General features: G+C 41.6%; 3 protein-coding genes across 3 annotated transcripts; 1 reads left to right on the top strand and 2 right to left on the bottom strand.

The window, feature by feature from the left end:
* Positions 1 to 102128: 102128 nt before the first annotated feature.
* On the bottom strand, positions 102129 to 103568 carry LOC124804794 (serine--tRNA synthetase-like protein Slimp). The gene has a single exon (XM_047265123.1). The coding sequence runs from the start codon at positions 103566 to 103568 to the stop codon at positions 102234 to 102236; it is 1335 nt and encodes a 444-aa protein (XP_047121079.1). The 3' UTR covers positions 102129 to 102233.
* A 40-nt stretch (positions 103569 to 103608) lies between these two features.
* LOC124804795 (zinc finger protein 593 homolog) lies at positions 103609 to 115040 on the bottom strand. Its single transcript, XM_047265124.1, has 3 exons — positions 114640 to 115040; positions 114452 to 114552; positions 103609 to 103825 (listed from the first exon to the last, which is right to left on the bottom strand). Exons 1-3 carry the CDS (start codon positions 114727 to 114729, stop codon positions 103609 to 103611), a joined length of 408 nt encoding a protein of 135 aa, XP_047121080.1. The 5' UTR covers positions 114730 to 115040.
* On the top strand, positions 114864 to 450993 carry LOC124709080 (AT-rich interactive domain-containing protein 2). Its single transcript, XM_047240727.1, has 26 exons — positions 114864 to 115534; positions 115650 to 115743; positions 196268 to 196365; positions 280200 to 280351; positions 335119 to 335337; positions 335847 to 336265; positions 336359 to 336691; positions 342054 to 342218; positions 342697 to 342973; positions 343709 to 343887; positions 343930 to 344306; positions 345375 to 345798; positions 348102 to 348413; positions 365091 to 365336; positions 366574 to 366817; positions 370818 to 371122; positions 375312 to 375523; positions 377504 to 377819; positions 387272 to 387469; positions 390647 to 390913; positions 392267 to 392871; positions 402796 to 402955; positions 412332 to 412496; positions 431246 to 431314; positions 436138 to 436229; positions 449529 to 450993. Exons 1-26 carry the CDS (start codon positions 115443 to 115445, stop codon positions 449641 to 449643), a joined length of 6135 nt encoding a protein of 2044 aa, XP_047096683.1. The 5' UTR covers positions 114864 to 115442; the 3' UTR covers positions 449644 to 450993.
* The last annotated feature ends 85242 nt before the right edge of the window (positions 450994 to 536235 follow it).

Here is a 536235-nt window from a genome sequence, read left to right as displayed (position 1 = left end):
ACAACAAGCTTACTTGGATGCCCCATATCCGCCTTCTGAAGGTTGGCTGTTTTCATAAACTCAATGTCCTTTGCTTCCTTGGTCACAGCTCATTTGACACTTCCCTGCTTTTGTCGGGCATTAACAATGTAGGAAAAGATACTGTGCTACTTACTGTAAAGAAGACCTGTCAAACTGCGTACAGGCACAACTAAAATACACTCACATATAGCTTTCAGCTACAGCCTTCGCCAGTAAACACACACACACACACACACACACACACACACACACACACACACACACACACAGGTAAGCACACCTCATCAACACACAAATGTCAACTCCAGCATCTTGGGCTGGAATGCAACATCACATGGTGGGATGCAAGCAGCAGTCTGGAGGGAGTGGGGAAGGGATAGTAGTAGTGTGTGGGTGAGGAGAGACAAATGCTGTCTGGTGGACTGTGCAGGAACTAGGCTGCCAACAGGTGCAGCATCAGGAGCTTGTGGACCAGGGAGGTGGGGAAAGATGGGCAGATGTGTTGACAGAGGGCTGCAAACAAACAGGGTGGGAGACGAGAATGGGGAGCAGATGATAGGACAAAGGGGTTGGAAACTGTTGGGTGGAGAGTGTGGGGACAGTATGTTGCCATAGGTTGAGACCAGGATAATTGCAGAAGTGGAGAATGTGTTGTTCCCTCCAACACTATCTTTTCTGAACTTCACAGATGGGAGTTATCCTTACAACGCATTCTCCACTCCCTTAATTGTAAAGATAATTCCCATCTGTGCAGTTCAGAGAAGCTGGTGGTGGAGGGAAGGATCTAGGTGTCTCAGATAGTGATGCAACCATTGAAATCAAGTCTGTTATGTTCAACTGCCTGTTGTGACACAGGGTGGTCTACTTTGCTCTTGGCCACAGTTTGGCAGTGGCCGTTCATCCTGGTGGACAGCTGATTGGTAGTTGTACCAATGTAAAAAGCTGTGCAGTGATTGCAGCAGAGCTGGTAAATGCCGTGGCTGCTTTCATAGGTGGCCCAGCCCCTGGTGGGGTAGGACAAACCTGTGACAGGACTGGAATAGGAAGTGCTGGGTGGGTGGACTGGGCAGGCTTTTTACTTGAGTCTTCCACAGGGATATGATCCTTCTGGCAAGGGGTTGGGATTTGTAGTGGCATGGGGATGGACTAGGATATTGTGGTGGTTGGGTTGGGTGGGAACTATCTCGGGTAGGATGTCCCTCATTTCAGGGCTCGATGATAGGTAATCAAAAAAGCCATAGCAAAGTCCGGGGTGGTACTGGGTAATGAAGGGGAAACTCCTTTCTGGCTGGTTTTTGGAGGTGGTTGGAGGATTGGGGTTTGTGATGTTCCATTGCCCACCCAGCCTCCACAGCATCCTACTCCATTGCAAATGCCACTTCCAATCCCAGCCCCTTGCCACAAGGATCATATACCTGTGGAGGACCCAGGTGGAAAATTTGCCCAATCCACTCACCCAGCACTTCTTATTCTAGTCCTGTCACAGGTTTATCCTATCCCATCAGGGACCAAACCACCTGTAAAAGCAGCCATGTCATTTACCTGTGCTGCTGCAGTCATTGCACAGCTTTTTATATTGGTATGACTAGCAAGCTGTCCACCAGGATGCACGGCTATTGCCAAACTGGCCAAGAGCGAAGTAGACTGCCCTGTGGCGCAACTTGCAGCTCAACATAACACACTTGATTTCAATGGCTGCTCCACTACCCGAGCCATCTGGATCCTTCCCTCCAACACTATCTTTTCTGAACTTCACAGATGGGAGTTATCCTTACAATGCATTCTCCACTCCCTTAATTATCGTGGCTTCAACCTACCGTAACATACTGTCCCCACACCCTCCACCCAACAGTTTCAAAATCCTCCGTCCTATCATCTCCTCCCTAGTCTTGTCTCCCATCCTGTTTATTTGCAGTCTCTGCCAACACATCCGCTCATCTTTTCCCCCCACCTCTCCTTTTCTGTTCCTTTTTTCCCCACCTCCGTGCCCCACAACCTCCTGACACTGTGCCTGTTAGCAGTCTAGTCCCTGCATAGTCCAGCAAACAGCGTTTGTCTCTCCCCCCATCTGTATGCTACTATCCCTTCCCCTTCTCCACCCCCCCTCCAGACTGCTGCTTGCATCCTATGCGATTTTGCGTTCCGGCCCAAGATGCTGTAGGTAGTGGTCAGGTGTGCATGAGGTGTGCTTGCTTGTGTGTGTGTGTGTGTGTGTGTGTGTGTGTGCGTTTGCTGACAAAGGCTGTGGCCAAAAGCTGTATGTGAGTGTCTTTTAATTGTGCCTGTGTGCAATTTTGTGTGTTTTCTTTATGGCAAGTAGCAATCTATCTTTTCCTACATTGTTGATATTCCTACCTGGAGTATCCATTGTTTAACTTTTGTCGGTTATTAGTTCTGTCTTATCTGAATTGTTGTTGTCAAGTTTGTTTATCAGCTGCCCCTTCTATGCTACTCCTTTTGGACCCAGTTCACCATCATGTTATCTGTTCAGCCATCAATGCCTTTCACACTAGCCCTGTCGATAGTCTTCTGGTTGATGCTGCAACCCCTCCTCTTTTGGTTCAGCGGTCTCAGCTCCTGATTTCCTATGCCATCACTATTCACTCTTCCCCTGCCCACTCGTCCTATTCTATTCTTCTCATGGCTATGGGACATTACCCGCTCACTGTCTGACCTCAGGTGGGTTTAATGGTTGGGTTCCCCCTTGCTTCTCTCCGCCGCAATTGCCATCTTCCCCTCTGTGTCCTCTTCCTCATGTTCCCTCCCTACCACTTGCATTGGTAGGTCCTCAGCCCCAGATTTAGATAGATCTTTTCCAGGGTCCAAAAGCCTCCATTGCCCGAATGGTGTTCCATTTTTTGTTTCCCCCACAGTTATGGTAGTTTGAGGATACCATTGTTTTTACACTGATGGCTCTAAATCTGCTGATCACATGGGATTTGCGTTCATGTGTTCATTGACATGGAACACCCGGCCATCTGTCGGCCCTGTACTTTATTGAACGATCCTCCCTCACCCAAGGTCTGTTATGTATGGGCTAAATGAGTGGCCTTCAGACCGTCGCGCCACCTCTTGATCTCTGCCATTCACACCTTCTCGCCGATCTTGGCAATTCTGCTTGTTCAGTTGATTTCCTTTGGGTTCCCGGCCATGTGGGTATCCCAGGTAAAGAACTCGCTTATTGTCTGGATGGAGGGATGGGCACCTACACCCATTCTCCATTACCCCTCCAAGTGCAGATTTGCAGCTTTATATCAAATCTCTTTTTGCTCTACTGTGGGTTGACTCTTGGAGGGCTAACCTCCTGTCTAATAATCCTCATGCAGACCAAAAGACTCCCACCTTGTGGCATTCTTCCCTCACTTCTCCAGGCAGGAACCTTCATCCTCTGCCGTCATACTGGATTGACCCAATACTCCGCAGTGAGCCTCCCACTCCCCTTTTGTAGTTGCAATCCCCCTCCCCCTCACAGTGATCCATATTTTGATAAACTCCCCCATATTTTGGTCCTCCCCCACTAATTATACTCTCCCAGCTTTCTTGTCCTGGGTGTTAGTGGACAACCATAGCATGGTTATGTCTTTCCTTGATTTTCTTCGTGAAAGTTATTTGTCCTCCCAGGTTTAAATTCTCAAATTTCCTTCTGGAATTGGAGTCCCTTGGTTAACATTGGTATTGGTTATGGAGGCATTGGTCTTGCCTCCACACCAGCCAGAGTCCCCCCTCCCTTATCCACACATTTTCTCTGGTCTTGTGTGCCATTTTGTTTCTCCCTTTTCTTGTGTTTTCTTCCCCTGGTTTTGTCCCCATTGTGTTGTGATCATGGTGTGGGGGATCGGAAAGGGTCGGTGGCGGTACTGGTGCCCCAACGCATATAACGTTTTTTTGTGCTCTCGCCTTTACCCTGCCCCCTTTGAACAGATGGAGATCATTGTGGAAGGAAGGGCTGCAGCCGGAGATGAGTAACTTAATGGTAAGGCCATTTTGGGGGGATTCCACGAGCCAAGTGACAATGCAAGAACAATATGTGGGGCTCGGTTCGGTCTAGGGAGAGGAAACTTTTCTGTATTGACACACAGAGAGGGAGCAAGGAATCATGGTGGGGGGATAAAAACAGGTAAAAATATGTTAATAACGTAGAAATACATCCGAATAAATACACCAAAACATGGGAGAAATCGCGAAAAGGATGAAATTGATGATGTATGGGAAACAAGATGAAATATGAGATGTTGGCCTATAGTGAAAGGCGAAAACCAACTGAAATTGTCATGAAAAGACCATCTGATCAACAACAAAAAATAGATAAAAGATTTTAATGTGGTTTGCAGGTCTGCCGGTGGATAGGTATGAAGGAAGGGGTGGGATATGTGACTAGATTATGTGAAATTAGAATATGTGAACTGTCATTGTCCTTTACCCACCCTTCCATGTTCCCATTCTAGCACAACACAGCCCTCTATTCTACCAACACACCCAGTCATTTTACTCCTCTCCTTTTCACTGCCCCCAACACTTCCCCCCTCCCCCCCCCCCCCCCCCCCCCCCCCACCCTCCTGCCTTCCATGCAACCTCCCAACTGCTACTAGCTGCCCTATCATCCCACCACTTCATCCCTGTTACACTCCTATAAGCAGCTGTTTACTGTTCCCTTTCCCTCCCTGCCCCAGCCTTCTCCTTACCCCACAATCCAGTCTGCTTCTCCCATCATGTGCTACTGTTCGCAATCTTGCCTTGGCAGCCAGAGATCGTGGTTTGTGTGTGTGTGTGTGTGTGTGTGTGTGTGTGTGTGTGTGTGTGTGTCTAATTCTGATGAAAGCTTTGTTTGACAGTCTTTCTGTAGTGTCTATCTGGGACACAGCATCTCTGCTATATGGTGAGTAGCAACTATCCTTTTCATAATATTATATACATATCACTCATGTGCCACCAAAACACAGTATTTCAACATAACTTTTAAATAATCTGTAGATCCACTATAGAAAATAAACTTTTATTCCCATCTTCAGTTTATAATAAACACCTTTCCATCCGTAGCTGCACCTGCGTACGCATATTTACATATATCAAACAATGGAAACTCCATGTTGTAATTTCAACAACATAAGGAAAAGGATAGAGTGCTGCTCACCCTGCAGACAACACACTGAGTTGCACACCGTACAGACAACACACTGAGTTGCAGATAGGCTCTATGAAGAGACCGTTACATTTAGCGTCCAGCGAAAGCCTTCTTCAGGAAGGAAAACAAAATACACACACACTCATTCACACAAGCAAGTACACTTCATGCACATGTGACCACCATCTCCAGCAGCTCAGACAGGAATGCAACTGTCGCGTTGAATGAAAGCACTGTGGAGGGGGTGAGGAAGAGGTAGAGAAGAGTGCTGTCTGGCAGAGCTGGCAGTGACTAAATGGAATCATGACAAGACTGCCACAGGGCTCAGTACTGGGAAGCTAGGAAGGGGAAACAGGGAGCAAAAAGGAGAGGAGCATGGAGGGGAAATATGGGTGGATGCGTTGGCAGTGTGCAGTGCACAGTGAAGGTGGGGACGTGAATAGGGAGGAGGTGATAGGACATAGGAGGGCAGAAATTGATGGGTGGAGGGTGTGGTGACAATGGGCTACTGTAGGTTGCGGCTGGGATAATTTTGGGAGTGGAGAATGTGTTGTGAGGATGACTCCTGTCTCCACTGAACAGAAAAGCTGGTTGTGGAGGGGAGGATCCATATGGCCCAGGGTGTGAAGGAGCCATAGAAATCAAGCACGTCATGTTGTGCCACAGGGTGGTCTACTTTGCACTTGGCTATGTTGAGGCAACAGCCACTCATCCTATTTGACAGCTGGTATATGATGTGGCTGCTTTCACAGGTGGCCTGGCCTCTGAAGGGGTAGAATAAGACTGTGCCAGGACTGGAACCAAATGTGCTGGGTGGGTGGACTGGGCATCTCTTGCATCTCAGTCTTCCACAGGGTTATGATCCCTGTGGCAAGAGTTGGCGATTGGGAGTGGTACAGGGATGGACTAGGATGTGGAGGTTAGGTGGGCGATGGAACACCACCCTAGGAGGGATGGGAAGTATCTCGGGTAGGATGTCGCTCATTTCAGGGCATGAAGATAGGTAATCAAAGCCTTGGTGAAGGATGTGGTTCAGTTGTTGCAGTCCAAGGTGGTACTGGGTGATGAACAGGATACTCCTTTGTTTCTGATTCTTCTGGTTGGTGGAAGAATTGGGGGTGTGAGGTGGAAATGGCACAGGGAGATCTGTTTGCAGACTAGGTCTGTGGGATAGTGCCTGTCTGTGAAGGCCTTGGACATTGTGGATGTTGGTTGGATGATGGAACACCACTGTAGGAGGGGTTGGATGGATCTTGATTGGATATCCCTCATTTCAAGGCATGATGGTATGTAATCAAAGCCCTGAAAAAAAAGGAGGTGAGTTCAGTTGTTCCAATGTGGAGCAGTAATGGGTGATGGAGGTGGCACTCCATTCTAGCTGGTTCTTTAGGGTGGTGGGAGGATTGGTGTTGTGTGGGATAATGGCATGAGAGATTTGTTTGTGGACCAGGACAGTGCTTGTTGGGATTTTTTGGTGTGAAAGGAAAGACAGCTGTCAAAATACAGGTACTGTTGGTGTTTGGTGGATTTAATATGAACAGAGATGTGGATGGTGACATCAGAGAGGAACTGGTCAAAGTGCAGGAAGATGGCACACTGGATTGACAAGAACCAGGCAGAGTGGGTGGGAGAAGAAGGTATTGAGGTTGTGAAGGAATGAGGATAGGGTGTTTTGGCCCTGAGTCCATATCATGAAGATATAATCAATGAACGTAGACCAGAGTAGGGGTTTGGCATTTTTGGGAGGCTAGGAAGATCTCTTCTAGGTGACTCAGTTAAAGGTTATCATAGGAGGGTGCCATGCAGGTGCCCATGGCTGTGCTGTGGATTTGCTTGTATATCTTCCCTGTATGTCATACGAGTGAAGAGGAGAATGGATTCAGTGGAGAGGTTCGGAGAAGGGCCTAAGGCTTTAAGCTGGGATTGGAGGTTATGTTGGACTTATGGGATAGGATCACTCTGACAGAATTTATAGATGGATTAGTCAAATAATGGGCAGAGGCCTCTGCCAGGTAGTTACCGAGATTCAAAATGACAATAATGGGCTCCTTTTCTGCAAATAGGATGATTAGGTCTGGATTTGTTTTGTGGTTGTGTATGGCTGACCTATCTTCTGCTGAAAGCTTGATGTTCAAAGGAAGGGACCTGGGGAAGGATGGTGAGGGAATCACTGTTGTATGATGGTATGAACTGGGAGAGGCAGAGTTCAGTGTTAAAATTAGGTTAGCTTTGGTTGGAAGGATTGGTGGCAAAGAAGTTCTCCGTTCCAGGGATCAGGAGGAGGAGGAGAGTAGGCCTTTGACAAATCCAACATAGTTTATTTGGGTGTATGGCTAAAGGTGAGGCCTTTGGGGCTGCGGATTTTAGTAGAAATGGCAATTGGGGATGTGGCAACTAGAAAAGGTCACCTAGGCAGTATCCGGGTGCTATGAGGTGTTGACGAGGTGGAACACTGTGTGGCTAGGACACGAGTTGGGGGCTTGTGCCCCAAGATGGCAGTAGAATGTTAGCAGTTTCAGTAACTTATGGAGGTGGTGTCTGGAATGCTCCTCCTGCCCTCATGTCTTCAACAACATTTTCCTTCCCATTTGTTTCAGCTGTTCCTCCTCAACCTTGTGTGCCACCTTCCTGAATGTTGACCTCCTCCTCTCTGATGGTTCCATCCACTCTTCTGTCTACGTTAAACCCACCAACTGCCAACAGTACCTGCATTTTGACAGCTGTCATCCCCTCCACACCAAAAAATCCGTCCCATACAGCCTGGCCACTCTGGAATGCTGTCTTTGCAGTTACAAGTACTCTGTTGTCCCTGTATGCTGAGGGTCTCACCAAGGTCTTCAGACAGGTACTATCCCCCAGTCCTAGTTTGCAAACAGCTCTCCCATGATATTTCCCCATTCAACTCCAACCTCTAACCGTCCCCAAGAACCAGCTAGAATCCACACAGAATACTGTGACCAGCAGATGCACAGATGGCAGGGCACGCGTGGGGAGACTGGTAGCAGTGGGAATTGTGGGCAGGTACCTAAGGGGAAATGCTGAGCACTGGAGGGGAATTGCTGTTCTAAACTGAAGCCTTTTTTTGTAAAAATTAATGGGGCCACTCTACACCCATATTTGCATGGTGGCCATTGAAAAAGACCTCTGCTTTGGTTAGTATCCAAAAAGAATTCCACTGAAAATGCAGAAATTTATTTTTGCGTGGTTGGTTAACCATTTGTAACTTTCAGAGAAACACCATGAGTGGTGAATTTTGAGCAAAACCTACACATTTATCAGGTTGCCATGTTAATATTTGCTTCTTTTGCCAAAACACAGCATACTTCACACAGTCTCACATCATTAATTGTGACAGGATTGTGAAACAGAGATTTATTAACTGAGGAACTGAGCAGATGTAAGATCAGCAGCTTATAAAAATCACATCTACAGTACGAAATAAACATGTAACGTCTTCACTTATGTTGTTCCAAACCTATAGCATTTCTTGTTTCACGAGCTATTATTGGTCCTTAGAAATTATGTTCTTTCATCAAAAGAGTGTGTAGTTAGTGAAATAACATAGTAGATAATGAAGTTCCACGTAATAACTACGTGGCAAAACTCTCTCCTCTTTGTGTACTATCATTTGCCGAAATCTCATTTTCATATCTCAAACTGCTTATGAAACATAAGGGATATTGTGGATATTTCACTCTGGCTTTATCGCTGGTGTGATGTGATCGCAAATGAGTGTGCTACGTCAGATCAATTTTCTTGAGATTGGTGACAGATAGACCTCCATCCAAGTCTAAAGAAAAATTCAATATATTAGCTAAATTTCATGCACAGTAACATATTCTGCAGTATGCACCAAACGCAAAATCATAGCGACCTCTATTTTTCATTCCTAACATTTTCAAGCTTCATACAGTGTCTTACTTCCACTTAAATATCACAATAAGAATGACCATTAATGAAATGATGGGCACATGATCATGAACCTGACATATAAAGAAAAAATGAAATATTTTTACCGAATAGTTTCTGTAAAATCGTTTGAGAAAGATTGCAGGGCACGCGCCTCAATAGTGTCATCAACGACTGGTTGAAAGATGGGAAACACTATCAGCTTCCCCTTCTGAAAAAACAAATGAAATTGGACAAAACTGGTCATTGCGCATTGGCCACTGTATCTTATGCAGACTCTACAGAGAGAGCCTCCTTCATCACCCAGTACCACCTATGACTGGAACAACTGCATCACACCCTTTGTCAGGGTTTTGATTGCCTATCATCATGTCCTGAAATAAGGGACATCATACCCAAGATCCTTCCCACCTCTCCTTAAGTCGTGTTCTATCACCCACCTAATCTCCACAACATCCTAGTCCATCCCTGTGCCGCTCCCAATCCCAACCCCATGCCACAAGTATCATATCCCTGTGGAAGACTCGGGTGCAAGACCTGGCCAATCCAGCCACCCAGTAGTTCCTATTAAAGTCCTGTCAGTGGCTTATCTTACCCCATCAGAGGCTGGGCCACCATTGAAAGCAGCCATCTCATGTACTAACTCTGCTGCACCCATTTTGGTTTTACTGCCAACCAGTTATCCACCAAGATGACTGGTAAACTCCAAACTGTGGCCAGGTGCAAAGTAGACCACACGGTGCCTCAACATGCTGCTGAACTTAATATGCTCGATTTCAATGGCTGCTTCACAACCTGAGCCATCAGGATCATCCCCTCTTACCACCACAAGCTTTTCTGAACTGCATAGATGGGAGTCATCCTTACAACATATTCTCTGCTCCAACAATTATCCTAGCCTCAACCTACCTTAAGCTACTATCCTCACACCCTCCACCCACAAGTTTCTGCCCTCCTGTGTCCTATCAACTACATCTATATCTTCACAGAAACTCTGCAAGCCACCGTACAGTGCATGGTGGAGGGTATCCTGTTTACTACTAGTCATTTCCTTTCTTGTTCTACTCACAAATAGAGTGAAGAAAAAATTACTGTCTATGTGCCTCCCTGTTCGTCCTCTCCCCCTTCCCCCCCACCCTCCCACCCTCACCCCCACCTTCCTGCCCTATAGCCTCCTTAAGCTGTGCCTGGTGGCAGCTGTGTGACCTTTTCCGCCACCTGTCGCAGCCATGTGGCATTGTCTTTGGCATGAAACATGCTGACAAAATTTTTTGGTTGCTACAGTGCTTATTCTTGTGATCTGATTAGCACACTGAACAACACATGTAAGAGACAGATTGTGCTTCATCCTTTTAAATTATTTCAAGTTAGCTAAGTTCAGAAAAGAATAACCAGCTGTTTTCAAACATTTTTGCATGTCACCCCATCTCAAACCCACCCCGAATCCTAAAGGTGGAAAAGTTATTATACACCCACAGTACTCTTATACAAAAACAAACTATATATATATATATATATACACACAACAAATTTAGTTGAAATTCCTTGAAGTGTTCATGAGTTATGCTCTTCTCTTCCCTCCTCCCCCCCCCCCCCCCCCCGACCCACAGGGGTATTTTAACATCACAATAATTTTTTTTCCAGGCAGCTAGTCATGTGTGTGCCAAGTTTCATTACAGAGCTATACTGACGTGTCATTGTCTTTGCACCCGACATGACCAACCACCCAGGAGGCCCTCACCTCTTTTATGGGTAAGTGTGTGGCACTTATGAGGCATCAAGCTATTGCAACCTCCCTATATCCACTCCTCATTCTACCCTCCTCCCCATCTTTCTCCCTGTTTCTCTTTACAATGACGCAGCTATTCCCACAGTTGTGCGATTTCTTTATCGTCTTGTCTCACTTTTCCACTCTCCCTTCTTCTTCTTCTTCTTCTTCTTCTTCTTTTTACTGTTTTGGTCTTACATTGGGTTTGACCACCCTTTCAAAATTGTTTCCATAATGTGAGCCATTTGGGGAAGAACATCTTCCTAGCATCTTTGGCCAGGGTTCCTCTCCCCTCCCCTCCCCTCTTCCTTCCCCACCATAGCCTCCACAGCCCCACCTCCCCACTATATCATGAACACAGTAGCCAATATGTTTGGTGGGGCTGTTGTGTACCCACCTGGGTGAACCCCCTGACAACATAGGAATCACACTTCTGGTACCTGATCTGTCGCCAATTTCTATTGTACGCACAAACAAAGTTGACACGTGGTGTGGTAGCTGATGGGAGCAACTGCAAAGGCATTTCCAATTTACAGCCAGCGTGCTGAGTGTCAACTTTGTTTACATGATTAATGTATGCCTTGGGGTGGTTGCTCGTCCTTTTGGGGCATCGGTACTCCCAGTAATGACCGCCATGCCAGTTGGCACTTGCTGCGGCTGGGTGGTGCCCACAGGCTGAGTCCCTGATTGGACTGGGTGGTATCAGTGTACAGGCTCTGCAAATGAAATTGGAGTCCACACTTCTGGCCACTCTTCCATGACCATTTCTTCAGATAAGAATGGTTTTCTCTCTGCTCCTACTTTTGCTTCCTTGCCCATCCTCTCCCTGGCCACAGGGCCAGCCCCATTGGTTTGAGTGTAACCCTTTCCCTCTTACTTAGTTTGTTTCAGGATGGATGGGGAGACTTTTTCCACTACCAAGGTGCTCTTTTTTTTGTAGAACATATTGAAGATAAGTTTGGTAAAGTTGATTCCCTTAGTAAGATGCGATCTGATTCCTCTTCTGCCAATCAATCAGCTTCCCTTTGTGCTTGCGAGCACTTAGGAGATATTTTTCCTCGTGGGCCTCCTCCTTCAATCTGATGAGGAACTCAGGATTCATCTGATAAAGTGCAGCACTCAGCCATCCGGTGAATTCAGAGAAGTCCTAAGGAGAATTGTATTGATACCAGCACTTTTATCAAAGCTTTTGAGGAGGATACCCCTCTGGAAAAAGTCAAAAGTTATGGTTTACCATTTCGATGTAAAGCCGTGTATCCCACATCCCATGCCCTGTTTCCAGTGTCTCCAGTTTGGTCACATTTTCACAATGTGAGGTGACTCCTATTTGCGGCAACTGCGTCTGCTCCCCCTGCGGGTCTGGGGGTTAGAATAGGCCCGAGGTATTCCTGCCTGTCGTAAGAGGCGACTAAGGAGTCTCGCACGTTTCGGCCTTTGTGATGGTCCCCTGTAGGGTTTGACCTCCATTTTTGACAATTTTCCTGAAGAGCAAGCCAATTGGGGAAGGGCACCTTACATGGTGCATCGTGTCCATCATGCGCTGAGATCTATCACATCCTTCATTGACGTGGATCTGCACTTCTGCTCATTCTGCAACTGTTGGGTGAGGTCACCCTCCTGGGTGCGTATTTTCCCATCAACTGTGCAGTATCGTTTTCTACACTGACAATAACGGACTTGTTTGTTCGATTGGTTGCACCTGATATCCAGCACGGTATCCAATCTGTTGTGGTGGGGTCACCATGTGCTCTGTTAGTTGTAGCCCCCTGACCACACAGGGATCGCTCTGCTGATGCCTGCGCCGTTAACTCTCCACGTATGCCAAGGGGTAGATGCCCATCCCCCTAGGGCATCGGTACTTCTGGTAATGGCCATCCTGCCAGGTGGCTTTTGCTGCGGCTGGGTGGCACCCGTGGGGAGGGCCCCTGGCCGGAGTGGGTGGCACCAGAGTGGATGACACGCAATGAAGCATAGTACATCATCTCTTGCTGGTGGTCAAACACCAGCAGTCTCTAAGTGTTCATGGGCTCAACTCAGTGCACAGAGTACGACCCCAAATCATTCCCCTCCCTGGCCACTGTACATCCAGTGCCACATGTCGAGATTGCGGACGCACTTCACATCCCAATTCTCCATGTGCTCTGCCTCCCATCTGTGTCAACTGTGGAGAGCACCATTCGCCTTGCTCACCAGATTGCAGGATTCTCCAGAAAGAAAGGAAAATCATGAAGTACAAGACCCTGGATCGACTGACCTACACTGAGGCTAAGAGGAAATTTGAATGCTTACATCCTATACACGTGACATCGTCTTACGCCGCCACTACAACAGTTCTAGCCCCATCATCTTCGCCAACCCCAGTCACCTCTCATAGCCAGAAGACTACACCTGCCCCCTTGATGGTGGGGGCAATTCAATCCCTGTTGCTCTCGCACAAAGCTACTTCAGGAGCAACACCCCCCCCCCCCCCCCCCAAAACCATCGGGGACGTCCGTCACTACTTCCAAGCCGAATAAATGTACAACTTTTTGGCTACTCTCGCTAGGAAGGGGTCCCTTGGGTCACTCCCTTCCCAGTGCGAAAGATGACACCCGACAGTGGCTGAAGAGCCCAAAAGCAGCTGGTCACAGGGCTTCCGGCTCATCGTCAGTCCCGGAGACTGTATCAGTGAAGTCCTCCCAGCCAGGGAAACCCAAGGAACGGCGAGAGAAATCCAAAAAGAAGGTCCCTGAAACCAAGGGAATTGCGGTGGCACTCACTCCACCACTACCTCAGTTCTGCGTCTGCGGATGAGATCGAGATTCTGGCATCCGCTCACGGCCTAGATCTCGCCGGACCTGCAGACAAATTGGATATAGACCGCTCAGACAAAAAGTCGGTGGCAGCAGGTGACCCTGAGGCGTAAACAGCCTCATTGAATGTTCCATGCCTTACCAGTCTCATGACGTCATCCTCCAGTGGAACTGTGGCATTTTTTATTTTTTTTTTACTGCCTGGCTGAGCTACGGCAACTGTTAAGCTTTACACCTGCTTTCTGGATTGCCCTCCAGGAAACCTGGTTCCTGGCAATGCGGACCCCTGCCCTCTGCGGCTATAAGGGATACTACAGGAAACGTAGTGACTGTAATCGAGTGTCAGGTGGAGGTTTTGTTTATGTCCTAACTTCAGTCTGTAGTGAACGTGTGCTCCTTCAAACCCTATTGAACCTGTGGCTGTCGCAATAAGGCCGACACAGGAAATAACTGTCTGCACTGTATATTTTCCTTCAGATGGTGTAGTATCCCTGAATGTAGGGATCCCTGTGGCTCGAGGTAGTTACTCAGCTATTGATTTATCAATCTGTAGCGCAGGACTTCTCCCATCTATCCACCGGAGAGCACATGACAACCTGTGTGGTAGTGACCACTTCCCCATCTTCCTGTCACTGCCCCGGCGTCAAGCCCATGGACACCTGCCCAGATGGGCAGTAAACAAGGCAGACTGGGAAACTTTCACCTCTGCAGTCACCGTTGACTCTCCCCCACAAGGTAACACTGATGTGATGGTTGAACAGGTGACTGCAACAATCATTTCTGTGGCAGAAAACATGATCTCTCACTCTTTAGGGTGCCCCCCAGCGGAAGACAGTCCCTTGGTGGTCGTCAGAAGTCGTTGAAGCAATTAAGGAGTGCCGGCCAGCTCTACAGTGGCACCCTTCCCTGGAGCACCTCATAGCCTTTAAACTGCTCCGTGCTCGCGTTTGGGAACTTATCAAACAATGGAAGCAAGAGTGTTGGGAGAGATACGTCTCGACCATTGGGTGCCATACGTCACCTTCCCAAGTCTGTACCAGACTTCCCGGTGTTAACATAAATGATGTGTTATCTACCGACGCAAACGTGATTGCTGAGCATTTTGCTTGAACCTCTGCGTTGGAGAATTGCCCCCTAGCCTTTTGCACACTTGATGTGGATAGCTATCAGCCTCACCAACATTCTTTGTAACCTGCTGGAACGTATGGTGTGTTGGCGGTTGGGTTGGGTCCTGGAGTCACATGGCCTCCTCACTCCATGTCATGGTGGCTTCTGCCAGGGTCACTCTACCACTGACAATCTTTAGTCCCTACCATCTGCCATCTGAACAGCCTTTTCCAGACGCCAACACCTGTTTGCCGTCTTTTTTGATTTGCGAAAAGCGTATGACACGACCTGGCGACATCGTATCCTTGCCAAATTATATGAGTGGTGTCTCTGAGGCCCACTCCTGATTTTTATCCAGAATTCCCTGTCACATTGTACTTTCTGTGTCCAAGTAGGTGCCTCCTATAGACCCCCCCCCCTCCCCCCCTCCCCCCCTCTCCCCATATCCAGGCGAATGTGGTCCCACAGGTCTCTGTATTGAATGTGTCTCTATTTTTAGTGGCCATTAATGGTCTAGCAGAAGCTGTAGGGCCATCCATCTCACCTTCTCTGTATGCAGAAGACTTCTGCATTTCATACTGCTCCACCAGTACTGGTGTTGCTGAGTGGCACCTACAGGGAGCCATCCTCAAGGCACAGTCATGGGCTCTAGCCCACGGTTTCCAGTTTTCGGCCTCAAGGTCATGTGTTATTTACTTCTGTCGGTGTTGTACCATTCGTCCGGAAACAGAACTTTACCTTAATGACGATCCACTCACTGCAATGGAGACGTATCGATTCTTAGGACTGGTTTTTGACGCCTGATTGACTTGGCTTCCTCAGCTTAAGCGGAAGTGCTGGCAGCACCTCAATACAATACCCTCCGCTGCCTGAGCAACACCAACTGGGGTGCAGATCACTCTATGTTGCTGCAGCTTTACAGAGCTCTTGTTCAATCCCGCCTTGAGTATGGGAGTCTGGTTTGTGGTTCGGCAGCGCCCTCAGTGTTGTGTTTATTCAACCCAGTGCATCACTGTGGCGTTTGCCTAACAACAGGAACTTTTAGGACGAGTCTGGTGAACAGTGTCCATGTGGAATCCGGAGTGCCTCCATTGCAGGTTAGGCATGCACAACTACTGGCTAGTTACATAGCACATGATTGTAATTCTCCTGTGCATCCGAATCACCATATCCTTTTCCTATCCATGGCGGTTCATCTCCCGCATCCGTGACCCAGGTCAGGGCTTCCAATTGCAGTTTGTGTCTGATCCCTTCTTTCTGAACTGGAGTCCTTGCCTTTACTACCTGTACTTGAGCTCCAGTCACATACACCTCCATGGTGTACACCTGGGCCGCAGCTTCGCCTGGACCTTTCAAATGGCCCTAAGGACCCAGTTAACCCCGTGGCTCTCCGCTGCCACTTCATCTTGATTCTTGACAAGTACCGAGGTCACGAAGTGGTTTACGCCAATGGCTTGTTGACTGATGCTCACGTCGGCTTCGCGTATGTCCATGGAGGACATATTGAACAGCATTCCTTGCCTGATGGCTGCAGTGTTTCCACTGCCGAGCTGGTGGCTATATCTCATGCTCTTGAGCACATCCGTTCATACCCTGGGGAGGCGTTTCTTCTGTGTACTGACTCCTTGAGCAGCCTACAAGCTCTCGACCAGTGCTACCCTCGTCATCCTGTGATAGTGACCATCCAGGAGTCCATCTATGCCCTGGAATGGTCCGGTCCGGTCGTTCAGTGGTGTTTGTCTGAACCCCAGATCACTTTGGAATGCCAGGCAATGAACTTACTGACAGGCTGGCCAAACAGCCGACGCGGAAACCGCTTCTAGAGATCGGCTTCTCTGCAACTGACCCGCGTGCAGTACTAAGTCGCAGGGTTTTGCAGCTTTGGGAGACAAAATGGCATAACCTCTGAATGAACAACAAACTGCGTGCCATTAAGGAGACTACGAATGTGTGGCAGTCCTCCATGCAAGCCTCGCGCAGGGACTGTGGTTATCTGCCGGCTCCACACTGGCCATGCTTGGGTGACACACAGCTACCTCCTGTGCCGTGATGACCCACCTCAGTGTCGGTGCGGCGCCTGGCTGACAGTGGCCCATATCCTGGTGAGCTGGCCTCTTTTGGCTGCCCTGCGATGGAATCTTCACTTACTGGACTCGTTGTCATTAAATTTAGCTGGCAACACCTCATCGGCTAATTTAGTTTTACGTTTTATACGTGACGGTGGGTTTTATCATTCTATATAAGTTTTCGCGCATTTCCTATGTCGCTTTGTGTTCTCCACTCTAATGCTTTTAGGGTGGATGTTTTAATGTGTCGCAGAGTGGCTGGCTTTTCCTTTTTATTCTCGTGGTTGGCCTGCCTCAGTCATCTGCTCTCTTGTTTTTACCCCTTCTACCTGTTTCTTGCTTCTCGCTTCTCGCTATGATTTTCTTTTCCTGTTTTTGCCCATAGTAGTGTTGGTTGTCGTTCTTCTGTTTATTCCTTTCTCTTGTTATTGTGCTGTACGTCTCCTTTCTTTTCTTCTTTCTGTTGTGTAAATATTTTACTGGGAACAAGGAACCAATGACCTCGCAGTTTGGACCCTTCCCCCCCCCCCCCCCCCCCTCTTTTAAACCAACCAACCAACTGTGGCTGCCCTCTCCTTGTGGGGAATCCTTGCAGCCCACCATGCAAGTGCATGAACTGTTCTGGCCCACATTATCCTCACTCATCAGATTTCCCAGCCTATAAAAAGGAAAGGAAACCCTCTGAACCCTCTGTGGGGCCGTATTGTGACCACTGACTGGGACAGGGTTGTTGAAGATCTGCTGGCAAGGCTTGATCTCTGCATCCTCAATGCTGGACCTCCCACACTCTTTGGGTGGGACACTACACTTTCTCAGTTATTGATCTTTCCATCCATAGCCCAGGATTCCTGCCCTCTGTTCAATGGGGAGTTTACAATGATTTATGCAACAGCCATCGTTTTCCTGATCGATCTTTTCTTGAGCATCATTTGCCTAGGTTCTCTTACAGGTGGGCCGTTACTAACGTGGCTTGACATGCCTTTTCCTTGGCTGCCATCTCGACTGCTCCACCACATGACAGCACTGATGAGTCCTTACAGAGTTTGACTGACACCATCCTTTCAGCAGCTGCTTCAGCAATTCCCTCTTCCTCTGGTTCACCCCGACAGAAGACTGTCCCTTGGTGGACACCCAAAATTGCTGCAGATATTTAAGACCACTGTCATGCCCTCCAACGCTACAAACAGCATCCATCTCTCGATCACCTCCTGGCCTTTAAACAGCATCATGCCTGGGCCCATTATCTAATTACATGTCAGAAACGGATTTTTTGGGAACAATATGTTGCCGCCATAGGGCTGAGTACTCCCTCTTCACAAGTATGGGCAAACATCAGGTGCATTGCTGGCCACTGTTCTCCTACAGGTGTCCTGAATGGTGTTATAGTATTGCTTACTCTATCGCTGAGCATATTGCTCGGGATATCACCCAGGCCTCAGCATTGATCCACTACCCCATGCGATCCATCATCTAAAAATCGTCTTGAATGATTCTCTTTGTCTTTTGTTTCCCACCACCTGGAACCTAATAATGCTCCGTTTAGTGAGTGGGAACTCACCAGTGGACGTGCTGTCTACCATAACACAACTCCTGGCCTGGATCGGTTGCACAACCAAATGCTTCAACACTTACGATGGCTAGTCAATATCATATACTTGACCTTTTAACTGTCTTTGGAGCAAGGGAGAATTCCCCTCCCAGTGGCAAGAAAATGTCATTACTCCTGTTCTGAAATCAAGTAAACTGCCTCTTCAGATGATTAGCTATCATCCAGTCAGTTTAACCAATGTCCTCTGCAAGTTATGTGAACATACGGTGAGTTGAAAGCTGTATTGGATCCTTGCATCCCAGGACCTTTTCGATTCAACTAAGGGTAGTGTTCGGTGATGCCATTCTACTGCAGATAATTTAGTCCACCTGGCGTCTGCAATCCAAACAGCTTTTGCCCAGCATCAACACCTTGTAGTCTTTTTTGATTTGCATAAAGCTTATGATACCGCATGGCGCCCCGCATTCTTGTCACCTTATGCAAGTGCAGCCCCCCCTGGCCTGCTTCCAGTTTTTATCCAGACCTTTCTTTCACATCATTCTTTTCAGGTATAGGTTGGCACCTCCCGTAGCACATCCTGTCAGCAGGATAATAGGGTTCTGCAGGATTCTGTTTGAGTGTCCCTCTCTTTTTTAGTGCCTATCAATGGCATGATTGTGGCTATGGGACATACAGTGTCCCCCCTCTTTGTATGTTGATGACTTTTGCATTTACTTTTGTTCATCCATGATGGGTGTTGCTGATCGCAGACTGCAGGGAGCAATACACGAGTGCAGACTTGGGCTCTCACTTATGGTTCCCAGTTTTCAGCTGCTAAGATCTTCATTGTGGATTTCTGTCATCATCATACAGTGCATCACCATGTCCCCCCATGTGGTGGATTCGCATTGTGTTTTGAGACTGGTCTTCGATGCACTGTTGATATAGATTTCCCATCTTTGTCAACTTTGGCCGCATCAACTATGCTTGAAGCCTCAGCAGTACCAACTGGCATGTGGACCACACTACTCTGCTCCAGCTCTACAAAGCATTGGTCCAGTCCCATTTACATTACGGGAGTCTCGCATATGGCTTGGCATTACCTACAATGTTACGGATGCTGGATGCAATACACCACTGTGGTGTATGACTGGCAACTGGCACCTTTCAGACAAGCCCCATTATCAGCCTCCTAGCAGAGCCCAGGGTTCCACCAATGCGTGTTCTGTGCCAACAACAGTTGATCACTTATGCATTTGCATCCACTGCTCTGTGGAGCATCTGAACTACCATCTCATCTTTCCAGATACAGAGGTCCACCTCCCATAATGACGGCCCATATCTGGAGCTATGACTGCCATCCATGTCTGGTCCCTTTTTCAGAACTCCATCTTTCCCCTCTACCACCTATCGACTGGGCCTGCTCACATACACCTCTGTGGTTCATGCCGTGTTCACAGATCTGTCTTGACCTATCACAAGGTCCAAAAGACTCAGCTCCACCAGAGGCTCTCTGCCAGCAATTCTTCTCCATTCTTAGTGCATTTTGGGGTTCAGAAGTAGTCTATAATGGTGGCTTTATGGTTGCCAGGCACACTGGCTATGCTTACATTCATGTGGTATGTCATGACCTCCACTCCTTGCTAGATGGTTGCAGTATTTCTCTGCAGAGTTGGCAGCCATATCTCATGCTCTTGAGCATATCCGTTTTGCCTTGGTGAGTTCTTCCTCATCTGTAGTGACTTCTTGAGCAGTTTACAAGCTCTTAACCTGTGTTACCCTCATCATCCCATGGTCCTGACTGTCCAGGATTCCCTTTCTGCTCTCAGACAATGTGGCCACTCAGTGCTCTTTGTCTGGACTCTGGGGCATGTTAGGACCCTGGGGAATGAATTCACTCACAGGCTGGCCAAGTTGGCTACCAGCAAGCCGCCTCTTGAAATCAGTGTTCCACCACTGGACTTTCAACTGATATTATGCCGTTAAGTTTTAAGGATTTGGAATATGAAATGGCACACTCTGTCTTCGCCAGACAAACTACATGCGATAAAGGAGACCGTGTATTTGTGAAGGTCCTCCATGTGGACCTCCACATTGGCCATACTTGGCTGACTAACGGTCATCTCCTCCATCATGAGGATCTGGCCAACTTTCATTGTGGTGACTGTTTGATGGTGGTCCACATTTTGCTGGACTGACCTAACCTAGCTGCTCTGCGGAGGACTTTTATTCTTCCTGGCTCACTGCCTCTCGTGTTAGCAGATGATGCCTCAGTGGCTGATGTGGTTTTACATTTTTTCATGAATGGTGTTTTTTATCGATCTCTATAAGGGAGCTCTCCCCATGAACCATAGACCTTGCCGTTGGTGGGGAGGCTTGCGTGCCTCAGCGATACAGATAGCCATACCGTAGGTGCAACCACAACGGAGGGGTATCTGTTGAGAGGCCAGACAAACGTATGGTTCCTCAAGAGGGGAAGCAGCCTTTTCAGTAGTTGCAGGGGCAACAGTCTGGAAGATTGACTGATCTGGCCTTGTAACACTAACCAAAACGGCCTTGCTGTGCTGGTACTGCGAATGGCTGAAAGCAAGGGGAAACTACGGCCGTAATTTTTCCCAAGGGCATGCAGCTTTACTGTATGGATAAATGATGATGGCGTCCTCTTGGGTAAAATATTCCGGACGTAAAACAGTCCCCCATTCGGATCTCTGGGCGGGGACTACTCAAGGAGGTCGTTATCAGGAGAAAGAAAACTGGCTTTCTACAGATCGGAGCGTGGAATGTCAGATCCCTTAACCGGGCAGGTAAATTAGAAAATTTAAAAAGGGAAATGGATAGGTTAAAGTTAGATATAGTGGGAATTAGTGAAGTTCGGTGGCAGGAGGAACAAGACTTTTGGTCAGGTTAATACAGGGTTATAAATACAAAATCAAATAGGGGTAATGCAGGAGTAGGTTTAATAATGAATAGAAAAATGGGAGTTCGGGTAAGTGAATGCATTATTGTGGTCAAGATAGACGCGAAGCCCATGCCTACGACTGTAGTAAAAGTCTATATGCCAACTAGCTCTGCAGATGATGAAGAAATTGTAGAAATGTATGATGAGATAAAAGAAATTGTTCAGATAGTGAAGGGAGGCGAAAATTTAATAGTCATGGGTGACTGGAATTCGTCAGTAGGAAAAGGAAGAGAAGGAAATGTAGTAGGTGAATATGGATTGGGGCTAAGAAATGAAAGAGGAAGCGAATGAAAGAGGAGGCGAAAATTTAATAGTCATGGGTGACTGGAATTCGTCAGTAGGAAAAGGAAGAGAAGGAAATGTAGTAGGTGAATATGGATTGGGGCTAAGAAATGAAAGAGGAAGCCGCCTGGTAGAATTTTGCACAGAGCACAACTTAATCGTAGCTAACACTTGGTTCAAGAATCATAAAAGAAGGTTGTATACATGGAAGAAGCCTGGAGATACTGACAGGTTTCAGATTGATTATATAATCGTAAGACTGAGATCTAGGAACCAGGTTTTAAATTGTAAGACATTTCCAAGGGCAGATGTGGACTCTGACCACAATCTATTGGTTATGAACTGTAGACTAAAACTGAAGAAACTGCAAAAAGGTGGGAATTTAAGAAGATGGGACCTGGATAAACTGAAAGAACCAGAGCTTTTACAGAGTTTCAGGGAGAGCATAAAGGAACAATTGACAAGAATGGGGGAAAGAAATACAGTAGAAGAAGGCTTTGAGGGATGAAGTAGTGAAGGCAGCAGAGGATCAAGTTGGTAAAAAGACGAGGGCTAGTAGAAATCCTTGGGTGACAGAAGAAATATTGAATTTAATTGATGAAAGGAGAATATATAAAAATGCCGTAAATGAAGCAGGCAAAAAGGAATACAAACGTCTCAAAAATGATATCTACAGGAAGTGCAAAATGGCTAAACAGGCATGGCTAGAGGACAAATGTAAGGACGTAGAGGCTTATCTCACTAGGGGTAAGATAGATACTGCCTACAGGAAAATTAAAGAGACCTTTGGAGAAAAGTGAACCACTTTAATATCAAGAGCTCGGATGGAAACAAAGTTCTAAGCAAAGAAGGGAAAGCAGAAAGGTGGAAGGAGTATATAGAGGGACTATACAAGGGCGATGTACTTGAGGGCAATGTTATAGAAAGGGAAGAGGATGTAGATGAAGATGAAATGGGAGATATGATACTGCGTGAAGAGTTTGACAGAGCACTGAAAGACCTGAGTCGAAACAAGGCCCCGGGAGTAGACAACATTCCATTAGAACTACTGATGGCCTTGGGAGAGTCAGTCATGACAAAACTCTACCATCTGGTGAGCAAGATGTATGAGACAGGCGAAATACCCACAGTCTTCAAGAAGAATATAATAATTCCAATCCCAAAGAAAGCAGGTGTTGACAGATGTGAAAATTACCGAACTATCAGTTTAATAAGTCACAGCTGCAAAATACTAACGCGAATTCTTTACGGACAAATGGAAAAACTGGTAGAAGCCGACCTCGGGGAAGATCAGTTTGCATTCCGTAGAAATATGGGAACACGTGAGGCAATACTGACTCTACGACTTATCTTAGAAGCTAGATTAAGAAAAGGCAAACCTACGTTTCTAGCATTTGTAGACTTGGAGAAAGATTTTGACAATGATGACTGGAATGCTCTCTTTCAAATTCTGAAGGTGGCAGGGGTAAAATACAGGGAACGAGAGGCTATTTATAATTTGTACAGAAACCAGATGGCAGTTAGTCGAGGGGCATGAAAGGGTGGCAGTGGTTGGGAAGGGAGTGAGACTGGGTTGCACCCTCTCCGCGATGTTATTCAATCTGTATATTGAGCAAGCAGTAAAGGAAACAAAAGAAAAATTCGTAGTAGGTATTAAAATCCATGGAGAAGAAATTAAAACTTTAAGGTTCGCCGATGACATTGTAATTCTGTCAGAGACAGCAAAGGACTTGGAAGAGGAGTTGAACGGAATGGACAGTGTCTTGAAGGGAGGATATAAGATGAAAAAGCAAAACGAGGATAATGGACTGTAGTCGAATTAAGCCAGGTGATGCTGAGGGAATTAGATTAGGAAATGAGACACTTAAAGTAGTAAAAGAGTTTTGCTATTTGGGGAGCAAAATAACTGATGATGGTCGAAGTAGAGAGGATGTAAAATGTAGACTGGCAATGGCAAGGAAAGTGTTTCTGAAGAAGAGCAATTTGTTAACATCGAGTATAGATTTAAGTGTCAGGAAGTCCTTTCTGAAAGTATTTGTATGGAGTGTAGCCATGTATGGAAGTGAAATGTGGACGATAAATAGTTTGTACAAGAAGAATGCTGAATATTAGATGGGTAGATCACATAACTAATGAGGAGGTATTGAATAGGATTGGGGAGAAGAGGAGTTTGTGACACAACTTGACTAGAAGAAGGGATTGGTTGGTAGGACATGTTCTGAGGCATCAAGGGATCACAATTTTAGCATTGGAGGGCAGCGTGGAGGGTAAAAATCGTAGAGGGAGACCAAGAGATGAATACACTAAGCAGATTCAGAAGGATGTAGGCTGCAGTATGTACTGGGAGATGAAGAAGCTTGCACAGTATAGAGTAGCATGGAGAGCTGCATGAAACCAGTCTCAGGACTGCAGACAACAACAACAGCAACAACAACTAGTACTACTACTACTGTAAGGGAGGGCGCCTCAGCAGTGTTGGCCCATCGAGGGCTTGATTGGCTGGTGCCCTGATACCTCCTCTGCCCTGACCAGGCAATTGCTATCTGGGCTTGGTGATCTGCTTGAGCCCTACTTGTTCTTTTCAGCATCTTCCCTCCCTTTCATGTTGTGTTTTACTTGGTATTCTTCCAGTGTGCTTCTCTCACCATGTTGATGCCACTAGTCTTTTCTGTGTAATGTTGGGTGGAATCCCTCTGGTAAGTGGCACTTTCTGTCTTTGAGGGCCTCTGGCAGATCTTGGGGTTTTCTTTCCTTGGGTGTTACACACTAGACCCTTCTTTGGTAGGCTGTTTTGGTGACTTGTTTGTTCCAGGTAGGAGGGACCGATGATGATGTAGTTTGGTCCCTTTAATTTTGCACCAACCAATCAACTGACTTGTCTAACAGAACACACACCACTGAATTATACACATGGCTGTGAGAAAATCAATAATTTGTGAGTAGGGAGTTAATGGATGAGGGACGCTGCATTTCAGTAAGTAATAAGTTGAGAACTTGGGTCAGACAAAAAGCATGTCCAGATGGCCAAGATGGTTAAGGCAATCATCCTAGAGAAGCAAAGCATCTGGGTTCGAGTCCTGGTCAGTCATAAATTACCAGCTTTTGCCATTGAATTACCACAATGCCCTTTGCAACTGGAAGTCACAAATTCGTACGCTTCCTTTCCCGTTTCTTTCTCCATCTTTTATTTTGTACAAATGTATGCACCAGCTGCGTCGTCACAGGTGGTGCCAAATTTGTAGGACATCTCCAACAGAACAGACACCATGCAAATATATACATCTCATCTAAGGAACTTGTATGAGTTTGCCAGTTCCAGCTGTGATCTACAGGTACTATATTAATAGGATACTACATTTTTTGATTTTGTGAAGTGCACGATTTCTGAACATTTAAAGCAAGTTGCCAGTCTTTGCACCACTTTGAAATCTTATCAAGGTATGGCTGAATATTTGTGCTCCTTCATTCAGACTGTAATTCATTGTAGATAACTGCATAATCTGCAACAGGTGTGAGGTTACTATTAATATCGTCTGCAAGGTCAATAATATACAATGTGAACAGCAAGAAGCTAAACACGCTTTCTTGGGCACACCCAAAGCTGTTTCCACCTCTATGACTCTCCATCCAAGATAACATGCTGTACCCTCCCTTACAAGAAATCCCCAACCCAGTCACAAATTTTGTCCAATACCCCATACTATCACACTTTTGATAATAAGCATAAGTGTGGTACTGAGTCAAATGTTTTTCAGAAAGTGAGAAATACTGCACCTTCCTGACTGCCATGATCCATGGCTCTCGGGATGTTTGAGAGAAGTGTAGATTACATGTGACCAGTGTTTCTCAAATCTATGCTGATTCTGCCCAAGACACCTCATTACGTTTGAGCTCAGGCATTTATGCTTATCGGAAATAACTTCTGAATTTAATTTAGCTGTATTCTGTGCCTTGTCAGGATTAATCTTTACTCTTCAGCAGAGTGTGCACTATTCTGAAACCTCCTGACAGATTCAGATTATGTTGCCAGACTGGGACAATAATATCCTTAATTTAGGGAGTGCAAGTCCAGCTAGATAGGCCAGAGAGCTGCGGAGGTGAAAAAGTGGGAGGAGTACCTAGTGGAATTGAAGTTGAAACTGGGACAAGAGCTGTGACAACAAGGTTTCAGTCAAGGTTCCTGGTCTAGCTCACGTAATTTAAACTGCCAAAAATTTGATCTTGTTAATATTAAGTGAATATGAAGAATAAGTATTAATTTAATAGACAGAATCATAGTTCAATATTTTCCTTCCGGATGTCAAACATATAGCACTACCGACAGACACACAAAAGGACCACATTGCCTAGGTTTTGGAGCTGATAGTTTATTTGTTGGGGAGGAGAGAGGGATATGTTGGAGAAGGTTAAAAGTGAAGGGCAGACTACTCGGACGCAGAGTGGGAGAGACCTACATGTAGATCAGACAAGCTTTTATAATATTAGTGACCTACAGAACAATGCATTACGAAGAAAGATATAATCTTAGTCATAAGTATATTTTGTAAGAAAAAATATCAATTCATATATTTTGAGCAATGAAAAACAAACTGAATGTAAGGATTCACCTGAGGTTCATGAAATTGAAGTAATAAAACTTACTTACTCTTGGGAGCAATGTGTCTTTAATATATGCACAGTTACTAAGAGCATAAATGCATCCTGCATTCCTGATACATATATTCTATAGCACACTAGCATTTTCAAAATTAAAAAGGAATGGTAGTGGTTAGGTGTGTGGAGACGGACAGTAAACACTATTTTCAAAGAATGCTGATATGGGAATGAGCTTTACCTTTATGTTGATAAACTATTGCATCTTCTTCTGCCACCTATTGTAGAGTATTTAGATTAAGGAGAATGGGCTAGGAGATCTCTTACTGTGTGGTTGCATAAAAGTCTACTGCTTTCCAGAAGCTCCGTGTAGATGTAACCATTTTTCTTTAATAGCTCGTTATTTCCAATAGGAATAATTCTGCTCGCAGTTGATGGTTATTATGTGTTATATTCGTCCAGCAACTACGAAAATTTCATTAACTATAGTATAATGAATTAGGAGGTTTTTACAAAGTCATTCAATTTTATACAATATACAGGTTGATTTATTCCACCGTGTACAAACTCTAGGGATTGATCGATGATAGGATACTGAACAAAAAAGATCTAATGGACTTATGTCCAGAAATACGTGGTTTCCAGCTAGAGGCTGTTTATTCAATCATACTTTGTTACAGAGAATGTAGTCTAATACGCACTGTACGATGCATCCACTGTTATGGAATACCTGGTTTTCTACTAGAGAGCAGTACTGTTCCTCATATGTCATGCCTTAGTGCCCTCTCCTGTCATAGTGATTGTAATATTGTGTCTGATTCTGTTCTCTTGCTGACTCATCTTGTAGTGGATGTGATACAGCATTGTGCACAGTGATTCAGTATTTGAAACAAGAGCTTGCCAACATGTTGTTTACTTAGGAATGGCAAATGGCAATGGACAGTGGACAGCAAGGTTGTATCAGGAGACCTATACCCACTGACAACAGCCACAGCATTCAATGTTTGCAACAGTGTTTCGCCATTTGTCTGAGACAGCATTGTTTCAGGAAGCTGGAAATCTTGAAGGACATACCCAAAATGTTCTGACACTAGAATTCGAGGAAAATGTGATTAACACTGCGGAAGGCAAGTGCTGTATCAGTACCAGGCAGTTTGTCTGCCACTGCAGTGTAAGCCAGACTACCATATGGAACATTCTCCATGACAATTGTTGCTGGCCTTATCACTTACAGCATGTGCAGGGCTTACTAGTGACAGACTTTCCACCTCGAGAGCAGTTTTGTCACTAGTTTCTTCACCAGGCAACCATGATTCTGGGATCTGTGTCATCCATCCTATTCACAGATGAGGCCACCTTCACGTGGAGTAGTATCTTCAACTTTCATAACAGTAATCTTTGTGAGAGTATACACAACTGCCATGATATGGAGACAATGTATCATCATCATCAGTGCAGCTCGAATGTGTGGGCCGGGATAATTGGCAACCTTCCTTGTCAACTAACAGGCCAAAACAATTGGTGTTTTTCGCGGGTGACGTTGCCTCCCCTTCTGGAAGAAGTGCCATTGATGATTCAAAGGGTTATGTGGCTGCTACATGGTGATGCTCAGCCCACTTCACCGGTAATGTCCGGACACATCTCAATAGTGTCTTCCCTGGTCAATGGATTGGACGAGGGGGTCCATTTGCATGGCCTGCTCGTTCACCGGATCTCAACCTGTGTGATTTTTGGTTATGGGGGCCGTCTCAAAAGTATCGTGTATGCAGAGCCCATTCTAGTTGTGGAGACACTGGAGCAGCATATTCATGTTTCCTTTGACATTGTTCGGATGCAGCCTGACCAATGTGAATGTGAGAGACAGAACATGCTATGGCGAATACACACATGTTGAGACACAGGGAAACCATTTTCAACACATACTGTAACTGTGGCTGCATTTTACAGTGCTTATTAGACCACAGTCTCTGTAACAGTGTGTGATTGAATAAATGGTCTCTAGCATGGAGACCATTCATTTCCAGACACAAGTTCATTAGACATTTTTTATCCGTATCCTCTCATTGTTTAATCCCTAGAGTTTGTAAAAAAAAAAATCACCCTGCATAGTATATAGCCCACAGGAAACCACAGTAGTACAAGTTTATACGCCAACTAACTCTGCAGATGATGATGATGATGATGATGAGACAAAAGAAATTATTTGGAAGGTTAAGGGAGACAAAAATTTAATAGTCATAAAGGATCTGAATTCAATAGTAGGAAAAGGCAGAGAAGGAAAAATAATAGGTGAATATGGACTGGGAGAAAGGAATGAGAGGAAGCCACCTGATAGAATTTTGCACAGAGCATACTTCAGTCATAGCTAACAACTGGTTTAAGAATTGTGAAAGAAGTCTGTATACGTGGAAGAGATCTGGAGACACCGGAAGGTTTCAGATTGATTATATAATGGTAAAAGAGAGATTTAGGAACCAAATTTTAAACTGTAAGACATTTTCAAGGGCAATTGTGGACTCTGACCACAACTTATTGGTTATGAACCATAGATTAAAACTGAAGAAACTGCAAAAAGGTAGGAATTTAAGAAGATGGGACCCAGATAAACTGAAAGAACAAAAGGTTATAGAGAGATTCAGTGGGAGCGTTAGGGAATGATTGACAAGAATGGGGGAAAGGAACACAGTAGAAGAAGAATGGGTAACTGTGAGAAATGGAATAGTGAAGGCAGCGGAGGATCAAGAAGGTAAAAAGGTGAGAGCTAGTAGAAATCCTTGCGTAACACAAGAGGTATTGAATATAATTGATTATAGGAGAAAATATAAAAGCACAGTAAATGAAGTCATACAAAGAAAAAATAAAAGTGAAAAGTGCAAATTCCTATTAGATTTTGTATGGCATATTCTTTTGAAATTAACCCATTTCTGAGCTAATATGTAAAATCTGTAGTAAAGAAAGCAAAAGGAAGATTCAGATGTATTGCAAAAGTTTTGGTGAAGTTTTGTAAAGAAAACTAGGTACAAGACACTCGAATGACAATAGAGTACTGCTCCAGCATCAGAAGAGTGTATCAAGTATGCATTACAGCACGTATCAAATTCAGAGATATGCTCCTAGGATTTCTACAGATTAGTGTAGCCCATATAAAACTATAACAGAGATCCTCAGGCAACCTGCATGGGGATATTTGTAATAAATGTGATAGTGTTCTCATTCAACCATTTTGGATCAATTTCAAGAATACATGGTCTAGAAATAGTGAGCAATAATGCTGCTGCTATTACTGTAAGTCTCTCAACTAGTGATCATGATACTTGTTAAGGTGCATACACAGGCTGAGAGACAGTCATTTTGCTGTGCTCTATATGTGACTAGAATAAAGGAAAGTCATTAACGTTTGTAAGAAATAATCTTTGTCAGATCCAAATGTAATGTCATCAACATCAAGATAATGAAGATCTCTTTGAAAACTGAAACTCAAGTAATCACTGAGTAAATCTGCTCTGTATTAAAGAACCATAATGTGAAACAATTTACAGCATATTCTGTGCTTGCAAAGACATGAATTCACAATGCTGGAAAGAAATACTTGTATCTCTGGTACCGCGCGCCGTGGAGTTTGAATCCCTGCCAGACGCCATGGACGTCGAAGACCCCTAGAGGTCTCTGCACCATCGTGCCGCAAGCTGTGGCTGCGCACGCCTCCTGGCCTGCATTTAGTGTGAGGGCATCACAGTGGAACACGTGGTTGCAGCGGCCAATAGCGGTGTCCCCGGTAGTGTACTTAAGTGCCTACCTCTCGCTCAGTCTGCCAGACTAACCTTGCGTACGTCTCAGGACATATCGCCTCACCTTAGACAGCGTATTTACTTTAGTGTTTTGTTTATGAGTGGACATGGTTGTCTAGTTAGGTTTTCTTGACTCTGTTGTTTCATTTTTGTTGTTGTCATAAGGTCCTTCATTGCTCGAGTCCGTCCTCTCCCGTTGTGTTGTTGTTCGCGGGCCGCTTCGCGGGTCCTGCCGCATTTTCCGTCAATTCAACCCCGCGACTGTTCCGGTCGCCGTTACAACATTTTGGCGACGAGGTAAACGGTGGTCGTTGTTGGTATGGAGGCAAAGTTGGTCTGTCTGCTGGAGCAACAGCAGCAGCTCATGCAGCAGCAGCAGCAGCAGCAGCTCCAGTTAGACATATTACAAAAGTCTTTGCAGTTGCTAACGGACAAAGTCGATGCCCAGGACGCATTACCACAATAGCTTCAGAGTTCTAGGGTGTCCGATGCTTTCCCACATCCGCCGTCGTTTCCACCCTTTAATGACGCTAACAAGGACTGGGAAACCTACTTACATTGGCTGAAACAACATTTCATGGCTTTTCAAGTCACGGACGACTCCTTGCAGTGGTCGTTGTTTGGGCCTCCCTGGACACGTTCTTTCTTCTCTGCAAGTTGGCACTGTTGTCCAATCCTGTGGCTCTCTCTTTCCAGGAGAGCTGCCTTTTGCTGACAGACTATTATTCCCAACGCTACCATGTGCTCGCCTCTTGGCTGGAATTCCACCAGTACCATAAGCAGCCTGGTCAATCGTATCGTTCCTGGGTCACGGATTTGTGGGTCTCAGCCATCGATGCGATTTTACGTGCACCAATCAGCAGTGTACGGCTTCGTATGCAGACTCCATGATCCGGGATGTGGTCGTTCAGCTGGCTCCCGATCCTGAGGTCCGTACTGCGGCGTTGAAACTCGACAACCCCTCCTTGGAAGAGATTCTCTGCATTGCCCACTCCTTTGAAATTGCTCATGTGGCTAATGGGCGTCTTGTGGTGCAACTGCAGGTGGCGGCGATTGCGGCATCACGGCGGGTTCCGCCCTTGCGACGTCAACGTGGCCCAGCCGACAGAGGCCAGCGCCGTCGGGACTCCTCGTTGTTGGACGTCTCTATGGCATCAGCGCCTTCGGTCGCCCCTCGTGGCATGGCCCACTTCCATCTTGCCCACAGTGCTTTACTGCACATTCGTGGGCTGATTGTCCCCACTGCTGGAAAACTTGCACGCTGTGTAACAAGGAGGGCCACATCCAATCGGTTTGTTGTAGTCACTCGACTTGCTCCAGCCCTGCCCCTCCTGGGGCTTAAGATACAGTCCATGCTCTGCAATCAGTCATCCCACAGGACAACCCATCAGCGCGGAAGCTTTTCCTCACGCTCCGCATTTTCGCTGAGGATGTCAGTTTTCAGGTCGACACTGCGGCCACCGTCTCCCTGATTAATATGGCAACATATACCCAGCTGGGCTCTCCTGCATTGTCGTCTCCCTCTCGCCATTTGGTTGCCTACGGAGATGGTTCCATTCCCCTACGTGGGCAGTTCGTCGTCCAGGTGACATACAAGCGTGTTCCCCGGCTCCGTACCCTCTTTGTCATCAACCATCCATCAGCTTCGAATATTTTTGGCCTGGATGTGTTTCAAATGTTTGGCTTTTCAATTTCCGACGAAGTTAAGGTCATTTCCAAGGCTGTTCCCTTTCAGGACTTGGACGATCTGTGCTCCGCTTTCGCGTCGTTGTTTGCACCGGATCTTGGATGTGCTACCGGCTTTCAGGTTCACATCACCCTACGGCTGGTTGCACAGCCTCGCTTTTTCCGGGCCTGGCCACTTCCGGTGGCCTTACAGCCAGCGGTCAAGCAGGAACTTGATCGGCTCCAGGCTGCTGGCGTGCTGGGGCATGTAACTTACAGTGCATGTGCGACACCACTGGTGGTCATACGGAAACCCAATGGGTCCCTTCGGCTGTGTGGGGACTTCGGCACTACAGTCAATGCTCAGTCCCTCGTTGAGACTTACCCCATTCCCTGACAGGAAGACCTTCTTAGCAAGCTTGCCACGGGAGAGTATTTTTCCAAGATCAACCTGGCTGAGGCACACCACCAGTTGCCCTTGGATGCCGAATCTCAGAACATCATGGTTATCAACACGCCTTTCGGATTGTATAAGTACAAGTGCCTTCCCTTTGGGGTCACTTCGGCGCCGGCCATTTTCCAGCAATTCCTCGAGCAGCTTACACAGCCTATCCCTGCCTGTGTGAGTTATCTGGATGACATCCTGGTCACCGAGCATTCCTGCCAGGAACATTGGCAGAACCTCAACGCCTTATTTCACACTCTGCTGTCTGCTGGTTTACGCTGTCGGCTGGACAGGTGTTGTTTTTTCCGACCGGAAGTGGAATACTTAGGCCACTGGCTTAGCAAAGATGGCATTCGCCCTTCGGGTCGTAATGTCATGGCTATCTTCCTCGTCCCAAGGACTTATCTGAACTCCAGGTGTTTTTGGGCAAGATTACTTATTACTTAAAGTTCTTGCCCCAGGCTGCCTCCGTTGCTCAACACCTCAATCACTTGTGTCACAAAGGGGTACCTTTTGATTGGACTCCTGCCTGTGACCAGGCTTTTCTCTGTTTAAAGGTGATGCTGAAGTCTGCCCCTTGCCTTACTCCCTTTTCTCCAGACCGCCCCTTGGTTGTGGCGGCTGATGCGTCGGCATACGGCATTGGGGCTGTCCTTGCGCACCAGGATGCCGATGGCTCCGAACAGCCCATCGCTTATGCCTCTAAGGCGTTAACCCCAGCGCAACGGAACTACTCCCAGATTTCTGAGTAATCTATTTGCTTCAAACCAAGATTGTAATTGACAAGTAGTTTCATTAACTGCATCTTGCAATATGTCACCTCTTATTGTTTTTATATTTGTGATTTGTACAGAAATGAGCTGGCATTTGGTATGTGTTGTGGGAGATCATTTATGAGCAATATGAAAAGAACAGTGCCACGAACAGATTCTTGAGGGATGCCATTTGTTGTATGTAGTGTATCTGACCTGCAGTACCTGGATGTCTTTGATTTTGTTATTTCTACATATTGCTTTCTTTCACTAAGGTAGCTACAGAACCAATAGTGGGCTACACCACTAATCTCGTACTTCTGGAATTTCATAAGAAGCAGCTTGTGGTCGACCAAGTCAAATGCCTTGGACTGATCAAGAAATATACCAACAGTGGGTTGTTTATGGTCAATGAAACTTGAGCACTTTTCTAGAAATGCATACAGAGCATGTGTGATGGACCTATTTTTCCAAAATCCATATTCGGAAGATGTGATTATGTTTAAAAATATACAGTATACAAATATTTTTGAGAAAGCAGATGGTATAGCAACTGGCCTATAGTTTGCTATGTCCATATAATTTTAGCAAGTTTTAGCTGGTTTGGAAATGTTCTCTCTAAAAATGAGGTATTTATGATTTTTGACGCGGCTCCACTGATGTAATTGGAACACTTATGATGTAAGAAGCAGGGTATCATATCATTCCATGCAGAATAAATCTTTTTAATCCATTTTTTAATAGTAGCTTCAATTTCATACGGTGCTGTAGGAGATAGGAAAAGGGAGTTCAGAGGAGTATTGTTTTTGAGAAGAGAGCGTACAGTGTTTGGAGAGTTCATCAGGAGGTTTGTGGGAAGAGAGAGTACAGTATTTGAAGAGTTGATTAAGAGATTTGTGGAAATTTCTGGAAAAATAGCTGTTCAATTTATTGGCAATTTTATGTGTATTTTCAGTCTTTTGTCCTATATTTAGTGTGATTAACTTTCTACCGGTCTGTTTATTTACTATACCCTAGACCGTATTACATCTGTTGGAAGAGCACGTAATTGTTTTGTCATTATGAGCTTTTTTAGCCTATTTGATAACTGTCCTATATGTGGTTTTGTAATTTTTATAGTATACCTTGAACTCTGGATTTGCCACTGTCCAGTTTACTAAGTCTTTGCAACGGCCTCATCTTTTCTGGTGGAAGTTTTAATACCTTTTGTTAGTGGTAGTCTTTGTTTTCTCTGGAAAATGGCAATTAAAATAATATTCAAATATCTGCAGAAAATTGTCATACTTTTCATTTGTAGTTGAAGAAGTAAATACACTTTGCCACTCTTCTTTCTTTAAACTAAGTACAAAGTTATTGTCACTATAACTTCTACACTTAATAACTGTTTTTCCCATTGGGAGTACATTGAGTGGTGGAATAAAATGTATTGTTAGTGCACTGTGATTTGAAGAACCAACATCTATAATTATTACAGTGCAATCAGTGTAGTAGCAACCTGATCAAGACAGCTGTTTAATCTCATTGGACATATAACTTTCATATTTAAATTGAATGACACCATTAAATTTACTAATTGCGACTTTTGAGCAGATTATTCAAGGGTATTTTTGAGTTATTGTGACACGCTTTTTCTAGCAATAGTGTAAATATTTAGGTTGGCAAGTACTACCCCAGCTATTTCATTGTCTTTGTCTGAGGAAAACACTTATCAGGGATGGAAAGGTTCACAGCTAATGCTATTTCTTATGTAGATACAAGTTCCACCACCTTTGTAATTTTTCTTAGAATAGCGGCGAACTAATCTGAAGTTTTGAATATACTGATAAGGTAATTATGATTTTTTTTAGCCAGTGTTCACTAATAAACAGTAAGTGCATGTCCGACAAAACATTAGTATCACTCCTAAGAATTTCAAGTTCCCTTACTTTATTTTTCAGTCCTTGTACGTTGTGACAGAGTATTTCAAGGTTGTCACATTCTTCTATGTGAGGAAGGTTTTTTGAATGATCAAATCAAGGTCTGTTTTAAGGTTGTGGGTGTCTGTGACAAAAGGTTTGTGTTCTGGGAAAAGAATTTATTATTTAGATGAGAAACTAAACAAGCAAAAGACACATTGATGATTATGCTGTAGCCAAGAATTGTTCTCCACTAATGGAAAATTGGTTAAACACACAAATGTGTTGCTGTCTGCAGAAAATCCCTGTTATATCTCTTCACAATTTCATTTATGAAGCTAAAGTATCCGCTACAAAAGTGAAATTTGAAAAAAAAAAAAAAAAAAAAAAAAAAAAAAAAAAAAAAAAAAAAAAAAAAACTTCCTCTATGTAATTTGGCCACACATTTTATCAAAAATTTCTTGAAAGGTGGGTAAAAAAAGGTGGGCTTTGCATCCAAACCATTTTGATGGTATACGCAAGCTTTTTCTAACTGTTCATAAAGGTAACCCAATTTTAACAGAGCAAGTCTACACAATTTTCACTCTAACTGGATACTCTCAGGCAACAAAAGCACTACTTTCAAAGATTTTTGTAACTTCATTCAGAAAGTTGTGTGAAGTTAATGACTTCTTTGTGTGAAAAACTCTCTAACTATTATTGGTAACTGAGAATATTGCTGGTATTTATTTACCACCAGCTGGGTAACATTAGCACATTTCCCATCTTCTTCGAAATTATTTCATCTGATTTGTTAAAATGTGTGTGAATTCCTAAGGTACCAAACTGCTGAGGTCATCCATCCCTAGGCTTATACACTACTTAAACTGGCTTAAACAAACACACACACACACACACACACACACACACACACACACACACACCATGCCTGAGTGAGGACTCAAAGCTCCAGCAGGAGGGGCCGCGCAATTCGTGACATGGCGCTTCTAACCGTGCGGCCACTCCGCACGGGTCTGATTTGTTGGTAGTGTGTAAGTAAATTATTGTAGAATATTTTTTTTAATACCTGTATCTATCATGTGATCAGATCAGTGTTGTGTTACTGCATTTTGGATATTGTTAATACCCACAATTTTTTCCCATAAATGAGGAAATGTTATTCCTACTAAAGGTAACTTTCTACCCCATGTTCAGATCTCTTCGCTATAATCTAAAAATTGGACTTAACCCTTGTTACACTAACTGAAAAAACACTTACATTTACTACAGTACTATAAAGTCCAATTATAAATTTATGCCTGAAAAATAAACTAAATAATTAAAATCAAAGAATCAGAGTGAATAAGAAGAACTCCATCAAATTTATTTTTTTATTACAGCAGCTGTTACAAAAGGACAGCACATTGACATTGTAAAATATAACTGATTACACAAAACTGTGAAGTTCTGTGATACAAAATTGGTTTCATTTGTATATCTTCCTTGGTGGATTAATCCAGTATTTCATATCCTTCCAATTAAACATTAGTCTGCACTTTCAGGCCACCTGCAACACTTCAGTCTGTCCTCCTTGAACTTTACAGGACTAAATAAATAAATAAATAAAACAATCATAATGTTGATCATTCCTCTGGGGGTATTAAAAAAGTATCTGCATCTATATCTATACTCCGCAAACCATCTTCCTCCTTTTCCTGTTCCATTCATGTCTGGTTCACAGGAAGAAAAATTGCTGGTAAGCCTTCGTGTGAGTTGAAATCCCTCTAATTTTACCTTCATGGTCATTTTGAGAGATATACATAACAGGAAACAATATATTAGTTGACTCTTCTAGGAACTTACACCCTCTAAACTTAAACAGTAAACTAGTGATGCAGAATGCCTCTCTTGCAGAATCTGCCACTGGAGTTGGCTGAGTATCTCTGTGGCAATTTCGTGCCTAGCAAATGAACCTATAACGAACCATTATGTTCTTTTTTGGATCATCTCTATTTCCTCTATAAATCCTATGTAGTATAGAACAATGAGCAATAAAGTGTTGGTTAAACAAGGGTGTTGTAAGTGACTTCTGTTGTGGGTGGACTACATTTCTGGAGGATTCTTTCAATATACCTCAGTTGGTACCTGCCTTACCTGCAATATGTACACATACTCCTGGATATTTTATGGCTGTGACAATTTCCAATGAATGTCTTGCAGTTGTGTAATCATTGCAATAACAGGTCTATCCATCTATTTATGCACAATACTTTACATTTATTAATGATGAGAGTCAACTGCCAATCATGCACCAATCCTCTGCAGGTCTTCTTGCATTTCACTACAGTTTCCTAGCATTATGATCTCTCTTTGTAGTGGAGCATCATCCTCATCATATAACTTCAGGTTATCCACTATGTCATTAATATATATTGTGAGAAATAATGGTCCAATAACACTCCCTCAGGGCATGCCCAAAGATATTTTTATGTCTGAAGATTTTTCTCAGTTGCAAATCACAGGCTTTGTTCTGTTTGTGAGAAATTCTTCAATCCAGTTGCACAGCTTGTCTGATATTCTGTACGCTACTATTTTGTTCATTAGGTGGCAGTGCAGAGCTGTACCGAATGCCTCCCAGGAGTAAAGAAGTGTGACATAAACCTGGGCACTTGTACCTACTGCCTTATTGGTCTCACAGACAAGTGGAGCGAGCTGGGTTCCACACAACTGTTGTTTTCGGGTCCCATGTTGACTCCCACAGAGGAGATTTTCTGTCTCCATAAATTTCATAATATGCAAGCATAATTCATATTCAAAAATTCAACAACTGACCGACATCAAGAGAGATAGCCCTATAATTTTCTGCATCTCCTTTACAGTCTTCCCTGAAAATGGGCGTGACCTCTGCATTTTCCAATCATTAGGAACACTTCATTCTTCTAGTGACCTATGATATATTGCTGCTAGAGTAGCAGAAAGTTCTTTCGCATACTCTGTGTGGAATAATGTTGGTATGCCATTGGGTCCAGTGGCCTTTCCTTCGTTGAATGATTTCAGTTGCTTTTCTATCCCACGGTCTTCTCTTCTTCTGCGGCGCTACAGTCCATAAGAACCTTGGCCTTATGATTTTTGTTACGGGAGCATCAGCGTATATAGTGTACAATTCTACATTGTACCTATTCCTCCATTGTACTCTCTCATATACAAGGCCAATTATTCTCCTTAAAACTTTCCTCTCAAATCCGTTGAACAACCTTGCGCTGGTTTCTGTCAAGGGCCATGTTTCCGAAACATAAGTGAGAACTGATCTAACAGGGACTATCCCACAATCACTTATTTGTGCAACAATTTTAGGAGGAACTACAGTGTGGTCTTCCTAAGTGAAACAGTTTTGGAAAAATATGTTTAATTTATTTATTTATTTACATGTCAAGTTCCTTAGGACCAAACTGAGGAGCAAATCTCGAAGGTCATGGAACGTGTCAGTACACGAAATTACAACATAAAAGTAATAACAGATAAAAATAAAATATTTATGAACACAAAAAAAGTCAAGCTGTAAGTTTCAGTAAATGCAGTCAACAATATAACATAAGAATCAGCTTAATTTTTCAAGGAACTCCTCAACAGAATAGAAGGGTGACCCATGAGGAAACTCTTCAGTTTCGATTTGAAAGCGCATAAGAGTTTTGAATTCTTGTGGTAGCTTATTAAAATGGATGCAGCAGTATACTGCACACCTTTCTGCACAGGAGTTAAGGAAGTCCGATCCAAATGCAGGTTGGATTTCTGCTGAGTATTCACTGAATGAAAGCTGCTTATATTTGTGAATAAGCTGATATTGTTAACAAGAAATGACAGTAAAGAGTATATGAGAGGCCAATGTCAAAATACCTAGACTAGTAAACAGAGGTCGACAAGAGGTTCACGAACTTGCACCACTTATTGCCCGAACGACCCATTTCTGAGCCAAAAATATCCTTTTAGAATGGGAAGAGTTACCCCAAAATATAATAACATAAGCGAATGAAAATAAGCAAAGTAGACTAATTTTCGTGTCACACAATCACTTATTTCAGATACCATTCATGTAGTAAAAATGGCAGCATTAAGTCTTTGAACAAGTTCCTGAATTTGGGCTTTCCACAACAGTTTATTATCTATCTGAAAACCTAGAAATTTCAACTGTTCAGTTTCACTAATGATATGTTCATTCTGTGAAATTAAAACTTCGGGTTTTGTTGAATTATGTGTTAGAAACTGCAAAAACTGAGACTTACTGTGATTTTGTGTTAGTTTATTTTCTACAAGCCAGGAACTTGTCATGAACTGCACTGTTTGAAACCAAGCCAATGTTGCACACAACAACCTTTACTACCAAGCAAGTGTCATCAGCAAACAGAAAAGTTTTAGAGTTACCCGTAATGATAGAGGGAACATAATTTATATAAATAAGGAACAGAAGTGACCCCAACACTGATCCCTGGGGCACCCCCTCATTTGAACATACCCCACACAGACCCCACATCACAGCCATTCTGAACACTGTGGATAATGACTTTTTGTCATCAGTTGTTAAAGTAAGAGGTGAACCAATTGAGAGCTACTCCCCATATTCCGTAATGGTCCAACTTCCGAGTAATATTTTGTGATCACCACAATCAAACCCCTTAGATAAATCAAAAAATATGCCTAGCGTTTGAAACCTTTTGTTTAACCCATCCAGTACCTCACAGAGAAAAGAGAATTTTCAGTTGCTAAATGCCTTCTGAAGCCAAACTGTACATTTGACAGCAAATTACGTGATATAAAATGATCAATTATCCTTACATACACAGCCTTTTCAATAATTTTAGCAAACACTGATGGCATAGAAATAGGTCTAAAATTGTCTGCATTATTCCTTTATCCCTTTTACTACTGAGTACTTTAATCGTACGGGAAAATGACCATTCCTAAGGGAAAAATTACAAATATGGCTAAGTAGAGGGCTAACATGTGCAGCACAGTACTTTAATATTCTGCTAGGCACTCCATCACAGCCATGAGATTCCTTAGTCTTCAATAATTTAATTAATGACTCAATCTTCCCCTTGTCAGTATCACAGAGGAGTGTTTCAGACATCAGTCTCGGAAAGGCATTTGCCAGGAGAGTTATATGATTCGTTGTAAAAGCTAAATTTTTATATAACTCACCAGCAATGCTCAGAAAATGATTGTTAAATGCTGTACATATACCTGATTTATCAGTAACAGAAATATTTTTGCTATGAACTGACTTTATATTGTCAACCTTGTGCTGCTGACCAGACACTTTCTTCCCAACTGACTATATGGTTTTAATTTTATCCTGTGAATTAGCTATTCTGTTTACACGGCACAAACTCTTTCCTTCCTAATAACATTTTTAAGCACCTTACAATACTGTTTGTAATGGGAAACTGTAGCTCGATTGTGACTACTTCTAACATTTTGATGTAATTCCTGCTTTGTTCTACATGATATCCTTATCTCACTAGTCAGCAACCCAGGCTGCCTTTTTCTGCTAGTACCTAGTTTAGAACATTTGTTATTTTGGCCAACTCTGTGTCATTCCATGTTTCAGTGCTATTATGGTCACAGTGTCTGGACTGATGGCTTCAATCTGTTTACTTATTTAAGATAAGACCATAACATCTTGGGGGTTTCCTGTCAAGTTGGTAGATAGAATTTTACTGTTGAATTCACTGGACACTTCACACATGGCTTTCCTTTGCTCACTTTGGCTTCATTCAGCTTTTGTTTGTCTATGAGGCTTTTTCTATGTTAAATTTGCAATGGATCTCTTTTTGATTTAGTAGCATCTTTTTAATTTTGCTATCAAACCATGGCGTGTCTTTCCCTACCCTCACAACTATGCTTCACACATAGCTGTCAAAAGCATATTTTATAATACTGCTGAACTTTGTCTATTGATGCTCAACACCATCAGTGTTGGAAATGAAATTTTCATGTTGACTGTTTAGGTAATCTGACTTCTGTTTCTTATTGCTCCTGTTAAATAGACATATCTTCATTTATATTCTTATTTACAGCCATATTCAGTGACACTGTAATGGTCATATGATCACTGATCCCTGTTCCGTGCTAACTGAGTCCAAAAGTTTGGGCACATTGGTAACCAGAAAATCTAATATGTGGTCATCATGAGTTGGTTCTCTCATTAGCTGCTCAAGTTAATTTTCATATAAGCCATTTAGAACAATTTCACATTATTCCCTAACCTTATTCTCTGCCTTAATCACTTGAGTCTCCCAATCTGTAGCTGGTAAATTGAAATCTCCACATAATGTTATAACATGACCAGAAAATTTGCATGGAATGTCCTCCTAGTTTTTCCTCAAATGTTACACCACAATGCTCCTGAGACAGGTGGTCAATGAAAACATCTGGTGCCTACAAGGTGTGACAATAAAGTAATGAGACTGATTTTCTTTGCAAGATGTGGCAACCCTGCAGGCTTGCGTAAGTACAATATCTTTGACGTTGGTCTATAAGCTGCTTCTAGTCCAAGTAGCTCATCGATGCAACTACTCAGTCGTGAGTTGTGCTGTAATAAGTTAACACATGTTTGTGTCTCTCGTCACGGAAATAGAACCGTATAATATTGCGCAATGGTATGCCATTTCTTTTTGCATTAAATTGGATGAAAACACGACAACAAATTACAGCAAGCTTCAGAAGGCTTTTGGAGAGGAGGTTATGTCAAGAGCTCAAGTTTTTCATTGGCATAAATTGTTTAGTGAAGGCAGAATGAATATTGAAGGTGAAGACCGCAGTGGACGACCATCAACCTCGTGGATGAATGTCAACTTGGCCAGGGTGCATGAACTCGTACGATCCGATCGAAGATTATCCATGAAAATGATTGCAGAAGAACTGAACATCAATCGAGAAAAAGTTCATCTAATAACAACTGAAGATCTTGGTATGGGAAAGATTTGTGCAAAAATGGTCTCCAAAAATCTCACACCACAACAGCGAGAAACACAGAAAATGTGGCAGCCAATCTGTTAGAGCAAACGGAAGTCAATCCAGAGACAAAACGCCAAAGTTCGCAATGGTGCTCAAAGGGATTACCCAGACCAAAAAAAGCTCGCATGCCAAAGTCAAAAGTGAAATGCATGCTTGTGTGCTTCTTTGATTTCAAGAGAATTATTCATAAAGAGTGAGTGCCTCCTGGACAAACAGTTAACCAATATTACTACAAAGAAGTTTTCGAAAGATTTCGTAAAAAAGTTCTTCGTGTCTGTGCCAACATTGCTGATAATTGGATTCTGCATCACGATAATGCGCCATCCCACACCGCTCTGTCAGTACAGCAATTTTTAACCTCAAAACAAATTTCAGTACTACCACAGCCACTTTATTCACCAAATATTGCTCTGCGCGACTTTTCTATTTCCAAGAGTCAAAACGGCAGTCAAGGGACACCATTTTCAAACAACACAAGGTGTCCAAAAAGCTGTGACGAGGGTCTTGGAGGGTATTGCAGATGATGAGTTCCAGAAATGTTACCATCAATGGCAGAAGCACTGGAAAAAGTGTGTGCAGTCAGAAGGAAACTACTTTGAAGGAGACAACACTAAACTTGATTAAAACAACAAGCAACATTTTTTTTCACATTAGTCTCATTACTTTGTTGCACCTCGTATGTTTGATCCACATTTAATGCTTCACCCAAACTATTTCACATTCGGAATGTGTACTAATCTCACTAAATATTATTGTACTTTTTACAGCTGTAAACATGTCTTCACCATTTGCAATTCAAGGGGTTGGACAAAAATGTGGAAACATGATGAAAAATGCATGGTTCAACGTAAATGCAGATTATAGCCAAGCCTGTGGGTTACGCTGTTGTATTTAACAATGAACAGCATGTGTACAATGCTCTCAGTACGTTGCAAGTGTCAGTCATGGTCAGAAGAGAGTCCTGTGCAGTTTTGAGTGCATTATGTCAGTGCTAAGTGAATTCAAACAAGCGGAAATTGAAGATGTGTGGAAAAACGAGCTAACCATCAAAGTAAAAACTGTGTTGCCATCTGTTGCTGGGTACAGGAACTATCAAAGCTGACATTGGTCTCACCCCTAAATATCCTAATGTGTTATTCAGGACAGAGACCAGTGTCATTTTTGATAGTTCCTGTACCCAGCAATAGAAAGCAACATTTGTCTCTAAGCTTTTACATTTGAGGGTTAGCCAGTTTTTTCGCACATATCTTTAATTGTTGGTGCTTATATGGTGGGTGCTTCCACAACCAAGGGAGCCGATGAGTTTGGTGTTTCAAGAAGCAACAGATCGAAGATTTACACCACATACAGGGAAAGTAAAGAAATGTCATGTTGAATGATCATGACAGATGGTCACTGAAGAGGATTGTGACAGAAAAGAAGAGGATTACAGCTGATAAAGTCACTGCAGAACTGTATGTTGCAAACAGCATCGAATGAACACAAAGGGAGCTCCATAAATAGGGAACTGCAGGGCAAGCTGGAATTCCGAAACCACTCATCAATCATGAAAATGCCCCTAATAGGAAAAAGTGATATCAAAGCCATAAAACCTGGATTATGGTGCAATGGAAGAAAGTCACGTAGTCAGATAAGTCTTGTTGCATCCTTTTTCCAACTTCTGGCTGAGTTTACACCCCAAGAGTGAAACTTGATGGAGGTTCGGTGATGATTTGGGCAGCTGTATCATGGTTTATTCTCAGAGTCCATGGTTACTCTGCAAGGTCGCATTAGAGCCAAGGATTACATGACCAGTTTGGCATCCTATGGCACAGTGTTTGTTCTCTAATAGTGATACCGTGTTCCAAGATGACAGGTCTCCTGTTCATACAGCTCACATCATCCAGGACTGATTTTCTGAATTTGAGGATGAACTGTCATGTCTCGTGTGGCCAGTATAGTCACCATATCACAATATTATTGGACCTTTGTAGTCTACTTTGGAGATAAGTTCTTTGTTGTCCTCAACAATGAGTGTTCATCAGAGTCAAGGATTTCATCAGGAGTGCCCCGGGGAAGTGTGATAGGACCTATCTACATACACGATTTGGTGGTCAGGGGCGGGCGGCAATCTGCAGTTGTCTGCTGATGATGCTGTGGTGTACAGTAAGGTGTTGAAGTTGAGTGACTGTAAGAAGATTCAAGGTGACTTAGACAAAATATATAGTTGGTGTGATGAATGGCAGCTAGTTCTAAATGTCGAAAAATGTAAGTTAATGGGGATGAGTAGGAAGAAAAATCCTGTAATGTTCAGATACAGTATTACTAGTGTCCTGCTTGACACAGTCAAGTCATTTAAATATCCGAGCATAAATTTGCAAAGCAATATGGAATGGAATGAGCATGTGAGATCTGTGGTAGAGAAGGCAAATGGTCAACTTCAGTTTATTGGGAGAATTTTAGAAAACAGTGGTTCACCTGTAAAGAAGGCCACATATAGGATGCTGGTGCAACCTTTCTTGAGTACTGCTAAAGTGTTTGGGGTCGACACCAAACTGAACTAAAGGAAGACATTGATGCAATTCTGAGGCAGGCTGCTAGATTTGTTACTGGTAGGTTCAAACAATACACAAGTGTTATGCAGATGCTTTGGGAATTCAAATGAGAATCCCTGGAGGAAAGGTGACATTCTTTTAGAGGAACAGTATTGAGAAAATTTAGAGAACCGAGATCTGAAGCTGATTACAGACTGACTCTGCTGCCTCTAACATACATTGCGCATAAGGACCACATAGATAAGTCATGAGAAATTAGGACTCGTATGGAGGCATATAGACAACTGTTTTTGCCTTGATCTGTTTGCAAGTGGAACACAAAAGGAAATGACTAGTAGTGGTATGGGTTAACCTCTGCCACATGCCGTATGGACTGTGGAGTATTAATGTAGATGTAGATGTAGACGGATGCATGACCACTGTCCACTCGTAGCATTGTGCAGCATCATTCTCAGCATCGATCACGGTCCTCTGATTTGGAGCTGGGGGAATTTTGCAGGAAGAACAGTATTGGACTCCCTGGAAAACAATACAGGGCCTCATTTATTCATTCCAAAATGACTGGAAGCTATTTAGAATGCAATGGTTTCCTGTGCCATACTAGACATAGTAATGTGTTATGTTCTTAGTGTTTCCATCTTTTTGTCCCTCTACATTCCAGTGGGAATTTACATTGTCATAGTTCTGGGACCTTTTCATAGGTTCTCCTGTAATTAACTAACACTATACTAACATTTTTTCTCCAATACGCCATGACAAATGCTACTTACTCTAATTAATGGGTATAGCATTCTTCCCCATCCGAATGTATCTAGTCAGGTCTGCTGAGGGATTTCTGTAGCCTAAAAAACCTGCATGTGCACACCTCACATTCTCCATTAGCCTAATAGCCACTTCCGGCGTGTAGTGCACACTTGAGCTATTAAGGAGTGTCCTACAACTATCCACTGAAAAGCAGTCAAGAAATATGCATAGAAGTATATCACAGAATCATCAGAGCCTCTGGTTTAAACCTTTCCCCAGCTCCAAACCAGAGGACCGTGATCGATGCTCAGAATGATACTGCACAATGCTAGCTCCATTTCCACCCTGAGAGCAAGGCTAGCTGTCTTCACCAAAGCAGTTAGCCGCCTGTAGGAACTGAGGATGGCATCTGAACCCAAGCAACAGGTGTCATGTGTTCAGACATCATGAGCCACAATCTGCAACAGTACACTTGGTTTCTGCCAGCAGAGCCTCCTCCACATCTCAGACATGACCCCCTGTCTAGCAGAGTGGACAACGACATTCTTTCCTGACATGTCCACAATTTCCCTAATCACCTGCCTAACACTGGAGCTTCCAGTGACAAGCAATCACTTGTTTGGGCCTTTCAGGAAGATCATCCATTGTCCCAACAGGTGAGTTTTACCATGTTGGTTCAGATGTACTTTCAGCAGTGGGAAATACCTCAGACCTGTTTTTAGAACATATGTGGACAGCTGTGCAGCCAGTACCAACTTTTGCCTTCCACCCAAAAATTCATAATCCACCACTGTTTGCCATTCACCACCAGGTAAGTGTTGGCCAGCCAGGATGTGCAAAGCTGAAGGTACTGTGACATCAGGGACCACAGGTGATGCTAGAGGCTCCAGAGGTACCAAATCATTCTACTCTGGTGCTCCAATGCCACTGCAGCATAAGCCTGTCAACCATGGCCAACGCAGTTTCCATCAGTGTATAGACGTGGTCAAATCCCCCTGCATCCATACTCACCAGGCATAGTCCCTATTCATCTTTAATCAATTTTTGTGTATACCACAAGTATTACAATACTAATCCAAGGGGTAGTTAGGAGCAATCTACGTTCTGCTGCTATGATACTTGTGCCTAATGAGACCAGAATTTCACCTGGCATATATGGTGTTCACATAACTTACAGAAATGGAACTGGCTGATGTTCATCAACTGTCAATATTTCAACACATGCACACCCTGTCAGTGCTGAAGGAACAAGGTGTGTTGAGAGGAAGTCTAACAGTCTCCTGAATAAAATTTCCTTATTGCAGGACACTTTCAAGAGTCTTAATCCTGTCACCTCGAGGTTATATGGCCTTCCAAAGGTCTGCAAGAAGGAAGGGATTCCTCTTCAGACGGTTGTGGATAGCATTGGTGCTACAGTATATTGTGTAGTGAAACATCTTATTACTTTGTTAAACCCACGGTTAGGCTAGTTTAAGTATTATATTGAGAACTTGGTGGATTTCTTACATTGATTAGAGGCAATGTGTTTGAATGACTCTGAAACCACACTGCCAGCTCTCTGAGACTGTGTGTGTGTGTGTGTGTGTGTGTGTGTGTGTGTGTGTGTGTGTGTGGTGTCTACTGCCAACAAAGGCCTTTATGGCCCAATTGTGTGAATCTTTTTGCTGTGCCTATCGCGACTCAGCATCTCTGCTATATGGTGAGTAGCAACTTTCCTTCTCTGTTTGTTACATTCCATCCTGGATTTTCCATTGTTTGAGATGGACACCAAAGAATTTTGAAGTTTCTATCCTCATTGCGTGTCAGACTTATCACTGATGTAGTATCCCTAGATGTGCAGAACTGAATACGTTGTGTCTTTTTCAAATTGATGGTGAGGCCATTAGCAGAAAACCAATCAATGATACTTTTAAGAACTTTGTTTACTGTTTCTTCTGCTTGTGTATGTATGCTTGCATTGATTACAATACTGGTGTCACCGGAATAAAGAACTAATTCTGCTTGTTGTACATTAGATGTACGTTCACATATATGAGAAACAATGGTGCACCTAAGATTGAACACTGGGGAACCACATATGTGATTTCTCCCCAGTGAGAATTATGTCCCCAGACTATATTGGTTGAATTACTAAGTACAGCTTTCTCCATTCTTTTCATTAGATAGGACATTATCCATTGGTTGGCTATACATCAGTCTCATGAAACTTCAATTTATCTGGGAGAATACTGTGATTCACACAGTCAAATGCCTTAGGTCACAGAAAAAACAAACTGGTGCTATTTTATTATTTAAAGCTTGTAAAATCCGGTGAGCGAAAATGTAAATGGCCATTTCCAATAGAGAAACCCTTCTGAAGCCCAAACTGTGATTTGCTGAGGATATTGTTGTTGCTAAGGTGATATACTACTCAAGAATTAATGACCTTCTCAAAATAATTGGAAAATGATGTCAACAGTGGAACAGGTCGGTAGTTAATGACATCTTTCATATCACGTTTCTTACAGAGAGGTTTAACAATGGCATATTTCAGTCTCTCTGGAAAAGTGCCTTGAGTTAGCGATGCATTACATATTAGAGATAAGACTGGCCTTATTATATGGGAACAAATCTTTATTACTCTATTGGAAATATCTTAGAAACAGATGAGCTTTTATATTTGAGAAATCTTGGCTTGTGTAATGTGGGTGTCCATAGTATTCCTTGCAGTTGTGGCATGTCACATATTGGTCAGACAACCAGGAATGTAGAGGACCAGTATACTGAGCATAAGTGTCACACACTCTTATGTCAGCTGAGCTAGTCTGCTGCTGCAGAACATTGCCCTGGCTCTTGTCATCCTATGGAATATAAAAACACAGAGATTCTGGCCGGCATTTCTAGCTATTGGAATAATGTTATTAAGGAAGCAGTTGAAATTAAACTAACAGGTAACCTTTTAAACACAGACAGAGGTTTTGCTTGGATTCTGCATGGAATCCTGCTTTCTCTCCTGTCGAAAAACAGATGGACAGAGTTCATACTACCTCAAACGTTGGTTATTAATTCTCAATATCGATAACTTCTGAAGCCCTCTTTGGTTGTGTGGTGGTGCTAATGTTTACAGAGATGGGGTGTTTGTTAGAGAGAGAGAGAGAGAGAGAGAGAGAGAGAGAGAGAGAGAGAGAGAGAGAGAGGGGGGGGGGGGGGGGGGGGAGTGAGAGAGAGTGTGTTTGCTTGTTTGTTTGTTTTACCTCTCTGGAATTTACAAACAGAACTAATGTCTTAAATTCCCTTGCACAGTGCTTAATTGCGGTGCTTTCAGCTTGGAAATAACATGGTGTGCACCTGTTGAAATATCGGCAGTTGTTGACTACATCACCTGTCTGCATTCCCGTAAGTTGTTTATACATATGCCTTTTTTAACTGGACTCCCAATTAAGCTCACACAATGCAATGCACCATGAGCCCACTCACTACCTGCCTAAGCTGTTTCAAGTACACTGCAGAAATTTTACTCGGAAGCTCCAATATATCCTCCATGCAGTCCAAGCCTCTCCCCATGCAGTTCCCATATTTTTGGAGCCCTGAAGAAACACATCTGTGGCCGTCGATTTACTGTGGACAAAGAGGTGCATGCCTGGGTACTATCAGGATCATACAGGCAACCACAAACATTTTCCATGAAGGCAATGACCATCTTGTCTCACAGTTACGGCAATTATTTTTTAAATAAAGAACAGTTTACTCGCTTATTTTCCCATCTGCCTTATTTTCATTTGATTGCCCCTTATAATTGTGGTGGTTGGGTTTAAACAGCTGACCCGCATCATGCCAGGCAGCAACAATAACCATAATGCCACAATTAATGCACCATAGCTCATGGCATTGCTCCCTCTCCTGGAGGAGCAGCAACTCACAGTTTCAGAAGTTATCACTGGAGGCAATTACAGGAATGTCAATGGTACTCTCTATATGGCACTGCTGGCAAATCCTCCCATTCTGGTTGTGTTGTCACTCCTCTTCTCTATCATGAATCCTGTTGAAGCTTCTGAATTTTTGAGTGGTTGTTCAGTTTCCTTGAACTTACCGTTGTTTATCTGCATCTGAGCACTGTTCTAGGGCTTCGTACTAAGGACATGGTCTTCTTGATGAGGGTCGTAATACTCAGCTCCATACTTGATGTCTGACATGCAAAGAAAGATATGATAACGGCCCAATGTTGCGCTTTAGTTTTCCACACTACTATAAAAATCCATACCGAGTCACCCGAGCTGTATCTCACTGGTCAGTGCTCAGCATTAAAGCTCTCATTAGCATCCAGGGTCCATACGTGAGACACCTGCTTTGCTTCTTCAGTCCTGGTGATGACATGTTTCACCTAGTCACCCTGAGTATCGTCCAGTTGAAAGGGCAACTCATTTTGGCATCATGACCGGGCAGCAGAAAGAACAATGTGATGCCTGTTGTGTCTTGCCTCACTGTTTGCATGTGAATGTTAAAACAGGCAGTATTATATCCCAGTCTCTCTGACTGACCTTACTGTATGTTGAGAGCATATCTGCCAGTGTCTCATTAAAGGGCTCCGCATGACCATGGCAGGCAGTTGTCATGTTATAGGTAATGTCGCAACATGAAATTACCTCTGATTCTAGTCTCAGCTGGAAAACTTTTCCGTGATCAGAGAACACCACACTTGGAGCTCCACTCTTCAAAATTATGTCTCCTACAAGGAACTTTGCAATTTCTAGAGTTTTGGCAGTCAGCACTGACTTTGGGCACCTCTCCAAGAGGTTGATTCCAACTCAGTGGAATGTCCCTGCTGCATGCGAGATTGGTATCATATAACCTGGAGGTAATTGTGGCATGTACTTCCGTTGCTGGCATTCCTTACATTGACTCACATAGTGTCTAATGGATTCATAGAGACCTGATCAACCCCATCTGATTCTGTCTGGGGTCTTCACAGATCCTGGATGACCAGATGTTGGAGTATCGTGTGAATACTTCAAGATAGTAGGCTATAGATGAGCTGGGATGAAAAACAGTGATGCACAATTAATGCAAACGAACAATTTGCAGCTATGAGGCATGTTCATATGTAGTAGGAACATTTATTAATGAGAACAGTTCTAAGCATAAGTTAAAGGAGGTGGTACAGGGTGAGGTATATACACGATGTCTCAGGATGAATGGTCAGTATTCTGGGTTATGGCAGGAACAGTCCTTTGAAGCAAAAGAATCTAGTAAACATGGCCTCTACAATGCATTAATTAAGAGCACCTGTTCAGTAGAGCCGGCAGCGGTGGCCGTGCGGTTCTGGCGCTACAGTCCGGAACCGCGGGACTGCTACGGTCACAGGTTCGAATCCTGCCTCGGGCATAGGTGTGTGTGATGTCCTTAGGTTAGTTAGGTTTAAGTAGTTCTAAGTTCTAGGGGACTTATGACCTAAGATGTTGAGTCCCATAGTGCTCAGAGCCATTTGAACCTGTTCAGTAGAAGAGGTATGTTTCAAAATAGTGAAGACAAACTAGTGCTCATGGCTCGTAAGGTATGCACTTTAGAGCTTAGGTTGTTGGACCTTTTTTCTTGTTTTAGCCCATACTGCCACCACTCAAAATATAGAATGCAAGGAGCTCGCAGTAGAAGAGATTTATTCCACAGTATCGAAGATGAAGTAGTGCTCATAGCTCTTAAGGAATACATTTTAGAGAACCTGTTTATTGGACTTTTTTATGTCAAATGATAGTTCCTATTATATTTCTAAATATTGATCATTCCTCCTGGGACACGCTGAATAGAGGGCGAGTTAGGAGGAAAGGTACATGGTTTGAGGCATGGTAGTATTGGTGATACTGAACAAAAAATTTCAAATGAATATATGCCCTTTTCTTAACCATATCTGATATACAGCTGTTTGGAAATCACAGATGTCAGTCACATGTTCTTTACTAGCACTCACATGTGAATAGAACCAAAGTGACATTAGGCTATGTAGTGTTGTCTTTACTGACCATTTCAATACACACTTCACTTGCACAAAGTGGGGCTATGAGTCCTGCAAGTGTACATGTTGTTTTCTTTACATCTCAGTACTACAATGGTTGCACCAGTCTACTACAGTGCTATATTTCTACAGTCAGAATAGTACTGCAGTTCATGGTGGACTTTTTGAATCCCTTTTATGAAGAAATGTACACAATTAAATAAAACATTAGATCACAATGCTTCATTTAATATCGCATGCATTTGTTCTCTTCCCTGCTGTATTCATTAGTTTCCTCGTAAACTTTTAAGAACAGGACATATAAATCATGTTTTTTCTTTCTTCTTTTTTTTTTTCAGGCTCACTAATAATATGACCCGTCCCCCTTCCCAAAGCAAATATCTTCCCTCCTGATTCACCCTGCAAAGAGAGAGAGAGAGAGAGAGAGAGAGAGAGAGAGAGAGAGATAGAGATATGCTAATGTGAAATTAAACATATTCCATAGCAAATTTGTGTCAACATTTGAAAGTAACTTTCCTTAAAAAATTATAAAGATACTCCATTGAAAAAACAAGCAAGCTATGATATGTAAAGGGACTAAAATCAAACAGAAAAATCCAGGACAGAATGTAACAATACTATGAAAAGGAAAATTGCTACTCACAACATAGCAGAGATGCTGAGTCGCAGATATATAAAACAAATATAGCTTTTGGCCAGTAAGGCCTTCATCAAAATTGAAAGATACCTCAGTTGCCTGAGACTGCAGTCGTGTGTGTGTGTGTGTGTGTGTGTGTGTGTGTGTGTGTGTGTGTGTGTGTGTGAGAGAGAGAGAGAGAGAGAGAGAGAGAGAGAGAGAGTATATATCTAATTTTCACAAAGGCCTTACTGGCCGGAAGCTATATTTGTGACAGCCTTTTTGTTGTGCCTATCTGTGACTCAGCATGTATGCTATATGGTGAGTAGCAATTTTCCTTTTCATAATATTGTTAAAGGAATTAAAATTTCATGTAAGAGAAAAAAGTAAAATTTATATAGAGGCCAGAATAAGCCACATTCTGACATTAATTGCATGCTTTAAGGGAAATAATGAAATGTCCAGAAGGATGCACATTCTGGCAGGAATTATTAATGTAGTGTAACGGGAGACATGGCAGTCAGTCAGTGTAGAAGATACCACTACAACAAAAGTGAATGGCAATGTTGTGACTCACCTTCAAAAGTTGTTTGTATTTTTAACAATTGCTTTCTAAATGTAGCAGAAAAAATAAGATTAAATGGTTCGGTTGAAACAAGAGCACATATTAATAATGTTGTTCCGCAAAAATTTACGGAACTATAAGTACCAACATCCTTCACTGAAATTAATAGAATTGTTACAATTCTAAAAAACAAAAGCTCATGTGGTGGTAATGGGATTTCAAACAAAATTCTGAAAAGGTTGTCCCAACTTAACAAATAGTGCCCTAAGTGATATGTGTAATGCTTCAGTGGCACAGAGAATTTTTTCCACACAGATTAAGATACCCAATTATTAACCTCTTTATAAGAAAGGACAACAAAGACTTAAATAATTATCATCCTGTTTCCTTAATTGCTAAAATATCTGAGAAAGTAATGTGCTCAACAGCAGTCTCATATTTAAGTAGAACCAATTTACTAACCATATCACAGTTTGGATCCCAGAAGGGTAAATCATGTTACTCTCTTGGAAAAAGTTAAAAGTTTTATGGAACTGATGGCTTTACACAACTGGTTCGAATCGTTCGTACAAACAGAATCCAAAAAGTTGTGCTGAATGATTCAAACATTGTCAGGAGAGGAGTATATTTTAGTGACTGGGAAGAAATCACAAAGCAAGCCCCCCAGGCTTCAATTTTGAGGCCATTCCTATTCCTTGTACATTTGAATGAGCTTCCACGAAACACTTAGCAAGCAGAATTAGTACTTTTTGTGGATACCGGTGTTATAATACATCCAATTAGAGAGAAAGTACAAAATTTATTTTTTCTATCAATTATGACATGGTTCGCTACAAATGAACTCTTCCTGAACTTTCAGCAAACATCCTTAACTGTAAATGAGGGGAAAAGTCAATCAAATTTTACAATTTTTTTTACTGATTTTTGAGGATGTGTTACAAAGTCAAATGATCAGACATTTAATACTTTATTACAGAATTCTTTATCAGATGCCTTTAAGAACAACAGAATTGCTATTTTTCAAAGTGTGTCATTTATTTCCTTTAAATTTGATCGAAGTTACCCACCTAAGTAGGGTAAATTTTATCACTGATTAAATTTAAAAGGAAATAAACTTTAGAATATTACAAGAGCAAGCTGATTGGTAAAAATAAAAATTTACACTTTATTAATTACTTAGTTAAAATCACATACAAAAAGAATACTTGAATGTTTATTTTTAATACGGAGTAAGGTATAACTTACTATTTGTAGTTCACTTGAAAGAATGTTAAATCTTGTTAAATAGAGAGAATATTTTATAATTGTGACGGCTTCTATTGACAGTAAACAGAAACTTTTATAAGTTAGTAACATGAAATTTACCCTTTGTAGTTTCTGTAGCGAACAGCTAGCTTCTAAAGAGCAGGGTAAAACTTTGCTAAGAAAAATATTTTTTATTATTTGTGTCCAGAAGTGGGGTCGACTAACGATGAAATACAGTATATCTGAGACTATGGAAATCTAACTAATAAATAATTTTGTGAAAACCATCCTGTTTTTATTCCACAATAGTTCAGATTATTATTTAGAAAAATTGTTTCGTACATCTACAATTTTCATCGCAGACATCTACGAAGAAAACACACTGGAATTTGCCAACTTACGGCGAAAATTAGAGATCGTTTACAAAGTTTAGTCCTGTTTAGAAATTGGAATGCTCATTAGCAGAGGAAACAATCTTGGAAAATAATAATATTGCAGTAATTGCGATGCATGATACGTCATAAGACACAAGGAATAATTACAATATTAAGAAATAGAACTCACTAGCTGACAAGATAGAATCTGATAGTTCGAGAGGCTAACCGAAAGGCGCTAGAACAATAGAGCGCGCAAAATCGGTCACGCATCGTGATTTATAGTAGTAACAGCCATGTTAAGGTCGCGCCTATCACAGTCAGCTTGGCATTAACACTCATCAGCGTTACATGATCGCTGCAGTTAACGCAAACTATATCTTTCCTTAGACACAAACAATTTATTATTTCTACCGGTTCACGGGAGGCGTTATTTCGCATCCCCCCCCCCTCCCCCCAGTACTGGTATTTTAAATTATATTTGTAATTGAACTTTTAAAATAACATGTCCTAGTATAGACGATTACAAATCCTTTTCGGGTTTACATGTCTTCAGTCACTTATTCGTACGCGCCTTCATTGGTTGCTCATTCCTACTATGTGTGTCCTCATATTAACTTGCAGGTTTTGTTATCAAGATGGGCTCACTCATTTGGCACAGGTGGTACCGGGAAAAACAAAACCGGATATGAGAGAGAGAGAGAGAAAAAAAGTCCCCGTGAGCCGGGGAACGCACATCTCACAAAGATAGTTTACCTTTTTTATTATAGATTGCATCTTGGTTAAAAATTATATAAACCACTAATTTACTTAGTTATTTCAAAGAAAATCAACAGGTTCTCTAGTACGGTAATTATAATAGTTACATAATATTTTGGAAGCATAGGTGTCATATACAACGTTATGCTTTCTCAACAAATTTAAACGTTTTCCTAGCGCTATATGATACAACATTCTTAGTTTTGTTAAAGCTGAAAATGCGAGTGAGTTAAATAATTCAAGTATTTTGTATCTTATAGTTGAGTCATGTACACTTCACATTAGGATAATCGAATTGTTATTGCAAAAAAGAAAATCTTTATAGTAAATATTTTATTACCATAAAACTGTATAAGATGTTAAATACATTTTTGTACTCGCTAATGTCTAGGTTAAATTTGAAGATAACTTAAGAAATTTACCTAAGTATTTCAATTTAGTACTGTTAAACAGTAATATATGTGACAGTTCATTACGGCTCAAGAAAGAAAATTTAAATATTTCAGGTATTCTATACAATGCGAAAACATTATTAGAACCGGTGTTACTGTTACACAAGATACTTGCCTTTTTTTTTGTCGACTAAATGCGTTCGTGAATTTTACTGCGTGTGTACTGCATAATATGCGTTAGGTGTTAGTTTACTTTATAGACAGCTTTTTGGTTAGATGTTTGATTTTTAGAATGACTATATATAATGCAAAGCATACTCGATGTCTTCATGGCGTTGGTTGATTGTAGGATGTTGATTGCAGTGCTGATACAAAGGTTATGAAGCGTAGAATCGTCGTCGAGGGGCCTACATATAAAGGTACTAAAGATAGATTTGCCCCCGGATGCTGGATAGGTGGTGTTAATTCGGCTGCAATCCACCCTCGGCTTCCGGCTGCAACCTTCCTTCCCTCGGAATGGACTGGAACTCTTGCACTTCCCTGCATCGCGGCCCATTAAGGAGGGATGTCAGCTCGGTGGCGATGTCCCATGAAATAGGTCAGGCACATATTATAAAAATTGTATTTTCAGATGTTTAGTGTCCTGTAAGGTAAGTCAGGTGGTTAAACAAATCCAGAGTCCTGAACTTTTCCATCCTCGCAATGCATTTTAACTGATGAAATTGTCAATACTGTCTTTCAGAAAATTACTAAGTGGTTCCTTGTAAACGGACTCTCACTGAATTTTGATAAGACACAGTACATACAGTTCCGTACAGTGAATGGTATGACGCCATTAATAAATATAGACCTTAATCAGAAGCATATAGCTACGGTAGAATATTCCAAATTTTTAGGTATGTCCATTGATGAGAGATTAAATTGGAAGAAACACATTCATGATCTGCTGAAACGTTTGAGTTCAGCTACTTATGCAATAAGGGTCATTGCAAATTTTGGTGATAAACATCTTAGTAAATTAGCTTACTACGCCTATTTTCACTCATTGCTTTCATACGGCATCATATTTTGGGGTAATTCGTCACTGAGGAATAAAGTATTTATTGCACAAAAGCGTGTAGTCGGAATAATAGCTGGAGTCCACCCAAGATCATCCTGCAGACATTTATTTAAGGATCTAGGGATATTCACAGTAGCTTCTCAGTATATATACTCTCTTATGAAATTTGTTATTAACAACCAAACCCAATTCAAAAGTAATAGCAGTGTGCATAACTACAATACTAGGAGAAAGGACGATCTTCACTATTCAAGATTAAATCTAACTTTGGCACAGAAAGGGGTGAATTATACTGGCACTAAAGTCTTTGGTCACTTACCAAATAGTATCAAAAGTCTGACAGATAACCAACAAGTATTTAAGAAGAAATTAAAAGAATTTCTGAATGACAACTCCTTCTACTCCATTGAGGAATTTTTAGATATAAATTAAGAAAAAAAGAAAAAAACAAAAATATTTAAATAAAAAAATAAAAATAAAGAAACAAAAAACACAAAAAAATAAAGTTGTTATATTAACTTAAGTATGTTGTTAAATTAACCTAATTATGTCATGTATTGGAAAATTCGATTCGTTCCACATCATTACGAAATACCGTATTCATGATCCATGGAACTAGTATTAATCTAATCTAAGTTACGCGGGGCGCGACAGACTGCCGTTACGCACAGCGCTGCACTACAAGTGGTTCGGCGAATATTGGTTTGCCCCGCACACCGCTGCGGTAATTTGTCAACAATGGTTCTCCCGACGCAGACCGCGGCTGATATGTTAACGTTCATCCCGAAGCAAAAACGTCGACTCGATGTTCCGATGCATTTGGAACACAGTCTTTCACAAGTAGATCGAAATTGCAGTTCCGGTACGGATTATGTCCAATGATCATACTCGTCACACCAACGTCCATGGTTCAGAGATCAGTATCTGGTTTTCACACAGTCCTTGCTCACTGAAACAAGCACTTCATACAGTCTGCACGTAGCAATGTATAGAGAAATGTCACCACACAACACCAAGCGTGATTACACTGTTCAGAAGACCTAAACTTTTATAACACAATACACAGGTAGTTGTGATAAACTTTGCCTTAATGTAAAGTTCTCATGGAATCCGAACGTTTTTCCACAGGAAAATACACCAACATGCTTTATGGTGGAAGTCTCTATTGACGCATTCATCGTGAATTGTCCCATATAAGTTCCACTGAAAGTTTAGTTAACACAGTCCACGTTAAAGTCCCTTGCTGTGCATAAAATTTACCCACACTATGGAGGTCTCATCGTTAAGTTTTACAGTAACAAATGCTGATTATTAGTCCATCATTACTGTCCAGAACTAACATGAATTTCACACAAGAGGTTTACAAAATTATAAATATTTACGGGATAAAGCATAACTTTCCTCACACAAATGAGGTTTCCCTTGCTCAGCCAAGAGAGAAAAAAACTCGCGGCTTTATACCTACTGGCGGAAAGCAAAAATAAAGAAAGGAAAAGCCAACTGGCTATCACATACACATGTGAAACATGTATATTCTGATAAGTAAAAAAAAGGAAGTCATTTCCTTTGATTCTCCATAGAGACTTTCCTACGCTAAGACAAATATAAAACATACTTAGAACTATACATCACGATGAAGTGAGAATATACTTTTAAATGATTATAGAAATTGGAAACGTTCATCATGTTCCACATCCACTAGGACCTCCTCAGCACGGATCTGTGGAACGAAAAGCTAATCTAATCTAAAGAACCATCAAAACTCTTTAAATACTAGTAATTGGTTTTAAAAGAAAAGCAAAAGATCTACGTATTTCTTAACTTCTAAGTTTATCTTTATGAAAAACAAACAAGTTGCGCCTACGCAAATCTCGTCAAGAAATTGAATAAAATGACTCGGCTTGTTAAATGATTAATCACAACTCTATGTAGTACATATTTCACTCTATTCAAAAAATACAAACTTAAAATCTAAGTACTGAAAAATACAATGCATTAGTAACATAGAGGTCGTTAGCTGTGCACACTATACACACATCATACAACTGAATCACATTTCAATAATAAAGTTCACTTCACGAAGTGTAGGAGATGTTTGTTTTTCTATGTACACTTTATCATTCATAGTACTTTCTCAGGTCCATGTGGTTATATTACCCTTTAACTTAATTTGTAAATGGCACTGTTAACAAATAGTTACCTTAGTGAAGCATCTCACTCACAGCACTGGCCATTAAAATTGCTACACCATAAGAAATGCAGATGATAAACGGGTATTCATTGGACAAATATAATATACTATAACTGATATGTGATTACATTTTCACGCAATTTGGGGTGCATAGATCCTGAGAAATCAGTAGCCAGAACAACCACCTCTGGCCGTAATAACGGCCTTGATTCGCCTGGGCATTGAGTCGAACAGAGCTTGGATGGCGTGTGCAGGTACAGCTGCCCATGCAGCTTCAACACGATACCATAGATGATCAAGAGTAGTGACTGGTGTATTGTGACGAGCCAGTTGCTCGGCCACCGTTGACCAGACGTTTTCAATCGGTGAGAGATCTGGAGAATGTGCTGGCCAGGGCAGCAGTCGAACATTTTCTGTATCCAGAAAGACCCGTGCAGGACCAGCAACATGCGGTCGTGCATTATCCTGCTGAAATGTAGGGTTTCGCAGGGATCGAATGAAGGGTAGAGCCACGGGTCGTAACACATCTGAAATGTAACGTCCACTGTTCAAAGTGCCGTCAATGCGAACAGGAGGTGACCGAGGCGTGTAACCAGTGGCACCCCATACCATCACTACGGGTGATACGCCAGTATGGCGATGACGAATACACGCTTCCAATTTGCGTTCACCGCGATGTCGCCAAACACGGATGATACCATCATGATGCTGTAAGCAGAACCCGGATTCATCCGAAAAAATGACGTTTTGCCAATCGTGCACCCAGGTTCGTCGTTGAGTACACCATCGCAGGCGCTCCTGTCTGTGATGCAGCGTCAAGTGTAACCGCAGCCATGGTCTCTGAGCTGATAGTCCATGTTGCTGCAAACGTCGTCGAACTGTTCGTGCAGTTGGTTGTTGTCTTGCAAACTTCTCCATCTCTTGACTCAGGGATCGAGACGTGGCTGCCCGATCTGTAACAGCCATGCGGATAAGATGCTTGTCATCTCGACTGCTAGTGATACGAGGCCGTTGGGATCCACCTCGGCGTTCCGTATTACCCTCCTGAACCCACCGATTCCATATTCTGCTAACAGTCATTGGATCTCGACCAACGCGAGCAGCAATGTCGCAATACGATAAACCTCAATCGCGATAGGCTACAATCCGACCTCTATCAAAGTCGGAAACGTGATGGTACGCATTTCTCCTCCTTACACGAGGCATCACAACAACGTTTCACCAGGCAACGCTGGTCAACTGCTGCTTGTATATGAGAAATCGGTTGGAAATTTTCCTCATGTCAGCACGTTGTAGGTGTCGTCACCGGCGCCAACCTTGTGTGAATGCTCTGAAAAGCTAATCATTTGCATATCACAGCATCTTCTTCCTGTCGGTTAAATTTCGCGTCTTCAGCACGTCATTTTCGTGGTGTAGCAATTTTAATGGCCAGTAGTGTATTATATAGGGTCCAATAAAAAGTCTTTGCCACTTTTTATTCAGTATTTTAAGACGTGACGACTTACGGTGGTTTTTTACTAATACCTTCTCACCAATTTGACTCTAACATTTGACGAATTTCCGACTTTACAGCCTCCTTTTTAGTCCATGGTATGGCGTACTATGTTCTGCGAAATGTCTGGTGTGGGGCAACTTCCATGTCATACTCAAATTTTTTTTATTACGCCGGATTTCTCCACAAAAACATTAGCGTACTCCCGAATGAGATTCGGCAACTCTTCCATCTGTATGTTTTCCATATAGGACGATTCTGATACTTTCGCTTTGATAGTGGCAAGATTACTTCTTATGGTTGCTTCCGAATCTTTCGAGTGCGGGAATTCTGTCTTCTCAAATTGTTCCGCAATATGTAGTATGCGCGGACCTACTAATTTTACTACAAAGTTACGACAGTCTCGGTCGTGCACGCTCGGAGTTTTAATGAGCTGCAGTGCAATTCTTTTACCATCATTTGCAACTATACATTTTCCCGTCCGTAGGTCGATCATTGCGTCCCTGCTGGGCAGAAAATCCTGTGGCATTGTATGTGCTCGTCTTCTGCTATCAAACCGGCCTGCACCTGTTGCTTCACACACTGTGTAGAAACGCCTAATGCCCCCGAAACGCGGCAGTTTTGCACAGGCAGAACGGGAAGTCTTCTTATGCGATTTACTTCGTCGTATAATGCGTAATTCATGACACTGGTTGTTGCTCCTGCGTATATTATAGCTTCCACACTCCTACCATTTATTGAAACTTTCGTTGGAGCTGCACAGCATAATCTTCCGTATGTTTGCATGCGTTCGGCTCTTGTAAAAGTTCTTCTCTCATATCCACACCGTCGTTGAACCTCAATGTGTTCAGGTCAGATTTAAAGTTGCCTCCACTTTGGAATACGACCGCACTAGGAAAACTGTTTAGATCGGTCGGTTCTCGTTTAACTGTTGTGGATTGGTATCCTGCTCTACGACTTCGCATACGCGATTCGTTGTAGGGCAGCTGTTGTGACGGTTATTGCAACTATTCGGGTTCAGAATAAAAAGCATGGGTTGCATCATGTTTTCCGTTGGATTCCCAAACCATAAAATTGGCTACTGGTTAGGCCAACCATTTCCATGATTAGGATTTCGCTGACTACGTTTGTTCCTGTCACCTGCCCCTTGCTGGAGCGGTACATTACTGCTATTATTCCAGGAATTTCCCGATTGTTTTTTCCATGGTGTTTTCCTATCGCGGTTGGAATCGTTGTAACCATTTCCGTTACCATTCTTCCGTTTTCTATTGGAACCATTTGCCGGATTACCGTTGTTGTGATTCCAATTACTATTTCCGTAATTGGTGTTTGGTTCATTTGCTGAGTGGTTATTTCGATTATAGGCAGCCGCGTTCACTTTTGAGTACTGGTTTCTTGCACTCTGGTGTTGTTTGTTACCGTCAGTGACGTTAGTGTTATCACTGTTGTGATAGTTACTGCACTGTTGAAATAAGCCTGCACGACTTAGCGTCTTCTTAGATGAGATCGAGTGAGTCGATCACGGACAGAAACTGTTCCAAGTTCTCATCCGGTACATTAATCAACTTTTCTCTTAGGTGGATAGGAAGTTTTGCCTTTAGTATGCGGAGCACTTCTTTGTGAGAGATTGACTCCGACCAATACCTCGTCTTTGCAATATATCTTTCGAAGTATTTCCGCAAGCTTCCCTTACGCGGGTTGTACAAATCGGGGGAAAACACTTCTTTGCGCAATCGCTCCTAAATACCCGCGGACCAGTATATAGAAAGAAACGCTCTTTCAAAATCTGCTAGTGTGTCACAAACTTCTGATGTTTCGCTCGCCCACACAGCTGCATCACCTGTGTTGTGCGACATAACGAACTGTATCTTCTGATGCTCCGTCCAACATCGTGGTGAGATGTTCTCGAACGTTCGTATGAAGACAATGGGGTGAACTGACTACTTGTCTCCGGAAAAAGTTTGGAAATGACGATGTTTCAACAAACTTTGTTCTATTTCAGTGGTGCTAGCACACGGTTCATTTTCGTATTTAGCTTTGACGTGCGTTATATCGGGTGGCTGAAATATTTTTTCACTCCCGTAAGTGGGTTTAGTGTCAATGATAGGATTATCACAATGTGATGGAAAATTATTTTCCGATGTGGTATCACTTGACATAACCCTTTCCAGGTTCCTTATGCGGGTGTTTATCTCTCGCTTCCACATAGGATTTTCTTCGTCGGTCCCTGCGCGTACGCGCTGCACAGCATTGTTGACTGCTACATTTATTTTAGAATCCATTTCAGATTCCTTGTCCACTATCCAATTGGATATGCCTTTATTTAATTGTTTTCTGTGACTTTCTACTTGTTCGTCCAGGATTTTCTGGTCGCTGAGCTTAAAGTTGACGACTGCAGAGGTTAAAGTTTCCACATTCGTCCTTACTTCGTCGTGAGAGGTTTTCAACTCACTCACATCAAGTTTCGTGACTTGATTTAAAATTGGAGCGTAAGCTGCCTTCATTGTAATTAGCTCGGATTTAATTCTGCCTAGTTCGACTCTAATTTCGCGATCGCATTTTTCCTGCTTGCGATCGCGCATTTCAAGTTTTTGTAAGAAAGCGGTAAGCGGGTCTAGCGAATGCCTGCATCCGTTACGGCTCAGATTGCGTCTTTTTCATCTCTCGTTCGCTCTGCTCGGCGCCTATATTGTTGTTGTTGTTGTTGTTGTTGTTGTTGTGGTCTTCAGTCCTGAGACTGGTTTGATGCAGCTCTCCATGCTACTCTATCCTGTGCAAGCCTCTTCATCTCCCAGTACCTACTGCAACCTACATCCTTCTGAATCTGCTTAGTGTATTCATCTCTTGGTCTCCCTCTACGATTTTTACCCTCCACGCTGCCCTCCAATACTAAATTGGTGATCCCTTGATGCCTCAGAACATGTCCTACCAACCGATCCCTTCTTCTGGTCAAGTTGTGCCACAAACTTCTCTTCTCCCCAATCCTATTCAATACTTCCTCATTAGTTATGTGATCTACCCATCTAATCTTCAGCATTCTTCTGTAGCACCACATTTCGGAAGCTTCTATTCTCTTCTTGTCCAAACTATTTATCGTCCATGTTTCACTTCCATACATGGCTACACCCCATACGAATACTTTCAGAAATGACTTCCTGACACTTAAATCAATACTGGATGTTAACAAATTTCTCTTCTTCAGAAACGCTTTCCTTGCCATTGCCAGCCTACATTTTATATCCTCTCTACTTCGACCATCATCAGTTATTTTGCTCCCCAAATAGCAAAACTCCTTTACTACTTTAAGTGCCTCATTTCCTAATCTAATTCCCTCAGCATCACCCGACTTAATTAGACTACATTCCATTATCATTGTTTTGCTTTTGTTGATGTTCATCTTATATCCTCCTTTCAAGACACTGTCCATTCCATTCAACTGCTCTTCCAAGTCCTTTGCTGTCTCTGACAGAATTACAATGTCATCGGCGAACCTCAAAGTTTTTACTTCTTCTCCATGAATTTTAATACCTACTCCGAATTTTTCTTTTGTTTCCTTTACTGCTTGCTCGATATACAGATTGAACAACATCGGGGAAAGGCTACAACCCTGTCTTACTCCCTTCCCAACCACTGCTTCCCTTTCATGTCCCTCGACTCTTATAACTGCCATCTGGTTTCTGTACAAATTGTAAATAGCCTTTCGCTCCCTGTATTTTACCCCTGCCACCTTTAGAATTTGAAAGAGAGTATTCCAGTCAACATTGTCAAAAGCTTTCTCTAAGTCTACAAATGCTAGAAACGTAGGTTTGCCTTTCCTTAATCTTTCTTCTAAGATAAGTCGTAAGGTCAGTATTGCCTCACGTGTTCCAGTGTTTCTACGGAATCCAAACTGATCTTCCCCGAGGTTGGCTTCTACTAGTTTTTCCATTCGTCTGTAAAGAATTCGTGTTAGTATTTTGCAGCTGTGACTTATTAAGCTGATAGTTCGGTAATTTTCACATCTGTCAACACCTGCTTTCTTTGGGATTGGAATTATTATATTCTTCTTGAAGTCTGAGGGTATTTCGCCTGTTTCATACAACTTGCTCACCAGATGGTAGAGTTTTGTCAGGACTGGCTCTCCCAAGGCCGTCAGTAGTTCCAATGGAATATTGTCTACTCCGGGGGCCTTGTTTCGACTCAGGTCTTTCAGTGCTCTGTCAAACTCTTCACGCAGTATCGTATCTCCCATTTCATCTTCATCTACATCCTCTTCCATTTCCATAATATTGTCCTCAAGTACATCGCCCTTGTATAGACCCTCTATATACTCCTTCCACCTTTCTGCTTTCCCTTCTTTGCTTAGAACTGGGTTTCCATCTGAGCTCTTGATATTCATACAAGTCGTTCTCTTATCTCCAAAGGTCTCTTTAATTTTCCTGTAGGCGGTATCTATCTTACCCCTAGTGAGATAGGCCTCTACATCCTTACATTTGTCCTCTAGCCATCCCTGCTTAGCCATTTTGCACTTCCTGTCGATCTCATTTTTGAGACGTTTGTATTCCTTTTTGCCTGTTTCACTTACTGCATTTTTATATTTTCTCCTTTCATCAATTAAATTCAATATTTCTTCTGTTACCCAAGGATTTCTACTAGCCCTCGTCTTTTTACCTACTTGATCCTCTGCTGCCTTCACTACTTCATCCCTCAAAGCTACCCATTCTTCTTCTACTGTATTTATTTCCCCCATTCCTGTCAATTGCTCCCTTATGCTCTCCCTGAATCTCTGTACAACCTCTGGTTCTTTTAGTTTATCCAGGTCCCATCTCCTTAAATTCCCACCTTTTTGCAGTTTCTTCAGTTTTAATCTACAGGTCATAACCAATAGATTGTGGTCAGAGTCCACATCTGCCCCTGGAAATGTCTTACAATTTATAACCTGGTTCCTAAATCTCTGTCTTACCATTATATAATCTATCTGATACCTTTTAGTATCTCCAGGGTTCTTCCATGTATACAACCTTCTTTCATGATTCTTAAACCAAGTGTTAGTTATGATTATGTTGTGCTCTGTGCAAAATTCGACCAGGCGGCTTCCTCTTTCATTTCTGTCCCCCAATCCATATTCACCTACTATGTTTCCTTCTCTCCCTTTTCCTACACTCGAATTCCAGTCACCCATGACTATTAAATTTTCGTCTCCCTTCACAATCTGAATAATTTCTTTTATTTCATCATACATTTCTTCAATTTCTTCGTCATCTGCAGAGCTAGTTGGCATATAAACTTGTAGTACTGTAGTAGGCGTGGGCTTCGTATCTATCTTGGCCACAATAATGCGTTCACTATGCTGTTTGTAGTAGCTTACCCGCATTCCTATTTTCCTATTCATTATTAAACCTACTCCTGCATTACCCCTATTTGATTTTGTGTTTATAACCCTGTAGTCACCTGACCAGAAGTCTTGTTCCTCCTGCCATCGAACTTCACTAATTCCCACTATATCTAACTTCAACCTATCCATTTCCCTTTTTAAATTTTCTAACCTACCTGCCCGATTAAGGGATCTGACATTCCACGCTCCGATCCGTAGAATGCCAGTTTTCTTTCTCCTGATAACGACATCCTCTTGAGTAGTCCCCGCCCGGAGATCCGAATGGGGGACTATTTTCCCTCCGGAATATTTTACCCAAGAGGACGCCATCATCATGTAATCATACAGTAAAGCTGCATGCCCTCGGGAAAAATTACGGCTGTAGTTTCCCCTTGCTTTCAGCCGTTCGCAGTACCAGCACAGCAAGGCCGTTTTGGTTATTGTTACAAGGCCAGATCAGTCAATCATCCAGACTGTTGCCCTTGCAACTACCGAAAAGGCTGCTGCCCCTCTTCAGGAACCACACGTTTGTCTGGCCTCTCAACAGATACCCCTCCGTTGTGGTTGCACCTACGGTACGGCTATCTGTATCGCTGGGGCACGCAAGCCTCCCCACCAACGGCAAGGTCCATGGTTCATGGGGGGGGGGCGCCTATATTAGCGTCGGCATTTGGCTGTGCGTTTTCTAAATTTGCTGCCATGTTCGAATCAATTAGTGGGTTTTCTAATGGGTCAAAGATGAGATCTATTAAAGAATCATTGTTCTTTTCTGCTTCGCTATCAATATTAACAGACGAAGCCATTACTTTGGTGGTAAAATGGTTCAAATGGCTCTGAGCACTATGGGACTTAACATCTGAGGTCACCTGTCCCCTAGAACCTAGAACTACTTAAACCTTACTAACCTAAGGACATCACACACATCCATGCTCGAGGCAGGATTCGAACCAGCGGCCGTGCGGTTACAGACTGAAGCGCCTAGAACCGCTCGGCCACACGAGCCGGTTTTACTGGAAAAATTATCTGTCTTTCCTACTCTTACCATAACTAAAAATTATTCAATGTCAGAAAAATCTTCACACGAAAATTTGCTCTTAAAATTAACACAAAATAAACACAGCAATAACAACTCACAAGAATGAATAAATTAATTTTCCTCGATGCGACGCTCATTTATCAGTGCTCGGCCAAGTCGGCCATTTCCCGTTCCCTTTTCACACAAATAAACTATCTTGCGTCGCTTTTGAAAATTTTGATTTTCCTTAGTACTCCCTTCCAAAATTCACTGATTAATAAATAGTACTTCTAACTACGATTTGACTTCTACTCAGCCACAGAGGAAATTTTTTCTGAAGAAAAAACTACGACCTTGACAGAGCAAAAATAAAAAATTCATTTGTGTTTCGAATACATGGAGTTGTTGATCACAGCAGCTCGTAATGGAGTACACCAGATTGTAGTACGAAAAAGGATAAAATTTTCTTATTAGATATAGAGAAATTTGGTTTTCACAAAATTGCAAGATATACTATAAATCATGACCACACAGTTGTGCGCGATTAATATATAACTTACTATTTATATTTTACTTGAAAGAACGTTAAATCTTCTTAAATAGGGAGAATATGTTATAATTGAGACTACTTCTGTTGACAGTAAATAGTAACTTTTATAAGTTAAGTTGTTTTGTTGTTTTCAGTCCTGAGACTGGTTTGATGCAGCTCTCCATGCTACCTATCCTGTGCAAGCTTCTTCATCTGCCAGTACTCACTGCAACCTACATCTTTCTGAATCTGCTTAGTGTATTCATCTCTTGGTCTCCCTCTACGATTTTTACCCTCCACACTGCCCTCCAATGCTAAATTTGTGATCCCTTGATGCCTCAGAACATGTCCTACCAACCAGTCCCTTCTTCTTGTCAAGTTGTGCGACAAACTCCTCTTCTCCCCAATTCTATTCAATACCTCCTCATTAGTTATGTGATCTACCCATCTAATCTTCAGCATTCTTCTGTAGCACCACATTTCGAAAGCTTCTATTCTCTTCTTGTCCAAACTATTTATCGTTAATGTTTCACTTCCATACATGGCTACACTCCATACAAATACTTTCAGAAATTACTTCCTTACACTTAAATCTATACTTGATGTTAACAAATTTCTCTTCTTCAGAAACGCTTTCCTTGCCATTGGCAGTCTACATTTTATATCCTCTCTACTTCGACCATCATCAGTTATTTTGCTCCCCAAATAGCAAAACTCCTTTACTACTTTAAGTGTCTTATTTCCTAATCGAATTCCCTCAGCATCACCCGACTTAATTCGACTACATTCCATTATCCTCGTTTTGCTTTTGTTGATGTTCATCTTATATCCTCCTTTCCAGACACTGTCCATTCCGATAAGTTAGTAACATGAAATTTACCTTTTGTAGTTTCTGTAGCAGAAGTTCTGGAAGAAGTCATTCCTTTTTTTTAAATTTATTTTTGTGCTGGTATACCGACTAGCTTTAGCTTTTAAAGAGCAGGGTAAAACCTTGCCAAGAAAAAAATTTTTTATATTAGTGTCCAGTAGTGGGGTCAACTAATGACGAAATATAGTATATCTCAGACTCTGGAAATCTAATAAATAATTTTGTGAAAACCAACCATCCCGTTTTTATTTCACAATAATTCAGATTATTATTTAGAAAAATGTTTTCGTATATTTACAAGTTTCATGGCAGACATCTTCTGCAAAGAAAACATAATGGAATTTGCAAACTTACGGCGAAAATTAGTTATCTTTTAAAAATTTTAGTCCTGTTTGGAAATGAGAATGTTCATCAGCAGAGGAAATCATCGTGGAAAATAATAATATCGCAGTAATTGCTATGTATGATATGTCATAAGACACAAGGAATAATTACAGTATTAAGAAACAGAAGTCACTAGAACTAAAATGTCTGACAAGATAGAATCTGATAGTTCGAGAGGCTAAAATGCCGCACCGATCACAGTAACCTTGGCATTAACACTCAGACAATCAGCGTTGCACAATCGCTGCAGTTAACGCAAAATATATCTTTCTTTTGACATAAATAATTTATGGTATTATTTCTACAGTGTCACAGGAGGCGTTATTTCACAGGAGGACACTGTTAAAACTGTTATTCATATGATTGAAGTGCAGTTACCTTGTGCTGTCATTAATACAAGGAACAGAAAATATGTTATTTGCTGATACTTCACACAGTATACTAACAGACAATGGCTGTTTATGGAAACTGAATGAACACAAAGAAAGGCTTTCTTTTTCAACATCTTTTAAATTAAGTTTAGAAATGAGTTCAAATCTTTCTCGTCTTATGTCCCTGGCTGCCACTCTTGTCACAATATCACTTGAGGGTTGACAACTGTTTCATCAAGTGATGTGGGATGGACAAAATATGTTCCCTTGGGAGTGACCTCCTTCCTCAGAGAACTTGTAGTGATTTCATCTTCTGTCATTGCAATTATTTTGCCAACGAAAGATTTATTTCAGTTTCTGCCATTTGTTTTTAATGTGACCAAAACCTAGTTCCCAACCCCATATACATTTTTGTTCTGCGGCTCTTGATTTCCTTCTATTTCACTGGAATCTAAACTTTTGCATCCTTCACCTGTTGCTTCTGAAAACTCATGATCTTCATCAGGTTCCAAGCACAGAGAGCTACAAATTCTTCCATCTCTGTTTTTGACATCAAAAGCTACAACACCTTTTCCAGGAACAACTTTTAATCCACACACCCCCCCCCCCCCCACCCTCGTGGATGTGTTTCCTTTCGGGTCCTCCGTAAATGCTCAGTAAAGATTCCTAACCCAGAAGAGTCTGCAGAGCTGCCCTTTCCTTCGCTGTCAAGAATTTTATGTAACACCTTGTCTGGACTGAAAGGAACTATACCAGATACAGGAAATCCAGATTTCACATTTTCTTGAGTTCTGGTACCAACTTCATTGAAGGCTGAACTTGATCTTTGGCAGTGGTCCTCTGTTCTTCATATTCCAAGTGTTCAAAACTTTCTGTCATGCAGCCTTCAAAAGGCATGTCAAAGGGCAGGCAAATATGTGTTGATTTTGGCAGAAGTAGCACAAAACTTACGTTATTTTCTTCAAAGGAATGGATTATATCAGTGGATATGTGGCCTGATATTTTATCACCAATAATGACCTTACACACATCCTTTCTCTTTGCATAAGGTAGGAGACTCTTGTTGAACCAGTCATTGAATATTATCGAATCAATCCAGCCACTTGAATTTTTATTGAATGCTGAACCTTGGATCCCTCCTTCACACCAAAAAGGGTACAAGTGTTTGACTTTATAAACCATATATGGAGAGAGAGGAGTGCCATCTGCAGCTGCAGCCATCATTATACTCGTGCTGGGCTTTTAGATGTCGTCTTTTCTGTCCTGATGAAAGCCTGACTGCTGTGCTGCAGTTTGATTTCATCTTATAGAAGAGAATTGAAAATAACATATTTCATTCAAATGAACATTAAGTATAAAATGCACTGTTGTTATGGAATTTCTTCATTCATAAAGTTGCATCAACTATTTTACCTGAGAGTCACTGGGTGTACAATACAGTATAGATGAAAACTTGAACAGGAAGAAGAGCTTCTCAAACAATTATGTTCAGCTATTTTTGCTTTTCATATAAGTGCTAGTGCTGGAAACAAACTAATCAACCTCCTGACATATTATGCACATTTCTACTAAATAATGTCTAACGAAATAAATTACCATGTAGTGTAGTTACCTTTTACAGGAGTTACACACTTTAACTGAACTATTGCCGTGCATATATTCGCTAATGAAATTCGTCAAAAATAATACTTCACAATTTGAGAATAATAGTAATATCCATACACATGACACTAGAAGAAAAATTGACCTTTATTACCCTTTATTAAAGCTATCAATGGCTCAGAAAGGAGCTCAACAAACAACAACCAAAATTATTGCTCATTTGTTCAAAAACATAAAATGTCCAACATGTAGCAAACCAAGTTTTAAATAACATCTTAAATCATTTCTCCGGGACAATTCCTGTTCCACTGGCGAATTTTTATTTAAAAACTGGTAGGCAGTAAAAAAAAAAACAAGAAAGTGTAGCTGTGTGAGTTAGGTGTTAGGACCTAAAATGGCATTATGTTCATTAACGTTAACACTAATCCTGTAAACTGACTAGTTCCACATAATTTGATAAAAGAATTGTTCATACAATGTATGTAACATGTAAATAACTAATTAGCAACCATTTCTGCCTACTGGATCATAGTTCCTCTTATTCAATGTTCCATTTATTAAATGGAGGAATTCCCCTTTGGTCGGTTCCTCTTCCTTCAAGTTTTCTGAAATGCTGGCTCTTCCCTTTGTTCAGCAGCAGTGTCATTTAATCCAGCGATAACTGAAATTTTATCCACACTGCTTTGTTTGCATCCACCTTTGTACACCAATATTATGTCATATTTCTGAAGCTTCAGTGCGCATCTTGCAAGTCAAGCCAATGGATCCTTCAGACTAATCAGCCAGCATAGAGAATGATCATCTGTCACAACAGTGAATGGTTTGCCAAAGAAGTATGGCCAAAACTTGATGAAGGCCCAAAAAAATCCAAGACACACTTTCTCGGTTGCAGAGTAGTTCAACTGACGTGAATTGAATATCAATGTAGACAAGTGTAATGTGCTGCGAATACATAGAAAGAAAGACCCTTTATCATTTAGGTACTACAATATAGCAGGTCAGCAACTGGAAGCAGTTAATTCCATAAATTATCTGGGAGTAGGCATTAGGAGTGATTTAAAATGGAATGACCACATAAAATTAATTGTTGGTAAAGCAGATGCCTGACTGAGATTCATTGGAAGAATCCTAAGGAAATGCAGTCCGAAAACAAAGGAAGTATGTTACAGTGCACTTGGTCACCCATTGCTTGAATACTGCTCACCGATATGGGATCCGTACCAGATAGGGTTGATAGAAGAGAGAGAGAAGTTCCAACAGAGAGCAGCGCGCTTCATTACAGGATTATTTAGTAATCACAAAAGTGTTACGGAGATGACAGATAAACTCCAGTGGAAGACCCTGCAAGAGAGACGCTCAGTAGCTCGGTATGGGCTTTTGTTGAAGTTCCGAGAACATACCTTCACCGAGGAGTCAAGCAGTATATTGCTCCCTCCTATGTATATCTTGCGAAGAGAGATTAGAGCCCACACAGAGGCATGCCGACAATATTTCTTTCCACGAACAATATTAGACTGGAATAGTAGGGAGAACCAATAGAGGTACTCAAGGTACCCTCTGCCACACACCATCAGGTGGCTTGCAGAGTATGGATGTAGATGTAGATTACTCTGGAAGCATAAGCTATCACCTTTTCAGCACCTTCCCAAATCTGTGTTAGAAGTGCACCTATCACATGACCACTAATTTTGGTGTGAATCTCTGTCTCAGCATTCTCGTCATACAAGGCTAGGACTGGAGAGACTGTTAGTGCCTGCTTCAGGAAAAGGAAAGATCTTTCTTGTGCATTATTCCAGGAAAATTCAGCATCTCCCTGCAGTAGATCTTGCAATGGATGTGCCTTGGTGCAGAAGTCCTTTATGACTTGCTGATTCACATTCAAAAGAATTTATTACATCACAAATTTGCTGAGTAGTCAGAAAAATCTATGAATGCTGTTATTTTCTATGGACTGTGACAGTCTCTATCACCATTCATTAGATGCCCAATATTTTTATTACTTGGGCAGTGAAGAGGCACTTTTTGGGATTCAGGTGAAGGCCTGCAATCTGAGCATGCATGAACATGGTTGTCAGGTGGCTTAGATGTTCTTCAAATGTATTCGCAAAAATGACAATGTCAACCAGACAGCATAGTCACATCGTGCATTTAAGCTTTTGTTGTAGGTTGTCCATCATAGTTTGAAAGCGGCTGGAATATTGCAGTCTAAACAGCTTAACTTTACTCTTATACAGGCCATCAGGAGATACAAAGGTATTCTTTCTCCTGGTCTGCCTTGTCAATCTCGATTTGATAGTTGCCTGTCTGCATGTCCATAGTTGAGAAACACACTGTTCGTTTAAAGTAGTCTAGGGTGTCAATGCATGGCAGTGGATAGACATCTTTCCTCATGATTTTGTTCAGTTGGTAGTTGATGCAGAAATGTCGTGTACAATATCTCTTTTGACAAGGACCATAGGACTGTCTGAAGGTTTAGTGAAGTTATCTTGCAGTATATTCTCCACTTCCTCCAAGATTATCCCTTGTTTAGCTGGTAAGACACTGTATGAATGACAGCTAATTAGGGGGAGGAGGAGATGAGCCTCTGTGTTGCTACAGTGTTGTGGGATAGGCCCCTTGGTCTGTCTTTTGATTTGAAAGCATCCAAAAAATGACACAGAGCAGCTAGTACACCCCAACATTGTTCCTCCACCAGGGCATATCCTATTGTCACTTTGATAATGGCTCCCCCCAACCTGCATTGGCAGTAGTGGTAGCAGAGAATGGTTCTTCATCACTGGCATTAAGCTGCCCTATGTGGACTGGTTTAGCTGTCCCTAAACACATACCTGTAGGGTGAATTGTGGCTCTGTATGACAGATGTGAAAATTACCGAACTATCAGCTTAATAAGTCACAGCTGCAAAATACTAACACGAATTCTTTACAGACGAATGGAAAAACTAGTAGAAGCCAACCTCGGGGAAGATCAGTTTGGATTCCGTAGAAACACTGGAACACGTGAGGCAAAACTGACCTTACCACTTATCTTAGAAGAAAGATTAAGGAAAGGCAAACCTACATTTCTAGCATTTGTAGACTTAGAGAAAGCTTTTGACAATGTTGACTGGAATACTCTCTTTCAAATTCTGAAGGTGGCAGGGGTAAAATACAGGGAGCGAAAGGCTATTTACAATTTGTACAGAAACCAGATGGCAGTTATAAGAGTCGAGGGACATGAAAGGGAAGCAGTGGTTGGGAAGGGAGTAAGACAGGGTTGTAGCCTCTCCCCGATGTTGTTCAATCTGTATATTGAGCAAGCAGTAAAGGAAACAAAAGAAAAATTCGGGGTAGGTATTAAAATTCATGGAGAAGAAATAAAAACTTTGAGGTTCGCCGACGACATTGTAATTCTGTCAGAGACAGCAAAGGACTTGGAAGAGCAGTTGAATGGAATGGACAGTGTCTTGAAAAGAGGATATAAGATGAACATCAACAAAAGCAAAACAAGGATAATGGAATGTAGTCTAATTAAGTCGGGTGATGCTGAGGGAATTAGATTAGGAAATGAGGCACTTAAAGTAGTAAAGGAGTTTTGCTATTTGGGGAGCAAAATAACTGATGATGGTCGAAGTAGAGAGGATATAAAATGTAGGCTGGCAATGGCAAGGAAAGCGTTTCTGAAGAAGAGAAATTTGTTAACATCCAGTATTGATTTAAGTGTCAGGAAGTCATTTCTGAAAGTATTCGTATGGAGTGTAGCCATGTATGGAAGTGAAACATGGACGATAAATAGTTTGGACAAGAAGAGAATAGAAGCTTTCGAAATGTGGTGCTACAGAAGAATGCTGAAGATTGGATGGGTAGATCACATAACTAATGAGGAAGTATTGAATAGGATTGGGGAGAAGAGAAGTTTGTGGCACAACTTGACCAGAAGAAGGGATCGGTTGGTAGGACATGTTCTGAGGCATCAAGGGATCACCAATTTAGTATTGGAGGGCAGCGTGGAGGGTAAAAATCGTAGAGGGAGACCAAGAGATGAATACACTAAGCAGATTCAGAAGGATGTAGGTTGCAGTAGGTACTGGGAGATGAAAAAGCTTGCACAGGATAGATTGGCATGGAGAGCTGCATCAAACCAGTCTCAGGACTGAAGACCACAACAACAACATGACAATTAGTGACCCAAAGTTATTCTTGACCACCTGCAATATTCTTGACCACCTGCAATCATCAATGGCATGTAGATTCCTTTTGTGAGTCTGAGTAGCTTTTTGCAATGAATAAAAGCTTCACAGTTTAACTGAAGATCTTGACTGATACCTGTAACTCATCCCATTAATGATGGTGGCCTAATGTCACCTTCAATAGCAAACAACCACCAAAGGAAATTTTGTTATATGTGCTTTTTGGAACAGCTTTGTCAGTCTAGAGGACTGATCTTCCAAGTTCTGTGACTGTTTGTGCTATCTGCAGAAAACCTCATCTGAGAATAGCATCATGGCTACATTGTGTTGAAAATGATGAATCCGAAACACTGTGTTCTGTCATTGATAGTTACTCTTGCAGTACACGTTCCCGTTGGCTGCACATATTTTCCATTTGCGACCTTCAGCACAATTGTTATCATATGAGGGTGGTTTGGAAAGTTCTCGTAATCACCATGAGAGGTCAGCACTAGCGCAATGAATTGTTCACGTGATAGTCATTGGACTGTTGCCTGTAAACACATGCCACATCATTGCTCTTGGAAGAGAGCTGTGGTGGTGACGTGGCTCTGATGTTGATCCCGCGTAGTGATTTGTGAAATGGAAAAAATTGAGGTGCGAGCAGTGATTAGGTACTTCATAAAGAAAGGTATGAAAGCAAAGGACATTCATGCCGAATCCAGAATACACTGGGAGACTCAGCTCCCTCATATTCAGCTGTTACCAAGTGGACAAATGATTTTAAATTTGGTCAGGAGAGCTTCAATGATGATCGACACATTGTCAGCCAAGATGTGTCACTACTCCAGAAATCATTGCAAAAGTGCACAAAATGGTCATGGAGGATTGCGGACTGAAAGTGCATGAAATTGCTCATGCTTACCAGGTATCATCTGAAAGGGTATATCACATTTTAAATGAAGAATTAGAAATGAAAAAATTATCTGCAAGACGGGTGCCGCGAGTCTTGATGCTGGATCAAAAACACATGAGAATGGACATATTGGAACAATGTTTGGCCTGTTTTGGGAGAAACGAACAAGATTTTTTGCACCGGTTTGTGATCACAGATGAAACTTGGGTGTACTACTATGCGCCAGACGTAACAACAGTCAAAGCAGTGGAAACATGCTGATTCTCTGCCATCAAAGAAAGCAAAGACAATTCCTTCAGCAGGAAAGGTCATGGCATCAGTGTTCTGGGATGTGAAGGGGATTTTGTTCATAGATTGTCTCCAAACTGGGTAAACAATGACTAGAGAATACTAAGCTAACCCCATGGACAGGTTGCAGCAAAGATACACGAAAAAAGTCCAGGTTTAGCAAGGAAGAAAGTCATCTTCCATCACGACAATGCGCGCCTGCACACGTGCTGTCACCATGGCAAAATTACGTGAATTAAGATATGAATTGTTGCCACACCTGCCTTATTCACCTGATATGGCTCCGTCAGGCTTCCATCTCTTCCCAAAACTGAAAATTTGTCTTGGTGGATGAAGATTCACTTCAAACAAAGAACTGATAGCTGGAGTAGACAACTATTTAGCAGGCCTGTAGGAAACTCATTTTCGAGATGGGATCAAGGCACTGGAATATCGTTGGACCAAGTGCATTAATCTACAAGGAGACTACATTGAAAAAGTCTCGGTGATGTAAGTACTTTTTTTCCATTTCTGTTTCGAGAACTTTTCAACCAACCTCGTATTAATCTTTTTTCGCTGGTGATGATAAGCATTTGACATAACGGAAACAGAAGCCCGAGTCAACTAGCACCCAGAAAGCATTGACATTGATGAGATTTACTGACATCCTTGTAACTGTCATTCACAGAGGATTTTCATCTGTGGCTGCCTCACCTCCGTAGATGGTCACTTCACTTGGTTTTCTGCTAGGTGAGCAGCTGTTATCTCTGTATAAGGACAGGTAATGGCTGCTTCCAGGCTACAACAATGGACTTTGTCTCTCAGGTCGACTAGATTCATCTACAGTTGAGTGCCATGAATAGGACTGTTGTGATGGTTGACATCATTAAGTGTAATAGTTATTGTACACTTATCTTCTTTCTCTGCAAATGCATACTGTGTGTCCAGTGCATTCACAGTGGAAGTAGGCCTGTGTATTGCCCATTGTCCCACGAATGTCTGTTCTTCTATGGGGCATTATACTTGCCAGAGGGGTTAGTTGTATTGTATTTGTCTGATGCTGGGTTGTCATTTGATGAATGTGGCATAAATTCAAGCCGGCTCAGTCCATTCTTCATCGTGCATCCGACTGGTGACAGAATGGTGCTAAAGATCAGTACGCCTCTTCTTCAATGTTTTCCTCTATTACTTCCATTTGTACGGTGTTGACATTTATAGTTACTGTCTCTTGTGTACTTAGTCCAACATTTATGGCTGCCATAAACTACTGTATCTCTTCCCTTACTACTTTGCATATGAGAAAGGTGAGGTCATGGTGGTCAACCACAACTGTCTTAGCAACCACATTTGGAAGTCGTTCATACTTCTTTCGTCCAGTTCTTTTCTGTTGCATTTTTTTTCTATGTGCTGGCAAAACTTCATGAATTCTTTGGTTGTTGTGACACTCCTTACCAGAAGAGCTTGGTGCACATTGTTGAGTAAAAGTGAAGTGATTTCTGGTGTTCCCTTAGATAGTGTTATAGGCCCTACGCCGTTCCTTAGCTATATAAACAATTTTGGAAACAATCAGAGCAGCCATCAAATCTTGTTCACACATGATGATGTTATTTATTGTCTAGTAAAGTCATGAGGAGATCAAAACAAATTGCAGAACGATTTAGGAAAGATATCTACACGATGCAAAAATTGGCAATTGACCCTCAATAATGAAAAGTGTGAGGTCATCCACATGAATGCTAAAAGGAATCCATTAAACTTTGGTTACATGATAAATCAGTCAAATATAAAGGCTGTAAATTCAACTTAATACCTGTTGCTGTTGTTGTATTCAGTCCTGAGACTGGTTTGATGCAGCTCTCCATGTTACTCTATCCTGTGCAAGCTTCTTCATCTCCCAGTACTTACTGCAACCTACATCCTTCTGAATTTTCTTAGTGTACTCATCTCTTGGTCTCCCTCTACACTGCCCTCCAATGCTAAATTTGTGATCCCTTGATGCCTCAGAACATGTCCTACCAACCGGTCCCTTCTTCTTGTCAAGTTGTGCCACAAACTCCTCTTCCCAATTCTATTCAATACCTCCTCATTAGTTATATGATCTACCCATCTAATCTTCAGCATTCTTCTGTAGCACCACATTTCGAAAGCTTCTATTCTCTTCTTGTCCAAACTATTTGTCGTCCATGTTTCACTTCCATACATGGCTACACTCCATACAAATACTTTCAGAAACGACTTCCTGACATTTAAATCTATACTCGATGTTAACAAATTTCTCTTCTTCAGAAACGCTTTCCTTGCCATTGCCAGTCTACATTTTATATCCTCTCTACTTCGACCATCATCAGTTATTTTGCTCCCCAAATAACAAAACTCCTTTACTGCTTTAAGTGTCTCATTTCCTAATCTAATTCCCTCAGCATCACCTGACTTAATTTGACTACATTCCATTATCCTCGTTTTGCTTTTGTTGACATTCATCTTATATCCTCCTTTCAAGACACTGTCCATTCCGTTCAACTGCTCTTCCAAGTCCTTTGCTGTCTCTGACAGAATTACAATGTCATTGGCGAACCTCAACGTTTTTATTTCTTCTCCATGGACTTTACTACCTACTCCAAATTTTTCTTTTGTTTCCTTTACTGCTTGCTCAATATACAGATTGAATAACATCGGGGACAGGCTACAACCCTGTCTCACTCCCTTCCCAACTGCTGCTTCCCTTTCATGCCCCTCGACACTTATAACTGCCATCTGGTTTCTGTACAAATTGTAAATAGCCTTTCGCTCCCTGTATTTTACCCCTGCCACCTTTAGAATTTGAAAGAGAGTATTCCAGTCAACATTGTCAAAAGCTTTCTCTAAGTCTACAAATGCTAGAAATGTAGGTCTGCCTTTCCTTGATCTATTTTCTAAGATAAGTCGTAGGGTCAGTATTGCCTCACGTGTTCCAACATTTCTGCGGAATCCAAACTGATCTTCGCCGAGGTCGGCTTCTACCAGTTTTTCCATTCGTCTGTAAAGAATTCGCGTTAGTATTTGGCAGCTGTGACTTATTGAACTGATAGTTCGGTAATTTTCACATCTGTCAACACCTGCTTTCTTTGGGATTGGAATTATTATATTCTTCTTGAAGTCTGAGGCTATTTTGCCTGTCTCATACATCTTGCTCACCAAATGGCAGAGTTTTGTCAGGACTGGCTCTCCCAAGGCCATCAGTAGTTCCAATGGAATGTTGTCTACTCCCGGGGCCTTGTTTTGACTCAGGTCTTTCAGTGCTCTGTCAAACTTTTCATGCAGTATCGTATCTCCCATTTCATCTTCATCTACATCCTCTTCCATTTCCATAATATTGTCCTCAAGTACATCACCCTTGTATAGACCCTCTATATACTCCTTCCACCTTTCTGTCTTCCCTTCTTTGCTTAGAACTGGGTTGCCATCTGAGCTCTTGATATTCATACAAGTGGTTCTCTTCTCTCCTAAGGTCTCTTTAATTTTCCTGTACGCAGTATCTATCTTACCCCTAGTGAGATAAGCCTCTACATCCTTACATTTGTCCTCCAGCCATCCCTGCTTAGCCATTTTGCACTTTCTGTCGATCTCATTTTTTAGACGTTTGTATTCCCTTTTGCCTGCTTCATTTACTGCGTTTTTATATTTTCTCCTTTCATCAATTAAATTCAATATTTCTTCTGTTACCCAAGGATTTCTACTAGCCCTCGTCTTTTTAACTACTTGATCCTCTGCTGCCTTCACTACTTCATCCCTCAGAGCTACCCATTCTTCTTCTACTGTATTTCTTTCCCCCATTCCTGTCAATTGTTCCCGTATGCTCTCCCTGAAACTCTGTACAACCTCTGGTTTAGTCAGTTTATCCAGGTCCCATCTCCTTAAATTCCCACCTTTTTGCAGTTTCTTCAGTTTTAATCTACAGTTCATAACCAATAGATTGTGGTCAGAGTCCACATCTGCCCCTGGAAATGTCTTACAATTTAAAACCTGGTTCCTAAATCTTTGTCTTACCATTATATAATCTATCTGATACCTTCTAGTATCTCCAGGATTCTTCCATGTATACAACCTTCTTTTATGATTCTTGAACCAAGTGTTAGCTATGATTAAGTTATGCTCTGTGCAAAATTCTACCAGATGGCTTCCTCTTTCATTTCTCTCCCTCAATCCATATTCACCCACTATGTTTCCTTCTCTCCCTTTTCCTACTCTCGAATTCCAGTCACCCATGACTATTAAATTTTCGTCTCCCTTCACTACCTGAATAATTTCTTTTATCTCGTCATACATTTCATCAATTTCTTTATCATCTGCAGAGCTAGTTGGCATATAAACTTGTACTACTGTAGTAGGCATGGGCTTCGTATCTATCTTGGCCACAATAATGCGTTCACTATGCTGTTTGTAGTAGCTTACTCGCACTCCTATTTTTTTATTCATTATTAAACCTACTCCTGCATTACCCCTATTTGATTTTGTATTTATAACCCTGTATTCACCTGACCAAAAGTCTTGTTCCTCCTGCCACTGAACTTCACTAATTCCCACTATATCTAACTTCAACTTATCCATTTCCCTTTTTAAATTTTCTAACCTACCCGCCCGATTAAAGGACCTGACATTCCACGCTCCGATCCGTAGAACGCCAGTTTTCTTTCTCCTGATAACGACGTCCTCTTGAGTAGTCCCCGCCCGGAGATCCGAATGGGGGACTATTTTACCTCCACAATATTTTACCCAAGAGGACGCCATCATCATTTAACCATACAGTAAAGCTGCATGCCCTCGGGAAAAATTACGGCTGTAGTTTTCCCTTGCTTTCAGCCGTTCGCAGTACCAGCACAGCAAGGCTGTTTTGGTTAGTGTTGCAAGGCCAGATCAGTCAATCATCCAGACTGTTGCCCCTGCAACTACTGAAAAGGCTGCTGCCCCTCTTCAGGAACCACACGTTTGTCTGGCCTCTCAACAGATACCCCTCCGTTGTGGTTGCACCTACGGTGCGGCCATCTGTATCGCTGAGGTATGCAAGCCTCCCCACCAACGGCAAGGTCCATGGTTCATGGGGGTATTACAATTCCGAATAACTTAAATTGGAAAGAACACACAGAAAATGGTGTGGCAAAGGTGAACCAAAGACTGATTTATTGGCAAAACGCTTAGAAGATACAACAGGTCTACTTGAGAGACTGCCTACATTACACTTGTCCATCCTCTTTTGGTACTGCTGCACAGTGTGGGATTCTTATCAGATAGGATTAACAGAGTACATCAAGAAAGTTCAAAGAAAGGCAGGATGTTTCGTATTATAGAGAAATAAAGGAGAGAGTATCACAGACATGATACAGGATTTGGGGTGGACAACATTAAAACAAAGTCGTTTCTCATTGTGGTGGGATCTTCTTACAAAATTTCAATCACCAACTTTCTCCTCTGAATGCAAAAATATTTTGTTGAACCCAACCTACACAGGGAGAAATGGTCATCACAATAAAATAAGGGAAATCAGAGCTCGCACAAAAGATACAGATGTTCATTTTTTCCATGTGCTCAGAATTGTGAAGGTGGTTCAATGAATCCTCTTCCAGGCACTTAAGTGCAATTTGCAGAGTATCCACGTAGATGTTTTTTGCATCTCCATTGATCAAATGTGAGATTTTGTCACCTTCTGTCATATTCAGATTTACAATTTGGCAGAGGGCCAAAACTTTCCATATGTATGACTGAGGCATTTCTCCATGACGTTGGGCCCTGTTCTTCAGTCGTTCTTTTGCTAAAAGGTCTTGTTGCTGATTATCACCAAACATTTTCGTCAGTTTGGCCTGGAATTTATCCCAGCTATTGAGCTTACCATTGTTGGACTGTGCTGCCCAAGTAAACGTACACATTTGCCAAACACACGTCATACCACCTGTTGCATTTGGTGATGTGGTCAAAACCTTCCAGCCGTTTTGTTGTGTTCTGTTCAGCAACTCCGGAAAACACTGATGGATGTCTGATGTGCAGCCGACTTATTGCTAGCTTGGAATGCACTGGTCTACTGAATATATATGATCTATAGGAATGACATTCATGCCCACACAGATGATGGATTTTATATTGTCTAATACGAGTCATGGTGAGATAGATGTTTTGAAGTGCCTGGGATCTCCACAGTATAATGTCCCATCATAACTACACCCAAATCCAAATCCAAAAGCAGGGTTATCAGTGAAATGGACCACTTTAGCACTGAAAGCTTGTTTATTATGAACACCAATGTACAGCCAGAACAGAGCTGAACCCCTGGATGGAAAGTGCTGCTATTTATACAAACATCATATATTCCAGACTGCTGCTGTTTATACAAACATTGAATAATCCAGAATATACAGAAATGGTATATTTCAAAAATACTAAAATGTTGGTGGTTGAATTTGAACTGGTGACCCCACAACATGTAAGCCAACAGCACAAATTACTATGCCACACTGCATGCAACTCAGCTCACAACACTATTTTCCATAGATTTGAAGTCCTGTACACAATTTTCGTCACTGTAGTACTTGCAGATACATAAACTACTGAAAGAACACTCTTACCATATAGCTGGTAGTACTACCTATATAGTTTAACAAAAGAAATATGGTTATTTGTAGATATGCTTACAATCTACATGGCATAGTGTTTCCCCCCTGGGCCAGAGTTACATGCAAAGGGCCCAGCTGACATCAACTGTTTACTTTTTGAGGCACAACAGAAAATAACTAGTTCAATGGCATAAATAATTACAAAATTACTCTGGTATCACAAGAATGGAACTGCTTTAGTCTCCTTTATGTATTCCTGTTTGACCCACTTTTGATAATTTTCTTTGTTTATGAAACATTCCACAATTACTTAATAGGTACTTTAAAAGCCCATCTTGTTCAAGAGAAATATCATAAAACAAGAAAGGGTAAATTTTGGTACACTAAAGAAATGGAGAATCTAAAAAATAAACTACTGCTGTTGAAGCGCCTTGGCAAAATAAATAATTCTAATGAAATTAAGGATCTCGAAAAAAAACCACTAAGAAACTGTATAAGAAAGAGTTACAACTGGAGAAACAAAGATACAACACAAATCTCTCAAAAAATAGTAAAAACCAATGCAAAACAGCCTGGTCAATAATTAATACTGTCAAAGGTGAAGTCAGAAACTTTGTCAAAACAGTCCCAATACCAGGAGACACATTCAACAAATATTTTGTAAGCTGTGCTGGCAATATCAAAAAGTTGATCAGTAAACTCAATGTAACATATATAGATTATCTAAGAGTGCAAACCTAAATCATAATAGGGCAAGATCATCATTGAAACACTTTAAAGAGGTACACCAACATGAAGTTCTTAAAATAGTCAAAGAAATGAAAAATTCATACAGTACAGATAATGTCAAACTATTGAAAGAAATCATACATTACATTGCAGCACCATTAACATATTCTATAAACCTCTGTCTCATAGAAGGGGTTTTTCCTGATCCTCTCAAACTATCCAAGGTGACTCCAGTCTTTAAGAGGGGTATCAAATCTGATCCTGCAAAGTACAGACCAATTTCACTAATTCCAGTACTAGGAAAAGTCTTTGAAGGCATAATATACCAGCAAATGTATGAGTACATAGAACTAAATGATATGTTAAGTGCATCACAGTTTGGTTACAGAAAAGGAAGGTCAGCCATACATGCCATAGAGCTCTTAGTCTGAGATATTTTAGCAGCATTCGAGGACCATGCTCACACACAGGTAACCTTATGTGAACTGAGCAAAGCCTTTGACTGTGTTGACCACTCGCTTTTGCTCTCTAAACTTGAGTACTATGGAATATGTGATAAAATTTTAAAACTCGTCAAATCATACGGGAAACAGGTGGTGAGTTCAGGAAGTTGTCTGTCAAACACACTCGAGGTTCAATACAGAGTGCCGCAGGGATCTAAACTGGGCCCATTTCTCTTCCTTGTACACATAAATGACTTACCAGGAAATATAGATGTAAAGATGTATATGTATGCAGATGATACAACTTTATAATCTGTAAACCATGTATTTGATAACCTTGTAAGTGGTATGAAATTGGCAAAATAAAATGCAACATCATGGTTTAATGCAAATGGTCTACTGTTAAATGAGGAAAAGAGCCAGAATATGTGGTTCAGTCTATCAAAGACTACAGAAATAGAAAAACAAAAGGCAAAGTTTTTAGGTATCATAGTTGACAACAGTCTAACATGGAACTCTCATGTTGATCACATAGTGGTTAGGTTGTCAAGAGTTATATATTTGTTGAAGAGACTGATGTGTTGTGTGACATTTGAGTACGTAAGGACAACATACTTTGCCTTTTTTCAATCTGTTTTAAGGTATGGGTTAATACCCTGGAGAAACAGCAGAAAAAAAATGAAATTATGGTGATCCAGAAGATAACAATCAGAGTAATGGCTAAGGTAGATAATAGAACACATTGTAAACCATTGTTCATTAAATATAGAATTTTAACAGTTATTAATTTATATATTCGTGGCAGTGTTAACTATATACTTGCTGAACTACATAATTTAAGTGTAACAAATCAAAGGCATGACTACTATACAAGAACCTGTACTTCTCTGCTGTTGCCACAAAATAGATTAGCTGAAACTAACAATAGTCATAAATATATGGCAATTAAAATATGTAACAAATTGTCTAAGAATGTGTCAATCAAGCCTGACAAATTATTTAAAGAAAATGTACACAACTTCTTGTTAACTAATCCATTCTATTCATTAGAAGAATTTTTAGAAACGCCCAATATCAACTTAAATATGTAAAAATTTATTTTGTAAAATAGGTTAAGTGAACTGACGAAGTCTATTGCATGTAATAATGCTGAATGACCAATAAAGAATCTAAATCTGTGTATGGGACTACAGGGTTTCACTGATGAACTTTTCTTTGGTTATCAGCTGAGAAACAGCTTACTTTTGCAATAATATTTCTACAAGTTTACCACTTATCATGTTGAGTGCTGGATTCCTGTAAGATCTGATCTTTTACACATTCTGGATTCCTTTGGTCCTCTGTCAAAGAAGCAAGGTGTGCCCAATCACATCTCTACAGAATAATGTTTATTAGTCAGTGATTGAGGGTGTGGGCATCAAGTCCTTTTTTGCTGTTAGTCTATTCTGTTTACTACCTGAGCACTCGGCCAGAAACGTTCTTGAGAGAACTGTGCTAACACAGCATCCCCTCTGGAAATTAGTTCTAATCCCCTATGGAAATTAGTTCTAAAAACATATAGATGGTCACCATGGGATCCAAAACAATCAAAGTTATATATGCAGCACTTGGAAAAAGCAACTCAGTTTCCAGAGTGCTTGCAGCACGTATATGGGCAAGACTACTTCACTTTAGTTGCATTGTGGAGAACCCTTCATGGGGTTCCCATAACACCTCAACAACACATGATGCAACATTAAGTTATCAACAAAGTCAAGAAAGAAAAATCTGGATGGTACACTGGAGCATTCCAGTTGCACGAAGCAAACACATACATACCTGTAACTAATCATTAAAAGTTGGGACCAAACTCTGCGATGCAATACTGTCCTAATCACCCTTGTGTACAGAAAGCAAGCCACCTGTGGCCAGAAGAGACTGGCTACTGAGCCACAGCACAGCACAGCACAGCACAGCACAGGTGAGAACCCCTCCACAAGAACAGCTGCTTTGAGGTGCAAGTAAAACGTTTGTGTCAGCCAAAAAGCAAGAAGAAAATGAAAGAAGACATCAGGTTTTAGTGCAAATTCAGTAAGCATATTCCTGGCTGAGAGCAGTACAGCCAGTGGATGGAATGGACAAGTAAAATGATGACTTGGTGCTCACACCCTCCACCACTGGCCAGGAGACACACCACCAAAGGCACACATTTGATCTGACCCAATCTGCCACCTCAGAGCAGTGCAGGCAGTGGATGGAATTGACAGAAAGCACTAGGGCTCAATGCCTGGACTTCCATTACTAGCCAAGATGCTTTTTCAGAGGCAAATGATTTGTCTACAAGAAACTGCCATTTCCCAAGCAGATCATAAGAAGTGAACTTGATGAAAAGTTGCTAAATTTACAACTTTGTAACACTGCTGATAATGAGCAAAGATTGCATCAGCATTTCATGTGGTTTCCTCTTTTATATCCCAAATTTCTGTACCAAATCCACTATTATGGTGGTTGTGATTCCTCAGTTTAATACACTTAGGTGACAAAAGTCAGCGGGGACCTCCTAATATTGTGTCAGACATACTTTTGTCCAGCGCAGTGCTGCAGCTCAACATGGCATGGGCTCAAGAAGTCTCTGGAAGTCCCCTGCAGAAACACTGAGCCATGCTGCCTCTATAGCCGTCCCTAACTGAAAAAGTGTTGCCGATCCAGGATTTTGTGCACGAACTGACCTCTCAGTTACACCCCATAAATGTTTCATGGGATTCATGTCAGGTGATCTGGGTGGGCAAATCATTTGCTCGAAAGTTCCAGAATGTTCTTCAAATCAATTATGAACCATTGTGGCCCAGTGACATGGAATATGTAACGGAACTGAAATGATGGTGGGCTGACAGTAATTTGGAGCTCGCGCGTCGGAAACGGGCGCGCTGGTGTGAGACTGCCAGGGAGTGCACCCTGATGCCATCTATTGGCGAAACTGGGAATTAGCGCTGCCTGTCAGACAATGCACTAAGCTCTCAGAGTCAAATGTATTCTTTTTCTTGGTAATTATAAGTAATTACTGTATGATTTAATGTTATAAAGCGCTAGTAGTAAATTATTATGACTGGTATGAACTCCAGGGTAATAAATATAAATATTCTTAAATACTAAATGATTTCGGTGAAAAGGTGGTAGGGGAACGCCCCCACTCTTGGTGATACGAGCGTAGCTAGAGGTAGCTGGAGACACAGGGACTGAACAATGTAATGGCCTGGGGAGTGTTGACGTGACCGGACGTGCGTAACTGTGCTCACGCAAAAGTGATTGTGCAACAGCGAAGAGGCGAATATCGTTGCCGTTTGTGGAGTAGAACGCGACGAATGGTTGTCGAAGCCGTCTCTACGCCACTGGGGCTGATTGTAAGAGTTCCTGCGCCCAGATTTTATGGCAGACGTGCAGTAGCTTATACGAGTGCTACAGCTCGTAGTTCCAGCCGCCATTAAGGGAATGAGGCGTGAAGAGCTGCGTTAGCCACATGCATCTCACCACCAGCACCGACACGTCTACCCAAGGCAAGACTGCTGGCAATTGTTAAGTCGAACTTTGTATACATGTAAAAGGAGAATACCAGTTTTCTTTTATGCAAGTGCAGAGGACAGAATATAGTAATGAGTAAAATTACGACGCATGTTGTTCATTGTAAAGTGTAGTAACCTCAAACATAGTGTAGTGAAATCAGACTGAGGCCACCATCGCCTCTTTCATTTACAATTCTTTTGGGTGTAGAATACTTTAGCGTATAAGAATGTTGAAAAGAGCAATGGTCACACCAGAATGAGTCGCCTATTTATAGTTACTTAAATTTTTCTGAGTAACCTTTCAAGTAAAGTCACTTAACTAATTCTATAGCAATTGTCCAAAGAGTAATATCCCAAAATCATTAAATAAGTTGAAGGGTAGAAGTTTGTTAACCTAAGTTGCATAAGTTGTCTTGGTGGTAATTACCAAGCCAACTCACAGAAATTGAGAGAGTATTTGCTTTGTAGAATCACCTAGAATGATCAGAAATAGTAATATTCAGAATTAAGTTTAAATTCAACTCAAGCCGTTTCACTTTGAAACGAGCCAAAAAACTGATTTATTCTTTTGCTCCTTCAGAGCTGGCGACCGTAGTTATAAGTATTTTCAGGAGGATTCGACGGTAAGTCTGCTGCTCTCGTCGTGCTGATAGGATTACCCACTGCTGCTAGCAGTGGTGATTGGATACATAAGCTCACTACCAAGTTAAGTGGGTCAGATAGGCAGTGTTACCGTGTGAACTGTAGGGCACTGTAGGCCGTGGATCGAACCCGTTCAATCATCACAGCTCTTTGGGAAATAGTCCGGTTAGGAGTGTACTAATCATTAGGTAAATACTGGCGAGTAACGGTCAAAATTGTATACGCAAGTGAATTTAGCAAGGTCCATGTAGCACCTAGTTAATGTGGTGCAATGGCGAGGGTAGGAGTGGAGTAAAAGTGAGCTGAACTTGTGGCAGCTGTGCTGTCTTCAAAGATTAATAACGTGAATTCACTACTACCTCTTACCATTAGGGCTGAGCTATTTACGGTTAAAATACGTAGCAGTAAGCGCAAAGGCGTGATAGCTACAAGTCCGTATTGGCTTTATACATACGGAAGTAGGAAGCGGGTCATTCCGTCAGTGGAGGAGTTAAAACAACCGAGTCAGTTGAGAACATACCCCATTTACTGATGGAAAGATTCGGCGGTTCGGTCGCAAACATTGTCATCCATAAAAATTCTATCATTGTTTGGGAACATGAAGTCCATGAATGGCTGAAAATAGTCTCCAGGTAGCTGAATATAAATATTTCCAGTCAATGATTCATCTAAACACAGAGCACACCGTTATGGAGCCCCAAATAGCCTCCATAGTGCCTTGTGCACAACTTCGATCCATTGCTTTGTGGGGGTCTGTGCCACACTTGAACCTTACGATTAGTTCTTACCAAATGAAATCGGGACTCATCTTAGGCCATAGTTTTCCTGTCATCTAGGGTCCAATTGATACAGTCACAAGCCCAGGAGAGGCGCTGTGTGCCACGTTGTGCTGTTAGCAAAGGTACTCCAGTCGGTTGGCTGCTGCCATAGCCATTAACGACAAATTTCGCTGCACTGTCCTAACTGATAAGTTCGATGTATGTCCCACATTGATGTCTGCAGTTATTTCACACAGTGTTGCTAGTCTATTAGCACTGATAACACTACACAATCACCTCTGCTCCTGGTTGTTTGGTTAAAGCAGTCAGCCACTGCATTTTCCGTGGTGAGAGGTAATGCCTGAAATTTGGTATTTTTGACATACTCTTGACACTGTGGATCTCACAACATTGAATTCGCTAACATTTTCCAAAATGGAATGTCCTAACCATCAAGTTTAAACTACCATTCTGCATTCAGTGCACGTTAATTCCAGTCGTGCAGCCACAACCATGTCAGAAACATTTTCACATTAATCACCTGAACATAACTGACTGCTCCCCCAGTGCACTGGCCTTTTATACCCCGTGTATGCAATGCTACCGTCATCTATATGTTTGAATATCACTATCCCATGACTGTCGTCACCTTGGTGTATGATTGTTTGGTAAGTGTCTTTTACTGCCTGATTTTTAGTAATGAACTATGTGTAAAATTTCTGGCACAACATTGTAATCCTAGATGTGTAACTCAAATGGCTGACTCATGATTGTGTGGAAGATGTGTTCAAGAAACACATTTAAATTCTTCGTCCACTATATTTGTCTTGTAAATGTCACATGTGTTGCACACTTGCATCTAAATCTTCCACTGGAACTCTTTTCTTTATATGCCTCACTTGGGTGTGATCAGTTAATAAGTATACTACATTATAATAATTTCATTTGTAGTATTTGGCCTCCATTAACTTTTTTGGTTGAGTAAATTATAGTTTCCATTGTTACAGATAATTAGTCATCAGAAATGGTGAGAAGAAATGAAAAAACGCTTGGGTCAAGACCACATCAAGGAAGACATGGAAAAATCAAACAATGGAAACTCCAGGTTTGAATATCAACAATGCAAGGAAAACACACACACACTCATTCACAGAAGCAAGAACATGTCACACACACGACTGCCATCTCCAGCAGCTCAGACCGAAATGACAGCAAGGAAAATCTATCCTTTTTCTTTTATTGCGGATATGGAAATGGCCATACATGCTATTAAGGAAGGAATGTCAAAGAAGGTGGCTAAAGCAAAATTCAAAGTTCCTCAGCCAAAGCTTGTAAGGAGGTTGCTTGGAAAGTATCTTGGGCCTGTTGGACATACAAATGTTTTCAGCAAAATGAAGAACGGACAGATATGAAGAAGGATGTCAAAAAATACCTTGATAAACAGGGAATAGTAGTACCTGTCTCCAAAGACAATATCATCTGGTCCGGATTTCCTTGATTCATTCACAGCTCGAAACAACCTGTCCATTAGAATCCAATAAACAGCAGTCCAGACATTTGTCAATTGCAATGAAAATTTTGAACTTCTTCAATAATACTGGACTTGCTCTTCACGGAGTGAAAAGTACAAATTTCTACAGTTGTGATAAGATCAACTTTAGAGATGACTCTGGGTCCAGAAAGACTCTTGTTTCCAGAAACACGAAAAAGGCAGAAAGAGCACAAGAGCACCCTGAAGTTTCAATTAGCTTGGTGGTATGCAGGAACACAAATGGAGATCTACTTCCTCCTAAGGTTGCGTACAAACTACAGCATTTGTACGACAATTGGACCAAAGTTGGACCAGCTGGTATAAAATATGCCAGCAGTCCAAGCAGTTGGTGAATCTCTTCGAAGTGTGGTTCTCCAAAATTTTGTTGCCTCACGTTGAAGCCACTTGTGACCCTAGAGACACAGTGATATTATTACGAGACAATCTTGCTACTCACTTTTCTCCTGAAGTGACTGAAGAATGCAGACATAGCAAAGTTTATGTCACTCCATTCCCACCAAATGCAAGCCATCAGTGCTGCAGTATTTGCCCCAATGAAAAGGAAATGGAGGGAAATTTTGTACCAATACATAAAGAATAGGTACCCTCAACGTATTCCAAAAGAACAGGGACCTGTCTTGTGAAACAGATTATGAGCTACATATAAGAAGAGGAAAAAACTGGACCCGCAAAATTACAGACCAATAACCTTAACATTGGTTTGTTGCAGAATTCTAGAACATATTCGGAGTTCGAATATAACAAATTTCTTAGAGACTGAAAAGCTTATGTCCACGAATCAGCACAGTTTTAGAAAGCATCGCTTTTATGAAACTTAGCTTGCCTTTTCCTCACGTGATCTACTGATAACTATACGTGGAGGATGACGTACATATTCCGTATTCCTAGATATCCAAAAAGTATTTAACACAAAGCCCCACTGAAGACTATTAACAAAGGTACGAGCATACAGAACAAGTTCCCAGATATGTGACTGGCTCGAAGACTTCTTAAGTAGCTGATCCCAGGATATATTCCTTGATTGTGAGTGTTCACTGGAGACAAGGGTATTGTCAGGAGTGTCCCATGGAAGTGTGACAGGACCGCTATTATTTTCTATATACAGAAATTATCTGACTGACAGGATTAGCAGCAATCAGCGATTGTCTGCTGATGATGCTGTGGTATATAGGAAGGTGTCAAAGTTGAGTGACTGTAACAGGTTACAAATTGACTTAGACAAAATTTCCAGTTGGTGCGATGAATGGCAGCTAGCTTGAATGGAGAAAAATGAAAGTTAATGCAGTTGAATAGGAAAAATAAACCTGTAATGTTCAGATACAGCATTAGTAGTGTCCTGGTTGACGCGCTCACATCGTTTAAATATCCAAGTGTAATGTTACATACTAATATGAAATTGAACAAGCATGTGAGGATTGCGGTGGGGAAGGTGAATGGTCAGCTTCCATTTATTGGGAGGATTTTAAGAAAAGTGTGGTTCATCTGTAAAGGACATTGCTTACAGGACACTAGTGTGATCTAATCTTGAGTACTGCTCGAGTGTTTGGGACCCGCACTAGGTCAAATTAAAGGAAGATACGGAAGCAATTCGGAAGCAGGCTGTTAGATTTTGTTACTCGTAGGTTTGAACAACATGCAAGTTATATGGAGCTGAAACACTACTGAGAAAATTTTTAGAACTAGCATTTGAAGCTAACTGTAGGACAATCCTACTGCCACCAATATACATTTTATATAAGAACCACAAAGATAAGATACAAGAAATTAGGGCTGGCACGGACGCACAGAGTCACTCTACCTACAAATGGCACAGGAATGGAAATGACCAGCTGTGATTCAGGGTACCCTCTGCCTCACACTGTATGGTTGCTTTCAGAGAATGTATGAAAGTGTAGATGCAAATTACTGAAACTGTGAGCAAACATTTAGTAGTAAGTTTGATAGCTACCACTTTGCATCCACCAAACCATATTGAGATGTTGAAGAGAATTCTTGATGGATTACATGGTGATGGTCAGGAAATAGCTAGAAGTTTGGTACACTCATTCAAGGAACATCAACGAAGTTGTGAGAAGAAGACACAAAAGCAAGGAAACATGGTAGCACCAGAAACAAATGCATCTTCCACATGTAAGTCTGCCAAAAAGAACTCTGATCCTTGTATAATCAAAGCTCTGCATATGCAGGCCGTGTTTGTGTAAGTCACAAAATAACTGTAGACAGACTTACATGCAGTATTTGTTGTATAAACTGTAAAGACTACAGAGGCAAATTTGATTCGATCGAATGTGAAAAATGCCGCAAATTTGTGGCCCATGCAGCGGTCGAAGTATTGATACATCTTAAAACTGCCTCCATTGTGAGCATTCAGATGATGAAATTGCGGAGGATAGTGACAAAAGATTACATACCGATAAATCACACACAGAGATTCAATGCACCTTGGAATTATGTTTAATGTTTCCTAGGTATTAGTTTTTCTAAATGGTTTCCCCATATTATTAATGTGTTGTTCCTCAGTTCATGCGACATTTGTGTATGACAACTTTCTTTTGATTTATTTCCAGTGTATTTAATAATTCTTTGTTATTTTTGTTTGTTCATTAACCAATTTCTGAGAATACTTAAAGTGAGCCCAGGTGCCTTTTTACTTAATTATGTGGTAACATGAGAAGCTCTCAAGTTTATAACTCATTTTCATAAAAAATAAAGCAAGTAGTGTTCACTTAGTCCCAAATACTGGGTTACTTGGAAATCCAAAACAATTTTTACTACTTTTTGTTTCACTATTTTCCAATTTTAATTTGAACTAAGCTAGATTACCAGTTAGGTCGGTACACAGCACTTTTTTTTTTTAAATCCTCATAATAAGAATCGAACGAGCCACATAAAAAACACACTTTACGAGTGTCCAAATAGTCCTATTTTACAGAATTTCCTGTGAACAACTTTTTAGATGAATTGTTGGCAACTGATGGACAAATAACCTCAATGCCATACATCGTAATTGAGGGCATGTTTCAGGAAAAATACTGCTCCCCCCCACCCTCACCCCCCCCAACTGTACAAAACACCAAACAAATTCCCTCATTTAAAGGGAAAATGTTCAGCTACATGGAAGATACTGCAAGGACTGCATTACCACCGTGCTGTGGGCCATAATACTCTTTATGACAAACCATGTTCCAAGTGACAACACTTCCGACTATTTGAGGCATTGGCATGTGATGATAAGTAAGCACAGTGTTCCACATTGGTTGTTTGGGTTGTCCTGTGCTTTATTTAGAGCAGTCTTTGGCATAGTTATTAGCACCTGCTATATCACAAAAGTGGTTAAAATATTTAAAATTTAAAAAATGGTGGCACAAAATGTTAGTTGAAATCAATCTCTCACTTTTTTTTCCCCATTCATAGACACAATCCCTCTCAAGCACAAAAAATTGAAGTTGTAAAATAGCAGTGATATTAAAATGAATTATTAAAGTACAAATTTGAGAAACATAACAAAATACTAAAACAGGATATCAGTAAATTGTGACCAACAGATCTCTTGCACGATAAATGGCATAGCCAGGCATCATTAGTCCACACTAAAACCTTCTCACAATATCAGCATGAAGTTTATTATCCACCAGTTGATGAAAAAAGTGATTTATTTAACAAAACATGTTTCGGGACTACATTATCAAGTCATACAATGGCTTCACAACAGATAGTATTCTTCACAATAGTTTTTGTAGAAAGTCAATAAAATAGAATTTTACAACATTTACCTCAAATGTCATTTAAAATAGAGTAGATATCTGAAACTGGCTGCACTGTGGCATGCCATTGTATGTGGCTGTAAACCGTAAGCACTACAGATTGACGAGTCCTAACATCAAAGAAGGAAGCCATGTGTTATAGTGTTGGATCCCATGCAGAGACTTATCACAATCATTTCAACACACTTGTGTGTCTGGGAGAAGGAGCATTAGAGGATTAAAGTTGGTTTTATTTATTAAACACAGCTTGTTAACCACCATATCCACCCACTCCTTTATCTCATAGACCAGTGGTTCTCAACCTGGGAGTAATTATCTCCTGGTAATTTATTGATCGGGTAAAAACAAAAAGTTTTTGGCCATGCAAAAAAATTATTTTTCAAAGATCATTACTCTTATCAGTATTTCATAAAAACATACTACTGATTACATAAATTCCCAATATTAAAAAAATACTAGCATTAATAACACACACACACAAAAATACTAGCATTAATAACACACACACACACACACACACACACACACACACACACACACACACACACACACACACACACACCGTATCTAAAGAAAATGCCTTCTCCAAGTTGTAGGTAGTTCCCACCATAGATCAGAAGTTACTTCATTATTCAATTGGCAACACTAAATGAACTAATTGACAGCACACCACAAGAGTAACTATGTAATGGTTACAATACTGCTGTAGGGCCCACACTGTATTATTATTATTCCATACCTTTTTGAAAACTTTCTTGCGTTGTAAAAGAATAACATTTATTTATTGATGACTAAGTTCATACTATCTGTCCATTACACAATCAGCCATAAATATAAGTCTTGGGCTGCACTATTCATTCAAGTAGAAAATCAGCTACGAAATCAGTAACTGTGATAATAGATAATGTGGCCGCCCCGTGTGCTCATCGCCAACTGTCAGTGCATAAACTGCCTCCAAGTGACCTAGAAAGTCACTAGTGGCCATACTGGTGCCAGTAACCAGACAAAGCATTGTCAGCATAGTCTTCCAATTTCTGGTAGTTCAGAAGTATGGAGTCGAGCAGTCAAATGACATACAAACAGTAGCCCTAAGCATAGTGCACACATTTTAATTAGTTAGTTTTAAATGGGGATGCAACGCTATCATTTATCCTATGTCATTTTTCAAAGAAAATTATTTTCCATTTTAAAGTTTAGTTTGGCTGTAAAGCTGATGATTGTGGTGGGAATTTGAGGGGGGGGGGGGAGGGGAGGGGGGAGGGGCTGCCAGCTAATGTCCAATTGCAGTCAGGGGTAGTGGGTTCGGAAAGGTTGGGAACCACCATCATAGATGCACAACACCTCAACAACAACAACATTGCAGCACACAGAGATAGCACATTAACAAGCCTCCTTGGTAATGACACACAGCATAATGATGTCTCCTTCCTGTGATTTTGCAACTGGAGAAGGGCATCTTTCATAATAATGACTATTTTATTTTTTGGATATAAATGCTGATCATTTGCAGAACATTAAGGAATCTGAACAGATGAGGAAGTCAGACCCTAATTAGAATTCACTCCTCAGAATAGTGCAAGTCCAGCAACAAATATTCTGAATTCATTGGTAAGCTTGATTCTGAGGACATGATCAAGAGACCGAGCGAGGTGGCGCAGTGGTTAGACACTGGACTCGCATTCGGGAGGACGACGGTTCAATCCCGCGTCCGGCCATCCTGATTTAGGTTTTCCGTGACTTCCCTAAATCGCTCCAAGCAAATGCCGGGATGGTTCCTTTCAAAGGGCACGGCCGACTTCCTTCCCCGTCCTTCCCTGATCCGACGAGACCGATGACCTCGCTGTCTGGTCTCCTTCCCCAAACAAACCAACCAACCATGATCAAGAGAAAAGTTTGAAAAGAACAAGGTGACACATTGCTTTGACTCATCAGTATATAATTCTTAAAAATCTATGATAATTCTAAATACTATAAAATTTAATGTTAAGAAAGCAATATAGTCTAATCTATCAAATGTGAAATTACCCTGGGTCTCAACAATAGTCACTGCTTAGTTTTGCTCCAGCACTACATTAGTACATTAATATTGGCTACACACAGAATCCACAGTCAATTATCAGTCCATTCACCCACAGAACATTTACAAAATGATATCAGATATGTCATCTTAATCAAATATTTGAATATAATAGAAGGAAACATTCCACGTGGGAAAAATATATCTAAAAACACAGATGATGTGACTTACCGAACGAAAGTGCTGGCAGGTCGATAGACACACAAACATACACATGAAATTCACGCTTTCGCAACAAACTGTTGCCTCATCAGGAAAGAGGGAAGGAGAGGGAAAGACGAAAGGATGTGGGTTATAAGGGAGAGGGTAAGGAGTCATTCCAATCCCGGGAGCGGAAAGACTTACCTTATATTTGCTTTCTCTGCGAGGATCTGGTGTTTTATCTGTAATTACAATGTTTTTCCCTATCTGGAAAGTTAAGTTACGATATCAAGCTGACGTTATGCCAAGTTAGTCATAGACAGAGTTTTTGTGAGCTCTTGAAAGTTATAGACTGTTTTAATGCTCATTTGGATTTGAAACTGATTCCTATTAGAGAAACTATAAAAAGTCTTATTACAACCCCGTGTTAATAGAATAAATAACTACAAGAACGTGTTTACAAAGCTGTGTGGTTATTTTACACACAAAAACCCTGGCATTATTTAAGTACTCCCACAGATAAGTATCTTTTAAAATTTTATTTCACTGTTCATTTCCATTCAGTGTTACTGCCTCTCACTGATGTTCCAGTTAAATTTCTTGCTGTTTTTGAAGTCAATTTATGTTAATAATTATGATTACTTGCAATTATCAGATGGTGGTGGTGTTACTCCATTCTAGAGTTCCCATTCTTTGATGTCAGGAAAGCCATTGATGTACCAAAAAAAAAACAGAAGTCCTAATATGCTGCCCTGAGGGACTCCTATGTTTATATGAGTATACTTTGCCTCTGATAAATGTTTCGTTAAGAATTTTGCTTCCTAGAAAAATATCGCAGTTCCTCTTATTTCTTAAGGTAGTGTGTGTGTGTGTGTGTGTGTGTGTGTGTGTGTGTGTGTGTGTGTGTGTGTGTGTGTGCGTGTGTTTTTTTTTTGTGGTCAAGAGTATGAAAGACTTTTGACAGATCTAAAGAGATACCTGTGACACACACTTTCTTGTCTAGTGCAATTTTTGTAAACTCTACAAGATTGATTCTGTACTTCTACTCTGGAAGCCACACTGTACTTCCCTGAGAATGTTATATTTATTCAAGTAATTCATTAGCTTGTCTTTCAAAATAGATTTTTTTATTTTTGAGAATGGTGATGGTAAAAAACAATTCTTTCCCAGTTTTTGCATCGACCATATGCAGTTCAATTTTTCCATCGTCACAGAACCTACCACTGACAATCATCTTCAATCCTTGCTATGGTCTGTGAACACGGGAAATTTTCTTTGTTTCACCTAAACAGACTCTGCATTTTGATTGTTGGGCTTTGAATGACAACCTACTGGAGAATTGTCTGTAAGCAAAATGCGCATTCCTTTTCTTCTTTCCTTCAGGGTCAGAATCGCAAAAAGCGTCAGATATTACTCTTTCACAGAATGTCTGAATACCCCTTCCCTCCCCCTCGCAGCATGGATTTTATTGGTTGGACACGTGCATGTTCTCCCCAGTATTGTCTACAAATGAGGACATTTACAGTTATCATACTGGTGTTTTCCGTCTTTTCTGGTAGTCATCTGAGAAATTCAGACATTTGGCAACTGCTCAAGTCCTGGTGCCAATTTCATCCTTTACCAAATGTCTGTGTTTGTTTTTACCATTTTGTGAGAGTTTTGTTGCTTGTCCAACTCTGCTGCTGTTGCTACCATTACCATTGCCTCTCTTAACCCAAAATGAAACTGTTTTTGGGTCAATGCCCAATGATTGAGGAATTTTGGTGTTGACATTCCATTGCCACAGAGGCCTTGAACCTGGGGATTAACATGATCAGATATTGGTCCCATTTCCTAATGACAGCCATAAGAAAGATGAAAAACACAAAGAGCAGAATACATGTTGTTGTGGTGGTCTTCAGTCCACGGACTGGTTTGATGCAGCTCTCCATGCTATTCTATCCTGTGCAAGCATCTTCATCTCCCAGTACCTACTGCAGCCTACATCCTTCTGAATCTGCTTAGTGTATTCACCTCTTGGTCTCCCTCTACAATTTTTACCCTCCACACTGCCCTCCAATACTAAATTGCTGATCCCTTGATGCCTCAGAACATATCCTACCAACTGATCCCTTCTTCTGGTCAAGTTGTGACACAAATTTCTCTTCTCCCCGATTCTATTCAATACCTCCTCATTAGTTACATAATCTACCAGTCAAATCTTCAGCATTCTTCTGTAGCACCACATTCCGAAAGCTTCTATTCTCTTCTTGTCTAAACTATTTATCATCCATGTTTCAGTTCCATACATGGCCACACTCCATACCGATACCTTCGGAAAAAACTTCCTAACACTTAAATCTCTACTCGACATTAACAAATTTCTTTTCTTCACAAATGCTCTCCTTGCCATTGCCAGTCTACAGTTTATATCCTCCTTACTTTGGCCATCAGTTATTTTTCTCCCCAAATAGCTAACTCATTTAGCACTTAAAGTGTCTGATTTACTAATCTAATTCCCTCAGCATCACCTGATTTAATTTGGACATCACCTGATTTAATTTGAATACATTCCATTATCCTCATTTTGCTTTTGTTGATGTTCATCTTATATCCTCCTTTCAAGACACTGTCCATTCCGTTCAGCTGCTCTTCCAGGTCCTTTGCTGTCTCTGACAGAATTACAATGTTATCAGCAAACCTCAGAGTTTTTACTTCTCCATGGATTTTAATTCCTACTCAGAATTTTTATTTTGTTTTTTTTTACTGCTTGCTCAATATACAGATTGAATAACATCGGGGATAGGCTACAACCCTGTCTTTTAAGTAAGTCTTAGGCTCAGTGTTACCTCACGTGTTCCAACATTTCTATGGAATCCATACTGATCTTCCCCGAGGTCAGCCTGTAAAGAATTCATGTTAGTATTTTGCAGCTGTGACTTATTGAACTGATACTTTGGTAATTATCACATCTGTCAACACCTGCGTTCTTTGGGATTAGAATTATTATATTCTTCCTGAAGTCTGAAGGTATTTTGCACCTCTCATACATCTTGCTCACCAGTTGGTAGAGTTTTGTTAGGATGGGCTCTCCCAAGGCTATCAGTAGTTCTAATGGAATGTTGTCTACTTCAGAGCCTATAGAATACAAATGAATTTAATTGATAGATAAACCCTTCAAATTGAAGGAAAGTAAAATTTTACAAAACTGTCTTTTTTTTATCATCCTTGTTAAAATTTAGAGACTATAATTATTTTTCTTTTCTTTCGTTAGGTGAAAACATAAGAATATGTAAAAAAAAATGATTGAATGGCATATTTTCACTAATGAACCAAGTAACAGTGCATTAAATTTTTGAAGATGACATGTTTAAAAGATGTGCACTACCACAACAACACTTGCTAGCAGTGAGAATCTGTTCACTATGATTCATCACGTAATACAAACTAACATGAAGTTCATACAGCTAGCACCACCTGTTGATGTAAAGTGGTAATGTTTCCACGAAGCATCAAACCTCCACGGCTCTGTTAATAAAAAAGGGAGAAATGTTCCATACACCCTGTACATTCTTTAAGTACAGTGCTTCATCTATATCTGCTGAGTACTTATTTTTTTAATTTTTGTACAGTTTTCCTGTCTGCATATTCTGTGGTGGGTATCATCATCATTGAACTTGTTACCAATTTTTTTTATTAGAACCTCTGATTTTAGGAACTTTTTGTAATTTATCTACCTAACCTGAAAAATATTAATTCACATCATTTTCTATTTTCCATGGATCACTTCTCGACCAACCTCTGTTTTCTTATTTTACGAACCTTCCGGACTGCTGTGCTTTACTTTCAGCATTAACATACTGACTGTCAAAAGGCCACCAGTGGACACAGCAGAACCTTATGCCTGATGTCACGTGGCCAGCGGCACCCACAGCAGAGCCTCATGCCTGACACCATGGTCTGGCATTGAAAAACCCATCACTATGTGCGGCAGCCAGTGTGTTTAAGTATTGCTTTGTCATTTGCTTACTACTTCTTTTTTCTATAAGCAACTCCATCCTGTAAACCTTTTTATAGCTTTGGTAACAGTTTAGGAATTCTGACTCACTATGAGATTTTTTTAAGGAACTGAAACATTTCAAGGTCTTTGAGGACTTTCTTATCCTCCTCATTCTTTTCCGTATACACTCCATCAGTTTAGATTAACAATACGGTAGAAAATTCTTGAATTTTGGGGTTTTGAAAAGGTCTTTTGTAGACGTGCAGTCTGGTGGACTTCTAGGCAGCTTTTACTTTCCTTAATGGGCAGGAATTATCAAGAATGTCCAAGATATTTTACATCTACAATACAGTTTCCTTGTCTATATCCGTAACATGATTGATTACTAATGCTGAGGTTTTTGTTGCCATTGTTGCACTGTTGACCATCTGAAACATATCAAAGCTGTGCAGAATGGGAATGTTATTTGTTTTATGCACGGTATTTGTATTTACATTTATGTCTCCACTTAAGATTATCTTGTACTTGGGCACTAAAACTTTGTCTGCGACCTCAGTTTACTAAAAAGTTTCTGTCTATTTGCATTAGGTAAATAGACTCACAAAGAGCTGTTGATATTTCAAAGCATTTCTCATTGCAAAGTGTCGTAAGGTACATGCGAGTTTAAACTGTGTTCTCTTCTTGATATGATACACAAGATTTTCCCCCCTTTATGGGTGTCCTACAATAATAGTTTGCTTTGTCATATCAGGGTTTCTGTTTATCTGCAAAGCTGTGTGCTGATTCAAATTGCTGTGTAGTTTAAAGATTTGAGTTCAACTTTAAACTGCTGTATTTTATTTTATACTGATTGAATGTTTTGATGAATTATTAGATATATACCAATTCCAATGTCACTTGCCCTTGTGGCTTCTTTCTGAAAGCCACAGAACAGCATTATATGGAGGGAAAAAAACTTTGTGCTTGGGTCCCAGGACTGACCAAGCTATGAAGGAGTTGTCTTTGTGTTCAGTTTGTGCATCGTGATATTCTATAATCCAGTTTAGTAAGTACCAGCTCATGAGAAACTGTTTCTGGATATATTGCCTGCATCTGATACAAACATGTCACCCTGCCTTTGCCATCTAATTTCATTAATATTGCATTGACAAGATCACTCCTCCACTTGTTTCACTTCATGTGCCAGTCTTACAGTTTCTAACTTTTTTTTTTTTCTTTTGAAAGTAATAGGACATGTTACATTGAAATAGCTGAAGGATTTGAAGTTATTCCATTTCTCTCCAAATTTTTCAGCACCAAACACATCATTCCAAGTCTCAGACTGCAGTGGGGGACTTTTGGTTATTAACCAGTTCTCTAAAGATATTTCACTTATACAGGGTGTATCATAATTAATGGTGTAAACGCATACAGTTGAAAGCACACAAAACTAGAAGCAAAAAAGTCTCAGTAAACATAGGGTCGAAAATGCATACCTCAAGAGCTATGAGCAATCATTCCATCTTCGATACTGTTAAACAATCTCTTCTACTTCACGTTCTTTGCTTTCCATATTTTGGGAACTGGTACTATAGACAAAAAAAAAAAAAGGTCCCGTAAACGTGCTCTAAAATCCATTCCTTAAGAGCTACGAGCACTTGTTCATCCTTCCTACTTTGAAACGCAACTCTTCTAATGATCACGTGCTCATAACTTTTAAGGTATGCGTTTAAGAGCACATGTTTGCTGGACTTTTTTTTTTTATTTTGGTCCATACTACCACTTCCTAAAATATGGAAAGCAAAGAACTTGCAGTAGAAGAGATTTGTTTCACAGTATCAAAGATGAAAAACTGCGTGTAGCTCTTTAAGGTGTGCATTTTCGACCCTACATTTACTGAGACTTTTTTTGCTTCTAGTATCGTGTACTTTCAACTGTATTCAAAAACAAAGATGATGAGACTTACCAAACAAAAGCGCTGGCAGGTCGATAGACACACAAACAAACACAAACATACACACAAAATTCAAGCTTTCGCAACAAACGGTTGCTTCGTCAGGAAAGAGGGAAGGAGAGGGAAAGACGAAAGGATGTGGGTTTTAAGGGAGAGGGTAAGGAGTCATTCCAATCCCGGGAGCGGAAAGACTTACCTTAGGGGGAAAAAAGGACAGGTATACACTCGCACACAGGAGACAGTGCTTGTGTCTGTGTATGTGCGGATGGATGTGTGTGTGTGTGTGTGTGTGTGTGTGTGTGTGTGTGAGCGAGTGTATACCTGTCCTTTTTTCCCCCTAAGGTAAGTCTTTCCGCTCCGGGGATTGGAATGACTCCTTACCCTCTCCCTTAAAACCCACATCCTCTCGTCTTTCCCTCTCCTTCCCTCTTTCCTGACGAAGCAACCGTTTGTTGCGAAAGCTTGAATTTTGTGTGTATGTTTGTGTTTGTTTGTGTGTCTATTGACCTGCCAGCGCTTTTGTTTGGTAAGTCTCATCATCTTTGTTTTTAGATATATTTTTCCCACGTGGAATGTTTCCCTCTATTATATTCAACTGTATTCATTTACACCATTAATTATGATACACCCTGTATGTATCTTCCCTCATCTCATGCATACTGAGTGAATCATACACAATTAGTGTTTCAATTGTTTGGAAAAGGTGATGAGAGGAGTTACAATGTATTGCATCAACTCTATTATGTAAATTGGTGTAGATTTGATCTATACAGTTAGCAACATCTTTAAGTTGTTTCTGACAAATTACAGTTGCACAGAATATAATTCCTCAGAGGGAAGGTATAGTTTTCAGTAATGCTATGATGAATAAAACGTATTAATTGAACAAGTAATATAAAAAAGGACTTTATCATTTTATTCTGAAAAGATTTTCATTTACACGTAATAACAGTAACAGCTACATACATTACTAGCCAAAAACACATTTCCGCAGTCTAAATTAAATATTCAAGTCTGAAAAATGTCCATTTTCTAATACACAGCCTAGAAACTTTGGCACAGATAGCACAGTTCCTGACAATACCTGCACAAATTTTTTATCCTTCTCTGGTGTTTCATAATACATAAGCAAACGTTTGCTTATGTAATTATTACACAATGAAAGATATCCAACTTCAATGAAAGACTTATTGTGTACAGAAAACATCTGAATGCTTGCTCTTAAACTTTCCCATTGCTTGAGTGAGTTGGCAGGGAAAAGCACAATTCTGAAGGGTACTCCCAGACTCCTGTATATGCCTGTAACAGCTTTTAATGTCCGATGGAATTCTGCTTTCAGTTCTTTCAGTGTGTCTGAAGTTAACACAAACAATTCCACACATGATGCCTGGCAAGTATGAAATAATCCTGGCAAACTTTTACTTTGTATGGGACTATATTGTCGACCTATTGTAAAATACCTAATTGGAAGAGAACCTGTGACAATGGTCTTTGCATGACAAGCACAGTATGCAGGCAAAGAAGCACCTCCGACTAAGTGAAGCCTATTATTGATATCTGATACACCCGTGTCACTGTGTTCTATAGTGAACACTGATACTGAATTAATGTGCTTCATTCCACATCCTTCAACTACTATGCTCCTTACAAAGTCAGAATTACATGTCTCCGCAAATTCTGCTACGTGAAGTGAATCAGCAAAGTGCTGGAGCAATTTTAATTCATAAACTGCTGCAGCTCCAGTTAAATAGTAACAAACTGGACTAAAATACCTCACCAAATCTTGTTTGTTTCCTATCACAGTGTGGCATTCTGAGGGGTCCTGAGGTACATTACCAAATTCATACAAAACTTTTTCTTCAGTTTCGGGTGTATCAGGGTCTAAATCATTTGGCAATGACAAAAACTGCCCAATCGCTTTTTCCTGCATTTCCCAAAATTTCTTAGTTACTTTTTTAATATCATCTCTTAATGACCTACCTTGCACTTTGAGCTTCTCTATTTCCTGGAAATTGTTGTTTTTCTTTAAGGCTTTTGTTATACTGGCTATTTCTATGCGTTTCTGTTCCATACACTCTTTTGTCTGCTCAATAGATCTTAATTTTTCCCACAACTGATGGACATTATCAACATCAAGATCAAGTTTGCGTAACATAACATTTCTCTTCAGCTTTTCTAAACCCTGAAACCTTTCCTCACAATCAAGATGTGGAATCAGAACTGATGCAGTTTTATGTGCTTTATTACCTGTAACAAATAAAGTTGAGCTGCAGTATGTTCGTAATAACATACTGAATCCACATACAGATTTCATTAAGTGGGAGGCAAATATCATTTTCGATTATTTTTCTAAAGTGTTTACAGAAATGACTATTTTAATCAGTCATTCTGTCACCAGATTCAACATAGGTATCATCTCCTGTACTCTGTGTTTCAATCTTCCTTCTCTTGGGAGGTTGGTACTGGCCTTTGCCAGCAGCTCTCTCCGATTCTTCTACGGTGTATGGCTCCAGTTCAAGAGCTTTCAGCCTACGCTTGTGAACTTTCGTCCGGAAATGATCAGTCAGTGCAGATTCATCAACGAAATACCTCCTGTAAAAAAAATTGAAGGCAACAACGATAAAATTAAAAAGAAAGGAGAGAAGAGGTTACAAGTGTTTTATACACGTAACATGGAATTTTTTAAGGATGATACAATCAGAGCATTACACGCATTGAAAAAGACTGTAAATTAAAACAAGAATTGGCAAATTTCCCTGCAGATGGTTAATTACTAATTTTAAAGAAAATGAATTCGTTTTAAGAACAGAATTGCAAAATCACCGAAAGCTGCTGTAATGTGTATTTTTTTTAATGGGTAACTAGTATCAGTCATGTGCCCATCTTTAAGTCGCTTACATAAGAAAAATGTATAAGAAAAGCATATTCCAAAATAGTTAACCTGAACTATTGTATATAGCAGATACTCATGGGTATCATTATATCACGTTAAAGGAAGGTTCCACAGCATCAAGTACACAATTATTATTACTTACAGCATCTATGATTTAGGTGAAAATACAAAATGTTTAAAGACATTAAAAACACAGTATACATGTTATAGTTACCTGCCACTATACATGCATCAATTATAATTATATGCATTTTCCATTAGTCACTAAATGCACAAATGCACAAACTGACAGTGCACTGCAATGTTCAGCATACTGTCTCACCAAAATTTTAGCAAATAAAACTTATGAAATACTGGAAACATGCATATGTGATGTGACTTTTGTGTACATCTAAAATCTGTCTTCATATGTATACTATTGTTTTTAATATATTTATGCTTATTGTATTTTTAGCCGTACCATTTAGATAACTATAACCATTATGTATTTTATGCCACGGAACCTCCTTTTACCATGCTATAGTGACACCCGTAAGTATCTGCTACACACAATAGTTCACCAGAATTAGTTCCACAAAGCTATTTTTTATACATCTTTGTTATTGTGCACACAATTTAGAGATAGTCACTAAATGAAAACTGAATTTCTGTAAATACACACACATTACAGCAGCTTTTGGTTGTTTTGTGATGTCATGCTGTAAATACATCCACGTGATGAATTCACCTTTTCTCCCTTCTTTTACAGGAGAATGTGTGCGGAGTACAGAATGGAATTTCTACCATCCATATAATACGCCTCCAAGGATAGAAGCATTGTAAAATAACTAAGATCGATCTTTTTATTGCAATGTAACCAATGAGAGGAATTATAGGCACAAGTAAATAATTCTTAAATGTTTCATGTAGGCCTAACCAAATCTGACTATGCTTTAAAAAGTGATAAAATACAACGAACGTTTGCATGTCAATTTTTGGCAAATATGGTTTAGGGCTACAGTACACATCAATCAATTTTGGCAAACTTATTTCCGTACTGAAATTCACTGACTCCACCAATGCTCCAGCAAATTATTACATTCCAAACTAATCTAGTACTCAGGCTATGCTACAAGTCAGTGTCAGCACATTTAGTTTTTTTTCCAGTCACCAAATAAATACAAAAATCAGTAACCAACCTTAAAAATCATAACAGCCAGCACAGTAAAAGTTATTCTGGCACTCTCCATATTAAAAACCAGTGTAAACAATCTATTTTCTGCCAAAATAAAACAGATCCAGTAATTTTCTTTGTTTGCATATACTATCTCGTGCTATGACAAACGTCAACAAATAGTCAACATCTATACACAATGCAAGAGCTGCTGAAACTTGAATGCTTTTTAGCACAGAAGTCCCAACAGTACAAAATTTTAGTACAACACAGGAAGATCTGCAAAGGGTTGACACTTGATGCAGAGATTGACAGTTGATCCTCAACATAAACAAATATAACATATGACACATAAATGGACTAAAATATCCGTTATTGTACGATTAGAAAATTGCTGTGCAATCACTAAAAACAGTCACACCCACTAAATATATGATGATGCATGCACAGCTATTTAAAGTGGAACAAATACAAAAAAACTAATTCCAAGCAAGGCAGATATCCATTGGGAGAACCCACAGAAAGTGCAGTCCATCCACGAAGGAGGTAGCTTTCAAAACCCTCATTGCACCGATACTTTAATATTGCCCATCAGTCCGGGATCCATACCAGAAAGGCTTGATAGAGGAAATAAGAAGATCCTAAGAAGAGCAGTGCATTTTCTTACAGCCTTATTTAATAAGCATCAAAACATCGAGGGGATGCTCTGCCAACCCCAGTGGCAAACGTGCAAGGTAGATTCTGCATCACTGTGTGTTTTACCGTTAAAGTTCAAGAACTGACGTTCTAATACGAGTCAACCAACTGCTTTTGCCTACATCTCTCACAGAAACACCATGAAGGCAAAAGCAGAGAGATTCAAGCTCGCATGGAGATTTACCACCACAGTTCTTCTCTTGCTATTGCCAGTCCATATTTTATATCCCCTCTACTTTCACCACTGTCAGTTATTTTGCTGTCCAAATAGTGGAACTTGTCTATTACTTTAATGCCTCATTCCCGAAACTAACTCCCTCAGTATCTACTGACTTAATTTGACTGCACTCCATAATAGAAAAGGTGGAAGAGACAGTGGTCATAAAATACCCTCTGCAACACATTGTAAGGTGGATTACAGAGTAATAATGCACACGCAGACATAAGACATAGCCAGCTGATGAATAACAACTAGCCTGTAGAAAGAAAAATAATAAATGACAACAGCTGTCATAAAGGTTATATGCTTATTTTAGTCCTTAGGTGGCCAACTAAAGAAATTAGAATAGACGACAATGGTGGCAATAATAATGGTGGTACTAATAATAATAATAATAATTCCCGTGGAGGCCCGGGAAAAGAATAGGCCTCCGGTATGTTCTGCTAGTCGTAAAAGGCGACGAAAAGAACAAACCACTAATAGGGCTAACCCCCCTTTTAGTGTGATTAGTTGGTTCAGGACAGAACTAAAGAAGCCTCGGACAGGCGCCTTCCTGGTCGGGGACGACGCTTGAACCCTATGCCCGCCCACAATGGTAATGACACTGCTAGCCAACTGGAAAATGATTCAAATCCAAATAGAGGTGTTTTGCAGGATATGCTTCCTGCAACCACCCTAGAAGGAAAACAAAGACAGAGGATAAGATGGTCAGATGAAGTTAATCAACACCTCATGTTCTGTTATTACCAAGCAACAAACCTAGGAACCAACACAACTGGATACAGATCACAAGTATACACAATATTTATTACCAGATACCCAGAATTAAAATTTTTAACAGAACAATGACTAGCTGATCAGATCTGTGTAATAATCAAAAATAACAGGATACCCCAGTCAGAATTAGAAAACATCAAACAACAAGTACAACAAATACTGGAACAAAATAATGTGCAATCAGAAGAAGAAGAAAATACAGTAATGGACTCAAACATCCTAGAGCAAACAAACAAAGAACAACACACATCAATTAAACAGTCAGAGGAAAACAAAATCTTAAGACAGCCACCAGAACAAGCACAAATAGAACACGAAGTGACACACATGTTAGATATAGAAGAAAAATTTCAGCTTGCATATATAGAATACAAAGACACAAATACAGACATTAGACCATTCTTGCATAGACCGCCAAATAACCCACAAGTCGAAACAATAAAAACTATCAACACAATCATACACAACACAATAAATGAAAACACAACTATGGAAGAGTTACAACTACAGGTTTATATAGGAGCACTCACTACACTAAATATACACACTAGGCAGAGATCAGAACCAACCAACACACAGAAGAAACCCACAAAACCAGCATGGCAACACAGGCTATAGATCAGAATAGAAAAACTGAGAAAAGACATCGGACAGCTAACACAATTTATAAGAAATGAAATGTCAGAAAGAAAAAACGAAAAAGATTAGGTAAAATCTCACAACAAGAACTGATAGAGCAATTAGATGAAAAGAAGCAGAAATTACAAGCATTGGCCAAACGACTTAGAAGATACAGAAAAAGTGAAAATAGAAGGAAACAAAACCAAACATTCAACACAAACCAAAAGAAATTTTACCAGACAATAGATAACACACACATTAAAGTAGACAATCCACCAAACATAACAGACAAGGAACACTTCTGGAGCAACATATGGTCAAACCCAGTACAACTTAACAGGCATGCACGGTGGATACAAGCAGAAACAGATACAAGATGATAACACAAATGCCTGAAGTGATAATTTTGCAACATGAAGTCACCCAAGCAATTAATTCTACTCACAATTGGAAAGCCCCAGGAAAAGATAAAATAGCAAATTTCTGGCTAAAGAAATTCACCTCAACACATGCACATCTAACTAAATTATTTAACAGTTACATTGCAGACCCATACACATTCCCTGATACACTTACACATGGAATAACTTATCTGAAACCTAAAGATCAAGCAGACACAGCAAACCCAGCTAAATATCACCCCATAACATGCCTACCAACAATATACAAAATATTAACTTCAGTCATTACACAGAAATTAATAACACATACAACACAGAACAAAATTATAAATGAAGAACAAAAGGGCTGTTGCAAAGGAGCATGAGGATGTAAAGAGCAACTGATAATAGATGCAGAGGTGACATATCAAGCTAAAACTAAACAAAGGTCGCTGCACTATGCATACATTGATTACCAAAAAGCTTTTGATAGTGTACCCCACTCATGGTTACTACAAATATTGGAAATATACAAAGTAGATCCTAAATTGATACAGTTCCTAAACATAGTAATGAAAAATTGGAAAACCACACTTAATATCCAAACAAATTCAAATAATATCACATCACAGCCAATACAGATCAAGCAAGGAATATACCAAGGAGACTCATTAAGTCCTTTCTGGTTCTGCCTTGCTCTGAACCTACTATCCAACATGCTAAGTAATACAAATTATGGATACAATATTACTGGAACATACCCACACAAAATCACACATCTGCTATACATGGATGATCTAAAACTACTGGCAGCAACAAATCAACAACTCAACCAATTACTAAAGATAACAGAAGTATTCAGCAATGATATAAATATGGCTTTTGGAACAGACAAATGTAAGAAAAATAGCATAGTCAAGGAAAATACACTAAACAAGAATATTACATATTGGATAACCACAGCGACTGCATAGAAGCGATGGAAAAAACACATGCCTATAAATAACTAGGATACAGACAAAAAATAGGAATAGATAATACAAATATTAAAGAAGAACTAAAAGAAAAATATAGACAAAGACTAACAAAAATACTGAAAACAGAATTGACAGCAAGAAACAAGACAAAAGCTATAAATACTTATGCTATACCAATATTGACCTACTCATTTGGAGTAGTGAAATGGAGTAACACAGACCTAGAAGCACTCAATACACTTACACGATCACAATGCCACAAATATAGAATACATCACATACATTCAACAACAGAAAGATTCACATTAAGCAGAAAGGAAAGAGGAAGGGGATTTATTGACATAAAAAACCTACATTATGGGCAGGTAGACAATTTAAGAAAATTCTTTCTAGAACGAGCAGAAACTAGCAAAATACACAAAGCAACCACTCATATAAAGACATCGGCTACACCACTGCAATTTCATAACCACTTCTACAACCCTTTAGATCACATAACATCAACAGATACGAAGAAAGTAAATTGGAGAAAGAAAACACTACATGGCAAGCACCTGTATCATCTAACACGGCCACACATCAATCAAGACGCATCCAACACATGGCTAAGAAAAGGCAATATATACAATGAGACTGAAGGATTCGTGATTGCAATACAGGATCAAACAATAAACACCAGATATTACAGCAAGCATATTATTAAACATCCCAATACCACAACAGATAAATGCAGACTTTGCAAACAACAAATAGAAACAGTAGATCACATCACAAGCGGATGTACAATACTAGCAAATACAGAATACCCCACAAGACATGACAATGTAGCAAAAACAATACATCAACAGCTTGCCTTACAACATAAACTTATAAAACAACATGTTCCCACATACAGGTATGCACCACAAAATGTACTGGAGAACGATGAATACAAATTATACTGGAACAGAACCATTATAACAGATAAAACACCACCACATAACAAACCTGACATCATACTCACAAATAAAAAGAAGAAATTAACACAACTAATCGAAATATCCATACCCAATACAACTAGTATACAGAAGAAAACAGGAGAAGAAATTGAAAAATACATCCAACTGGCTGAGGAAGTCAAAGACATGTGGCATCAGGATAAAGCTGACATACCAATTATACTATCAACTACAGGAGTCATACCACACAATATCCACCAGTACATCAATGCAATACAGCTACATCCAAACTTATATATACAACTACAGAAATCTGTAATTATTGACACTTGTTCAATTACCCGAAAGTTCCTAAATGCAATGTAACATATACCATACAGTTGAAAGGAAGTCATGCTTGATCAAGGTCCGCGTCACCTTCCATTTTTAACCAGACATAACGTCTGAGACAAGAAAGAAGTAATAATAATGATAATAAAGGTAATGTGATTGTATGTTACATAACATTCACTACCACGTAACTAACTGTGGAATAAAATAATACATACAAAGGATTCCAACTTTTCTGCCTTAAAAGAAAGTTGTTGACAATTACAATTTACCAAGACCACAGAATAACCATGTTCTGACATCGCAGCAAAATCATTGAGATATCTCACCGAACCTAGATATATGGTCAGCAAGTTTGAAAATCCAAGTTCAAATGAACAAGAAATTTGAGGACATCAGACAACTACAATGCAATGCCACAAGATATGAGCCTGTAATAGCTATAAATGGAGTGGTCTTGAAGTGCAAAACCAGTCATGGTGGTTTTTATTTTAACAGAATTAAAAGCAAATTTTTGGGCTGCTGCTATATTAGCTGAATGTCTCAAATCAATCAACTCCTATGAATACCTGATCATTACAATTTGTAGGGCTGTGAAATGGAATGATTACGCTGGCTCAACTTTTGATTCATTGGTAGGATACTGGAAAAATGTAGTCAGTCTACTAGGGAGGTTGCTTACTAATCACTTGTGCATCCCACCTTACAATATTGCTCAATTGTTTGGGACCTAAACCAAATAGGACTATCTTGCAATGTTCACACAGTTAACAGGATGAATCAATACCGGAGCCCTGCTTCATCCTGTAATGTAACAATGATGTGGCACATAATGTAATGCTGATGTGGCAAACAGAAAAACACTAGAACACTGACAATATTTCTTTTGCACCTGTATTAGTTTCTGGGAAGTATGTTGTGGTGACAGACTAATACCGGAGCCCTGCTTCATCCTGTAATGTAACAATGATGTGGCACATAATGTAATGCTGATGTGGAAACAGAAAAACACTAGAACACTGACAATATTTCTTTTGCACCTGTATTAGTTTCTGGGAAGTATGTTGTGGTGACAGACTAATCTGCAGCATAGCCTGAAGTCGTGGTTAGGATGAAAGGCGGCGGTTTGGTTGAGCCATTGAATATATACAAAAGAATGCAGCAAGAGGGCCACAGATTTATTTGGTTCATTGGGAAGCATCATGGAAACGTTGAAAAAAGTGAATTTGCAGATGCTTGAAGATAGATGGCAATTATCCCATGGCTGCCTACTTACCAAGTGAGTGTAAAATCTAGAGCTATTTTCATCATCCTATACAATGAGGTGACAAAAAGCATGGGATACCTAATATTGTGTTGGACCTCCTTTTCTCTGGGATAGTGCCCAAGTCAATATAGCATGGACTCAACATGTCACTGGAAGATCCTTGCGGAAATATTGAGTCACGCTGCTTCTATAACAATAGATAATTGCAAAAGTGTTGCCCGTGAAGGATTTTCTGCACGAACTGACCTCTCCATTACGTCCCGTGTCAGGCAATCTAGCTGACCAAATTATTTGCTCGAATTGTCCAGAATTTTCTTCAAAACCAATTGGGAATAACTGTGGCCCAGTGACAGTGCGCATTGTCATCGGTAACAATTCCATTGTTGTTTGGTAACATGAACTCCATGAATGGCTGCAAATGATCTTCAAAAAGCTGAATGTAACCATATCCAGTTAATGATCCGTTCAGTTGGACGAGATGACCCAGTCCATTCCACACAAAAACAGCCCACACCTGCCTGCACAGTGTCTTGTTGACAACTCGGTTCCATGGCTTCGTGTTTCTGCACCACACTCGAACCCTGCCATCAGCTCTTACCAACTGAAATAATGACTTATCTGATCAGGCCATAGTTTTCCAGTTGTCTAGGGTCCAACACATATGGTTGCAAGCCCAGGAGAGGCACTGCAGGTGATGATGTGCTGTTAGCAAAGGCACTCACGTCAGTCGCCAGCTGCCACAGTCCTTGAACACCAAACTGTCCTAATGGATATGTTCACGTACATCCGACATTGATTTTTGCAGTTATTTCATACACTGCTGCTTGTCTGTCAGCAGTGAGAACTCTACGCAGACGCCACTGCTCTCAGTTGCCTGAAATTTGGTGTCTCTGCACACTCCTAAGACTATGGATCTCTGAATATTTAAATCCTTAATGATCTTCGAAACGGAATGACCCAAGAGTCTAGCTCTAACTACCACTCTACGTTCAAAGCCTGTTAATTCCGGTCATATGGCCATAATTACATCAGTCACTTTTTCACATGAATCACCTGAGTACAAATAACAGCTCCACCAATGCACTGCTCTTTCATACCTTGTGTACACAATACTACCTCCATCTCTATATGTGCATATTGCTATCCCGTGATTTTTGTCACCCAGTGTATATTGTTCCTGCAGGAAATGCGTAGGCAATATCACACTCATTTTAGCATTCACAGTGGCATTTAAACGGACTTTCTTTATAGTGAAATTTAAGGAGTCACTCTTTCTACACTCCAACCATGATTGGAATGGGAGGAAACCACAAAATCTGATACCACAATGGCACAGACGAGGGAGAGCAGGGAAAGAGACGAGCAATCTCTACGTATACATTCACAACCACTACCTGTCCTCTAGTACTTCTGGAATCATCAAGAACATTTTTTTTTTAGAATACTACTGTAACTCCAATACTCAGTGTTATCACAGTGTTATCATTGTGTCAGTAATATATTCATTACTTTAATTAATATGTGTATACATAGAGCTTTTCCTTAAGCTCTATGAGGAGGACATGAACACTGCTTCATCACTCATTCTAGCACTAATACAACACATTGAAAAGAGTCATCATATACAACAGTGGTTATTATAATGCTATGGCACATAGCGATATTTTTCTGTAAAGACACAGAACACTACAGACATTTACCGATTTTCAATTAGAGAATTAAATATTCAAACAAAAATTTTCTTACAGTATGAAGGTTATATAAGTACTTAGTATTTATTTTTAATGTCTATATTTGAACAGTTGAAAACACCTGCTGACTGAAGTGGCATAATCATTACGTCACTGAACATAGTTCAAGAGGACACCAATCCACTATTTATTTCTCAGTGGTGGGACAAAAAAGTGTGCTTCAGACGTAAACTTGTCACTAACTCCTCCAGATACAACAGCAATCTAAGGTTGTTTACACAGCACTCTTCATTACAGGTATCAAATAATTACTTCCTAATTAAGTTGTAAGAGTGCACTTTTAGCTTGCGTAAGAAGTTCAATTAATAACATCATGTAAAAATCTGCTCAAATAAGTTATCAAGCAGTATGTGTACCATTAGTTCAGGGAGGCGGGTGTGGGGAAATGGTTTAGGAATCAGCAGCAGGTGCCCTGGATGTGTGCAGTAATGTAGAGCAAAACTATGTTAGTTATGTGGAGCACATAGTGTGTATCTCAGATATTGTTCTACAATAGGAGCCGACAGAGTAAGACTGTGCAGTTGTTCAGACAAAGACCTCATATTTAGTAGGTTTCAGTTACTTTGTTCAGACACCTTGATCTGGTTCTCCTAAATCTATCTGGAAACTACTGGAATGGATTCTTCATCAGTGCTGTGCCTAACCACCTGTCCTATACACATAAAGCACTGCCCTAACCTCATAAAAGCATTCCTGTATATTGTGATTTATTAGTGTGTGTTTTATGCTATTAATTTTCAGTCTCCTAAGATGACAAATCTTATACCATTGCAAAATTAACGCTGGATAAATAAATATGTATTCAATCATTAATATGAAATCAGCTACACGACTTCTGAGTAACCTGCTACTCTATTTCTGCCTTTTCATTTTTCACAATAATAGTGGAGATGATGACTAATGGAAATTTATTTCTGGGCATTCTTAAGACAATATTTACATCGAAATTAAATTTCCTCCAAAGTTACTATACGATCTTCATGTCATTCAACTTTGGTTACTACATACAAAAAGATAGCCTAAATTTATCATATTACACATTAATTTTCGCAACCTTGTAGACTTAAAAAGCATAGCAACTTTGTTGTTTAATTTTAAACATTTCAGTCATCTGAGTTCAACTGTGTACACATTAAAAACTGCAATACAAAAACCACTAATCTTCTAAACAATAAGCATTTCTAGCGGCATGCAACTACTGAGAATGTTACTCACGCGCAATGCAAACAATAAAACTGTGCATTTCCAGGTTTATCCAAATCTATTTCTTGATTTAGTAGCAGTTTTGCATTCTTTTCTTTCATATCCTCATCAATCTGCAATTACAACCACGTGTCATGGTTTAATTTTTAATAGTCATTTTTCCATCAATAACCTTAAAAGACAAACTGACGCTTACTAACCTCATCAAGGTCTTTCGTTCGGCGCTTCGTTCTCCATTTCTTCTTCAAATGTGTATCGCCTTTATGATATTTTTTCCTTTTATAAGTCATTGTTTGGCTTCGAATTACTTCAGCGTGTCTGACGATATCACAAAAATTCACAAAATCAGTAACTCTTCACAGAGGCTATAATTGCTACTGACATCTGTGTTCAGTGTACGAACTATAATTTCATCGCGCTCTGTACGCCGAGACGGGAATCGACGTTATGGACGCGTTGCTTGATGTCGCAGCGTTACTAACGGTGGGGTTTAATTAGACCTAGACAAGTTTTATAACACAGATTCATTGCAAACTACATTTTAAAGTAGAAATAACTTGTATCTGAGTATCTATCCGCCGTCTTTGGGCGTAATGGCCGACGCCATTTTGGCTTGCAGTGACATTACACATAGGAAGAAACGTGCCGTTACGTGTATGTAACATTTTTGGTGCATATTTGTGATTATTTTGGTGCAAGGTACTAAACTGTGCGCCATGGAAAAGTTACGGACAACGTGTGAGTGGTTGTGCCGTGTACTGGACTCGTGCTGTGTGCTTAATATCGGACAGAAGTAAGTTGCAACATTGGGAGTTGGAAATCCAGTCAACCCTACGTCTGCGGGAGTCGAACAATACCCTTCGTCGGTTGAGCCCCAACTGCTATCTTACCGTGGTGTATCTGCTCTTCGCTGCGACTACGTCACGCGTATCGGGACTCTAAATGGATTCACGTAGCGTAGTAACACGTGTGGTGCAATAAACAAGAGTGTTTCAGTGTTAATATGGCCAAAATTCTTAACAAGGACCCAGTCACATACCAACGGGAACGTGACAGTTTCATTCGAGAACTTAGGCAATTCCACGAAAGCCGTGGGTAAGTGTACTTTTATTTAAAATTTATTAAACATCTTTGTATGTTTGTTTGGGTTTCGCATGTATCTATGTTAAGTTATTCATCGTAATACATTATAATGTCTTGTTGTTTTCAGGACTCCATTTCGTAAAATACCGAAGATTAACGGCCATGAAATAGACTTATATCTTCTTTATGTACTGGTTACAGCTCACGGAGGATGGATAAAGGTGAGTATACTAAGCAGAACGTGGCATTGTGTTTGTATTTACTTTGCGGTGCATATCTGAAACGGACTTCGGTTGTTTCGATACATTATTATTGATCATCAGTTTGTTTTGGCTTGTGTGGTATAGTGTTTATATAGCAGTAATGTGCTTAAAATGTGTGATATTTTTAAATTATTACGTGTTTGATGTTACTGTCGTATAGTCGGTACTGCTTTCTGAATACTGTTCCTTTTATTTTCTCGTTTCGTTGATTGTAATTTTTTTTTTTTCAAATTTTAACTTCAAAGTCATACTTGTTTGGGAATTTTAGTTAATTGTGTATTTGTGGCCCATGGACTTGCAGCGTGTGTCGAATACATCGTTTGTAATACTAAAAAGATTTAAGGTTTTTCCCTCTCTGTTTCAAGAATTGTAGCGAATGCAATCTTTGAGTTATGTATATTTTGACTGAACGTGGTACAGATGCATTTTTTCTATGCTGAAGTGGAATTAGAAATATTTGATTTCTCAGCTAGAATGGCCATAAGTACGGGAAATTTTTATTAAGATAACCACAGTTATTGTAAGATTATTTCAGATAAATCTTTTGACAAACTCACGGTGTACTTCTACCCAGACCGTAAACATGGCGTATCGTGTATATTAGAGTAATTTCACCTCATATTCCAGTTGGCAGGAAAGTAAAGTTAGTTTACTTCCTGTAGAAACGTTCTAAGCTGTCATTGTTACCGAAAGATCGTAAACTTATGTAGCTGCTGTTGTACGACCCAGCTATTAAAACCGATCCAGGATTAAAGTTCGGAAAACATTTTGCCTTTGCAAAAGGCATTGATTATGGAATTGATATTATTTGCAGCTGGGATCATTACATAATAGAGGATTAGATCTCACAGCAAAAGTGAACTGGAGGGATGCGAAGCAGGTAGTGGATGTTGCTGTGTCCATCCCTAGGCTGGCGTCTGTTGAATACAGGGCTGTGTGTGACAGCGCTGCGGGGTTGTTTTTGGTGGTCGCGTGTTCGCCACCACGTGCTCCCTCCCCCTCCGACTGACTGTTGAAGGTGGAGTGACGCAAGGTCATGGTTCACCTCCCACCACCAACACTCCGCCCCTCCCGCGCCCCCCACCCTTCGGGTGACTGCGGAAGCAAGCGCGTATGTGATGTGGTCCGTTTGCGTGCGGGATTCCTGGTTAACGTTCAGGAGTGGGAAGACTAGTTAGCATACACAGAAGACTAAAGTTCCTTAAGAAATGACAGTCCGAAGACAAGTTTTGGCTAGGGACTGAAGCGGTGTTGAGCACTTCATTCCGAGCACAAAAGAGACGATTTTCCTTGAAGATTTCCCTTCACTGTGATGACCGTGGACATAAATAGGAAACAGCTCGGATCTGGGTGCACTGATAGAAGGATGGGCGTCTTCTGTCGAACACATCAACCTGTTGAGGGAAAGTTGCTTATAAAGAAATTTAGGCAAAATTAGCTTTCGTACTCCGCCCAACCCTTCTGTTCTACTTAGACCCTGATGATGCGTCTCTTGCCTTACATAGAGTCGACATTTTTAATAAGTTTATTTCAGCCCAGTGTCACCCGACAGCCACTACTCATCATGATTGTATTAACTATGGAACTGAGGCTGGTTTTTTTCTTCGTGTTGTTCTTGTGAAACACGTTTTCGCAAAAGCAGTAATCGTAACGAAGAAAGATCAGAGCTTAAAATCTCGATCAAGATTATAACATGTGAACCACTAACTGATCAGCACATTGCTGAGGTAATTGCCCTGCATTCACTCCATGTGATACAGGGAAGCCAAACCGGTGCTCATCAGTAAGAAATTGGGATCGCACATGCATTTGTAATGCCTCACTCCCTGAACACTCTCTCTCTCTCTCTCTCTCTCTCTCTCTCTCTCTCCCTCTCCCCGGAGAACAGCTGCGACATAATACCATTAATTTGACAGTGATCTGAAAGCCATGTTGCACAGGCAATGATCTTATCTGAAACGATGTTTTTGTTTGTGATAAAGGATCTGACATTTCAGTTTCATAAGATCTCAGCTTACATTAAGCCAGCTTGAAGGCATGAAGATATCTTTTCGCAACAGAAAATATGCTTTCAGTGCAGAACAGACTTTGGTATATGCGGCAGAGCCAGTTAAGTTCTCGTCTATTTGTATGTTATTTTGATAACATGTTGAATGCAATCCGGAGTACGTTTACATGACTTGTCGAGAGCTGCGTAACTCATATGATTTTATGTACAGCGAGACGTGTCTCTTAAACAAAGCATCATTTTGGAATGTACAGTTTGCCAGTTAACAAAACGTCTACGTCGTTTGATGCATCTCCAAGCGCGCTCGCTGTCGTAGCACACCTGTCCCAACAGGTTTGGCGCCTTTTCTATAAAGTGCTGCGCGCGCGCGGGCGAGCATGCAGCCCCGTTGCCTCCGTGTCGGCAGAAGTGTGCACCTGGTGATTTTGGCAATTCAATGTTCGCTCCTTACTCTGTGCGATCTTTGGCCACGGAACGAACCCTACATTCTAGGTTGCTCCACAATGTGGAGGTTTTTTCTGGTCTTCATGTATTTAAACACCTTTGTCAAAAGATGAAAGCGCCAAGTCGTAAACAGTTTTATTTCTATACCTCGTATCATTTGTGAAATTGTCTGCTTTTCGCATACTAAAGTTGATTGGCTACGTCGCCATGATGGCTTGCTTTTAGAGCCATCGAAGATTCCGTAAACTGAAAAAGCTCACTTCTGCAATTGGAACAGCTTTAAACTATGACGGTTCAGGTGAACATTTTGTGTCGTGGCATCGCGTAATAGGATCACATTACTGATCCAACAGTAACCAGATTCTATAAGGTATTGGTGGTGTCATGTAATTTAAGAAATCCAACATTCACGACTTACACCATTCAGAGGCTACGGATACATGGTATAAGGAATGTAATCCTGATAATAAACAGTTCTACTTAATTGTAAGCACTATAGTGAGATCTTGAATTTTTTCGTAAATGGTTCACTTTTTAAAGTAACTGATTTGTATGACGATGTAAATAGTTCAGAATATCAGAGCTCATGTCAGCACAATTGCGGAGAAGCGCCTAGGAGGTGCCAGATTAACATTTATTATCCTTAAGAGCTGACAGTTTCATAACACTCCGTTTCTGTGGGTAAAATACAGGGTGACAATAATTGAACTGTATGATATAAAATCGTCATAACTTCTGAACGGTTTCTGTAGGACGCTCAAACTGCACGGTTGGCCCTGGGGCATGATGGGAATTAGTTTGCACTGTATGGCTTGGTTTAGCGACGAAACCCACTTTCGTTTGGATGGGCTCGCCAAGTAAGCAAAATTGCATTTGGGAGACTGAGAATCCGCATTTCGCGATCGAGAAGTCTCTTCAACCTCAACAGGTGGCTGTGTGGTGTGCAATGTCCAGCCACGGAATAATCGGCGCGATATTCCTTGATGGCACGGTGATTACCGACCGATACGTCAAGATTTTGGAAAATGATTTCATCCCCATTATCCAAAGTGATCACAATATATGATTCATGCAAGACGGAGCTCGACCACATGTTTGATGTCCTGGAGGAGCACTTTGGAGATAGCATTCTGATTCTGGGGTACCCAGAAGCCACTGGCACGGGGCTCGATTGGCCGCTGTATTCTCCATATGTGAACACACGCGACTCTGTTTTGTGGGTGTATATTAAGGAGGAGATGTACAGCAATAACCTCAAAACCATTCAGGCCATCGACAGATGCGATGTTCCGGCACTTCAGCGGGTCATGCAGAATTTCACTATTCGTCAGCACCACATCGTCGCCAATGATGGCAGGCATGTGGAACATGTCATAACCTAAATCCAAATACCTGTAGTGACGTTTACATGTTGAATGTAGTTTGTAACTAATTTACGGTTTTTTTCGTATAGTTCAATAATTGTCACCCTGTAGACAATGTTGACTGGAATACTCTCTTTCAAATTCTGAAGGTGGCAGGGGTAAAATACAGGGAGCGAAAGGCTATTTACAATTTGTACAGAAACCAGATGGCAGTTACGAAGAGTCGAAGGACACGAAAGGGAAGCAGTGGTTGGGAAGGGAGTGAGACAGGGTTGTAGCCTCTCCCCGATGTTATTCAATCTGTATATTGAGCAAGCAGTGAAGAAAACAAAAGAAAAATTCGGAGTAGGAATTAAATTCCATGGAGAAGAAATAAAAACTTTGAGGTTCGCCGATGACATTGTAATTCTGTCAGAGACAGCAAAGGACTTGGAAGAGCAGTTGAACGGAATGGATAGTGTCTTCAAGGGAGGATATAAGATGAACATCAACAAAAGCAAAACGAGGATAATTTAATGTAGTCGAATTAAGTCGGGTGATGCTGAGGGAATTAGATTAGGAAATGAGACGCTTAAAGTAGTAAAGGAGTTTTGCTATTTGGGGAGCAAAATAACTGATGATGGTCGAAGCAGAGAGGATATAAAATGTAGACTGGCAATGGCAAGGAAAGCGTTTCTGAAGAAGGGAAATTTGTTAACATCGAGTATAGATTTAAGTGTCAGGATGTGGTTTCTGAAAGTATTTCTATGGAGTGTAGCCATGTATGGAAGTGAAACATGGACGATAAATAGTTTAGGCAAGAAGAGAATAGAAGCTTTTGAAATGTGGTGCTACAGAAGAATGCTGAAGATCAGATGGGTAGATCACATAACTGTTGTTGTTGTTGTTGTTGTTGTTGTCTTGAGTCCTGAGGCTGGTTTGATGCAGCTCTCCATGCTACTCTATCCTGTGCAAGCTTCTTCATCTCCCAGTACTTACTGCAACCTACATCCTTCTGAATCTGCTTAGTGTATTCATCTCTTGGTCTCCCTCTACGATTTTTTCCCTCCACGCTGCCCTCCAATGCTAAATTTGTGATCCCTTGATGCCTCAGAACATGTCTTACCAACCGGTCCCTTCTCCTTTCAAGTTGTGCCACAAACTCCTCTTCGCCCCAATTCTATTCGATACCTCCTCATTAGTTGTGATCTACCCATCTAATTTTCAGCATTCGTCTGTAGCACCACATTTCGAAAGCTTCTATTCTCTTCTTGTCCAAACTATTTATCGTCCATGTTTCACTTCCATACATGGCTACACTCCATACAAATACTTTCAGAAACGACTTCCTGACAATTAAAACCATACTGGATGTTAACAAATTTCTCTTCTTCAGAAACGCTTTCCTTGCCATTGCCAGTCTACATTTTATATCCTCTCTACTTCGACCATCAGTTATTTTGCTCCCCAAATAGCAAAACTCATTTAATACTTTAAGCGTCTCATTTCCTAATCTAATTCCTTCACCATCACCCGACTTAATTCGACTACATTCCATTATCCTCGTTTTGCTTTTGTTGATGTTCATCTTATATCCTCCTTTCAAGACACTGTCCATTCCGTTCAACTGCTCTTCCAAGTCCTTTGCTGTCTCTGACAGAATTACAATGTCATCGGCGAACCTCAACGTTTTTATTTCTTCTCCATGGACTTTAATACCTACTCCGAATTTTTCTTTTGTTTCCGTTACTGCTTGCTCAGTATACAGATTGAATAACATAGGGATCACATAACTAATGAGGAGGTATTGAATAGGATTGGGGAGAAGAGAAGTTTGTTTGTGGCACAACTTGACTAGAAGAAGGGATCGGTTGGTAGGACACGTTCTGAGTCATCAAGGGATCACCAGTTTAGTATTGGAGGGCAGCGTGGAGGGTAAAAATCGTTGAGGGAGACCAAGAGATGAATACACCAAGCAGATTCAGAAGGATGTAGGTTGCAGTAGGTACTGGGAGATCAAGAAGCTTGCACAGGATAGAGTAGCATGGAGAGCTGCATCAAATCAGTCTCGGGACTGAAGACCACAACAACAACAACAACAACAAGAAGCAATCTGTTAGAAGGTTTCACTCCATAAACACCTAAAATCATTTAATTTACGCTCAATATTGCCATTGTCCATTGTTGAAGTTGCAAGCAACTGGAAACGATGAAGTCTTACCATTGCGTAATGGAACAACTCCTCAGTGCAATTCCGGCCCTGGCAGTGCCGCCTACATTGCTTCGGCTCTGTTCTTTAATGTTGTGTGTTCTGGACGCGTCTGTTTACAAAAAGAATATCAACGGCTTTGCGTTGCTAAAGCCTCTTGTCGCTGTCATCAACTTCTTCGAATTAAAAGGAAAATACGTCACCAACCAGAAGGTTGGTTTACTGGGCGTGGTCCTATTTGACTTGGTGTGCCCAGGGCTTTCTCAGACTTTTCAACTAATTTACCCATTTAGGGCGCCAACAGTTTACCGTGAACTTACAATCACGGTGCGGCTTGATATGAATTACTAAACACGCAAACATTAAAATTATTTTCCTTGAGTATCACTGGTTTATCCATGTTAACTAGTATAGATTTTGAAAATCCCATCCATAAGACAAGGTTACTTAATCATCACACATGATACCATAAGATGTGAATCTGTGTGATCGATCAATCCTCTGCTCCAGACACACCTCGAAGTCACTATTAGTATGTGAGCCAGTTGCACAAATGAAGAGGAAATTAAAACTATAAAGGCGGGGGGGGGGGGGGGGGGTAGTATTCTATTGTGGATAAGATAACATCAATCAGAATCAGAAAAATAATCGAAATGGTTCCGCATGAGTGCCTAATCTCATTCGGTTTATGGCTTCTACTAATTATGTTGCAGAAATCAATGGGAAGCTTGATGGCCGTCAGTTTAATAAGTCATGATTGCTAAATACTGACACTAATTATTTGCAGAAGAATCGAAAACTGGTAGAAGCCAACCTCGGAAAAAGGCAGTTTGGGTTCTGGAGAAATGTGGAAACACGCGAGGTAATACTGACACTACGACTAAACTGGCGCAAGAGCTCGGCGAGGGATTTAAGTTAACTAACATTAATAGCAAAGTGGTAGGCTGGTGAAAGCGTTTGCTGATAATCTTCAGATCTCATCTTAGATGATGCGCGAACTCTAAATAATGAGATTCGTTCATTAGGTTAGCGTAAATGTGGCTTGTAAAGTTTATTGAACAGAACGTATCAGCACTTAAACGTAAATGAATGAAAAAGCATTAAAATCTACCGCGAAGGAAATTCAGTCTCACGATCATCAATTTTTCTGCTATGATAGAAAGCCATTTGCCTGTCTCTTCCAGGCGGTCAATCGCTTCCTTCTTAATTCTGCTTTATGTGCTGCCGTCTGCGATTTGAAACCTTTTCCGTTTCGCCTCTCCTTCCTCGTACCTTACCAAGTAAGGGACGTTAATAGACTGGTCTTTTTGATTTTGTTAATACTTTACAGGATTTGAAGATTGTAGTCGGACAAAGCCACTGATATGAATTTGTTAGTGGCACAATTTCATTCAATTTTAATTAAATCTCGCATATGTTAACAAATATAAATTTAATAATTTTAATAAAAGTAACATCCTTTTAGTTATTGGTCGTATGAAAATAAATTAAAATTTCACACAGACGTTCTGGATGACTTTTTGTTAAAAAATTTCATTCATCGGTAATACTGTTCAGTCTCTAGAAACAAAGAAATACTTTATTTCCCTTTGACATTTTGCATTTTTCTACCAAATTTTAATTTATTGTGATTACTCCCATTTTATTCCAATTCTAATTAAATTGAAAAGATGTTACTGACATTACAATTATGATTCAATATTTGTTAAGTAATGTTTTCTTTTTTGAAAAATATGGTATTTTAATGTTGCTGTTGTGCTCTTCAGTCAGAAGACATGTTTGATGCAGCTCCCCACACTATCTTGTCAAGCAGCTTCATTTCCAAATAACTGCTACTACCCTTTACCATTTCTCGCCCCCACATTTTCCTCCAGTATTGAATTTGTGATGTGTGTCCCATCAACCAATACCTTCTTTTAACCAGCTTAAGCCACAAATTTCTTTTCTCTCTAGTTATGTTCAGTACTTCCTCAATAGTTGTATGATCTTCCCAGCATTCCTTTCTAGTACCATATTTTGAAAGCTTCTATTATCTGCTTGCCTGTAGTGCTTATCATCCACTTTAACTTCTGTACAAGACTACACTCAAGACAAATACCTAGAGAATGGATTTCCTAACAGTTAAATTTATATTCGACTTTAACTAATTTCTTTTCTTTAGAATGCCGATCTTGACTCTGCTAGTCTACATTCTATATCTTCTGTACTCTGTTGGTTATTTTGCTGCCCAAATAGCGGAACTCGTCTACAACTTTTAGTGTCTCATTCCTTGATCAGATTCCCTCAGGATTGTCTGATTTAATCCAACTCCATTTACATCTCCGTCGGTACTCTACAAAAAACTGTGGGTGCATGGCAGAAGGTACATCCCACTGTATCATTTATTAGGGTTTCTTCATGTTCCATTTACACATGGAGTGGTGGAAAAAAAATGATTGTTTGGAATACCTCTGTGTATGCAGTAATCTTTACAATCCCCATGTGAGTGATACATAGGGGGTTCCATTCCATTACACTTGTTTGTTTTGCTGTTATTGTTCTCAGCTATATCCTACTTTCACAACGCTATTCATTCTGTTGAACTGTTCTTCCAAGTCCTTTGCTGTCTCTGACAGAAGTACAGTGTCATCGGCAAAACTGAAAATTTTTATTTCTTCTTCCTGAACTAAGTTTACAAATGCTATAAATGTAAATTTGCCTTCCTTTAACCTATCTTCCAAGATAATTGCCTAACACATTCCTGCCTGTCTGCGGAACCTGAGCTGATATTTTCGGAGGTCAGCTTTCGTGGGCTCTCCTGTTCTGTTGTAAATAGTTCGTGTCAGTATTTTGCAATCGTGATTTATTAAACTGATGGTTCAGTAATATTCACACATGTCAGCACTTGCTTTCTTTGGGATTGGAAATATTACATTCTTCTTGAAGTTTGTGCATATTTCACCTGAAGTTTGTGCATATTTCATTGTCTCGTACATCTTGCGCGACAGGTGGAATAATTTTATCATGTCAGCTCTCCCTAGGGTAACAGTAGTTCTGAGGAAATATTGCCTGTTTCAGGTATATGTCTTTCAGTGCTCTGTCAAATTCTTCTCTGTGTCGTATCTCCCGTCTCCTCTTCATCTGCATTCTCTTACCATTGTATGATATTGTCTTCAAGTTTATTTTCCCACAGCCCCTCTATGTATTCCTTCATCTTTCCCTTCTCTGCTTAGTACCTGAACTCTTAATGCACATCCATTTGCTTTACTTTTTTCAAAGGTCTCTTTGAGTTTCCTACAGGCAGTATCTATCTTTCCCATGTTTATACAAGTAAGAAGCAGTATATCCCACTAGTGAGATTTGAACCAGCGACTTCAGTTTACAATCATATTCTGCTATGCTTTCACTTAGTGACGAATATGTTAAGATTTAAAATTTTGTAAATGAGTCTCTGCAATTTTTAACTAGCTGATCGTTGGTAGCTGAGGACATACAGCACGAAAAATATTGAGAGTTTTAGAAACCCTCCCCTGGATACTTCTCAAAGGTATAATAAATGTGGCAAAACGTGCTGAACTAGTCTACTGTGAGATTAATTAAACTGATAGATTATACACGGATAGCAAGTTGAGTAACGTTCTCAGTAACTCTGATAACAATCATTTTTCCTTGTGGTTTTCAAGCAGTACGGCTTCCAGAATATAGCACTATAGTTCTCGTTTAGTGCTTGAGACGTGGTTCAACGTTCTGAAGTAATTCTGTGCAAATGCTTTATGTAGTGTTAGAACAACTCCCTTCACTCATTGCTGACATGTTGTCATTTAACCCCAGTTCTGAGATGTATTTAGTACATCACAAGACAACGTAAAACTTGGAAATGTATCAATCACAGAAGCCTGCGTGGCCGGACCATTAGAGCCCAGTACGCCCGGCTTCATTCCTTATCTGTTAGGAAAACAAACGCCCTGTTACATCTATGAAGGAATGGTGAGTGATATTTGTTGCTAGGGTTGAAAAGCGACCAGTTAAGTGGTAGCAATAGGTATTATTGGTGCAGATCGACGTGCACAGGTGCAAAGGCGCTCTGAAATAGTGGGACCAAAGTGTTCCTACTTCTGATCTTCGATAAGTCCGTCCAAACTACCCAGTACAAACTCTCGTCGCAAAGAGCCATTTCGCTCCCATAGGTAAGCGTTCATTGGGGCGTGCCACAGGACTTTTTCCTGGACACCACAGTTCTTTACTAGGCATGGTACAATGCATGGGGCCATCTATTGCCTTCCTCCGACTTCAGAAGTGACGTACGCAGCCAACTATAGGAGGAGTTGCAGTTGAAGGTGAATTCCGAGACACGATGCAACTCGATATTTTTCAGATGAATAAATATTGCCAGAGGTGAAAGAAGTGGTATAAGGAGCCTCAAACTAACCAGGGTCGAAACCCAGATCTTTGGCTTCGTAGTCTGGCACGTAGCCACCGAGCGCGTGTTGCTTGTTGAAGATGGGAAAAGGAGGAGGAAATACTTCTTAATACACAATATCTACAACAGAAGATGTGACCCTGTAGAATTCCGTACTCGTAATTTTAGATGTGACGGACGAAGATGTGAACAATTTTCAATATTATAAAATGGCTCGGGAGAAATTTAGCTCTCCGCGATATAATTTTGAGTGGTATGTTGGACCCAAGATATGACTGACTGTCACTCAGTCACCCGTACTAGCCGAATGTGGCCGCGTTTTCCGCTAGTCAACTCGTGCGGCACGGCCAAGTACATACACTCAAATTGTAAACAATGCAGGGAATGTGACTATGCTGTTATCGTGTATTTTTGTGTATGTTTGGTTGGTTGTGCTGTGGTGGCACTATTTATTTGACTTTGGGGGACAGGAATGTTATTTTTTTCGGACTGTGTCCGCCAATCCGCCTCCTTGGTTGGTGGTCTGTTCTTCCTCTTCAGGAGTTGTGTGGTTCTCGTTGTCTTCTTGTTGCTTGTTAGGTGATTGCCGTTGGGTTGTCGTACTTTGGTTGTGGATGTGAGTCCTAGTTTCTTAGTTCTTTATAATGCTAATCCTACCTATCCTTATACACTGTGAATTTGCACACATTTAATTTATAATACTACCTAACCTTATGAGCTATGGGTTTTGCTAGTTATGCATTTATATTGAGAGATGGTTGTTATTTTAATCTAACTACTCACTATATGCTAATTCTAATCTACAAGGGGTGGCTGGTGGTTTTAACTATTTGCAGCATTTATGTCTGCTCTATTCTACTAGTCGTCAGTTTGGTCTGCTGGTTCGTCAATTATGCTACGTGGCACGCGTTGCTTGTGCCAATGTTTGGGTTTGCTGGTGCCTACGTTAGTCAGATGCCTACAGTTGTCTCTTATTATATCTAGTTTGTTGTGAACCCGTGTTGCTAATTTCTTGACTGTTTCGTCCAACATGTCCATCTCCATGATCTCGTGGAGGTGTCTGGTACGTGCCCATGGTGGGGCCCCTAGGATCCAGCGCAGCACTTTGTTTTGAACGATTTGTAGTTGGTGTCTGGTTGTTCTGCTTGCAGTGCCCCAAGAGGTGCAGCCATACGTCATCGTCGGGAGGATTGCAGTTTTGTATAATGTTCGTTTGGTTTCTTGCTTTAGGTTTTTGCTTTTGAAAATGGGATAGAGGGCCTTTGCTAGGTTTTGGGCCTTTTGTTTCTTTTCCTTAATGTGTCGGTGGTAGAGCAATTTTTTGTCCAATATGACGCCTAAATACTTTACTTCGTTCCTCCACGGGAGTTCTTGCGCATTTAGTCGCAGGTTTTCTTCAAGGATTGGTCTTTTCCTTGTAAAGTAAACTGCGGCTGATTTCCCTGCGTTCAGTTGCATTTTATTTTGTCGACACCATGCTTCCACTAGGGATACTTGCCGCTGCAGCCTTTTGATATTGGTGAGGTGACGCTTGCCGCTTGTGAAAAAGGCTGTATCGTCAGCGAACTGGGCGATATTTACTCCTGGCTCTAGTGGGATGTCGTTTGCGTAGATGTTAAACAGGGTCGGCGAGAGAACTGATCCTTGGGGTATTCCTGCAGTCAGCGGTCGTGTGGATGAGTGTTTTCCGTCAATTTCGACTACGAAGTGTCTGTCGGTCAGGAAGCTGTCTATAATTTTGATGTAGGTGGCCGGGATGGTTGTTTGTCTGAGGAGTTTCCATATGAGGTTCTGATGCCATACTTTGTCGAATGCTTTTTCCCAATCAAGGAAGATGGCGGCTGTTGAGTTTTCGTAGTTCATGTTTTGGGCAACATGTTCGGTTAACCGGAGTACTTGGAGTTCAGCAGAAACTTTCCTTTGGAAGCCAAATTGTTCTGCCCGGATGGTGTTGTCTTCAGTGAGGGCTTTTTGGATGCGGTTTAGGATAACCCTTTCTAGAATTTTCCCCATGGTGTGAAGGAGGCTTATGGGTCTGTTGTTGGCTGGTAGGCTGGGGTTTTTTCCTGCTTTTGGAATTGTTATCAGTTTTGCTTTCTTCCATGTTGTGGGGAAGTAATTCAGTTGTAGACATCTGTTTATTATTCTGGTCAGGAGGACAAGGGGTTTTCTAGGGAGGTTTTTGAGATGCATGTGGGTTATTCTGTCGAGACCTGGGGCTGTTTTTCCGCTTCGTTTTCGTATTTCTTTCCGTATTTCGCTGGGTGTGGCTAGTTCTGGTGGTATGGCTGGTATTGTGTTTCTGAGTGCTTCGGTTTCACGGCGCATTATGCTGTCTTTTTCGTGGTCTTCCCGCGTGCGAACGTCATACTGGGGTAGGGAGTTTTGGTCTTCGAAAGTGTCAGCTAATAGTTCGGCTCTTGCCAGGGCATCGAATACGGTGCCTTGTTGGTCTGATAGTGCCCTCTTCCCCGTTGGCTGGCTTTTTAGGTTTGTGACTAATTTCCATTCGTCCTGTGATTGGAGCCTGAATGTTTCCATGAGGTCGTTCCAACTTTCGGCGCGCCATTCTGTGAGACGTTTCTGCAGTTCTCTTGTTAGTTTATTCATTTCTGTGCGGTCCCTAGGGTCGCGTGTTCGTTGCCATCGCTTTCGTGCCATGTTTTTCAGGTGTCGGAGGTCTTGCAGTAGTGGGGGAAGGTTTTCTTGCTGTTTTTCTACTGTTGTTGTTGTGGTGGCGTTTTTGGCGGCTATTTGGATGTCTTTTGTTAGCTTCTGTATTGCTTTATCTACTTTGTTGACTGTGGTGAGGTCGGTGGTTGGTCGAGAGGAGGCTGTTAATGTCGTTCTATATTGGTCCCAATTTATGTTAATGGTTTTCGTTTGTGGTTGAGATGGTGGTCTTATCTTACGGATGTTAACGAGTACTGGGTGATGGTCGGATGTCAGGTTGTTGCAGACTGTCATTTTCACATTGCCTATTGGGCCCTTGGTTAATATAATGTCAAGGACATCTGGTCTGTGTTGGGGTAGGAGTGGTGTTCGTGTGGGGTCGTCTGGCCCTTGGACGATAAACTGGAGCGTTTCGTGCTGCGCTCCTTTAAGTGCCATGAGCTGAATATGAACTACTTCGAGAGTACTGCCAATTGTCAGAAAAATTCACACTTGAAACGTAACACGGGTAATGGCGGCGTAAAACTAATATCGTGGAACAAAGACGTTAAGTTTGATGGCGTATGCTCTACGAAAGGGAATTAACAAATGCATAAAAGAAACGACATTGAGTGGAACCAAAGGTACCCAAATCATACCCACAATTCTACAGCAACACTAAAGAAACGGACCTGCTCGCATTACTCGAGAATTATTTCTCCGGTGTCCTGGAAAAGAAAATAACCTGAGTATGGCTAAGTGCACCATTGCCTGCAAAATCAACTGGCTTCACATGAGTAAAGAAAGAGAGAACGATATATTGTATCTTCACTCCAAATGTGACAATTCAGTTGCGTAAAGAATACACATTTTAGTGTTGCAGGTGAAGTTTGGGTGAAGAATTTTACGTAACGTATACCCATAAGTGACGTCCGTTTTCCCTCGCACTGCAGATATGTTTTATGCATTGCGCAACTTTTACCCTTGATGTTATCGTTACTGACAAGTTTCATCAAAATCGATCCACATAGTAGCAATGGGTGACCAGTTTAATACAGAAATACAAGCACGCAACATCCTAAGAGAGAAACATATGGGTAACTTCTTATTTTGTAGCTTAATGAAATTATTTCCATCACACCAGAGAAATGCGTTCCATTCCTCGTGATTGAGTGTTCCTGTTGACCGTGTTTGGTCATAGTCGTTTCTCAAGCGGCGAGGGGTATAGTACAATAATCTTACCGCACCTTGTCCCTCCCACGCGTTATCAGTTTTTGTTATTCGCAGTGAAAGGGAATTAATTTCGCTGTTTGGTATCGGAAAGGAAAATTGTTTCAGTAGCAATCATGTCTTGTTCAGATTTTACGTGATTTTTACGTATTGCTTCGGTGAAAGCCGTCCCAATGAATTTGTGGCTGGTTTCTTCTCTCAGCCTTGCTTGGGCAGAAACGAGTTCTCCGTATGTAATGGTCTTTTCATTCATCATCTTGGACAGTTTCCAGCCACTGGCTGGGTCTGTCGGGAACACAAGCCTCTCCACCGTGTTCTGTCTTTCCACCATTCCCCCTCTTCCACCTTCGTCCAGTTCTCTCCTCTTCTCATCACACATTCCTTCACTCCCTTCACCCATCTATCTCTTGGTCTTCCTCTGGGCCTCTTCCCCTCCAGTTGCAGATCAAACATCCTCTTTGGAATTCTTCCCTCATCCATTCTCTTCATGTGTCCATACCACTGCAGTCTTGATTTTTCTATCCTGTCCTGTACTGGTTCCTCCTTTAGTCTTTCCCTCACATACAAATTTCGCAATCTGTCTCGTCTTGTTACACCCAACCTGCTCCTCTGGAACTTCATTTCACTAGCCTGTATTCTACTTTTGTCGCTTTTGTGCATTACCCATGTCTCACTTCCGTATGTCAATATGGGGACAAAGTAGGTTCGGTATATAATTCCCTTGGATTTCTGTGGCACCTCCTTGCTCCAAATAAGCCCTCTAATGCATTTGTAGAACTGCCCTGCTTTTCTGCACCTTTCATTTATTTCCATTGCGTTTCCCCCCTTACTTTCAATCACGCTTCCCAGGTACTTGAAGTTCTCTACCACTTGTAGTTTTTCCCCTCCACAAGTTATATCCACATTTGGCCTATTCTTCTTCCTTGTTGTGACGATTATTTCACTATGAGAAGGCCCTATGGGAACCCTGAAACGTGACGGCTAACGGGGCTCTGGTGAAGCTGCGATAGGCCTAGCAAGCCAGTAGTGGATAAATCAACTGCCTTCAAAAAGGGAACATGCCTCGGATCATGTAATGGTCTTTGTGGTTTTAATTTTTATCAACTTATTAATGCTGACATAACCTTGCTGTTGAACTTCTTGCATTACATATCGATGAATCAGCGCAGCAGCCACGTTTTATTTGTCTTCCTGAATGTCCCCCCCCCCCTTTCTTTTCAGGCTGTTTTCACATGTCTGGCAAACAATCGAAGTCATTGTTGTAGCTGACAATGTTAATCAGAACAGCGTAGGTACTGTAACGCTCTGATTGTTGTGTAAACAGAAAAGTGCCAAAAATATTACCTTCGTCGATTCTACTATCACATCTAGGTTTGGCCAGGAAAATTACCAAAAGCGTCGCAAGGGTAAAATTATATACCCTTTATTGTAGGAAATTTAAAGAAAACTACGTCTCACTGTTTCCACGGGCTTTCCATTGCAGCTGGCCTTGTGGCCGAGCGGTTGTAGGCGCTTCAGTCTGGAACCGCGCGGCCGCTACGGTCGCAGGTTCGAATCCTGCCTCGGGCATGGATATGTGTGCTGTCCTTAGGCTAGTTAGGTTTAAGTAGTTCCAAGCTCTAGGGGACCGATGACCTCAGATGTTAAGTTCCATAGTGCTCAGAGCCATTTGAACCATTTTTTTTTCCATTGCAATAAATCACAAAAACTCACATCGCATAGGATCACAAACAAAAGGGCGTAGATTTTCGCCCGCCGGGAACGCTGTGGAGTAAGTAGGCCTATAGAGAAGAACATTGCATTAACTCTTACACGATAATTTGAATGATCATGTGCCAGGTGTATTGAGTAAATACAATAGTTACATAAACAGAAGAATGCAATCTGAGAAAAATAACTGAAAAAAATTTAGAATGTCACGCGTATATCTATTGGAAACAGTCGGTCCTTGACGAATATGGACTATGTTCAGTGCTGATGGCTTACCAGTGGTTCCACGCTGACTTTTATTTTCCAGGACATTCCTGTCTGACATTAGCTCGGTTTTCGATGGCACCAAGATGCACTGGAAGTTGTCTCCAGGGGACGACATTGTTGCTGACAATGGAAGCTGCTGAGGAACTCGTCTTCTTTGAATCGTTGTCGTTACTTTTGTTATGCTCATTTTTCAGTCCAATAGTTTCGGGGCGAATGTTGACTCACATCGCATAGGATCACAAACAAAAGGGCGTAGATTTTCGCCCGCCGGGAACGCTGTGGAGTAAGGAGGCCTACAGAGAAGAACATTGCATTAACTCTTACACGATAATTTGAATGCCCCTTCTTTGTTTTTCCCAACAGATGCTTCCTTCTTAATTTGCGCCACCGTTGCGTTAAGTGTTTCTTCGTACTAATATGATGCACAGTCGATAGTGTAATCGGAAACGTTATCGTCTTCTTTGACGTTTTCTTCGTCAGAATGTCAGGATCGGATTCCGTTGAATCCATAGCTCAAGGTTTTCGGTAATTCGCCAGAACCTGAAAACAAAAGAAAAGAAAAGTTATGGAATAGGTACCACAACCCACTTAAAACCAAAACGTTCTTTTCAACAAACATCCAATAAAATATTAATAGCAAATTAGTCGATGATTACTATACGTTCGAATCGGCGAGTCCATTTTGTTCGAGAATACTACACGTTAGTCGTTTAAACGGATCAATATTTACATGCACAACTATACCTTCATTGGTTCGACGCTGTTAACTTCGGGACGAAATATGGTTCACTTGATCGAAGAGCGATGTAGGTCACTTCCGCCGGCGGTATCACAGAGCCAACTTGATCCTCCAGGCACTGCTGCGAGGGCGGCGCGCCCCTCCCGTTAAACAACAGTAGGGGGGGGGGGGGGGTATTGAAGGAGAATGTGTTCGTCGAATTGACTAACAGTAGTATTCTCCGGTTAATAAACTTCTGATTGGGAAACAACATAGCGTGTCTCGATGAACTTTATTTAGATCATTTGATTTCTTTACTCACCTCAGTTCTCATATAAAAGCGTAATCTGAAGAAAGTTTGTCTTTGTAATGATTTCCAGCTCTTGCCATGTCTTAAATGCTCAAAAAGCTTGGGCGCTGTTAGTGTTGTTCGAGAGAATCGTTGTTTTCCAGCGTAAATGTGTGTGCAAACTAAAACGAGCCTCTTCTAAGATTTCTAGGTTAAACTAGTATAATAGTACAAACAGTTGTGGCTGTCCGCTGTACTAATTTAGGGGAAGCGAAGAGAGTAAAACAGAAGACTGGTCTGTCCCTCCGCCAGCGCGAAGGTAACTCAGAATGTTTGGCCGCATGCATCGTCTGATGATACACTACACTATAATATTTTGTACCTTCGTTGTGTAAGTCCGCAGCGCGTTGTTTTGTGGTAGCGTTCTCGCTTCCCGCGCACGGGGTCCTGGGTTCGATTCCCGGCGGGGTCAGGGACTTTTCCTGCCGCGAGATGACTGGGCGTTGTTGTGACGTCTTCATCATATTCATTCATCCGCATTATGGTCGGAGGAAGGCAATGGCAAACCACCTCCCCTAGGACCTTGCTAGTTCGGCGGTGCGGGTCTCCCGCATCGTCCCCTACGCTCCTCGGAGTATGCGACCTCATCATCATCGTTGTTGTGTAAGGGCATAGCAAAAATTTCCATTTTTACAGGAAATCTAAACTCACTGCGACTAGACAATTTACCCGTTTTGTGTGACATTTCTGTCAAAAGAGAGGAAAAGAAAGACATAATAAATACGCCAGCACAAAGTGGACTTGTTCCTTTGCTGCCTGTGACTAAAAATTCATAGGCATCCTTCGTTAACTCAGCGTAAGAGTGCAGATGATTCATACATTGCAGTCTGTTACGTGCTGTTATGTAGTCTTCATTTTTCAAACCGATATTTCGTTATTTTGCTCGAAATATTGCATTGGTTAATGTACTGGACAGCTGAGTTCAAATACCCAACCGGTCATTCAGATTTAGGGTGTTTCTAAAGCGTGTTAGGCGAATTCCAGTATGATTTCTTTGAGGACACGCGATGCGACGTTAAACTCAAATTTTACATTTGCAATATGAAATTGTAAAAAACGTCACTTTCTATTTCATAACAACTGCTCCGCAACTGAGTAAATACACAAGTGTTCCTCGTGAAAATTAAACTTACAGCAGGGCACGCCGTATGAAACACAGAAGACAATTACAAACGTTACCGAACGTTTTACATCGCCACTTTATTTCAAAATTGATGTGGCACAGAAAACAAAAATTGGCCCTGATACATGCGCATATATTCATTTGCAATATGTCCAGAGCATAAAAAAATGAGTGTTTTAAGTGTCACCCTCTTTGCCATATCCATCAGCAGTATCACGTCTAGAGCAAGGAGTCCTGTACAGTGCTCCTTATTTGTCGAATTTTGCTGTTTTCTCTTCCTCCTCCAATGTTGCAACAACGACCTGCAGCGTACAGTGTGGAAGTTAGAGGAGTGGGATGCAAAGACGGGTTTTCACTTTTCTCCAGGTGTGTGTGTGTGTGTGTGTGTGTGTGTGTGTGTGTGTGTGTGTGTGTGTGTGTTCATTTTAATCGTTTTCGTCCATTTTTAATTTACCTGACGTGCGTGTGAGGTACACCATTCTACACTTTAGAGACTCTGTGAGTTTCCTGAGCCTTATATTTTACTCCAAATTGTCGTGGTTGCCACACCTGAGAGACCTGAAAGCCAGAACCCTGGGTGCATGAGTATCATAAAGTGCCTTAGCCACAGGTCTTTGGGGAGTGGACAGGACGCAGCTGTTCCAGTTTTATAGGTCTTTTTTGCATTCGCGCTTAGTCTACGGGTCCACAGTATATGGATTGGCGATGCCTTCTTATTTGAAGATCATTGACGCTGTCCACCACGAAGGGGATTAGGCTGACCATGGGTGCTCATAGGACCAGCCCCATACCGATTCTCCGTGCTGAAGCTGGAGTAGCGCCACTTACAGTTCGGTGGCAACTCCTCGTGGTGTGTGAGGCATGTAAGTAAGTTCCTCTCATCTCCGAATTCATTGCATACCATACTGTTGCTCCTACCCTCTGAAACGCATTCTCCCATTGTCCACGAGCAGCAAGGGCATTTGGGATCCGCATGCGGCAAGTGCTGGACTCACTTGGAGTGGAGCAAGTATAACCGCAAATCCAGGGCGTTAACCGTCTGCCAGCCTGGTTACCGCAAAGGCCCAGCGTCATTTTAGATTTAGTGCAATGCAGAAGAGATTGCACTACTCTTTCTGGTTTTAATGCTATATTTTCTGACATTTTATATGAGCACCGCAACTATATAGCTCACTTGACGGACTGGTGTAAAAAACGACCTCGGTTCGTTGCTTTGTCGTTTTCCCGGATCTTGTCCTCAAAGTCCGACTGCTTCAAGAATTTACTGTCTTCGACGCAGAATTATATGCGATCTTAACGGGCACAGGAGCAGATGAGAAGTTCTTCCAGTGCTAAATTTCTTGTCTGCTCCAATTCCCTTGACCTTCACTCTCTACATCATTTGTACACACCAGATAAAGTAGTCCAGGGCCCCCTCCTCCAACTACAACGATTGGGAAAAAGGTGTCGTTCTGGTGGGTACCAGAACACAAGGGTATTGCGTGGAACGGAAGCAGGGATCTAGCAACCGAGGAGGCGTGTAGTGATCATCGGTTATTTCAGTGTGCCATCCCCCTGCGTGCCGTGCGTGCTATCACCGCGCTGTTGTGGTACAAGTCATGCGTCGATAAGAAGATGAGTGGATGGAAGTGACAGACAACAAGCTCCGTCTAGTGAAGCCAACAACGCGGCCGTGGTGTACCACCTTCCAGCCACGTCGACGGGACGAGGTCCTTCCTACTCGTCTTCGTATAGGCTACAGCGCTATGACGCATGGCTTCTTGCCCGGTGAGAGGACCCTCCAGTGTGTGGCGATTGTGACGTACATATCACTGGGCGCTACATTTTATTGGACTGTGTTTTATTTTCAGACCAGCGGGCCGTGTCGAATGTGCCGCCGGATCTGCCCTCTATTTTAACTAACGTTCAGACGAATGTTGTTTGAGTTTTAAAGTTTTGTGAATTGTCCAACATTTTTCGCAAGATTTGAGGGAGATACTTTTAATGTGTTAACAGGGTGACTGGCATGCATAAGTGGTCAGCCAGTGACAGTTCCTTGTGCTTTTCTTTTAGCTCCTTTATCGTTTTACTAGAGTTTTAATTTCGTTTATAGCTATCTCCACATTCGTTGTTTTAATAAATGTAAGGGCGTTCGCCGTTCAGCGCCCGTTAAAATCCCCCCCCCCTCTCCTCCGCGCGCGCGCGCGCGCGCGCGCGCGCGCGCGCGCGCGCGCGCACACACACACACACACACACACACACACACACACACACACACACACACACAAAAGCGCGCACGCGACCATTTCGCATGACTTTTTGCCCACCTGTAACTGAGTTTATGGTGTGGTGTACGATGGAGATTCGCACTATACAATCGTCCCCAAATAATTTGATGCGATACGCAACGTCCTCTAGCCTGTTGGAACGCGAAATTGAGTTTTGAACCACTCAGCCCACGGTTCCTTCTACTCAGAAGTCGTAGATATCGATCGTCCTTTGCACCTGTCGGACGTGGACGGCCTGTGCGGTGTAGGTCCTTAATACTACCAATTCCGTGTCCGCACCACAAAAAACTTTGACCCCGGTGCATACGTCGAGCAGCTGCCCAGGTTGACAAGCCTTCTTCGCGTGATGGGATGATGCGGACCGATCATTGATTGCGTTTGCCCTTAGTGCCATATGTTCACCGTACTGTTCAACAGATGTTTCTAACGCGTCCCTACTGGTGCTTTACTTTCGACTGAAATGCTGTTTCGATGTGAGTGCGTCATTCTACCCGTAGGTAGTGCTCGTGACAAATGTGTGTGTGTTTACAAAACGTCAGGGTTTACCTCCCAGTCGGTACAGGAACAGGCACCATAGCAACCATCTACACGACGTATCAGGGTGACGCAACACTTTTGTTGATGTGTGCATTTAGTCAATCGCAGACCGTACATCGCTGCCGTTAGAAGACGTACGAACCCAACCCAAACTTAGACAACACCGGAGAATTACAGCATTCAAGTTGTTTCGGCTGCAAGCTAAACCTTTGCTAACATCTCTTTCTTTCATTGGCAAAGACAATTGGCATTAGGGTCCATGGAAGCAAATCCATACATCATCATGCCACAACCACATCACCAGACGCAAGCACAAACAATGGATTTATTTTTTTTTTTTTTCTTGTCAAGCAAGAAACAAATTATGGATATTTGTGAATCTCACATTGAAATATTTGTGAATATATCGCTGGATCTATAAGACAATCCTGGTCATGGGACTCGGAATTAAGATACCCATTAGTTATTCGACAAGCGATTGGTAGTGTTTCATCTTGCCAGTGAAAGAAAAGTACGAACTCTTCTAAGAACATTTGCACTGCAGAGCCCGCTTTGTACTCCAAAATAAGCAATCTGTAGAACATGAAAATATAATCTTTGCGATCGTAGCATATTTTAAAACGTCGTTCCACCAGTCAACTTTTGAACATAAAAGGTACCGTGTATTCAGGCAACATACATAACCTCTCTCGGAGGGGGTATATCACCGGAAGTTATATCTATTGTCTCAATTTACTGTCTGTCAATCTAAAACAATGACAGAATGGTACACATTGTTTCGTCATTTTAATATGTAGAGACTTTAATGCACATAATTATTCATGGGTCTATGAAATAAATTACGTGGAAATTGACACTGGCGAAAATCGGCCGTCGGTCTATTCATACGTTCACCACCACCTCACACATCGAGTGTGAAATTAAAACATATCAGTTGGGATCCGATCACTTCCCACTTGAAATACTAGTATGTATGCGTACAATTAATGTTACAAACCAAAACAGAAATGGAGCGTTAAGTAAAGCAAACGGGACTAGTTATGAAAGGCTCAGAGACTTGGAGTGTAACACATTCGACCTGTCAAACGGTTGCAGTAGTAAGCAGAATACAGTAAGTTTAGAAGTTTGATAAATGTAGCCGCGTCACCTTCCGTCGCTCAGAATGTGGCGCAAATAGACCCCAAAATGTGGATCCCTGCTGTGGTCATGAGCGTTTACGGCTATTAGCCCAACATAAAGTAGCATTTTCGCTGTGCAAGCACGGTAGCGCGAAGAAATATTTCTCAACTACAAAAGAATTCACATTGAAAAAACTGCTGTGAAAGGATTGCAAGACAACCCCTCTCTAACAAGTGCGACCGACGATGCGAAGGAGTAATAACAGTGAACATCCACCGCCAAAATCCGTTGACCGGTGGAAGACTTGCGGACGCAATTTTACCCTCCTCCTCAGAAATGCAATGCAACACTTTAAAAATGATAATCACGGAGTATACCAAATTTACGAAACCTCTTACAATCCAAGAACTAGCATTTTCCAGTTACACGGCACCCGAACTTGATCAAATAAATTTTCCTAAGATATTCATTTGACTGATGTAGTCAAAACATGTTGCAGCTTCTTTGGCCCAATTTGGGCACAGCCATCAGCGCCCGTACAAAGTCCCAATTTTTTCGCAGTCCAATCTAGCCACTGTCACGAATGATGAGGATGATGATGAAATGTGATGAGGGCAACACAAACATCCAGTCCCCAGGCAGAGAAATTCCCCAACCCAGCCGGGAATCGAACCCGGGACCCCGTGATCCAGAGATACCAACGCTAGCCACTAGACCACGAGCTGCGGATGACGATGAAGGCGACGATGATGATGATGCTTCCAGTTGAATTCCCCACCCCATGCGACTGTAACAGCGCGTAAAACATTTATCGCTTTCCCTGATTCCGTTTCAGTGGAATTAACTTGTCTGCCAGATGTCCAGATGAAGCTCCGATATCTTTGCCGACATCTAAACGATAATACCAAACGGTGGCAGTCATGTGCTGCGGCATCTACAATTTCCATGTGAAGTTATCAAATTCCGTTAGTATTTGAAAATATTAAAATGCGTTGCTAGTCTCTTTTCGTCAAGCTATAAGTATTTATGTAGATATTCGGTAAATTATTCCAATGTAATTGATGTAAGTGACAATAAAGTCCTGGTGCTGAGAACTGACTGTGAGCTGATGCCTTCCCACATCTCTACTGTGGCAAGTGCTGCCTCAAAATACGGTGCCCCCCTTCACTAAAAGTGTATCGAGTGTACAAGCAACCATTCTTATTCTTTTTCATTACGAAATACACAGTCATAAACTACTCGAATACATTTTTTGTTCACAATTTTTCTCCATGTATTGGTCAAAATAATAAAATATTGGACGCTGTCAGATCACATTTTTATTTTTGGAAAGTTTCAATAGTTACAATGGAAAAATTTTGGAAAGGACTTGGAAGTGTCGTACTTCTTATTGGATAAACGCAGATGTGCTAGATGAGAATGAACAAATTATCGCCGGCCGAAGTGGCCGTGCGGTTAAAGGCGCTGCAGTCTGGAACCGCAAGACCGCTACGGTCGCAGGTTCGAATCCTGCCTCGGGCATGGATGTTTGTGATGTCCTTAGGTTAGTTAGGTTTAACTAGTTCTAAGTTCTAGCGGACTAATGACCTCAGCAGTTGAGTCCCATAGTGCTCAGAGCCATTTGAACCATTTGAACAAATTATCGTATTTTGTTGGTACTGGAACGCGCGCTTAGGGCTAGCAGCACAACGCACACAGCCAGAAGGGTGGTGGCCCCCATGTCAGCAGTAGATAATTCAGGAGTCAGACACACCTTATCAGAAGCGACATCCTGCCTTAGTTGGTGGCCTGCAAGTCCCAAGCCACAAATCGAGAAATTCTATTAAAAATCTTCACAAGTACACAGATTTTAGCTCGGAGAACCGAAATTGTCGAATTAAACACCAGTAACGGTTCTTTAAGCCATATTTTAAGCTAAAAGGGAAGAAATGACGTATTGTGAATCGACGTTCGTTTCTGTGGAGCCCTATTGTTTCTTTCTTTTTTTCACACAGCATGATTTTGAAGCCATGCACGTGCTTAATTGTTCTTAACCAGAATTTGTGGAGGAGACTAATACGGTGTAATTATTCTTTTTAAAACGAATACTAAGTAGAAGATAGATGATAGCAACGAGAAATGTTGAATGAGAAATGCCGAGTCAAGCAAATCGATTGTGATTTTGATTTTACTCGGATCATTTCAGACGAATGTTTCTTCTCAGAAGTCGCCATAGATTCTGTCCTTTGCCTTTTACAAACTAACAAAGCTAGTTTTTCTGCTTCCACTTATGCCAACAAAGTCAGATTGAAAATACTATGTAAGTGTTGTGAATGATGTGGGTGTAAAAGACACATATACGTTAAACGACCATAATTTTTTAAAATAAAGCGCTTCTAATGGAGATGGCTGCACAGCCGTGTCTACGCTGACCGTTACTTTCAGAAGCTCGGTTTCCGAACCCAATTACGTTATCTTCACTGGAGAATTAAGCTTAGGAGTTTGGGGTTGATGGAAAGAACATCTGCGTTTAGGGATCTTGAGACGTGTTGTGTGACGTAAGGGACATTGCGGAAGCGGCCTTTGGAGGAAGTGATCGAGCAGACGTTCTCGTCAGAGGCGTCGCGAGTGTAACTTGGGCCCGGGTGGCAGGTCTGCTGCATCCCCACCACGGGCTCCTTGTTGTGGTCAGCTGACTGGCACAGCGCAAGATGCAAGGCGCATGCGCCACATTGTGGACCCTCCGTTGCATATTCGGGGCGGTTCAGGAAGTCGCTGAGCGGAGCGGCGCTGCCGCGACCGCTGGACACGGAATCTGGGAGTCTGTGGTTCACCAGGGAACGAGAATGCGCTGCCGTTAACACTAAAATCGTTTTCTGGAGGTGCGGGGTTCTAACTTCTAATTGGCCGGTGAAAGAAGCGCACTTTCTATGTGCGGAGGGGCATTGTGGAACAGCAAGCGACCAGACATTTCTTGTAAAGGACGACTCATTCATATACGTCAGTGGAGTAGACGTGCTAACTGTATAAACCATGATAAGTAAGAACTTAAAGAAATAGTGTTTATCCTTCTTTCACGGTTTTCAATACAGTCGAGCAGTACCACTTCAGTAAGCGCATTACCATACATATATTAAAATGCATCAGCCGGCCGCGGTGGTCTAGCGGTTCAGGCGCTCAGTCCGGAACCGCGCGACTGCTACGGTCGCAGGTTCGAATCCTGCCTCCGGCATGGATGTGTGTGATATCCTTAGGTTAGTTAGGTTTAAGTAGTTCTAAGTTCAAGGGGCTGATGACCACAGATGTTGAGTCCCATAGTGCTCAGAGCCATTTGAACCATTATTAAAATGCATCGGTAACGGCCATCTGGGATGTCAGCCAAGACACGTTTATTTAATCTAACAAAACTATGTCTTTACACTACCATCAACTCTATCTAAAAGTTGTATTCATAAGAAGAAGATTTAACACAAGAAGTCCGGGGAATGGTGACATGATTGATTAGAAGAAGACTGATCTACGAAAAGTCGGGGGGGGGGGGGGGGGGGTGGGCTTAATTAGGCGATATTTGTCGAAAGACAGGTATTCACATTCAGTTCCTGGACCTGCCTTTAATCTAACAGTTAACGAATAATGAGTGAAAGCTGCAGCACACCTCTGAGGACTGTAAAAGCTAAATTCTTATATCTGTAGAAGAAAATCTGCAGCGTATTTGCACCCAGGTATATTCGCTGAACAAAGACAGGCGGCACATCTATCTGTCGCTATCCAAGTTGATGACATGACTCTGCGAAAGTGTTTTTAAGCACTTTGAATTGCGGTAACGCATCAGTTGTGTAACAGATTAGTTTCCCTGCTTTCCATACGTAAATCTATCGAGTCAGAGGCCTCTTGGTTGGCCACCGGGGTATTTCATGTTGGATTAGTGCGTGAAGGAAGCATTGAAAATATACGCAAGTTAAAGTAAGTAAAGGAAAAGGGAAGATTGCGTGAAGCTAGCTGACTGAGGCTGAGGGAAGCAGTTGCGACGTCAGCGGTGAAGTAGTCGCAAAGTGACCTGAGCCAGAGACCAGCATGATGACGCTGTTGCCCGCACAGCAGAAGCCGAGGCGAGTTGGCGTCGTCGCTTATTGCGTCACCGTGACGTCACACACGTTGCAGTCGTGACGGTGGCGCCTCTTCAAGCGTGTACGTGACACGAAAATCCTTCCGCCAGCCTCGCAAGATTTTGCTTCCGCTGTGCACAAACAATTGCGCAGTTTCCAAGAAAATTGCCAACTCGATGGCGATAGAGACGTTCTCCAATAAATGCTTCCACAACCTCTGGGGCCATAAATTCTGCACTCCCAACAGGTGTTAGGAGCTGTGGGGTTGCCAGTGGTGAAGTGAGATTGGTATTGAACTTTATGCCAGAACTTAGGTCAAAGTCACAAATCTTCACTGCAGTGAGTTTGTCAGGATACACACAGAGGATATTTTCTGGCTTCAGATCACGATGAGCAATTCCCTTCCTATGCAAGAACTCTAAAGCACTTGCAAGTTCTCGTACAATCTCACTGGCTTCATTCTCTGTGAAGTGATTCTGTTCCTGAATTCTTGTCAGTAGAGGCCCACCATTCACTTTCTCAAATACAAGACGTTTGAATTATCTTTCTCGTGTAGTTTTACAAGAACGTGATTTGTATTGAATATGATCTTTTATATCTATACAAAAAAAGTTGATAAACCGTTCCTTGCGACATAAAACTCACTTCGGTTGCCCGTTGCGAGAGTGATTTAGAACAACCTTCATATGCATTATAAGAAGTACATATAAGAAGGATCATGGTTTTGCAGCAAACTTCGACACAGCTGCCTTCAGTAAGTCGTTCCGCGTCATTTGCTGTAAAACTGTGAGAAAATAAATTATTATTGCTTGAAATCGTCAAACTGCGTTCGGTCTATTTTATTCTTCGCTCGAGCTTTAAGTAACAAGACGACTTCAAGAGTTAGATTTTCACCGCGTTGCGATAAGATACGATGCCAGCAGGTGTGAACAGCGAACATAAAAGATTAGAAAAGCTGCTAACCTATACTGAACGAGACTTTGCTTGATAATACTGAGCTGTATTTGGCAAGGTCATTCACGTACCACTAGCTTTCTATTCTGTGTAGGCGCTGACCATCCAGACTCGTCCGATCCCGATATGTACTTTTTTGAAATTTCCTGTTCAGTTGATGGAGCAGCAAGGGGTGTACGTTGAAAACGAAAATGTATTAGAGGCCCTATGAAAAAAGCCTTTTCATTACAGTAGTCAAAGTAGGATACATGGAAACTGTAATTCGGGTTGGAGATATTATGTCCAGCAATTTCGCTACTGATGGTGAAAAGTCTCCGTTCATTTGAGGCAGTGTACTATTATATAGCCGTTTTGCATCAGCGTATGGAGCTATTTTGCCATTGCTTGAAACACTGGTTGGGTGGCGTTCCTTTATTTGCAATAGAAATGCGCCAAGAAGAAGTTACGTTATATGTAGCTTCAATTTTAAGGTTAAGCACTTGGGCTCCCAATAAGAACACTCTTTCCTTATGTGACAGTTTTCATAGCCACCATTGCTGAGCAATTTGGTCGCGAAAAGCGTCAGAATGTTGGTGTATGGTCAGGCTAGTCTCAGAGAGACAATTTAAGCAGCGAGCTTGCTATTTTTCACAGGTTATGTAGTCATCAGCTTCTCTTACACGGTAGTCGAACAGGAAACGGACTTTTAATTAAGATTTACCACCAAGTTAAGAATTGCCTAATCCTCTAAGTACCCTGTATACAAAAGTAAATGTAGGATGGTGACAATGTTCGATTTGCACGTTAGTGTATTCACTTAACGAATATTTCAGTACCTCGTTTCATGTCGCGTGTGATGGTGTGTTGAAATTTAATCGTGTAGGGGAAGAATTAAACCGATTTTAAGTTCTTTGCAGCCCGTTAGTATTACATCATCACCACGTTCGCTATTGTTTTGGCTTCTTCATTTTGCAAGCGTTTTGTAAATTGTAAAAAAATCTTCCTGGTGTTAAATTATGCATTTTGCAGTATGTGAAATAAGATAGACATTGTATTTTATGTAGATTTATAGTTAGCGTGAAAACTAATTACTCGCACTTAATGAGATTTGGTGCAACAGACTTGAGAGGGTGGTCTAATGTATCGAAGGAGTGTGACGCCAAGCAGTCAACGTTGGAGTAGAACTTTAAGCCATTATAGAGCAGGAGAGTTTCCCGTTGGACGCAATCCTATCTCGGGTGTCATTGGGAAGTAGTTCTCGTTGCAAGGTGCGGTCAACGGGCGCCGTAGCAGCGAGTCGCCGGCGCCGCGTGACATCACTGGGGCTGCGGGGCCGGTATTTGGGTCAACGAACCCGCCGGCTCAGCAGACGCTCGTAGTGCCGTGCGCTCAGTCTGTTGCCGGCCGCCGAGCTGCGAGCACACGTTTGCGTGGCTATGGCGACGGCGCCCCGGCGGCAGCGGCCGAGGCGGCGTGTTCTGGCTGCGCAGCGCTGAGCCGAGCCAGCCCGCCTGCCTGCCGGCCGGGCCAGGGCCCGGGCCCTCGCTCGGTATGCGGCGTTGCCACGTGGCGCGCCTGCGCTGCCGAGCCGCTTGCAGCCCCGTCAAACGCCAGCCGCCTCGCCTCGGCTGCTGTTGAAATCACGCTTCCGGATGAAGGCCGCCTAGCGGTTGCCGATAAATGGCCTGAACTTGTCCGCGCGGCTCATGTGCATCCGCGCCTATGCAAACTAATGGAGAGGAATAAGAGCTAAATATACGCGATTCCCAAGACAAAGGCGTTGTCCGGATGGGACGGATGGCTCTGAGCGTGCGATGATTGTCTCAGCTGCGGCGACGGCTGCACATGTAGAATAGATCTTTTGATACGTGATTAAGTTTTACCAATACTGCCTTAGATTGCCAAGACTTGTCAGATTACCGCCGAATCTCCTTTCATTTGAGAGTGCGCGGTGGTTCTGTGCTTGTCTATCAACAAGTAACATCCTATACAAGTCGACAAAACTGTAACGTTCACTCCGTTACTTTGTACTGAATGTTTCATAAATAACCGAATGAAAACACACAGAAAAAATAGATGTAGAACAATTACAAATGCATAATAAAATATTAAGAAACTGAATTTAAAAAATGGTTCAAATGGCTCTGAGCACTATGGGACTTAACTTCTGAGGTCATCAGTCCCCTAGAACTACTTAAACCTAACCAACCTAAGGACATCACACACATCCATGCCCGAGGCAGGATTCTAACCTGCGACCGTAGCGGTCGCGCGGTTCCCGACTGTAGCGCTTAGAACCGCTCGGCCACTCCTTCCGGCAAACTGAATAAGACAAAATATTTTTTACTATGTCTAACTTTAGACACGTCTCGTGAACTTGCTTCAATAAGATCGTCCACTATACGTAAACGCATTAACAATGATTTGGAGTGTGCTGTTCGCTGGGTACAACCTGGGTAACATCTGGTTAAGGAGGTGGAATTTTTTAAAAAAGTATACATGTTCTCATCTTAGTTGCTACTGAAGAAATCGTCGCTGTGCGATAATAGATTACATCCAGATTCCAGTTCGTTTGTTGGTTGCTGGTGTACGTGCAGTGGATTTCGAGCATCATAACACTGTAGGTTCTGAGGACTTGTACGCTTTCGGTGCTGCTGCCCGCTCTTATTGGATAAAGTATGGCCGTCGTCTATAGGGGAAGGAAGGTCTTCAATGTTGTTCCTGACCGGCAGGGGATTGCGCTGCCGTGTTCTTCAGCTGAGAAACAAGTGCAAGGGCACTTGCGATGGAAGTCCCGGTATTTGCTCACCATTTAGAGCCGTCCAGTTGATGCAGAAGGTTGATGTTACTATCCGGTTTTGCGTGGTAGTTTTGAAAGCAAAAACTGGAAGCAGCCACCCCGAAGTATGCGGGCGAATCATTAAGACCACAGCAATCCCTTACGAGATTGAATAAAAATATGTAAAGCAGTTACATTAGTTTCATAGACCACCTATATTGATAAGCCATAGAACTACCAACAGGAATGGGCAACAGGTGGAAAATACTTTGCTGTCAAAAGATGCTGGAAGATTGTTCGCATTGTTCTGGTTTTCTCTACACGCACTATCTGTAGTTCTGCACGAGAAGTATCTTGAACGGTACTATCGCTGCTTTGAGTTAAAATTCGTTTCGCACAGGCAGTATCAAACTATTTGCCACTGTGTCTGGGGATAGCCGTGCTCGTCTGAAGTGAAATTTAGAGCAATCCAAAAAGAAATAAAATGCTCTACTAAGGGAATTCGTCTACAGCATTTGTCACAACAATCACCGATTTTAACAGTCTTCGCGGCTGAGTGTTTATCGCTCCAACAGTTCGAATTGGCGTTCTGGCCACCTTGCTATGCTTTTCTTAACCACCACTTCTTAAAAGATCAACCAGTCATGCTTATCAGATGGTCCGCGTGTGCTAGTTCCAAAATCTATACCTGTATGTTGCGTTTAGTTGGACATGGGATGGTGCGTTGCGGTTGAATTGCTCGCCTTACGTTTCTGTTCTGTGATTTGTTTATGAAGTCGTTACAGGAGGGGAAAAAAAAAACTTAAACCGATGTCTTTCGAATAGGATCAGAGAAGAATGCGCTGGTCTACGTCCATGTGCTCTCCGCAACGGTTTAAGGCAATAGTTCCCAACCTCTCTGAGACCATTACCCCTAGTGTAATCAGATATTACCTAGAAACCCCCACCTCTTCCCTCCTCCCTTCACCATCATCATCATTAACTAAAATTTAGAATGAAAAATAGTTTTATTTGAACACTTTTATGTTCAAGGGCACACAGCAATCAGTCGCAAATCACATTAGTTTTTATTACTCTTGCATATCTACAATTCGGCTCTAAATAGCAATCTTCAGTGCATTTAAGTTACACTCCAACAAACTTTTGACAGTATATCACCATACGATCTTCGTACCATTCCTTTCCCTAGTGACACTTGATTCAGTAATACCCTGCACCCCCATGCAGAATCAACCAATTTAAAATGTATACACTACACTTATTGTTTGTAAATCACTTGGTTGCAGGACTCCTCTCATCTGGACCAACTGTATTTGGAAGACGTCAAGTTACACTCCAACAAACTTTTGACAGTATATCACCATACGATCTTCGTACCATTCCTCTCCCTAGTGACACTTGATTCAGTAATACCCTGCACCCCCATGCAGAATCAACCAATTTAAAATGTATACACTACACTTATTGTTTGTAAATCACTTGGTTGCAGGACTCCTCTCATCTGGACCAACTGTATTTGGAAGACGTCAAGCAAACAATGCTTTGTGTCTGACTACTGCCACTCAAATGATGATAATTTTGTTGTTGTGGTCTTCAGTCCAAAGACTGGTTTGATGCAGCTCTCCAAGCTACTCTATCCTGTGCAAGCTTCTTCATCTCCCAGAACCTACTGCAGCTTACATCCTTCTGAATCTGCTTACTGTATTCCTCTCTTGGTCTCCCTCTACGATTTTTACCCTCCACGCTTCCACCCAACATTAAGCTGGTGCCCCCTTGGCGCCTCAGAATGTGTCCCACCAACGGATCCTTCTTCTAGTTAGGTTGTACCACAAATTTCTCTTCTCCCTAATTCTATTCAATGCCTCCTCATGAGCTATGTGATCAAACCATCTAATCTTCGGCATTCTTGTGTAGTACCACATTTCAAAAGCTTGTTTCCTTCTTGTCTAAGCTTATCGCCCATGTTTCACTTCCGCACATGGCTACGCTCCATACAAATACTTTCACAAAGGACTCCCTGACACTTAAATCTATACTCGATGTTAACAAATTTCTCTTCTTCAGAAACGCTTTTCTTGCCGTTGGCAGTCGACATTTTATATCCTCTCTACTTGGACCATCATCAGTTATTTTGCTTCCCAAATAGCATTTACTACTCTAAACGTCGCATTTCCTAATCTAATTCCCTCGGCGTCACCTGATTTAATTCGACTACATTCCATTATCCTCGTTTAGCTTTTGTTGATGTTTATCTTGAATGTTCCTTTCAAGACTCTTCCAAGTGCTTTGCTGTCTCTGACAGAATTACAATGTAATCGGCAAACCTCAAAGTTTTATTCTTCTTCCTGGACTTAAATTCCTACTCCAAATTCTGCTTTTTTTTGCCTTACTGCCTGCTCAATATGCAGATTGAATAACATCGGGGATGGTGATAATAATTTAGCCCTACAGCGGTGTAAGTAGCCATTACATTCGTAATATTGTATTGTGATGTCAATTAGTTCGCTTATCTGTTCCGAAATCAAAAATGGAAGCAATTGCTGGTCCATTGTGTGAACTACCTAGAACTCAAAGAAAGCATTTTCGTAAATTTTTAAGCATGTTTGACGTGTATGTTTCAATTTTACTGTCATAGATGCTTGATACAAGTTACACGTGTATGTATGTGTATGTTTGGTGAATTATGTGGTGGTGGTGGATCCTATAGTCACACGTTAATGCTAGTATTTGAAAAAAATGTAACTATTGGTAATTAATGTAATCAGTATTAAGTCTTATGAAAAAATGACAGTAGTAATAATCCTTCAAAAGTAATTTACTTTCGTGACTGAAACACAATCCAACCCTTTTGTTTTCACCCCTCAGAAAATTTCATTTTACCCTTCAGGAGGTAATTACCACAAGGTTGGGAACCACTGGTTTAAGGGAACTTAACAATATTCTGATTAAATAAGCACTGCAAAATAGTTTTGCGAAATGAAAAGTCTCCTGCATGAAAAAAGTTTCCCCATGCAGAGGGTTAAGTTTAAGAAACAAAAAGCGTAAAAAATATCTGACAGTGTCACAAAACAGAATTTACATTATTATTATTATTATGCGTCGGCAGGGTTGGTTCAAATGGTTCTGAGCACTATGGGCCTTAACTTCTGAGGTCATCAGTCCCCTAGAACTTAGAACTACTTAAACCTAACTAACCTAAGGACATCACACACATACATGCCCGTGGCACGATTCGAACCTGCTCCAGTAGTGGTCACGCGGTTCCAGACTGAAGCGCCTAGAACCGCTCGGTCACTCTGGCCGGCTCGGCAGGGGTGCATGAGGGGTTTTTAATTGTCTAATCAGGGAATATGCTGTGTATCTGATCCGATTGGTCATCTGCATTTATTCTCTGCTAATAACTGTGAAGTGTGTGGTGGTTGGTACGTTCCATTGTACCAGGTATTAGGGTTTCTTCCTGTTTCACACACGTATGGAGCACGGGAAAAATGATCGATTGAATGCATCTGTGCGTGCTGTAATTGTGCTAATCTCGTCCTCACGATTCCTATGTGGATCCCAATGTGAACCATATGTATGGGGTTGTAGAGTATCCCTAGAGTAATCATTTAAAGCCGTTTCTTAATACTTCGTTACTAGACATTCTCGAATTAGTTTGCGTCTATCTTCAAGAGTCAGCCAGCTCAGTTTCTTCAGCATATGTATGACAATCTCCCAAGAGTCAAACAAACCTGTGAGCATTCGTGCTGCCCTTCTCTGTATACGTTCAATATGAACTATTAGTCCCATTTAGTATGGGTCCCATAACCTTAGCAGTATTCTAGAAAGGGCCGCACAATTGATTTGTATGCAATTTCCTTTGTAGACTGATTGCACTTCCCCAGTATTTTGCCAATAAACCAAATCTACCACTTACTTTATAAGCTTAGGTGATGATTCCATTTCATATCCATACAAAGTGTTATACTCAGGTATTTTTATGATTGACCGATTGCAACCATTGCTCTTCATAGGCTACTACGTTTTTTCGTTTTGCGAATTGCACAGTTTTACGTTCCTGAACATTTACAGCAAGTTGCCAATCTTTGCACCACTTTGAAATCTTGCCAAGATCTGACTGAATATTTATGCGGCTTCTTTCAGACAGTACTTCATTATAGATAACTGCATCATCTGCGAAAAGTCTGAAGAAAAGCACTCCGTCTTCAGGCCACAAGTGGCCCATCGGGACCATCCGACCGCCGTGTCATCCTCAGATGAGAATGCGGATAGGAGGGGCGTGTGGTCAGCACACCGCTCTCCCGGTCGTTATGACGGTTTTCTTTGACCGGAGCCGCTACTATTCGGTCGAGTAGCTCCTCAATTGACATCACAAGGCTCAGTGCTACCCGAAAAATGGCAACAGCGCTTGGCTGCCCAGATGGTCACCCATCCAAATGTCGGCCACGCCCGACAGCGCTTAACTTAGGTGATCTGACGGCAACGGGTGTATCCACTGCAGCAAGGCAGTTGCTGCAAAAAGTATGAGGTTACTATTAATATTGACCACAAGATCATTAATATACAGCATGAACAGCAAGGGCCCCAACACACTTTCCTGGGGCACACCCAAACGTACTTCTACATTTGATGATGACTCTCCGTCCAAAATGACATGCTTCGTTCTCCCTGCCAAAAAGTCTCCAATCCAGACACAAATTTCACTTTATACTCTACATGGTCGTACTTTCGACAACAAGCGTAGGTGTGGCACTGAATCAAATGCTTTTCGTAAATCGAGAAATGCTGCATCTACCAGGCTGCCTTGATCCGAAGCTTCCAGTATGTCATGTGAGACAAGTGAGTTGCGATTCAAATGATCGATGTTTTCTGAATCCATGCAGGTTTTCAAGGCGGAGATCATTCTGTTTGGCATACCTCATTATTATGAGTGCATATTATTGTGTTCAAGAGTCAAAGACATGCCAGCTGTTAATAGAGTTCTCTTTCAGGGGCATCTGTAATTTGGAAATTTGTGTTAAGTTCTATGGGACCAAACTGCCGATGTTATCGGTCCGTAGCCTTACACACTACTTAATTTAACTTAAACTAACTTACAGTAGCGATACCCCCCCCCCACGCACACACACACACACACACACACACACACACACACACACACAGGCGCGCGCCCAAGGGAGGACTCGAACCTCCGACGGGGGGAGCCGCGCGAACCGTGGCAAGGCGGCCGAGACCGCACGGCTACCCACCGCGGCCGGGCACCTGGAAGTGGGCCTTCAGGAGTAACAATAATTCGCTAAGTAGCCAGCCAACCACATATAGACCGACGTAAAATGTATGATTGGAAAGCCTGTCTCCAATAATCAGGTGGTTTTAGTTGCACAATAACAGAATATTGATGTGTGTGAGCGTGTGTGTGTGTGTGTGTGTGTGTGTGTTTGTGTTTGTGTGTGTGTGTGTGTGTGTGTGTGTGTGGTGTGTGTGTGTGCGCTCGCGCGCTCGTTCTTTCTTTCTTTCTTGAGGGCCCACAGCGGGATATATGTCTTGCAGAGACGTTATAAGTAGAGAAATCTAGTTCGCTGCTACGTTTAATGTATTTAGTGCTGTATTGCTTGGTTTGTGGTAGGCATATTTCGGCCACTTTCTAACAGCGTGCGAATAATAAGTTTTCACTAAGCTTTGTTTCTATTCTTCTGTATAACTGTTGACAATACTGGGTGATTATACACTAGTAGGTCCGTCTAGCTGTTTTTGGCATCCCCGAAACATCGATTGGTGCTGTCATTGTCTAATGATTTGGTTGTTATGCCATATCGTGGCAGCTGTTCTGCCATATATCGATAGTTAACGTTGTTGTAAACGAGATTATTTGTTGGCTGTGACCGTTTTGTTTTGTTTATTTGTTTTATACTCTTGACACCTTTATTTGACAGGACACGAGCGATGTTATATGGCTACAGTTTGCTGTGAAAGGAAGATAGTAAAAGGAAACGAATTACACCCATTGCATGGACGTACTTCACCAAGACCTATGTTGAAACATAGAACGAGCTTTTGATACTCAACATCTGCACTAAATACACCACCCAAGACATAGATTGAACCACATGATTACTGAACAGTTTACGAACGAGCCTTGGCAAATGTAAGGACAACCTAATGAAATGGGGATACTTACAAGGTCCAACACTGTGTGAATGTGGAGAACAGACAGCAAAGCATGTTTTTTGAGATTCTATCAACTAGGAGTTGTTCACGTCACAAGAAAATTCTGTAGCAGTTGCTCGTTTCTGGGCAAAACTGTTTGATTTCAGTTTTTGTGTGTATATGCGTAAGTTGCTTCTATTTCATTACCTGAAACCTTAACTTTACTGACCCTCTGTATATGTTCCAGACTGAACTAAGTAAATTGTAACAGCCTTAAATGGAGACTTGTGCTTTTTACTGATAGTTGTGCTTGGGTATGTCCATCTGCTCATTTCATAGGTGCAGCAATGTTTCCTATCAGTCGTCGGATGCCACGTGAAATAAACTGTACACATCCCACCAAATCAAAAGAAGTCGACGTTTACTGCTGTCTACGGCCAACCGCTCTGGAGAAGTTAACACCGTCATTCGACGGGAAGTAATTGTAGATAAGACAGAAGTTACAGCACTTGGAAATCATTCTCTTTTATTGTTACCAGCACGTTCACAATTGAAATCCAGGAACCGTTCCCCGTGTGACATTAGAGAAACTCTCAGCTTTATCACTACAAACGGGATTACAAAATTGTGGTTGTACTTCAATGTAGAATTTTGAATTACAGCTGACACTTGAAGAACTGTGATCACACAGAAGAATGGACAGTCTGGCATCTGTCGTGGTGTAACTAATTTCCAGAAATCTCAGTTTGTGGCTTCAGTGTTTCATGTCCCGAAGCCCAGTTTCGTGTAACATGGAAGACTCAACAAAAGCTACCATCAGTATGTTTGAGCATGTCAAATTCTGGTCTATAGTTGTGTAAGATTAGTAGTCTTTATATTTTGCCCTCGCTTAAGATGTTTATATTTGTATTCTGACATGATAGAGGTATTTAGTTCCCAGCAGAAATTAATTCAAGGAGTCTTAGACACATCACTACCACCAATTGCGTATGGTGCTTCTCTACTCGTTTTCGTGGTATGGAATATTTTCTGTTAGCGTAGCACGTCAAGTTCAAGTTGGAAAGAAATTAACGTTTAACGTCACTTGCAGCATTGTTACGTAGAGTTTTAACTGCACGTGCTCGAAGCATTGACGATTTCATTGCGGCGTTAATGTAACCCGTGAAAACGGACTTTTCGACATTGTCATTGCATGATTTGTTCCGACAGATGCGACAACCGTTACGTATGACGTTTTTGGCTCTCCATGATGGTGAGAGTATCCATATGTTTCTCAGTTAACTTCATGCGATTACTTCACCTTTCATTTTTATGCCTGAGCTCACAAAACTTATACGCAGTAAGTGGTAACAAGGAGGGGGCACCATTTTCTCCTGTTGTTTTGCAGTGCCTTGGTTTTTCCACTCCGTTGAAACTAGATGATGCAGAGCAAATCATTAGTTTTATATAAGTGGTTTAGATAATTTACGAAGTGCTTTTTGTGTGAAGAGAATCTCAGAAAGGAGGAATAGCGTAGTGAGACACCCCTGTGTTGCGCATCAAGTTTGTGCAAAGAAAATTAAGGAAGAAACCTTGAGCACAGTTTTGCCGTAAGGGTTGTAGTTAGGATGACTTACAGTAGCGAAACAATCCAGTTGAGTCCTGGGAATAAACGCTAGTTGCTACACGATGTATTCGTTCATCACACAAATAGTGTGGAATAAGGTGTTGCGCGGAATGATGATCTAATAAATTGGTACTTTGAACGCGCTGCGCAGGGGAGACAGAGCAGCAGTGTAAGCAAGCCAGGCTGGGCGGCTGGCTGTGCGGGCTGTGTGCTGTCCGCGGCGTTGCCACGTCGCCGCACCCAGCTTCGCGCCTCACCTGTTGGCCGCTGCATTTCCTCACGAATAAGACAGTGACGATCTCGCGCCGACTGTCGCAGAGTCTCGTATCGTTATGGTTCATTAACCAAAATTAATCCCTGCAGTTGATGTTTTAAGAAGAATTATCCACACTGAAGAACTGTGTGTTGACCTAATTCAATATGAACAGCTTCACTTGGAGAGCTTTATTTGTAAATTGGAAACATGGGAGGGATACTTTGATGAGGTCGCGGCATACAAGTCATTGTTAGGACGAGGACAGTTGTAGTTCTAATACATACAATCGAATCATGACAAAATATCTTTCAAGTGAAAAGTTTTACAACCAGTTCTGAATGTAGAAAAATCAAAATAAATAAATAAATGTAGTAACCTTTGGCCATAAAATTGAGCAAAATACAGTAACAGTGCGCAGGAATGTGAATGGAAGGTAAACGTTCACGAGACTCGGTTGTTGGTAAAGCAAGCGGCACGTTGATTTGATAGTGGGATATGGCGTACGGAAAAGACTGTCTACACAACATTTGTTTGCGCTTTGCTGTGATATTGCTAGAGTATGTGAGGTCCGTGCGAAGTTCGACGAATTGACGTAGACGAAGAAGGGAAGTAATTGATTACAACCTTGTATCCTTACCCAAGTGAGAGTAACATTTGATAAAATATGAACTAGAAAAGTATAATTTACATCCAGTGCAAACGTGATTATAAAGGACAAAGAACTGGTTTTTGTTAGTAATGTACAATCGGACGTCAGCCGCTACATGTGATGTGCTTGGAGACAGAAACCCCTATTCTTTCCAATCTCCCCTGAGAATTGTATTGGAGAAATGGTAGCCAAGCTTTCATAGCACAATAGCAATAATTTAAAACTTTGGTAACATTGTGTTGGCGTGGCTTGCAACATCTTATCAGCGCCACGACAGCAACCAAAGGGAGACCTAGTTGCCGTAGAATAGGCCTAGGAGCCCTGCGAGCCATTGTCACCTACCCTACTTACGTACATAACGCGTATAGCATACAGCTGGATAATCAAAATGGGTCTGTTCTGTGAAGGACGCATGCATTTTATTTGTTCAGATGACTTCTTTTCACAGGACTTAGAATCTTAAGCGCGGGAAGCTTTTTGTTTTCCCAAAGTTTAGCGTATCAATGTTTTTCTAATTCTGTAAAAGGGAAAGTTGCTTAGCATTTGATCATTAGGGACAGAGTTATAACTTAACTAAATAGTTAAAGGATAAGGAGCCGACCTGAGTGCGGATGAACCACTCTGGTATCTGCCTGAAGTGGTTTGGAAAAACAACGGAAAACCTTAAGCTGTATGATTGGACGGGACTCCGAACAACATTACACTTGAAACAGTGTGCCATATCGCTCAGGCAAAGGGTTCTAAAGTGACTCTGCCGATCACACATTTGGGCCGCAAGGAAACGTTGATTGTCTACCGTTTTGTGTCGCACTGGAAATTATCCCTCGCTACCTTCACATACCAACTCACCACTATGAGAGTTTTTATTCCTGGCGCCATGATTGTACACCCCGAAAGGACTAAACAGCGTTCATGTCATCTTGTTTTTGGTGCTACACAGAGTACAGAAAGAATCTTTGCTCTCTGTGTCATGTCGAAAATGTGCTGGTTTTGGAAAACGTTTAGTGCTTTGTCTTCTAGATGATGCTTACAGCCAAATTTAAACGTGTAAGATTTACAGTGGTTTTATCGTGCTGTTTCTGTAGTTAAATGGCAGTATCACGTCTAAAGACGACAAAATACACTTACATCTTATTTGCTACCTAGAGACAAAAATAAATTTTGGTATAAGCATTAGAATATCAGCACTGTTGTTCATAACGACTTTTTGTTTTGCAGTTATTTGCGGGGCCGGCCGGTCGCAGGTCCGAATCCTGCCTCGGGCATGGATGTGTGTGATGCCCTTTGGTTAGTTAGGCTTAAGTAGTTCTAAGTTCTAGGGGACTGATGACCTCAGATCTTAAGTCCCATAGTGCCCAGATCCATTTGGACCATTTTAGTTATTCTGCTGCTAACTACTGATTTGAAATTGAATGAATATATACGTGACCTCATGCAATTAATATCTGAACCACACTGCAGATTGACAGTTATTTTTCCTCCTCGATGCTCTCAGTAAAGAATAACTTGATTGAGTGTGCCGCTTAGAGTGTGAATGCTGTTATAAATTGCAGGGTTACTTACTAGGTAGCCCACAAATTGAAATGGCGACATGAACAAACAGTCACTGCAGTTTCAGGTGAAATCCAGTATATCTGTGAGCATATACATTCATTGCTCCACGAATCACCAACGAAAATCTTGTACTCTAAAGTCCTCTGGCATGCTAGTCAAGACTTCTCATCGCCTTTAGTTATCCCCCTTCCTCATTGATGCGGGCAGTAATTATTGGCCATGAAAGTGACTTTACTTTTAGGAATAAAGGTACAAATCGTGATGACCAGACTTTATCATACGATCTGTGTCCTGTACCCTCTGTCGAGATCTGTAAAAAAATCATCTAGGCACTTGTTTGCTTTCAGGAAGGGGGCATTCGACAACGTGAGCATCAGCCATTTTTATTGCCGGATAAAAGATATTTTTTCTTCTTTCTTACCAAAACGTGCATCTCTTGCAATTGGGAATCGCGATTTCTGGTTAAGAACTGCTGTAGGATGTGCTTGCGTATAATTTGAAGTACCGGTAATCTGCAATACTAACTCTTTCAGTTGCAGAATAGGAGTCACTTTTTCACTTAGATTCTTCGTTATGTAATTATTTCAAGGCCAACAACAACAAGAAATTGGCTTAGGCTTATACATGTTTACCCTAATTCGACACGTAACATTAAGACTGCTTAATGAAACAATGTTTATAGCATAGGAATTAACAACCTGCAATCAACGAAGATGATAATCACGAAGTGCTGCTTCATATTCATTAAATTAGGTAATGAATTTGGGTCTCAATTAACACTATAATTTAAAAATATAATGCTCAAACAGTGGAAAACCCAGTATTTAATGTAACAATATTATGAAAAGGATAGTTGCTACTCACCATACAGCGGAGATGCTGAGTCGCAGATAGACACAACAAAAAGACCGTCAGAAAGTGAGATGTCGGCCAACAAGGCCATTGTCGAAAATAAATGAAACTCATAAACTCGTGCGCACATGCGACCATAGCATCTGGCAGCTGAAGCCAGACTGATAGCTGATGGGGAAAAATGCTGGTAAGTAGAACCACGGAGTTACGTGATTACCGTAATTGGACAGTTTGGTGGGTCGGGATTGTTTCTCGATTAGTTTTTTAAGACATGCCGTCACTTCGGAAGTGAGGAGTATTGTTATCAGCGCGACTAGAGAACCACTTTTGAAATACATCGTCGTCAATCTGTATTCGAGACACAAAATTCCTGGGACTGATGTTCTTTCTTATGTATTTAGAACAGAAATAGACAAATTTTACATATTAGGATGGATTTTGTGCTAACAGCTTTTAGCAAACCGTTCTCTTATTTTAACATACGATCTTTTTTTCCATCCAGATAATTTAGAAATTACAGTTCTTCATCGCAACGAGACGGACTTTCGTGACAGAGATAGACAACGCACTAAACTATAGATAACATGAACCTCTTCGAATTACAGCAGAAGTATATTTATGGACTTCTTGACACACACACACACACACACACACACACACACACACACACGGCGTTAATCATAGCAAGGAAATTCTATATGGAATTTGAAGAGAGTTGGTGGTCGTTTGGATGTTTCTCTTTCTGGTACGTATCACGTAGTTATAGAGTTGGCATAGCACCTACCAATAGCCGGCCGTTGTGACCGAGGCCGGCACGGTAGCTCAGCGTGTTCGGTCAGAGAGCCGGTTAGCCTCTGTAATTAAAAACTGAGTGGAAGGATCAACAAACGAACTCTAACGGATGTCATGCGACGTCCGCAACGACCAAACACAACGATCAACAACGAACAAAATGAAAAAAAAGAAGCGGTTATAGGCGCTTCAGTCTGGAACTGCGCTACCGCTGCAGTCGCAGGTTCGAATCCTGCCTCGAGCATGGATGTGTATGATATCCTTATAAGTAGTTCTTAGTGTAGGGGACTGATGACCTCAGATGTTAAGTCCCATAGTGCTCAGAGCCATTTGAACCTACCAATAACAAACATTCATGTTCGATGCTCCTTCCGCTTTATTGCAGCACAAAGGGTCGAGGTCGATCACCTCAGTAGTAGCCTACGGCAACTCCTCGTTCCTTCTCTGTCTCTAGTGTGCGTGACATCACCTCAAGAATCGTGCCTTAGCCAAGACGAATAAACGGAGCATCTGTTGAGAACCTGCTTCACCGTTGGATTCATGACCGCCCCACCCACTTTTTCCCGACTCCTCGCGGTTGTCCGAGAACTCAAGTCTTCGATGATTCTCCACTTCTGTTAAAACTTGCAGGCTGTAGACATTAGATCCATCCTGACAGCGCATCAAAGCTTATGGCGCCTTATGAATAAAACAGAAGCGCAAGCTTGGAATGTCAAGGTAGAAGTCAGAGCATTTACTTGCAAACAAAAGGAAGAAGCGAATCTTTCGCTTCAGAGTGTATGAATAACCTACCTTTTCCTCCTATCTTTTACTTGTAACACAAAATCAAAAGCTTCTAGCTATCTGCTTCGTCTGCGTTGTCAGCAACCTTTGTTGAGTAAGCGCGGGCTTCTGATTTCGCTCTTTTGTTGGTTGTAAGATTTACTTTTGCTTATTTGCTCTAAGTGAGCAAAAATGGTTCAAATGGCTCTGAGCACTTGGGACTTAACATCTATGGTCATCAGTCCCCTAGAACTTAGAACTACTTAAACCTAACTAACCTAAGGACATCACAACACACCCAGTCATCACGAGGCAGAGAAAATCCCTGACCCCACCGGGAATCGAACCCGGGAACCCGGGCGTGGGGAGCGAGAACGCTACCGCACAACCACGAGCTGCGGACTCTAAGTGAGCACACGTGACTTGTCGATTAAAGGTGTCCTCATACGATTCAGATGAAAGCTAGGTATTTGCAGAAAGTACAATACTGTTTTTAACCAGGGCCTTAGAAACGTATCCTAAAGAGAAACCACAACTTCCGGAAGCAAAAAGAAGAAAACAGAAAGCAACCCATCTTCTACAACAGGTTCATACGACAGCCACCATCCTTGAAGAAAGCAAAATGTTTCCAGAGACGACTGAGACATAGCTGCTCAGTAGCTCGGAATTACACAGGCTGGTGCTACTGAACCAATTGACAAGCATGCAAACGACAAGCAGTTTTGTATGTTTGCAAAAAATAACATAATCCAGAAACCTGCAATTTTGTATTAGAGATGAAATTTATCTTTTTTCATGTCTTCTCCCAAGAATTTCTCTCTACAGCTCCTCTTCATTATCGCCATCGTCATGGAAATCCTGTGCATTATCCTCAAAATCTTCATCATGTTTTGTAACATTATGCAGTACAAAGTAGCACGCTTTAATTATTGGAACATTTGATGAGGAAACTATACACACAAACTGTAAAATAGGAAAACGTCTGCTTAGCTGACCAAAACAACGATCTTTCATGACCCTCTTTCTTTTAAAAGCCTGTTGAATGATTTATGGTTCTCCTGTGTTGGATTGCGATGGGGGATCATCCACCAGGGCTCTTAGGCCATAGTCTCCATCAATCAGAAGGACGGAGTTCTTTAATTCAGTTCGCACTTCGACACTTGAGTTTCTCCATATTCGATTGCCATGTCCCGACACGAGCTAGAGCTAGCCTCAACGCTAGTAAACTGTTTGTTTCTGTACATTACACGTAGCCTGTACATTTATACTAGCAAAACTTGCTGCTAGTTGAGCCATATCTGCATTTTGCAAGCATGAGTCCACTGTTGAGCAGCCTTCGCATTTTTAAGCCATTGCTTCCAGAATGAAATCAAAGCTTCTCTTTATTCATACAGTTCATGTAATGCCGAACCCAGAGCTCAAGACGAAGGAAAAACTTTTTTTCTCTGTTTTCTCCCCGAGAGCTAAAGCTTTTTCTTCACATTTTGTTCATAAATTTCGAAGCATAAGCTTCAAAATTTGAAGGAAAAGCGTCTCCTGTACTTTGTTCATACCGCCCATGTCGTGTTTTCCCTTATTTGTTTGCTGTGTTTCCCACTAATCCAAATATTCGATGTGATACGTCTCAGTTCATCTAGTTTTTGTGTGAATTTGTAGACATTCCTGTGCGTGTTGTAAGCCGTTCTCCATTCCACTGTAGTATTTTTGATAACCTGGTCTGTTTTTTTTCTTTCTTTCTTTTTAACCGCTTTGTATGTTCTGTGATACGCTTTGTATCATGTTTGGTTCATACTCATTTTGTCGTATTTGCTACGATTTCCTTAAATTGGTATTTTTGTGAGGTTCATGCAAACGCGCTGTACGATCAGAGAAGTTTCTACACTCCTCGTACACCGCTTAGGCAACCGTAGTCGGAGTTTCTGAAAAAGTTACTTAGTACACTATCGGCTTTGAACATGCAGTGGACGTGTATAGTGTTATATACACAGAACAGTATTCTGCGGCGTTGGGACACAAGGCTAACGGCTTGTAAGTTTTTGTACGTTGGTAGCGCACTGTGAACTTTTCTGGGATGTAGACGTACAGACAGCGCATGTTCAGGTTGGTGATAATTGCTCGTCGGCCCCGAGGCGAGCGGAATAGTATGCGTCACGCATTCGGCGAATGGCGTGCGCATTGAGTCGTGAGCGTGTGGAATCTGTTACGGGAGGGGTCGACTGCTGAGCTGTATTGATTCTGTGTGGGTTGGTGACAGCGTCTACCGCGGCCGCCGCCCCATCGATCTCCGCGATGATGGCTGATGGGCCGCCGCGGCCCCTGTTGTCTGCCTTCTTTGCCCTCTGCCTGTCTGAGAAACGAGACGAGCCGACGCTGGACGTGTGTTACTGCTTTCGGTTGAGCCGGGGAAGGGGGGGGGGGAGAGAGAGAGAGAGAGAGAGAGAGAGAGAGAGAGAGAGAGAGAGAGAGAGTGTGTGTCTTGTGCCCGCTCGTCTGCCAACTCGTGTGGGATTCACGTACTTCATACTGCATAAAGCGGTAGATCATAAACAATGCAACGTGTAGATGAAGACAAGTGTCTGTTGAATAGCTGTGGTTTTCAGTCTTATGACTCCTGGATCGACGACATTGAGACCCATCGCCACTAGTTTTTCAATAGTGATAGCGAGTGCTACTAATTCAGAACTTGCTTGCAGGTACGGCTCAGCGCTTTGTTCTTAACGGAGCAACATTAGCAGCTGTAAAAGTAAATTCAGGGGTACCCCAAGGAAGTGTAATATGACTGTTACTGTTAAGTGTATTCGTATACAAATACGTAAGGGCCCAAAGCAAAGAAACAAAGCATTGAGAAACATACATGTCCGAGAAAATCAGATTTGTAGGCAAACTACCAGTCTCCTCCATTTAACTTATTTTTTAACCAAGTACTAACTTCCTATATTCGCTATGAAATCGTGTACCGTTTTATACTACGAAATTTAAGTTAATACTTATTATTATTATTATTATTATTATTATTATTATCTGTTGTGTAGTTTTACATTAATGCGAAACGAGAATCAGAACATAAACAACAGATACTGAATGCACCACCCACACAATTACGACCTGTCACAACACATAATAGCCCACGTTATCATCTTTTTCATGAAGTAAATTCTCTGGCTTTAGGCTCAGCTAAACTGTCTGCTCATTTTAGGCATGAAATCCAGTACTTTCGTTAAGTCTATGTTTCAAGTTTGGTATAGTCGTTTTGTTAAGTCTTTGTGTTCAAGGTTGGTGTTGTCTGCCGCATAGGTATTTGGGGACTAGAGTTTGCAAGGCATTTACAAATTGTCGGGAGATAACAAATTGTCTCCTTCGATGTGAACGGAAGTAAATCGTGGCCTCCCACGACTCCAATGAAGAATATGCTACTTTAAATAGTAGGTCATGGCTTTTTGTTGGAAACTTCGTCTTTGTAAAATTTCTGAAATGTACGTTGCTGTCACGAACATCAGCATTTGGTTTGATAGTGAGGCCGTTAACACTCTTAAAGGTCCTGAAATCCTGAGCAATCCATTTTACAGACTGGAATGTTGTATCCGTGGAATATGATGCTATGATGGGGCATTTCTTCTAGAGCATCTATCTTTTATGAAGGAATAGGCGCCAGTGTAGCCAGTGGGTGTACTACGGAAATGAAAATTTGGGCGTTAGGCTCTTTCGGAAGTGATCATCGGAGAAATCGGCGATACAACTTTTTGCAAATGTTTATATGTAGAGTGTAGGGATACAGCACTCATAAACTGGGTTCACCGTAAGATCAACAAATGTCAGGAGCTTGCATACATGCTACACTCAAAAAATCGACGACATCGTGCTTTAGGCTCTTATGATTCTTAGCGTCTCAAATGATGTAGTGGATAACGTCGGGGCCGGCCGTTTTGGCCACGCGGTTCTAGGCGCTTCAGTCTGGAACCGCGTACCAAATCGTTCAAATGGCTCTGAGCACTATGCGACTTAACTGCTGAGGTCATCAGTCGCCTAGAACTTAGAACTAATTAAACCTAACTAACCTAAGGACATCACACACATCCATGCCTGAGCTGCAACCTCAGCGGTCGCTCGATTCCCGACTGTAGCGCCCAGAACCGCACGGCCACTCCGGCCGGCACCGCGTGACCGCTCTGGTCGCAGGTTCGAATCCTGCCTCGGGCATGGATGTGTTGATGTCCTTAGGTTAGTTAGGTTTAAGTAGTTCTAAGTTCTAGGGGACTGATGACAACAGATGTTATGTCACATAGTGCTCAGAACCATTTTGATAACGTCGGGAGCGCCGTGAGGCAGTTCACAGACGATATTTTTGTCCTGAGGAAGGTGGTAGCACTGCCAGAAGACTGCAGCACATTGTGGGAAGATCTGGTACAGGAATTGGCCGGTGATCATGAACATAGAGACTTATTGCGCATAGAAAGGTAAACTGTTACAACTCTGCGAGCGCATGTTCGGTAATAGTCGGTCACAAGTTGCTTTCGCCCACGTTCGTCTCACGAAGTGACATTTATGGGACAGAGCCTTTGAACGACGTTAAACGAACATATATAATTGCGTGTTTTCTCAGACGGCGTGTTCTCATTACAATACATGCGAAACCTTGTCCGGTTGTATACGTACTTAAATTGTGTTAGTGTGCAGTTGTGACTAAAAGGCATTAATTTTTCCGCCTGCTGTGTCAAATGTTTATGCTTCTTGTATTAGTTCATATGTAAGAGGAAGCGGGTTAGTGTCTTTCTTAGGCGCGTTAATTTAAGCTTATTATGCTTATACGAGCATTATGGAGTCGTGCAATTTAACTAGCAGCTGCTCTTGGGGCAGCCGAGATACCTCTTTCAGTGCCTGCCAACATAGTCGTTTCGTAACCCACTGTTGTAAATTGGCCAAACGAATCCACATGCTACAGTTCCCTTGGCTGAATGTTTATCTTCAACCAGGATAGTGAAGGTGCTCAATCTGCAACTGACAGTTCACAGTCGTCCAGTATTCTTTCACAGAAACAATACAAGCCATTATTTATTTACATGTATATCAAGGCATTATGTTAACGTTACAATAGATATACAGTTCAGAAACCATTGAAGAGTTTTAAATACCTGTAGCATTTAAAGACGCATAATAGTTAAAACTGCAATTGGTTAAACTCCATTTTCGTCGCATTTGTAGTGGCCAATTGTAGAACTTAAAAAGAAACGTATGTGATAATCTGTAGGACCATTGTCCAAGTTGCTTCACTGGAGTGAAAGCAACACTACTTACCGTATCACAGCACTGTCTTAATTCCGTTACGTGCTTGTGACTTAATAACTAAGATCATATACCAACTTAGGAGAGTCACAACGAGATACAAATCTAAACCTGTTGTACAGCTTTGTCTTGCATAACGGCCTACCACCGCAGTCGCCAGTCAAAATTTTTAGTGCCCCCTTCGGCTAATAGAAATAATCCTGTATAGATAATGACTTCTGTTTACGGGTCATCTCACAGCGTCGTAACCACAAATTGCTCCATAAAAATGGCCCCAAACTGTTTGGGAAACAGCGTTGATTGGCTGTTCAGTTGGTTCTTGTTAGAATATTGTATCCATTAAGAATGAAAAACACACTACACTGGGGTAATAATACGCTATTGTAGGATGTTACACCAGTGTCGTGTTTTTCTTATTCGTAATGTGTGAAAAACTTAAGTAGTCTCGAAATGACTTCAACGTCGAAAATTGCGAACTGAGAGAGGATGAGGTGTGTAGGATGAGTTTTCGCAAAAAGAGTTCTTTTTAGTGTGTACCAAACGTTCAGTATTACTACGAAATGCATGCGTCTAGAGTTCATAGCCTGGTTAGCGGTTGTGTAGTTGTTTATTGCTATTACTGCTGCAATGTGGAAAACGTTGGATTTCCTCATTCTGGTCACACAAGCGGCTTCGAGGCCAGACAGAAAGTGACTCTTCCCTCACACATGAAAAAAGGTACGTCAGACCATATCGGTATCATACAAAGGCCGCTGAGTCAGGAACCAGGCAAAATTTAAGAGGTGCATGTTACAAGCCTCTGCTTTAATGGGGCCAGTTACGTAGTTTAAGAAGGTAAGATCTCCCTTTGGTGAAATAAACATGCCCTGTTGATGCAGCTTTAGCAATGTGCGGTTTCAATGATGGCGCCGTCCTGGTTCTGTAAGTCTATTTTAGATTCACGAAACTAAAGAGCGAAAGCAAATTTTTGAACCACCCTCGTGACTTGCATAGTATGTTTTGGTATTTTTTTTAATCGGAAACGAAACGAAATCCTGTTGACCCCAGGAAATCTCTACGTACAGTCCATCTATGTAAACCTGCATTAAATCAGTAGAGCTGTCTGTGTCTACAAACATGAATGAAATAATGAAGGTTACATAACTTTTCAGTCTGCCAATATGCCTCAAAGGCTCATTTCACGCACTTTGTCACTTTACTGCAGGAAGTATTCCATCAGCATGTGAAGTAGCCACCCAATTTGGCGTACAAGACAGCGACGTCAGCGAACATCGGTGATAAACAAAACATCGAAAACTTGTCTTGTGGATGCTCTTGTTCAACACCACTGGTTGGTGACGGCACCGACAAACTATGATTCCCACGTAATGAACTTTCTATCTGTTTGGAGGTAACTGGGAGGGCTGTGCTGACCCAGTCGGTAATCAACCGTCTCCACGCGAATGATTTGGCCTCAGACGTTAGTTGATATCAGTGCCACCAGTACATAGCCCCCCAACAACGTGGTTCTAGAAGAAGGTGGGCTAGGGTCCACTTGGAATACAGCTAACGAGTATACGATTTGTCTTACCCTATAACCGTCGTCAAAGAGTGTGGAGGTGGTCAGATACCAATGCACGTACGACTCATGGAGTTCCATGTGTTCAGCTGGGAGGTTTGTTCTTGTTCTTGTTTTCGGCCGATACAATATAGATGTCTCAGAGACATTTCTTCATAGAACTAGAGCGTCAGTATTGGGGCAGAATCGTTCAGTCCAATGTCTAGCTATACAGTCAACGTTTTGGCGATGGGTTGTCTTTCAAGGCGATACTGCACGAGCACACCCTGTACGTATATCATAGACCAGGGGCAACAGTATTGTGTCAGAATCGTCCTAACATCCGGCTGTAGAGTCAACGTTTTAGCGGTAGGTTCGTCTTTCAAGACGAGAATACACGAGCACAGTGCACACGTCTTGAACACCTTTTTCCAGGAATCAACCAAGTGTAATGGTCTGCTTTATCATTTGACAGTGATCCAAGTGAACATATATGGAACCAGTTGTTAAACCTGCAATGTATCGTCGCATGGATCGTCTTTCTATTTTATTCTCTACAATTCGGTCTCATGGTAATGATATCTTTAATTCTTTTGGATTATCTTTCACATCTCACTTGGAAGATCTCTTGAAGGCAGACATCGAAAAGTGCGACTTGCTTAAGCAGCGACGTCTCGATCACGTTGTTATCAGCATTCCAAGGGGATCCAATCAAGTTTTAATGCACTAATAGAAGCAACAAACTGTTGAACGTTACGCAGGAGCAGATTTTGATTGTGCCCATGGATGTGCATGTCTAATAGACTTTGTATGGATTTTAAGTCATATTGTACAGGAGTTTCAGGAGGCTTACTCCTTCATTCCGTGCAAACTTTCGCAGATATGTAGGTGGTTCAAAATGTATTCTGAAGTTTTCATATGATCCCGAAGATGCTGCATTGTTTCAATTCAGACCCAAAGGATGGGGGAGGGGGGGGGGGCACCGGTTGCGTGATGTTGTCCTGGAAAGAGATGTCATTGGTTGATAATGTTGACGTGTGTGATTCCACCAGCTGGATTTGACGCTCTAAGTCTATCCCCTGACTGAAGAGTGGACGACCACGACCATTGAGCACCCTCCCAAAGAAACACTCCCACCCGTCGACGCAGCGGACAGTTCCGCGATCCTGGCGGTCGGTTCGTTATATTTCCGGTCTGAGTCCCAAATGCGGATCACGTGCCGCTTACGATATGTCACCTCGTCGAAACCGACGGTGGTCTTCGGGCGGCGGGCCGCTGCTGCCTCCGCAGCACGTGGTGCCCCCTCCGCTCCGCCCCCGGCAGGCCCCGCCCTCGCTCACCACGTGGTCCTCACTGACGCGGACGCAGACGCCAGCCGCCAGCCGATGCTGTGGCCAGACGCGGACGCAGACGCCGGCTGGTGCGGTGGCCTAGCCAGACGTGCCGCGGGCGGCCGCCGCGTCGCAGCGGGCCGGGGGCCAGAGCGCGGCCTCCGCCGGGCGGGCGGCGGCGCCGGGAGGCCCGCCGGAGGGACAGCTGTGCGTCACCTGCCGCCACAGGTCGCCGGACATAGGCTCACCAGACAAAATGTTATCCACCCTTCAGATGGTGTAGAATTCGTATCAGCGTCCACCGCCGACCTAAGTCGTGGCAGTGTATTGGGATTTGGGGCGGGGGGCAGTCAGTTGTACGAAATCGGCGCAGTAAGACGAGTCGACAAGGAGATGTGGCAGAATGATAGAAGGGAGCTATCGTGTTTGAACTTGACCGTGACCGTACCGTGTTCGTTGGTGTATCAACGCGGACCGTCCGTCGCGTATGTAAGGAATAGTATTACCACTCGAAACTATGTAATATGGCTAATAACAGTGGTCGTCAAAAATATCCCAACCGGAGAAGAGGGTCAGCCCTAGTCAGTGACAATCGGTTTAAAACCTTACAGGAATTGCTGCTGTCAGTGAGTGCACGACAATCTCAAAGTATTTCCGAATGAGCGTCGCAGGTGCACGTCTACAGTAGGCTAAGCAACACAAACTGGACAGTAGCCTGACTGCAGACGTGCCGCATGATTCGGGCCAGAGGTTGGTTTTGTGATGTTTGAGGTGTGGTTTTCGTACCGTCATTTGGGCCCAATTATTCAAGTTACCATGGTATGAAGCATGATGCTTATCTCATGATCGATGGTCAGGTATTTCCCCTTCTTTCACATCTTCATGATCATTGTACACTGCACACTCCTGTCTTTCAAGGTGATAACAGACACTGCTGCACGTATACGTTCCTGGTTCAGCCGGAATACAGGCACCCTCCCGCAGCTCGACAGGGTCGCTAGATCAGCCCATCGTAATCCCATAGAAAATGTCACAGACTATTTGGAACTGATTGTGAAACAGCAGTCAGCATCCCCGTAGTTTGGTAGATGTACGGGATCGTGTAATCAAAGATTGGCTTCAGTTGGATATGGCATATCTGAAGAAACAGGTGCACTAATTTTCCGCGCCGAGTAGAGGCCATTATCAAGGCTGTAATTGATGGGCTGGGCGCGGCAGCTACGCTCGCCCACCTCAACGAGGAGCATAACGCGATTTTGGAAACGTCTGTATGGCAGTGCCTACCCTCGGCTATAGGGCCCACGTTACGCGGTGTTGGCAGAATGTTACCTACGCATGAGCAAATTTTTGTTTGCGTATTTATTTATTTTGCTGTTCCATGTGCTTATGGACATGATCACGTAATCTCAAACATCGTGTTGCCTCTGAAGGTGGATGTTGTGTCGGGTCGTGCATTCTAGGACTGTCGTCCACCTTTTAGCTCGGCAAGAATATGTCACACTAAAATAACTCGCAAATAGTATTCACCGGTGGATCAGGGAGCGAGAAGGAATGTGGACACGCATTTTGGGAGACTGCAGATTGGTGTGAACAGATATTTAAACTCCTGTCTCACATGACAGTCATGATGGAGAAAGCTATTGCCACCCTAAATGAGCTACAGTGCACTATTATAAAGGAACAGAACGTGCAGCGGTTGTGTCTGATTCAGTTCTGGCTTTCACACTATTTACAGCACGTACAAAGAGAACGTAGCAATCATCGAATCGCGTACGACATAATGGAACCACTTCCCCTTTCCTATAACGAACAAAAGAAAGAGGGTATGGTTTAGACGAAGGCTTATTTTGGCATCGCAGTCAATGTAATGTGGCAGATACCGTGACGAAAGAGGTAGATAGTGGTGGAACAAGAGTTGACGGAGCAATGTCATCTACACACTATCACAGAATTTTGCGATCCGAAGACACACACGCATTGCTCAAAGAATGATCAGTAACTTCATAGATCCGAGGACGAAAATGTGCAGCAATATACTCACAGCCTCCGCCTTCTAATTGGAATGGTGATAAGGAGTTTTTACGACTATTTATTTAAGCGAATATCGCAAGAATTAGCGAATTAGCTCAAACAAAGGGCATTTCAAGAAGAACCTCAATTATATTCGTCAAGCATACGTCTTCCCTGTATAAATGCCGAGAAAAGGTTATCAACCACTTGTTTCTTGGGTGCCCAAATCATTTCATCTTGATGAGTGCTTTGCGAAGAGTTTTCGTGGAGCTGAACTGTATTCGAGTGTTACTTATGTTCAAGATGCAGTGAGACTTTTTCGTGTGTAAGACAGAAATTAAGCTGCCCCTTAAACAAGTATAATCCACAGGTCAGAGCTCTTGAGATAAGCGTAAAACAATGTCAATGACCCCCCGCCCCCCCCCCCTCTCTCTCTCTCTCTCTCTCTCTCTCTCTCTCTCTCTCTCTCTCTCTCTCTCTCTCCCTCTCCCCCCCCCCCTTCCCCCCCCCTTCCCCCCACCCTCCGTGTGTGTGTGTGTGTGTGTGTGTGTGTGTGTGTGTGTGTTATGCAACACCTGGCTTCCCCATCGCCTCTTCACCTTTCCCATCACACTGCGCCACAGGTCCTGGTTAGAGCCATCTTCACGCGTCTGTGTTCAAAGTTATCTGACTGAAGCAAACAACTCGTAAGTATTTTACAAGCACCTCTATGAGCTGAGGCTGAAAGCTGGCGATAGTTCTGTGGTCTTCGACTTAGAGTTAGCTAGTTCCAATTCTAGTGATCAAGAAATTTGCGCCACCAGTATTGGGTTGAGTAGGTGAGATGGCGTAGTAGTTGTAGTTACTAGCACCCGTTACTGTTGCTCCCGATAATAGTTTCTTTGTAGGGTAAAACCTGTGGGAGTACGTATGTTCTCATGTGTGTCGTCGTGTGAAGCTGTCATCAACATGAAGGCAGGTTTGAATACCACAGTGCGCCACTAGGCTGTATCCGTCGAATTTCAACTAACTGCCCTTCCAGTTGTAGGGGGACCTATAGTTTAAAATGGACTCCGAACTCATGCGGAATTTGGCATTTTTCAAGTTGAGAAATGACCGTCAGATGTGAAAGGGACCAAAAAAAAAAAAAAAAATGCTAGGTGTCTACACGATTACTTGGAACGACATCGATCGATTTTTGATAAGGTCACTGAAATCTCGTTATCTGCAAATAAGGTTGAAATTCTTGCAAGGCCCATTTCCTGTGAAAATCTACATAAAATAATATTACAGCTTGAATCACTTTACTAACTTCAATTTTCTGTTGGCGGGATCTTTTCTTTTGTGACATTTGAGAAACATGTTCGCGAATATATTCCAGGCCGCAGGCTGGACTGACATTCAAGTACCTCCAGCTTTCAATTCACAGGAGATCAAAGGCTGATAGTATGGCCCGTGGCAGGCGAATTGAGGCCAGATATAAGCCTGCCGTCGGCACTACGGAGCCAGCCTGCACTGTTTGAATATTGTCTGTCGTTCTCCCCCTCGCCTCTCGTCCCCTCCAGGAGTGAGTAGATCATTTTGCCAATACGATTCATCATGTTGCCGAAGCATCCATCCAACAATGGTCAGGTCAACTTAGTAGGCGGCGTTTTCCCTGAAGGAGCAAAGTTCCGCAGAGAGGTACGCGCGGCATTTTGGAGATCCAGAGGCCAGCTGCAAAAATCCTCACAGAAAATCTTACAGCAAATGCGATTTACTATCCTATCCTAACCGCGACAAAGCTCCAACAGGCGGAATTATAACGTTCGAAGAGCAAAAACCAAGACCAGAACATAAGCCTGGACGTCAACCGCGCACGTAAGCAAGAGATGAAACCAGAAGAGGTTTCCCTAATCACGCAAATGTATAAGTGACTGAATTTCCGCACGTCAAGCTGCTGAGCTAGTAAGCATAAAACTGACTTCAGTGGCGGCCGCCTAACTTTGCGCCTCGGAAAACAGAGGCTCTCTCCAGTACACACGGCGTCCGCGCTCCTCTGTCGGTTGCCGAAGTAGCCAGTTCGCTGGCTGCCATTATCTTTGGTTCCGCGTCCTCTGTTGCCATGGCATACCGGTAGGCGCGGATGCCAAAGGAGATAGGATGCCAAATTATTAAAACAGTGAGAAGCATCTATTACTGAATATCATAGACTGTTCCATCATGGCAACATTTGTATGGCAGATCATTAGGAGAGGACGCGAGGTGCCTACTACGTATTGCCGGATAAAAATCCTCTGATGAATACAAGACAGATGGACCAGTCGATGACTGAGCGGTCGCTCTGATGGGATGTTTTGACCACTACTTACAGGATCGATAACACTCACAGCTGCTTCCTTATTGGTGTGGGGGTATTTGCAAAAGAATGTCGTATAACTGAATTAATCTAACGCCACCTGGAAATCATGACTGCACGTTTTGTCAATACACGTATCTCTCAGTGTGGGTCAAAATCTATAAATCGGAAAAGAACTACTGTATGATTAACTATCTGTGAAATCGCCTCTCTTCCTTAATGAGGTACAGTATATTTTTTGTATACGATTCGCTTTTGTTATATTCACTGAAAGTTCTCGTGCTGGAAGCCGGCCGATGTGGCCGAGCGGTTCTAGGCGCTTCAGTCCGGAACGGTGCGACTGCTACGGTCGCAGGTTCGAATCATGCCTCGGGCATGGATGTGTGTGATGTCCTTAGGTTAGTTAGGTTTAAGTAGTTCTAAGGTCTAGGGGACTGATGACCTCAGATGTTAAGTCCCATAGTGCTCAGAGCCATTTTTTTGCTCGTGCTGGCTTTATTGATCAGCTTTTGCTCTTCCCGAAATGTAGTGTACCGTGCAGTGAGACGGCGGAAGATAATTTATTTCACTGAAAATTAGGTCGTTAAAAACTAAAGAATTTGCCTTGTTCCTGTGGCAGCCATGTCTCCCAATTACTGGGTCCCTCTCAAATGCTGCAGCTATCATTAGCAGTTAAGATTGACACAAGATGACTTATTGTCTTAAGACTTACACGGCATGCAGGGACTCTGTACAAGAAGAAGAGTGAAGACCCATGGTGTGAACAATTTCGTGTTGCTGTGGCGTGCGTATACAGGGGCTGGACAAAACTATGGGAATGTGACGAGAAATGCCCGGTTGAACGTAAATACAGATGCTCAAAAAATGGCTCTAAGCACTATGGGACTTAACATCTGAGGTCACCAGTCCCCTACACTTACAAGGGAACATCCCCATCGCACCCCCGTCAGATTTAGTTATAAGTTGGCACAGTGGATAGGCCTTGAAAAACTGAACACAAATCGATCGAGAAAACAGGAAGTAGTTGTGTGGAACTATGAAAAAATAAGCAAAATATACAAACTGGGTCGTCCATGTGTAATATAGGCAATATTAAGGGCAGTACGAGACGAGGAGCGCCGTGGTCCCGTGGTTAGTGTGAACAGCTGCACAACGAGAGGTCTTCAGATCAAATCTTCCCTCGACCGAAAATTTTAACTTTTTATTTTCAGTTTATGTGAAAAACTCTTATGTTTTCATCACTTTTTTTGGAGTGATTATTACATTCACAAGAAAACCCAAATCGGGCAAGGTAGAAGAATCTTTTCACCCATTCGCCAAGTGTACTAGTTAGGTGGGTCGACAACATATTCCTGTCATGTGACGCACATGCTGTCACCAGTGTCGTATACAAAATATCAGACGTGTTTTCCTGTGGAGGAATCGGTTGACCTATGACCTTGCGGTCAAATGTTTTCGGTTCCCATTGGAGAGGCACGTCCTTTCGTCAACTAATCACACGGTTTTGCGGTGCGGTCGCAAAACACAGACACTAAACTTATTACAGTGAACAGAGACGTCAATGAACGAACGGACAGATCATAACTTTGCGAAAATAAAGAAAGCAAAATTTTCAGTCGAGGGCAGATTTGAACCAAGGACCTCTCGTTCCGCAGCTGTTCACGCTAACCACGGAACCACGGCGCTCCTCGTCTCACATTGCCCTTAATATTGCCTATCTTACGCATGGATGACCCAGTTTGTATATTTTGCTTATTTTTTTCATAGTTCCACACAACTTCTTCCTGTTTTCTCGATTGATCTGTGTTCAGTTTTTCAAGGCCTATCCACTGTGCCAACTTATAACTAAATCTGAGGGGGGTGCGATGGGGATGTTCCCTTGTTAGAACTATTTAAACCTAATTAACCTAAGAATATCACTCACATCCATGCCCGAGACAGGATTCGAACCTGCTGCCGTAGCAGCCGCGCTGTTCCGGACTGAAGAGCCTAGAACCGCTCGGCCATAGCGGCCAGCTACAGATGCTCGATAGCTCTGCACGATGAGCTGTTGTACTCGGCCATGAACGGCACCCGTGCAGTGTCCTCAATATGTTGCAAGTGTCAGTCACGGTCATAACAGTGTTCGGTGTTGTTGAATACGTCATATCGGAGCTAAGTTAAGGTCAACGTGGCAAGTTGTTGGTTCTCTTACGGTGGGTGCTTCCGTACCCGAGGTAGCGGAAATATTTGGTGTTTCAAGGGGTACCGTATCGACGTTTTATATCGCATGCAGGGAAAGCGGAAAAACATCATCCGCCAAATCACAGCACGGACGAAAGTGTGTATTGTGAGTGATCGTGACGGGCGGTCGTTGAAGAGAATTGTGACGGAAAACAGGAAATAGACAGCTGCAAAAGTCACTGCAGACGTGAATGTCGCACTCACTGTCTCTGTCAGCACCAGAACAACAGGACGGGAGCTCCATAAGCAGGGAACTGCAGGGCGAGCTGGGATTCCAGAACCCCTCATCAGTTTTGCGAATATCCGTAACAGGAAAACGCATTGTTGAAGCCGTTAAACTTTGACTATGGAGCAACGGAAGAAAGTAATTTGGTTGGATGAGGCTTGTTTCACGCTGTTTCCAACCTCTGGCAGAGTTTACGACCCAAGACTGAAGGCATGGCGGTGGTTCAGTGATGATTTTGGCAGCAATACCGTGGTATTCGATGAGCGCCATGGTGCAGTGTTTGTTCCCAACACTACACAGCTCGCATCGTCCAGGACTGGTTTTGTGGACACGGGCTACCGCAGCTCTCGTGGTCTATCCGCCATCCACTTCTGTCATTGTTACCTGAAGTCGCCACTAATTTTCAGGAAGAATGGTAAAAGATTCCTTCGAAAGCCACACAGGGCGTGTATTGATCCATTCACGGGAAGCGTGCACGGGATAAGTCCCTGCAGTCGCGCTATTAATCTGTGTCGTCGGTGGCTCAGATGGATAGAGCGTCTGGGATACCGTTCGTAAATGACTTTTTCACCTTCTCAATGAAATAATCTTGGCTCTGGGGCGGATTTTGGGCTGCCTCCATCCTACATACAAATGGCGCTATCAAAATCTATGTACTTTTTCCGTTCTAAATATATTTCTATGTATTCATAGTGGATTGTGAATTGAAACTATCTTCCATTATGTCTACCAGGTAACATATGCAACCAGTGGCTTTCTGAATTTGATACCATTTATTGTACCGTTAACCACTTTTCAGGCCACTGCAAATTCATCATCGGATGAAGCTGTGAAAGGAAATGGTGCTGGCAAAAATAATAGAAATTTAGCTAACGGAAATGTTTACGGATCTAAAAGATCATTGAGTTTTGGGATACTTACGTTCCACTGCCTTGTGATATCCGTGACATTCATACCGGCAGTGTAAGGTGACAAGATGTCCATCAGATTATGAGCCTGTAATGGCTCGAAAACTAGTTAACAGTACAATAAATCTGACCAAATCGAAAAAGCGACTGGTTGCCTATTTTACCTTCATAAGCCACCAATATACGTACTTCGTTAGACAAACTCATTTTATGGGCATTTGACTCGCTGATGCCTTATACTTCCTACAGAAGTGCACTTTCAAATCATTCCGCACAATCCAGACGATGCTCCATCTGGCCGATGTGAAGGCCGTCGAAATTTACGACTTCACAGAAATGAAAAGACCTCTCTGGTTAACACGTTCCTAGTGACAAAGAAACACTGACCACAAGCAATCTTGCGTACAGAACGACAAGAACTGCATCACCTCTCACGAGACGAGACTGGCCATTTCTGTCATGCTGGCTGCACGAGGAGAATCTGCCTACGGGTGCATCCGTATTCGAGATTTGATCACTACCTCCTAAAGGCGCATGCCAACAGGTGTGTACTACAATTATTGTAGCTATAAATGATGACTAACTGAAAACCTCAGCAATCGTCTTTGCTAATCCAGTCACTTCCAAAAATGAAAGGGGCAGTGCTATTTTTAATGCACAGAACGCGAAAGCTGCCTGTGGTATTCTACATAGGTGGGGGGGGGGGGGGGGGATCTAAGTTCGCCAAATATCTTCCGATAGAACAGGGTCTGCAGTCGGTTAGTATCATATTGAAAGGCATGGTGAGACCGTGATAGAGTAATTGCTAAATCTTGGATTATAATTTGGGTCTCAGTATAAATAATTGCCCGCGTGCGCTTATCCACTGATTGTACTTACAATCGTGGAAGCGGTGGTTATCATGTAGAGGGGCCATCTGAACCGGGCGAGCGCTGCCGGCCGAAACCGGTTTGCGTTCCGCTCTCGCCCTTGAATCGTCCCACCATCTTCGCTGCCGCTTCGCGTGTTGTTGTTTGCCATTTGCGGGTCGCAGGCCTCTTCTTTTTGAGTGCTGCGGGCTCTCGGGCAGTGGCTTCGGGAAAGCCACTTTTTTCTCCGAATTTCTTTTTCTAGAGCCGTTTTTGACCATTTACACCCAGTAGCCCCAAGCAGTACGAATAAACGAAACTCGACTATCCCAGTACGATCGAATGTTTGTTGCAACAGCAGTTTCAAGGATAACTCGAGTGCATTCTTATTTCACCTTAAATTTTTCATACTCATGAAAGTAAGAATGTTTTTGAAGTTCCAATACTTCTGAGGTTCTATTCGAATTAAAATGGCTGGAAACGTTCCAAAGTTATTTTCGACTAAAGTGCGAAATGATGTTTCAAAAAATGGTTCAAATGGCTCTGACCACTATGGGACTTTACTGCTGTGGTCATCAGTCCCCTAGAACTTAGAACTACTTAAACCTAACTAACCTAAGGACATCACACACATCCATGCCCGAAGCAGGATTCGAACCTGCGACCGGAGCGGTCGCGCGCTTTCAGACTGTAGCGCCTTTAACCGCTCGGCCACTCCGGCCGGCGAAATGATGTTTCATTAGATTTTAACTGAGCAGCGCAAATGTATTCCAGATGGGTCTAAGCAAAGGAAATCTCTTGGCTGCTCAGTGGTTCTCCCCGAGCGTTCCCTCAAGATGTTTACCAAACGAAATTTCTATATTTCACACAAACTGCATGCTTTCTTAAGAGTACTGAAACAGATTGCCCGTGGTCGTGCTAATGAATTCGTCGTCTGTACGGGCTCCCAGAGTCCTATAAATCTACGACGCTTGTACCCAGCAAAAAAGTGTGCCCCTCCTGCACGTATAGAGTCTGGTGCAGACGCCAATGTACTAGTTCCCAGGGCATGTAGAGATTAGGTAAATAATTTACCGGATTTGCCGCCAAGGAAACGTGTACACTAAATAATGTGGCTCGACGTGCTGTCCACTACATGCTATATTCTCGCCGTTGAGATCCGGATCATACGTCGGTGAGGAGAAGAATGGCTAGAAGTGACGGACAAAATCAAGATCTCGGCCGTGGCGCACCATCTTAGAGTCACTGAGGCGAGATGAAGTCCTTCTTACTCAATTTCGGTAGTGCGCAGTCGAATGACGTGTAGCAGCTTGTCTGCGCGTGATGACCCTGATCTTTGTGGCGTACATGTTTCAGTAGGCCACATTTAACTGCATCTGTTTAATGTTCTGATAAGAGGGCAGTTTCCTTACCAGTTGACAATGAGACGAATACGGTAAAACTTTTAAGATTGTATGAAATATCTGACTTACTCCCTAATTTATTAGAGAGAAGGCTGTAATGTACTATAAGGGAGGCGGTCTCGTCCTCGATACGGTATTATTATTATTATTATTATTATTATATTTTTTAAGTTGTCAGCCAGTCACACAACCCCTAATTTTTATTTTAGCCTATTCACTATATCGTGTATGGACTTCACAGCACTTTTTTAACTTTGTCAAAGTATCCAGTTTTACTTTCTGCAAAGTTGGTTGCAACTGAGTTGGTGAATGTGTGAGAGAATTGGAAAGAGTGATTGTGATTCCAAATGAGTTTACATTTTATCCATTTTTAATTTCATTTGTATAACCACATTTGTCTGAAACAATTTTAGCAAGGGTGGTAATAATTACCTTGTTTTTGAGCGCCCCCCCCCCCACCCACCCACACACACACACACACACACACACACACACACACACACACACACACACACCTGAAAGTCGTCAGGCGCATTTTCTCTGGTGTTTCGGCAGATAGTTGCAATTTAGTTTCCGCATTGTTTAGCTAGAATAAGCCAAACAAATACAACTCAACAAGCCTTTCATGCTACATACAGTGCTGGCTGTCGGTTTATTTGCCGTTGCGAACAAAATTATTTTTAAAGCGATTGGTTGGTCCTAAATGAGTCTAGTACGATATTTGTTGTATCAGGGACAGTAAAAGAAGTCGTGTGACTAGGGCCTCCCGTCGGGTAGACCGGTCGCCGGGTGCAAGAATTTTCCACTTCGGCGACTTGCGCGTCGATGGGGATGAAGTGATGATGAATAGGACAACACAACACCCAGTCCCTGAGCGGAGAAAACCTCCGATGCAGCCGGGCATCGAACCCGGGCCCTTAGGATTGACATTCTGTCGCGCCGACCAGTTTGTTTTTTTTCCCCTGAATCTCATTTTGTTCGCAGTCGTTCGTTGCATCTGCTCTCGGCGGAAGTCGCAAGACACCCGTTGGAGTTCGTTGTTGCTCGGTGAACTCAGTTTTTTTATTACAGAGGGCAGCTAACTACCACTCAGCTATCCGGGGCGGACAGCAGGGAACAGTAAATAGCGAAGAATGACGCATATTCCGGCAGGGACCAAACAACGCTGCTGCACGGCAGTAGCAGCCAGAACGGGCCTGCGCGGTGCTATCGCTTCTGCAGTCCTGGTTATTCTTCGTTTTTTACTGTTCCTGTTGATACGTATCGATAAAACGTTCATCTCACTGCACACATTTCGCACTGCTCAGTCGGATGGGCACCTAAGGTTCAGCTTTGAAAATCATTTTGCTCGTAACGGCAAACAAACCGATGATATCCGCCAACAGGGGCGTCCCATGAAAGACGTGATGAACAGCACTCGTTGGGACTGACTACCTACGCCCTGCAAAAATTAAACTGCAAATGTCTGCCGAAACCCAGAGAAAACGCGCGTGACGAACCACAGGAGAGTGGTGCACAAGGTCGTAGAGTTTTTCTATAAGTTTAATAAACACAACAGGTACACGTAACAGAGACTTCAGTAATCAATAATACAGGGTGACAGTTATTGAACTACACGGGGGGGGGGGAATGTAAATTCGTTACAAACTACGGCGTTCACACACTGTATTCAGCATGTAAACGTCTCTTCAGATATTCGGATTTAGGTTATGACATGTTCTATATGCCTGCCGTCATTGGCGAATGATGTGGCGCAGACGAATAGCGAAATTCAGCATGACCCGCTGAAGTGTCGGAATATCGATGCTGTCGATGACTTTCCGAATGGCTGTTTTCAGTTCGGCAATGGTTTGGGAAGTTATTGCTGTACACCTTGTCTTTAATATAGCCCCACAAAAAGGAGTCACATTGTATTCAGATCCTGAGAAAGTACCGGTACCCTCTGGGTACCCCAGAGCTAGATGGCGGGCCCGAAAGTGCTCCTCTAGGACATCAGACACTCTCGTGCTTCGATGAGGTCGAGCTCCGTCTTGCATGAACCACATCTTGACCAAATCAGGGTCACTTTGGATAACGGGAATGAAATCATCTTCCGAAACCGTCGAAATGTACCGTTCGGTAGTCACCGTGCCATCAAGAAATATCGCACCTTGACTAGACATTGCACATCACACAGTCGCCCATTGAGGGTAAAGAGACTTCTCGATTGCGAAATGCGGGTTCTGAGTAGCCCAAATGCGCCAGTTTTGTTTATTGTAGAACATACCCAAGTGAAAGTGGGCTTCGTCGCTAAACCAAACCATTCTAATTCCCATCATGCTCCGCGATCAACCATGCAGTTTGAACGTCCTAACGCAAACGGTTCAGAAGGTATGACGATTTTATTTCGTATAGTTCAGTAATTGTCGCCCTGTATATTCCCCTTCACTATTTACACCAGTCTGCCAACGCTGGGGTCTCTTTTCGATTCCGCGACTGTAGAAATCGCGTGGTTTTGAGACGTACAACTCTTCGCGTCGTGTTCGTTGCACATTTTCATCCATAAAGGTAGTTCCTTGAAGGTTATGCAATAAAGAGCGGAAAAATGGAAATCCGAGGTCGCAAGGTCAGGTGAATAAGGCGACTGTGCAATATCTTCACTGCACAACTGTTGCATAGTGTTTTTTGTCAGTCTAGCGGAATGCGGGTGGACATTATCGTGGAATAACATCATTTCATGCAATCTACCTAGTTGTTGCTCTTGGATTGCGTCTGCAAGATGACTCAGTTGGAGCTGCGTGACCGCTACGGTCGCACGTTCGAATCCTGCCTCGGGCATGGAAGTGTGTGATGTCCTTAGGTTTAAGTAGTTCTAAGTCTAGGGGACTGATGACCTCAGATGCTAAGTCTCATAGTGCTCAGAGCTATTTGAACCCTGATTCAGTTGCTGACAATAAATATCAGCGATGATGATGTGTATATGTGGAGAAGCAATTCGAAGTACACAACAACATTGCTGTTTCACCAGATGCGTAAAATTATATATTGTGGATGCGCTCAGTTCTTTGTACGGGGAGTTGCTGGTTTGTGTGAACTCAACCACTATTTCCTTTTCCTTAGGTTACCATAAAGACACCGTTTCTCGTCACCAGGAGCGATACAGGGTTAGAATGGTGATAACGAGCAAGCAGAGATGCACATTTGGCCACCTGCTGCCTTTTGCAGTTGTGGCTTAGAGCATGTGGTAGTCATACATCCGATCTTTGAATCTTCCCTGTTGCACGTAAATGTCGCGCGATGGTGGAATGATTACAGTTCATCACATTTGCCCGGTTTCGGGCTGTTAAGTGCCCTTCTTCAGAGGGCTATACCTATCGCATTATTGGCGAGTGTCAACAATAAGACGCATCAACAAAATGCCCTACCGAGCGAGGTGGCGCGGTGGTTACCACACTGGACTCGCATTCGGGAGGCCGACGTTTCAAACCCACGTCCAGCCATCCTGATTTAGGTTTTTCGTGATTTCCCTAAATCACTTCAGGCGTATACGGGGATGGTTCCTTTGAAAGGGCACGGCCCACTTCATTCCCCATCCTTCCGTGATCCGATGGGACGAATGACCTCACTGTTTGGTCCCCTCCCCCAAATCAACCAAACAACAAATTGCCATGGTCATGTGATTCATAGTGCCTCCTGGCACGTCTGCACATGTTGTTTGGCTTGTTTATATAATTTTCGTACAGGCACTTTTAACCACATGACCACCGCATTTTGTTGTATACATCTGTCGAGATTCGCAAGTAATAAGATGGGTATAACCTTCTTAAGGGTGGCACTAAATGCCCGAAATTGGTTAAGAAATTAAATTTCCTTTATGCAACAGGTTACTGAATATTTAGGTATACCACCGAATGTATATAATTTCACATGCACTGTTTAAGTTCTCGTTTACGTGTAGGCCGTACTATAACTGGTTGATTACATCGGTTCTAAGTTCGGAAGAAGGAAACGACTTGCCAATTGCAGTAGTATCGTGACAAGTAAAGCAGCGACGTCTAAGTTGGTGGTAGCAGTATCTTTATTATTGAACACTCTTGAGGTGCATTTTTAGAATCTTTGGGCAAAGTGGGACACTGTTTCGGACGGACGATGTGGAATGTGAATTTCTTGCAAGAGAGTCTGCGTCTAATGTTCTCTGTAAACTGTATTGCTTTTATGATACACAACATTTGGAGAGAGTTTTCGCCGCTCCTTCCAGGGTCTACTGGTCCATAGTGTGTGTATACTGTCTTTGGTAGGTTTGTCAACTCGTGCTGTATAGCCCTTCGTAAAAATCATGTAAATGGACATAGGGCCGTAACTAGATAACTAACAATAGTTTGGCCTCCAAATGGGTTTATAGCGACGTTCTGTCGCTCTTCAGACGAATCCGCATGCTCGACGCTCTGGCCGAACGGACTGGTAGATTTCCGGTAATGGGTCTGTTTGTGCGGCGCTGGAAGGACATCGCCGGTGTTGTGATATAAGTGGATAATTGACGTCCGTGCGCCGTGGAACAAAGTGGGATTGAGTGATTGAAAGGTGGCGGCGCTGTGGTGTGGAGAGAGGCCGTGGCGGCAGAGGCAGAAGCCAGAGGCGGCAAGAGGCGCGAGGTGTGGCCAGGCGGCGGCCGGCGGCGACTATCGATTGCGCTGGCGCGGCGGCGGCGGCGGCGGCGGCGGCGCTCCCAGCGGCGGGCGGCCCGTGCGCATGCGCGCCGCCCCGGGGACTGTCGCTTTCCAAAGGGAAAACACCGGGCTGGCCAGGCCGTCTAGGAAGGCAGTCATATGGATAAACTAGCAGAAACCGACGTCGGGGAACATCAGTTTGGATTCCACAGAAATGTAGAAGCACGCGAGGCAGTACTTGACCCTACGACCTACCGGAGGAATAGGCAGAAAAAAGTAAAAAAAATGAAAAACCTAAATTTATTGCATTTCTAGACTTGGTTAGACCATTTGACAGTGTTGACTGGAATCTACTATTCCGAAGATAGCGCGAATGAAACAGAGGAACCGAATGATCATCTACGACTTGTTCTGAAGGAGACTGCAGTTATAAAGAATCGAAGGACATAAAGAAGCAGTAGCTCAGAAGCGAGTAAGACCATGTTATTCATTCTGTACATTGAGCAAGTGGTAAAGGATATCGAGGAGAAATTTGAAACGGGAATTACAATTCAGGGAAGAGAAACGAAAACTTTAATGACGGCAAACAAAACCTGAAATATCTATTGAGTGAGTAGTATCTCGAAAAAGAGATAAAATAAGCATTAATAAGAGCGAAACACAAGGTGTTGGTGTGTAATCGAATGGAGTCAGGTGTTGCAGAGGGCATTAGATTTGAGAATGAGACACTAAAAGTAGTAGTAGTAGTAGTAGAAGAGTTTTGCTAGTAGTGGGCAAAACGTAGAGGATAAACAACGGAGAGTAGCAGTAGCAAGAAAATGGTTCCTGAAGAAGAGAAATTCAACATTGAACATGTTAGGAAATCGTTCCTGGGCCGGCCGCGGTGGTCTAGCGGTTCTAGGCGCGCAGTCCGGAACCGCGCGACTGCTACGGTCGCAGGTTCGAATCCTGCCTCGGGCATGGATGTATGTGATGTCCTTAGGTTAGTTAGGTTTAAGTAGTTCTAAGTTCTAGGGGACTGATGGCCACAGATGTTAAGTCCCATGGTGCTCAGAGCCATTTGAACCAAATCGTTCCTGGATGTATTTGCTTGGTGACACGTGGACGATAAACAGTTTAGAAAAGAAATGAATAGAATAGAAGCTTTTGGAATCAGTTGCCACAGAAGAATGCTGAGAATCAAATTGGTACATCGGATAACCATTGAAGATAAACTCAGCTGAATATTACGATAAAATAAATTTATTGCACAAATTGACTAAAGGTGCGGACTTTATATTAAAACCACGCAGGCACGTCACGTATTTCACACAGAATAATCCAATGATAAAAATTCTCCAGTGTATACAAACTTATCATTGTATGGACAGAATGACGAAGAGAGTGTGGGAAACAACAGGGAGGACAAGGGGAAAGACAGGAACCAAATGGATTGTTGAACTTCGGAAGGGCTGGTTGGAATTGGGGATCAAGGTCGAAGAAAAGGAAAATTGGAGGAACAAATATACACCGACAAATATGCCGGAGATCAATGACAGAGAAGAATACAGGAAAAGATTAGAATGTCACCAGTGGAGCCGCCAGGAGAAACGGAAACTGAAGATCTCGGAAGAAGAGCGGGAGAGGAGAAGAGAAAGAATGAAGAGGTTCTGGGAGAAGAGGAGGAAAATGCAGTCCACGAAGGGGCTACCCGTGGTCCTACAGAAGCCGTAACGCAAGAAGAAGAAGAAGAAGAAGAAGAAACTATCATTATCGCCTGGATCACATCATTCTGGATAATGAATCACTTAAATACATTTAAGTGTGACAATATAACTAGAAATGTCCACTCCGAACATATCCTAAATAGAAAGTAAGTCGCTTGTGAAAGTGGCCACAGGCAGATAACAGTGCCGCGCGGGGTACCCGTGCGGTCTTTGGCGCCTTTCACGGTTCGCGCGGCTGGTCCCGTCCGAGGTTCGAGACCTGCCTCGGGCATGAGTGTGTGATGGCAGGTGCTGGAGTGGTATGCAGGGAATTGGTGTTGAAAACAGAAGAGAGCAGTTGAATCGAATTTTTTTTAACGGGCATCAGTCTGTGATATGATGATTTTGAGTTTGCTATTGCGTCAGATGTAAATGCACAAATTGACATTAAAGAGGGTAAAGCTCCTTCAGTTAGTGTCCATTGTATAGGATTCTGAAAAACAATGTTATCTTTTTAGACGAATCAGTGAATGACTCATATCCTGTTCAGAGCAAAGAGACAGGAGTCGTGACTCATGCCCCTTTGAAAATAAAACTTAGATAACAACACTGATGATGCTGCATATCGTTTAATACTTTGTACTCGCACCCCTAGATGACATTACCAGTGCTGATGACAGGCAAATGTTTCGTTGGTATCGCTGACTGTCGTTCATTGTTGTTTTTTTTATCCATGTTGTTAAGCGTGCATAGCATTATAGGTTGTCATAAGTTTTTACGGATTCTTTGTAATACTGTCAGTACTTCAGTGTTAAGAAGGTATGTTGTAATTCGAAAAAAAATAAACAACGGGAATGTTGTGACATGTTCCTTTATAAGCGAAAGAGCAGAAATTATGTACAGCTCTTCAACGCGAGAATACATAAGCTGAAAATTTAGACTTTTCTTTGTGTGTAGAATGCATGCAAAATGTCTTCCTAGTTGTGTTTTATCTAAGACAACTTACTCTCAGATTGCTTACGCTATATGAAGACATACAAGCACGGTATGTGTCTACCATGAGGATCGAAAGCAAAAAAATGGCTCTGAGCACTATGGGACTTAACTTCTCAGGTCATCAGTCCCCTAGAACTTAGAGCTATTTAAACCTAACTAACCTAAGGACATCACACACATCCATGCCCGAGGCAGGATTCGAACCTGCGACCGTAGCGGTCGCGCGGTTCCAGACTGTAGCGCCTCGAACCGCTCGGCCACTCCGGCCGGCCGGATCGAAAGCAACAAAAGTTTAAGTGAAATGGGCTTATTCATAAATGATTGTACGAAGAAGTACCACAAGAATGCACTGATCTTCGTCTATTATCAGACAACTGCCCAGCTCAGAATAAGAATCCCATTCTCAGCAAATTTCTGTTGTGCTTACCGGTTCTGGGAGATTCAACAAAATTCAACGTCGCTTTCCAGTGAGGATAGTTTTTTTTTTACCCTGTGGTAGAGCTTTCGACATTATAAAAAGGATACTAGGGAAACAGGGCAGATGGTTCACTATGCATGACGCCAAAAAAGTTATTCTTACAAAATTTTCTTGTTAGGGATGATGTTACTGCTCGAAGTCGTGGTGGAAGGCGTAGAACAGAAAGAAAAGAATTCATGGAGAAACTCAACATTTTGTCTTTGATGATACAGAAAGAGTTGTATGACGGCTTCAGCGGCGGTCAATGGACTGATTAGGCACAATTCTCTCGTGCACTTGCAACGAGATCCACTGGCTGCGCCAGAAGAGGTAGCCTTTTCTATCAGGACAGGTTCCAATTAAGACCAATACAATCAAGGACGTGGCAGAATTTCAAAACATTGTCTGTTTGGCGAACTTGTATCATTCTTTCTGCCAAGAAATTTTGAAGTGGGCTCTAAAGAACGACGGTCAAGACTACGAATGAATGGGCCATCAAACATTATTGTTTTAGAATGATTCATTAGTATTGTGAAATGTAGAACTGCGCGTGTTATATGCAATCAAGATAATGTTCATGTGAATTAAAAAAAGCATGGGTTTCTAGCTTTTAATTATTAATTACTTTACCCGAATATAACATTAGAGATACCATCTCTGTTTGGAAAACACATTTCCATCATATAACAGTGCCAATAAAGATGCCAGTATGAAGTTACTGTAAATTGAAACAGTTTTTCTCAGCGCTCTCTCTCTCTCTCTCTCTCTCTCTCTCTCGTGTGTGTGTGTGTGTGTGTGTGTGTGTGTGTGTGTGTGTGTGTGTGTGTGTGTGTGTCTGTGTGTGTTGTTTTTTGACTAAGTAATTGTTAGATCTATAAGAAAAGATATTTAAAGTATTTCGGCAGCAGAAAAGTTTTGAAACAGTTATTTGGAGACCACTGTACCGCATCTTTGTGGTGTTCGTTAGCAAGTGAGCGATAAGGTAGCGGATACGGAGCGGCGGGGGACAGATAACAAGCGTGGCTTGTTTGGAAGGGAGTTGCAGGGGAGAGACGACAGCGTATTGCCGGCGGAAATGCTCTTCCTTGGCATCGAGCCCGTGAGAGAGCATCTGAAATACTTAGGTCGCTTCACGCAAGGTCACGCTGGCCGCGGAGGCGGCGTCGTGACGTCATCCACAAAGGTTACGTAACTGTGCTGTCACAGCTAGGCCCCTGCGAGCGCGAGGCCGCTTTACGTGCGCCTAGTTGCGACGGCCGGCGATGATGACAAAGTCTGTTGCTTCTGCATCTTTCATAGTTGTGTACGTGAATGAGAGGCAGTGATGATGATATGCGAGCACAACAGCCATTTCGTTGTCATGCTCCAGTTGATACAGTGTTTTGCGAGCAACTAAAGAAGCGTATGCATGTTATTCAACTTCATGTTCTTGCTGATTGTATTCGCTGATTGTATACATCGGCAAGTGTATTGGAAAGCATTGTGCTTACTGCGGTGAGGGAGGGAGGAAACGAATAGGGGCGAAGAGAGTAATATTTGTCAGATTTTTGAGCGTGTTAAAAATTCTCATTTTATCAGTATTTCACCATGTAGCTGGTTAAGAAAGAAACCGCAAAGATAATCCTGCAAATGCTCTTGTCTGTTTCTGTTCGTTTGATAGAAAAAGATCCCAAATAAATATTGCCGTATGAAGGAACATAGGAGCAGGGTCAACAGTGAGGCATTAAGGGTTTTGGGTTTTAGTTGCGTCTATACAGTCACACTATGAACAGTAGTGCCGAACTGACGCAAATGTGAAACGCTACTGCGAATCTGTGATCAGAAACATTTTCTTTTTGTCGATTGGTGGTGTTAAAATGTTGCCGGAATTTGTGTGTCTGAGTAATAACTTTTACGTTTTTCATGTGTATGTATAAATGGATTTACGACAGTGCTTTCGCAGTGGTTAGCACACTGGACTCGCATTCGGGCGAAACGACGGTTCGATCCCGTCTCCGGCCATCCTGATTTAGGTTTTCCGTGATTTTCCTAAATCACTTCAGGCAAATGCCGGGATGGTTCCTTTGAAAGGGCACGGCCGATTTCCTTCCCCATCCTTCCCTAACCCGAGCTTGTGCTCCGCCTCTAATGACCTCGTTGACGACGGGACGTTAAACACTAATCTCCTCCTCCTCCTCCTCCTCCTCCTCCACGACAGTGCTTTGTCCCCAGTACAGCAGGTCATTATACTCGTATGTTATGTGGACTGGAAGACTGAGAAATGTGGTGACGTCCTCCTTGAGAATTTGTCTTGTATAAACCCCGTAGCACTAATTTTTGTGTAATGTTTGCATTGTTATTTATTTTGTTCCTGATTTATAGTATACTCAGATATTACTATAGTTACTTTTTATTTTCTTATCGAAAATTAATAATTATTTCAGTGTTTCACTATTTAAGTATTGTTTAAATAGACTAACCCATCAAATGTATCCGTACACCAATTAGTGGACATTAATACGGGATGTGTCCGCCCTTCACCTTTATGACGGCTTGAAATCTGCCAGACGCACTTTCAGTGGGGTGTCTGAATGTCTTTGAAGAAATCGCAGCCTATTCTTCCTCGAGACCCGAAACCAGAGCGGTAGTGATGTTGGATGCTGGGCCTGGAGCGAAGTCGATGTTCCATCATGTCCCACAGGTGTTCCATTGGGTTCAGGCCTGTACATTGGAGAGGCCACTCCACTTCTGGGATATTGTTGTCTACAAACTATTGCCTCACAGATGTTGCTTTATGACATGATGTATTGTCATACTGATACAATTAATCATCGTCTCCAAACCGTTCATCTACTGTATGCAGTACACAGTACTATAAAATGTGTTTGTAATCTTTCTTATAAAGCGTTTGCTTAAGCGCAGTTCAGTACCACACCCAACAACGAAAACCATCCCCTTACCGTAAGGTCACCTCTTCTGTACTTCGCTGTTGGCGTTACACGTGATGGCAGGTAACGTTCTCCAGGCGTGATTCATCACTCCAAATAACTCCTTTCCACTCATCCACTCTCCAGCAGCGTCGCTCTTTTTGCATCCCATTCCTTTTAACTCCCTACACACAATCGTTGTGCTATCTGGACTGATGTAACACTTTGGAACTCATGAGTGATCCGCTGATTTCATGCAATTTATTACAACCACTCTTCGTAATGCTCGATGGTTCCTGCCCGTCTTCAGTACATGATGTCTACCTGGTCTTCGTTCAGCTGTGATCGTTCCTTCGCGTTGCCACTTCACATTCACATCGCTCAACAGTCGACTCGGGCAGCTTTAGAAGGGCTGAAAAGTCCCTGGTTGATTTGTCATTCCCATGACATTCAATGACTAGTCTACGTTGGAAGTCACCGAGCTCGCCGGCATTCATTCTGATGTTACCGCTTCTTTACTGTAGGGAGAATCAATACAAAAACACCATAAACAAACTCACCACAAAATAAGAATGAAAGAAAACCCAAGAGGTTAACCCACAATCACAGAAAACAAAATGCTTGACAGAGTTTTTTACACTCATTACAACACAATGCTCGACAGAGCAAGTAACAATATAGAGTAGAAGCAAATTATACACATTGCCGTCATTGAAGAAACAGCTCTTAATCTATTTTTGCAGAATTTTTAATAACTGAGAACCACTACTCAGCAAATGTTGAAACAGATCTACATGTTCTGAAGCACACTCCGATCATTCACCGTTGAATCATTCACCGTTGAAATCAAATCACCATAATCACGTCTCAGTATTCAAAGTTAACGATTCATAGATTATAAATCGTGAAATAAATAAGATGTTGTAACGATAGAGCATGTCAGGGTACATAATTAAATGTGAATTTCCGTGAAACAGTGTGTACAGTAACGTTTAGAGGAAAGGAAACTCGACCAGCAGACCAGAGTAAACAAAACAAAATGATCACTTAGGCACGGGAGTATTTGATCGTCATACTTCTAGTGATCCATTCACAGTGGTCTAGTAGCCATATTTTTAAGCGTGATTAAATTTTCAAAAGAGTCATCAAATAACTAACTTTAACGCCCTCTTCCGTCTCCGCGAAAGCGAAAGCTTGTAGTTTAGTAACATAAAAAGTTATCTCCAAAGCATTTTACTATAACAACAGGTGCTCGTGTTGAAAATGATATGTTCCACGTGGAAACAACGTTGAACAGCGATGTGATATTTAGGGGGAAAGAAATGTGAGTGGGTAATTTCGTGGAACTCGTGCAGGTAGTGGAACTCCGGAGCTTTTAAAGTAAAAGCGAAATAGCAATGGCTACATTATCAGCGAAACGATTTTAGTTTTAACAAATGAAGTTTTGTCTAAACAGTCCCAGAAATTAGGTATTGTCGTTCAAACATGTACGCATTTTGATAAAAAGCAATGTGGGCTACCGTTTCTTTCTGTACAGAAAATATTACTCAGAAATGAAATTACTGACACCATTCATTGCAGTGAAAATGTATCGTGTATTGAAAACTTCTTTTCATAATGAAATGTAGAGACATTGCAATTAAACTGCAATATTATGGAAATTTAGAACCGCCTATTATGCAAACAACTTGTTATTTGAAATTTTCAAACATGTTTTACCACCCCTTTGTGCTGTCATGAGTGGTTACTCTAACACAATTCTGTAAAATGCAGACTATTTTTGTTATGAAACTAGACCTAAAAATCTTTTATGTTTCTGTGATTCCTCGCCGTATTTTATCGAATGTTTGGATCTGTAGGTTGTTCTTTTCCATTATTGTCTGGCTTGCTGTCTGCGCTGAACAAAAGTACGTTTACAGATAACGTGATTTGTGAAATCGGCAAACACACTCAAAATAACGTCATTCCGTTATATGTACAATAATGTAAAGTATGTCCAACGAAACCCAGCATTCTAGAAAATGGGTAATAATCACTACTTGGAAGAGCAGTTGAACGGAATGGACAGTGTCTTGAAAGGAGGATATAAGATGAACATCAACAAAAGCAAAACGAGGATAATGGAATGTAGTCGGGTGATGCTGAGGGAATTAGATTGGGAAATGACACTTAGAGTAGTAAAGGAGTTTTGCTATTTGGGGAGCAAAATAACTGATGACGGACGAAGTAGAGAGGATATAAAATTTAGACTGGCAATGGCAAGGAAAGCGTTTCTGAAGAAGAGAAATTTGTTAACATCGAGTATAGATTCAAGTGTCAGGAACTCATTTCTGAAAGTATTTGTATGGAGTGTAGCCATGTATGGAAGTGAAACATGGACGATAAATAGTTTGACAAAAAGACAATAGAAGATTTCGAAATGTGGTGCTACAAAAGAATGCTGAAGATTAGATGGGTAGATCAGATAACTAATGAGGTATTGAATAGGATTGGGGAGGAGTTTGTGACTAGAAGATGGGATCGGTTGGTAGGACACATTCTGAGGCATCAAAGGATCACCAATTTAGTATTGGAGGGCAGAGTGGAGGGTAAAAATCGTAGAGGGAGACCAAGAGATGAATACACTAAGCAGATTCAGAAGCATGTAGGTTGCAGTACGTACTGGGAGATGAAGAAGCTTACACAGGATAGAGTAGCATGGAGAGCTGCATCAAACCAGTCTCAGGACTGAAGACCACAACAACAACAACAACAACAACAATCACTACAGACATTTCATAACATTAGTTATTACTTCAAACTGAATCAATTTACACTCTAATACGACAGAAAGACGCTGTGTTCGAAACAGCTTTCATAATAGGTGGACGTAAGTTCCCATAATTTTTTCGACAAACACGGCTGGCTGCTATTTGGGGCTACCAAAAGGGCCCAGAAATAGCAGTTGTAATGAGTATCACGGGCAGCGAACAGTTGCACTCGATGTCAGGTGCGCGGCGGGTTTCAAGTGTATTATACGGTAGCGCCGAGTGGCACGCGTCTGCCGCTTGATGTAGTGAGTGATGCAGAGTAGTGTTGGCTGCGCTGCGCTGAGTGAGCTGGGCGCTTTCCCGCCGCGCAGCCAGCCAGCCAGCAGCCGCCGCCGCCGCCCAGACTTGGCAACAGTGACGGCCGAGTAACCTTACACCGCGCCCGCGCGCTGCGGAGCCGGCGCGCCGCGCTGGGCCGCTCCACATGGTGACACGGCCCCAGCGTCTGGGGGAACCAGTGTCGGAAGCCAATTTAGAAAGCATCACGGTGACTGGAAGTATTGGTCGTCAGCTAGCACGAGCTGGAACAGTGCCTTGTAAATTACTATTCTGAGCAGTAAGGCTAGATGACAGTACCGTCCTTATTGTCATTGTTGGATTGGCGGCGCGCGAGTTGGCCGATCAGTTGGCGCTACCAACTTGCAACAGCTCGCCTGAGCTTACGTTTATGTTGCAGCTGCTATAAACGATTGTAGCGTCGAAGGTAATAGCGACTAAAACTTTGATAACAGCGTAGAGCTGATTACTGAACAGTGTGGCTATTTTGTACGATTTCAATTTACAGTTGCTGAAAAAGAAAGCTACGTGCATTTGGCAATGCGTTAATCTTGGAAGGCACACTGCGTTACTATATACAGGGTGTTACAAAAAGGTACGGCCAAACTTTCAGGAAACATTCCTCACACACAAAGAAAGAAAATATGTTACGTGGACATGTGTCCGGAAACGCTTACTTTCCATGTTAGAGCTCATTTTATTACTTCTCTTCAAATCACATTAATCATGGAATGGAAACACACAGCAACAGAACGTACCAGCGTGACTTCAAACACTTTGTTACAGGAAATGTTCAAAATGTCCTCTGTTAGCGAGGATACGTGCATCCACCCTCCGTCGCATGGAATCCCTGATGCGTTGATGCAGCCCTGGAGAATGGCGTATTGTATCACAGCCGTCCACAATACGAGCACGAAGAGTCTCTACATTTGGTACCGGGGTTGCGTAGACAAGAGCTTTCAAATGCCCCCATAAATGAAAGTCAAGAGGGTTGATGTCAGGAGAGCGTGGAGGCCATGGAATTGGTCCGCCTCTACCAATCCATCGGTCACCGAATCTGTTGTTGAGAAGCGTACGAACATTTCGACTGATACGTGCAGGAGCTCCATCGTACATGAACCACATGTTGTGTCGTACTTGTAAAGGCACATGTTCTAGCAGCACAGGTAGAGTATCCCGTATGAAATCGTGATAACGTGCTCCATTGAGCGTAGGTGGACGAAACTAAAATGAGCTCTAACATGGAAATTAAGCGTTTCCGGACACATGTCCACATAACATCTTTTCCATATTTGTGTGTGAATGTTTCCTGAAAGTTTGGCCGTACCTTTTTGTAACACCCTGTATATTCTATGAATTAAAGAGAAAAAGATGCATGTTCTTTAGAGAATTCCAGTTCCTTTTCAGACGCTTGTCTACCAGTCATTTAGAAGGTTATAGTTTTCTTTTCGTCATAGAGTTCCAACTGTAGCGAAAATAGTAAGAAAATAACTATAGATAAAAGAGAATATTTTCAATCGCCGTACATAGTTCGCAAACTCAGTGAAACCGATATTTATCGGTTCCAATATAAATTCGTGTTACTTATTACAATTATTACTTTACCTGTTACTTATTGCAATTTACTTTAACAATTGTTACTGTGAAAATAAACCATTTTAGTTATGTGTTGTTTCCACATTTGCCGACCAGATGTGGCCGAGGGGTTCTAGGCGCTACAGTCTGGAACCGAGCGACCGCTACGGTCGCAGGTTCGAATCCCGCCTTGGGCATGGAAGCGTGTGGTGTCCTTAATGGCTTTAAGCACTATGGGACTTAACTTCTGAGGTCATCAGTCCCCTAGAACTTAGAACTACTTAAACCTAACTAACCTAAGGACATCACACACGTCCATGCCCGAGGCAGGATTCGAACCTGCGACTGTAGCGGTCGCGCAGCTCGAGACTGTAGCGCCTAGAACCGCTCGGCCAATCCAGTCGGCAACTGTCACTTCCTTCACTACTTTGACCAAAACGGTGATAGATTTTGTATTTCCGGTTCTACAATGCGAACCTCGCAAGTGTTTCACCATTCAAAGTTTCGACACTTACACTCGTTACTAGCGAAGAAAACTCGAGCAGGGATTATCAACACTCCTGTCAATTCCAGCTCCAAAATTTTTAGTTTCGAGCATTGGGCTGTGGGGGACCCTATGAGCAAATAAGCTCGTATATTTTTTAATGACCATCAAATTATTTTTCTATCATAATTTCGGGTATCGAATCATCCAATTTAATAGATCAGCAGTAGCATTACCCAGAGTTTTACATTAATTCTGTATAAAGGGTTTCTCCGGGACTTTAAATATGCGTGTTGCTCCTGCATGTTTTCTGATTCATCTGTCCGCCTATCTTCAGATCGTCGTCTCCGACATTTCTTATTTCTTGGAATCCAGCAAAGAATTTCCACTGACGAGGTACCATTCAATCGCTTGCTTTCATGTCTTACCAAAGACATCATTATTGGAAATCTTCCGCTTACACAATTTCTTGATTTCTTTTTCATTTTTTACTGTCCTTGTAATTTGTAATTCGCTTCTGAATTGTTTATTGAGAAAGCCTAAAATTTCGAATGGTTTTCTTGTTACATGTCCAGATTGGTAATATATTTTGTCACATTTCAGACGAATTGAAGGCTTATTTAATTTAAGGAGAACACTGCGGGCCATTTTTATTCCTTTGTTCATTTTGCTACCCATCCAGTAGCAAAAATCAATGCGTGTCATCAGTAATAAATTTTAATACCAAATAAACAGTTTGATTTCAGTGAACAAAGGAAGTTTTTTGTATAGTGAAGGTCGAAACAAAGACCAATTTCTTGGCTCCGGTGAAGGTACCACATTAAAAACAAATTTTGATAAAATAAAACTGTCACTATTTTAGCGAAATTTCGGCGGCCAGTAACCATGACAGTGGTAAGGACTATCATTAGAATGCAGACTCCATTCATACAATTCACAGATGGGGAAGTAAGGCTTCAGACTGTGGTAGCAGTGGAAACAAAAGCAAGGAACCAAATTAATTTAAGAGCATGACTTACGATGTCTATTGACCAAACCAAATATGTAATTGCTTGCCGCACATCTTGCTAGACGTGGCATAAATAAAATATGTAAACACACATGCAGACGAAGAATTTAGTTTTTAACGACAAATATATTTTAAATATTCAAAATTTAGAAATAGTATCTTTGTGACAGAATATATCATTTCGGCTACCCTGACATGTGATGGCGTCAGAGGGGGGGGGGGGGGGGGAGAACCACTATCCTTTGAAACTGTTCTCGCCACAAGTCTAGGGTGAATTGCGAGCTGCAAAACGTCGACCAAGGACTAGTTCTAGTTAACATGAAGACGGTGCTATCCACTCCATGCACTGATAATATTCTAACACGAGACAACCCATATTTGGCCAAGCACTTTGTTGATCTGTATGACGAACACGCCAGTTATTGTGTTACAACCAGGTTATTTTTTGGGAGATTCACGGTCGTTTTTAAAGTAAATGTTAGAGATATACGAGAGGAAGCCAAAACGTAAAGGGACTTTTGATAAAAATATTTATTCTGATAGTAGAAAACTGAAATATACGTTATTTTTCTACATAACGTCCCCGCACTGTGAATGCACTTTGTCCAGCGTTTCACAAATTTTTTGATTCCGTCGGAAAAAAGTTTTTTGGTTGCACCTGTTACCAATTTTGCACCGCATCAGTGACTTCTGCATCGGTTGCAAATCTGAACGCTTCTTTCATTGGTCAAACATATGGAAATCGCTCGGAGCCAGGTCTGAACTGCATGGCGGATGTTCCAGCAATTCGAATCCCACCTCCTTTATTGTTTCGGCCGTCCGTTTGGCAAAATATGGCAGAGTGTTATCTGCTGCAGGGTGATACCTTTTCGCAGCTTCCTGCGACGTTTGGCACTAATTGCAGGTTTCAGATTAATTCCCAACACATCACAATAGTTCTCACTGTCCACAATTTCGCCTTTTGGGGTAAAATGAACGGCTACCACAAGCCAGAACAGTGTTAGCATAATCTTATCAGCTGATGGCTGAAGTTTAAATTTAACTTCTGGTCGTGATTGGTGTTTTTCAAACCATGCTTGCAGCCATACGGATTCGTGAAGATGTACCCACTTTTCTTCTACAGTAACGATTTGCTGTAAAAATCCATCTCCTCGCGATGGTAAACGGGCCAAATGTTTACGAGAGATATCCATCCTTCGCGTCTTATGGTTCGAATGGCTCTGAGCACTATGGGACTTATCATCTCAGGTCATCAGTCCCCTAGAACTTAGAACTACTTAAACCTAACGAACCTAAGGACATCACACACATCCATGCCCGAGGCAGGATTCGAACCTGCGACCGTAGCGGTTTCGCGGCTCCAGACTGAAGCGCCTAGAACCGCTCGACCACCAGGGTCGGCCGCGTCTTATGCTCCGCTGACAATTCTGTCAGTACCCATTTTCCGAATATTTAACCTGTCGTCTAAGATGTAATACGCTGAATCGTGACTAATGGTAAATTATTAGCGATTTCTTCCGCTGTGATTCGTCGTTTTCCATCACCATACCCTCAACGACTTCCAAATTGTCGTCAGTTGTTGACGTCGATGGCCTGCACGAGCTTTCCTCGTCACAGAGAGAAGTTCTTCCCTGTTTGAAGTGCCCTATCCGTTCGTAGATCATACTTCGCGATAAACAGCTGTCATCATACTGCGCTTGCATTCGATAATGCACCTTTCAAAAACAAAAAGCGAATCACAGCCCTAATTTACTCCTTGGTGCAGATCGACAATGGAGTTGCCATGTTTCGCGGTCTGCTACAATACAACGACTAACGTGGGAATAAGAGTGACACGTTGTATAGAACTGTTGCAGAAGACAGTAACTTAGCCCTGGATGTTACGAAGCCCAACGGCGAGAAATTGCAGAAGTCCCTTACTTTTTGACTTCCCTTGTAAATCTTCGTTCCAACTATTCCTATAAACGAGGGTAGTTTTAAAGTAACATTCCTTCCCGCTCTGTAGTAGAGAAGTGAATGCAAAAGACGAGTCATCTGTTCACAAATGCAGAGTAACAAATTCAGACTTCAGCGACCACCTAACTTACTATCCTGCATGCTCTGGCGCAATCATTCCAAAAGTTAGACAGATAGAAGATGAGTACGTCTGGTAAAATCTTAGACACATTTGTTATACCTTGTGGTGCAGAACTCGTCGATAAAGAGAAGAGTCGTACTAATTTGCAGTGGTATACTTCAGCTGCAGGCCGGCCGAAGTGGCCGCGCGGTTCTGGCGCTGCAGTCTGGAACCGCGAGACCGCTACGGTCGCAGGTTCGAATCCTGCCTCGGGCATGGATGTGTGTGATGTCCTTAGGTTAGTTAGGTTTAAGTAGTTCTAAGTTCTAGGGGACTAATGACCTCAGCAGTTGAGTCCCATAGTGCTCAGAGCCACTTCAGCTGCATACTAACCCTTCTCCTTCGGCGATCGTTGACCAGGTGGCGCACAGCACTGGTCTCGCATTTGTGAGGACCGAGATTTAACTTCCTGCCCGACCATCGAGATCAGGTTTCCCTCAGTAGCATAAAGCAAATGCCTTGATAGTTCCATTGAAAAGTCCAGGGCCGATTTCTTTCTGCGTAGTTGCCCAATGCGAGATTGTGCTCACTCTCTGACAACCCGATTCAGTTGAGAACTTGATAGTTACTGGTGTGGTACTCAGTGCTGACGCTCCATAACATCGCATTTTTTTTATTTTCATGTGACACCATTTTCTTATGTTCACAGGTGAACAGCCGTTCAGAATGGGAGACTCTGCTGGAACAGTTTGCACTTCCGAAACAATGTGTGAACAGTGGCGTTGCTCTCAAGCAGATCTACCTGAGGTAAGGAAAGCAGCTCGGTTAGACTATACATTAGTGATTGTAAAACTCTAAGACAAAAGAACGTAATTTATTGGCTCAAAACGTATCGAAATTTATCACTCGAGGCAGCAGAAGAGGGAGGATAATATTGAACAACTGTGGGTAGAGGGTATCTTCGAAATTTCGCGTCACGGCGTGTGTGTTTAAAGAGAAAATACATTACTCTTTTAATGGAGGCTACACTGTTTATTTGTTGCTTTTTCACCTCCCTCGGTGGTAGGTAGGGGGTGATGAGTAAAGGTTTCTTGAAGGAAAAGTGTGCTCTGTCTCGGAAATAAAGGTGGGACGTTTCTTCGGTGCACAGAGCAGTGTAAGTTGTAGCGTATTGTAAAACAGGATATGAAAGTGAGTTAACAAGTTCGGAACATACAGGCCGACAATGATTTCGCACCACTCGCATTGTCTTGATGCGTTACTTGAGATTAATTCAGTGTCTCTGGTAAACTCAGAGCTCCGTACACTAATCCCGATTTTGGTGGCAAATAATTCGGATCAAATATCTTGCTTAGCTCGTAGTACTCATATTTTTATGAAATGTATGAGGTATTAGGTATGATGTATTAGAATATTATAATCAGTAGTAGCTAACAGCAACCGCCTTGCTGGATGAAGGTTTTTAAGACGGTAAAAGCAACATAGATAACGGAATATCTGTTCTTTCAGACTGGAAAGATTTTTTGTGAGCAGGTGGTGCAGTTGTGGTTAGAAGCGACGCTTCGGGGCTTTCATATTAACACATCGTCGTGAAAATTCTCAGCAGCTCACAGTGGAAGGAACGGTTCACCCGTAGCACACGAGGATAAAGCAAAAGAATCTCGTGTTGGTTTCCAGACCACCTTCATTTGTCAATTACCAATAGGACTAGTACGGGTGTTACTCAAGAGTGTACTTTATTATCTGCCACGCGCAGGTTCTGTTATCCTATGACTTAGTAGATTCGTGGAAGTCTCCATGGCTCAACTCCCAAGAGATAAGAACTGAGAAAATAAACAGTGGTGATACTTACCTTCCGTTGAAGATAATTCTTTCTCGATAGAGCTATCAGCAGCGTAAAAAGCACAGACAACGTCGTGAGAGTTCAACATCTCCTGAAGTAGAGACTGATCGGTCTTGGACTGTAATCGTAAGAAAGAAATGTTTCCCGGGAAGCGAATAATTTTCTTGATATAAAATACTTCCCTTGTACATTGTTAATATCACAGCTGCTAGGATAATACCACGTGACATGTAAATGTAGCAAAGCTCTGAACGAAGAGTAAGAAAACAGACGTCAAAGTAGATTGCCTCGAAAAAAGGTAATTCATTTTCTCCTAGATATTTAACATTATCATCTTTTACATAAATTGTACCAAGCCGCTACACAAGTTCATTGAGTTAATGGCGACTGAGGCTGTTAGCGAGAACAATATGCTAAAGGTAATAAGGCGACCACGATGTCCCTTAAAATTTTTTACGTGTCCTTGAATCCCAGCCATGCTAAGTTATCGATATGGGAGGGACGCGTGACGAGCTTCCAGGTGTGGGTGAATGGAACAAAAATAGCAGGCGAAGGGTCATTCATGTAGATTAGATTGAGCAGCGAAAAGACGAAGATATTGAAGCTTCTAACAGCGGCACCACTATGTGTGAAAAATTGAGGGCGGCACCGAAAAGACTGTTCGGGAAAAGACGCGATAAGTAGCCGTTGTTTCTAAAGGTCTTTGATAGTAGTGTGTTGACCTCGTGTCGTGATAACGTAATCGGCACCGATAAATCGTGTTGCATAACGACCGTTAACCGACAAGCACTAGCGCAAGCGCCGTGCTTCAGTAAACCAGTGCAGCGTCATCTTCGGCGTTCCCGAGTAGACTGTGACACCGATTCCTGCTGCTGTTCTGCAAGTTCAGTGTTCACATCCAAAGCGTCAGTGTAGTATTCATATATCCGTCATTCGAATACCTTCCTGCGAGTTTCGGTTTACTGGTGGTCATCATCGATCAGATTTTACGGGCAGTGCACAGGCATCTGTGAGACTGTGAAAGGTCTCAAGCAGTATGCACGATGAAGGACGCTCAGCTGTCTGAGTAGCGGAAATTTATACGAGAAGCTTATCTGTGTCAGAATTATGGGCGTCTTTTATAGCACTATTACCCTTCGGGATTAATGTTTGTTCTGTGTATTGTAGATTTGTCTTTTGAGACGTGTTGTTTGCATAGTAGTTAAACCGCCGTCCAGATCTGCATTACCAAAGGAACAAGACCAATACACCGTAATGTTATTTATTAGTTTCGTAAGTGATCTGATATGTGGAGTGAAACATTGAAAAAACGTAAAACTTGCTAATTTCGTTGAACAAGGAACGAGTGAATTTTCTTTTAGCTTTAAGCCAGCCCATTACTGAGAAATGTACACTAATTACATTTTACCCTACGTCAACATTTGCTTAGAATTGCACGTTGACATTACAACGAAGTTATTTCATCAAAGTTAACGACATGTGTTGAAGATTAGATACCAACAGTCTTTTTAGCAGACGACGAAGTCTGCCATTTACAGCTGACATGGAAGCAGTGACATGAGGGTTTTAAGACTATGGAGAAACGTTAACACCACGTGGAGTGTCTAATGAGAAATATCTAGAAAGAAGAAGATCCGCTCCTCGTGATTGATTTGGACATGGCAGATTAATTTGCAGAGCAGTTGTGGGAGGAATGTAAGAATGGTTCAAATGGCTCTGAGCACTATGGGACTTTGTCCTACCAACCGGTCCCTTCTTCTTGTCAAGTTGTGCCACAAACTCCTCTTCTCCCCAATTCTATTCAATACCTCCTCATTAGTTATGTGATCTACCCATCTAATCTTCAGCATTCTTCTGTAGCACCACATTTCGAAAGCTTCTATTCTCTTCTTATCCAAACTATTTATCGTCCATGTTGCACTTCCATACATGGCTACACTCCATACAAATACTTTCAAAAACGACTTCCTGACACTTAAATTTATACTCGATGTTAACAAATTTCTCTTCTTCATAAACGCTTTCCTTGCCATTGCCAGTCTACATTTTATATCCTCTCTACTTCGACCATCATCAGTTATTTTGCTCCCCAAATAGCAAAACTCACTTACTACTTTAAGTGTCTCATTTCCTAGAACTTAGAACTACTTAAACCTAACTAACCTAAGAACATGAAACACATCCATACCCGAGGCGGGATTCGAACCTGCGACCGTAGCTGTCGCGCGGTTCCAGACTGTAGCGCCTAGAACCGCTCGGCCACCCGGGCTGGTGAATGTAAGAAATCTGCATAATATTTATCATAGAGACGACGAATAATTATTATATGCACAAGGTGTACAATATGCCCATTAATGTCGGAAATGGCCGTATCGTTTAGCGCAGAATTGAAACTTCAGACAATATCATTCCTCCTCCTATCCTCCTCCTCCTTATTCAGTGCAACGAGTCATTGAGATGGGGCTGGTGCAGATAAGATAGACACTACTTACTTGTGCCATTGAATAGCTTCGATAATTGGCTTTACCAGCAGGCTGTGTCGTTTAGAAGAGCTACGAGAAGAAACCATAAAACTGTCGCCAAAATTGCCGTTTCGGCTAAACTTGGGTAGAACTGAATATCCCCGTCATGGTTCATTGTACTTCTTATTAACCTGATTAGGTTCTGCCTCTCATAAACGAGGGCTTTAAGTAGCGTCACTGAAGAATTAAATATTAACTTGAATTAATTATTAACTGCATAAGAATAGTGATGCGTCGTGTTTCCTGGTTTATAAAAGACGAAAACAAACAAACCAGATGATAATTCAATGTCTGCTTTCGCTTCTAGGGAAGAAGTTGAACGCGTGTGTGAGGCGCAGAATAGGACATATACTATACCTAAAGGCAACCACAGACCACGTGGGGCGCACAATAGGAAATACAGTATACCTAAAGGCAATCATAGATCTGACCTCTTCGGGGATGACTACATTGAAATTAGTATCAGTAACCACGAGGCAGTTGTAGCAACAATGTTTACCAAAGAACAAAGGGCAATTACAATAATTAGAAAGATTTATCTGTTCAGCAAAATAGAAAAGGGAGGAGTAGTGTCGTATAAGGGACTTGAAACTTTAGCTCTGGACTGGACCAGCTAGAGGAACTAGGGCTCAAGTTCTAAAGAATTGTGAACCAAAACATTGGATAGATATGCACCCAATAGATCAGTTTTTGTTGCGGAGGTATCCTCTGTGGTATACAGTCGCTGTAAAGAAACTGTTAAAAGAAACAGAGTACTGCATAATAGGCGTAAAACAAAGCATAGGGCTATAGACAGGTACGTGCTGAATTAAACGCGTTTGGCTGTCAAGAGGGCAATGCGTGAAGCCTCCAGCTACTGTGATATCAGAATATTGTCGCAAGATCTCTCGCAAAACCCAAATAAATTATTGGCGTATGTAAAGGGTGTTAGTGGCATGAAAGGTAGCGTCCACTGACTAGTGAATGAGACAGGAGCTGAAATTTAGGGCAGCATAATAAAATCAGAAGTGCGTAATTCCATTTTCAAATGTTCTTTTGGCAAGAAAAGTCCAGGAGTGATGCCACAGTTTAATTGTACTACCACTCCAAAGATGAGTGATGTAGATATTAGTGCCAGTTTCGTTGAGAAACAACTGAAATCATTAAAACTGTATAAACCTCCTTTGCACCACCATCTACTGAAGATTACTCGAACAAAAAACTCCCCCCTACGGGTCCGGGGGTTAGAATAGGCCCGCGGTAATCTTGTCTGTCGTAAGAGGCAACTAAAAGGAGTCTCAAACGTTTCGGCCCTTATGTGATAGTCCCCTCTCGGGTTTGACCATCATATTTCAAAATTATTCCGAAGAGCGAGGCGATTGGGGAAGGGCGCCTTACTTGGTGTATTGTGTCCATTGTGCATTGAGACCTTTAGCCAGCTTATTCGTCGCTGCATTGCAGGGCTGCCCGCTCTCCATCTCTTGGGCACACACACATTCCTGGGTGCGATTTTCACCATTCACTGTGCAGTGTCGCTTTCTGCACTGACGACGACCATGGACAACTTGTCACCTAATATCCAGCACGGTAGCCAGTCCGTTGTGGTGGTGCCGCCGTGTACTCTGTTGGTTGTAGCCCCCTGACAACACAGGGATCGCTCTGCTGATGCCTGCGCCGTTAACTCCCCACGTATGCCTATCCCTCTGGGGCATCGGGACTCCCGGCAATGGCCATCCTGCCAGGTGGCTCTTGCTGTGGCTGGATGGCGCCCGTGGAGAGGGCCCTTGGTCGGAGTGGGTGGCATCAGGGCAGATGACCCGCAATGAAGCGGAGTCTGTCATCTGTCGCTGGTCCTCAACCAGCAGTCTCAAAGCGAGGAACATCAGTTCAATGCCAGGAAATATGATCCGAACTCGTTCCCCTCCCTGGCTACACCGTGGGAGGAACGTCAGGCTAAAGAACGGCATGAGCCATATTCGCCCCGAATCTTAGTTTGTACGCATTCTGGTGGGTAATCTTTCGCCGCCATGAAGCCTCAGTTCTTTGTCGAACATTTAGAAGACAAGTAAGGGGAGGTGGACGGTTTGTCGAAGATGCGTTCTGGGTCTGTCCTAATTTAGACAGCATCATCTGCGCAGTCGAGGGCGCTCCTCGCCTGCGACCACCCGGGTGATGTTCCTGTCTCCATAACGCCCCATAAGAGTCTCAACATGGTCCAGTCTTATCTTTCACAAAGACCTCCTTATGCAGTCCGGTGACGAGTTGCGCGCCAACCTCGAGCGACGATGTATTCACTTCGTCCGGCGTGTATACAGGGACCCAAAGGACAATAGGGTTGCCATCAGTGCCTTCATCTTGGCTTTCGAGGGAGACACCTTACCCGAAAAGGTCAAGGTGATGGTGTACCGGTGCGATGTCCAGCCATACATCCCTCTCCCTATGCGGTGTTTCAAGTGCTGCAAGTTTGGACATGTGTCTTCCAACTGTAATTCCAGCCTTATAGGCCAAGATTGTGGACGTCCTTCTCATCCTGACGCTCTACCCTCTTGGGGTTCTACCCTCCAAGACCCCACACAGTGTACAAGTGGAAGTTAGCCAGTGGCTCTTTGTCCTTACATGATGCTGCTTAAGGGAAGCCCTCCCAGCAAGCTCTGAAAGAGCAGCGGGAACACAAACCGAAAACGAAGGAAAAGAAGCAACTCGCTCCACTGAAAGAGGTTCCAGTGGTCCCCACACCACCACCACCACCCCCCACCCACCAGTTCCGCCTCTTGAGGACGAGGTGGAGCTTCTAGTGTCCCCTGACGACCTAGCTCTCGCCAATGCCTCTAATAAAATGTTCGTAGCCGTTTGCCCTCCACTAATGGCAGCAGCTGACCCTAGGGAGTAACCTGCATTCTCCATCTCTTCATGCCTTTACAGAACAAAGAAAACGTTATCTTCCAGTGGAACTGCGGCGGTTTTTTCCACCACTTGGCTGAACTAAGACAGATTTTGAGCTCAACATCTACTCTCTGTATTGCCCTCCAAGAAACCTGGTTCCCAGCAACGCGGATACCTGCCCTTTGTGGCTATCGGGGGTTTTATAAAAATCGGACTGACTGTAGCAGGGCGTCAGGTGGCTTATGTCTGTATGTCCTTACCTCTGTTTACTCTGAATCAGTGCCTCTTCACACAGCTTTAGAGGCTGTTCCTGTGAGGATAAGGACAATATTGGATATTACCGTCTGTAATGTCTATCTTCCAGGATAAGGACAATATTGGATATTACCGTCTGTAATGTCTATCTTCCTCCAGATGGTAAAGTACCTTTTAATGAATTGGCTGCTCTGATTTCCCAACTCCCTCCACCATTCCTACTGCTGGGGGACTTCAACGCCCATAACCCCTTGTGGGGTGGCGCCATGATTACTGGCTGGGGTAGAGATGTCGAGAATCTTCTCACTTCAGTGTGGCTCATGGAACTTATTCGGTCATTTTCGTCGTGCTTTGCAGCCCAGGACTTTCACCATCCGTCCAGAGGGGTCCTGCGCCATTGGTGTTGCGGAACACCGACTATAGGGAGCCATTCGGAATGCTCAGTCATGGGCTCTCGCCCACGGGTTTCACTTCTCTGCCGGCAAGCCCTGCGTTTTGCACTTCTGTCGGCGACGGACAGTCCATCCTGACCCTGCACTTTTTCTTGATGGCCATCCAGTACGCCGGCCGCGGTGGCCGAGTGGTTGTAGGCGCTTCAGTCCGGAACCGTGCGACTGCTACGGTCGCAGGTTCGAATGCTGCCTCGGACATGGATGTGTGTGATGACCTTAGTCTTGTTAGGTTCAAGTAGTTCTAAGTTCTTTGGGACTGATGACCTCAGACGTTAAGTCTCATAGTGCTCAGAGCCATTTTGAACCATCCACTATGGGTAGTCGAAACGTATCGCTTTTTAGGATTGTTTTTTGACGCCCAGCTAACACGGTTCCCCGACATTCGTCAGCTTAAGCGAAAGTGCTGGCGGCATCTTAACGCCCTCAGCTGCCTAAGCAACACCAATTGTGGGAGGGGGGGGCAGCAGATCCCTCTACGTTGCTGGGCTCTACAAAGTCATAATTCAGTCACGACTTGACGATGGGAGTGTAGCGTATGGTTCATCAGCGCCCTCAGCATTGAAGTTGCTTGATCCTGTGTACCACTGCGGAGTCCGTCTAGCAACGGGCGCTTTTCGAACGAGTCCAGTGGCCAGTCCACTAGTGGAGGCTGGAGTCGCTCCATTGCACACCAGGCGCCGCCAACTGGTCGCCCACTATGCAACTTACATCCATAGCTCGCCTCAGCATCCGTTCCCGAACACAGTGGTTCTTCTCCTGGAACAGCGACCTCGGTCAGGGATAACGATCGCTGTACGTGTCCGTTCCCTGTTGTTTGAACTCGAGTCATTTCATTTACAGCATTTCGTGCGTGTCCTACACATACGTCTCCGTGGTGTATGCCTCGGCCGAAACTACGGCTGGGCCTTTCGCAGTTCCATAGGGACTCCGTTCCTCCTGAGGCACTCCGCAGTCACTTTTTATCGATCTTTGACGCGTCCCATGGTTCTGAAGTTATCTATACCGACGGCTCGCTGGTTGATGGTTGCGTAGGCTTTGCCTATGCTCACTCGGCGCATATCGAACAGCGCTCCTTGCCGGCTGGCTTCGGTGTATTCACTGCTGAGCTGGTGGCCATCTCTCGTGACCTTGAGCATATTCGTTCTCGCCCCGGTGTGTCCTGCCTGTTCTGCAGTGATTCGGTGAGTGGTTTACAGGCCATTGATCAGTGCTACCCACGCCACCTTCTGGTAGCAACTATCCAGGAGTCGGTTTGAACGATCTGGTCGATCAGTAGTCTTTGTATTGACCCCAGGGCATGTTGGAATCCTGGGAAATGAGCTCGTTGACAGACTGGCCAAACAGGCCACTCGTAAGCCGCTACTGGAGATTGGTGTACCCGAACCTGACCTCCGATCGATGTTTCGCCGCAAAGTTCCCTGGATTTGGGATGCTGAAGGCGCAGCTTAGTTACGCCCAATAAACTCCGCGCTATCAAGGAGCACACAACTGAGTGGAAGTCTTCTCTGCGGGCTTCTCGCAGGGACTCTGTGGTCCTCTGCCGCCTTCGCATCGGCCACACTTGGCTGACTCATGGCCTCTTCTCCGGCTTGAGGCCCCACCACGTTGTCGGTGCGCTTCCCGTTTTGACAGTGGTCCACCTTTTGGTGGACTGTCCACATCTAGCCGCTCTAAGACGGAATTTTAATCTCCTTGACTCCCTTTCTTCGATTTTAGGAGACGATGCCTCCACGGCTGACTTAGTTTTACATTTTCTACGTGACGCTGGTTTTTATTCTTCGGTTTAAGTTTTTATTCCTGCACTTGGTCTCCCTGTGCTGTCCACCCTAGTAGTTTTAGGTTAGAGATTTTAATGTGTGTTTAGAGTGGCTGGCTCATCCTCCTTTATCCTCGTGAACAGTCAGCCCAGGACATTTGCTCTACTGTTTTAAGCTCTTCTGCCTTTTTCTTGTATGTCTGTGCTTTTCTTGTCTGCTGTTGTACCTAGTGTGTTCAGCTTTGTTTTTTGTTAGTTTTTTGTCTTTTTTCCATCTTGAACTTCTGTGGTGTGTCCTGTTTGTTTTCCGTTTTATCTCATGGATTTAGTTCAATGGAACAAGGGAGCGATGACACGTGGTTTGGTCCCCTTAAACATCAAACCAACCAACCAACAAAAAACTATGCCCATTGGTTAAAAGGAAGCTTGGGTCATACCAGACTGCAAGAACGGTAGCAAAGTGATACACAAAATTAGCTTCCAATATCCTTGGCGTCTATTTTTCGTAGAATCTTAGAACATATTCTGAGCTCAGATGTAATGCCAACCAGCACAGATTCCGAAAACATCGATCGTGTAATACCCAAACTCGCGCTTTTCTCACAAGACATCTTGGAAGCAATAGATCAAGGCAGTCAGCCAGATGCAGTGTAGACTTCTAAAAGGCGTTTCACTCACTACCGTACGTAGGCTTGTTATCGAAAGTACGATCATATGGAGCCTCAAGCGAGATTTGTAACTGGATTAATGGTTTCTCGGTGGGATGACACAGTATCTTATGTTGTATGTAGAGTCATCTACAGATGTAAAAGTAACTTCGGGTGTACCTGTGGGAAGTGTGTTGGGTCCCTTGCTGTTCATGTGGTATATGAATGATCTTGCTCAACAAACTCACATTTTTCGTAGATGATGCAGTTATCTATAGTGAATTACTGTTTGAAACAAACTACATAAATATTCAGTCAGATCTTGATAACAATTGAAAGTGGTACAGAGATGGGCAACTTGCTTTAAATGTTCAGAAATATCAAGCTGGACTTTCCTCAAAGCGTAAAAAGGCTCAGTCGTGGGTGAAGCGGGTGGCAGACTGCAGTTTGCTTGTGAAATCCACCCTAGAATATTGCTCAAGTGCGTGGGATTCGTACCAAATGGGACTAACAGGTGCCATTAAACGGATACAAAGAAAGGCAGTACGAATGGTCACAGGTTTTTCATCTCATGGTATAGTGTCACGAGGATGCTGAAAGAACCGCGCTGTCGGACGCTTGAAGATAGACGCGAGCTATCCCGGGAAAACCAAATTGAAAAGTGATGAATCTAGGAATACACTGCAACCTCCTACGTTTCGCTCCCATAGTGACCACGAAGACAAGATTAATTACAGCACGCAGAGAGGCATTGAAGAAATTATTCTCCATACGCTAATGGAACAGGAAAAAGCTCTAATAAACGGTACAATTTTACAATTAAGAGATGAAGTATACGATTAGGGCTGCAAGAATTACCGAGGACTGCGCCCTCAGATGCCATGGATTGAATATCACTTCAAATTGCCACATTACAATGGCTGAACGAGCTGGGAAGAGGCAACGTGTATTAAATTTTAAGGCGGAGGCGTTTTATTACGGCAGCTCGTGGTCTTCAGTTTTTGTGAATGTTAAATTAGTTCATTCATTGGTTTTGCTATGCTGGAGAGGCCAAGTTGGAACAGTAGAGAATTCTGTCACCATGTGGTTATATTTTGAGTTGGAACTACATTCCACTTCCATGGCTGCTAAAGATTCGTTTACTAAGTGAGAGAACCAAAGTTAATGAGTGAGAGGCAAAACGTACATAGATTGCGTGGTGATTTTGTGTGTTACCTACCGACGTCAGACAATAGACTCGCGTTCTGGAGGGTTGTGGTTCAGATCTTCATCCGGCCATCCAGGGTTAGGTTTTCCGTGGTTTCCCAGAATCACTTAAAGCAAATGCCGCAATGTTGTATCTTTTTTTTATTTTATTGTTTTGAAAAAGAACGGCTGAGTTTCTTCTCTGTACCTCTCTAGTCCTAGCTCTTGCTCCATCTCCAGTGTCCTAGTAGTCGGTAGGACGTTGAAACCCCGATCTTCCTTCGTTGCTTTTTGATGTTCACAATAGTCGACGATTCTGCTAAACGTAACCCTGATATCATCTTTACTTCCTGGATATACTCACTTACAAATTCAGGCTAGTTTCCTTACCCCCCCAGGGGGTCCACAACTCTTTTGTGGATACGTGCGTGGCGAGCACGGGGCCCCGAGCCATTGCAGCCTTCTTTCTCTCCCGGGCTGCATTTCCTTTCCCTTCCCCTCCTTTCCCCTCCATACCCCTTTCCCCTCGCCCTCTCCTCTCCCTCTATTGGTGTCCTTGCTTATGTTGGCCCCCGCTATCCTCCTGGTTCTGTTGGTTTTACACTCCGGCTTTGTTGCGTAATCATCTCCTCCTTTTGGCATTCCTTGGTCCCCCTCTGGGGTTTGACCTCCATTCCAAAATTTCTCTTCCGTAGTGTGAGCCATTTGGGGAAGAGCACCTTACCTAGTGTCTCCGACGTGTGCCCTCCTAGTATATTCCACCTTTTCTTCTACGTCGTTGTCTGATGCTAGGGTGCATAGCCAGCACGGTAGCCAGCCCGTGTGGTGGGGTCGCTATGTACCCTTTTGGTTGAGCCCCCTGAACACACAGGGATCACACTTCTGATACCTGAGCTGTGACCTCCTCATGCATGCCTTGGAGTGGTTGCTCGTCATCCTGGAGCATCGGAACTCCCGGCAATGGCCGCCGTGCCAGACGGCCCTTGCTGTGGCTGGGTGGCGCCCGTGAGGAGAGCCCCTGATCGGAGTGGGTGGTATCAGGGCGGACGCTATGCAGATGAAACGCATAAGGGTCCAAACCTCTGGCCGCTCTTCTGCGGCCGTCTCTCTGCGTGGTACTGATTCCTCAAGTGCTGCTTCTCTTGCCCCTTCGGCCTTCCCTTCCGTGGCTACCCCCTGGGAGGAGGGTCAGGCCCGTCGTCTAGGGGCAAAGCCTTTCCCCCGTTATCTAGTTTGCACCAGGACTGATGGAGATACTTTCACCAGTGTCAAACCTTTATTCTTTGTGGAACACATTGAAGACAAGTTCGGCGAAGTGGACTCCCTGAGCAAGATGCGGTCGGGTTCGTTACTGATAAAAACTGCTTCGGCTGCCCAATCTGCGGCCCTTCGTGCCTGTACCCATCTTGGCACAATTCCCGTGTCCATTACCCCTCACCAGTCTCTAAATATGGTACAAGGTGTGATTTTTCACAGAGACCTCATCCTTCAAACTGATGAGGAACTTCGGGACAATCTCGGACGGCGGGGTGTTCACTTTGTTCGGCGTGTTCAGAAGGGTCCTAAAGATCATCGTATTGATACTGGTGCCTTTATCCTGGCCTTTGAAGGGGATACCCTTCCTGAGAAAGTTAAGATTATGGTCTATCGCTGTGATGTGAAGCCGTACATCCCACCTCCTATGCGGTGTTTTAAGTGCTTGCGTTTTGGCCACATGTCTTCTCGCTGTACCCAGGACCCTCTCTGTGGTGACTGTGGACGTCCACTCCATGAGGGGAGTCCCTGTGTTCCCCCTCCTGTATGTGTAAATTGTCATGGTAGTCATTCTCCACGTTCAGCAGATTGCCCAGTCTATAAGAAAGAAAAAAAGATACAGGAGTATAAGTCTCTTGATCGTTTAAGCTACACAGAGGCCCGTAAGAAATATGCACGATTGCACCCTGTGTCCATGACATCTAGTTACGCCTTGGTTACATCTTCATCCCTTCCTCCCCCTTCCTTACCCCCGTCCCGGACCCCTCTCCTTCCCCCCTCCCCTGCGGCTCCCACACCACCTCCTCTGGGCGCCGCTCCCCCTCCCCAGCCGGAGAAGTGTCCCACTCCTTCGGCGTCTGCCGGTCAAGGGCGCCTCTCCCGGGATGCCCCTTCCCGGCACCTTCCAGGTCAAAGGTCTGCTGCAGCGCGGCGACTGCGAGAGCCGCGGTCTATCGGCCCCCAGGTCGCCCGGTCTCTTTCTGTTCCTGATCTAGCTGCAGCTGGCTCCATTATGCCACACAGCCCTCCTCGATCTCAGCCTGAAAAGAAGAAGAAACATAAGTCCCGGGACAAAGAGCCTCTGGTGTCACCGGAGGTCCCTTCCCCGGCTTCACAACCGGATTCTGACCTGTCGTTTATGGATGTCGCCCCCTCCTTGTCGGTGACGGGTGGGGACCCGGTGGTATGACTGGATTTAGCGTGTTCAGCCCTCATTTAAACCATCGTTCTGTGGTTCTCCAATGGAATTGTAATGGCTACTATCGTCACCTTCCGGAATTGAAATCCCTTCTTTCGTCCTACTCAGCAGCTTGTGTGGTTCTCCAGGAATCTCATTTTACTGATGCTCACTCACCGACCCTCCGTGGGTTCCGTGTTTTCTGTCGAAATCGGGTCGGACCCTTGCGGGCTTCTGGTGGCGTTTGTACGTTGGTCCGTACAGACATTGCTAGCACGTGGATTCCTCTCCAAACTACATTGGAAGCAGTTGCTGTTAGGGTCCACTTAGACTCTGCAGTCACAGTATGCAATCTTTATCTCCCTCCTGACAGGACTCTTACACCTGCTGCCTTAACCACCCTTCTTCAGCAACTTCCTCCTCCCTTCCTCCTCCTTGGGGATTTTAATGCTCATCATCCTTTGTGGGGCAGTGCCTTTCCATCTAGACGAGGTCTTCTTATCGACCAATTTATTGCAGACCACGACCTGTGCCTTCTTAATGATGGCTCCCCTACTCATTTCAGTGCTGGTCATGGTACCTTTTCTGCCATTGATCTTTCTCTTTCTTCTCCCTCTCTCCTCCCTTCATTACACTGGTCGCCACACGACGACCTTTGTGATAGTGACCATTTCCCGTTGATTATCACGCTCCCTTCCCGCTCCCCGATGGAGAGGTTACCTCGTTGGTCTTTCCACCGCGCCGATTGGCCTCTATACACTGCACAGGTCGAGTTTTCTCCCTCTTTGTCGGGTTGTATTGATGACGTCCTACGTGACGTGTCTGACGCGATTGTTCGCGCTGCAAACCTTGCTGTCCCGCGCTCATCTGGACAATTTCGTCGTCGGCAAGTCCCGTGGTGGAGTACGGCCATTGCCATTGCCATCCGTGATCGCCGTCGAGCTTTGCAACACTTTAAGAGGCACCCATCTGTAGCCAGCCTTTCTACCTTTAAGCGCCTTCGCGCTAAAGCCCGTTATTTAATCAAACAGAGCAAGCGGATATGTTGGGAACGATTCGTTTCTTCCCTTGGTTCCACTGTCCCTCTGTCACGGGTATGGGCTACACTTCGCTCTCTCCAAGGTTGCCATCGGCAGTCCACCCTCCCAGGCCTTCACCTCCCGGATGGCATTTGTACGGACCCATTAGTTCTCGCGGAACATCTTGCGACCCATTTTGCAGAGGCATCAGCGTCGGCCTCCTATCCAGCTGCTTTCCTTCATCAAAAACAGCGGGCTGAAGCTGTCACCTTATGTTTCACCACTTGTGAGTCAGAATCTTACAACGAACCTTTCACTGAATGGGAATTTCTTTCTGCTCTATCTTCTTCTCACGATACGGCCCCTGGCCCAGATTCCATTCATAACCAGCTGCTTCAACATCTCAGTGCTCCACAACGGCACCATCTTCTTCGGGTGTTTAACCGTATCTGGCTCCAGGGTGACTTCCCTTCTCAGTGGAGGGATAGCATTGTGGTTCCTGTCCTTAAGCCTGGTCAGAACCCCCTATCTGTTGACAGCTATCGGCCAATTAGTTTGACCAATGTTGGTTGTAAGTTACTTGAACGGCTGGTAGCCCGTCGGCTCACTTGGGTCCTCGAATCTCGGGATCTATTGTCCCCTTACCAGTGTGGCTTTCGAGAGGGACGATCTCCAATCGATCATTTACTTCGCTTGGAATCCGCAGTTCGGCAGGCTTTTTCCCAGCGCCGCCATTTGGTTGCAGTGTTTTTTGACCTTCGCAAGGCCTATGACACGGCCTGGCGCCATCACATCTTACTAACCCTTCATCAGTGGGGTCTTCGGGGCCCACTCCCGATTTTTATCCGCCAGTTCCTGATCCATCGGTCATTCAGAGTTCGAGTTGGTACTGCTTTTAGTTCTCCACGGACCCAGGAGACGGGCATCCCACAGGGTTCTGTCTTGAGTGTCCTTCTTTTCCTCATTGCTATCGATGGACTTGTGGCCTCTGTCGGTCCCTTGGTCACCCCTGCCCTGTATGTGGATGATTTCTGCATTTGGGTTACTTCCTCCTCGATGCCGTCTGCAGAACGGCAGCTCCAGGTGGCTATACGGCGTGCCTCTGCATGGACGCTCTCACACGGGTTTCAATTCTCTCCTTTAAAATCGCGGGTGGTCCACTTCTGTCGCCGTACTACGTTCCACCCTGATCCAGAGCTCTATCTCGCTGCACAAAGATTGCCTGTGGTTCCACAGTTTCGTTTCCTAGGTCTTCTTTTCGACAACAAGCTCACTTGGCTGCCCCATATCAGATTCCTGAAGGTAGGATGTTTCCGTAAACTCAATGTCCTTCGCTTCCTTGCCCACTCCTCTTGGGGTGCGGACCGTTCCATCCTCCTCCGTCTTTATCGTGCTCTAGTTCTGTCACGTTTGGACTATGGTTGTCAAGTTTATGGTTCAGCTGCTCCTTCCACGCTGCACGTGCTGGATCCGGTCCACCATCGTGGTATCCGTTTGGCCACCGGTGCCTTCCCTACTAGCCCTGTTGATAGTCTCCTGGTTGAAGCTGGGTTCCCCCCCCTTTCTGTTCGGCGGTCCCAGCTTCTGGTGTCTTACGCCCTTGCTATTCGTTCTTCTCCCGCTCATCCTTCCTATTCTATCCTATTCCCAGACCATGGACGTCGCCCGCCTGACTCCCGCCCTCGGGCGGGTTTACCGGTTGGACTGCGCCTTGCGTCTCTTAACCGTGATTTTCGGCTTCCTTCTTTGTCCTGTCTTCCTCGCTCCCTCCCCTCCACCCCTCCTTGGGTAGTTCCTCGGCCTCGAATTCGGATGGATCTCCGCCGCGGTCCGAAAGATTCCATCCCCCCGGTGGTGTTCCGTTCCTTTTTCCGCCAAATTTTATGGGAGTTTCGGGATGCTGTTGTTTTTTACACTGATGGCTCTAAATCTGCTGATCATGTTGGGTATGCCTTCACGTCCTTTGTTGGAACGGAAAATCATCTACTGCCACCCTCATGTGGGGTGTTTACTGCGGAATTGATGGCAATTTCCCGGGCCCTTACCTTTATTAAACAATCCCAACAAAACCGCGTTTTGATATGTACGGACTCGATGAGTGGCCTTCTTGCTGTTGACCGGTGTTTTTCGCGCCATCCCTTGGTCTCTGCCATCCATGACCATCTCGCTGATCTTCACCGTGCTGCTTGTTCCATTGACTTCCTATGGGTCCCGGGCCATATGGGTATCCCGGGTAATGAGCTCGCTGATCGTTTGGCTGGGGGAGCAGTTACTTACCCCCCGTTTTCTGTAACCCCTCCTGCAGCGGATTTACGGCTTCACATCAAATCCCACTTTGCACAGTCATGGGCCAATTCTTGGGAGGCTACTCCACTGTCTAATAAACTTCGTGCCATTAAGGTGCATCCAGGCCCATGGCGTTCTTCCTTTCGCCTCTCCCGCAAGGACTCGACCACACTGTGTCGTCTCCGCATTGGCCATACCAGGCTGACCCATGGTTTCCTTTTGCGTGATGAGCCACCCCCGCTATGTGGTTGTGGAGCCTTCCAGTCAGTGGCCCACATTTTGGTTGAATGCCCCCTTCTTTTGGCTCTGCGTGCTAAGTACAGACTCCCCCACACTTTACCTTTGATGTTGGCTGACGATTCCCGGATGGTCTCTCTGGTTCTAGGTTTCCTCCGGGAGAGTGGTTTTTATTCTCAGTTTTAAAGTTTTTAATCTCCCTCTGGTGTTGGGGCAGGGCGGTGAGTGTTTGGGTGTCTCCCACTGTAGGCAGTGTTCAGAGATTCCCGATTCACCTCCCTGACCGGAATCCTCTTTTCTTTCCCTTTTACTCTGTTTTTACCTCTTCTTTTTAAGGCTTGGTTAGTTTTTCTATTCCCATACGTACTTTCTGCATTATAGCAGTTGTACCTTTTAAGTCACAGGTGGTCTTGCCTATGCTGCTTCAGCATAGTGTTGGGTTCGTTCTCTTGCCGACTTCCCTCATTTTGTTTTTTACCAATGACATGACTGCCTTTTTACGTTTTTTCCCTTCTTCCGTTTTATTGTTCTGACTTTACTGAGTTGTCCCATTAGCTGAATGGCGCATATTTGAAACAAGGGACTGATGACCTTGCTGTTTGGTCCCTTAAACTTCAACCAACCAACCAACCAACCTAGTTTCCTTACGGATTAGAGTTCTGTGTTATGCTGAAGTGAATTGGCGAGTGGTGTTTAACTCAGGCTGTTAGCACCACGTCCCTAGAGCCGGCTGCGGTGGTCTCGCGGTTCTAGGCGCTCAGTCCGGAACCGCGCGACTGCTACGGTCGCAGGTTCGAATCCTGCCTCCGGCATGGATGTGTGTGATGGCCTTAGGTTAGTTAGGTTTAAGTAGTTCTAAGTTCTAGGGGACTGATGACCACAGATGTTAAGTCCCATAGTGCTCAGAGCCATTTTAACCATTTTTTTTATCCCTAGACTTACTACTGCTTTGTTGAAGTCCCTGAAATAAATACTCAGTCAGAAGTGGTCGCAGTATTATGGCTTACTAGTACAAGTCGTTATCAGTAGAAAGAAAACTGGCGTTCTACGGATCGGAGCGTGGAATGTCAGATCCCTTAATCGGGCAGGTAGGTTAGAAAATTTAAAAAGGGAAATGGGTAGGTTAAAGTTAGATATAGTGGGAATTCGTGAAGTTCGGTGGCAGGAGGAACAAGACTTCTGGTCAGATGACTACAGGGTTATAAACACAAAATCAAATAGGGGTAATGCAGGAGCAGGTTTAATAATGAATAGGAAAATAGAAATGCGGGTGAGCTACTACAAACAGCATAGTGAACGCATTATTGTGGCCAAGATAGATACGAAGCCCACGCCTACTACAGTAGTACAAGTTTGTTTATATGCCAACTAGCTCTGCAGATGACGAAGAAATTGAAGAAATGTATGATGAAATAAAAGAAATTATTCAGAAAGTGAAAGGTGACGAAAATTTAATAGTCATGGGTGACTGGAATTCGGTAGTAGGAAAAGGGAGAGAAGGAAACGTAGTAGGTGAATATGGATTGGGGCTAAGAAATGAAAGAGGAAGCCGCCTGGTAGAATTTTGCACGGAGCAAAGCTTAATCATAGCTAACACTTGGTTCAAGAACCACAAAAGAAGGCTGTATACATGGAAGAAGTCGGAGATACTGACAGGTTTCAGATAGATTATCTAATGGTAAGACAGAGATTTAGGAACCAGGTTTTAAATTGTAAGACATTTCCAGGGGCAGATGTGGACTCTGACCACAATCTATTGGTTATGACCTGTAGATTAAAACTGAAGAAACTGCAAAGAGGTTCAATCCCGTCTCCAGCCATCCTGATTTAGGTTTTCCGTGATTTCCCTAAATCGTTTCAGGCAAATGCCGGGATGGTTCCTTTGAAAGGGCACGGCCGATTTCCTCCCCATCCTTCCCTAACCCGAGCTTGCGCTCCGTCTCTAATGACCTCGTTGTCGACGGGACGTTAAACACCAACCTAACCTAACCCAACTGCAAAGAAGCGGGAATTTAAGGAGATGGGACCTGGATAAACTGACGAAACCAGAGGTTGCACAGAGTTTCAGGGAGAGCATAAGGGAACAATTGACAGGAATGGGGGAAAGAAATACAGTAGAAGAAGAATGGGTAGCTTTGAGGGATGAAGTAGTGAAGGCAGCAGAGGATCAAGTAGGTAAAAAGACGAGGGCTAGTAGAAATCCTTGGGTAACAGAAGATATATAGAATTTAATTGATGAAAGGAGAAAATATAAAAATGCAGTAAATGAAGCAGGCAAAAAGGAATACAAACGTCTCAAAAATGAGATCAACAGGAAGTGCAAAATGGCTAAACAGGGATGGCTAGAGGACAAATGTAAGGATGTAGAGGCTTATCTCACAAGGGGTAAGATAGATACTGCCTACAGGAAAATTAAAGAGACCTTTGGAGATAAGAGAACCACTAGCATGAACATCAAGAGCTCAGATGGTAACCCAGTTCTAAGCAAAGTAGGGAAAGCAGAAAGGTGGAAGGAGTATATAGAAGGTCTATACAAGGGCGATGTACTTGAGGACAATATTATGGAAATGGAAGAGGATGTAGATGAAGATGAAATGGGAGATACGATATTGCGTGAAGAGTTTGACAGAGCACTGAAAGACCTGAGTCGAAACAAGTGCCGCGGAGTAGCCAACATTCCATTGGAACTACTGACGGCCTTGGGAGAGCCAGTCCTGACAGAACTCTACCATCTGGTGAGCAAGATGTGTGAAACAGGCGAAATACCCTCAGACTTCAAGAAGAATATAATAATTCCAATCCCAAAGAAAGCAGGTGTTGACAGATGTGAAAATTACCGAACTGTCAGTTTAATAAGTCACAGCTGCAAAATACTAACGCGAATTCTTTACAGAAGAATGGATAAACTAGTAGAAGCCGACCTCGGGGTAGATCAGTTTGGATTCCGTACAAATGTTGGAACACGTGAGGCAATACTAACCCTACGACTCATCTTAGAAGCTAGATTAAGGAAGGGCAAACCTAAGTCTCTAGCATTTGTAGACATGGAAAAAACTTTTGACAATGTTGACTGGAATACTCTCTTTCAAATTCTGAAGGTGGTAGGGGTAAAATACAGGAAGGGAAAGGCTATTTACAATTTTTACAGAAACCAGATAGCAGTTATAAGAATCGAGGGGTATGAAAGGGAAGCAGTGGTTGGGAAGGGAGTGAGACAGGGCTGTAGCCTATCCCCGATGTTATTCAATCTGTATATTGAGCAGGCAGTGAAGGAAACAAAAGAAAATTTCGGAGTAGGTATTGAAGTCCATGGAGAAGAAATAAGAAAGTTGAGGTTCGCCGATGACATTGTAATTCTGTCAGAGACAGCAAAGGACTTGGAAGAGCAGTTGAACGCAATGGACAGTGTCTTGAAAGGAGGATATAAGATGAACATCAACAAAAGCAAAACGAGGATAATGGCATATAATCGAATTAAGTCGGGTGATGCAGAGGGAATTAGATTAGGAAATGAGGCACTTAAAGTAGAAAAGGAATTTTGCTATTTGGGGAGCACAATAACTGATGATGGTCGAAGTAGAGAGGATATAAAATGTAGACTGGCAATGGCAAGGAAAGCGTTTCTGAAGAAGAGAAATTTCTTAACATCGAGAATAGATTTAAGTGTCAGGAAGTCATTTCTGAAAGTATTTGTATGGAGTGTAGCCATGTATGGAAGTGAAACATGGACGATAAATAGTTTAGACAAGAAGAGAATAGAAGCTTTCGAAATGTGATGCTACAGAAGAATGCTGAAGATTAGATGGGTAGATCACATAACTAATGAGGAAGTGTTGAATAGGATTGGGGAGAAGAGGAGTTCGTGGCACAACTTGACTAGAAAAAGGGATCGGTTGGTAGGACATGTTCTGAGGCATCAAGGGATCACCAATTTAGTATTGGAGGGCAGCGCGGAGGGTAAAAATCGTAAAGGGAGACCAAGAGCAGATTCAGAAGGATGTAGGTCGCGGTAGGTACTGGGAGATGAAGAGGCTTGTACAGGATAGAGTAACATGGAGAGCTGCATCAAACCAGTCTCAGGACTGAAGACCACAACAACACAACAACAACAGTACAAGCTCTCAGTTTGTTCGCTTTCTTCCTGTGGTACGACGACAGGAGCGCACCGTAGCCGGCCTGGACGCGTAGCTGGTGTGCCAGGACCAGACTGCATTAAAAGTGCGGCGGACGCGTGCGAGACCGGGTGAAAGTGTGGCCGCGGCGGCGCTTTCTCCGTTGTCCGCTCGTACGTAGCCTGCGGTCTTCCCACTGCTGCTCTGCGTGTCGTGGTCTCTTCCTCAGTCTTCGTTTTAGTGTACTGTCACAGCGTAGGCACAATCGATTGGAGGACACCGGCAGCTGCAGGACTTCTGTCGCGAAATACAGTGTTGCACGGTGTCTGCAGAGACGATATTCTCTCTGAGCTACCAGATGAATTAGTTAGATGTGTGCTACAGGCGCAACTGCTACTCTTTGCCAACTATTTCTCAACCGGTCAAAAACGCGGTGGAGAGTTGGACCTCACCGCGCGTTAGTCTTTTGCAGGACGCCTGTTACGAGGAAGCCAGTGCCGGCAGCACCTCCAGTGCAGATGCACTTTTGGGTAATAGGTGTTGTCGCTGTATCTATGATTTAGTGTAGACAAGAACCGTCGAAGGGCTGATTGATTTCCTTCTTTTGACGCATACCCCACACACCGTTGGGTGGCTTGCGGAGTATAAATGCAGATGTAGTGGATAGAAAGGGAGCGGGGGGGGGGGGGGGACAGGGAATGCTTATAAGAAAATGGCAAGTTCCATAATGAAATTTTCACTCTGCAGTGGTGTGTGCTCTGATATGAAACCTCCTGGCCGATTAAAACTGTTTGCCGGACCGTGACTCGAACTCGGGAGAGCTACTGTGAAGTTTGGAGGATAGGAGACGTGGTACTGGCGGAAGTAGAGCTGCGAGGACGTACTTGGGTAGCTCAGTTGATAGAGCACTTGCCCGCGAAAGGCAAAGGTCCCGAGTTCGAGTCGCGGTCCGGCACACAGTTCAAATTGCAGGTTGCCTTCTCCATATGCAGACAGAGTTGTGTTAAGATGAGCGAACTTGTATTATACAATATAATTACTCATTAGTGCCTATCTCTGGTGTAGAAACTCCCATTGGAATTATTTTCAAGCGGTATTGCGCGCAAGGTATGGTAGTGAATGTGTAGGTTTATTCACAAGTACCTGCGAGGTTTCAGAAAATGACTGCGAGGACTATGAGACGTACAGAAAAACACACGCGTCAGCGAATAGATTATCACTACAAGTTGGGCACCGTTTGTGAATGAAGTGGCAAATGCCAATACGATAATCATACACGTCCCAACACGTGACCGTCGAAATCAGTGAATGCATTAATTTATCATCATTCATTGCAACTCTTCTAAATTCCGTAGCAGTGGAGGCAGGAATACACGATATTGGTCATAACACTATGAGAAGAAATCAATTGGCGTTCAGTCATCTGTCTGCAGGAACACTGAAAGAAGTGAGAATCACGATGGGAAGCACGTCCAGTACAAGACTGACGTAGTTCGGCTTTGATATGATGGTTAACGTCTGAAAGAAAGTGTCTTGGCGCACTTTCTAGTTGCACACTGAAGTCTGCACTGTATTACTGTAATTGTGGCATAAGCCATTATTGCGACATCCCCCGGTATATGAAACCAAAATTTTCTGCGCAAAGAAAAATGCACCGCAAACTAATGAGCAGGACGTGGCACAAGGCGTTAATTTTTGGTGAATCACGGGTATGTCCTCAGTTTCGTGTGGATTTTTGTGCCCCGAACACGCACGTTATAACGATTCACCTTTCCAGACACATGAGACGTGGCTTCTTCACTGAAAACCAATTTCTATGAGGAACCATCTTTCTCCAGTACAGATCATTGCAAAAAAACGGAGCTCGTTGTCTCGCATGTAACAACTGCAGCCATTACGGCTTCACACGCCGATGTTTGCGTAGAATGCGCCAGACAGTTGGCTGCGCTATTTGTACTTCTCTGCTCCCACGTATGGTCGATTTCGTCGGAATCCTGACGGATGGTTCCCGCACGTGGTCCACATCTCTGCTGACGGCCCCTCGGGGTATTTTCGTCGCATCACCTAAGCGGCCAGTCTCTTGGAATTTCTTCTGCCAACCATTGATTGTTAATTTACGGATCCAAATTGTATCCATAGATATGTGTCATTTTTGTGTGTGTCTTGCACGCTGTATGTCGTGTAGTTTTCGCGCAGTAGCCGTCTGAAACTCCAGTGGTACGAGTAGCCTTGTGTATTTCATCGTTCATTTGTATGTCAGCTACACTGTTAATAACTCTCTGGCGTTTGTTTTAATAAATACAGCCGTTATTGATCGAACTGGCTCGTATATCCGTACAGAAGAAGGCAGAAATATGTTGAGGGTTCGTTATGATAACGAGTAAGAGACGCAATGGTAGTTTTTAGAATGTCCCACGAAGCGTAAAGCGACCCTCACACGTTCAATAATATTGTCAAACTGTCAATACATTGACCGTCTGAGGGCGCGTTTTGACGTATAGTCAGCCCTAGAAATATTGATGAGCACTATCGATAGACCTCAAAATATTCTCAATATTGTCAGTACACATTGAAGTGTGAGGTCTAATATTGACTGTTTGCCAATATCGTCCATTCAGATGTTGCCAGAGCTTCACGAGCCAGCCAGGTGGCGTTAGTGTGCACTATTTATTTTTTCAATTCTCCGTTGTGTATATCATATCTTAGATTCAGTTTTTAAGGAGTCTTTTAACACAAAAGAATTTTAATAGGTGTATGCAAGAATAATCATTGTGTATGCCACTTTAGGACGGCTCACGGAAGATTCTCTATAACATTGCCCAATTCATTTGAAAATGTAGTATAGATTGTTGAGTTACATAGCAGTTTTGAAAAACACTGCCATTTCGAAAAATACACCATGTATCTCCAGTGACTAGTACGATGTCTGTAAAATGCGTGTTAGTTTCTCCAAATTATCACAAATCGCAAAAAGTTTGACGTTAATTTCCTGAACAGGTTCTTGTCAGGCGTATGTAATTGCTTCATAGGTTTCCATAGAATTTGTGTTTGCTGATATTACAGAACTAAACTTCGAGCATTAGAATGACATTTCAGTATCCAGATCTCTCTAAGTTACACCTAAACTCTTGTCGAATGCGATTGCCTGTCTCATTAACGTAGTTTGCTTTTTTATTTTATCGCGTATTAACACTAATAACTTATCATACGATGCAGAACCCAACGGAAAATTATATATATAATCTTTTGGGTCAGTGATATCGATTTCCGTCAGTAAATTACCATGTGACCAGTGGCTCCTTTTTTCAACCAATCTCGGGCTCATTTCTTCATTTTCGTTGTACTCTGTTGCTTGCAAGCTACAGCTAATATAATTACAGCGCACGCTTTCTTCTGGGCATTCGACATCTTACCCTCGTGAAATCGCGTTGCCTACTGACAGTGTTTGTAAATATTATTGGTAGTGTGATGTCGCTTCAATATATTGATGGTTTGACAAACTACAGTACATATTGAACGTGTGCAAGCCCCATAATACTTTACGTTTCACAGACTTGCTGCACGTCGACTACCTGCAATGCATGTAACTGCAAGAGAGTTGCCTTTGTGACCGTCAACTGTCGCATAATACGTGTAAAATTTCCATTTTGTGTGTTATCCTGGATTTTTTTCGCTAAACCGTGGGAGACTGGTTTAATTCGACCCCTTATTAATATTTCATTCTACCTTTCATACGACACAGCCGAAGCGTTGATGCTTTCATTGTTGTCACAAAACCTTAGCTCTGCAACAGTGAAACAGTGAGTGGGCTGTCTTATTAGCGTCATATATAACGAATTAATTTTGTTCACTTATTGTTGTATTGCATCAGCAAGTAACAAACATTCTGGTGTTTGGAAAACACTCTTGAACAATGCGTCTTCATTTGCGCAACACATTGGCGTAATCGGAGCGACGTGATACAGTGGTTCCGACTCTCAATTAGTATTCGGGTGGAGCGTGGTTGAAATCTTCTCGAGGCCGCACAGGTACAGGCGTTCCGTGGTCTGTGAGAATTACATCCGTTAATTACAGTTTGGTTAGTCTTTAACTAGGCCATGGCCATTTTCCTGCACCATTAGTAATGACTTGCCTGTCTCCAACCTTTTCTGCTGTAGGTCTACAGTATCCTCGCTGTTCAAAATAGGAAACAAAATCCCCCGTTACTAAAACTAATATTACCACATATTTTCAGGTTATTGCAGAATATGCTGGATAATGAACTGTAGATCCATTCTCTGTGGCTCAGGACGTAAAGCAACCAGTTTTTACACAGACGAGCCCTTGGTGTGATGCTTCTTCATCAATAACATCCAATAATGTCTCACTTTTGGAGTAGCACTGGTTCAGTGAAATAATCAGTGAATACACTGAGAACAGGTAGTTATGACTGTCTCTGGTAGTTTCTCCACATAGAAGTCCTGGCCCTCTCTCTGTCTTGAAATTAAGCCGTAAAACACGTTAATGGTATCCGCTACCCATGCTGTGTCTGATCGTCTTCCATCCTAGCATTGGCTCTCGGTATTACAGATTTTGTTAATTCACGTTGCGGAAACATTATAAGCCACCGTATGGTGCAAGGCAGGGGATTTCTTGTATCACTTCTAATCATTTCCTTTCGTGCTCCACTCGCAAATGGAGCGAGGGAATGTACCTCCGTACGAGCCATAATTTATCTTGACTTCGCGGCCCCTCCGCGAGTTGTACGCTGGCAGTAGTAGAATTGTATCGCTGTCAGCTGCGAATACCGGTTCACCCAGAAGCGCCATTCCCGTACTTTCATGACACCTTGAGTCATCGCTTAATATTTTTGACTATTATGTTAAAAGGTGCTGCAGCAACTCTTGTGAAATGAAATGATCGTATGGCATTTATTGGCCGGGATAGCACCTTCGGGGTTCGGCCGCCGTATTGCAAGTCTTTTTGGTTGACGCCTGTCCTTGCCACGTGCCGTTGCCATTACTGCATTAGTCACAAAATCCTAAGTAACTTCATTATTTCACACTAATTTATTGTTATTTAGGTGGTGGGTAGTACAGTGCTCATAGCGATGATTGCAATATCTGATTTACGTGTCCAATCTTTGAACATGAAATATTACTTGAAAGGTGGAAAAAGATTTAAAGAAACTTGTCAGCCCGTGAAGCAGTCCTACGGAGTTGATATTCTAGGTCGAAAGTATGTTTTGAATGGTTCTTCTGATTCAGTGGTGGTCTCAATCTACTGAAGATAAGTTTCGTCCAAAAAGTTCTTCGACATCAACTAGTGGCGCTCAGTACAGAAAGCCAAGGCCCTAGTGTGCGCTAACGGGTGACGACCTGTGAAAGAACTGACAGAAAAGTTTGATATTGTTATTTGTTGTTAATATGGTATTTCAATCTAAAAATTGAATGTGCATAGACTTGCAGCCAAGTTTTTTGGTTGTTTGATGGCCAAGATCAGAAGGAACATCGAATTAAAGTTTGTAAGGAACTACATTTCGAATTGTAGCTTCCATATTAAACAGTCAATCACAACTGCTATCCGCCGACCGGGGTGGCCGAGGGGTTCTAGGCGCTACAGTCTGGAACCGCGCGACCGCTACGGTCGGATGTGCGAATCCTGCCTCGGGCATGGATGTGTGTGATTTCCTTAGGTTACTTAGGTTTAAGTTGTTCTAGGGGACTGATGACCACAGCAGTTAAGTCCCATAGTGCTCAGAGCCATAACTGCTATACAAATATTTTGAAGAGATGCACGAGAGAATTCATAGGAAGACACCACAGTTGTAGTCGTACAACTTATCGGTTCCTTCAACATGATAACGGGCCAACGGCTTCTTCAACTTGACACTCTTATCAGTTTCCGTATTTTGTGTAAAAATTTGAATTTAAACCATTCCTCGGCCATCTACAACAATCCCAGCATTTGACTTTTGTTGTTTGCAAACTCAAAATCGGTACAGACTGGGCGCCCTTAATACACCATTAAGAAGATGCAGGATATTTCGTGACGGTCACCAAATGACATACCAAAAACTTGCCAGGATTGCATCACTAAGTGGAAACACAACTGAGTGTAGTGTTTGAATAGAAGAGGAGCTGCCTTGAAGGAGGCAAGGGTTAAAAATCTGTACAATGAATAAAACATTTTAAAAGTTTAGTTGTAAAATCGTAGAGATGTATGACACGCGAACAACACGAAAGGAATATATGCTGTGCTACGGTAGGTGCTATTTGTACTGGCAGCTCCCTTGCGGCGTGTGGTGCGGACTTGCAGTGAATCCCTGCAACTGCCGTTGAAGGAAGCCCTGCGCTTGCGACAACGACCCTACTTGGAGCCTCCCCACAAAGATTTTTGTTGTTGTTTGGAGTAAGACCGTGATCAATAGTATGTACAATGGCGGGAGGCGAAAAATTTATCTAAGCTGTGTATCATTGGTAAGATATTAAAATTAAAGAATTATCTATTTCTTCGAGATCCGTCGCTGTTCTAACTTGTTAGAGTTCGATTGCATGTTGAACAGGGTTTTGGCCCTTTGAATTTCCAGTATGATATAGTTTACTTCGGAACAGATTGTTGCTGGCTTCCATTGTATTTACATGGACAGCGCATCCCCTCTTTGCTGTACGTCTCTTGCAGACCTCAACAGCAATGTTGTGCGCGCCTTGTAGTTTTCATCTTTAGTGGCAACCATAGGGTAATAAAATAGTTATATAGGTTAAATACCGTTTTTGCGACCTATATAACTTGTATAACTACGACTTCGGAAAAATATGGACCGGAAAACAAAGAAGAAGACAAGTAATAAAGTCAGCGTACTTTGCTTCGGTAGATGGCGTATCTCTCTCCAACGTTTCTTGAAATAGCTTTGGCACTACTGTACTAGATACGCTAGGTAGTTGTTGAATGGATTTAATTGTTGGCCGATAAACAGCGCTGTTATCAAGATCGTAGCGCTGGTGTACGAGCAGTTTACTCTTGTTAAAACGAAAAGCGAATGCCATACAACTACAGCCACAGTCATAAAAAATTTCGCATACAACCTCCAGTGTGTCCGTTCATACCATTGGCATAAGTTAATAGTATTAATAAAACAAAAGACGGTATTAAGATGGCTGGTTGAGCGCGGATGCAATAGGATGAGCCAGCCACCCAAAAGCACGTTAAAACTGTCGTCCTGGCGCAATACAGTTTCAACTGCTTCCATGCTATTAGTGAGTCATCGCCTACAATTGAGGGTAAATCCCTCGGTAGACAAAAACATTCCCTCCTCTCAGCATACAAAACACATGACGTTAAAACGTGCCGCCTGAGTACGACATTGCAGACGCTGTAATCTGGTGGATCCTCATGCCCCAAGAGATAAGTATGTGTCATTGGGCAGTGCGCCATAATCGAGTATTTGGATTGATCGAACGCAGTTTCTACGTGGCCACCGCCAGCCACTGCCTTTCCCAATCATCAAAAACCGCTACGCAAGACACGATAGCATGTAGTGGGACGATTGGGTGAACTGTGGTTTTTCTTGGGAGACTTGCTTTCGCTGCTCTGTCAGCTTTCTCGTTACCCTCGATTCCTATGTGCCTTGGGATCCAATGGAAGGCCACCACTTTCTTCTACATTTGCAAGAGGTGTGTAGTATCCTGGACTATGTGAACTAATCTTCTGGGAACATTGCTGAATAGTCTGCTGAGCACTCAGTGTGTCCACGCAGATAAGAGACTTCCCGCCACCTAATATGCGCCAGAGTCTCATTGACCGCCCAAAGCTTTGCTTTGGTAAAATTTTGTTGAAATCCCTTTTTAAAACTTTAGCGGAGTCCTAATCTTGCTACACTTCATGTCCAGGTCAGTGTGGACCTGTCAATCATCCAGGGAGGATACTTGCTTCATCCCTGTTTAAGAATTGAAGTTGCTCGAAGTAGACTTTCTCATGGACAGAAAAAGCGTTACTTGCAAGGTGACCATTAAACTTTCGTTGGAGGGACTGTTCAGCCCAGTGCCGACAAAACATTCGGTGATGGACGTCTCTTCTATGAATGCCACACCTTGGGGAATATTCGTCGGACGGTAAGACGCGGCCACGCACTCTCTGCGCAGAGGCTTGGAATGGGACTGGTTGGGTAGGCTCCAATGGCCAATCTAATGACTGCATGGTGGACATATTCCAGTACCTTTAAAGCTGAGTCGTACACTGTATTGCCATATTCCAGTCGTGTGCGGACGAATGGTTCTATAGAATATGAGCAGACTGGACCGATCTGCTCCCCAATTCTTACTGCTAGTTTAAGATGTTTAGTACCACCAGGCACCTACATTTTAGATGATGGAGGTATGCTAGACATCTTGACCTCTGATCAAAGATGAGGCCCAAGAACCACGATGAGGTCTTGAAAACTAAGGTGGTGCCCCTCATCCATAGTTCTGGGAAGGTACATGGATTGACACGAACGATTAAAATACACACAAACGTTTTTTCCGTAAAGATTTTAAAATTGGTTGTATCGGTCCAATCTCCAGCCTCTTAAGGGTTAAAACTAGTTGACGTGTCGTATTATTGAGACTGGGGAAAGAGCAAAATACTGTGAAGTCATCCACAAAGAAGGAATATTTGACAGGGCTCCTTATTGCGATAATATTGATTGCTGTGGTGAAAAGGGTGACGCTCTGACCACTCCCTTGAGTAATACAATTCCTTTGAGGGAATTGGTCGGAGCATGTTGCAGCACCGACTCGATACCGGAAATATTGTTCAGCGAGGAAGGACCGCAGTAATGTTGAGAGACGCCCAGGAAATCCCCATTCATGCAGTTGATGGATGATTCTGTCTCCAGGTGATATCATATGCTCTTTCCAGTCGAAGAAATCAGAAAATCGTTATTTTGGTAGGAATGACCTGTGTATCCCTCCCTCTAATTCAGTTGTTCCCAACCTTTCTGAGATCATTACTTTCGAATGGAATCAGATGTTAGCTAGTGCCCCTCTCCCCCCCCCCCCCTCCCCCATTCCCAACATTGACAACAGTGGCACCTAATTATACTTTACAATAGGAAAAGAATTTTCTTTGGGTACTTTCATTGTTAAAACGACGGAACGTAAATGATATTTAGTTTTTGTGGGTATTTTTATTATACTACGAACTAATGATTGAGTGAGACAATTGGTACTGCTTATTTGTAACAACATTATTTTTTTAATGGAATGACGAAGCAATTTTCAATGCATCGCTAGTGCTACCTACAACTCCTTCTCAGAAAAGAGGGAGGACACTTGTTACAAAACATACTTCCTGTGCAGCTCTCCTCTTCCTAGTGACACTACTCATCCACACCCTGCATCCCATTTAACAGAGTAATAATTTCGTGTGGCTCAAAAACCTGCTTCCTTTGCACCATTCATCTTCCTAGCGACACTTAATTCATCCATACCCTGAACCCTTTTAATATAATAATAATTTCGCGTGGCTCAACGACTTGCGTGACCTTAACCTTCCCCAGTTATCCATCTGGGTAAAGGGCACCTACATTTTATCTTTGAATACGAAGCACATGTCATTTCCTAAAGGCTACGTTAAAATGCAGACTGAAAAATTCGTGATCTGATCGGTATTCGATCCCGCTCTCTCTCTCCGTTTCCAGGCGTGCGCTTTACTACTTGACCACCAGACCCAACAATCAATTGACTTAAAATATGTGCAGTTACCCTTAGGCGTACTGTTTGAACCTCACTTGATTGCTGGACTCCATACTTCAGGACTATGATACATTGGAAGATTTGAGGCTGTCAATCGTTTGGTCTGAGCACTGCCAATAATAATAGACTCTACAGCAGTGTAGTAGCCATTACATAGTTGCTGTTTTGTTTTGCTGTCAGTTAGTTCGTGTATTGTTGCGAAGTGAAGACTGAAGCAGTTTATGGTCTGTTACTTGAACTACCTTCAACTCGGAGAAGGCATTTTTGTGAAACATTAAAGCATATGTGATATATAGATATATCACAGTTTCATTGTGTAGTGGATTGACCTTGTGAGGAAGATGATGGTAGATTCATTTCACTAGCTGTAACTTCCACCACGTTCGTCACGTGTTGTTGGTAGTATTTAAAAAATTTAATTATTGGTAACGCATGTAATCAGTATTACAGTTTTTCGAAATAATGACAATAGTAACGGTCTTTCAAAAATAATTTAGTTTCATGACCGAAATACAAATGAGGATTACGTTTTACCCTACAGGGGGTAAATACACCAGGTTGGGAAACACTGATCTGACTGGAGGAGTTTGTCTAGTGTTGGCCCTTTTATTTCTGAAACTCGAATGGGAAACGACTGAGCAGGCTCGTGGTTTCGAGAGTCCACAATAGGCGTCAATTTGTCATCCGTTCAAGGGTCTTTCCTATATAGCTGGTGAGCGCAACACTCCTGTACCTGTCTGTAAGTAACCTGTCCTTTGCTGACTCGAGAATTCGTATCAGAACCGTATCCTGCCGTGGACCTGGATAGTAACCTTCAGCCTATATTTTGTTGAAGAGGGGTGGGAGAACTTCTTTCGCCTCCAAGCTTCAATGCCGTAGCGTCCTCTATTGAATCCTATCGGGTCCTGGAGCCGTATCACGCGCAGCAGTTAGCACAGTCTATAGTTTCCGCAGTAATACGGTTCCGAGTAGTTAGACGAAAGGTATGGTCCGTGGTTTTCCATGGTTTCTCTACTGTTGTGGAAATGATGATTTATGACGTGAGGCGGAGGTCAAATGAGGAAAGTGTTTCGCCATCGTCTGTGCTATTTCCCTAGGCGCTATTTGGAGTAGACAGTTTTTTTTTTTTTTAATATGGCAGATTTCATACCTGGGTTTTTGCTCCCTGACATTTTCAGATTTTATTCCCGTACCTGAGCGAGGTAGTCTCAAAGATATAAATTATTAATGTTATCCGGCGTCCTGCGTTCATGTCTGAATACGGAATACATTTATATTGAGTGTGTTCTGATTGGTATTCTTCTCCACCATCGAGATAATTCATTTCTGTTCCTTTTATTTCGTAATAGTAATTTCCACTGGAGTCACAGAGCGTCACCTAGCCAGCTTAAGGGAATCTCATGTAAACCTAGTCTCCATTTCTCAACATTATCCCGTCTCGATCGGCTCGTTTGCTTACCTACACAGCTTCTGCCCTAGCATTGCACGATTAAGAGAGATCTCATGGAGAGAAAGGCATGGTAGAAACTCCAATTAACGAATCTTCACGAACATAAAGGGATTGATGACAACTAATTCGGGTTGCTTAGAACCAGCAATAATCTATAGTAGTCGTCGTTTGGGTAGAGAATGCAGATTCACCAGAGAATGCAGATATGATTTCTCAGTTATTTCTTTACCTGCAGCCCTTACTTCTATATGGACTCCGGTTTATGTAATAGTGTTCAATTACTAGATAGCCGACTTCTTAATTTGTTGACCCACTGGTCATATTTCAAGAGTCGTCAGAAATGCCCCCACTGTTAGCATCACACAGTGACAGTTAAAATATCTTTTGCTACTGTCTTAAGAATGCTGGCCATTCTTGTTACTTAGTCCACCTTTTTTTCACGGCATCACATGTCGAGGAAATCTGAGCACCTTGACACCATTAGTATACCTCTTTTAACAGCTGTAACCAGCAAGCGTTCAGATTAGTTAAATGATCTTCTTTTATGAAGGATCCTATCTTGACGACACTGTTTTATCATCCATTCAGTGTTTACTTAGCGAGACGGTGCGGTTGTTACGACGGAGGACTCGTTTTACTGATCTCGATCCAACCATCCGAATTTACGCCCTCTGTGGTTTCTCGAACTCACTGCAGCTGGTCATTAAACAGATTCGTGGCTTATTTCCTTCCCCATCCTTGTCAAAGCAGAGCTTTGACAGACTAAAATTTACTTTTCATCCATGAAGGGCCGTGTACTTGCTTACTTGACTATTGTGATACTTTGACCACAGGGACATTCAATCTATTGACATCCATGGATAGGAGCTTAAGGGCGAGGTAAAATCATGTCTTTACCTGATATCATAATCCAAAATAATTCGATACAGAGACAGTACACCTGCCTTAAGACCTGTTTTCACTCGTCGTGACGTGTACAGTATAAGCAAGCCAATATTTATCAGCGTATTGAAAATTGAGAGGAGCAGGTGGTATAAACCATGACCATTTTTCTGCAATAAAAAAGTATGCGATTTATAAAAAAATAATACTTTTATGACTACTGTCAGCGACTCTCTAAGACTGACATATTTATTTCATTTTGAGTACTCCTCGGGCAGAAACTGGTAGTTTTCTGAGAAAGATTAAGATGTCATGGACCGTAATATTGATATTTAAAGCTCCATAATACGTCAAGATGCGTATGGCAGGACCCGCATAAAACTTGAATTTCTCGAACAAACAGATTTACTGCAGGAACCATAAAACAAAAGGAGAATACAGGTCACGATTACATACTGAAAGATATTGAATATTGCAGCCGAAAAAGTTCGCAGAAAAGTGTGAGGAGTGCTGTTTATGAGTGTGTCTATCTTGAGCGATGTATCAAATATATATAATGTTGCATCTTATTAACGTGTAAAGTTAGTAAAATGCAGAAACAGTTTTTCTGCTAGATTACAACGAAGATCAGACGGTTGGCTAGAATCAGGATGATGAACTAGATAAGTACAACCAAAAATAGCTTAGAGAAGAGAGAATACGGAGGGAAAGCAGATGTCGACGTCAGTTCCTTTTTTCCCTCTTTTTTTCTTGTTTCTCAGACGTGTGCTTTATAACATGAGGAATCACTGAGATAGCTGCTGACAGTTCGAAAGGAGAGGGGTAAACAGATGGAAAAGAGAGCTTTACGTCATAAAACAGCGTAGTAATTGACGATTTAATGACGCCACTTTATCGCCAGAATAAGCCGTCAGGAAGTTTTGTGTACAAGTTGGAAGAGAGGCATTTGGACGTTTCGTACCGCGTACTCAACTACAAAAGTAAGGGAAGAAGGAAGATAAGAGTTCATTGTTGCCGGCCGGATTGGCCGTGCGTTTCTAGGCGCTACAGTCTGGGGCCGAGCGACCGCTACGGTCGCAGGTTCGAATGCTGCCTCGGGCATGGATGTGTGTGATGGCCTTAGGTTAGTTAGGTTTAATTAGTTCTAAGTTCTAGGCGACTGATGACCTAAGAAGTTAAGTCGCATAGTGCTCAGAGCCATTTGAACCATTTTTTAGTTCATTGTTGCGTTTTCGGCGAGGCCATTAGAGACGACGCACGAGGTTCGATAGATGATGGAGAAGGAAATCGGCCGTGCCCTGAAAAGGAACTATACCGACATTTGCCTTAAGTGAGTCAAGGAAAGCACAGAAAATCTAAATCTGGATGGACGGACGGGGGTTTGAACGGCCTACCTCCCGAATACGAATCCATTGTCTTAACTGCTGCGCCATTGCGCTTGGTACTGCAAAAGTAGTTCGTGCAGGAATGGAAATGGCTTCTATTCCGATTATGGACTGACTTTTCGGTACATTGCAGGATTGTGACTGTTTAAGTTGGTCTTGAAATTTATGGGTTTCAGTTCGTGATATGCATTGGAGAATGTCTTCTGCCAATGTTCTGCACTTCATATTCCTTTCAGGGGCAGATTTCTTTGTGAGTACTTCCATTCCGCACATTATCCCGTCACGTATGGGCCAGTTTCCTGTAAAGTTGGTGATGCGTTTCTCGGGCGAATGTACTGCAGCCGGCAGCTATGGCACTTCGGTGGATTTGTGACGCATACATCGGCCACTCGGGTCGCACGTGGGCCCGAGGTGCATCGTATCAGGTTCCTCTCGGAAGAGGCGAGATTGTGTGGAGGAAGAAGAGACGGTCGGCCACCTGTTGACGTGCACACGCGGGCACAACTGGAGGGTCCCTTGCGGCGCCTAGCATTGACCCAGTTCGGGAGGAACGAGTGAATGAGCTGGTGGGCCGGGATGTGTCTCTCCCCCCTACCAGTAGCCGGCCGCGTCCGCCCCTCTCCCGCCGGTACTGACCCAGGGCAACGCCGCCGCCGCGCATAGACGCGCGCCCGCAGCCGCCTCCGTCGCGTCTCGGCCTGGGGACCCGCCGTCACACCGGCCTACCTGCGCTCACGCCCACTCGTACGTTCCGGGCTCTCTCTGCGGCCCGGCGCGTTGCGAACATCCCTCTGACATAAAGCATTCTGTCAATCACAGAGATCGGTATTTATCTGGGCGAAACCAACACGTGAACTTCCCACTCCAACCAAATCGTTGTGAGCGCTCTTACTATGAAATGCCTCTTGTCTTTGGGGAGTTGCATCATCCTCCATCTCCTCATCTCTCTTAGTGTTCACCTCAGCATTTTACTTGCTCCCATTCCCTGATACAGTGTCATATTTCCATCGTGCTTGGAAGAAGCGGAAAGGGTATCACACCCGGCGAACAACATCACGAGCTCCCCTAGAGCAGCATAATTCTCACTTTCAGTGCCAAACACGTGTGTTGGTTCTCGTCTGACATTAACCGTGCGATTGTGAAGGTTCACGGGAAGAGAAGTGTGTTTCGTGTTGAGGTGTGTAGCAGTCTAGTAAGAAGGCAACATTGAACTGAATCGAGTGTCATTTGCCAAATCATTCCGCCCAGAGGGCAACGGACTGGAGAGATCGTTTCGACGAAGTCTCTGTCGCGTGCGCCGCCGCCTGGCCGGCTGGCAGTGCGGCTGCCGGCTCCTCGCAGCCCGCCGGGCAAGGCGACCCTACCGGGCCGGGACGGTGTGTCCGACTGTGCCGTCGGCCAGCCGCCACGCCGCGCCGCGACGCCCCTGTGCTTGTCGGCGCTTCGCGCATGCGCACAGCTTCGCGTGCACGTGCGCTCACCAGCTTCGGACCGGTAGCGGCAGTCCCCTCGCTCCTTAGGCTCAGCCTGTCTCGGGACAGCTCAGCACGCTTGAAGATATAAAGCAGTAAATCAGGATTTTGTTTGACCAATGTCAAATTGCTTTTTTCAGTTTTCTAAATCATCTTATGTCAAAGTGTATTTTGGATAGGATTCGGCCGTTAGCCGAAGATGCTATGGTTGAATACCAGGGAGAATTTTGGACCGGACCATCCACTGTAGCCCATATTGTGTAATATAAGTTAGCAGCTTACTGAGAAGATGTGGCAACTTACCGAAGATTTGCATGTACAGTTCGTAGATTACTACTGTGTGTCCAAGAAGACGCCTTACCGCTGGGTCAGAATAGTATATTGCTTACCGGAGAAATTCATAATTATAGAAACTGTGTATCCAGAGGATCTGTACGTGTACCACCGTGCCTTGCATAGATATGTATGTGTCTCCATGTCGTTCTGGCGATGCACCTCAGGCGTTATGCTTCGAAAGAGTTCCTCATCACTTTCGCGGAATTCTTCATTAGTATTGTACCGATTTTGAGCCACATAGAACTAGGTTATGACCCCTATAACTTGTCTATCGTGATATAGTGTATTCTTCTTGGTGACTATTTCAAAAGTGCTGATGAACCACTCCCAGTCCAGCGCCTTCGGAATTATTCATCGAGAAATTCTGTAACACCAGAGTAGCGATATGCTTTGGAAATCCGTCCTGTTGCAACCACACGTTACACACTGATGAGCCAAAACATGATGGTCACCAGCTTAGTAACTTGTGTGTCCATCTTTGAACGAAATAAATCACTGATTCTCCGTCTCAAGGATCCGATGGTTTGTGGAGGTATCTGGCATTAGATATCTATCCACAGGTTATGCAGTTCGCGTAAATAAAGCGCTGCTGATACGCGCACGCGGTGATTGCGCCGGATACCGAACCAACGGGTTCCATAGGATTTTCGTAACGCGAAGATGGTCGTCCAGACATCAACGTGACATCACGATAATGCTCCTCACGCCGCTGTAGTACGGTTCTGGCTTCAAGACACGGAAAGTTATACTGCCGAAAGAAGACGTCGTCGGGGAAGATATAAAGCATGAGGGGATAACAGTTGCTTCTCAGCTGTCAGGGTGTCTTCCACTACTACCACACGTCCCATGCAAGCGCAGGAGAATGTCTCCATTATAATACTGCTCCCACCAGCCTGCCTTCGTGGTGCGCTGCACGTTTTGAGTCGCCGTTCACCTCGATGATCACATTTGTGGAGGAAATCATCGACCTAGTGTAGCAGAAATGTGATTCACGCGAGGAGCTGACACGTTTCCTTTGATTGACGGTCGAATCCCGATGGTCCCGTGCCCACTGCAATCGTAATTGACGATGTCGTTGGGTCAACATGCGAACGCGTAGGGGTGGTCTGCTGCGGAGCCCCACGTGTACGATTAACGGTGCCCTCCGAAACACTTGGCGTGTCCACCGGCATTGTGTACTTTGGGCAGAGATGCTACAGATCACCATCTATCTTACTTTACAGAAGAGACAAGCCTCCGAACTCCACGTTCTGTGAAGAGTCGTGGACGTCCAACCATTTAGCGCCTAGTGGTAGTTTCGCTGTACTTTAGCCTCTTTTCTTACATGATCACGACAGTAGCACTTGAGCATTCGGCCAGCTTTGCCGTTTTCGAGATACTCGTTCACAGGCTCTGCGTAATAATAATCTGCCCTTTGTCGAAGTCGCGTACCTCAATGGATTTCCCAATTTGCACACCATATATCTTCGGTGGGCGATACCCCATCCCTGTCTACTCCGCTTCGTTATCGTTTCATTTGCCCGCAAAAAAAAAAAAAGGTTCAAATGGCTCTGAGCACTATGGGACTTAACTTCTAAGGTCATCAGTCCCCTAGAACTTAGAACTACTTAAACCTAACTAACCTAAGGACGTCACAAACATCCATGCCCGAGGCAGGATTCGAACCTGCGACCGTAGCGGTCGCGCGGTTCCAGACTGTAGCACCTAGAACCGCTCGGCCACCAAAGCTTTGCCCGCAACGCCACCGGTCGGCATCCAACGTCGCTGAGGGCATTGGTCATAATGTTTTGGCTTATCAATCCACATAACTCCCTTGTGTTTGAGCTGCAACATGCCCCGTTAAAAATTTACATTCACGTACCCTTTCACAAAATGTGGTCCAAACGGGGTACCGTGATGCCACCCTGGCCCACATAACAAGAAGAGATCTGTTCCTTTCCAAACCTTGCACGTAACGAGCATTCTCGTTAGACCAGAAGACGACATACGTGCCATGTGATATATCTCAAAATTATCATAAAATAACACTCTTGAGCGAGAGAGGGTGTTACAAAATTATGTCGACGAAACGCGACGGTTTGCAAATCGCTACTCCTTGTAGTTGTCAGAGGATTCATTCACGAACATAGATCTGAAACCTTTCATTTTAAATTTCTTTATGTGGTCGTGCATTGTTAACCACAATATTTGAAGTTCAGGTGTTCTTTTGCGAATAGATACCAATAAAAATCTATTCCCCAGATTGCATAAAATCAAGTAGGGAACGGGAACTTCTCAGATACCCTGCAGAAGACATTTAATCTAACTGTAATTATCGGTAAAACCTTTTGAGTTGTCCAAAAGAGTTTTTGGTGCCCATCCAGTGGGTCAGTTGGTGTGATTGGTCCCTGAAGTACACAGGGTAAAGTGAAACACTGTAATGCATTAAATAGTGCAGTGGTATGATTATGGTGTCACGGCAGGGAGATTGTTGTCACCAGTTTTTCTCTCCTGACAGTGGAAAAATTATGCGAGACTGAATTCCTAATTAAACAGGCACAGATAAGACAATGGGACGACTGTAGATGTTGGCTGCCCTTCACATACAAACGTTCATGGACTTAAATAGTTCGGCACGAGTTTCAGGGGTGAAGCATCATGTGCAGCAATAATCAAAGCGATGTTCCAAGACGGAAAATATAGTTACTAGTGTCTCAAAAAACTTCTAAAGCATACACAGTGTCAAAACATTCCAAATTCCAGTTGTGTGAGACACTAAATCAACCCACAACGTTACGTGAAATACCACAATATTACTAATTTTTGGACGGTAAGTTTTACGGGAAATGTTACAGGACTCAATTTTGCAATTACAGATCAACTTTCAGCTACGAGAAGTACTTTCTGTGCGTCTTCTCGTATACATTTCGTCACTAGATGGTGGAGGGCACTGACATAACGACCTGTTCTAGTGGCCCACTTGACAGAGAAGTGAGAGCTCACTAGGAACAGGCTGTCTGTAATTTACGATCCCGAAAGATCGTCGTAGGTGGAAACAATTGCTGCAGTTCGAAATATTTGGCGTGATGAAAGGTTTCAGAGCATCATTGAGGTAATATAATCGTAGAGGGGCAGTTGCTTGGCATGAAATGGGTTCAAATTTACCGAGTAGAATCGGAATGCAATAGGAAAACGTGATTTGGCGACAGAACGCTGTTGCAATCGAAAGACCAGTACATATGTCGATTTGCGGAAAAAATAATTCCTATTTCTCCTCCTATAATGAGTTGAGACCTCCCTAACGCTTCAAACATCCATGTTTCTTGCAGAAATGAGGGAAATTGCTGTTTGTGACCCTGCATGCTGGCAAGCCAGTTTGACACGTTGCATGACTTGGCGACCACAGCCTTACGAGATATAACGATATTAGGACCAGCGGCACTGAGCCTGGAGGATAGTCTCAGATTATCCTCATTTAGTGAAACAGATGTGTTACAGTATAACGTCCCACTGTCGACAAAGTCATTTATATCAGCGACCTTGCTCATGACCTGATGTGTAGGAGACGACATACGCAGAAATGACTTGGGACCCTTAGTGAGGACATCGCACGAAGTGGGTGGTCTGCATATTTAACTAATGCGAATTATATGGACTGTATGCCATAAAGCACGCGTGGAGCGCCACCGGAGACCTTTTGCGCCGATCGTGCGACCACATTTGGGCCATTTGGATCGTACAAGTAGTGACACTGTAAAGAACTTCCGACCAGACCTACTAAGAACGTTCCAAACTGATCCAGATCGTACACTGCCGGTCACGGTAGACAAGCTCCATACTAAATACTTCGACAGTGGGAGGGCGCTGCTGGCATTACTGTCGAGTTCATGGCCTTGGATAGTTAAATCGTCAGAGCGTTGTCCATCGAAACGAATGGTCAGGATTAGTATGTAGTACGAAGTTTAATCTTTCAGAATGTTTCGCATAGCGGGCACTCATTTACAGATTGAAAGATTCGTTCCCTCTGGTCTTTATGTTAGGTTTTATTTGATTCTTACACTTACGCAGATACCTTTGAAGGGTCTGACTGTAAAAGTGATGCATAGGTACCCAAGATTTTTGATTGATATTACGATTGAGTACTTGTGGTTAGGACATTACAAAAAGCTATCAGTCTGATAGTAATAAACATCGTAGTTTGATACGTTGTGGAGAAATGGAAATAAATTGCTGTAGCAAAATAGAAAAGTAACACTATTTAACTAAGGTACTGACTGAGGCACTGACTAAACGCGAGTGTGCATGAATAAATATTGAAATGCGTATTTTCGCTCATCACCAGACGTGTTTCCCCACTTATTACACGATACATTAATGTACATGAACTATCACTTTGCGCACGCTCAATGACTTTCGTGGCAGGGGTAAAATACAGGGAGCGAAAGGCTATTTACAACTTGTACAGAAACCAGATTAGATGGGTAGATCACATAACTAATTAGGAGGTATTGAATAGGAGAGAAGAGAAATTTGTGGCACAACTTGACTAGAAGAAGGGATCGGTTGGTAGGACATGTTCTGAGGCATCAAGGGATCACCAATTTAGTATTGGAGGGCAGCGTGGAGGGTAAAAATCGTAGAGGGAGACCAAGAGATGAAAACACTAAGCAGATTCAGAAGGATGTAGGTTGCAGTAGGTACTGGGAGATGAAGAAGCTTGCACAGGATAGAGTAGCATGGAGAGCTGCATCAAACCAGTCTCAGGACTGAAGACCACAACAACAACAACAACAACAACAACAATGACGTTCGGCCGAAATCGGGAATCTGTCACCTTGGGAACGCTGCATTAGATTTAGTTTTTTTTCATATTATAAATCGCTCGTTATGACAGTATCCCATTGCAAGAAAATAGCGCATTGAAGATTTAACACAAACCCGTCTCCCTTGATACCACTTGTTGTAAATAAATGTCAGTTAATAACTCATGGGCGGTAAAATATTTCAAAAGAACGTAAGGTGAAGGACACTTTTGTTGAAAGTTGTGTTCACCGTGATCTAGCTTTAGAGACGTGGAGTTAACGCTGTCGAAGGAAGCTAGTTCGCGTTTGTAATAGAATTTCGTTCTACAGTTTTCGGTGTTATTTACATATATGAGCGCTCTCACTCTCAGGAGTGAGTTTGTTCGATTTTATTTCAGTCTAATGTTTAAAAAAAAACTTAAAAAATGAGAGATTTAAGTTGAAGCGACATTGCACATTGGACATTAGAATATGTCGTTGGTATGACTTTTTCCGAACATGTCGCGAATTCTTCGGGCAGTGGTTCCCAATCTTTCTTGTTCGTAAATAATTTGATTGCTGCACTCCTTACTTCTGACCTGGTAGAAATTGGAAGACTTCAGGCTGTTAATGCTTTGCGTCTGACCATAGCCACTAGTAGTAGTAGTAGTAGTAGTAGTAGTAGTAGTAGTAGGAAACTGAAACTTCCTGGCAGATTAAAACTGTGTGCCCGACCGAGACTCGAACTCGGGACCTTTGCCTTTCGCGGGCAAGTGCTCTACCAACTGGCAGAAGTAAAGCTGTGGGTACCGGGCGTGAGTCGTGCTTCGGTAGCTCAGTTGGTAGAGCACTTGCCCGCGAAAGGCAAAGGTCCCGAGTTCGAGTCTCGGTCGGGCACACAGTTTTAATCTGCCAGGAAGTTTCATATCAGCGCACACTCCGCTGCAGAGTGAAAATCTCATTCTGGAAACATCCCCCAGGCTGTGGCTAAGCCATTTCTCCGCTATATCCTTTCTTTCAGGAGTGCTAGTTCTGCAAGGTTCACAGGAGAGCTTCTGTAAAGTTTGGAAGGTAGGAGACGAGATACTGGCAGAAGTAAAGCTGTGGGTACCGGGCGTGAGTCGTGCTTCGGTAGCTCAGTTGGTAGAGCACTTGCCCGCGAAAGGCAAAGGTCCCGAGTTCGAGTCTCGGTCGGGCACACAGTAGGAAACTGTTTACAGCACTATAGTAAGCTCTTATGTAGTTACTGCCGTGTCTTTCTGTCACTTCATTTATCTGTTTAGAAACGAGTAATGAAGCAGTTCTAGACTATCTACAGCACGGAGAAGACATTTTCTTTAGATATTTAGCATTTGTTGCGTTCATGTCTCACTTTTATCATCAGCGATGTACGGGACAAAGCACAACTATGTAGTGAGTGGACTAATGCATTAATGCTAACTAGTACTCTCTCAAATTTTAAAGGTGGCAGGGGTAAAATACAGGGAGCGAAAGGCTATTTACAATTTGTACAGAAACCAGATGGCAGTTATAAGAGTCGAGGGGCACGGAAGGGAAGCAGTGGTTGGTAGGGGAATGAGACAGGGTTGTAGCCTGTCCCCGGTGTTTTTCAATCTGTATATTGAGCAAGCAGGAAAGGAACCAAAAGGAAAATTCGGAGTCGGTATTAAAGTCCATGGGAAGAAATAAAAACTTTGAGGATCGGCGATGACATTGTAATTCTGTCAGAGATAGCAAAGGACTTGGAATTGTTGTTGAACGGAATGAACAGTGTCTTGAAAGGAGGATATAAGATGAACATCAACAAAAGCAAAACGAGGATAATGGAATGTAGTCGAATTAAGTCGGGTGATGCTGAGGGAATTAGATTAGGAAATGAGACACTTAAAGTAGTAAGTGAGTTTTGCTATTTGGGGAGCAAAATAACTGATGATGGTTGAAGTAGAGAGGATATAAAATGTAGACTGGCAATGGCAATGAAAGCGTTTCTGAAGAAGGGAAATTTGTTAACATCGAGTATAGATTTAAGTGTCAGGAAGTCGTTTCTGAAAGTATTTGTATGGAGTGTAGCCATGTATGGAAGTGAAACATGGACAATAAATAGATTGGACAAGAAGAGAATAGAAGCTTTCGAAATGTGGTGCTACAGAAGAATGCTGAAGATTAGATGGGTGGATCACATAATTAATGAGGAGGTATTGAATAGAATTGGGGAGAAGAGGAGTTTGCGGCACAACTTGACAAGAAGAAGGGACCGGTTGGTAGGACATGTTCTGAGGCATCAAGGGATCACAAATTTAGCATTGGAGGGCAGCGTGGAGGGTAGAAATCGTAGAGGGAGACCAAGAGATGAATACACTAAGCAGATTCAGAAGGATGTAGGTTGCAGTAAGTACTGGGAGATGATGAAGCTTGCACAGGATCGAGTAGCATGGAGAGCTGCATCAAACCAGTCTCAGGGCTGAAGACAACAACAACAACAACAACAGTTCAGGAAAAGTAATTTATTGATAACTTACATAACCAGTACTAGAGACTTACAAAATTGTGATAATAGTAATGATCATTTGAAAATAATTTAGTTTTGTGACTGAAACAGAATCGAATTGTTTAGTTTTTATCCCTCAGAAATTTTCGTTTCACACCTCAGGGAGTGTACCCTAGGGTAGTATTAGGCAGGAACCTACAAGCACAGTGTAATCTGCTGCGAGTGAAATGAGCAACAGTGACATTTCTTTCCTTGCTTAGCTGCGATCGAGTCCTCGACTACGCTTCCGTAAATCTGGCAGTCAAGTCAAAGATCGCACCACACAGCGAGCGGGGAACGTCACGTGACTAATTTTCGAACCCGGTCGAGGGCCTTTGTGGAATGCTTATTTTAGTTGCTCGTGTCTCTTCAAACATTTTCAACCATTGATGTTGACCCAGATACATAGATTTCGTATAGTGATGATAAGAATTAATGGGTAACGAGGGGACACGGAAACAAGCTGTTGCGGTGGTTATTTCTCGTGTAACGTTAGCTATAGCCTGGCCCACAAGATAGGCTGAGGGGATTTATTTATTTATTTTCCAAAGAGTGAATCAAAGGGTTCTCAATTCAGTACAGGTGCCACTTTTCAGTTTCGTTTCATTTGTCGACCAGGTCGCACGGCTTCATTAAAGTCATTGTTATTGATGCCGCGACGCACGATGCAACGACGGATCCATGGAATTTCGCTTACTCAGAATTTTCATTTTTTCTTTGTTGTTATGTTTCTCTCGCTCCTGATTTCACCATAGAAACTGACTACATTCTGGAAGTTACTAAGTTGCTGTTTCATTATAATATCGGCCAACGATACCACGGGTTGCTCTATTGTTTGAATCTTTTGGTGCTCCGTCAACCTCCCTCCACATTGTCAGTGTGTATTGTTCATTTTTTTTATTTTCGCACGTATGCCTTTAATGAATTTAATGTTGAAGTCTCGCGTGTTTAGTTAGTTCTTATTCTCAAATACTGTTTATTTCCAATATTTTTACTGGTTTCTATGGTCGACGCAATTGTTGATTTCGTTTGGAAATATTGGAGTAGAGGAGAAGATCCAATTATGGTCTAAACATGTGCTACAATGCCTGGGGGCCAATAGGTTCTACTACCTGCTCGGGGAATGTGTGAATCAACTCCTCGCTACATCTGAGGATGGCTACAAACATTTGATTATTTGAACTTCTATTGTTTGAGTGCAGAAATTTTCGAGCGCGGAAAAACCATTTTACGGACTCCAATCTATCGAGAGGTATGTACTTGACCGTTACTTCTGTATGCAGTTCGATCGTAGAACTAATTTACTGACGTGTTAAACAAGCTGTTCCTTAGTTTCCATACTTTTATCTGCAGTTCGTAACGACTGTTATGGCCGTTTTGTGGGAATCACAGTGTGGTCCAAATATGGGCTACAATAAGAGTTTTAATTAAGGACTAGCCCTTACGTAGACCAGTTTGTATTCCTATCATTGTAATTGAAAGGTGCACTAGTTTTGTTGTCTCGGGGTGCCACGTAACAAGCCACAATACCAGTCCAAGGGCAAAAGGCAGCGTGGGACCCCTAGAAGATGGCTGAAGCCATGAAGAAAACGGGATCTCTAAACTCTGCACAAATGTATTATGTACCTTGCTCTATACTGCAGCTTGAAGCATAAAAACAGAGCGTACTGCTGCTGCCGCTGCCGCCAGCGCTAAGCTAGGTAGACCTTGTGTTTTAGGACTACGTCTGGGAAGGTTGATCATGGAACGAAAGTTTTTTTTTTTTTTTTTACTTTATCCGATTGGAAACGGGTGGCTTGTGTTTTAGTTCAGAGGAATGGTATTAACGCACCTTTCTACACTAACGAAGCTGATAAAAGTGTTTGGCAGATTTTTTTTTCTGAAGCCTCATTCACTTCGGCCATCAACTCGTAAGCCGCGTGGCACTACTTTTTCAACAGCATTGGATTTCAACAAAGAAAGCGTCACGGCTTTTTACGAGCTGTAAACACCACTACTCCCCACGTCGCATTTATAACTGTGATAAGACACGTTTGAGTATTGTGCAGAATTAACTACCCCAAGCAGTTGCAAAATATGGGAAGCACCGGTTTGCAGCCCTTACGTCTGCAGAAACCGGTTCAGCTGTCACAGTCATAACTTTTATGAGTGCATCGGCACATTTTATACCTCCATATATTTTTCCCTGTCTAAAATGTCAGACCAGTTGATGAATGGAGCCCCTCCAGCATGTATCGTCAGAGTCCATCCATTTGGTTGGTTTCAAAATGACTTGTTTGCAGAGTGGTTCGACCACTTCATCGAAAAGGTCAATCCAGTCAGGAGATTCATCTGTTCTCCTCGTTGTAGACGGGCATTACGCCCGTATTCGCAACCCTGAAGTGATTGAGAGGGCCAGGATGAACCGCGCTTAGATAATTTCATGGCCACCTCAGCTAACACACAAACTCCAACCCCTAGGTAAAACTCGTAGTGGACCTTTTATGGCCTACTGCAGTGATGAAGCAAGACACTGTATGGTGCATCCCTCGAAACATCTTACAGCATATGAGGTAATGAAACTGTTCGGGAGAGCTTATGTGAAAGCTCAAAACTTGTCGAATTGCAGTAAAGTGGCTTTAAAGCGACAGGGATCTATGCGCAGAACAAGTACCTCCTCACTGATGCCGATTCTCTAGCTGCTCGGCAGGAAGTCCAAAAATCTTGCAACAACCTATCACCGCCTTTATCACAGGACCTCCAGCAGCACCGCTGTATTAACGGTTATACTCTCCTCAGCCCGGAAAGTCGTCAGAAGTTCCTCTGCTCAACGTAACTTAGTTTACGTTGGATTTAGCAGTGTGTAAGCGTAGGGACCGAAAACCTCAGCAGTTTGGTCCATTGGAAAGTTGTGGTAAGTTCCTATTTCCTCCCACGTCAGAGGCCCACCCATGAGTTTCTGTCAGACCTTTTGACATTTCCCCACCACCAACAGTCGGAAAGAAGACCTCCAACAGAGGTCGGAAAGCTAGAGAAGCTTGCTTGATTACATTATTACCGTACAACAATAGCTCGCATGTTCATTGGAAAGTTCAGTGAACAGGAAGAAAGGGCCGACTTTTTGTCATGAAACAATGAAACGAAATGAAAAATTAAAGAAAAAAGAAAAAAAGGTAAAAAGAAACAGCAAAATCTACGGAAAAAGAAGAAAGTGCCTTCGTCTGACAAATCTTGTAATCTCCTAGAGGACGAGGAAAGCAATTTTGAGTTTTCTGAATACCACACGCCTTCTGGTAAAGATGGGTTGTGCATGTTCTGTGACAGGCTATTTTCGGGGGACGGCAACGGAATAACTTGGCTTAAGTATATTCAGTGCAGTATGTGGGCGCATACTGAGTGTGCTAACGACGTTTACATTTGTGGTTATTGCAAATAAACTGCAACTTTAAACAGGTTTTTTAAATTTTTTGTACTTGATTTTGGTAGCACATAATCTGATCTAAGAAGAAGTTTGGCTTTTTTGTAATAATTTTCAGAATAAACTATTTTAAATAAAAGGATCGCTTTTACGTTATTTAATCCTCCATAACTTTGAAGTGTACATGCTACAGCGCAATTTCACCGTTTTCTCAAGAATTTAATCATTACCAGAAAAATTTTATTGCTTAAAAGCGAACGGTATCCCATATTTGGACTTTCTCCTGTATTTATGAATGTTTTTACGTGTTAAGATCTCTGTCATGCATTAACAATTATTTTGGTCATGCATTAACAATTATTTTGGTGACATCTTGGATTGTCGGGTGATCTGCCGGATATCAGCGTCGTACTTGCACGATATTTCTGTCACGTAGCTCGTGACCTTCATCGGGTAGGACCTGAGACTGCTCCTCGAGTGGACCTGGGCCAGTATTTATGCCTATGGCCTTCCCCCTCCACCAACGGCTGCAGGCGCTTCCTCTGTGGTCTGCTGGAGCGTAGCTGCTCCGTTTTCCGTCCGCTGCGGTTTTAGGTGTTCCCTCTGCGGTCCGCGCCCACCAAACCCGCTCCTGGGGGTTTCATCTACGGTCTGGGGTACCAAGCGTTCCCCCTGCTGTCCGCACCCGCTCGCCACGACCTGTTGGAGCGTTGCCGTCCGCACGTACGCACGCTTCTACCTTACGGGTCTGCCCTGACCCGTGCAGGAGCAGGCTAAGCAGTCTTCTGTTATTCCAGCGTAAACCTTACATATTGGAACTGCTGCCCCTCTTCATGGATTGGCCTCTAGGTTTTCCTGGATGCGGATGTCCTGTCTCTGTTGCGGAAGTTTTCACTCCCGCAGCAGGTCAGGCCAACGTGTTGTTGGCCTGTGGTGTGTAGGGTGGCCCAGATCCCTGATGAGCCGGTTTTCGGACCGTTCGGTCCGCTCGTAGAACGTCTGCGCCGATTGCTTGAGCGGTCGCGGAGGAGGGGGATTCCAGTCTGCTCGTGTAGCCGAGCGGTCGAATATAACCTCGGCAGGCGCAGAGCGAGCTTGAGCGCCCTGTTCTGCACCCTCTGCAGCTTGCTGATGTGTGTTTCGGCCGCGTTGCCCCACACCACAGCCGCGTATTCCATCACTGGACGTACCAGCGCCAGGTACAGCGTGATGCCGTGGTGAGGCGGCAGCGCAGACGAGGGATTGAGCAGAGGGTACAGGACGCGTAGGCGCCCTATTGCTCTGCCCCTGACTTCCTCGATGTGCGGCTTCCACGTCAGCTTAAGGTCCAATGTGACCCCCAGGTAGCGGCCAGTCTTGCTCCATGGGACGGGGCTGCCCATGATGGCGACTGGCGGAAGATCAGGCGGCAGTGGTCTTCTCGTGAAGACCACCGCCTGGCTCTTCGCCGCGTTTTGCTTGAGGCGCCACTTGGTCGACCAGGCGCCAAGGGCCTCGCAACCGCTTTGGAGAAGACGGCGCATCTCGACCGCCTTCATGCTCCGCACGAACAGCGCAGTGTCGTCGGCATATAGTGCCAACTTCACCGGCGTCACGCGCGGAGCGTCGGCGGTGTATAGGGAGTACAATAGGGGCCCAAGGACGGACCCCTGCGGCACTCCAGCACGGATGTGTCGATGGGTGGATGTCCCATCGTCCAGTCTGACGTGGAAGGACCGCTCGGCTAGGTATGAGCGGAGGAGGACTCCGTGCGACGTCGGTACCCCGTGCACGAAAAGTTTGTACACGAGGCCGTCATGCCACACGGAGTCGAATGCCCTGGAGACGTCCAGGAACACCGCCCCAAGGTATTCCCGAGTCTCCAGGGCGCGCATGGCTTCTTCTACTAGCCGCATCAGCTGGTGGACGGTGGAATGGCCCCTCCTAAAGCCGAACTGCTCGTCGGGTATGATGCCTTCCGCTGACACGTGGCGGAGCAGTCATCTGGCGTACAGGCGCTCGAACACCTTCGAGAGCGCCGGCAGCAGGCTGATGGGCCTGTAGTTGGCGGTTGCCGCTCCGTTTTTCGTCCGCTGTGGCTCAGGATGTTCCCTCTGCGGTCCGCGCCCACCAGTCCCACTTCTGGGTGTTCCATCTTCGGTCTGGTGCGCCTGGCAGTCCGTCAGGGGCTCGTTTTCCATCTCCGGGCAGAACACCCGACAACCCAAGATGTCATTAGATCGCCGGGAAAGCCTGAAGAGTTACAGTTATTTTGGTATTGATATAGCCACTTGCACAACCGTAAATGCAACGTGTATTTCCACCAGACGTGCTTAGGTTTGGATTCCTAAAAGCACCATCAGAGGCCCGACATTAGTTTGCACATATAAACATCTTTCTGTGGTTGTATTAAATAGTCTAGCGCATATACTTGTTAATTTTTCAACTAGCGGTGCGCCATGTGCGATAAAAGTGAAAAAAGAACGAATATCGCCTTACAGTTAGTGTCTGGCAAATTTTTCATCACTCTGCATAAAAAGTGTACCAGAGCGTAAATATTATGGCGCTATATCGTTGTCATGTTAGTGGCAGTCGCTGGCCATCGGGACTCGCCAAGCGGGACTCATCACTGAAGACAGTTCTACTCCACTTAATGAGATCCCAGGCCCGGAGTCGCCCCGGACAGCGGTGGGATACTAGCCTGACTCGCCGGCCATATGGCCCTACAACCAGGCTTGGTGGTCTGGGGTGCCATTTCATTTCATACTTGAGCGTAGCGGTGCGTCAACGATATTCTGCGCCCCGTATTGTTGCTCTAATGGCAAGCCATGCTGAGCTTACGTTTCAGCGCGGCGAGAGTTTCTACTGTTTGTCTTCGTGCTTGACAAGCCCTACCTTGGCCAGTAAAATCGCCGGATCTCTCCCCAGCCGCGAACGTTTGGAGCATTATGAGTAGAGCACTCCAACCAGCTCTGGATTTTGACTATCTAACTCGCCATTTGGACAGAATTTGGCACGACATTCCTCAGGACTTCCAACTATTCTGTCAATCACTGCCAAGCCGAATAACTGCTTACATAAAGCTCAGTGGTGGGCCAAGGCGTTATGGGGGTTACCACAAGTTCTGGGAATCAGGGAATTTAAAGTGAGTCAGGGAAATATCAGGGATATTTTTTTTTTTTTTAAATAAGGCAAAATCTCGTTTTTGCCTCAGTAGGTGAAATGGTTTGTTACATAGATGTCATGCGTCGTCGCAGGCTGGTGGGCGCAGCTGAGTACATGCACTGCTTCGCTGCTCCCTCGCTCTTACTGCCTCTCCCCTTCCTACCACTCCCCTCAGCTTGCAGTCAGTGCTGCCACCACTTCTTGCCGCTAGACTAGCAGCTGCCACTGAGGAGCAGGGAGGCGTGAGGACTGGTTTGTTTGGATCTGATTCTCAGAAATTGTTGAGTTTTCTGAGAAAGGCTGTGGCTGAAAATTTAGTTTGTGAGAGTGTGATTGTCTTTCCAACGTGCCTATCTGCGGCTCGCTACGTTGAGTTGTTACCTGTCCTCATAGTATTGATTCTCCGAGTATTCGCACAAGTTATCTGTAGCACGGATTGATCACTGCGGTCTCATTTCATCAACTTGGTGTCTGTGACACGTGAATAGCTGACCACACAAGTAGACCTCCACGGTGGGCCAAAAACGCAGGCCATTTCTGCGGGTATCAGTAATGGATCGGGCCTGCCGATCTGGAACCCATCGTTTCCCACTGATGTGCTGGCCCTGACGGTCGGATCTAGTCTTGATCTGCCCGCAGGCCGGGTCTGTTCGAGTGTGGCGTAATGTAGCAGATTTTAATGGTTATCAATGGATCTGAGACTGCGGTGCTTTCCGGCAGGCCAGAGGTCATGGGCGGTGGATTCCAAGAATTGCGACTGTCTCAACGCAAGTACATCGTACAGTGCGGCGTTTTATTTTATTTATTCTAGTACATTTTGGCACTTTGAAAGTAGTTCATACATTAGAAAGTATGGGCGATAAGAAGAAGAAAATTGTGGAAATCACTGGAGGTTTGTACGCTATTTACTCGTACATTTCTCGAAAGAAAAATCACATTATACCTGTAAAATGAAACGACCGTTTGGCATTGGTGGCCGGCAGGCCCCATCCGGGGAAGTTCGGCCGCCAGGTTGCAAGTCTTCGGTCAGGTGACTTGTGTGTCGGTGATCATGAAATGATAATGAGGACAACACCCAGTCCACCAGCGGAGAAAATCTCCAACCCGGCCGGGAATCGTACCCGGGCCCACTGCATGGTAGACAAATACATTACCACTCAGGTAAGCAGGCGAACACACACTTCCTCTAAAATAGTAGACATAGCACAGTGGGTAATAACTGGCAATAACGAACATAGTAGAACTAACATTTTATTGGTGCTCGTCTATAGTGTTGGTTTACACAACTCATCCCCGTCTTCTACAGTTCTTTCAAGAGGCCTACTTTTTTCTGACGTTATTTCTGAAATCAGAGAAGGTATTTTAAATCTGTCTTGCAACTCCAAGGAAATGCATATTTGCGTCACCAAATATCTTTCGTTTTATTGAAATGAAATAACATCAGTGATCTTAATGAAACACATATACCATCTGGCTTGCTTTCTTCATCTAAAAGCAGTTCATTACTAACGATGTTGATGTTAGTACACGATTTTTGCTCACAAGTTTGGAAATACAGAAGTCGTTACATTTTTTGTCAACCTATGTGTTTACTCTACCTTGACATCTCAAAATTTTTCAGGGAAAAATGCTAAAACTTGTCAGGAAATCAGGGAAATATAAAGGAATTTCACTTTGGGAAACTTGTGGCAACCCTAGTTATTGACTTACTCAGTTTGTGAAGCTCTTTATCTTGAATAAATAATACAGTTTTTCTGAAATTATAATCATTTGTTACTCTGTAAATGGTCTCACGGCTACCATTTTCCATCCCATTCGAATGATTCCTTTCTGGTGCGTCGTTTTTTTCTTGTCTTAAAGTGTATGTGCAGACGTACGGGGTTTGGTATATCGAGCATTTGTAGGTTTCTGTATGGACAAAGCGTAAGATATCCTCCAGGAGATATTGTAATTAGGGAATAAATCTGTAATTTTTACGTTACCATCGGTCAACCAATAAGAGTTGAAGATGGGAAGCATAATCGCCACGCTTGCCATCTAATTTCCCCGGCCGCCACTAACATGAGCTGCCTTCGGCTGGCCACTCCACAAGGATACAGACCCCGCTCGCGTTGCTAATTTTGGTTCGTCTTGGGTATTTAATTTCCGCGGTGGCACATATATCCGGGAGGCTTTCACCGATCCTCCACCTGGGGAGTAGCCCCGTGGGGGACTAGCTTAAAATTTGTGTATCAGTAGTGGTGTATAAACTGGAAATCAAATGGAAATCAAAAGCTGTCGGTTTCGTGTTCTTGTCAGTACTAAGATTTTTTTCCTGCCAGTAATGACCTCTGGCAGTGCTCGTTAACGTGACAAATACCGAATTGTATTTTACTGTAAGTCCCCCATTTGGGTATGTCAATTCAAAGGTCAGAGGAAGACAAGGACATAGTAACTCCAATAGGACCATGCTTAGTAAAGTACTGCGGTGTTTAAATCAGCCTATATCTCGCGGTTCAGTCGCCATTGATACTTTTGTGATATTATCGGGATGTTACCAAAATTTTAGATTTTGGCACAAAATAGCATATCGAATGTGGTATTACAGGATGTTTCAAAAAGAATGGTCCGATTTCAAAAGTCCATTTTTATTGATAAAAGTGTAAAACAAAAATGGGATTAATTGCAATATACTCACAGAATCTTAAAGTTTCAGCTATGCTATTACAAGTGCTCTATGTGTCCACCAGCAGCAGCACGATCAACATTTTTCTACTTACCACGGTTAATTTTCAGTGATGAAACAACGCTTCATGTTAGCGGTAACGTGCACATGTGGGGACTCCAGAACCTTCATGACATTATTAAGCATGAAAGTGTGTCACCTAAAGTGAACGTTTTTGTTAATGTCTCATGAAAAACTGTATGGTCTCGTATTTTTTTTAGGTAAATCACGGTGATTGGAATGAGCTATCCTCAAATGCTGGAGAATTGGCTTTTTCCACAACTTCAGGAGGACTCGGATGACTTAATTTTCTAACAGCGTGGAGCTTCACCACACTGGCACAACAACGTCCGTCAGTTTCTCATCACACCCTGCCTCATCGCTGGATAGGGCGCACCGAAGCCCGAGACACTGCCCCGCGTTCTTGGAGTCCAAGACCGCCAGGCATGACCTCATGCGATTTATTTCTTGCGGTGATATGTTAAGGAAATCGTGTTCCTCTCCCCTTTATCTCGTGACATAGGCAGAATCATTCTGTAAAGTTTATGGCGAATTTAGCTATCGGCTAGATGACATACGTGCTGCTGGTGGTGGACGCCTAGAGCATTTGTGACAGTATAGCTGAAACTTAAAAAAATTGTGAGTGTTTTGCAGTGTAACTCATGTATGTAGTATTTGTAAGTCCATTCTTTTGACTGGAGGTCTTGGGAACCACGGCTGTTAGTTATTGTAAGAAAATGAAACGCCTACGGCCGTCCGTATTTATTGTGTAGGTACCAGTTTCGGCGCTTCAGTGCGGCATCTTGAGGACTGTATGCATAAAACTGAGCCTCCACTCGGCTCTGTACCAGAGGTCCGCAAACGGTCCTGTCGACTATGCCGCAAATGGTCAGCTCTGCTTTCATCTTGCAAGCAAGACTGGCAGCCTTTACCACTTCTGTTAGCCGCTCGGAATCTCTTCTGATCCAAAGCGACACACATCATTGTTACCGACGTGAGCAACCGCCTGCAGTTGGCTGCACCCTGTGCTCTTCATGGCATCCGGGAGGACCCTTTCCACATCTGGAATGACTCCACCCGGTATGCACACGAAGTGCACATTGGTTTTCTTACCCTCCTTGTCAGCCAAGTCCCTAAGGGGCCCCATAACGCGCCTAACGTCGGAGCTCCCAACTACCAATAGTCCCACCCTCTTCGATTGCCCGGGTCTTGCAGGCTGAGTGGTTTCCTCTGAAACAGGACAGGCGATAGTGTCCGCCTACACCATAAAATGCCGAGTTATAAACAGTTGAGAGGTGTATGTTTGGTCCTCTGACACGTCTTGGATATTCATTTTATGTATATGACATAAGTACCCCCTCAAATGCTTAAAACTCAGCGTTTTACACGTTGAGTCGACACATAGATCATGTTTTTTCGCTTCACTTGTTTCTGAAGTTGTTGCCTCCTTCATACTATCATCATCTTGTAAAATTATTTTCTCTTTCAGTAGGTTATTTCAGGGTTATGCTGATAATGTATGTCCGACTGGCCAATAAAAATCATGGAATAGTTATTTAATGAAGTTATTAATTAATAATATAATTGTACAATGTATAGAGTGGAAATTCGTTAAAGTATACTTGATGGTATGGTTGTTAAGTTGATATTGCTTTCATTACTATTTGTGCATACAGGCCTGAAGCGCCGAAAGTGGTAGCTACACAATCAGCAAGATCCTAAGGACCGTTGTAGGCGTATCATTTCTTTAATAAACATGATTGTAGTATGTCTTTATCAATAAATTTGGAGCTCTGAAATTAGGTCATTGTTCTTGTAACACCCTGTGTGGGCTACACCGACGTCTCTTTTGCTGATCCATTAGCATGTCTCGTTCGCTGTCCGGAGAGTTCGAGACGGCTTGTACAGAGGGCAGGCGGATCGCCGCTCCTTCGCGGCAGCCTCCCTGCGCCCAACTGAGCGCCGGCGCCGCGCTATCCCGGCGCTGCCTCCCTCTCCTCCCTCCCACCCCCGGCGCGCACCTCGGGCGCTGCCGGCGCACACGTCTCTGTGATACCGGAGCTGTCTTCGCGATGTCGCCACCGCCCTCCCCCAGGCCAACCGGGCTCGCGCGCGCGTCTCGTTCAACAATTGACCCAGCGCGTGTCCACGGATTTCAACTGAAAGCCTCGTTCTCGGTTGTTAAGGCCGATGGCCGGTACGTTAGTCCTACTAACGACAACACAGATCTGAGAGACTGCTCAATAGCAACCTCGAAGAGTCTCCGCTACTACAACCGTAACCGAACCCTGGAAATTTGTTCAGAGAATAAGAAAGCGTATAGTGGGGGTGTAATTCAAAATTTTCCAGCTTGGGAGGTTGCGTCTTCGGAGAAATTATTATCTGAGTCGTATCTTGAAGGGGCTGCGATTGTGTGTTGAGGGGGGGGGGGGGTTCGGAAAAAACACGGCTGCATGCACTGATCACCCAGAACATTACGAGCGGGGGGCGATGAGCTCTGACGCCACGTTCGATCGGCTACCAGATCTGGCGGGTTGTGGGGCCAGAACATCAATTGGAAATCGCCACTGTGTTCCTTGAACCAGTCCATCACACTCCTGATCTTGTGATATGACGCATTATCTTGTTGAAAAATGCCACTGCCGTCGGGAACCGTGGTCGTCATGAAGGGATGTACGTGGTTTGCAACCAGTGTACGATACTCCTTTTCCGTCATAGTGATTCTTGGAGCTCAACTAGAGTCATGGATGCCCACGTGAATGTTCCCCAGAGCATAATGGATCCGCCGCCAGCTCATCTCCGTCCCGCAGTACAGGTTTTAAGGACCTGTTCCGCTAGAATAAGACGGATTCCCATCCTCCAATCGGCATCGCGGTGAAGGTATCGGGATTAATTAGGCCATAAAACCCTCTGCGACTGCGCCAATGTCGAGTATCGATGATCACGTGCCCGTTTCGTCGTATTTGCCGATGTCGTGGTGTTAACATCCATGGGTCATACTGTTCTGGCTGATCGGTGTTCAAGCTAACGTAACTTTTACTGTTGGATAGATAATTGAACAAAATTTTGCTGCTGGCCGCGGTGGCCGAGCGGTTCTAGGCGCTTCAGTCTGGAACCGCGCGACCGCTATAGTCGCAGGTTCGAATCCTGCCTCGGGCATGGATGTGTGTGATGTCCTTAGGTTAGTTAGGTTTAAGTAGTTCTAAGTTCTAGGGGACTGATGACCTCAGTCTCATAGTGCTCAGAGACATTTAAACCAAATTTTGTACATGTTGCAATTATATGAATGCCTATAATCTGAACTTTTCAGTTTTTTGCCAAATAATTTGATCAGGACGTTGCTGGATACGGTCAGAACACATTACATCACGAGAGGAACATTTTCTCAGTGGTCACTTATCACTTTCCAAATGTAGTAGGTTATTCTTGTTATTAGATAAACATATCTGCGCACCAGATTCTTGATGTCAAATTTAGAACTCTCGCAACTTTTTTTTTAATTTACCTGTTTGAGACGTAGCAATTTTTATTAAAAACTTAAATTTGACAGTAACACAGTCTGAAAAACTTTGTACCACAGAAAGATTTATTACAGTATGTACAAAGTCTTAAGCTAATTTCGCCCTCTGACCTACAATGATTCAACAGAAAATTTCCTTATACACAGAAAAATGAAACTTATGGGAAATACAGGAAAAAGGATGAGTATTTATGCCAGAAACAAGACCCTTAATATTCACCATGACTGTACATTTGTGCTTTGGCTCATCAATAGCTCTTTTCTTCTAGTTGATCATTTTTGCGTACCCTTTTGGCGATATCCTTCATTGACATTTCAGAATTAGAATTACGCAGATCATCAGTCTTCTTCAATAGGTTTTCAGTGAAGCAAACTGAATCAAATCTTATTCTCTTAAGGGTTCTGAATCTTGCCGTGTTACCATCATTGAACACCAGACAAGCATTATATGAGAAAATTTTAACAACAAATAATACGGATCCGACGATTAAAGTTTCAAAATGGCTCTGAGTACTATGGGACTTAACATCTGAGTTCATCAGTCCCCTAGAACTACTTAAACCTAACTAACCTAAGGACATCACAAACATCCATGCCCGAGGCAGGATTCGAACCTGCGACTATAGCGGTCGCGCGGTTCCAGACTATAGCACCTAGAACCGCTAGGCCACTCCATCCGGCGATTAAAGTTTGCTTGCTACTGATAGTGTGCTAGCGATTGCGGAAAGTGCAGCTTACCTGATAGATCTGCACAGTCTTAATTATAGTTTTGATTGAGAAGTCATTCATGACGACTTTATCAGCACCCAGGACAAAAAGAGACGCTCATCACTTCCTCGCCGCAGTGTGTCGGCGGAAAGCCTCATACTTGTAACGGAAAAGACTCATTTATATTATAGCCCGTTCGTCTCGAAGTAGGATTCGTGTTTTACGTCTAGCACTGGGGCGTCTACATTGACATTTATCATCCCTACTCCAGTGAGAAACGTTTTTAGACCGACGTTCTAGGTATCAGAAGAAACTGTTCGTTCGTCAGGTGAAGAATATCTAATAATATAAAATAATGCTGTTAACCTGCTGCAGAACAAACTGTTTTGTTTCTTACAAGACATCTTCTAAACACTATGAGGAATCTGTACGTGCATCGATATCCACAACATGACAATTGTGTATATAACAGTATGTTATGTATATCTGTGTCGATGCTATGTGTGACAGTTAAAAGTTCTTTGTGATGTTCATCTAGAAAGAAAACAACCTTGTGGATTTCTAGAACCCAATTACAACTGTGTCTATGTTAATATGTTAGGATATTAAATGTATCCTACCTTACAGCACATAGTTTTTCGTGCGTGTTATTGCTGTCAATTCATAGTGACAGTTCTTGGTCATATTTGACATAAACATAAAATGTAAACATGGAATGACTGACAGGCCAAAGAGTCTATATTACAAGTCTCTTGTTATTTCTGAGATCATTTGTATGCACCAGTGACATAACTTCATACACTCCTGGAAATGGAAAAAAGAACACATTGACACCGGCGTGTCAGACCCACCATACTTGCTCCGGACACTGCGAGAGGGCTGTACAAGCAATGATCACACGCACGGCACAGCGGACACACCAGGAACCGCGGTGTTGGCCGTCGAATGGCGCTAGCTGCGCATCATTTGTGCACCGCCGCCGTCAGTGTCAGCCAGTTTGCCGTGGCATACGGAGCTCCATCGCAGTCTTTAACACTGGTAGCATGCCGCGACAGCGTGGACGTGAACCGTATGTGCAGTTGACGGACTTTGAGCGAGGGCGTATAGTGGGCATGCGGGAGGCCGGGTGGACGTACCGCCGAATTGCTCAACACGTGGGGCGTGAGGTCTCCACAGTACATCGATGTTGTCGCCAGTGGTCGGCGGAAGGTGTACGTGCCCGTCGACCTGGGACCGGACCGCAGCGACGCACGGATGCACGCCAAGACCGTAGGATCCTACGCAGTGCCGTAGGGGACCGCACCGCCACTTCCCAGCAAATTAGGGACACTGTTGCTCCTGGGGTATCGGCGAGGACCATTCGCAACCGTCTCCATGAAGCTGGGCTACGGTCCCGCATACCGTTAGGCCGTCTTCCGCTCACGCCCCAACATCGTGTAGCCCGCCTCCAGTGGTGTCGCGACAGGCGTGAATGGAGGGACGAATGGAGACGCGTCGTCTTCAGCGATGAGAGTCGCTTCTGCCTTGGTGCCAATGATGGTCGTATGCGTGTTTGGCGCCGTGCAGGTGAGCGCCACAATCGGGACTGCATACGACCGAGGCACACAGGGCCAACACCCGGCATCATGGTGTGGGGAGCGATCTCCTACACTGGCCGTACACCACTGGTGATCGTCGAGGGGACACTGAATAGTGCACGGTACATCCAAACCGTCATCGAACCCATCGTTCTACCATTCCTAGACCGGCAAGGGAACTTGCTGTTCCAACAGGACAATGCACGTCCGCATGTATCCCGTGCCACCCAACGTGCTCTAGAAGGTGTAAGTCAACTACCCTGGCCAGCAAGATCTCCGGATCTGTCCCCCATTGAGCATGTTTGGGACTGGATGAAGCGTCGTCTCACGCGGTCTGCACGTCCAGGACGAACGCTGGTCCAACTGAGGCGCCAGGTGGAAATGGCATGGCAAGCCGTTCCACAGGACTACATCCAGCATCTCTACGATCGTCTCCATGGGAGAATAGCAGCCTGCATTGCTGCGAAAGGTGGATATACACTGTACTAGTGCCGACATTGTGCATGCTCTGTTGCCTGTGTCTATGTGCCTGTGGTCCTGTCAGTGTGATCATGTGATGTATCTGACCCCAGGAATGTGTCAATAAAGTTTCCCCTTCCTGGGACAATGAATTCACGGTGTTCTTATTTCAATTTCCAGGAGTGTATGTGTAAAATACCATATTTGGACAGTTACAATGTAAGAGTAGAGTAGACAAAAAATAGTAAAATAAATACAAAAATAGAACTGATGTTAACTGTCACGAACTACACATTAAACATCTTGGCCTTAACATAAAATCTGTGTCCATCCGGTAATGAGGTTGTCAGTTCTAACTTGGATTTATTGATGATACGACATATCATGTCAAAACAGACAGTTTTTATGGAGGAAATGCAGAGACTCCAAACCGAAGTTACTCCTTAAATCACTGTTAAAGTTTTGTGTACACATATTACTTCGTAACTCTGTTTGTTCATTAGTTATGTTGTCATATGAATTTATATCTCAGTTTCTTTTAGAATATTTAAAAATCGACCTTTTACTGCTGTATGAAGAATGCCGGCCATTGTGGCCGAGCGGTTCTAGGCGCTTCAGTCCGGAACCGCGCTGTTGCTACGGTCGCAGGTTCGAATCCTGCCTCGGGCATGGATGTGTGTGATGTTCTTAAGTTAGTTAGGTTTAAGTAGTTCTTAGGGGACTGATGACCTCAGATGTTAAGTCCCATAGTGCTCAGAGCCATTTGAACCAATTTTTTTTTTTTTTTTTTTTTTTTTTTGTATGAAGATTGGTGATGTCTTTATTACATTACCTGAATGCTTTATTACCTTAAATGAGCACTGAATGCTGAAGGATTGGCTTCACTAACGTTGATACGTTCTCTAAATTTAGTTTTGAAGTTTCTCCCTCTTTGTGCAACATAAAATTTATCACACTCACTACACGTTATTTTACTATCTCCAGGCGTGTTATATGCTTGGCTCTCACCTACCTTGTGTATAATACGTGATCTTACAGTGTTCTGTCCCAGCCAGTTTGCAACTTAGTTTTTCGAAACAAACTACTTGCTTTGTCAGTAATGTATATCATTGATGTAGAGATACATAACGTGAGCATATATATTTTTCTACCTTCTGTATACGATTTTCATTTTGTAGATATTGATGTACATATAATTGTCTGCTGTCCACTGCGTCAAATGCCACTGACAGTTAGGAATACCGGTGTCGCCATTAAAGTAATTGCAGCCCTCGGCCCTTAGAAGTTGTCCTTCAGCAAATACACTCCTGGAAATGGAAAAAAGAACACATTGACACCGGTGTGTCAGACCCACCATACTTGCTCCGGACACTGCGAGAGGGCTGTACAAGCAATGATCACACGCACGGCACAGCGGACACACCAGGAACCGCGGTGTTGGCCGTCGAATGGCGCTAGCTGCGTAGCATTTGTGCACCGCCGCCGTCAGTGTCAGCCAGTTTGCCGTGGCATACGGAGCTCCATCGCAGTCTTTAACACTGGTAGCATGCCGCGACAGCGTGGACGTGAACCGTATGTGCAGTTGACGGACTTTGAGCGAGGGCGTATAGTGGGCATGCGGGAGGCCGGGTGGACGTACCGCCGAATTGCTCAACACGTGGGGCGTGAGGTCTCCACAGTACATCGATGTTGTCGCCAGTGGTCGGCGGAAGGTGCACGTGCCCGTCGACCTGGGACCGGACCGCAGCGACGCACGGATGCATGCCAAGACCGTAGGATCCTACGCAGTGCCGTAGGGGACCGCACCGCCACTTCCCAGCAAATTAGGGACACTGTTGCTCCTGGGGTATCGGCGAGGACCATTCGCAACCGTCTCCATGAAGCTGGGCTACGGTCCCGCACACCGTTAGGCCGTCTTCCGCTCACGCCCCAACATCGTGCAGCCCGCCTCCAGTGGTGTCGCGACAGGCGTGAATGGAGGGACGAATGGAGACGTGTCGTCTTCAGCGATGAGAGTCGCTTCTGCCTTGGTGCCAATGATGGTCGTATGCGTGTTTGGCGCCGTTCAGGTGAGCGCCACAATCAGGACTGCATACGACCGAGGCACACAGGGCCAACACCCGGCATCATGGTGTGGGGAGCGATCTCCTACACTGGCCGTACACCACTGGTGATCGTCGAGGGGACACTGAATAGTGCACGGTACATCCAAACCGTCATCGAACCCATCGTTCTACCATTCCTAGACCGGCAAGGGAACTTGCTGTTCCAACAGGACAATGCACGTCCGCATGTATCCCGTGCCACCCAACGTGCTCTAGAAGGTGTAAGTCAACTACCCTGGCCAGCAAGATCTCCGGATCTGTCCCCCATTGAGCATGTTTGGGACTGGATGAAGCGTCGTCTCACGCGGTCTGCACGTCCAGGACGAACGCTGGTCCAACTGAGGCGCCAGGTGGAAATGGCATGGCAAGCCGTTCCACAGGACTACATCCAGCATCTCTACGATCGTCTCCATGGGAGAATAGCAGCCTGCATTGCTGCGAAAGGTGGATATACACTGTAGTAGTGCCGACATTGTGCATGCTCTGTTGCCTGTGTCTATGTGCCTGTGGTTCTGTCAGTGTGATCATGTGATGTATCTGACCCCAGGCATGTGTCAATAAAGTTTCCCCTTCCTGGGACAATGAATTCACGGTGTTCTTATTTCAATTTCCAGGAGTGTATTTACACGCTGCGGAGCAGAAAGCATTCAAGATTTTTAAACTGTTACAGTCTTTAGATCCTGATCTCGTAAATATTTTTCTTTAAAATGAAAAAAGAGCATCTTGTCCGCCGAATATAAAAGTTGCTTTGAAATTGGAAGAGGAAGAAAAAGTTGGAAATCTTGATGCTGTTCATCTGTTTATGTACTTTGGATAAGTGCTTGTGTGAGTGATATTTGAACATCTTCCGACGCTAAACGCAGGTATTGCGGTATTGATAGCAATACTGTTATTATGAAGATTTAGTTAATAGCATAGAAGTCAAGCAGTCCTTAGCAGAAGAATAATATAGGATAGTACGTTCTTAAAGAGTTATAAGGTAATGCTAGTTAGTAACTTTACGAGTATTTTCGCACGTAATCAGTGAATATCATATTTACATTTATTTGACGTTTGAAACTAACGGCAATATTGAAAAGATTCGTGTGAACAGTGCCAGAAAAAGTCGAAACTAATTTGGCGTGAGGCAGAATACCTATGACATCTCGCCACGTTGTGGAGCGACGGCAGCAGTTCAGTTGAATGGTAAAAAATTTAGTCACAGAGGGTGATTTCACACGGCTTAAAACTGTTACTGTTGTGACTTGGCAAGACAGCCAAGCCACTAGGAGGAAGCCGAAAGGCACGCGTTTAAGCTCACGCAGGCTGGCGTGAGGTCTGGAACAGTTATAGGAGTTGAGTCTAGTAAAAAAGATACGTAGCTTCTGGAATACTTAACTTTAATCCATAATTGGTGAACATCGGTCTGACGGTACATGCATCACAAGATAAATAGCAAATGATAATGGCGCCTTGCTAGGTCGTAGCAAATGACGTAGCTGAAGGCTATGCTAACTATCGTCTCGGCAAATGAGAGCGTAATTTGTCAGTGAACCATCGCTAGCAAAGTCGGCTGTACAACTGGGGCGAGTGCTAGGAAGTCTCTCTAGACCTGCCGTGTGGCGGCGCTCGGTTTGCAATCACTGATAGTGGCGACACGAGGGTCCGACGTATACTAACGGACCGCGGCCGATTTAAAGGCTACCACCTAGCAAGTGTGGTGTCTGGCGGTGACACCACAGTTACAGCGCTTGGAACCGCTAGACGGATAGTAATCTTTATAAACAGATTGTAAAAAATTGTAGAACTGGTAAGAAAATATGACTTTGCGATGAATTCTCAGACCGTGAAACAGAATGGCTAAGCTAGTATATTAAACATTAAGAGATTGGACAAAGTCATTATAAGGAAAAATAGTGAAGTAATGACGATGTTCCTGCCCACCAAATAAAAGAATCTCAGCTATGGGGAGAAAAGTGTCGTCTCATTACCCATCTGTCAGGTGTTGTTCTATACACAGTGACTCTCGGCTGGTAAGTGACTCTCGGCTGGTAAGTGACAAAAAGCTTGCCACAAGTCATTGCCTCTCCTCGACTACAGTGGACTGGCCTGTCGTGTCTCACCCGCCGAATTTACCTGTCGTTGCACCCTGTAACACTGCTTTCCCAATGAGGGGGGAAAAAGTGGGAGAAGGGAAGGAGTGGGTGAGATCCTAAAAGATTGTCTTCTCCTCTTAATCTCTCTTTGGAGGTAGCTGTATACAGGGTGTCCCGGTAGAAATGGTCAGTATTGTGGGATATGACAAGAACTATATCTGAAGCAAAAAAATCTAGTGAACATCGGCTCTAAAACGGGTATCATAACGGCTATGAGTAACTTGCACAGTAGAAGAGATGTATTTCAGATTAGCGAAGATGTCCTCATAGCTCATTAGGTATGCACTTCGTTTTGCTGGCCAGTTTCTTTTGCTGTTTTGGTACATACTACGTCCTCAAAATAGAGTTTTTTTGCTTGGAATGATAGTTTGTCGTGTCCCTGAATATTGACCATTCCTCCGGGGACACCCTTTCTAACGCAGGGAAGTTCATAAATGATTAAGATAGTTAATGACCAAGTGTTCGATAGATTAATTTAAATGATACATCTTAAACCTATTAGAGGCCGCGCGGAGTGGCCGCGTAGTTTGAGGCGCCTTGTCACGGATTGCGCGGCCCCTCCCGCCGGAGGTTCGAGTCCTCGCTCGGGCATGTGTGTGTGTGTGTGTGTGTGTGTGTGTGTGTGTTGTGTGTGTGTGTGTGTGTGTGTGTGTGTGTGTGTCTGTGTTGTTCTTAGCATAAGCAGTGTGTAAATCTACTGGCCGATGACCTCAGCTGTTTGTTCCCTTAGGAATTCACACACCTATCAGCGTGATCACCACATGCTACAAATACTAGCGAAAAGCCAGTTAGAATTCCGAACTCCGAGTAATAAAACGACTCGTGCATCAAAAAATATGCGCGTGCGTTATCAGTTGCTGACCAGTAAATCATAGCACAGCGTCATAGCATCTCCTTGTCACTGGAAAACTGCTATCCGACGCTGTAATTTTACGTGACAGGTAATGTACTGGCAAGAAATTTACTTTTGTTCTTCAGTGGGAACAGCGATTAATACTTTTGACTGTGGGCCAGTATGAGACTGGTGTGCGAGACTGATATGTAAATAGAAGGCCATAGACCTTGTACATACATCAAACGTCCCTAACCATCGGGAGTGGAACTAAAAGTCCTCCTTTACAAGAACTGCAAGATTTTTTTTTTTATTGTCGCTTTCGAATACAGTGTTTTTCTGTTCTTTTTCTTTTGGGAGAATTCATAAATCGTTCGCCGAATAATATGGAAGAATGGTACGGCAATATTTTTTTATTGGGATTTTGATCATCAGTGCCAAGATTGGTTTTGAAGCATTTCTGTTTTGTTTGCCAGCTGTACACTACATACTAGCATAACTGCTGTACCCCAAATCAGGAATCATCTGCCGTACACACATCTATCCCTGCCCCTGCGATTCTTTCGCCCCGCCATCACGACGATTACAGTTTTCAGCTGTGTCTGTTGTAATATCTGCTCGACCATTTGTAACATTTCATTTGCAGGCTGACTAGGGCATATGTCCAATCTGGAGGTGATGGGTCGGCTTTTTCTGTAATCCTAAGGGGATTGTGGTTAGGACCTTGCTGACTTGTTACTTCTCCCTGACAGCTGGTACTCTCAAGTACATATAGGAAAAAGAAAACTTTATAAAATCCCTGCAAAAAGCAGGATTTTGCAGAGTAGTGCTAAAGGTGAGAGCAGGAAATGACCCATTGATAGGCCTTCATTCGGCTCCTGAAGCAGAAATGCCTGAATCTTAAAACAGTTTGTTGGAGTGATTTTGGAGCTAACGAAATCGGGGATCGACTGACACCGTCGTGGAGAGTAGGAGAGAAATCGTGTGTCCTCTGGAGGTGTGTATTGAGTTTTAAAGTGTTTATCATTTCGGAAGTCGGGATTTAGGAAAGCGTACGCTTACTGTAAAGCGCGTTCCTGTGTGCAGGTGTGAAATTCTACTGGGAAATTCTAGGTCTTCTAGACGAGTGTTGCAGTTAATATTGTATCACAACCACCTACTTCCGGTTGAGACCTTCTAGAAGGAACAGTTACCGCAAACAGGCGGGGAGGTCCCCTATTAGATCGCGCACGCTTGGGCAGACGGGAGAAGCAGTTTAGATGTGAAAGCGCAGGCATTTGATGATGGACGGGCTGTGCGGCCCCAGTGTCTGAGAAAGTTTAAGTTATTAAAGTATTTGCATTATTAAGATTTCGAGTTGTACGAAGTGTGGCGGAACCGTTGCTCTGGGTTTAGAAGTTTTGACCGTATATTTGCAAAGCATCGAAAGCTATAAGTGGGAGAGAAAGAGGCGGAGTAGTACGCGAATGGTCGCCATTAATTCCACGTGGAAGTCTGAATTATATTAAGATGACCTTCGATATTATCGGATACTGGAAGAAATTGTATTGTGAAATATATATCCCTATAACCATAGAAAACTGCGTAAGTCGGTTCAGACATACGGTAGGATCAAATATCAGTTCACGTATCTGGATGTAATCGCCACCCCTTTTCTCTCATTAGTCCGGTATCCAAGAGAATTATTAAATAGTCTATAAAGGGCGATTGCAAGTTGGTGACGTCTTATTCATACCGACAAAATTAAATTTGTTTCTGTGGATAAAAGGCTCCTTCCACATTCTCTTTCTTCGACTCACTCTGTTGTCTTTAGGAATTATTTTCTCGTTGACTCCATCAACCACATCTTCAAGATACGGTGTAACATCACATTTCGAAGGTTTCTTATAGCTCAATTTACGTTTAACACATTTTCCATGTTTCGCTCCTGAACAGAACTTTGTTTCACGTGAAATGTGTAGGGATGAAACGTAAACAGCCTGATAAAAGTGGAGCGCCCAGAAGACATGGTCTCTCACAAGGGAGAACCGCCGTATTATGCACTGAGCACATCGTAACGGTTTCATATGTGTCATCCGAGAAGTAGTAATGAATGCCTTGCGACATTCTGTGTCATCTCGCACCATTGGTCGGAGACTAACAGTCACACGAGGCAAATACTGTCCCATACGTAGGCTACTTAACATTAACACCCCAACTCAGACGTCTGTGCTTGCAGTGGTGCTGTAATCGGAAAGCATGGAATGCTGATGAATGGGCGTCGTATTATGTTAACGACGAATCGCGGTTCTGCGCTACCTCGGATTATCATAGTCGACGAGTATGTCGGTAGCGTGGGGGAAATCGTAATGTTCCAATGTTCTGCAGAGGATCAGTGGTGTAACTCGTGGCGTCATGGAATGGGGAACCATCGGGTATGACTTTTCAAGTCACGGTTGGCATTACCTCTCGCGTAACATTTTTAAACAGAACAATACTTCTCCATGCGTGAGATGTGTACCTTCCAGCCGGCAGGTGTGGCCGAGCGGTTCTAGGTGCTTCAGTATGGAATCGCGCGACCGCTACGGTCGCAGGCTCGAATCCTGCCCCGGGTATGGATGTTTGTGATGTCCTTAGGTTAGTTAGGTTTAAGTAGTTCTAAGTTCTAGGGGACTGATGACCTCAGATGTTAAGACCCATAGTGCTCAGAGCCATTTGAACCATTTCTTTGTGCCTTTCGACAGAATGTGATGTCGAGGTACCCCTGTGGCCAGCAAGCACCACAGATCTGCCTTCGATAGAACATTGTAGGATCAGGTCAGACGAGGCGTCCTAGCACCAGTATCTAGGATCTCCAGGAATAGTTACAGCAGTTATGGGCCAGTTTGTCTGTGAATTTGACACCTTTATATAATCCTTGAAACAAGATGGCTTCTCATCTCAACCCGTGAAGTTTCGTTTCATTTCGTCTTCCGCTTCTAGATGTTTGACTTCTTTTTGTCGGGCAGGGTATTTTTGGAAGTTAGTTGGCGTTCATTTTCACTGATAACATTTTTGCCTCGCACGTTCCTTGCTACCACGCATTTCTGTATCTTCGTTCTTTATCTAATCAACTTCCTAGATAGCAGAATTCGTTCACTTGTTCGAGAGTCTATGGTCCAAGATATTTTTTAGCCGCCGTAGGGGCTGGTGTATCGAAATGTTGATAATAGAGGTCACTTGAAGTTTGTAGTGATCATTGTAATGTTCGAGGAGAAAGCCCCCTAGGCTAACGTGCTGTTCAGAACGACGAATACGGCTCTCTGTGCGTCAGCTAACAGGAATCCGAAAGTACTGGTGGCAGCTAACGGATCTGCCGACGCTCGGCGGCAAACTCAGCCACAGGAGTGCAGCACTAGTCTGCGCTTTGCGACTGTCGCGTGCCCCAGTAAACGGAGGAGCGCAGTGCCGGGACGCCGGTTGATCCGCGGCGGGGAACCGGCGCGGCGCAGCGCGGCCCTCCCCGACGGCCGACGGTACGCCACGGGGCAGAAGGCGGACGCTGCGCCGTCGCCCCCACAGTCGCTGCTGGGCGGCAGAGCAGCGAGCATCGGCCGCCGGCAGCTGCGTAGGGACGGGCGGGCGACAGCGGCCGGTGACTCAGCGCCGCCTGGCGGTCCCGTGCTCCGGGGAGGTCCGAGGCTGTGGAAATATACATGGCTCGCTCTGTGTCGCAAGCATAACAACTTCAGAGGAAGCAATGGACACTAAACCACACCGTGATGTACCACGCCTCTCTTGTAGCGTCTGCCGCTGAGTTGGATGAGCATCTCTTCGACGCTTTCGCACTTACCAAACCAACCTGTAATGAAATCAGCCCTACTTGAATTTTTCTGCTTCTTCCGTCAGTCCTACCTCGTAAACCTCCCAGACGGAGGAGCATTGTCGAAGGAAGGTATTGAGAGATGCACCAATCGTCGGTGGACCACATTTTCTGAGGCTTCTTCCAATATATCACAGTGTCGCAGCTGTTTTTTCCTACGATGAATGTTCCGTAATCGCCGCACTTGAAATCGCTCTGCACGCGTTCTTCCAGATGTTTGAAGGAACTGACTGTTTACTTCGATTATTTATTATGCAGTCGCGTAACGAAACATCGGTGGCTCTTTCCTTGTATTTGTGCTCAAAACTTCGCATTTGTTTATCTTCTGGGTCAACTGCTAAAACCTACACCAATATATATAGGTCTTCCTGAATTCCGCTACAATTTTCTTCCAGTGCGACATCACCCGCGAACTTCCTTTTGGAGCTCCCGATGGTATCCACTATGTCATTTGTGTATAGTTATGACGCTATTAACACTCAGTTGCGGTAAGCCCGAAGCTGATTATACATCTGAAGATTTGTGGTTGTTAAGAACAACATGTTGTGTTCTGGAACTCTTCAATAAACTCACATTACTGAAGCTCCGGAGGAAACTTTCACTCTGCATAAAGGTCATTTTATCCGAGAGAAAACGAGTTCCAAACTTGTACGTATAACTGACGTTACAGATACTGCCCTCAAGTTTCGCGCCTGTATTCGATGAACTCCCTTGAAAACTGGGATGACCACTGCATTTTTCAAACCACTTGAGACGTTTCGTTCCACGAACGAGCTACAGTAGACTGTTGTTAGAAGAGGAACAAGTTTTTTCTCATACTGTTACCTCAGAAATATATTTCACGCGAATCGTGGTGTGCGTAGATCAGCACCTTGCTCTGGAAAAGAAGATACTAATGTATCGAACATTGCAGGACGCTGTTCCAGAAATACCGGGAATCAGGTGGCACGAATTGCTAAGATAGAGGATCATGCCAAACGCAGCAAATTTCAACAAGCATTGCGTTATCTTCAGAGAGAAAATTTATGAACCAGTAACCGAGTTCGGGAAGGACGGAAGAAACGCCGGGTAATAAAAAAAGCTTCAATGTTTGACTATGCCACTGCGAAGGCATTCGTCGTACTTTAGTTGCCTGTAGGCCAGATGTATGTTTAATGACATTGGCTTGCTGTAGAGTTAATAACATTTATTAACTACAGCTTATTCAACATGACGAAAGGAACTAGAAAGTTGAGTTGTTATACAAGATCTTTTGTGGAAGCACTAGAACTATGCTCAGTTTCAGATGCGGTGGAATTGCATGTCGTGCGTTATGACTTCCTTATAGAATCTCAGTCACCTCCGTCAATATCAGTTATTGGTGCATTTAACAGAGGACGTCAAATATGAAGTTTGGTATTTGTTTGCTGCGGAGTAGAGTCTCCATTTGAATGTGATAGTTACTCTTCCAAAACATTTGGAAAAAGTCTATCCACAAGCCATTGGCTAAATTAGGACGCTTGGCTTTTTCGTAAAGAAAACGGGCCCTATAAATTAACTGAAAAGTGGACGAGGGAAGGAAAGGAAAATATTTCTGTTACTTGATTTGTGCTGATGAACGTTTCATCCGTCTGCTTACACTCTTATATGCGTCACAGCGCTCAGTAAAATGAAGATGTGAAGTTCCCCGCTTGCGTTATCGCGAGCGATTTCGTAGCACGACTGATAGCCTCTGACAGGCATTGTTGACGCAGCAGCAAACGGCCGGACCGCCGGGAGCAATCGCAAAGCACGGCGCGCTGGAAGCGGGATCTTGTGTGCGTCGCTGTAACTAGGATACGAGCGCACCTGACGCCGACAGGCTTCGTTTGCGGCGGCACGCACCAAAGCACCGGACAAGGCTAAAACGCGTGCTGAGTGCTTTGATGTGAAAGACGCTGCCTCAGATGCCTGTACATTATTACGGTATTCAAAAAGGTCTATACCAAATATTTTATAAATCACGCCCGTTGGACTTAAAAACTGAAATTTAATTCACACGTCTATGGTGATAAAAAACGTAAAATTTACAAAGCAATCTAACAACATTTACTGTCGAAAACCCTTCTACGCTCAAGTTCCCATGCACTGAGTTGCCATCCCTTGTACTTGACGGTGCCGAACCGTACAGGTTCTGTTGAACTGTACAGGCCAGCTGGCTTCCAGCAGCTTCCACCGATAATTTGCACGACATCTAAACAGGAAAACGATTCAAAGCCAATAGTTAAAAGCTCCATAAAAAACCACACATAAAGTTTTCCAAATGGATGTAAACAAATGGAATTAATTGGCTTTAAATAAACCTCGTCACATCTGCTTCGTCGAACACCACATACAGCTCGTCACTGGCGTAAAGCCTTTACCTACCGAACACATTAACAACATAAAACTAGGGGCACTCACGTGCTTCTACGCGCTGCGAGGGCTACCGGCCGATTTCTCGATTTCGCGAATTCCCAGCGGCTCCGCTGAATTAACCCTTTCGACCTCAGTAACAGAAATCAGTCACAAGACATTTACAGGATTCTGTAAAAATCAGGCCATTATCAGTCTGGACAGAGCCCCTGTCTCCCAGATACCGCCTCCCCGGCTCAAACGACCACAATTGCGAACAGGACGAGCATGATCAGCAAGTATTATGTTACATCCTGTGGGCGAATGTTGCACCCTAGTCGCTGATTGACTAAATCCGGTAACGGCTAGCGGGTGAGGTGTTACGTGAATCGGCGGGCCAGGGAATAAGCTAGACACTGATTAGCCAAAACATTATGGCTTCTGCCCTCTGCGTGTGGTAACGCGCTTAGGAAAGTATATATACTGGGCAGAGCCCAGTGGGGAGTCATTCTAGCGACAGTGCGAGGCGCAAATGGGGAAATTTGCCTACAAGAGCGACTTTGACAAATGGCAGATTGCTGTGGCCCTGCGCCTACCAACGAGCACCTTGGAAACTACTAAGCTGGTCTGCTGTTATAGTACGGTCATGAGCCACTATGGAGAGTGGCTGAATAGATGGTGAAACCACGACTAGGCGACAATGCGATGGAGTCCACGCCTCATTGTAGAACATGGGGGTCTGAGGCTTGCCCGCTCTGTAAACTAGGATTAGGTGAGAATGCTGGTGCAGACACTAGTGTTTCGGAGCACACCATTCAGCGCACACTGTTGAACATGGGGCTTCGCAGCAGACGACCCGTACATTTTCCCTTGTTGACCCACCAGCATCGTCAATTAGAACTACAATGGACACGGAGACTGGACTGTAGATCAATGTAAACGTAGAATGCGTCTTATGGCCAGGATATCGCAAGATTGTCTGACCGCCAGGATTTGGTAATCCATTTAGCGGTTCCCAGGGTACACGTGTTCCAAATAGTCATGTGATCCAATATCAACTCCGCAAGAAAATTAAAAGGCTTGTACATTGCAGGCATGCCGATCACAAAATCGAGGAAGCCGAACCGATGGTTCTCTGTTACACCTAAATAATAAACTCGGCGAAATAATACTCAAAATACAATTTTGAAACACATCAAAAAACGTGGGGGTAAATTTTGATAGAACTCTTTCAGAAGGGATTCGACGCAGACAGCCGAAAAATTGAAAACAAGGAACATCATTCAAAAGCTATGTTGTACAATCTGGGAAACATCAGCACCCACCCTAAATTGTTCTTGTGCCCCAGTACGACTAATCAGCTTAGATGCTCAAAAAATAATGACTAACTAAATAACGTCGTGAGAATGATCGCTGATTTTTATCAGATCAACACCTTCGGACCGGTTGCTAATACTAAGCCATATTCCACCCCTCAACTACGACGCATAAGTGCTCTCACGAACGAATACAAAAAGATCATAGATGGTAAAAATCTACCAATGCGTCAAGATATCGATGATACGAACCATAACTGACTCCGCTCTAGACGACTGCCAACGACAACAAAGGACGTTGTGGAAGATGAGTTCAACCTTGCTAATGTGTAGACTCCAGAATGGACTGGACAACAAAATAATTATATACCGTTTATTACTCAGAAATCACCAAGATTTTGACTTGCTACGCAAAAGAAGGTCAGTGCTAAGCAATTTAAAGACTCAAAATGGAAGATGCCCATGTTTTTTACATAAAGGGGAGAGCAACCATTCCGGTTGCGAAGGATCGTAGACCATCAACACGTCACTGAGGAATGTCCCACAAGATCACACGAAGGTATACCGTAAGACTTCCTCCTGACGACTCGAAAGTCGAAAAAATAAAGAAAATAAAATAAAGAAAGAAAGCTTCACATGTTTATTACGAGACTTTATATTGTAAATATTGTGCTCTACGCTGTGTAATTTTTGTCAATATCTCAAAAAGCCATAAGATAAATAAATAATAATAAATTGTAAACGTGTTATCTGTTCGGGCGAATCACATTCCTTGTTATACCAGGTCGTATAGACTAACGGCTGCTCGAAAGATGCACCACGACACGGATGCAGACGGCTGGGGGCGGTATTACGCTGTGGGTGACATTCACCTGCATTTCCACGGGACCTGGGGTAATAGTCGAAGGCTCCCTGATAGCTGTAGAACACGTGAAACATTGTGGGCCTCCTGTATTTCTTCATGGTTGATGTTTTCCCCGAGGGCGAAGACAACTTCCAGCAGGCTAATTGTCAGTGTCACAAGGCTAAAATCGAGCCACAGTGATTTGAGGAGCACGATAGTGAACTCAAGTTAAAGTCGGGCCCACCAAATTAGTGTGGTCGGAACACGATGGAATACATTTGGAAGATTACCGGACGCAAGCTCGGCCTAAACAAACCACAGTCACTAATGTACGAGAATTGTCTCACCTGCGTGTAGACATTTGGTGCTACATAACTCTGGAAACTTACCAAGGACTTGTCGAATCCATACCGCGCTGAACTGCTGCTGTATTGCGTTCCATAGATGCACAAGTACACCATTAAGCAGTTTGTAATAATGTTTTGGCTCATCAGTGTATGTATCACACAGAGAATATTCTTTACGTTGCTTGCAACGTTTGGACTAATGTTACCCTATTCTTGTGCAGCATTTTAAGGACGCACTGAAGACAGTGCACCGCTGAGGGCGCTTAAAGCTTTCCTTTCTATGGTGGTGTGCTCAGTGTAGAGGTTAACTGCAATCTGCATACTCGCCAGCCGCCCTGACCACGGCTCCAGTTTCGCCGCTAACTTTAGGGTATGTGCTGTTAGCTGTTACACGCAGCGCTCGCCGTAGTCCATAGCAACGCGATACTCGTTTGAAGAGTCGACGCGCAGCTGTGTTTTCACGAACACAAGAAACCCGAGGCATCCTTGATTTGGCGCCGAAGGTTGCATACACAGTAGACGCCGCCACAGAAATTGACACGTCTGTAGCCGCACTCCAATATTGTAACAACGTTAGGCTTGCAACTGTGTGAAATATGAGCGTACAATCTCATACTGATGACATACTTCATATTGCGCTGCTGAGTTCACGACTCGATCGATTATTCACGACCTACGAAATTGTACGCAGACGTTAGGTAAACGAAGGCTGTAGTGAGGAGATACAACTTGCAGAAAAAATTGCTAGTCCTACGCTGATATCACCTAGCGGAGTAATGATTTTGATTTTTCTTAATTATTGATCATTTTCTTTATTTGCTGCTTATTTATTTTTGGTCGTCAGGAGAAAGGTTCTAGGGCCAACTGGTAATCTAACATCTGGCATATGTATTTTCGGTGTGCGATTAATCAGCACACCCACGAAGCCAGTTGAATGGGAATGATGTATTATTCAGAAATGAAGTTTTATATCCGAGTGCACTCGCGTATCCTGTAGACGTGCTAAAATCCACGGACACTAATTTTGTTGCACAGTTCTGGCTATGTTTAGTTTATGTACACGCAAGTGAGATATTTCAAAGCTGAAAATTATCAGTTCCTCCCTCGTGATGTTGGGACCAAAGCGCATCAAATACTTCTGCGAAAGAGTAGTCCACATTTGAATTGAAGCTTATAAAATTTCTTTGCGGTTAATAAAAATGTAATATGTAATTCATAGATAAAAATGTATGGAGTGTCGTTATCAATATAAAGTGAAATCGATTGCGGTATTTACTAAAGCAAGCTACAGAAGGGCGGACTCTCGAATCCTCCACTTGACATGAGAATTAATTTCGATCAGTCTCTACGCTGTCTACGTTATGTTCTCTGTTGCTTCAACCGGTTGTCATACGTAATGCTTGAGCTACGTGCTAGTTAGAAATAATACGAGTTGTCACGCCTTCAATAGCACTGTGCGTTTTGATTCTCTCCAGTTTTGCCAGACCAGGACAAAAGTTATTTCTCCATCAGCAATCAATAGCTGTAATGTTCGCAGCTAGTGAATTATTAATTAGTTATTTCATATCTTGGGACAATAAAGTGTGGCAATAGGCTTAAGTTCCTTTAACTAAGACATCGAAACGCGGTATTCAGTAAAAGGCAATTTTTTTTCTCTATATAGGATATCTTGTCTTAATTTATTCGTTACCATGGTTCCATCATCCAAATCCACTGCTTCATTTAGTGTGTGTGGTTTTATACCAGTTTCAGTTAACGGGCACGTCACAGAATTACCAGTCTTCCTAGCATTGCACGCAGTGTTTTAGGAATATGATTTACACATGTTTCTACATTATGTGATCAAAAGTATCCGGACACTCCTGAAAACATAGGTTTTTCGTATTAGGCGCATTGTGCTGCCACCTACTCCATATCAGCAACCTCAGCAGTCATTAGACATCATGGGAGAGCAGAATGGGGCACTCCGCGGAACTCACGGACTTCGAACGTGGTTAGTTGATAGGGTGTCACTTGTGCCATAATCTGTACGCGAGATTTCCAAACTCCTAAATATCCCTAGGTGCACTGTTTCCGATGTGATAGTGAAGTGGAAACGTGAAGGGACGAGTACAGCACAAAAGCGTGCAGGCCAACCTTGTCTGTTGACTGACAGAGACCGCCGACAGTTGAAGAGGTTCGTAATGTCTAATAGGCAGACATCTATCCAGACCATCACTGGCCGGCCGCGGTAGCCAAGCGGTTCTGGGCCCTTCAGTCCGGAACCACGCTGCTGCTACGGTCGCAGGTTCGAATCCTGCCTCGGGCATGGATGTGTGTGTGATGTCCTTAGGTTAGTTAGGTTTAACTAGTTCTAAGTTCTAGGGGTCTGATGACCTCAGATGTTGAGTCCCATAGTGCTCAGAGCCATTTGAGCCAGACCATCACACAGTAATTCCAAACTGCACGAGGCTCCACTACAAGTATTGTGACAATTAGGTGGGAGGTGAGAAAACTGTGATTTCTTGGTCGACTGGTTGCTCATAAGCCACACATCACGCCGGTAAATGTCAAAACGACGCCTCGATTGGGGTAAGAGGCGTAAACATTGGATGATTGAGCAGTGGAAAAACATGGTGTGGAGTGACTAATCACGGTACACAATGTGGCGATCGGATGGCAGGGTGTGTGTATGGCGAATGCCCGGTGAGCGTCATCTGCCCGCGTGGTTAGTGCCAAGAGCAAAATTGGGAGGCGGTGGTGTTAAGGTGTGGTCATGTTTTTCATGAAGGGGGCTAGCACCCCTTGTTGTTCTGTGTAGCACTATCACACCGCAGGCTTCATGATGTTTTAAGCACCTTCTTGCTTCCCACTGCTGAAGAGCAATTCGAGGATGGCGGTTGCATCTTTCAACACGCTCGAGCACCTGTCCATAATGCGCGGCCTGTGGTGGAGTGGTTACACGACAGTAACATCACTGTAATGGACTTGCCTGCACAGAGTCCTGACATGAATCCTATAAAACACCTTTGGGATGTTTTGGAACGCCGTCTTAATGCCGACAACCTACTAGTAACGGAAAGGACAGTGTGTGCGTTCTTGAAGCGGCATAGCAAGTTATTGATAAGTCTCTTGAAGGTACTGGACTTTTGTTTGTGTGTGTGTGTGTGTGTGTGTGTGTGTGTTTTTTTTTTTTTTTCGAAATTATAGCAACACCAGAGGGAATTCTGCAGTTGATTAGATATTACCCGTTTATGGGAAAATAAAACATAAAAGAAGGTGTCATGAAACGTTTGTGACTTAATAACTGTGTCTTTGAAAATATCAAAAGCTGCATCTTACGGCGTATTGCCCTCCATCTCTTGTGGTCTTGACATGTTAGGATTTCAGGACTGCTTTGACCCAGGAAACCCTAACGTCCGATAAATGCAGAAGGTATTTCGCTAAAATTCCACATCAAAGCAAGTATATACAATTTATTGTCTATTTGTCTGTGTAAACAGTAACATGCAGTGCTTGAACACTAACCGAGCAGGGATAGTTACTGCAAAGTTCATGCTCGATACAGTTCTGTGACAGTGACGTAGCATAGGCTAGGGAGCCTAGACCGAGAAGCTACAGTAGTCCCAAACATCTGCATGTACATATATAATCCGCAAGTCACCTTACGGCGTCGACTAACCGATTCCGTTACGAAACGTACCGCTCGTCGTTGATTTTTTTTTTCCTATATATTCCATTAAACCAACCTCATAAGGATCCCAGACTGACGTACAGTGCTCAGGAATCGGTGCAACTGTTTTGTAAGCCACTTCTTTCGTGGATGAATTAAATATCCTTAAGACTTTTTTTGAGAATCTCAGTCTGAGACATGCTTTTCCTACTAATTGTTTTATGTGCTCATTTCACTTCCGATCGCACCGGATAGGTACTCCAAGGTATTTTACTATAGTCACTGTTTCCACCGACTTCCTTATATTTGTGTGTGTGTGTGTGTGTGTGTGTGTGTGTGTGTGTGTGTGTGTGTGTGTGTGAAAAGTCTGTTTTTTAGATAACACTTCTGGTGTGATTTTTTTTTTTTAGTTTATTTTTGCTTGGTCCGGGAGGAAAGAAGAAAATGTAGAAGCTGTCTCTAGTGCGAAATGTTTAGTGCTGCTGTACTAACGTGGCACAGCGTTCCTGTTTGTTGACGCAACTAGTTAACACGCTCGCATTGATGCTGCCGAAATCATGAGAAATCTTCGAAAGTTGCCGTTCGGGATGACATGTTCAGGTGATTAGGGACAAATATCTTTGATGTGGTAAAAGTATGACACACGCTCACTCGTATCGGAAGCATTCACTCCTTACTTACCGTCTTTATATAATCTCGAATACAAATGGTTAAAAATACTTGCTCCTACTTATTGCCTCGTTAAGAATATGATAAGTTGGATAAATAAAATGCAAGGTGGTTCTTTGTACGTTACTGAGAGGGAGGATAAAGGAACAAAACAAGGCCTGACGAGTGTGTGCTCGAGAATTCAACACTTCTAAACTACAGCACCTTCCATAATGGTGATGAATTGTGCTTTATTTTGAAGCTTAGACATCGCATTTATGTTGAGAACAAAGTCTCGTTCGAATGTCCACCACAGCTGCGAACACAATGACGCACACTATGGCTGCAATTGTTAATCACTATGCCCAACATTAATGGCGTTGTGTCTGCGATAATTCGACGAGCGTTTGCCTCCAAATGTGCCAAAGTTTGTGGTTTATCAGTGTAAACCCGGGCTTTGATGTTGCCTCAAAGAAAAAAAATCCATGAGTGTTTAATGACACGACGTTGGCGGCTGATTAACAAATCCATTTCTTGAGCCGATTCGGTCGCCAAACTTCTGCCTCAGCAAATCCAGCGTAGAATCAATCAGCTGTGTGACGTGTAGCACAATCGTGCCGGAACCGCATGTTTTCAGTATCTGTGGCAAGTTCTGGCCACAGAAATTCGCATAACATATATCTCCAGCGGTTGCCGTTGAAGATAACGGTTCTCCTCTCGTCATCTCGAAAGGATTGATGTCTAATAACGACGTCACGCGATGAACCGCAGCACACTGAGTTTTTCTTAATGCAATGGCACCTTGTGCTATAGTTGTGGGTTCTCGTTCCAATAAGGACAGTTTTACGTATCGACGAAGCCACGAAGACAGAAAGTAGCCTCGTATGAGGTGATTTTTCCACAGAAATCAGGATCAGTTTCCAACTGCTGTACGGTCCAATCAGCAAACTCGCTACGCAATGTGTGATCGTTTGGCTTCAACTCTTGAGTCAGTAGAACTGTGTATGGATGCAGGCCCAAATCATTTCGCAAGATTCGCCAAGTTGATGTCTCAGACAGCCGTAACTGTTAAGATGGCCTTGAAACTGACATATTCTGCTCTTCGCTAATATTGGCCGCAACTACTGCGAAATTGTCCTCAATCCTCACATTGCAATGTCTTCTTTGTGGCTTCTGGTCGTGTATAGCGAAATCCCGTTCAAACTTGGCAACAGTGCGGCGTATAGCCTGAATGGAGAAACGATGATGACCCATTTCTCTGCCGAACAAACCATGAGCCACCATAATTGAGCTGCCACATTGTTAAATTTTTTTAACGATTTTTTAAAGATTTAGGAAGTGTAAGTCGCCGTATGATGAAACTGCGACTTGTAGTGGATAGTTTTACACCTGGTAGCGTACAAAAAATAAATTGGGAACCGAAATTTACAATTGTACAAAGTATCACTCTTAATGAAAATCCTTTATATGCTATTTTATTCGTACAATATTGGGCACTGGATTGTTCGTTATATCTTACACTCCCTTATTCTGTCTGGTATCGTCGCCCTACGTAGTCACCCTTGGTGGAAAAAAGATCTGCTTTTGGCAGTAAAAATGCTGCTACTTGCGGTGCCACGTCACAGTTCGCCCGCTATTAACGAGGAATGGATGAATAGTTTCTCAGCGCGACTTGATTAAGCATAGCACTACGAAAGAAATATTGTAGACATTTAACATGGACGCTCCATGTTGGCGGAATAAATATCGAGGATATTTATTAGTTGAGCTGCACATCTTGCATAGTGTTTCGAGGATACATTTTCGTGTGAAAACTTGCGGGATTCAGTTTTGTCTACACACGATCTTCTGTATCCGCTTACATCCTATGTGCACGAACGTAACAGCTGTGTTCCGTATGTTCTTCCCCATATTATGTTCGTTCACCGGGTGGCTAATCAATGAAAATGAAATCTGGAAACGACGTTACAGTCTTCAGCAACTGAATTTAACAAAAAAGAAAAAAAAGATGAATTAACGTTAGTAGTTCCACTACTGTATTCCTGAATGTGCCACAAAATGTTTCCCATTGCCCCGCGGCACAGATAGTTAGGATATTCCGTAAAGACTTGCTTTGCGAATTGCCGTAAAGACTTACTTTTTTTAGTCTCGACGGCAGTGTTGTTGAATAGACGCATTGTGCCTTTCAAAAATCTTCTGAATGGGCCTGATATTAGTATCCATGTAGCAATAGAATTGTGAAGCTTGCCTTGCGTCTCCTGTGGTTGCCAAAGCCGTCAAATGATCCTGCTTCTTTTCTTTCTTAAAGGGTTGGGAATGTTTGCTGTTACGTCCTCTTCATCGGCGTCTCTGTGATTAGTTGCTAATTGATCTCTCCACCTCCTTCTTAGTCTTCTTGTTGTTCTTTTGCCTATTGGTCGATAATTTATTACCTTCTTGGGCGTTCTACTACCATTTATTCTTGTGATTTCTGCTTAAAGTGGCCTCCTTTTTTTAGTCACGGTAGCTGCTCACCTTTGACAAGTTGGTGATGCTCATATCTGTGGAACTCCCCAAAAAAGTCTGAATATGGCACAAGGTATAATTTTTCAGAGATCTCCTTTCACAGGCTGATGACGAGTAGCGTGCTAATTTGGATTGATGAGGTTTGCATTTACTTCATCGTGCCCAGAGCATTCATCTTGGTCTTTGAAGGTGACTCGATGCATGAGAAGGTCAAGATTATCTTGTATGACTGTGCTGCCAAGCCGTATATGCTCCTTCTCATGTTTTATACATATGTATGTGATTTGGACACACGTATTTGCGTTACAACTCCAGTCCCATCTTTAGGGATAGTGGCAGTGTGCCCCTCCCCCATCTGTGTCAGCTGTGTGGAGCACCATTCCCCATTTTGACTAGACTGCATTGTTTTCAAACATAAAAAGAAATTCCAAGAACACAAGACCCATGACGCCTCACATATCAAGAGGCTAAGAAGAAAAAAGATTGCCTACACCCCACACATATGAAAACTATGTACGCTACTGCCATGACGATGTCGTCCTCTTTAGTGATATTGACATCACCCTCAGCGTCTTCCGCATCTCGCCTTTGTTGCGCCCAACTACAACCGCTCCCCTGGTGGTTGGGGATCCTCCTCCTCCTGCTTCCCCCACAACCTCTTTGGGAACGTGGACTCCGTATTCGCCAGGGACGTCAAGCCCCCAGCCAGAGAGGCAACACCGTACTCCGACACCCCTTACTATGTATAGGTCCCTCAGGATGTTCCCTTCCCAGGAATCTGCAGACCTGCAACCGGATGCCAGCCAGTTGCTCAAGGAGCTACAGGTTGCAGGTCTTCGAATTCGTCCTCTTTCCCACAATCTAGGGCAGACAAGCCCTCACAGAATATCATCTAATGGCAAGAAGGCCAAGAAATTGTCTTTTAAAAAGAGGAAGGAGGATCTGATAGGCAGAGTTTCTGCTGTGTTCTATGGCCCCCATGCACTCTTATACAGAACATATGTGTGTTGTTGGTGTCTCTTCACGACCAATGACAGCACGTGAAACTGAGGCGTGACTTGCCTTCTTGGTCTCTTCATACCCCTGCAGGATCCTGATAGCGTGAACTTCCACACAGCTGTGTTGTTACCTTGAATCTTGAGGTCTTTTGGCTCTGTCCCAGGGCAGTTTTTCGCCAAGGCTGACAATTTGCTCTGCCAGGAGTCTGCTATTCCGTCAGCTTTTGCCCAGTGTCAACATCTTATCACCATTTTCTTCGACTTGGATAGGTCTTACGACACTACATGGCGTCATCACATACTTGTTACTCTCCATGAGTAAGGTGTCAGTCGCCAACTCCAGACTTGTGTCTGGAATTTCCTGTCTTGCCGTACTTTCCGGGTTCAAATTGGTGTTTCCCACAGTACTCCCCATGTACAAGAGAATGGGGTCCTCTAGTGCTCTGTATTGGATTTCTACTGTGAGGCCTGCAGTGTTACCCTCCCTGTATGCTGACGACTATTGCTCCTCAACTGTGGGTGGTTTTCAATGCCTACTGCAGGGTGCCGTACGAAAGGTGCAGTCCTGGCCTCTCACTCATGGCTTCTGGTTTTCCACCGCCAAGACATGGGTCATTCACTTATGTTGGTATTGTACTGTCCAGAACGCGTACCACGGTGACCAGATGCTCAATATGATGGAGTCTTATCATTTTGTGGTATTGGTCTTCAGTGCCCAATCCACATGACTTCCCCATCTTTGCCAACGTACTGGTCACATCTAAGTACTCTTCGCTGGGGGCAGACTGCTGTATACATTTTACGGCTCTACAAAACTCTAATCCCATCACGCCTTCTGGTATTGTGGATGCTGGACCCAGTATATTTTTGTGGGGCCTATGACGCCTGCGTTTTGGACCAGCTCTTTGAACAGCCTACTGACGGAGGCTGGTGTCCCTCCCTTACAGATCAGGTTCCAACAACTGCTGCTCAAGTATGCAATACACATTAGATGCGCCCTGAGCGTCCGAACAGTTGTGTTCTTTCTCATGGTAGGGAGATAAACCTCCCGTAACAGGGGCCGAGGTCTGGAGTCACGATCGCTGTTCGCATGCAGTCTCCCCAACTGTCGCCCCTTGTCTGGGAGAAATCCCGTGTTCCCCTATGGTGTGTACTCCGTCCTCAGATCTGTCTCGTCCTCTCGTTTGGACCGAAAGACTCAATAGAATTCTGTGGTTTTTCCCCATAGAACCTGTGGTTTTTCGCCACCTGTTCCTGAACGTTTTTGATGCATTTCTGGGCTCAGACATGGTATACACTGATGTCTCAATGGTCGATGGACGAACCGACTTTGCCTTCACACATGCAAGATACAGTGAACTACGGTCCGTGCCCAACGAATGCAGTGTATTCACTGCAGAATTTGGTGGCCATTACTTGAGCCCTCAGCCAACTTGATTCTTGCACTGGCGAGTCTTTCTTAATCTTAAATGACCCCTTGAATAGTTTTCAGGCTGTCGACCAGTGCTACCACTGTTTGTGACTATCCAAGGTCTCCTGTATGACCTCTACTGTGCTGGACGGTTGGTCGTCTTTGTATCGAGCCCAGGTCAAGCTGATAACCCAGGGAATAAACATGCAGGCCAGTTGACCAAGTTGGCTGCAGGATGCCTACTTTGGAGATGGGGGTACCGGAACCGGACAGATGTGAGAGGCCTGGAATGCGGATTGGTGTGCTGTGGTTTCACTGAATAAATTGCGAACGACTGTCCTGTGTTGGCTTCGCATTGGCCACACTTGGGTGATCCATGACCACTTTCTCCGATGTGAGGATCCACCTCACTGTCGGTGTGTGGTGCCTGCCTCTCGGTGGCCACATCGTACTGGACTGCCCAAATTTGCCCGCCTTGCAGCGAAACCTTAAACGTGCTGACATGCTACCTAACGTGTTAACGGACGACACCAAACTCACTGACTTGGTTTTGTGTTTCTCCCGTGAAAGTGGTTTTTACTCCTCTCTACGATGTAGACTAAATTAGTCTCGTCGGCCAGTTGAGGGATTGGAAGGGTGACCCGTCGCCTGCTCTGACCCCAGGGACTGCCCTTGCACGATGGTTCGGCATGTCTCCTGCCCTTCCCATCTTTTTAAATCTTCTTATTCTTTTACAGGTGTCGTTGGTTGACAGACTCGTTCTCATTGTCCTCTTTCATGAGATTTTATCTTGTCCGCATAGCAAGTTTTCCTGTGGTAATGGAGGGTGTTGTAGCACCGGTCGGATGCAGAGTGTGTGTCTCCGGTCGCATAACGTGCTCTGGGGGTTTCTAGTTGCTTTCTGGGCGGGTCAGCTCTCTCATCTTCACCCTTTTACTCCTCTCACATTTCTACCTGCTTCTGTGCCTTGGCTTTCTTGATTCTCGGATACGATCGAATCCATTGGGATTTGTCTTTGTGCCCTTTTTCTCTGGTAACTATTTCCGGTCTTAGACATAAAAGATTAAGGAACCGATGGCCTCGCAGTTGGTCCCTTTAACCCCATCAATCCGTCTATATATTCTTGTGATATAAATATCTCCATTTATTTTTGTATGCTTTGATCTGTTTGTTCATTTATGATTTTAGCTTCTAGTTCTTGTGCGATTATTGTAATCCTGATCGTGTCAGATAGTTTATAGCCAGCTGCATTGTCTAAAATAGGTTCAAACAGAACTTGCAATAATTATTTTTTACGTAGTTGGTAAGCTCTGTTCGTAAACAGCCGGATCCACGTGGCAGAGAATTGAAATTCATATTCCTACCTTTCACTATCGTAAAACTATTTCATGTCAGTTATTATGAATAATGTAACGAAGTTTGCTCGGGATGTTGTCGAAATAATATACAAAAAGTATATCCGTAAACGGGCGTGGTAATCGGGCACGTTTTCCACAGGGCCCCAGAAATGCGTGTCCTCGTCCCGGAGAGATTGTAAAGAAAGGCAGCTTGGACTGACATCGAAATGACCGAAAACGATACCGAGCGAGGTGGCGCAGTGGTTAGCACACTGGACTCGCATTCGGGAGGACGACGGTTCAATCCCGCGTCCGGGCATCCTGATTTAGGTTTTCCGTGATTTCCCTAAATCGCTCCAGGCAAATGGCGGGATGGTTCCTTTGGAAGGGCACGGCCGACTTCCTTCCCCGTCCTTCCATAATCCGATGAGACCTGTGACCTCGCAGTTTGGTCTCTTCCCCCAAACAACCCCAACAACCGAAAACGACTACACGATTACTGGAAATCGGCAGTGCGTGCGAAACATTGACTGCAGTAAACGGCGTGTTCCTAGCAGCGGCGCGCGCTGACAGTAGACGTTTTCGGTTTAAGAAAATAAGTTTTTCTTAAAGAAGTATCGTAGTTTTTGGGCATGCTGGAGAGAGTGGTTTTTGGTAACTGGTGCTGCTGTGCGCAGGTACCTGGACCGGTACGAGAAGCGGCACTACCTGGGGGAGGACGTGGACCGGGACGGCACGGATGACGAGGAGACCCGCCACCGGCGCTGGTCCGCCCGCGCCCTGCACTCCGTGCCGCTCTCCTACAACCACAACCAACACAACGTGTCTGGTAAGTCAGCAGCCGCAGGAAGCCATGGCGCCTCACAGTGTCAAAATGATTATCAGCTACACCAAGTGCAAGAAGACTACTTTTCAAAAAGTTTGTTTTATATGCTGTTTTAAGACCGTATCAAGATTTTAGTGTTAGATAATGGACAGTCAAATGAAAATGATATAGATGGAACAAAAGTTGGTAAACTGTTTGGTATTTCAAAAGTAATCACCATAACCGTTAATACATTTACTAGGATACAAGACGGCCACTGCCTTCGTGGAAAAATATTTGCTGTTACTTGTGAAACCAAGATTGTACCTAACCGTGCACCTCTTCGCCCGAAGCAAATTGACAGCCAGAAATGTCTTTCCTGAGGGTTGTTCCAAAAATATGAAAATCCTATGGGGAGAGATAGGGACTGAGTGGAGGGTGTGTAAGAGCTTCCCAGCGAAACTTCTGCAGCGTAGTCGAGTCTCACAGTGGGATGAACGTATTAACAGTTATGGTGATTACTTTTGAAACAATAAACACTTTACTCACTTTTTCCATCTGTTTCCTTTCCATTTGACTGCCTTTTTTTATATACTGATTGATTGAATCGGGAGAATATACTTGGTTCTTCAGCTGTCTTCTCTGATCCCGTCTTCGGATTTCGCCTCCGGGAGCAACAAATAAATTAGGGTGTCGAATTATACGGCAGCTAAAGGCTCTGGAACAGATGAGCTCCTATCGCAGTAGAATGTTATCATCCCCGTTGACTGTCTGTGCCAAAAGTGTGTAGAGTATAAAAACGATGCCGACTGCCCACGATATCTCACAGCAGATCCCAAAAAATACCAAATCTGTAGCTTATTGGATAAGTTGGGATACAGGAGAATTGCACAGCCAACGTAGCAGCCCAAGAATCATGGAGGAGGTATTGTGCTTCAGCCGTTCGCCCGCCCGCACGCTCTCTTATCATCGTAGGAAATTTATTTTATGTATTGCTGTTAAAAAACTAAGTGGCGTTGGTGGTTTGACGGGTAGAGCGCTAGTCTCCGGGCCTGGAAGTCCAGAGTTCAATCCGGGACAGGAACAGGGATTTTTTTCTCATTCTAGCCTCTCTAAGACGACCCTAGGTCCACTCACTCAGGCTGCAATTAAATCTTTCCCAGTGGTAAAGGCGGCCGAGGCGATGGGCCCGCCACCCTCCTGCTCCTCCTCCTCCTGCTGCTGCTGCGAAGGAAGACTACACTCGCTTACGCCACAGACTTCACCTTTGACAAACTAAACCTACAATCTTATCACCTAATGCATGTTGTTCGACACCAAACGTAATTGTACAAATATTAAAACAAGTTGACATCATAATTCGATGTTGAATAAATTTGCTACAGGTAGAATAGTCCATCCTAAGAACCGACCGATCAATCCCTTAAAACTAAATGTCACTATTATGTTACTTCTACTGCGTGTGTGGTTTGAGGTTTTCGGGCGCTAAAAGTTACTTCGAGTAGATGTGCTATTTTACATAAGAATTACGTATGACTTTGTATTCTTGGTGCAACTGGTGTCGTGGTATTTAGAATAGATGTTTAAACATTCAAGAAGACAAAGTTTAACTGCTCACTTGTAACACCCCACTGTATTACTGAAATAAAAGTAGTCAAGAATTGCGTTATCAAGTTCACTGTAGTTCTTCTGACACTAACTTGTTTCCTTTTTTTGAGTTCGAGATGACCACCATGTCATCAGTCAAGTTTTCCTGGTATCGTATCAGTGACTCTGCACCATTTACAGTGCGCCTCCCAGTATCCGACACCACATCCCCACTTGACTCGTAAGTAGCCACTTCTTCTGGAATTCTCTGTGGGAGAACACGGTGTCGAATCCTCTCCCACAGTTACACTCACAAAAACACTCTTTTTTTATTAGTTCTTTTGTCACTGATCTGCCGCAGGCATCGTTGCAAAAGCCACGCCTTGGTCTTGTCATAAGTCGTAGTGGTGCTTCTTCTTCTTCTGCAGCGGTCGTTAGAACTTTCTGGTCTGTAATTCCTGAAGAATTGTTTTGATTGCTACTGACTTCACTTTCTGCCTCCAGCCTTATGGTATCTTCATATTAATCTTGCTTAACTTTGGATATATTACCAAACAGCTGTCAGTTTTCTTCATTACAGACTATATGATTTCTGCACTATCTGACCTTATGTCCACTCTAGAACTGTTGATATTTTTAAAAATAACGGGAGTCCGATATGTCGATATTATTGTCATTATCTCTATATATCGAAAGATAGCATCCTTGTATCGACGGAAAAAATATCAACGTATCAGCCTATAAAATATCACTGCCCATTGTAAATATACTGCCTGTTTTAGAGCTGCATATTTAAGTTCGAATGACTAAAATGGCTCTGAGCACTATGGGACTTGACATCTGACGTCATCAGTCCCCTACACTAACAACTACTTAAACCTAACTAACCTAAGGACATCACACACATCCAAGCCCTAGGCAGGATTCGAACCTGCGACCGTAGCAGCAGTGCGGTTCCGGACAGAAGCGCCCAGAACCGCTCGGGCACAGCGGCCGACTGTATTTAAGTATTGGTTTATTATTAGATATTATGTACATCAATACGCTTATCCCCCGCAGAAAACGAATTGAAAGGAAAACGATACACGTTCACGCATGGCGATAACCGTTTTGCTAAAAATGGTTACTGCATGTAATTGGCACAATGAAAGGTGTACGATGGGTCTGTCGTTCGATTTCGTCACATATCGGATTTGTTCGGAACATTTCATGTCGACTTGACTGGTTTTTTCATTTATGCAAATTTCAGGCACACAGCAGTTGTAGTGTCAAAATTACGTTGCAGTTTCTGTGATTACGTCCGTTATAATTATCCGGGCTGTTATGCCGTGGTCGGTTGAAGAATTCTGAGGTGAGTCCCTACGTTTACATTTTAGTTTCTGTGATTACGTCAGTATTTCCCATCATACGTCTCCGCCCACCGCGAAGACCAGTCATTTAGACTTTTGTTCATCATTTTCAGCGACTGTTTTTGAAGAAATAGCGCACTGGTTGCATTAAAAATGGTTTTTAACGTATCTGGTGTGCTATTTCTTCACATCGGAAATCTTGTCATACCATTCTCACCGCCACCCCCCAATGCACTCGGACTTATTCTTTGTGCCACCAATTCCATGCTTAATTTACACATTCAAAGAGAAAGACTGGGCGTGATGGAAGCTCAAAAAGTAGTAAGAAAGACTCTTTCACATCACGTTCTACTGCAATTTCAAAAGAATTTCAAATATTTTCTGAACGTTGCGAAAAAAATATAGTATAAAATAAAAATATCGCCACTCGATATTCCCACTTCAGTAACGACATATCGTATGAAAAACCAGCATCGATATATATTAGTATAGTTTGGATAAAATATCTATGTTTTTCGGTAAGCATCTGTTCTTTTAATGATTTCTTCACAGTGATATACCTGCCAGTATAGTCAGGCATTTTTGGTGGATGACCTCTGTGGAACCGAGAAAATCGCCATTATGTCATCAGCATATTATATGACACTATTACTGAACCAAGTATCTTTTCCTGCAGTTCCACTATATCACTGCAAATCCATTCATCTTATTGATACCTGTTTAAGGAGTTAATGACATTCATTATTTTACATTGAAGTTATCTTTAGCACAAAACAGGTGCACATTGCTGCAACCAAAATTTTAATCACTCATCCAGTGATATAAAATGTCTGACAAACAGCAAAATAAAATCTGAAAACAGACTGAAAAAGTTTCTCCTTGACATCTGCCATGCCACATAAGAAATGCTATTGTTGTTATGTGGTGTAGGATAGGGATTACTAAGTTACAATTGTATAATGTAAAATGACTCTTTCCACATCATTACGATACATCGCATAGATGATCCATGGGGCATGAAACTAACAGCCACACCTATGAAGACAAGTGATGTTAACCAAATTACACAGTGTCCTCCTAAACGAAATGGGTAGTGTTTTGAAAAGAGCTTGTAAGATGAATATTAATAAAAATGACAGAAAAGTACTGGAATGTAATCCAATTAAATCAGACGATGGTGAAGGAATTAGATTAGGAAAAAAAGAGATCCTAAAAGTAGTAGACGCATTTTACTATTCGGAGAGCAAAATAACTAACAATCGTAGAAGTACAGAGGATATAAAACGTAGACTGAGAAACTTGCTAACGTCAAATATAAATTTTAGTCATAAAAAGGGTTCCTTAAAGGTCTTTGTCTTGAGTGCAGCCAGCGTTGAATGGAAGTGAAACATGGACAAGAAAAGACTTAAGAAATGAGTAGAAGAGAATCTCAAGAAATGAGTAGAGGAGAATCTCTTTAAAGGTAGCGGTACAGAGGGATACTGAAGATTAGACCGGTTAACTAATGAGGTGTTACTGCACCGAATTGATAAGAAAATAATTTCTTCGACCGCTAAAAAAAGGAGTAGCTGATAGGACACATCTTTAGGCATCAAGGAGTCGTCAGTTTGATATTGGAACTGTTTATTCCCGTGTGTGTGTGTGTGTGTGTGTGTGTGTGTGTGTGTGGTGGGCGAGGGGGGGGGGGGGCGGAGGTGAGGCTGTAGGAGACTCAGGCCAATCGCAGTAAGCAGGTTTAAATAGACAGATGGAAGTTGTTAACATATGTTAAGAGGCTTGCACAGAATAGATTAGCGTTGAGAGCTACTTCAGACCAGCCGACAGTGCGAAGACCGCAACAGCAGCCTTATGAAATAGTTTAGTCAAGACTAATCACCCTGAACCACTCTTCGGACGTTCTACTCACTACGAAACGTCATGGCTCTATGATTTAGTGATTGGATTGCAGTAATGGAGAGACGTCGCGGTGCTGAGTGTTATCTTGTTTTTGAGGCGGATCCGTGATGTGTTTATACTAACCATTCACTTTATGCTCAACAACGTGGCATTTTCTAGCAATATCATCTTGCATAATGTTTCCTCCGGATTCTCTTGATGTGTCCCAAGGAACTAAAACTAGTTTCTCCTTGCACGGCGACCATATAATTATAATCTGAAGAGATAATTGTAAATTTTCCAGGACTAAGACAGTCTGGCTTTCACACCTGTGCGTAAAGATGGAGATAATCAATGATATGAAGTCAGGTTTGTTTCTTTTTTATAGTGTTGTTTTCAAGACAGATACGGTATTGTTATTCCGTAATTCTTCCATCCTGTTTCACGAATTATGAGAGATGAAGCGAAGAATACCGCATTAATTTCAACCAACAACAGTTCCGTGTGTCGACGAGTGAGTAGTATTTGATTTTCTATAACGATCAACATTCGTTACAGTCTTCCTCGTGTTGAAGTTTAATCTGTTGAACAAACTAACCGTCTTTACCCTTCGTATGAGTCTTGCCATTTCGTCGTCAAAGCAAGCTAGTAGAATTGTCTCGTCAGCAAGGAGCACATTGCTTATTTTCACTTATGTCAATCGAAATAACGCCACTGCAGCTATCGAGTGCTGACCTTATTGGGTGAACCAGATAGAAGTTGTAAGAGTTGCTAGCTCAGTTTGCGACCACAGGGTGTGGTAACGAAACTTGCTGATTTAAATGGGACGGCGTGAAGGTAGGCGTGGTAGACTAAGGGTGGGGATGGTCTGATTCCAAGCTGTCAGTAGGAAGTTTGTTTACCATCTGCGTCAGTAGAGACAATGCATTGGCAGAATGAGCCATGTTCGTGTTTAGTAGAGACCTACTTTTCTAACGGCTGGTCGGTTGTCATCACGCAACGTGCAACTCGTGCACACTTTAGTATTCCCACCAAAATTCTGCTCCGCAATCTATTGATTCGTGCGTGTACATCTTCAAGACAACTGGAAATGTGCGTAGAAGAAGAATGAGGTGCCATATCTCCTGAGATCACCACAAAACATCGGAAACAGTAAGGCTGACTTTTTTGACGATTTTCTCGGCGCTGCATGTAGGCATGCAGGCGTCCTTCGACTTCCTGAACGTTCTGTTAGGCGAATTCTCCATGACGAATTCCACTTCCAGCCAGTCTGGTAGTGGTGCAAAAACGCAGCCAACGCGATTTTTTTGCTGGGAAGAATGCATGTGAAGAATTGCTTGCAATGTTGATCATGAACGCGCAGGGGTTCTGTAGTGACGAGACGCGCTTTCATCTGTTTGAACGTGTGACTGAGTAAAACATGTTCAACATGAGCTCTGACAATCCCATACAGAATTTAATGAGAGGTCCGTTCATTCAGAACGTGTTAAGGTGTGATGTGTATTGTTGAGAGTAGGGGTCATTAATCTTTACTTTCTTGAACACACATTAGTATGCAAGAATTTGGAATCTCAAACGTTCCTCAACAGGATTTAAATTTTTTTGACCAGTCCTGATCAAAATTATGTTGGCGATGTGTGGCTTCAACAATGCTCCCTTTACATCGGAGCGAATGGAAGCGAATACCCATTCGCAAACAATTCGCCAGTGCTCACTACATGAGATAAGGAACATAATCCATGAACGCTGCATTATTGTTTTGTGTGCCGATAATAGTCACACTGGATACAACGCTGTGTAGTTAGAGCAGCGCTATAAAACTGTGATATTCTCAGGAGATTGTTTGCATGAAGAGCTTGCTGTTTTTGCCGCAGTAAGCAAAATAGTATAGGAAGGGAAGTAGTTAATGCTTGTCAGTTTGTACGCAAATGTGAAATGCTGGGATTTAGTGCACTCAGCACTGAATTGCAGCTCCAGCTTTCATTAACATTGGTGCACAACCTTGCCCGTATGCAGATTAATGCTTTTCGCTGCTCTTCATTACAATGCAGAAGGAAATTTAAAAACAGAACACTAATTACTGACAACAAACATAAGCTGAAGAAAAACTAGCATTAACACCATGGTTATTAGCAACCAGAGACATATCGCCAATAGTAGTTTCGCATTTCAGCATCTGCTGTGTGGACCGATAGCCTTTGTAGTCTGGTCCCTTCAACCCCTTACAAACCATCTGCTGTGTATCAGATAGTTTCTGATGTATGCCGTGACATGTGTGAAACATTTCAAGGATTTTGTTAAATACTTATAAGAAAGATAATGTCAATAAAATATGATTAAAAAAACGTAAAATGTACATACGACCTGTCACATTGGATACTTGGTATAATCTGTTACATAGTATGTTAGAGGGCAGATAACGTGATCCCGAGTGAACCATTTTATCTTTTCTAATCTCTAAAATAACAGTGATACATCAGTCATGTCATTAGCAATTTTCTACCATTTATATATTTTTTCTTTCTGCATTTGTGCTGTGGATCTCTTGGATCCCAGAAGCTCGTATGACATACATTCTTCTCTCAGCAACATTATACTCTCTCCGGACATCTCCATCGTTCGCGGAACTCATGTCAACCACAACAATAACAAAAGAAGACAAAATAGCAGACGAAAGTTTTCGGTGTTGCTAACGCCGAAACGAAGAGCACGCGAACTTCCTTTGATGTTTCGCTAAAAGATGGACAACCAATAGGACACGAGCGAACGCAAACTAATGCGAACCAAACACGACCGAATGCCGTTTGCTCACGCGCGCCGAACGTTTACACGAGAGAGAATTCTCATTCGTTGGTATTCATTCGCTTCGGTGGGATCACGGCGCACACAGTGTGGACTGCAGTGCGTGGTTTGCGAGAAAAGTTGACTGGGTTGTTGTGTACGGGTCTATCGAAAATCCTTAGTGTACACCGATCATGCAAACACCCTTGTACACTTGAAGGCCAAACAATAGTCTCATACCCATTGCTATGCACGAAATATTCGACTTGATCTGAAGAATTCTAATAAATGTGTATTGATAGTACACGGCGTAATTCGCCGGATATCATTTTAAAAATGTGGAATTTTAATTCTCAAGTTACTTAAGAACATTAAAGAGTGGAATTAAAACAATAAATATGCAGTATTTTATTCCAATCAACAGGTTTCGTTGCCGTACGCTGTAAGTATTGACACGTCGCCGGCAAATAAAAGGAGCCGAATCTTCGGCGATCGTTTACAATAATAGCTTTATTCTCTTTTTACCTTTTAACAATGACATCAAAGATATTGATGCTTCAGATTGACTGAACATTTCCTGTAGCTCGTTCCACATAACGCAATCTAAATTATGTAATTCGCGTATAATTCAGAAGTTCTGCGAGTAAGCAATTGTTGTGGACAAAATAATTAAAAATATAGTAGTAGTAACCTATGCGATAAGCTTGGCCAAGAGAATGTTGTGGATATTTCAGTTCTTGTTGCCTATTCATAACGTTGCGTGACAAATTATTCCTTAAAAAACAATAAGACCTATCAGATTGGATCGAACTAAGGCAAAGTAGAAGATAATAGCAGACGAAATAGCCAAAACGTAATGAGATTCTCAGAGCCTTCCGGAGTATGTGAGGTGCTACACATGATTTGTAAAGTAGATCCATTGAGCAGAGAGATGTGTTCAGAGATTTGAAAAAAAGCACAGGGGTTACCCCATCAACAAAAAAAATCAAAACTGGTCCACTCATCTATCGTGTTATATTACTTACCAGTATTTCTACCAGTTGACAATTTCGAAACCAGTATGGACTGCGGAAACAGAGATTGTGCGAAAGTCAATTCGCGCTGTTCACATACGATATCTCAACTACCATATATAGAGGTAACCAAGTTGATTAGTTTTTTATGGACTTTGGATGAGCTGCAGATTCGGTCAAACACCGACTTACCATTCTCCTAGTGAATATGTGTATATCCGTTTCATCATAAGTTCTGAGAAAATCTAGTAGCTACAGATAGCATACAGCTTTGCAGAAAGTGTTGTTTTACAAAATTTCCATATTTGTTGCGGACTTTGTAATCTGCTTTGGGCCAATGATATTTGTGAATTGTGCTCGAATGTGAGCGAAAGCCTGAAAATCTGCGTTAACGCGAAAAACTAGCTGTCATGACTGGTAGCAAATAGCCCCCCCTTTTTTTTTCATTAATCTTTAGTATTTTCCTGCCATCTCGTCGCTTTGAGATAGTAGAGATAGAATTATACAAATAACAGCTTACACAAAGACGTACAAGCAATCATTCTTGTCGCGCTCAATCCATGAATGGAAGGGAAGAAGTCTTAATACGTGATGCATTAAAAAGTACCCCTGACACATGCTTCATAGTGATTTGCAGAATGTAGATGCAGAAGTTTCCATGAATGCTTAGTAGTGTTCCTACGGATATTTAGTCGAGTTGTTGTTTCCATATTGTGTGCATTGTTAGGCGATCGATGGGTGGGTCGGTCGTAGAAGTATTGTGTATAAAATGGAAACAATAACCCAGCTGAACACCAGGAAACACACCGTTGATCAATCACGCCGAAGAAACCAGGGAGATCACGTGTTTATCCACTTCATTGCGCTGGTGTGTACTGCTTTCTCGGCCTGTGCTGTTAGCCGTGCTTTTAAGATGAGCTGCCGTTTATCAGAGTGATGGATTCTATTCCCGTCGTTGACATTATTGTAAATTGTACTCCGTGTTCCATCCCCGAGGCGGCGTGAAATGCTGAATGCGTGGGGAAAAATTAGAATAATAGTGTGTCTCCTGTCAAATTAGATTATTGTAGAAACGTACGACGACGGCTGTTTAGTCTCTTACAAGGAACTCTTTGAGTGCGAGGTCAATACGGCCGATGATATTTACAGCATTCGACTCCTCACATGTTGTCTACCATTCAACATCAATATTGGGTTTTGATGGTTAAAGGGGGTGGAACTGGAGGTATCTGATTATGAGCGCAGACTAGGTTACGGTGCACAGTTGAACTACTTAGTCGACGAGCAACTCATAACGGTGCCACAGTGCTAGTGGCATTGATGCAAAGCAGAAAAGTGGCGGCTATAAACAAAGCAAACACTGCATTATATCTACAACAGTTTCAAAAGTTGACATTCCGTCAGAAAGGAACCCAAGGAATATAGCAGAGTGAGAAAGAATCGGCGGATGAAATATTAGCTTTTCTGCAAGATGAGTCAGTGGAATGCGGCAAAGTAAAGAGTGGCACACTGAGTCATCTCCTCGACCGCAAAAAAGCTCGAATTAGCAAATCAAAGCTACACCGAAGAGTCAAAGAAGCTGGTACACTTCCCTAATATCGTGTGGGGCTCTCACGAGTATCCAAAATGCAACACGATGTGGCACGGACTGGAATAAAGTCTGAAGTAATGCTGGAGGGAATTGACACCACGAATCCTGCAGTGCTGTTCATAAATCCGTAAGAGTGCGAGGGAGTGGAGATCTCTTATGAATAGCACATTGCAAGGCATCCCAGATATGGTCAATAATGTTCATGCCTGGGAACTTGATGGCCAGCGGAAGTCTTCCTGGAGCCACTATTTAGCAATTTTTAGGCGTGTGTGTGTGTGGGGGGGGGGGGGGGGAGGGGGGGGGGGCATTTTCCTGTTAGAAATGCCAAAGTCCGTCAGAATGCACCGTGGACATGAATGGATGTAGGTGATCAGACAGGATGCTTACGTACGTGTCAGGTGTCAAGAGTCGTATCTAGACGTATCAAGGGTCCCATATCACTGCAACTGCACACGCCCGACATCTTTACAGAGTCTCCACCAGCTTGAACAGTCCACTGCTTGAAATTCAGGGTCCATGGATTCATGAGGTTGTCTTCATACCCGTACAAGTTCATCCGCTCTATTCAATTTGAAACGAGACTCGTCCGACCAGGCAACATGGTTCCGGTCATCAACAGCCCAATGCCGGTGTTGGCGGGCTCAAGCGAGGCGTAAAGCTTTGTGTCGTGCAATCATCTAGGGTACACGAGTGAGCCTTCAGCTCCAAAAGCCCACATCGATGACATTTTGTTGAATGGTTTCGCACGCTGACACTTTTTGGTGGCCCAGCATTGAAATCTGCAGCAGTTTGCGGAAGGGTTGCAGTTATGTCACTTTGAACAATCCACTTCAGTCGTCGTTGGTCCCGTTCGTGTGGGATGTACACTGGTGAAATGGTCGTACGGGAAAATAAAGCTGGATGAGGCTCTGTAATGGCGTGGGGCGTGTCCATTTGGAGTGATATGGGACCCCTGATACGTCTAGATACGACTCAGACAGGTGACACGTATGTAATCATCCTGTCTGATCACCTGCATCCTTTCGTGTCCATTTTGCATTCTGACGGACTTGGGCAATTCCAGCAGGACAATGAGACACCTCATACGTCCAGAATTACTACAGAGTGGCTCCAGAAAAACTCTTTTGAATTTAAACACTTTCGCTAGCCTCCAAACTTCCCAAACATAAACATTATTGAGCAAATCTGGGATGCCTTGCAACGTACTTTTCTGAAGAGATTTCCACCCCCTAGTACTCTTTGCGGATTTATGGACAGCCCTGCAGGATTCATGGAGTCAGTTTCCACCAGCACTACTTCCGACATTGGTCGAGTCCATGCCATGTCGTGTTGCGGCACTTCTGTGTGCTCGCTGGGCCCTACACGATATTGGGCAGATGTACCAGTTTCTTTGGCTCTTCAGTGTATATAGGCGTTGCCGACCGCAGCGCCGTATTCTGCCTGTTTACATATATTTGTATTTGAATACGCATACCTATACCAGTTTCTTTGGCGCTTCAGTGTAAAAGCAATGCTGATTTGCGTTTTTGACAGTAGAGGTATCGTGCATAAAGAATTTGTACCTCTAGGACAATTTGTACAGAAACCAGATGGCAGTTATAAGAGTCGAAGGACATGAAAGGGAAGCAGTGGTTGGGAAGGGAGTAAGACAGGGTTGTAGCCTCTCCCCGATGTTGTTCAATCTGTATATTGAGCAAGCAGTAAAGGAAACAAAAGAAAAATTCGGAGTAGGTATTAAAATTCATGGAGAAGAAATAAAAACTTTGAGGTTCGCCGATGACATTGTAATTCTGTCAGAGACAGCGAAGGACTTGCAAGAGCAGTTGAATGGAATGGACAGTGTCTTGAAAGGAGGATATAAGATGAACATCAACAAAAGCAAAACAAGGATAATGGAATGTAGTCTAATTAAGTCGGGTGATGCTGAGGGAATTAGATTAGGAAATGAGGCACTTAAAGTAGTAAAGGAGTTTTGCTATTGGGGGAGCAAAATAACTGATGATGGTCGAAGTAGAGAGGATATAAAATGTAGGCTGGCAATGGCAAGGAAAGCGTTTCTGAAGAAGAGAAATTTGTTAACATCCAGTATTGATTTAAGTGTCAGAAAGTCATTTCTGAAAGTATTCGTATGGAGTGTAGCCATGTATGGAAGTGAAACATGGTCGATAAATAGTTTGGACAAGAAGAGAATAGAAGCTTTCGAAATGTGGTGCTACAGAAGAATGCTGAAGATTAGATGGGTAGATCACATAACTAATGAGGAAGTATTGAATAGGATTGGGGAGAAGAGAAGTTTGTGGCACAACTTGACCAGAAGAAGGGATCGGTTGGTAGGACATGTTCTGAGGCATCAAGGGATCACCAATTTAGTATTGGAGGGCAGCGTGGAGGGTAAAAATCGTAGAGGGAGACCAAGAGATGAATACGCTAAGCAGATTCAGAAGGATGTAGGTTGCAGTAGGTACTGGGAGATGAAAAAGCTTGCACAGGATAGAGTAGCATGGAGAGCTGCATCAAACCAGTCTCAGGACTGAAGACCACAACAACAACAGGACAAACTGTCAACCAAGTGTTTTACAAAGCCGTCCTTGAGAGGCTAGGAAAAGGGTGAATAGAGTGAGACCGGACATTCAGGCAAATGGATGCTGTATCATAATGCCGTATATCACACGGCTACTTTCATCACTGAATTTTGACGTCAAAAGGCATACCTGTTGTTCCATAGCCCACTATTCACACGATCTGTTTTCTTGTCACTTTTTTCGATTGCCGATATTGAAAAATGGCTTAATTTGGAGACTTTGTAGAACATTGAAAAGAACGTGAACAGCATGTTAAAAAGTCCCCACCAGTTAAAGCCTTTCAGCGGTGCTACCAAGATTAGGTACGACGACTCCGCTGGTGAATAGATGCCGAAGGGAACTGCTTTGAAGGGGCAGTATTGTTGTTTGAGAAAAAAAAAAATGCTATGGTAGATACAAAAAAAACCAGTCGTATTACTTTTCTCACACATCTCGTGAATCACTTTCAGTTTATATGGCACGACTAAGAAAATTCCGTAAATTTAATTTCCTCGCTTTTACATTTCCGATCTGTTCCTTTTTTTAATGGGCTAACGGAAGTACCAGAATATAATAAAGAATGTACCGTTTGTTGTTCTACTTGTATTAGGTTTTGGTTCGGGGAAAACTAACTAGTAGGAAGCGCCTAAGAGCAGTTTTGTACGTTCTGTTTCCCGCGCGCGAAATTTACTAGCGTCAGTAGCTGTGTGGACACGATTCGGTATACAAACAGAGGCAACGGGCGCGACCCTCGCGGCGGAGGCAAGGCGTCCGGGCGGCAGCCGGCGCCGGCGCCACTGCCCCTCAATCAATACGGCGGCTCTGCTCGACGTGGCGTGGCGGCGGCGGGCCGGCGCTAGCACGGCGGACGCGGGTATTGACTCGCCCGGGCGGGCGCCCGGGACGCCGGCGGGGCCGCTCGGCCGCCGCCGGCCGCGGTCGGCTCCGGCCGCCACACGAGGCACGCCCGCGCCTGCGCCGTCAACCCCCGGAGCGCGGCCGCACGTCACCGCAACCCACCGTACCTCAAGTGCAGCGCTAAGCGGCGCACGATTGCTTTGAGGAGACGTGTCTTAAAAGGCTCAGCCGCTAAAACTGACCGAGCCTCTTCCGCTATGCCATTCCACCGCTGTCCTTGTGCTATCCTGCTTTCTACCCGAATTGTTTAGCTTGCTTCGTTAGTAGACACACTTCGCCAGTTTGGTGCACATGACTTTGCTGTTAACGATTTTTCAATAACTGAGAGTCAAATGGCGGCATTTTTCCACTTTAGACTTCTTATTCATTCCACAATTAGTTTCGGATGTTTAAGGCATTATCGTAAGCTTAGCTTATAAAAGGCACTCTAAATTCCCGCCACGAAACTGGAATACAATGGTGTGAACTTATCTGAACGGATAGTTATAAAAAGTTTCTATATGGATAAAAATGGCAGCGCATCCACAAAGACAAAACGCTGCCCAAATAATAAAAGTAGGGACGGACTAGCAGTCTTAGTTGTACCAAAAAGAGAGAATGACTAAGTTTCAGGCGTTACCTCTCACCACGGACAACGCAGTGACCGACGGCCTTCACTTAACGACGGAGAGCAGCGCCGTTTGCGTGCAGTTGTCAGTGCTAAACGAGAAGCAACCCCGCGTGAAATAACTGCAGAAGTCAATGTGGGACGTACGACGAACGTATCTGTTAGGACAGTGCTAAGCACTATTGTAAATATGTATGCTGTAAGGGAGAGTGATATAATTAAACCCTTCCAAGTAAGATACATGGCTACAATGGTTGTGACATTTTGTAATGTCGGAAAATAACAAGCCAGTGTCTCGGTTGGCAAACTGAGTGGGCTGGTTTCACTTCTCGGACACTCGGCCAACCGCTCGATTGTCGTTGTCGGATTGGCATCGAAAAGAGTCCAGTCCACGAAGGAAAATTAAGGCAAAATTCACGTGGTCGCAACTTCTTGTACGGCGGTAGAAGTGAGTGTCATGAACAGCATAGTACGATAATAATCATGACGGGCTGGGTATGAGCTATGAGCGTGAGGATGTGGAGGCTGGTTTTTTTTTTTTTACGTTTTCCAGGAATATCTCAAAAAGGACTGTTGCTTAGCGAAGAAGTTTCCCAGTACAAAACTAAACTGCGTTAAATTCCCCACAGCAAAGTTTCTGTTTACTCTTTTTGTAGAACTAGTCGTATTCCGCGTTGCAGGGATTTAAAAATCGCAGATTGTTAAAAAATAGGATTTTAATGGTATAAAATTTTTTATTGCTAAATGAAGTAGGCTTAAGAGCATGTAAAAAGTATGTGTGTCACATCTAAGTGCGGGAGTACCGTATTAAGGAATAAATTGTGTTCTGGGGGTGTAACAGGATCGAAACTAGGAGGGAGAAAGGAGGGGGCGTAACAGCGTGAGGAAAAGGAGGTCGCTGGATAGTGGTCATGCACTTCCCTCCTTTGTAGGTCTGAAAACTGAAGAGCGAGCAGGCGATTCCCCATTTTACTCTACACACTACGTCACAAAGAGCAACAAGAGGGTGTTTCAGAAAGTTAGCCGTTCGTTCTACAGATCGTCTTATGAATCACAGTCTGGTTCAAATGGTTCAAATGGCTCTGAGCACTATGGGACTTAACTTCTAAGGTCATCAGTCCCCTAGAACTTAGAACTAATTAAACCTAACTAACCTAAGGACGTCACACACATCCATGCCCGAGGCAGAATTCGAACCTGCGACCGGAGCGGTCGCGCGGTTCCAGACTGTAGCGCCTAGAACCGCTCGGCCACCCTAGCCGGCGACTTGCCTGGGCGCGTGTATATTCCACAAAGTACGTTAACATTACATGTAATACAGATACGATTTACTGTTAATACTAACGCCAGAAACGCATAATGGCAGTTTCTACGTAAATATCTGCACACCGTTCGACACTGCTAGAGGGGAAATTGATCCTTAGTCATCCTGCGCGGCAGCTGTAGCGTTCAAATGGGAAAGGTAACTTCCCCAGACAATACCTCCACAGCATTTCCTGTCCTGTTCTCTCATCTGATTAGATAAAATAACTTCACCGAGCTCGTGTTTATATAGCAGAGTTATTTAAGTGAGTATTTATTTTCTGCTGTCAAGACAGATCGTTTTAGGTATTTGTACGTGCTGTCTTCCAACAGCAATGTCACTTGGTTGTGATATTCTTTGGTATTAAAAAATGCCTGAAATGGGACCCAACTGTCACACGACTGAAAAATGATGGATGTCCTGAGGAATTCTGGTCTACCAGAAGATATCATCAAAAATGTTGGAGCACGAGCTCCTAGACCTCCCATGCTGTACGGATTACTTAAAGTCCACAAGGAAAGTATTTCGCCAGAAGGCTGGGCAAATATTTAACTAAGTTGATGACTTCAATAGCTGGCCACTGCGAACATCACATCAGAAACTCTCAGTTGTTCATTGAGAAAGTTACACAGATTGGAGTTGGCTCAAACAGTATTTTAGTCAGCCTGTATATGGTATCACTATTTACATAATTTCCTGTGGAGGACACATGGAAGCTGTTGGCGGATCATTTTCCTCCTAAAACTGTAAAGTTGTTCCGATGTGTTATGATGCTCACCTACTTCCTGTAAGGCGGTAAATTTTATGAAATGATGGACGGAATGGCTATGGGTTCTCCGTTGTCTCTTGCAGTGGCTAGCTTTTCTGAGGAACATGCATTTCGTTTGGCTCCCCTTCGTCTGTTTCCATTTTATCGTTATGTTGACGACACGTTTATGGTCTGGCCACACGGCGTAGGAGCTTTTGAGCCCTTCCTTGAACATATGAACACTGTCGAGACAGAGAAAGAGGGAAGGCTGCCAGTTTTAGATGTTTTGGTACACCGAAAATCAGATGGACGTCTTGGCCGCTGAGTGTACCGCGAGCGGACGCACACTGATTTGTATCTTAACACCTAGAGTTTTCATTATCCAGTTCAGGAGAGAGTAGTTTTAAATACATTGGAACACAGAGCAAAAACTGTTGCGATGAGGACCACGTAGATTGCGAAATTAATTATCTGAAGTACGTTTTCCGAAAGAACGGGTATGCTTCACGTGAATGAAGTCAGCGTTCTCCAAGAAAAGGAAACTTGAAAATGTTGAACATTCGTTTGATGAACCTCTGATTGCTTTCCTTCCTTTCTGGGTAGCTACATCTAGAAAAATAGGTCGTGTCCTGAGAAGACTACTTATCAGATCTGATTTCCGACCTCCTAGGAAGATAAAGGCGATGATGCACCCTGTTCAGGCAGTATCGGCCTCAGAAACCCTGGGATTTATAACATCACTTGTGAGTGCCGAAGCAGCTACATCGGTCAGTGCATCCGCACCGTTTCCGACCGCTGTGCGGAACGTCAACGGCATATTAAAAAATCGAGAACTGGAGAAATCCGCAGTTATTGAGCACAGCCTCATGTTTGACGAAACAAAAGTTTTGTCCCACGCTCTTACATGCCAGGTTTTTGTAATTAATTGATGATGTGCGCTTTTACAGTGTACGTGGAAGCGAACTCTCGATACAGAGAACAGGCAGAGATATTCGTCGCAATGTTTACGCGACAACGTGAGCGATGGCGCCATCAGCGCAGCCACTGCCACCATCTGTGACGACAGCATTACGTAATTACTGACCAATCAGCAGCTACCACAGCAGCAGTTTCGATTATCAGCTGCTCCTGTCGAAGACCATGGAGGTATTCGTCGAAAGCTCGAGGTTTTACCCGGAACTGACCCATCAAGAAGTCTGAGAAAGTTTTGAACAACAGCGCCGTCGCGAAAGACTTCGTCCCTAATTTATCGCTTTTGTATTGGTGAGATTGAAAGACAGTGAAAGGTCTTTGAAACATTGAAAATGTTACTGCTCCTGTGCCAGTTCATAATGTGCACATTTACAGTGTCGGTCGTTGGCCTGAATATGGACCAAGGGGCAGATGTAGGTTTTGCCCAGCAGGGTTGTTCAGTCGTAAAACATATAAAATGTATTCTTATTTTATGCTTTGTGATAATAAATGAAAAGCACCAGTTTGCTTTTGTTCTACAATATGCTTTGTGTCTAGACGAAATTGCTTTAAAGCATTTCACATAAAAATCTGAAAATAAGAATGTTTCTCGGATGGGAAGAGATTTTCCCGTGGTTGAATGCAGGTAAAGTCATGTGACATAGATAAATAATGCTGCTTACAAGCATAATAATATTTCTTTCTAAAAATAAATGATAAAAGATTCAAATGTCACGTTACATCCGTATAATTCCAATGTACCTGAAAAAGTTTTTGATTATTTCTGTTTTTGTATCTTTACGAATTCTCCAGCTAAGTGTTCGAAACTCAATATTTTTCGACGAATGTGCCAGAAATTTAAATTTTATCGACAGGAAAGCAAGAGTTTGAAAGTATTCTTCAGTTCCTTATTACAAGTGCCTTTCTACCACAGATTTGATAAAATGGCAGTAGGTACGCTCATGTCGTAGAAAATATATTTAAGAACACACTTAACACGTTTACGTAGATAGCGTTTCATATAGCACGAAACTAGAGTGTTTGTGTTACTTCGCCTCAAGCATTTCTCCACAGCTATATCCATTATGTGCATTTGTGTGCCTCGATTGAAGTGTTATGTCCAGAGCTACTATGTACTCGCTGCCATCCTTGTTGCTGATGCCCAGGACTCGCACTTTTGTGGGCGCCTGTGCCGATTGATGGCGCGAGCCGACGCCGCTGCCAATCGATGGCGCGTGAGCGATTGCGCCGCTTCCCGCTTCGTCTGCGCTCGGGCCATGGGCTCCACGAAAGTGTTTATCGGTGCTGGCGGAGCTTTCGTTTGATCTGTTAATCTTATCTCTCCCCAACCTCTACCCCTCTTCCAAGAGATAGACAACCACTCGTGGTATTCGCTATTCCACAAGCAGTATATCATTATTCAGTTGTGTTTCTGTTCGCCATGTTTTTAATATTGCGTTATTATTTTGTGACAGGCGTGTACCAGTGTACCAAACATCGGTGTGAAAGACGCAGTGGCCTAAGGTTCCTCGGTTCTCTAGTAAAAGACCATAAGCTGTAAAATGTTCTGCCTGTGTACCACTGAGCTGTTTCACTTACGGACATCTGTTGCTTCTTATTCGTATCTGTCACAGTTGACAGTTGCTGTTGCATCACGAGTGTCAGTGCAGCTTTCGTACTTCTGACTCTTTTCAGTTGGCAGGATCTCAGAACCGCAGCAGGCTTCGGTGGTCTCGGTGTAGCTTCTCGGGCTCGAAAAGCTGAGGTAGTGAGTTTAGGTCCCGCTTTGTAGTATGAGTATAGGTTTTTAAACTGCCGTCGCTACATAGACACACACAGCTAAAATTGATCCATTAGTTGCATAACTGCGTACACATACAGACTGGCGGTGCCGGGAAGCAGAAAATAACCCTCAAGTACTACAAATATAATAAAAAACCTTTGCTGTAAAATAAAAACGAAACAATACCCAAAATAAATACAGTCTGTGCGTAAACGCACATAAGTGAAATCAAAATCTGCTACTGGTTAACATTCAGTACCCTGTTGTTCCACTCTCTCGATCCAGGATGGCGATTCTTCTGCTAAACCTGGAATTCTCAGAGAATTACGTTTTACCTGGAAAAATCAGGGAAATCTCACGAATTTTTGTAATTTCATGTGCTCAAAAGGGATTCTGTGTTTTTAACCTGGCATTGAAATTGAATTCTATTGAATTTATTTTATAAATCGCAAATTTTAAAATACTTAATATTCAAAACTTGTTATTTATATGAATATTATTCCGTACTAATTATCGATGTTTAAAAACTGCTGTTATTCTAATGCTTATGGCCGAGGGGGAAGAAGTCATTTTGTAGTATGCTGCCTTCACACTCCCTCGAACTACACTCATTAGATGTCAGATAAATCTTTTTCTTGTCATTGAAGAGAATTCGATGCTACTGGCCCAAGAGCCCATTTTAAATGTTCCCTTACCAATAATCACCGCACGCCAAGATGCTGGAGGATTCACACTGTTTGTAAGGGACGTCCAGAAGCCATATTGCCTCGTCTTGCGTACTGTTTGGATCTGCACAGCTCTCCCAATTGCCTCCAGATAGGCAGCGTGCACTTCTGTCCTATTGTCCATGGGGGTACCTGAGAGAGACAAATTTAATTGTGGGTGGCGGTTATCAACTAAGTGTTGTTGCCGTGGGTGACTACTATGAGGGAGATTTTCAGTGTTATGTGGCACACGCTAAAGTTAGTGTGTTCGAACTGCGTCGCTGCGGTGCACATCCATCTTGTTGTGAAGAACCACCTCCGCTAGGACCTTGCCTAATACGGCGGTGCGGGTTTCCCACACCGTCTCCTACGCTCCTCAGAGTATGGGACCTCATCATCGTCATTGCTGTAAAGAGACTCTGGTCGCATACGTAAAATTCGTCCTTCGAGGCATGTTAGGCTGAACAGCAGCATTGTCCCGCTCACAGTTAGACACACAAAGCGCCCAAGTGAACTGCACTGGCTGTGGGAATCTGGGGCGCCCGGTGGTTTTCATGTCAGTAGGGGCAACAAAACATTCCCCCCCCCCCCCCCCCCCCCCCCCCGTCGTACACGTGATTTAGAAATATTGACATTTTAAAATCTGGGAATGTGAAAACGGGTTTTACCGTACATATACTATTAGCTTGTTTATGTTCATAACATTGACCAGGTACTGAAAGAGCACCGTAGAAACTAATAGAAGAAAATTAAGACCAAGCAACAATTATCATCATCATCTTAACGTAAAGCGTTGTACCTTTCGCTTCTTCGGTCTTCGTTGCCTTCTTTTCCCAACTGGCTTAAATATTCTGCCCTGAGAGGTAATCTTTTCCACTCATTCTTCAGAGATGTTCATTCCAATTTCTGCTATTTGCTTGTATTTTATTAAGGACCTCAATGAAATGCAATAAAATAGCAGAAACTGGAATGAACAATTCGCGCCAAAGTCATATCCCCCCCTCTGTTCCACTCGCGGATTGCGCGAGGGAAAAACGACTGTCTGAACGCCTCAGTACGAGCTCTTCCTTATCTTCCCTTATCTTCGAATGGTGATCATTGTGCGATTTGAAAGTTGGTTGTAATAATATATGCTCTACATTCTCGGTGAAGATCGTATTTCGAAATTTAGTGAGCGGCCCCTTCTGTTTAGCGCGTCGTCTATCTGCAAGTGTGTCCCACTTCAGACTTTCTATGAGATTTGTAACGCTCTCGCGATGGCTAAATGTACCAGTCACGAATCTTGCCGCTCTTTTTTGGATCTTCTCAATCTCTTGAATCAGACCCAACTGGTAAGGGCCCCATACAAACGATCGATACTCCAAGACTGGACGAACTAACGTACTGTAAGCTATTTCCGTTGTTGAAGGACTGCAGCGCTTCAGGATTCTACCAATAAACCGCAATCTAGAGGTCGCCTTACCCGTTACTTGTGTAATCTGATCATTCCAATTGAGATCATTTCGAATAGTCACACCCAGATACTTGACGGACGTTACCGCTTCCAAAGACTGGGCATTTATTTTGTACTCGTACATGAATGGGGATTTTCGCCTTGTTATACGCAGTAGGTTACACTTGCTAATATTGAGAGGTAACTGCCAGTCATTACACCACGCATTTATTTTCTGCAAATCCTCATTGATTTGTTCACAACTTTCCTGTGATATTACCTTCCTGTAGACTACAGCATCATCGGCAAACAGTCTTAAGGCCGCAGTCAATAACATCAACCAGATCGTTTATGTAAATCGTAAAAAGCAGAGGACCTATTACGCTGCCCTGCGGCACACCAGAAGTTACGCTTGTTTCTGTTGAAGTCACCCCGTTCAGGACGACATACTGCTCCCTGTCTGTTAAAACATTATATCCAACCGCGTATGTTACCGGTAAGCGCGCACTTTTTGTAGCAAGCGACAGTTCGGAACTGAGTCGAACGCCTTTCGAAAGTCGAGAAATAAGGCATCAACCGGGAAGCCTGTATCTAGAGCCTGTTGTGCATCTTGCACAAAGAGGGCCAGCTGTGTCTCGCATGACCGCTGTTTCCTAAAACCGTGCTAGTTTCTGCAGATGAGCTTCTCACAGTCTAGAAAGGTCATTATGTCTGAACGCAAAATATGTTCCATGATTCTACAACAAATCTATGTCAGTGAAATTGGCCGGTAATTATGTGCATCTTATTTTCTACCCATTTTATAGATTGCTATGACCTTGGCCTTCTGCCAGTCCCGTGGAACCTTCCTCTGTTCCAGTGATCTCTGATAGATGATAGATAAGAATGGTGCTATATTTGTAGCATAGTCAACTTAAAATCTTATGGGGATACCGTCTGGGCCAGATACCTTCCTGGCGTCTAAGGACCTTAACTGTTCTACAATCCCAGATACACTAAACACTATGTCAGCCATCCTTTCGTTTGTTCGATAATTGAAAGGGGGAATGGTGCTGCAGTACTCTACCGTAAATGAGTTTTTGAAAGCTGGGTTTAGAATTTCAGCCTTCTGTTTATCATCATCAGTTACATTACTCGTACTGTCAGCAAGAGAAGGTATTGAATTATTTGTAGTGTTCATAGATTTTACGTACGACCAAACTTTTTCCCGGCATAAATCCAAACTGTTCTTCACATACTTCAGTTTGTAGACGCAGCGTCTTCTTAATTATCCTTTCCCAGATCTTCATTGTGTGGGACATCAGTTTTATCCCTCTATAATCGCCACAGTTTTGGATATCCCACTTTCCCCTTATACGTGGGAACCAGTATACTGCTTCTCCACGCATGCGGCATTCATTCTCCTTTCCAGATCTTCTGCATTAGATCCCAGAGAATATCAGTTCCCTGTTCTCCTAGACTTTTCCATGCCCTTAGGGCCTTCCCATTATTCATTTTCTTCATCGCGTGTTCGACTTATTCCCTACTTACGAGGGGCGTTTGAAAAGTCCGTGAAGTCCGAGAGATGGCACCACCGGCGCGTATCGAGGTCATGTTTAGTTAGTAGCATCTTCGGAAAGAACGCACACCAAGTTTCAGCCATATTGGTCTATTACTTTGTGTTTGGCATTCTTGTGAATCAAGGAAGTCTAGTGATTGTCAAAAAAATGGACGAAAAAGAATTTCCTGTGATGATTAAACATTACTTCATGAAAGGCCAAACGCCTCAGGAGACTAAAGAGAAGCTTGATAAACATTATGGTGACTCTGCACTTTCGATTAGAACAGTTTTAAGGGTGGTTTCAAAATTCGGAGTGGTCGTATGGGCACGAGTGATGCTGAACATTCTGGACGCCCTGTGGAGGTTACGACCCCAGAAATCATTGATAAAATGGTATGGTGATGGATGACAGAAGAGTTAAGGTGCTTGAGATTGCTAGTGCTGTGGCCATCTCGAATGAACGGGTACATAATATTTTGCATAAACATTTGGACATGAGAAAGCTATCCGCAAGATGGGTTCCGTGATTGCTCACGCTTGACCAAAACGGAATCGTGTGAAGTGTTGCAAGGATGGAAGAATCCGCAGGAGTTTAAGCGTTGTTTCATCACTGTGGATGAAACATGGATACAATACTATACTCCTGAGACCAAACAACAATCTGACCAATGGGTTACCAAGGGAGAATCTGCACCAAAAAAGGCGAAGATCATTCCTTTGGCCGGAAAGGTTATGGCGACTGTCTTTTGGGATTCACAAGGGATAATCCTCATCGACTATCTGGAAAAGGGGAAAACTATTACAGGCGAATATTATTCATCGTTATTGGACCATTTGAAAACCGAGCTGCAAGAAAAACGCTGGCGATTGGCACACACCTTAGCAGTTTCGGTCGCAAAATTAATGGAAATAGGATTCCAACTTGTTTCACATCCCCCCTATTCTCCAGACTTGGCTCCCTCGAACTACTGTTTGTTCCCCAATTTGAAGAAATGGCTGCCAGGACAAAGATTTTATTCAAACGAGGAAGTGATTGCAGTAATTAATAGCTATTTTGCAGACTTGGACAATTCCTATTATTCGGAAGGGATCAACAAATTAGAACAACGTTGGACGAAGTGTATAAGTCTAAAAGGAGACTTATGTCTAAAAGTAAAAAAGATTCACCCCAAACACGTAAGTAATTTTCATTTTTGTACGCACTTTTCAAACGCCCCTCGTATACTTTGGGCCATTTCTTCATTTATATCTCCATCCTCATACTTCTCTCGTACATTTTCTTCATTCAATAGCCTTTCAAAGTACTCCCACCACGTATTCAGGATTTTCGCAAGGTCGTGTAATACTACACGTGATTCATCCTTTACCTGCCTCATTGATGTTATGTCCTTGGTCGCTTTATCTCTTGCGTTAGCAATCCGTAGGAGTTAACCTGCCGTCCTGTCTTCATTCCACCTCTTCATACGCCTCTTCCGTGTGCCTCAGCCTGCTCTTTTTGCTAATACAAGATATGAGTACTAAAATAAAAATATCTATATTGTACCAAACGTAATGTCAATTTGTGAAATACCGGAGCTGGAGTGTCGATTTCTTACAAGGGAACCTCCCCATCGCACCCCCCTCAGATTTAGTTATAAGTTGGCACAGTGGATAGGCCTTGAAAAACTGACCACAGATCAATCAAGAAAACAGGAAGAAGTTGTGTGGAACTATGAAAAATAAGCAAAATATACAAACTGAGTAGTCCATGTTGAAGATAGGCAACATCGATGAGAGTGAAATCTCAGGAGCGCCGTGGTCCCGTGGTTAGCGGGAGCAGCTGCTGAACAAGAGGTCCTAGGTTCAAGTCTGCCCTCGAGTGAAAAATTTAATTTTTTATTTTCAGCACATGTTCAGATTTGCTTCGACATATGCAGGATTTGACGGTCTACACACGGAAAAATTTGAAAACGTTAAAAACATATGTTTTGACAGAGCACATGGAAAACTATGCTACTGTGAAACTTGCATTCATTTGTTATAGTTTATGTGACAAACTCTTATGTTTTCATCACTTTTTTGTGAGTGATTATCACATCCACAAGAAAACCTAAGTCAGGCAAGGTAGAAGAATCTTTTTACCCATTCGCCAAGTGTACAAGTTAGGTGGGTCGACAACATATTCCTGAAATGTGACGCACATGCCGTCACCAGTGTCGTATAGAATATAACAGACGTTTCTGTTTTTTTATAACAGACATGTTTTCCTGTGGAGGAATCGGTTGACAAATGACCTTGCGATCAAATGTTTTCGGTTCCCATTGGAGAGGCACGTCCTTTCATCTACTTATCGCACCGTTTTGTGGTGCGGTCGCAAAACACAGACACTAAACGTATTAGAGTGAACAGAGACGTCAATGAACGAACGGACAGATCATAACTTTGCGAAAATAAAGAAAGTAAACTTTTCGCTCGAGGGGATACTTGAACCACCTCACGTTCCGCAGCTGCTCCCGCTAACCACGGGACCACGGCGCTCCTGAGTTCACACAGTCCTTGATGTGACATATCTTCCGCATGGACTACTCAGTTCGTATATTTTGCTTATTTTTTTCATAGTTCCACACAACTTCTTCCTGTTTTCTCGATTGATCTGTGTTCAGTTTTTCAAGGCCTATCCACTGTGATAACTTATAACTAAATCTGAGGGGGGTGCGATGGGGAGGTTCCCTTGTTAGATTCGTATTTGGAAGTAAAGGACCATATTAAAGTGCAACCTTCAGTATTACAACAAACGAAGAAAGATTTTATAACTGCGAGCACGCATTGTCGGCCTACAAATGTTCCCTCACATTCGAGAACCCCTGCAAGCTGGCTGTCATGCAATACAAAAGCTCTAAGACGATTATAAAATAATTTTTGTACATCTTCAAAGAATGAGATTTATTAAAGGATAACAAGGCGGTCTTAAATCGATTATATTCATTGTAATTTAAGTTCCAACCTTGCATGAACAGGTCCTGCTGTTACTGGCCCTTTTGAATATTCCTAAACTAAATGAGTAGTGGCAGCGGTCACCCGCGTGATCTGCAGTGACTGCCAACATACTAATATCCCTTCGAAAATGTCACACGTTTGTTACGTCATTTATAGGACCTGTAGATGTGGCGAAAGCCTCGGAGAGTGTTAAACCTAGTTTATCTAGTATGGTACGTATGTTGGGAAATTTGAACAGGGAGAGAGGTTAGCGTAGTAGGATTCAGCGCCCCTACTACCGGGAAGATTACACTTTGAGGAGTCGTGTGGCAAATACATCGTCACACATTGGATGCCACAGTACTTGAAATCATTATGCGGTGTTCCTTTTCAGAACGAAAATAGCTGGTGCTAATCAAAGCTGCGATGCCGGTTGTTGGCTAGTAGTTCATTGCGCGAAAAATAAAGAGGACATGCGACGCTTGTTGTTAGATACTTCGTTCTTGCATTCTATGGTAGTAATGCATTAAGTTGGGGCACACGAATTTCACTTATCAGCGAATTTGAATGAGACCACATAGGAAATTTTCTACCATCAATTTACGACGGTTCTAGCTAGAATACCATGTTTCTCAATTCCTTAAAATTCTCACAGGAGTGAGAATTTCGTGTTATAATTGGTACATTTATTTTATGTGCCTGTAAATCCACTCTCCATTGTATTTTAAGGATACTATAAGGATGCACAAAAACAGCGTTTCGCTATTATGAAACAGGCTTGTTTCTAGTTTTCTGATGATGGTACGCCATAAAGTTGTTTTCTTTTTCGTATTTCTGGTCTTTATGTGTGGAACATCATCAGTCATTCGTGTGTCCGAACGGCCAGTTATTTTTAAAAGAAATGACAATTATTTTTTAAAAAATCTTTCTTCGGTACTGAGAGCCATTAATGTTTTCTGTTCTTGATTTCTTTCGGAAAGACCAACACATTGGAGGGTTTTGCATTAGAAGTTTTCGGACATTATTTTTTCGTCCGAATAAAGGGCTTAGATTGGCTGCAGCAATATTTCGCTTTTGAGAGTCAAAGGGACTTATTATTGTAAGTTTACTAGGTTTTGGAAAGTATATACGAGCATTATTATGTTCGTTTATCGCGCTATCTTAGAACTGCCACTCGGCTGGAAACACCTAGAGCTTTTAATCGTGCATCGTAAATTACGAAGTTCGAGAGTAGTCCAGTCAATATCATGAAAGATACCGATGTATTTTCAAAAGAGCGTAAATGATCATGACTAGTAGGACGACGACTGGTTGTAGCTAGCATTTTCGATCTGCGAGGTCGTTTACCAAAGAAAGACATTCTGAGACTTTCTGTATTTAATTTGTGTAACCGCGATCCATTTAATGAGTGCCAACGACAGTAAACAAATAAGCGCAACGCGCGCCGAGTGACTGGGTACAGCAGTGTGCTCCGTTGCAGTCTTCGCTGAATGAATCACAGGCAGGTGTCCCCCACCACTTCGGCGGCCTACTTCGCGAGACACAGGTCACATTCTACGGCGATCTCATTGGCGACATAGCTACAGCTCCAGGGCTCAGCCGCCGCCGTCATATTTCTGCGAGAGCAGCACCGCCCGCTCTCACTTTCACACGGTGCAGAGAGGCGGATGAGGCGGCCGCCGTTATTTCTGTCCTCGCTCCGCCAAAAATAAAGCCAACTGCTGCGGCCGGCAATAGCCAACTGCCAAGCGCCGGAGGGGCAAGTGCTGGCGAGCGGATCTCGGGCTGCTTCCGTCGGCGCACAAGTGCACCGTTCCGAATATGCCTGTCTGTGCAGAAACGTTTTATTAATGTAGGGGGTTCCGCACTACAGCACACTCAGCGTTTCAGGGGATGAGTTCCTTAGCAGAAGAGGAACCCGACATAAGCAGCACTCTTTCCTGTTTCACGCAAGCAGTCACTGACTGTTCAACTACGAGACGGCACCAGTCACCAGTCGTCTTGAATAGGATTTGTGCTCGGATTTGACAACATTAGATGAAGCTTTTAGATACCACCTTAATATCTACAGCATTTGAGTGCAGGTACATATGCTAACGGAAAAAAACGCAACACAAAAATATTATTAGTGTAGAGTAATGAAATTTAGGGAATACATTTGTCTAGGTAACATATTTAAGTGATTAACATTATAAGATCACATATTAACGTAAGCGCAAGATATGCCATTGCAAATGTGAGATGCTTGTACATAAGTAACAGATGTAAGCGCCAGAATGTTGAATGCAACCGTGCATGCATTGTGTTGTACAGTTGCCGGGTGTCAGTTTGTCGGATGGAGTTCCATGCCTGTTGTACCTGGTCAGTCATTACAGGGACGGTTAATGTTGGTTGTGGATAACGCTGTAGTTGTCGCCCGATAATTTCCCATATGTGCTCAATTGGAGACAGTTCAGGTGATCGAACAGGGCAATGCAACATGTCGGCACTCTATAGAGTATGTTGGGTTACAACAGAGGTATGGTTCAAATGGCTCTGAGCACTATGCGACTTAACTTCTGAGGTCATCAGTCCCCTAGAACTTAGAACTAATTAAACCTAAGTAAGCTAAGGACATCACACACACCCATGCCCGAGGCAGGATTCGAACCTGCGACCGTAGCGGTCGCTCGGTTCCAGACTGTAGCGCCTAGAACCGCACGGCCACTCATGCCGGCAGCTGTATGTGGGCGAGCGTTATCCTGTTGGAAAACACCCCCTGGAATGCTGACTCACCGGACTAGAGTACGATGTTGCAGTCAGGGTGCGTGGGATAAGCACGATAGTTCTGTTGCTGTCATACAAAATGGCACCCCAGACAATAACTCCAGGTGTAGGTCCAGGGTGTCTAGCATGCAGACAGTTCGGTTGAGGCACTCAACTGGTCTCCTTATGATCAACACACGGCCATTACTGGCACCGAGGCAGAACCAGCTTTCATCAGAAAACACAGCAAACCTTCACCCTACCCTCCAGTGAGCTCTTGCTTGACACTACTGAAATGGCAAATGGTGGTGGTTTGGGGTCAGTGGAATGTACGCTACAGGGCGTCTGGCTCGGATCTGTCCTTGAAGTAACCTGTTTGTAACATTTCGTTGTGTCAATATGATGCCAACTGCTGCTCAGATTTCTACTGCAGATCCAGTAGATGCGACAGAGCCATACGCCGAACGCGATGGTATTCCGTCTTGGTAGTGCCACGTGGGCGTCTTGCGACCCTACGTTCTCGTGACCATCGCTACTAGCAGTGATGTACAGTGCCTACATTCCTGCCAAGGCTTTCTGCAATATCGCGGAAGGAACACCCAGCTTCTCGTAACGCTATTACACGACCTCGTTGAAACTCATTGACTTGCTTTGTCGCCTTAAAGGCTTCCTCGACTAACGTCAACTCACCACGTCCAATCTCAAAGCTAACTAATGATTACGACCACTACAGCGTTTATTTAAAAGAAAGGTGATTTTCATTCTCATAGCGACGCTTCTAGAGCCACTATTATGCGACTGGCGCGAAATTTGAGTATTTATTGTCTTTCAGATGTAGGAACACGCCTATCATCTTTCGTTTATTTCACACAACTAATCCTTGGTGCTGCGACGTTTTTGTCCGTCTGTGCAGATTTAAGTGCCGCGGCTCACGTCGCTGCCCTGTCCGCAGCGCGATGGTAATCTTGTACTGATCTCAGAAGTTCATGTTTACGGTGTTTGAACAATTTCACCAGTTCTTGCAGGGACAGTTATGTTTTGCAATGAGGGATTTAATACTTGTTGCCCCCTTAGTTTTAATGCTTCGCGTTATGCGGCCATGTTCCTCATCCTGTTCTGTTGGCTTCACTATTTCATCTCTCAGAGTTAACATTTCGTCTTCTACTGTATTACTTTCTCTATTTCAGTCAGCCGTTGCCTAATGCTACCACCGAAACTCTCAACAACCTCTGGTTCTTTCAACTTTTCCTGGCGCTGTGCCCTGGATTTCCTACTTTTCGGCCGGCCGGCGTGGCCGAGCAGTTCTACGCGCTGCAGTCTGGAACCGCGCGACCGCTACGGTCGCAGGTTCGAATCCTGCCTCGGGCATGGATGTGTGTGATGTCCTTAGGTTAGTTATGTTTAAGTAGTTCTAAGTTCTAGGGGACTGATGATCTCAGCAGTTAAGTCCCGTAGTGCTCAGAGTCATTTGAACCTACTTTTCTGCGAATTCGTCGGTTTTAATCTGCAGCTCACAACCAGTAGATTGAAAGTAGCGTTGAAAAATCAGTTACAATGAAAAAATAATGTAAAACTAATATGTTGATAAGAAAATAGTACAAATTAACTGTAAATTATAAGAATCATTTGATAATCGTGTGAATGTGGGACAGTTGAAGACGGGCTGTATGATGGATTACAGAAGAATGAACTGAAGAGAAAAAAAAAAATTGAAAGTCTGCTGCCTTTCTAAGTTAAGTGTTCAAAACTATTATTTCGATGTTTCTTGTATTACAAATACTGACCTACCTCATTGAGATATGGACTTTAAATGCTAAAACTACTCTAAAACTGAGCGTTCTTCAGCGAGCTCTGGACTACTGCAGTGACACAATATAATCCATGTGCATTAGCTGAGTTAAAAGAATTTCATAATGTGCGTACATCATGCATTATGCTGTGGGGCGTTGTTCATAAACAGTGAGATGTAATCCAACAACTGAATGTGAGCTTCAAATGTTGTTGTAAATGTCCAGATAAGGATGAAGATTATGAATTCACTTGGGACCGTTCCCGATGCTAATTGAACGCCAGGGGATATGCTCATTGGACGGATGCTACATGTGACAAACGGCACGAATGAATTATATATCATTCTCAAAGCAGTTTCAACGAAACTAGTAACGTAGCAGAACATGGTATGATCTTCATACCGATTCTTGCTGTGTGCAGAAGCTTAAGTGTGTCGTGTGTGAATTGTAAATACTGTCAGTCGTCTGCATTGATATCATCTTCTTGACAACATACATGTATTCTCAGGAGAAATTGTCAGTATTCAGGAATATGACAGGAACGATGATTTGAAGCAAGAAACTTTATATGAGCATATGCCGTATTCTGAATGGTTTTCGACATAGAAGACATTTATTTATTTTATGTATTACTCAATACAGTGTACATCTGTAAATAGTTAGGAAATATTACAACATGAATTTTACAGAGTATCGGCTGAAAAATGAGTTTTTTTTAACACATTCCCGTCTGATCATTATCGTATAAGTCGCATTACAGCTGTAGTACAGTTCACAATAAATGTTAGAATATCCCGTCAACTTCAGCACATTTGTGCACTTACGAGAGAACACGTGCTCTTTGTCAGAGCCCTTCTGCACATCCCTCATTGAGAGCGGGAGCGTCCACTATGCGACCAAGCAGTCCATCTCGCGTATTCGCCTTTCGTTTGAATATATTAGACTTCCATCCAACCCCATAACCAAAAATCTAATGGTGTAAGGGCTAGCGGTCCTGGTGTCCAGTCAATTTTACTAGCACGACCATTCCAGCTATTAGGGTAAATGCGGTTGAGCTGTACCCTGTGGTAAAATGTGTTCTATCTCGGAAACCATTCAGAGTAGGCTTCAAATGACCGCACTTGCCGTATCCCCAAATAATGTTCATTCCGCCTGGGACACCCTGTAGAATAAGCAATTTGGGCTTTGAAGTCTTAGATAATAGTTTCGAAGCAGCAGCCAAATCATCTTACAGAATATTGCACGAGTTCTGTATCTATACACTGTAAGGTGTGAGGTAGGTGGAGTGACAGTTTAAAGCCAATATCTCCGTTCATGTGCATTTTAACACTTGATCATTACAAACATCAGGTGTTATCCAGATCATCGTTGCTTTCTGTGTGTAGTATCGCATATTATGATAAAGACGAACACGGAGTATTTTTCGTGCCTTCCATATAGCTTATAACCACACAGGAACTCGAATTTTGTCCCCTTTAATCAAGACTACCTACAAACAGAAGGAGTTTTGCTAGTTTTCTCCTCCATCTGGTGCCTTTTCCAGGTGGCGAAAACGGGAATGCCTCCCGGGTATGGATGATACAGCCGTAGAGAAAACAGACATGCGAAGATGGCAAAGTGGGAAAGGGCAAAGACTTCTTAACGTTTGTTCAGAAGAAGAGCTGGTGAACACAAATATTTCAAAACCACCAAGAAGGCGTTATACAATACATGTATAAAACCAGGAGATACAAACGCTATCATATAGATTATATTGTGGTCAGAAAGAAACAAAAAAAACCAAATCAATCAAAGTGAGTCTTATTATGAACCACAACTTAGTTGCAGGTAGGTATAAACTACAACCAAAAAGAAATGAGAAATTCGAAGTAATACCTGAGCGAGGGCATCTGAGAAATTAAAAACGTTGAATAGCAGGAAAAACTATACAAATTTGGTGAAGTTACAACAGAAAGCCAGTATAGGGTCAGCAGCAAACCACATGGGAACATGGGAAAATCTGGAAAAGGCAGTTAAAGCAGCAGTAAAGGAAACAATTGGTCTCCCACAAAATGAATCCAGGAAACCAGGCGTAAATGATCACACAATAGAATTAATGGAAAAAATATAAAGTGATAAATGAATACAATAGACTAAAAAACTTGGTTCAAAGAGAAGGGCAATTTCATCTCAAATCATACCGGTCAAGAGTGAATGTGTCACGTCACTGTATCACAGTTTACTGAAAAAAAAAAAAAATGCGTGTTGAGGTTGCTCATGATATCTCTCCACAACTACAGTATTTTGATTTTCTGATGATCTTTTTAAAATGCTACACCCCTCTCTAAATAACAGTATTTGCGAAAATGCCGTAACGAAAGGGAAACTTGAAAAATTGTAATAAAGGAACCAAAAGTGATAAAGACCTGAATTTATTTTCAATAAATACTTCGTTCCCAATACTATGTGACATGATTAATACATACACACTTGTGAGCTTTATTCAATTTTTTTTTAAAATTAAACTATGAGAATTTGTAATTTTTTGCGGTTTTCAAAATTACGTATTAAAATATGTATAGTCATTAGATGTCTGAAATGATACAGTGGTAGGACTGCTAACTGTCAGCTATGACATTGATGTGTGAAACTGTCAAAATAGTTGTAAACAAAGATGAATCTGAAATTTTTTGGCTATTTAGAAATCATTTTCTCCAAAACCCCCATCCTAGATGTCCTGAAAATTTCATGGTATGTTAGTTGGTCACTGTACTTAGGGAATGTACAGGCAAGAGTGGGCTGTACTTGCCTTTACAAAATGTCGCAATTTTTTAGGTAGACCTGGCTCTACTCTCAAGGTTAAAAAAATCATGGACTTTTAAATATTTAAATTGATCACTGATTTTAAGTAAATGTCATGCAAAACTGATATTTATGAATCAAAATACACTACTGGCCATTAAAATTTCTACACCAAGAAGAAATGCTGATGATAAACGGGTATTCATCGGACAAATATATTATACTAGAACTGACATGTGATTACATTTTCACGCAATTTGGGTTCATACGTCCTGAGAAATCAGTACCCAGAACAACCACCTCTGGCCGTAATAACTGCCTTGATACTCCTGGGCATTGAATCAAACAGAGCTTGGATGGCGTGTACAGGTACAGCTGCCCATGCAGCTCAAACAAGATACCACAGTTCATCAAGAGTAGTGACTGGCGTATTGTGACGAGCCAGTTGCTCGGCCACCGTTGACCAGACGTTTTCAGTTGGTGAGAGATCTGGAGAATGTGCTGGCCAGGGCAGCAGTTGAACATATTCTGTATGCAGAAAAGCCAGTACAGGACCTGCAACATGCGGTCGTGCATTATCCTGCTGAAATGTAGGGTTTCGCAGGGATCGAATGAAAGGTAGAGCCACAGGTCGTAACACATTTGAAATGTAACGTCCACTGTTCAAAGTACCGTCAATTCGAACAAGAGGTGACCGAGACGTGTAACCAATGGCACCCCATACCATCACGCCAGGTGATACGCCAGTATGGCGAAGACGAATACATGCTTCCAATGTGCGTTCACCGCGATGTCACCAAACACGGATGCGACCATCATGATGCTGTAAACAGAACCTGGATACATCCGAAAAAATGACGTTTTGGCATTGGTGCACCTAGGTTAGTCGTTGACTACACCATCGCAGGCGCTCCTGTCTGTGATGCAGCGCCAAGGGTAACCGCAGCCACGGTTTCTGAGCTGATAGTCCATGCTGCTGCAAACGTCGTCGAACCGTTGGTACGGATGGTTGTTGTCTTGCAAACGTCCCCATCTGTTGACTCAGGGATCGAGACGTGGCTGCACGATCCGTAACAGCCATGCGGATAAGATGCCTGTCATCTCGACTGCTAGTGATACAGGGCCGTTGGGATCCAGCACGGCGTTCCGTATTACCCTCCTGAACCCATCGATTCCATATTCTGCTAACAGTTATTGGATCTCGACCAACGCGAGCAGCAATGTCGCGATACGATAAACCGTAAACGCGATAGGCTACAATCCGACCTTTGGTACGCATTTCTCCACCTTGCACGAGGCATCACAACAACGTTTCACCGGGCAACGCCGTTCAACTGCTGTTTGTGTATGAGAAGTCGGTTGGAAACTTTCCTCATGTCAGCACGTTGTAGGTGTCGCCACCGGCGCCAACCTTGTGTGAATGCTCTGAAAAGCTAATCATTTGCATATCACAGCAATTTCTTCCTGCCGGTTAAATTTCGCGTCTGTAGCCCGCCATCCTCGTGGTGTAGCAATTTTAATGGCCAGTAGTGTAATGTTTCACAACATTATAAGTGAGTGGGAAAATAATTCATAATTTTCCCATTTTTCTTTTTATGATGATGTTCACAAATTATTATTGTCTTCTATCATGATTTTACTTCATGACTTTTCATGAATTAAAATTGTCTACAATGTAACAATCAACATTGTGCTGTTGAAAAGAGTTCATTTTTTTGTTTTTTTCATCTCATTGAACTCGTAGAGTCGAGCTGAATTTGCACATGGACAAAGATGATCAACAAGAGCAGTACTTGGGATCTTTTGATTATGGCAATTTGAAAGCATTAGTAGAACCATGAGGTGTCATAGAGGAGACGGTTATATCTTGCCGCTCATGACAAACACTTGTTACTTGCCCCACCCACCACTGATTGTCATACTCACAAGAAATGAAGTGGCTCTCTACAAACTCTTCTAATGTATAATGTGGTCTCTGCATTTCACACACGGTAACAGGCTGCATTTCGTGGAGAACCATTCTTGCAATGTATGTGCCACTCCGGAGTGCAACCCAATACTGACTTGATTGAACTCCTACCACAGGCTTCATAGCAGACAACTCTCTTTTTTTAAACGGAATCCCTATAATGTACTTCATTTAGAATTAAGTGTTTCATATTTGATACTAATGTTGGTACAGTGTGTAAAAATCTACTAGCATGTCTTATAGCATCAACAGATTCATACCGGAGATTAAATTTAGTTGTAAGATGTTTACAGGGATATCTTACCCCCATCACATACGCTTTTTCCACGGTCTGTTGCTGAAAATATCTATTTTTTTGTCTTAATTTCTGTACTACAGTGTTGTCCAAGCTCATAAAGCTGAAAGCAGTTTTTAAAATGAGATGTTGCACCATCAGTCACATATACATGTTTAGGAAATACATGGCCTCTAGTCATCAATTATCATGTTGACAACATAGCATGCACGTATGCTACGCTGTCAGTGAGATCATCACTGCCAATAGCAAAACAGTGTGATGTTCCAAGGAAGTGAACAACAGACGTGAATATTGATACCTGTGATGTGTGCCAGTGGTAACTTTGAATTTCGTTCTGCAAAGCAACAGACCAGTTCTCAGCAAAGTCGAAATGAAGAACTAATGTGTCAGTATTCTGGGATGTGGCTGATTTTGCTTCTGCTATGGCCTGTCATTGAATCCTCCGGATATGATGCTGAGCTATTCCTTTCAATGACCCAGTGTCTAACCTCTGTATATATTCTCTGGCTGTACTATCCTCTTCACCAACTTTCCTCCCTCCCACAATGCATATTCCTCCCTCCCACAATGCATAGGTTACATCATTGTCAGTCTCCTGAAGGTGTAATGCTGCAACAGTCATCACTTCAGCACACATTGCACACTCCTGCACCTGCGGCTGTTGACATATGTACAAAAGCATCAGATCCATCTCTGTGTACTTCTTTCCTGTGACATTGCTTATGGTGGCACTTTACCTATTTTGGTCGTAAGGAGTAGAATTTTGTGAGACCAATTTTTAAATTTGGGTTCTCTTTTTTCATTAGGAGATATGCCCGAATACCGTTCTCATTCTTTATTTTACGAGCTTTTGAAAATAAATAAAGTGAGGAAGTGGGTATGTATTTCTGTATCTGCTGCTTAGAGTAGCCACCTGGTAGCGTTGTCAGTAACTGTACCTTCTACCTTCTCAGTATAGGTAGCTGCTGAGATAGTAGTATTTATGTTTCGTAACCACACGTCACATGTCTTGCACGTATCACTATCTTTAGGTTCTGCATCAAGTACATTTACATTACACGCTTCACAAAGTTTTGAAGACGTTGCCAGTGTAAAACTTGTTTTAATTTCTTCCAATTTTGTTTTTACAAACTGTTTTTTCTTTTCTTTCTTACCTTTTCTGGACGTTTGAGAGGGATATAGTATGGGCTAGAGCAGAAATGCTCACATTCAGCACTTCAACAACTTCACACACAGGAATATAAACATCTGCGTTGTTTTCTTCAGTTTCACACTCGGGTGATGGTGATCGATGAGTTGGGTTGCCACTAAATGTCTTCTTGTAGTGAGAGTAGCATTTCCTCCACTATGGATGTGATGCTAATGCTGTTACTTGAGGACCAAGATTTCCAACAACTGTGTAGTGTTTTTCATTTTTCTTGAACATCACCTTCTTGCGTCTTTTTTCATAGCCCACACACCTCACTCTTTCACTACTGTATTTCCTCACTGTGACTGTATCTAACAAATAGTTCAAACCAACACAAGACTCGATGAAGAATGGTTTATGTGCAAGTTCTCACTCGCTTATTATAAACAGAAGAGCGCTGTAAACGGTATTGCTAACATCCATATTGTACACTAGAAATATGCAGAATGTTGAATATCTTTTAACACTTTACACAGAAAAATGTTACCCACTGTGTTTGCACTGACTACTAACACTTCAACCAAACAATATTTTGTGTAATTTCTGAAGTTTTCGGATGGGAGTTTTCGAGTAAATAATTCGTAAAGACTCGTAAAAATGCAATTTTTGCTTAATACAGGTAGCTGGAGCAGAGAAGATACTGTTTATAATTATATCAGTAGTATGTGATAATATGACAGAAAATTTTTTAAGTCCAGTAGTTGGCTTACGTTTCATGTTTTCATCTTAAATTTGTAAGTTAAAGGACGCCCATAAGTGTGCGCGTGTAACCCAGAACATCTGCCAGGTCTCCAGTACTTTTGATTTATTAGGTTTTTTCTTTTTTTTTCTTTCCTCTACAGTCTTAAGAGTTACTTACAACATTTTTAAAAGCTCCGTACCATTTACGAAAATGAAGATAAAACTAAATTACTTTATTTTTTAACACACGATGTAAAGGTCTAATATATATGTATCCAGAAAAATTCATGCCCACGATTTGACATGACTTGTATGATTCTAGATGAAATCACTCGGAAACAAAAATGGTAAAAAAAGAACTTCTGTCTGGAAGCTATATGTCATAAAATTAATGAAAGCAACAAAAAAGGCACACAATCATATAAAAATTTGGAAAACGAAGGGAACACACATCAGTTCAGTGCGCTCCAAGGATGTAGCCAACATACGGAAACGGTGTATTGGAGAGCTGTACTGTAGCCAGAACAACCAAGTAAAGTAAAGAAGAAGAAGAAGAAGAAGAAGAAATGGAAATGGGGGCTCAGATTAGAAAAGAAAAATTCGAAAAAAGCGTTAAATTATCTGAAAGGAAAGAACGCTGCTGGTATTGATAACATCCCACGTGAAATGCCTAAAGCATTAGACCCAGAAACAAAGTAGCTTAATACTCATAAAACTGGCACTACCTCAGAAGACTTTTTTAAAAGTAACATGAGAATGATTCCAAAGAACAACAAAGCAGTCACCAGTTTCTTGTGAATGTCCTAGAAGGAACATTATAAGGGAGGATGCTGGGGAAAAACCACACTAGCATTTTTAAAACAAATTATACACGGTGCATAAGTCTCTAGTTATATCATGAAGAAGTTAGCTTCCAGTCATCCAGATGGAGAGAAGCCAAAAAATCGAAAGATTATAAAGAAGAGTATTTGTTATCGCCAACACACAGTGACACCCTGGGGCGAGAACAAGAAAATTACTGAGTTGTTGATAAGTGTTTTGCCCTGTTTCATTAGCTATTGCCTGTTATGATATTGCCAGTTACGTCATCGAATTAAATAAAATGTTTTGGCGGGAAAATAAGGCTGAAGATTCACCTCTTTATTGGCTTACAGAATAGAATGTGCTATCCAGGCATCAGCAACGAAATTGCTTGCCAGTAATCAGTCCTCGCTAGTAATTTTTGTCAAATCTGTCCATATCATTGTTTAATAGTGTTTGTCTTCATGGTAAGTTGTTTTGTGATATTTGTTTTTATTATTAATTTTCCTCGGAGAATGGCTGGTAGTATCATCTAAGTGACAGAAAACTTGAAGAAATAGTTAACATGAGCGAGCGACTTACAATCGGTAAGTTTCATCATGATTTGTTTTGGGCCTTTGCCCCACTTCAACAGGGGTCTGCCTTGTTACTATGGATTTGGCGATGTTAACGTCAGAGGGTGGCCAAATGCCCTTCCTGTGTACCCAGGTGTCTGCGTAGAGTGTAAGCCTGAAATAGTGTGAACATTTTCCAAATGCTTGAGAGCCGTGTAACTGAGGCGGGACGTGGGGACGAGCCTGGTATTCACCTTGTGGGATGTGGAAAACCGCCTAAAAACCACATCCAGGCTGGCTGGTACACCGGCCCTCGTAGTTAATCCGCCGGGCGTCTTCGATCCGGGGTCGGCGCGCCTACCCGAGTCCAGGAAGTAGCGCATTAGCGCCCTCGGCTAACCTGGCGGGTCAGTTTAATAATTAATTTACGGATGAAGGGAGTGCTTGCGAGTCTGCACGTTACAGAAGTATCTTACACGTACCAAGTGCACTGGAATGTGTGACAGATCTTGTTTGGAAGAAAAATGGTTCAAAAGGTTCTGAGCACTGTGAGACTTAACATCTGAGGTCATCAGTTCCCTAGAACTTAGAACTACTTACCTAACTAACCTAAGCACATCACACACATCCACGCCCGAGGCAAGATTTGAACATGCGACTATAGCAGTCGCGTTGTTCCGGACTGAAGCGTCTAGAACCGCTCGTCCACCGCGGCCGGCAGCTAAATCGGGCGTTAATGCTTTATCCATGACGTGGAGATAATCCTGTTCCTCAGCGTGTATGCAGTTTTCTAATCTTCTGGATGCCACTATGCGAAGTGTAGGTTGTACACAGTTTTTAGGTGTGTTTTCTCAACAGAGTTTAAGTAAAATAACGTTTCGTGCGAGTTAACTCACAAGTGGCCCCATCGTCAGGTGCGACGTATCTCAATTGGCTGTTAACGCACAGAGAAGAGCTGGTGGTACCTAGCTCATCTTTGCTTAATGCTGCAGTTTTGATGGTTGGACCCTGGGATCAACTGACTGCAGCGCGATAGCGCCGCCGGAAAACAGCCAGGCCACTTCCGGCTGGGTTCCCCGTAACACGCCACGCCACTCGCGTCCGACAGGGCTTGAGCGCTGCGGTTAACTATCAGATTTCTCACTGTACATCTACATCTACACCCTGCAAGCCACACAACGGTGTGTGGCGGAGGGCACTTGATGTGTTTTTTTAAATAACTGTTATTTTCATTTGCATTGTCCTGCACCTGCGCTTATGAACTTCACAGAGCGAATTCTGTTATTTACTATTAAAAACAGTCTTGATCACGATTTATTTATCAAGGTGACCGGTTTCGACCACTACTGTGGTCATCTTCAGACCATTGAGTAGGAACCTCTTTCTGTGGGAGAATTAGTAGTGATTCTCCCACAGAAAGAGGTTCGTACTCAATGGTCTGAAGATGACCACAGTAGTGGTCGAAACCGGTCACCTTTATAAATAAATCGTGATCAAGACTGTTTTTAATAGTAAATATTTGTAAGACATTGATCACTGTCTTCCCCGTAATGTATTCAGAAGTAACGAATTCTGTTATGCCTAATTGAAGTTTACTGTCATTGAACTACGAGATTGTCACGTTTCCGCCCTTTCAGCAATTCAGCCAACTAGCAATAGTTCATATAAATGCTATATGCACTTTTTTGGTATGTAGTTTTTTATGTCCATCGTCGAGGGTTCACTGTTACATAGCGTGGTTATAGTTTAAAACTTTCGCTAATTCAGAACATCCCCACAACGCACGAGTGATCGTAGGTCATTTAAACTTTGGGGAACATCTGTAAGGACATGTAGAAGAGAAGTAACGAAGAAACCATGAAAGGAAACGTACTTTAATTTTCATATGAGAGGGTAAAATTTATTAGTTGCATCTCATGTTTACGTTCCAAGCTACAAACGTTGCTCAAATGTGACGACAACCTGCATACACAACAGCCTCGAACCGCTCCAGGGATAACATTTCACAATTGCTCGCAGCACCCTTCGAACGGTGGACCATGAAATGTTCAGCTGTCGCGAGACGACTCGTGCACCGCTTGAAGATCGCACTTAGCATCCAACATTCTCAGCCATTTCAACAGTAACTTCTTCAACAATTTGTGGCGGAATTGGCCGTCAACCACTACGACGAGCAGTTCCCAAAACGTCAGTTATTTCGAACTTCGGAATCATGTTCTTCAACCCCAGTGCGGGAAGAGGACCTCTCTGTATTCCTCGATACTCAAGAAGAGTAGCAGCACTACTGTTATTTTGGTAGAATATCTTTATTCGTAAAGCCCTGCTCACAGTGTGCAGACCCATGTTGACGGTTGTTGTTGTTGTGGTCTTCAGTCCTGAGACTGGTTTGATGCAACTTTCCATGCTACTCTATCCTGTGCAAGCTTCTTCATCTCCCAATACTTACTGCAACCTACATCCTTCTGAATTTGCTTAGTGTATTCATCTCTTGGTCTCCCTCTACGATTTTTACCCTCCACGCTGCCCTCCATGCTAAATTTGTGATCCCTTGATGCCTCAGAATATGTCCTACCAACCGGTCCCTTCTTCTTGTCAAGTTGTGCCACAAACTCCTCTTCTCCCCAATTCTATTCAGTACCTCCTCATTAGTTATGTAATCTACCCATCTAATATACAGCATTCTTCTGCAGCACCACATTTCGAAAGCTTCTATTCTCTTCTTGTCCAAACTATTTATCGTCCATGTTTAACTTCCATACATGGCTACACTCCATACAAATACTTTCAGAAATGACTACCTGACACTTAAATCTATACTCAATGTTAACAAATTTCTCTTCTTCAGAAACGCTTTCCTTGCCACTGCCAGTCTACACTTTATATCCTCTCTACTTCGACCATCATCAGTTATTTTGCTCCTCAAATAGCAAAATTCCTTTACTACTTTAAGTGTCTCATTTCCTAATCTAATTCCCTCAGCATCACCCGACTTAATTCGACTACATTCCATTATCCTCGTTTTGCTTTCGTTGATGTTCATCTGATATCCTCCTTTCAAGACACTGTCCATTCCGTTCAACTGCTCTTCCAAGTCCTTTGCTGTCTCTGACAGAATTACAATGTCATCGGCGAACCTCAAAGTTTTTATTTCTTCTCCATGGACTTAAATACCTACTCCGAATTTTTCTTTTGTTTCCTTTACTGCTTGCTTGATATACAGATTGAATAGCATCGGGGACAGGCTACAACCCTGTCTCACTCCCTTCCCAATCGCTGCTTCCCTTTCATGCCCATCGACTCTTATAACTGCCATCTGGTTTCTGTACAAATTGTAAATAGCTTTTCGCTCCCTGTATTTTACCCCTGCCACCTTCAGAATTTGAAAGAGAGTATTCCAGTCAACATTGTCAAAAGCTTTCTCTACGTCTACAAATGCTGGGAACGTAGGTTTGCCTTTCTTTAATCTAGCTTCTAAGATAAGTCGTGGGGTCAGTATTGCCTCACGTGTTTCAATATTTCTACGGAATCCAAACTGATCTTCGCCGAGGTCGGCTTCTACCAGTTTTTCCATTCGTCTGTAAAGAATTCGCATTAGTATTTTGCAGCTGTGACTTATTAAACTGATAGTTCGGTAATTTTCACATCTGTCAACACCTGCTTTCTTTGGGTGTTGGAATTATTATATTCTTCTTGAAGTCTGAGGGTATTTCGCCTGTCTCATACATCTTGCTCACCAGATGGTAGAGTTTTGTCAGGACTGGCTCTCCCAAGGCTGTCAGTAGTTCTAATGGAATGTTGTCTACTCTCGGAGCTTTGTTGCGACTCAGGTCTTGCAGCGCTCCGTCAGACTCTTCACGCGGTATCATATCTCCCATTTCATATTCATCTACCTCCTCTTTCATTTCCATAATATTGTCCTCAAGAACATCGCCCTTGTATAGTCCCTCTATATACTCCTTCCACCTTTCTGCTTTCCCTTCTTTGCTTAGAACTGGGTTTCCATCTGAGCTCTTGATATTCATACAAGTGGTTCTCTTTTCTCCAAAGGTCTCTTTAATTTTCCTGTAGGCAGTATCTATCTTACCCCTTGTGAGATAAGCCTCTACATCCTTAGATTTGTTCTCTAGCCATCCCTGCTTAGCCATTTTGCACTTTCTGACGATCTCATGTTTGAGACGTTTGTATTCCTTTTTGCCTGCTTCATTTACTGCATTTTTATATTTTCTCCTTTCATCAATTAAATTCAATATTTCTTCTGTTACCCAAGGGTTTCTACTAGCCCTCGTCTTTTTACCTACTTGATCCTCTGCTGCCTTCACTACTTCATCCCTCAAAGCTACCCATTCTTCTTCTACTGTATTTCTTTCCCCCATTCCTGTCAATTGTTCCCTTATGCTCTCCCTGAATCTCTGCACAAACCTCTGGTTTAGTCAGTTTATCCGGGTCCCATCTCCTTAAATTCCCACCTTTTTGCAGTTTCTTCAGTTTTAATCTACATGTCATAGCCAATAGATTGTGGTCAGAGTCCACATCTGCCCCTGGAAATGTCTTACAATTTAAAACCTGGTTCCTAAATCTCTGTCTTACCGTTATATAATCTATCTGAAACCTTTTAGTATCTCCAGGGTTCTTCCATGTATGCAATCTTCTTTTATGATTCTTGAACCAAGCTATGATCAGATTGTGCTCTGTGCTAACTTCTACCAGGCGGCTTCCTCTTTCGTTTCTTACCCCCAATCCATATTCACCTACTACGTTTCCTTCGCTCCCTTTTCCTACTGACGAATTCCAGTCACCCATGACTATTAAATTTTCATCTCCTTTCACTGTCTGAATAATTTCTTCTATTTCTTCATACATTTCTTCAATTTCTTCGTCATCTGCAGAGCTAGTTGGCATATAAACTTGTACTACTGTTGTAGGCGTGGGCTTCGTATCTATCTTGGCCACAATAATGCGTTCACTATGCTGTTTGTAGTAGCTTACCCGCATTCCTATTTTCCTATTCATTATTAAACCTACTCCTGCATTACCCCTATTTGATTTTGTGTCTATAACCCTGTAGTCACCTGACCAGAAGTCTTGTTCCTCCTGCCACCGAACTTCACGAATTCCCACTATATCTAACTTTAACCTATCCATTTCCAGTTTTAAATTTTCTAACCTACCTGCCCGATTAAGAGATCTGACATTCCACGCTCCGATCCGTAGAACGCCAGTTTTCTTTCTCCTGATAACAACATCCTCTCGAGTAGTCCCCGCCCGGGGATCCGAATGGGGGACTATTTTACCTCCGGAATGTTTTACCCAAGAGGACGCCATCATAATTTAACCATAAGTAAAGCTGCATGCCCTCGGGAAAAATTACGGCCGTAGTTTCCCCTTGCTTTCAGCCGTTCGCAGTACCAGCACAGCAAGGCCGTTTTGGTTAGTGTTACAAGGGCAGATCAGTCAATCATCCAGGCTGTTGCCCGTGCAACTACTGAAAAGGCTGCTGCCCCTCTTCAGGAACCACACGTTTGTCTGGCCTCTCAACAGATACCCCTCGGTTGTGGTTGCACCTACGGTACGGCTGTCTGTATCGCTGAGGCACGCAAGCCTCCCCACCAACGGCAAGGTGCATGGTTCATGGACGGTGTGCGACAGTAATGCAGTTGCACACTGATGCTTGTGTTTGAATCCTACACCGCCCTACCAGTACTGGCAGATAACGGCAAGTAATGACACTTAACACCCCAAGTCCTGCAGTGCACAGTCTGAACATAATTCTTATAAAGATTGGTACCCACACGGTAAGTAGTTTTCCGTCTGCAGTGACTGAAGTGGCGAAAGATTTATTATAATCGCACTGGATTTTCGAAGTTAAAACGTGAAACTTTTTTAACTAGCGAAAACCCCAAACGGTGACTCTGAGGTACTAAGAAAACGATAAAAAAAAACGCATACGAAATGTACTCACATTACTACAATTGGTAACGTATCCAGTTTATGAATTTTCACGTTTTAAATATAACATCAGGCAGATAGCTTACTTCTTCGTGAATGCACATTAATGGTCTTTCTTTGAAGTTCGCCATCACTTTCTTCAACATGTCAGGTGTAGCAGCAGTAATTTCTTGACGTATTGCGCTTTCAGGTCATTGGGTGTACGATTTTTCTTGCAGTACAGTTTACGGTTTAGGTAACCACGTTAGAAGTAGTCACGAACCGACAAGCGAGCGAGCTGGCCAACAGACATCGCCGTAACGTGAGATCACGTGTTGGGGAAACATTTCTCTAACAGCTGCCGTGGACTTATTAGCCATGTGGGGTGTGAGTCCATCTTGTTGGTACCACATGTCTGTCATGTTTATCCCTACAGTGTGCTGTTGTGGCCGCACGAAATTGTGTAGCATTGCAACATAACGTGCAGCATTCCACTGTTACACTAACACGACATTTCTTTTAATTAAAAAAAAAAAAAACCCAACGATTCCTCCTTTGGACAATCCACACCACACTGTCACTTTTGCACTGATTTTTGATACACTTCTTGTGGGATGCCTGCTGCCCAGTAGCGACAGTTTTGTTTACGTTACTGTCTAAGTGAAAGTGTGCGTCATCGCTCATCATCATCAGCAGTAGCAGCAATAACATCTAGCAGTCTATCACAAAAATGACCCGTTCACCATAATCACAGTCGTGAATCTCTGTACGATCATAATTTCGTAAGGCTGAAAATATAACTCATCGTTCAGGATGCCCTGCAACGAGCGACGAGCAAAGCCCAGAGTGGTGCACGCCGCCTAGTGGAGCGGCGAGGACTTGGATATCACATCCTTGAACTCTGTCGACATTTTCCTATGTTCGCTCCGTTCGAGTCCGACCAGGCGCCGTCTGCTTCACGACTGATTCAGTTGTGCGAAAAGAAGCAGTCCAACGCCATACTGTTTTGCGATCAGGTATCCAACCATTTCACAGAACATTGAAGAGTGTGCGCAAAATGTGTGTGGTCAGAGTTATTACTATTGAGGTAATGTTCAACAGCGAAAACGCGATGATGCACGGTCCATTGCATAATTGCTACTGAAATTGGATGCTGTAACCTTTTTGTGCTTCTAAAACTATTTACGTTATAAGCATTATGTTCAGACTGTGCACTGCAGGTTTTTGCGTTGTTTGTCGTGACTTGTCGTTATTTGCCAGTACTGGTAGAGCGACGCAGGGTTCAAACACAAGCATCGGTGTGAAATTGCATTACAGTTGCAGACTGACAACATGGGGCTGCACACGGTGAAAAGGGCTTTACGAATAAAGATATTCTACCAAAATAACAGCAGTAGTGTTGCTACTCTTAGTGAGTATCGACGCATTAAAGGAATACGGAGAGGTCCCCCTTCCGTAGTCAACTCTCGGCGATGGACATAAAAATTACTCAGCAGAAAAGTACGTATAAAATGTGTATAAACTATTGCCATTTGATTGAATTGCTGAAAGGGTGGAACTCGTAGTTCAATGATAGCAAACTACAACAGGTTCTTCACCACGCCATTCCACTCCCACCACTGATACTACGCAAGTCAAATCCATGCGTTCTTGTTGCGCCACCCTCCATAACACGCACGTGATTTGAAATTCACAGTGACTGCGCGTGTCAGGGTTCTTCGGCACGAATTGATCTATAGCTTAAATGGAAGTCTGATTTGGGTTTAACCTGCTGCTAAAAACGAGACTAGTAGAGTCAGCGCATCTGGAGAAGTCGGTGGAGAAGAACCGGATATATTTTAGCGAAATCATTGCCGCAATTTGACTAACTTTTTGTTAGTTATTTATTTCAGTATTTATTTGACTTGCGTAGTATCTGTGGTGGGCGTGGAATTGTGAATAATGATGCTAAATTTGGATTACACTTCAATGACAAAGCAGTTATGGCACAAGTAGAGAAATTTAAATATCTCCGGGCACATATTGATAAAAATGGGCCGACCGGTGTGGCCGAGCGGTTCTAGGCACTTAAGTCTGAAACCGCGCGACCGCCACGTCGCAGGTTCGAATCCTGCTTCGGCCATGGATGTGTGTGATGTCCTTAGGTTAGTTAGGTTTAAGTATTTCTAAGTTATAGGGGACTGATGACTTCAGATGTTAAGTCGCATAGTGCTCAGAGCCATTTGAACCATTTGATAAAATGGATTGGGCCATACAGAAGTAAAATATATAATACAACAAAGCAGAAAAGAGTTGGGGTTTATGAATTCTTTTTGGTGGGATAAGAATATTTCCAACAGCAATAAGAAAAGAGTAGGTAAGATAATGGTTGAATCAGTGCTCTGCTATGGATCAGAACTATGGATACTAAATGCGGATCTCAGAGGAAGACTAATTGCTGTGGAAATGGATTATATGCGTAGGAGTGCCAGAATATCAAGAATCGAAAGAAAAACTAATGATGAAGGCAAAAGATACAGTGATAAATAGAATTGAAAGAAAATCATTAAAATGGTGCAGATATATGATGAGAATGCCAGCTCATCGGTGGCCAAAGAAGGTTTATGAATGAAAACCACCCGGCAGACGTAAGTGCAGGAAACCACGACGTTCTTGGACAGACCACGTAAATGGAGTAATGGAACATCGGAGCATCTACAGGGAAGATGCACTAGATAAAGATGATTGTCGGAGGATAACAGGAATACAACAAGATGTTGTTATCAATTAATCTTTGTTGATTAATCCTGTAATAATAATAAATAATTTATTTCACTATCCCGATTTCAGCTGTACAATTACTTTCAAGTGCATGATGAAAAAAAAGTAAATATCAGAAATGCCTGAATGAAACGCCGATGTCTAAATATTACAATATATGTCCTCATATGTTTTGTAATATTTCGACCATGACGTATCTTATACTGACCTTTTTCACCTTGCACTTGGAAGTGCCCGTACAGCCACAGTCTTGATAGTGAAATAAATAATAAAAACTTGCAGTCTAATGGCGGCAATGATTTCATTTGAGAATAATCAATTGAGAGTATTTGTTCAATCAACAGTCTATTTGCTTGATGACACTGGAGAAACCATGGGAAACCCAAACAAGAGTTTGACGTTGGCATTCGATGCCAGGCCCTCCCGACAGGACGTTGATAGTATAGCCTGCTCTGCGAGAGACTTTATTGATTGAGAGCAGGACTGTATAGTTCTCAGGAGTATTTATGCCTAAATTAAGTCAAAGATAGTCATGTAGGATGGTTTTTACGCCAGAAAGTTGGTGTGTCTCAACAGAAACAGTGACCTGAAGGAAAAGAGACGAATCAAAATTCGTGCGGTAAGATCATGAAAATAACTTAAGGCACTCCACATCTCACCCAACAGTGGTTGCTTTTTTCTTTGCCACTCACCTTTACGAAACTTTAAATTTAAGTGTGATTATCAAAAATTTTGGAAATGAATTCAGGATTTTTCTTCAAAAGAGCATTTTATTTTCAAAGTTAAGCCACAAGAGTAGTCTGCTTTTCAGTTAATCATTTTTTAAGACAGTATACAAAATTTCAGCTCACTATCTTTAATAGTTTTTAGCCAAAGTATACCAGAACATGAGATTATTTCAACTTACCGGAAATTCAAGTTAAAGTTAAAACTTGCCTTTTCTATTAAACTTGCATGGCACTAATGTATCCCAGGTCCATATTCATCTTGTCTCCTGTGTTGTTCTTCCTCCCTTCTCTTTTTCACACTACTTCTTATTCTTGCTTCTTTCATGGCTGATTTTTCTGCTTCGAAGAGACACTTTCAGTCTATGGCTATTAGAGCTCTACATATATTTAGTCCACCAGGTACTCCCACCAGTTCCATAACATTCAGCCTTGACACTGCACCGTCATTGAAACATAGAACAGCACCTAGCACAGCTATTTTCAAAGTATTTAGTCCTACTAGAACAGTTTTGGTAGCCATTCTCATATACAATTGTTGAAACTTCATTTGGATGTTGAGTCCTACCATGTAAACATTTCTCTTAATAGTCATTAAGATCCATATAAATAGGTTTTATAACTTCCATTATAGCAAATGCCGAAGAATGCTTACGGTTGTAGATCTCACCTTGAGTAACAGCCTTCTGGTGGCAACACCATGAATCGTTGCTAGGTGAGTAGAGTGCCTGACATGGATCGTCATCTGTGGAGGATTTATGAAAGGAGCTAGCCCATACTACTTTTTTCATTCCCTCAAGGTCATTTTTATTCTGTCTTATGGCTTTCCCATAATAATACTGCAACCTGTCTGTTTCTTCGTCTGTTAAACCGACTGCGTCCACTAATGCACTTACCATCAGCTAATTTCTTTCCCTTGAAATTCCTCATCAAGTTCCTCAGTCTTGTACCTAATCTTTTCGGGACGTGTCCAACACATTTCAATTTTTTGTGTCGGCGTAAGGTTTGGTCACAAACACAAAACAAACGAGCGAAAAACTTTACTGTTAACAGAGCTGACTGTGTGCCATGGGGACGTCGTGGTGCGCGCAGCCACTTTTCAATTCCTCTAATTTTGCTACTTTCTGTGGTCAATTTTCCTGGAAGTAAACTTTTTCTCATTCAGAAAACTACATAGAATTTTCCAAGACAAAAATTAAAAAAAAATCGATTTTTCCACAGTTATTCTCATGCAAGTCCCCTAATAGACTACCAAGTGGGACGGCGAATTGGTTAAACATCAGGGAGTGGTGTACAAGTAATTCATGACCTTGTTGACTGTACGCCAAATTCTAACCTTCATTTCTTTTAAAGGTTGCTCAAATGCCATTAAAATGTGTGCCAATAAATGATTGCTTCAGTTCCTTGCTGGATACAAATGTTGGATAGTCTACCTACTGCACAGTACTCGGATATTAACGTAATATCAGAAGTAAAAATCATTGTCCTAGTGAATTGCCGTAATTGTGAAACATCAGAGGTGACCACGTCATATGACTTACATATCCTGTGTATAAGAAGGGCATTTACGAACATAAAAGATCAACTAAGAACTAATCCATAGCCAAGCTTTCACTGAAGAAGCACAAGAGCAGCAACCAATGTATTATTGCAGGTTTCAACAATGTGTCTATTAGTAGTGGTGGAAATGCCGTCATTGCCACACGGCACGCAGTATTGTCACCTGTAAGTTATGAAGTTGTAATTTCTGCCTTTTACTGCAGAAAGTTAAATCAGTCTTTACACCCAGGAAAAGCCACCGCCGGAGAGACCTTAGTTCACCATTGGAGAAAGATGGAGGGAGTACGATTAGCAGTGCTTAAAAACACTGCTTCAACCCTTTGAATACGAACGGGACATTGTCTCCCACGGTAGGTTATCAGAGAACTGGTGGGAATTTGCTGCATGTTATTGCTATGTTTCAACGCGCCAGTGGTAAAAGCATGTCTTGCTAATGGTTTTCTGAATTATATAATTACAGTCTGCACCTGTAAGTTGTGCTGTCCTCGGGGTTCATTGTTAGCCTGCGTTTCTGTATTGCCACAGAAAATTAGTTTGCGCCGTAGATGTTGTTGTTGTTGTTGTTGTTGTTGTGGTCTTCAGTCCTGAGACTGGTTTGATGCAGCTCTCCATGCTACTCTATCCTGTTCAAGCTTCTTCATCTCCCAGTACCTACTGCAACCTACATCCTTCTGAATCTCCTGATAGCGACATCCTCCTGAGTAGTCTCTGCCCGGAGATCCGAATGGGGGACTATTTTACCTCCGGAATATTTTACCCAAGAGGACGCCATCATCATTTAATCATACAGTAAAGCTGCATGCCCTCGGGAAAAATTATGGCCGTGATAAGTAATCAAATTACCAAATTTGCACAGCGAGCTCCCGTAACGTCTTCCCGAACACACAGTATCAACGAATTCATGTGCTTTTGTCACATTAGAAACGAAGCCCATTTGTGCACTTGCAACATAACTTACAAATTAGAGAAATGCTCTGTCCACTGATGATTTTTTTCCCCCTGCCCTGTGTGTCTTTTAGTTTTTATGTGATTGCCTTCCGAAACTCTGAGGTACTTATGAATGACCCTGTGTGTCATATCCCTCCCGTGCTGGAAAATGAGACAGCGGGAAATGTTCCTTTTACACTGTTACTTCTGACTAGGACATTAATTAAAATAACTGTACATTAATGTCTTTCAAAAAATTGGTAGTCCAGGGATCAAAGATGTCGTGTGATCTTCATATCTGGAAGATTGCAGCCAGTATGTACCATTCTGTCGGGGAAAGGTTTCGTCTAATGGATGCATACTTGGTTCGGTTCCAGTAGATGAAACAGCAGTATTTGTAGATCAAACACTGCTGCATCACTTTGATCTGAAGAAAAAGCAGTTGTTGTGGTTCAGAACCTTTCTCATGATACACATCAAAAAGTATTGAGCAAAGGATTGTAGGAAAAAGAAAGGTTTACATTTTCCCTTTTGCTTGTGGGCAAGTCAACAGAAGGCATTACATTGAACAAATCGCAGTGGAAGGAATCCCATCAGAGACTGTGGCTGTGTATGTTAAATAGCAATGGGACGGCATCGTCTTCATGTTGGTGCGCAGACACCTGAACACACCAGTGAAATTCATTTAGATGGTTATTCTGTATTTCATACCAATTTTCTGCCCTGACCCATTTGTACATTGATCGAAGAATAGATACCTCCTGTGTGTCTCTATATGCGCCCTGATCACCTATTACATTCTCAAGATCTCTACATGATATATACGATGATGGCGCACAGTCTTACACAAATAAAGGTTCTTCAACTTCATCCAGCATGGTATCACGGGAACCGCATCTTATTTCTTCAAAGAATTCCCCCTTCTCAAGTAATCCTATTATACATTCATTTGGGGTATACAGACATGTTCCTAGCTGCGCGCCTCTGATCAAATGCTCAAGGCTGATTCGACAACATGTTTCCATACAAGCTACATATTGTTTCGTACTGCTGCCCCCCCCCCCCCCCCCCATTTTTTCCCACCTTCATACGTCAGCTTTCAAGCCCAAATATGGGATGTTTTCACTATTAATTATGATAGACCCTATGTACAAGTTTTGCTCTAGTGCTCCTCTCAGCTTGCCCCCCATAAGCAGCCGCTTCAGCATTAAACCGGCCATGCAAACTCAGGAAAATACAGGATAGTTGTAATTAAACTTTCGCTGCTTAAGAGACCACCCCATGAGGAATGATTGATGGTAGGACAATGAAACTTTGTGGAAACATTTGCAAGGACATGCGGAAGAGAAATTACAGATAAACCATTGAAAGAGACCTATTTTAATTGCCACATGACAGGGTAACATTTGTTAATTGCCTACCATGTTTACGTTCCAGGTTACTGAAGGAACTCGGTGTGATGGTGACCATAAGCACACACGACGGTCTGGAACCAGTTAAGATTGCTCAAATTACTGCCCGAAACATCTCAGGTGCAGAGTTGGCTATCTCCCAAACAATGCTCATCTTCAATGTCTAAATATGTTTTAGTGCCCCGTTGATAAACCATGTCTTTCAGGTAATCCCACAGCCAAACATCATGTGGGTTCAAATCTGGTGGTCCTGGCGGCCAAACAATTTTGAACAATCGGCCAATTATTCAGTTTTCTCCAAATGTGTTATGGAGTTATCGAGTGACATCAAGAGCAATGTCCAAAGCACCGCTCTCTGGGAGAGCAGGGATCACATTTTGGTGAAGCAGATCACATTAACGCTTAATGTTCACCCTGTATATCCATGACCCTTGGGATTCTAGTTCCTCAATGGACAATCATGAACTGTGCCCGAAACCCACACCACACACTATGCGGGGGAACTTCATGAATGTTCTTTGACGGTGACGATCCCCAAATGTGACAGTTATGTGGGTTCACTGCCCCAGTACTCAAATGTCTGCGTCAGGTGGCAAAAGCTGGTGAGTAATGTGAGGTTTGTGCTGATGTCATTCCAAAGTTTTTCGCTGCACTATATCCGAACATGCAGACCATGGAATGTTATGCTGTTGTGACACAGCTACTTCACTGCTTGCATTGCTCGCATTGTGTCCAGCATTCTGTCATGGCAAGAGTAATGACTTGAAGAAATTATAGCGCAGTTGGTGCACAGTATCTCCCGTGAGCAATTCCCAGTCGAGCGTAATTTGTACTTGCGAATCGTGTTCTTCTTCACCAGTGCGGAAAGAGGACCTCTCCATATTCCCTTCATGCACTCTCGAAGAGCAGCAGCACTATTGCTGTTGTTTTGATAAAACATCTTTAGATTGCTTGCAGCTGTAATGCACACGGATGCTTGTGTTTGTTGAACCATACGTCGCCATTCTAGTACCAGCGCCTAAAAGTTGTGACAAAACACTACTAACAACACAGTCCTGCAGGGCATACCTATAAGTTTGGTACTCACGTGATAAATAGTTTTCCGTCTACACTGGCTCAAGTACCAAAAGTTTAAGTACAATCACCCTGTGAAATGAAACAATATGTGTGTGTGGCTAGGGAATCCCATCGGGTAAACCGGTCACCTGGTGCAAGCCTTTTACTTAACGCCATTCGGCGATTTGTGTGTTGATGAACATGAAATTATGATGAAGGCAACACAGCATTCAGTCCCCGAGCCAAGAAAATTTCAACCTGGCTGAGAATTGAACCCGCGCCCCTCTACGACATAATGCCGCGCGGGCTGCTCTGTCCTGGAGGTGGACAAATGTTGTGTGGTACCACAGCCTGGCATGTCTTTCAGTTGCACGCTACTTCAGTGTTTTGCATGTCCTTAAATCCAATGGCACCCCGTCACCCATCCGCCTACTGCTGGTTCCAATATTGCTTAACTTTGGTGATGGCATGGGAAGTGGTGTTAACAATGTGGTGATGCTATATTCAGGACTCAGTAGGGATAGCACCTTGTATGCGGTTTCCTTCGCAGATGCCCTGCGCTATATAACAGAACCGTTTCTACAGATCTAAGTCTTCATTAACCTTTCCCGATGTTGACATGGTCTTCCCATTTCAAATAGCATTTTGGTATTACCTGTAAATACCTGTATGTGGCATGGCCAAGATATTTGTTACATATCTTGTAATCTGATATTAACCGTGTTTTTCCTCTTTGTTATAGACATTAACCAAAATTTATGCACACTTAAAGAGAGCCGATATTCATTGCACCAAGTGGAAATTTTATAGAAGTATTTCTGAATTTCCTAAGTATCGTGCGATGACGATATTTTCATGTGTGGACAGTAGCATCGTCAGTGAACAATACTATAGTGCAGCTGGTCATATGTGATAAATTGAAATAGATATGGCCATCTTTCTACAAGGTTGCAGTGTTAGACCTCACATGGCACCTCCTGTGTATGAATAGCCACAGTTCAGAGCATGGCGTAGCCAGCTGCGTGGGTACAATCATGGTTCTGTAGGCAATCGCAATCATTTCTTCATGAAGAAATAATGAGATTTTCACTCTGCAGCGGAGTGTGTGCTGATCTGGAACTTCCTGGCATATTAAAACTGTGTGCCGGACTGAGACTCAAATTCGTGTCCTTTGCCTTTCGCGGGCAAGTGCTCTTGCCTGAGTTCGTGTCTCGGACCGGCACACAGTTTTAATCTGCCAGGAAGTTTCATTTCTTCATGAAGGCATTGACTGTCTTGTTTCATGGTGGGATAAATATATTAACAGTTATGATGATTACTTTTGAAATAATAAACAGTTCACTTACTTTTTTCCATGTCTTGTTTTCATTTGAGTGCCCCTTAAAGAACACGTCGCCTTCTAAAAATTTTTTTGGAAAATGTCTGTAGGAAGAAACTGTGTGTTATGAAACACTTGTCCTCATTTTTGTTTATTTTTTTCTACCCTAGATTTACTATTTTCACTACATGTTATATAAAGACTAGCCAAATATGTTTACTCGTGTTTGTGTAAATTTAATTGAGATGGTCAGCATTAATTGTTGTAGAGTAGGTGAGAGTATTATAATGGTTACAACTTGCTGTTCTGTCTTTTAACTCTTGTAGTGACATTCTCCTGCAGATACCTCAATATAAGGCAGGTTCCTGCAATGTTAACTGTGTATTACGCGGAGTAGTCATTGCATCTGTAGTCATCACTTCTTTAATTTCTTGAATGCTCCATTGATGACTTCCGTCCCACCCCTTCTCTCATTTCCATATTTATAACTTTATTATGTGGTTTGATACAACATAGATTTTGAGCTTTTGTAAGCAGATAATTATAATATTGACATATGTATATGTATGTCAGAATTTATGTGGCTGATGCTTCTGTTTCAGAGAATCTCCGGAACTACAATGGTCTGTCAACAGATCTGTACAAAGCATCTGATTACGAGCGCTTATCTCTTTCATTGCTTTCACCACTACCAAACGAGCAAGATTTTGCTATTAATGTTTGTACCCTGTTATCAAATGAAGGGAAGCATATTCTGCATCTTGATAAGTGTCCTCGAATCATCAATTTCCTGCTTGCCCATGCGGGTGTCTTCAGCCATCGTAAGTAAATAATATTTCACAGATGAAATTTACATGATTAAAACTTAATATAAGGTACACAGGATAGTTTACAAAAAATTTAAAGCTAGCTGTTGTTAATTAAAGTGCAACAGTCATTTGATAACAAATTCCTGCTCCAGTACAGATAAGGGAAGTGTATTAGTGTGAATGAAGTGTGACGTAATTTGTATACAGTGGGTAATAAGTTAGCATTAAATGAAGTGCTGGTTGCCATTCAGAGGAAGATTTATACATTCTGGATATTTTGTTGTAGATATAAAATTATTGTGTAGCAATTTTGTACCACATCTAGACAGTGTTTTGGGCAACAAATACTCACAGTAATTGAATGTGAACTACTGCATTACTTCCTTTATTAAAATAATAAATAATTTGGTTCCATCCTTTTGCATTTTCGCAATGACTTTTTGTAGGAATTATAAATTTTGTAGCTTATGCACTGACTGTACAAAGCAGATAAATTTTATCAGTGGGCATCTGCTGCACAGCATCCTTGCGGCCACTATTTGAAGAGGTGTATGGGTCTATCCGCAATAATCCGCTACGCCAGTTCTGGTTGGATACCCTCGCTGAGCCAGAACTACGAGATTTCACAGATGAAACGAAGTTTCCACGACGTGGCAAGTCGAAGACATGTGAAGATGATGACAGTCCTCATACTGTGACAGAAAAAATCTGTGTAGGTGGTGTTGACTTGGAAATAGTTGTGAAGCGTAGTGCAATAATATCGGCATCTCAGCTGATAGCAGAGGAAGGCAGTTCTCGGCCTGATGATGACATGGAATCAGACTGTGATCATCCTATGGAAGGGCCACACAGACTTGAGATTGCAGAATCAGACCGTGACCTCTTCTGTTTAGGTCGTTCCTATGGTACACGTGATTGGTTTGGACAGAGGGTCCTTCAGGTTGGTTGATATTTACTATACATTAAATTTGAACATGTTATTGTATTTCTTTGGCGTTGAAACACTAACTATTGCCCTGTTGTTCTCTCACAGGTAGCAACAATATTACGGAATCTCAGTTTTGATGAAGATAATGCAGCTGTGTTGGGACAAAGTTGTGCATTTCTTCGCTTTGCAGCACTTTGTGCTGGGTCTAGATGGTCTGGTTTGCATGTTCTTGGACTAGACATGTTGGGAAATGTAGCAGCTGAAGTCCCTTTATCTGAACCGGGTTCAGACAAACTCAGTGCAGGCCTATTGGCAGTGGCAGCGAGGGGTTTGGCCTCCACTGATCGTGCCATTGTGCTCGCCAGCCTCGAACTGTTGAATAAGCTGAGTCAGCGAGAAGATAATGAAGATATTATGCTCAGAGCTCTTGATCAAAAGGTAGGTAGTTAATACAAAAATGTTAATTTATGAAAGAAGACAATAAGTGGTACTGATGTCGTGTGAATAGTTGTGTATTGTTTGTAGAAAATTGTCAAATACTCAATTTTGGATTGTGCTCATGACAGGTGGATGACTTTGACTTGCACAGCAGTGTAAGAATTAAATTAGTGAAAACTGAATAAGGAAAAAAAAATCTCTTTTTACTCCTTACATTCCTTTTATGAAACATTTTGTTAGTAAATCAATGCAAAGTAACACATATTTACTTTTTCAAATGTTCTCCTCAAGCCATGATACTTAATGAAGCAATAACTTCTAGAATCCACTGTGTGTATATTACTCAAGGTCTTCTGCTGTGCATGTTTTCCGCACTCCATTTTACGTAGCTTTTTAATCCTTTCCTTGTATCTGATTATTTGTTCTGAAGGAATAAGTCTCATACTTTTTATTTACAGTAATTTATCTTTGATAATGGGGTTTGAGCTCTTTCCCAGTGGATTAAATAACTTGAAGAAATATAGCAGCCAGCCACTTTTTATACAGCTTAATTTATGCCAACATGTGTTCTGAGCTTTCACGTAGTTTCAACTGATGTAATACATTGATATTTTCATCAGTGCAACATTAATTTTGACTGCATTTTGAACACTGCAACTCCCTTTTTTACGTAACTAGTTACTCTTTTTTTGCATTTATATTTTTAACTTCACTGGTACAGCACAAGGCCTTACGGCAAATGCCCTGCTGCTGCGTCAGTGAAGTGAGAATTGTGTACGCTCATTAAAAACAGCTTCTACTTTCAGGAGGAAAGGCAACTGCAGTGTTAAAATTGCAGTCCACAGAAATGTTGCATTGATGAAGATATAAATGCATTGTGCCAATTAAAAATAGGTGATAGCCTAAAACATATTTTGGCATAAATAAAAGTGTGAATAAAGTTATTGTTTGCTGTATTTCTTCATGTAATTTAATACTCATCCACAGAGCTCTGTCAGTCAGTGGGTAATAGAATTAATTGATTCAACTCTAATTCCAATTATTTCCCACCTCAAAATCGCAGTGTAGCGATTTGCACACAGTCTTCCTTGAAACCAGTCTGATCAGAATTGTAAATGGTGGCAGTTACGGGAGGCAAGCTTTGTCTTCATGTCAGCTGCAAACGTCCTCTTTCACTAGTAATCAATCATATCTAATCCAAATGTTTCCTTGAAATAAACTTTGAAATCTTCTGTTCCGAAACTCTGTAATTTCCTGACTATTTGCACATTCTGAAAAACTGTTGAAACCACTAATGATAATTCAATTTCAGATTTGTAGAGCCAGGCGGTATATTCCCATTTTATAGTTAGACAGATGTTCTCACATGAAGTTGTTAATTTTTTAGTAGTTTTACTTTCAGACCATTTGAAATTCATTTTCGTACAAATTTCTTTGTGTGTGTTAGTTTTTATTCCATGCTTACAGTTGAAATTTGGGATTTACTAAATATAATTGGCTTTCAACACTGATTTGCTTAAAGTATTTCTTCCCTCATTTATTGCAACAAACAATTCATAGTTTCCTTGGGCTTTGTCTCAGCATGTTGTTTCATTAGGCTGGAAAGGTGCTCTGGCAGTTGGACACACATACCTTAAACACAGGTTCCCGAATGTTTGAGAACTGTTTGCCTTGTTTTGTCATAATCTCATATTATCAAAATACTGACACCATTTACATGAATGTACAAGAAATTAATCAGTAAATTACAACAATGTAGGAAAAGACAGATTGCTACTTACCGTAAAGAAGACACAAGTTGCTGACAGGCACCATTAAAAGACACTTTCATAAAGCTTTTGGCTACAGTTTCCATTATTAGAAGGCAGACACACACCATTCACACATTCAAGCAAGCACACCTCATTCAAACACAACCACCAACTCCAACATCTTGGGCCGGTTCTTTACGGTATGTGCAATCTGTTTTTTCCTGCATTGTTGATATTCCTACCTGGAGTTTCCATTGTTTGATCAGCATATTACAGAATACAACAGTTATATGAGTTCTACGACAGTTTCACATGTCAGTCTTCGTAAGATTGAGAACATTGATGCGAATCTACCGTATTGTAGAGAGTAGAAACATTGCCAAAAGTAGGAATTCTGTTGTTATACATATTAATACAAAAAAATGCAACAAATATTAATACAGTTAAAAATGTAGGAAGAATAGGGTTTAGTGTTCCATCAGCAACAAGGACATTACAGATGGAGTACGAGCTCAGATTGGAAGAGGATGGAGAAGAAAATTTGCTGTACCTTTTTCAAGGGAACCATTCCTTCATTCACTTGATGAAATTTGAGGAAATTGTGCAAAACTTAAATTTGGATGGCCAGGAGGGAATTTGAACCACTTTCAACCAGTATGTGATTGCAATGTCGTACTACTTCACCAACTTGCGTGTTAATACAGTTTTGTCTCCACTCATAAGCATAAACTGTATAATGAAACTATATCTACGTTTGGTTGCCAACAGTGAACCCACTTCCATATTTGTATGTACTTTAATGTTTGCTTTAACAATTAAAATTTGGGGATGGAATGACAAGGATAGATTGATACTCTCTGCATAGAGGAGGCATTGAGTCACAGTCAGTCATGACGAAAAGACTGCTGAACATTTAAGCTTCCAGCTAAAAGGCCTTCTTTGTAAATATAAACCAAATTCTCTCAACTCTCTCACACTTGGACCATTGCAGCCACAGACAGTGGTCATGCATATTAGAGTTGTTGCTTATTTGAATATGTGTGCATTTTGTACTTCTGAATGAAGCTTTTTGGCCAAAAGCTTACATATTCAGCAGTCTTTCCATCATGCCTGTCTGCAACTTGATGCTTCCGCTGTTTGGTGAGTAGCAATTTATCCTTTTCATAACTTTAATGGTAAACAATTCTAACAATTAAATAAGAGTAGAATGAACCAAGCTCATTTGTCAGAAGCCAGTAGGTGTATGCAATGCGTTATTTAACTTGTGCACATTTATTATCATTCACAATTCTTGATAATGAGCTTATCTATAAGAATTTGTACAGTACATTAATTGCATGTCAGTAATTTCACTACACCACTGAGTATTTTGACAATAGCACCGTAATTTTGGTATTTTCACTCTTTGCTACTGGTTATTACTGTATGTAAAGTTATGTTTTATTCGTAATTACTTGACATAGAAATGAATATCTTTTAATCATTGATTAGCTGTATACTATTAATGAAATAGTTGATGTCATTTAATGAGACATATACATGTGGATGTTAGCAAGTGGGTGGCTGAGTGAGGACTGACTCAAAGAATCTCCACAAAGACATTTAAACTGTCACTGACCAACATATAAGTGTTAACTATTTAGCCAAATTTGACACAAAGATCTTCACAGGTTAGCTATCAGGTGCTGACTCTGAAGCAGAGATGTTAATGTGATGCTTGCTAAGCTTAGACTGCCTGTGGCATTGTCCATTACTCACATTTATAGGCAAGTGTAAGACTAAATGACAAAATATGGAGAAGCACACTGGTTATTGACACACAATATAGCAAATTTGGAGGGTACAATATTTCATTGGGCAAAATAATGAGTCAACTTATGGTTGTATAATGAGAAAATTAACAAAATAATAGGAACTATGTTGTAACTGCAATGTATACTTCTGCAGGTCCTTACCAAGCTTCATGAAATCTGAGAGGAAATTAATGCATTATTCTGATAACCGAAGATATTTTCTAGGTCAGAAAGATTAGCTCAAAATAAATAAATAAATAAAAATAAAATCATGATATTAGTTCCTGGAATTACACATGCTTAAAGGCTAAAATAATAGGAATGTTGTCAGGGAGGTGGAAACTTTAATTGCAAATAACTTTTTAAGTAGGCGTTCTTTTGGGAAAAATAAAATGTGTACTAGTATGAGGAGTGTGAAGGCTTTCAACTGAGGTATAATATAAACTGCTTGCTATTGGCTCATTGAAAATCTCAACTCCATGTGTACTGCATGCACTGAAAATTCTAGATATCCATTTATTTAAATTGTTTTTAGATAAACTAATTATTGTGTTGTTAGACACCATGAAGTTACTTGGAGACCAATAGAATTATATGAATGGAGTGAGAAAGTAGTCATTTTACATAACAATAGCATATGTATTACGTACATAATGGAAAAAAGAAAAAATGTATTTAAGGAGCGGAATTGTTTATTGTTAACCAAAAATGTTTCATGGGAGGTTTTTATGTGTGATTAAACAACTTGATTTTAGTGTAATGACTCCTCCTTTCGTTGCAATGATTAAACATTCCTTTTTAAATTTATTTTTAGAGCCTGTAACAAAGCTGTGTTCTTTGGGACACAGAATATAATATTGACAAATTTTCATTCTAACAGTAATAGTCTCTTAACATTAGTGTGGTTATTATTTTTTTCTTATCAAAAGCTGCAGTTTAATTGTATTGGAGAAGTACAAGAATAGTACCTTTGTGTCAGCTACTGAAATTCTAATAAATGGAGTGAAATATATAGAATTGTTTTACAAAAGTGGTAGAAAGAATAATAGGAGGGACAAATCACTCCACATTCTGACAAGGAGATTGATCCATGATACTCACTGGGAATCAGTAGTAACTGTGAACTTCTACAGAGGTGAGTTATTCACCCCCAATATAGAGCTTGACTCGGGGTTGTGGTGGGCAGTGTGGTAATATACACAGAGCTATAAAAGAACTAAAATGAAGGGTGGAGAAAGAAGGGTGCAAATTATAAGAGCAAGGGAAGAAAACAGTAAGTGGAAGAGTCTGCCCCCATCGTTGTTTGGTTGTTACACCATATTTGCTGTGTTTCTAAAGCAGTATGCATCTGTGTTCTTGTTTCAGTTCTTGTATTTAATACATAGGTGTTTCAGTTCTTGTATTTAATATATAGGTGTTTCAGTTCTTGTATTTAATATATAGGTTACCTGCAGCCAATGACAAGTTGGATCAATCTTGATGTAGACTAGATGATTTAAGATAAAGGCAACAACTCGCTGAGTATTGGAGGTGTTGAGCCGTTGACAGGCACGTGATACTGAAAACACACACACGCGCACACACACACACACACACACACACACACACACACACACACACACACACACACACACATATATATATATACTACACTGTGCTGGCTGGACACACTTAGTGTCAGTTTTACTGATAAAACTTAAATGTAATATTCTTCACTTTACATGGTAGTATCTTATTGTGTTTATTTCAAAGCTGTTGAAAGGTGTTTGTGTGTTGTACCATTTGTTTGTTTATAATCATATTTTTGCTTCTTCATAGGTTTATGATCAAATTTGCTCATTCCTTACGTTACAAGACATTATGCTACTGATATACACCCTCGAGTGCCTCTACTCTTTGTCATCACTTGGAGAGCGTGCATGCAATTGTATTGTCAGAGTTCATGGAGCAGTTGATACTTTGGTATCTCTCATCACTGTTGAGGTATGTTGCATTTTGAATTGTTCAAGTAGCAATTTGCACAAATGAAATAATTATAAATACAGTGTGTGCAGGAAAACTATTGCTCATTGTTCTCTCATTGCTCTTAGTAGGACACCATATGATCACTTCCTTGACTTTTTGTGCAAGTGCGACCTTGAGGATGTGGTGTTATTGTTTAATACATGCTATCCTATAACTCTGCTTTTCTACATTCCTATCTAACAACATAAAGCCACTATACTGAGGAGCTAAAACAGTAAAAGTTTATTATATATCTAAAACAAAAGCACCTCTTGTATTCTTTTTGTCAAAGACAGCAGCGAAGTTAGATTCATTTGCTTATGGAATGTTAATCATATTAAAGTGCCACTGTGCACAGATTTGTTTCATGACAGTGGTTGTGTTATAGAATTTGTAAAACATAATTACAGAAATCTTAAAAAACACCTTGATTAAATGAAGCATGTTCTTGCTTCAGGCACAAAGCTATGGCCCAAAGGCATGCATTTTAATGAGGCTAGTTGAAACTGTCTCAAATACACATTCTGGAATTGCACCTTCAACTTCGGGTGTTGGAGCACAAGGGTCAACAACAACAGCTGCTCAGAGTACTGCTTCTCCATCTGTATCTGTAGCATCAACCAGCCATTCCAGCACACCCTTGCAGCAGCAGCAGCAGCAGCAGCAGCAGCATTCTTTGGGCCCATCACTAACCTCTACACCACACAGGCCATCGCCAACACCAACACAGCATAGTGAGTCTATTTACATTCTATGTACCAAAATTAAAGTTATTAATTTTGAGAAATTTACTGGATATGGGCCTAAATTTTAATTAATTTCCTTTTTGCTTGATTTTTGTACAAAAATTATTACAGGAAATGGTTCATTGGCACTGGGAAGATCTCCCAAAACTTCTCAAATTTCATTAAGAAATGCCAGCAGGAGATCTACAGAATGTTTGATGTATGGTTTTGCTAATATTGGGTGAAACACCCATCCATGTAGCAATGACACTTTCTGTAGTTGATTATACATTTGATTGGCTTGCTATGTTAGTTTTATTGCTATTTTCTATCAGTCAATGAATTAATTGTATACAGTTTGTCCATGTCAAGTTAAGGTTTGTGCATTGACTGTCAGAATTGTTTGAGGCATGACTTTCCCTGCGTTAGAAATGTTGAGAGGAGAGGAGTGGTTAGGAGAAGGCAACATCGGCTACTTGCTGCAGTGCTGACACCATTACCCAAAAGAATTTGTACAGTAATAATTATCACTTGTAGGGGCAGCTTAACATTGGCAGCACTCATAGATAAATGAATATCTTTCAACTAGTGCTGTTTTCCTGCATTTCTTGTAACATCAGTAAACTCGTCACATTATGGACAAATTGTAATATGTGCTATTTGAATGCATTTCAGAATAGGCCTACCTGCATAGACAAGTTTTTTGTTGTTGCTAATAACTGTGTCCTTGATGTGCCTTTGCAGGAATACTCATGACGTCCCAGGCAAACCTGCCTCCACCTCCACCACATCCTACTGTCACACTTGCGCCAACAGTCATCTCACAACAACAACAACAACAACAACAGCAGCAGCAGCAGCAGCAGCAGCAACAACAACAACAACAACAACAACAGCAGCAACACCACCATCACCACCACCACCATCAGCAGCAGCAGCAGCAAGCACAGCCACATCATCACCAGTTGCAGCAGCAGCAGCATCATCAACAACAACAGCAACATCAGCAGCAGCAGCAGCAACAACAACAACAACAACAACAACAACAACATCAGCAGCATTCACAGCACCAGCACCATCTTCAGCATCAACCTCAGCAGCAACAGCATTACAGTGTGCAGCAGCAGCAGCAACCAAATGCCCCTCACCAGCAGCATACAACACAGCAAGCAGTCCAGGAAAATGAACAGTTTGCTCTGGCATGGCTACGTGCCACTTTTGAGACTGCACCAGTCACTTACCGCATAGAACAGGCTGAACTCTATAAACAGTATCTTACAGCTTGTGCAAGAGTTGGTCGACGTGGCGTCATAGCTCCTCTACACTTTCCTCGTTGTGTTCGGTAAGTATTTGTTGGAAACTTAAAAGTGAACCATTGTAGGTAGTTTTAGCTGCAAGCTTATTATTTGTGCTGCCCATTTTCTCTATTGAGAGAAATAAGTGTAACTAAAAGTTGAAAACAAAAAGTAACTGCAGTGTATTAAAAATATGTCGTGCTGATGATGTTCTCTCTCTCTCTCTCTCTCTCTCTCTCTCTCTCTCTCTCTCTCTCTCTCTCTTCCTCTTCCTCTTCCTCTTCCTCCCTCCCTCCCTCCCTCCCTCCCTCCCTCTCCCCTTCCTTCCCTTTCCCTCTCCCTCTTGTAGTTGTGAAGCTTGGCACAATGTTATAAATTTGGTTTATGATTGTTTGTCATATTTTGTTACATACGTTGGGTAAACAAAAACTATGAATAAAATTTAAATGCTTGAAATTAAATCCATCTGCACTTCTCTAAAATCAGTCAAATGGGAAAGATCTTTGTTTAGGTTTTTTAACATCTAGCATGAAGAAAGACTAAAATACTAGAATACTATGTGAGGACATTGAGTGTATATCAAAATTGTGTTTGCCTTTCTCAGATACTATATTGATCTAAGTTGTGTACCAATAAACCATGTAACTGAGGCACGAGTTCAAGTTAATGCTCAATTTTCATTGATGTATGATTGTAGCCAGAGTTCATTCCACACAATGTGCTAAACTAATAATACTTGGAAAAGAAATTCATGCAATTTGACTAAGCTTCAGTTTACTATCTTTTACTGTGGCTGGTTGAGGAAAGAGGGAGGGGGGGGGGGGGAGAGAGAGAGAGAGAGAGAGAGAGAGAGAGAGAGAGAGAGAGAGAGAGAGAGAATTATCTTTATATTTCTGCATTCCAAGGGCCCAGGCTCAATTCTCATCAGGCAAGCAGTTCTTCTGTCAGAAGTATCATAACAGTGCATGCACAGCCGCAGATTGAAAAATTCACCCATGAAATAAATTTATGTTTGCAGAGTATCACCATTGTGTATGATCATGTTGTTCTTATTTTACCTTTTAATTGGAAGTACATGTTACAGAATTGCCAACTGAAAAATAATCTTTCCGTAGGTCCGTATTTGGTGGTTCAGTGGGTCCAAATTTACAACGTGCACCAGGAACATCGACTGTCCTCGCAGATGCACAGTACAATGCGTTGGCCTTTTACGAGGGCATCAAGGTGCGCGCCAACACGTGTTCTCCTACAGCAACACCTATTACTTCATCTCCCCGCACAGAGACTCCACCACTGGTAGCTGTTGCAGTGGGTTCGCCTGCTCCCTGTCAGACGCCACCTCCTACTGTTTCCTCACCATCGCCTGTCCCAACTCGACCTGTTCTGGCACCATCACCTTCTATCTCTCCTGCAGCTTCAGTACGATCCCCAGAGTCACTGGCACTGGATGCCCCATCCCCGTCATCACCTATCCTCAAAGCACAGCTAAGTGCTCCACCAAAACCCAGGGAAGCTTCCAAGGGAGATGCCAAGAGTCAGGTAGGTCTAAGCTTGCATGTAGATGTACACTTTCAGATTATGAACTTGTAGACCATTAGTGAGTTTTGTATTACCTAGTGAAGTTTATATTTTTTTCAAATATATATATCTTTGTGGTATCGTTGGCTTTGTGAATTTGCTTTGTGTAGATGTTTGTACAAGTTTTGTTTATAGTGTGCCTTATTTTGTATTGCTTTTGTGCACATTTGGAACTTTCTTGTTCTCTTTCTTCTTTCCGTCTTTTTTCTTTGTGTGTACTGCTCTCTTAAGCTCAGCTAGGGGATCTGTCTTATTAACAGTCCATAAATTGCGCTTCCAATATTTACAGTTACAAACTCTTTCTAAAATGAAATTTGAATCTGAGGGCAGTTGTTGGTTTTTCTGTCCCTTTCATTACTGGATACAATATCAAATATCACTTTCAGACCAAATTCTGATGAATTAGCCACTTAATTTTTGCCAGTTTGTGTTCTGTGGGACTTATTTCTATATCAAAGATATTACCCAGACCTGAGCCGGCCGGAGTGGCTGTGCGGTTCTAGGCGCTTCAGTCTGGAACCGAGCGACCGCTACGGTCGCAGGTTCGAATCCTGCCTCGGGCATGGATGTGTGTGATGTCCTTAGGTTAGTTAGGTTTAATTAGTTCTAAGTTCTAGGCAAGTGATGACCTCAGAAGTTAAGTCGCATAGTGCTCAGAGCCATTTGAACCAACCCAGACCTGATCTTTTTAGATACACAAACCCAACTATGAAACTAGAAAGTCCTAAATGGAATACAAATAGAGGAAGGAGTGAAAGCAAAAGTTCAGGCACTGAATGGCCGACAAATGCATATACCAATTGAAATTGGTCCAGAGCTTTCAGTTTCTTTCCTTTGTATTAATCAGATAGCATTGAGGAAGGACATTTTCCAAAAGCTTGCTACAATTTAAATTTTATTTATTTGCGTGTAGACCACTCAGTGCTCAATTGTGCAATAAGTGGTTACCCTTACTCCAATTTTTATTTTATTGCTGTTGTGAAACATTTTTTTCCTTTTCCCTTAAGGCTTATGCATGCTTAGATTTTACATTAGTATACATTACAATTCTATAACAACTTACCTGCACTTAACAATGTAAAAATACATAAACAAAGAAGATATAAATAAACAGAAAATTTGTGGAAACTCAGGCTGGTTCAGTATGATTTTTGTGGTTTTACAGACTATTTTCTCTCTCAAACTGGCACATTGTTTGGAAGGAGTTGGCAGTGTAATAATATCCACATTCATCTTTATTGAAGACATCTCACTGATTCATTTATTGATTGCAAATGTTATTCATTGCACAGCATTCCATTATTTCTTTCCATTTTTAATTTATCATGATAAAGGTAAGGATAGATTTTCAAGCAACTTTCAGTGTAAAAGGAAATCTAGTTGAAAGAAGGAAGAGAAACTTAGTATCAGAATTAAAAAAATTCACTCGGAAAACTACAAAATTATAGGGAGACACAACGGGTGGTCAGTTCTTACTTTCAGGAGACTATATTATCAGTTCTGTTGATAGACACAGTTGTTAATTTGTTAGTGATACAGTTCGTCACAGATTACTCGTACAGCATGTAGAATTTCACCTCCTGATGTAAAGTATTGGTCTCATGTTCAGTCTCCTTGTAAATTTATTATTCTCATGGTTATGGTATTTAGAATTATGTAAGGATGCTGGATAAATCTCTCTTTATCATTGTTATCTAACATTCAGATTTCTCTCCTTCATTGACTGTAGTGTTAATTTCAGTATAGTTGTTTATTTTAAAGATAGATGAACAGTTATGGGTAAGAAAACTCTCACATCGCAAGAAGCCTGGTGTAAGAATAATTTTGTATTTTACAGAAACAGGTGGAACATAATCCTATAATTGAATTATTCTGTCAAAGTCCAGTAGGCCAAAGAAATAGGCAAATTACTAATTATATTAAAGGTGACGTCTTTACTCGATCGCTTTTCATAGTAGACAACATGCTGTAACCACATGGAAATGGTGGTATGGACAACATTTGCAATCTGTTCATACTGTGTTGTAACACAGTTCTGGTGTGAAATCATATGACTGTATTTAAGCTGGTTGATGATAGAATGTTTGGTCTGTAATTATCATAACTACACGAGATTGTGTAAAATATTGAAATGGTATGTGCAGGAAAGTTATTTCTTCAAAAATACTCTCTGACTGTCCCAGCCCCTGCCTCTTCCCGTAGTTAGATTGTTTGGTTACCATTATGTGATGGCAAATGTGTGGTCACACCCACACGTGAGCCAGGGCTTCACTGGCTCTAACACTAGAAGTGGAGGTGCTGTCAGCACTTCTGTTCAACAGCAGCAGCCGCAGCAACTCCAACAGCAGCCGCAGCAGCAGCAGCATCAACAACAACAACAACAACAACAGCAGCAGCCAGTGCAACAACAGCAAACACAACAGCAGGCCAGTAATACGCCCAGTACAAGCAGCTCCTCCCTCATCAAGAGCCTGCTGGCAACTAAGGTAACACCTCCTGGTGTGGACTGCATGATGCCTGCACCTGCCACTGTGTGTGCCGCATCCTCAGATAGCCAGCTGCGACTGACAGCACAGGTACGCCGCCACCACAGGGTCTCGCCGTGTTGATTGACGTTGGTCTAAGAGGGTGGTGATAAGTCAAATTTTTTCTCTATCGTGAAGATAGTTATGGGTGAAAAGTTAGTGACAGTGATTAGTTCATACCATCAAAATTGCAATGCAAGGTGGCTGATTAAGAGTTTTGGCCATTAGGGATCATTTTTCAGATCAACAAGTATGGAAAAAAGGACAAAAATTGCAAAGTTACTGTGTTTTGTATATTTTAGGTCTGAAGATGGCCCCTAACGGTTGGAACTGGTAATCAATTGCGTTATGTTGGAATTGTGATTTTAAGAAACTGTCAATCAAAAATTTTCAACAATTGCTGTATCTCTTGATAGCCTTTGTGTCTGTCTTTATATGCGAGACAGTTTGTTTCACTGTGAGATGGGTTTCTTTTCAGTATCTTCGCTTTACTTCCTAGCCTGAAGTAATTGACTGCAATGAAATATTGCATAGTCCAACAGGAATGAAAGGCTTGCCTCTTGCTCAAATGGGCAGTGCTTGGACATTGTTTCTGTTTTGTCTCTTTTACTGTGCCATTACATTATGCTTTTGGCATGTGGTCTTATATTGTGTTCTTTGTTCTGTGCAGGGATCATGAGTTTCTTACACTTTTTATACTGAAAGCTCTTCGCAAATGCGTGCATGTTGTGCATTGCTGCAAGTTCTTTGGTGACTGGGCTTATTCACAGCAGATATTTGATGAGAGTTTCTTTTTCCCCTCTGTGCTCAGGAATAGAGTTTTTCAGTTTTATTTCGTTCTTTGTGCATTGAATTTAATCCAAGTATTGTAGCATTCTGATATTTGAAAAGCATTGATCGTATGTAATCATTTTGTGCTATGAAAGTAAAATCTGCAAAAACTGAGCAAGCTTACAGAACAAAAGCAAAAGTAAAGTTAAAAGTTTGTTAATTGGTAACTATTCCATGATTTTAAAACACATGATATGCAGATGTGGTTTGCAAGTGCTCATCATGGTAGCAGTGAAAATTTCTCCAGGAACCTGGACAAATTGTGGCCTATTCTCTGTGAAGCGGGGGAATAGTATTCCCTTATGACCCCCTCCTCCTCCATCTGTGTGATCAAGATAACGTTTTTAACAACTGATATCTCAAGCACTTTCTCTTTGCTTCCTACATCTACTTTATGACGCTTTTATTCCTTCTTCTTGTGCTGATAATACTAATAAAAAGAAAAGTTGTTTGAAATCTATCCTTTTGTTGCTTAAATTCTTTTTACTTTACAGAAATCCTTTTGTCATACAAACATATGAAATGTTTTAAAAGTGACACTTTTTAGTTATAATTAGGGACATAAAATCGTTTTATTTTATAGCCAATTTCGGTATTAATTTTTGACAACTTCAGTATTACTTTCTGCAAACTTTGATTTTTATTTGTTGCCTCTTTTTGCCAGTTTTTATATTAGTTTCTGCTTGCTTATTTTTGAAGTACCCTGTGTTCATTGTTTGCAATTACTTTTTAGTATTATATTGAAAATGAAAATACACCTATCAATTACATTTTATTGATTAACAGTCAAGATCACATGTATTTAAATTACTGGAAAAAAAACTAAGTTAAACTTGTCAGATAAAACCAATTAAAGGAAAAGTAACCTGGCATCTGCACACTGTTGAAAAGTATTTCAAAAGAAAGCACTGTCATAACTTTAAAGTTCTCTTCTTGACTATTACGCTGCCTTTACATCAACACACCACACTAGTGTGAAAACAACCACTTCTGTTCTATATTTGACTTCTGCACAGCATGAGCCATTTGACAATTCCCACTTTTCTTGCTGACGTGGAAAATTGCTTTTCCACTATATTATGAAGGAATTGGTCAAACCACCTCTCCACTGGTTTTCCTGATTGATAGCGATGAAATCAGTTAGTGCCGACATTACAAGGTGGTCATTAAGTGTACCTGGAATGACTGGTCTCAGCCATATAGATATTCCATAACATTGTGATTTTAACATTAACTAGAAAAATGTCAAAACACACATGAAACTTCTGGAGTAAGCATTCTGCTGAGCATATGCAAACCGCCTATTTAGTTCACACGGGCAACGGAGAGATTCTTTTTGTCACATGAGTGCTACCATGGCAACCCTCTTAAGATTCCAGTGTGCAACAAACATTGTGTGGAAATTAGCATGATACCAGGAAATTAAGCTCACAAACCAGGACAGGTAGCGTGCACGGAGGGGATGGAAAACATCGGGGATGTTATTGAGTTCAATCTCCGTGCCCACAAACCACAGTGCATAATTTACATGGATTGCATGAGCTGTGCGTAGACATCTGACACCACTTACTTCTGGAAGCCTACCAAGCCTATGAATCCATGCCCAAACAGTCGCTGCTGTATTGTGTTCATAAGGTGGACCAACCCTATTGAGCAGGTGATCATAAAATTTTTTCTCCTCAGTATAGCATGTAAAGTTCTGTTACAATTGCAGTTTTGCAGAGGCATGTTGCATGGCATTTCAGTGTGTATCATCTGAAGGAATTGATATTGTATGACAAATATAGTATTGTTTATTTAATGCAGAGTCTCCTAATAATATAAGCACCAAAAAATTATCAATACATCGCTTAAAAACAAACACAGGCCATGAAGGCCCAACGGTACAGACCGGCTACTGTGTCATCTTCAGCCCACAGGCGTCACTGGATGCGGACAGGGAGGGGCATGTGAATGTGGTCAGCATACCACTCTCTTGCCATATGTCAGTTTACAAGACCAGAGCCAGTTGAAGTAGCTCCTCAGTTTGCCTCACAAGGGCTGAGTGCACCCCGCTTGCCAACAGCACTCGGCAGACTGAGTGGTCACCCATCCAAGTGCAAGCCCAGCCCAACAGTGCTAACCCAACCCACCATGGCTTCTAGCCATGGTTTGCTTATCCTGACCAGGACTTAACAGATTATCTTCGGCTATTATAGGCAATGCTTGGACATTTACTCGTGTGGTGATGTGGCTGCTTTCCTGCAGGTTTTAGACCGTTCTCCATCTCTAATGAACTTGAAATCAGTAAGCTGCTAGATCCTGACAAAAAATTCTCATTGATTAATCTGTTACTTATATTACCTGGTTGACATCTCTTCAGTTAAAACTGAATATTTTTGTTGTTCTTAAGATATACGGGCTTGTTGCAAACCACTGTAATGATTGTAGCTGCTAAGTAAAATTTCTCATTTGTTTTGAGCATAGTCTATAAGACACTGTACTTAGGGTTGGAAAAGATCTGTGGATTATCCATGTGTTGACGTCCCATATAATTTCTACAGCCTTGAAATGAATTTTGGGGTCATTGTACAAAGGAGTCAATACTGTTTGCATAAACTAGTCTGAAATGGGTTCCTTTGGTGTCACTTCAGAGTGAATGGATCAGTGTGTCCTCAGCAGCACTTTGTTGACCTGAATGCTGCCAAATTATAAAAAGATTAAGACTCACACTTACCTCTGTTCTGAGTAATAGCGTGTCCTGCTCTTTTAGATAGACTCTGTCCATGGGGGTACTCATTTTTATAAAATAGTGAGTGCAGTGATTGAAGCAGCTTAGGTTCACAAAAGTTTGTGGTCATTGGAAGTAAACTTGTTCCATAATAACTAACATTTAAGAAAAACACTTACTGTGGTTTCTTCATTTATTGTTGTCCATATACCAGTTTCCTATGTAGTTGGATCTATTTAAGCTTAGGGCAGTACACTGACCGGCGGCGCAACTGTGGTGGAAGGTTAATTTTGTGTTGCATGTGTTTTGTTTGCATTTTGTGTAAATATTTTATCTGAAGTATTTGACTTTAGTTGTTTGGCAATTAATGGCATCTCCCTTAACCTCTCTGGGTAAGTTCCTCTACAACCAGTACCTCCAGCCTTCCTCTTCAACTGAAAAAAGGAAAAGTAACATTTTATAATATTGTTACATAAAAACTAATATTCTGTGAATAGTACTTTTAATCATATATTTGTTTAGAATATATATGGTGCTTTTGCAGTAATCTGGTGAATATAACTTCATAAAAACTATAACAAATTTCCATTGTCATTTGCTTTTGGTGTTGATTGTACATAATTGTTCAGGCATGTCCTATGGAAGTGAAATGTTTCTATGTATAACATTATTAGACTGTCAGATCTTTGAAGATAGTGAGATGACAAAGCCACTCGCTCACTCCCAACGTATAACTAATTAGAAAGTAATGTCCATTCAAGTTGTGATACATACATGTTCGATCACTACATTTATTATAAAATATACACATTTTATGCTATTAATTACTGTACATGCAACAGAAAGCACTAATTTCATTCGTAAAAAGAAACTGAAGCATATTTTGTTGTGCTAAACTTAACACATGGGAACTTAAGGTTTTGTAAAACAATTACTATAATAATATGCCCAGTTGAGGGATACAAAAGTTTTCTGATCAATAAAGTATGTGGCAGCTATGATAGCCCCCCTCCCAAAATATATCCAGAAAGAGTAAATATATCGAGATGTGGTTTTTGCTAAGTTAGAGCAGATGATGTGGTGAATTTTCTGACGTGCAAGTATAATTTTTATTGTTTATAGCTGCCAGATTAAGACAGCACATTTTTAAATGTTCTCAAAAATTACTTTTTAATGGGAGTGTTTTTACAATGGGAAGAGCCTTTGAAAACAACTGTTGTCCTGTCTGGAGAAGAAATACCACAAATTTCAGCCCTGGTGTACCAGTTGTAAGCAGACACATAATTTGCGGATGGTTTGTATGTTCATTATTATGACTGCCATATCAGGTGCTCAAAATGTCAAAATTCACCATTGTTACATTGCTGTAAAACAGTTTTGAACAAACAGTACTGCACATTGAATTTCATCTGGACTTGATACAGTACAGGCCTGCGTTGTGAGGTATTTCATGTCTTAGTCATCCATGTTTCCTTGTTGACATTGTTTTGATTTTTCCTACAGATAAAAGTCTAGAGATGTTATGTTTTGTGTGTGTACAGGATGTCTTGTGGCTTCCAAATGGCTGATCCAGTAACCTCCAAATGTCTGTTAAGGAGATGTGTAATTATCTGTGCGGAATTGGCAGGACATTGTCATTTTGGTTCTACAAGAATTCCCGTTATGTCCAGTGAGATATGTTCCAGTAAATGTGGCAGCATGTCTGTTAGGAACTGTAGATATAAGTGTCACTCAAATGAAAATGAGGCAGACTATATAATGAGCATGGCACAGATGTTGATAGCACAGGTAGGTGTCCACAGAAGTGTCCTCTATTGGGAATCAGGAAGAAACAGCACAAACATTCACCACTGTGCCATTTTCCGTGCTCAGTGTAAGGTCAGTGAATCGTGTCCACAGCTGACTTCACTGTGGAGGCTGGGAAAGAGGAACAGTGAGATGTAGTGTGGCTTTTGACTGTGGAATGATTTTCAGGAAGTGAAACTGATACTTGCATTTGTGCTGTGCATGACATATATAGTACGTCATGTGCATGTGTATTTGCTTAGCAGTCAGCCAGGACATGCTCAGTGGGTCATTACCCCCTTCTGTCATTCCTGTTCCTGCGGTGGATGCTGCTGTCAGAAATGACTGACAGCAGATGACATTTGGTACATGTTAGACATCAGTTATGGTACTGCTCACACCATCGTGACAGAGCTTCTGAAGTTCTGGAAAATCTGTTCGTAATAGGTTCCCCATAGCATGACAGAAGAACAGAAGTTGAACAGAATGTCGACATTGCTGCAGCACCAGAAACGTTTATCATAATGAAGAATATATTTTCCTGTCCCTTATTGTCACAGGAGATGAAACAAGGCATCAGGATATTGAGCTGGAGAGCAACTGTCAGAGCTGACAAGGAATCACATGGATTAACCACCCAACAAAAAATTCCAAAGCCATGCATGCTCGCTCCTGGAAAGTCATGATTACCTTTTCCTTTCATTGTAAGAACACACTGTTCATATACTTTCTAATACATGGTGCCACAATTAATGCAGAACAGTATGTGTGGCAACTTTGCAGAATTTGAAGCATGCCATCAAGTCCAGACAGCCAGGAATGTTGATGCACAACATCATTCTGTTGCAGGATAATGCCTGTCCCCATATTACCAAGGTTGTTTTTGACAGTGTTGCAGAACTTTTGCTGGGAAGCCCTTACACATCCTCCATACAGTAAAAATCTCTTCAAATGTGATTTCTATATTTTCTGAGCCCCAAAGAAACACATTCATGGCTATCAGTTTGCTTTATATGAAGAGGTGCAGGCCTAGGTACAGCCATTGTTCCGCAGGCAACCGCTGACATTTTTCCCTGAAGGCGTTGACCATCTTGTCTCTCAATGGGATAAATTTATTAACAGTTTTGATGATTACTTTTGAAATAATAAACAGTATACTTACTTCTGTCTTGCTTTCATTTGACTATTCCTTATATGTACAGATACTTTGAGGTCTATCATATTTCTTTGATATGGAGTCCATTGCCATTCACATTTTGGCCATCTTGCGTCTGACATTCGCTGTAAGTGACCATACCAGAGTAGGCGCTTCCTTTCTATGTGGTCTTGGATTGTGCTTTTGACATTCGTAACCTCTCTGATCCTATCATTTCTAATATGATCAAGCCTGGAATATCTACAGCTCCGTCTCCAGAAATCCACCTCTGCAGCCAGCAGGCAATCTTCCCGCCTCTGAGTTAGTTCCCACAACTCTGCACCATATGTTGTGATATGTTCTATAATTGTGTGGTAGATGGTATGTTTTATTCTGCACATTATGTTTTTGTTCCAGAGAATACCATTTAGTTGTTTTATGGCTCACTTGCCCTGGCCAATTTTATTGTTTATATCATCCATACTTGTACCATTGGACGACAGTGTCACTCCCAAGTACATAAAATTATAACACCCTTTAACAGTATTGGTACCAAGTTGTAAGTCATTAACAGCATTTTCTCCCACTTTCAGATATTCTGTTTTAGATACGTTTATGACAAGACCTCATTTTTCATATTCTTCTCTTATTTTGCGGAACATGTAATTTGCATCTTCCTCGTCTCGAGCTACTAACACTTGGTCGTAAGCAAAAAATAAAGTGAACAAGAAATCATCATCTATGGGGATACCCATTCCTCTGCATTTCCTTTTCCAGGATTTTAGTGCCTTCTCTAGGTAGATCTTAGAGTGTAGGTGCGATTGTGCATCCCTGGCGTAGTCCCTTTGTCACCTCAAACTCTTGAGATAGTTGATTTCTCACTTCTACCATTGCCGTGCAACCTTGGTAGAGGAGTCTGACAGCTTTCACCTAGCTCAGTGACACACCATTATCAAATAGACTTGTCCTTGGCTTGTTCTGTAGAACTGTCTCATAACCTTTCTGGAGGTCTACAAAGACAAATTGGGTCGTAAGGCCCCTTGCTGTCCTTTTCTCCACTAGGTTTTTGAGGGTAAATACTCCATCAGCACAGGAGTGACCCAGTCTGAATCCATTTTGTTCTTCAGATTCAGTTATTTCTTCTTCTGTCCTCTTTTTTTAGGATATGGCCATAGACTCACCATGGATGGCATCACACTAATACCACAATGGTTTGCACAATTTCTCCTGTTGCCCTTCTTAAATATTGATGTAATTATTGCCTTTTTCCACTCCTTTGGGGCTTCGTCACCTCTAAGGCATTTGTCAAAAATCACTGCCAATATCTCAAATAGTTTTGACGGTGTTGCTTTAACCAGTTCTGTATAATTAATCCTGGGCCTGATGTCTTTCTATTTTTCATGGCATTAATTGCATTTTGGACGTCCTCCGTAGTTATCAGTGGTATATTTTCATTACTAATATCAATGTCTGGTGGGTTCTCAGTGAATTAGTAATCCTTGATAGTGTTCACTCATTCCTGCATGCCAATGACGTTTATATCTGCTTTATTTTTATTCTGTGTTCTCATTCTTTTTAATATCTTCCAGGCTTTATTTGCTCTTGTATTCCCCATGCTTTTTTCTCTCTCTTCACCAGTTTCCTGCCAGGCTTTGTTTTTTGCCTTAATTATTGTTTTCTGTGCATCTTTTCTCCATTCTGTATTCCCGTCAATCATTGTCTGATCTTGAGTTCAACGATTTATTATAAGCTTTCTTCTTACTTTCTACCTTCTCTCGTACTCGTACTGAGTGGTTCCACCACTCATCACATATTCTATTACTCTTTTGGATATTTTTCTCTCCTTTTTTTTAAAAAAACCCAGTGATTCATAAGCTGAGTTATGGATGGCTTCTTAAAACATCTCATACATCTCATCTGCAGAGGTTCCTTCAACGGCAGCAAATTTTTCTGCTAGCCTTTGCTGGTACAAGAAATGGGTAGAACTACAGTCAAGGTTTTGTAAATTAACTTGAATATTATTGGCTTTCTTTGGCTCGGTTTCCACTTGAATTTCTGTGTCTTTGATAAACTTGAATAATAGCTTAGACATAACAGAAAATGGTCTGATCCACACTCTGCACCTCTCATAGCCCTCACGTCTTGTACTATTAGCTTTGTTGTTTGTTTTATTATGACATAGTGTATAATGGACGTGAGAGTAATGCTTGGGGTACAGTATTGAGTGTGACCTGGTGAAAATAGCTTCTGCAACGACCCATACCAGTGTTGGGCTGGTGCCTGCTTTCGTGCGGCATGATCAACCCTAGTTGAACCGCTCTATCAGGAGGGTAAATATGGAGTTGGATCAGTTGCATAGGGCGGTCACTTTGTCAGACATTGGATTGGTTCCTGTTGAGGCTATTGATAGGGGGGATTTCACAAGGCGTGGCCTACACCTCAGTAGGAAAGGGAAGGGTAAACTGGCAGGGTTGTTAGTGAAATCCATAAGGGTGGACACTCATACTCATGGATGTACCTCTGTTTTAGACTAAAATCAGTGTTCAACGAGGAGTTCAGGCAGGCAGGTGCTAAAGAGGTCCAAAACGCACAAGATTCTCACAACAGTAAAGTAAATAATAATGTTACCATATTTACCCAAAATATTGGTGGAGTAAAGAAAAAAGTAGATTCTCACAAAAGTAAAGTAAAAAATAATGTTACCATTTTTCACCAAAATATTCCGAGATTGAAGAATAAAGTAGATGAGCTACTGGTTCGTTTAGATGACATTGAATCTTATAATGTAATAGAGATACTATGCCTGTCTGAACATCATGTTGTGTCTGATATGGAAAAGGTAAATATCAGTGGTTATAAACTAGCTGCACATACGAGTAGAGAGAATAAGGAGAGAGGAGGAGTTGCCATATATGTCAAAAGTTATCACTGTGTAAAAAGCTTAGATACAAAAAAGTTTTGTCTAGAGCAACATATAGAAGCACGTGCCTGTGAACTTAAACGGAAGGAGGGCTCCTTTATAATTGTAACAGTATATAGGTCCCCTTCAGGAAACTTTAATTTATTCCTGGGAAACTTGGATGCCTTGTTGTGCTATCTGTCAGATAGCAAATTATTATTTGCTTTGATTCACTGAAAGAGTGTAATAGGAAGAATGACCTGGAAGTCTTGCTTGGTTCTTTCAATTTGACATGTGTCATTGATTTTCCTACTCGGGTAGTAAAGGACAGCAGCACATTGATAGATAACACTTTTGTATACCGAGATAAGTTTAAAAACATAAATTCTTGTCCTGTTGAGAATGGCCTTTCTGATCATGGTGCTCAGCTAGTTACAGTATATGACATAGCTCCATTCAGTAATTCAAAACGACCCTCCAAAGTTGTGTGTTCAGTTAATGACTCAACAATTGGAAATTTCGGGGAAAATCTTCAGCAGGTAGACTGGAATGGGGTGTACAAGGAACCCAATGCTAATTTAAAATATAACTTATTTCATGATACACTTGTAAGAGAATTTGAAGACTTTTTTCCCCAAGAAAGCAGTCAACTCTAATTATAAGAAACCATGCAAAAAACCTCTTACTAAAGGAATAAAAATATCTTGTAACCACAAAAGGGAACTGCATCTAACAACAAGAAAGAGTAATGACCCAGAAACAGCCAAATATTATAGAAATTACTGTGCTACGCTAAAAAAGTTTTTTAAAAAGTCCAGAAGCATGTGCATAATGTCTGAGATTAATACCTCTGATAACAAAATCAAAACAATGTGGAATATTATTACAAGGGAGACAGGTCAACCAAGAGTACAGGATGACGGCATTGCCATCAAAGCGAATGGAAACTTGACGAACAACAAGCCGCAAGTTGAAAACATTTTGAATAATCATTTTTTAAATGTTGTAGAGAAAATAGGATCTAAATGTTCGTTAGAAGAAGCAAGGCAGTTAATGGAAGAGGTCTTACCCACACAATTTGATACAATTTAAATTCCACCCACCTCTCCTTCTGAAATTAGGAAGCCACATATGTAATAGCTCTCTGAAGCAGGGTATTTTCCCAGATAGACTGAAGTATGCCATTGTTAAACCACTGCATAAAAATGGGGATACGTCTGATGTCAACAACTACCGCCCAATCTCTCTTCTGACTGCCTTATCCAAAATTCTTGAAAAAGTAATGCATTGTACAGTAGCTTCACACCTTTGTAAAAATAAAGTTTTAACAAAATGTCAGTTTGGTTCCCAGAAAGGTTTTTCAACGGAAAATGCTATATATACTTTCACTAATGAAATATTAAATGCTCTGAGTAACCGGAAGTCACCTCCTGTTGGGATTTTTTTGTGATCTCTCAATGGTTTTTGATTGTGTAAATCATGGAATACTTCTAGATAAGCTCAAGTACTATGGTATGAATGTGACAACGCTCAAATGGTTTAAATCATACCTAACTGGAGGAGTGCAGAAAGTTGAAATAAGCAGTTCACATAATATGCAAAAAACTGGTGATTTCTCAAACTGGGGAACAATCAAGAATGGGGTGCGGCAAGGTTCGATCTTGGGTCCTCTGCTGTTTTTAATAGATATTAACGACTTGCCATTCTATATTCACGAAGATGCAAAGCTGGTACTTTTTGCTGATGATACAAGTATAGCTGTCACACCCAACAGACAAGAATTAACTGATGAAATTGTAAACAATGTTTTTCAGAAAATCATTAAGTGGTTGTCTGCAAATGGGCTCTCATTAAACTTTGACAAAACACAGTATATACAGTTCCACACAGTAAATGGAATGACACCATTAATAAATATAGACTTCGATCGGAAATTGGTAGCTAAGGTAGAATATTCAAAATTTCTAGGTGTATGCATTGATGAGGGGTTGAACTGGAAAAAAACACACTGAAGATCTGCTGAAACATTTGAGTTCAGCTACTTATGCTACTAGGGTGATTGCAAATTTTGGCGATATACATCTCAGTAAATTAGCTTACCACACCTATTTACATTCTCTGCTTTCGTATGACGACATATTCTGGGGTAACTCATCATTGAGTAAAAGAGTGTTCTTTGCACAAAAGCATCTAATCAGAATAATTGCTGGAACTCTCACCTTTTATTAACCTGACATGTTCCAAATCATTACGAAGTGTTGTATTCATGATCTACGGAACAAGTACTAATCTAATCTAATCTTGGTTTCATCCATGTGTATTTGTGGATGTCCTTATGCTTGAACCATCCATTCAGAATTCTTAAATCATTTTACGTACAAAATTCTATCAATCTTTCACCATTATTATTTATGGTTTCTTCACCATATTGTCCCACTACGTTGTCATTAGCTTTACATCCTGTTCTGGCACTTAGGTCCCCTAGTAAAATGACTTCTTTGCATTTCCCTATGTTTTCAAGAGATCTCGTCAATTGAGTGTAGAATAAGTCTTTCTTCACTACATCAGCATCGTCGTTTGGTGAATAGACCAAAATAATCATCACAGAATGGTCCTTTATTTTCACCTGTGCAGAATTCTATCTCTGACATATTCCCAGCTGGAAGTTTTTCTTGAGTTGTTTTTTTATGGCAATGGCAACTCCACTTTGGGCTCGTTGTTCCTTTGGTATGCCACTATAAATGTATATGTAATCATTTGTCTCTTCCGTACCATGCCTTTTCACTTTGGTTTCTGTTTGGCTCACTATGTCGACGTCAAGGCACTTTAAAGAAGTAAAAACTTCACGTTTCTTTGTAGAAATTCCATGTTATAATTCTCATTGTCCTTTTTCGTGCCTGTTGTCGTCTTCGTTTTGACCCATTCCGTTCCGAGGCTAAATTGGGAGGTTTTGCTTTTTGATTTCTTTTGTTAGGGTGGACTGGAGGTCCAATGCCTAAACCCCCCACTTGGAGGACCAAGTGATTTTTAATTGTGGTTTTCTTCCACTAGACGATTACCTTTCTGGGCTCAGGGACTCTGTCTATCCCTTCCTTGGGTTCTTTGGGGAATGAGGTGCCACTTAACGCCAAGTCTGCTGCACCGAAGTCCATCTTCTTCACCTTACTTGCTGATGTGGTCTTCACTTGCAACCCTGGGCGTGGGTAACATGTCATACCCCGTGATACTGGGTCCCCAGAAGAACTTTGCCACCAGCTCGAAATCCGGGCACACTCCTGCGACGTGGACGTGCCTGCTGAGAATTACCCAAGTGCACTTAGAGAAGGGTGATCTAAACACCCTGGGGCAGGTTAATGTGCATGTATGGTTCCATGCACAAAGGCAAATGAGCACTAATTATGCAGTTCTTGAGATGCCTGCCCCACATATTGGCAGACAAAGGTGGTTGTTCATACATTTCTATCGGTCAGTGTAGATTTGCAGCTAACCAGTAGTGCTTATTGTAAACATTGATTTGTCCCTGATTAGTAAACAAAATCTTGTATAGGAACTCTGCAACAGTTTGTGATTTTCGTAAACATCATTCAGAGAACTGTAGTTGATTTTGAAAGTCATTGCCATGAAGCTGTCAATGGAGCATAAAGTGGGAAGGATGAAATGTTTTTGAATGTATGATTAGCAGAATATTCTATTGGCTGATCTCTCCTGCACATTAAAGTTGCCACGTTGTGATGCATATTACTGCTGCTGAAATTGTAGTTGAATTTCTCTCATCAGTTACTGTTTTTCTTTCTCTGCATATTTTATTCTTCAGTGTTCCATTTATATGTCTTTTTTTATGAAGATAAAAAGAGAGCCTGTGATTACTTGATACGATTAAGATTCAGTTCATAATACAACCACACAAGTGCTATTGACAGTTTGACTTCATTCACCATATGCAAAAATCACATCAACTTTTTTGACTGTCGTATACCTTCTGAAGTTTGAGATCTTCATCAGGAAATTGTGTGATCTCTACAGCAGCAGGTGCAGACTGGTGAACTTACATTCATGGGTAAATGTGTGGACTGTACTCAAGGTGGAACAGTAGGTTAGACGTTTGAGTGACTGCTGCTTTTTGTGGCATGACAGTGAAGTGGGCACAGCGCAGCAACTTCGCATACCTACCGCAACCAATCACGTAATGCGCTATTGTATACGTCTCTATAGCAATGCCCCAATGTTGTTGCAGCTCTGTAGAAAACTGTTGTTTCGCCTGGAGCCATTTGCACTTTACACTTGAAAACTGGCAACAGCACAACCAACTGTTGGGTATATTTTTTCACTGGCAGTATATAGCCCCAATAAAAATATAGTCATTGTCAGAAAATTCGCCACTTTCCCCATTTTAAGTTTAAAAAACTGCACTTTCACATATTCACTTGTTCGGGATATGCTTGGGAGGTATGTTTTAGTTGTACTACCTTGTGTTATCATTTCTGTTGCATGTAAATGGCAAGTGGACATTGCTTTCCAACAAAACTTCACTCTGTACATTGCCTTCCTTAACTAACATTTTGTGCTGTGGTGGTGATGTAATTTATGTTTGATACATAGTGATTTTTTTGTTTCATTTTATGAAATGAAATACATAACTGCATGATGGCTACTTTATTAGGTATTGAAAGTATTGGTATTTTTATTTTATTTTTATTATGTTCTTGAAGTACACTGTACAGTAATCAAATAAGAGAACAATGTGCTAAATATTTTAGTTAAAACAGAAGTGATTTGCCGAGATTAATTTGAGGTACTTACTTCCAGTCACATAATATTTTGGTTTATTTATGTATTTGTTTGAAAAAATACTTGTTATTAAACTGCTGATGCAGTAAGTTAGTATACAATGCAGTGGAAGAATTTAGACACTTTTCTCTTGTCCTTTAATTTTTTGTTGGTAAGGTCTACATTATTTTCACTCATTATATTGATATCTTTGCAGTCTAAGTGCCTGTTTTTCGCCAGGAAACTTTGTGTGTATTATTTGGTTGATATCCTGATTGTAATTATCATCACATTTTTGCAGTCTTGTAATCCCACATTGTTTGTCTTTCTTGTGTTATTTTCTATTGTAGCTGCTGTTGGACCAGTAAATACAAACATACTCTAATTGCTCACTGTTTGGAGAACCTGTGCATCACAAAATATGATTACACATTTGTTGGCACTCATTGCACATTGTCAGTCACAGTTGATGTTCCCTTCTGCCCAGGCCTATACTGTTGTTTATTTACTGTGATCAAGAGGTTTTAATCTGTCTAACCAGTTATTACACTGGTACCTCTCTAAAAATGGATTAGTAATCTGTTGGATGTTGCACTCCATGTAAATCCCCTTCATACGTCACTAAACTGATGCTGTCACTAACACATTTTTAGGAATGTATGGCAGAAATGTCTTACAGAAGATTTTCTCTTGTGATATATCGTTTGCCTGGACTAACTTGTGATTCATTTGTGAAGCACTCTTCATATTTATAACACTTCTCAGACATTGTATCCACTTATTTTCTGTTTGAAGGAAAACATTATGAAAAAACCGATAGCGTGGCTATGGGTAATCTGTTATCGCCTATTGTGAAACAATATATGAAACACTTTGAAGCAGAATCCCTAGAGTCTGCGCTGTTGTAACCAACTTGTTTCCTTTGGTATGTGGTCAACATGTTTGTGATGTGGCCACATCAGATGGAGAAGCTTCAAAAATCCCTGGAACATTTAAAATTGTGTCTGTCATAATATAAAATTCATGATGGAACTTGAAAAAAAGAGGATCAATTGCTTTTCCAGTTAAGAGAAAAAAGGACTAGACCACAGTGTATTTAGTAAACCCATTCACATTGATCCCTCCCTCCGTTCCCCAAGCCATCACTGTCCGTGACAAAGATATTTGGTACTAAAGACTAGCCCATAGACCTCAAACACTTTCAAAGAAAGCCTGCCAAAGAACTAAAACACCTACTAATAGTGTTTCAAAATAATGGATACACAGTTCGTCAAAACTGAACGAGCATTGCAATCAAAATCAAGAATGCCTAAGGAAGAGGTTAAGGCTAGCCCACAAGACAGAAAGGTCAGTAGGCTCCTATGGAAACATCGTTTAGCATATTTTACTTGCTTTAACCAAGATAAAAAGTCTTCTTTGCAGTGTTTAAGAGAGTCTTTGAGACAGATGTGTGTCACACTCCTTGCGAACGTTGACATGCCCTATGTGGGGCAGACCTACCAGAACAATCAAGGAGAGATGCAAGGAACATGAGCGACAACCCAACTGAATCAGCTAACCAAACCAGCTGTCATCAAGCACTCCTTCGAATATAGACATGAACCCGAGAACAGTATTGTGGTGCAGACAAAAAGTTTTTGTGACATCATAATTAAAGAGTTTATTAAAATGTCAGAAAACCTAATAACAAAAGAGCATCAAAGGGCATATTGGGCATCAAGAGTTGAACCTGGTTATAAATAATGGCATGAGGCCAATAATTGTTCACAGTCAAGTTGGCATGCAGCGAGTACAGAACAGGAAAACTCTCAGCACCTGAAGGAGACGGCTAGGTCGGTTGTTGGAATATTGTGTGTAAAATGGAAACAACAAGACAGAACACGTAGAGAGGAAGAACATCATTAATAAGGTCACAGTGAGAAAACCCTAGAGGTTATATAGGTATTTCTCCTAGTGAATTGATTTCTACAATACAGTTTGATCAACGTGATCAGATCCATCATCTGCACTGAGGTGGTGTCAATGAAAAAAAAAAAAAAAAAAATAGAAATGAAGGTAGCTTTATATGTCTCTAACAAATAATAAAAATATACTGTTAAGAAAATGTCAAATAAGATCTACAGTCTCCTGTATTTGCATACAAATGAAATATGTAAAGGGTTTTAAATCTTCAAAAAAATTGGACGAAGTGTCTTGCAAATAGAATTAAGGTTGGTGATGTGATGGCAGAACACGGCATGATCCCTGTCCAGTACTCTACACAACCTTTCATCGGTCCTGGAGTTTATCATTGGCATTTGTTGCTTTCTTGTACATCCAACCCATTCACTTGATTTACTTTTTCTTCTGTGGCTATATTTGACAATTTCCAAAATGTAAAGATTCGTCTCTCTCTCTCTCTCTCTTGGGAAATGTTTACGTTCATGGAATTCTTCCAGAAAATGAAAATGATGTAAGAAATTTGAAACACTTGGCATATTTAATACAATAGTCTGTTGCTTGTCATGTTGCTGTATGTGTTAGCAATGATCCAGTTTTATGCACAAACAGTCAAATGTTTAACCATTAAATCGATTTCTGAAAATGCTTTGAAATTTCCAGGTCACTCAGCGACAACAACAACAAAGATTACTACAGCAACAACTACAAGCTGACACTCCCTCAGGAAACCATTCTGTTGCAAGTCCTGTGGTCAGGAAAGTGCTGGTTGGTCCAATTTCAGCTGGTACACAGCTGCAATCTGCTAGCAACTCAAACAAAGTTTCTGTATTGTCATCAGACAGGCATCGAGCCGCTCGCATCAATGGTGTAAGAACTCCAGTGCAGCAAGTACAATTACAAGGGCAGGTGAGATTCAGAGGGCTTGTTTCTCACTACAATGTTATGTACTGTTCTCAACAGATTTTGAGTACACACACTGCAGCTGCATTCATACAGATGTGTGACTAAACACAAGAATTGTTGTTTCAATCAATTGGGACTTTTTTTTGTACAACACTCTAAAGCCCATAGTTTGCTATAAACGATTTTCATCTCATCTCACCCAATAGTTTGACTCCAGTAAACTCCAAAGATTTTGTCTGTGATGGGCAGCAGAATTTTCTGTGGACAGAATTTTTTGACTAATTAAAGAAAATGTTAAATTCTTAAATTTTAATTGTAATTGTGTAGACAGGTAATACAGTTATAGCTTTAATGTTTTCCAGTGACATTTCTTTAATCTTACGGTATTTAGTTCCTAGCATAGTTGAAGTTACTTCCCGGTGTTGTGCCATATGTAATTAATTGCAGTAAATGAAGAAACTCATGCTTGAATGTTGCTCATTGTAGAGTTGTTTCCATTATTTTGAAGCTTCTTTATGCTAACCAGTCACATTGTTATTTAGTGTAATATTAAGTGTATCATTATACTGCAATGAAAAGAAAGTAATTTTTTGTGCATAGCATAGTTAGGGAGAACCCACTATGAACTGTTCAATGCAAGAAATTGACCTTGAAGTGTCAGATTAGAGCTAAATGTAAGTAAGAGTATGGACTAACAGAAAATACTAATACATAAATCTTCAAATTGGAAAAATTTGATGACAATAGCTCTGAATCAGACAGCTGTGAAAGTTCTGGAACCTTGAGAATAATTTAATTAGTCATTAAAAAGAGCAGTAGAAGCTACAAATACTAAAGGAAGCAAGAATTTTAACATGTTGTAGTGGATGCCTTTTACTTTGCTGCAATGAAGGGGTACAAAGTGTGGAAAGAAATTGACAATTCACAAATTAATTATGAGCCTGAATTAGTTGCAGGCATTACTTTGTTTGTCTACTGAGTTGTGGGAATTTGACCTGTTACTAACTTGTCTTAATTTCATTCTCATAATTTATAAGTTTGTAATTTTAACTGGAAGTTTTGCTGGTGCCTCAATTAGCATATGATGTATCGCAGTATCACAGCTGTGGGTTCTGTGTGGTGTCTGTTGTTTCGGATATGCTTGCTGCTGTTTAATTCACTGGTCATGGTTATTGACTTCGTAAATACCTGACCTGTATAGAGATATTTGGTACATTTGATGTTTTCTTCTCATTCCCAGAATGATGTTCCAAAAGATGGGAATGGAACTGTTCCTGTTGAGATTGATGGTATTCAGGCAACCACTTGTCTCAGCTCTGATGGGCCAGGCAGTGGAAGTGCAGCATTGCGAGGGCGTCGTGAACCACCACAGCCGCCACCTCCTCCATTGTTGGCTACAACTGAAGACTCCAACTCTACAGGGAACAGCTCGCTGGCATCGAGTGCAGGCAGTGCTAGTTGTACAGGCTCAATCTCCAGTCTAGGTCTGTAATATGTTCTATGAATGTCTTTTCAAGCTATAATGTGTAAAATTTATGTTTGTTTATATGTGAAGAACTGAGAAGAGGCAGTGAGCGTGAGGACCTGAAGCTGCGGTGTATTACATTATGAATGGATTTTTTTTCTTTAATATCTTAAGGTTAGGTAGAAATGGGCAGTATTTTAATGGTGCAGTTTAAGTAATACTGTTATTCGTTCATTGTACCAAAGGTAAATTCAGCCAAGAAATTTATAATGTTAAACATAAAGTTGTAGAGTCGCCACAAATCACATGTAACACTCTATTTATTTTATATCTAAAAACAAAGATGATGTAACTTACCAAACGAAAGTGTTGGCATGATGATAGACACACAAGCAAACACAAACACACACACAAAATTTAAGCTTTCGCAACCCACGGTTGCTTCGTCAGGAAAGAGGGAAGGAGAGGGAAAGACGAAAGGATGTGGGTTTTAAGGGAGAGGGTAAGGAGTCGTTCCAATCCTGGGAGCGGAAAGACTTACCTTAGGGGGAAAAAAGGACAGGTATACACTCTCTCTCTCTCTCTCTCTCTCTCTCTCTCTCTCTCTCTCTCTCTCTCTCTCTCTCTCTCTCTCACACACACACACACACATCCATCCGCACATATACAGGCACAAGCAGACATATATTTTACAATATTATTGAAAGGAAAGTTGCTACCCAACATATAGTAGAGGTGCTGAATCTCAGATTGGCACAACAAAAAGACTGACATATATAAGCTTTTGGCAAACGAGGCTGTTGTCGAAAATACACACACACACACACACACACACACACACACACACACACACACACACAAACACGACTCGCACACGCATGACTACAGTCTCTGGCAGCTGCAACTCAGCATCTCTCCTATATGGTGAGTAGCAACTTTCCTTTTCATAATAATGTACATTGTTTTATCTTCCTTTATTTTACATGTTAAACTCAATCAGTGAAAGCATCTTCAGAAGTCCGCTGTCCTCGCGATGTGCAGTGTGATGCAAGATGTATTCTGAATTTGTATTCATGCATACTTTGTGTGCCACAGAGTCTTAAGCAGTTTTAGAACTTTGGTGTCATCCCAAAGTATGCATGAATACAGATTTGGACTACATCTTGCATCGCTAGGACAGTGGAGTTCTGAAGACACTCGTGTTGTTCGAATGAAACATGTAAAATAAAGAAAAAAGTGACACTCAACTTGTGGCAGCTGTAAAATTTTAATTTCTAACGGTCGCTGTTCCCTTGCAGGCAAATGCCTGTGCTCGTGAAATAGTGTGACCAAATTGCTGGCAGGACTGACTTCAGTAGACAAAATTAATAGTACTGCCGGTAGACACATATAAAAATGATGCAATACTTAGTTTTTGGAACTAATAATTTATTCGTCTGGAATGAGAGAGGTATGAGTTGGGGAACATCAAAAAGGGAGGGAAAGTCACTCAGATCCCAGGATTAGAGTGACTCGTCTGTAGTGAGAACAAGTTTAGTGTGACAGTTTTATGTGTGTCTATCAGCAGTACCACACATTTTACTTCCTGAAGGTAAGTAATGCCCAGCAATGATATTACTCATTCGTATCTCTTGGGCGAATTTGTAATAGGATAGCATTTGCCAGCAAAAAGTGCTTTCACCACTTACCTTATTTATTATAGATAGGAGAATACTAATAAATTTTTGTCACAGTGCTTTTTTCAGAGTTGTTTTAATTGTAGTAATTTAAAGCAAATCAATATCATTTGTACCATTGCCACTGTAATAAACATACCTTCAGTTTCACAACATGTTAGATACAAACAATGCATGGCTATGATATTTGTACCTGGGGCTTTTTAGAGTTCTCGGAAGTAAGCTTGCAGTCATTCCACTAGATACACAGCTCTGGAATTTATATAACCCTTCTGTACATTCCTTTGAGCTTTCTCTTCTTTGGTTAATACTGCTTCCTATTCATAGAGCTGCTTTTTTCTACAAAGGTTTCTTTAATTTTCTTACTTGTAACATATCTTTCCTGTAGTCATGCATGATTATACTGCTTTGCATTCTCCTCTAGCCATCTAAGCTTTGCTATTTTTTATGTTGTGTCAATCTCAATTTTGAGATGTATGTATTCTCTTTTGTCTGCTTCATTTATTCTATTTTTATATTTTTTCTTACCATAAATTCAATTCAGTATCTCATGTTATCCATTTAGGTTCAACTTTGCCTTATGTTTCTGCCTATTTAATCCCCTGCTACCTTCACTATTTCATTTCTCGAAGGTATCTACTGTCTTTTTTTCTCCTTGTTTCAGTTAACAGTTGGCTAATGCTCCCTTTGAAACTCCCAACTCTGCTTCTTTCAACTTATCCAGATCCTATACTCTGAATTTCCTACCTTCCTGCACTTTTAATCTGCTTTTCATAACCAAAATTTAAGTGATTGTTTGGTTACTTGTCATTCTAAGTTCTTGTGTCCATACCAAACATGAATATTGGATTGTTTAATGACTGAATGAAGACCACTCAAATATAAAACATTTGTCAAAGCATTTAATTTTTTTTATGATTACGTTTCTTTCTACAGGGTGACAATTATTGAACTATATGGGGGGGGGGGGGGATGCACACACTTTAGTCAACATGTAAACATCACTACAGATATTCAGATTTAGGTTATGACATGTTCAATATGCCTGCCATCATTGGCGATGATGTGGTGCAGACGAATAGCGAAATTCTTCAGGACCCACTGAAGTGTCGGAACATTGATGCTGTTGATGACTTCCTAAATGGCTGTTTTCAGCTCAGCAATGGTTTTGTGGTTACTGCTGTGCACCTTGTCTGTAATATAGCCCCCATGAAAAGGAGTCGCATGTGTTCAGATCCTGAGAATGTGGCGGTCAATCGAGGCCCATGCCAGTTATCTCTGGGTACCCCCAGCCAGAATGCGGTCCTCAGAGTGCTCCTCCAGGACATCGAACACTCTCCTGCTTCGATGGGGTTGAGCTCTGTCTTGCATGAACCACATCTTGTCAAAATCAGGATCACTTTGGATAATGGAGATGAAATCATCTTCCAGAACCTTCACATACTATTTGGTAGCCACTGTGATTAGACATTACACACCACACAGTGACCTATTGAGGGTGAAGAGACTTCTCGATCGCGAAATGTGTATTCTTAGTCTCCCAAATGCACAGATTTTGCTTATTGACGAACCCATCCAAGTGAAAGTGGGCTTCGTCGCTAAATCAAACCATCATCAAAGTCCTGTTCGTCAAATCTGTGGACAATAGTGTTTCATGGCCCTGGGGCTTAATGGCTGGTGGGTTAGAATTTTGTATGGGAAGAGATGCAGGTCTTAAATAACAATTCGTCACAGTCTCTCTTGATTAATTCCCACCTGTTATCAGCTTGTGGGGCTGATTTGAAACACAGTGTGCGTCTTCTCGATGTTTTCAGTTGTTTCACCCCTTTTGGTGGTCCTACATTGCCGATACTGTCATCATGAATACTACCCATTCTCTCAAACTTTTGAATCAAATTCTTGATCTTTAGCACACTTGGACTGGTCATCTTCAGCTTGCACTCAGTCGCAAACTTCCTTGGAGCTGCAGTTGGGCTGTTATTGCTCACATAGTAGGTCTTCACAAGCGCTTTATGCCCAGGTATGCTGTACCGTGACGTTTTCATGTGCAAATGGCCGACACAACAAAGCGCATTTGCATGCGCGTACTAACTCCCTTCATGCCCCGCTGTTAACCGTGCAGTTTGAACATCCTAATGCAAGCCGTTCAGAAGTTATGACAATTTTATTTCATATGGAACAATAATTGTCACCCTGCATCATCGTCATTTCTATTTGAATAGCACTGTGATAGGCTTTCAGTATGAATCTCAAATTACAGAGTGGTTTTTAAAATCTGGTAATGTTTTTTTTATTATTAATTTTTTAAACATGTGATCTTTATGTTCACCTGTGTTTCAACAGGTGCAGGAGGCACGCAAATAATTGTGGAAGATGGGGAGAACTCTTTATCGAGTTTTGAAGGCATTCTTCTGAATGGCATCCCATCATCATTGGATATTGATGTTGCTTCTGATGACACAAATTCGAAAGATTCATCTCGCAGTTCAACTGCTGTGGTAGCAACAAAAGTTATGTCCCAACAGCAGAATGCTAAAAGCATGATGTTAGCAGATCTCCTTGAAAAGAAACCAGAAAGGAAGGACCCACCTGTACTAAATGGTGTCCTGGGAAAGAGTTTTGAACTAGTTGAGAACCACCTAGAAAAGGTAAGTAATTGCACAGAATAAATAGATTTTTATTGTTGCATGACATGTCATATACAGTCACTAGATACATAGAGGGGAAGGTTGTGTGCCTTTGACTACTTTTCATACTTTTAAACGAACCATAAGTAATTTAAGCAGTATTCTTATTATGTAATTTTATAGCACATACCTTATCCCACATTGCAATAATACTACTGTCTGAAACAATTTTGTAGAAGTATTACTTTTAGTAGAATTGTGCAACTGATTAAAGGTACAATGATACGGTTGTACCTTTGACCACCTCCTGTTGTACCTTCGACCATCCAAAGAAAATAGAACATTGACCCGAAAACTAACAAAAAAATGTAATTTGTTCCTCTTGTTGTTGTTGCATGTGATTGAAAAATTGCAAAAATTTTATTTGTCCACAGTATTGTAGTTGCAGTTAAGCGAACTTGCCAGCAATTACTCTTCTTGACACTACACTGATGTTATCCACAAGTGGCTTTGTGAAAATGTGGATATGCTTCCTGTACTACCTCATAAATTTCACCTCAAACGTCTCTTCCCCCCCCCCCCCCCCCTCTACTTTTTTGAGCTGCAGAATGTTTTAATTCCTTTTCCTGTGTCAGTAGGCACCATAAACCAAATGTAATCTTTTCTGAGCTCAAGGTAAGGTTGAAGATAATTGTTAGTTAGACCTACTTTATTTAGATCTTCTGAATCATTTAATTCATTTTCACACAGGTCACTTGATTCATGGCTTCAGAGTCAGAAGAATCGTCGATGAAACATGATGTAGCTTTAATTTTCTTCAGCTTGGGGACAGAAGGCCTACATGTAGGTTAATTTTCTTTCAGCACAGTGAAGAGTCTTCTTTATTTTCTGAACTTCTTCCTTTTGACGGTTGTTGACTACTATTCCAGATTTTCCTCTCTTCCTGCCTTTGCTATTTGTTTTGTGTCAGCTATTGGGAAAGGACACATCATTTCTTGAGTGACAGGCTGATTCTTTGAGTCTGTGGAAGGTTGTGCTTCAAGAAGCAGTTCTCCTGAGTTTTCTTGAATTGAACTGCTCAAGTTTACATCATCAATTCATTTTTCCCCAAAAATATTTTCACACAGTGGAACCAGCCCTGAAACTCAAAAGCCACCATTGTTTTATTACAAAATGCTTTTGGAAAGGCTATTCATAGAAGTACTGCAGTCTTGTGTACTGTAATGTGTTTTTTTCCAGCAGTCTTTCATGGCAGTGTTGAAGTAAGTTTTACAAGTTTCAAATACTCTCCTGTCAAGAAGCTGCTGCTTATGACTTGTATGAGGTGAAAAGTCATAATGAGTTCCCACCACCTGTCCAATGCTGTTACTGTAATGCTAAAATGGCTTTTGTGATTGCCCTTCAGTAAAACCGCAGCACTTTCTTGATTGGCTTTGACATGCTGGGTGAAGTGTTAAAAAACCTTTTCATTGGACCATCCTGAATGAGATTCTCCTCCAATGAACCCAGGTGACGCACCATGCAACATAAAATCTTTAAAATGGTTCCCTACAGCATTTGCTGTAACGTCATCTGTCACATTCATGCCTCTTCAGCCTGATGTGACAGCTCCAGTTTGCTTACACCCCTCTGGGGCTAGGATTTTGGTATGAATGCGGACTGTTGACATTCTAGTCTCATCCAAGCTCCAAATATTAGATGGCCGGAAAGGATGTCATAATACTTCCTTGTAGTTCTGGAAAACAACTTCCACTGTCTCGTGATTGAAGGGAATGGCTGAGAAACACTGGTTCCTGGTAGTTTTCACAAAGACAGTTCATTGGAGTACCTCTTACCAAAATCTTTTAACCACTGAAATTCAGCTTTCTTGTGTTTTCCAGGATTGAGGAAAATTTTTACTGTTGGCCACAGCATATTGGTACACCAGTTGCCTTAAAATTGTGAGGCTCAAACTATGGTGCATCTTGACAGCTTTGTTTCTATGTGTAACCAACAGTAGATACCCTCATCGTTGAGAACTTTTTTTCATAGCTAAGTTAGGTGGATACACAAACTTTTCCTCTCTAGATGCATTTAACAGTTTTCAGGGGAAAAAGAGTAGATTTTTTTAAGCTGAACTATTTTGTTGCATTAGCTCTTACTCCCTCTTGCTTTCACTATTTTTGTGGGTTAATTCTGTTTTACTTCTTAGCATTCTGATTTTTTTGAAAAAATATTATTGGATGAATATAAATTCACATTGTATCTTTGGCTTGCGAGACGTACAGAAAAATGAGTGGTTGGAGGTAAGGTTTTCACTTAGAACCACATGTAAATGTTCAGTAATTTTTTAAGCTTAAGCTTTTTTGCAAATACTACTCAAAATTTGCTATATTATATACAAATAATGAATAATTTAAAATTTAAACAAATTTACATGATAAAATAACACGTCAAAATACGTCAATGATAGTAATCAATTTTTGAAGGAAAAAGATTGATTGCTTCCACTGTAAAAATGAGTTGAGTTCTAGGCAGGCACAGCCAAAAGACTGTTAAGATTTAGCATCTGGCGAAAGCTTTCTTCAGAAAAGAAAATATACACACATTCATTCACACAAGCAAGCACACTTCACGCACACATGACCACCATCTCCGGCAGCTCAGACCAAAATGCCTTCATGGTTTTCTATCTTTGACCGCATCATAATATCTTAAATTTTACCTCTGAGTGCTGTGACTTTAGCTGCCATCTGTACACGAAGTGAGGAACCACATACTCTAGTGTTGCCACAAGTAACATATGCTCATTATTTTAAAATATGTGTATAGTCCATACTTTTCTGGATGCAAACTGAGAACTTCAAATTTTACGAATATGCTTTTAAACAGCTCCACAAAAACATGAGCATCTGCTACCCCTGTGGCAAAACTAGAGTGTGATTCCTCCCTTCATGTATAGATGGCACCAAAAGTCACAATGGTCAAAGGTGCAATGTATGGTACTACAATATGGTCAAAGGTAGACAACCATGATAGCATTTTGGTCTGAGCTGCCAGAGATGATGGTCATATGTTCACGATGTGGCTTGTTTGTGTGACTGAGTGCGTATGTTTTCTTTTCTGAGGAAAACTGTAGCCAAAAGCTAAATCAGTCTTTTTGTTGTGCTTGTCCGCAATTCAACGTGTCATCTTTACAGTGAGTAGCAACCTATCCTTTTCCTTATATTGTCAACAGAGAGGGAAAGGGAAAGGGGGGATGTCATTTGAGTGAGAGGTAGGAAGGGGGAGAGAGGTTACAACATAAAAAATTTTCAATAGCTGCTACTTACCGTCCTAGTTTACAAAATCTCTTCTAAAATATAAGTTTTTTATTTAATGTACTCCATTTAATATGATTGTGATTTTAGGTTTATGATATAGTTTTAAAATGCAAGTTTAAGTTCAGATTGTTTTTAGAAAGTTCAAGAGGAATGTTTTGCTGTAAGTGTAGTCAGTTGAAAACGTGTACTGATATTTTATACTGTTGTTCTGTTTTTGTGTGAAATGTTGAGTGTAATTTGTATAAAACTGTAGATGTTTGTGGTATGTGTACTTGCATCACTAAAAGATCCACAATATTATAAGCGTTAGTCACTCCTTATTACATCAAATTCATTTGTTCTCTTACTTTCTGATAATCTATTCTTCGTTGAGGATTATTTAAAAGAAATCGTAAATTTCATACTACGAAAGCACTTATCTTCCTTCCATGTAACCTACATGTTACGGCCTCGTTATGAAGGTCACAGTACATATCCAAAGTTTCTGGACTTATTCTATGGTTTGTTCTTAGATTTTTTTTCCTTCAGGTAATGACTTAAACATACGATGTGTTTTGCATGTGAAAAGTGCAATGTTACTGTGTGATTTGTAATATTTGGGTTTTACTACAACTTGTTGCATTTGCCAGTCCATGTAGAGCAGGTAACCAAAGCTATACAATCTTCAGTATGACCATTCTTAGTAAAACCTGTTGTGTGAATGCCAACTTTTTTGTTAATGATATGCTTACTCTCTACCTCTGATGATGAATATGCTTGGTTGTCACTTTCTGGAAAGATGATTAGGACATTTAACATTGAAAAAGTTGATGAATATTACATTTTATACGTGAAAATTTTGGAAATCGTGTATTGAAATGGGAAATACTCTGGGAGGAGGAGAATGTTGGTCAACTACAACTATGCAGGTACTGAAGGATACGACAACATCCACTGTCCAGCAGCCACTGCCTGGAGGGAGAGAGAATGCTGCAAGTGCTTCACAACATCCCAATGGCAGCAGTGATGGACTCCCGTATAAAACAGTGGGAACTGTGACTGATCGTACAGAGATGACCCACTCACTGGAGGGAAACTCGCATCAGATGCAGCAGCAACATCAGCAGCATGCACTAAAAAGGTGGGTACTGTCTTTCTTGCTGTATTGGGTATGAATGTGCATGGAATTTTGTATTTTCATTGCTGCAGTGTTGCATGTCCCTTTAACATTGTGAACATTTTATCAACAATGCAGGTTCTAAGCATAGTTACTGTTCTATGTGTTAAAGTATGCTCAGTGACTTTATTGCTTTAAAAGACTGATGTAAAAATATGTAAAGCTTTTGAAATAGTTAATGATTAAAATACCCAACTGATTCCTAACATTCCGTGTAAGTATTTAGTACCCTGCTGCAATTGTTGACAGATCTGATTTGATCCATTATAAATGGTTATTGTTGACACAGTTTTTCCTGTTCGAAAGAGCATAAAAAAGTCTTCAACAGTTGAAGCTTCAATTCCTTCTTCTGGGAGTAAGAGGGTTCAGGAGACAGAAATAGATGCATAGATCTTAGACACAAAACAAAACGGGTCAAATCTCTGAGATTGTATGATTAAGTAGAAACCAGTAGCAAGCAGCTAGTAGTATATGGATACTTCAGTAGTTACTTAAGAACTAATGTCCAAAAGGAGACTTGTTAAGACACACACAGAGCCATAAGAGGGGAAAAGGTAAACTTGAATAGCAGAAAAGAAAGAAGGGGGGGGGGGGGGGAGGAGAGATCGAAAGGAGTGATGCTAAGAGAATTCACTTTTTTTGCTTCACGATTGGGAGACATGGCTTAAATAGTGTGGATGTCAATCATACTGACATGTACTATGCGGTGTACTGTACTGTATTGTACAATAAGACATTATTTAGCCTGAGTCCTACTTCTGTGGGAAGTTAAATTTCACTGAGGGTTTGGTTGTGTTAATGAGGGTACGGATACGTTTATTAGCAGCAGCTAGATGTTAGCAGAAGAGAAACTACTTGATGAACACCAGGCCATGGTACTGATGGAGGCTGCACATGTACTTGAAACATTTCCAGATAACCTTTTTACATGAGTTTGCAAGTCAGCTGGCATTTTGCATTATTCTTGACAACCCCTGTGAACTGTTTGTATGAAATATTTCTGGTGAAGTCATTAACAGGTGTCTGTAATTCCTGGGGCATTTGAGGGTTTTTCTAAACATTAACTTCTCTAAATGTTACATTTGCTGAATCCCAGAAGTAAACGTGTGATAGACATGGGGTCTGGAGGGTAATTTAATTAAAAATGTCTCAGACTACTCAAAAACTGAGGTGTGAATGAGCTGCTTATGTACTTCCTTGGGTGCTCTTATAATGAATTTGTTTTTGGAGAAGTTTTATTAGGGGCTACATTGCATTACACTGCACCATCTTGATTATTAACAAGCGTGTTTGAAGGTGTGCTGCTTCACTTGTTCTGTTAGTGACTTTCCTTACTTCCTTTTTGCTTGGTAACTTCAAGAAATGCCTCCCAGCAGCAAATAAGCTACAATCAATAAATGGCATCAGTTTAGAATAGGTATAATGTCAAATACTTTATGGATAATGTCAAATACTTCATGTAAATAAAACAGTTAGTAATTTTGATTAGTCAGAGTATGTAAAATTAAATAAACATTTCTCAAAGAGCATCTGAAAATAGAGGGTCATTTTATAGTCATGTAAATACAGTGCATTCCATGATGGATTATCTCTTTATTTGTACTTTATTTATATGTTGCAACTCTCAGTTAAGATGTTGCCAGAGCACTCCCTCACATTAGAAAATTGCCGTGCTGCGCATGGGCAGTATGTTAAACATGTCGGGCAGTATAAGTGATGCCTTCTCAGTTAATGAGTTTGTACTTAGATGTCAGAGACTGATGAGCGATTTGTCAAATTAATGTAGAATGATGCACAGTTATGTGCATCTCAAAAAGTTGGAAGTAATAGTACTTTTCTTAAATGAAGTTTGTAGTACATTTTCTCCATTGAGTATTGTTGGGAACCAGCAACAAACTTGTTCTTTCTGTTTCACTGCCCTCATTTCACAATTTTCTATTTCAGGCCAGCAGATGAGGCAGGTCTCACCAGTGTGGAAGTAGAAACGAAGCGCCCGCACCTGGAGGTTAATGGTAATGCGTCACCTTCTCCAGCACCCTCTCCATCACCTGCATCTGCAGACACTGGAGTTCCAAGTTCGTCAGCAGCAAATCTGTATGCAGCACTGGCCGCATCAGCTCTAGAGGGAGAACTGGACCAACCAGAGTTGGAAGTGGTTCCTGTGCCTCAACAGGCTGCAACTCCGACACCACAGCAGCAACACCACCAGCAACAGCAGCAGCAGCAAACAGCAGGAAGCATACAGCTTGGCCTAAGACAGGTGTGTCTTGTAGAAGACTTAAAATTATTGTATATACTGCTTGCTACATTTGTCTGTAGCTATACATCGAGGTGACAAATGTCTTGGGATAATCTTCATATCATGTCAGACTTCCTTTTGCCAGGCATAGTCCAGCAGCTCGACTCATCATGTACTCCAGAAGTCGTGGGAGCTCCCCCGGAGAAATATTGAGCCATGCTGCCTCTGTAGCCGTCCATAATTGTGAAAGTGTTGCTGGTGTAGGATTTTGTGCTTGATAGTGTTCCATAAATGTTCGATGGGATTTGTGTTGGGTGAACTTCCTGGCCAAGTCATTCCCACGAATTGTCCAGAATGTTCTTTAAACCAATCACGAACAGTTGTGATCCGGTGGTATGGCACATTGTCATCGATAAGAATTCCATCATTGTTCAGGAACATGAAGTTCATGAATGGCTGCAAATGGTCTCGCAGGTACCCAAACGTAACCATTTCCAGTCAGTGATCAGTTCATTTGGATCAGAGGACCCAGTCCATACCACGTAAACGCATTCCACGCCAGTACAGAGCCACCACCAGCTTGCATGGCATAGTGCCTTGTTGACAACATGTGTCCATGTCTTTGTGGGGTCTGCACCACACACAAACCCTACCATTAGCTCTTACCAACTGTAATCAGGACTCATTTGACCAGGCCACAGTTTTCCAGTCATCCAGGGTCCAACCTATATGGTCACGAGTCTAGGAGAGGTGCTGCAGCTAATGTCGTCGTCTGCTGCCACAGCCCATTAATGCCAAATTTTGCCACGTTGTCCTAACATATACACTTGTCATACATCCCACATCAATTTCTGAGGCTATTTCATGCTGTGTTGCTTGCCTGTTAGCATTGACAACTCTAAGCAAACGCAGCTGCTCTCGGCCATTCAGTGAAGGCTGTCGGCCACTGCGTTGTCAATAGTGAAAGTTAACGCCTGAAACTTGATATATATTCTCGTCACACTCTTGAAGTGTAGCTTCAGCTACAATTCCACGCTTGAAGTCTGTTAATTCCCATTGTGTGACCATACTCATGTCAGAAACTTCTTCATGTGAATCACCTGAGTACAAATGACAGCTCTGCCAATGCTCTGCCCTTTTATACCTTGTATATGCATTACTACCCCCTTCTGTATACGTGTGTATTTCAATCCCATGACTTTTGTCACCTTGATCTTACACCTTTATACAGGGCGTTTCAAAAAGAAAGAGCAGATTTCAAACATTTATTTCTCAAAAACTACAAATGGTAGAAACACAATTCAAACGTTTCTTGTCAGAGAAAGGTTCAAAGTTTTTCAATGGTCCGCGCAGAAGTTCCATGCAAATCCGCAGTGGCGCTGGCGTTTGTTTGTAGGAAAATGGCGACGACACCACAGGAACGATCATTTTGTGTGCTGCAATTTGCAAAGTTAGAGTCCATTGTTGGTGTGCAACGTGCATTCCGCCGTCAATTCAACAAACAGCCGCCTCGTCATAAGCAAATTTATGAGTGGCATCACAGATTCGTAGAAGATGGTTGCATCTGCAAGCGAAAAAGCACGGGTCGTCCACGCACATCGGATGAAAATGTCGAGCGTGTCCGTGCAGCTTACGAAAGGAGCCCTAGAAAATCCACGGCACGGGCAAGTCACGAACTAAACATGTCTAAAACAACGGTATGGCGCGTTCTGAGTAACCGTCTGCACATGAAGCCGTACAAACTGCAGTTATTGCAAGCATTGCGTCCTGACGACCACAACAAAAGGTTCGAATTTTCAACTGCAATTCTACAGGACATGGAAGAGGACAATTTTGCCGAACGATTAATTTTTTCAGATGAATCAACGTTTCACATTTCTGGTAAAGTTAATCGGCATAACGTACGAATTTGGGCGAGTGAAACTCCGAGGGACGTTATTCAACATGAAAGAGACTCACCAAAGGTTAACGTCTTTTGTGCAATTTCGGTAAACAAAGTTTATGGACCTTTCTTTTTCATGGAGAAAACTATCACAGGAACCATTTACCTGGACATGTTAGAAAACTGGCTATTTCCTCAACTTCAGGAAGATTCAAATCACTTCATCTTCATGCAAGATGGCGCCCCACCACACTTCTCTGAACCTGTACGACGGTACCTAAATAACACCATTCCAGGACGGTGGATTGGAAGAGCAGGAGCACAAGATCAATGTCATCGTCTGTGGCCTCCCAGGTCACCAGACCTTACTCCCTGCGATTTTTATTTGTGGGGGTACATAAAGGACTGTGTTTATGTCCCACCTATGCCCGCTACTCTTCAAGAGGTACGACATCGAATTGTTGCGGCCGTGAATTCGGTAACTAAAGACCAGTTGCGTCGTGTGTGGCAAGAAATGAGATACCGGTTTGATATTTGTCGTGTAACAAATGGTGCTCATATTGAGGTACAGTTTTGATATTTGTTGTGTAACATTTGGTACTCATATTGAGTGAAGGACCGTTGGAATTGTGTTTCTATCATTTGTAGTTTTTGAGAAATAAATGTTTGAAATCTGCTCTTTCTTTTTGAAACGCCCTGTATTTTAACAAGAGTGGCTGCTCGTACAACAATGCTACGATTTTGAGATAGGGTGCTGATGAGCCAACCAGCCACCCATCTTACAATCTTATAATGTTGTATAATTACACATAGTTTGCTTACTTGTGTCATCCTCAGATATGTAGTTCGTTAGTTTTATGTTTAATCTCATGCAAAAGATAAGTGAACCTTTCTTGGTAGGAAATGCAGCTCAGGATGAAAATTTTTCTATTGGTGCAGTGAACCACTTGGTGGTACAGTGAACCGCTCAGTAACTTGGAAAAAGATATTATACCGCCTCCTTCTCAGTTTAGGAAGAATCATAATGATTGTTTCTTGTTCCCTGTTCTAACACTTTAGTTGGTCAGATAGATGAGAGCAACCTTTAATTACCTGTGTGCTATTCAGGTATATTTATATTTTTTAAAGTGATATTTGTTTTGACTTTGAAAGCGGTTGTATGAATAAGTAATTATTTTATAACAACTCTTATGTTTCATAGTCAATTTTACTTTTGTCTCAGACAGTTAATATTTCCAGTATCAGTTTATGTAAGATCATTCTGTTTATTAATCAGTTTTTCTACAATATCTTGACATAATTGAACCTTTCCTTGCTCTCATTTTGTCCACAATGAATTCACATCAGTCTATTTCATTTATTATAATTGATAGTGTCAGACATTATTACATTAGACAGTTTAGTAGGACACATTAAGCACATTGATGTATGTTGGCTTAGTGGGCACTATCAAAGCAGTGACCAGGCTGCCATTTGGTTGTTGTATTTGTAACTATAGTAACCTGACCGGACCCTCATCTTCTTGCTTGTCTCGGTGGCACACTATTTTGTTGGCTCTAAACAGAAAACTTTTTAGTTATTGTACTATATTATACAACAGTGGCTGCAACACTATTATCTTTTAGTTTCATTAGATCACACAATTATTAACATTAACATTAGATTGACCTGTTGGACAATCACCAATTCACTAACACTTTTATTCATATATCTGGAGAACCATGGTAGACCACCCGTCCAGTGACAGTTTCAGTGGTTACTCTTATCATGAAACTCGTCTCATAATCAACAGTTTACAGACAGTTGAACACAGTTCATTATTGAAGTCACTAAAACACTTAGTGCGGTGCATAACAGAAATGCTTATGAAGTACAGTATTGTAAGCACAGTTTATACTTGCCGCAACCAAAGAAGTTCATGTGAATATTTCATGAGTACATGTTATTACAAGAGAAATGATGTGATAATATCAATTGTTCCAACTATGATGATGGACTTTCATACATTTCATTGCATAATGCAAACTGAATGAGCATGAATTCTCATAGAAAATGTTAACTGAATACTTTTTAGGCATCACCACGTTTACTTGGTTTTTGATGCCATAGATGTTGCTTGTGTGCTCTCAAGCTGCGCACTCAATACGCAGATGTTAACATGGGAATGGTTAGCTGCGAATTGATTCATTTTAGCTGGGGTGGGCCGTAAAGACTTGGTTGAAATGTACTAGTGTGGATGAGCTGTATGTTCAGGCAATAATTTGATTTACAGAGTAAATAGTTAGGTAGTAACAAAGGATTACAGAACCATTATGTGTGTCTCAGCTGGGAATTGTCTATTTATGACTACAGTTAGCATATTTGAAATATTATAAATTATTCAAATTTTATTTTATTTAGTGACTTAATTATTTGATGATAGATGTAATTCAGTCCAGAAAATTTAGGACAACAAAATTACAATTCAAACCTGGAAATTAAACAAGTGTAATGGCCTAAAGACAACAGTAATTTGTATGAGTTGAGTACCAATTATCTTCTAAGTTGATTAGATTACAAAAAATTAAAACTTGTTGCAGTCAAGGCTGGAGTCGTAGCTTTCTAATAGAATGAGTCCATATTTCCAAAGCTACGGATTAGCTCAGTTGAAATCTACTATTACACGCTGTAGCAAAATTTTCAGTTATTAATTATTCTTTGTTAACGTGGTTTTCAGTAAATTTAAATACACTACATCATATTGATAATTAACGCACAAATAACAAACTGGCATGGATAACATTTTTACAGATTTGGAGAGTGCATGTGCACGCACACAATTTATTCTAGTGGACTGGGGTAGTTGGCCACTTCTTCTGAGTTAGGATGCAGTAGTGGGTCGTTGTCAGGGTGTTGGCTGTTGGTAGCATGTACAGTGTCAGTAGCCAAACGTTTTATTCAGTTTCAAGTTAAAACACTTGTAGTGTCAGCCTGCAGTGGTTACGCCTCCCTGAGCTGTGTTAATGGCATTAAGACTGGTGGATGCTGAGGTGGCAATTAGCCAGCAGCTGCCTTAATGTTAGTGCAGAGTAGGTGTGCTGACACATGATGTGTGCAGTGGCATGTGGACAGACCCAGTGTTTCTCTCCAGTTAAGGGCAGGGTGTGTCTGTAGATGTGGAATCCTGACGTTCTAGTAGCAGAAGACGGGCTCTAGCACTGAAGCCGCCCCTGGGAGTTGTGGTGTGCAGCAACAGTTCGGCTGAACAAGTGCAGATGGTTGGACGTTTACACGGCCCTGGATGTGAACTGCTGCCCCTTAAGGTAGGAGTCCAGCTGAGGCTGAAACGATCCCAACGTGGCCCACTACCTGGAATGCACCAAGTCGCCATGGACTGGACTGAATCCCAATAGTCGTCTTGTCAGTGGTGGAACCTGAGTCACTTGGTGGCATCCTGCAAAAGAGTGGAATCCTGTCACCCAGTGTGGATCTCCCATCGTAGTAGATACTGTCAATACTGTGGCTAGAAATGATGGATATTTATACTGCTTTGGTGCTAATTTTTTGTGCCAATGTACCACTTCTAACCAAGTACAGTGAAACCAAGCAGCAGCCATTAGATGTAGCAACTACCCCATCGTTGCTGTGGTCAGTCCACCTCTCTGCTGCATCATTGGTGCTGTGAGCAATGGGGCGTGCCTGCCAATGTAGAAACTAGCTGGTGGTGTTGCTGTATCTTATGCAGTGGTGGTTTGGATCTTGGTGTAGTGTCAGTAGCTTGTTTGCATCAGGTATGGCAGTACTGCTGTAATCGGTTGTGCAAAAAAATAGTGGCGACTCTACAATACCTCCTTCTTTCGGTGGACTCGGTCTCTGTCTTTGATAAATCTGCAAAGACTCAACAAATATGAACAATAGTGTACAATGTATACAGTCCCTCCTTCTGTACTAGTCAGCTTGAACCACAGGGTTTAGTGGCAATGAATGTAATCCACAGTTCAGCCCACTGGCTTTTCATCTGCATCTGTTTGGTAACCTCTCTCAAATCTCCACAACAACTAGCAGGTTAGTGTCTTTAGTTCCCACTTTTTTCACAACTACGTAACAGCTAATTAACAGCAAGTTTGCGCAATAAACTCCTCGTAGAACTACACAACATAACTTGCTGCTAGCATGTCGTCACTCCTCCAGTGTGCCGTTTGCCATCAGACAACAAATTCTTAAGGGAGTCATGCCCGTGGTCACATCAGGGCAAGTAAAGAATCTGCAAAAATCTTAAAAACAATAAAACCTATTCCATTTCCTTATTGCTATTATATGTTACAATTCTTTAACTCTTCATTTTACATCTACAAACTAAAAATGACACTGGGGAACACTTTCTCTCTTGGTGAACCATCCTTAACAAATAATCTTTGACAGTACATAGTTGGACCTCATTGATCTCTTATGCTTGGCTTCTCTTTTCCTTTATCCAATGATCCATCTTGTACGTGGCATCAGTTGCCCTTCTTTTCCTTGGAAAACGTTATTCCTGACACTCTCCTTGCACGTGAATTGTTAACAATTCTACCACTCACAATATGCCGACAGGTAGTTCCCCTATTTGCCCCTGTGTAGTCCTAATCATATATTGAATTCTTTACACCATACATCTTTCTGGTACCCTTGCTCACCCAAAGTAATTTCCTGGTGCATAATTGGTACGAATTAAGCCAAAGTGTGTTTGTTGACAGTTTACCTGATTTTTCCCTTAAGATATATAAACCTTGCGAATGCTCTTCATTGTCGACAGTTTCTTGTAGCTGGAATATTGTCCCTAAGTTCCACCGTATGTCGCCAAAGGTCAAATTTTGCATGATGTTTGGGCATAAAACTTACCCTCAGGTTTGCCTCAAATCTTTCACTTACATTATACCTGTCATGGAAAATGAACTGCAGCTGCTTGTAAACAGTTTTCTGTCTGTGTCGGCACCAGCACTGTCTGCAACTCCACAGGGCTGAGACCTAGTGCTTGCACTACTGTAATATTCCAGTCTGTAGGCGCATATTCCTCTACAAATTCAGTCCTGATAGCCTGAGCATTAAAGTTACAAGCACATTTCCTTATTCTTTTCTTGCCTCTTGCTTGTGTGGAGGTGGTGCCACCTCAGGTAGTGACATATCTGTGTCCTTCGGAAACAAATGAATCTGCACCATTTCATTACTCCCAACAGTTGCGACACAAACAACATTATTAATAAACTGCTGGGCATTTCCCTTAGTATTTACAATAAGCTCACCATCTGCAATTCTGGTCTTAACAACACAGAAATTGGTGACACTTGTACTTCCCTGTACATCTGGCCCAGGCTCCATAACCTCTAATCAACACCCATTATTACCCAATCGGGTAGATACTACTGCACCTGAATCACCCCTGCAGCTATCCATGCGTTTATTTACTTCACAGAGAATACAACAACTTCATCTGACACACACACTCACACTCACACACTCACTTCAGACTCCACAGTTTCACATGATATTGGAGCTGACACTTCTACCCTACTCTGCTGAACTTTTACGACACTAGTATTTGGCACACCAGATAAACTCTCAGGAACTTGCACAATGCCTTCTTCTAATATACTACAATCCGTATTCGAGGAGTCATGAAATCATCCCTCAGAGTGTCGACATGTTTACATATGACAAGGTTATCTTACACTTAATTTCTTTGAGTCACTAGTCTTCTGACTCATTTGATGCAGCCCACCATGAATTCCTTTGCTGTGCCAACCTATGTCCTCAATTTTTTGCTGGATATATTCTGATCTGTATCTTCCTCTACACTTTTTAGCCTCTACAGCTCCTTCTAGTACCATGGCAGTTATTCCGTGATGCCTTAACAGATGTCCTATCATCCTGCCCCTTCTCCTTGTCAGTGTTTTCATATATTCCTTTCCTATTCTGGGGAGGGCCTCCTCATTCCTTACCCTACCAGTCCACCTAAAACATTCTTCTGTAGCACCACATCTCATATGCTTTGATTCTCTTCTGCTCCAATTTTCCCATAGTCTGTGAGTCCCTACCATAGAATGCTGTGCTCCAAATGTACATAATGAGAAATTTTTTCCTCTTATTAAGGCCTACATTTGATACTTATAGACTTCTCATTGTCAGTAATGCCCTTTTGGCCAGTGCTAGTCTAGTTTTCATATCCTCCTTGCTCTGTCCATCATGGGTTATTTTGCTGCCTAGTTGGAATTCCTTAACTATGTCTACTTCTCAATTCCCAATTGTGATCTTAAGTTTCTCTCTGTCCTGATTTATACTGCTTCTTGTTACTTCTGACTTTCTTTGATTTACTCTCAGTCCACATTCTTTACTCATTAGACTCTTCATTCCATTCAACAGATCCTGCACCTGTCCAAGGACAGTAATGTCATTAGGAGATCTTATTGTTGATATCATTTCACCTTGAATTTTAATCTCACTCTTGAACCTTTCTTTTATTTCCATCATTGCTGCTTTGATGTATAGAGTAAACAGTTGGGACAAGACGCTACATCCCTGTCTTACATCCTTTTTAATCTGTGTAGTTCATTATTGGTCTTTGTCTTATTGTTCCCTTTGTTCTTTTACATATTGTATATTACTTGTCTTTCCCTATAACTTACCCCCACCCCCCTTTTTTTTACCGTCATCTTGTACCATTTTACATTGTTGAACACTTTACCAGGTCGACAGATCCTATGAATGTGTCTTCATTTTTCTTCAGTCTTGCTTCCATTATCAGCCACAGTGTCAGAACTGCCTGTCTGGTGCCTTTACCTTTCCTAAAGCCAAACTAATCATCATCTAACAGTTTCGCAGTATGCTTTTCTATTTTTCTGTGTATAATTCTTGTCCGCAACGTGACACTTGATCAGTTAAGCTGATTGTGTGATAATTTTTACACCCTGACCCTTGCTGTCTGACTGATGCGTTCCTGAAAGCCTGATGGTATATCATCAGTCTTATACATTCGACACATCAATGAGAATAGTTGTTGTGGTGCCAATTCCCCCAATGGTTTAAGAAATTCGACGGAATTTCTATCCTATTTACCTTATTTCATCTCAAGTCATTCAAAGCTCATTTAAACTTTGATTCTAATACTGGATCACCTGTCTTCCCTGTCGACTCATGTTTTTCTTTTTCTTTTTTTTCACCTAAAACATCATCAGACAACTCCTTCCCCTCACGTGGCCTTCAGTGTACTCTTTCCACCTGTCCACTCTTTCCTCTGCATGTAACAATGGAATTCCCATTGCAATGTTAATGTTACTGACCTTGCTTTTAATTTCACCAAAGGTTGTTTGGACTTTCCTGCATGCTGATTCAGTCGTCCTGACAATCATTTCTTCTTTGATTTCTTGATATTATTTGTGCAGCAATTTGCCTTAGCTTCCCTGAAATTCCTATTTATATTATTCCTAAGTGACTTGTATATCTGTATTCCTGAGCTTCCCGAAACTCTCTTTTTTAATTAGTTAATTTTTTTACATAAGAGCCAAAATGGATTTATTGAAAATTGTCAATGCTATTAAAGAGAACAGTGACAATGACAACACATTTTATTTTTCAGGTTTTTGAGACTGCAACAGTTCATGGCCCAGGCGGGCAGTCACAGCAGGTAATTGTTGCACCACGTCACGTCATTGTCTCCCAGGCAGGAAATCTGTTGGCAGCACAGCAGCAAGTGCTAATTGCAACTGGTTCAGGCAATGTCACCATAGCAGGTGGAAAGCCACAAGCTACTGGAACTCCTGGCACTCGTACACAGGTGCGTAATTTCTTCTTGAGTGACAATGTTTTGACAAAACTGTTGAATTGAAGATTTTCTCATTAAATCTCACAGAACTGTATTTTTGGCTCTTTCCTCCATGAAAAGAAACGTAATTGTGTAAAACGAGTAATTTGCATTAACTCCATTACCATAGATTTGACCAACATTTCTCTTACAGTTCAGGCAGCATATGAATTCATAGGGACCTAAAAAATTTGCATTTTGCGATAAATGTGGAATAGATTCGAATACTGCCTCAAATGCGAATACATGGACTTACTTAATAGATACTACTTCATAGCAAATTGTATGCAGATGAACTATTTTGTCAGAGATAGTTTGAAATAGCTTTATTTTCTGCATATAAACAAAAAAAATGTAAACCAATTGTCAGTTACTGGTATTTTACATCATCTGGAAAAACTCGGTTTTGAAAAATAATCTGCATAGGAGTGTGTTTGCAAAAGAAGAGGTTTACGAACGCAATGGTGTATCAACGTCATTGATCTGGTGCCATGCCAATTGTGGGTGATCGAATGGTACGTGCCGCGTAATGCAGCCTAGTATTCAGCCATAGGACCTAGCATTTTATAACAAAGAACTGTGTATGTTTGTTCATTTGCTGAAGGTCAAAAGATGGTACAATGAGGACACTTTTAACGTGGCAAATAATGTGGTGAATGTTTTGAACTGTGGTTGCATCAAGTACCGCTAGAGGTCAGGCCTGAACTAAGTCATTAACAATACTCCACTAACCTCGAGAAGCAATTGTGTGGTAACCGTCTGTGAAAGCTTTATGTTATGCATTGTTTTCTTTTCTTATTTTGAAATAAGTGAAGCGCTGATCCTGGCCCATCATGGATTTCGATTATGACCGTTACAAGGCCAGAAGAGATCAGTGGTCCCTGTGGCAATGTGTCATTTCTGCTGTAGGCAGCTGCGCTGTAAAGGGGAAGTGGGGTTTGTTTCCCTGCACCAGCCTTCTTCCCTCATAATTCTAGTTTGTTTACGCTTGTGACTATCTGCCACTATAGCTTGCAGTGCCCCCACTCTGCACTATAGCAATTGGAAATTAAAACTTGTAACTTTTTTAACTGTATCAAAATTCTTCCCTTAACCTTAAAATAGACTTAATGTGCATTGGGTTCAATTGGTACGTTAAGTGTTATGTCAGCTCTATTTGTAGCATTGTAAGTCATGGGTTGCACGACTGTGAATGTCCATATAAGATTGAAATTAACAGTGTACAGATTTTGTAATCATCGAATTGGATTACAAAAGACAAATAATTTACAGAAACATCTTAAATCGGAGATGCAGTCATTTCACTAGTGGGAAAATGCAGCTGCTTTTCAACAGAACAGTCATTTCTGAAAGCTGAAATGCAACCAGACAAAGAAAACGAAGACCATTTTGGAAGAAAACAGTGTTGAAGTTATTGCAAAAGCAATCATTCCAGTGAAGTTATTACAAAAGCAAACATTCCAGTGAACTTTTTGCAAAAGCAAACATCCCAGTTGAAAAGTTCTCAATCAGCACTTTTTTAAATTGATCAGTTTCAAAGAACTGAGTCTTTGTTTATGTTCAGTCATGTAACATGCCACCCTTTTATATTTCTGCATCAAATCATTAAAAAAAATAATTGAGGATTTGACAAAAATACGCACGAATTTGCTACATTATCCTGTCCCTATGAATTCAGCAGGTCCTACTAACAGGAGCGCCATGTTCTTAGCTAATTATTATTTTATTATTCTCTGGGGGATTTGTTAACCAGAGTCTCCACAAAGCCCAGAATTTAGTTCCATCCTATTTAAGGAACCGAAGAGGTATTCTGTAGCAGAGTTAGCATTCCTGCAGCTCTCTTGACAGTGATACTCTTTTACATTTGTTTCTGATGCAATATTAGAGTGATTATCTTACTAATGCGGCATTCTCTAGCAGCAATAGTGCCAGATTGTACTGGTCATGCACATTTACTTGGCTCGCACTCTGATCGTTAGAAGTCATCTGTTTACGCTTGTTGCCAACCTGAGTTGTGACAATAAGTAACCATTGTGAATATAGATTTATCAGTGTGTAGTGCTGTGTGTTGTGATTTTTAAAGTTATATAAAGAAATAAGGGACAAGGCCATCAACTTTTTTGCCACTTCTGTGGTCCATTAACCCATTACACATTCATTTCTTTTACGAGCTATAAGCTGACAGTTCTGGGAGGAGGTGGTGGAGCTTGTCTCACAGCCTAGTTGCTACAAGCCAATCAGAAGGTCCCACTCCCAGCATCGTCTGCTAAGGGGCCAAGTAAAAGTGTGCGATCATTAATTCATCTGGAGGCAGGACTTCGGCAGTATATCAGACCGCACATAAACATTAGTTAGTTGGTTTTTCCTCTTGATTGTCTTATTATTATTTGTATTGATCCGTCATCTGTTGTCTCTTTGTTTCTGTGCCAATTCCTTGTTTTGAGGACTGGCTCTAGTCCCCATCCTTCCATTACACCTCCTTTCCAGCCCTCCCTTCCTTTTTCTGCTAATGATACTAAACTTGACAACAGAGTGAAACTCTTTCTCTGTGACAATGGTTTATTTCTAGTATTTGGAGGGGGAAGAAACTGTGAACAGAAAAGTTTATTAAAAACATCATACCTCATGATAAGTGGTTTGGTAATTATCTGATAGCTATGTGATTTAACAGTGATTATCAATTTTATTATTAATGTCATTCATTCGTAGAATTCTGCAGATGAGTCCATTATTGTTTCTATTTATTTGCTTATTACAGCCCCTGAATCATGTTACTTAACAATCATTTTGAAGTGTCCATCTGAGATGTAACTTTGTATTATTTACTAATGTATTCTATGAAACCTTGCCAAATTCTTTATTGCTAACAGTTTTATGGCAGTTGACATGATTTGGTACAGTTGTGATTTTACAACAAATTGGTTCAGCTATCCCAATGATCCATATCTGTTTTAATCAAAACTGTGTTCTGTGTGGGAATTGCATGAAATTTTGTAAAAATTAGTTGAAGTTTTGCATCTTAGCTAGTGACATTGAATAGCTATGGAGCTAACTTTACTATGTAGAAAGAGAAGAATTTTAACAGTTCCAAATGTAACTATATTTTACACATGATACTGTAACATAGCTAACAAGCAAACATTGATACAGGTGGTACTGCAGCAAGCAGGTGGTAGTCAGCTGATTCTGAGCCCAGGTAGCGTGAGTGGTGTTGGGGGACAGTACCTTCAGGCAGGCCAGGCATATGTTGTGCCCCAGACAGCTTTGGTTCAAGGTCAAGGACAGACTGTGCTGGTGGCACAGACAGCACAGCAGCAGGGTACTGGCACCAAGACCATAATCATCCTGCAACCACAGACATCTTCCCCAGCACCAGGAAACTCCCAGGGCCAGATACCTCTCCAGCAGCATCAAAAGGTATTCATTTAGCCTTCAAGATGTTTTATGTTCCATGTCAACAGGATGACAAAAATAATGTGGAAAAATTATGAATCGTGTCCACATTTCCAGTTTCTACATCACACAACATGTAAGGGATTATACAGCGGTGACAACCATGTAACACAATAGTTGTATATCACCACCAGATGATTACATTTAACCCCAAACAGCACTGTGTTAATTTTGAGATGACTTCGTGATTGTAAATTTTCAATGCAGAAGCTGTTACCGTACTGACAGCAGTCACTTACATTGCTGGCTTTTCTGGAAGGCTTTTGTGATTTGTGATTGATAAATCCATTGTATTGTTAGCTCCTGTCCATAGAAATGTGCAAATGTCCAAAACATAAATAGAGGTCACAGAACTGCTCATTGGTTGTCACCTTACAGAAAATAAGTACAGAATTCTGTTAAGGACTATTGAAATCCAAAGAGAAGATACAGGCTCTACAGTAATTGAAACCCATAAACGCAATATGGCATGATTTGTGTTTCAGTTCTTGGGGCAAATATGTTGTTGATTGGTCATGCAAAGATAGTTGTTTTTCGTTGTGAGACAGCACAATGTCTGTGTGAACTCATGAATATTATTTTTTAGACTGTGTGCCAGTGAGGATTTGTTTCCCTACATTACAGTTATTGAAGAAACGTGGAAATCCAAGCCCAGTTAGCCTTTTTGAGTTACATGCATTTTTTTTATTTTGTCTCACTATAAAAACGTTAGTTGTTTACATCACTATATCCGAATGGTGGAGACAAGCCATAATTTTTCAAACAGTGTTCCTATAAAGGAAGCTGGTACACTCTGTGGAAACATGTTTGGGCACAAAACAGTAATTGTATTTTGTAGGTGAACCTCTAACAATATATTTTGTTTATGCTCTTCACGGGTATGCTGCCGGATATGATCGTCTTCACTACACGATATTTTGGGGATCCATCTGGCCGCCATCTTCAGGTGCGATCGCCGAGTATGCAGTACACAGTTCCGGCGTGATTGTGTACTCGGCGATCGCACCTGAAGATGGTGGCCAGATGGATCGCCGAAATATTGTATAGTGAAGGATCATATCGGGCAGAATTCACGTGAAGAGCATCAACATATAATATGCCGGGAAAATCTAAGGAATCACAATATATCTTTATGTTGTAACAGGACAGATTTACTGAGACCAAATTGCTAGTTTTGTGTCATATATGGAATTTTCTACTTTTTTTCCCATCAAAAGTCCTGTGCACAAAGATTAAGAATTCATTATGTGTTGTGTAAAATATTTTCATTCTTTGTCACAATGAATGAGTTGGTCTTCCATTTTCTTGTTGGTACAGGTGATGGTTACTCCCCAGGGGCAGCCTGTAGTGGTGACACAGGTGCCACGGCCTGCACCACAGCCACCTCCTGCACTGGTGCCATCTTCAACAGCTACTTCGTTGTCTCCTCCTCCAGTCCGGCCAGCATCTCAACCTGTTCACAGACCTGCCCCAGCCCTAACACCGTCCAGTACTGCTGGTGCTATTCCTGTAACAACTGTGGTGAGGGCAAGGACATCACCACCAGTCTCCGTCCCTCGTCCTCCTTTCCAGCAAACAGTTTCTACCACAGTTCGTCCCAGCCTTGCCCCAAGCTCTCAAGTTGCAGCAAAGGTAGTAGAATCGCGGACACCTCAGGTGCAGTCGGTTCAGCCCACTGCAAACAACACCAGTTCTGGAGGAGGATCGAACATAATTGAAATGGTTCGACCTCATACGCCCTCACCTTCTCCTTCTCCATCCCTTCCTCCTTTGGCACAGACTTCTACTGTAATGACACAAGCCAGGTCAGTTGTCAGTGTCAACAGCACAATGACAACTCCATCAAATGCTCCACAGAAGCCATTGGGTGTTCCTACTGTTGATGCATCTCAGTTCCTCTGTGAGTGGAGAGGGTGCATGAGGTGAGACATATTCATAAACTTGTTTTCTTTGGCTTTTGTAGTAAATTGCAGCCGCTATTTTATAGAGTTTTTATCATAATTTAGTGAACAGTAAAATTTTCTAATGCTGGCATGATGGTTGTTCATTGAACAATTTAGTTTACTTGTTATAGGAATAAGTGGACACAATTTTTGGCTTGAAGATGTTGAATCTTTGTAAAATTTGTTTACAACTGGGCAGTGCCACAATCTTGTCGTGTAATTTTAATTGCAAGCACTTAACCTTGAGATGTATAATGCTTTAGACATCCATGTTGTTGTGTAATCTTGGGGCAGAGTATAAGTATTACGTTGTTGCATGAATCCTTAGCATTTTTGTTTTGCATGTTGGTATTCTGGTTGCTATGGGTTTATTTATCAATTATCATTTCTTATTTGTAACTCACTGTTACTATTTGAGTATTGTCATTTTGTCATTTGGAGACAGGGAGCGAAGCTATAGAGGCTTGAAAGTGGAGTGGTCGAGTGAAGGAATTTGAACTCTCAGACCTATTCTTCTGTTTGAATGATGGGTGACAGCAGTGGAGAAAACAGGAAACATTTGCGCTGTGTATGGGAATAATGCCATTGGACAGAGCATGGCAAGAAAATGGTTTTCATTATTTAAGGAGGATCGTTTTTACATCAGTTCAAACACATTAATCTACAATAATGCACGTTAGTGTACTCGAGAACTGGCAAATATGGTGAACAGAGTCCTTCCCCATCATGTGATATTTTCATGCAGTGCAGAAGATTCAGAAATGGGGAGTATGCGTACTGCGTGCTCTTAAGTCAAAACCACAAAAAACAATGGGTGGCCATATGTGCATCTCCGCTTGTTCGTCCTCAGTTGGCTTGTGAACAACACCAACCATTCCTATCCTGAATTGTTACTGGTGATGAGAAATGACGTCTTTATATTAACATAAGGGAAAGCAAGGAATGGTTGTGCCAAACAAAGCTGCAACTCCTCATAAAAAAAGACCTGCGTGCATCCACAAAATGTAATATTACGTATCTGGTGGGACAGTGGTGGTGCTGGTGTACTACAAATTGCTTTCCCAGGTGTAACCATCACTGCTGACATTTATTGTCAACAACTGAGATATCTTGCAGACACAGTCTAAGACCAATGATCAGTAAGACTGCGTGAAGTGATGCTACTCCATGATAACGCTCGCTTGCATTTTGCTACACTGGAGTTGAGGTAGGAAGTCATTCCATACCCACCTTATTCATCTGTTCTTGCACCCTCAGTTTTCACCTTTTATGCTCTCTGTCAAACAACTGTGAAAAGAACTTGCTCTCCGGATGAAAATGGCCCCATCAAATTTTTCACCTCAAACCACGTGATTTCCACAGTCGCAGTATCGAAAAGTTACCCCAGCGTTGTAAGACCCTGTAAATACTGATGGAGAATATGTTATTGATGATTGAAGTATCTGTTATGTTTATTAAACTTATCAAAGCATGCTAAGAACTTGTGCACCAACTTGTCTGATACAGACAGACCTGCCAAATAATTTGATGATAAACTTCCATTCTCCCTTCCAAGTCTTTTTTGGTATTTCTTCCTGTCTTCATTTGAACAAAAACCTTGTTCTCAAAGTTTTTATGAGGGTAATCCCAAAAGTAAGGCCTCCTATTTTTAAAAAAAAATAAGTAAATAGATCTGTTTATTTCTACAATGGTTTACATCAGTTTACAGCTTGAACATTGAGCTATTTTTCCACATAATCACCATTTCTGTGGATGCATTTTTGTAGATGCTGTGGCAGTTTTTGTATGCCCATGTCATACCAGCTCACCGCCATGCTGTTCAGAAAGTTATGAACCTCTTCTTTCACCTCGTCATCAAAGCTGAATCGCTGGGACCACAATTAACGTTGACAGGTACTGTGAGACTTTGAAAAAACTCAAACAGGCAATTCCGAACTGGAGAAGAGGAATGTTAAGCAAGGCTGTACACATTCTCCATGACAACACTTGCCCACACATCGCTCGGCAAACCATTGCTCTCTTGCAGCAGTTTCAGTGGAATGTAATCACCCACCCACCCTATAGTCCTGACTTGGTGCCCAGTGACTATCACCTGTTCCCTAGGTTAAAAGAACATTTGGCCAGAAAGCGATTCAGCTTGGATGACAATGTGAAAGAAGAGGTTCATAGCTTTCTGAACAGCATGGCGGTGAGCTGGAATGACATGGGCATACAAAAACTGCCACGGTGTCTTTGTAGACATTGACAGAAATGGTGATTAAGTCAAAAAATAGCTAAACGTTCAAGCTGTAAACTGATGTAAACCATTGTAGAAATAAACAAATCTATGTATTTATAAAAAAGTAGGAGACCTTACTTTGGGATTACCCTCGTACTTGGGTTGGTGGTATCTACCTTCTTATTCTCCCAAAATCTCTTTATGAATTGACTGTCTTTTTTTACTTCCATTCTTATTACCATTTCTTATAAGTTTTCCAATTTTGTTTCTCCATGAACACTTGTTTCACTGACTGTTAATAGATTCCTATGATGTCTTCTGAATGATTATTTTCCTGTAGCCTTTCTAGTAACTTCTGTTTGCCAATTAATTATAACCTCCTTGGTAATAAGTATTTTGAATAACTTTGAGGTCCGTAGTACATTCTGTAAATATGTACTGATAATGTACAGTTTTCCTCTTCGCCCAGATTACATTTCCTTGTGTGTGGAGCTACATATTTCCCTAATCATTTTCAGTTCTTGCTTGTCAGTTTCTGCTAATGAAATATAGTTAGGGGTGCAAATAGAGCTTCCATCAAAACAACTGCCTTGGTAATGTTGTAATTCTACATTGTGGGGCATAGTCATTGGAGTGGTTCCATGTTAGTTGAAAGGCTTTCAGAGCCTTTGTGTATCTTTTGAGTGTTTCCTGTAAATAATAATAATAATAATAATAATAATAATAATAATAATAATAATAATACTCGAAGTAACACACATGTTAGATATAGAAGAAAAATTTCAGCTGACATATATAGAATACAAAGACACAAATACAGACATTAGACCATTCTTGCATAGACCGCCAAATAACCCACAAGTCGAAACAACAATAAAAACTATCAACCCAATCATACACAACAAAATAAATGAAAACACAACTATGGAAGAGTTACAACTACTGGTTTATATAGGAGCACTCACTACACTAAATATACACACTAGGCAGAGATCAGAACCAACCAACACACAGAAGAAACTCACAAAACCAGCATGGCAACACAGGCTACAGATCAGAATAGAAAAACTGAGAAAAGACATTGGACAGCTAACACAATTTATACGAAATGAAATATCATACAAAAAACGAAAAAGGTTAGGTAAAATCTCACAACAAGAAGCGATAGAGCAATTAGATGAAAAGAAGCAGAAATTACAAGCATTGGCCAAACGACTTAGAAGATACAGAAAAAGTGAAAATAGAAGGAAACAAAACCAAACATTCAACACAAACCAAAAGAAATTTTACCAGACAATAGATAACACACACATTAAAATAGACAATCCACCAAACATAACAGACATGGAACACTTCTGGAGCAACATATGGTCAAACCCAGTACAACATAACAGGCATGCACGGTGGATACAAGCAGAAACAGATACATACAAGATGATACCACAAATGCCTGAAGTGATAATTTTGCATCATGAAGTCACCCAAGCAATTAATTCTACTCACAATTGGAAAGCCCCTGGAAAAGATAAAATAGCAAATTTCTGGCTAAAGAAGTTCACCTCAACACATTCACATCTAACTAAATTATTTAACATTATATATAAAAACAAAGATGAGGTGACTTACCGAACGAAAGCGCTGGCAGGTCGATAGACACACAAACATACACACAAAATTCAAGCTTTCGCAACAAACTGTTGCCTCATCAGGAAAGAGGGAAGGAGAGGGGAAGACGAAAGGAAGTGGGTTTTAAGGGAGAGGGTAAGGAGTCATTCCAATCCCGGGAGCGGAAAGACTTACCTTAGGGGGAAAAAAGGACAGGTATACACTCGCACACACGCACATATCCATCCACCCATACAGACACCCATACAGACACAAGCAGACACAGCAAACCCAGCTAAACATCGCTCCATAACATGCCTACCAACAATATACAAAATATTAACTTCAGTCATTACACAGAAATTAATGACACATACAACACAGAACAAAATTATAAATGAAGAACAAAAAGGCTGTTGCAAAGGAGCACGAGGATTTAAAGAGCAACTGATAATAGATGCAGAGGTGACATATCAAGCTAAAACTAAACAAAGGTCGCTACACTACGCATACATTGATTACCAAAAAGCTTTTGATAGTGTACCCCACTCACGGTTACTACAAATATTGGAAATATACAAAGTAGATCCTAAATTGATACAGTTCCTAAACATAGTAATGAAAAATTGGAAAACCACACTTAATATCCAAACAAATTCAAATAATATCACATCACAGCCAATACAGATTAAGCGTGGAATATACCAAGGAGACTCATTAAGTCCTTTCTGGTTCTGCCTTGCTCTGAACCCACTATCCAACATGCTAAATAATACAAATTATGGATACAATATTACTGGAACATACCCACACAAAATCACACATTTGCTATACACGGATGATCTAAAACTACTGGCAGCAACAAATCCACAACTCAATCAATTACTAAAGATAACAGAAGTATTCAGCAATGATATAAATATGGCTTTTGGAACAGACAAATGTAAGAAAAATAGCATAGTCAAGGGAAAACACACTAAACAAGAAGATTACATATTGGATAACCACAGCGACTGCGTAGAAGCGATGGAAAAAACAGATGCCTATAAATATCTAGGATACAGACAAAAAATAGGAATAGATAATACAAATATTAAAGAAGAACTAAAAGAAAAATATAGACAAAGACTAACAAAAATACTGAAAACAGAATTGACAGCAAGAAACAAGACAAAAGCTATAAATACTTATGCTATACCAATATTGACCTACTCATTTGGAGTAGTGAAATGGAGTAACACAGACCTAGAAGCACTCAATACACGTACACGATCACAATGCCACAAATATAGAATACATCACATACATTCAACAACAGAAAGATTCACATTAAGCAGAAAGGAAAGAGGAAGGGGATTTATTGACATAAAAAACCTACATTATGGACAGGTAGACAATTTAAGAAAGTTCTTTCTAGAACGAGCAGAAACTAGCAAAATACACAAAGCAACCACTCATATAAAGACATCGGCTACACCACTGCAATTTCATAACCACTTCTACAACCCTTTAGATCACATAACATCAACAGATACGAAGAAAGTAAATTGGAAGAAGAAAACACTACATGGCAAGCACCCATATCATCTAACATAGCCACACATCGATCAAGATGCATCCAACACATGGCTAAGAAAAGGCAATATATACAGTGAGACGGAAGGATTCATGATTGCAATACAGGATCAAACAATAAACACCAGATATTACAGCAAGCATATTATTAAACATCCCAATACCACGACAGATAAATGCAGACTTTGCAAATAACATATAGAAACAGTAGATCACATCACAATCGGATGTACAATACTAGCAAATACAGAATCCCCAGGAGACATGACAATGTAGCAAAAATAATACATCAACAACTTGCCATACAACATAAACTAATAAAACAACATGATCCCACATACAAGTATGCACCAGAAAATGTACTGGAGAATGGTGAATACAAATTATACTGGAACAGAACCATTATAACAGATAAAACAACACCACATAACAAACCTGACATCATACTCACCAATAAAAAGAAGAAATTAACACAACTAATCGAAATATCCATACCCAATACAACTAATATACAGAAGAAAACAGGAGAAAAAATTGAAAAATACATCCAACTGGCTGAGGAAGTCAAGGACATGTGGCATCAGGATAAAGTTGTCATCATACCAATTATACTATCAACTACAGGAGTCATACCACACAATATCCGCCAGTACATCAACGCAATACAGCTACATCCAAATGTGTATATACAACTACAGAAATCTGTAATTATTGATACATGTTAAATTACCCGAAAGTTCCTAAATGCAATGTAACATATCCCGTACAGTTAAAAGGAAGTCACGCTTGGTCAAGGTCCACGTCACTTTCCATTTTTAACCAGACATAATGTCTGAGAAAGGAAAGAAATAATAATAATAATAATTGTAAATAGTTTTCATGGGTTTGTCACTGGATGACATGCAAATTCCACAATATTTCCTCCTCCATCTTCATAAAAGAATACATTGTTTGTTGTCGTGTTGAGTCCTTGAACATGAACATGTTTTAACTCAAGTTTTTTCATCCCCCCCCCCCCAAAATATATGTATATGGATTTTATGTGGCTTAGGAACACATTGGCATCAGATTTTGTTGGTGCTTATATTACATATATATTTTACTGTATGTCTTGAGGATAGATTGATACTCCACATATAGAGGAGACATTGAGTCGCAGAGAGGGTATACAGCTATGAGAGTTGTGGTTGTGCTTGTGTGAATGTTTGTGTGTTTTCTGCTTTAGAAGAAGCCTTTTGGCCAAAAGCTTAAATGTATAGCAGTCTTTTTGTTGTGTCTGTCTGTAGATGAATATCTCATCTATACAGTGATTAGCAATAAGTCCTTCCCCTAATATTGTCATTATTCCATCCTGCATTTTCCATTGTTTGATTTGATTTGATTTATTTTGTTATATTCTAAAGGTGGCAGGGGTAAAATACAGGGAGCGAAAGGCTATTTACAATTTGTACAGAAACCAGATGGCAGTTATAAAAGTCGGGGGGCATGAAAGGGAAGCAGTGGTTGGGAAGGGAGTAAGACAGGGTTGTAGCCTCTCCCCGATGTTGTTCAATCTGTATATTGAGCAAGCAGTAAAGGAAACAAAAGAAAAATTCGGAGTAGGTATTAAAATTCATGGAGAAGAAATAAAAACTTTGAGGTTCGCCGATGACATTGTAATTCTGTCAGAGACAGCAAAGGACTTGCAAGAGCAGTTGAATGGAATGGACAGTGTCTTGAAAGGGGGATATAAGATGAACATCAACAAAAGCAAAACAAGGATAATGGAATGTAGTCTAATTAAGTCGGGTGATGCTGAGGGAATTAGATTAGGAAATGAGGCACTTAAAGTAGTAAAGGAGTTTTGCTATTTGGGGAGCAAAATAACTGATGATGGTCGAAGTAGAGAGGATATAAAATGTAGGCTGGCAATGGCAAGGAAAGCGTTTCTGAAGAAGAGAAATTTGTTAACATCCAGTATTGATTTAAGTGTCAGGAAGTCATTTCTGAAAGTATTCGTATGGAGTGTAGCCATGTATGGAAGTGAAACATGGACGATAAATAGTTTGGACAAGAAGAGAATAGAAGCTTTCGAAATGTGGTGCTACAGAAGAATGCTGAAGATTAGATGGGTAGATCACATAACTAATGAGGAAGTATTGAATAGGATTGGGGAGAAGAGAAGTTTGTGGCACAACTTGACCAGAAGAAGGGATCGGTTGGTAGGACATGTTCTGAGGCATCAAGGGATCACCAATTTAGTATTGGAGGGCAGCGTGGAGGGTAAAAATCGTAGAGGGAGACCAAGAGATGAATATGCTAAGCAGATTCAGACGGATGTAGGTTGCAGTAGGTACTGGGAGATGAAAAAGCTTGCTCATGATAGAGTTGCATGGAGAGCTGCATCAAACCAGTCTCAGGACTGAAGACCACAACAACAACAACATTGTGTGTGCCATGTGATTGCCAGCAGTAATCGGCCACAAGCCTATTTTAATACGGCATGTCGTCTGTAACACAGGAATGTTATGACAGAGTCTAAGAATTTTTGTAGAAAATACAACCCCTAAACTATCTACTCCAATAAGCATCGATAAAAGGCGTGTGCCGCTAACTTACAAGAATGCACAGTTAAGAAGTTATATTCTAAACAGAAATTCACTTCAGGCATTGCCCTGTATTTTCTTCTTCTTCTTCTTCTTCTTCAGTAGTGCCACATCCCTTGGTGAGCCTTGGCTTCCTCAACAATCTTCCACCTACTGGTGAGATCCACTATTATGTCATCAGTCCATCTTCTGCTAGGTCTCCCTTTTCGCCTGGCTGAATGGATCGTGCCTTTCATAATTTTCTTTGGAATTCCATCCTCTGCTGTTCTCTCAGTGTGTCTTAGCCATCATATTAGCTGTGATTTCACAAATTTTAGTATGTCCCTACCTTGTATTTAACTCTTGTAATTCAACATTGTACCGTATTCTCCACCCTTCTTCCTCCCTTACTGGGCCATGGATTTTATGTAGTATTTTCTGCTCAAAGGTTCTTAGTGTATTTTTATCATGTTCTGTCAATGTCCATACGTCTGACACGTATGTGATAACTGGGCGGAATAGGGAGTTACATATTAACAACTCTGTTTTTCTTGTAACAAGGCTATTTCTGAAAAGTTTCATATTTGCAAAGTAAGATCTGTTCGCTGCTTGTATCCTTCCCTTATAGCCTTTCTGATACTGTTATCATTTGTTTTTAGGGCTCCCAAGTAGTTAAAAGAGGACACTCCTTTGCAGCATTTCCCATTGCTGTTTGGGTCTTTAGGAGTTCTTCTGGTCTCATATTGTGACATTACCATATATTTTCATCGGGTTACCTTCCATTATGAAAGTTGGTGCACTCAGCAACTGTGGTATTATTTATAAATTATAGAATGCAGCAATTAGCTGTCCTTTTTTTTTTTTATAGGTTTTATTTGGCAAATCCAGTAGTATTCAAAGAACTGTGACTGACGCCCAAACAACATGGAACTGACGTGTATCGAGACTAGAAAATAGTGCTTTGATAATGGCTAGGCAGTAGCCGAAATCTGGATTTGCCAGATAAAACCTACCAAAAAAAAAAAAAAAAGGGGGGGGGGGCGACTGATTGCTGCACTCTATAATTTATAAAACACTGTATATTTCGTTTAGTTTTCATTTATTGTGAGACCAGTTTTAATAAGGCTTCTGTTTCCATTGCCCGGTATGTTTCTTGGAGTGTATTGATATTTCTTCCTACTATAGCAATATCATCAGCACGTGCACATATGTGGCTAGTTTTCATAAATATGGTACCTCTTTTGTTGATTTTATTTATACACTATGCAGGGCTATATTGAATAGGACAGTGGAGAGAGACTGTCACCCTGCTTCACACCTTTATTAAAGTCAAAGCTTTCATTTGTTCTGCTAAGGACCTTTAGTTTTGCTCTTGTCTCTGTCATTGTCATTTTGATTAGTCTTATTAATTTAGCACATATACCAACTTCTTCCAGCACTGTGTATAGTTCTTGACGATTGAAGCTGTCAAAAGCTTGTTTGAAGTCAGGAAATGCAGATCTATATCATATTCATAGAACTTTTCCATCATTTGTCGTATCACAAATATTTGACAAGCTGTTTCTCTGTCTGGTTGAAAGCCACACTGATAGTCCACTAGTATGTCTTATGCACCTCTGTATGCTTTCATTTAATATACTTGTGAAGATCCTGGATTTTTAGCTGAAAGCCACAAAATAAATTTTGATGTAAACGTTGTTACAGAAAGCATTTCTTCTGTACAGTACAGTGACAGAAAGTGTACCCACATACCATTATTGGTAGTTATGACACAAAAAATTATAAGCCAGGGAAACAAAAATTTTGTTGCTCTTGTGTTAATTTTTTACTCTTCTAAGCAGCCTGCTAACAATAATTTCTATAGCTTTATAACTTTAATGTCATTAAATGTAAAACACATTTCCTAAAAGCCTTGTTATTTTTTTGTCTTTGTATTTGCAGGAGTTTCAAGTCTGCCAACCAAGTATACATGCATGCATGTGAGGCACACTGTCCAAAGGGCAGTGAAGAAATTCAGTGCTTGTGGGAGCGTTGTGATGCCATGAAAAGGAAGCGCTTTTCACTAATGACTCATTTATATGACAGGCATTGCAATGCAGAGGTAATAATTGTTCTTATTATTCCATCAGTTAAATAGGGACATATTTTGTTACTCACATTTTATTGTTTGAATTTTACGAAAATACACCTTAAGAATCTTTTTAGTTTTTTATTTATGAATAAATCTGAATGTATTCACGCCTGTTAACTTGAGTCCAACATCATAACCAAAATATTTTCAATATTGGTAGTATTTTTAGCAAGATGTGTTGAAATTAGAGTTTTTGGTGCCACATTGTCTGTACTTATGCTGAAGATGATTTTCATTCAGAGCGGGAGGGAGTGGGGAAATATGCAAAGAGAACTGAAAGTTTGAATACACATGGGAAAACCCATAAATAAATAATAGGGTAATACTTTGTATCCCTGTGTTAGTGAACACAATTTTTTTCCCATAATTTTGCTTTTACACTAATTCTCTTACCATGTTTACTTGTTTAAAATGTCTCACACCTTTCACTTGAATATTAGTCAGAAAAATTACTGCTTCCACAGTTATTTTGAAGATGCCAAACCACATTGTAACTGCTAGCAGCTTTATCTGCTTTTTAATTAATTGTTTTTAGATGAAACAGCATTACTTTCATGTAGATTTACAACTATGACAAGACTGCTTAGCAATATTGTGACCAGTGGTAGAACAACGAAGAAACACTATCTGGATTCCTCACTACAGTTTTCATTATGATTACCTATTGTGATCTTGTAATAGTGCTGTAAAGCTCAGTTAAACCAAAAAATAGAGGATACAACAGTGTTAAATTCATCTTAAATCTAAAGATACTCAAAACAGGTAGCCTAATTACAAAATGAATTTTTTTCATTATTATTGTGATACGTCTACACTGCACCAAGTAGTTTTTATTTCTGTTTTCCATTATATTTTGCAATTAAAGTCATACTCAGTTTTTTAAGAAGGCCAATATTTCATTTGAGATACAGTGACAAAGACTTTCTGTTTTAAGATGTGAAAAACTGCCAAGAGCAAATGAACTTAAATTGCAAGTGTGTAGCAGAAGATGGAAAGCTATAACAAACCAGTCTTCAAACTGAAGACCACCGCAGCAGCAGCAACAGCAACAAGCATCTGATTGTGAAAACTCGTTACATTTGAAAAATAAACTGAACAATGTGCTTCAATGCCTAAGACACTGGACCCACATCTCGGAGGAGTGTGCTTACAAACCCTTTCTAGTTAACAAGATTTTGATTTCCAGTTGGTTCCCTAAATTACTGATAGTAAATCGAGGACATTTTGTTCAAAATGGGTGTCTAAGCATCACCACCATCACACTCTCCGCCTTTTAAAGGCTATGTAAGCCTTGTCTTTGCAACCATTCTTTATTCTGTGCCATACTCTTCGTTTCTTCGTAATGTGTACTTTTTATTACATTCAACAGATCTCCTGTTTTCTCTTGGATTGAAGTTTTTCACCAGAATTTTTCTTCTGGTACAGTTGTTACCGTATTTACTTGAATCTAAATCACACTTTTTTCCGGTTTTTGTAATCCAAAAAACTGCCTGCAGCTTAGAATCGAGTGCAAAGTAAGCAGAAGTTCTGAAAAATGTTGGTAGATGCCGCCACAACTAACTTCTGCCGTCGAATATATGTAGCGCTACACAGGCATGCTTTGCAGGCACAAAGATAAATACTGGAGCCAAAACCTCTGCGTCAGTAAATAAATTAAAAATAAAAAAGTGGAAGATTAGCTTTTTTTCTCTGCTCGGAGTTTCGACCATTGCATTTTCATACATTATCCAACGAAGTAAATACAAATTCCTTATTGTTCATCTTTGAATGTGGCAGGATTTCAATGTACTATGAAAATCCGACTGGCAAGACTGTTTGGGATGTTTGTCAATATGGCCAACTCTACGTTCTGAATTTTTTCCTACCTGTGAGAAGAGATGGTTGCTAATAGGAACTTTTATGAATTGTGAATCACATGCAGTATTTTTGTAAGCTCGGTAGCGCGCACAAAAGCAAGCCATGTTGTGAGCGGCGGCAGGTCGTAAACACTCATCAGAATGCGACAAACGATGCATGACACAGTACAATAATGTATTTTCAGCTTAGAGTGACGTAACCACCTATAACAAAGAGAACGGCACTTATCAGATCAAAGAAAAATAAACAATCAATTCAAATCAGACGAAGCACGTGAAAAAGGAAGGGTGCCCATATAAATACGGATGGAGCGCCTGACGCATAGCAAAGCTTAACTGCTAAGCTTACGACTCGAACCAAACTACTGTAGCTGTATCATCATTCATTCAACCTAAATTGTGTTTCATATTACAATGGACCAACTTTGTTTCAATTTGGAGGTGCGGCCTAAAACTTTTTTCTCCCCTTGAATTTAGAGTCTCAAATTTCAGGTGCGGCTTAGATTCGGGAAAATTTTTTTTTTCCTTGATTTCGAGTCTCATTTATCAGGTGCAGCTTAGATTCGAGTGTGGCTTAGATTCGAGTAAATATGGTAAATGCTTATTATGGTTAAATGAATCTCCTATCCAAAAATTTAAGTTTTCCTTTATTGTATAGTTGCCAGGAGGTTCCTGGCTCCTTTGATCATTGATTTCTTTGAATACGTCTTCACAGGATTTTAATTTTGTCCAGCTGATTCTGCTTAGTCATCTCCAAAGCTACATTTCCATTGCTTGTAAGCACTTTTTGTCTCTCTTCAATTAGAGTCCAGCTATCACCAATTCTTTGTTCGATTTCTTGTTGTCTTCCACAATTGAGGTGCCTAAATAACAAAAATTTTCAACTCTTTCTTCTTCCAGTTTTGATGCCAGTAGTCATCATTTTTATTTACTTGCTGTCTTGATTTTTTTTTTCCTTTTAATTTTTACATAAATTTAATTTCAAACTTTTTCGTAATTGCTACAAATTCGGGAAGTGTAATCTGTGTGTGTCTCTCACTTTCACCTACTAAGGAAACATCATCCAAAAATCTTAACCAATGAATGGAAATTTTGTTTACTTTAAACTCCACGTTTTCCTCTTCAAAATCTTCACAGATTTTTTGATGAAAACTTTAAGCAGATAAGGTGGCAATGAGCATACTCTTACTACTCCTTTTCTGTTTTTAGCTTTACATTACTGTCCATTAAGCTGTATATATTGGAGGGCTGGTGAACATGAAGAATTTATGTAGTTGTCAGAGTGACATAAGATGAAATGAGAGTTGTATGTTCAGGGCATCCAGTGAACCTTGAAATCTTGAAAACCTGGGAAAGGCCAGGAATTTTCAAAATCAGGAGAAAAAAAACAGGAAAAAACCTTAAATTTTCTTTAAAAACCTTGATTTTTTTAAAAAAAATTCAATACAGTACCCGTATTGATATATTATCAGTTTAAACCGTGTGCATAGTGAGTAGAAGAAAAAGTGTGGTGACTCCCCGCCCGTTAACACAGGCAGCATAGGACGAGTGGCGTGCGACTCAAGTTCTAACGATTTTGCTTTATCTGAAGGTGTGTTTCGCTATCGTCTGTGCTTATTTTGTGTGTGTTTATGGTGTTGTGAGTGAGCGTTGAAGAGTTGAAGTCTGTGGTGAATAAGTGGTGTTTAGGGATATAGTTATTTGTATTTGAAGACCGATAAAAAATGCCGACTTGTTTCGTTCCAGCGTGCAGATCTAGCTACCCAGAAAGTAAAGCTAAACATAGTTCTAACTCAAAATTGTTTCACGTGTGATTCACATTTCTGTGAGGAACTTATTATAAAAGCTGATGTGTTTATCATCGAGGGTAAACAAGTTAAAATTCCAAGACAAAGGTGTTCTCTAAAACCAGGGGCAGTTCCTCATTTATTTCAAAATGTACTGAAACATCTATCGAAAATATTGCACAAAAGAAAACCACCGCCAGTAAAACACTCACAAAAGAGTAGCTGCTGTAAAGAAAACGTTCAGCGAGAAGTTCTGATGTTTCCCAGTGTTTCATCTGTCGAGGAAACTGTTTGGAAGGTACCAGATGCAGCATTCATTTCACTAAAGAGAACATTAAAGTGTAAGAAGCTGGAAGTTGTGCAGTTACGTAATAAACGAAGAACAGCGAATGCAGAAATCCATCTACTGCGAAAGCAGCTTTCAGACGAAAAGTATAAGACAGCTCAGTCAAATCTCCTGGATCATTCCGAACTGAGTAAGAAACAGAAAATAAAAATAGGCACTATGATAAAGAAATGACAATTAAAAAGCACTAAGGGAATGCGGTATGATGATGAGTTTCTTCTGGACAGCTCTTAAAAATTAAGTTGCCCAAAGGATACAGACATTGTTTGAAGCATGGTTTGTTGCCACTTCCTTCTGAAGCACATCTTCAAAATTTAGTAAAGGGTCTCAAATGCTCGTATGGAATCAATACACGCGCTGTGGAGGCCATTAAGAATTATTTTCAGAAAGAACAAGATGAAAACAAACGCATAGGTGTGCTGATTTTTGATGAAATTAAGCTCCAAGAAGAACTGCAATTTGATAACAATTCCCTGAAAGTTGATGGTTCCGTCAATTTAGGAGCGTATACTCGATACAACTGTAAGAATAAACTTGCCAATCATGCTCTCGTGTTCATGTTTGTTCCTCCGTTGCATAACTGGATCCAACCTGTTGTTGTGTATGCAGGTCGCCCATTCAACTCCAGGAGACGTCGTCTTGCACAGATACTAATTCAAGTGATTATCCATGTAAAAAAATGTAACTTGCCTTATATCAAATCCTGTTGACGAAACCAGAAGAGTTTGGGCATTTTCAGACACTGTTCACGCAATAAAGTGTGTAAGAAATAATTTCTGTGATAAAACTGAAGTCCTTTTTAACGATGAGATCGTCAACTATAATTTTTATTGCAGTGTCTGTCAAGAAGATAATTTCCCAGGATTTGCCGGATTAAAAGTTTGCCACAAGTTAACTTCCACCCACTTGAACTCGACGTCATTTCAGTGAATGAATGAATGTAAGATTAGCCCTGCAGTTATTCAGTAACTCAGTAGCCAGTGGCATAAAACTCTTCAGGGAAATTAAAGCAACAAGATTCAAAGGCAGTGAATCAACGGAATCATTCACTAGGTTTATGAATAATGTAGTGGACACACTTAATCCTTCGTTTCCTAAGGATGCATTGTACAAAAACTCAGAGGTTCACAAAACAATAATAAAATGAAAAAGCATTCTCGCCGATAAAAATAACAGCTTTGTTTCCGAATAAACTCTCCAGTCACTAAGAGTAACCATTGAAAGTACATTAGAGATATCTGAATATTTTTGAGAAAAAGGTTTCAGCTATGTCTTACTGCAAAATTTAATCAGGACCCACTTGAACGTCATTTCGGTATCGTAAGGTCTCTGAGTTGTAATGATCACCCGTCAGTAACAGACTTCTTGAGCTTGCACGTTACAGTGCGTGTACATTTCTGTAAAACTAGCCCTATGTTCCTGTGGAAACTGCGAACATAAATGTGAATTTTCATTGACGTCATATGTATGCCAAATGCGGACTTTAGCCAGTCATTTGCAGCAAAAGAACAGAGACAGAGTTCTGGAAATGGAAGATGTAATTTTAAAAAATGCTGTGTGTTCCTCATAACTTCACAAAGGCTCATCCGAATCCACAACATATGCCAAAGAGTCTTGAAAGCACCACAGGAAAGGAATGTTTAGTTTATCATCTGACAGGTTACGTGGTGCATCAAGCAAGAAAAGCTGTAAAATGCCATAAGTGTTTGTACCTTCTAAGTGGAAATTTGTCTGACATCCCATTCTCTTTACTTACATCTATTAGAGATTACGGCTCTTCTACAGAAAAGACGTTGCTCACATATCCATCGAAAGGCATCTTCAATGTTCTTATGCAGAACTCCGTGAGGACAGTTTATGGGGCAACCTTTTTTTATGATTGCCTCAATAGTTTGGACCACATAAGTGTTGAAATATCTAACGTTGGATGTTCTGAAGATCATGTGTTGGAGATGATTCCCAAGCTGATCCTTCATTATATGAAATGCTGGTTTTTCGCTGGCATTAAACAAATTCGGAAGGGGTTGAGGTCTTCAAAAACTTCCAAGACTGCCCAGAATGTATCCAAACTAGCTGACAATTGATGTCTACTGAGGTAAGTTAATTAAATCCATCTACTTTTCATATGATTACATAAATTTTATGAATGAATAAGCTCGTGTGCAGCATTTGGCGTAATAACGTATTTCCGTGGGTCACAAGCGGAGCAACTGACATCCCGTGGTGGAACTTATGAACTAGCGGAGATGGCACACTTTTTCTTCTACTTGCTATGCCGTGTGTGGTATTTCAAATAGCAGTCGAATATTCAAAGGGTAGTCTACATATTATACACATAATACCCGTTGATGATCCAGTGTTTGCACAGTGATTCGTAACTGTTTTATACTCGTCGAACTGTCACATGAGGCGGGGATCCTAGGAAGCTGATTGGTGCTACCGTGTGAGAGGGGGGAGAGACACGAGAACTCATTGCTTCTGGCGTAAAGTACAGATCTGCTACTGCGGTAGAAATACATGAAAGAAATTAGTTTCCTAATAGCATTTTATAGAGACATTCATATCCAGTTCAGTAAAGTGTCCGAAATTATGTTAAGCCTGTTGTAATACTTACTATATCAACTAAAGTAATCAATTTTTGTTCCCTTTCAACTCTTCTGCCAGGAGGAGGAGCCACTGGCTTCAAAAGCTTGCACAAGTAAAACTTTTTTTTATAATATATGTGTGTTGTTCTGCCACTGCTTTGTGAGTAGGTTTTTTACTATATCATCTGTTAGATTGTTGTAGTTGGCAGCAGTCAAAAACAAGACATCACAGCCATGAAGAGTAATGACATATATTGATACGTATCGGGCAGATCTGTGGTGCTGAACGACTGTTTGATGGCGACAGACTGACATAATATTGTGAATGGAGAAGTTAAAGCTAGCCGTCAGCTTTACCGTGGAGTAATCTGCAATTTTGTGTCTATAAATCTGCGGCTTGTGAATGCTTGCTTAGCCATTTTGTCAAGTGGAGCGGCAATAACCTTGAGTAGCAATGAAATTAAATCAAGACTTGTAACACTATTATTCAAACAGGAGGAGACAAATGACATTTTAGACATTTATGATTGTTTTATTTTGCAGCATTTATACAATTATCAGTATTAAGTAATTATTCACTTTCTTAAAATACATCCTCTGCTGTTTGCTTTTTCGTCCGTTGGCAACATTACATGACCTTTATGATAATTATTCTCGCTTCACCCTGTGTTGATGGTGTTATGGATGTGGATGGGCCAGAAGTAGCTTCTTTATTCATTATTTTTCCACTTGCACACCTGCACGGATCAAGTTGAAAGAAGTGACTGTTCACTGTATAATGGCTACTTACTACAATGCCATATACTGTTGGACCACATTGCTGAGCAGTAGTTCCAAGCAGCAAGTCAGTTCAATCTGAATCTGGCTACAAGAAGTGCACTGAAAATAATTAAGGAGGTATCTAAACAGGAAATATTGTTGCTAAGAGAAAAAACGCAAACATGCATTACTGGCGTAGTAGAGATCACCTTTCAAATACAAGTTAACGTGTGTGATTTCTTGCTTGAATCCAGAAATCGCAGTAAACCAGGAAGTAGATCAAAAATGATTGACAATATGTCTTGAAATTTTAGTATCGGATGGAAGAATGTCTGGTTCAAAGGCAGACCATGTCATACTTGAATTTGTGGAGAGCTGCAGAGGAAAAAGAATTGAAGACAAGATTAAATGCTACAAGATAAGTGAAAATAGTCTCGATAAATTCTGGGTTAATATGGTCAGATTATCTTCAAATTCATGTCCAAATTCTAGATTTTTTTTGTAAATTATTTTAATAATCCTACGTGGAAATATTTCTGTCGAGCAAGGTTTTTCTGTAAACTCCTGAATTATAGTTGAAAATCAAACAGAAAAAAAGCCTTATTGCTCATAGATACATATATGACACAGCCCAGGATGCAAATGGAATTGACTATTTCAACATTGACAAAATTCTTCTACACTGTTTTTGCAATGCACATATTTTGTACGAAGACGATATGAAACTTAAGGCGAAGGAAGGTGAAAGGAAAAGAAGGGGCGATTATTGAACAAATGAAAGCAAGTTGGGGGGGGGGGAATAGAAAATTTAAAGGAATGATTTATTCATTTTTACCATGACAAATTTCTACAGTTTGTTCCCTGTAGTCAGTGAGTTACCTTGTATATCTGTTTGTAAAAACAGGATTCGTAATTTTTTATTTTTTTTTACTGCCTGTAAATCAACATACAGTATTTAACATTTTAAAGATATTTTAATTTGTGTGTGTGATTTACACTACTAAAGAAATAACTTGTACTTAATTAAGCATATTCTGTTATATCAGTATAGAGGTTTGAAAAAAGGATGTTTTAGTCTCAGTTTTAATAAAAAAGTAAAACAGAAAAAAATTGTCTTGAAAGCCCTTGATAAAACCTTGAATTTGAAAATGTTCAATTGCTAGACACCCTGACAACCTGTGCTGTTTAAATGGGGAGTTGATTTTTTTATTTAACGATTTAGTACTAGGGCCTTCAGGGACACAATACCTACATGGAACTACATGAAATTACATTTGTTGTGCGACAGTAACTGATTCTTATAGTTCCTCAGCCACTTCTCACACTCTCCTACTGATAATTCTGTGAAACGTTCACTTAAATCAGTGCACTAAAGGTACCAAAAGATATGAAACTTAGCTAGCTTTGGCACAGAGAAGACAAATGAATCAATGCAGAAAGAAGAAAATTGACAGACGTAATGCCTGTTTAGGCACTACCCACTGACAGATGGTAGTAAAGTTATTTAATATGTTATTGTGTGTCGATTTCATTAATACTCTAGCCTGCAACAAGTAATCACAGTAAAAGGTCATTTTAGTATATGGGCACGGATGGAACCATTTGTGGAAGCTCATCACACTGACTTTAAGGCATGTAGTATCATTAAGCTTTAGTCCCCAGAAGCTGTTGCTCCAGCAGCAGCATAATTGAAAGATCTTTGGTACTGAGGATGTTGTTGTGAGCTGTGTGCAGCTTTGGTTAAGAGATGTGCTAAATTGCATGACATGAGTGTGTGATCAACTTTGCCAGTAACTGATGATGTTTACAAATACAAGTTGATAAACTGCTTGAAGAAGTTTGGTGTGTCACTCAACAAGTTTCGTTCCTTAGTAGGAATTTGATCAGAGTGTGGGGGGAGGAGGGGTTGATATTTATTGCTTGTTATTAAAAGTTTTACTCTCACTAGATTTCTTGCTACGTATTAACTTTACCAGATAAAAACGGATTTCTTTTATGTGTTGTGTGTACTAGGTGCTTCGTATGATGGCAGTTCGGCGGCGGCAACTATCACAGAGTGGTCGCAGTGAGATTCCACCCCCACAACCACCGCCTCCTCATCCTGGTTATGCCCCAAATGCAGCTTTTCATGCAATCAAGAGACATGCTCTTGAGTTTGTGAACCCCAAGGAGATGATGGTAAAGTTCTTATGTTTAATATTATAAAAATTCTTTAATTATGTAATATCTTTTACAATAGAAAATGCAGTGGATACTAAAAATTTTTGATGTGTTCTCGTGAATTCTGAGTATTCCCTCTTGTTTTGATATTAGATTGTCCTTATGTAAGATGTTCCTTATGTGTATGGGTATATTTGTATTTGCATTTACAGGAATCTGTTCCTAAAACAGATTGTCACATTTTGACTGATGCACTCCAACAGGGTTGTGATTGCTCTGTGAAAAAATATTGTTACAATAATTTCAATTGCTAGTATAATGATTTCAAAAATCTGGAAGAGTTGTGGTCTGTTTGTGTATGTTGGCCACCTCATTAGTTACTTGATGTACCTGTTTAATCTTTAGCAGTCCTTTGCAACACCACCTTTCAAAAACTTCTTTCCACTTTTTGCCTGAGCTGTTTACTGCTCATGTTTCATTTCTGTACAAGGCTACAGTCCAGACAAATACCTTCAGAGAAGACAGGAAACATTTAATTTATATCCGGTATTAACAAAATTCTATTTTTCAGAAATGCTTTTCATGCTATTGGCAGTCTGTATATTATATCCTGTCATTTTTGACTATCGGCAGTTATTTTGCTGCCTAAATGACAGAACTCTTCTACTACTTTTTAGTGTCTCATTTTCTAATCTTAGTTCCCTCAGCATCACCTGATTTAATTTAACACATTCCATTAGCCTTGTTTTGCTTTTGTTAACATTCACTTGTAATCCCTCTTCAAGAAACTGCAGCTGATCTTCCAAGTCATTTTCCAACTCCGAAATAATTACATTGTCATCAACAATCCTGAATTTTCTCTCCCTCTGTGAACTTTCTGAATTTCTCCTTGATTTCCTTTGCTGTTTGGTTTTTTACTGCTGCTCCTTTGCTATGTCCTTCAACTCTTGTAACAGCAGTCTGGTTTTTGGACCAGTTGTAGATAACTTTTAACTCTGTAAGTTCATCCCTGTCTCCTTCAGAATTTCAGATGTTGTGAAAAGCTTTCCATGCAAATGCTCTAAACGTAGATTTGCCTTTCCTTATCCATGGAACTGAATGGGGAACTCAGCAAGTCTCTCCACTGGAACTGTAGGGTCTGCAAAAAAGACAAGATAATCAATCACTGAATAGGAGGCAAAGATTTGTGGCCTTAAGCCTGAATTAGAAAACACAAATTTGAACTGGATAGGATGAAGGGGGAAAAAGATTATGGGAACAGTTTGAAGGGGGTATAAGATTGCATGAGGCGGGTAAAGGCAAAATGAGAAGCTGAGTGAAAGGGGAACAGATTTTCAACTTCATCTACATTTGAGCATACAATACTGAATAAATTTGACTTGTTACCTGAAGCAGGAGGTGAAGCGTCTTGTCCAGCTGTAAGTCACAATTGGATACAGCAGACTTCTAGCAGAGAAGCAAGTGTAGGTTGGCCCCAAAAGATAGTAGGAAGAAAAGTGTGTTGCTGTTAAGCAATAGCCGTGGAAGGGGTGAAGGCCAGATGGTACAGAGCAAATAAGGAACAGGGTTCCAGGTCACAAGTATTGTGAAGCCAAGTGATAGCCTTAGCCGGGTGACAGAGGACATAGTGAATTTGTTCAAATATTTAGATAAAGAGGATCAGGTCGGTGGAGTGGGGGGCAGCCTGGCTAGGGACAGTAATTTCAGCATTAGGGATGACCTGGATGAAATGGGAGTAGCAACTAAACACACAAATGTGAGTTCCGTGGAGATCCTACAGCACTATGGCCAGCTCTGTATTAACACTGCTGTGAGGCATTTGAACACATTGGAGCAGGTTGCTGCTGACTGAAATGAAATCTCATACGAGTACAATGCCTGTTGCTACAGTTGGAAGATGGATATATAAAAGACACAGCCTACACCTAAATAGGAGAGGAAAAGGCAGAGTGGCTCAGCTTCATGCAGAAAATGTACAGGATGGGATGTTGGATTTCACTCACCAAATTTTACGTATATTGAATAACAAAATAGCACTGGTTGGTATTTTCTGCAACTTACCTAACACACTTGACTGTGTGAATCTCAGTATTCTCCTAGATAAAGTGAAGTTTAATGGGATTGACTGTCTAGCCAGCCATTGCGTAATGTCATATCTAACAAAAAAAAAAAAATGCAGAAGGTTGTATTTAGTAATTCAGTCAATGTAGTATGGAGACATTATTCTGATGGGGGAGAAATTACGTACAATATTCCCCAAGGCTCAGTCTTAGGTTGCTATTGTTCCTTATATATGTAAACGATTTTCGGTCTAATATAGAACAAGCAGAATTAGTTCTTTTTGCAGTATTGAAACTAAACAAAGCCATACATACCACACCAACAGAAGAAATGGTGAACACATTTTTTAAAGTATCATTGGTTTACTGCGAATGGTCGCACCCTTAATTTTAAAAAGACACGACACATTTAGTTCCACACATATAGAGGTATTACACCAATGGTAAGTGTAAAATATGGTGAGGAAATGATAAATAAGGTGGAAACTTCGAAATTCTTAGCTGTCACATTGATGAAAGAGAATTTAAACAAAAAAACACTGAAACAACTAAGCTCAGCCACGTTTGCACTTTTAGAATCATTGAAAATCTTGAGGAGAGACAAATCTGTAAGTGTACGTATTCTGAACATTTTCATTCAATAATGTCATATGGAATAATGTTCTAAGGGTGGCAGTTCTTCTGGGAAACCTGGAATACTCAGGAAATTACATTTTGCCTGGAAAAATAAGGGAAATCTCAGAGAATTTCAGGAATTTCCTCTAAAATCGTAGGGAATTCTGTAGCATTGAAATTGAATTTTATTGAATTTCACAAATCACAAATTTTAAAATATTTCGAAGTGTGTTAATTATATGAAAATTATTCCTTATAAATTATCGTTGTTTAATGACTGTGGTTAAACTATGGCATATATCTGGTATATAGCTTGGCAGAGAAGAAATAATTGTTGTGGTACACTGCCTGCCCTCCTCCCCCACTCAGCATTAATTTATCACGAGCTTCTTGACACCACCTTCCTCCTCATATCTGGAATTCTCAGGGAATTTTTTTTTCAAAGTTTGAGTGGCCCTCCTGCTTCTGGGGTGACTCATTTTCAATAAAAAAAGTCTTCATTGCTCAAATATATGCTGTCTTCACAGTATATTAATTCCTTCATTAAGTTTGTTGTAAGTAATCCACTCCAATTCAGAAACAACAGTGATGTAAGCTTTGTAATTACAATACCAGAAGAAAAAAGAGTCACATTCATGACTCCACATTAAGGCTGTCTTTAGGACAAAAAGCTTGCACAATGCTACAACAAAACTTCTTGATCATTCATCTAGTGATAAAAAAGTCTGACAAAGAGCAAAATAAAATTTGAAAACAAAAACAAAATACCGTATGTACTCGAATCTAAGCCACACTCGAATCTAAGCCGCACCTGAAAAATGAGACTCGAAATCAAGGGGAGAGAAAAGTTTTAGGCCGCACCTCCAAATCGAAACAAAGTTGGCCTATTGTAATATGAGACACAATTTAGGTTGAATGAATGACGATACAGCTACAGTAATTTGATTCGAGTCGTAAGCTTAGCAGTTAAGCTTTACCAGGTAGCCATTGTTATGCATCAGGCGCTCCGTCCGTATTTATACGGATACCCTTCCTTTCTCACGTGCTTCGTGTGGTTCGAATTGGTTGCTTATTTTTCTTTGATCTGATAAGGGCCGTTATCTTTGTTATAGGTGTTTACATCACTCTAAGCTGAAAATGCATTAAGTGTCATGCATTGTTTGCCGCATTCTGATGATGAGTGTTTACGACCTGTCACCGCTCGCGGCATGGCTTGCTTTTGTGCAGACTGCCGCCACTTAAGATAAAAAAATAAAGAGAGGAATTTTGTCATTAGCGAAACGTTGGCAAGAGACTGCTATTTGTTGTTACTTACACTGCTGCTTTCTTTGATAATGATCAACAAGAACCAAATAATAGACTGTGTATGATAGATGTTCTAAATGAGAGTTTAGCTAAAATTTTTCTTTGTTTGAAAATCTTTGCAGATGCCTCTTTTGTACATAACATTCTGCACAGAAATTAGAGTCATCTTAGATTTAAAAATCTAGTCAATTGCCGTGCTTCATTTCTGACTTTATCACTATTAGGCATAAGAATAATACGAATATAAACATGACATGATACGTATATTCTTCCGCATTTGCTGTTGTCTCACATTAGTTTCGTAGGTTATTAGGCAGACAGATTTAAATGAAATAGCAGCAAACACGAAAGAATGCATGGCAAAATGTTTTTATTCGTATTATTCTTATGGTGAAGAGAATACTGCATGTGATTCACAGTTCATAAAAGTTCCTATTAGCAACCATCTCTACTCACAGGTAGGAAAAAATTCAGAACGTAGAGTTGGCCATATTGACAAACATCCCAAACAGTCTTGCCAGTCAGATTTTCGTAGTACATTGAAATGCTGCTACATTCGAAGATGAACAATACGGAATTTGTATTTACTTCGTTGGATAATGTATGAAAATGCAGTGGCCGAAACTCGGGGCGGAGAAAAAAGCTCATCTTCCACTTTTTTATTTTTAATTTATTTACTGACGCAGAGGTTTTGGCGCCAGTGTTTATCTTTGTGCCTGCAAAGCATGCCTGTGTAGCGCTACATATATTCTATGGCAGAAGTTAACTGTGGCGGCACGTACCAACATTTTTCAGAACTTCCGCTTACTTTGCACTCGATTCTAAGCCGCAGGCTGTTTTTTGGATTACAAAAACCAGAAAAAAAGTGCGGCTTAGATTCGAGTAAATACGGTAAGTTTTTCATTGGCAACTCTCATCACGGAAATGAATTTCAATTATTGTTATGTGTAAAAGGTGACGGGTAATAACTCAAATCTGTATATTTAATAATAATATTAATAATAATAATAATATAATAATAATAATAATAGAAAAGAACAAAAAAATCCAAAAAACTTAAAAATGTCCAGCATGTAGCCACATTTACAAATTAATTTGCGATATGATTGTTAAGTGGCTTGTTCCACACCATTATGATTTATCATACAAACTATCCGTGGAATCTGAAATTTATGAAATGACTGATGCACTCTTTGAAGATAAGTTGTAGGGCTAGTATGGTCTCACATGTTCTTAAATTTCCATGGAACCGAAACTGTTCCTTCTTGAGGCCACTTCTGCAAGTTTTTCCATTCTTTCATAAATAATTTCTCAATAGTTTGCAACCATGAGTTACTAAATTAAAAGTTTGGTTAAGTAAACCCATGTCAGCATCCACTTTTTATGGAATGGAATTATTACACTCTTCTTGAAGCCTGTCTCAAATATCTTGCATGCCTGGTGGAGCAGTGTTCTCATGGCTGATCCTCCCCAGGACTTCAGTATTTGCGAGGCAGTGTTACCTACTCTAGGTGCCTTGTTTTAACTTAGCTCTTTCAGTGTTCTGTCAGTTCCAACAACTCCAGAGAAAAGCATTTAAATGGTTTTATTGATTTTACAAAAGTGAACATTGTGTGTCAACTAGAGAGTGCTTATTGCCTTAATATAAAGACATACAATGAAAAAGTATCAAAAAGACCCTTACATACTAGGTAACCTGGTAGATTGCGTTAAATTTGAGCTTTAAGGGGCCGTCACGAAACAGAAAATTCCATGAACCCAGGTGTTTTTTGAGGGCTAGCAGATCTAATGTTAGAACTAGAACTGGATGACGTCATCTATATATCTACATGGATAATCCGCAAGGCACCATATGGTGCGTGACGAAGGTTGCACTGTACCACTGCTAGTTATTTCCTTTCCTATTCCACTCGCAAATAGAGTGAGGGAAAAATTACAGTCTATATGCCTCCATATGATTCATAATTTCTCATATCTTACCTTCATAATCCTTACATGCAATGTATGGTGCTAGCAGTAGAATCGTTTGGCAGTCAGCTTCAGATGCCAGTTCTCAGAATTTTCTCAATAGCATTTCCTTCCAGGGATTCCCATTTTCAGTTCCTGAAGCATCTCCATAATACTTACGTGTTGTTCGAACCTAATCGGTAACAAATCTAGCAGCCCACCTCTGAATTGCTTCGAAGTCCTCCTTAAATCTGACCTGGTATGGATCCCAAACACTCGAGAATAAGTCAACTATTCACCTTCCCAACCACAGGTCTCACATGCTCATTGCATTTCATTTTGTTTTGCAATGTTATACTGAGATGTTTAAACAACTTGACCATGTCAACCAGGACACATTTAAACATGACAAATCCGGTATGTTAGCTTGACAGACATGTAAAGTAAAACAGTGGTTGCTTGAGTTTCTCATGTCAGCCAATCACAACACAAGACCCATGACATCGTGAAAACATCACTGTTTCATCATAAGAACTCATAAATGCCACATTGTACTCACAAAACACTGTGTGTCTCAAATTTAGAACCAAAAACCTGAAGCATGCAGAAAAGGTAACATACACTGTGTTAAAACTCTCTCCAGAATGTGTCTTTTATGTGGTAAAATGTCGGGAAATGTGATGTTGGTGAATAAATATGCTATCGACAGATTTGTTCTTGAAGACATCTTATTATGTTATTTAGTAGTTCATTATGAAACAGAAAGAAGATACAGCATGTAAACTTGTATCTGGAATGTGCTATTGTGCCCCACCCCTCCAAAATCTTGGTTGTGGTGGTTACTCCCGATCAATAAATACCACTGCCTTTGCCAGTCTGGAAATCACAAACCTTGCCTGATTTGGACTTTCCCATTATTTTCAGACAGTGTCTAATTTTAATTGGCATCAAATACTTTTTCATCATCTGTAAACTTGGTAAATCACTTGCTCCAAATATTTCCCCATTTCACTGCTCAGTTTGAACTCTGAATCAACCCAAAGCACACAAAATGCACTAAACAGAGATAATTCATGTGTCAGCTAACGCCTACAAAGCAGATGAGTATAACAAAGGTTTCAACAGTGATGAGTTTGTCCAGTGATGCAGCTATTATCATGTAGTGATTGCAGTAGATACATTCAACACTACTGGAAATCATCATAACTGGCATGAGGTAATATTATGTCGCTGCACATTCCCATTTCACACAGTTGCCAGAATATTGTGTCGGATGCGTGCTAAGTGTTAGTCACTCTCAAAGTATTCTCTTATTGTGCTGACACATTTAATCCACCAGTTCTTCGTGTACAGGAGAAACACTCCTGTAAGAGGTCATTTGGAGTGGTCTCCAGCTTTGCCAATTCTGCATTATCTCCTGTGTGCACGTAAAGTGGAAATCTTTCAGTGGAATCTTTTGACTTCTGCAAACAAGCAGAAGTACCAAGGGGGTTGCGCCTTTTGAAGAAGTAACTTAACAAACAACTGCGATTCTATTTTTTGCCATGAAAATCTGAATCAGGTGTGATGAATGAACTGGGACACTGTTGTGATGTGGTTGGCAGTCGTGATGTGGTTGGCAGCTGTTTGTTTCCAAAGGTCTGATATTTTATGCCAGACAGCATCATGAAATCAGTGGCAAATTAGTTGATAGTTGACTATACAGGAAAGAACAGCAACTGACAGTAAAATCCGTCATGTTATTACAGCAGATCTAGACAGATGTCATGATCGATTGCTGTTCTTTCTTCCATTGTCTGTATTCAACGATTGCTGTGCACAAAGAGATCATGTGGATTCCAGTCTCTTCAGTTGATAGTTCGTTTCTGCCAGTGTCTCCCTAACAGTTGTGTGTTCATGATGCATAGTCCTCTGGCAATCAAAGTAGACACTCAGCATAATCTCAGTTCTGTCACAACCGTCACTTTTTTTTTTGCCTTGATACAGGAATGTGGGAGGTAGGGGTGACACGTACACAGGCTACACATATGATGCACGGGTGTCAGACCTGGTGGGATTCAGTGTACGTTGAAGGTGATATGGAGATATGAATTGGAATGGGTGATGGGGCAGAAGAAGGGGAAACTGTTGAACGGAGTGCGTGGGGGCAGTGGATTACTGGAGATTGAGGTCAGGATGATTACAGGAACAAAGGGCATGTTGCAAGGATAACTCTCATCTGCATAGTTCAAAGAAGCTGGTGGTTGAGGGAAGAATCCAGATGGCTTGGGTTGTGAAGCAGCCATTGAAATTGAGCGTGTCATACCTAGATGCAGGTAGTGCCACCAGGTGGTCAACCCGGTCATCTTAAATTCACTGGTTAAACTATTGCTGCTGAGATGAACATTTTTACATTGTGTAATCAATTGATGTAGGGGTCGTCTTACATTTGTGCATGAAGCTTTGACAGTTGAGGTGACACACAGATTTAATTTTAGATTCAGGCAAACAATACTCGTGTTCGAACATGCTTGAGATTTCCTGATACGCCACAGTGCTTGATGCAGTATTGAGTATTGCCAGAACAACCACGTGACTTTTTAATCGTGTGGTGTTAGTGAAACAGCTATGTGAGAAACTGTGAACTAGCCACAACAAGAGACTGTAACTCTGCTTAAAAAATTGATAGTTTTATGAAACACAGAAGGGAGTAGCATTAATTCCAACCATTGTACAAACTCTTATTGTAATTGAACAAATCTCCAGTAATGATTTTCCATAGCACTTAAGTGTGTATATGCCCTGGGATACTGGGAAAACCCAGGGATATTTTCATCCTGGAGAAAACTGGGAAAAACTTGGGAATTTTTTAGAATTCTGGCAATTTTTCATTGTTTTAGTTTGCAGTTAAATTTTTGTAGTTTTGACTGGTAGGAACTGATACTCTAATGAATAATTTTAGTTCAGCCCACTACTGCAGAATAATACTGCAGCAAAAAAACGTAAACGAGGGGAAGAAACCAAATGAAACTTACATTGCAAAGGAAATGCAATATTTACAGCAGCAAACCACAGTGCACGCACAAGCATCTACCAACAGCAAAATGTGTTAAAGGCTCTAGGACGAAGACTATGCAATACTTCATAACAACAGACTGCTTCCAGTGAGCGTGACATCACAACAGTTCATGTTAGATTCGTTTGAGCAATTGCCAGTGGGCTCATATGCATGCAGAGTTGAGTCACATATGAGCAGTACCTTCTCCCCCTTCTGGCTACTTGAAGTGCGGCTGTTAGCAATATCAGCAGTAGCAACAAGCTGTCAGATTCATGCCTGCGTAGAGCAATCCGAGTTGTAAAGGGGAAAGGGGTAGTCTCCACTTGGCCTGTGTAATGTTTAGTTATTTTGCTGTTTGCTCTTCGTTTACAGCTCTCATGTCAAATGAAAACAAATGGATTTCTGTGGCTGGGAGCTATCAAGTGAATTAAAATACATTCACATAATTCTGGAAGGCTAAAATACATTATTAGTTTCAGTTTTCTGATTTTATTTTATTTCCAGGTTTTTGGCAGCCAGGCATTAATTGCCTTGCAGAACAGTGAAGTCATTTTTGTCAATTTGCTTTAAAAAATTATCATTTATTAATATTTTCCACAGGGGCAGTCAGTTTATTTGAAACACTATTGGCTAGTGTCAACTGTTCGCTGAATTTCAAATGCACGTTTTTATCTTCTGGCATGCCGGGCATTATGCCATAATTAAAAACAAAACATGAGATAATTCAATACTCTCTTTCCAAGAAAATTTACATCCTAAAAAGCTTAATATCAGGTTGGGGTGTACTTCTTTCGTATTCTGGACATATGAATGTGCACTTTAAGATGAATTATGCTTTTTAATATGGGTTACAAAATTCTGACACTCTTGAAGTATCCTCTGATGTCCTGTTTCGCTTATGATGTAATGTAAGATCACTTAATGCTGTATAATTACAAACTTTCGGATTTCCTACGCCATCATAGCTGCACACACACACACGGTAACTGCTGAAACAAATTCTAACAGGTTGCAGGAAGACACTGCGAATGGTGGTTTGAAAAACATTACTTTCAAAGTAAATTTCATTTTACACAAGATGGCCTATGTTAAGTGTGCAAACATGCTTTGAATTTCTTAAATCACAGAGCGTTTGATTCTAATTTAAAGCTTAACACTTTGAGGACCAGCCACTTAAAAGAATTTGGAGCCCAGAAGGCCAGACATTTATGTGATTATTTAAAATTGTACTGGCACATTTATCTGATGTATCCCAAAGCCGAACACATACACAAGAAAGACCAATATTACATGTGAAAGCTTAGCTTTTCTTGTAGCTACACTACGTATATTAATTTAAACCATTAACTGTTCCTATTTGTGTGTTTGCTGTACTTCACAGTGGTGTTGCTATTGGTTGACCAAATCATGTGTCCTATGCTATGAATATCTGCTATCATCGGCTGGCGAGATGTGACGTGAGCTATGACTGGATTACAAAAGCATATCAGAATTTCGATTTTGATGCTTCCGAAACTAACATGCTGTGTTTGGTGGAACTCAAATATATACTTTCGTAACACGAAAATATGCAGCATATCACAATACGAAAATATGCAGTGTATATGTTGCTGTACATCAAAAACTTTTCAAAACGTGATCCCCCCCCCCCCCATTTGGTTTGCTTTCTAAAGTGCAGGGAAGTCCTACACGGTGTGTAAAACATTAACCATTCAAAGGATTTTAAGTTTTATGGTTCCAAGGGAAACTATACTGTCACTTAACACAGAAAAAGTGTATTATCACCCTGGAAAAAGGTATACTTTTAATCAGGATATGTGGGGGAAATTTGGGAATTTTTTTTTACTTGTCCATCTGTACACCCTGTACAAGTACTGGCATGTATGGATACATAAACAATTACGCTGACTTTTAAGTAAAGCGAACATCTCTACATCACTCAATGAGCAAAAACTCGAGAAATGGGCTGAATCGTGATTGCAATCTTTTATTTAGCCTAGTTATTACTAGCAGTTGTTACATGCACCCTGTACCCAACAAGGTATTGCAATCTGTGTTTCAGATTATTTTTATTATTAAAATCCATAGTATGTGAAAATACTTAGGCACATTGTGGAGATAGTACCAGCAGAAGTAATAATATCACAGGCTTTGGGAAGATTGAGCAGAACCAGAGATTTCTCAATCTGTGAAGAAAACTCCTCGAGCAGCTAGTCATCCTCAGACGCAGCACTGCTTATTTCGCAGAATTCAGAGGGTTTGGAGGGATGAACTTGTGACACAAGGCAGGCTGTTCGGAGGGTTTGGAGGGATGAACTTGTGACACCAGGCAGGCTGAGAATTAAGACTAATGTGGGGAGGGGTGTGGTGAGTGGGCAGCAAATTTCATCAAGTTGTTCACCTTGGGAATCAGTACCATATACCTTGGCATTTTATGAATGTCTAGAAAGTGTAAACTGCAGTTTCATTGTACTGACTTGCAGTAGGGAATGAATTGACTTCAAAATTGGACAAATACTCAATAAAAGCATACATTTTGCAGGAAATGGTAGAAAGGCTAGGCAGGGACCAGGGGAATACTTACACATTTCATGCAGCAATGTTGTCAACATTTGCTCTAAGGTATGAAGGGAACAAAATGAGATGTATGAACTACTGATTCTATGCAGTCAATGATAGAGCAGTTAGCAGACGGCATGTTGGGAAGCGAGAGATTAAGGAATATTTTCACAGTCTCACATCAGTATAAATGTGAAATTAGCTACGTATTCAGAAAAAAATGTGTATTTTCTCAGGTCTCTCAGTAACCACAATGTGAAAATATCAGCATATTTGGAAGAAGCAACCAAATATTTACGACAAACAAGATTATAAATTTTATTGCTGCCTGTTTCACTTGCAGCAGTTTGATCTGTGCTGTTAAGTAGCAACCTAACAACAACACATATTCAGGAAACAACACACTCAGATTTGTGACGAGTGAAGAAGAGAGATTAATTGCCCTTTTCTCATCTTTCATTGGTTTGATCTGTAAATGATATAAGTTTGGAATAGATGCAATGTTAGCTTTTTGGCAGGTACTTTGTACAACAAAACACATTGTAATTTTGATTAGTCAGAATGTATTAAGAATAAAATTTACTCGAGGAACCTGTTGAAAGAAATGGTGGTTCTCGTGTATTCAAGGTTGTATTATTCGTGGGTAAAAACAACTATTCTGTAGTTCTGTTGTTTCCAGATGATGTACATTGCTGATACAGAGAAATAGCCTGGAGGAAAAATGTATGAAAGCATTGTATCTTGTATTTACTCTTGTGGGAAACATTTAAAAATAACAAAATATGTGGGGGCAGTCATGTGTCAGACATATACTGTAATTATTCGAGGGATTTGCTCGTAGTAAATTGTCTTGTTTCATGCAGTAGCACAAATGCCCTGCACAACTACTTTGTACTTTTTGTAGAGGATGCTGAGTGTGGATGTATGCAATCTCCAATTCACACAAAAACAAGTGTCACTTGGCAGTCAATGTTTCGTGTAACTACAACCAGATGTCATTACTACCGTTTACTTCTATAAATGATACTACAAACAGTACTTTTGCTAATTATAGTGGGACATTCACTGATGCCTGGCGATTCACCTGTTCACAGCAGCCCACATAAGTAGTGGCAAGATTTTGTGTGTGCATAATATGCCACTTTCAACAGCACTTCAGACATTTTGATACATGTAACTAAAAGAAGGCCACCATGTCCTATAGCTGTAATAACAAGAAAAGGTTGTGCCCTGCTGTAGAGTACTGGGGGATATGGGAACAACGCAGCCTTAACTGCAGTAAAATAGGCATAAAGGCTAGTGCCCTATACTCCTGCATCCCGTAGTAAAATCTTTGAGTAGGTCTGTTATGATCCTAAAGGTCTATGAATGAGTGAGTAGATGAAACATAAGACGCTGCCTTTCGGTGCCTCATACCGTACTTAATGAAGTCAGCTTGACATGTCATTGAACAAGACAGAGCCCTATGACCAGATAGCTTCCTTTTTCATAATATTCTTCTGGGTAGTTGAAAACATTACATTGTATTAAGGAAATCAATCATGGTGTTTCATATCAGATTATGATACACCCCAATGAAAGCCACTTGCAGTAGTGGCCAAAGTGTTCGTTTCTTTTCAGCATGTTGAATTGAGGGTAATTTTGTGTATGATGTGGAGAGTGTATGAATGTACAGTCTATGTATTAATGTCTGTTATTTTAAATATACATAAGTCTCATAAATATTAATGAGGGCATTATTATTGCTGCTGTTGAGTGTCATAAGCAATCGAGCCAGTTACCCAACCATCCTTTACTCCCTAGAAAGATTTATTTTGCTGTTGTGTATGTGTCATTGTTGTATGTGATACAGATTGAATTATGTTGTCTTTGTGTACAGTTAATGTAGCAGTGTTAATTACTTTTGCAGTCAATAACAAATTCAGCAATTCATGTTTGAGAATGACTGTTTGCGGAGCATCTAACTTAATTTCAAGCATTTTTATCCTACATGTTAGATAGGTACCAGTAAACTCCCAATTCTATGAAGAATTTAATCATGTATATGAAACAGCTTCTGTCATCTAATTACAAATGAGTTAATGTTTAAATATTTGACATTAAGCATATAAACGAGAAAAAGTTTAGAAAAGGAGTGAAATTACATTTAAGGTTGTTGCTAAGTGCTCTCATTTTAAGACGCTGGATGTATAAAGTCCAGATATTTGCCCACTATCATTTACACGGCCTCAAGACACTCACCCAGTGTGTTACAGTAATACTTGTCCAGTTATGTTAGGTGTTTAATGTAATATTATCTCTCTAGCGAGTAGATTGTAACATCATCTTAAATTTTTACATTTGGTCAATAATCATGCGAAATATTGAAAATTAATTTGTTGTTGCCACTGGCAGAAGTAGGTAGGCAAGCTGCAATTAGTATATGGTTTCGGGATAGGCTCTTAGTAATACAGATATTTAATTCAAATAAATGTTCAAAAATAGGATTTTTTGGGAATTGAACCTGTGATCTTATGATTACAAGGCTAGAATGCTACATGATTTGATTAGATTGATAGAAATGTTTTGGAATTAATAGCCCGTGGATAACTTAGAAGTTGATTGTTTAGGTTGTTTTCGAGAACATCATTGTACTGCTTTAGGAAATTATACCCAATAACCTTAGAGCTGTAAAAGTGAAGAAAATCAAACATGGCTAGTTGGTGAGGTTCCTACAATTTCACAGATTCACACAGTTTTAATCTGACAGGAAGTTTCATTTTAGTGCACACTCTACTGCAGAGTCAAGATTCATTCTGGAGTTCATTGGATGTCTGCTCAGTTTTAATACCTATCAAATCTTGAGGTGCCAAAGAACAAGGTTTTGATTGTCTTTAACACCATGAAATTCCAAGCAGAATGTAACATAGGCAGTGCGTTTAATACATTAACAGAGAAATATTCTTTTGTTTTGTTTGTGAGTAAATATTTCCATGGAAATCACTTTCAGTAGTGAAATTTCATGTTTTATATAATACCTAAATCATATGACTGTAAAACAATAGTGGAATTTGGAAGCAAAAGTATATTTAGGTTGTCCTGAACGAATATCAATAATGATTGCAACTTTATACTTCTGATGAAACTAACACTTATTCAAATGGCTAATGTAGTTGTTGAATTTAATAGACACCATCTGCACATTTTTGTTTTCCACACATTCGATTGTCAGTGTTCGTTCCTTTTTTCAAAAAACACCATGATTTTAAACATTTCTCAATTACAAGTAAGTGTAGTTTTTTCAGGTCTGCCCACATTATTTATTTATTTGTTTAACCTGATCTGATTAGGGCCATCATGCCCTCTCTTACATTGGATCGAGGTTTCACACATACAGTATTTATTACATTATAGTTCTGTAAGAAATAGCAATGTTATTATGACAATTAGTCTGGAGTGGAAGTGTGAGTAAATCATACCATGAAATAACAAAGTTAATACTGACATTACCTGTACCACTGCAGCTGCTGCTGCTAGTAGTAGTAGTAGTAGTAGTAGTAGTAGTAGTATTAATAATAATAATAATAATATTAATAATGTGACATTAATAACAATAATGATAGTGGGAGATTTGAAACGGATTTATTGATGTACAAAATAGATGCTTTCTGATATAGCAATTTCTGGCCAAAAGAGATTCCATGGGGGGGGGGGGGGGGGACCTGGGAAATGAGGCTGATCAGGTTGGAAAGAGTAATGTACAAAGGTAATGAGTGCATACAGGGACAATGATAATCGTCATTGTTGCTTTAGTAGCAATGTCATTGCCTGTCTTCTGAGACTGGAGATGGTATTTAAGTCTCTAATATAATGTGGGAGGTTGTTCCAGAGTCGGGTTTGTGCTACTGAAAAGGAAACAGAAAGGATTTTGCTTCAGTGGGAATGGGGTGCTTTTGGCATGTTGTTCAGACAAGAGCGTTAAGATTGAGGAGGGATATGATGGACAATGTTTATTGATAAGACAGTAAAGAGGACAGAGGACATGGAAGTCTATGCGCTTGTCTGCACACACTCAGGACAGCTGTGTGTGTGGTAATGCAATGTGATCAAAAAGTCAAGCATCACAGGTATGATAAACATAGGCATTCATAACCTGTTCCAGGGGCCGTGGACTTTCCTGAGAAAGACATTGCAGGATAACATTGCTATAACCAGTAATTAGAAGTGTAAATGTTTGTAGAAGTTTCTTTTTCAGGTCTTTGCTGAAGGAGAGAAGTTGATATTTGTCCCACGCAGTTAAAGACTGTAATGATTCCTGATATTTTGGGCTAATGAGCCTAGACTGAGCAACCAATACTGCTTGAGTTTTGGATGGGAGCTTTAACCCTATATCTTGTGCCCATTTTGATAGTGCAGAGAGGTCGGTATTGAGAGTCTCGATAGTTGTGTTCAGGTTTGTTGGTTTTGCACTCAGATGCAGGTCATTGGCGTACTTGTGGTATTTGCGGTAGGACAAAAATGAGGACACAGCATTCACATACAATGAAAAGAGTACAGGACCTAGTATCAAAGCCTGCGGGATGCCTCATACTACCTGCTTACATTGTGACTTTATGATGCTGTGTGTGATGAATTGCAGGTGAGACATCAGGTATGATAGAAACCATTGCAGTACATTTGGCGAGAAATTTAGGCTGCTGCTTTTGGCAAGTAAAATTTTAAAGTCAACAGTGTCACTGGCTTTACTGAAGTTTAAGAAGCACATGATAGTTACCTCTTGTGCATCCATGACAAGCTTCAGGTCATCTGTTACCTTTATTAAGATAGATGTTTATGGAAGCATGATGGTATTCATCTAATAGGCAGTTTGTAGTTAGGTAGTTTGTTAGCTGGTCATGGACTGTGTATTCTAAAACCTTGGACGGAGCTGGAAGAATGCAAACAGATTGGTAATCAGAGGGTGCTGTGGCAATGTACTTTCTAGGTAGTGGCTTAACTAGTCCCCGTTTCCAGGTCTCAGGGAAAACACTTGTGGTTAAGGAGTGATTGAAGGTATCTATTATAGTGGGCAGTACTGGCTCAATAATAAGCTTCATCATAGGACTGTGATGCCATTGTGTCCAGTAGATGCTGATCTAATACACACGACTTTTTTGACTGTGTTGCAAGCAACATGCTAGATTTTTTTGTGGCTACAGTCATTTACCCCCTTGAAGTAATCAATGAGTCTGTTTCATTTGTGGCTCAATTGTCATTGTAGGTAATGTGAAGTATCTTCTCAGTTCTTCGGCTGAGACAGTAGGATCAACTGCAACTTTTACTTTGCCTATATGAATACCACTCAGGCTTTCCCATTAGAAGCTGACGTCATTTAATGTACGGGTGTGCCTTAGTTTTGAATTTCTCACAGCTAGACTGACTCTGTTTCACTTTTGCTTGTAAGTAATACTGTAATTCTTCTCTTGGAGATGATCTCCTCTGAAAATGATTTTCTCTTACCCAGTGAAGTTTTACTCGACAAGGATTGGGCGGAAACAAAAACAAGAAAGTGTAATTGAGATGGAATGACTCTGACAAGATGATGTCGTTCAGGTAGCGTTCACAAACATAATGCAATGAACTCCCTGTAACATTGAAATCCATAGTTCTGAATCTGTGGAAGTTACAAATTGGAACAATTTGCACCACAAGTACTTTGTCCTGTCAACCTAACAATAATTGTAGTGTGTGTATGTTGTTCATAGTTGCATTGTTGAACAAAGTGTTGTTTTGGGCTGAAACATCAGTATCAGTATTAGTGCGAATGGAATAAAAGTTTCCAACAATAAACAAGACCTATGGCAGCACTTCTTCCGTACGATACGAGGATTACTCAGAAAGTAACTTGCATTCCGTATAGCACTTTTAATAGTAGAGATAGACGTCTTTTAATCACTTTAGGACAACTTCTGAATTTTTGATGTAGAGATCAAAATGTTTCAGTGTATTTATGAACTAAAAAAGAAGATGTAGAAAAAACTACCAGAAGAAATAAAAAAAAAATGTAATTCAGAATTTTTTCGCCTAAAAGTATGAACTACTAATGTTTTCATTAAATATAAAAGTCATATATGTGCGTAATAAGTAATTTCCCACCATTTACATTAACCATAATTTACATAATTTCTTTAAAGTCCGCTGAAAAGTGTAAAAGAGGGGGTTCACTGTAGTATTTTCTTTTAACCGCAGTGTTATTTCTTGTTAAACATAAAAACATTGCGAATATTAGCAAAAGGTACTCAGTATAAGGAAATCTGATGTTATTAATGGTGGACTTCCTCGTTTTAAGCACAATGGTGCATTTTATGGAATATCAGTTTGGGCTGAGATAGAAAATCAAAGGCATAGTGGGTATTGGGGCTCAAACTTGCTTATAAATAATGGTGCGAGACTGAGAATAGTTCACAGTCTGGTTGGAGTCCAGGCAAAGTGTATACGTTGCAGCACAAATCCCTGCACCTAAATATGATGATTGGGTTGTTTATTGAAATATGTACAAAAAGACATTTAAGGTGGTGCTGATGCAGAAATCTAGTGACCATAAAACCAAATTTTATGTTAAGATGTGTAGAAAATTTCATTAATCTTTGAAGGCTGTAGGTGCCAAAACTCTAATCCCTCTCATGCTTCAGATTTGATTCCCTGTCTGGGATCCTCACCAAATACAATTAACAGAAGAGGTACAGAAGATTCGAGGAAGAAGTACACGGTTCATTGTAGGCTTGTGTAGTTACAAGTGATGATACCACCGATGTATGAGATAATCCCGCTTTGGAGAAATTGGTTGTGGGTCCCAAAAGGCTTCCTTTTGAATATTTCAAGAATACAGGCCATTGGAGGAGGAATGGGTTGTATTATTATCACACTTATCTATAGTGCATAATGATCACAATGTTTAAATTAGAGGAATCATAAATCTGACAGATGTGTGTAGACAGCCCCTTCTTTTCACATACAGTGTGTGCTAGGAGTAGGAAGGATGATACAGGTGTGTCCTTTGCCACAAAATTTATAGTGGCCTGTGAAGTGCAGCTACATTGTGTAGCCATTTACCTAATTTGGTTTCAATCCTGCCAGAATCATGGGGGTTTCATTACCTTCATTTCAGCTGTGAGTTGATTAATTATTACTCATCCCGTGATATGTTACATCACGGGAGACGTTTCCAAACTGTTGGTGCCTCATTATCCTCCAGCTGAGTGTGCATTCTGTTTGTATCTCCACAGAGGCCTGTCAGATCGGGCCCTACAGCTGTCCCGCTTCCCACCAGACCCGGCCCGAGTCCGGCCGAGCAGGTAAGATTGTTCCCGTGTGTGACCTTGAATATCCCAATCTGTTTGTTCGTGGAATGCTTGTTTTGTAAACCTTTCCTGTGCCACCAACATCTTTCTTTCCTTGTGTTTCGCACGTAAATTTCTGAGTTTGCATGGTAGCTTGTGCAGTCTGTTACTGCAGTATTATTCTGCCTTTGTTTCCCCTTCCTTGTAAGTGTTTGCCAGACCTTTCCAAAGAAAGGCAATGTGTCATATTGTTCTTTATTTTGCTTGACGTGAAATGAAATGTCATGTTCACTCAATTTTTTGTCGCTTCAGTGTGTGTACTGTGAATGATAAAGGTATAGTAAATGCAGTTTGAATTCAGAAGAAGTCAAAAAGAAACATTTTACATAAGTTCATTTGAAGAAGCTACGCTTTCGGGAAAGTTTTAATGTTTTGTAGTATAAGATGTGTAGTTAAGGCAGGTGAGGAAGTACTCTCAGACTACTTTGAAAAAAGAAATGTGGATCATCCTAAAATAATTGCACTGCTGTCAGCGTACACTTGTATTGTTGGTGGGATTATTCAGTGATAGTTTGATACAGTCATTCTGTTTTGGTTATGTTTTCACCCACTTGCGTTGATTCTAATGTGCAATGTTTTTTGGCGTCACCTGAGAAACTGACAACCAGTAGCTGTTGTCTGAACAGCTACTACTAGACATCCTTCTTTTCACACTTTAATGTACCTTCTCTGTTTGTGAGCAGACTGTAAGTTATTAGTAGTGGGAACCCAAAAACCAATAGTTAGATAATCCACAATCAACATAGATAGTACGTCACTGTCTCTGGGGCACTGTATGATGCTCCCATTTCCTGAAACACAACACAACACCCCCCCCCCCCTCTCTCTTCCCCCATACCATCTATCTTAAATAACTTTTTCGCGTAATTGTTGATAGTACTTTAGTGTTGATTAATTGGACTCCACTGTAAAGTTTGTGTTCAGTTTAATAATGCCTCATCATAGGTTTCTGTACCAAATTGGGTGCATGTGTTGTGTGTGGGTATTAAGGACTTGGAATGAATTTACACTCTGCTGCAGAGAGAGAATTCATTCTGGAAACAATTTGAAGGCTGTGGCTAGCTCATGTATGGTTTCTTCTAGGACTGATGGTACCGCAAGTTATATAAGACAAAGTTTGGAAAGTAGGAGATGAGGTACTGCGAGAAGCAAGGCTGTGAGGGTCGGTTGTGATACATGCTCTTATAGATCAGCCAGTAGAGCAATTGCCTACATAAGGTAGACATCTGTGGTTGGAGTTCTGGTACAGCAGACATTTTTAATATGCCAAGAAATTTCAAATTTGGATAATTTATTGTTGGGTACCGTGAAACTGTCCTGTCACACAACATACAGTCAGAAATCCAGAATAACTTGAAGCTCATTATCAGACAATATCACTACTGTTACTGGAACCCATTTTCTACATTTTTGAGACAAATAAAGAAATACAGTGTGTATGTTGCTGCACATGCTTCTGTATGCAGGTATTGCTTGTGTAAAATAGCAAAGAATTTTGGCTACAACTTACATCGATGTTTTAAGAGTTTTGCAAAGTGTCCAGTTTCAGGATGAGAAATTTATGTAACTGCAATTGTTTTTAGTCACTAGATCTGTTCTGTTAGTCATTTGAAAGTACAAAAATACTCTTACTGCCTTTTAAATGATGTGTCATTGTTTGAAACATAACAAACTGTGTCACTTTCTATTTCTAAGCTATCTGAGAGATGCTTTGGAATTTGTGACATTTGTTAAAGCACATGGATTAACTTCAGGGGCTCGAGTGTAGAGATGTGTTTCGCTCTTAATCAGTGACGTGGTATGATTAACAACTATTAGAGGTATTGTAATCAACTGCCTGCAACATCAGTTGGATAAAATTGCTCGAATGAATATTTTAGGTTATGAAGCTTGTCATAAAGATTGAGTGAAAATTGGTCCTCTTATGGCAGTTTGTATTGTGGCATGATGCTGTGTTGAAAACCATTTTATAGATGATGTTTTAATGTTCCCATATTGTATTCAAACAGTTTAATGGTAGAAGAAGATAATGTATTGAAAGATGCTTTGCACATAAGGGCACCAATGTGTTGTTTCTTCCTCATACCCAAGTTGCACCAACCTTTCATCTTGACCAGCAGTGCGTGAGGTGTAGAAAGTTTCTCCCTGTATTGTCCACAATTTTATTCGCTCCTAACAGCACATGAAATGCAGAATAGGTTGTTTTGTCCCATTATCACAGACAGGGAATTTTGACAGCATTATATTGTTGCACTTATCATTTAGAACACAGTTAATGAGTTATTCCCTATTAATGTATTACACATTGTAATTTATTGCATACACACTATTTTTATATTTGTAAAGTAGAATATCGAATGTGCTTTCCTGCATGTGGCTCTTGCATATCTGTAGAGAGTAACTTTCGGTAAGAAGAATCTGTGTTGCAGCTGTTTCCATTTGCATGCAAAATGTGTTGAATGTTGTTTGTTTGTTACAATAATTTATGATGATATAAGAGGAACATCACATATTTATGTTTTCAGTAACATAAATATTTATTTGTTTATTAAAAATCTAATGATGTACTGTGCCATGTTTTTGTAGCAAGATGGTTTCATTAAATTTTCTATCAATGTTTGTGTTACATACTACACACATGCATTCATATTACTACATATGTGTAAAAATGGAAACATGTTATTTTCTTGGTACATTATAGTGTTCAAAATACTTGGTGATTCAAAGTTAATATAAGTGTTTTAAGGCTTTGTAGCATTTATTAATCCAAGTTTCAATTGTAAATAATCCATCAAATGAAAGAGCAACTCAGAGATTTGTTTGTAAACTTGTTACAAGCTTAAAGCCTACAGACTATGATTTACATGCCAACTTTGCAAACAAAATATTGCTGCATGACAATGAAGATTTTCTGGATCATGTCCTCGTTATTGATGAATTGACATTTCATCTAAATGGAGATGTGAACACACATAAGGTGCACATCTGGGGTCAGCAAATCCCTTCAAGATAGTACAGGTGCAACATGGCACCAGGAAAGTCTATGGTTCTTTCTTTCTTTCTTTCTTTTTTTTCCCCAGTGAACCAACTGTAACTGGTGTTTCTTTTCTTGACACACCAGAACTGTGACTTGTTCCTCAGTTGGAAGAAGCTGATCGACTGAACTTTATTTGGCAGTGAATGGAGAACTGCCTCTCCGGCATAACTCAGTATGTAATTGATTAAATGACATTGTACTCAACTGCTGGACTGGCATTTCAGGGATCATAAAGGATCATGTGTATGTGCATCCACTACCAGCTGATCTACCCAACTTACGGGAATGGATTGAAGCAGTTGTCTCAACAATTACACGAAACACACTGATTAATGTTTGGGAAAACCTCTCGTATCGACTCGATGTGTGACGTGACAAATAGTGCTCACACTTGTAAGAAAAACTTTGACCTGCTCCTTTTATTTGATATATTATTTACAGTTGTAAGTTGAATGCCATAAATGCTACAAAGCCTCGAAAACCTGATATTCATTTTGAAACACCTGGTATATTCGTTAACAAGGATTACATTTATTAGTTATATACAAACACAGTTTGAAAACTGATAAACTCTGTTCCACATTTGGGCTTTCCAATGTGCCCATTTTTGTACATAGGTGGTCGTCATGTGTTTTGTACTGAGCATCTTTACGATAGTAGAAGTCATACACGGAAGTGAAAAATGCAAAAATGTTTTGTAGAAGTGCCTCATTGATGTTTTAATTTTCAATAATTGTTCTCAAATGTTTTGGGTGGCAGCATTGTTAATTATTCTTCTCAGTTCACTCTTTATTTTAACGAACTTTCTCAGTGGAGAGTCAGGTAGCACCCTTGATGTATCTGGAATTATGTCCTTTCATATTGAGAAACAGATGAGCTTAATAAGTGATGGGTACTGTAATGATTGCTACAATGATGCACACATCATAGTTTTTGGTAGAATTTTAATGTTAATTGTGGACCACTACTACTGACTCCTGCAGGTTAAGAACTTGGGTGCCCAGTGATCAGGAAATCAGTAAGACATTGAGCAACAACACACAGAAGGAAGATTTAATTAACAGCATAAGTAACAATAATCATGTGAATTATAACATACATGATTATGTTCATTGCTGAACAGCAAGAATATTTATTTTCATACATACAGGAATGTCATGTCCACTAACAAAGAATGGCCTGCAAAGACATTCTACTTCTCCACTTCATACCATTATTGACATTGATTATAAATATTAGTGCATGTATCACTTGCTTGTAAGTTGCTAGCACTGATACATTACTTTTATTGAACTTGAATGAAGACCACAGTGTTTATGTTAATTTTCTCTGGCTGGTCAGGAGTGGTAGTTCTGTATGAGGGATTATGGTCTTTTTGTGTATCTGATAATGTTCTTTCTACTTCTTGTATTTAATTGTGATTATGTCATGAATTCAGAATTGAAAGAATGTGTTCAAACTGTGCATTTTAACTAAGAAGACAAGTATGTATGTTTCTTCAGATTCCCATATTGGTAATGTTGTAAACAGACAAGTAATCACATTTATGTTTTGCTGTGGAGAGTGAGGTTAAAAGCAAGATATTGAAACAGTGAGTCACATTGCAATATCTATGCCTTGTGATACAGGTGTAACTTTAATTTTGATATAATGCTATCTTCCTAGAAAGTCAAGAAATTCATATAATGTATGGCATATTCAGTAACTATTTTATTTGAAGCAATATCATTTTATTTTACAGGATGATAATGAGGGTCCTGTTACAAAAAGCATAAGATTGACTGCATCTCTCATTCTTCGGAACCTAGTCATCTACTCTACAAATGGAAGGAGGTAATTATTAATAGTGTTTACATTTCAGTCCTATCAATGTACCAATAAAGATTGTCATCCAATACACAAGATAAACTTGAAATCAGTATTGATATAACTCTGGATGTATAGAATGGGCTTTTGTATAGTCCGGCACTGTATGTTGTTTTGTTTTGGTTAGGTTAGTTGTGAATTACTTATACAGATTTAATATTGTTATTCTCAATCTCTTGTGTTATTCAGCTGCTGGGTTGGATAAGGTGATAGATTGCATTTCATCCTTGCTCTCTGTTTCCTAGCAGTAAGAGGACACTGCAAGTTGTGCTTATCTTGAATAAATACATGGACACATCTTGTATATCCAAGCCATGTATTGACTGCAACCTGTGCAATATGCTTCAGATAACATTAAAAATCATATCAGGATATCTAACACTATACACGAGTTTGTACAAGGAGTAGTGGAATCAGAATTACATTTCATTAACAGTTCATCCCATCTTGGACATACGCTGTTCCTCAACACGTTTCTCCTCACACATAATAAAATAAAAAAATCTGTAAAATATTTGTGCTCACTGCTCACTGCTATAATAATTCATTTGCAGGATATGTAGGAGTGATGTGTAACACCAAGTATCTCCCCATGTAGATCTCTGATCTCACAGTAAATAACAAATACTTTCTGTAAATCATATGACTAACTTTTGCTGTTTTGTGTTAATAACCATATATAGCGGATGGTAAAAAATACTGAAACATTAAAAACACAATGCATTGCTATGCATAATAAGGTGTATGAAAACCTTAGCATTCAAAACAGTTTCCAGTCATTTTGCAAAGGCTAAATACAGGTCTTGTATGGTTTTCAAGGAAAATCTTACACTATTCTACATACAAAATTGTGAAAAGTTACGATGATGGAGGTAGACAAGGATCACACACTGCTCTCCAAAGCAGACCACAAAGGCCCAATAATATTGGTATCTGGTGATTGGGGTTGCCTGTGGAGATGTGACAACTCATCATCGTGCTCGAAAAACTAGTTCTGGATGATATGAGCTGTGTGATCAGTGACCCTGTCATCTTGCAACACACAATTGCCATGTTGGAATAAATGTTGTACCTCGGAATGGACCTAATCAGCCAAAATGGTCACATAATACTTGGCCGTAACGTAATCTTGCAGAATAACCATGATGTCCGTGGAATACCATGATACGGCTGCCCAAATCGCCACTGTACTCCCACTGTATTTTACTCGTTGGACTTAAACTTGGCCGGGAGTTGGAAACAGTGAGAACAAGACTCATCCGACCAAATAACTTCTTTCCACTGCTCTGTAGCCCAGATTTATAGCTTCAGCACCTAGTTCTTCTGTTAAAAAGTGTGTGTGCATCACTGACGGATAGTTTTTGGAATTCCAGCCTTCCCTGCCAATCACTGCTTCAGAGCTATCTTTGTGCCGATTCGGTGCTGACAGGGTTTGCGAGTCCAACGTCTGGTTCTGCATTTGTTAAAAGGCTTATTTTTCATCGTAACACTCTTCAGTGACCGTCTGTCACAATCACTCAAAAAGCACTTTCATCCATGTTGTGACTTAGCCGACGATGTTTTTCCGCTGTCCCCGATGTGATATAAATCTTTAATATGATATCACTGGAAACACCAAACATTTCAGCTACCTTAGTTACGGAAGCACTCACTGTACAAACACCAACAATTTGCCCACGTTCAAATTCAATAGCTCCTATATAATCAATTCACAACTACCCGGAACACTGTCCTGAACACAGCTGACACTCGCGATGTATTTAGGCCATTGTGAAGATGCCCTCCATGGTCAAATACAATAGCGCAACTTGTAAAGCCATGGCTAGGATCTGCAGTTATGTTCAAGTGTGAATTTCTCACACTGTTTCCATATTTTTGCCCAACCCCTGTAGGTGGCATTATATTTTTAGTACTTGGAAATCTTGAATATTCTTATAATTTGAATGTGATAATTCTTTAGCCCCTTTAATCTCAATTTTGTCAACAATACAAACTTGACATCTTTTCAATTTTTGGTAATTTCCTATTTAATTATACTTAGACAAATTTCTCCTATTTCACAGAGTTGTTCTGCCCTTTTCACAGAGGATCTTCCCCTTGGCAGTATGATGTTGCTAATGCCCTCAAAAAGAAATTTTACTGTAGTGTGCAATAAAACAATACTAATTATCCTCACAAAATAAAAAAAAGTTGTGGTGCAGTTGTGATATAATCTCTTGAAAGATAGAGGAAAGGATTGCAATGAAAACATTTCTTTTAGTGAATGGGTAATCGTGAATGTTTCCCAGGGTGTATACGCCCTGGGACAACCGGGAAATCTGGAAAAAAACTGGAATTTTTTTTCATCTGGGAGGAAACTGGGAAAATCCCGACAGTTTTTTAGAATTGTGGGAATTTTTCTTTGTTTTAGTTTTCAGTTAAATTTTTTTTGTTTTGACTGGTATGAGCTGATACTCTTTTTTTACGTTTTTTACTTTATCCCACTTCTGCAGCAGTAAAATATAAACGAGAGGAAAAAACCAAAATAAAACTTAGGTAACAAAGGAAATACGCCATTTACAACAGTAAACCAAAGTGCACACACAAACGTCTGCTAACAGCAAAATATGTCAAATGCTTTAAGACAAAGATTACACAATACTTCATAACGACAAACCGCTTCCAATGAGCTTGACATTACATCGGTTTACATTAGGTTCGTTTGAGCAGTTGCCAGTGAGATTACGTGCTTGCGCAGTTGAGTCGCGTATGTGCAGTACCTTTTCCCTTTCTGGCTACTTGAAGGGCAACTGTTAGCTATATCGGCAGTAGCAACCAGTAGCCAGATGCTACTCGGCAAAATTTTTCTGGTGCGCAGAGGAGTCTGAGTTGTAGTGGGGAGGGAGGGGTGTAGTCTCCATGTGATATGTGTTTACATTTAGTGAGTCTGTTGTTTGTCTTCGTTTCCAGCGCTCACGTCAAATGAAAACAAAACAGATTTCTGTGGCCGGGAGCTATCAAGTGAATTAAAATACATTCGCATGATTATGGAATGCTAAAATATGTTATTAGTCTCAGTCTTCTAAGGTTATTTTATTTCCAGGTTTTTGACAGTCGGGCATTAATTGCCTTACCGAACAGTGAAATTATTTTTGTCAGTTTGCTAAAAATATTTGACTTTTATTAGTCTTTTTCCCAGAGGCAGTCAGTTTATTTGAAACACTGTTGGATAGTGTCAACTGTTAGCTGAATTTCAAGTGCACATTTTTATCTTGTGGCACGTATGGCGTTATGCTATAATAAAGAACCAAATGTGAGAAAATACAGTACTGGTACTCAAAGAAAATTTGCATTCTTAAAACCACAGTGAAAAGCTTAATATCAAGTTGAGGCCTACTTCTCTGTGAACATGGACATACAAATGTGCACTTTAAGCTGAATTATGCATTTTAGTGTGGTTTACAAAATTCCGCTGCTGTTGGAGTGCTCTCTGATGCCCTGTTTTGTTTATGATGTAATGTAAAATCTCTTAATGCTATATACATACGAACATATGGGTTTCCTATGTCATCGTAGTTGCGCATGCACACTCATGCCTATTTTCTGGCACTCTCTGACAACTGCTGAAACAAATTCTAACAGGTCGCGGGAAGATACTGCGATAGGTGGTTTGAAAAGCGTTACTTTCAAAGCAAATTTCATTTTACACAAGATACGTTATGTTGCGTGTGCGAATGTGCTTTGAATTTATGAAATCACGGTGTGTTTGATTCTCATTTAAAGCTTAACATTGTGAGGGCTAGCCACTTAGAAGAATTTCGAGCCCAGAAGACCAGACATTTATGTGATTATTTAAAATCGTAGTGGCATATTGATCTGATGTATATTAAACTGGAACACACACAGAAAAGACCAATGTTATATGTGAAAGCTTAGCTTTTCTTGTAGCTACACTATGTATATTAATTTAAACCATTAATTTTTTTTCTTGTTGTGTGTTTGCTCTACTTAACAGTGTTTTGCTATTGGCTGACTACGTCATGTGTCCTATCCTCTGAATATCTGCTGGCATTGGCTGGTGAGAACTTGTGACATGAGCTAAGGGCTTACAAAAGCACATTGCATTCTCACTTTTAATACTTCGGAAACTGACGTGCCGTGTTTTATGGAATTAGAATATATACTTTCATAATGCAAAAGTAAGCAGCGTATTGTTATACAAAAATATGCCACATACATGTTGTTGTACATCAAAGGTCTTTCCAAAATGCCCTTCCCCCTGGGTTTCGTTTTCTTAAGTGCTGGCAAGTTCTACGCAAGTGTATAAAACCTTAACCATTCAAACAACTTATATGTTTTATGGTTCAGAAATAAAATATACTGTCACTTAACACAGAAAACAAAGTGTATTTTGGAAAAATCTGGGATTTTTTTCCCCTGGCTGCATATACACCCTGTTTAATTGTGAAATAAAATACCCTCAGAAATCTTGTCTTAAAGTGAATGAATAAATGTGTATCAATCAATCTATAGAAATAATTCCATGCAAAAAAAGTTATGCAGCAGTGTGATGGTATTTCAGAATATCTGTCGTATTATGATTGAGCTCTCTATTGCTCATCTTAAAGGTAAATCCAGGATAATTCCCAGTCTTGAGGTGGGATAATCTTTTGGCACATTATGCCAGCGGTGCTGAAAAGTGTATCCCAATAGCCACCTCTGGATATACATATTGGTGCAGCAACGTCATTTTGCCAAATATAGGTCCGAGGCCTTGTACCTTCTGCATCAAATTAGCTTTTTCATTCCTTTGTTTGTTTTCTTTTTATTTTTTCCTTCTGTTTGTACAATACCTTCTAAACTTACATGGATGACTGGACCTTACTCTTCTCTTCTCATCTCTCTTATTCGAGTGTTAACTTACGAGCACATAATCTGATACTAAAATTAAATATTCCATATAAATCAACATCAAATACTATTTGACTACCAAAATCATCACTGTTAGCTATAAATCAGTTCTTAACAACCTGCAGAATTTGAGTGTGAGCACTTGTGACTGCTGTTGCTCGTATTTGCGAGCAGAGCAGGTGCAGCGTTGTGGGGAGCAAGGGATGTTCAATGTTGACAACATGGGAGAGGCACCAGCTTTGAAATGTGGGAGGGTCAGCTTCGACACAGTGCCATCTAATAGCAACAATGTGGAAGCTGATGATGTCTTCACATCTCAGTCCCATGTGCGAGGAATGTCGCCTTTTAAAACAAAGTGTTAGGTATACAAAATTAAAACTGGGAAAAGAAAACAAGCTCATTTTCCTAAATTACTGTCTGTGCAAGATGCTGTTGTTAACAAAGATTTTCAACATTATTGACATATTTTAATACCTCTTCAGGAAGAATTTGAGCAATGTTTCCAAGATCAGATGGCACTAGAAAGTGATTTTGATCTGTTCCCCTCTCCATATTCAGTGAATATTCATTCATTCTGATCTAGAAATAGAAATTTCGGACCTGCAATAACTAGAACTAGAAATTGCGGACCTGCAGTATGATAGAAAATATGAAGACAAATGCCAGTACATGAAACCATCTTGGAATTCTATAGACACGTACCTCAGGATGGATCTTCTCCTTTCCACAACAGGTGGCCACAATAATATGAGTGTTCAGTTCCATGTGTGTTTATGAACAATTGTTCTTTGCAATGAAAAGTAGTAGGACACACCTGAGAAACTCTGTCTGGTCATAATGTGAACTGCACACAGCATCTGCAAATTACTCCAAACATAGAAGCAACTGTTAAGGGAGAAATGGGCTGAATCGTGATTGCAATCTTTTATTTAGCCTAGTTATTATTAGCAGTTGTTACATGCAGCCTGTACCTAACAAGGTATTGCAATCTGTGTTTCAGATTATTTTTATTATTAAAATCCATAGTATGTGAAAACACTTAGGCACATTGTGGAGATAGAACCAGCAGAAGTAATAATATCACAGGCTTTGGGAAGATTGAGCAGAACCAGAGATTTCTCAATCTGTGAAGAAAACTCCTCGAGCAGCTAGTCATCCTCAGACGCAGCACTGTTTATTTTGCAGAATTCGGAGGGCTTGGAGGGATGAACTTGTGACACAAGGCAGGCTGTTCGGAGGGTTTGGAGGGATGAAATTGTGACACCAGGCAGGCTGAGAATTAAGACTAATGTGGGGAGGGGTGTGGTGAGTGGGCAGCAAATTTCCTCAAGTTGTTCACCTTGGGGATCAGTACCTTATACCTTGGCATTTTATGAATGTCTAGTAAGTGTAAACTGCAGTTTCATTGTATTGACTTGTAGTAGGGAATGTCATATTTCCGTGCGCTATCAATAAATGTGGCACCTCTTGGGTGTGGTGATTACAACTTCTTAATCATTTGGCAGACGGAGGACTGTGGCCACCGTAGGCTAGCTTGCAGCATCTCCGATTGAGTGTGTCCCACACTTCAAATTACTTCATTTTTGTATAACAGCTCACAAAGTTAATTGAGGAAAATGTAGAACTACAGTATAACCCCACTTTTATGTTCCCATAATTAACGCTTTTCCATCATTCCCATCAAATTTCCTGTGTTCACAATGTTAATTTGCATTAGATTTTGTGTTTAATACCATTATGAAATAATGTTTGTGGAGAAAAAGCTGACATAATTGTCATAAAATGACACAGATGTGGCATTGCCTTTTAAGCAGTGTTTACAAACATTGCACATTTAAGTTTCTTGACATCACGACGCTCTACTCAAAAATATCTGAATTGATAAAAGTTGGGGACAAGTTGTGCTTTATTTCCTTCCACTGCTAACCTCTGCCTGGCAAGGTGGCTGATGGGAATAACTAGGTTTGTTTGAATAATGACCAATCACAGCAGTTTTCAGTCTCAGCTGTGCATGTGCAACCTCATGATTGTTGCTCTTATCATAACAGCTCAAAAGCATATTTCGCGTGTTTTCGTTGTTTCGCCACTTTTAGTACTAGTTGACACCTAGCGTTGCTCAAATGTTTCTGGTTTAAACATTGAAAGACTGTGTTAGTTAAATATTTTTCATGCTTAGCAAAATTCATTTTGAGAATTTATTCTCATTGTCAAGTGCAAATATTTGCATTAGTATTTTGTGTTGTGTTTCACACACAAACTGTGTGTGTGTGTGTGTGTGTGTGTGTGTGTGTGTGTGTGTGTGTGTGTGTGTGTGTGTAACCAAACTTAAATATTGGCGCTTGGCAAAGCGAATAAATTCTGTGAAGCGTCGTTCTACGCATGAATAAATACGTAAATGGTGTGGAGTTTCATTATTTAAATACTGAACGAAACTTATGTGGTGTGTCCATTTAAATAACTAGCGACACAATAGCAGCCTTTCCAAGGACATTGATTATTATGAACAAAATTAAGTCAAACATTTCTACTTTCCAGACAGTTAACCAGTTCCAGTTATGTCAGCGGGTAAACATAGTAGAATATTCAGATAACCCTTATTGGATAATAAGCAAGTCCTAGGGGACTGATGACCTCAGATGTTAAGTCCCATAGTGCTCAGAGCCATTTGAACCATTAAACAAGCCCATAATAAATATTTTGATGCCTATTATGTACGCGTATGATGTTGTTATTGTGGTCTTCAGTCCTGAGCTCTGCATGCTACTCTATCCTGTGCAAGCTTCTTCGTCTCCCAATACCTACTGCAACCTACATCCTTCTGAATATGCTTAGTATATCCGTCTCTTGGTCTCCCTCTATGATTTTTACCCCCCACGCTGCCCTCCAATACTAAATTGGTGATTCTTTGATGCTTCGGAATGTGTCCTACAAACCGATCCCTTCTTCTAGTCGAGTTGTGCCACAAACTCCTCTTCTCCCCAATTCTATTCAATACCTCCTCATTAGTTATGTGATCTACCCATCTAATCTTGAGCATTCTTCTGTAGCACCACATTTTGAAAGCTTCTATTCTCTTCTTGTCCAAACTATTTATTGTCCATGTTTCACTTCCTGGCTACACTCCATACAAATACTTTCAGAAACGACTTCCTGACACTTAAATCTATACTCGATGTTAACAAATTGCTCTTCTTCAGAAACGCTTTCCTTGCCATTGCCAGTCTACATTTTACATCTTCTCTACTTCAACCATCATCAGTTATTTTGCTCCCCAAATAGCAAAACTCCTTTACTACTTTAAGTGTCTCATTTCCTAATCTAATTCCCTCAGCATCACCCGACTTAATCTGACTACATTCCATTATCCTCGTTTTGCTTTTGCCGATGTTCATCTTATATCCTCCTTTCAAGACACTGTCCATTCCGTTCTGCTGCTCTTCCAGGTCCTTTGCTGTCTCTGACAGAATTACAATGTCATCGGTGAACCTCAAAGTTTTTATTTCTTCTCCATGGATTTTAATACCTACGCCGAATTTTTCTTTTGTTTTCTTCACTGCTTGCTCAATATACAGAATGAATAACATCGGGGATAGGGTACAACCCTGTCTCACTCCCTTCCCAACTACTGCTTCCCTTTCATGCCCCTCGACTTTTATAACTGCCATCTGGTTTCTGTACAAATTGTAAATAGCCTTTTGCTCCCTGTATTTTATCCCTGCCACCTTTAGAATTTGAAAGAGAGTATTCCAGTCAACATTGTCAAAAGCTTTCTCTAAGTCTACAAATGCTAGGAACGTAGGTTTGCCTTTCCTTAATCTAGCTTCTTAGATAAGTCGTAGGGTCAGTATTGCCTCACGTGTTCCAGTATTTCTACGGAATCCAAACTGATCTTCCCCGAGGTCGGCTTCTACTAGTTTTTCCATTCGTCTGTAAAGAATTCGCGTTAGTATTTTGCAGCTGTGACATTAAACTGATAGTTCGGTAATTTTCACTTCTGTCAACACCTGCTTTCTTTGGGATTGGAATTAAATCCTTCTTGAAGTCTGTAGGTATTTCGCCTGTCTCATTCATCTTGCTCACCAGATGGTAGAGTTCTGTCAGGACTGGCTCTCTCAAGGCTGTCAGTAGTTCTAATGGAATGTTTTCTACTCCCGGGGCCTTGTTTCGACTCAGATCTTTCAGTGCTGTGTCAGACTCTTCACGCAGTATCGTATCTCCCATTTCACCTTCATCTACATCCTTTTCCATTTCCATAATATTGCCCTCAAGTACATCGCCCTTGTATAGGCCCTCTATATACCCCTTCCATCTTTCTGCTTCCCCTTCTTTGCTTAGAACTGGGTTTCCATCTGAGCTCTTGATATGCATACAAGTGGTTCTCTTTCCTCCAAAGGTCTCTTTAATATTTCTGTAGGCAGTATCTATCTTACCCATAGTGAGATAAGCCTCTACATCCTTACATTTGTCCTCTAGCCATCCATGCTTAGCCATTTTGCACTTCCTGTCGATCTCATTTTTGAGACGTTTGTATTCCTTTTTGCCTGCTTCATTTACTGCATTTTTATATTTTCTCCTTTCATCAATTAAATTCAATATTTCTTCTGTTACCCAAGGATTTCCACTATCCCTTGTCTTTTTACCTACTTGATCGTCTGCTGCCTTCACTACTTCATCCCTCAAAACTACCCATTCTTCTTCTACTGTATTTCTTTCCCCCATTCCTGTCAATTGTTCCCTTATTCTCTCCCTGAAACTCTGTACAACCTCTGGTTTAGTCAGTTTATCCAGGTCCCATCTCCTTAAATTCCCACCTTTTGCAGTTTCATATATGATAAACATACACGATAAACTACAAAAATGCAAGGGCGTTTCTGTACATAACTTTTTCCACTTAAAAAGTTATTTTCCACCTTTTACATTTTCCCGTATTTTACACCATTTTTCTAAAGTCGCATGACAAATGTAAAAGCGGGATTTCACTGTATATGTTAATAAAATTATGTGGCACTTGTACAGTATTGTTTATTTGTTTCATTTGTAGCAATAATATTTCGTACAGTGATATCCAAGCAACTGGTAGCTGAGTGATGAGGATGTGACAGTAACTGTTGTGTCCCCTGCTCAACTCTCCATTCGGCTTCACCCCCTCTACCCTGTGCCAGAAGTAGGGGTGCTGTGTTCGCTGTGCTCCATGCTCGCACCCAGCTGCCCACAGTCCGTGCTCGCGCTCTGCTGCTTAAAGCTTGCTCTGCGAACAAGTTTGTTGTGAAGCCCTGTTCTAAATTGTCCACAAAAATCGTTTACATATTTTCCCTCCAGTTTAAATGGAATTGTGTACTAAATTTACAAGGTTTCTCCCTAACTGTTTGTTCACAGATCAAATTTGATGAACAAAGTGGATTAAGAGAGAACTCAAAATTTTGCTGATCCTTTTGTTCAGTTAAATTATTGATTTGTTCCTCTAGTGTTGCTTAAGTCGAACTTGTGCGTCAGATTGTGATTCCCCTTTTAAACTTAATATTGCAGAATCTCATTCAAATAAATTTCTATTTCTCTCTAAGTTTTCTGGATGTAATTCATCAGTGTGTTCATTTGATATATTGTTTTGTTTTAATTTCACTTTTTTTGTGTCTAACTTAAGATTTAGTTCAGTGAGCTAAAGATTCTTAAGATCTAACATCACGAGGATGTAACTCTGCCTGGGTTGGTCTAAAACTCGCCATTATCAGTCAGCAGGAGCTTGTAAAATTATTTTTTAATATTCTTCCAGTTTTTCTGTTACTACTGGCATACAATCCGAACACTTGAATTACATTTTCCCAGTTCACAAGAGTGACGAATGTCTATGTAGGAAAATTGTTCTAAAATCAAACACACATACAAACTACAGCAATATTGCAATGTCCATATCATAAATGTATGTAAAACCAGAGTCTAATTTATAATTTGGATTGCATAATTTTTATTTTCTAAAACTAGGAAGTAATATATTGGAACAAGTACATTCAGATGAGGGAAAGTGTCTTTCCAAATTTGGTATTTAGTGTAAGACAAATTTGAAATTGGAAAAAATAAGTTTGCACCAAGACTATGAGAGAGACACTGTTCAACTTGAAATGATTAACAACTGTCAGAATGCAATCGTCTTGTTGCTGTTCTTTGATAAATTTAATTTGAAAAGAAATTTTGAGATGCTTTGCTGACAAGCATAAAAAAAAGCAGAAGAGCTACCTGGTCTTTCCTATAGTTATAAGAGAAAATGAAAATGCCGTGCCCCTGAGAAATAGGCACAAGAGGTGAGCAGAAAGAGGCTACATTTAGAAAAAGAGCATATATTCAAAGCGGAGGCTTTCACTGTTGTTGGCTGAAAACAGTATTTGCACATGAACCGTTCAGATTGATAGAATACAAAATTGGCTTTCATGTAATTTCCCTCCCACCTCTCCCTACTGAGTGGGTGATACATATTGTGCATTGATAACCTGTCAGGTAATCACATGAGACCTTTAAGCTCATTGTAAAAACAGGATTTTCTTCTATTAATCTTGTGTTTCTTCCTTTGTCATAATGTATCGTGGTTTTTTTATAATATTTTGTTAGGAAATTTTTCTTTGCATTTGAGGGCTCACAGCCTGAAACATAGTGTTCAGTCAGTTGTATTAAGGATGATTACACAATGGAAAAAATGAAATCTCTAATGTAACAGATTTCTGACAGATAATGAAAGTTCTTTGCAGATACTGTTATTGAAAATTGATTGGTTTCTAACAATCATGTGGCTCTTTCTCTTTGGGACTGTTTTTAATTTAATATGGATTTTAAAGATTTTTGTTAGCCAAAGAATGAAACTTGAGAGCCAAAATCAGATGTTATAAAATAGAAATAAACAAGTAAAAGATGGAAGGAAATAAATTGTTCATTGTGTGGTGCTAGTTGGGTGTGTGGTACAGGTTTGGCAGTGGCAGCACTTCTATAGGGTAATTTTGCATGATTAATTTATGATGAGTGTAAAATGGAGGTGTAATGGCTAATGGAAGGTTGCTCTGGGGCAGCTGAAGGATTTTTGGCAGAGCTGGAGGAAATCATATCTTAAGCATAGAAGCTAATTTATGAAGTTGTGTCCAAGGGTGTTACATGATAAATAGAATAATTTATATTTTATTCTCAGTGGGCAACATTTTGTTTAGCTGAAGCAAGAGTATGTAGGGAGGTCTATTTACACATCAGCTCGTGCAGGGGTAGTTTCAGGATGCAACAGTATTTGCAAGGTTGGTAGTATGTTTGCTGATAGTTTGCATTTAAACAGTTCTATTTCTCATAATATCCGAGTCTACAAGGATGGTAACCAGTTCTTAAAACTACAAGAAAAATAACATTTAATGCAGAAGGAATGCCAGCTGTCAAAATGAAGATACCAAACATTATTGATGAACTTAGTGTGCACAGATATGTGAAAATAGCCATGAGGCTGGTGAACATGTACATGAAGAAAAGTAAATTTGGATTTAGAAAGAAGAAAGTGAATTTCACATTAGAAGATGAGTTGATCTGTTTGAGGAAGTGGGCTCAAGATCAGTTTGTGCTTCTGAAAGTGTCGTTCATGAGTCACAGTTAGACTGGATACTGTTAGTTTTGGGGCTACAATGAAGTTCACTCTGGATGAACCATTAAGTGGTTTGTATTGGAGAGATCTTTTTCATGATGGTATTGGCATTTACTTGACATTTATATTTGGCCATCAAAAGTGAAATAATAATTTGCTGAAGTCATAAAACATTGGTGCGTGGGTGTGTGGGTGTGGGTGTGTGGGGGGGGGGGGGGGGGGGTTACATTGGATCGAAGGGGTACTGGGAAAGGAAATATTCAACAGCAGGTTGAACATGTATACCTGAAGTATTGGTATTAAGTGATGTCATGTGGCATCAACAGTAAGAAAAAGGCTTTTGGATTGTGCCTCTCACATACAACTTTTAAACTATAAAATTACAAGGAGACAGGATAATCCAGTTAAATCTAACCTACAGGAGATGAAGTGCTGGTAGAAACACTTGCAGTAGACAATAACAGTCCTAGCTTTCTGAATGAATATATTTCTTCCTCAGGGAGGAAAAGGGAGATTGTTTCTGATGTTGACTGACATGTATATCAGATTGCACATTATTTTGACCATTTGTACTTGCAATACATCAAACCTAAGTTTGCAAGACGTGTGTGTCAATTCTGATCTCGTTGTTAGTTTTCTTCTTTGATGGTTGTTTATTTTTATTTTATAGTCCTTGTAAGTTTCAAACATTCAAAATTGTTTTTGTAACCTGGGACTAAATAAATTTAGTGTATTTCAAAACCATTTTAATTCCTGCTGTGTCTCTTTGACAGGTTTCTTCGCAGTTACGAGCCTCATCTTGCGGGCATAGCGCTAAGCAATGTGGAATCATCGCGAACTATTGCACAGGTGCTGTATGACATGAATCAACAAGCAGGCCAGAGGTGACCCATCTAGGAGCATCATAGTGCAGCAGCAGTATGTGACTTTTCCACTGTCATCTGTTCAGCTCATATTTATTTCCTTCCCCAGCTTCACTGTCTCTTCTACATTTCTCAGCTGTCACGTTTTAATACTTCCCTTTTTAATCGTGGGGCAGGAGTTTTAGTGGTGTATGTGAAATGTTTGAAGTGTACAAATGTTTAAAACGCTTGGAAAGTGAGTATATAATAGACTTGTTAAAAGTGAAGCTAGATAACTGTGTAAAAACTTTGAATGTATAATATTAGTGCGATGACTGGAAATTTTTTTACGAAATATAATTTATGATAACCGCTGAACAGTGAAAAAAGAATGGTGTGTGTTGGACTGTGCGGGATGCCTCATGCCTCCTTAATGACGTGGACCTAAGAGGCATGCAGGTATCTCATTCTTAGTATTTAACTGACATAAAAGTCCTGGGATGTCAGAAAATGCCATTTATTTCTCATTTTTTATGTAATTTGTGTTATGTGTAGCCATGGAAATGGATGTGCAATTCTTTTTCTAGTATTTATTGGAAAAATGTAGATACACAAGTCATGTACATAGCTATGAACATAAGCTTTCAAATAAAATTTCTGTACTGTGTACGGATTTATCAGCTCTGTGAAAAATTTGGATGTGTACAGACAAAATGGAAAAAAATTATTTGCTGATGGACATTACAGTTCTTTTACTTTCTTTTGTATGAAATCCTTGAACGAAGAACATGCAGCCCAGGTTTGGTAAAAAGGAAGAGAAAGAGAGAGAGATAGACTGTGTTACCTTAGTTCTGCGTTCATACGGCATAGAAGTGTCATACTTTATCACTGGATTACAAATATAACTCAATTGATCACATTTTATAAACCAGTATTATCAACAGGATTTGTGAAAAAAGAAAGACACAGAAAAAAGCTGATACTGATTATGTGTTGTTTTTAATACAGTCAGTTGTGGCTAACTTGAAATACGATAAAACATTAAAAAGATATCTGCTTTATATATCAATCCTAAAATGACTTGTTTCTGCAATGAAAAGTTTTATTCTAATGCCATAGGTTATTGTTTAATGTGATACAATCATTCCATAAGGAAATGTGAATGTGTTGGCTGCATTGTAGACAAGTGTCATGTAACACGCAAAATTTCAAACAGCCCAGACTTTCTGTTTATGTATGACATGGGCAACATAAAATCGAGCATTACTGTGGGCACAGCATTTGGCACATTCTCATGTACTTTTTATTGACTGTTATTTATTTTATATTGAAGAGTAGAAAAATTAGAGGCACTGTAAAATGTCCACCAGAATTCAGAAATAAATAATTGCATTTATTGATTTGTAACATGTAATTTCTGTATCACCATAGTATTTGTCTGCTGTTGTCTGTACAATGGTTTTGTGCTAGATATGTTGGCAAATGATTAAAGAGTTTATGGATCAGTGACACTAAAATTGTTAATGAGAAGCTTACACCTCAATTCGTGTAAGATTATCATAAAGAATCCCTTCATAGATCAGACTTTGTTATGTAAAGTCTGCTTTTTGTCTAAGCTTTTTATCCTCTTGCTGTATAGTGTACCAGAATCAAACATGCATGCTATCTCATTCTAGCTAGGAAGCAAAAGGAAACTGTAGCAAGCAAAAGAAAACTGCTGCAGTTACAGGTAAGTTACTTATGCAGATAAACATACTTTTTTTAGGCTATTACCTGTGCATTAGACTGTGATTACAATCAACAGGAAACATGCTGAAGATGTAAATTGTTGTTTGATGTGTGAATTAGACCTATTAATCAAAGTGGTATTCGAGATTGGAGGCTGAAGCACAAGTTAATATGATTTTTAGTTTCATGTGCACTCCAAACGCTGTGGATGTCTTACCCAAAATTACATTTCATTGGCTCTGTGATTCTGAGAAATCGTATGTGTTGTATCTGAACTGAAACATGCACTTAATTCTTGATAATATTTTTTGCAAAGCTAAAAAGTACTCCTCAGTTCACAACTGTGGTTCAGGGTAGGAAGTCTCTAACAACTATGAAACAAAAATACTGAAGTGACACTGAAATGGTCCGGTTTGAAGGTGCCAACAGACAGAGACACAAAGAGAGGTAGCAACTTAAGTTAGCGAACAGTGTCAGAGGTTCGAGTCCCTATCTGGAATGCAGTTTTAATATGCCAGGATTCGATTCACACACTGCTGCAGAGTGAAAATTTATTCTGGAAGAGAGAAAAGATTGTGAAAGACAACCAACAGAAGCGGGCATGATTCACCATTAGATGAAATGCAAAATACATTGAGGCAGTTGGACATCATCTAGTAGCTTAGTAGCTCCACTAATGCAGGAATGGCTAATAACAAAAGTATGTTACTCATTTTCTTCAGGTTGACTGATTGTGTCTCAGTACCTTCATGTACATGAAGTGCATTTTATTTTATTTATTAATTTTTTCTTTTTTTCTTCATGTGTGCTGATATTTCAGCTTTGGAACTTGTGTAGGCAACAAGTCAATGTAGTAACAAAATCGTACACCACAGGTTGTAGATGTCGAAGTATAATTTTACATATGAAGAGTGCAAAATAATGAAACATCGAATCATGTAAAATAAAGCTTCAAGCAAGCATCCATTTTAGAAGCGCATCAGCTATTCAAACACTTTGTCTACCTTTTTTTTCTTGTTATATTTCCTGTTGCTAAATCTGTGTGCTAATATTTTTGGACTGTATCTGGAAACTTAGCAAAGGTGTTATGGCATGAAGAAAGTTTGACATTAATGGTCATATGGAGATAAATTACTGTGACAGTGTGAGCATAAAAAAGCAGAAAATTGAAACCGGCGGGGGGCAGAGTAGACAGAGTACATAAAAAGCTGTTTTGTAAACAGATATACTGTTTGTCTGGCGTAATTGCTCCTTGGAAGTATTTATTAATTGATTCCGTCAGATTTGATGCATATACATCCAATATTTTGTCCCAGGCTTCTGGAAATTGCTTTATTATATTATTTTTATTTGTAACAGGGTAGCTTTTATTGCGGGAATATAAGCTGTTTCACAGATTGTCAGCACATGTAAATCAGGAAACAAGAGTGTCTTCAGCTGTTTGGAAGTGTCATACGGACACCACATAACATTACATGTGGCTGAGTATTCAGCAACAAGTCCTGTTGGAAGAGAGAATTTTTTTTTCACCTACATGTATACTCCCTAAGCTATCATGCAGTGTGTGACAGAGGAAATGTCCAGGTATCATTGTTTCAGATAGTTACATTTGTTTTGCACTCACATTTAAAATGTAAATATGTTACAATGCCTTATTTTTTAAAATTTGTCCCAATGCCCTATCCCCCCCCCCCCCCCCTCCCCTCCCACCCCAAGTTAAATGTGCAGCCTTTTGATTCCAACTCATGCACACAAATAACCACTCCATATTTTAATATTTGAATTACTGTATTATGTTTGGGTTGCAGGTCTGGATGTGCAAAAATGGGGAGGGGGGGGGGGGGTGAACCATACAGTATTTTTGATATAGCAAAATTTCTTATGTTACTGTTCAGAATTAAGAAAGTGATGTCTGGAAAACACTGACAGAGGAAGAGGCAGGATGATAGAACAAGTGTTAAGACATCAGGGAATAACCTCCATGGTACTAGAGGGAGATATAGAGGACAATAATTGTAGGGCGAGACAGAGATTGGAATGCATACAACACGTAATTGAAGACATATGAGTGTTACTCCTGACATGAAAGGGTTACCGCAGGAGAGGGATCTGTGGCAGGCTGTGTCAAACCAGCCAGAAGGCTCATATTCAAGGAACAACTCCTTATTTGTTATTTGATCTACCTATTTAACCTTCAGCATTCTTCTGTGGCACCACATTTCGAAAAACTTATATCTTCTTTTCTGTGTTGCCTATTGTCCATATTTCACTTCCATGCATGGTGACTCTCCAGATAGATACCTTCAAAAAAGACCTCCTAACACTTAAATTTATGTTAGGTGTTAATGAATTTCTCTTTTTCAGAAATGATTTCCTTGTTATTGTGTGCATACATTTTATATTATCCGTACTTCAGACACAATTTGTTATTTTTGCTGTCCAAATAACAAAATGTACCTACTACTTTTTGTGTCTCATTTCTTAATCAAATTTCCTCAGCATTGCCCAATATCATTTCACTACATTCAATTACCCTTGTTTTACTTTCATTGATGTTCATCTTGTAACCTCTTTTCAAGACACTGTCCCATGCTTTCAGCTGCTCTTCCAGTCTGTAGCCATCCCTGACAGAATTATAATGTCATTAGCTAACTGTAAAGTTTTTATTTCTTCTCCCTGAATTTTTAAATCCCTTCACAGCCTGCTGAATGTACAGATTTAACAACATCGGGGATAGGCTACAACCATGTCTTGCTCCCCTCTCAACTGTGGCTCCCCTTTCATGTTTTTCAGTTCATAAATGCAGTCTGGTTTCTGTACAAGTTGTAGATAACATTTCAGTCTCTGTATTTTATCCCTGCTACCTTCAAAATTCTGAAGTGTACGGTCTAGTTCACATTGTCAAAAGCTTTCTATAATGTACAAATGATATAAATGTAGATTTATCTTTCTTCAGCCTACCTTCTATGATTCTGTGATACAGTTCTCAAGTTTTTGCCCCTTATATAGACCCACTATATACTCCTTCCATCTTTCAGCTTTCCCTTCTTCACTTAATACTACCTACCATCTGAGCTCTTGATATTTGTACAGTTGCTCACCTTTTCTCCAAAGGCCTCTTCAATTTTCCTATAGACAGATCTCTCTCTCCCTTAGTTACTCATGCTTCTACTGCCTTACACTTGTCCAATTGCCATTCCTGCTTAGCCATCTTGTCACTGTCATTGTCATTTTTTAGGTGTGTGTATTCCTTTTGCCTGTTCATTTGCTGCATCTTCTCCTTTCATCAGTTAAATTCTGTGCCTCCTGAGCTATCCAAGGATTTCTGCTAGGCCTTGACATTTTATCTCTATGGCCCTCTGCTTCTTTTCTATTTCATATCTCAAAACTATCCATTCATTTTCTGTTCTTGTTCTTTTCCCTGCTTCACTCCAGAGTTGCCTAGTGCTCCCTCTGGAAACTTTCAACCACCCCTGATTTGTTAAATTTCTCCCATCTCTTTAATTTTATGTTTCTGCAGTTTTATTTTACAGTTCATAAACAGAATAATGTGGTTAGAGTCCAAAATTGCCCCAGGAAGTGTCTAACAGTTTAAAAACTGGTTTTGAAATCTCTGCGTTATCTTCATGTAATCAGTCAGTGTCCCTAGGGCTCTCACATTTTCTTGCATTCATTTCTCCCAGTCCATATTGCTCTACTATTTTTCCTTCTCTTCCCTTTCGTACTGCTGATCTCCATTCACAATGAAGTTTTCATCTCCTTTAACTATTTAAATACTTTGTTTTACCTGATTGTACATTCTTTCATCTTTTCAAGATCTGCCTGCAGGTCTAGTTGGCATATAAATTGTACTAGTGTAGTGATGGTTGGATTCGTGTCTGTCTTGACTACGATAATGCATCTGATATGCATTCATAGTAGCTACCCTCCTTCCTCATTTCTTATTTTTTCTTCTTCTTCTTACTATTGCTGTTATTTATAATTATTAGAAGAAACTGTGATCTACATAACTTATTTTTATTTGATGTTACTGACCATGCAGTAAAAACTGTTCTGTTGAACTTCACATTAACAGAAAAAAACCATAGCCTAGTTCAATGGAAGAGGAAATACACTTTTATCCAATGTGAAACAATAAAGTATGCATGTTTGTAAATACCATTCTAGCTAAGTTCAGTTCTATGCCATTTATTTTAGTAAATAAACTTTTTTCCATGTTACACTAAAAACTCAAATTTAAAGCTGTTGTATATGTATGGAGAAATGCCATTCTTTCTGCTCTGTCAGCACAACTGTTTTTTGAGATCACATCAGCGCTGGCTTAACTTAAGTTCTGTGAACGGAGCTTTAGATTTAACATGATAACAACACTACTATGGAGCAGTTTTTATGCTGTAAGTACGTTGTTTTATGTGCTCATCTATGAGAGGGCAAACACTTCAGTTTTCCTCGAGATGCTTCAAGAGATACTTGAGAAATTTTTCTTCCAGTGACTTTTCTATGAGAAGTTATGTAACACAGTTGATAATACAAGCGTCACATTCTGAGCTTTATAAACCACCACTATATGTCACTATTGTTTCAAAATTTGTTATTGTCAAACATTGGCAACTCATTAACTGTAAGAGTAGTTGGTTAAACAAAAATTCTTTTTAAAAACTGAAGTTTTATGAACAATTTCATTTGATAATTTTTATTTCCACAAAGACCTAAGTTGTCAACAATGTATTGAATCACTCTGTTGATCATTTGATAATCAATCACCTTCAGATAATTTGCAGAACTTAGTTGTCATCATGCTTCCATCAGTGATGAATTTCGACAAGGTCAACCAGACTTGCTGTGAGATGAGGTACCACCAAGCGAATCAAATATGGCAGCACGTTCAATTTTGCATGAGCTTTCAGTTTCATAAAATATTTGTTCCCAATGGATACTCCACAGTTTTAAGTTGAGCACAGCTCATCTAAGTTGATGTAAGGAAATGCTCAAAGATTTTGTTTGAGGTAATGCAAAATCTGTATACATCATCACAAGAGCAGATAAAACTTCGTGTGCCAGAAACTATGAAAGATGTTGCAAGATGAGTCAAAACAAACTCTTTTTTTTTGGTGAAGCACGTCCAAGAAAATTGCTTGTTTCTGTGGTTACACAGGACATATTTCAACTATTCCTTTAGAGGAACTGTTAATACAGAATGATAAACAACAGTTAGTTTGCCACAGGTAATCAATAAAACCAGTACAATCAAACAAAAATGGCTTGTCCATTATTCTCTATGACAATTGCAGGTGTCCCACAGAATATCAAACAATTTTTTATTTGATAGAAACATTTCCCACATTCACGTGAATTATCTCATAGCAAATTTTTTTCATTCCCAAATGGGGAAAAGTGGCTATGAACACTAATTTACATCTCCTTCAGAAGCTGTTAAATCCTGTTTGAGGTACTGATATTGGAGTGGAAAAAAATGTTTCTGGAATTGGTTCAAACCCATGTTAAATTGTGTCAAGTTTGAAGCCAAATATTTTGAGAAACAAATTATTTGTAGCAAACAAATGTTCTTTTATTGTATTTTTGTAAAAACATAAAAGGAAGGCCTCATTGATGAAAAATCTGTCAGTTTGTAAAGGCATACTGAAAAGACATGAGAAATGCACTGTTTAATTTTTTCCACATGTTTATCAATTTGTTTTAAACACTAACCGATAAACATTAATGCCATTAGATTTATTTTCTGAATGTGTGATATTTTCCACATGGGAAAAATATATTAAAAATGCTGTGACTTATGAAACGAGAAAGCACTGGTAGATAGACACAATAAAAACCACACAAACACACACACACACACACACACACACACACACACACACACACACACACACACACAAAAATTTCAAGCTTTCGCAACCCACGGTTGCTTCATGAGGAAAGAGGGAAAGACGAAAGGATGTGGGTTTTAAGGGAGAGGGTAAGGAGTCATTCCAATCCCGGGAGTGGAAAGGTTTACCTTAGGGGGAAAAAAGGACAGGTATACACTCGCGCACACACACATATCCATCTGCACATACACAGACGCAAGCAGACATATACAGAGGCAAAGAGTTTGGGCAGAGATGTCAGTCGAGGCGGAAGTGCAGAGGCAAAGATGTTGTTGAATGACAGGTGAGGTATGAGTGGCGGCAACTTGAAATTAGCAGAGATTGAGGCCTGGTGGATAATGGGAAGAGAGGATATATTGAAGAGCAAGTTCCCATCTCCGGAGTTCGGATAGGTTGGTGTTAGTGGGAAGTATCCAGATAACCTGGACGGTGTAACACTGTGCCAAGATGTGCTGGCCGTGCACCAAGGCATGTTTAGCCACAGGGTGATCCTCATTACCAACAAACACTGTCTGCCTGTGTCCATTCATGCGAATGGACAGTTTGTTGCTGGTCATTCCCACATAGAATGTGTCACAGTGTAGGCAGGTCAGTTGCTAAATCACGTGGGTGCTTTCACACGTGGCTCTGCCTTTGATCGTGTACACCTTCTGGGTTACGGGACTGGAGTAGGCGGTGGTGGGAGGGTACATGGGACAGGTTTTACACCGGGGGCGGTTACAAGGGTAGGAGCCAGAGGGTAGGGAAGGTGGTTTGGGGATTTCATAGGGATGAACTAAGAGGTTACGAAGGTTAGGTGGACGGCGGAAAGACACTCTTGGTGGAGTGGGGAGGATTTCATGAAGGATGGATCTCATTTCAGGGCAGGATTTGAGGAAGTCGTATCCCTGCTGGAGAGCCACATTCAGAGTCTGATCCAGTCCCGGAAAGTATCCTGTCACAAGTGGGGCACTTTTGTGTTTCTTCTGTGGGAGGTTCTGGGTTTGAGAGGATGAGGAAGTGGCTCTGGTTATTTGCTTCTGTACCAGGTCGGGAGGGTAGTTGCGGATGCGAAAGCTGTTGTCAGGTTGTTGGTGTAATGGTTCAGGGATTCCGGACTGGAGCAGATTCGTTTGCCACGAAGACCTAGGCTGTAGGGAAGGGACCGTTTGATGGGGAATGGGTGGCAGCTGTCATAATGCAGGTACTGTTGTTTGTTGGTGGGTTTGATGTGAACGGACGTGTGAAGCTGGCCATTGGACAGGTGGAGGTCTACATCAAGGAAAGTGGCATGGGATTTGTAGTAGGACCAGGTGAATCTGATGGAACCAAAGGAGTTGAGGTTGGAGAGGAAATTCTGGAGTTCTTCTTCACTGTGAGTCCAGATCATGAAGATGTCATAAATAAATCTGTACCAATTTTTGGGTTGGCAGGCTTGGGTAACCAAGAAGGCTTCCTCTAAGCGACCCATGAATAGGTTGGCATACGAGGGGGCCATCCTGGTACCGATGGCTGTTCCCTTTAATTATTGGTATGTCTGGCCTTCAAAAGTGAAGAAGTTGTGGGTCAGGATGAAGCTGGCTAAGGTAATGAGGAAAGAGGTTTTAGGTAGGGTGGCAGGTGATCGGCGTGAAAGGAAGTGCTCCATTGCAGCGAGGCCCTGGACGTGCGGGATATTTGTGTATAAGGAAGTGGCATCAATGGTTACAAGGATGGTTTCCAGGGGTAACGGATTGGGTAAGGATTCCAGCCGTTCGAGAATCGAAGATTTACTGTCCTACACTCGTACTCTCTGCTGGAAGTATCACTTTGCCACGAAGAAAACTGATCTTAATCCTACTCCTAATGATCCAACTCCCCAAGACACTATCCAAATTGAACCCTGCCTGGAACAGTTCTGTCCTCCGTCACAGCGGGACCCACCTCCTCCTCCTCAAAATCACCCTCTCCAAACCTTCCAGGAATTTCTGACTTCCAGCCTTGCCTCTCAATCCTTCTTAAAAAATCTTAATCCTACTCCCAACATCACCACTGCTGAAGCCCAGGCTATCCGTGATCTGAAGGCTGACCGATCCTTCGTCATCCTTCCGGCAGACAAGGGTTCCACGACCGTGGTACTTGATCGTCGGGAGTATGTGGCTGAGCGACTACATCAGCTTTCAGACAACACCACATACAAAGTTTGTCAAGGTAATCCCATTCCTGATGTCCAGGCGGAGCTTCAAGGAATCTTCAGAAACTTAGGCCCCGTACAAAACCTTTCACCTGACTCCATCAACCTCCTGACCCCACCGACACCCCGCACCCCTACCTTCTACCTTCTTCCTAAAATTCACAAACCCAATCGTCCCAGCCGCCCCATTGTAGCTGGTTACCAAGCCCCCACAGAACGTATCTCTGCCTACGTAGATCAACACCTTCAACACATTACATGCAGTCTCCCATCCTTCATCAAAGACACCAACCACTTTCTCGAACGCCTGGAATCCTTACTCAATCCGTTACCCCCGGAAACCATCCTTGTAACCATTGATGCCACTTCCTTATACACAAATATCCCGCACGTCCAGGGCCTCGCTGCGATGGAGCACTTCCTTTCACGCCGATCACCTGCCACCCTACCTAAAACCTCTTTCCTCGTTACCTTAGCCAGCTTCCTCCTGACCCACAACTTCTTCACTTTTGAAGGCCAGACATTCCAACAATTAAAGGGAACAGCCATGGGTACCAGGATGGCCCCCTCGTACGCCAACCTATTCATGGGTCGCTTAGAGGAAGCCTTCTTGGTTACCCAAGCCTGCCAACCCAAAGTTTGGTACAGATTTATTGATGACATCTTAATGATCTGGACTCACAGTGAAGAAGAACTCCAGAATTTCCTCTCCAACCTCAACTCCTTTGGTTCCATCAGATTCACCTGGTCCTACTACAAATCCCATGCCACTTTCCTTGATGTTGACCTCCACCTGTCCAATGGCCAGCTTCACACGTCCGTCCACATCAAACCCACCAACAAGCAACAGTACCTCCATTATGACAGCTGCCACCCATTCCACATCAAACGGTCCCTTCCCTACAGCCTAGGTCTTCGTGGCAAACGAATCTGCTCCAGTCCGGAATCCCTGAACCATTACACCAACAACCTGACAACAGCTTTCGCATCCCGCAACTACCCTCCCGACCTGGTACAGAAGCAAATAACCAGAGCCACTTCCTCATCCTCTCAAACCCAGAACCTCCCACAGAAGAAACACAAAAGTGCCCCACTTGTGACAGGATACTTTCTGGGACTGGATCAGACTCTGAATGTGGCTCTCCAGCAGGGATACGACTTCCTCAAATCCTGCTCTGAAATGAGATCCATCCTTCATGAAATCCTCCCCACTCCACCAAGAGTGTCTTTCTGCCGTCCACCTAACCTTCGTAACCTCTTAGTTCATCCCTATGAAATCCAAAAACCACCTTCCCTACCCTCTGGCTCCTACCCTTGTAGCTGCCCCCGGTATAAAACCTGTCCCATGCACCCTCCCATCACCACCTACTCCAGTCCTGTAACCCAGAAGGTGTACACGATCAAAGGCAGAGCCATGTGTGAAAGCACCCACGTGATTTACCAACTGACCTGCCTACACTGTGACACATTCTATGTGGGAATGACCAGCAACAAACTGTCCATTCGCATGAATGGACACAGGCAGACAGTGTTTGTTGGTAATGAGGGTCACCCTGTGGCTAAACATGCCTTGGTGCACAGCCAGCACACCTTGGCACAGTGTTACACCATCCGGGTTATCTGGATACTTCCCACTAACACCAACCTATCTGAACTCCAGAGATAGGAACTTGCTCTTCAATATATCCTCTCTTCCCATTATCCACCAGGCCTCAATCTCCGCTAATTTCAAGTTGCCGCCACTCATACCTCCCCTGTCATTCAACATCACCTTTGCCTCTGCACTTCTGCCTCGACTGACATCTCTGCCCAAACTCTTTGTCTTTAAATATGTCTGCTTGTGTCTGTATATGTGTGGATGGATATGTGTGTGTTCGAGTGTATACCTGTCCGTTTTTCCCCCTAAGGTAAACCTTTCCACTCCCGGGATTGGAATGACTCCTTACCCTCTCCCTTAAAACCCAAATCCTTTCGTCTTTCCCTCTCGTTCCCTCTTTCCTGACGAAGCAACCGTTGGTTGCGAAAGCTAGAATTTTGCGTGTATGTTTGTGTTTTTTGTGTGTCTATCGACGTGCCAGCGCTTTCGTTTGGTAAGTCACATCATCTTTGTTGTTGTTGTTGTGGTCTTCAGTCCTGAGACTGGTTTGATGCAGCTCTCCATGCTACTCTATCCTGTGCAAGCTTCTTCATCTCCCAGTACCTACTGCAACCTACATCCTTCTGAATCTGCTTAGTGTATTCATCTCTTGGTCTCCCCCTATGATTTTTACCCTCCACACTGCCCTCCAATACTGAATTGGTGATCCCTTGATGCCTCAGAACATGCCCTACCAACCGATCCCTTCTTCTGGTCAAGTTGTGCCACAAACTTCTCTTCTCCCCAATCCTATTCAATACTTCCTCATTAGTTATGTGATCTACCCATCTAATCTTCAGCATTCTTCTGTAGCACCACATTTCAAAAGCTTCTATTCTCTTCTTGTCCACACTATTTACCGTCCATGTTTCACTTCCATACATGGCTACACTCCATACAAATACTTTCAGAAATAACTTCCTGACACTTAAATCTATACTCGATGTTAACAAATTTCTCTTCTTCAGAAACGCTTTCCTTGCCATTGCCAGTCTACATTTTATATCCTGTCTACTGCGTCCATCATCAGTTATTTTGCTCCCCAAATAGCAAAACTCCTTTACTGCTTTAAGTGTCTTATTTCCTAATCTAATACCCTCAGCATCACCCGACTTAACTCGACTACATTCCATTATCCTTGTTTTGCTTTTGTTGATGTTCATCTTATATCCTCCCTTCAAGACACCATCCATTCCGTTCAACTGCTCTTCCAAGTCCTTTGCTCTCTCTGACAGAATTACAATGTCATCGGCGAACCTCAAAGTTTTTATTTCTTCTCCATGGATTTTAATACCTATTCCAAATTTTTCTTTTGTTTCCTTTACTGCTTGCTCAATATAGAGATTGAATAACATCGGGGAGAGGCTACAACCCTGTCTTACTCCCTTCCCAACCATTGCTTCCCTTTCATGTCCCTCAACTCTTATAACTGCCATCTGGTTTCTGTACAAGTTGTAAATAGCCTTCGCTCCCTGTATTTTACCCCTGCCACCTTTAGAATTTGAAAGAGAGTATTCCAGTCAACATTGTCAAAAGCTTTCTCTAAGTCTACAAATGCTAGAAACGTAGGTTTGCCTTTCCTTAATCTTTCTTCTAAAATAAGTCGTAAGGTCAGTATTGCCTCACGTGTTCCAGTATTTCTACGGAATCCAAACTGATCTTCCCCGAGGTCGGCTTCTACTAGTTTTTCCATTCGTCTGTAAAGAATTCGTGTTAGTACTTTGCAGCTGTGGCTTATTAAACTGATTGTTCGGTAATTTTCACATCTGTCAACACCTGCTTTCTTTGGGATTGGAATTATTATATTCTTCTTGAAGTCTGAGGATATTTCGCATGTTTCATACATCTTGCTCACCAGATGGTAGAGTTTTGTCAGGACTGGCTCTCCCAAGGCCGTCAGTAGTTCCAATGGAATGTTGTCTACTCCGGGGGCCTTGTTTCGACTCCGGTCCTTCAGTGCTCTGTCAAACTCTTCACGCAGTATCGTATCTCCCATTTCATCTTCATCTACATCCTCTTCCATTTCCATAATATTGTCCTCAAGTGCATCGCCCTTGTATAGACCCTCTATATACTCCTTCCACCTTTCTGCTTTCCCTTCTTTGCTTAGAACTGGGTTTCCATCTGAGCTCTTGATGTTCATACATGTGGTTCTCTTATCTCCAAAGGTCTCTTTAATTTTCCTGTAGGCAGTATCTATCTTACCCCTTGTGAGATAAGCCTCTACATCCTTACATTTGTCCTCTAGCCATCCCTGCTTAGCCATTTTGCACTTCCTGTCGATCTCATTTTTGAGACGTTTGTACTCCTTTTTGCCTGCTTCATTTACTGCATTTTTATATTTTCTCCTTTCATCAATTAAATTCAATATTTCTTCTGTTACCCAAGGATTTCTACTAACCCTCTTCTTTTTACCTACTTGATCGTCTGCTGCCTTCACTACTTCATCCCTACTGTATTTCTTTCCTCCATTCCTTTCAATTGTTCCCTTATGCTCTCCCTGAAACTCTGTACAACCTCTGGTTCTTTCAGTTTATCCAGGTCCCATCTCCTTAAATTCCCACCTTTTTGCAGTTTCTTCAGTTTTAATCTACAGGTCATAACCAATAGATTGTGGTCAGAGTCCACATCTGCCCCTGGAAATGTCTTACAAATTAAAACCTGGTTCCTAAATCTCTGTCTTACCATTATATAATCTATCTGATACCTTTTAGTATCTCCAGGGTTCTTCCATGTATACAACCTTCTATCATGATTCTTAAACCAAGTGTTAGCTATGATTAAGTTGTGCTCTGTGCAAAATTCTATCAGGCGGCTTCCTCTTTCATTTCTTAGCCCCAATCCATATTCACCTACTACGTTTCCTTCTCTCCCTTTTCCTACACTCGAATTCCAGTCACCCATGACTATTAAATTTTCGTCTCCCTTCACTATCTGAATAATTTCTTTTATTTCATCATACATTTCTTCAATTTCTTCGTCATCTGCAGAGCTATTTGGCATATAAACCTGTACTACTGTAGTAGGTGTGGGCTTCGTATCTATCTTGGCCACAATAATGCGTTCACTATGCTGTTTGTAGTAGCTTACCCGCATTCCTATTTTCCTATTCATTATTAAACCTACTCCTGCATTACCCCTATTTGACTTTGTGTTTATAACCCTGTAGTCACCTGACCAAAAGTCTTGTTCCTCCTGCCACCGAACTTCACTAATTCCCACAATATCTAACTTTAACCTATCCATTTCCCTTTTTAAATTTTCTAACCTACCTGCCCGATTAAGGGATCTGACATTCCACGCTCCGATCCGTAGAACGTCAGTTTTCTTTCTCCTGATAACAACATCCTCTTGAGTAGTCCCCGCCCGGAGATCCGAATGGGGGACTATTTTACCTCCAGAATATTTTACCCAAGAGGACGCCATCATAATTTAATCAAACAGTAAAGCTGCATGCCCTCGGGAAAAATTACGGCCGTAGTTTCCCCTTGCTTTCAGCCGTTCGCAGTACCAGCACAGCAAGGCCGTTTTGGTTATTGTTACAAGGCCAGATCAGTCAATCATCCAGACTGTTGCCCTTGCAACTACTGAAAAGGCTGCTGCCCCTCTTCAGGAACCACACGTTTGTCTGGCCACTCAACAGATACCCCTCCGTTGTGGTTGTACCTACGGTACGGCTATCTGTATCGCTGAGGCACGCAAGCCTCCCCACCAACGGCAAGGTCCGTGGTTCATGTAAGGAAACATTCCACATGGAAAACATTCCACATGGAAAACATTCCACATGGGAAAAATATATTAAAAAAACAAAGATTCCATGGCTTACCAAACGGGAAAGCACTGGTAGATAGGCACAATAAAAAAACACACAAACACACACACACAAAATTTCAAGCTTTCGCAACCAACGGTTGCTTCGTCAGGAAAGAGGGAAAGATGAAAGATGAAAGGATGTGGGTTTTAAGGGAGAGGGTAAGGAGTCATTCCAATCCCGGGAGCGGAAAGACTTACCTTAGGGGGAAAAAAGGACAGGTATACACTCGCGCGCGCCCACACACACACACACACATACACACACACACACACACACACATACACACATACATACATCCATTCACACATATACAGACACAAGCAGACATATTTAAAGGCCTTTAAATATGTCTGCTTGTGTCATATATATATATATATATATATATATATATATATATGTGTGTGTGTGTGTGTGTGTGTGTGTGTGTGTGTGTGTGTGTGTGTGTGTGTGTGTATATATATATATATATATATATATATATATATATATATATATATATATACCTGCCCTTTTTTCCCCCTAAGGTAAGTCTTTCCACTCCCGGGATTGGAATGAGGATCTCCCTTAAAACCCACATCCTTTCATCTTTCCCTCTCCTTCCCTCTTACCTGACGAAGCAGCCATTGCGAAAGCTTGAAATTTTGTGTGTGTGTGTTTGTGTGTTTTTTTATTGTGCCTATCTACCAGCGCTTTCCCGTTTGGTAAGTCATGGAATCTTTGTTTTTAATACATTTTTCCCATGTGGAATGTTTCTTTCTATTGTATATACAATATATTCCCTATTTCTAAATACATTCCATTAGTGAAAATCTTAGTAACAGTTTGTGGCCTGCATCTATCCAGTATGGATTTGATTGCTGTTATAAGTATTCTAAAAATAAACAAAATCAGAAAGTGCAAATACTAGCTAAGTTAATTTGTGAGAATAAATGGTCCTTGTGAGATGAAATTCTGAGAAATAATCTCAGTTCTAACATTATTGTAAATTAAAAATGTAACACCAAGGAAGGTGATACATTGTTAAGGGTAAGACCACATTCAAGCTGTTATTAGGGCATTTTGTTGCTCCATTAACCCTTGTGAATGCTCCATTACTTTCTACAATCAGTTGTGCACAAGTTTCACTTAGCCTAGTCGAGTCTGCATTGGCGCCTCATTTCCAATGATGCCTCTAGTTGGAAGATGTTACTAATAAAATTGTGTACTATTTTTGAAATATAAAAACATGAATTGTGTGTGGTGGAACAGTGGGGAATTATTGAAAGCATACATCATCATTCTTGCTGTCCATTATGCTTCAGGCAAGTAGCCCAAAACCTGTCAGAAATGATAGCTTGCACACCAACTTAGTTGTGCTTTATTTTGCTGTGTGCTTCAACCACCAAGATAAAGTAATGTTTTCTTTCAAAGCCTGATATGTTCTAATTAGTAAAATGTTACAAAAAAATTTAAGGTCAATGGTTTGAATATTCTCTTTTTCAACCACTTACAATAATTTCCTTCAAAGTCAGAGTAATGTTTATAAATTTGCTTCTTTCCTCTGTTGATTAAAAAAAATGTTTATAATTATCCAAATTTATTTATTTTTGTGTGTTTACCTATGGTTATCTGCAAAGATTTATAGCTGCTTCTAACTCACAGATACTTTCATACTCTACAGCTACTTATATATGTTCTTTCACTGCTTACAAAATGGCCTATATCTTGTGATAGCTTACAGTTTCAACTCCTTTGTCCCGGGGTCATAGTGCTATATCCAGCACCATTCATGGTGATTGTGCAGATGAAGAAATCATCTGGATTGACCTGACAGAGGTGCAATATTTCTACTACAGCGTAGGTTCAGTGGCCTTTTTCTGCTGTATTTTTATCAATGAGCTGCACCATTTTGTTTTGGCTGTCTAGCAGCTTGTTATGATGCTGTGGCACAGGGGTTTCAGCATGTACCAGGGCTGCAGACATCTATGTATGTAACTTTATTTTTTTCAGCTGGGAATTAAATTATTATGTCTTCTCTTACAAAAGGTGCATTGGACACATGTTACTGAACAACGTGCCTAGAGTGTGCATGCATGGGGGCAGATTTTGTAGCAGGAATGACCACAGAGATAGGAACCTTGGGGAAGAGACCCTGGTTTGGGATCGTATGATTTGACAAGAATGTCATGGTTAGGAGAATGATGGAAGGCGACAGTGGGTGGTGTGACAAGATTATCAGGGAGAGATCATCTCATTTTGGGCTTTTACTGCAGAAAATTGTTATCTTGGCAAAGTAATTTATTGAGGCATTGAAGACCTGGGTGACACCGAGCAACAAGAACGCTAATTCCAAGTTTCTGAAGTGAGAGTTGCTGTAGTCAAAGGGGAAGAGGAGGATACTGAATGGGAAATTTGTTTGTAGACATGTTCTGTGGGGCACTTGTGAAGAGAAAAAAACGAAGAGGTAGTTGGTATAGGTGTTGCGGGATTTGGTGGTGGTGCGGATGCATTTCCTGCAGATGCTAGACTGTATCTCTGACACTAGAGTCATGCTAATTGTGAGAATCTGTGGTACTGGTCTGTACTTTGATGTGTCTTCATTTAATCCTTTTTGACATAGTGGTCTGACATTCTTCCTAATCAGTCCACTGGGAAATGTGTCTTCTTTGATGCTGCTGTTGACGCTGGTTTTACCAGAATCTTTCTACGTTATTTAATTACTGATCTGGAAAGACCATTTCAACAGCTTGAATTATATTACTTGTATCTTCTTTCAAATATTCTTGCTGCACCTCTTGACGTAATTCTCAAAGAAAATCTGAGCTTTCACCAATATTCACCTGTGGAATTGCTTTTCAGTGGTCATAGATTTCTTTTCAAGATCACCCAAAATTTGTACATACACTACATATGTGCCATATTAATCAACATACATTCTTCATATGGTAGAGATATAACAATCCCAAATGTGCAGTGAAAAGTTTAAAATAATAAAACAGGCAAGGTCAAGGCTAATTTCAAGTGTTCGCATTCAAACCAAAAAAAGCTCAGCAAGTTGAGAATAATATTAAGTCCCCCCCCCCATGATTGTTCATAAAGTGTTCATCCCTTGTGATTAGATGGTCAATAAGGAGTGCTGTCATGATGTTTTGAAAAGTCAACAGAAGCGTCATATGAATGACTGCGTGTTCTGGCATGACAGTGTATGCCCCTATTATTCAATATTCTTCATTAAAAGCAAGATAACAGTTGTTTCCCAGTAGCTGTACTCATGAGACTTAGCTCTGTGTGGCTTCTTCCTCGGCCCCAAGATGAAAATTAAGTTGAAGGGATGAAGATATACAGTGGAGGAGATCCAAATGATATCACAGATGATACTAAACACTGTAATAAAGAAAGACCTCCAGGATGCGTGTTAAAAGTGACAGAAACATTGGAATTGATTTATTTGCTTCCAAAGGGGGGTTATTTTGAAGGAGATGATGCAGAATAATATGCAGGTAATTCAATATGTTCAATTAACGCATTTCAGGAACATTTGGGTATCACCTTGTACGTGGAAGTGATGCACATTCTGAATGAGCTTAAGTAATCCAGATGGTAGTTTTAACCTAAAGCCATGCGGAGTGGCCGCGTGGTTTGAGGTGCCCTTTCATGGACTGCGCGGCCCCTCCCATCGGAGGTTCGAGTCCTCTCTCAGGCATGGGTGTGCATGTTGTTCTTAGCATAGGTTAGTTTAAGTAGTGTGTAAGGCTAGGTACCAATGACCTCAGCAGTTTGGTCCCTTAGGAATTCACACACACATTTTAACCTAACATTCCCTCTCCCCCCTCCCCCCTCCCCCCCCCCCCTGCTGACAAGGTTAAGTTATTTTCATTTATTTACTTTTAAACTGTGCAGCAAGAGTCAAAATGCTTCAACAGAACGTAATAGAATTCAGCTAATTATTATGTAAGCTTTCTAACTGGTAGACACTGCCCCAGCTCTCTCCAGCTTGTATGAGTGTCACTCCAAAAGAAATGCACACTATTTTTGTAAAAATACAGTTTTCATTCTGCATGTGTGAAAGTTTTACAGTGTGTAGATACATCCTTCCCGCATGTTTTCAAACTTAGTTCAACCTGTTCCCGTGAGTGGCGCCGTCACAGCATGTCTTCAAGATGGCTGCTACACTTGACGTTCATCAGAAGCAACGTGCTGTCATAGAATTCCTGTACTGTGAAAACGAGACAGTGGGAAACACCCACAAAGGGTTGAAATAGGTGTATGGAGATGCTGCTGTCGATCGCAGTACAGTTAGTCGGTGGGCAAGCAGGTTACGTGATGAATGTGGGCACGGCAATATTGAGGATTGTCCTCGCAGCGGCAGGCCTCGTACTGCACGCACTCCAGACAATGTGCAGAGAGTTAACGAATTAGTAACTGCTGACATGCGCATCACAGTGAATGAGTTGTCACATTATGTTGGGATAGGGGAGGGAGCGTTTGCAGAATACTGAAAGTGCTGGCGTTAAAAAAGGTTTGTGCCAGGTGGGTTCCCAGGAGGTTGACAGTGGCTCACAAAGAAACAAGAAAATGGTATGCAGCTAACTTTTCGAACAGTACGAGAATGGTGGAGATATATTTCTTGGAAGAATTGTGACAGGTGATAAAACATGGCTCCATCATTTTTCACCAGAAACCAATGGATTGGCATCATGCAAATTCACCCAAGGAAAAAAATTCAAAACCACACCTTCTGCAGGAAATGTTATGGCTACGGTGTTTTTCGATTCCGAACGACTCTTGCTTGTGGACATCATGCCAAGTGGAACCACCATAAATTCTGATGCATGTGTGATGACACTGAAGAATCTTCAAGCTCGACTGCGTCATGTTTGACCACATCGGCAAAAGCAGGATGTTTTGCTGTTGCACGACAATGCACGGCCACATGCCAGTCAAAAAACCATGGAAGTGATCACAAAACTCGGATGTACAACACTGAAACACCTGCCTTACAGTCCTGTCCTGGCTCCATGTGACTATCATCTCTTTGGGAAACTGAAAGACTCTCTTCATGGAGAAAGGTTTGAAGATGATGACTCCTTGTGCATGCTGCTAAACAGTGGCTCCAACAGGTTGGCCAGAATTTTACCGTGCAGGTATACAGGTGCCGGTTCCAAGATGGCATAAGGCAGTTGAGAGGGATGGAAATTGTGTGGAGAAATGAAAATATTGTTCCTAAAGGATGTATCTAGACACTGTAAACCTTTCAAACACGTTGAATAAAAGATGGATTTTAAAAAAGATAGTGTGAATGTTTTTTGGAGTGACCCTCGTATATTTGGAGTGAAATCGTGAGTATGTAGTGGTTAGGTTTCATTTCTGCCCACAATTTTTGGATTATCTACATAAACAATACTATATTATTTCCATGTCAGTTGATTTTAAGGTTATAACTAAAATAATAACACGAAAATATTTTGAAATTTTTTATGGACAAAATGCTCAAAAATGCGTACATAACTATTCAAAAATCATTGTGATACATCAACATTGACAGTAGCATAGTTGTGTAAGTGAACTTTATCACTACAAAACATTTCATTCAAAGTTTTTTTTTTTTTTTTTTGCATTGCTCATTGTCAGAAGAATCTCTTTAGTTTGCACTGCTATGAAGCCAAGTGTTTTGAGTGGGTTTGTAGTGTAAAATAAATGGTTTTTTTCCTGCGTCTGAAAACTAAAATTATGGAATGTGTTTTTGTAGCGGATTATGTCTGTATATAATAACTAAGATTTTTGTTGTTAGTTATTTATATCTGTTCTGGTTTAGATGAGAGATTTCTTTGAATTCAAAATGACTTGGTTGAGGCAGTATTGCTGGCCAGCGGTGGCTGCTAGGAAGGCTCATCTGCAACGTAAAACATGTTTTTCTGTATTGCGTTATAATGATTGAAGTTCTGTGATGCTACAGACGTGCCACATATGGACACGTGATCTGCCAGTTGTGCCATCAGCTGCAGAAGGCCATGACAGCGTGCTGGACGTGTGACATCTGCGTCTTGCTTTGCAGGCACCATTTGCTTCACCATTTGCAGCAGCCAGTGTTCCTTTTAGGACTTCGTAGCAATGAGAGAGAAGTGTCAGCTACCTGAATATCTGCCCATGGATTCTCATATGGGTCTACTGTTACAGGAAGAGAAATTTGTACCAGTGCTTGTGGATGGTAATCCTACCCTCCTGGCTGCGAATCGCAGCTCTTCCAGGCAAAAGTCTAGCAACTACTGCAGAACCTGGAGATGGCTCTTCTATTATACTGCTCCAAGTCCATGTGTGTGGACTTAACCCCATGAGCTGATATGGTGGAGATTGCTGCCCAGACCAGTATCGTCTGCTCATTGACCCATAATGCACTAGAGACTTGGTTGACCCTTGCATCAAGGAAGGTGCTGTCAGACTGCGCACAACTGTAATAGAATGAAAGGTGAATGGCACGTTTGTTGTGCCAATAAAGTGCTTTCAGACACTTACAGCTCGCCACTTTCATGGCCCAATGCTGTGGAAACTCCTGCCAGGTCAGTTTGTAGTTGCACTGTATAGTTGCATCGCCAAGATTGCGTGGCTCATCCTGGCTGCCTTGTGGTAGGTAAATGGCTTGTTTACAAAATCGCATACAGGCACCTTCACGTCTCCCTGCTCATCTCACACATTGCTGCAATTCTCACAGCAATGTCCCAATTATCAGTGGCTATACATTACTCCCCTCTTTGGGAAGACCAGGATCCCAGATCTGAACCTGTGACTGGTCAGCAATAAAAGACTTCACATACATAGTTATGACATATACCATCGACCGTTTCCTTCTTAACATTGAGCGGCTTGAGCTACAAACCTCAGAGGCCCTACACTCAATCTACAATTCTTAGTCAATTGGCTCATCCACTCTTCCTTCCATTACCATATAAAACTTTCATTCTCATTTAACTTACCCCATAAGCATTAAGGGGGGTAGGACGTCAAACGGGCTGACTTGGAGCAGGAGAGGCATCTCGGGACATTTTAATTTCCAGTGTCTATACTTTTACAAATAAATTCATAAAACTTTGTCAGCATCACCAGGAAGGATTCAGGATTCACACCCATTGCAGTGGAAGTTCGAAAACATAACAAAATAAATTTTTTTGCCTGCAATATTTCATCATTTTTCCACTTGCTAATGGCTGCATTTGTTGCTATAGGTACACTTTTCTTCATAAGTTAGAGAGATTCTTTGATGAATTTTGCACAGCATACAAACCATATTTATAGGTGTATGAAACTCTATAATTTATTTAATTTATGAAAAAACGAATGAGCTGCTATATTTTAAACTTCACGTTTAGAAAAAAAAAAAAAAACAAATTTTCTAGTTAATTACCTCAATTTTTATCACAGTTTTTAATAGATTTGTAAAATTCTTGAGTTTCATACACTTTGAGTATGGTTTGTGTGCTGTGCAAAATTCATTGAAGAATCTGTTACTTATGAAGAAAAGTGAAGGGGAGTATAAGGAGGAGGCTAGAGTGCGGAGGGGGGAAGGATAGCAGGCTAGGAGTGGAGGAAAGTCAAGTGCTGCTTGTGGGAGCATATGGGTACAAGGTATATGCTGTTTGCATGAATGGCCATTGACAAACCGTGGCCAAGAAACAACGGGACCACCCAGTTGCTAAGCATGCTGCCCAACATGAAATTCTTCATTTCAATGACTGCTTCACAGCCTGTACCATCTGGATCCTTCCCACCAACACCAGCTTTTCTGAATTTTGCAGATGGGAATGCTCCCTAAAATGTATCCTACTTTCCCATAACCTTCTTGGCCTCAACCTTTGTTAGTTATTGTACTTTACCCACCTATCCCCTTCCCTGCTCCCATTCCAGCACTACACAGCCCTCTACTCCAGTCTTTTTACTTCTCTCCTTTTCTGCTGCCCCATCCCCCTTTCCCCTGTCTTAATTTCCTGAGTGCACCCAGCTGCTCTATCCTCTCTCCCACCTTATCCCTGTATGCTGTCACAAGTAGCACTTGTCTGTCATCTACTCCTACCCTGCTATCCCTCCCCGCCCCAGCCTCCTCCTAACCCCCACCATCCAGTTTGCTTCTCCCATCATGCGCTGCTGCTCGCAGTCTGGCCTTTGCAGCCGGAGAGTGTGGTCGTTAGTGAGTGTTTTTTGTCCTCTATTCTGATGTTTCTGCTCTGATGAAGGCCTGTTTGGCTGGAAACTTTGTTTGACAGTCTTTTTGTTGTGCCTATCTGTGACTCAGCAACTCCACTAACTTACATGCAAATGAACACAGAGGTGTAACACTACACATAACATGAGACACAACTTGTTCTCTCTATTTGCACAACCACCAACTCATGCTTTCACACTAACACCTAAATGACACTCTGTCCCACTCAGCTTAATTTTTCAACTATATCCATCCTAACACAGAATGTTAACTATTCATTTCTACTTTCTTGGTTTTAATCCATACTGGATCTCAAGTGCAGATTGCGTAATGTTTTTGTGCTTCCCCTTCTTCCTACTCATCATAGCTTTATCCTCGACTGATAATGACACTTGCTGTCAACACATCTGGAGCATCTAGAACCGGTGATGTTGTTACACTTGCCTGATATGGCCCTTGATATCTAATTAGAAACTCCTTGTTCATACCCTTCGGGATGTAATGGCTCGGTAACTTTACCCACTTATCTACTTTTTGCTGTGATGATCTGCCCAAACAACTGCTAAGGGCTCTTGGTATTCCGAGGCCCTGGGTTTCACTCCCTTAACGTGCTTCCATGTTTCCCTTAATGTTTTTAACAAAATTCTTGACAGACTCCCCGTCCTTGGTAACTTCTGGTCTTGTCTTGTCTCATGGCAAAGGCATGTTGCTCCCGTAATTACCTCACAAGGTGAGAGCTCTGTTCAAGAGTGGATATTTGAATTATATGTGGCCACAACAGATGTTAGATATCTGTCCCAATTATTATGGTGTGAGTTCACATAATGACTCCATATCCCACCTATAGTGTGATTTACCCTCTCTGTCTTACCTTTGGCCTGAATATGCAGCAGGCTAGTTCTTAACTTTCTAACCTTTAACAAATGGCACACCTTCTTTAACAATTCCAACATAAAATTCGTCTCTTGATCCATGATTATTGTTTCTAGCACTCTAAATTTCAGCACCCACCTGTTGACCAATACTTGCACTACTGTTGCTGTCTGTTGGTTAGGGATTGCAACCATTTCCAAAAATCGAGAAAAATGATCAATAATAGTAAACACAAATTGATTCCCTGCTGGACTCTAGTTAAATGTTCCAAGGATGTGTAACTCAGTCATTTGTAAATGTTCATCACTTCTTGTAACCTTTATAAAGACATTAACTTTCAGCTCGTATCTGCCCATTGCACACATTGTATACAACCTCTCACATATTGATCCATAACTGCTTTCCTTGACACCTACCAGTAACTTACCACTACTCTATTTGTCATTCTACAACCCCCATCCCCCAAAAATAAATCATCATGTGCTTCTTTCAGAACTTCTTCTTTTAGCTCCTTCGGAACTACTATCTGCTGCTCCAACCTCACTGTTCTTGCACAACCTGTCACACATAGAATTACAGCTGTGACGCGAACAGTGTACATTCTCTTCAGCATGCTGCGCTACTTGCAGCTGTCCAAGGCTGTGATCCAATGTCTGTAACACCATTACCTTTCTGCTTAAACCATACACTTTTGTATGTCTCTTGCCGGGCTTGTGTACAATGTCTAAAGGTCTTTTAAGTCCAAACAACCACGCATGAGCTGCATGGTCAGTTACTACTTGAAACTTCTTTCCATACAGATAACATTGAAAATACATAATCCTATGCAGCACACAAAGCATAATTTCTTTTTCTATTGTGGAGTAGGTTTTCTTCATTCTATTTAATTGCCTAGATGCATGTGGTACTGGATACTTCTCTCCATTTACTAATTGACTAAGAAGACACCCTACAGCTTGATTAGACATGACAAACTCTTTCTCATTGTCTGAAAAAATTAATACTGGACTTAATGCTAACATTCTCTTTAACTCGTCAAACATGTTGTGGCATTTCTTCACCCATTTGAGCTTTGTGCCCTGTTTTACCAATTGCATGGATGATCCTGCCATATCTGCAAATTCTTTTACAAATTTTCTTTTTCACTAAATCTAAGAAAGACAGTAATTCCTTAGTATTATCAGGAACTGGGAATTCCCGTACTATCTGTATCAACCTTGGATCCATCTTAACTCCTTAACTGCTAATAACATGCCCTAAATGTGCTATTTCTTATAAAGTAAAGTGACATTTTTTAAAGCTCAGTGTCAAATGCAATGCTCATAATCTTCTGAAAAGTCTCACAAATGTATTGTGTGTTCTGCCATATCCTTTGTGAAAACAATGACATTGTCTTGGTATACCAAGCACTGGCAAGGTCTCAGTACCCCATCTAGCAAATGCTGAAGCATTGTCGGAACATTCATCATCCCAAACAGCATTGTATGACATTGTTAGTGGCTTCAGTAGGTCAAGAATGCTGTTTTTGAATGGTCTTCAGGGAATACCTCAATCAGAGGTACCCCCTCCTTAGATCCACAATAGAGAAATACTTGCAGTTCCCTAAGCTGTCAATAGTCTCATTGGTGTTTATTCTAGGATATACATTGGTTACCGTTTTACTGTTAAGGTGCCTGTAGTTACAGTAGACTCTATATCTCCGATAACTTCCTTGTCACAGCCACCACAGCTGCCTCCTCATGGACTAGTGCTCTCCTCTATCACTCCATCCTCTAGTTGTTGATCAATGAATTCTTCCAACATGAGTTGCAAATATTGTGGAGTGTGGTAAGGTTTACCATATACCAACGACTCATTTTCTGCTTGGATACAATTTTGTGCTCAGGTGTTGAGGGTGAAATTGCTTGAGGATAAGACAAATTCTCAAACTCAAACAATAATTCCTCATTTCTAACATATCTGCACCTTTAGGATGCTCTCCTTTCTTGTGCAATGCAGCTTTCCTGGCAGTTTGCATGGTACCCTTGTGCACACTGACTGAGTCCCTATCCACATCATCCAGGACTTCCAAATTAGCTACCAACATTCCTTTGGTCAGCTCTACTCCATCGACACCAAAATTGTCCAAATTCATGGGTGCTACTTTCCCATCCAATCTCTCCTGTATGCATGTACTACTTCCCCTTACAAAACAATGTGATGTGTCAAATACATCGTTTTCTGCAAGTGTTTTACCAAACACAATACATTAGCAGGCCATTCCAGTTCTGCATTTACTGAGACCGAAGTCCCAGTGCTTTGCAGGACAATAACATGCTTATTAATCCTAACTGTTGTTGACCGCAGTTCAAGTGGTTTATTGCGTAACACTGATGCACCTTGCGACACTAGTTCACTGGCGATAGCCTCCCTCTAGCTGTAATGTTGTCCCTGTAAGTTCAGCTGCATCTTGCCAAGGTCAAGTTTGGCATTCTGAGTTATCAGAAAGTTTCATGCTAAGATCATGCAATAACCTTCCCTTACCTTGGGTATGATCCCTATGCATTGCTTAAAACGCTGCACTCCAACCCGAAAATCTACTGTTGCTGAACCCAAAGACTCCACATCATTGTCTCCAACCTCACATATGTAATAGCTTGGAGCATTCAGTCACTTGCGACTGACACATGCATCCACAAGTCCAACAAACATTTGTGCTTTCTATCCTTCACTCTTCTCACTACATCACTTTCTGCCTCTGCATCCTTGCTTGTTGCACCAAAATTTATTGGAACAATGAGCAACAGACATGGGTTCCTTCTTGCATTTAACATCTCGTTATTCATCCCTTTCTTCCTCTTAACATTCCTGCAGTCCTGCTGGTGGTGTACAACCACACCACTTCTACCACATTCAGGTTTTCAACATTGCCTTTGCACATGTTCTGTCTGCCCATAACTGTAGCAGAAAATACTCCCTCTTACCCCACATTCCTGTTGCTACATCAGTTTCTTCAAACTCTGAGGCTAATCGGACCACAGAATACAAGTCTTTTGGAGTACCCATTCTCATCCATCTTGACTTACCGGGCAACAGGCCCTTTAAAAGTGCATCCAATACCCTCTGTTCCACTTCCTAGAGTATAACTTTATTTGCCCCATCACTCTCCCCAAATTCATGTGGCAGCACATTTATCTTATGTACCCTGTCTGCATAATTCTGTATTGACACATTATGTTTTTTTGACAGTCTACTCAATTGTTGGTAAAGAAAATGTGCTGTTTTTTCTTCTTTTATCTTTGCAGCAGGCCTTGTTTCAGTTCATCAAATGTTTGCATGCCTCTTAGTTCCTCCGTACATCTGTTACATATCTCGGCTTCCACTACAAGCCGTAATGTCGTCACCTGCAGTAACTGATACAGCGACCATCCCCCAGTTCTGACTGTTAATTGCAGGTCAACCGAAAAAGTCAATAAATCATCAATAGCTTTTCCAGAGAAAGGCATAATCAAACTGGCAGTGGCTGCTTCTAGTAAAGGACTATATTGTTTGGCTAATTCCGTCTGTTGCCCTCAGGGGCTCAGCGTTCATTTGCTGGGTACAGGTGTGGCAACCCTGGAGTTCCTGAGCTGAGGACTGATAAGCACCACCAATTCTCTGTCTCCGTAAGCTCTGGGCATGCTTCAGCAACTGCCATGTGGCATGGAAGTGTGTCAGAGGGAATGGGGATCTCAGCTTGACCACGTGGATTGTGAGGATGGTAAAAGGCTCTATAAAAAAACCACTCAGTCTCGAGCTGTGCTGCACGCTGATAAGGCTCGTGACTGGTGAGGCGGAACAGTTTTTAGTGGGCAACCGCTGGGGAATCTGCTGAACCTCAGCTGCATGTGGCTTACCTAGGCACATGGTGCTCTGTCTGAGTGGACATTTATTTCCCTAGAAGCTAGTGGAACCAAGATGGAATCCTTGGAAACTATCTCCTTCACCTCCCAGCAGAAGGGATGGAGCACTGGGTGGTTCTAACACCCAGTCAAATATGAGGGCTTGTGTATCCAGTTGTCCTTACTCAGGAGTGACTTCTAAATGTTTCAGGCCTAGTAAAAGAACACTTGCTGGCTGTCAGAATGTGTTTTTAATAGCGAAAAGGAAAGAGGACAGCTATGAGAAAGTTTCACCTTTCTATATCAAAAATTGTTTGAAGGCATTGCTGGCAATTTAAAATCATTTAAGCGATTGTGTAATGGGACACTGTGGTGGAAACATCTAGTCCCTAACAAGTTAAGAATCTACAGAAAGCTCAATGACTTTGGGAATATGCCTTCAAAACTGAGCTGCACACCACCTTGAATTACAGCAAAGGTGTTGTAACATGCAGGAATCTAATGGACATCCACAAGGTGGAACTGAAAGATGAGTGGGCTCCTGAAGGTATAGTTGACGTCCAAAATGTCATGAAGAGGGTGGATGGGGCCCTGGTAAACCCAACTCCTTTATCCTGACATTTAATAGTACGAAACTTCTTGAGCACATTAAGGCAGGTTTCCTTCATTTAGAGGTGTTGCATAATGTCAGCGACCCAATGCGCTTTTTCAAAAGCCAGTGCTTTGGGCATACTACTCTTGGATGTCATGGAGAAGCCACTTATGGCAAATGTGGTAAGGCTGCTCATGAAGGGGTGGCTTGTACATATCATCTGAAGTGTGTGAATGCTCTGGAGCTCACCCTGTATGGAGTCAGGGCTGCATTGGACACCTTGAAGAACGAAAGATAAAGAGCGTAAGACTACAAAGCACATCCCATATAACAAGGGTAAAAAGGTGTATAAAGCCATGCTGCTCCCAACGTTCATTGCATCCTTTGCTTCAGTTCATACTCAGCCAGTGCAGAAAACTGATGTTGCTACACAAACGGAGGTTGCTAGGGACAGCTCTAGTACCTATGTTTGTCCATGCATTTGTGCTGCTGCAGTTGTTTCGAAATCTGTCCCTCCCCCCGAGCACTTCAGAAAAGGCCATGGTTGCTGACATTGTGGAGCTCCCTGCCCTTCCAAAGATTCAGTCTGGAACACAGTCCAGTGCTGCCACAACTACAGTGTCATTATCAGTCGAGGGTGAAGCTATGGTGAGTGGGAAGAAGGGGTAGCACAAAAACCTTGCACTTGAGATGAAGTATGGATTAAGATCAAGAAAGTAAGAGAGAATAGTTTACATTCTGTATTGGGACAGAGACAGCAGATGCAGATCCAAAGCCTGACCAGGGCAAAAAAATCAAAGGCAAAGTGCCCACCAATGCTGGAATCGGGAAGTAAACTGTCAGATGATGTTGACATCATTCTCTCTCAATTTTTCTTTGGAGGCAATGTACCTTGATGTTGGCCTGGGGCAATCATCTTGCCCCAAAGACCGAGCCTCCACATATTGTGGGCTACCCCCCCTCCCCCCTTTCCTTCCCCCATGCCAGAAAGTCAGGCTGAAAGTGCAACCCCTGTGATAGATGGTTCCCATCTTACAGTGGAACATTAATGGGTTCAGGACATGTGTAGGAACCGAAAAAATGCTAGCACAGGAATGCTCCCTGTTCTAGTGTTTGCAGGAAACACATCTGATGTTATATCGGAAGGATGACCTAACTGGGGAAAGGGCCAAGGGAGTGGTCACTTTGTTTGTCAATAAAACACACACACACACACACACACACACACACACACACACACACACACACACACACACTGGCCGGCCGAAGTGGCCGTGCGGTTAAAGGCGCTGCAGTCTGGAACCGCAAGACCGCTACGGTCGCAGGTTCGAATCCTGCCTCGGGCATGGATGTTTGTGATGTCCTTAGGTTAGTTAGGTTTAACTAGTTCTAAGTTCTAGGGGACTAATGACCTCAGCAGTTGAGTCCCATAGTGCTCAGAGACATTTGAACACACACTCAAACTCACACACCAATCCTCTGCTCTCCTCTTAGCTACCAAACTGAAGCAGTTGTAGTTCCTGCCTGCCAGAAGATCATACTATTGGTCGTCCACCTCTGATATGCATTTTCTCCAATCATATACAAGCAAAAAGGCCATTTGGGATGCACATGAAGCATGTGCTGGAGTCACTTTGTGTGGAGCAATTATAACCCCTGCCTGCCACCATGGTTATTGCAGAGGCCCAAGGTAAATTTAGGTTTCATGCAGTACAGGAGAGATTGCGGTCTTGGATAGGTTGTAATGCAGTATTTTATGACATTTTAAATGAGCACCATGACCCCACAGCAGGCAAGGTGGTGTCCTCCTGAGTGTCAGGGTACGCGGGTATTACGGGGAACGAAAGGGCAGATTGTGATAAACCGTTTGCATTTCCTTTATGTTTTCGTCTTCCTTAAAGGCAAAGAGACAAGATGAAGCGGTAGCCCATCATAGAGCCTATGCCTACCGTCATGTATTTTTTGACTTTCAGTTGTTAATAAACAGAGGATTTTTCCTGGTACCGGTAGGAGGAAGGAGGGATTCGCGCTCAGCTAGTGAAAGAGTGAGAAGCACGTCCATTTTTTAGCGAGTAATTGTAGACCGCCATTTTGGGGTCGCTATGAATAAGTGAGGAGTGTGGATTTCATATGTGCACCGTTTAGAAAATTACAGTATTGTTTTATTAACAGAAAGGTCGTGTGAGTTGTTATTTCAAATAGTACAATAATTACAATAACTGAAGCCCACCTGTGTACTTTGGAAAATTACGAAGATCCGATAAGCTTAATAGGAACACGGTCAAGACTTCAAAGGTGAACGCGGTGACCAAACGTAGTATTATAAACAATGGTAAGCACAAATCTACAGCGGATAAAGAAACTACTCCGCCCTGCAAAATAATATGAACTAATACGGACTTATTTCCAGGCATAGCTCAGCTTATTGTGCTTGTCATTCACGCCGAAAAATTAATCTCATTAATTCAATACATTTTAAAAAGCCACGCATTTTATTATCATCTATTCCATTATTTTATTATACTATAAGATGTAGCAGCCAAGTAGGTGTGTCTTGATCCTCAGCTAGCTCAGTGTGCTATCCTCTTGCATGCACTTGTCCCACTGTTGAGGTACAGAGTTATGCATTGATGAGAAGATGAGTGGCTGGAAGTGTCTAATAATAAGCTGCACATAGTAAAGCCCACTACATGGCCATGGTGTACCTACTTTCAACCACAAAGACGGGATGAGGTCATGCTTACTCATCTTCACATAGGCCACAGTCCTATGACACATGGCTTTTTGTTCTGGGGAGAGGATCCTCCAACTTGTGATGGTTGTGGTGTACAGATAACTATGCACCACATTTTTAGTAGACTGTGTTTCATTTTCAAGCCAGAGGGCAGATTTTGCCCTTTCTTTTAAGTGACACTGATAGGAATGTGGTTAAAGTTTTAAGGTTTTGTGACATGACCAGCTTATCTCCAAAAATTTTGGGGAGATACTTTTAATGTGGGTGACTGGATCACCTGTGTTTTTTGTAAGTGGTCAGCCAGTCACATTTCACTCTGCCATTATTTTAGTTCTTCTGTGATTTTACTTCTGTTTTAACTCGAGGCATAGCATGAGATAGAGTGATTGTGTGGATCAAAGTAAGGGTGTGTGGGAATGCGTGAATGGCTTTTATAGATTTCCTTCTCACTGTGTGACAGAAATTTTAGATGTTTTATCCACATTCGTTTCTTTTAATATATGTAAAGGCACTGATGATCTCGCCACTGAGCGACTGTAATCTCCAAACACACACACACACAAACTGTTTATCCCTAGCTACAAGGTTGTTGCGCAAGTCCATATTCTGTGCTCTCAATTGTGCTACTTCGCTAACCAACAATTGAACTGCCTCCCGACCAGTGACACCATGCATCTGAGACTGTGTCATTATAAACACTTATCTTCAATGCACACAAAGTAACACAGAATGCACTCAAAACAGGTCATATACTACAATAGAGTTACATCTTACGTCGTACCATTAAGCATCTTGACTCTTTGCATTGACTAGTCATTTGCTCATACTGACGATTAACACAAATGACCCTTACCGATTCTGGGTACAGTGCCGGATACCTTAGTAAATTACACTTATTGGACCTCATCAGATTTAAATAATGCTACTTTATATTAATGTATAACTGAGAAAGATCAGCCAGTTCCATTTGCTGTATAAGTGTGAATCTCACATTTAGACTTAACACCCTCTACACACAAAACAGGAAAAAATCCATAAAAACTAATAATCTGTTGAGTTACCCAACTCTGTGACAAAACTGGGTGCTGTCATTGTGAAGCTGTATTGTTTGACTGTTGGCAGCAGCTGCCAGACTAGGTCCACTGGTACTAAAATACTATTGACACCAATTTGGAGGTACCCAGAGTGAGTGGGATCACTATTGTGTAGACATGGTGGAGTGGCAGTGCTTTCAGGGGTAGTGCTGACCAGGGGTGACTAGGAGAACTGAGCTGCAAGGTAAAGCATCTTTATTCAGTACTGCACCACAATGACTGAAGTGCTGTGACACCTCAGATGTGTCCCCTGCAGTCACACGGTCTGCCGGTTGCATCGTCAGCTGCAGAAAGCCGTGGCACCATTCTGGACTTGTGATGTCCATGTCCTGCTTTGCTGGCACTGTTTGCTACACTCAGCAGCACATGCCCAGTTAACATTGTGTGACTGTGACCGAGAAATGTTAGCAACGCGAACATCCCCCCAGATTCTTGTAGAGGTCCATTATTACTGGAAGAAAATGACGTCTCAGTGCAGGTGAATCGCAGTCATACTCTCCTGGCTGCAAACTGCTGCCCTCCAAGGCAGAAGTTGACTACTGCTGCTGAGTCTGGAGATTGCTTATCCATTGTATGGTTCAATTCCATGGGTGTGGACTTAAGCAAGTGAGCTGGTCTGGTGGAAGTGGTTGCCAAGACTGGCATTGGCTGCTTGTTGGTCCGTAATGTAATGGAGATTTGCATAGCCCTGATGCCACAGTGGTGGCTGACAGATTGCATGTAATAGTGCTCCAGGAACTACAATCAAATGCCTTCGTAGCCCGTTGTTGTGGAAACTTGTCTCAAGTCAATTCATTGTTGCACTGCTTCTCTGTGGTATTGCACGACTCAGACTGGCTGTATTGTGGTAGGTAAACTGGCCCTGTCTAGCATGAATGGCTCGGTTTATGGAGGGAAAGCGGTCATGCCATTTGAAAGGAACTATCCCAACATCCACCTTATGCCATTTAGGAAAATGACAGAAAACAAAAATCTGGATGGTAGAACTGAAATTTGACCCAGCATCCTTCCACATACAAGTCCAATATTGTATCACTTCACTAAGTGGCAAATTGAAGCTTAGGATATAAAAAGAACAGAGTATCACAGGTGCTGTGCCTGTTGACTCCAAAAATAATGCAAGCTCAAATTCATGTTTCTAAAAGCAAAAGTATAATACAAAGGACTTCTTGGGACATATTTTGACTAGATGAATTTTGGAACCATATGTTTTAAGTTGGTGCATAAGTTCATAACGTTTTTGTTTTGCATGTTGGTATTATGTTTGCTGTGGGTTTATTTATCGATTGTCACTTTTTATTTGTAGTCGACTGTTGCTATTAGAGTTCACATTTCACGATTTAGAGATAGTGAGTGGAGCTGTGGACATTAGAAAATGAAGTGCCAAGAGGAAAAATCTGAACATTTCCAACATATTCTTCTGCTTGAGTTCAATAGAGGAATGACAGCACTGATGGTAGCCAGAAATATTTGCACTGCATGCAGGCATAATGTCATTGGACAGAGCATCAAAAGCATTTTAAATGGATTGTTTTGACATTAGTGACTTTCCTGTTCAGGAAGACCTTTGGGGTTTCATGAAGATCCATGTCAATGTACTTGAAAATTGGCAAATGTGATGAACTGTGATCATTCCACTATTGAGTGATATTTGTGTGCAGTGGGGAAGGTTCAAACATTGGACATATGGGTACCACAGGCTCTAAGCCAAAATCAGTAGATGATCATAAATACATCTCGACTTACTCGTCATCAGTTCATTTGTGAACAGCTCTGACTGTTCCTGTCCTTTATCATTACTGGTGATGAGAAATGGTGTCCTTTTGCTAACACAGGGAAAATAAAGGAATGTTTGAGCCTGAACAAAGCAGCAGTTCTCCGTACAAAGTTGCACCCATCCACAAAAGATAATGTTATACATCTGGTGGAACAGCAACAGTTTTTTTATACTATGAATTTCTTCCCCAAGGTGCATCCATCAATGCTGATATTTGTAAACAACAGCTGAGATGTCTTGCAGACACAGTCCAAAAACAATGATCAGGAAGACTGTGTGAAGTGATGCTACTCCACACTAATGCATGACCGCATTATGCTAGATTGACAAAAAACACTACACATTAGTTGGGCAGGGAAGATTTTCCACACCCACCCTATTCACCTGATCTTGCACCATCGATTTTCATCCTATCTGCACTTTGTCAAATAACTTTCAAGGAATTTCCTTTTCAGATGAGAACATGGCTTGAGTATTTCTTTGTCTCAAAACCACATGATTTCTACAGTCACAGAATCTAAAAGTTACCCCAGCGTTGGAAAACTTTTATAAATAGTGAAGGAGAATATATTACTGATGACGAAGTCTCTGTTGTGTTCATTAAACTTAAGGGAAAACACTACAAACTTAAAGAATGGTTCAAATGTCTCTGAGCACTATGGGACTTAACTTCTGAGGTCATCAGTCCCCTAGAACTTAGAACTACTTAAACCTAACTAACCTAAGGACATAACATACACCCATGCCTGAGGCAGGATTCGAACCTGCGACCGCAGCAGTCGCGCGGTTCCACACTGTAGCGCCTAGAACCGCTCGGCCACCCCGGCCGTCACTACGAACTTATTACCGACCCAATACAATGAAGACAATATTGATGTGTCATTACACCATCAAGTCAACAGTGCAGCCCAAACAATGGATTGTAGAATGTATAAATCATTTTCTCAGTCAAAAATGTGATGATTCTTTTGTTTGCTACGTGTCAACATGTGCGACTATTTGAGAAACGGTGGTGAGGTGTCATTACAGAATGTTACTGAGCTCCCAGCATCGTAGGTTGAAACAGGATGAATTAGATCAGCAACAGTACAATCTGCCTGACAACAAATTCGCCACTGAGACAAAAAAAAAAGCTCTAAGAAAAAAAAAAAAATTCACTAAATGAACCGGTAATAAGTGACTGTTATGCACAGCTGAAAACAACTTTCTGATCTAAGAAAATAAGGTAATGCCATCACTAATTCTGGGCGTTATTGTGAGAAAAGCAGCTCCATTGGAGCTGTATGTGAGGCAATCACACAGGTGCAACTATACAATTTCATAAACTGGCAAGTTTACCTGTCACAATGTAGCCAGTTTGAGTTGTGCTATACTGACAACTTCGTAGGGAAGCAGTGCAACTATGAACTGACTTGAGGTGAGTTTCCACAACATTGGGCTACAAAGGTCGTTAACTGTAGTTCCTGGAGGACTGTTACCTGCAGTCTGGCAGCACCCTTCATGGCATCAGGGCCACGCAAGTCTCCATCACATTATGGACCACCGAGCTGCCAATGCCAGTCTTGGCAGCCACCTCCACCGGACCAGCTCGCGTGGTTTAGTCCACACCCATGGAATTGGAGCAGTAGAATGGATAAACCATCTCTAGACTCAGCAGCAGGAGCCAACTTCTGCTTTGGAGGGCAGCACTTTACAGCTGGGACAGCATGACTGCCATTCACTTGCACTGAGACGAGCTTTTTTTTTCAGTAACAAGACTCTCTACAAGAATTTGAGCAGACGTTCATGCTGCTAGCATTCCTCAGTCACAGCCACACAACATTAACGGGGGCATGCCCTACTGAGTGAAGCAAACAGTGCCAGTTAGGCAGGACACGGACATCACGTGTCCAGCGTGATGCCACGGCATTCCTCATTGCAGCTGAGTTTCTCTACCCACCACTGGTCAGCACTACCACCTGAAAATGCTGCCACTCCACCTTGTCTACTTGAGTGATCCCACTCACTCCGGGTACCAACAAATTGGTGTCAGTAACCAGTGTAACTTGTATGGCGGCTGGTGCCAGTGCATCTGATCTCCACATAGCATTGCTTCACACCCACAACACACAGTTTCATCACAGAGTGGGGTGGGTGAGCAGATTATTGGATTTTGTGAATTTTTGCCCATTTTGTGTGTAGAGGGTAAGGAGTCACAGAAATTCATAGTTAAACTTGTACAGCAAGTGGATCTGGCTAATCTTTCTCGAAGATCACTTAAAAGAGAGGGCATCTACCAACAAATCTGCCACTGCCCTCTGGCCTGAAAATAAAAAGTAGCATTATTTACATCCGGTGAGATCCGGTCAGTGTATTTTACTAGGGTATCCTGCACCGTGTCCAGAATCAGCAATGGTAATTTGCATTAATTGTGGGTATGAGCAAATGGCTAGTCAATGCACAGAGTCAAGACACTTGATTATAAGACGTAAGATGTAAATGTATTGTAGTATATGACCTGATGTGAGAGTGTCCTGTGTTACTTAGTGTGCATTGAAGATTACGTGTTTACAATGGCACAGTCTCAGATGCATGGTGTCGCTGGTCAGGAGGCAGTTCAATTGTTGGTTATTGAAGCAGCACAACTGAGAGCAGATAATATGGACTTATGTAACAACCTTGCAGCTAGGGATAAACAGTTTGTGTTTATGTGTGTGTGTGGGGGGGGGGGGGGAGAGGAGGGGGGAATGGCTTTACATATATTAAAAGAAATAAATGTGGATAAAACATCTAAAATTTCTGTCACACAGTGAGAAGGAAATCTATAAAAGTACAGCCTCTCATGCATTCTCGCCTCACTCAATTTAATCCACACAATCATTCTATCTCACAGGCCTTTAATACAACAGAGAAGGGTGAAAGGTGCTATGCTTGGGTTTAAAACACAAGTAAAGCCACATAAGAGCTAAAACAAAGGCACAGTAAAATGTGACTGAATGGGCACTTACAAAAAACATGGGTGACCCTGTTAACATATCAAGAGCATCTCCCCAAAAGTTTTGAGATAAGCTAGGCACATCACAAAATCTTTAAACTCTGACCACATTCCTATCAGTGCCACTTAAAAGAGAGGACGTAGCTGCCAACAAATCTGCCACTGCCCTCTGGCCTGAAAATGAAACACAGTCTACTAAAATGTGGTGCATAATTATCTGTACACCACAACTATCACACATTGGAGGATCCTCTCCCCAGAACAAGAAGCCATTTGTCATAGGACTGTGGTCTATGTGAAGAAGAGTAAGCAGGACCTTATCCTATTTTTGTGGTCGAAAGCAGGTACACCACGGCCTTGTAGTGGGCTTTACTATGTGCAGCTTGTTATCAGTCACTACCAGCCGCTCATCTTCCCATCAACACATGACTCTGTACCTCAACAGCGAGACGAGTGCTTGCAGGAAGATGGTACATTGAAGTTACTGAGGATGAAGGCACCCCCACTTGGCTGCTACATCTGCTCTTTCGTTCCCCGCAATTCTCATGTACCCTGGCACCCAGCAGGACACCTACTTCCCCAGCTGTTGCAGATGGAGGAGGGCATCCTGGATATCCTGAACGACTTTATCAGCTGGATACGAGCATTACGGAGACTGAAGGGCACTCAGGGAATCGAAACTGGCGAGGAACGTAGCAGGCATTGACATATCGTCAGCTCCAGTGCGCTCAAGATCATGGGCAGTTTGGCATCAAATATAGTGAACTCTGGAGGCAACTGAATTTTAAGGACAGGACCTGGGGAAAAAACAGAGCCCCCAGTTTTGACCCATCTGTAATGACAGCTGTGGAGGCGTGGTGCTCATTAAAAATGTCATAAAATAATGTATTACAAAATATCCAGGGTGCAATCTCTCCTGTACCGCATCAAATCTACATTTATCCTGGCCCCCGCAGTAACGAGGGTGACAGTTAAAATCCCGGATTTGGGGTTGTACCTGCTGCGCACCTACAGACTCGAGCACATGCTTCATGTGGATCCCAAATGGCCTTGTTGCTTGTGGTCGATCTAGCTGAAGTGGATATGCGGCATTCGGAAGCCTGCACACATTGTTCATAAACTTTTTCGATGGATATGCTTGCATGCATACTGCAGTATAAATTATTCTGTGAATGTGCATCACGGCACGACAAGTTTTCTACCTGAGCCAGGCATTGAAAGATGGTGGTGCCTTACGGGAAGGCCACTGCCATGGAAGTATCTGTCAAGCACCTCCCCTTTCATTTTGTTTCGGTGATCATCATACAATTTCATTCGCCTTTGGTGTATCGGAATTTACCCTGATTGATATTAATCTAAAGGACTATTAGGGTTAGTGCAAACTACTAATTGCTCTCTCAGTACTTGTATGACTTGAGTAGCAGTGTAGAATTAAACTCGGCTATAGAGACAGATTTTTGGATCCTGGAGGTGACCATTGCATTTGGGGCAGCTTTAGAACTTTCCCCGAGCAGCAGGCAACTTGTCCGGAACTTCTCATTGCTAGGATTCCTTTGGAGTCACCGAAATGGACCGTGGCCTAGCAGGGGACTGGTTTGTGGGCCTCGTTCCGCTAGCGGCCAAGCAAGAGGGTGGAAACGCCATGGCTGAATGCGAAATGATACTTCTTTAGAAACTGGCAGCGGCGGGAATCTTGGCGCCGGCCTAACTGCGTTGTTAGTGACTGGACGTGGTGTGGGAACCTGGTCTCCTTATCCCGTGTGTGGGTCCAGGTAAAGCAGAGTCGGGCTGGTGTGCATGTTTATTACGGGAATAGCGTACCCTGTGAGACGGGATGATGAATTTCTCCAGATGTCGCGTTTCTTAGATGCTGCCGCACCCCGCCAAAACGGCACCCACTAAATCGTTTTATGGACGAGACGGAGCTTGTTTTCACTAGCAAGCTTCTCTCGCAGACGCGCCGGGGGCTTGGTTGCAGGACCCCCAGGCACTGTGTGCTGCTTTTATGGAGACCAGAATGTGTACTGCACTGCAGTGATTGGTTGAGGAATATCGTGTCTCCGTGATAGAAAACATGATTGGCACAGTAACCACTGCTTGGCCATGATAGGATTTTATCGGGAACATCAGGGGGGGATGGCTGTTTTTCGGAAGGTTTTGAGAAAAAGGGAGAGGAGGAGTTGCTTCTCGACCATCGTTGGAGCTCTTCCATTTATATGGAGAGAGCAGTTAGTTGTAAAGCTGTCCGGACACCCAGGCGTAACTTGATATTGTCACGAACGTGAGACGATCACCGGCGGACGTGGGATCATCTCCCGCAGTACGATGCTTCAGCAGCGCTCGGACGCAGGCGACAGTGTCTCGTCTTTCACCGTCTATATCTGTAACGTTGTGCAGCTTCAGCAAATTCAGAAGCCCATCAGTCGTTTTCACGGCTATCTTTTTTCATAGCAGCCTTGTACTCGCAGTAGTCACTGTCAGTGTCCATTGCATGCTTAATTATGTCTTGATGCAAGAGACCAATTAGTGGAACGAGACAGCAGAGTGTGCTTGCCTAGACTGGCATCCTTGCACTCACAGTAGCCAGTCTCATTTACACGTAAATTCAAATGAGGTTCCCAAGTCCATTGCCAACCAACCTGAGTTAGTGTTAATGAAATGTTACACGGTTTAAGCTTCTGTTTATATTTTTGCTCTCTTGACCATGATATAAATCTCTTTGTGATACCATAGGTCCTTGTTATTAATTTTTCAAGGACACCCATTCTCATTCCCTACGATGTCATTTATTTTGTTGTGGGTTTGAAGTAATTAAATGAACCACTGTTTAATGTCAGATTTCCTTGCGATATCAACAAATGTGGCACCACTTGGGTGTGATGATTACGACTTTTTAATTATTTGGCAGACGGAGGACTGTGGCCACCATAGGCTAGCTTGCAGCATCTCCAATTGTGTGTGTCCCACGGCGGCTGTGACATTGCTTCGATCAATGGACTGTAGAAACTTTTGTAACACATCGATTAAAAAACCTTTTTGTCCCAACATACTAGGCACCTATAGCTTTCAAAGAATGCAAGAATAAAAATCAAATTTTCGACTATTTTGAATGAGAACCTGGCCTTAAGCTCCAGACCTATTCAGTTCCCATAAATTATGCCACCTCATTGCATCCTTTCTCTCTAACTCCCATCTTATGTCACCATCAACAACACTAATTCCCATATCTTCCATCCCACTGCAGGTGCGCCTCAAGGCTCTGTCCTCTCGCCTCTCCTGTATGCCCTCTGCATTGTTGACATCCCAAAGCCGTCTCTTCCTGTTCATCTCCTCCAGTATGCTGATGAGACCGCCTTCCTTGTTCTTTATCCCACCCTCCACAAAATCCCTCCAGCTCCATCTCAAATCAGTTCACCTCCTGGTGCAAAGAATGGGTCCTCAAAATCAACCCTAACAAAAAGCAGGCAGCAATTATAGACCAAACCGCCTGCAGCTTCTGCCTTACCATTTACGACCGTCCTAGCCAGTTAACAAACGCACTAGAAATACCTCGAACTAACATGGAGACCCATGTACTAACCGTTCGACAGAAAACACACAACAGACTAAACTAACTAAAACTGATAACTGACCGAATGTGGGGATTGCATTCTTTCACAGTCCTCCACACCTTTAAAGCCCTGATCCCACCCATCCTCTGCTATGCCAATGTGGCATGGGGTTCCACTTCTTTCTCTTTTTATCACGCCCTACAGGTCCTCGTACAACATGCATTCTGCCTGGCCTTTCGGATCCGCTTACCCTCCCCCACCCACATCCACTACCAAGTCATAAAATTCCCCAGCCTACTCTTCCATCCTGAACACCTCCGAATATCATACATTATCTGTAAACTCGACACTACCCAGCCTGAAAGTGACCCACGATTGCCGGCCGGATTGGCCGAGCGGTTCTAGGCGCTACAGTCTGGAACCGCGCGACCGCTACGGTCGCAGGTTCGAATCCTGCCTCGGGCATGGATGTATGTGATGTCCTTAGGTTAGTTAGGTTTAAGTAGTTCTAAGTTCTAGGGTACTGATGACCTCAGAAGTTAAGTCCCATAGTGCTCAGAGCCATTTGAACCATTTTTTTGACCCACGATTTTCCTGCAATTTTTGTTATGACTTTGGTTTGTTCATTTGAGAACATGGAATGTTTTATCACCAATTGGAGCGTATTGTGAGACACGACTTATAGACTCATACTGCCCACGCACTGCACAAACAATATTCTGTGCATTGTCACGTAATATCAGAAAAATCTTGCCGCTTACGTTCTGTTCATTAACCGTCTCTGTTCGCTATACTGACTAGTAAGATCTTGTTCTGACGTAGTTGCACTCATTATAACTATCAAACGTTGGTGTTCAATGATGAAATGACCTGTCAAGCTGCGGAGTGAGCAATTATTGCTTGCGTTGATTCAGATGTCGGTTGTGGCATTTAACCACTCGTATTTCGCAATCAGATTATTTACTTTGGCTTTCACTTTGTCATAGGTCTGCGGCATCAACATTTTTTTAAAGAATTTTTCAGATTTGAGCCGATAATTGTGACCAGCTTGTGGATCAGTAAAACTGAGCCGTTGGCGAGCATTGCCCTCTATCAAAGAATACGGCAGCATATCAACAGTTATTAAATCCATAATATTTAAGTAATGTCATGGTCGTCTGGCAAATGTACAGATTTGATGGTCAGACTCAGAATGGTTGACTGAATTAGACTGTGCTCTTCATCCTTCTCGATACCGGTACTCAAGAAGACTATGGAATCCATTGGAGTCCATCCGCTTTGATTTGGTTCCATTTTTCGTGTCGTCCAATTATGACTGACGTTTTACAACCTTTGTATATTCTGAGCCATGAAATTTTAATAAATGTTGCTTCAGTCCAGACAGTGTTTGCCTTTTGGGTGCTTGGCTGCCCAACGAAAGTGTTCTGTTGCAAGTGTCCTGTAGGTAAATCGGTGGTACTTTTATTAAAATGCTTCCAAATTGGATTCTTTTCTCTTTGTTGTGATATTTTATACCTAAGGAAATTAAAGTACGTTAGAAAACTAGATATAGCTACAACAAAAAAATCCACATCATATTAAAAAGTTAGAGCCCTGCGTATCGCACCTCTTCAGGCGCGCTAAAAACCTATCGGGTACATACTGCAAAATGCTATAGCCTGGACATGTCTAATATCATATCACACCACAATATAAAACACGCAGAAAGGAATAATTCGCTTCCTTCCACAAATCGCAGTTAAAATTCCTTTTGTGGAAGCGCTAGCTTCATATAGCCATTTTCGCTTCCGTTTTTGTAGTCGACAAACAACTTGACATATCTCCTATTTGTCTTTCCTAATTGCGTAATGCATATTGGTTACAGTCAGTAAATTAACTTCGGTCATTGCTACGGAAAGTAGTTGGAAAAATTAACGTCACAGTTCCGACTAACACTATGATTGTTTTCAGTATGAATTTACGCAAAGTGAACCGGAAAAGATGTGTGCCACACGATCAGTGTTTTCTAAACCAATGTTAGTTATTAAAAAAAAGCTCCTCGCTTTCAAGAAAACTCATTAATACACCTTAGAGCATAACAGTGCTATGAACCATTCCATTAAGTAAAATACTGAGTAAGTTAAATTGTCATCAACTCGTATAAGAATATCGCAATCAGATGCGATTACATTATACTGAGGTAAACAACAAAATACAATTATTAAGCGCCAGAAAGACTCTCATAATAGTTGAATGGTGTCACGACAACTGAGGTTAAGGACTATTGTTGGCTGAATCCATGCCGAATGCGACCCAACTTCATCTGTGAGTTCACGAAAGCTAGTTGCGGCCAAACCAAAGATTCGGCTGATTTCTGGCCGAAACCGGAATTACGGCCGAAAGCAATGTTTTTCGCCGAAACCGGAATTTCTGCCGGTCTTAAAAAAAAAAAAAAGAAAAAAAAAAAAAACACTTAGAAGTCGGATTGAGAAGTCATACCGCACCCATCTTATTCACATGATCTTGCGTCTTTAGATTTTCACCTTTTCCGCTCTCTATCGAACAACCTGCAAGGAAATTCCTTTCCGGACGAAAATGCGATCTGAACATGGCTCGACAAGTTCTTCGCCTCAAAACACGTGATTTCTACAGTCGCTCAATCCAGAAATCATCCCACCATTGGCAGACTGTTGCAAATAGTGAAGGAGAATATATTACTGATGACTAAAATCTCTGTTATGCGTATCTGTTATGTTTATTAAACTTCTGGATAAAAACGCTATGAACTATGCATCAACCCATTACTGAGAAGCGATATGAAATGAGACTAATAGGTAAAATCTGTAATAGGTAACGAAAATGGAAGACGACAGATTTGTTGCAACCGTCGCGGAAAACCGCAGTGTGTCTTCCGTTTTCATGAGTGTGAGATATTTTTTCACGGACTATCGGTCAGTTCATTTATTTTCCTGAAGTGGTATCAACTTGTTCATTTTCTTATTTTTGTGTCGAGTGCTATCTACTAGTTCATTTATATTTTCTAGAGGCAACTTTCATCGGAATTATTATAAAATTTCTATAACAGCAATAATATTTTTAAAGTTATCACACAAAATATTTAAGAACCACAATTACAATAGTCACATTAAATTCCAAAATGCTTCCCTAAAGTAGTCACGTTAAAGGTAATACAGTATGTAACTGTTTATTATTTCGATGGTTTTCAAACCATCTTCAACGCTGACAGTACGAATTGTGTGGTAGAACGGGTAGGACTCGAATGGAAGATGTTGTGGCGGTAAGATATTATTCTCTAAAATGATCAGGATGTTCGGTATACTGAAATTAACTACACACATCAAAAAAAGTTTTTCATCATCCTGGTTCCCAGAAATCCTGAAGATAGACGTTGACTGTGGATATTGTATAATAGACAAAGTCCCTTTGATTTTTCAGAGATATCACTAAATCCCCCCAAAGATGTAAACAACCATGCATGAGCAGTGCCTGTTAGACGGAGGGGGACCGACAGCCGATCAGTTCCAGTTAATCCACCAGGAAGGAGGTACACGACTCCTGTTGTCTGTAGTTCAACCATGCCTAGACGACCGATACCGCAGTTCGATCGCGCCCGCGTAGTTACTTTGTGCCAGGAAGGGCTTTCAACAAGGGAAGTGTCCAGGCGTCTCGGAGTGAACCAAAGCGATGTTGTTCGAACATGGAGGAGATACAGAGAGAGAGGAACTGTCGATGACATGCCTCGTTCAGGCCGCTCAAGGGCTACTACTACAGTGGATGACCGCTACTTACCGATTATGGCTCGGAGGAACCCTGCCGGCAACACCATGTTGAATAATGCTTTTTGTGCAGCCACAGGACGTCGTCTTACGACTCTAATAACTGTGCGCAGTAGGCTGCATGATGCGCAGCTTCACTCCCGACGTCCATGGCGAGGTCCATCTTTGCACTCACGACACCATGCAACGCGGTACAGATTGGCCCAACAACATGCCGAATGGACCGCTCAGGATTGGCATCACGTTCTCTTCACCGATGAGTTTCTCATACGCCTTCAACCAGACAATCGTCGGAGTCGTGTTTGGAGGCAACCTTCTCAGGCTGAACGCCTTAGACACACTGTCCAGCAAGTGCAGCAAGGTGGAGGTTTCCTGATGTTTTGGGGTGGCATTATGTGAGGCCGATGTACGCCGCTGGTGGTCATGGAAGGCGCCGTAATGGCTGTACGATACGTGAATGCCATCTTCCGACCGATAGTGCAACCGTATCGGCAGCACAATGGCGAGGCATTCGTCTTCATGGACGACAATTCGCGCCCCCATCGTGCACATCTTGTGAATGATTTCCTTCAGGATAACGATATCGCTCGGCTAGAGTGACCAGCATTTTCTCCAGACATGAACCCTATCGAACTTGCCTGGGACAGATTGAAATGGGCTGTTTATGGACGATGTGACCCATCAACCACTCTGGGGGATCTACGCCGAATCGCCGTTGAGGAGTGGGACAATCTTTATGAACTTGTGGATAGTAGGCCACGACGAATACAGGCATGCATTAATGCAAGAGCCGGCCGCGGTGGCCGTGCGGTTCTGGGGGTGCAGTCCGGAACCGCGGGACTGCTACGGTCGCAGGTTCGAATCCTGCATCGGGCATGGGTGTGTGTGATGTCCTTAGGTTAGTTAGGTTTAAGTAGTTCTAAGTTCTAGGGGACTTATGACCTAAGATGTTGAGTCCCATAGTGCTCAGAGCCATTTGAACCATTAATGCAAGAGGACGTGCTACTGGGTATTAGAGATGCCGATGTGTACATCAGAGTGGACCACCACCTCTGAAGGTCGTGCTGTATGTTGGTACAACATGCAATGTGTGGTTTTCATGAGCAATAAAAAGGTCGTAAATGATGTTTATCTTGATCTCTATTCTAATTTTCTGTACAGGTTCAGGAACTCTCGGAGCCGAGGTGATGCTAAACTTTTTTTGATGTATGTAGTGAGGTGAGATCAAGTAAGCTCTGCAATGGAAATCGCGTACAAAGCCCTACTACGACTAACTCTAGATTTCTAGAGTAGTGCTCTAGCGTTTTGTGTTCTTACCAAGTAGATATGATGATGAACACAAAAATAATTACGAGAAGCGCTGAAATGATCGTTTTACATCGTTGTATCTCTTACGGCAATGTAGAAAAGATGCTGAAGAAACTTAAAAGGGAATATGTACTAGGAATTCGTCGTGGTTCTCACGAAATCCTGTTGCGGAAATTAAAAAAGAAAAAGAAAGCAGTATTCTGAGGAAACTGTCCGACTCTTCTGCTGGTCCGGAAACATGGGCGCACTACATAACTGTGCCCAATTATGCTTCCCACATTGTTGAGCATTCGCGGCATTCAGTCTCTGAGAGCTGTTAGTAAAAAGACTGCTTCCGGTTCTTATTGTTAAACTAGGGATTTGATGGCTCTTAAGCAAAGTTTGGGACCGTTTGTAATCGTCCGGGCTGCCTTCCTGTAATTAAAGTTCTTTAATGTTTGTTCATTTTTGCAAGAGAATGAGTATTCGTCTTTTCAGTACATAAAACAGTCTCTTTCTCTGAGCATGAAACCAAGTGGCTTTGCGTATTCACCAGCAGTACTGGGCTTCTCATGACTGATCCCATTAATGGCTCTGATTCAAAAAGAAATGTTCTCGTTCTATTTTCCTATCTTGCATTATATTTTCCACTCCACGGTTAGTTTAAATGTTTTATTTTTGGTAGATACTTAGGTTCGGATAGTTGTTGTTGTGGTCTTCAGTCCTGAGACTGGTTTGATGCAGCTCTCAATGCTACTCTATCCTGTGCAAGCTTCATCTCCCAGTACCTACTGCAACCTAAATCCTTCTGAATCTGCTTAGTGTATTCATCTCTTGGTCTCCCTCTACGATTTTTACCCTCCACGCTGCCCTCCAATGCTAAATTTGTGATCCCTTGATGCCTCAAAACATGTCCTACCAACCGATCCCTTCTTCTAGTCAAGTTGTGCCACAAACTTCTCTTCTCCCCAATCCTATTCAATACCTCCTCATTAGTTATGTGATCTACCCACCTTATCCTCAGCATTCTTCTGTAGCACCACATTTCGAAAGCTTCTATTCTCTTCTTGTCCATACTAGTTATCATCCATGTTTCACTTCCATACATGGCTACACTCCATACAAATATTTTCAGAAACGACTTCCTGACACTTAAATCTATACTCGATGTTAACAAATTTCTCTTCTTCAGAAACGATTTCCTTGCAATTGCCAGTCTACATTTTATATCCTCTCTACTTCGACCATCATCAGTTATTTTACACCCTAAATAGCAAAACTCCTTGACTACTTTAAGTGTCTCATTTCCTAATCTAATTCCCTCAGCATCACCCGATTTAATTTGACTACATTCCATTATCCTCGTTTTGCTTTTGTTGATGTTCATCTTATATCCTCGTTTCAAGACACTGTCCATTCCGTTCAACTGCTCTTCCAAGTCCTTTGCTGTCTCTGGCAGAATTACAATGTCATCGGCGAACCTCAAAGTTTTTACTACTTCTCCATGAATTTTAATACCTACTCCGAATTTTTCTTTTAGCAAAAACATTTGCATTGCACGAATGTTCGTCTACAAGATGGAGCTAATTTCACGGAGCATTCATTACCTTTGTAGAATTCCTTGCTAATTTTAACTAACCTTTCCTTCATGAACACGTCAATGAAACAACGTTGAGCTTGCCAAAGTTTATCCGTTGACGCTGAATATTTCGAGTCGGGTAGCTATGAAAAATTGCTGTAAAATAAAGTTATTCAAAATTTTTACAACACTTAGAGTTACAAAACAACCTTGAATTTTGATACAAGAACTACATGGAACTTCGATTCAGATTAAAACTGTGTGGCGGATTGAGACTCGAACGCAGGACCTCTGCCTTTTGGGGACAAGTGCTCTACCGTCTCTTTTATTTATAATTTTTAACTGGATCCTACTACCTCCGCCAGAAGCTTCCGACTCGTCTTAGCGTAAACCGAATGATCTTCCCAAGCACGACTCACGAGCGCTCGTCACAGCCGTACTTCCGCCAGGAACTCATTTCCTACCTTCCAAACTTCACAGAAGCTCTCCCGCGAACCTTGCAAAACTAGCACTCCAGGAAGAAAGGATATTGTGGAAACATGGCTTAGCCACAGCCTGGGGATTTTTCCAGAATGACATTTTCACTCTGCAACGGAGTGTGCGCTGATATGAAACTTCCTGGCAGATCAAAACTGTTTCATATCAGCACACAATCCGCTTCAGAGTGAAAATGCTAGTAACTTCATGGATTAGCAAAGAAATTTCATACTTTCGGTGCTGTAGCGTGTGTCACTTTAATTCTCGCTAGAATAACAAAGGGATGGGTGACCATCCAGTCTGCCGAGTGCTGCTGGCAAGCAGGGTGGACTCAGTCCTTGTAAGGCAAACTGAGGAGCTACTTGATTGAGAAGTAGAGGTTCCGGTCTCGGAAACTGACATACGGCGGGGAGAGCGGTGTGCTGACCACATGCCCCTCCATATCCGCATCCAGTGACCCCTGTGAGCTGAGGATGACACGGCGGCCGGTCAGTACCGTTGGGCCTACGTGGTCTGTTCGGGAGGAGTTTCGTCTTTTTTTTCATTTTTTTGAATAACAAAGGATATCTCATACATAAATAAGGCGTACTTCCATTGGTGTTACAAAATATGCTTGAGCAACGCAAACGATGACCAATGGTAGAGGATACGTTTGCTTACAGAAGGGTTCACCTTATTGTAAAATGAACTGCGCCTAGCTGTCTATGAGCACAACGATTAACCACTCTTGTAATAATATTAAAAGCCGCGGAAGGCTACCCTGAATTATTTTTTATTTGTACCGCATATCGTACGATTCAGAACTAGGTTGCAGCGAAAGTACTGGCTGGAGGGTCAAATAAATTTCGTGTCCTCTCCACCTACCTTGTTTGATTCCTTCACTGTCTCATCTCCCTCCAGTCCTTAGTCTGCAAAAACCAGAAAAATCAGTCTTCAGTCAAATGGCACCAAATAGCTTCAGAACCCGCTCGGCGACCTTCATTATAGTAGCGAGGAAGCAGCAAGAACTTCCCTGTTGAACATGAGCGAACAGAAACTTCCTGGCAGATTAAAACTGTGTGCCGGGCCGAGACTCAATTTCGGGACCTTTGTCTTTCGCGGGCAAGTGCTCTGCCAACTGAGTTACCCAAGCACGACTCACGCCCCGTCCTCACAGCTGTACTTCTGCCAGTATCTCGTCTCCTGCCTTCCAAATTTTACAGAAGCTCTCTTGCGAACCCTGCAGAACTAGCACTCCTGAAAGAAAAGATATTGCGGAGACATGGCTTAGCCACAGCCTGGGGGATGTTTCCAGAATGAGATTTTCATTCCGCAGCGGAGTGTGCGCTGATATGAAACTTCCTGGCAGATTAAAACTGTGTGCCGGACCGAGACTCGAACTCGGGACCTTTGCCTTCTGCCAGTTTCATATCAAGCACACACTCCGCTGCAGAGTGAAAATCTCATTCTGGAAACATCCCCCAGGCTGTGGCTAAGCCAAGTCTCCGCAATATCCTTTCTTTCAGGAGTACTAGTTCTGCAGGGCTCGCAGGAGAGCTTCTGTAAAATTTGGAAGGTAGGAGACGAGATACTGGCAGAAGTAAAGCTGTGAGAACGGGGCGTGAGTCGTGCTTGGGTAGCTCAGCTGGTAGAGCACTTGCCCGCGAAAGACAAAGGTCCCGAGTTCGAGTCTCGGTCCTGCACACAGTTTTAATCTGCCAGGAAGTTTCATATCAGTGCACACTCCGCTGTAGAGTGAAAATCTCATCCATGAGCGAACTGTTTAGACGGCAGCTGTGTGTAGCAAACACACTTTGCCGCGAAAGACATGTTACCGACAGACGTCTACCCGGCAGTAGTCTTTTTTTTTGTTATTATTAAGCTACTTGGATGAAACGGCACTGTGACAATAGCGCACAGTTACAGTCAAGCGCTATAGGAAATGCTGATTCTCGTAGGCAGAAGATACCAACGCAAGGATAGGATCGCTCACGTACCTCGCCCGGTTAATTCTCAAACCGTCTTTTACATTTTCTCCCCCCCTCCCTCCCCCCCCCCCCCCCCCCTGTGCACCTGTTCCCATGGTGGTGGCCTACCTCGCACACCCTGTGCTGCCGGCATCGTATACTTCACTTAAGGATCATGAGGTGAAGATAAGAGAGATTACGATGTCTACAGAGGCATAAAGTAATTTTTCCCTTGCTCGATACGCGAAGGAGTAAGAAGAAAAATCTTTAAGACCGGTAAGAAGTAACATCCGCCAGACACTGTAGTTCGTTTTTATAGTGTGCTCACTTCTAGAGCATGTCAGGAGAGCGTAACTTTTAATCCCCCAAGCATCACAAACGTTCTTCACGTATACAAGCAGTATTGTTCGCCATGTAAAATCATTGGCCCCTGTCAGCTACTCCGCATTTTGATTAAGCTACATGTTATGCCGATTGTCACAAGTTGTTGCAGCTTTGCCACAATGCAACCTAGTGAACACTAGGCCGCTTTATTTTTTCGATTTATTAGTTTTCGGACCGTGCCCATTCCTCCATCTCAGTAACAACGTCGGTTACGACGATAAGAATGTGAGGACAACCAACATCCAGTCCCTGAACGGAAAGAAACCTCCGACCCGCCCGGGAATCGAAGCCGTATTTAGTATGGGTCCCATATAACCGAGCAGTATTCTAGGACGGGTCGCACGAGTGGTTTGTAAGCAATCCACTTTGTAGACTCATTGCATTTTCTTTGTGTGCTACCACTGAACTGGAATCTACCTCTTGCTTTATCTAGAACTGAATTTGTATGATCATTCCATTTCATATACCTACAAATTGTTACACCCAGTTATTTGTATGAACTCTTTAATTCCACTAGTGACTCATTGACAATGTATTCATAGGATGCTAAGTTTCTTTGTTCTGTGAATCACACAATTTTTCATTTCTGAACATTTACAGCAATTGCCAATCTTTCCATCACTTTGATACGTTATTAAAACTTACTGCAAATTTGTGCAGTTTTATTAAGACCGTATTTCATTGCGGATAACCGCATCATTTGTAGAAACTCTGATGTTATTGTTAATACTGTCTGCTAGGTGATTAACGTAAAACATGAACAACAAAGGTTCCAACATACTAGCCTGAGGTACGCCTGAAGTTACTCTTACATCATTCGATGACGCTCTACCCAAAGTAATATGCTGCGTCCTACCTACCAAGAAATCCTGATCCTGGTAACAAATTTCGTTAGCTACCCATATGTGACCGTACTTTTGTTAATAAGCTCTGGATTTGTATTGAGTGAATTTTTTTCAGAAATCAAGAAATTCTACCTTCGACATTACTGATTATGTAACAAGCCCCAACACCCACATAGTTTCATTTCAGCGTTTTTGCCTTAATTGTTTAATTAGTTCCAGTCCTATCCCCTAGCATTTATTTTTGTGCTGTAGGCCTATGGTAACCTACATGGCAGATAATGCGTTTAACGATACTGTGATATGAGAGAGAACATTTTCACCTCTAAATCATCCACAGCTGAACTTCTGTAGCCGAGTGTTACTTCACTAGAATTCCTTTTCGACCCTTGCATTAAAAAGCTTTTATGAACGTCAATAATATTTGAACTGAACTTACCAATGATGAAGCAATATTTACAGTAACACTGTCTGAAACTGAGTCCATACTATAAATCCCACACACATTGGCAATTCGCTAAGCTTAACAAGAACTGTAGATGTTGATTTTAATGTTTCCAGATTATTAGAAGGTCAAGTCATATGTTGAAATTTGGAAGTGATATTCTGCTCATATATAATTTTCTATTGCGTGGTTACATTCAATACAAAGGAACTCGAATAATTTAAAAGGTACGTCATAAAGAACAGTTTGTGGCGTTTTGATTTGCGATATTTGACTTCGGAAAGTATTTCTTTCTTATTTGTATTTTTGCCATTGCCCTTATAAAGACTGACCTAAGGAAACTTTACATTTTTATGAACTTTTTTCTTACATGATGACTACATAAACCAAATGGCAGTTATAAGAGTCGAGGGACATGAAACGGAAGCAGTGATTGTGAAGGGAGTGAGACAGGGTTGTAGCCCCTCCCCGATGTTACTTGTTCAAATGTTCAAATGTGTGTGAAATGTTATGGGACTTTACTGCTAAAGTCATCAGCCCCTAAGCTTACACACTACTTAACCTAAATTATCCTAAGGACAAACACACACACACACACACACACACACACACACACACACACACACACACACACACACACACCCATGCCCGAGGGAGGACTCGAACCTCCGCCGGGACCAGCCGCACAGTCCATGACTGTAGCGACCAAGACCGCTCGGCTAATCCCGTGCGGCGATGTTATTTAGTCTATGTATTGAGCAAGCAGTAAATGAAACAAAAGAAAAATTCGGAGTAGGTATTAAAATCCATGGAGAAGAGCTAAAAACTTTGAGGTTCGCCGATGACATTGTAATTCTGTCAGAGACAGCAAAGGACTTGGAAGAGCAGTTGAACGGAATGGACAATGTCTAGAAAGGAGGATACAAGATGAACATCAACAAAAGCAAAACGAGGGCAATGGAATGTAGTCGAATTAGTCGGGTGATGCTGAGGGAATTAGATTAGGAAATGAGACACTTAAAGTAGTAAAGGAGTTTTGCTATTTGGGGAGCAAAATAACTGATGATGGTCGAAGTAGACAGGATATAAAATGTAGACTGGCAATGGCAAGGAAAGCGTTTCTGAATAAGAGAAATTTGTTAACATCGAGTATAGATTTAAGTGTAAGGAAGTCGTTTCTGAAAGAATTTGTATGGAGTGTAGGCATGTATGGAAGTGAAACATGGACGATAAATAGTTTGGACAAGAAGAGAATAGAAGCTTTCGAAATGTGGTGCTACAGAAGAATTCTGAAGATTAGATGGATAGATCACATAACTAATGAGGAGGTATAGAACAGAATTGGGGAGAAGAGGAGTTTGTGGCACAACTTGACTAGAAGAAGGGATCGGTTGGTAAGACATGTTCTGAGGCATCAAGGGATCACCAATTTAGCATTGGAGGGCATCTTGGAGGGTAAAAACCGAAGAGGGAGACCAAGAGATGAATACACTAAACAGATTCAGAAGGATGTAGGTTGCAGTAAGTACTGGGAGATGAAGAAACTTACACAGGGTAGAGTAGCATGGAGAGCTGCATCAAACCAGTCTCAGGACTGAAGACCACAACAACAACAACAAGATGAATGACAAAATCTGATAAAAGTACTGATTCACTTTCTAGCTTCCCACGGAGATCATCAAATATCAATTTGCATCCAGAGTTTTTTTTCCAAAATTCAGGCGGAATTTGGATGTTTTAAATAACTATTTAGTACATTATTCTATCTTAAAGTCTACTGAAGCACGGGATACCACCCGTCGGCTTTGACCTATGACGTCATAGGTTGCTCATAGATGTTAATGTCTTTACTTTCCAGCCGTAGATAATAAATCGGTTGTCCCCTGCGGATAAGCGCCATCATTGTACACTAAAAAAATTGAATGTGGTTTCAAAAGACAGCGCTAGATACTGCGTCATTTTTTCGTGTGCATTGATTTAAGTAATTGGTTGTTTGCAATTCAATCGGTACTTAATTTCATTCTTACTGAGTTTGAGGTAATTTGGACTAATAGTTTTTTATTTTAGGAGAATTTTTAGTTTTTCATTTTTGGATTTATCTATTCCAATGAATCTGGATGATTTAAGGGAGGCTATGGGCGTAGACATGATGATCGCGATTCGATTTTTACAAATGTCTGGCCTTGTTGCCGATTACGTTCGAGATCGGTTGCGGTGGTCCATTAGACGAGGAACATGGTTCGAGGAATCTAAGCTCGCCTTGAGGGATGTCATAAAAATTACATACTGTTGGTGTTTGAGGTATCCTGTGTGTGCATTAATGTCGTGTGAGTTTTTTTTTTCTCGTTCAGCTACAGGCAAAGCGTGATACACTTACAAACATCAACATAAAAATTTAAATTAACATTAACAATGATTTACAATAAAATTTTCAGGGTTTCCAGCCACAAAAGTGCTTGGTCACTTATCACATGTATGTCCATCAGATTTCCTCCCTTAAGTCCGTGTACGTCGCACTCAACTATATGCTGCATGGTTTGACTCTCTCCGCACTCACAATTGGGGTCCTGGGAAAAACCCCACTTTTTCAACAAATATCCGCACCGACCAACACCTGTCCGCAGACGATTTAGAGTTACCCACACTCTACGTTGGAGTTGGAAGCCTGGAACTCGTTGAGATGGGTCCTCAATAAGGAAACTGTTATTCACTTTGCTTTCCTGCCATTGCTGTTTCCACAGGTTATCGATATCAATCTGTTGTTTGAGTTCTTTCCAGAAGGGATTTCTTGACATCAATCTGTCAGGGGGAGGAGGTAGGTCCCTGAACTTTTCTTTGTACCTCTGGATTGCTCTTTCACGTCTAATCGAGGGTGGTTCGATATTGGCAAGGACGGGCAGCCAAGGTTTCGGGGTGGGTCTTACTGTTCCTGTTATGAGCCTCATTGTCTCGTTAAGTTGCACATCAATATATCTGACATGCCTACTGCGGGTCCAGACGGGTGCGCAATATTCCGCTACACTATACAGAAGTGCCAGTGCTGATGTGCGTAGAGTTTCAGTGGAACATCCCCAGGTTGTTCCTGCCAGTTTCATTTGATGTTGTTTCTTGTTTTCATTTTTTGGGCGACTTCGTACAGGTGGCTCTTATATGTGAGAGTGCGATCTAGCTTAACACCCAGATATTTTGGCGTTCTATCGTTTTTCAACAATTTACCTTTTATTTGTACTTTTAGCTCACGATTTGCATCTTTGTTACACAAGTGCATTATTGATGCCACGGATTTAGTCGGATTTACTTTGAGGTGCCAGTTGTCATAATATTGTTGTAGTCGTTCCAGATCCCTGTTTAAAATTTCTTCCAGTTCTTCGAAAGTGTTGGCGTGAGCCGCGATAGCGATGTCATCTGCATACATAAAAGAACGAGATTCCAGGTTTGGGATGTCCGCTATGTATAAATTGAAAAGGCATGGAGCCAGCACAGACCCTTGGGGGAGACCATTTTGTAGTGTCCTGTAGCTGCTTGTTTTCCCATTCAGAGATACCTTGACTCTCCTGTTTATCAACATATTTCTGACTAGATCTATGATCTTCTTGCATTTCACGACTTTTGACAGTTTATACAGTATCCCTTTTGTCCATACGGTGTCGTATGCTGAGGTGAGATCTAATAATACCATGCCCGTTTTCTTTTTGTTTTGGTAACCTCTTTCAATGAAAGTGGTTAGGGCGAGAACTTGGTCGCAACAGTCTCTTCCTTTTCGAAAACCGCCTTGCTCTGGGGGAAGAGCAGCTTCTATTTTACTTTCTATTCTGCCTAGGATGACTCGTTCAAACAGCTTGTAAGTGGTGCACAATAAAGATATCGGTCTATAATCTTTAGCATTCTCTCCTGTTTTCCCTGGTTTCTGGATGGCTATGACTTGTGCGTTTTTCCATTGCTTTGGTAACCGGCTGGTATCTATGATATTAGAGAAAAGAGAAGACAGCCATACTCTTCCCTTTGGCCCGAGGTTCTTCAAGAATTCTGGAAGAAGGCCGTCACAGCCAGCTGCTTTACCAGGTGACATTTTCTTTAGTGCTATATTTATCTCTTCTTGTGTTACCCAGTTCGCTAAACCTGCTTCCTCCTCGCTTGCATCTAGCTCTTCGTTCATCAGTTGGTGCAGTTTTTTTTTCTTCGAGGCGGAGGCATGGATTCTGGATGTTTGTAGTATAGAAGAGCATATCTTGTTAGGGGTCATTTTATTATTGATGTTCCGTCCCTTGAATTGTGCTCCGCCAAGTTTCCTCAGTAGACTCCAGCTCTTCTGTGAGGAGTGCGTGAAGTCCATTTGTTCCATCCGCTTTTGCCATCTCTGTTTGCGTTCCTCGTCCATAGCTCTTATGAGCTGTTCTCCTAGTTCTGGATTCTCTGTTTTGTTATATTCATCGAGTAGTTGTTCGCACTCCTTTGTCCAGCATGGGATGTATTCTTTCCGCGCTCCTCTTGGTATTGAGTTATGTGCCGCTTTGATAATTAACTTCGTAAATCTGTCGTAATTTTCTGGAATTGGGGGAATTCTGTTTACATTATTTTCAATGGTATATTTAAACTTAACCCAGTTAGCCTTCCTGAGGTTCCAGCGGGCTATAGGGGGGCTCTTTATTACTGGTATTTGGATCCCAAGGTCGTGTGAGTGAGCGTACAGTTGTCGATTGGTACTCTTTTTGTAGGGAAGTTTGTGGGGAATATTTAAAGTATAGGGGGCCGTTGGGGGAGGGGGATTATAGTCGAAATCGACGAGTCGCATTTTGGCAAAAGAGGTACAACAGGGGGAAACCTCCGGTAGGATAATGGATTTTGGGTGCTGTAGTTTCAGGTCAAGAATGTGAAGATGTAGTTTTTAAAGTAGTACCCAATCGAACGAAAGAAGTTTTGGTCACATTAATTGAAGGTCATGTTGCAGAGGGTTACATAGTGATTTCAGATGGTTTTTCTTCATATAGGGATTTGGGGAATAGGGGTTATCAGCATCTTGTTGTTAATCGCAATATTGAATTCAGATCTTTATCTACTGGGGCTTGTACGAACAGCATAGAAGGATATTGGTCAACTATAAAATCTGTTATAGGGAGGGGGAAACGACGGATTTCGACACTAGAGAATCACTTAGACGAATATTCATGGAGGCGTAGTGTACCCGATACATGTTGCCCGTTTAAGTGTTTTCTTAAACGTGTTGGGCAAATGTATCGTCCAAAATTTTTAGTTAATTTCAGATTGGGATTGGGGGGGGGGTGAATGTGTGTATGTGCTTTCGTAATGTTGTGTTTCTTGGGTATGTGATTTTTGTTGATGTCTTTCTAGGCGAGCTTCGTTTTTTTTCTTTTCTTTTGCGGAGGAGTTTCCGTGTGGTAAGTTCAGCTTTTTATTTTTTTGTTTTACTGCATTTGTCTATTTTGACGTATTTCACTGTTGTATTACACGGTTACGTATGTTTTCGTCAACTGCATTACGTAATACAAATTTTGCAGCTGTTGCTCTTCTTCCCTTTCCCAGCACTACGACTTTTCGGGTCTATACTAGCACTACTAAATGCGAAAAGACCGACACAAGTAAGTTAGTATACCGTACTTCAGTTGACGTATGAAGGTCAACTGAAGTAGGGATACTGATACTACCTAGACGAAAAGACCGATATATGTAACATTGAAGTGATTTGCCTATATAGATCAACTGAAGAACAGGATACAAATGTTATGTGTGGCGCTCGTCTTCCGTAGTACTAGTATCCTATTCTTCAATTGACATACATAGGTCAACTGAAGTACAGAATATGCATATTATAAATGTCGTTTTTTCCCATTCGCTAGTACTAGGGGAAGGGGTGGTAATATGGAACACTTTTTTGTTTAATGCAAAATACTGAATTTAAAATGTGGCTATTTCGTCAAAAATGTCACCTATGTTAGTTTATATATCTATGACAAAAGATGAAAAATAATTTTGATGAAAAATGAGCATAATAAATAATTACAATAGATTTTTTAACTTGCTGTAAATTATGAGCACTTCGAAGTAGGGTGGTAATATGAAACAGATTTAAAATAAATAATAAAATATACAGTCCCAGTTAAGATTTTTATTAATGAAATTATAAAATGGTATTTTGACCTTACATGGAAAAAATCACAAATTACAATGAAAATCTGTAGTAAAATAGTTTTTATGAGATCTAGATAACAATTCCGGTTCACAATTTAAAGTTATTCATGAACAAAAGTCGCAAATGAACACTTGATTCTCACACCCACTGCGCAACATATGAGCCCATTTCTGACACATGACACTTTGAACCCAAAATTCTCCAGGTTTTGACTTTTTAAATGCCTCACCACGAAACAAACAGTCTGGATCATCTTTTTCGGGAACGTCTTTCCCAAGAGGTTTGAACTACCAGAAGATAGTTCTATTCCCTCTTCCTCGCTACAACTTTCGCCTTTACTTCTTTTAGTAATTGAGAACAGTGCCCGTTTACCGGTGTCAACAGTCTTCGCTCTTGTAGGTCTGTCTGGCATTTTGGCGGTTCCTGGTTGATATAGGGCTATAAAAGGAAGTTACCTGAATTGGTGCCTTTTTATTCTGTAGATTCAGTTCAGTGTTTTGTTTCTTTTCTATGAAACACTTCAAAGCCTTTTTATAGGGTGAACCGGTTAGGACAGTAACCGGAAGTGCTTTCCGACCTCTGTTGTCTTCTTTTTTTACTGGAGAGATGTGTTGTGGCTTTACGTAGCCTACAGGTGTTGATGGACCCGCTGTCTGCACCCCCCCCCCCCCCCCCCCATCGCCTTGCTTCGAATCACCTCCGGCATCTCCATCGTCACAAAGTGTTTCACTACTGTCGGCAAACTACTTATCTGCTTCATGTTCAGCTGCAATGAAATCTATTTCTGTAAAAATACCTCTGTTTAGTGAATAAATGCCGGTACATTTGAATCCATTGACTGCTACTGCACCACTTCGGACTCTGAGTTTCGCCTTTCCAAACTTCTCCGCAATATCGTGGGTGTCCATACTGCCTGTTCTTAGTGTCTGCCTAATCTCTTCGCTGTTTTTAGGGGGCACATGGAAGTCCTATCAAGGGGCTGTAGTCTATGTGTAGTATGAGGTGGCAAACAGAGAATGCTCACATGATTATCTTTTGCTTTTATTATGACATGTATATTCCTGGTGTGAGAATAATGTCCATCCAGTATGAGCAAGACTGGGGATTCAGCTGTAGGTTTCGTATGTTCAACGAAGTGGGTAAACCATTCAGTGAGCAGATAGGACTGTACCCAACCTGACGGATGACAAAAAATGGCTCTCAGCACTATGGGACTTAACATCTATGGTCATCAGTCCCCTAGAACTTAGAACTACTTAAACCTAACTAACCTAAGGACAGCACACAACACCCAGCCATCACGAGGCAGAGAAAATCCCTGACCCCGCCGGGAATCGAACCCGGGAACCCGGGAGTGGAAAGCGAGAACGCTACCGCACGACCACGAGATGCGGGCTGACGGATGACATTTTCCAATAGCTCCAGAAGGTGCACCTTTCATTAATCTGTCTGCCCAATTGGTGCGTGGAAAAATCATCACTGGAGGCACAAAGTTGCCACCTGCACCCATACATGCAATGATCGTCTCCAGACTCCCCCTCTCTGCAGCAGTGCGGGCTCCTATCTGTTTTCTTCCCTTCATGCCAATTACACGTGGAATTTTTTGTCTGCACTACACTAAGACCAGACTCGTCAACATTGAAGATCCGGTCAGGAGGATAGCGATGTTTAGTGTGTTCGGCTTCCAGAAGATCAAAAAATTTCATGACACGCTCTCGGTTAAAGCAAGTGATGTTCCTTCAGGCTTTCGTACTGAAAGCTGATTCTTGTGTCTGCTCATGAAGTGATCGGACCATGCCCTTCCAGCCATATCATCAGTGAACGGATTGCTGATTCCATTTCTTACTGCCAGCTGATAAGCCATTCGCCTCACGTCATTATGAGTGAGTCCATAAAATTTCTTTTCCATCAATAGGCAATACTCAACAAGAGTCTTGTCAATTTCTTGGGGAAGAATAGGTTTTCTACCTAATTTTTCATGTGTTAAAGTATTTAAATCTATATTATTTCTAGCCACCCTTCTAAGGAGAGTTGCTTTTGGTCTACTGAAACATCTTGCTGCTTCATTTAGAGTTTTAGTTTTATCCCTAACAGCCATTATTGCTTGAACTATATCTTCAGGTCGCCATTTCTGTAGCATTCCCCTTTTTTCAGGTCATAACCTGCTTCTTGACATGGCGGCATCTACAAAACAAAAAAGGGGTTGTAATAGGGAACAGCCTGTTTCATATTTCCACCCAAAGCGATTTTTGAAACTAACCAGACTACACTTTCGATAAACAATTTCAAGTAACTAAAATTATCATTTGTAGGTTTAATTCCATTACTAAATCGTAATGTAGAAACAGTATGCTAACTTCTAAATAAAGGTGGCAGGAAAAACATTTGAATGTTAAGTTGCAAAAACTTTTGGAGGTTGGAAAACAATGTGCGTCTACTCACGACTACCAACAATGAGATACTGACCTCTGCTGACTCTAGTGGCGGAAACAGAACAATGCGCTTGTGATAACTGAAACTGACGCCAGATGACACTACTAGTCTTCAAATACTACGGTGTTTCATATTACAACCCAGTTTTATATTACCACCACTTCCCCTGCTTTTCCATTCTTCAGTTGACCTATATAGCTCAACTAAAGAATGGAATATAAATTTCACTGCTTTGGTTTTCTTGTCATCGCTAGCAACACTATAACTTTCAGTCGATACTATTAGTATCCAAGGCAAAAAAATAAATAAATAAATTAAAAAAAAATCCCATACTGAAGTATGGGATACAAATTCTGTTTGTGTCGTCTTCTTGCGCCTTCGCGTAGTTGAAGTGAGGTACAATGTAACGTATGTCGATTTCCTCGTTTTCTTTAGCAGTATATGTATATATAGGTCACCTGAAATATGGGATGCAAATATTATGTACGTAGATCTTTCCGCCGTCGGTAGTATTACTATCTACGTAAGAACACACCATTAGTGGTAGCGGAGGCGAAAGAAACAACACATGTAAAATTTGTATCCCGTACTTCAGTTGAGCTATATGGATACTATTGCTAACGAAAATGAAGAAATCGATGTACGTTAAGCTCGTATCTCGTACTGCAGTGAACCTATACAGCTCGGCTGAAGTTCGAGATACAACTCACATATGTGTAACGCGAGGTATTCTATGCTAACGCTACTTCTATCCCTTTTTTTCCACAGAAGTACTAGGACACAAACAAGCGATATCCTTAACATTAAGGTTGGAATACTACTCGCCTTGATATATGTCTACCATATTCTATGTCTCCTGTATTCCTTTGTTTCTGAACATTCCTCTCAGCTGTTACATCTATGTAATAAACGATCCCTGGCAAGTTCTGACGCCATTGGTCAAAGCCGACGGCATGTGTCCCGTGCTTTAGTAGACCCCAATATTTTGTATATTCAATACTGAAATCAGTTTACAAATGGTTTTTTTAAAGAAGTTTTTCAGTCTTCACGTAACTCAGCAGTAAAAATTTCGTCACTACTTCTTGAATATTCCATGTAAATAAGTCTGATGTAGTTGCCTCTGTAAATGAACATGTAATCTATGAAATGAACGTTTGTGTAGTGAAGCAGGTGATACAACCCGTCGGCTTTGAACAATGACGTCATTCCTTAGTCATAGATAGTAATGTCTTCACTTCGAGGCATAGATAATAAAGCAGTTCTGTGTTCTAATGAGCGCTATCATTAAAATAATTGAATGTGAATCTAAAAGCGATCGCTTGATACTCGCTAAATCATTAAACGTGTGATATAATTAAGTTAATTGTTTGTTTCTTATTCAGACGGTACTTAATATTTTTCGTAATGATATTGAGGTAATGTGGATTATTAGTTTTTTATTATAGAACAATTTGTAGTGTCTTATTTTCGTTTATAGGAATGGATTTGTCTATCCCAATGAATCTGGACGATTTAAGGGAAGTTATGGGCCAAGATATGTTGACCACAATTTGCTTTCTGCAAATGTGTGGTCTCATTGCGGAATACGTTCAATGTCGTGAGTGCGGCGAACATATGCGCCTTACGAGTGTATCAAGTCGCCGTACTTATTCGTATGGCGCTGCAGCAAAGATCGGTTGTGGCGGTCCATTAGACGAGGGACGTGGTTCGAGAAATCTAAGCTCGCCCTGAGAGACATAATGAAAATCACATATTGTTGGTGTTTAAGATATCCTGTATGGCTGTGTGTGCATGAGTGTCGTGTCAGTAAGCGTACCGTAGTAGACCGGTACTCGTTTTGTAGGGAGGTGTGTGGGGAATATATGAAATATAGGGGGCCGTTGGGGGGGCCGGGCGTTATGGTCGAAATTGATGAATCTCATTTTGGGAAAAGGAAATACAATAGGGGGGAACCTCCGGTTGGATTATGGGTGTGGGGGGCAGTAGTTTCAGGTCAGCATTGTGATGATGTAGTGTTTAGAGTAGTACCAAATAGAAGTAAGGAAGTTTTGGTTAGGTTAATTGAAGATCAGGTTGCAGAGGGATCTATTGTTATTTCAGATGGGTTTTCTTCTTATAGGGATTTAGGGGATAGGGGTTACCAACATCTTGTAGGCACCTGCACTAACAGCATAGAGGGGTACTGGTCAGCGGTAAAATCTCTCATAGGGAAAGGCAAACCCCAGATTTCGACTCTTCAAAGCCATCTAGATGAGTATTCTTGGAGACAAAGCATTCCGCGGACATATTGCCCGTTTAAATGTTTCATTAAACATGTGGACAAAATGTACCGTCCCAAACATCTCAGTTAATTTCAATGGGGGGGGGGGGGGGGAGAGGACGGAAGGGGGGTTGGTGAATGTGTGTGTGTGTGTGTGTGTGTGTATGGGAGAGAGACAGAGAGAGAGAGAGAGAGAGAGAGAGAGAGAGAGAGAGAGAGAAGAGAGAGAGATTTCGTAATGTGTTTGTTGTGAGTGTGGGTATGTGATTTTCATTACTGTCTGTTTAGGCGAGCTTCCGTTATTCGTCGATATTTCCGTGTGGTAAGTTCTCTTTTCCATTTGCTTCTTTATCTATATTTCACTATTTTGCCATATTTCACTTTCTTATTCCACCAATATGCTTCAGTAGCTGATAAGTGTTTTTTGGCTTTTTTAAAAAAAAAATCTCACGAGATAGAATAAACTGATCCTAAGATACAGATGCTTCAGTAGCTGATAAGTGTTTTTTGGCTTTTTTTTAAAAAAAATCTCACGAGATAGAATTAACTGATCCTACTTTATTAAGCAATCAATAAAAAAACTAAACTAAAATATAACAGCAAGTCTTCGTAATCTATTCTATTTTCAGTTTACCATTTTCGCTTTTGCTGTTATGTTTTAGTTTAGTTTTTTTATTGATTGCTTAATAAAGTAGCATCAGTTTATTCTATCTCGTGAGACTTTTTTTTTAAAGCCAAAAAACACTTATCAGCTACTGAAGGGAGCTACAACACTAAGAAGAATCGCTTCTCGGCTTTTGAGAAGATCAATGTGTAGTTCCCTTTCAACAAGTGAAACACAAAGGTTAAATAAACAATCAAAACATATAAAATGAAACAGGTTGGAAATTTAACGTACGTGTATTTCCACCTATTCGTTACCAGTGTACATATATCGAGGTCAGTGGAAGTCTGGTATACATATATTACATACGTAGGTCCTTCTGTCATCAGTAATACTGATATGTACGTAAGAAAAGACTGTTAGTAATAGCGGAGACGAAATAAACAGCACATCTACAATTTGGGGTCTAGTTTAGCAGGGAATACAACCCGTCGGCTTTGAACAATGACGTCACAAGTCGCCAGAGAGCATGTATTACAAAGATGAAAGAGCTGGGGAGAATGTTGAGAAACAAAGGAATGCGAGAGAGATAAACTTTATTTCACATATGTAAGGGCCAGTAGAATTTTCACGTTAACGATATCGCGTGTTTGTATCTTAGTATTTCTCCGCAAAATACAATGGAAAGAAATGAATGAAATTACTAGCAAAGAATACATCACGTTACATGTATGTCAGTTGTATCTCGAAAGTCTTTCGAACTGTATTGCTTAAGTGCAGTACGGGATACAAGTTCAGCGTAGTCGATTTCTTAGTTTCAACTAGCACTGCTGTCCTGTTGTTCACTTGAACTATGTATCCCCTGCTTCACTAAACCGCAAATGAAACACCCGATACAAATTAAAAGCTCATTCGAAGTGTGTTGCTTAAGTACAGTCCGGAATACGAGTTTGTTGTAAGGCGATTTCTTCGTTTTCACTAGCATTACTGTCCTGTTCTTCACCTGAACGATGTATCCTCCGCTTCAGTAAACCCTAAGTGGAACACGGGATACAAATTGTGGGTCTAGTGAAGCAGGGGATACAACCTGTCGGCTTTGAACAATGACGTCATTCCTTAGTCACAGATAGTAATGTCTTCACTTCGAGGCATAGATAATAAAGCAGTTCTGTGTTCTAATAAGCGCTATCATTAAAATAATTGAATGTGAATCTAAAAGCGATCGCTTGATACTCGCTAAATCATTAAACGTGTGATTTAATTAAGTTAATTGTTTGTTTCTTATTCAGACGGTACTTAATATTTTTCGTAATGATATTGAGGTAATGTGGATTATTAGTTTTTTATTATAGGACAATTTGTAGTGTCTTATTTTCGTTTATAGGAATGGATTTGTCTATCCCAATGAATCTGGACGATTTAAGGGAAGTTATGGGCCAAGATATGTTGACCACAATTTGCTTTCTGCAAATGTGTGGTCTCATTGCGGAATACGTTCAATGTCGTGAGTGCGGCGAACATATGCGCCTTACGAGTGTATCAAGTCGCCGTACTCACGACTTATTCGTATGGCGCTGCAGCAAAGATCGGTTGTGGCGGTCCATTAGACGAGGGACGTGGTTCGAGAAATCTAAGCTCGCCCTGAGAGACATAATGAAAATCACATATTGTTGGTGTTTAAGATCTTTGTAATGCATGCTCTCTGGCGACTTGTGACGTCATTGTTCAAAGCCGACGGGTTGTATCCCCTGCTAAACTAGACCTGCGATTTGTTATAGACCTCCGTGTTTGCAATAGCAGTTTGCAAGAGTGGATTTCTTCAGCTCCTAAAGCGCAGCATTCTGTAAGTAAATACCATCACGTTTCTGACTGTAATCCGCCTTTAATGTTTTACACGTGTACTTAGTTTCACTGTACGTGAAAAAAAAAAGAACGAAAGACGAAGCACAAAATGTAGGACCTTGTTTGCGAGGAAGTACACTTTGTCGACGTAATGTGAAAATGTTAAAACTTGTCTCGGTTCAAGAAGTTATCTGCATTCTGGAGAGACTAAGTTGCAGCATTTTCGTGCGTAGCTTAACAAACAGTAATTCAAGAATAACTGGCGAGAGAAATAATAGCGAAATTGAGTACACAATTATTGTTTTGCTTCCATACCCAAACACGCTTTACCACATTAGTGGCATCCTCAGTGGGTTTTTTTCTTTGATTTTACTTTTTATTTACATTGTATGTGTCCCGTGGCTGCAAACCGAAATCAGCAAGAGGTCTAAATTAATAGACCATGTCATCATTGCTCTATTTGGCTTTCCTACGTCTGACTAATTTTTATTTGCCTACCAAATGAGTTTTTGTTGTTGTTTGAGTGTTTAAAATGAGTTGTAGTCATCATTAAAAATTATTTGTGAGGCTTTGGTATTTAGAACTATTTTGTGAGGTTCGTTGTTCGTGGATAATGCTTCGTATTTCAACAGCGTTTACTCACGTTTTCTCCTCTTCATTGCTGTATTTTGCGTCTTGTTATGTTGCTGAGGCCTGGACGCACGTTTCACTACACTGTTTACGTTTCTGATGCGCTTTTGACAGCCATTTGTTTCACTATATTGCTTTTAATTAACGGCAGCGAAATTCGAATTTTTTCAGTTTGTTTTCTCTCTCTCTCTCTCTCTCTGTGCGTTGGATGTGCGCGTTTTATTGTGTGTTGTTTGATAGTTCGTTTAGAGTGTTGAATAATGTTTTGTTGCGACATGTTGTTTGATCACTTAAATCTTTCTTACCCTTCGTGACAGCTTTTTGAATGCGGTAATTTTCTTCTATTGTTAGAAAATTGTGTAGATGATTACTACGTTTTAGGGTCTGGAGGTCTGTTTCTATGCCACTGGGGTCTGCAAATGTGGAGTCTGTGCCGTCAGTTTTCAGTGCTCTTAAATGTTCTGATTATCTTATCCTACAGTTTCTACATGTCTGTCCGGTGTATACTTTGCTGGTAATTTGGTATGTACCTGTTTTGTTGTACCGGCTTTTTGTGTATGTGATGCTGAGCGTTTTTGATGTTTTCTGCAATGCATTGTTGTTCCGTATGTCACATCACATTTATACCTCATTTTTTCATAATGTTTCCAATTTTTTGTGTTATTTTATTGTCAACTGTCAGTGTGTGCCAAGGTCTCCTATTGACTTTGGTTCTTCATCTTGTGTTCTCTGCGGGTTCTCTGTTGTGTGGTTGTTAATAGTGTGTAGTGCTGTAATACTTTTGTGTGTGTTCGGTGTCAGTTGTGTTGCAAGGGAATTGTTATGTCCCATGAGAAGTAACGTTATTAATACAACTGTTATATGGAGCAATAAATAGAAATTGAAGGTGTGGTACAGAACGAACAACGGTATTAGGCCTTTCATAATGGAAAACACTAGTTGTATCGGGACTCATAAAGCACAGACAGAACCTGCCCTCTGTGCATGTGAGTACGGAATGTACCCCCTCCACTTTCACCCTTCTCCTCCCCTCCTCGGAATAGATGTGCACAACTGCACGAGATCATTAACAAATCTCTAGCGCAAATGTCGTTTGACAGGGCTTAGGGGAAAAAAAGCAGCACATATACAATATAAGTGATTGGGTCGCTGCATAATCACAGATCGTGGGATTAATGAGCCTGAGGCAACAGTTGTGTCTTTATGCTGTGGAGGCAATATAGATACACTCATTATCTATCTCCGCCACTGAAAAAGAGAGTTATATGAATACTACATGTACACGGGCATACAATTCTGTCTCTCAGGCTGAATGGAAAACAGCTAAATATGTACGGGAAGTGGATGCACGTGCTCATCTCCTTCTCGCCCCTGTACCTGCACTCTTCTCTCTGTCCATCATCTTCTCGTCCTTATTTTCTCCTTCTGCCTCTCCGCATCTCCTCATGCCCCTCTTTCTCCCTCTCTCTGACCACACTTCCCCCCCTCTCTCACCATTTCCTCCTGCCACCTCACTGTCCATCTCCTTCTTTCCGCTTTCTGTATCCAATTCCTCACACTCCTCTGCCCATCTCCTCTTTCCTCCTTTCTCTGACCTTGAATCTTACTGCAAATTAAAATCCTCTAGTAATATTCTAATCATAATCCAATAAGCCATTTTTTTATTTTTGCTGACACCTGGCTGAAAATGTCTTTAAAGTTTGTGGCGCCCTCCATTGGTAGTGCTGGAATTCAATATGGTGTTGGCTCACCCTTAGCCTTGATGACATCTTCCAGTCTCGCGGGCATACGTTCTGTCAGGCGGTGGAAAGTTTCTTGGGGAATGGCAGCTCATTCTTCACGGAGTGCTGCACTGAGAAGAGGTATCGATGTCGGTCGGTGAGGCCTGGCACGAAGTCGGCGTTCCAAAACATCCCAAAGGTGTTCTATAGGATTCAGGTCAGGACTCTGTGCAGGGCAGTCCATTACAGGGATGTTATTGTCTTGTAACCACTCCGCCACAGGCTGTGCATTATGAACAGGTGCTCGACCATGTTGAAAGATGCAATTGCCATCCCCGAATTGCTCTTCAACAGTGGGAAGCAAGATGTCTGCCTGTTACACATTACGACCCTCTTCAACTGTCGGCGGTATCTGTCAGTCAACAGACGAGGTTGGCCTGTACGCTTTTGAGCTGTACGTGTCCCTTCACGTTTCCACTTCACTGCCACATCGAAAACACTGGACCAATGGATATTTAGGAGTGTGGAAATGTCGCGTACATACGTATGACAGCCGGCCGGTGTGGCCGAGCGGTTCTAGGCGCTACAGTCTGGAACCGCGCGACCACTACGGTCGCAGGTTCGAATCCTGCCTCGGGCATGGATGTGTGTGATGTCCTTAGGTTAGTTAGGTTTAAGTAGTTCTAAGTTCTAGGGGACTGATGACCTCAGAAGTTAAGTCCCATAGCGCTCAGAGCCATTTGAACCATTTGAACATATGACACAAGTGACACCCAATCACCTGACCGGGTTCAAAGTCCCTGAGTTCCGCGGAGCGCCCCAGTCTGATCTCTCACGATGTCTAATGACTACTGAGGTCGCTGATGTGGAGTACCTGGCAGTAGGTGGCAGAACAATGCACCTAATATGAAAAACGTATGTTTTTGGGGGTGTCCGGATACGTTTGACCACATAGTGTATATATATATACACGGGTATAAGGGGAAGTCAAAAAGTAAATGATCTTTTGCATTCCTTGCCTAGGGCTTGGTAACACTGCTAGTATCCAGGACTGAAGTATTGTCGTCTGCAACAATTCTACACAACGTGTCACTCCATTCCCGCTTAGTCGTTGTATTGTAGCACACACTGATACGGGGCAGCTCCATTGTCGATCTACAGCAAGCAGGAAATGAGAACAGTGATTCGCTTTTTGTTTTTGAAAGGTGTTAAACCTGCGCATATTATTCGTCGAATGCAAGCGCAGTGTGGTTACTCCTGTTTATCGCGAAGCAAGGTCTACGAATGGATAGAAAACTTCAAAAAGGGAACACTTTCTCTATATGATAAGGAAAGATTAGCAGGCCATCGACGGCAACAACTCAGGACAATTTGGAAGCCGTTGAGAGTACGGTGACAGAAAACAGATTAATCACAGTGGACGAAATCGCCAGTACCTTGCATATCAATCATGGTTCAGCGTATTCCATCTTACACGATAGGCTAAATTTTCGGAAATTGGACACCGAAATAATTGTCAGCGCTGCATAAGACGCAAAGGATGGACATCTCTCGTAAGCATTTGGCCCGTTACCATCGCGAGAGACATGGACTTTTACGACGAAACGTGGGTTCATCTTCACTAACCGGAAAGTAAGGCGGCGGACGTGGTTTGGAAACATCCATTATCATCAGAAGCTAAGAAAATTTAAACGTCAGCCATCAGCTGGTATGATTATGCTAACACTATTCTGGGACGTGGAAGGTGTGGCAGACGTTCATTTCACTCGAAGAGGCGAAACTGTGAACAGTGAGAACTTTTGTGATGTGCTGCGAACTAACCTAAAGCCTGCAGTCAGATCCAAACGTCGCGGAAAACTGCGGAAAGGTGTCATCCTGCAGCAAGATAACGCTCGGCAAAATTCTGCCAAACGGACGGCCGAAACAATAAAGAAGTTGGGATTCGAATTGCTGGAACACCCGCCACACAGACCAGACCTGGCTCCGAGCGATTTCCATATATTTGGACTATTCAAGGAAGTGCTCGTGGGAGGAAGATTGGCAACCAATGCAAAAGTCATAGATCTGATGCAAAATTGGTCACAGGTGTAACCACAAAGCTTTTAAAGTGCAGGGAGATAATGTAGAAAAATAATGTTTGTTCCAGTTTTCTATCATTAGAATAAATATTCCTTTTCTCAAAAGTCGCTTTACTTTTTAACTTCTCCTCGTATTAAACGTATATAGCCTGTATGTATCCAAACGTTTATTAAAGTAACGTGTACAAATTTGAAGTTCAGCCATCAAGCCAATTTTTCAACTGAATAGATATTTGGTAATAATGTTTCCCTTTTATGAATTATATATCCATTGTAGCTATATATTTAAAAATGTATAGCCTATGTTCGTCTGAATTTTCATTAGAGTACCGTGTAAAATTTTATGTGAATTTATGAAGAAAATTTCTAGAGTTTTTGGTACCAATATTTTCAATTTAAGTACTACATATTTATTTATAAATTAGATGTATTTAAAAATAGGTTTATAAAAACACGCTCGTATAGGAAGGCAACTTTGTCTCAAAATTTCACGTCAACTGACCAACTACATTCCGAGTTCTGCGAGGACAAACATCCGCAGGCTGAATTTTGGTGACAGCCAACAGGTTAAAAAATCGCTTGTAATACCAAACCTTAACCAGAAATGGAATGCTGTTGAAACGTATTGATATTTCTTATGCTTGTAATATTTTTGTTTGTAGTATGCAGTCTACGGTCATCGCTTTTACATTTCCATTTTAGTCCAACGTGATTCGGAGATACAACTTTATTTTTAAGGAATCCGTTAATGTTTTTTGGGCGTTAGATGTGCTTCAGATTGTAACTTTCATTTACTCACGACATACATCGGTGAAAAACATCCACATTTGCATTTACACTAAAAAAACTGGCCAATATAGTCTTCGAAAGTTGAGTTGTAGCTCCGAAACCCGATAGACTGTAACAGGAAAATAAAATACGTGGACTGAAGACGATTTATGACTCATCTATGAGCTACAGTCATTGGCAGCCCTTGGCGAAATGTCCCATAAAAAGTCAGGGTCGATGACTTCCATCAAAATGATTTTTATCTCTGAAAAAAAATCTGGCTGATGTCTTAAAAAGATGTAAACTTCGTGCACATAAGATTTCCATGCAGACGGATTTTTACAACGTAGTGGGACTGGTAAATTAAATCAGCATCCACCTATATGTAAGAGCGAACATGTTAAGTATACAAGAGACATTTTTCAAATGATTTATGCCCTAAATAGGTAGGCAGAAGACAGAGTGCTGAAATTAACTTCTTCGAGTGTATAATCTCTATTGGCCGCGCGGTTCTGGCGCTGCAGTCTGGAACCGCGAGACCGCTACGGTCGCAGGTTCGAATCCTGCCTCGGGCATGGATGTGTGTGATGTCCTTAGGTTAGTTAGGTTTAACTAGTTCTAAGTTCTAGGGGACTAATGACCTCAGCAGTTGAGTCCCATAGTGCTCAGAGCCATTTGAACCATATAATCTCTACTAGTAGGCAGCAACTTTTATTGTTTTACTTCTGCTGCAGATCGCCAGATAACGATGCTTCCGTTTCTTTTCAGTGAATGTAGAGGGAACGATGCACTCAAGGCAGGTGATAGCAAAAAACTAAAATCCTCACACTGCAGCACTCATCTGGATCATTGTAGTTTGTAACTGTCGAACAAAAGTATCCACCTGAGGATATTAATCTTTATTTCTTCATGTCGCTTCCCCCTCTTCGTTGAAGTGCATCTGCAGCACTGACTTCACGGCTAGTGTATACGTTGTCATATTCTTCTGCCAGCGTTATATCTGCTGCTACGGCGTCCGTTGTCAGAAGCAGCGAAGGAAGATTGTTAGATGTTCTGAAGTTTACTGCTTCAAAAAGTGAAAACGAAGAACGCGTTCTGATATATAACACCAGAACCGTTTATTCGCAACCGCAAAATGGTCAATTTGTCGTGTCGTCATTCGAACGTGGTCGAAAATCACCGATTTGTGGCGAAGTAGGTGCTGGAGTTCGTTAGGCGGATTAGTTATCGATACTTTGTTTCAATACCTGTATTACTAAACGGCTAACCCGGTTCGTGATCATGGTGCACGTATCTGGTTACTGATTGCCTAACTAACGGTTTCCAGGGACAACAAAAATGTGATTATCGGTGTTTCGTGTAATTATTTACCGATCAACAAAATTTAAAATGTTGTCATAAATTACTCACTAATAGGAACAATATTATGACAGAAGTGCAACATAGCAAGGCATTACATACAATTTAAACCTTTTTGAAACTTTTTTCTCGCTACACGCTGCCCGCCCCTCCCCCTATACAAACACAAAAACAAAATGATGAAAGGAAAAAACTTTAACGCTTACTACACAATCGCTGTTCGTGCAGTAAACATTGAGCATGAGACATGACATTTCAGTTTATTACTTCTCTAATACTGACACTGTGCATATACACTACTGGCCATTAAAATTGCTACACCAAGAAGAAATTCAGATGATAAACGGGTATTCATTGGACAAATATATTATACTGGAACTGACATGTGATTACATTTTCACGCAATTTGGGTGCATAGATCCTGAGAAATCAGTACCTAGAACAACCACCTCTGGCCGTAATAACGGCCTTGATACGCCTGGGCATTGAGTCAGACAGAGCTTGGATGGCGTGTACAGGTACAGCTGCCCACGCAGCTTCAATACGATACCACAGTTCACCAAGAGTAGTGACTGGCGTATTGTGACGAGGCAGTTGCTCAGCCACCATTGACCAGACGTTTTCAATTGGTGAGAGACCTGGGGTGTTGGAGGTCAAAAGACACAGAATATTCAGTTTATTAATTACTGAAGAAACTGTCTAACAAAGAACTAGTAAAGGAACTTCTATTACTCTTTAAGGGTGCTGGCTGGCTTCACTTGAATCACAGTGAGAGGAACCACACAATAAAGTGAGTTTTCGTGTGGGCGATAGTGGTCCAAGGCTGCTGTTATTTTGTCCTCCCGCACAAATAAATCAAATACCTCCCCCCCCCCCCCCTCCCGCGTGCGCTCTGCCGTGCACAGCTAAGTAACCCCCCCCCCCCCCTGGAATACATTCTGATACTACCCACACATTACACCACTGAAGCAGTGTAGCCCTGATGTCAGGTGTTACCAACACTTTTCACCCCACCTCCACTCTGACTCATACAGGAGCTAGGCGGTTCTTTCCCCTACAGTACTACTTTAGAAACAATAAGTAGTATGGGGTACCAGAGCTGGTTAAAATCGATCTAGAAGGTAACTCAAAAAGTTAAACACTTTTAAGAAGTTCGGTTACCAAAACTCAGAACCTGTAAAACAACACTCAGTGACAACCAATAAAACCTATACGTAAGTCGTGTCAACTTGGCTCAAATGTTCTTTACGAAGATAAAAGTTCTTCATTTTTTCAGTTAATACCGATTCCTTTAAAATTATGGGTACAGTTTCAATTCATAAATTAGCTTTTCAATTTGCAGCAACAAGTTCATTTGGAGTTCACCTTAATATGACAAGACCTCATCAAATCTGCTTTACAATCATATATGTGCAATAACCACATAAAACTTCAGTATTACATATATGTACAATAACCACATAAAACTTCAGTATTACATATATGTACAATAACCACATAAAACTTCAGTATTACATATATGTACAATAACCACATAAAACTTCAGTATTACATATATGTACAATAACCACATAAAACTTCAGTATTACATATATGTACAATAACCACATAAAACTTCAGTATTACATGTATTTTTTCCTTAACATGCTGCTGTGGTTATGAAAGCTGTGTATGATTTTATAGTTATGTGTGCCTAATACATAAAAAGTTTGATATAAGCAGTGAAATTTGCATAAACACTATACTAAAAAGTATTCGTCCTTTCTGGCCTTATTATGTATAGCAAACATCTCTCATTCTTTGTTACTTTAATCTCAACTAAAGATCTGACGAATGCTGTAGCGAAAACGACATTATAAATAAAGTAATAGATGTACTAAGCGATCTGGACACTTTCACGAAGTATCCACAATGATCACAGACTCGTTCTGGAAATTTATTTCCTTCATTAATGTTACAGAAGCTACTGTACATGACATGTGGTGATTTGTCTTTACCTTATGCTCTCTCACTGAAGTACATTATAGGTAGCAAGTATCTATTAAGAAATGATGGAAGTAATACATTTGGTGATTGCTAAACTACAGTCTTCAGCAGTTTTATGTTTTATTTTATATGAAATTGTGCTCCATTTTTCCTCCACTCCTCCCCCTTCCATGAGAATGAGGAGTTCCTTATTTCTGTTGACATTTGGTTCAACAAGGTCTTATAGTAATTCTATCTGTACATTATTACTACGGTCATCTTACATTTCAAATAAATTAAATAGCATTTCTTAGAACCTAAAGTGAAATCATCATCTTTCACTGAGTTGGCTAAGATATACAACTATCGAAAACACATATTTAAATAATGGAATTAAACTTTAGGGTCAGATGTACTACGAGCAATAAAAACAATAGATTGATAAGAATATTACTTTCTAGAGTAAACCTACTCATCTGTATAAACTCGATAAGATTGTAATAATTCTCAGATTATCGTAATTGAAAGACAAATTGATGTCTCGTGAGAACGGAACACACAATGCTCTCACTTTTTACTCGGGTTTGTTTCTAGTAACATATTTTTATCGAATAAGACCAAGTAAAGACTAATATCTCACCTCTTCGTATTTTCACTGTCATATAATGGCGTTTCGTTGGCGTTCATTCTATAATGAGGAAGAGATCTGTGACCAAATATCAAACTGAAAATCACGGTCACAGTTCGTCTTGAGAAGATACAGCCTTTAAATTAGATCTTACACGAGTTTTGATATTGAAAATCGGATCCCTAATGCCTTCCACTATCGAGTTTTCTCTTAAACTGGACGACTTGTGGGTTTTGGTTACTGAACCAGTAAATCCCCCATCCGCCATTCCTTACAGAATCGAACTCTTACGTATAAAAAAAGCTTCAAACTTCTGATTAATTTACAACATTGGCGAAGCTCTTCAGATTTTTTTGAAACTTAGCCTAACCTAAAACTGATAGAAGATGTAAAGTTAGTTAGAACACAATTAAGCAAAGAAAACAGTGTAAGTTTGTTTTGTATCTTATTACAGTTTCATTCGATCTCACCATTAGTTGAGAGTTCACTGCGTTACGCATGTTACCCAGTTGAACAGTTGGCTAGAGGCTTCTAGAAATAGCCTCTTGTTTCCATGCTTCTGGCGAAAGGGCGGCAGGCAGTCGTGCGTGTCGTAGGAGCGTGGCAATGAGGATTATCTCAGAAGTGAAGATGTGAGTGATTTCGGGCGCTGTTCAGTCCTGCCTTAACAAAACTCGTTTTAGAATCATAATTCGTGAGTGCAAGTGATTAACTGATTATATTATGACTTGTGCAAAGGAAACACTTTTATCTTTATTTCGCGAGTTAGATGACAAACCATTTTCGAGCTGGAATTGTGAAACAAAATGCGCTTATAAAATGTAGGTAATTCACATCATTCTTAGACATTAAAGTAATTGATCGGAAAAAATCAGAAAATTTCAAATTTCTCAGTATAAAAAAGTATCCTTGGCTTACAGGTTGCTCTGTAACAAATAAATTTTAATGTTCCGCATGTACTTGTTTGTTCTGTCTGGGAGTGCAAAAAATAGACTTCAGCTTCTTTCGGAGTACGCGTGACAAAAAATTTTGACGGAAAAGCCGAGAAACGCCAGAATTTAAGAACGCACCTTCACGATCAATAGAGTTTTCAGTTGTTGGGTCATGGACGAACTTAACATCCAGTTTCTGAAGGAGCCAAACTTCTAGCCATAAAACATAGTGCGACTGTGAAACAAAATAGATTAGTAATCGAGGGACTTATTGATGTCATCAGGCCGACCGCGGTGGTCTTGCGGTTCTAGGCGCTGCAGTCCGGAACCGCGGGACTGCTACGGTCGCAGGTTCGAATCCTGCCTCGGGCATGGATGTGTGTGATGTCCTTAGGTTAGTTAGGTTTAAGTAGTTCTAAGTTCTAGGGGACTGATGACCTAAGATGTTATGTCCCATAGTGCTCAGAGCCATTTGAACCATTTGATGTCATCAGGTTGCCGTCAATGGGTTGGGTGCACGCAACGACTGTGCTTATATTGGGCTAGATAGAGCAGCAATCAGTCGTGAAATTAGGTTGCTTTAATATGACATTTATAGTCACAACGCAGATCAGATTTCGACCTGTTTCAGGTCATTATCAATGCAGTGCGGAATTGTAGCAGTTGTTCGTGCTCAAGTGAATGCTTACACAGTTCAACCATTACTATTGATGTTCTTTGTTTCTTCGGCAAGCAAGAGCTTGTATTCAAAGGACACTTTCAACACGAAAGTTCCGCGAAAAATTCTGACACCAAAGGCAATTATCTTCAGTTATTGAAAGTTTTGCCTACAGGAACAGTTTATTCGTGATCACTTGCAGAGCTCTTCGGCGTACAAAGGAAACTCAAATACAGTTCAAAACGATTTAACTGAATCGGTTACCGATCTCGTTAATGATCGCATTAAAGAAGAGTTACTCCCATGGAGTTTGAGTGCAAGGAGATGAAACGCTGGATGTTTCTTATAAGTTATATGTGAGTATTATTCTCTGGTTTTGTACGTAAGACTGTCCCATAGACGTGTTTACTGGTCTTTACAAAGTTACTAATGAAAATTTTGTCAGAAATTCTACTCGGAGCAGTTGATGTTCGGGGAGCAACTGATAAAATAGTGGGCCAAATTTATGGTGAAGCAGGTAATCGTCGAGCTCTCCAAAGTTTTGTCAAACAAAATTGTCCGTGAGCTACATCTTTGCACTGTTATGCTCATAAATTTAATCTAGTTCTGTTTCATTGTTCTAAAAACATCAAAGCAGTTAGGTTTTTCATTTAGAGGCTTATAGCGTTCCATTCATTTACAAAGACAGATCTCGAAGAGAACATAACTTTCAGAAAATAAAGGATTCAAGCTGCCTCGAATATGTACTACACGCTGGAATTTCAGTTCACGAACTGTTTCGACAATATTATCGTAAATACCATGAACTGAAAAACATTTTCCAAAATATCACCACAGATGATGAAGACTGAGATGGAGAGTCGTTCAACAGTGCTTCTAGAATGCTTCATATTCTTAATAGAACTCAATTCTTTTTCCTGCTTTGGCTTTACAAGGAAATATTCGTAAATGTTGACCGTCTCTACGCACTCTTCAACACAAAATTTCATGTGATATTAGTAGGTGCAATGCTGGAATCAAGACGACGATCAGCTTGTTAAAGGAGTTGAGTCCAAAAAGACTGTGCCCTCATCTATTGAAAGCTGTAACAAGAAATTTCACAGTGAAACAGATGTCAGCGACCGTGACTCCCAGCCCCTTAAGCTGCCATCCTATGAGATCTTACACAACATGATAATGCATATTGAAATGCGTTTTATATATCTTCAGAATATTCAGTTTATAGAGTTGCTTGATAAGAATCAGTTTGGAAATTATAAACAGAATTTCCCGGAAATGAAACTGAACGGCCTTTTCACACCTTACCCATTCTTCAACAAACAAAGACTGGAAATTGAGTTAGAAAACAAAAATGTCAAATGTCTGTGAAATCTTATGGGACTTAACTTCTAAGGTCATTAGTCCCTAAGCTTACACACTACTTAACCTAAATTATCCTAAGGACAAACACACACATCCATGCCCGAGGGAGGACTCGAACCTCCGCCGGGACCAGCCGCACAGTCCATGACTGCAGCGCCTTCGACCGCTTTTTTTTTTTTTTTTTTTTTTTTTTAATGTCATTTTGTTCGCTTTTGTTCGTTGCATCTGCTCGGGGCGGACGTCGTAAGACATCCGTTTTGTTCGTTGTTGATCGATTAACTCAGTTTTTTTTTGTTACAGGGGGCACGTAACCCTCTGACCGAACACGCTGAGCTACCATGCCGGCATTACTGATTCTTACATTCCCTGTTACTACAGCTTCTTCTGGAAGACGCATGAGCAGGCTTAAAAGAATTAAAAATTACCTTCGCAATTCAATGACAAATGATAGGTTAAGTTCTCTCTGCACAAGTGCACAGAAAAAAGTGTGGTTAAACAACTTACAAGTGACCAGAAATTTAAAGATAACTTAATTGATAATTTTTCTATCAAGACGGAACGACACAAGAACCTCCTTATCAAAAGTTATAAGGTAAGCTTACCCACGATTAATCCATTAGGTTCACCAGTGATTTATGAAGGAGTTAACGTGTTAAATATTTGACAAAATGGTTCAAATGGCTCTGAGCACTATGGGACTCAACATCTTAGGTCATAAGCCCCCCAGAACTTAGAACTACTTAAACCTAACTAACCTAAGGAGATCACACACACCTGCCCGAGGCAGGATTCGAACCTGCGACCGTAGCAGAAATATTTGACATTAAGCGTGTAAGCGAGACGACGTTTGGTACAGGTTTGAAATTTTCCCCAAAGCGGGAGGCAACGGGAATAGTAAAACGTATCGTTTCAGACAATTCAATAAACAGCGATATACTGTCACTCCTGATAGTGTTCGACACCGTTCCACTGTTGCCCAGAGCCGAGGAGGACGCACATGTGTCCTGCAGTGCCGTTCGGATGAGGCGTCGATCTTCTCTGGGGGTGGTGCGACCTGACTCAACTCGTCCTCTTCTACGGCCTTCCGTGAACCATTGTACACACACCCGTTGCTCTGCCGACACACTTCGTCCCACACGAGCAGCAATTTCCGGATGGATGCAACACATTCTCTCACACCAATAATGCGCCCTCTTTCAGACTCATTGATCCGACGATATGGTCCACGTGTACGTCTGCGAGGCATCCTGTACATCTGTTCAAGTCACACTGATCAGTAACCTTCGGTTTGTAGCGACAACGAGAGCCGAAGGCACATTTTACCGGTAGGTGGTGTTGCGCCGCGATATAGATGTTGACCTTGAACCCGCGGCCCGAAATGGTCCAATGCTAATCATTTCTGCAGAACATACTAATGTACATGTCCTCTGAAAATGAACGTCCTACCTCGTTCAAGGTATTGCATTTTTTCTGCACATGAAAACATATAATTTTGCAAGTATATTTACTGGAATGTCCGAATACTACACTACTGGCCATTAAAATTTCTACACCACGAAGATGAAGTGCTACAGACGCGAAATTTAACCGACGGGAAGAAGATGCTGTGATATGCACATGATTAGCTTTTCAGAGCATTCACACAAGGTTGGCGCCGGTGGCGACACCTACAACGTGCTGACATGAGGAAAGTTACCAACCGATTTCTCATACACAAACAGCAGTTGACCGGCGTTGCCTGGTGAACCGTTGTTGTGATGCCTCGTGTAAGGAGGAGAAATGCGTACCATCACGTTTCCGACTTTGATAAAGGTCGGATTGTAGCCTATCGCGATTGCGGTTTATCGTATCGCGACATTGCTACTCGCGTTGGTCGAGATCCAATGACTTTTAGCAGAATACGGAGTCGGTGGGTTCGGGATGGTAATACGGAACGCCGTGCTGGATCCCAACGGCCTCGTATCACTAGCAGTCGAGATGACAGACATCTTATCCGCATGGCTGTAACAGATCGTGCAGCCACGTCTCGATCCCTGAGTCAACAGATGGGGACGTTTGCAAGACAACAACCATCTGCACGAACAGTTAGACGACGTTTGCAGTAGCATGGACTATCAGCTCGGAGACCGTGGGTGCGGTTACCCTTGACGCTGCATCACAGACAGGAGCGCCTGCGATAGTGTACTCAACGACGAACCTGGGAGCACGAATGGCAAAACGTCATTTTTACGGATGAATCCAGGATCTGTTTACAGCTTCATGATGGTCGCATCCGTGTTCGGCGACATCGCGGTGAACGCACATTGGAAGTGTGTATTCGTCATCGCCATACTGGCGTATCACCCGGCGTGATGGTATGGGGTACCATTGGTTACACGTCTCGGTCACCTCTTGTTCGCATTGACGGCACTTTGAACAATGGACGTTACATTTAAGATGTTTTACGACCCGTGGCTCTATCCTTCATTCGATCCCTGCGAAACCATACATTTCAGCAGGATAATGCATGACCGCATGTTGCAGGTCCTGTACGAGCTTTTCTGGACAAAGAAAACGTTCGACTGCTGCCCTGGCCAGCGCATTCTCGAGATCTCTCACCAATTGAAAACGTCTGGTCAATGGTTGCCGAGCAACTGGCTCGCCACAATACGCCAGTCACTACTTTTGATGAACTGTGGTATCGTGTTGAAGCTGCAGGGGCAGCTGTACCTGTACACGCCATCCAAGCTCTGTTTGTGTCAATGCCCAGGCGTATCAAGGCCGTTATTACGGCCAGAGGTGGTTTTCTGGGTACTGATTTCTCAGGATCTACGCACCCAAATTGCGTGATAATGTAATCATATCTCAGTTCTAGTATAATATATTTGTCCAATGAATACCGGTTTATCATCTCCATTTCTTCTTGGTGTAGCAATTTTAATGTCCAGTAGTGTATGATTGAGTTTGTACGGAACCCTTACAATGCTAGTCCTACTCGCACCTGACTAATCTTTTACATTTATTGCTGTTTCTGAGTTGCCCTATATGTTTTTATTTGCTTACTAAATGTGATTTCTTGTGTTTAAAGTGACCAGTGGAAATCAGTAAAAATTAATGAGGTTTTGATATGGAGAAATATTTAGTGTGGTTAGTTATTCCTAGACTTTGTTGCGTATTTTTAACAGAGTTTACTTAAGTTTTCTCGTGCTCATTGGTGAATTACGGATCTTATGATGTTGCTGTAGCTTATACACACTCTTCGCTGCACAGTTTACTTTTCATATGCGCTCTTGACAGTCTTTTGTTTCACTGTTTTTGATTGGAGGTCGTGGAATGTGTTTTGATAATGTGTGTGTGTGTGTGTGTGTGTGTGTGTGTGTGTGTGTGTGCGTGCGCGCGCGCCCGTGAATTTTATTTGATCAATGATGCATTTTTTGCCCTGCATGATAGCTTTTTTAATGTGATAATTTTCTTCTGTTGTTAATAATGATTATTGTGTTTTAAGGTTTGGAGCTCTATTTCTGTACCGCTAGACTGGTGGTTGTTTTCGAGAGGATTTCTGCAAATGTGGAGTGTGTGCTGCACCTTTTCGATGCTCTTAATGGATTTTGGACCAAAAAAATCGATTTTTCAGAAATTTTATTTTCTTGATCTACACAGTTTAACCTCTGTTGTGTGTGAATTTTATCGTGATAGCAGCTGTATAAATGCCTTTAAATTGTTAAACTGGTTAACTCTGCACTGATGGCCAGTCCCACCTTTTCCGACATTTGGGAAACTGCTTGTTTCAGCGGAATTTTTATTCAGTGTGGAGGCTATTTTCTTTCGATATCTTTGGCTGACATCTATATCTCTGTCTGACATGTATCTCTCTGGCTGACATCTATATCTTTGCCTGAAAACTTTCTTCCATGTGGTTTGTTTACGTTTTGACAATACTAACACATATTAGTAGGTGGGAGGTTGAATTCGCAAACCTTTACTTGGAAGTCAAGATTTATGCATAATGGGTGGTGGAAAAACTGTATTTAGGAAACGGAGGTTTCGTGGAAATCGGTTTACCAACAAACAAAGAAAAAGAAAGAGAAAACAGCTCGAAATGAGGAACATAAGCTTTCAGCTTCAGCATCGAAACTTGGAACAGGAGAATTGTACAGGTGCGTGAATGATGTTGATATGGATTCCACTGGAGTCGTACTTATTTATTTTGAGCTTCTCTGCCAGGCTGTGAAGTTTTCATGTTCATGTGTTAGCTGTAAAAATACGGAATGCATGATTGTTGTTGAAGAAAGAATAGTGGGAACAGCTTGTGATTTTAAATTGATTTGTAAATCGCGTGGCGATGAATTTTCATTTTCCTCCTCCAAAACAACTGACGCTGGTACCTATGAAAGCAATTTTAGGTTAGTATATGCTCTGAGATGCCTTAGACAGGGCAGGGAAGGAGGTAATTTATTGTGTGGTTTTCTGAACATGCCTCCATCTTGTGCGAGGTTTGAAAATAAATGAAGGAATCTATGACGCTGTGTGCGATACTGCCAAAGTTTCTATGAAGAAAGCAGTGAAGGAATTGGTGGAATCAAACCAAAAACAAATAGATGCTGGGATAGATAATCATGACAGTGAATCTCCTACAAATGTTACTGATCTGTGTGTGTCTGTATATGGGACCTGGATGAAAAGGTGTCACAAATCTCTGCATGGAGTTGCATCTGTTGTTGGTATTGACTCAGGTAAAGTTTTATATATAGAAAATATGTCTAAATACTGCCACCAGTGTGCAACAATTAAAATATCCAGCAATGAAGACAGAGAGAAACTGTGGCAAGAAAAGAATGCAGTAGCATGCTGTAAAAATTGTAGTGGCTGAAGTGGGGGCATGGAGGTTGAGGGTCGTCTCCAGACCTGAGGACGAATATGGTGTCAGATATACTAAATACCTCGGTGATGGGGATTCCTCTTCGATCAAAGCCGTAAAAGATAAAAATCCGTACAGTACAATAATAGAAACGTTGGAATGTGTTGGTCACATCCAAGAGAGGCTTAGTGGTAGGCTTCGTCGCTTGCTGAAAGAGAAGAAAGGTGAAGTACTTGAGGATGGAAAACCACTATGGGGAAAAGACAGGTTTACTCTTCAAATGGTTCAAATGCCTCTGAGCACTATGGGACTTAACTTCTGAGGTTATCAGCCCCCTAGAACTTAGAACTACTTATACCTAAGTAACCTAAGGACATCACACACATCCATGCCCGACGCAGGATTCGAACCTGCGACCGTAGCAGTCGCGCGGTTCCAGACTGTAGCGCCTAGAACCGCTCGGCCACTACGGCCGGCAGGCTTACTCTGAAAGAAATTGATTCTCTTCAGTTATTTTCAGGAAGAACACAAACAATTTAGAGGCAATGAGGCGTGCTATGTGGACAATTTTTTTCCACAAACTATTCGCTGACCAAACACCAATGCACAGTCTGTGTCCGAAAGACTATTGGTGTAAGTTCAACAACAGAAATGAGACGTACTCACATAAACACTCATTACCAGAATCTATTACGAATGCAATTAAGCCCACATTCAGGTTTCTTGCAAACCCTGATTTATTGAGGAAGCGTCTTCACGGAAAGACACAAAATGCAAATGAAAACCTCAATAATTTAATTTATATTAGATGCTCAAAAAGGATATTCTGTGGACTTGAAGTACTCAAAATAGATGTCTATATGCAGTTTTATGTTACATTAACGGAAATAATGGCAGAATTGAAATGCTGAAGAGAGTTATAGATCCTGGTGTGTTTACAACAGAAGCATTTTACACCATCGACGAGAGCAGGGTCAAGAAAGCTAACAGACCAGTGTCTTACGTGCAAATGCAGGCCAGGCAGAGTCGAAGTGAAGAGAAGAGAAATCTGGAGGATGAAAAGTATCAGTATGGAGGACTTTAAAATTGGGGTAAGCTTATTACATGTAGAAGTATGAGAAGAAAATCTTTGAACTTCATTTTCTCTGTTGTACATTTTTTTCGTTATTAGAAACCCTTTCTCAAAAATATGAGCTAATGCTGTGAAATTTTCAGGATCTGTTCGCAACTTCTTGCTGTCTCCCTGGAACTAAATAATACGAGATCCTGCAAATACATTCTGATTTTTAGATGATTTTGTGTAGAAAAAAAGTTAATTTTGGATGTGCAAAATTAAAAACTCTGTTAATGTTACAATTTGTACCATAAATTAATAACTGTAGTTCAGTGGTCTTATAACCTTCTCAGAACACTACAATAAAATTTTCAGATTAATTGCATGATTAGAATTTGAGTTATGGCTTTTTATAAAAAAAAGACAGTAAAATAATTAAAAATTCAAATTTCTGGCAAAATATTAATCCTCCATATTTCATCATATTTTTCCGTTAAAACAAAGCTCTTTTGCTTCACACATGCAATATTTTAGATTCGTACATTGATAAATATCGCTGTAATGATTTTTTAAATGAATGTTTACGTTTTCCGTTACGTTCCACCTCAAATGTTTCGAATACTTATTCTAAAATTTCTACATATCCGTCCAACATACAAAAAGTACTCCGTCTTCAGGCCACAAGTGGCCCATCGGGACCATCCGACCGCCGTGTGATCCTCAGTTGAGGATGCGGATAGGAGGGGCGTGTGGTCAGCACACCGCTCTCCCGGTCGTTATGACGGTTTTCTTTGGCCGGAGACTCTACTATTCGGTCGAGTAGCTGCTCAATTGGCATCACGAGGCTGAGTGCACCCCGGAAAATGTCAACAACGCCTGGCGGCTGGATGCTCACCCATCCAAGTGCCGGCCACGCCCGACCATGCTTAACTTCGGTTATCTCACGGGAACCGGTGTATCCACTGCGGCAAGGCCGTTGCCCGTCCAACATACAGGGTAGCTATAATTAAACTTTCGCTGCTTGTAACCGAAAAACTATTTACCATATGAGTGCCCAACTTCACAGTAATGACGTTCAGCCTGTGCGCTGCAGAATTTGCGTGGTTAGTAGTGTTAGTGTCGCGACTCGCACTAGGCGCCGGTGCTTGTACGGCGACGTAGAGTTGAAACACAAGAATCAGTGTGAAATACAGTTGCAGACAATCAACATGCGTCAAGACAAGATTAGCAGGGCTTTGATGGTAGAGATGTTTTACCAAAACGACAGCAATAGTGGTGGTGCTCTTCGCGAGCATCGATGCATTAAAGGATGAGAGGCACCCACATGCCTTGCGCATACTGTGGCATCAAGCAGTCAGGATTGCAAGATGAGTGGTCTGCCAAGCGAGTGGATTCATTCTTATTTTATCGAGTAACATGAACTCACAATTTAGTTACAAATTATCCTCCTGTATTAATAATATGCAACGGAAACACGCATCTATCAGTAATTTACAGAACTCTGACTGTACACTACGCACTGGCAATACCACATTTTCTTTTTGTCTTTTATTTAACGGCTTTTGTCAACACGTGGCCACCGCACTGAATATGAATGGCGCACACATTATAAATTCGGGACATTATGACAACATACAATTCGAAGGAAAAATCCACCAACCTTTTTCTTTTCACTATCTTATTCATTCTGATAAATTCTCTAACCTAAACACACAATTTCTATAACCTACAACAATAACACATGAGAAATTCCGCCCAGTGGGCATGGCTTTACAATGGTGAATCTCTATATTATGGTCTCGTAATTATTTAACGCTACAGTGCACTTTCTGGATAGGATGGTGGATCTTTTATTATATCTCACACTTCGACTCTCACAATCGTCATCACGAAACTTTCCTCCAGATCGAGCGATACAGAAGGAACAAGCATAACCCACTAATCATTTGAAACTACCTCGCTACTTTCCCATGCAAACCACACATACCCAAATTACATGACATACACCACACTACAACATGAAATACTACACAGAGAATAGTTACAACATTATCACTTTCAGCTTTCCCACTTCAATTAATATTTATCCCAGTTTCACACGACACTGCCCCACTTCATAATTCTTCTTTCCTACTATGAACTCTGGAGATATTTGCACGTCTTCCTGTGCAATGCAAGCCAAGTAGCGTTGCTGGATAGACGGCCGACTCACCTTGCTTCTCTCTCAGAGTTTGAATCTAGCGTCACACGGAATCATATCACGCAAAGTAATATTAAGAACATATTCATCACACACGCGAGTCCTCAACTGATACCATGGACGAGTACTTCTCTTTATCCTTTGTCTCAGACACAGTTTGAGACTCACACAGTACTCACCACGTGGAAGTACTCGTCTCTAATTTCAAGTCCTGCACACGCCATTTCTTAAATATTTCAACTTATGGTACACACGCTATTTCTTAAATATTTCAACTTATTGTACACACGATAGTAATTCAGCTTAACTTAAGCACACGGAAGTATTTCAACTTATTGCTACACGTGGTTTCATTGTGACCGTTGGTCACTTCCGAAGATTACTACAATCCCATTAATATTACCTGCCTGACATTTAATTCTCCCCACAAAAGTTCCTGAAATAGAGAAATTAATATTTCAAACTACTCTTAAATATTCCATATGCATACCATGTCTCCACTCTTTCATCATTACGAAGCACAACTAAAACAGGTCTTAACAGCACAAGATCCAGCGGCAGAGTGCCGAAACATGGCCGTTCTCTAGGTCCTCTCCAATCTCTGTCAAGGTGGGGGAAGCACCTTGCTATCGTATTGGTCAGCCACATTTCAGGCGCTCAAAGCTCTGGTAAATTTCATCTCTTTGGTCCCACCAAAGGTGGCCAAAGGATCGACTCAAAGATGATCATATATTCACATTCACTATCTGCGGTTAGCAGACGACCATACATTCATTCATTTCACAGATCTCACCAAACTGGATGTAGGGATTTACTTTGTGGGAGTGCACATGTGATCAATTAAATAAATAAATTGTCATTCTTTCCCACACTGGTATCCGGCTTCGCTGTATTAATTGAAATTGAGTTATTTTACAAAAAAATGTGTTGTTCTGACAAAAATAATGAAGTATTTCGTACCTATTTTCAATGTCGGGCGGTACTGTACCCTTTCAAGGAATACGGAGAGGTCTTCTTGCCGCACTGGTGTTGAATAACATGATTCAGAAGTCCGAATTAACTGGCGATTTGGGAATTTCTCCTGGGAGAGGATGACTGCCAATTGCGCCACAAATTCATGAAGAACCTACTGGATTCATCAACGGGACATTAATACACGTTCGAGGTTGAAGATCAGCATAGTGAGGCGGGAAGCCAACATCCCATCTGCGATGTTTCGGGCAGCAGTAGGGCAGTCTCTAGCGCAGTTCCAGGCTGTCGTGGATGCACGTGGCCATCACGTTCAGCAACGTTTGGGAGGCAAACACTGTTACCCTACCCTCTCAAATGGAAATTAAACTATGTTTCTTTCAAAGGTCTATTCGTCGTTTCTCTTCCACGTGTCCTTACAAATGTTTCAAGTTTCGATCTCCTACGATCACTCGTTTCTCATGAGGGCCCTCTGCAGCGGCGAAAATTTAATCATAAACACCCCGTATGCTGCGTCGCTATCTTCGCAGATTAATACTGGACTGTGCTGAAGTTATCTGTGGTGGTGTTTTTAATGTTTAACGTAGTGTTGTTTGTTCTATATACAA

The sequence above is a fragment of the Schistocerca piceifrons genome, chromosome 7, assembly GCF_021461385.2.
Source record: "Schistocerca piceifrons isolate TAMUIC-IGC-003096 chromosome 7, iqSchPice1.1, whole genome shotgun sequence".
NCBI lineage: Eukaryota > Metazoa > Arthropoda > Insecta > Orthoptera > Acrididae > Schistocerca > Schistocerca piceifrons.
This window is presented reverse-complemented; position numbering and strand designations above follow the sequence as displayed.

What these genes read in the sequence shown, in the direction of transcription:
- LOC124709080 (XM_047240727.1), top strand. Translation starts at nt 115,443, where the DNA reads ATGGCCAAAATTCTTAACAAGGACCCAGTCACATACCAACGGGAACGT. An exon ending in CACTTTCCTCGTTGTGTTCG is followed by an intron (nt 344,307 to 345,374) that starts GTAAGTATTTGT and finishes ATCTTTCCGTAG; the next exon opens with GTCCGTATTTGGTGGTTCAG. An exon ending in CTCCTGGCACTCGTACACAG is followed by an intron (nt 387,470 to 390,646) that starts GTGCGTAATTTC and finishes ACATTGATACAG; the next exon opens with GTGGTACTGCAGCAAGCAGG.
- LOC124804794 (XM_047265123.1), bottom strand. Translation starts at nt 103,568, where the DNA reads ATGATATTTGCCTCCCACTTAATGAAATCTGTATGTGGATTCAGTATG.
- LOC124804795 (XM_047265124.1), bottom strand. Translation starts at nt 114,729, where the DNA reads ATGACTTATAAAAGGAAAAAATATCATAAAGGCGATACACATTTGAAG. An exon ending in GAACGAAAGACCTTGATGAG is followed by an intron (nt 114,553 to 114,639) that starts GTTAGTAAGCGT and finishes TTGTAATTGCAG; the next exon opens with ATTGATGAGGATATGAAAGA. An exon ending in TTTTATTGTTTGCATTGCGC is followed by an intron (nt 103,826 to 114,451) that starts GTGAGTAACATT and finishes TTTTTTTTACAG; the next exon opens with GAGGTATTTCGTTGATGAAT.